Genomic DNA, 480,575 nt, shown 5'->3' with positions numbered 1-480,575 from the left:
CTTTTTGATTGCCGAGTAATACTCCATTGTATATATATACCACTTCTTCTTTATCCATTCATCGTCGATGGACATCTGGGCTCTTTCCATACTTTGGCTGTTGTTAATAGTGCTGCTATAAATATGGGGGTGCATGTGTCCCTTCGAAACAGCACACCTGTATCCCTTGGATAAATGCCTAGGAGTGCAATTGCTGGGTCGTAGGGTAGTTCTATTTTTAGTTTTTTGAGGAACCTCCATCCTGTTTTCCAGAGTGGCTGCACCAGCTTGCATTCTCACAACTGCATGTATTTTCAGTGTCTTTGATTCCCGTACAGTTCCTCAGTCTTTCCTTGTTTGTTTGTTTGTTTGTTTGTTTTTATGACCTTGACAGTCCTAAAAAGGACAGGTCTTTCATTCTGTAGGATGATCATGAACTGGGTCTATGCAGTGTTCCTCATGACTAGACTCAAGTCAGACATACATTTGGACAAGAAAAAGCACAGAAATGAGGCTGGGTTCTCTATGCATCTCATCAAGGGCTGATGATGTCAACTCTTCACACCAATGTGATGAGAATTTTGCTCATCTGGTCAAGTGGTTTCCTCCACCAAAAAATCACCATTGTTTCCTTTGTACTTGATAAATATTTTGTAGGGACATAATCTGAGATTCTGCAAATATCCTGTCCCTTGCCCTTCCCATCAGCCTTAACGTCTATGAATCATTGCCTGAATTGATCATCACAATGATGATGATCAAGAAGTGATTTCTTTACTTCATCATTTCTTCTGTATTTTCTAGTTTACATTCTAATACAAGAAAAAGTTTTCCCTCTTCCCCTTTCACTTATTTATTCATTACTTACTTTCTCAATATAGACTCATGGTCTCCTATTTCATTCAGTGGGTTGTAATGTATTGCTATAGTTATTTATTTTCATGCCCTACTTGTCCCAGATTTGCCAGTGGGAATCACTTCAAGCTGACTTCTTTGTCCTGTTGGTATACCCCCCATCATACTACAAACAATTTCCTTATTTTCGGGTACAACTCAATGTTCTAGGCTCATTTTGTGTTTTCCCTGCTTCAGCTCTGGAATCAGCCATTTCTCCACAGAGCCCTGGTTACTTTTGGTGGAGGATAGTATTTAGAAATCAAGATTTGGGCTCAATGTGTTCACTACTACTGGGATGTCATGGCTACTAGGTCTTATTAGTTGTCGGTGCTATGAAATACATACATATATATATATGTATATATATATATATATATATTCATCTGTATGTACTCACATATGCAGTTATTTCCACTTCCATATCTATATTTAAACATATTTAAACACCACGACTTTACACTGAGGCATTTAATTCCAATCCAGTACCTCTGAATACTTGCAAGCCTTTCCCCCTTGACAGTGAGAAACCAAGCTCCCATATTTTTTTTAAATGTAACTTTTTTAAAAGTTTATTTATTTATTTATTTTGAGAGAGAGAGAGAGAGAGAGAGAGAGAGAGAGAGAGAGACTGCACAAGCAGGTGAGGGGCAGAGAGAAGGAGAGACAGAATCCCAAGTAGGTTCCATGCCATCAGCGCAGAGCCCAATGCAGGGCTTGAACTCACAAACTGTGAGATCAGGACCTGAGCCAAAATCAAGAGTTGGGACGCTCAGTTGGTTGGCTGAGCCAACCAAGCACCTCTAGGCTCCCGTATTTTTTTTATATTGACTTCAGTCTATTTATTTGTTTGATCCCCTCTGTATTTGGCAATCTCCTGATCACGCTGGCTACCTCCTTGGCCTGCTACCTCTACAAACCCTTTCCAAGATTGTCATCTTCTTACTACCCAAATGTTGTCTATGTGGCACACCACTACCCAGTGGATGTCAATTCTCCCCACATTGAGTGGCATACATTCTGTGGCATTCTAACCAAAATTCCAAAAGGAATTAGAAAAAACTTTCCATGGGGTCACCTGGGTGGCTCAGTCGGTTAAGCGGCCGACTTCAGCTCAGGTCATGATCTCGCAGTTTGTGAGTTCGAGCCCCACGTCGGGCTCTGTGCTGACAGCTCGGAGCCTGAAGCCTGTTTCAGATTCTGTGTCTCCCTCTCTCTGACCCTCCCCCGTTCATGCTCTTTCTCTCTCTGTCTCAAAAATAAATAAACTTAAAAAAAAACTTTCCAAAATTTATAAAGAAAAACAAAGATCCATGAATAATTATGATGGCAGTTTTTAAAAAAAGAGCAAAGGAGAGTATGTTAGACAAGGAGATGAGCAACCTGATCCTCCTTTGAGAAAGAACTCCTGGCCTGCCTTGCAGGAGTGTGATCGCTACATAGTCTCCAGCTTCAGTGTTAGCCTCAGCTGCTGAGACTTATCTTGTCCAAGGTCCCATCTTACTGGGGCTGCCAGGATATGGTGATTAAGGGTTAGCAGGTTACAGCCTGGCCATTTCAGCCTGATGCTGGACACTGACAGTTAGCATATGTCAACTTCACTGGGTTGGCTGAGGCTTTGTCGACCTGCATCTTAGTTTGATTACTTTCTTTGCCCAATTCTGCTCCCCCAACCCCACCCCGCCTTCCCTTTCATAGATGCTAATCCCTAATAAAACTTTTGCATCCCAAAGTCCATCTCCAATTCTGCTTCCAGAGAATCTGACCTGTGACAAGGAGACATTCACTTTGAGATATTATAATATAAAGCCATAGTAATGAAATTACCATGGCACTAGCATAGGAAGAGGGAAATCATGGAAAATAGGGTATTTGTGGCCACTAATGTTAAGAAGAGCCTTTTTTCCATAAGCCCGTAGAATCATATTCTATGTTGATCTTTATGTGGATCTATTTACCTGAACACATGGTATTTTGTTCATCTGGTTTTCAGGAAAAAAACAAGCAAACAGTTCACTATTGTCTTTGTTAGGTGAGTGTAATAAAAAAAAAAAAAAAAGAATCACCAGAAAGGAGTTATTTATAACTAGATAGCAAAGGAAGGTTGTTTCCATGGAAAATTTGTTTCAATTTTTAAGCCTGTAAAGGTATAAAATGCATCTGAGTTAAGCAAAACGAAAGTGTTCAAAACCAAAGGAAATCCTCAAAGAAAAGTTTAGGTTTAGTAATAAAAGGAAAGTTTGCTAAAATCACAGAAAGTCCTCACTGAGCTTCGGCAAAATGTGCAAAATCCATATCTGACACTTTTGCCATCTAACAAAAATGGCTCCTTCCTACTGAGCAATCATCTAATTTGTTTCATTTCATCTTTGAAAGACTGGTTATACAGAGCCCACTGTGTACCAGCTACCCAAGCAAATGGATGACTTGTTCTGGTCAATGAACTGATTGTAAGAAGAAGTGATCCACACGACTTCCAAGCCAGTTATTTTCATGGGTCTGAAAATGCAGGTGCAGAGTCATTAGAGATTTAAATTATCTTCAAGTGTGGAAGCAGAGCAGTTAGAGCCGGGTATGGAATCACATCTACTCACTCCTTATACAATGGTCTTTCTTCCTTCCTTCCTCCCTCCCTTCCTTTCTTTTGTGTTTATTTATTTTTGAGAAAGAGAGAGAGAGGGAGAACGAGTGGGGGAGGGGCAGAGAGAAAGGGAGACACAGAATCCAGAGCAGGCTCCAGGCCCTGAGCTGTCAGCACAGAGCCCGATGCAGGGCTCGAACTCACGAACCACGAGATCATAACCTGAGCCACAGTCAGACACCTAACCAACTGAGCCACCCAGGCACCCCTACAATGGTTTTCCAATGCTGGCTTCCAAGAGTACTGGATGTGATATGATATGATATATCATGATATGATATATCACATCATATCATACTAGGTTATTATAAAAAGTAGTTTCATCATTGCAGGTGAATCTTAATTATCTTTTTCAGATAATCCAGTGAATATTACTACAAAAAAAAAAAGCCACAAAACAGGTGTCTTAAGTGCCTATCAGTGTAGGGGGAAAAATCAGAGTTACTTATATGAATTTGTGAAATAATGGTACTATTTATTGAGTGAGGATTCAGAGCTAAATCCTGAGCTAGGCACTTTACCTGCTTTATTTTATTTAATATTTAAAACAATTCTACAAAATAGGTACTATTTTAAAATCTCATTTTAGAATTGGGGAGAATAAAGCACACAGGGTGTAAATGTCTTACACAACAGGTAGATGGTAGATGTAAGAATCTGAACTCAAGAGATTCTAGTAATTTGGTTTTTATCTTTTTCACTGTAGTGTTTCACAGATCAAGGTAAATGCTAGTGTGGCTTCATATGTAACTATAAGATAGCCAAACCTCCTTTTTACTTAGTCTATATCAATTAAACACTGTGCTATTGACATTTAACAAATGCTTACCCACTAAGTCTTTGAAGTTCTACATCATTTAATTGGAATGGTTGTATCTTCAGAGAATAAAAGCTCCTGGACTGACTAATAACTAATCACTAATAACTAAATACAGTTATCCTTGAAAGATGATAAAAGCTTTCAAATATATTTGATAATTCCACTAACCGATCCACACTCTTTAAAAAAAAAATCCCTTGGGGCGCCTGAGTGGCGCAGTCGGTTAAGCGTCCGACTTCAGCCAGGTCACGATCTCGCGGTCCGTGAGTTCGAGCCCCGCGTCGGGCTCTGGGCTGATGGCTCAGAGCCTGGAGCCTGTTTCCGATTCTGTGTCTCCCTCTCTCTCTGCCCCTCCCCCGTTCGTGCTCTGTCTCAAAGACAGACAAAGAAAAAAAAAATTTATTTTCTGTCCCAAAAATAAATAAACGTTGAAAAAAAAAATTAAAAAAAAAATCCCATTATGGGGCACCTGGGTGGCTCAGTCGGTAAGCATCCGACTTCAGCTCAGGTCATTATCTCATGGTTCATGAGTTCAAGCCGCATCGGGTTCTGTGTTGACAGCTCAGAGCCTGGAGCCTGCAGCCTGCTTCAGATTCTGTGTCTCCCTCTCTCTCTGCTCCTCCCCCACTCACACTCTGTCTCTCTCTCTCAAAAATAAATATTGAAAAAAATTCCCATTAATATCTTTGATTTGTGATTTCTCCTTGAAATGCCTTTTCATAAGTTCAAATGCTGTCATTTGTCACCAAAGCCGTGTTAATACAGAATGTCTTATACAATTACATTTGCTTATGACTTACTATTTTGCCTACAGCACGGGTCTGTAATTTCTTCTCAAGCATTGTCTTATTGATCTATAAGAGTTCTTTCCAAATCAGTTGAAATGCAGAATTAACAAATTCCAAAGCATACACTGTGGAAGACTTGAAATACTGTAGATAAACTGATACACCATAAACAGGACAGTTCCTCTCTTCATGGAATGGGTGACATTTCACATTCAGAGAAGGAGAATAAGTACTCAAATGATGAATGACATTTTGATCTTTTTCACACATTCATTAAAAAAAAAAATCTCCACTAGTTGTTTGCAATTGACATAACCTTAGTGTAAAAAATTCCCCCTTATAAGTCATTTTCAAATTTACTCTCTAACATCTCTCTGAAAGTTCTTATTCTTTCCATCAGAGTCTTCCCCAGATGCTCTCCTAGATGCAGCGTTGAGGATGCCAATAAACTCTAGGTGTTCCAAACAGACAGTGACATTGCTGCACAAATTGCTCTTTCATATTGTGTGACACTGTGGATTCTGGCAAACTCTATTGGTCAATTCTTTGATCTATCACCCTTCAAGAAACTTGAGACCCATAGTCATCATTATACTTTTGAAATCTGTGGGACTCTGCCTTGATAATGCTTTATGACCTTCAACGAGTCACTGATTCTTCCGGCCCTCTTTCTCTACTTCTTTACTTTTTTTTATTTTTGAAAGACAGAGAGAGACAGAGCACAAGTAGGGGAGGGGCAGAGAGAAGGAGTTACACAGAATCCAAAGCAGGCTCCAGGCTCTGATCCGTCAGCACAGAGCCCCACGTGGGGCTTGAACTCACAAACCGTGAAATCATGACCCGAGCCAAAGTCGGACACTCAACCGACTGAGCCACCCAAGCACCCTCATTCTTTACTTCTTTAAAAGGAGAAGGTTGTACTAGGTACTCCCAACTTTCCTTCAAGCTTGAGCTGTCTTAAGTTGTTAGGATACATCAAAGTTAAGTGCTTGAAATTTTCAAACAATTTTACATCTGCAGATTTTAATAAAATACCACAGTACATAAAAAAAGATCGCAAAATTGTGTAGTATGACATATTATGTAAAATAAGTAGATTCAGGGGCGCCTGGGTGGCTCAGTCGGTTGGGCAGCCGACTTCGGCTCAGGTCATGATCTCGCGGTCCGTGAGTTCGAGCCCCGCGTCGGGCTCTGTGCTGACCCGCTCAGAGCCTGGAGCCTGTTTTGGATTCTGTGTTTCCCTCTCTCTCTGACCCTCCCCCGTTCATGCTCTGTCTCTCTCTGTCTCAAAAATAAATAAATGTTAAAAAAAAAAAGGTTTAAAAAAAAAAAAGAAAAAAAGAAAATAAGTAGATTCAACTTTGGATGAACCCACACATTTTAATTTGATGTTATTAACATTATAGTAATATAATAATAATTATAGTAATATAATTAATATTATAGTAACTGATATTTGTTCTTCATACATGTGTAACACATTCAGAGTTTAAGACATTAGGAGTTTTCTAGGAAGGAAGTAATATATGTAGGAAATTTATTCATACCTCTTGGTGAAAGTCATCTAACTCAGTAACACCAATAGTAATACCAAAACAGCAATGAACAGCAATAAAACCTAGTGAAATAAGTTTCAAAACAATAAAATTATAAAATAAATTTCACGTATCCGGATAGCAGGTGTTGTATCACCAAAACAGAGGAGGCTTTTACAGGATCCCCACAAGGTTCTCAAAATGGCAGACATTTGAGACCATATGAAAACTCCTAAGGTAGAGGACATAAAGAACAAAATTTTAATATAGATTATTAATAATAGTGAAAAAATAAAACCAAATTGTTTGGCAAAGAGAATTGGTTATGTATATAATGAGGCCCCCTGTAATGGATAACCATATAGCTCTAGAAAGTATGTTCTAGAAGACTATTGTTTGACAGTATGGCATAATATGTTGTTTACTGCATGTTTCTGGTTCTCTCTACTTCTGGACATGGTAGTGTTGCATTTCCTGGACCTCTTGTGGTTGGTTGGGGCCACGTGACTCATTCTGGTGAATGAACTAATTGTGAGCAGAAGTGATACATAGGACGCTTTCAGGCCAGGTCATTTGAATATAGATGCAACACCCCGTTGGGCATTTTCCGCCTCCTGGGATGGCAGCCAGAAACATTGGAGGTGGCAGCTACCCCATCAGCTTCGGTCCTTGAGTGAGTCTGATGAGCTGAGCCATTCTGCATTCTGCTAACTTTCAATGAACATATAAGTATGAACAAGTGTTGTTCTTAAAACACTGAAATTCTGGGATTGGTTATTACCTCAGCATAAGTGCATGGTGTGTTAAATTTTCACAAACTGAACACACCTGTTCACAAATTGAACATGTAGGTCAAGCTTGGGCCCAGTAACTGCACGCCCTTTTCCACAAAGGGATTATCTTGACCTCTAACAGCATAGATTAGTTTTACTCATTCTTATACGTTAAAAACTAATTATACAGTATGTCATTTGGTGGGTTTTTTGCTTCTTTTGATGAATATCGCACTTGTGAGATTCATATATATTGCAACATGGGTTTGTGTCCATTCATTCTCATTGATAAGTACTGTTCATTGTGTGAATGCACTAAATGCTATCCATTTTACTGTTTGTGGGTGTTTGGGTAGTTTCCAACAATTGATTATTTACAAACAACCCTCCAGTGAATATTCTGGGACATTTTTTTTTTTTAATTTTTTTTTTCAACGTTTATTTATTTTTGGGACAGAGAGAGACAGAGCATGAACGGGGGTGGAGCAGAGAGAGAGGGAGACACAGAATCGGAAACAGGCTCCAGGCTCCGAGCCATCAGCCCAGAGCCCGACGCGGGGCTCGAACTCACGGACCGCGAGATCGTGACCTGGCTGAAGTCGGACGCTTAACCGACTGCGCCACCCAGGCGCCCCTGGGACATTTTTTTAAGTTTATTTATTTTGAGAGAGAGAGAGAGAGAGAGAGAGAGAGAGAGAGAGATGAGCAGAGAGACAGGGAGAAAGAGAGAATCCCAGGCAGGCTCTGCACTGTCAGTGCAGAACCCGATGTGCTGAACCATGAGATTGTGACCTAAGCCAAAGTCAGATGCTTAACCAACTGAGCTACCTGGGTGCCCCAGGGATCTATCTTTTGTTGAACATATTTCTGCATTTTTGTTGAGTTTATACCTAGGAGTAGAATTACTGGATCGTAGAGTATGCTTATGTTCAGCTTTACTAGATAGTGCCAAACAGTTTTCCAAAAATACTTGCACCAATTCACATTTTCACCATCAGTGTAGGAATGTTCTGGGTGCTCCATTTGGCTCCCCCTGCCCCCCCATTTTAGCCATTCTGTAGATAACAGGCAACGTTGATCACTTTTTCACATACTTCTTGGCCATTTCAGTACTTTTTTGTAAGGTGACTGTTCAGCCTTGGCTTATTTTTCTAGTGGGTTGCCTTTGTGTTTCTTTACATATTTATTCCTTGTGAAATTGTGTTGTACACATAAGTACTTTATGTATTCTGGGTGTGAGTCTTTCGTGGAGTACGTGTATTGTGAATATTTTCTTTCATTCTGTGCATTGCGTTTTCATTCTCATAATGGTATTATCTTGTTAAACATAAGTTCTCAATTTTAATATAGCCCCAATGTATCCATTTTTGTTCTTTTGGGTTTGTGCTTTTATGTCTTAGTTTTTATTTATTTATTTATTTATTTATTTATTTATTTATAATTTTTTTTAACGTTTATTTATTTTTGAGACAGAGAGAGATAGAGCATGAACGGGGGAGGGTCAGAGAGAGAGGGAGGCACAGAATCGGAAACAGGCTCCAGGCTCCGAGCCATCAGCCCAGAGCCCGACGCGGGGCTCGAACTCATGGACCGCGAGATCGTGACCTGAGCTGAAGTCGGACGCTCAACCGACTGAGCCCCCCAGGCGCCCCTGTCTTAGTTTTTAAAGTTTTGCCTACTCCAAGATGAAGGAAATGTTCTCTTCTAAGAATTCTATGGTATCTTTCACACTTAGATCTACAAGCCACTTGGAACTGATTTTTGTGTGTAGTATGGGATAGCAATCAAGATACGGTTTTTCCCATGTTGTTACCCAATTGTCTAAATATTACTTAGTGAAAGATTATCTGTTCCTCACTGACTGTAGTATCATGTTTGTCCTAAAACAGCTGGCCATACATATGTGGGTCTGTTTCTGACCTCTCAATTATGTTCCACTGTTCAATTTCTTTGTACACAATACATACTGTGTTGATTGCTATACCTTTATAATAGGTCTAGACATCAGGTAGTGTGAGTCCTCTAGAATTATTATGCCTTGGCTATTCTTAGCCCATCTGAATTTTATTTTATTGTATTTTTAAATGCTTATTTATTTATTTTGGGAGAGAGAGTGTGTGAGCATGTGGGGGGGGGGGAGGGGCAGAGACAGAGGGAGAGAGAGAATCCCAAGCAGGCTCCACACTCAGCACAGAGCCTGATGCAGGGCGTGACCTGACGACTGTGAAACCAGACCTGGGTGGATATCAAGAGTCAGCAGCTCCACCAACTGAGCCATGCAGGCGCCCCACCATCTGAATTTTAGAATCAGACTGTTGACTTACACACACACACACACACACACACACACACACACACACACACCTGCTGGGTTTGATTAGGATTGCTTAAATTTTCAAAGTAATTTAAGGATATTGACTAAGTCTTAACAATATTGGGTCTTCCAATCCATGAACATAATCTATCCTTCCATTTATTTAGCTGTTTAGAAATGGACTCTATAATAGTCTGTAGTTTTCAATGTAGAGGTTTCACAGATCATTCATTAAACTTATTCCAAAGTAGTTGTTGATTTTTTAAACAATTTCATTTTGTATTTGTTTAATGCTGGTACGTGAATACAATTTTTTAATATAAGCTTTTTGTTTTGGAATAATTTTATACTTACAGAAAAGTTGCAAAGGTAATATCCTTCATCCAGCTTACCTTGATGTTAACATGACCACAGTGCATTTGTCAAAACTAGGAAATTAACATTAAAACAATATGATTAGCTAAACTACAGACTTTATCTAGATTTTAGCAGTTTTCCCACTACTGTCCTTTTTCTATTCCAGAGTCCAATGAAGAATGCTACATTGCAGCGGTGCCCGGCTGGCTCAGTTGGTTAACCATCCAGCTTCGGCTCAGGTCATGATCTTGTGGTTCGTGAGTTCGAGCCCCGCATTGGGCTCTGTGCTGACAGCTTGGAGCCTGGAGCCTGCTCTGGAGTCTCTCTCCCTCTCTCTCTGCCCCTTCCCTGCTCACATTCTGTCTTTCTCTCAAACATAAATATTAAAAAAAATTTTTTTTACAAGAATGCTACCTTGCATTCAGTCATGTCTCTTCTAGGGTATGATGGTCTTTCCTTGTTTATCATGACCTTGAAACTTTTGAAGAGGTCTGGTCAAATATTTTGTAGAATGCCCCTCAGTTTGGATTTGTCTAATGTGTTCTAGTGATTAGACTGAGGGTATGGGACTTGGGGAGGGAGACCATACGGATGAGGTACTCTTTTCATTGCATGAAGTCATAATATGACTAATCACAGGATGATGCTAGACTTGATGACTTCGTTAAGATGACATCTGCCAAATTTATGTAATAATTTATCTGTTCATGGACACTTAGGTTATTTCCAGTTTGGGGCCGTATTAGTTTGCCTGGACTGCCATAATAAGATACCACAGACTGAGTGGCTCACACAGCTCTGAAGGCATCCTACAAGTTTTCATATTTTGTGTTTTCATTTTGACTATGTTCAAAGCCTTTTCTAATTTACCTTTTGATTTCTCCTTTTTTTCTTAAATATTTATTTATTTTTGAGAGAGAGACAGACAGACAGAGACAGAGCATGAGCAGGGGAGGGGCAGAGATACAGAATCTGAAGCAGGCTCCAACCAGGCTTTGAGCTGTCAGCACAGAGCCAGAAACTGGGCTCAAACCCATGAACTGTAAGATCATGACCTGAGCCAAAGCCGGATGTTTAACTGACTGAGCCACCCAGGCACCCCTGATTCTTCCTTTGACCTATAGGTTATTTAGAAGTGTGTTATTTTGTTTCCAAAAATTACAGTTTTTCTATAGATCTTTCTGTTATTAATTTCTAATTTAATTTCATAGTAGTCAGAGAATATATTGTATGATTTGAATTTTTGTAATTTATTGAGACTTGCTTTATGATCCAGAATATGGTCAGTCATGGTTAGGTTCAATGCACTCTTGAGAAGAATGCATATTCTGTTGCCATTGAGCGGAGTCAAACAGGTGGATAGTGTTGCTCAGTTCAGCTATTTTCTTGCTTATTTTCTGTTTCCTTAATTATTGAATCTACCTAATTATTGAATTCAGAGTGAGGTACCCTAAAGGATTATTGAAATCTCTGGTTACAGTTGTGGATTTGTCCACTTGTCTCATGGTCTTTACATGCCCAGAAATTGTTAACTATGCCAGCTTTTGTATATAAAGGGCCAAATATATGCTCCAGGTGGTGTCATCATGCATCATAGAGAATTCACCCTTTCATTTGTTGGGCTGATAGAGGAGGGGGTTGATCATCTCTCTTTTTTTTTTTTTTTTTTTTTTTTAGAGAGATTGCGAGAGCCCGTGAGCCAGGGAGATGGGCAGAGGGACAGAGAGAGAATCTCAAGCAGGCTCCACGCTCAGCATGGAGCCCGACTCAGGGCTCAATCCCATGACCTCTGGGATCATGACCTGAGCTGAAATCAAGAGTCAGACACTCAACCAACTAAGCCACCCAGGTGCCCCTAATCATCTTATTTTGAACTGGGACTGAGTGTGGGGTAGGGGGGGCATGGTGGAAGTGGGTTACAGTTTTGCTTAGAGTTAGCCTATGTCTGATTTGTTATCTTTCCTAGAGGAAGACCTTCCAGGGCTTTTAATTGAGAAACAGAAATTTGTTTTCTGGGAGGTTTTCTGGAGGTTGGATTTTGCCCAAAAGAGGTTTTCGGCCTCCCACGGCCAGCAGCTTCAAAATTTGGCTCATACCTTAAGGGGATATGGAGACTAGAAGCCTTCATCTGACCCCTGAAATATCCAATGTCTTTCCAGAACCCTACATACCAAAATCTCTGCTGATTTACCTGTTTGCTTCCCTGGGACCTTCAGCTCCAGGGCCAATCCTGGATTCGCAGCCTCCAGCTAGTCAGTAAGTGTCCCCCAGGGCAAATGTATCTATAAGTCCTCAGTGTCATTTGGTACTCCCTCTAAGGTCATCAACTCATCTATTTTGGTTCAGTCCCCTGCTACTGGTAGATACTGTGTTATTCTTTTCTTTTCTTTTCTTTTCTTTTCTTTTCTTTTCTTTTCTTTTCCTTTCTGTGTGTGTGTGTGTGTGTGTGCGTGTGTGTGTGTGTGCTGCTTTCTTTTCAGATTTAGATCTGAATCTTTACTCACATGTATACTTTTCCTTGCTTACTGTGATTTCACTGTTTTGGGAATATATATCTGAATCCACTTTCAAACGCATATTTTACCTTATTTACTATTAATAGCCCACACAGCCCACAAATCATTTTTCAAAGGAAAGGAAACATCAAGAGTTGCATGCTCTACCAACTGAGCCAGCATGTACCCATCTTTTTCCTTTCAACCTCTCCCTCTCTCTCTCTCTCTCTCTCTCTCTCTCTCTCTCTCCTTCTCCCTCTGTCCCTCTCCCCTGCTCACGAGTGCGCTCTCTCTCTCTCTCTCTCTCTAAAATAAAATTTAGGGGTGCCTGAGTGGTTCAGTTGGTTAAGCTGTGGACTCTTGATTTCAGCTCAGGTCAATGATCTCATGATTTGTGAGGTTTAGCCCCACAAAGGGCTCCGTGCTGACAGCACACAGAGCCTGCTTCTGATTCTCTCTCTCCTCTCTCTGCCCCACCCCTGCTCATGTTTACTCTCTCTCAAAATTAAAAAAAATTTTTTTTATATTCTTTTGGAGAAGTTCTGCTGTGGAAGATTCTCTCAGATATTAATCTCAAAACAGATTTATTCTGCTTTCAATCTTGAAAGATAATTTTGTTAGGTACATAATTTATTTTTTTTAATTTTTTTTTCAACATTTATTTATTTTTGGGACAGAGAGAGACAGAGCATGAACGGGGGAGGGGCAGAGAGAGGGAGACACAGAATCGGAAGCAGGCTCCAGGCTCTGAGCCATCAGCCCAGAGCCTGACACGGGGCTCGAACTCACGGACCATGAGATCGTGACCTGGCTGAAGTCGGACGCTTAACCGACTGCGCCACCCAGGCGCCCCTAGGTACATAATTTAGAGTGGACAAATGTTTTCTGATTCCAGGTTAATAGGTTCTTTTGGCACTTGGAAGAGATTTATTGATCAGTATGCTTTCTAACCTGAATTGTTGCTGTGGAATCTGCACAGTCAGGTGGTCATTCATTTCTAAACCATTTTTTTCTCCTAAGTCACTTTCAAAATACATTTACCCTGTGTTTTGGAGTTTTCCTATAAAGGATCTAGGTGCAAAGTTCTTTTTTTTTTTATAAGGTTTGCTATAAATCCTGTTTGGGTAGTTATGGATTTTTATCTTTTGTTGGAATTGAAAAATTATCATCTATTAACTTAGCAGTGATTTCTTCTCCTCTGTTCTCACTCATTTATCCCCCAGAAATCCATAAATTAGATTCATTATTCTTATGTTTGTCAATCTCACTTTCAAAAGGTCCAGACCCTTGTTTTCTTGCATTACACTCTGGGTGATTTATTTAGATCCAACTTCCATTACATCCTTAACATCTTTGCCTAATCTGCTGTTTGACACATGGCTTCATGAAATTTTAAAATATCAATGATTATACATATATATGTTTATTTATTTTATTTTAAGAATTTTTAAAGTTTATTTATTTGATTTTGGGGTTGTGAGTTCGAGCCCCAAATTGGGCCTAGAGCTCACTTGAAAAAAAAAAAAAAGAAGCAGCAGCTTTCAGGACTCTGACTTCTGTCAGTATGGGAGGCTAGACACTATAAAGAATTCCATGACTCCAAAACAAGGAGATTCTGGAAGAGGTTAATTTTTTTAAATACATCATGGGATTGCAAGAAATAAAGAAAATCCTCAACTGGTCCATAATAAAAAGTAAGCTGAAACCAGGATGGGAGTATGAGTAGCAAGAAGTTTGGAGGTTGTATTGCCCTAAGGGTAAATGTATATAGATCTGTGTATCAACTGATCAGAGACCAAATGGACTTCTTGAACCTGAGATTCCTAAACAAGGAAAGACATTTGAAAAAAGCTAAAGTAGTCCCAAGATGACAGTTCTTGTTGGCTCCTCGTAGAAGCATCAAAAAAAACCCAAAAACAAAAACAAAAACAAAACCCCGTTTGGGCCTGTGGGATCCCCAAAGACAAATACATATAATCCTACACGTGGAGATTGACAAACATAAGAGAAAATAAGGCACTATGACTGATAATCAGAACAACAAAAGACAGATTTAGACCTCCATGGTTTTCAGATATTGGAACTATAAAATCAAAATAAAAAATAACTTTGTGTGAAATTTTAAAGTGGAATTACATAAATGATTGGGACTATAAAAAGTGACTGGGAATTTTTGAAATAGAAAGAGTGTACTTGAAATATACATAAATATAATTGTCGGGGTGCCTGGGTGGTTTAGTCGGTTGAGAGTCCAACTCCTGATTTTGACTTAGGTCATGATCCCCAGGTTGTGTGATCAAGCCCCCAGTTGGGCTCCACACTGAGCATGGAGGCTGCTTAGGTCACTGCAGGGAGAATCAAGGGCCAAATGTGCCCAGCCCAGCTGAAGCACCTTGTTTATCTTCTGCTCTCTGTTACTGATTAACAGTAGGCACCCCTCTTGCCACACCCTCTTGCTCAAACACAATTACATTTTAAAATGACATGACTTTAGGAAGAACTGGACAAAATGCAGGTAGTCAATGGTCAGTAGGTGGGAATTGGTGGGGTATAAACAACAATTATCGTTGGGAATCAGAAAACAATCTGAAAAATTGTACTCATTTACTTTGACAAAGAATCAGATCCAACTTCCTCCTCTAGAGTGGAGGAAGATAAGGTGCCTTCAGAGCTAGATATGGGAATCTGTTTAGAATCCAAAACACAGGATCAAGACCTGATCACATGGAATCTGAACTTTCTGTGTTACAAACTTTCATGGAATCTCCTTTGGCCATGCCCAAGAGATGTCTGAGACTCAGAAGCAGAGGAGGATTGTGAGGAAGGCACTGGAGAGACAGGAAGGGGCTTCAGTTTTAGTTTAGACTTTAACACTAGCTCCCTGTGTACATTTCCTGATGTTCTGGGCTTTTCCCAAAGGATCTCCCCAGGGTGTTAACAGCCATTATGGAAAAAATGGTTCTGGTTAACCAATATTTCCCAGTCTATCATATGTGAACGACTGGTGTTAGATGGGATGACTTTAGGAAGTTCTTGGATGAAATTAACATTTTTTCCATTCTAATTAATTTTGGTAAATGGTCTTAATTTTCCATTTATGGTAGTGATATCAAATGCTCTTTAGAATGTATTTTTTAAGGGGCACCTGGGTGACTCAGTTGGTTAAGCTTCCAAATTCAGCTCAGGTCATGATCTTGTGGTTTGTGAGTTCAAGCCCTGCGTCTGGCTCTGTGCTGACAGCTGGGAGCCTGGAGCTGCTTTGGATTCTATGTCTCCCCATCTCTCTCTCTGCCCCTCCCCTGCTCACACTCTGTCTCTCTCTCTCTCAAAAATAAATAATAAACATTAAAAAAAAAGAATGTATTTTTTAAAAGGTGATTGGATTTAAAGAAAAAGAATAAGTCAATAATAGTACAGACTGTCTGAAAATATGGCAAAAGACATGAAGGTGATACACACATGACTGAAATTTGGTAAAAATTCTGTTAAACCAAATCTAACTTGGTTATTGCAAGACTTCTCAGTAATTTTGTCATGTTGAATATTTTGCCTCTTCAAGAAGGGATTTGGCATCAAGCATTTCTTTAACTCATTTGACTACAGAATCTCTCTTTTCTTGAAAAAACAAAACAAAACAAAACAGGGTGTCTTGTTAATCTAATCTGGAGATTTCATTTCAGGAAATCCTGATGAGAGATGTGGAGGTGGCTTTTAGATCAGACCTTTTTAGGATCTTGGCTCCTTCTCCCCTATGTTTGATGTTAAGTCTCTGCAGAAAGTTCAAGGATGGGGCTAGAAATGGGCATTAAGGGAGGTTTACAAAATGGTTAAAAGCACATTAGCCCCTACATGCAATATGGTATCCTGGATCCTGGAACTGAAAAAGGGCATTAGCTGGGGAAAAAACAAAAACAAAAAAACTATTGAAATCAAATCTGGGGGGCCCCTGGGTGGCTCAGTCTGTTGGGCGTCCGACTTCAGCTAAGGTCACGATCTCACGGTCCGTGAGTTCGAGCCCCGCGTCGGGCTCTGGGCTGTCAGCTCGGGGCCTGGAGCCTGCTTCCAGTTCTGTGTCTCCCTCTCTCTCTGCCCCTCCCCCGTTCATGCTCTGTCTCTCTCTGTCTCAAAAATAAATAAACGTTAAAAAAAATTTTTTTTTAAAAGAAATCAAATCTGGCGTTTAGTTAATACTAGTTAAAACTAGTGACATGCAGTCTACAGTTTCATTAATAAAAATATACTAAGGTTGTTTCTTAGTTTTGACAATGCACTAAGTAATATAAGATGTTAACAATAGGGGAAACTAGGAGTTGTGTCAGTAGGCTGTGAATAGAGTTATGGGGCCTAATAGGCAAAGCCGCTAAGCCTCGTAACATTTCCTACTCCTTTGCCTGGTCTTGTGCTGCTCTGCATGAAAAGGACAAGGACTAGGCTGAGCTCAAGAGCAAGAGGAATCACATTCACTCACCAAATTCTAACTTAGGTACTTTCATGTACTTTTGTTGGTACCAAGTTTGGCCCAGAAGGGAGGCCCTGGAACCGACAAAAGGAAGGGCATTTTCCACCCTTCTCTCCCACATTCTGTTCTGATTACTCAGCCCTCCCAGACACAGCCTATCCCCTACACCAATCTTCAACTTCAAATGAAATTTAGGGCCACAGTCCCGTGGGGGCCAGGGAAGGTAAAATTTTCTAGACCAAGGACCTGAGCATGCTCACCTATCTTAGTGGATGGCTACAGTCAGATGTGGCCATAAAGTCATCAGTGGGGTTGGTGGACAAGGCAGGTAGATTGGAGGGAGGAATGTTCTGGCTGAGAGAGGCGGTGGTTCTGTAACTCTGCTAACCTTTCCCAGAGCCTGTGTCTAGGTGATGAATGGGTGGAGAAGAGAGGGAAGTAACCACTTACTTCCATGTGCAGACAGACACTGGCATTTATTACAGGCTTATCACAAAGTCTACAAGTTGTTATATTCCATAACAAACAGTTATTGCTGGGAGAGAAGGAAAATGAGACCTCAGGGGAACTGAAAGGGAGATAAGCATCAACAGAAACAACAAATACATTTTATGAAGGCCCTCTCTTAAGTGCTCTTCTTGGAGAATCCTGATCCACCTAAAATGTTAACACAGAATTTTCAAGATAAAACCTCTTCTCATCAATACTAATTAACATAGATATATGTAATCACGTGATTGTTCTCAGGCTAGCGCCAGCCAGCGCCAGCGTGGTGGGAAGGAAGGAGAAGGACAATGGGAAAACCTGGTTTGGACAATGCACTTGACTGGCAAGTAAATATAAGTGTATTCAGAATAACATATAGGCAAGATTTCACTGTCTTCTCCAACTTCTTGGAGACATTCTATTGCTTCTTTATATATTAATTTGTTTCTACCTATTTAACCAAGCCCTCTTACTAATTTCAATACTTTTAACCAATTATTTTTAGTTCCTAGTACTAAAACTGTATCATCTACAAATAATTATTTCTTCCTTGCTGAATTAGGAAGAATTTTCAAAATAGTAGATGATGACAATAACAGTCATCATCATCATCATGGTCGTTATTTTAAAAAGAGTGCCTCTCATCTTTCCCCTTTAATTTTATTTGATTTTGATGAACTGTTCTTTATCATATCATACCATTTTCCCACACAGTAATTCATTGTTCTCCTCTCTACCAATTTAACTCCTACCCATTCCCCAAAGATCAAATGAAATCCTGTTACTCTTATGATGCCTGTATATACATTACTATGTGTAAATAAACACCCAGCTAATCTTAATCTAGTTTTTTACAGTTCACAAAGAATCATATACAGATTCTTACTTAATGCTCTGGACAGACTATGGAGTAGGTATTGCCAGAACTTTTACATATAAGGAAAGTCAATCTTTGTGTGGCTGAGCAACCACAGTTAAGAACTTACAGTTAAATTGACTACAGTTTTGCATTTTAGGGAAAAGATATCTGTATCTCAAGGAATTGCAAGAGTTGAGACAGTCCAAAGTGTCACATCCAACTTGCAAAAGGAGGTATTGTAAAGCATCTTTTAGGCTCAGCAAAAGTCAATGGACTCAACCTAAAATCCTGTGGACTCATCAAATAAAGAAATTTTGGGTAAAATTAGTAGCAGAAGATACACTTCTTCTCAGGTAACTGCTGCTCACAGTGCCATCCATTCATTCTCGTTCTGAAATGTAAAAATCAGAAAAAAGATCTCACCGGTCATTTGCAAGGTTAAACTTTGGTGGTCCTCCCGTCAGTTATCGATCTTGGGCTAGACCTCTTATCTATTGGGTGGGTGAATAATGGGCTAAGTGAGGGGTGGTAATATTCTCACCCTTGCCAACCCCACAGTACTATAGTTAATCCTGAAATAAGAAAGTATCAGAGGCAATACTTCCAAATGGTAATAGGCTGAAAAGTATTATTTTAACCTTCTAGTATACGGTTCACCTTCTGGTTAGATCATGAGCTCTTTGATGTTGCGTATCTGTCTTGTTGCCTTTCACACCTGTTTAGTCAAGCACCTATCACATCGTGTAGAAGATTGTTTTAGTAAATGTTTATAAAGCATTTTGTTTTTGTTGTGGCAAAATATACATAACATAAAATTTCCCATTTGAATTATTTTTAAGTGTACAGTTCAACAGCATTATGTACATTTACATTGTGGTCTATCTTTCACCGTTCTTCATCTCTACAAAATTTTCATCATCCCCAACCTGAAATTCTGCACACATTAAACAATAACTCCCTCTTCTCCCCTCCCCGTAGCCCCTAACAACCACCATTCTACTTTGTGTCTCTAAGAATTTGACTATTCTAGGTATCCCGTATAAGCAAAATCATACAATTTCTGTCCTTTTGTGTCTGGTTTATTTCACTTAGCGTAATGTCTTCATGGTTCATCCGTGTTGTACATATATATTTTTAAAGTTGCACATGTTGTATATTTTTAAAACAACTACTCTTTTTATCCCATACCTCTCAATTTTGACCCAAAATAGACTGAAATGAAAGTCCCAAAGAGAAAGGCAGAAAGCTTCAGAGGTTTTAGAGAAGGAGAATGGAAAGATAAGTGTTCTCCAGATAAGAAAAGAATGGGCCAAGGGTGTGGACAAGAGTGGGCAATACGTGGGTGATGGAGAGAAAGGGAACAATCTAGAGGAAGCTGGGTCATCCCTGCTTCTCACCAAGAAAGCCCCCTATGTCCACTTCCAAAGCTTCAGTTAGATCAGGGGTTCGTACTCTGGGGTCTATGAGACCCTAGAAGGTCCATGGATGGACTTTGGAGGTATGCTTTCTAAGGTCATATGTGTTATTTTTAGCATGTTTGTATTCGGGGAAACAAGGTTCATAACTTTAATTGAATATTCTTTTGGAGATCCATAATTCATAACAAACTGTTATTGCAGGGAATATATACATATATATGGGTTTTACTTTGGAATGATGGAAATGTTTTGGAACTAGATAGAGGTGATCATTGCACAGCATTCTGAATGTACCAAATGCCGTAAGATGGGTAATTTTACATTATGTGAATCACACCTCGATAAGCGACTTAAAAGAAGAAGTATGGATCAATGCTGATGACAGCCATCGCAACCTCTTTTCTGAGCATCAGTCTCTCACATAGAACTGCTTAAGGACAACTCCACTGAGATGGCCCACAGGAACACCAGACTCCAGAATTCATTTTTTTCCCCTTCCAACAGCTGCTCTTTCTCCTGTTTTCTCTGGGTAAAAAACGCTACTGTGATGATTAGTGACCTGGGAGGAATCCTTGACATCACTTGTTTCCTCTTCTTGCCTCTCCTTTCACATCCAATCTCTGTATCCTATTGATACTGCCTTCTAAACATGTCTCAAGTCCATGCACTTCCCTCTACACTTACTGCCACAGCCCTAGTTTGGGCAACCGTCAGCCCTCCCTGAGCAGTTCAGTGCCTCCTAACCAATCTCCCAGCATCCACCTGTTCGCTTAGAAATTCTTCCAGCAGCAAGTAACAGAATACCCTACTCAAAATGGATTATAAAGTGGAAGCGATTTCCCCCCATATTACAAAAAAATCTAGAGATAGACGCTTGTGGCTTTGCTTCAGTAATCTCTGCCAGGGCTGTCATCTCCATTAATCTTGGCTTTTTTTCTCAGGCTCATTTCGCGATATAAGGCATCACATCAGTGTTCAGAGGGCAGGAAGAAAGCAAACCGGCAGTGCCCTATCTTGTCATTAGTATAGCCAAAGTTTTCCCAGAATTCTTTGGGAGACTTTTCCTTAGGTCTCTTTACCCAAATTTGGGTTCCTGACTCTGATCACCACACCTAGCTACAAGAGTGGCTGAGAAATGGGACATAGGTTGACTCGGGGCAGGGGACTGCCCGTGTTTGTATGGGCCCTTGAACTAAGAACAGGTTTTATGTTTTTAAGGGCTGTTAGAAAACAAAAAACACAAATGAATACTCAACAAAGGCCATATGCCCCATAAAGCATAAAGTATTTATTATCTGAATCTTTACAGGAAAAGGTTGCTGACCCATAGATTAGAGCAAATGTAATTTCCTAAAATGTAAACCTTATTTCATCGTTTCTCAGTTTAAAAATCCTTCACTCTCTCTCTCTCTCACTCTCTGCCCCTCCCCCTGCTCATGCTTCCCCCCCTTCCCGCCCAAATAAATAAATAAACTTAAAAAAAAAAAATCCTTCAGTGTATCCCAAGGATGAAGCAGATTTTAGGCTTACCCTTAATAAGCCCTATGAGGTTCTTCCTGGTTCTGCTTACCTTTCCAATATTATTCCCACCTTATACTCTATGGTCTAGTCATACTAGACTATTTTCCTGTAGGTTCTTCTATTAGTTTCCTATTGTTCTTGTAACAAATTACCAAAGTTTCACGGTTTAGAGCAACATAAATGTATTATCTTACAATTCTGGAGGTCTGAAGTTCAAAATAGGTTTTTCTAGACTAAAATCAAAGTGTTAGCAGGGCTATGCTCCTTCTGGATGCTCTGTGGGAGAATTTCTAGGTAAGTTCCCTTGCCTTGTCCAGTTTCTAGAGGCTTCCTGCATTCCTTAGTCCATGGCCTCTTTCTCCATTTGCACGACCAGCACTGTAGCATTTTCAAATCTCTCTCTGATTTTGATCTACTACCTCCTTCTTTCAAGTAAAAGGCCAAATGTAATCGGCCCCCCCCAGATAATCCAGGATAACCTCTTCATCTCAAGATCCTTAATTTAATTACATCTGCAAAACCCCTTTTGTCATGTAAGGTTACATATTTGAAGATTCCAGGGATTAGGATGTGAACATCTTTGGGGGCCATTATTCACCGTGTTTCACACTGCCCAGTTGGGGTCTTTACATTTGCTGTTCTCTCTCCCTGAGAGAGGTTTTCCTCTGACCGGCTAAGCCCAGATTATCCTTGAGCCCCAGCCTGGGTGACATTTCCTCTGGGAAGTTTTCCTGATCCTTTAGCACTCAGTACTTCTCTTTCTTGGCAATGACCACACTATTTCCAACAGCTTGGTTATGCATCAGTCTCCCCACCACGACACCACAGAAGGGCAAAACCATGTTAGTCTTCCTTGGTATTGCATCCTGGTCTTTGTATCTGGCACATGATAGGTACTCAGCATGCATTTGTTAAGTGAATGAATAAATGAACCATTGAACTTCTGAGAGAGAAAGAATTCTGGAATGCCAAGGCTCTAGGCATTTCTTTCAGGGCCAACAAGACAACAGATGCCTAAAGGAATGACCTGGTCCTCTGGATTTCTCCTTGGCCCCTAGTAACAAAGTCAAGGAGCAAGATTAGAGCCAAAGCTGTAGAATTTCCCAACTAGTGTAGTACAACCAGACCTCAGTCCCCAAATGACCTGAGACGTTTGCGTCATCACCAATTTATAACTCAACCTCATTGACCCATACAGCCTTCCCCACACCTCCTTCTCCCACATACACCACTACTTATAAATGTTGCAGAGCTCATTATCCTCCCCTAGATCACTAGATTCACCCCAGAAGCCATAATTATTGCCTGTAAGGCCATTCAAGTGCCCCTGATATTTTCCTATTTGCTCTTTCTTGAAGGAGTCAGGGAGGGAGCCATTGAAACTAGCACTTTGGCTCTGGACACCATTTGCCATGGTTTGTGTTCTTATTATTTCAGTCTTGATCAAACGCCAGTTTGTGTAGATATCAACCACAGTAACAGAGATAGGCTTGGATAGACAAATATGATAGACTGATTTGGAGTCTGATAAGCTAAAAGATTTCATATAGACTAACGGCTTTCAACCCTAGCTGCTCATTAGAATCAACTGGGATACTTTAAACAATGTCAGTATCTAGATCCCATACAAAACATCTAAATTAGAATCTCTGGAGGAGGGCCTATGCATTTGTTGTTGTTTTTAAGCCTTCCAGGTAGGGTCACCCACCATCTCAAGTTCCTCAGGGTTACAGGGTTTCCCTGGAACTGAGACTTCCAGTGCTAAAAAGAGGACACCTCCAGGTGAGTCAAGCGGGTCACCTTAGCTGGTCAGGTGTGGCTAATGTGCATCTAGGGCTGAGAACCACCGATACTGTTTCCGTTGATCAAGAAAGTATGTTATGGTTGCTCTATGGTTTTCCCCAACTCATATTGTGATGGTAAGAGCAATGAACAAAGATCTTGACTTGCGTCCTGGCTCTGTCACTTATCAAGTGACTTCTGACAAGTAACGCAATCTCTCTGAACCTTGATTCTTCATCTTCAAAATGGTAATGATAAGACCTACCTCACTGACCTAGCCTAGCCATGGTTCTGGATTGCAAACAACAGACACCACTTCTAGTTAATTTACCCAGAAAGGGAATTTATTAGAAGGAACTGGATAGTTCAGAGACTTACTAGGAAGGCTAGCACATACATACGGAAGGTCTGTTTGGGCCACCACCAGGTGCTGCAGTCCTTGACTCTCAATGCCACCACAATTTCATGAATAATTTCTAATTGGCCCAGAGACTTTGCAGTAATTCTCTCAAGAGTCAATGTTCCAGGCTGACCAATTGGCTGTGCTAAGTCATACTTCACACTCTCAACTGTTGGGGTTAGGGAGAGGGCCATTTAACACACTTTTAAGAAAGGCCTGTGCAAGCACTTTAAAACCCTATGCATCGGGGGCTCTTCAGGGTGGCTGCACAGTCAGATTGCCTGAGGAGCTTTTAAAAGATCAGAATCTCAGGGGTTGGGAGAGGGAAATCTTCATTTTGGATATACTCTATCATCCTTAATCTCATCATGTCTGAAAACTATCGTCCCAGAGGAACACCTGGTCCTTCTCTATGTTGAAAAAGATTTGGGGAGGTCAGAGAAACCCTTTGCCTTCTATTGTTCCTGAGACAAGATAGAGAGTGGGGTCTTTTTGTTTGTTTTTGTTTTGTTTTGTTTTGTTTTGTTTTGTTTTGTTTTTGAGAGAGAGAGAGAGGCAGAGAGAGGGAGAGAGAGAGAATCCCAAGCAGGCTCAGCATGGAGCCTGACTTGCGGCTCAGTCTCACTATCATGAGATCATGACCTGAGCCAAAATCAAGAGTTGGACCCTTAACCAACTGAATCACCCAGGCGCCTCAAGATAAGCGTGTTTTGAATCTTCACTATGTAATGCAAACAATAGCATAATATTGTAAATACAAAGAAAGAAATGATTTTACCGGGACCATTTGTCTGGTGATAGAGCAGTTAAAGTCTAGTCGTAGATGAAAATGATTGTCATGACTTAGGAAATACATGTTTGTCTATGATTCCCTGATTAACCCAATTTGGGTTAATTTGCCCAAGACGTATTTTTGGGATCTGATAGAGCTTGCTCTGTCTTCAGGGAAGTTTGGCTACCTGATGTGACCCATGAGCCTCCTAAGGAAGGAAGCAATTCTCCCATACAGAATCAACTCTGCGCTCAGGTGCCTCCCAGAATTTCACTGTTGTAGGTGCAGCCAAGATGGACTGAAGGTAGGTCCAGGATGAGTTTCTAAGGTAGACTCTACTGACCAATATACCTGGGGTTCATTGTTCACGTGTAATAGGAGATTGTAAGTATTCTAGTGGATATGATTATGTGAGATCAAGTCAAAGAGGTAAAGCTTGTAATGAGAAAATGAGGAAGTTGTCTAACCTTGACAATGGTTATTACAGTTGGGGGTTTCCAGAAAGCAGGGGGTTAGTTAGAGGTGATTATTTTATGTCATTTTTAGGAAGATGACTTAAGTTTCTATTACAGTGTCAGACACACTTATAAGAAATAACCTAGGTTTCAACTGTGTTTACGAACAAGCTAGATTTAGTTTTGTTTACTTGGCTCAAGGAATTCTCAAGATTGGTCTCCAGTTTGTATTCAAGAGAACAAAAGGAGTTGGATGTTCTTTTAGAAGTATTGCTCTTAAACCATAGCATGGTAAACAGATGTATGGTCCTTCTCTACTTTAAAAAAACGTATTTCTACTGAAGTACTTAGGACTAGCCATCTCAAATCAGTATATTCTTTCCTCTGAGAACTATTGAGGAAACACTGGCAAATCATTTATGTTTAGAGTTTTCCCATGCTACTCCACGCAGACCAAAATCTACCTTTACCAAATATCATTCCTAGTATAATTCATGTTAGAATTAATTAAAAAAAAAACACTCACTTTTAATTATTTTCCTCTTAGACTTAGATTGTGATTTCCCTAAGGAATTTGAAAGCATGCTTTGTCTCCTCAAAAATATTTATCATCAAATTTGTTCAGAGGAAGATTTCTTTTAGGGAATATTTCCACAAATAGCTAATCCCAAGTATTTCATATTGACTCCCTTAATTTTTAGATTTTATGTAAGTTTATTTAGATTTAGATATAAATTTTCATTACTGAATTTTAGGGGTACCATTATTTGGGTATTTTTGCCTTAGGTAAACTATGATTATAGTTTTAAAAACTTTTATTATAAAAGGATTATGTTTTTATTGTAGAAAACTTGGAAAAGAGAAAAGATTAAGGAAACAATTACTAACTCCACCATTAAGAAAAAAACCCATACTTAATATTTAGGCTATATTTTTTCTCTCTTTTTTTTTCTTCCTTAATTGAGACAATGCTATACATTCAATTTTATATTCTGATTACTTCAACAGTCAGGAAAAGCTGTAAAAGACTCTGAAATAGGAGGAAGAAAAGAGAAAAAAAAACGAGCCCTTAGTGTTTGTTTACTACACATCTTCGCCAGAGGTAGCAATGCAAATTACTCTGGCCCATAGATATGCAAATGATTTCTGTAGGTGGAGGGATAAGATTTCCAAATCCCTAAGTAGATAAAGTCAGTTTTGTATCTATTTGGAAATTCATTACAGTCTTCCTGGTTGACCTATTCTTGTAGGATTCTCTGAATTCTTTTTTTTTTTTCCCATTTAATTTAATTTATTTTTTAAAATTTACATCCAAGTTAGTTAGCATAAAGCGCAACAATGATTTCAGGAGTATATTTCTTAACACCCCTTACCCGTTTAGCCCATCCCCCTCCCACAACTCTCTGAATTCTTGTTTGATAGGTTTTAATATCTTACTGGTTCCCTCATTAATTGATTTAAATTAGATCTTTGTGGGTTTTTTTAAGTTAAATCTTTGATGAATGTTATCTTTATATTTATGTGACAGTCATGATTTTATCTTTAAAAAAATTATCCTTAACCCAACTAACATTGTATCATAAACATTTTTCCATTAACAATTTATTTATTTACTTAGTGTGCACAAGCGGGGGAAGGGCAGAGGGAGAGAGAAAGAGGAACCCAACTAGACTCCACCCCCAGCACGGAGTCCAGTGTGGGGCTCACTCTCAAGACCTGAGCCAAAATCAAGAGTTGATGCTCAACCCACCGAACCCCCCCAGGCGCCCCTCCATTAACAATTATTCATGAATAGACATTTTAAGGCTATTGTGTGAATTTAAGACATTTTGTTCATCCGCTTCCTAGTGTTCAAATGTTCTTTACTGTTCCCATGTGTTCAATATTTACATTGTTTACAATTTTTCCCTTAAAAAAGAAAAGGCTAGTGAACGTCTTTGTGCTCAATTCCTTGTCCACATTTAAAATTTTCTTCCTTAGGAGAGATTACTAGGAATAGAGCTCCTGAGCTGAAAGGTATCAATCTTTTCAAGTCTCTGGAAAGATTATTGCCAAATTGCTTTCTTGTAAGAGATGCCTTCTACCAGCAGTGGCAAGACCGCTCATTCAACTCTCACCAACATTCAACATTATCATTTAAATCCTTTGAGAATTTAATAGCAAATGGTATCTTGTTTTAGTTTAAAATAATTTTTAGGGATTCCTGGCTGGCTCAGTCGGTGGAATGTAGGACTTTTGATCTCGGGGTTGTAAGTTCAAGTCCCGCTTGGGTGTAGAGATTACTTAAAAATAAAATCTTAAAATAACAATAATTTTCGAATTTTATTTTTAATTGTGGTAACAAATTAAAGTATTCATTTAGTAGTGTTAAGTATATTTACATTGTTTTGCAGCAAATCTCTAGAAGCATTTCATCTTGCCAAAATGAAACTCTCTACCTATTGAACAACTCCCTATTTCCCCTCATCTAAGCCCCTGGTAACCACTCTTCTATGTTCTGTTCCTATAAATTTGACTACTGTAAATATCTCACACAAGTGGAATCATTCAGTATTTGTCTTTTTGTGACTGGCTTATTTCACTTAGCATAATGTCCTCAAAGTTCATCCAAGGCTTGACAGGACCCTTTTCAAGGCTGAACAATATTCTATCGTATGTGCATATCATAGTTTGTTCATCTATCAATGTATATTTGAGCTGCTTTTCCTCTTAGCTATTGTGAATAATGTTACTATCGAACATGGGTGTGCAAATAGATTTTTTGAGACCTACCTGCAATTGTTTTGGATATATATCCATTAATGGGATTGCTGGATGATATGGTAGTTCTGTTTTTAATTTTTTGAGGAACTGCTATACTATTTTCCATGGTGGCTGCATTATTTTTCAATCCCACCAACGTTTCATAATGGGGCCAATTTCTCTACATCCCTGCCAACGCTTTTTTTTTTTTTTGACAGTAGCCATCTTAAAGAGTGTGAGCACCTTATTGTGCTTTTGATTAGCATTTCTCTAATGATTAGTGATGTTGAGCATCTTTTCACATGCTTGCTGACCGTTTGTATATCATCTTCACAGAAATGTCTGAGTCCTTTGCCCACTTTTAAATTGACTTATTTGTTTTTGTTGTCGAGTTGTAGGAATTCTATTTATATTCCAGATATTAACCCTTTATCAGATATATGATTTGCAAATATTTTCTCCTAATCTGTAGCTTCCTTTTCAACTCTATTGATTATATATATATATCCTTTAATACACAGAAGTCTTAAGTTTGATGTAGTTCCATTCAGACAAACAATATCTTGTTGTATCCCTATTTACTTCTCCTATGGGGTTGAATTATTTTAGTGTTTACACTGGTGTCACATCTTACCCAAATTTTACATTCTGCAAGTTAACCGATAAGGGGAAAAGGCATTATTCTGTTCTATTCTGTACCATTCTATTTTTTTTTTTTAAACACTGATTGCCCTGTAAATTGATCTCACAACCTACTAATGGACCATAACCCGTAGTTTGAAAACACTGTCTTAAATCATCCATAAAATATTAATCGTATCTTCTGTAGTTGATATGATCAGTTCCTCTTACTCTTTATTGGTGTTTCTCTGTGCATCATAATTAATTATACAGTTTGTTTCTTGCAAACAAAGCCATCCCGAGTTTGCATTGCCTGTGACACACACTCATGGTGATAATAAAGTTGAATCACCTTTCTCTCTTTCTTCTTGTGCATTTGCAATCAGATGTGCATAAACCAAACTTGACTGTGATTTGAATCTACTGAGGTAGCTACTTCTAATTCCACATATAGAAATCATACGTTGCCTCTTTTGACCGTTTAATCTACTGGGGACAGCTAAGTTTTTCTTATCTCTTTTGTATAAGCTTCACGTATTATACACCTTAACTACTGAGAGACTGAGTATAAACACAGACAAGAGTCAGACCACATATGACCTTAGAATTCTGTCCCACAACCTCTGCAGCAGTCAGTCCGGGCCACCAAACCACAACCTCGTTAGTAACCCGCCCACAACAAGGACTTGGTCAAGGACAGTCACTTTCCCTATTTTTTTTGCTCCCTCTCCCCAATTTCTAACTTAGGGTCAACCAGACAAACCCAAATATGCTCCCCAAACTAATCACATAAGATGCCCCATGTCTAGTTAGCTTACATTCACATTCTTGTGCCAAAAATCTCCAATCACAGCACAACTGAAATTTTTTATCCGCCCCCCTCCCCCGTCCCGCGCTGCCACTGTGCTTTCTCACTCCCCTGCAGGCTTTCAGCATCATGTGATGGTGGTGACTCCCTTGCTCAGGAAGCTCTGAGTTCTTATTTGAGTAGGTCTTTATTTCCACACTACATTTGTTGCAAATTCTTTTCACACTTAGTTCTCTTTGCATTTTTTATGATGTTATGATTTTGCTTATGGTGCTTTTTAAAATATATGATTTATGTAATCAGATCTCTTCAGCTCTTTAGTAGTAAGACTTTCCACTGCTCTTTTGCTTGACAAATCCTTCCCGAAAGTTGATGGGATGAATCCACACAACAACTTCTGCTCCTCCCCCCAATCCCACCAAAAGACAATGAGGGGAAGATAAGGGCATAACCCACCCTGCCCCCAGGAGAAGGGCAAAGAGAATGCATGATCCCTTTTCTCCAATCACCTAATTCTCTTTCATGCTCCCTCCTAAAATAGTGACAGCCAGGATTCTGTTTTCAAGGCAGAAGATTGGAAATGTCTTGCCTGAATAAGAATGACAACATTACCAGCTAATGTTTATTTAGTGTTTACTAAGTGCCAGATATTGTTTTATACACATTAACTCATCTAATCTTTACATTAACTCCTAGGTAGGCACTATTATCATGCCGATTTTACAGATAAAGAAAAAGAGGCCCAGAGAAGTTAGGAAGTAGCAAATGAGTGGTAGTTCCTGTATTTGAATTGAAGTAGTCTGGCCTCAATTCCCTTACCGTCTCTTTTTAGGAAAGACCTAAAAACACTGACATCTGAGTTTTTCTGACAAAACAGCCCACCTGGATCACCCTACAGTGAAACCCCCCAGTTGAAAAGCCTCCTCATGTACAGGACTTCCAATCGATTTCTTTTTTTTTTAATTAAAAAAGTTTTGTTTAATGTTTATCTTATTTTTGAGAGAGAGACAGAGCGCAAGTGGGGGGACGAGCAAAGAGAGAGGGAGACATAGAATCCCAAGGAGGCGTCAGGCTCCGAGCTGTCAGCACTGAGTCGCCGAGGGATTTGAACTCGCAAGCTGTGGGATCGTGACTTGAGCTGAAGTTGGACACTTAACCTACTGAGCCACCCAGGTGACTCCCAATCAGTCTCTTAATGTTCCTCTCTTAGATGTGAGCAGACAGGGAAGACACCAGACTTTTCTTTTTTCTTTTTCTTTTTTTGTTTTGATCAACTTTGATATATAATTTGAATACAATAAAATGAACTTATATTATGTACATAGTATGATGAATTTAGGCAAATGTATATACCAGTGTAACTACCACTACAATCAATATGTAAAACGTTTCCATTAGAAAGTTTCATTGTACCCCCTTTCAATTCCCACATGATTTCTCATCTTTACAGGGCCACTTTATTTTTAGAATTTTTAATTCCAGTGTAGTTAACATACAGTGTTGTATTCAGTTCAGGTGTACAATATAGTGATTCAACAATTCCGTATAGAGAACCACTTAAAAAAATTTTTTTTTCACTATAAGTTAGTTTTGCCTTTTGTAGAACTTCATATAGATGGAATCACCCAGTGTGCACTCTTTTGTGTTTGCTTTCGGCACACATCGTGTTTGGTTTCCATTTGCTGCATGTATCAGTTCATCCTTTTTTGTTATGAAGAGTTGATGGATATTTGGCATGTTTCCAGTTGTTTTCCAGACAAGAATAATAGTTAATACAAATAACCTTCAAATACCAGTATAAAAGTTACTGTCCAGAATGGATGATTTGATTCATGACATTACGGAGTTTTTTCCATAAAGCACCTAGCTCATTATGGCCCATTATTTTATTTGAGATGTTAGAGTAATTTAGATTCTTCTAATGCTAAATCCAGTATTACTCTTTTATAAATTGTCATAAAATATACATAACGGTAGAGCTGGCAGTGAGGACAGCAGCCTGCTTCCTCAGAGTGATGGCTCTGTTCTATTGCAAGGGACTGGGCAAAGGAAGTATCCTGTGGTCCCTTAGGTTCTTGTAGAACTAGCAACTGGGGTGAGGGTGATCAGGGTCCTAGTATCCTTAGCTTGCCACCCTGAGGTAGCACCTCCACAATGTGAGAGGGGGCTCAGTATAAAAAGGGAGCTGTAAGCTCTTGTCCACACCTGCCTGCCTGGAGTTTCTCCTCTGCAGCCCAGGGCTGGGAAGGATAATAAAGGCTGAGGGACCTGCCCTTCCTGGGGAAATACTGTAGCCTTTGCCTGGGAGCTGGGGGGACGGGGAGAGGAGAGGAGCCGTAGCCACCTGGAGTAGAGCTTCCCTGCACTGAACTAGTGGGGTGGCTCAAGTGTGACAGACTCTAGCTGATCTTATCAAGATTGAGTAGGTGTACTTGGATAATTATTTATTTGCTGTCTGCCCTTAGGACAATTTTCAGAGAGTTTAAATACTTTTTTTCTTTTTAATTTTATTTATTTTAAGAAATCTCTACACCCAAGTGGGACTCGAACTCACAACCCCAAGGTCAAGAGTCACATGCTCTTCTGACTGACCCAGTCAGGAGCCCCAAATGATACTTTATTTTATTTTTTTATTATTTTATTTTTTTATTTTTTGAAAGTAGGCTCCATGCCCGGTGTGGGGCTTGAACTCATGTCGTGAGTTGTGCGCTCTACCGGCTGAGCCAACCAGATGCCCCTCTTTTTTTTTTTTTCTTTTTAACTTTCACCAGTTATGATTGTTTTGCTGGAGGGTGGGTCCTCAGAGTTCCTCATTCCACCATTCTGTGTCTCTCCATTAAAGCTCTTTTGCACTTTTTTTTTTCATTTAACGATATCTCTCGGAAATCACTTCATATCAGTTCATCAGGATCTTCCTCATTCTTTTTTCTTTTTAAGTAATGTCTACACTGAACATGGGGCTCAAATTCACAAGCCTGATATCAAGAGTTGCATGCTCTTCCGACTAAGCAAGCCAGGCCCCCCCCCCCCCCCCCGCATTCTTTTTACAGTGGTGAAGTTTTTAAATTTGTGGATGCCTCCTAGTTAATTCAAACATTCTCTTGTGAATGGGGAGTTTAGGCTGTTCCAAAACCTTGCAGGTACAAACAATACTGCAATGAACCACTTTGTCCACATGTGGTTTCATACCAGTGGAGGTGTATTTTCAGGGTAGTCTCCTGGAGTGGCATTGCTGGGCCAAAAGGTTAACTGCATATGTACTTTTTCAGATGTTGCCAAATTCCCTTCTGAAAGGATTGTGCCAATTTTTATTTCTATTGGCAATGCACGACAGTAGCTGGTTCCCCACAGCCTTACCAACATAATGTACTGTCAGGTTTTTGTTTTGCTTTGCTTTGCTTTTTTCAATTTTTGCCAATCTTGATAGGTGAGAGGTGGTTTACCCGTTTCAATTTACATTTCTCTAATTGTGAGTGAGATTGAACATCTTTCCGTACTTTAAAGACCATTTTTATACTTTTGTGTGAATTGTCTGTTCATATGTTTTCCCTCCATTTTTTTCTGTTGAGTTTTTGCTCCTCTATTCTTCAATTTCAGAGTTTAAAAATAAATTGGTGATTGGGGTGCCTGGGTGGCTCAGTAGGTTAAGATGTGACTCTTGATCTCCTGGCTCAGGTCTCGGTCAAATGGTTCCTGAGATGGAGCCCTGCCTCAGGCTCCTCGCTGACAGTATGGAGCCTGATTGGGATTCTCTCCCTCTCTCTCTGCCCCTCCCCTACTCTAGCTCTCTTTCTCTCTCTCTCTCTCTCAAAATAAATAAATAAACATTAAAAAAATAAAAATAAATTGGTGATATAGGGTGCCTGGGCTGCTCAGTTGGTTGAGTGTCTGACTTCAGCTCAAGCCACGATCTCACGGTTTACGAGTTTGAGCCCAGCATTGGGCTCTGTGCTGACAGCTTGGAGCCTGGAGCCTGCTTCTCTGATTCTCTATCTCCCTCTCTCTCTCTGTCCCCCCGCTGCTCACGTGTGCTCTCTTTCTCTCTCAAAAATAAGCAAATAAACATGGAGGAAAAAAAATAAAATAAATTGGGGATAATAATACTTTATCTGTCATATAGGTTGTAAATATTTTCTCCTAATTTATCAGTTAACTTTTTACGTTGTGGGGGTTTTATTCCCTTCAAAAATTTATTTTTATGTAGCCAAATTTATCAGTCTTTTCTTTTACTATTCTTGGATCTTGAGTTTGAAAGCTTTTCCCTATTTTTCAAAAGTTTGTGTTACACCACTTCACTTTTAAAACAGCCCTACATTAGTACCTGTTTTTGCTAAGCAGAGGAGCTCTGAAGAGGATTTTTGCTTCTATGAAGAAAGCTGAAAAGCAAAAACATTGTTCACTGTTCGTTTTGCAGCAAAGCCATCACAGAGGCAGTTTGCTCTGAGCAGTGAGATCGCCAGCCAAGCTCCCTCCTTCCTCCCAGGGAACCCAGTCTCAGCTTCTGACATCAAGCTGCCATAGCTTTGTGTCTGTGAACATCTGTGCTTTATCTCCATCTGTTTCGTGCCCCCTTGGCAAGATGTGTCTTAAGGTACCAGAAAAGTCCAGGAGACGTTACTTTTTGGGTCCGGGATTTTTTTCTGCAAAAATGGTAATTTTTCTGTGATTTATGCTATTTTTGGCTTACGAAAGGTTTCATAGGAGCATTCTACTTTAAGAAATGGGGGAAACCTGTACTCAGATTAAAAAAGAATTTACCCATATCTTTTCTAGTAACTTACGTGGTTTCTTTTCTTTTCTTTTCTTTTCTTTTCTTTTCTTTTCCATTTAGATCTCTGATCAGTTTGGAGTTTATTCTTGTGTATGAAATAAGGTATGGATATAATTTTATCTTCTTCCAAAAGGCTACTCGTTGGCCTTTTTTATTTACCCCAGTGATTTCAGATGCCACTTTTGTTGTATACAAATTTCCTTCTCTCTAGGGATTTCTATTCAATTTCTGCTGTCTATTTATGCATCAGGACCAACTGCTTTAATTACAGAGTCTTTATTGCATGTTTTAGTCTTTGGTAGAGTTAGGTCCTCACTGTACTTCTTTTTCACTGTTTTTTGGCTATTCTTTCATTTTTTGTTTTTCTATATGAATTTTATTACCAACTATTGGTATTTTTATTGGGCTTATGTTAACTTTGTAAGTTAAATTAACTTAAGGAGAATTGACACTTTTATAATTTGTTGTCCCATCTAAATAAACATAGAAAATGTCTTGCTATTAGATCGTCTATTTAAAAAGTTTTTTTAAATGTTTATTCTATTTTGTGTGTGAGAGAGAGACAGAGAGAGAGAGAGAGAGAGAGAGATCCCAAGCAGGCTCCACGCTCAACCTTGCCGCAGGACTAGATCCCACAAATGTGAGATCATGACCTGAGCTGAAATCAAGAGTCTGACACTTAACCAACTGAGCCACCCAGGCACCCCAAAATTCCATCCTTTCTAAGAAAAGTGAGATGCCTCTTAAAATTGGCTGAGTTTATAAATTTTGGAGGAGAATTACGATCCGGTAGGCGTGAAAATCATCCTGTCCTAGACACTGAAACACTATACTGGACAGGGCTACTTTACCAGAACTAGCCCCGCAGTGCACAGTGCCACCTAGTGGTTACACTGCCATGGAAGGCTCTTCTTGCAAGCCCTGTGACTGCAGGGAAGGGACTGGACCACAAGAGGTAAGAACCCCTCTGGAATAATCTATACCAAAGTCCAGTAGCAACTGCGACATATTTCCAAACTGTCTGTTTTCTGAGGTCTTGCTTCTCTTAGCTTAGGGTTTCCTTTTCTGTACAATAAGGGCAACCAGGTGAACTTGAGTTTCCCTTTCTGGACAATGGTTCTTTATAGGGATCAAAATCCCCTTCTAAAGTTTCTCCCGATACTTCCTCTTTCTCTGTTTGTAGCAAAGAAGAAAATAAAACGGGCACCTGAGTGGCTCAGTCGGTTAAGCGACACACCTCTGCTCAGGTCCTGATCTCATAGCTTGTGAGTTCAGGCCCTGCGTGGGGCTCTGTGCTGACAGCTCAGAGCCTGGAAGCTGCTTTGGATCCTGTGTCTCCCTCTCCTTCCCTGCCCCTCCCCTGCTTGTGCTCTCTCTCAAAAATGAATAAATAAAAACTTAAAAAGAAAGAGTTGGATGCTTAGCCAACTGAGAAGAAGAAAATAAAACAAAGGCTTTATTATGAAATGAGAATTTTGTTCTTAGTTAATTCATGCTGCTGCAGACTACTTAGGTGTAAGATGCATTTGGCAGAAGTGTAAGTTGCACACCGACAGCATGATGAGTTTCTAAAACAAGCGGCATGCTTGGGAAAAAGATGAGAATGTTATTTTTTTCCTGCTAATTTTCCCCCCTGAATTCCGAAAACTATATTATAGGATATTTGGAAAGGGGAAGAAGGAGCATTGCTTCTGTCACCCAGCACTGTGAGTGGACTTCCACATGCTACAGCTTCTGATCCTGTTGTTTCTCTCCTCGTTCAGGTGTTATCTTCTGCAGCTGGTGATAAAATATCATTTGCTTAGAAATACAGTCAATGAAGCAAAAAAAGTGAGGTGTGAAAGTGCAATTGACTAATTGATTACTTAAAATGATTCCTTTGTTAGAGTGACCTAGGGTGCTCATTGCTCAACAGCATTAGTTATTAGCAATATTTTCTTTCCATTTCTGGCAGTCTCATGGGGAATAACGATAATGTTGGTTAAGTGTGTGTTTGTTGCACTACCTCGAAGAATGAACATTTCATAAGTTAATTGGCTGTTTACAGTTCTCTATCACTTTTTATTCCTATCTTGTGCCCGTTTTTCTACTAGCTTTTTTTTAAAAAAGATTTTATTTTATTATTATTTTTTAAAGATTTTATTTTGGGGGGGTTGTCTGGGTGGTTCAGTCGGTTAAGTGTCCGACTTCAGCTCAGGTCATGATCTTGCAGTTCGTGAGTTTGAGCCCCACGTCAGGCTCTGTGCTGACGGCTGAGCCTGGAGCCTGCTTCCGATTCTGTGTCTCCCTCTCACTCTGTTCTCCCCACCCCCCCGCCCCCCAATTTGCTCACTCTTTCTCTCAAAAATAAACATTAAAAAAAAGTAAAAAAAAAAAAAAAGATTTTATTTTTTTTTAAGTGATCTCTACATCCAAGGTGGGTCTTGAATTTACAGCTCTAAGATCGAAAGTCACATGCTTCACCAACTGAGCCAGCCAGGCACCCCCCATTGTCTTTTTACATATTTCTTTCTTACTAATTTGAAGGAGTTGTTTATGTATTAGTGATATCACTTTGTCATATCTTGCAAGTTTCTCTCTCAGTCTATTCATTTCTTTTCTGGCTTTGTTTATGGTATTTTAAATGTTCGTGTGGTTGAATACATCAATTTTCTCTTTATGGCTTCTCAGGCTTATTTTTAATGTTTACTTATTTTGAGAGAGAGAGACAGTGTGTGTGTGTGAGCAGGGGAGGGGCAGAGAGAGAAAGGCAGAGGGAGCCCGATGCAGGGCTTGATCCCATGAACCATGAGATCATGACCTGAGCCAAAATCAAGAGTCAGATGCCTAACCGACTGAGCCACCCAGGGGCCCCATATGGCTTCTCAGTTTCCTGTCTTTCTTAAAAGGGCCAAACTTATCCCGAGGTTAAACAAATGTTATCTTTTTTTCCCCTCTTTTAATAGTTATATTTTTTGTATTTGTGTATTAATTACTGCGAAATTTATTGTTGCTTATAGTGTGAGGTGAGGTTCTAACTATTTTCTTCTACGTGGAGAGGTACTCCATCTTCCACCTTTTTCAGAAAGTATATTAATTACCACAACCTTTTTGGCCAAGTGATCTGGCTATAGCTACTTAGATTTAAAATGCACATACCCTTTTAGAAAAAAAATCAATGAAACCAGAGGTTTTTTAAAAAAGTAGACAAGTTGACACACTTAGACTAATGAAGAGAGAAGATTCAAATAAAACAAGAAATGAAAGAAGAAATATTACAACAGATGTTACAGAAATAAAAAGAATCATAAGAGACTAGTCCAAACAATTATAAACCAAATATACAACAAAGTGGATAGCCTAGAAGCAATAGATAAATTCCTAGTTATGTACAAGCCACCAAGACTGAATCATGAAGAAATAGAAAGTCTGAACAGATTGCTTCACTGGTAAATTCTACCAAACATCTAAAGTAGAATTAATGCCAATTCTCAAACTCCTCTAAAAAATTGAAGAAGAGGGAACATTTCCAAACTCCTTCTGTGAGGCTAGCATTACCCTGATACCCAAGCCAGACAAAAACACCATAAGAAAATAAAACTATAAACAAATATCACTGATTAATGTAAATGTAAAAATCCCCAACAAAATACTAGCAAACTGAATCCAACAGCACATTAAAAGGATCATACATGGGGTATGTGGGTGACACTGGTTGGTTAAGTGTCTGACTCTTGATTTCATCTCAGGTAATGATCTCATGGTTCAGAGATCGAGCCCCACATCAGGCTCTGTGTTGACAGTTCGGACCCTGCTTGGGATTCTCTCTCTCCCTCTCTCTTTCCCCTCCCCTGCTTACACACACACTCTCTCTCTCTCTCTCTCTCTCTCTCTCTCTCTCAAAATAACTAAACAAATAAAAGGATCATACACCATGACCAAGTGAAATTCATCCCTGAGATGTAAGGATGACTTAACACATGAAAATCAATTGATGTGATGCATCACATTAATAAGATAAGGGATAGAAAGCATATGATCCTCTCAATAGTTGCAGAAAAAAGCATTTAACAAAATTCCACATCCTTTCATGATAAGAATTCTCAACAAATTAGGAATGGAAGGAAAGTGCTTTAACATAATAAAGGCCGTATAGGAAAACTCCACATACTCCATCATACTCAACTGTGAAAAACTGAAAGCTTTTCTTCTAAGATCAAGAGCGAGGCAAAGATGCCCGTTTTGGCCACCTCTTTTTAACATAATACTGTAAGTTGTAACAGAGCAATTAGGCAAGGAAAGGGAAATAAAGGCACCCAATCACAAAAGACCACAAAGAGTTGACTCAATCTTGAGAAAGAAGAACAAAGCTGGAGGCATCACACTTTCTGATGCAAAATACATTACAAAACTACAGTAATCAAAACATTATAGTACTGGCACAAAGACAGTCATGCAGACCAATGGACTAGGATAGAAAGCCCAGAAATAAATCAATGCATATACAGTCGATTGATCTTTGACAGGGATGGCTAGAATACACCATGGGGAAAGGACAGTGTCTTCAGCAAATGGTTTTGGAAAAACTGGACGTCCACATGCAAAAGAATGAAATTAAACCTTTATGCCATATTCAAAATTAAGACCTGGAGCAGCAAAAATCCTGGAAAGAAACATAGGGTAAAAACCTCATGAAACTGGTCCTGGCAATGACTTCATGGATGTGGCACCAAAAGCACAGGCACCAAAAGCAAAACTAGACACATGGGACTACATCATACTAAAAAGCTTCTGCACAGCAAAGGAAATAACAGACAATCTACGGAATGGGAGTAAATATTTGCAAGCCATACACCTGGTAAGAGAATAAGCTCCAAAAAATAAGAAACTACTACAACTCAATATCAAAAAAAACCCCTAATAACTCAATTAAAAAAATGGGCTAAGGATGTACATAGACATTTCTCCAAAGAAGGCATACAGGTGACTAATGGATATGTGAAAAAATGCTCACTGTCACTAATCATCACAAAACAGGGGCGCCTGGGTTGCTCAGTCGGTTAAGCATTCAACGTTGGCTCAGGTCACCATCTCACATTTTGTGGGTTTGAGCCCCACATCGGGCTCTGTGCTGACAGCCCGGAGCCTGGAGCCTGCTTTGGATTCTGTGTCTTCTTCTCTGCCCCTTCCCCACTCATACTCTGTCTCTCTCAAAAGTAAACTTAAAAAAGAATTTAAAAAATAAAAACAAAACAGCAAACATACAAAGAAACAAACAAACCCCCAAAGATGACAAGTGTTAGTAAAGATGTGGAGAGATTAGAACCCTTTTATACCATTGTTCAAAGTGCAGGAGTGCCTGGGTGGCTCAGTCGGGTAAGTGCCTGACTCTTAGTTTTGGCTCAGGTCATGATGTCACAGTTCATGAGATCGAGCCTCACATCAGGGTCCGGGCTGACAGCATAGAGTCTGCTTGGGATTCTCTCTATTTCCCTCCTCCTTCCATCTCTCTCTCTCTCTCAAAATAAACACTAAAAAAATAAAAAACCAAAAAAAACAAAATGCAAAATGGTACAGTTGCTATGGAAATAGTACAGAGATTCCTTAAAGAATTAAACTAGAACTACCATATGATCCGCTTATCTCACTTCTAGGTATTTATCCAAAAGAATTAAAATCAGGATCTTGAAGAGCTCAGGTTCACTGCAGCATTATTCACAATAGCCAAGACTAGAAACAGTCTAAATGTCCATCGGTGGGCGAATGGAGAAGAAAAATGGGGTGTATGCATACAATGGAATATTATTCATCTCTTCTTAAGATTCCTGCCATATGAGACAACATCGATGAATCTTTAGGGCAATGGGGCAAATGAAATAAGCCAGTCACAGAAAGACAAATACTACTCGATTTCACTTATATGAGGTATCTAAAATAGTCAAACTCATAGAACCAAAAAACAGAATGGTAGCTCTCAGGGTCTTGGCAGAAGGATAGTAGATAACAGGCGTGAAGTTTCAGTTAAGCAGTATGAGTAAGTTCCGGAGAACTACTGTACATCATTGTACCTATATTCAACAGCACCATATTACACACTTAAAAATATGTTAAGAGGGTAGATCTCATGTTAAGTGTTCTTACTGCAATAAAATTAAAAATAAATAGATAAAATGCACATACCCTATAAGCCAGCAATCTTTTCGGAATGTATTTTATAGAAATAAAAGCACTAGTATATAACAATCTATATGTAAGGATGTATATTGTATCATTTCTTTTATAATGGCTAAAAAATATGGAGTCACCATTAATGTATAGGGGAAATGTTAGAATAAATTATGGCAAATCCATGCTATGAAATATTCTGAAGTGGGCGCAAGGGTGACTCACTCAGTTAAGCATCTGACTCTTGATTTCAGTTCAGGTCGTGATCTCACGATTTGTGAGTTTGAGCTCCACATCGGGCTCTGTGCTGTCTCTCTTTCTCCCTCTCAAAATAAAGAAATAAACTTAAAAAAATATTCTGAAGTTATTTTACTTTATTTCTTTTTTTTTTTCCTGATGTTTATTTATTTTGAGACAGAGAGAGTGCAGGTGTGCACAAGAGTGGGAGAGGGGCAGAGAGAGAATCCTAAGCATGTTCCACATTCAGCATGGAGTCCGATGCGGGGCTTAATAGGGCCACCCAGGCGCCCCTATTACTTTTTCTTTTTTTTTTTTTTAATTTTTTTTTTCAACGTTTATTTATTTTTGGGACAGAGAGAGACAGAGCATGAGCGGGGGAGGGGCAGAGAGAGAGGGGGACACAGAATTGGAAGCAGGCTCCAGGCTCTGAGCCATCAGCCCAGAGCCCGACGTGGGGCTCGAACTCACGGACCGCGAGATCGTGACCTGGCTGAAGTCGGACGTTCAACCGACTGCGCCACCCAGGCGCCCCTCTTTTTCATTTTTTTAATGTGGGCCCTATGCCCAATCACAACCCCGAGATCAAGAGTTGCATGCTCTACTGACTGAGCCCGCCAGGTGCCCCTGAAGTTATTTTAAAGAATGCTGTAGATCTCTATATGTATTGACTTAGAAACACATAAAGTACATGAAATATTGTTATATGCAAAAGGCAAGTCATATCATTTTTAAAAACAGATTTTATATGTGTAGATAGAAAAAAAACCCATAAAAGAATATGCATCATAAGGTTATCATTGGTTTCCTTGAGGAGAGAGAATTGGAAGAGGGTAAGAATGTAGGGGGTGAAGATTATGAATTTTTATTCTATAGACAAATTTTTGTTTGAAATATGACAAATCAAGTAAAAAAAATCACATTGCTAACTGGTTAATTATCCACAGAATAGAGAACTTGTTAAGCCTATGGGGAGTAGGGGGATCAATGTTCATGTTTTTCCATGAAGAAGGCCAAAGGGAGACAGGATAGATATCTCCATGCACTGAAAGGTTGATAGGTTTGAGTAGGAACAGATGTATACGCGGTCAGAGTAGAACTAGAAAAAGCGGACAGGAATTTCAGGAGGCTGATTTTAGCACAACATAATAAAAATTTCTAATCACTAGAAGTGTCCAAAAATTGAAGCATCTGTCACATGGAGTTTGAGTTTTTCATTGCTAGCGATCTTCAAGCTAAGGCTAGGTGACATTTTGTCATGTGTGCTGTAGAAGAAATTTCTAAATTTGACTGGAGGTTGGGCCAGATGATTTTGAACATCCTTCTAGTGCTAGAATTCTATGATTTTATCACCTGGAAAAGCTTTATTAAAAAATAATGTTGTGGGGCACTTGGGTGACTCAGTTGATTGAGTGTCTGACTTTGGCTCAGTCATGATCTTATGTTTTGTGAGTTCGAGCCCCACATTGGGCTTGCTGGTGTCAATGAGGAGCCTGATTCAGATCCTGTCCCCCTCTCTCTACCCCTCCCCTTCTCTCTCTCTCTCAAAAATAAATAAAACATTTAAAATAATGATGATAATAATATTGCAAGTGCCTGATAACTCAGAAACAACTCTCACAGGTATACAAAATGCTAAATACAGAAGGTGATTCATTACATGGTAGATGTAATATTTTTGAAAAAGTGAAGAAAAGACTGATTAATTGGTAAATAGTGATAGGACAACAGGAAACTAAGGATAATATAAAATTGGATTCCTTCTTCACTCTTTACCAATATATTCCATACAGATAAAAGTTTTAATTGTTAAAAGATAAAGAGTCCAGTCAGAAAATGATGGGTATGCTTTGTTTTGATTATTTAGGAGGTGGAAGCCATTTGAAGCAAAACATAAAATCCAGAAGGTGCAAATGAAATAATTGATAAATTTTACCCATTAAAAGAAGTTTCAATTGAACTAGATGTTATTATTGACGTCAAAAGATACACAGCAAATGAGAAAATATTTGCAGGTCAAGAGTTAATTTCCTTAATATGGAAAGATTTCTTAAACATCAATAATTGAAAGATGAATATCCCAATTGCAGAATGGGCAATACCCATGAACAGGTAAATCACGTACATAAATATTGACTGTGCATGTGTTAGTGCATGTGTTAAAAATTTTGATAAGGTCAAGTATTGTCAAAGATATAAAGAAGTATGCAATTCACACACTGTAGGTAGAGGTGTGTAAATCAGTTCAATATTTGGAGGATTATTTGATATTATTACAACTTTTAAATCCACATACTCTTTCATCCAACATTTTCAATCCAAGGAATCAAACATATAGCTTTATATGTTTGTGAGGGTATCTACATGTGTAAAGATACATGGTAGTAATGTCAGTTTCTATTTATTGAATCCTTACTTTGTACCAGGTACTGTACTAAGTGCCTGACTTTGATTATATTACTTAAATCCCTCAACACCCCTAGAGGTAGGTAGGTACTACCTCCATTTAACATCTCCATTTTATAGAAGAGAAAACCAAGGCACAAATAACTGGCTTAACGTTACACAACTTCAGAGTGATAAAGCCAGGATTTGAACCCAAGGAGTCTGTCTTTGGAACTTTGGCTCATAGGGGCGCCTGGGTGGCTCAGTTGGTTAAGCGTCTGACTTCAGTTCAGGTCATGACCTCACAATTCATGGGTTTGAGCCTGGCATCGGGCTCTGTGCTGACAGTGTGGAGCCTGCTTGGGATTTTCTCTCTTTCCCTCCCCTTCTTGTGCTTTCTCTCTCTCTCAAAAATAAATAAATGAACTTAAAAAAGAAAAGAACTTTAGTGGGGGCGCTTGGGTGACTCAGTTGGTTAAGCACCCGACTTCGGCTCAGTTCATGTGTTGGAGGACCGCGGTTCGTGGATTCGAGCCCCGCATAGGGCTCTGGGCTGAGAGCTTGGAGCCTGGAGCGTGCTTCGGATTATGTGTTTCCCTCTCTATCTCTGTCCCTTCCCTGCTAATGTTCTCTCTCTCTCTCTCAAGAATAAATGAACGTTAAAAAAAAAAAAAGAAGAACTTGGGGAGCCTGAGTGGCTCAGTTGGTTAAGCGTCTGACTTTGGCTCAGGTCATGATCTCACGATTGGTGGTTTCAAGTCTTGCGTTGGGTTCTGTGCTGACAGCTCAGAGCCTGGAGCCTTCTTTGGATTCTGTCTCCTTCTCTCTCTGCCCCTCTCTTACTCGTGCTCTGCCTCTCTCTCACTCTCAAAAATACATACACATTATAAAAAAAAAAAAGAACTCTTGCTCATAATAACTCATTATTCAATTACAAATGATTAAAGTCAAAGCTGAAATGATATATTTGTAAATGTATATTTATGTAGGTAAATATACACATTGCATATATAGCTGCATATATACATGATGACAAATGAGTATATGTGTGCATATTCATGTACACTAGTGACATATTTACATAAGATGTTAGTACAATGTTGTTGGTAATGGAAAATTCCTGAATAAAAATGAGTATTCACAAATAGAAGACTGGTAGAATAAATGATGGTGTCTCCATATAATGGCATTCTTTTTTTTTTTTTTTAATTTTTTTTTTTTTTAACGTTTATTTATTTTTGAGACAGAGAAAGACAGAGCATGAACGGGGGAGGGGCAGAGAGAGAGGGAGACACAGAATCAGAAACAGGCTCCAGGTTCTGAGCCATCAGCCCAGAGCCCGACGCGGGGCTCGAACTCACGGACCGCGAGATCATGACCTGGCTGAAGTCGGACGCTTAACCGACTGCGCCACCCAGGCGCCCCACCATATAATGGCATTCTATGCAAGTGTTAATTGAGATCACCCAATATGCCATGGTAAAGAAGGTATTCAAGACACTAAGTTTTAAGAAGCAAAGTGCAAAAGTGCGTGTTTTCTATGAAGTCATTTTGGGGTGTGTGTTTGTGTGTGTGTGGGGGGGGTACATTTGTATGATTGTGTAATTTCCGGGAGGATACAAAAGGCAGTGAAGATCCTTGAGAAACAGGAAGCAAACGAGGTGAGCCCAAGTGTCCCCATATATAGCTTTGAGTTTCTAGACTGTGACTCAGGGAGGGGAACACAAGTGGACCCCAGCAAACAGTCTCTGAGTTGAGGAGATAAAATGGAGAGTCTGGGGAGAATAAAGCTACTAGAGGGCACTGAACAGAGTGGTGGGGAGGAAAGAGCTATAAACAGAGGGGACTCTGGGCATATGCAGACTCTGGGCATATGTTTGACTATTTGGCTGGGTACTGATCAGGGCATACTGGTGAGGACTCTAATTCCCTACCTGAGGCAGGAAATGAACCACCTGAAATGATTAGAGGTAAGAGTGCCTGCCACTCACACAGGCCAAGAATACTGTCTGTTCCAGCAGCCAGACTGGAAAACTTCAAGATTCAGAGAGCCTGGGGTAGAGTACATAGAAGAGTCTTGCCTCCTGGTGGAATACTTAGCTCTAGATTGAACACTGTTCTAGAATACCTAACAAATCTTAGCAAAATCTGGAAGGACTGAAGTGTTTCCAAGTAACTCAGAACAAATCTAAAGAAGATTTATTGTAATCCCAAAACACTCAGCACCCAACAAGGTAAAGTACACATATATGGCATCCAAAAATGTTGCCAGGCATGCAGAAAGCCTGAAACATACAACCTATAATGAGGAGACACATCAATCAATTGAAACTAACTCAAACTGACACAGATGTTAGGACATTAAGGCTATCATAACTGTATTCTATATGATCACAAAATTAAGTATATATGTGGAATATATATGTATATATTCCAGACACTGGACTCTTATCAGTTATGTGACTTGCAAATATCTTCTCCCATCCTGTGGGTAGTCTTTTTACTTTCATGATGGTGTCCTTTGAACCACAAATGTTTTTAACTTTGGTGACGCTCAGTGTAGTTTCTTTGCTTATGCTTTTGGTATCATAGTTAAGAAATCACTGCATAATCCAAAGTCACAAAACTTCACATTCCTATTTTCTTCAAAGAGTTCTGTAACTTTATATCTTTGATCTACCTTGAGTTAAGTTTTGTGTATTGCATGAAGTAGGGGTCCAACTGCATTCTTTTATAGGTGGATGTTCAGTCGTCTTGATGCCATTTGTTGAAAAGACTATTCTTTCCTCAGTGCATGGTCCTGGCATCTTTGTTGAAAATTAGTTGTCCATAGATGTAAAAGTTCTTTTTCTGACCTCCCAATTTTATTCCCTTGATTTATATGTCTATCCTTATGCCTGTGCCACACTAGCTTGATTATTGCAGCTTTGTAGTAAAATTTGAAATCAGGAGGTATGAGTCCTCCAAAAAAATTTTTTTTCAAGATTGAAAATAAAGGGTAGGGGGGGGCTCTTGAAATTTCATATGGATTTTAGGATCAGCTTTTCAGTTTTTGAAAAGAAGCCAGTTGAGACTTGGATAGAGATTGCATTGGATCTACAAATCAATTTGGAGATTATTGCCATCTTTACAATATTTAATTTCTTACCTATGAGCATGAGATGCCTTTCCGTTTATTCAGGTCTTTAATTTCTTTTAGTAATCTTTTGTGTTTGCAGAGTAAAGTTTTATATTCTTTTGTTAATTTTTTAAAAAAGCTTTATTTATTATTTATTTATTTTGAGAGAGAGAGGGAGAGAGCATGAGCTGGGGAGGGGCAGAGAGAGAGGGAGGGAGAGAATCTTAAGCAGGCTCCACACCCAGCATGGAGCCCAACGTGGGGCTCGTCGTGAGGCTTGATCTCATGACCCTGGGATCGTGACCTGAGCTGAAATCAAGAGTCAGACGCTTAACTGACTGAGTCACCCAGGCACCCCAGAAGTATTATTTATTTACATAATCTCTATACCCAACATGGGGCTCAAACTCAAACTCATGACCTCATGATCAAGAGTCCCATGTGCTTCCAACTGACTAACCAGGTGCCTCTCCTCTCTGTTAATTTTTTTTCTCAAGTATCTATTTCTTTTTCTACAGTTTGCTTTCCATTCAACTTTTCAAATTTACATAGCCACGAATATTTTTACGGTTTTTCAATTTTTTGCCGTATTTAAGACAATTTCTACGTGTGCTCCAAAGTTACATAAGTATTTCCTGAATTTCCTTCTACCAGATTAAAAAAAAAAAACTTTTCATCTTGGTTATATTAGGAATCATTTCTGTACAGAGCATGAAGTAAGGAGTCTAGTTTGTTTTCTTTCAGATGAAGAGTCAATTATTCTAGCCATAGTAATCATACTTTCTCTATTGAATTAAAATACCAACTTTGTCATTAAGTTTGGGATATACATTTAGATTTGTTTTTTATGTTGCTATGCCGTTCATTCATTGATTTGGGGGGGGGGACATACTAAGGGGAACTAGATTAAATCATTCAGGAATCTGTATGGAAAAAACAAAGTCTGAGAAATCAGAGAAAGGCCAAGAAATTCATGAAAAAAATTTTGCATAGAGATACACTGGATGCTAAAAATTTCTATAAAGCTGTTCTAATCAAAAGGAATAGATTAATAAATAGGTACAAATTGAATTTGAAAACTTTCTTCGATCATGTTGCATCCCTCTAATATAATAGCAATTTTACTTTTTATCTGTATAACACAAAAGTCAGCATCCTGGAAATCCCAAATTTATCAGTTTCCCAAGCACATTTTTTGTTTGTATTCTCTGTCTCTTCCTAGCTGCCTCCTGCACTTCTGCCTTATGGTTGTTCTTACAACCCTGTCATGGGCTGTTTTTTCTCTAGACGTCTCCAGCCTCCCCCACTCTTGCCCACCTTTCTCTCTCTGACCTCACTGTTCATCTCCACCCGCTTCTGCCCATTGCTCTCTTTCCCCCTTCACTTGCCCTACAAAAGTAAAACTCTGGCTTTCTTTATCGGAAGAGCAATGCTGCATTACTTACCTCACCCTAACCCGGGCCAGCTCTAAGCTCTTGATTGCTACAACCAAGAGGATCTAGAAAAATGTATGACCACAAGGATTTAGAAAGTGTGTGGCGAAACCAAAGATAGCTCACTTTCTGAGGATTTCTGCCTCCAGCTTTTAAAGCCACAACTTTCCTTCCTTCCTGTGCGTAGTTCTCAGAGTTACGGTGACAGTTCATGGGCAAACCAATTTGTGTTCTACTTCCACCTGATGTTAGTCCATCAAATGTACACACGTATCAATTTGGTGTTTCTTAAGTCATTTTCTCTTCATGAAGCTTTTCTTTAAAGACTGTATAATTCCATCCTGGAGACATGACACAATGGACAATAATTTCTCTAGTGTTCAACATGGAAGACATTTCCACATTTTTGTTGGGGGAGAATTTGTCATAAAATACTTTTAAATAAATAAATCTCTCTCTCTGTCAAATTACTTTTTGTAAGTAAACCCCTGGGAATATGCAGAATGGGGGAAGACTAGTTTGCATTTTTATTAGCCTTGATATAACCCTGTTTTGTTTTGGTTTTTTTCCTGGCTGGGGAAAAGTTGTTATAAAATGTTTTAAGATAAATAAAGTTCTTTTTCTTTCAAATTATTTTCCTAAAAGTAAACTCCCCAAAATGTGTAGAATATGGGAAAAAGAGGAGTTTACTCTCTTTATTTATGTTGCCCTTCATATATATTATCAAATTTTATAAGATATGATTCTAGTAACATTATCTGATTTTAAGAATCATTATAAAGGTACAGTAACAAAGATGTTGTGACATTGGCTTAAAGACAGACAAATCAATGAATAGAACAGAATAGAGAGTCCAGACTTTCACATATATGGACAATAGATTTTTGGTGCAAAAACAATTCATTGGAGAAAAGATAGTCTTTTTAATAAATGTTGCTAGGACAACTTTGAATATCTTCATGAAAAAAAACAACAACTTCAAATCATATTTCACATCTTACACATAAATTAACTCCAAATGTATCATAGATCAAAATGTAAAACTTATAGCTATTAAACTTTTAGAAGAAAACAGGAGAAATATTTGTGACCTTGAGGTTAGGTAAAGATTTCTTAGATATGAGACTGGAAGCACAGCTATAAAAGAACAACTTGATAAATGTGGACTTCATCAAAGTGTAAAATCTCTGCTCATAGTAAGAGATAGTTAAGAGAATGAAAACATAAATGACAGATTAGGAGGGAGTCCTTTTTAAATTTAATTTAATTTTTTACTTTTTTTTTTTAAGTAAGCTCTACGCCCAGCATGGGGCTTGAACTCACAACCCTGAGATCAAAGTTGCATGCTCTACTGACTAAGCCAGTGAGGCGCCCTGAGGAGGAAATACTTTTAAAACAAATATCCAATAAAGGACTTGCACCCAGAATATATAGAGAGCTCTCAAAACATGAGCCCAGAAATAAACCCACAATTATATGGTCAATTAACCTTTGATAAAAGAGGCAAGAATATGCAATGGGAAAAAGACAATCTCATCACCAAAATGGTATTGGAAAACTGGACAGCTACATGCAAAAGAATGAAACTGGACCACTTTCTTATATCTATCATACATAAAAATAAACTCAAAATGGGTTAAGGACCTAAATGTACGACCTGAAATTATAAAAATCCTAGAAGAGAACACAGGCAGTAATTTTTTTAGCATTAGCTATAGCAACATTTTTCTAGATATGTCTCCTGAGACAAGGGAAATAAAAACAAACTATTGGGACTACATCAAAATAGAAAGATTTTGCATAGCAAACAATGAACAAAACTAAAATACAAGCTACTGAATGGGAGAGGATATATGCAAATTGCATATGCAATAAAAGGTCAGTATCCAAAATATCTAAAGAACTTACACAACTCAACACCAAAAAACCCCAAATAATTCAATTAAAAATGGAATTTGAGAAACAAAACAAATGAACAAAGAAAAAAAGAGACAAGTCAAAAACAGACTACTAACTATAGAGAACAAATTGATGGCTACCAGAGGGGGGATGGGGAGGGGACGGGTGAAATAGATAAAAGGGATTAAGAGCACACTTAACTATGATGAGCACTGAGTAATGTACAGAATTGTTGAATCACTATATTGTACTCCTGAAACTAATAGAACACTGCATATTATCCATATGGGAATTAAAATGTAAAAAGGAACCCTCAAAAGTTAATAAGAAAACAAACAACTAATTTTTTAAAAAGAGTCAAAGACACTTCACCAAAGAAGATATACAAATGACAAACTCATGGGAAGATGATCAACATCATTAGTCATTAGAGGAATGCAAATTATAATCACAAGGTACTATCATATTCCCACTAGAATGGCCAAAATGTTAAAAAGCTCATCAAGTGTTGATGAGGATGTTGAGCAACTAGAACTCCTTCTCACTATTAATAGTTGCTAGTATTTACCCAGGTGAATGAGAGCATATGTCTGTACAAAAACTTATACATGATTGTTTTATACAGATTTATTTGAAATAGCCAACATATGGAAACAACCCAAATGTCTGTCAGTAGGTAAACTGATAAAGAAACTGTGGCCCATATATGCAATGGAATACTGCTCAGCAATAAAGGTAAATGAACTATTAATACATGCTATAACATGAATAAAGCTTGAAATAATTATGCCGGGTGAAAGAATCCAGACAAAAAAGGAGTACATCCTGTGTGATTTATATAAAATTGTAGGAAGGGGCACCTGGGTGGCTCAGTCAGTTAAGCGTCCGACTTCAGCTCAGGTCATGATCTCACAGTTTGTGAGTTCAAGCCCCATGTCGGGCTCTGTGCTGACAGCTCAGAGCCTGGAGCCTGCTTCAGATTCTGTGTCTCCCTCCCTCTGCCCTTTCCCCGCTCATGCTCTCTCTGTCTCTCAACAATGAATAAAGTTTAAAAAAAATAAATAAATAAATAAAATAAAAAAATAAAATAAAATTGTAGGAAATGCAAACTAATGCATAGTGACAGGAAGCAGACTGGTGGCTGCCTTGGACTGGGGTGGGTTTGTGCCTGGAGGGATAAAGTACAAAGGGGCAAAAAGAAACTCTAAGGGTGATGAATGTGTTCATTACCTTGATTGTGATGATGGTTTTGCAGGCATAGCTATATGGCAAATCTATTCAAACTGCATCCTTTAAATAAAGTTATTTTTTTGGGGCACCTGGGTGGCTGAGTCAGTTGAGCGTCTGACATCGGCTCAGGTCATGATCTCACTGTTCGTGAGTTGGAGCCCCGCATCAGGCTCTGTGCTGACAGCTTGGAGCCTGGATCCTGCTTCGATTCTGTGTATCCCTTTCTTTCTGCCCCTCCTCTGCTCGTGCTCTGTCTCTCTTTCTCTCAGAAATAAATAAACATTAAAAAAAATTTTAGAGCCTGAATTTGAGCACTAGCACTGCTCTGTGTTAGCTGTAATGTTGAGCCAGTCATTTATCTTTTGTGTGACTCAGTTCCCTCACTGGTATAAAGAGGTAGTGAGGTCCACGTCCTAGGATTGGTTGAGGATCAAAAATAATGTGTACAAATGTGCTTTACACCCTGTTGATGGCAAGTTACTTGTAAAGGTTTTGTAAGTTTCATCACCAAATGAACCAGTTCACACTTTATTTAGGCCTTGAGAGATTTGATCAGAATGAAGATAATTCCTTTTTCATTTTTTCATGGGGGGAGGAAGTTGCAGAGAAGTCAGGGTGCCGATGCTAGATTGAGGTGAGATTTCAGCCCCTGGGCTGCCCGCCACACTCCTAAATGTGTGGTTCCAGTAACCTGATTTCACATAATTAAACATGACATGTACATCCTCTCCACTTCTGTTGGACTCTACCCCCACCCGCAGCACCCTTGACAACTACTAACCCCAAAGAAAATCTCTGTAGATAACCTTGGTTTGTTTTCCAGGCCAGAGCTAGATATTGGGCCCCCTTTGTCCTTGGATAAAACAGAATTTATCTTTATTTTATAGTTAGTCTAATAGTATCTCCACTTCTCTCTAATACAGTCAGTGTGTGGTTCCCCCACAGTCTTAGCATCAACTGGGAACTTGTTAGAAACGCAGATTCTCATATCCAATCCTAGACCTACAAATTAAAAACCCTGAGGATAGGGCCCCCAAAGTTTGTGGTTTAATGATCTCTCCCAGTGATTCTGATGCAGAATAAAGTTTGAGGACCACTGTCGTCATAGATATGGTTAAATCTCACCCATTGACTGTCAGTTTACTAGTTAGTGGTAAATTAAATAGCTTTTAACTGCTGGCCTTTTCTGGAAACATTTTCAGAAATATTTTCTAACTGGCAACAAGATCGAATTACATTTAAATTCTACCTGTAGAGTGGGTTATGAGTTATTGGACACATGTGACACCAAATTTCACCATTGCGATTTGGGAAGTCACTTGGACTTGGACTTCAGTATTGTGGAATGTCATTTGAATGATCGATTTTTTTTTACTTTTTTTTTTTTTTTTGAGAGAAACAGAGAGAGAGAGAGACAGTGTGAGCAGGGGAGGGAGAGAGAGAGGGGAAGACACAGAATCCCAAGCAGCCTCCAGGCTCCAAGCTGTCAGTACAGAGCCCAATGTGGGGCTCAAACTCACCAACCCTGAAATCATGACCTGAGCTGAAGTTGGACGCTTAACCAACTGAGCCACCCAGGCGCCCCAATTTTTTTTTTTTTTAATCTATGAGAGAGAGAGAGAGAGAGAGAACATGAGCGGGGGAGGGACAGAAGGAGAGGCAGAGAGAGAGTCTTAAGCAGGCTCCATGCACAGCATAGAGCCAGATGCAGGGCTCCATCCCACGACCCTGGGGTCATGACCTGAGCTGAAATCAAGAGTTGGATGCTCATCTGACTGAGCCACCCAGGCGCCCTGAGCAGTCAATTTTTAAAAATAGTCTCCTTTTCTTAAGAATCTGAAGAATTTTAAAAAGCCTTTAGAGTTGCCTTTCTTTAACTTAGAAAGGAATTACATATTAGGGGACTGGTTTGTTCTAATTTTGTACAATAAACTTGGAGTACAGAGTGATCATTGTATTGAGGCAAATAAAACAACCTCCGTGTGAATTAAAGCTAAGTACAAATTTTCAAGTTCAATGCTGTCCTTTTAACTTGTTTTATATTAACTAGGGCATCATTTGTTCGTTTGCCAAATTGCATAAACCAGACTCCTTTGGGCAAGGGAGCGGGAGGGAGAGGAAGGCTGATAAAGAGCTTACAGGAAGGACTTCGATGCCACTGTGAGAGGCTACATGTCTTGTGAGGTCCTACACGGTATTGTGTTGGGCCCACCTCACCTGTTCCTGGGTGCTCAGGGTGGAGGCTGCAGCAATGCTAACACTGGTCACCACTCGAAGTGGGCTGACGGTTCCCAAGGGTTCCGGATGTCAGTCTGATTCCACTCAGGGTTTCTGTGAGAGACAAGCTGCTTTTAGGGAGGTTGCAAAACTTGAGGCCAATTTACCTTGTGTGTGTCAAGTGCATTTTTCTGATCCAAAGAAGCCGCATTGCTTTCAGCCAACCATAACCCCATCAGAGGGTAACCACCAGGGTGGATATTTTCACTTTGAAACTACAGTTCCCACCATGCACAACATGGTACCCCCTAGCATGAATGTTTGACCAGCATCGCCAAGGCAGGTGAAATATGCCTAAGTTTACCAAGAGAACAGTACTGGCTGGACTCCCACTGGAACATACAAGGATGCTGTTTGGGGATTAAACAAACTATTTGCTGACCTTTTGAATTGTGATGATTCATTGAATATTAAAGCTACAGAACGCATTTGCAGAACAAAGAGAACTCCCAGAATAATGTTGAGACTTCATTAAGCCTTATGGCAGATGACAGAAAGAAGATTGTAGAACCACGGATTATGTTATAAATTTCTGTCTAAGGTGAAATAAATTATGACAGCTTTACAATTTAAATATTTTATTTTTTTAATGTTTATTTATTTTGAGAGAGAGAGAGAGTGCGAGTGAGGGAGGGGCAGAGAGAGAGGGAGACACAGAATCCTAAGCAGGCTCCAGGCTCTGAGCTGTCAGCACAGACCCCGACGTGGGGCTCGAACTCAGGAGCCGTGAGATCATGACCTCAGCCGAAGTCAGACCCTCAAGCGACTAAGCCACCTAGGACCCCTGACAGCTTTACAATTTAAAAAACATGTCTTGTATTTACTATTCTGTGAAATCCCAAAGTCTAAGAGTTAATAACCTAGATTTTAGGATACAAAGAATGCAGAGAACAAGAAGACAAAATCAGGCTCACGTGTACACACGCACATGCACATGCACGCACACATCCAGTGTCAAAGTCTAAGAAGGGAGCACCCCAGTGGAAAGTACGGGTCTTAGGAATGGTCTCCCTCCCTTCTGAGCTCATCTTGAATGTGACAAGGAGGGAAGGGCTGGGATCCATAAACCCACTTTTGGCTGCAGTTTTTCTGAATTCTGGGGTACAGCTGAGAGCTGGAGCTGTCAGAGTCTGTCCCTGCTCAGGATTCAGACTAGGCCTCCATACATACGTGCTGCTTCTTTTTCTTTTTTTCTAAGTTTATTTATTTATTTTGAGAGAGAGAGAGAACACACATGCGACGTAGGGGCAGAGAGAGAGAATCCCAAACAGTTCCATGCTGTCAGAGCAGAGCCTAACACAAGGCTTGAACTCACGAGCTATTAGATGGTGACCTGAGCCGAGATCAAGAGTCGGATGCTTAATCGACCGAGCCACCCAGGTGCCCATGAAAGAGATACTTCTGCTCAACCTAGACACTGGGGCATATGCTGAAGACTTGGCTCCTTCTATCCAAATCACACAGAAGATTCTGTTTTTTTGGGTTTTTTTTAAGTTTATTAATCTTGAGAGAGACAGAGAGGAGAGCGGGGAGGGGCAAAGAGAGAGGGAGAGAGAGAGAATCCCAAACAGGGCTCGAACTCATGAAACTACAAGATCATGAACTGAGCCAAGACCAAGAGCAGAAACTTAATCGACCAAGCCACCCAGGCACCACCTCCTTTTTAAAAAAATGTTTATTTATTTTTGAGTAGGGGGGACGGGCAGAGACAGAGGGAGACAGAGGATCTGATGCAGGGCTTGAACTCACAAACCGTGAGGTCATGACCTGAGCCAAAATTAGATGCTTAACCAACTGAGCCACCCAGGTACCCCTCCAAACAGAAGATTCTAGATGAAGGCTTTAGAGCTTCAGGTAGCCATCATAAGGAGGTCCAGGGGATCCTGGGGAAGAGATGATGAAGGCCTTTGGAAGGATTGGGCAATGACTATTGACCAACAGTAAGTAAAGGTGTTTTGACTCCAATGAAGCCCATGCTATCTTAGTTCTCCCAGAAAGAAAAGCCTGAGACTAGGACATGTGTGTAGGGCTTAACTGTGGAGGTGATCCCAGAAAGCAAGAATGAGGGCCTAGGCAGCCTGGCCAGGAAAGGAGAAAGCCGAGCCAGTTGCATTGGTCTGTGCTGTGGATAACGGGGCTTTGATGCCAACAAGAACTTGTGAGGAACCGTACAGAATGTGCCTCAAAGTGACCATCTGAGGGATGAAAGGGAGAAGCATTTATAGGTCTTCATTCACTGGCTCCCATCCAGCACTGACACAGCGTTGCCCAAGGGGTTGTAACACCCTGGTGCCTCTGTGTTGCACGGTGAGCCAGTGTCGAGCACGCTCTTGCAGGCAGTCCACACCACCACATCAGAGAAACCCTGAGGGGGTCAGGGGTGAGGCACGGAAGGCAGGCTGAAGCCTGTGTGCAGTTGTGTCCCCAAACAATGCCCGGATCAAAGGTATGAACAAGAGGGGCGCCTGGGTGGCGCAGTCGGTTAAGCGTCCGACTTCAGCTCAGGTCACAATCTCGCGGTCCAGGAGCTCGAGCCCCGCGTCGGGCTCTGGGCTGACGGCTCAGAGCCTGGAGCCTGTTTCCGATTCTGTGTCTCCCTCTCTCTCTGCCCCTCCCCCGTTCATGCTCTGTCTCTCTCTGTCTCGAAAATAAACGTTAAAAAAACAAAACAAAACAAAAAAACAAAGGTATGAACAAGAGGGTGTAAGGCTGTACATACTAGGGCCCAACACCTACACATTCCTGAGAAACCTTATGTTTTGCAAAATCAAGCAGTACAAATAATAGGCCTGTGGGGAAAATAGTGTTAGAAGCATGTCACTCCCGATCTATGCAAATCTGTAACCGAAGCACTAATGCAAATAGTAGTTTGTACGTAAGGAGCTAACTGGGACTGCCCGGACATCTCAGTGTGGCTGGAGGCTGTCACAGTGGTATTTCAAAGGTACAGTATGATAGAGTGGGAAAATGCTGGCAGGGTTTTACTTAGAGCTGGCTGGGCAGGTGCAGAAACAGTGCAGAGGGCAGTGGGCTCTGAGTGCTATTCAGTGGTCCAGCAGGCAGTGCAGCCTGGCCAGGAGCTGGGGAGAAGGGCTCTGGGTGTGAGAGCTCATTTTTAATTTTCCTAAAATATAACTGAAAGGGCTCATGCAGCCAGCGTAACAGCTGAACTGAGGGCTTCTTGCTTTCCTGATGATGGCTATAATTTTCTTCCTGCAATGAGTGATTTCCTTATAGAAATGCACGTTCTAGATGAATGAATGTGTTTCAGTGTCTCGCTATAGGGCCATTATGGGGCATCCTGGCTAAATATTGGTCCATGTGACTGCACCTGTGGAGTTCGGTGCATTCTATGCATTATGTCATTTAATCCTCATCAGACCCTGTGTGCTCTGTGCCACTGTCAGGGATGTTAGGCCCTCAGAGGTGGGAAGAGGGCTTAGGAGGCCGTGAGATCTGTTCAGTCACCCAGAGCTGCAGAGCAAGATTAAGAATGGTGGAATTTCAATTCTTACAATCCTAACTATCTTCTACCACCTTCTAACATACATCAGTAAACAGGAATAAGGAAGCAATTGGACTGCTGGAACACAGTAAAACTTACAAATATCTACATACAAAATCTATAAAGAAAGAAGAGATTGGAGGAAGTAGTTATAGCAGATGTCATCAAGGATCAACATCTACCCTCTCTGAAGTGTGTGAGTAGGAGCATCAGGAAGTCAATCACCTCTCGGGGCACCTGGGTGGCTCAGTCAGTTGAGCGACCGACTCTTGATTTCCACTCAGGTCATGATCCCAGGGTACTGGGGACATTGAGATGACCTCAGAGGATAGAACCACCTCACCAGTTTTGGACCACCCACCTTGGGACCATTATGCAAAATAGAAGTAAACTTCAGCTTGTCTAAGCCATACACATGTCTATAACAGAATCTGAATGCTAACTCAGATCAATTTAATTTTTTTAACAGAAATAGTAAATTGTTTGCATATATGTATATAAGGAGCTTTAGGGAAAGATGTGGACAGATACATACCAAACCATTACCTTGGTTACACAGGGGGGTTGGGCTGGAATGGAATCAAGATAATGCACTTTGTCTCCATTGAAGGACATAATATTCGTTCAACTTTGTTCTAGGTAGGATTGATTGATTGATGATTGATTGATTTAAAATGCACCTGCGTGCACCTACATGTGCGAACAAGCTGGGGAGGGGCAGGGAGGAGAAGGAGAGCAAGAATTTTAAGCAGGCTCCATGCCCAGCCTGGAGCCCAGTGCACGACCATGAGATCAGGACATGAGCTGAAATCAAGAGTCAGTTGCTTAACCAACTGAGCCACCCAGGGTTCCCTAGGCAGGCTTTTTATAGTGCAAAGAGCCTCACTCAAGTTAACTTAAATGAAGGGGAGTTTAGTGTAAAGATACAAAGAGGTCATGGGGTGCCTGGGTGGCTCAGTCGGTTGAGCATCTGAGTTCAGCTCAGGTCATGACCTCTCAGTTGGTGGGTTGGAGCCCCACGTCAGGCTCTGCGCTGACAGCTCAGAGCCTAGAGCCTGCTTCAGATTCTGTCTCTCTCTCTGCCCCTCCCCAGCTTGTGCTCTGTCTGCCTCTCCCTCTCTCTCAAAAATAAATAAAAACATTTAAAAAAATTTAAAAAACAAGAAACAAAGAGGTCACATAGAACCTCAAATCAGGAAACCAAGTATAGCTGAGCTCACAGAAAACACAAAGTAGTCGGGAACCACAGTTGGTCTTTAGTTCTTTCTGTGACCTCTGTCCTTCCCCCATTTGCACATCTGCTGTGTGCCCATGGTCCAGAAATAATGGCACCTTGATAGTGCCAAGATCAGTGGTTCTCCCAGTGTGGTCCCTGGGCCAGCAGCATCAGAATCAACTGGGAGCTTGTCAGAAATGCAAATTCTTGGGCCTCACTCCAGACTACTGAATCAGAAACTCTGTTGGGCCCAGCAACTTGTATTTTACCAAGCTCTTGAGGTGATCTTCATGAAGATTAAAGGTGGAGAACCACTGCTCTAGATGACGTTCCAGCTCTGACACCTACTCAGTTGGCAATAGGTATTGCTTAATTTAAGAGAGCAAGAGAGCAAGGCTCAGTTCATCTTTTTTGTTTGCCAGGCCAGTCACTGGTCAGCTAGTGGATAGGGTCAGTGGTCTATCCTTATTCCAATTAGTTTTTGCAAGGGGGCAGGCTCACAATTTAACTGTTCCCCTGTTGCTGTGCATTTAGAAGACACAATATATATATTTTTGCCATTATTAATGTTACTGTAATGCATATCTTCATGTACCCCCACAGGCACACATTCACAGAATCAAGAAAAATGCACAATTTAATGACCTTATATCATTTTCCACTTCTTTTTTTTTTTAACGTTTATTTATTTTTGAGACAGAGAGAGACAGAGCATGAACGGGGGAGGGTCAGAGAGAGGTAGACACAGAATCTGAAACAGGCAACAGGCTCTGAGCTGTCAGCACAGAGCCCGACGTGGGGCTCGAACTCACTGACCGTGAGATCATGACCTGAGCCGAAGTCGGCCGCTTAACCGACTGAGCCACCCAGGCGCCCCTCATTTTCCACTTCTATTAGTGGTATAAGATTGTACCAGTGCACTAGCATTAAATATTGTAATTAAATTATTTTTGCTTTTGGGCTAACTTAACAGCATCACTTTAAAAGCACAACAATGTAGCTCAGTTGGTGAAGCCTGTGACTCTTGATCTTGGGGTTGTAGGTTCAAGCTCTACGTTGGGTATAGAGATCACTTAAGAATAAAATCTTAAAAATAAAATAAAATAAAATAAAATAAAATAAAATAAAATAAAATAAAAACAATGAGTACCTTGTTTTATAAACGGAGGGGGAATTTGTGGCAAGAGTTAAACAAGAGGCTTAAGGGTATGTTTCAGAGAGGTCCTGCCCCTGTTGTAAGTGGCAAATTTGTGGGGAGCACAAAGTTGAAAGAAGGAGAAAGAATTCCTGGATCAATCCTGTGTAGCTGCAGTGGCAGGGGTCTTAGGAAGAACACAAGGCAGAAGGGTGAGGAATCAGGGAAAGCTCTAAGTGGTGGGAGATATGTCCCCCATCAGAGCCACCGAATAAGCCTGCTAAACCATGTCTGAAGGAATCATGAGACATCTGGTAGCTTATAGGTTAAAAAGTTCATACGAATTATTATTATTATTATTATTGTTATTATTATTATTGTTATAATTAATATTATTACTATTGGATTGGAAGCAGTGTGTTTTTACCCATGTTCGGTAACTTTCTTTTTCCGGAGAACATATGGGGCCTGAGGTGGGGAAAAAGGAGAAAAAAATGGGAGGTAATTTTTTTTAAGTTTATTTATTTATTTTGAGAGAAAGAGAGGGAGAGAGAACATGCACGTGAGTGGGGAAGGGTTGGGAGGAGGGGAAGAGAGAGAATCCCAAGCAGGCTCCATGCTAAGCGTGGAGCCCAATGTGGGGCTTGATCTCACAACCGTGAGATCATGACCTGAGCCAATATCAAGAGTATCAAGTCAGATGCTTAACTGACTGAGCCACCCAGTTACCCCATAGGAGTTAATTTTAACTTTGGGTAGATCATGAGGTTATTATATCATATCATTATATTATATTGATTATTATGTTATATTATATATCATATCATATATTATATCATATGATATGATATGATATGATATTATAGAGCAATAATTTACCTCTATGTAAATGAGAGAAGGGGAAACTAGGTCTATTTGCTGAAGGGTCCAGAATCCAAGGCAACCATGCAGGTTGATAATATTAATGCCAGCATTCAGAATGCTGTTGCTTTAATTTGCATTTCTTTGATTACTAGCAATTATGAAGCTTGTTACATGTTTGTTTACTATTAGTTCCCTCAGTGCAATTGTCTTCATTTCCTTTGCCTTTACCAACCAGGTTCTTTTTTCTTTTCTAGAATGAGGCCTTTCTTTTTCTTTCTTTCTTTCTTTCTTTCTTTCTTTCTTTCTTTCTTCCTTTCTTTCATGTTTATTTATTTATTTTGAGCAAGAGTAAGAGACTGCATGAGTGGGGGAAGGGCAGAGAGAGAGAGGGAGAGAATTCCAAGCAGGCTTCATACTAAACGCAGAGTCTGAAGCAGTGCTTGATCTCACAACTGTAAGATCATGAATGACCTGAGCCAAAATCAAGAGTCGGATGCTTAACCGAGTAAGCCACTCAGGCACCCTTCTAGAAAGAGGCCTTTTTATTAATCCTGTCATATTTATTATAGATATTTTTAATCTGACAATTTTTTATCACTTAGCATAGTGTTTTCAAAGATCATTTATATTGGGGCACATATCAGTATTTTATTTTTTAAATTATTATTATTTTTATTTTAGAGAGAGAGAGCATGAACAGGAGAGAGGGGCAGGCAGAGGGAGAGATATATAATAATTTCTATAATCTTAAGATCAGAATCTCCATGCTGAGCATGGAGTCTGATGCCGAGCTCGATCCCATGACGCTGGGATCATGACCAAAATCAAGAATCAGGCACTCAACCAACTGAGCTAACCAAGGCACCCCCATTATTATCATTATGTTAGGTCAGCTTCACTCCCTGTGTGGAGCCCAGCGCTGAGCTTGAACTCACTACCTTAAGATCAAGACTCGAGCTGAGATCAAGAATTGGATGCTTAACCAACTGAGCCACCCAGGCACCCCAGTATTTCATTTTTTTATTGCCAAATAATCCACCATATGTATATGGATATAAGCACATTTTATTTATTTGTTCATCAGTTGATGGACATTTGAGTTGTTTCCACCTTTTGGCTATTATGAATAATGCTGCTATGAACATTTGTGTATGGTTTTTATGTGGATATATGTTTTCATTTACCTTGGGTATATATTTATGAGTAGAGTAGCTGGATCATATGATGAACATTTTTTTAATGTTTATTTATTTTTGAGAGAGAGAGAGAGAGGCAGAGAGAGAGGGAGACACAGAATCTGAAGCAGGTTCCATGTTCTGAGCTGTCAGCACAGAGCCCGAGTGGGGACTCAAATGCATGAACTGTGAGATCATGACCTGAGCTGGAGTCGGACGCTTAACCAACTGAGCCACACAGGCGCCCCCATCTTGTGAAATTTTTAAAGTACAGAATTGTATAAAGTAAAAGTCGTTTATTATTTTAAATATTTTTTAAATGTTTATTTTTTGAGAGACAAAGAGACAGAGTGTGAGTGGGGGAGGGGCAGAGAGAGAGGGAAACACAGAATCTGAAGCAGTCTCCAGGCTCTGAGCTGTCAGCACAGAGCCTGACGCAGGGCTCGAACTCACCAATCTTGAGATCATGACCTGAGCCGAAGTTGGACATTTAACCAACGGAGCCACCAGGCGCCCCTAAAGTAAAAGTCGTTTATAATGCTCTCCAACATCACCCATCCCCAAGTGAGCCAGTACCTTAATATTTTGGAGCATATTTTTCTTTTTCCTAAGCACGTCCATACATACCCCTTTTTCTTCTTTTCCGCTTTCTGTCACTGTAGATTAAATTGACTTTCTTAGAGTTTTATATAAATGGAATCATACAGTATGTGTTTTGTGTCTGACTTTTTTTCATTCAGCATGTTTTTTGAGTTTCATTCATATTTCATGTATATCCATAGTGTATATCCATTCCTTTTTATTGCAGATAAGTATTCTATTGCAAGAATATGTCACGTGCTGCCTGGGTGGCTTAGTTGGTTTAGTGTCAGACTCTTGGTTTCGGCTCAGATTGTGATCTCGCCATTCATGGGTTTGAGTCCTACAGGTGCACAGCCTACTTAGGGTTCCCTATCTCCCTCTCTCTCTCCCTCTCTCTTTCAGATAAAATAAACTTAAAAATTTTTTTTAAAAAGGATATATCACAATTTTTTATCTGATGGGCATTGGGTTGTTTCCAGCTTTAGCTATTATGAATAAAGCTGCTATGAACATTCCTGTACAAGTCATTGTGTGAATATGGGTTTTCATTTAGTTAGGAGTGGAATGGTTAGCTCTTGGGGTGTTTGTTTAACTTTATAAGAAAGTGCTGAACTGTTTTTCAAAATGATTGTACCATTTTACATTCCCACTGGTAATATATATATACATTTTTTCTTTCTTTCTTTCTTGCCCTTTCTTTCTTTCTTTCTCTCTCTTTTTCTTTCTTTCTCTCTCTCTTTCTTTCTTTCTCTTTCTTGCCCTTTCTTTCTTTTTCTCTTTCTCTTTCTTTCTTTCTTTCTTTCTTTCTTTCTTTCTTAAGTTTATTTATTTTTGAGAGGTGGCGGTAGTGGCAGAAGAGAGAGAGAAAGAGAGAGAGAGAGAGAGAGAGAGAGAGAGAGAGAGAGAGAGAGAATCCCAAGCAGGCTCTGTGCTGATAGCACAGAGCCTGATGCAGGGCTCTGTCTCACCACCGTGAGACCATGACCTGAGCCGAAATCAAGAGTCAGACACTTAATTGACTTGAGTCATCCAGGTGCCCCTAGACATATATTTTTCAAGTAAGCTCTAGGCCAAATGTGGGGTTTGAACTCATGACCCTCAGATTAAGAGTTGCATGCTCTATGACTGCGCCAGCCAGGTGCAAACCCGGTAATATTGATTAAAGCCAAACTCTTGCAAAACAAACAAGAAAACCAAACCAAAACCAAAACCAAACTCTTGCTTTCAGGCAAGTGTCCATCCCCAGGATGGAGCTTGGTCTACCCCTTCCCAGTCTTTGCTTCCCTATGGATGAGTGATTGCCTAAGTTTCGGGGAGGCAGTGGGAGGGAAGGGCAGGGAAATTGTGGGGCCACCACAGAGTATGCTGAGCTACACAGCAGCCCCCCTTGGGGGCATTGCCTGGGTGAGACAATGGCACCTGTCTTCTCAGACTAGGGGGCAGTGGCCCCAAATTCTTACCCTGGGGGTTGATTCAGCACATGCTAAACAAAGGAAAACACTGAAAGGTCACTGAAAAAGGAAGTAGGTGGGAAGGGCTGTTGTCATTGTGTGAATGACCCTCTGTGCTTGTCTTTTACAGGGTGGGTATCCTCGGCCACTTTCCGTTTTCATTATTTGTCAGAGAAATGTGCGCTGAAACTTAATTGCTTCCCCCCATCCCACTCCCCCCCCCTTCGCCATACATCCCAGCCAAAGAGGAACCAGAAGCTCTGCTGTCAGAAGGGGAAGAAAAAGTGATGGTGACTGTCCTTGGACAGTAAAAACTTCCATAAAGTGAGTTTAAAGTGGACACAGCCTCATGCGTCCAGACTCACGGGGTCTACAGGGTTTGGGTCTTCCAGCTGTTAGGCAAGAGGGCCGGGAGGTCAGGTACCATGTTTCGTCAGGGTTCTCAAGTCATCCTGACGTTACCGAGGTGGACGCCGGGTGCTGCTGGCACCCCCTTCAGAAGGACTTGTTGTCCAGCTGCAGGGAGCACTCTTGGTAGACGGCCCTGTGCTGTCATCCCTTTCAGAGATGGCCATCTTGCCTGAGAGCGTGCCCTGCCCAGGCTGGTTCTCCCACAGTGGTGGGAGTGTCACTCTGGAGCTCTGTGGGGTTGGCCGAGGCTGTCCAAGACCTTGACTTCTCCCTCTGTCCACTCCTGCTCCCTCTCTCCCTTACACAGATGTTAGTCCCACCAGCACCACCTCGTAAGCATTCTGTACACTAAAGTCCATCTCAGAGTTGGCTTCCTGGAGAACTCACCTGGGACGATTTAGTAACAAGGAAGCTGTGAACTAGTATGAGCTTACTGTGCAACAAATGGATATAGACTTCCAAATGCATGGAATATTTGTGGAACCTTACAGAAGAGACTGTTGGGGCGCCTGGGTGGCTCAGTCAGTTAAACCTCTGACTCTTGATTTCGGCTCAAGTCATGATCTTACAGTTCATGGGTTTGAGACCCACGTAGGGCTCTGTGCTAGCAGCACAGAGTCTGTTTGGGATTCTCTCTCTCTCCCTCTCTCTGTGCCCCTCCCTGGCTCATGTTCTCTCTCTCTCAAAATAAATAAAGTTTAAAAAAGTTATAAAAAAAATCTTAAAAAAAAAAGAAGAGACTTAACAATAGCTAGGGACTAGGACTGGGTTCTTTCAGGAGTAGGGAAGTGTTACTTTCTACTCTTTTCCTTTTATAATAAAAAACCTCTTATTTTAAAGAAACATGGGATTGCATTACACATACTTGTGATAGCTACCATTCGGGGAACACCTTGTACCATGTCCTTTAGCACGTTTTCTCTATGGCTCACAAAAATGCAGAGGTGGATGTCATTATCATCCCATTTTACGGGTAAGGGAGCTGAGTTTCAGAGGTGACAGATGATTGGTCCAGAAGCAACTGTCACCAAGCAGTGAATCCGGCATAGACTCCGACTCCAACTCCAACGTTCAGGCTATCTCTGAGCTCAGTTAGAGCGTGTGTCTTTCTGTCACTTCAAATGATGCCCTCTGTTCTGAATGGGGAGTATGGTGGGAAGGAAAGAGTAATGAATTGGCAGTAAAAGACCAAGCTTCTAGGTTTTTTTGCTATTATTAGTGAACTCTGAGTTATTTTCTGTTTGTATGTTGCACTTATCTATAAAAATCCAAAACTCATTTTGGTATAGAGGCAAAATCCAAAGGCTGTTGGTTTTGACACAGCTGGGTCCTGTTAGTTACTGTGTGATTTTTTTTTTAATTTTTCTTTTCAACGTTTATTTATTTTTGGGACAGAGAGAGACAGAGCATGAGCGGGGGAGGGGCAGAGAGAGAGGGAGACACAGAATCGGAAACAGGCTCCAGGCTCTGAGCCATCAGCCCAGAGCCTGACGCGGGGCTCGAACTCACGGACCGCGAGATCGTGACCTGGCTGAAGTCGGACGCTTAACCGACTGCGCCACCCAGGCGCCTCTGTGTGATTTTTAACAAGTTACTTAACCTCTCTGAGCCTCAATTTTCTATTCTTTAAAGTAGGGAAAATGGACTATAAGACTCAGGGTTGTCATGAAAAAGACATACTATAATAGTACTTACTATATTCTAGGTCCTCAAGAAATCATTCCTTCCTCCTTGCAGTTTAACCTTTGGTCCTTGGGATAAAGTAAACTGTTCCTAGTTTTAGCCTAAGTTAAAACACTCAGTTTGCTAAAGAAGATATATTTAATGTATGTGAAAGGACCAACTTGGGATTCTTTTGTGGATCAGCAGAAGAAAGGAACCAAATTTTTCATGATCATTGTTTTACCTCTGCAAACTCCACATGACTGAAAGATCTCCAACGGGTATGGACTCTCCTGCATGGGGATTGGGAAAGTAAGAGATCCCCCTTAGAAAGTATGAAGGGGAAAAAAAAAAAATCAATCCCTAGGCTTGGGAAGACCTGTGCTGTGTCCAATGGCGACTTCCCATTGGGTCCAATGGCGACTTCCCAAAAGTTATGTCCGTGTGTTGATCCCTAGAGTCTGTGAATGTGACCTAATTTGGAAGAAGGGTCTTTGCAGATGTCATGTCAAGATGAGATCACCCTGGATCATCTGGGTGGACCCTAAACTCAATGACGAGTGTCCTCATAAGAGACACAGAAGAGAGACACAAGGAGAAGAGAAGTCCAAGATGAAGACCGCAATTTTGGTCACACAGCCAACAAGTAACACCGGCAGCTGCCAGATGCCGGAAGAGGCAGGGAAGATTCTCCCCTAGGTCTTCAGAGGGAGCATGGCTCTGTCCACACCTTGATTTTGGACTCTTGGCTCCCTGAACTGTGAAAGAATACATTTCTGTTGTTTTAAGCCCCCAAGTTTATGATGATTTGTCACAGCAGCCACAGGAAACTAATATAAGCGCCACGAGACAATTTTAGGGGCAACCATGGGAATAGCATCAAAATTAAATGATATTAAAAAAGGACCCATTTGACCAAATATTTACCATCAGGCAGTAGGAATATAGACCTGAGAGATGTCACCACGGAGATGACATGTAGTCTTCTGAAACAATGTCACCCAGAGAGGGAAGTAGGTCAGTTAAGGGCAGGAAGCAAAAGAGGCCACGTTGATGAAGTGAGAGATATCTGCCATTTCAGATCCTGCCCCAATAATGGCAAAGTGGATTTTTCAAATACTGGGGAATTGGACAGAGACATACAGAGGCGGAGAACCTTTATGTTAGAATAACGAAAAATAAAAAATGTAAAAAGGAGATGGTCAAGAGGCAGGAAGGGCTCCCTTTTAAGGAGCCAGTAAGTAAGTACTGGGATATGCTGGCTTCTCAGAGTCAAAGGTTTGAGAGGGACACTGGACAGTCCTCTACTGAACGATCTCATGGAGAAATGCATCAAAAGGAAGGGTGTGAACACAACAGGGGACTGGCTAAAACCAGTCACACGATAGGACATAACGCAATCGCTAGAGATAAGGCTGTAGATTAATATTCACTGAAATGAAAGATGTTCGAGACATATCATTAAGTCCAGAAAGCAAGTGATAAAACGGTAAGTATAACAAAATCCCTTTCCTCATGTGTAAAGGGAGCTGAGGATAACAGTAGCCTCAGTAGCCTGAGGATAACAGAACACCCTCAATGTGTCTGAACTCACAATCAAACCCACTAAAATTTCTTCAGTGAAACATGAATATTCACACTAAGAGGGATAAAGGCTGTAAATAGCATCGTATCACTTTGGGTCAGGTTGTGCAGCCCAATAAATTTGCTGGAAACTTAGAATACAAAAATGAAAGCAAAACAGCCTTGTGTTTCCAGAGATTTTCACCTCCTGGAATTCTCAATGAGGGCCCGAGGGCCCGTGTTCTGTACAGGCATCAGCAAAGAAGCCTGCAGGGGCCCCTGGGTGGCTCTGTCGGTTGAGCGTCCGACTTCAGCTCAGGTCATGATCTCATTGTTTGTGAGTTCGAGCCCCTCAGGGGACTCGCTGCTGTCAGCCTGTCAGCCCAGAGCCTGTTTTGGACCCTCCGTCTCCCTCTGTCTGCCCTCTCCCGCCTACAGTCTCTCTCTCAAAAATAAATAAAATATAATTAAAAAAAAAAAAAAAGAACGAAGACTGCAAGCATTATTGCATTGCTACAATGTTGTTGTGGATGGATGAGATTGCAGCCTGTTTTTTATCTTTGACTTTTGACTTGTTATATTTTAATTTTTCTGCAGTGAATATTCATTACTTTTTTTTTTTTTTGACCTGTAGCTTCTTGAATTTTAATCTATCTGGATAAATTTAACACGGGGACTACTGCATCGCTCCATGGACCTCAAAAGGTTCTTAGCACCAAGTTCATAATTTTCATCTCTGCCCTTAAGAAAATATTTCTCTGGGAAGAGAGGAACAATTAAAGAGATGGAGTGGGGGTTTTCATGCCTTTTTCTTGTGTCTTTAAGCCAGTCCCAACAGTCAATATCCAGGAAGATGGAGCCCCTAGAACCTTACCTGGGGTTTACCTACCTTTCCTCATCTGTATATATTAGTTTTATGTTAAAAGGTAAGGAACAACAGCAACAAACCAGAAAACAAATAGTGGGAATGTGGGGAAAAGCGAGGGAGGTCTATGTGGATAGCGCCAATGGAAGGAAGGAGAAAGAACAGGTGTGAAGCAGACTTTTCTGACCTCGGGACCTGCCTGGTGAGGAAGGGAGAGGGGTGGGGGGTGGGGGTGGGAAGGTCACGGGAAGAAAGAAGCAGCTAGAGGGACAGCCGGTAAGAAAGAGAAAAGCGAACTGTTTCAAGAACCAGGAAGAAGTTGTTGAGCAAAGCTGTGGTCAAGTGAAGCCAGAGAGTTGGCTACTGGAGGCTGACTTTGGAGCCGAGTGAGATGTAGGCCCTAAAGGAGAAGTGTGCCAGGAGAAGGGTCTGCAGACATTCTGCTGAGTTCCACAGGCAGCAAAACTAGGGGCCCTTTTCTGCTCAGCTCCCTGGGTGCTTGAAAAATTTGAGGAGGGAAATTACAATTTGAGGAGGAATTTTTTTTTTTTTTTTTTTTTTTTTATTTTATTTTTGGGACAGAGAGAGACAGAGCATGAACGGGGGAGGGGCACAGAGAGAGGGAGACACAGAATCGGAAACAGGCTCCAGGCTCCGAGCCATCAGCCCAGAGCCTGACGCGGGGCTCGAACTCACGGAGCTCGAGATCGTGACCTGGCTGAAGTCGGACGCTTAACCGACTGCGCCACCCAGGCGCCCCGAGGAGGAATTTTCAATGTATGTCAAATAGTTTTTTAGTGGCCAAGAATTTCTGAGAATGTTGAAAAACCAGGTATTCAAAAGATATATGTACATATTATTTTTAAAAATCTATGTTATTTCTAGATATTATATCATATAACACTGTAGTATTGGATTGGCTGGTAGTTGAGGGACTTCCGCCATTTGGCCAGACTTGGAAAGGGAAGTGGCCCTAAGCCAATGGCAATTAGAGAAGGGAGGTGGGAGGAACTTGCTGAAACCCTAAATAGAAATGGAGCTTTTGATTGGGCAAGTCATAGTACGACTTCAGAGACACTGAAAGGTAGAAAGTGTCAGATGAGGAGGATCTCACGTACCCACAAAACTAACAGCTCCAAGCTGTGTGGCCTGAGCCCTGCTCTCAGGACCCAAGCCTAACTGGTAGTGGAGGGAAGCAGAGAGCGAAGAGTCCCAGAGGAGGAAGGCCCTCCCTCCAGGGCAACATTCCCCTCACAACTCATAAAGGGCTCCCCCACATGCACCCATGCAAAGTCAGCAGACTACCTAGGAGAGGAAGTTTGATTTCTTACCCAGTTACCATGGTTAGTATGGCCTCCATGGGAATGTGGGCCCACCCACATGGCCAGCCCCTTTGAAGCCTCGGACTGCCTGAGAGGCAAGAATGAGTAAAGAAGGTCAGAGCAGCCCCTCAAAAAGGGGTGCTAAGCATGTGTGTGACATGTGACAGGGCAGTGGTTCTTAAACTGGGCCGTGTGGAACCCTGGGCCAAGGTGGTCTACAGCTAAAGCAGAAGTCTTTTCTGCATTTGCCGGTAGAATGAGCTCCCTTTTAAAAAATATTGTTTCTTATAATAACATTAATACTTTTTTCTTTAATCAGAAGAATTAAAAGAAGAGAAGTCATCTATAATCTTACCTCCACATATTTAGGTATATTTCCTTTCAGGCTCTTTTTTTGTGAATATATTGATCAATCATATATTTACATATGTATATTTTTGGTGAGCTCTGTGCCCAATGTGGAGCTTAAACTCACGACCCCGAGATCAAGAGTCTCATCTTTTGCTGACCAAGCCAGCCAAGTGCCCCTGCTATAAATATATTTTAGATATATTTACAAATAATAATAGTTAACTATCATTATTGTTTAATATTTCTTGAATGCTTACCAAGGCAAAGCATTGCTCTTAACCCTTTGCAGATATTGAAGCATGCAATTTTCATAATAACCCTATAAGGTAGAAGCATCATTATCCTTATTTAACCATAAAAGAAACTGAAGAAGAGAGAAGTAAAGAAATTTGTTCAAAGTCACACATTAGTAGGAAGGGAACTGGAATTCAACCTAGATCTGACTGTGGAGTCTACATTTTTAGACAATATATACACTGTATTATATATATATATGGTTTTGTGTTAAGGTCTTTCATTAAATATTATGTTGTATTTCCCACAACATTAAAAATAATTTACTTGACATGAAGTTTTTGTTTAGAATCAACTAGAAGAAATTATCTGATTTAGTTTAAACGTAACGGTTTATTTGGTATATCTGTATATTAATTATATATTAAATAATATATCAATACTTCAAAGTGTTCAAAAAAGAAACCTTATTGCCCAAGAGCTCCACCCCATGAGTTAAAGCAAACAAACATATCTTAACAAATATAAAAGAACAGAAGTCATATAAAGTATGATGTCAGATCACAGTGGGATTAAACTAGAACCAATAATTTGGAATTTTGGAAAATCCCAAAATATCTGGAGATTAAACACACACTTTTTTTTTTTTTAATTTTTTTTCAACGTTTATTTATTTTTGGGACAGAGAGAGACAGAGCATGAACGGGGGAGGGGCAGAGAGAGAGGGACACACAGAATCGGAAACAGGCTCCAGGCTCTGAGCCGTCAGCCCAGAGCCCGACGCGGGGCTCGAACCCACAGACCGCGAGATCGTGACCTGGCTGAAGTCGGACGCTTAACCGACTGCGCCACCCAGGCGCCCCTAAACACACACTTTTAAATAATACATGGGTCAAAAAGAAGTATCTAGAGAAATTTAAAAAAATATTTTGAATTAAATGAAAATAAAAATATAACATCAATGAGACAGTGCTTAGAGAGAAATATATATAGCATTATACGCATATTAGAAAAGAAAGATCTAGAGGGTGGCTCAGTGGTTAAGTGTCCAACTCTTGGTTCTGGCTCAAGTCATGATCTCATGGTTTGTGGGTTTGAGCCCCGCATGGGATTCTCTGTCTCCCTCTCTCTCTGCCCCTCCCCTGCTTTCTCTCTCTCTCTCTCTCAAAATAAATACATAAACATTAAAAAAAAAGAAAGATGTAGAATCAGTAATATAAGCTTTCCACTTTAGGAAATTAGACAAAGAAAGGAATATAAGCCTAAATCAAGCAGAAGGAAATAAATAATAATTGGAGCAGAAATAAATGAAACTGAAAATAAGAAAACAATAAATAAAAGTCAATGAGAACAAAAACTGTTTTTTTGAAAAAGAAATAAATAAAAAATAACAAACCTCTTGTCAGGCTAACAGAGAAAAAAAAAGAAGATACAAATAACTAATATCAGAAATGAAATAAGAGTCATCTCTACTGAACATGAAAAGGATAATAAAACAGTATTATGAACAAACTCTATACCCACAAAATTGATAGCTTAGATGAAATGAACTAATTTCTTGAAAGATGCAAACTACTAAAACTCACAAAAGGAGAAACAGATAACCTGAATAGGCCTCTATCTTTTAAAGAAATTGAATCAATAATCAGTAACATTCCAAAACAGAAAGCACCAGGATCAGATGGGCTTACTGGTGATTTCTACCAAACATTTCTAGAAGAAATGATACCAATTCTCTAGAATCTCTTCCAGAAAATAGAAACGGAGGAAACACTTCTTGACTCATTCTGTGAGGCCAGCATTACCCTAATACCAGGACCAGATAAATACATTACAAGAAGGGAAAACCCAGGACCGATTTCACTCATGAATATCTATGCAAAAATCCTCAACAAATGTTAGCAAATAAAATGCCACAATATATAAAAAGAATTATACACCACAACCAAACGGGATTTATTCCAGGTATTACAAGGCTATTTCAATATTCAAAAATCAATTAATGTAATCCATCTCATCAACAGGCTAAAGAAGAAAAACCATATGATCATATCAATTGGTGCAGAAAAAGCATCTGACAAAATCCAATACCAATTCATTCTAAAAATTTTCAGGAAACCAAGACTAGAACGGAACTTCCTCAGCTTGATAAAGAACACCCACAAAAACTTACAGCTAGAATTCTTTTTTGAGAGAGAGAGAGAGAGGATGCAAATGAGCAAGGAGCAGAGAGAGAGTGGGAGAGGGAGAGAGAGAGAGACATGCGGGGCTTACCTGAGGTGAGGCTCATGTTTTTACCTGAAGCAGGGCTCAAGGTCACCCAAAGCAGGGCTTGAGCTCACCTGATGTGGGACTCAAACTCGGGAACTGTGAGATCATGACCTGAGCCAAAGTCTGATGGTTAACTAACTGAGCCACCCAGCTGCCCTAGAATCATTCTTAATGGTGGGAAAATAGATGCTTTCCCTCTATGATTGGGAACAAGGCAAGGATGTCTACTCTCACCACTGCTATTCAAAATTGTACTGGAGGGGTGCCTGGCTGGCTCAGTAGAGCATGAGTCAGCAGAGCATGAGACTCTTAAACTCGAGGGTTGTGAGTTTGAGCCCCATGGTCGGTGTAGAGATTACTTAAAATAAAATCTTAAAACAAAAACAAAATTGTACTGGAAGTCCTAGCTAATACAAAAAGACAAGAAAATGAAATAAAAGGATTACAGTTTGGCAAGGAAGAGATAAAACTGTTTTTGCTCACAGATGACAAGATTGTCTATATAGAAAACCACAAGGAACTGACCAAACAAACAAACCTTCCCAGGACTAGCAAGCTATGATGGCATGATTGCAAAATAACAAGTTTAATATCCAAAAGTCTACAGCTTTCCCAAACAGCAGCAATGAACAAATGAATTTGAAATAAAAAAAAATAATACCATTTACATTAGGACTAGAAAAAAAAGAGAAATACTTATATATTTTTAGTAAAATATAAACAGAATCTATATGAAGAAAACTACAAAACTCTAATGAAATCAAAGATCTAAATAATTGGAGAAATATTCCATGTTCATGGATAGAAAGACTCAATATTGTTAAATATCAATTCTTGCCAACTGGATCTAAAGATTTGATTTAATCTCAATCTAAATCCCAGGAGGTTATTTTGTATATTATCAACAAAGTGATCCTAAAGTTTATATAGAAAGGCAAGAGACCCTAAACAGTCATCTTGATGCTGAAGAAGAACAAAATTGGAGGTCTGACATGACAACTTTAAGACTTACTATAAAACTACAGTAATCAAGACAGTATAGTATTGACAAAATATAAAATAAAAAAAAATAAAGAGATCAGTGAAACAGAATAGAGCCCAGACATAAACCCACACAAATATTTTTTTTTTAATTTTTTTTCAACGTTTTTTATTTATTTTTGGGACAGAGAGAGACAGAGCATGAACGGGGGAGGGGCAGAGAGAGAGGGAGACACAGAATCGGAAGCAGGCTCCAGGCTCTGAGCCATCAGCCCAGAGCCCGACGCGGGCCTAGAACTCACGGACTGCAAGATCGTGACCTGGCTGAAGTCGGACGCTTAACTGACTGCGCCACCCAGGCGCCCCGTTACTGATCTTTTTGACAAAAGAGACAAGGCAAATCAATGGAGAAAGGATAGTCTTTTCAACAAATGGTGCTGGAAAACTGGACATCTATATGCCAATAAATAAATAAATAAATAAATAAATAAATAAATAAATGAAAAGAAAGACAGGAAAAAAAGAATTTAGACAGAGATCTTATACCTTTTACAGAAATTAATTCAAAAGGAATCATAGACCTAACTGTAAAACATAAAAATATAAAATTTCTAGACAATAATATAGAAGAAAATCTAGGTCACCATGGGTTTGGCTCTTACTTTTAGATACAACACCAAAAGCACAATCCATGAGAGAAAAAATTGATCAGTGGGCTTTATTAAAATAAGAAATTTAATTTCTGTGAAAGACAATGTTCAGAGAATAAAAATACAAGCCATAGAATGGGAGAAAATATTTGCAAAACACATGTCTGATAAAGACCTTGAATACAAAATAAACAAAGAACTCTTAAAGCCCAACAATAAGAGAACAAACAACCCAGTTAAAAAGTGGGCAAAATGTCTTAACAGACACCTCACCAAATAACATATACAGATGGCAAATAAATATATGAAAATATATTCAACATCATGTATCATTAGGGAACTGCAAATTAAAACAACAATGAAATACTGCTTCAAAACTATGAGAATGTCTAAAATCTAAAACACTGATAACACCAAATGCTGGGGAGGATACAGAACAATAGGCACTCTCATTCACTGCTGATAGGAATGCAAAATGGTACAGCCACTTGGAGGCAGTTTCTTACAAAACTTTCCTAGTCTGAAAAGGCTGCATACTACATGACATTTGGGAAAAACCAAACGATTGAGATCGTAAAAAGAATAGTGGCTGCCAGGAGTTCAGGGGTGTTGGGGGCCGTATGAATAAGTGAAGCATAGTGGATTTTCAGTGTGGTGAAATGATTCTATATGATGTTGTGATGGTGGACACATGATAGTATGTATTTGTCAAAACCCATAGACATGTACAATACAGAGAACCTTAATGTAAACTATGGACTTTAGTCAATAGTAATATATCACCATTGGTCAACTAATTATAACAAATGCACCATGCTAATGCAAGATGTTAATGATAGAGGAAACTGTATATAGGAAGGGGGTATATGCAAACTCTCTGTACTGTTTGATTTTTCTAGAAATCTAAAACTGTTCTAAAAATAAAGTCTATTAATTAAAAAACATAAATGCCTGAGAGTAACAAAAACAAATTTTAAAAATGGGGAGGAGGAAGGGCTTATCTTACTAGATATAGCTGAGACAAACCAGGTTCACACACAATATCCAGCAACTAAAAGACTTCATTTCTCTGCTTCCCTTACAATTTTAGTATATGTGCACTGTCTCCTTCCCTTACAGATAAAGATGTAAATAAACTTTTTAGTTGTGACTTCCAGAAAAGCCCCTAAAAGTGTCAGACAGCTGGCATGTGCCCTTCTGGCCCCTCCCCACTCTGTTTGGTTCCTGCCTGGATAAAGGGATATATGGCTGGAACTTCAGCAACCATCTCGGAGCACAAGGAGGTTCTGACTGAGGTTGAAAGCCACTGCGAAGAATGGCTAGGCAGAATAATGAAGGTGCTTGGGTTTTTAGTGATTTTTTTAAAAAGTGGACTTATTGGGGCGCCTGGGTGGCACAGTCGGTTAAGCGTCCGACTTCAGCCAGGTCACGATCTCGCGGTCCGTGAGTTCGAGCCCCACGTCAGGCTCTGGGCTGATGGCTCAGAGCCTGGAGCCTGCTTCCGATTCTGTGTCTCCCTCTCTCTCTGCCCCTCCCCCGTTCATGCTCTGTCTCTCTCTGTCCCAAAAATAAATAAACGTTGAAAAAAAAAATTAAAAAAAAAAAAAGTGGACTTATTTATTTTGAAAGAGAGAGGCAGAGAGAGAATCCCCAGCAGGGCCCGAACCCACGAACCATGAGACCATGGCTTGAGGTGAAACCAAGAATCTGAAGCTTAACCGACTGAGCCACTCAAGTGCCCTAAAGAAGCCCGGGGTCATGGTGCTACTATGCTTAACCCTGGCCGCTTTATACCAGACTTCTTCTACAGGATAGAAATAAATCTATTTCTTATTTAAATTTCTGTTGTTTGTTTTCCATGTTTAGCTATCCAATAGCTAAACACAATTTCTACCTTGTATACCAGATAATAAAACTTACTGTAATTCTATTATGATAAAACCATATGTATAGCATAGGTATTAACAATACAAATAGAATAATAATAATAATAAAGGGTCCAGAAACAAATTCAAACAAGGACTTAATATAAATAAAGATGACATTTAATTTAGAGGGAGAAAGATGGTTTACTTAATATATGGTGTTGGCAGAACTGACTATCCATCTGGAAGAAAATATGATGATACTTCTACTCCACATCACATGCAAAAATAAACTCCAGATGGACTCTAAGTCTAAATGTGAAAAATAAAAAAATATTAGATACAAATGTAAGGAATTATTTATAAAATCATAACGTAAAGAAGACTTTCTGATGTGAAAGATAAAACTTAGAAACCCTAAGGGTCAGCACCTAAAATAATAGTCACATCATCTCTTAAAAATGAACACATTTTTTTTGTATAGCAAAAGAAACTATAAACAAAGTCAAAAGACTAAATACTTAAAATATACATGATAAAGGATGAATGTTGCTAATGTACCTTAGCTCCTACAAACCAAAAAAAAAAAAAAAAAAAAAAAAAAAGACAAGCCAATTAAAATTTGACAAAGCATATCCATAGGTACTTCCAGAAAAAAAGATATAAATCATGAATGATATGAAAGATTCTTAACCTCACTGGTATTCAAGAAAATGCAAATTAGCACAATAAAAGTATAGCATTTTGATCCATCAGATTAGCAAAAATAAAAAATATTGGTAAGAGTAGCCATATGAGCATGGAATGTGAATTTCTACAGCATCTCTGTAAAGTATTATAATAATATGTATTAAAAATGCACCTATTGGGGTGCCTGGGTGGCTCAGTCGGTTAAGCGTCCGACTTCAGCTCGGGTCACGATTTCACCGTCTGTGGGTTCCAGCCCCGCGTCGGGCTCTGTGCTGACAGCTCGGAGCCTGGAGCCTGCTTCAGATTCTGTGTCTCCCTCTCTCTCTGCCCCTCCCCCGCTCATGCTCTGTCTCTCTCTGTCTCAAAAATAAATAAAAACATTAAAAAAAAATGCACCTATTCCTCAATCCAGAAATACTACTTTTTGTAATGTATTCTACAGAAAGAATAATACCAGTATATAAAGAAATATATTCAAGAAAATTTACTATAGCATGACTATAGATGCCCCTAATCTGAAGAAAAAGAGCTTAATGTGACCGTCCATCATCAGAGGACAGTTGATATATTAGGTGCTATAGAGGATTATGCAACTTAAAACACATGAGTTAGATACATACATGCATTGACTGAGACACATGTCTGGACCAACGGACTTTTTTAGTTCTTAAATGTCCACTTGAGGACTCTAGTGTTTTATCTGTTATATAAGAAGTAACCCATGGAAAATTGAGCTAAATGGCACCATATTTCTGATTTATTCCTGTGCGGTTTTAGCATTCCTTACAGAGTGGTACCTCAGGCAACTGTCCAACTGATCTATCTTTTTATTGGGCTCGAGATGCTACAATGGAGGACTAGCTTCTGTGGGACCAACCTTCCTACAGGTAGCAGATAAGCTCTGGGCAAAACAAACAGAAACAACAAGTAGCTAAAGGCACGAGAGAGCAACAAAAACCAGATAGACATTGGATGGAGAGTCAACGTGTAGAAGGAAACAGCTCTGGGTTTCTCAGTTTTAGACCTTTTTGCTAGAGGGCAGGCCCCAGTTTTGCCCTGTGAGGTAGATCATGTACAGTTCAGCCATCTTGAAGAATCAAAGGATACAGCAGCTGGAAAATGAGGAGGGTTATCTCAAAAAGGAGAGAGCAAGAGTCCAAACTCTGCCCAAACCTCTGCTAATTCCTGAACTGTACTTGTGCAGGGCAGACTCCCAGCAGCCCAGCTAAGGCAAACAGAACTGGACAGAGAATTTTGCCACTGCCCGTCACAAGGGCGTTTGAGTCCAATCAAAATAATTGCCTGCTTTAGAAAAACATTTTTCAGGTTCAGTTGGTAAAGTGACCCACTCTTGATTTCTGCTCAGGTTGTGATCCCAAGGTCGTGAGATCAAGTCCCGCATTGGGCTCCACACTGAATGTGGAGACTGCTTGGGATTCTTTCTCTCTCCCTTGCTCTGCCCCTCCCCCACTCGTTCATGCTCTCTTTCTCTCTCTCTCAAAATAAGTAAATAAACTTTAAAAAATAAAAGAAAAACATTTTTCAGAGACAAAGTAGAATCCATAGTCTCTATAAGTATTATTTACAGTGACTAGGGTACAATCCAATATTATGAGGCATATGAAAGAATGGGAAAATGGGATCCATATCAAGAGAAAAGGCATTCAGTCAAAACTTACCCCAAAGATATACTACATGTTGGGATTAGCAGATAAGAGTTTTAAAACAGCTATTATAGCTATACTCAAGGATGTAAAATATATACTCAAAGTGAACAACAAAATAAGAACTATACTCAAAGTGAACAACAAAATAAGAACTATCAGCAAAGAAATAGAAATGTTGATAAAGAACCAAATGGAAATTCTAGAACTGAAAAATTCCCTGATAGAGCTTGAAAGCATTTTGGAGATGACAGCAGAAAGGGTCAGCGAACTTGACTATAGATCAATAGAAATGATCTGATTTGAAGAATAGAAACAAAAAGACCAAAAAAAAAAAAAAACCAAACCAAACAAAAACAAAACAAAACAAAAAAACGAACAGAGATTCAAGGATCTGGGGGAGAATACCAAAAGGTCTAACACATGTGTTAAGAGCATCCTGAAGAGAGGTGAAAGACCATGGTGCAGAAAAATATTTAAAGAAATAATGGCCAGAATTTCCTCAAATCTGGTGAAATACATAAGATTACAGACTTGGGAAGCTTAGTTGACTTCAAGCAGAATAAATACAAACAAGACTACATCTGAACTTATACTGTTGAAACTAAAGATAAAGAGAAAATATTGCAAGTAGTCAGGAAAAAAAATGATATATTATATACAAGAGTAATAATTTGAATGCCCACTGACCATCAGAAAAAAATGGAGGCCAGAGTCAATAGAAAAATATCATTAAAGTTCTGTAAGAAAAAAAAGTCAACTTAGGTTTCTATATCCAGTAAAAACATTCTTTAAGAATGAAAGTTAAGTAAGGACGCCTGGGTGGCTTGGTTGGTTAAGCCTTGGACTTTGTCTCAGATCATGATCACTCGGTTCACGAGTTTGAGCCCTGCAATAGGCTCTGTGCTGACAGCTCAGAGCCTGGAGCCTGCTTTGGATTCTGTGTCTCCCTCTTTCTCTACCCCTCCCCGCTTGTGCTCTGTGTCTCTTTCTGTCTCAAAATAAATACATAAACATTGAAAACAAATTTAAAAAAATAAAAAAAGAATGAAAGTTAAAGATATTTTAATTAAACAAAAACTTAGAACATTTATTGCCAGCCAACATGCACCACAAGAGATACAAGAAGAAGTTCATCAAGATGGAAGGAATTGACATTAGATTAGAACTCAATCTTCAGGATGGACAAAAGAGCATCAGAAATGGAGAACATATGTAAATATAAAAGACTATTTTCCCTCTTAATTTCTTTAAAGTAATATTTATTAAGATAATGTTTGATGCAAAAATTATTAACATTGTCTTGTGAATGTTCGTATCAAGAATTTGTAGACGTTATACATACAACAACTATAGCATAAAGTAAGGGGTTGAGGACACAGTAAATGGTTCCAAATGATGGCAAATTTTAGGAGAAGCAGTAAAATATTAACTCGAAGTAGACAGTAAAAAATTAAGAATGTATATTTTAATCCCTAGAATGATAACAAAAAGTTAACTCAAAAAGGTTGAGCTAAATAGCAAATAAACAAATATGGAATTCTTAAATATATCCAATTAATGAAGGTAGTCAGGAAAGGAGGTATAGAAAACTAAAATACAGAAGGGACAAATAACAAATAAATAGTAAAATGTTAGACCTAAATCTATCCATAGTAATTATTACATTGAGTGTAAATAGATTAAATACTCCAATTGAAAGTCATAGATTGCCAGAATCGATAAAAACAAAAAACAAAAAAAGAACAACAACAACAAAAAAAAACAAAAACAAAAAACTTAACTACGTGCTGTTTACTTTGGAGATAAAAGTGAAGTATTAAGATGCAGGTAGGTTGAAAGTAACCGGATGGAAAATTATGCTATGTAAACAGTAAGCATACGAATGATAAGATGGCTATATTAGCATTAGATAAAGTAAATGTTAAGCAAAGAGAATTACCATAAATAGATACAAGTATTTACAGAGTATTTACTAGAGATAAAAAAGCTTAATTCACCAGAAAGATATAATAGTCTAAATGTGTATGTGCCTAATAGTGCCTAATAATGGAAGTTCAGAAACATGAAAGAAAAATGGACAGAATTAAAGGAAGAATTAGAAAATTCCCCAACCACACTCAGATATTTGAACATGCATCTCTCAGCAATTGATAAAACTAGACAAAAATTAGTAAAGAGGTAGAAGATCAGAAAAACACTGTCATCGTGAGCTAATTGACAATCTATCCAACAACTGCAGAATACATATTCTTTTCAAATCATATTGTACGTTCACCAAAATAGATTATAGATTCATAAAATGAATCTCAATAAATTAGAAAAGTTGAAGTCAGATAGAGTCTGTTTTCTGACCATAATGGAATTAAATTAGAAATCGGTAACAGTAAGGCATGTATTTGTTAAAAACCCAAATATTTGGAGATTGACTCACTTTTAAATAACCCATGGCTCAAACAAGAAATCGCAGGGGACATTAGAAAATATTTTGAACTAAATTATAATGAAAATACAAGATATGAAAACTGGGAAGATGCAATTAAAGCATTGAATTAGGGGAAACTCATAGCTTTACATTTTTTTTTTTTTTTTACGTTTTATTTATTGTTGAGACAGAGAGAGACAGAGCATGAACGGGGGAGGGGCAGAGAGAGAGGGAGACACAGAATCGGAAGCAGGCTCCAGGCTCCGAGCCATCAGCCCAGAGCCCGACGCGGGGCTGGAACTCATGGACCGTGAGATCGTGACCTGAGCTGAAGTCGGACGCTCAACTGACTGAGCCACCCAGGTGCCCCTAAATTTTTATATTAGAAAAGATAGAAGGATACTGAAACACTAGGAATGTCACATACTTAAAAAACATCTTTCCCAAAATGTACTGGCATAATTTTATGGAATAGGAATTCCAAAAAATTGTACTAAGTATAATTTCCTCCTGTAAAAATAAATAAATTAATTAAATAAATTAAAAAAGAAAAGAAGATGAGAGGAATAAAATCAATCACCAAACTTTCAACCTTAGGGAGCTAGATAAGAGCAAAGTGAACCCAAAGTAAGTAGAAAGAAGAAAATAATGTTGAGCAGAAAGCAACAAAGTCAAAAACAAACAATAGAAAAATTAACCAAAAGCTGGTCCTTTGGAAAAACCAATGAAATTTAACAAACATCTATCTAGAGTCAGAGAGAGTAAGAGAAAGAGAAGACACAAATTTCAAGTATCAGGAATAAAAGAGAGGCTATCATTACAAATCCTCCAGGCTTTGAAAGGATTATAGGGAATATAGTAAACTACTTCATATCAGTAAAATTTTAAAACTTAGATTAAGTGGACGAATCACCTGAAAGGCACAACTTACCTATACTGGTAGAGATAAAGTATAAAATCTAAATAACCCTATACTATTGAGGAAATTGATATTGGATAGTTTTAATGGTTAATTCCATCAGACACTTATCAGAAAAAAATAATACCAATCTTTCTTTATTAGAAAATAAAAAAGTGAATACTCCCAAACATGTTTTATGAGGCCATATGAACCCTGACACCAAAAACTAACAAAACATACTACAAAAAAAGAAAAAAAACTACAGACTAATATCCATCTTTAACGCAGATGCAAAATTCCTTAACAAAATGTTAGTAAGTTGGCAACATATAAAAAGGATGATACATCATGATCAAATGGGGCTTATCCTAGGCATCCAAGATTGGTTTAACCTTTTAGGAGTTTATGATAGATTTATGGGAAAGAACTACCAAGTTAAAGCATCAGATCAAGGAAAGACTCTACATTTGCTTTTTTTTTTTTTTTTACTGGTAGTGGAAAATGTAAGTGGTCAGATATAGCTTAAAAAAACAATAACAAAACAAAACAAAACAAAACAAAACAACCAAAATCCCTCCAGACTAGGAATTAAGACTGGAATTCTAGTCCTGGTATTGCCTCCAATTCAATGTATAATGTTAGAAAGGTCACTTTGCCTCTCTTGGCCTTAGTTGACACACGTGTCCAATAATGACCTCTCAGGGTCTTTCACAACTGTTACACTCTAAGAGTCTATGAGGCCAAGTCCTAAAATTTTTATCACAGCTGCCTAGACTTTCTGCTTCAGCACCTCAGAAGGCAGAAGTAGAAAATGTGCAAGACATGCTTTCATGCACAGATGAAGGCACCATCTGCACGTGGCTTGAAGTACTGAGGGTTCAAGGGTGACTCCTCCCCACCTTGAAAGCACCATGTGTCCTCAAGAGGTACTTTAGAAAATATTTTTTTAGGGGCGCCTGGGTTGCGCAGTCGGTTGAGCATCCGACTTCAGACAGGTCACGATCTCGCGGTCTGTGAGTTCGAGCCCCGCGTCGGGCTCTGGGCTGATGGCTCGGAGCCTGGAGCCTGTTTCAGATTCTGTGTCTCCCTCTCTCTCTGCCCCTCGCCCGTTCATGCTCTGTCTCTCTCTGTCCCAAAAATAAATAAATGTTGAAAAAAAATATTTTTTTAATGTTTATTTGTTTTTGAGAGAGAGACAGACAGACAGAGGGAGAGAGAGAGAGAAAGAGAGAGAGAGAGAGAGAGAGAGAGAGAGAGAGAGAGAGAATGAGTGGGGGAGGGGCAGAGAAAGAGGGAGACAGAATCCAAAGCAGACTCCAGGCTCTGAGCTGTCAGCACAGAGCCCGACTTGGGGCTTGAACTCATGAACCGTGAGACCATGACCCGAGCCTAAGTCAGACACTTAACTGACCAAGCCACCCAGGCGTCCCAGAAGGTATTTTTAATGAACTCTCTGAAAGCATCCACTGTGTCATGGTGCTATGGACCTTGGAATTTGAACTCTGACTGAACTGGGTTTGAACTCCAGTTCTGCTACCTGCTGAATGATTCTGGAAAAATTACCCAACATCTCTGAATCTCAGCTTCTTCATCTGCAAAGTGGGGATAATACCTGTTATGTAGAGTTTTTGCAAGGATTAATTGCGAGAGCATTAGGAAGTTGGTGGATTATGGTCAGTGCTCAATAAATACTAACTTCCGTGCACGTATCAGTAAAGAATTTGGTTTTGGTTACATACAGCAGGACATGTAAATAATCATGTCTCAAATAAGACAGAGATGTATGTGTTTCTCTTTCATGTAAAAGAGTTCAGGGGGGTGAAACCTGGGGCTTGTTTGGGTGTTCCACGGTCAGTAGAGAACCAGATTGCTCATCTTTCTGCCCCACTGTCCTTAGCACGTGGCTTCTGTTCACACAGTCACCTCGGAATCTAAGAGGACTGTTGGGTCTCGTCATCCCGTTCACTTTCTTGGCAGGAACTAAAAGAAGAGGAGAAAGGCAAAAGGGAAAACTAAAAAGAGAGGGTGAAAGACTTAAACATTCTATAAAGAACCTCTCTGGACAATGACTTCCATTTACAACTTACTGGATTCCTCCTGGTTACAAGAGAGGCTGGGGAATGGAACCTTGCTGCCCCAAATGAAATTAGGATACTGTTACTAAGAAACAAGGGGAGGAATGGGTGGACAACCAGCAATCTTTATGACACTGCTTTTTCTTGTCACTAAGATTAATTTTGGGTTGGGGGTCATGGAACCAGCACAGAAGAGCTGGCATAGCTTTTGGATCGTAACCTATGGCAAAAGAGGTAGCTTTTTTGTAACAAGTGGATTTGAATTAAAAATCTAGTTTTGGGGGACCTGGGTGGCTCAGTCGGTTAAGCGTCCGACTTCAGCTCAGGTCATGATCTCGCGGTCTGTGAGTTCGAGCCCCAAGTCGGGCTCTGTGCTGACAGCTCAGAGCCTGGAGCCTGTTTCAGATTCTGTGTCTCCCTCTCTCTCTGACCCTCCCCCATTCATGCTCTGTCTCTCTCTGTCTCAAAAATAAATAAACGTTAAAAAAAAAATTGAAAAAAAAAAGATGGGAAAAAAAATCTCGTTTTGATGCTTATTAACCAAGTGACCACGGGTCAGGTGAATTACCTTATTGGAACCTCAGTTTCTTCCTCTGTAAAGTGGGATGATACTAATATGGTTACCTCACTGGCTTGAGGTAAAGATTCATGAAAGCTGAGTAAGTGACAGCACTTGGAGTAGAGTTAGCCACCCAGCAGATTCCCAAGAATATTTTGTTTCTAAGAACTTGAGATTCAAGGAGCCTTTGCTCAAAGTGGCCCGGTGAGGGGCCCTTGGGCTATGGCATAGGGAGTGGCCATTTTGATGACTAGGGAAGGAGACCTCTCTCTTGAAGAGGGTAGGCTTCTAGGTTTTGTCTGCAAAGCTACCTATTCCTAAAAAGCTACCAATGTCCTCAGGCAGTCTTTACTGGGTCCACTGGGCTGGGCTGAAACTGTCTTGAGCAGGTAGAAATGACAGCAGTCTTTATAAATCCAGGGTGTTGGCAAGGCTAAACCAGGCACCTGGTACCCTGGAACTCTTTCTCCCTGTCCCCACCTGTGATGGCCTACCAGCCCGTCCCACGTAATTCAGTCTTCACATACTCCACCCTACGTGTACGAATGTGCACAGTCTCTCAGAACTCTTGAACAAAGCAAGGAATGAGCCCCTCAGATGAGGGTTGTGGGACCTTGGGCAGGTCGCTTTAGCTGTGTGATCAGTGTCTATCTGTAAAATGGGCAGGTTGGCCTTGACGATTTAAAAATAAGCAATGCTTGTTGAACACCTGCTGTGTGCTGGAGCCTGTGTTAGGAGCTGGAAATGCAGTGGAGTCAGTGACACGGCCTGCTCCCAAAGGGCTGAAGGTCTGATGAGACACAGACAGGGAAGGGGACAGGGAAGTAGGGGATGCCAGGGGAACTCCAACGAGGGGCCTTTCCTGATGCTTGCGGTTCATGAGCACAAGGTACTCCTGAGAGAGCAGGGGGAACTGGCAGGTAACAGAGCTCTTGTCCTGCCCACCTGCAACTGGAGGTGATGCCAACACAGGCCAGTGACTTGTGTGGCTCTTAGATCACAGCAGGGCCTGCTTCAAGCGTTTACCACATAATCTAGTAGGTAGAAGCATGGACTCTGGAGCCAGGCTGTTTGGGTTCAGAACTCAGCTCTGCAATGTACTAGCTGTGTGTCGTGGGCAAAGATATTTAACCTTCTATTCTATAAAATGGGTATACTATTAGCATCTTCCTCATAGGATAGTTAAGAGAATTAAGGGGAATTAAAAGTATCTGCTGCAGGGGCGCCTGGGCGACTCGGTTGGTTATACGTCCGACTTCGGCTCAGGTCATGATCTCACGGTTCGTGGGTTCGAGCCCCGCGTTGGGCTCTGTGCTGACAGCTCAGAGCCTGCCTCGGATTCTGTGTCTCCCTCTCTCTCTGTCCCTCCCCTGCTTGTGCTCTCTCTCTCTCTCTCTCTCTCTCAAAGAATAAATAAACATTAAAAAAAAAGCACCTGCTGCAGTATACTCCTCCATCTCTACCTTCTGTCCTAGTAAGTGGGTCTTGACAACCAAAGAAAAAGGCTCTGGTCCTTAGGCCTGAGAGATTATGAAATAACATCTTGAAGATGTAAGAATCAGGGATTTCTTCCCCACTCCTCATCCTTCTGTTCTTTAGATAGCATATATTCATCTCTCTGGCCTCTCCTATTTACCAAGCCAACAAGAGGGTGGGGTGGCAGTCATGTGTGGGTTCTCCATTCTGCCTAGAAGCCATCTGTGAGCCATCCCGTGCTGGAGACGCTGACTGCACAGCTTGCCCCGAGAGCCAACACACAGGGACAGAGCAAGGCCTTCCAGAGGGGCAACTGCCCTCCCCTCCACATTCTGTAAAAACTGTCAAATGGTGATGTAAAAACAGATACCACTTCCTCCAACTCAACCCCACCTGCTCTACAGAGAAACCGGGTAGAATTGCCAGTATCAGGGACTAGCGCCTTGAGGGAATGTTGGCCACTAAGTCCCCTTCCCAGCCAAATTTCAGAGGCCTGTGTTGGGTAGCAGTGGGAGTGTTCAGAGTTTGGACTACTGACCCAGCACTGGAGACCTTACCCACAACTGATGGATGCCCTCTAAGAGTCATAAGAACCATAGAAGTATTCCTTCAGTTCAAAGTTCTACAGATTCTCTTGGTTAGGAAGCAGAAAAGGGCTTTCACTCCCTAACATCTGGACCTGGAAGGAGGACCATACCTTTGGATAGTAGGGCTGTCAGAGGAAATGACCTCAGATGGACAAATATACCCTCAGTAGGAATGAGTCCAAAGAGAAATATAGACTAGCTGGGTCCCCAGGCTCATGAAGAGTGAAGGAATGTTCAGAACAGGTACACAGGGTTCAGGTGAGGTTCTCCAGAGAGAACCATAGAGCCCTACCTAGCATTTTCTGAGCTGGAATGCCCTCACTGTGCACATGAGGAACCAAGGGACTTTGGAGATCTTTACATTAGACCTCATTCTCCCAGACTCCTCACAGCGATCCACATTGTTGACAACCTTCTCCTTAAATCCTCTTCCTTGGCCTCTTGCTTATTCTGGCCTGCCTTTTATCCCACCTCTAGTTACTCTGGTCTCCTGTGGTCCCAGAGCATGGCTCTCACCCCAAGTTCTGCCCTTGAGGCCAGGCTCTTGCTCTTTATCCTCTCTCCCCCATCCACTCATGCACCTTCAGCTCCATGGGTATTTGACATCCTGGCTAGTCCTAGGCACTCATCTCTCTTGCAATGACAGAGCCCCTAGGACATCCCATTGGTACATCAACCTCAACATTTCCAAACTTCAGCTCACTGTTTTCCTTACTCTGATGGCTTTTATTATTATATACAGCCTATTTTTGACATCTTATATTCCCCCTCCCCCAAGTTCAGTGATTTTCAGTGCCTGAAAATTCCCTTCTATCCTGGGGCCTCAAATTTAAGGCTTTCCTGGCCATATTCAGTAATTCGCTCATTCAAATACTTGCTGAGCATATTAATATTCTCCGTGCCAGAGTTGGCTCCAAGTGCTAGAGGTTCCATGGTGAAAAAGACAGACTTGGACTCTGCCTCTGCGGGGCTTATAGTTCAATGGTGAGACACAAACTAACATAAGTAGTTGCAGAAAAATAGCTATATAATTTCTACAAAAGAACAGTACAGGGCTGTGACAGTGCATGATGGGAGGTGGGGGTAAGGGGAGGAGGTGCAGCTAACCTGATCTGGAGGCCAGAAGGTCCTGAACATGGGGAACAGGTGTGAGGCTTAGCAGGTTTGGAGCTCATTTCCTCTTTCAGAATTTCAGGCCTGTGGTAGGCTGAGTAATTAGTAAGAATTTCTTAATTAATATTAAGAAAATATTAAGGTATTTTAAGTGTCTCTTAAAAAAGCGAGATTTTCCTGGATTATCTGGGTGGGATCAATGTCCTTAAAGTGGAAAAGGGAGGAGGTCAGAGAGTCAGAGAGAGATGTGATATTCTAAGCTGGCTCAAAGAGAGGTTATGTTTCTGGTTCTGAGGATAGAGGAAAGGAGCCATGAGCCAAGGAATGTGGGTAGACTCTGGAAGTCGAACAAGGCAAAGAAATGGATCTCTTCTAGAGCCTCTAGAAAGGAACCCAGCCCTGCTGATAACCTTGATTTTAGCCCAGCGGGACTTCTGTTGGACTTCTGAAATCCAGAGCAGGAAGATAATAAATTTGTGTTATTTTAAGCCACTAAGTTTGTGGTAATTTGTTATGGCAACGGTAAAAAATTATAATTATAGGCCTCAGCCCTATTTCCATTCCTAAATCCATTTCATTTATTTCCACTTATACTTGAGTCCTATCTTTCCTTCATCTCTGCTCTCTGGATCTGTCTTCTAGACTCTGCATTTTTGAGGACTCCAAGGGCACAGAACTCCAAGGGTTCAGATCAATTATAGAAGCAGGCAAAGGGAGGAGAGCAAAGAGCAGCAAGTGAGTGCAGGGGTGAATGGAGAGCTCTAGCTCTGGACTCAGGCCTGCTGGAACCTCGGGGAGCATTGACTCCCTGTGGGCATCCACTCAAGGCCTTTGGCTTGTTTCTTCAGCTCAGACATTAACAGAGCCATAGGTGCCATCTCAAAGCCATGAAAGGCAGTAACTGTATCATGCATTTACCATAGGAGATAATCATGAATGCTTATGTGCCATCAGGAGACCAGGTCCAAGGAATTACAGAAAAGTCACTGAAGGGTAATCAAGGGCAACGCCAAGCACCCAGGGCCAGGTGCCAGGGAAGGTGCTTCTTCCCCTTCCTGCGCCCTCCCCTTTCCTGCCCTGGTAGCAGCTCAGGGAGAAAGCCCCAGGGGATGGGGAGATGGCTTGGCCAGCTGTGCTGAGATACACCCCCGCCCAAGGTCACTGAGGCAGGTCAACCTTCCCCTCCCCCCCCCCTCGCTTCCCCCAACACTCTCTTCAGCTGGGGCTGCCCTTTGGTGGCCGGCGGGCTGGTTTCGCCGCGAGTGAGGCGCACGTGGCGCGACGCCCCCTACCTCCTGGGGACACAGCAGCGAGGGCCGCGCGGGTAGCAGGCCCGCGGCCCGGCCAGTGTGGGGTGGGGGTTCTCACTTCCCCTCCCCAACGGCCGCGGGTGCAGGTGCCGCGCGGGCCGTGCCCCGCAGGCTGGGCGGGCCCTGTGGACACGCCCCCGCGACCGGCCCTCCCAGCCCGTGTGGAGGAAGCTCCAGAGCGGCGGCTGGTGCTGCGCCGAGCCGGCGCCCCTGCCGCCCCGCGCCCCGGGACGCCGCCCGGTCCGGCCCCGCGCACGCAGCGAGCGGGGCAGGTGAGCTGCGCCCGCGCCATGGCAGCCTCAGGTGCGTAGGCAGGCCCGGGCCCTTCTCCCGAGCCTCCCCGCTGGCTGGCCGCCTCGCCCCCCCACAGCTGTCCGAGCGCCACCCGGCTCCCGGCTCTGCCACGTCGGTGCGGGACTGTGTGCTTCCTGCTCTTTCCCGCGTGCTTTCTGCTCTTTCCCGCTTCCCCGGCGCAAACCTCGCGTCCTGGCTTTCCCACATCCCCCTTCCCGGCCTGTCGCGCGATTCTCTTCAGTCCCCATCTGCACCTCTCCTGTCTCCCGTCTTCTAAGTTTCCGTTTCTCCCGCCGTCACTGGCTCTAGTTGCTTCTGAGGGTCGTTTCCCCGGCTCTTGCAGTTGTGTGAACCGGCGTCCAGTAGAAACAAGCCGCGTTGTCTGCGCCTGGGAAATGCTTCTCTGAGGGCCGCACCGGACCAATAGGGGGCGCTCGGGCTGTCCCTGGTGGGCGCTGTGTGATTGAAGGTGGCTTGGGCCACTTGCCCTTCCTAGGCTTTTGTTTTTCATCTGGAATTTTGATAGAAATCTAGAAACAACATTCTTTTGGCTTTACTTTTCTTGTGTCTTTGCAGAACTTTGGGGAATGGGGAAGAGTGGAGGCCACTGGGTAATCTACCTATCGAAAGGTGGCAGGAGTCATTTTCCATTAGTTTTGGGGTCTTCTGTCATTCATGGGTGTATACACTTGTCAATGCTAGCCTCTGATATCCAGGACCAACCACATAGTGATGATAAGAATAAAGATGACTAAAAAAAAAAAAAAGAGAGAGAATAAAGATGACTAAGGAGCACTTACTATGCACTGTAATGGTTATTGTGCCCCTAAGTGTGTTCTCAGTGGTGACCAGGAGAGCCGAGTCTCTGCTCTCAGGGAGTTTACAGTCTTGCACAGGAAATCAGTAAGTTAACAGGGAATTACTAAATGAGAAGACTAGAGTTACCGTGTTGGCAAATAGGTTTACTTGTATTTTCTTAGACCACTTTGTCATGTTTTAGTAGAGATAACATGTATAAACAGGATGTAAACGCCCCTTGAAAACTAAAATCTAGTCAGCAGGAGAAGACACTGTTCTTGAAGGATGTGGGCAGATGCTTGAATGAAGAGCCAGCTCTCCCCATATCCCCTGAGGTTCAGCCTTCTAATTAATGGTGTTTTGGAAGCAGGAGAGAAGGCCAATGGTAACAGTTTTATTAGATTGGTAATATAAGCTCATTCTTTAAAGGGAATGGGAAAGCAGTTAGCTTTTAGCCTTCTGGCTCTCAACTGGGGCTCTGGAGGTTAGAAGAAGCTGTATTGTGGTAATAGTGAGGTCATAGTCCACAGTTACATAGGAAAGCTGAAGCAGTTATCTAGAGAAAATTCATTCATTCAGCTCATATTTGTTGCATGCCTATGGTTTCTAGGCACTTTCTAGGTGTCAGGTGTATATTCAATAATCAAAATTGGCATAAGTCATTTTCCCATGGAGCTTATGGAATGCTGGGGAAAGGCAGGCAATGTGCTTAATAAGGAAAGCACATGATATGATTAAGAGCAGTGGGAAAACAGTAGAGGGGGTACTCTACCCTCTACTGTTGGGTTTATAATTTTAAATGAGGTAGCCAGGTTAGGCCTTATGGAGAAAGGGACATTTGAGCAAAGATCTGAAAGGAGGGGTCATGTGGGGGAAGAGTGCTTCCATTCAGAGGAACAATAGATGGGGGTATATGGTGTATTTAAGGAACAGAGAGCAAGTGGTGGAATAGGTGGGTGATTGGGGAGAAGTAGGAGATGAGGTCAGTGAAACTCCCACCTCCTGCCATGGCTGAGAACAGGCCCTAGGCTGTTAAGTCCAAGAAGCAGCAAAGTGAGAGAACCTTTGGACAGAGGAGACAGAGCAAATCTTCTTCCAGTGTCCTATGTGTATGATTCCAGTTGGGCATGGCCAAAGGGGCCAGAAGATGGGGACTGTAACCCAGTGGCCAAACCTGGGGCTATTTATGGGCTCTGTAGTGGCTTCTGCAGACATCTGTGATGGTTAGGGCTTCAGACTCTCTTGTTGTCAGCACACTTTGTGGTGAGACCCACTTTAGGTTCTGTAAGTAGGAGTTGGGCCTCTGGGGTCCCTGGGGCTCTCTGAGGTCTGGAGGTACAAGGGTCCATGGTGGTAGTGAGACCCGACTATCTCTTGCCAAACTACTTGTAGGGTCTGGAGTCATCTAGGGCACTCTTCCATATGGTCTTCTGCTTCTTGTCCTCTTCCTCCCTCTCCGTCTCCTCTTCCCCTCCTCCTCCTCCTTTTTATTTTAAACAGTTTTATTCAGATATAATTCACATACCATACAATTTTCCCATTTAAAGTATCCAATTAAAAACAAAACAAACAAAAAGTATACAGTTCAGTGTTTTTTTTAGTATCTATACAGATCTGTGCAAGCATCACCATGGTCAATTTTAGACCATTTTCATCACCTCAAAAAGAAACTCATTTTGAGAAATGAGTGAAGGAGGTACAGATTATGAAATAGAAATTTTAAAAAAGGGAGAAAGAAACTCTGTATGCTTTAGCTATCACCCTCCCACTCCCTCCTCCTGCCCAGCCCTATGTTTTATCTTCTGTCTCTATAGATTTCCATGCTCAGGACTTCTGTATGAATGGGATCATATAGTATGTCATCTTTTGTGTTTTCTTTCATATAACGTAATGTTTTCAAGGTTCATCCAAGTTGTAGCATGTCTCAGCATGACATTCCTTTTGAAGGCTGAATTATGTGGTCTTTTAAAATTTCCTTCTACTTGGTTGATGGGGGGTGGGAGGGAAGGGAGGGTGGGTGATGGGTATTGAGGAGGGCACCTTTTGGGATGAGCACTGGGTGTTGTATGGAAACCAGTTTGACAATAAATTTCATATATTGAAAAAAACATTTCCTTCTACTAAAGGGTAAGCATTAGTATTTTATTTTATTTTATAATTTTTTTAATACATTTTTTTTAATGTTTATTTTTGAGAGAGAGAGAGGGAGCAGGGGAGGGACAGAGAGAAAGGGAGACACAGAATCTGAAGTAGGCTCCAGGTTCTGAGCTGTCAGTACAGAGTTCAACGCGGGGCTGGAAATCTCGAACCGTGAGACCATGACCTGAGCCAAAGTCAGACGCTTAACCGACTGAGCCACCCAGGTGCCTCAGGATTTTATTTTTTGAAAGACATCTTTGCTTGCTGAAATCAAGGAGAATCTTGGCTCCCTGTTTTTGAAAGAGCTTGGGAAGCAAGATAAAATAAAATGGAATGAGCCTACCCTGGAATATCTCTATGCTCCTGATGGCATCTCTTGCATTTACACAAGAGAGAGAGGAGACACAGAGGCCATAAGTGACTTTCCGAAGTGACCAAGTCTGTGGCTGAGTGAAGACCAGATTCCTTTCCTCCATGTGCCAGCCTCCAGATATTTGAAGAAAGCTTGCATACCTTTTCCTGCTCTTTTTCTCTGAGGTTTCTCTCATCTCCAGACTTTTCTACTACCTCTAGACTTAGAAGGTAAGAGGGTTTGAAGGTACCTTTAATTTTTTGTGATCTTAATTCTCATCTGATTCTTGAGGTCCCTTAATATTCCTGTCAAGTCTCTGAACTTGAAACCTTTAGAGTCTGGAAGCTCCTCACATGAATCATTATCTAGATCCCTCCTTATCCTAGTCACCTTCCTAGTTCACATCCCTCTTCAGTATGGTGCTTATTAAGACAGATGAACAGGGAGCCAGAATCACCTATAGACTAAAATGGTCTGGACTGGTAATTTGAAAAGCTCCCTGGCACTTCCTCCCTGTTCTTTTCTCAGGTGGATTCTGAATCTTTCTAAGGAACCTCTCTTTCAGTCACTGTATTTCTTTTGCTTTTTAAAAAAATACCTTCTTAAAGTTTATTTATTTTGAGACAGACAGCAACAATGCAAGTGGGGGGAGGGGCAGAGAGACAGAGAGAGAGAGAGGGAGAGAGAGAGAGAGAGAGAGAGAGAGAATCCCAAGCAGGCTTTGCGCTGTCAGTGCAGAGCCCAACGTGGCGTGCAAACCCACAAAACCACAAGATCATGACCTGAGCCAAAACCAGGAGTCGGACGCTTAACCGACTGAGCCACCCAGGCACCCCTGTTTAGGATTTATGGACTCCTGTTGGACCATGTATTTAATTTCTCATAATAAACAAACAAAACTGAAAGAATTGATTTGGCACATGTGAGGAAGTGATCTACGGTTACAGGAAGGGAATTATCCTTGAAGAAAAGGCTGTTCCTCATACAAGAGAGAGTTGCTGATGAAGCGTTTGGTCCTGTGTTGTTATCTAGCACATTGTGGAGGAACTTTAACTTCCACTTTGGAACTTTTTTAGAATTTCCCCAGCTTCAGTTTCTGTAGCAGAGCAAAATTTAAGAAGGCGATAGATTTCATTGTCCTCATTTACGTTGAGGCAAAATTTGCTTAGACTTCGTATACCCGTCTCAAGTCACACCATAAGTGGGTGACCAAGTAGGCTGTGATATTAATGAGTCTGAAACACTAACCACTTCCTTTTCAAGTACTTTTGCTCAGAGGAGTGTGTGTGTGTGTGTGTGTGTGTGTGTGTGTGTGCGCGCGCACGCGTGCGCGGGGTGGGGGTGGGGGGGTTGCCAAATGTAACACCAGAATCCCAGGGATGAGACATTTTCTGTATGTTTTCCTTATAGAAGAGCTTAACCCCTTAAGTACTTTTTAAATTTAATTTGTATTTAAAAATCTTTATTTTAGAAGTTTTGGATTTATTGAAAAACTGTGAAGATAGTAGAGTTCTCATATACTCCTCACCCAGTTTCCCTGATTATTAATATTTACACTTTCCTTAATGACTAGAGGTCTATTAATGCCCAGTAGATACTGCGTTGTGCTGTTAACAGAGGAGCAGGTGACGGTGAGGCAGGATCCAGGGTGTAAAGTATACTCGCTCCCTCAGTGACCCCAGAACTTGTCATTTGAAATTGTTGGTTTGCTTTGGATCGCTGTCTCCTCATAGAAGTGGCATACATTGCTCATGGGCACGGGGTCAAGGGATTATAAGAAGGGCTGCTTTCCTGCTAAGTCAGTCAGTGCTCCAAGAGCTGAGTTGCCATCGAAAGAGTACTTATTATGTTCTCAAAAGTTCTCTTCTCTCTTCCTTATTTCCTTACCATCTATTGGAAACATCACCAGTGGCTTCATCGCTAATGTATGAGACCACAGCCAGCCCTGTCTGAGATCTTATTCTCCTTCTAGCCCATTTGTAAAAATTGTTGACATGATATTTGCTAGTGTATTTGTCTGCATGGGTGGGGGGTATCAGTGGCTACTGCTTTTTACTTTTGCACTTTTTTTTAAATGTATTTTTTAATGTTTATTTTTGAACAAGAAAGACAGACAGAGCATGAGCAGGGGAGGGGCAGAGAGAGAGGGAGACACAGAATCTGAAGCAGGCTCCAGGCTCTGAGCTGTCAGCACAGAGCCCAACGCAGGGCTCAAACTCACAAACCGTGAGATCATTACCTGAGCTGAAGTCAGATGCTCAACCAACTGAGCCACCCAGGCACCCCTACATTTAGAAGAACATTTACCTCAGAGGAGAAGTCAATCATGTAGAAAAGAGGGGCGGAAAGAAGGTAAAAGTATTATGATGCCTTAAATCTACTTTTCTCAAGGTGAGCTCCATAGTTCTGGCGCTTTGCCCATATTATCCCTTCCATAGTCCTGAAATTATTTCTCCAATGAGGTACAAAGAACTATGTTACACAGGAAAAAAAAAAAAAGACCAATCAGCAAAGATTGATCAGGCAGGCTGTCACCCTGCCTTCTATACATTAAAATTTTGTGTTTAATCTTCTTGAGCTTTGGGACCAGTGGAAGCATGCCTAAGATGGACGGTTTTATTCACAGTTGGGGAAATAGACGATGCTCAGAACTGAGTCTTCTGTAGAGCCATAAAGGTCCATGGTGTCGTCAAAATTGCTGACTGCACCCCCCTTTTTTTTCCATGTTGCCTTCTAAACTGACTTCTTCTAAAATTTGCACACCTCCCCTTCAAAAGTACTCCTTGACTGTTCAGTGTGCTCCTATTGCGAGTCTGTTGGGTTTTATGTTAGCAATGGATGAGGGCTCCAGAAAAGCAGACACTCCAAAAAGAAACTACAAACTTTTTTTGATTTGTTACTTTAAAAATTTTGGTAGCATTATCCTGGGGGAAATGAGAACAGTGTTGGGTTAGTATTAGATGTCATTGTTTTTACTCTGAATATGGTGTTCATGGGACGGGAAAGGGGAGTCGGGAAAGGGGAGTCGTCCCGTGATGTTTTCAGCGTTTACAGCCTCAGGTCTTGCCCCAGTCCCTCCTCTGGCCTTTCTGCCAGGAACCACTCAGTGAAATGTGGCCCAGGGGTAGTTTAATTGTGACAATCCCCAACTTAGATGATTCCCAAGCTTCACCAGACTTGAGCCTTCACTGAGTGGGAGGAAGGATCCCTGTTGTATTGTTTTGTATCATATTGTATTGAGGATGCTTAGAGATTCCTCTGTGCTCACCCCTTCCAACTCAGAGACCAGTTTGTTGAGTTAGTGGGCGATGAGGCTTCTCAACAGTAGTAACAGCTATGTGAAGAGACAAGCTTCTTTGAACTTTGGGTAGTTGGAAGATATGCTTTAAGACTCATAAAATTCTTGACAGAATCCCTGATGGGAGGTAGCAGGTGGACAGATGAGAGGACTGGACAGGGGACCAGGAGACAACCTGAGGTTCAGTCCTGGCTTTGTGACTAATAGGCTCAGTTTGAATTGAAGCAAGTCCCTTCATCTTCTCAGATGAAATGTTTCTTTTATCTGTAAATGAGGAGTTGGAGCTAAGCGATTCCCAGAAGCTTTTTTTAACTCCCTGCTTCTCTGAGGCTTTGGGCTCTGTTTCTGGCATTTATGCTTTATGAGAAGAAGAAGGAAGCCTATGTCACAGACAGGTATGGTGAGCGACACTTTACGAATGGTTTTATGTTGATCAAAGCATTAATTCATCCACAGTTGCTGTTTACATTAACGGTTTCTATTTTTTTTTTAATTTTTTTTTTCAACGTTTATTTATTTTTTGGGGGACAGAGAGAAACAGAGCATGAACGGGCGAGGGGCAGAGAGAGAGGGAGACACAGAATCGGAAGCAGGCTCCAGGCTCTGAGCCATCAGCCCAGAGCCTGACGCGGGGCTCGAACTCAGACCGCGAGATCGTGACCTGGCTGAAGTCGGACGCTTAACTGACTGCGCCACCCAGGCGCCCCTAACGGTTTCTATTAATGTGAGGATGATGACACCAGGTACCCATTATTGGGGGTTTACCACATGCTAAGCACTATGCTTCACACTTTATATGAAATATCTAATTTAATTCTCACAAAACACTGACAAGTATTGCCATTGTATTTCCATTTACTGATGAATAAACTGAGGTTTAGAATATTTAAGCAACCTGCCCAAAGTTGCACAGCTAATAATTCACAGGGCCAGGATGGTAACTGTGGCCACCTGATTGTATACCTGTGCTTATAACCACTGCATTTAGGAAAGAGCCAGGTTCTTCTGCCAAACTGTCTGAATTCAAGTTCTGACTCTGCCGCTGTGGACCTTGGGTAAATTAGGTAACCTGCCACACCTCAGTTTTCTTATCTGTAAAATGGGGCTAATGGTATTACCTACCTTACAAGGTTGCTGTGATAATTAAATGAGTTTGCTGGGCAGTGTGCTAGAAGAGCATCTGGAACCTAGTAAGCTCTGTACAAAGAGCTTGCTGTTGCTGTCGTCCTCCCCCTCCTCGTCACCATCTTATACTGCATCGGCTGTGGATGGAAGGGCACGCATCAGAAGTGACGGCTTATGTAAAGATCTGAAAAGGCAGGGTATATTTGGGCAGAGACGGGGCTGGAACACAGGCTCTAAGTAGGGAAAGAGGCTTGACAGGTATGCCAGGGGCAGACTATGAAAGATTGTGGGTGCCAGGACCCCGGTCTGGGTGGTTTATGTCGCAAGTGATGGGAGCCCTGAAGGAGCAGGTATGTCAACATGCTTCTGTGCCTCGTTCTTGCTCAGGGGCAGTTGGAAGTTGTGACATCCTCATCGTCTACGGCCCAGATGCCGAGGAATGGTGCCAGTACCTCCAGGACCTCTTTCTGTCCAGTCGGCAGGTCCGTAGCCAGAAGACGCTGACTTACAGGCTGAGCCCCGAGGCCTCCTTCTCAGCCAAGGACCTGAACTTCTTCCTCAGCTCGCGCTGCATCGTGGTGCTGCTGTCCGCGGAGCTGGTGCAGTGCTTCTGCCGGCCGGCCCTGCTGCCCCTGCTGCAGAGAGCCCTCCATCCCCCCCACCGTGTGGTGCGCCTGCTCTGTGGAGTGCAGGACAGCGAGGAGTTCCTGGACTACTTTCCAGACTGGGCGCACTGGCAGGAGCTCACCTGCGAGGACGAGCCCGAGACCTACGTGGCGGCCGTGAAGAAGGCCATTTCGGAAGGTAAGGGTGTCTTCTCAAGTAAAGATAAGCAAGCCCTAAAACAATGACCAGTCCAGGCCCCCCCACCACCAGACATTTCAGATGACATAGACTTCCTGCTTGTAAGCCACTTCCATTTTATTGTCACTGACCTTAAGATTTTTGTTGAAAATGTGCTATTTCGGATAACATGTTTATAGAGAAATATCCTTCTCAGTTTCCCGCTAGCCTAGCTTCTGTCTTTTGCCCTGTTTCTCCTTTTAAGGTGGGACAATTCCGATCCTCTCTGCCGGGGCTAATGATTTCAGTGGCCCCAGGAAGTGTGACATACACTCCGATTAACAGTAACGGAAGACGTGCTCTGGGATGGAGGCCTGTCACAGCTCTTCTTCCTCTTTTGTTTTCTATTTTTGCCCCACTGTGGGCTATGAGTGGGCTTTGTGTTTATCTCTGTTCTCTTGCCACTTGAGATCTCTTATACCTGAGGCCAGCCAAGAAGCCTGGAAAATTATGGGCTGATTTAACTATGCTCAATTATCCCTGCTATGACTTGGGCATTAATTTGGCTCATCCACCTCATCTCATTCGATGAACTGAATCAAGAATTCACTAATACTCAGTGACCTTAAAAAGCTAATATAGCTTCCTAGATACTTTTTATCTAGGACTAAGCTGCTAGCTCTAAACCAATAAATAGGACTAGATCTTTCAGCATCGTGGGATCCTGGCTAATTTGTAATACGGCTAGTGTTAATATAAAAGATGTCTCACCTGAAATGCCTGGGGCCTGGATAACTAATTCTTCTAGGGTTTGCTTTTCTTGACTTCAGAAGGACACAATGATAGAAAAAGCACATAATTCAATCTTGCATGATTGCAGGTTGTCCCTTTGAGGGATTTTTGATCTGCCTACACTTAACAAAGAACTGAAACACAAATGGTTGTTTCTGTGGATGTGCTTAGGTCAGTGCAGTGCTCCATTATGATCTCGTGGGCAGGCCAGTCATTCAGAGCTCCATGGATGTATTGGCACTGCACTGGCATCTCATGATGAGTGATCTAACAGATGGTTCTTTAAAATATTCCAGTGGTGGGGGCGCCCGGATGGCTCAGTCGGTTGGGCGTCTGGCTCTCGGTTTCAGCTCATGATCGCATGGGCTTCGTGGGCTTGGGTCCTGCATCTGCTAGTGTGGAGCCTGCTTGGGATTCTCTTTCTCCCTCTCTCTCTGCCCCTCCCCTACTTTCATTCTCTCTCTCTTTCTCCCTCAATAAAGAAACAAACAACTTAAAAATAAAAATTCCAGTGGTGTTAGTTTAAAAACTACATGATAAAAAGGATTATTTTAATATTGTTTGAATGCATCCAATGTGTAGTGCCTGAAATTGGTTGCCTATAATCATTTACTTTTTACTAATGACTCTGGTTCAGTATGCTATGAACCTTTAGCTTTAAGTGTTTCAGGACAAATGACATGTTTCACAGTGGTGTTTCTGTTCTGAGAACAACTAACCTGTCATCAGAAAGAGATTATTTTAATGGGAGATTAAAATAAGCTTCTTAGTGGCAACTCTGTGGTTCAGAATCAATGGATATGGAGGGACAAGTGGAATTCTGGGAAGGAGAAAGAAGTAGGATGGCTTATGGCTCCAGTATAACTTTCTGATCTGGTGTTAGACTTTGTGAACTTTGGGATTTGAGGTATCCTGTGTGTGCCGGATGGCTTGGGTTTGCTTTTTAGGTACGCTTAGCCTTTTGCTTGGCCCAGTAATGTGGTGCTCTGATTTTTATGCTGGGAAAACTTCTGTAACAGACTCAAGACTCAGAGTCTGGCAGTATGCCAAATAGGACAATGAAGAGGGGTAGGGACACCCTATTGCCTGGTTCTGCTGCTAACTGGATGCCCAGTATTGGGCAAATCACTTACCCTCTTTGGGTTTCAGTTTTCTTCTCCATAAGCGGCAGAGAAGTGGCAGAATTAGGCTTGATCTACTATACTTTCCAGGGTTAATAATCTAGGACTCCCCAAGGCCAGAGAGTCTCAAACTTTTTTTAATGTTTATTTTTAAGAGAGAGAGAGGGAGATATACAGGCAGAGGTGAGTGGGAGAAGGACAGAGAAAGAGAGAGGGAGATACAGTATCTGAAGCAGGCTCCTGTGCTGACAGCTCAGAGCCTGACATGGGGCTTGGACTCGCAAACTGGGAGATCACAACCTGAGCTGAAGTTGGACGCTTAACTGACTGAGCCACCCAGGCAAAAGTCTCAAACATTTTGAAGCATTCACCTTCTTATCCCATTTCATACCTGCTTTGACTCTCAGGAAGCTTCCAGTTAAAACAATGTTGAAGAACAGTACTAACCCAAGCTAGGTTTCTTATATAATTATGTCCTTAGTTACATTCTCTATAACTTGTGATCATTTATTTTATTTTAAATGTTTCTTTATTTTTGAGACAGAGAACGTATGCATGTGCGAGTGGGTGAGGGGCAGAGAGAGAGGGAGAGAGAGAATCCCAGGCAGACTCTGTGCTGTCAGCATCAATACCAACATAGGGCTTGATCTCACAAACCGTGAGACCATGATCTGAGCTGAAATTGAGAGTTGGACACTTAACTGAATGAGCCACCCAGACACCCCAAAATAATTTATTTTAATACTTCTCTTGTACACATGAGGTTTTCCTAAAGTGCCTCAAAATAAAAGCAAAAGATAGAATTTTCATATACCCCTCTACTACACATACTCTACTCTCATAGAAATAAATACATGAAATGTGTAAGAAAGAAAAATCCCAGTGGGAACTGTAATGGAAAATTGATAATGGGGTTAAATTGATGGTAGGGACCATAATTATGGGGTTACTGATTATAGGGCTGTTAAAAGCTATAGGGAGAGAAATTTCAGGAAACCTTTCTAACAATTAGATTGTGCAAAGATGGAATGGATTGACTTTGGAGGTGGTGAGTTCCACATCACCGGAAGTATGTGAGTGGAGACTGCAGATATGGCCTAAAGGGATTCAGCTTTGGAACCGTGGTTGGACCATGTGACCTTCACAGCCTCTTGGCCATAAAATTCCCTTACATGAAATTCCTCTTTTTCACCGGGAACACATTTCTGTTCTGAATACAGTCTTCCTCCTCAACAGGTCTCTCCAAGGTTTCTAACTTCCTCCTGAAGAAATACTGGTCATGTTCCTACTGTGACCTCAGCAGAAAACAGCAGGAAGAAAAGACCTTAATTTATAATCCTTAAAATGTAATCCTTAAAAATGGTAAAGCTCCCAGCATGTGTGCCTTTTGAAAAAAACATGACTACTTGCTAAGATATCTGCTGAGACCATTTGAAATTTAGGCTAAAATTTAGACCATTTAGAATTTAAAGTAAGGCTTAAAGATCAAAAGCTTTAGAGAGTAGAATTGGTAATAAGGTAATTATTCTAGAAACTTAGATTAAATGGGGTTATAGGTAGTCACACTTCTTTTGCCAACACGTTATCTAAATAAGCAATTCTCAAACTTTAACATGTGTGGGAGGACCTGGGGATCTCATCAGTATGCACATCCTGACTCTGGAGGTCTGGGTGGGGCCCACCATTCTTCATTTCTTTTTTTTTTTTTTTTTTTTTTAATTTTTTTTTCAATGTTTTTTATTTATTTTGGGGACAGAGAGAGACAGAGCATGAACGGGGGAGGGGCAGAGAGAGAGGGAGACACAGAATCGGAAACAGGCTCCAGGCTCTGAGCCGTCAGCCCAGAGCCTGACGCGGGGCTCGAACTCATGGAGTGCGAGATCGTGACCTGGCTGAAGTCGGACGCTTAACCGACTGCGCCACCCAGGCGCCCCAACCATTCTTCATTTCTAACAAGTGCCCAAGTGATGCTGTGCTGGTCAAGGGTCCACTGAGTATGTGAGCAAGGGTCCAAGCCCCGCTTCCTTTGCCAGGTCAGTGGTCATGTCCCTCCGTTGTGCACAGGCCATTTTCTCAAATCTTCACTATTCTGTAAATAGAAGCACCATCGCATGAGGCGACTCCTGGATACCTGTCAGTTTAAGTACAAAATTAGGTCAGTGTTCGGTGCTTAGGCCAATAGACTTCAGGGCAGAGCTCTGGAGTTCTCTTCCTCTGCCCGTACTCACAGATGTGATGTGTGAGCTCTGGCAACTTTTAATTTCAGTTTTCCAGATGTAAGTGGTCCTGACATTGGAGTGGGGGTACACTTCCATCACAATCCTTACTGCTTCTTCATTTAATAGGCCTGCTGATCATCATTACTATTCCACTAAAAAAGTGTTTTGGAGGTTTTATTTTATTTCCCACCCCTCTCTTCAAATTTGTCAGCCACCTTAAAATTGAGCAGATGTTTTAATTAGAGCCTTTGGTGTGTTGGAGCAGCCAGTTTGTTTCCCAAGATCTACATCTGTAAAATGATGGGGTTGGACCACATGATTTGGAAGGTTTGTTCCAGCCCCCAGTGCTGTAATATATCATTATAAGTTTTCCAGGAAGATGGCAAATGACTCAGAACACTTGAGCTGATTTTGTGTAGTTCCAAAATGTCTGCAGTGATACATACCCAGTGCATAGAACACTGGACTGTTGTTCTGGATTTTGTTTTTTGATTTATTGGGCGATTATTTTAAAATAAGGAAGTGAGAAAACGTAGGTACAGTACAGAAATTATTTCCTCTTTTAACTGGAGCTTTGCTAATTCTTTGCTGCAGAGCTCACTGGAATATAAAAATAGATTGTTAGTCTGCGTGGGAAAGGGCTTGATAGGTGATATTGAGTTTTATTTCCACAATCCTCATCGTTGCGTGCATGTGTGTATGTGTGTGCATGTAGAGGGAAGGGAAGCACTAAACCTAATTCTTCTAATATTATCCAGTGTTCCACCAGAGACCTTATCTGCTTCTTTATATGCATTGTTTTCTTTTCGCCTCTCCCCATCCATCCTCATGCTGTTCGTACTTTAGAAGTTTTTTTTTTTTTTAATTTTTTTTTTTAACGTTTATTTATTTTTGAGACAGAGAGAGACGGAGCATGAACGGGGGAGGGGCAGAGAGAGAGGGCGACACAGAATCGGAACCAAGCTCCAGGCTCTGAGCCATCAGCCCAGAGCCTGACGCGGGGCTCGAACTCGTGGACCGCGAGATCGTGACCTGGCTGAAGTCGGACGCTTAACCGACTGCGCCACCCAGGCGCCCCCGTACTTTAGAAGTTTTGATGGTACCCAAAATTATAATGTATTTTGCCTTTTGTTTCCACGGGGAAAATTTAGATGCCCACCTCTGGCCTTCCTTTGTTGATATGAATGTTATAATCTGAATATTATACTGGAGTTTAAAAGAAAAACAATTGGATATTTAAAAATGCTTTCAGCTCTTCAAGCGGATTCCAAAATCTCCTCCTGAAATGAAAAAGGAACTTTTTTTTTCTGAAATGAAGTAACATATGTTCATCATAATGTTTAAAAAAATTTTTTTAATGCCTGTAGGTTATTGCCAATTTTCCCTTTTTATAAATAATGTTGCAATATATCTTCCTGCAGCCTTGTGCCCAAATCTTCGTAAGTCTCTTATCGATGTCCCCAGTCTCCTCTCTGTCGAGTTCCCAGAGATGGGACGACATGCCTGCTCCGTGCGTCTCCCTGTGACCTGAATCCATGGCTCCTCTTATTACAGTTTTTTGTTGTTGTTATAGTTTAATTTTTTTCTTTCCCTTTATGCCTCATTAAGTCAGTTATTTTCATGTGCAGTTTCTCTTGCAGAGATACTCATGGAGAGCTGCCATGCACTGTTCCTTCCCCTTACTGAAAGAGCTAATAATAACATGAATGCTTCTGTGACTGTTATTAAGTGTAATACAGCGGACACTTTATGTGCACCAACCCCCTGACCCAGAGTGGGTGGATGGTTTTATTGCCATTCCTCAGATAAGAAAACTGAGGTTCAGAGAGGTTAACTGACTTGCGTAAAGACCAAGAACAGCTCTCTTTGGAACTGAGGGCCTTCAGACTCTAGAACCTTCAGGCTCTCCACTTTGCCTTGCTTTCCCCCAAGTCTGCTCTCACCGCCCTTCTTTTCCACGTGGAGACAAGAGGGATGAAGAAAGCTTGTGGAAGAATCAGGGACAGTGAAGCTTCCCCGAGTTCGCTAGACCACACGTTCACAAGTGAGGCTGGGTATTGGCATTGCCCCTCCGCTGTGTTTAAAGTGCACGTGCGTGGGCCCCCACCCCAGAGCTGCCCAACCAGAATCTCAGGGGGGTTAGAATGTGAATTTCAACAAGCCTTGCTGTTGGTTCTGCTGCACAGCCATGTTCTGGAGGCTCTGCTCCATGTCTGGTGCCCTGTTAGTGCTCTGGTTAGAGGAGAAGTCGGTGGCTCCGGCCCTGTGGGTTGTTTCGAGGCAAGTCACGGGGCACACGTCTCAGGAGCTCAGAGCTTGGCCAAGGCGAGACTCGCTTCCGCGTCACAGGGAGCAGCCCTTAGAGAAGGGAGGAGAGAGAGTCAGACCCTTGTAGCTAAGGGGAAGTCACCGCACCCTCCTTGCTTTCCTCAGTGCGGTGGCCTTACCGATGGTAAGTCATTTACTTCTGGGGCTTCTGTGGTTCCTTGCAGAGGCCGAGGGGAGAACTGACCTTTGGCCTCTTGAAATGGACTATTTTTGTTCTGCTGTTCTTCTGCCTCAAGGCTGTGGGTGGTTGGACTGCTCTTTCTCTGCTGTGGGTTAACCACTCTGCAGTTGGCTCCTGAAGGCTCCTTAAATGCCTCCTGCAGAAGGATGCTTTCTTCAATACAGTCTTCCCTTTTTACAATAATCTTTGATTTGGGGAAGAAGATCCCCGGCTGGGATAGCTGAAGTCCATCCTGGTGTTCACTAACAAGCCACAGCCTGTCCCAGGGCCCTTTGGATTTCCCTTGCCAGGTACCCTGACTGCCTTGTAGAAAAAGGTAAGTTCATGCCCCTAGCTACGCCTGAAGCAATTAGTGAGGACTAATAGATTTTTGGGCCCATGGAACTTTCCCCCTGAGGCCTGTGAGCCACCCCCCCCCCCCCCCCCCCCGCCCAGGGTTATGAATTTTCCCACAGAGCTGTGAGCCCCATGTGGCATAGGGCAATTGGCCACCCCTGCTGCTTCGTCAGCCACCCAGAGATGGCTGTCTCCTCCCAGTTCATGAGCCTTTCTGTGGCCTCTTGAGGAACGTATCTGCAAGTCCCTTTGTCAGCCGTGGTTGGTTGGTGAGATGTAGTGAAGAGGGAGTGATATATGTTCAAGTTTCCATTCCTGGGAGAATCTTGTTTGCACTTGTCTTTGTCTCGATTTTCTGTCATGTGCCAGAATGGAAATGCTAGATACAGGAATTTCATCCATTAGTTTCTTAACCTGTTCTTTCCGTGTTTTTTGCATCTTGCTTCTCCTGGGACTGTTGGTAGTAGAGAATACTAGAACTTAGGAGGGACCTGACATCTCTTTTACCCATTTTGGTAGACATTATTTCATTTGGTCCATGCAATTTTCCTATAAGGAAGACATTGTTATCATGTCCTTTTTAAAGATGAGCAAAACAAGGCCTCGGCAGGTTCAATGACTTGCCCAAGGTCACACAGCTGCTTGTCCATAAAACTAGGATGAGAGCAAGGGTTTCCTGCCATGTAGTCCAAGGCCTACTCATGGCCTTATCTACATACCACAAACAGCTTTTCACCTGGTACGTATTTATTGGGCATCTACTATTTCCAAAGTCCTATGCTGGGATAAAGCAGGGAAGGATGGACCTAGTCACTGTTGTAATGGTGCCTATGTTTTAGAGCAGTGCTATCCAAGAAATGTGTCATGTGAGCCACACGTAACATTTAAGGTTTACTTGTAGCGGCAGAAAAGAAATAAATAAAAGGAAACAAGTGACTTAATTTAATAATATGGTTTACTTAAGCCAATATATCTAAAATATTGTCATTTCAACATATAATCAATATAAATATTATCAATGAGATATTTCATAGTTTTTTAAAGTACTAAGTCTTTGAAATCTGGTGCATATTTTACACTTAGAGAACACATCGCAAATGTTCAATAGCCACCTGTAGCTAGTGGCTACGATATTGGATGGTATAGATCAAGAAGGGTGCTTATGTTTTGGAGATTTAGGGCCCTATCAGTTAATATTTTAATGTGTTGAATGTCGTATGTATCAACAACATGCCTATCCTGGTTTCAACATTCGTTCATATATTTGGTCAGTCATTCAGAAAGTACTGAATGGGCATCTATCTGCCAGGTGCTGGTCAGTATACAACACCTCTTTATCTTTTTATTTCCTTTCTTCCATTTCTACATTGTGTTAGCTATTTAGCTGTATTCCCAGGTTCCAGAAGTTCAGTGTCATTTAAGACAACATTAGGTTTGATTAACAACAGGATTTCTGTCCTTGAAATGACCAGTTTATCATCTGGACTAGTGAGAATGAGCTTGTGGCAGCCTCTGTGAAGACAATCAAATCAGGGTGCTTGCATATATATATATATATATCTACAAGCAAAAGTTATATTTATACCCATATATGCATAGAGAGCTTTTTTTCCTAGAAGGATATATGAGAAATTTTTTTTTAGTGTTTATTTATTTTTGAGAGAGACAGAGACAGAGTGTGAGCAGGGGAGGGGCAGAAAGAAAAGGAGACAGAATCTGAAGCAGGCTCAAGCTGTCAGCACAGAACCTGATGCGGGGCTTGAACTCACAAACTGCAAAATCATGACCTGAACCGAAGTTGGACGCTTAACCAACTGAGCCACCCAGGCGCCCCAAGAAAATTTTTTTTAAATATATGAAATTTATTATCAAATTGGTTTCCATACAACACCCAGTGCTCATCCCAAAAGATGCCCTCCTCAATACCCATCACCCACCCTCCCCTCCCTCCCACCCCCCATCAGCCCTCAGTTTGTTCTCATTTTTTAAGAGTCTCTTATGCTTTGGCTCTCTCCCACTCTAACCGCTCTCTCTCTCTCTCTCTCTCTCTCTCTCTCTTTTTTTTTTTCCTTCCTCTCCCCCATGGGTTCCTGTTAAGTTTCTCAGGATCCACATAAGAGTGAAAACATATGGTATCTGTCTAAGAAATTTTTGATAGTAGTTGCTTTTGGGTGGATGGAGGGTTTTTTGTCTCAGACATTTCTCCCATGTTTCCATTTTTCTACCATGTTCATGTTTTACTTTCAGTTAAGCATTTTAAAAGAGAAAAATGATGGAGTCATGGGGATTTTATGGATCTAGAGGAAGGAGTTGGACCTGTACCCAGCTAATCCAAACAGGTTGGACTTCAGGTTAAATTCCTTTATATAAACTCCTTGCCCGTTTTCTCAGCTTCATTGGGTTGATCTTCTGGATTAGGGGGAGTGTTATGGTATTGGTCTGTGTTATTTCTGTGGTGTCTGCACCTTCACTCACCCTGTATGGGCTAATGCCTGCTACTTTCATTGAGTCATATTTTAACTTTTGTCAAATCAAATTTGGATTGATGTCTTAGGGTACTACAGCTTTGATGACAAGAAGTGAGAGAATATGAGTGTATATTTCACAGACTCTGATACTGACTTCTTTTGCCACCTTGGGCAGGTCATTCTGCATCTGTTCTTGTCCTTTTTAAAAAGCTGGGAGGAGTACACGTTGGCATCTGAGACTTTTACGGCTGTGAAATTGTATGTGGTTTTACTGTGTGTGGTTTTACACGGCTTACATTGCGTTGCTGATAGTTTTCAAAACCCCATTACAAGATAGTGTTTTATTTCAGCTAACAAGTTCTCCTTCACAACAGAATTTTAAACAGAACCTTAAATGACATAATAATAACTTTCTGTTCGTGGACAGTACCCCAAGTTCAGTCTTAGGAGAATATAACATGATGCCATTATATGCGTGGGAATGAAAGAATGTGTGTATCTAACATTTTACATGTACTGTTTATTATGGTCTATGTGCAAATTTATGAATGTGAGTCTATAGGAAGATAATGGGACAGGGGAAATGAGGGCAAATATGCATGACAAAATGGGTTTGTTAATTTCCCTGTCATTACAGGGTGTTTTGACAGCTTTTCGATTTAGTTTCCACTGCCATTCACATGACTGAGAGTGTGTCTGAGACGGCCAATGAAATAGGATGATTTATGCTGTAAATGACTCTTTACACTTTGGAGAAATTACTGAAACCACAGTAGGCTTGTCATATGGACTTTTGAGCAGAAGACTTCCTAATTTAGCAATTTTAGTAAAATTTAGACAAACAGTGGTTGAAGGTTTTCCAAGACACTGAACAGTAAGCAAAATCAAAAACTGATAAAATTGCCTTTTCTGTGGGGAAAAAACCCTTGGAGGCTATTTCATTTTCACTGTGTTTATGTTTTTAAAGAAAATACTGGTCTCCATTAACGCTGTTTTATGTGTGGCAGGTGCCTAATAGATGGTGGGTGGATGGATGACTGGCTGTGTAGGTGCGTCCGCAGATTGTTGTCCATTTTCCTTACTCTTGGGCCCATTTCGAATGCCCCAGTTAGAGAGAAAGATACCCCTCTCGAGAGTATCCTTCCTAGCAGTCTGTGCTGCTGGGGTCATTTGGATTGTCAACCATTTCCGTGGAGCAGATTTGTCTTGTGTCATGTAGTCAGGATGCATCTAAAGAGAAACTTTGAGTTGATTCAAAGCAAGACAGGATGATGGAGTATGTCTTTTTCACTGTGTCCATACTTAAAAACGTACCAGGTATGACAACCTGTCCCACGAAAGAATCAGTATGCTATTATAGAAACTAACAATGAGAATTGTTTGTTCCATGAGTGGGGGGTGTGGGGGGTCTTTTTGCAGCAGAGACTAAATTGGGTGTGTCCTGTTTAAAGGAGATCATTAAAGTGAAGACCTCTGGAGAGTTCAAAAGCGACCTCTAGAATTGACTTAGTCATTTTGGAAATTCTTTGGTACTTTTTCTTCTGGGTTTATGCCTTCTGCATGTATGTATCTTCCCTATCACTCTTACAAGGCTAGACTCATATCAGGTTCTTATTGAGAAGAATGCTGGTTGAACATGCATATTTTGTCTGCCAAATTGCCAGGTTCACAAACAGACTGCTGGCTCTCTCTCTAACATCTGATAACACAGGAAACGGATGGGGGGATGATGATGAAATGAAAGTGCTCTAATTTTAAATTTGGACTAAATAAGTTTCCTTTTACATGTACAGCTAATGTTTGAGGCTATAGTTGTAGCTAAGGCTTGCATTAAGACACCCATCAATGCTAGCATATAGAAGAATATTAATGTTAGCTATTGACTCATTTTTTTCAAGCATGTAAAATGTAGGGAAACCTTTCTGTTGCAGGATATGGCATTTAGCATTCCAGACAGAGTCCACCTGTTGTTATTTGTTCTGAAACAAATTCCCCCTTTCATTTTCTAGAACTTTCTGACTATCATTTCTCAAAGCCTTGGTTTGTAGCCAGGGGTCTCTGACTGTGATTGTGAAGTGTTGTTGTGTTAGAAGTTTTTCAGGAAAAATGTAATACCGAAATGATTGTATGCTACTTTGGCAGCCTAAATGTTTATTTTTGTTTTGTGTTCACCTTGAAATCAGAGTCCCAGAGGCTATAGAAACCCTTCAACATTGTTCCTCCCTTGTCCCTTCCACGGTCCAGGTTGTTCATGTGGTTACAATTTGCCCATCCTCTGGAAACAATCTAGAGTCTCTGATGGGACAACAGGGATTAGGAGCCAGAGTCCACAGGATGGAGAGATAGAATATTAACATCAGAAAAGGGAACTTTGGGATTATCTGGCCCAACCCATTTAGTTTAAAATGAACAAAGGACCCAGAGGAATTAGAGGGTTTACCCAATGTTACACAGTTAGTGAAGGAGATGAGAGCCAATTTATGTTTATATTCAATGAACATGTATTGAGTTTATGGAGTGCCTGTCCTGGGGGTGGCACTCTGCAAGGTCCTGAGGAGACTTGATGAAAAAGTAAACTTACTTCCTGCCCTTGCAAAATGTATGTGTCCTAGAAGGAGACAGCCATTAAGCAGCCAGTTGTCCTGTTAATTACTTAATGCCAGGCATGTCCAGTGTTATGAGGCCAAAGTCAGGGAGCTCCCTTTGAATAATAAAGGGGACTTGAGATATCCTGAGGGCCCCTTTGCTAGTTCCTCACAGCGTCTATTAGGAAAGAATGATGTATCTTGGAAAAGAGGAGAAAATGTGTGTCTTACAGTGATGGCAAATGTTGTGCAAATGATTACCTAATGCTAACACGAGCCCAAGTTAACCATGGCTTTTAGGCAAGTTAGTCATTTTCTCGGAGTAGTGATTAGAACTGTCTAAAATTTGAGAGTAGCTTTATTTAAGCACTCAATTTTAAAATGAGCACTTTGCTTCTTCCTTAAACTTGAGGACAAGCAGTGATGTTGGGTGTATATATTAATATGTTCCCACAATTTGAAAGTTTCACATTTTAGTTCATCTAAATGTGTGGTTAGAAGGATGGGCTAAAGATAAGTTGGAAATTAATAAGGATCAATATAAAATTCAGCACAGGGTCCAAGAAAATAATCAAACAGTTGTATGAAACAGTGAAGGAATAAATATTTTAAGAGTAGGGTTTGTGAGATCTAGTGGTTTTAGCTGGAGGTAAGCTAAACGTGGTCAACAGAGCAATGTCACCTTCAAAAAAGTTAATGCCACATGAAGGTTTATGAACAGAAATATTGGTGTCAGAGGAGAGGCTCCTCTTCTACCCTGCATCTAGTCGGCTTATCTGGAAAAGTGTTTACTGTTCTAATGGGAGGCATATAAGGATATCTATCCATCCATCCATCCATCCATCCATCCATTCAATCATTTTGTTTACTGTTCCTTCAGTAGAACATGAGCCCCAGGAGAGTGAGGCTTTTGTTCACTGCTGTATACACAGTTCCTACAGCAATGCTTCACAGACAGTAGACCCTCAGGAAACTGGAATGACTGAATGGAGTAAATGAGAGAACTGCAAATTCTGTCAGATGATAAATGTTTAAAGGAAATAAGCTTGTGGAGAAAAGATGTTTCACTGGAATTGTGGAAACTGTCTTCCAAGTTTGGAAGGCCTGTCATGTGGATAAAGCAGAGGGGTGGGACTTCTCCCTGTTTCTGTGGTGGACAGGGCAGGGAACCATGACTGAAAGTTGCAGTGACGGCAATAACATGAGTTTAGTTCATAATTTAAAGACAGGTTGTCCTGGGGAAAGGTCAGGGGAAGTGGATATTCTTTTTTTTAAATTTTTTTTTTCAACGTTTATTTATTTTTGGGACAGAGAGAGGCAGAGCATGAACGGGGGAGGGGCAGAGAGAGAGGGAGACACAGAATCGGAAACTGGCTCCAGGCTCTGAGCCATCAGCCCAGAGCCTGACGCGGGGCTCGAACTCCCGGACCGCAAGATAGTGACCTGGCTGAAGTCGGACGCTTAACCGACTGCGCCACCCAGGCGCCCCGGGAAGTGGATATTCTTAAGCAGGGGTCAAACTTTAATGGTAAATACTAAAAAAATAAAATAAAATAAAAGTTAAAAAAATTGGGCTTTGTTTGAAAAGCAAAACTAAACATTAAGAAGATAAGTTAATTGCGGTGTGCCTGGATGGCTCAGTCGGTTGAGCGTCTGACTTTGGCTCAGGTCATGATCTCACAGTTCGTGGTTTGAGCCCTGCATCTTGCTCTGTGCTGACAGCTTGGAGCCTGGAGCCTGCTTCAGGTTCTCTCTCTCTCTCTCTCTCTCTCTCTCTCTCTCTTTCCCTCTCTCTCCCTTTCCCCCACTGTGCTCTCCCTCTCTCTCAAAAATAAATAAATAACATTAAAAAAAAGAAAAAGAAAGTAAGTTAATTTGGTTGCATAATACAGTTTTGATTATAATTTCAGCTGTATGCTAATTCTTAATCCATACAAAGACTGAATCAGCTGTTGCTGGGTTTTATGCAAGAGGGGTTGAGGACATTTTTGTGACAGTTTTATGCTAACAAAAGAAAACATTCCTTATTTCACATTTGACTTTTTAAAAACAGTTGTATTGAAATATAATTGACTTTTACAGTTTTCAAAGCCTCTTCTCAATCATTATGTATTCCTATAATTCAGTTTTGATTATCAGGCTGCATTCCTATGGACTTTTTCCTGTTCGGTTGGTAACCTTTCCAATGGATAGTGGCTTTACTTGTGATTCAGTTTTCCAACATTACTTTTATCAGCCTCATAAATTTCTGTATCTTTTCCAAAATCTAGAATAACCCTATATATCCAAATCACACTGCATGTATAGTTTGTTGTAGAGAAATCCTAAATCTGGAAGAGAACAAGCAATAAAGACATGACTTAACTGGATAAAAATATATACTGTGATTAAGCAAGCAGAGATGTTTACATGGAGACCAATTTCGTAAATGATCATTTTGTTAGTAAATACTTTTGTTTTCTTGAGAGAGAGAGAGAGCAAGCAGTGGAGAGGGGCAGAGGGAGAGAGAAAGAGAGAGAGAGAGAATCTTAAGCAGGCTCCATACTCAGCGCAGAGCCTTAGGTGAGGCTCCATCCCACAACCCTGGGATCATGACCTGAGCCAAAATGAAGAGTCAGATGCTTAACTGACTGAGCCACCCAGCCCCAGGAAATACTTTTATTTTATGAAAAATTTAATTTCCTATGTTACCAGAACTATGGAGACTTGAAATAGGAATACTCAGAAGATGATAAAGCTGTCAGAGTTGAAAGCCACTGACATGGATTCAGAGCTCTAAGCTTTGTTCCACCAAGCAGAGAACTGAGGGAATGAATATTCTGGCACATCTGTAACCCATTCCATTTGGTAGACTAGTTGGGAAGCTTTGCTGTTGATGATGGAATCTTGAGTCACCACAGTCACAGACAGGCTGGGACAGTGGCCCCAAGCTAACACGTAATATTTGACAAGACTAAGTGTTTATCTGCAATTAGGTCTCAAACTTCATCCCTTCCCCATTCCCTCCCCTACACACACACACACACACACACACACACACACACACACACACAACAAAACAAATGGAATTATTCAATTGTGGCATGGCAGAGAGAAAATCCTGGCTTCCTTGGTTTACATGAAAAAAGCTGGGGGTTTGAGGTGGCCACGTGCTCTGTGTGAATCAGCAAGTTGTCACGACTGCTTTAAGATGCAGTCTTGAACTACCCTTCTGAACAGTGGCCAGATGGGAAGAAGTGACAGCCATTCTTATACACAGACTCTAGTTACCCATCTGGAGTAGCTGTTGGCAGAAGGTTGGGAAAGTGGACAGTTAGGTTTGGGGGGGGAGCACGGTATAGGGAGAACAGATAAGCCAGAACTATCTTCATTGAAGGTCTACTTAAGAAAGCTGTGTATTGTTCTGGACCTGTTTGTTTATACAGAGAGGACCCCAACTTGGGCAAAAGAGGAGTTAACAAAGAGGAAGGGCAAGAGTGCAGTTGGTCCTCAGAGATAGCCTAGAACCAAGGACTCGAACTCCATATTACCTCTTCACCTCACCTTTCTGTCTCTCTGCATCTGGGCGTCATTTTCTGATGAGTTCTCTCCAGGAAGAAGTGCAGCCCCTAGGAGCTGTCCCCCCTCACTCCTTCCAACCCCAACTCCAGAGAGGAACTGATACTTGTTCTCAATGATCCAAAATTTAAAAATCCCACATAGGGACTAAATAGTTGAATTTGGATCAGGTGCCTAACTCGAGGCCAATGATCTGTGGCCAGGGGATTGGAGGACTCTAAATGGCCCTTGTTGATAGCCTGGGGTGTGGGGTTTCTAGGAGCTGGGCAGCTTCCATTCAAACCACTTGGTGAGAGGGAATGGATCAGGAATTCTCCCCAGGGGGGATTTCTGTCCTGTCCTTGTCCAGCAGTATGAAAGAGAACTGGCACACCAAGGCATCTGGAAACATACCTATGCCTGATGAGTAGGAGTAAACTGGGGATGCTTACTCATAGAATTACAGAATTTGGGGCTGGAGTGAGACTGAGGCTCAGCACTGTCAGATGACTTGCCCAGGGCCATCCAGCCAGTTAGAGACAAGAGCCCAGGCCTCCAGCACTGAACTCAGAGCTCCATCCACCATGCTTTATTATCTTCCCAAAGGAGAAAACACCAAGACATGAGGACTACCTTCAAACATCTGAGAGACTGTTATGTGGAAATAAGAAAGGTGTTTGATGATGCTCCAGAGGCAGATTAGGATTTGTGGACAGGAGTGACTGATAAGCAGAATTCTACTACATTTAAGGAAGAACATTAACTCCGGGACAGGCTTAACAAAGGAGGAGGCTGTCCCAGGAGGTGGTGGCCAGAGGCCCTATCACTGGAACCCTTCAGGCTCAAGTTGCATAAACATCTGCTGAAGAAGGATGCTGAAGAAGGAATCCCTAAAGTCCCTTCCAACCCAGAGACACTTTAATAACAAACTTGGATCTGGACTACACTGCTTTTTACTGTTTTCCTTCAGTGTCCACCAGCTGTAGAATGTTTGCAATGCTAAATACTGTGCTAACCATTTTACAGTGGTTATCTCATTTAATCTAAACCTAGAAGAGAGATGCTATTATTGTCTCATTGTGCAAATGAGACACAGAAGCATCGTTTCCCAGAGGCATGTGGGAACTTCAGGTTTGCACCCAAACTTCTAGTCTTAACCCCTGTATTCAGTGGCTTCTTAAAAACTATTTGTTTCCAGTTCCATTTTTACAATGCCTCTTTCAGGTAGTCTTTTTTTTTTTTTAAGTTTATTTACTTATTTAGAGAGAGAGAGAGAGAGAGAGCATGAGTGGGGGAGGAGCAGAGAGAGAAGGAGAGAGAGAATCCCAAGCAGATAGTACACTGTCAGCTATCAGCACAGAGCCTTCTGTGGGGCTTGAACTCACAAACCACAAGATCATGACCTGAGCTGAAATCAAGAGTCGAATGCTTAACTGACTGAGCCACCCAGACACCCCTCTTTCAGGTATTCTTAAAATGTGATGCTCAGAATATCTGCATCAGAACCATTATTTTTTGTTTGTTTATTTATTTGTTTTGAGAGAGAGAGAGCACATGCCCAAGTGGGGAAAGAGCAGAGAGAGAGGGAGAGAGAATCCCAAGCAGGCTCTACACTCATCATGGAGCTCATTGCAGAGCTTGATCCCACAACCATGAGATCATGACCTGAGCCGAAATCAAGAGTTAGATACTTCACTGACTGAGCCACCTATGTGCCCAGAGCCATATACTTTTGGTTTTGATGAGGAACCAAATATTTTGAACCTCATGTCATTATAAATAGTCATGTTCCCCATATATTTGAACCTCATATTATTTGTAAATATTCATGTACATCAGCCCTCCCTGCTACCCAATGGACCAGAATGTCTGTGTGGGATAGACTGGGAATATGTATTTTTTAATACTGGTGGGTACTAAAGTTTGAGAACCACTAGTCTAGAGCTTTCAGGGGAAGGCTGGAGGGGAGATCAGATGCTGAAAATTCTCATATTTATCTAAACAGCTGAGATTTGCTTTGAAGGCTATGGGGAAACATTGAAGGGCGGAATGTTGGGGTTTGACATGACAGGAATTCATCTTCAGTAAATTCAGTCCGGTGGCTGTGTGGGCAGGGCTGGAGGCTAGAGACTGGGCTGGAGGTGACTGCATCTTCCAGGGGAGAGATGATGTGGGCCTGAGCAGAGAAGAGGCAGTGGGAATGAAAAGGAAGGGGCATCCTGGAGGGGCAGAAAGCAGGCAGAAGCAGCAGGACTTGGTGCTTGATTGTGGAGTAGAGGGAGAGGAAGTAGCCTAGTGCATGAGTTCAGTACACAGGACTGAAAGATGTCTGCATATAGACTTTCGAAAGTAAGAAAGCACTTTCAATAGGTGGTCAGCTGAAAACTTGATGGAGGAGATAGCACTGAAATAGATGGCTGGAGGGGTGCCTGGGTGGCTCAGTCTGTTGAGCTTCCAACTTGGAATAAATAAATAAATAAATAAATAAATAAATAAATAAATAAACAGACAGACAGACAGACAGACAGACAGTTGGATTTTAGGAGGAAGTGGTGAGAATGGGAGGGAGCGACATCCCAGAGAGGGAACTCTGCAGGCAAGGCAGAGGGGTAGGAAGGCACAGGATGTGTTTGAATTTGGGCTAAGAAGTGGTTGGGGAGGGACAGTGGGGGCAAATATTACAAAGATCAACTTGAGTCAGTGGGATAAGGACCTTCGACATCAGTATGAAGAGCCTTGCCCCTTTTGTCTTGAGGGCTTGTTCTTGGGGCAGCAATATGACCAAAATGACATTTGGAGAGATCGCTCAGCCCAGCTAAAGGACTGACCCTACTGTTTTGTTTTTACACTGGAGTACAGTTGACTCACAATGTTGCATTAGTTTCAGGTGTACGACACGGTGATTGGAGGAGTCTATATGTGATACCATGCTCACCGCAAGTGTAGCTACCATCTGTCACCATACGGCGCCGTTACAGTGCCATTGATGTTATTCCCTATGCTCCACCTTTTATCCCCACGGCTTATTCTTTCCATAAGTGGAAGGCACTCCTCTTCACTAATTTTGTCCATTCCCCTATCCCCCTTCTCTCTGGCAACAATCAGTTTGCAGTCTTTATTTATAGGTCTGTTTGTATGTATGTATGTATGTATGTATGTATGTATGTATGTATTTATTTATTTATATCCAAGTTAGTTAGCATACAGTGCAACAATGATTTCAGGAGTAGATTCCTTAATGCCCCTTACCTGTTTAGCCCATCCCCCCTCCCACAACCCCTCCAGCAACCCTCTGTTCTCTATATTTAAGAGTCTCTTATGTTTTGTCCCCCTCCCTGTTTTTATATTATTTTGCTTCCCTTCCATTTTGTTCATCTGTTTTGTATCTTAAATTCATCATATGAGTGAAGTCATATGATATTTGTCTTTCTCTCACTGAGTAATTTTGCTTGGCATAATACCCTCCAGTTTCATCCACGTGTTGCAAATAGCAAGATTTCATTGTTTTTGATTGTCGAGTAATACTCCATTGTATGTGTATACCACATCTTCTTTATCCATTCATCCATCGATGGACATTTGGGCTCTTTCCATACTTTGGCTATTGTCGATAGAGCTGCTATAAACATTGGGGTACATGGGTCCCTTTGAAACAGCACACCTGTATCCCTGGGATAAATACCTAGTAGGGCAATTGCTGCGTCATAGAGTAGTTCTATTTTTAATTTTTTGAGGAAACTCCATACTGTTTTCCAGAGTGGCTGCACCAGCTTGCATTCCCACCAACAGTGCGAAAGAGATCCTCTTTCTCTGCATCCTCGCCAACATCTGTCGTTGCCTGAGTTGTTAATATTAGCCATTCTGACAGGTGTGAGGTGGTATCTCATTGTGGTTTTGATTTGTAGTTCCCTGATGATGAGTGATATTGAGCCATTTTTTCATGTGTCTGCTCGCCATCTGGATGTCTTCTTTGGAGAAGTATCTGTCATGTCTTTTGCCCATTTCTTCACTGGATTATTTGTTTTTTGGGTGTTGAGTTTGATAGGTTCTGTATAGATTTTGGATATCAACCTTTTTTAAAAAATTTATTTTATTTTATTTTTTAAATTTACATCCAGTTAGGTAGCATATAGTGTAACAATGATTTCAGGAGTAGATTCCTTAATGCCCCTTACCTGTTTAGCCCATCCCCCCTCCCACAGCCCCTCCGGTAACCCTCTGTTTGTTCTCCATATTTAAGAGTCTCTTCTGTTTTGTCCCCCTCCCCGTTTCTATATTATTTTTGCTTCCCTTCCCTTGTATTCATGTGTTCTGTGTCTTAAAGTCCTCGTATGAGTGAAGTCATATGATATTTGTCTTTCTCTGACTGACTAATTTCGCTTAGCATAATACCCTCTAGTTCCAGCCACGCAGTTGTAAATGGCATGATTTCATTCTTTTTGATTGCTGACTAATACTCCATTGTATATGTATACCACATCTTCTTTATCCATTCATCCATTGATGGACATTTGGGCTCTTTCCATACTTTGGCTATTGTTGATAGTGCTGCTGTAAACATTGGGGTATGTGTGTTCCTTCAAAACAGCATACCTATATCCTTTGGATAAATATATAGGTCTGTTTTTGCTTTTTGTTTGCTTATTCCTTCATTAAGGGCCGACCCTAGTTTCTGAGGCAGTCTTTTCCCCAGTGTCTGTTGGATGTAGAGCTAAATGTTCATAGATCCTACTTAAAAAGGAAATGGAACCCCTATTACAACCTGATTTTCTGATGAAATATTAGTAAATTTCCATAGGCTCGCAAAAGTATTTTATTGAGATGGTGTCAAGCATTAATTTCCTCTGAAATTTAAAAAAATATTTTATTTTTATTTTTGAGAGAGAGAGAGAGACAGAGACAGAGCACGAGGGGGAGAGGGGCAGAGAGGGAGGGAGACACAGAATCCGAAGCAGGCCCCAGGCTCCGAGCTGTGAGCACAGAGCCTGATGTGGGGCCTGAACTCACACACTGTGAGATCATGACCTGAGCTGAAGTCAGACGCCTAACCAACTGAGCCACCCAGGCGCCCCTAATTTCCTCTGACATCTTATCTTCACTATTTGATTCTTACCACCAACCCCCCCTTTACTATTAGTAGTTATGTCCCCTAGACATGTCAGGTGGTGTGTTTATAACAGGCCTCATCTCTGGTGTGGGTGGGGAATGATGGCTGGCTAGAATGAGCAAAGACCCTGATGTGCAGTGTTGCCTATTGAATAAACAATGGAAATGCTAAGAGGTATTGGGGTGGGGTGGGGCCGTCCCTAGATTTGCAATAGCTCCCTGGAACACAGACATGGAAAGAGGTGGTCAGGGCATGAAACAGTCTTGGCCGGCAACCACTTGTGCTGGGGAGTGAATAGCTTGAAAGGTATGGGTGCTTTTATGGACACTGTGGAATGCCATTATATTCCTAGGAGGCTGGGAGAAGCCTTGTCTTTTTTGTCTCTATCCTTCACCCCACAGGCCAAGTCCCTCTTCCTTAGATTCTAGTATTCATGGCTTCTCCTTTCTCTGGACTCCTGTGGAACTCATTTGCAGGACATCCATAGATTACACTCATTTATCTAATTGCTTCCTGAATTTCCATTTGGTTCTCCAGCTAGTATGTAAATTCTTTAGGAGAAGGGCCCATGACTATCATTCCATGGGATTCTGCATTGTGCCTATAACAGTGTGGGCACATGGAGATCTTAGTCAGTGCTATTTGCTTGTTCAGCTGTTTGGTTGAAGTCTTGGAGCACAGATAGTATAGTTACTTTTTAGCTGAAGGAGCTTTATGACAGTGACTAAATTGCTCTCTCTCAGTAGGGTCACAATTATTATTTGTCACAAATGTGCGTTGACTGCCTACATCCTGAATTGTTGAGGGAAAAAATGCTTTCAGAACACTCATGATCTAAATGAGGGCTTAAATGCAGTTTCACATTGACTTCGGGTGATCCTGCTGTCTTCCCATTAATACATATATGCATTAAACTCTCAGTGAATTTGGTGAGGACTTGTGCTATATTAGGCACTGCAGAGGCATTACAGATTCTGTAGAAAACATAGGTCCTGGAGCACCTGACTGGCTCAGTTGGTTGAGCATCCAGCTCTTGATCTCAGCTCAGGTCTTGATCTCAGGGTCGTGAGTCCAAGCATCAGGCTCCATGCTGGGCGTGAAGCCTACTTTCACAAAAAACAAAATGAAACAAGAATATAGGTCCTGTCTGGAGAATCCTCCTGAGCTAAATTGGCCAGTGGGCACTCGTCTGTTAAGGGTCACTTTTGGCATCTGGGACTTACTACTCAACAGAGATGGGTACAGGGTTCAGCCTTGCCAGTCTCCCCATGACCCACCCTATGTTGTCAGAGCTAGCTCCCTAGTTCCTTACGGCTGCATCAGACCAGGACTTGAGTGCAGAAAAGGCAGTGAAGAGGGCTGTGGATATGTAGGAAATTTGTTTCAGCGTCAGGTGAGAGGGAGTTCTAGTCTCTCTGAGCTCTCGGGAGCTCCATGTTGTTGTCTTTAAGATGTGGTGGAAATGCCCACCTCCCAGGACTCTCAGGAAATGTAACTGAGAGGGTGAACAGAAACATATGGCCCCATCTGCCTCCCTCACTCTTGACCCGCGTCACTCAGGCTCCCGTCTGCGGTGCTGTCAGCATCTATCTGCTGGGTCTGTTCCCTGCTTTCTGTTCTCATGGCTATGGCTTTGGTTTGAAGTCCTGATCATTTCTTGTCACAGAAACTACATCTTTTATTTTGTGGTAATCTTTTACTTTTTTAAGTTTTAGAAATCTCTTGAATGTATCAATCTCGGTCCACTTCCCCAAATCTTCATTCACTCCTGTGGAGGTAACTGCCATAAGCATTTTGGTGTGTATATTTTTATAAATTTATAAAACACACAGAGACATTTTTCTACTCTAGATAGAATCATTGTGTACATATTTTTCTGCGCCTTGATTTTTCAATCAATCCTTTTCTGTGAATTTACAACATATACACACATGAGAATTTTTTCATAAAGTAGGTTACTGTGTACACTTTATTTTGCAGCTAGCCTTTTATCTTAGCTCATACACAACTGTCTCCTAATTGGGCTTCTTGTTTCCATCTCATACCTCTCCACCAAAATGCCGGAATGGTTTTCCTTAAACCCAGATGGGGGAATCTTTGACTATAAGGTGAAGTCCTAACTCCTTCACGTGACAGTTCAAAGCTCTCTACTATCTAGCCCCAGTGGATTTGCAAATTGATTGGAGTATTTCTTAGATTTTTGTTGTCGTTAGTGGCAGAAGCTTTTTGTCCTCTGAACAAAACCTATGTATAACCCCGATATATTAAGTAGATAAACGTGGGGCTCCTGGGGTTGATGTGTACCTATGTGGGGGCCTCTAGATCCCAGCCTGCTCAGGCACCCTTCCCTGTCTCACAAACCCTGTTCTCTATCCTACTTCATATTCTATCTCAAGGCATGTTGGTCTTTCTTGAGATCAGCCTGAAAAAGTCAGAGATGTACGCACACTTCTCAGTTTCTCTTTATTCATTATGAGCCTGCAATGCAATACTTAAAACAAAACTATTGGGAGCCTTTTGTTAACCTTCTTTCCTAGAGGAAATGAATTTCATAAGCTTATTAACTCTTTGCTGATGTGTCTTGAATGAGCCCACTCAGATTCTAAGTTGCCCTTTTTCAGACATGGAGACATGGACATTTGGAGAGCCAGTTTTGAAGAGCTCAGTTTCGTTGCTTTTCTGTCCTTTTCGATGGTGAACATATTGGGCATTCTCCTATTGCTGACCTTTTTTCTTTGCTCTGGAGTTATTATTATGTTTAGATCTCCAGGACCCAAAGACTGTGAGGTTCTTGAGGATTGAAGCAAGCAGACCGAGTAGGTGATAGTTGTGTTCATGAGCTAAGATAGAAAACAAGCTGCAGAACAGAATGTATCCAGGTGGGTCGTCTCATGTATCTAGCTCAGTGCCTGGCCCACCAGGAATGCTCAATAGACTTTTCATCCTTCGAAAGTATATCAGGTAGGACAATTCTGTCTGCAATTGGGGCAAAGAAGAGATGCAGGTATTTCCATTGCCCATGATATGGGGTCCATCATTTGCCATCAGTCTAGCTTTGGAAGTGTTACCAGGGGACGTGTGCAGGTAAGGACGGTCAGCATCCTTTCTTGACGAACCAGTACCTGGCAGCCTCTGCTTCTCCCAGTTGCAAGGACCTGAACGGAATGGGGGCGACTGGGGATATTCTCTCTCTGCTTAATTCACATCAGTGATAGGTTTGTGCATCTTGAGTTTGATGACCACTGGAATGACCACTCAATGACCACACTGGGATCATTTTAGATTCGATGCTGGTCATCTAAGAAACTCTGAAAAAAATCAAGACATAAATAGCTCACAAGCTGAATTTGTGGCTTTTGTGGATATATTTATTTATACTTTTCAAAAGCAGTGAGTCTAAGATACTCAAAATGACATTCTTTGCTTCCTTTGACCACAGAAGCCACATGTCTACGTCATTACCAGGAGGTTGTGTTAGGGAGATTGTGATCTTCCTACTGATCTTTAAAAAAAGCAGAAACAAATGACAAGCCAAGAACTCTGTGTTGGTTGCAGTGCATATATTGATTAGATTCCTTAACTTTCACCAAAGGATTTTTACTTTGTTCTCAGCTTGTCTTGTTACTTGGCAACATGGCATATCTATCCCAGGGTGTCACCTCAAATGCTCTGATCTCTGATTTCTATAATCATGTTTAGGTTTTTCTTTTTTCGTGTTCCTTGGCACATTTTTTTCTAATATGGAATGCACTCTACTGGCTCTTTGTCAGCCATTTGGAAGGTACCCATTCTTTTGTCTTAAATTATGCCAATTGTGCCTCAAAGTTTTTTTAAAAAAGATTTCTGACACAGGTTCATTGGTCTTTGAATGCATTGGGATTTTAAAATTATTATTGTTTCTATGTATTTTCCCAGGTAACTCAGTGGCATATATCTCCCCACTTGCCCTCCAGCACAGCCTAGGCTCCCCGCTTCCCATAGTCTCGTAGAGTGGGACATACTGTACCATGCAGACTACCTGATCCCAGATCAGACTTTGTTAAAGGATCAAGGTATTTTTTCTCACTGAGCTGGGATTGGACTCAGCATTGTCCTTACTCAGGGTTCTAGGCATCCACCCTCATTCCACTGGAGTTGACACTTGAGATGAAACCAGTATCCTGTTCCTGCTCTAGTACCTTTCCCACACCTTATCTTACTTAATATGTAGTATTTGTTGCTTCTAGGCATATAAAATATTTCGGCAACTATTTGAAAATTAACTCCCATTCTCCCTCTTGCTCAAGTTGCCTAACTAGCTATGTCATTGGTCTTGCATGAAAAAAGAATGACTGAGAACCTTCAAGAGTTGCCTTTCTTTCCCTTTCACATCTGATTTTTAATAGCATCTGGGGGAGCTTTCTTATCATTTGGGGTAGAATTCAGCCATATTTCCTGAATGACGAAGTTGCGTTATTTTTATTTTATTTTATTTTATTTTATTTTATTTTATTTTATTTTATTTTATTTTATTTTATTTTATTTTATTAAGTTTATTTATTTTGAGAGAGAGAGAGAGAGAGCAAGCAGGGGAAGGGCAGAGAGAGAGGGGGAGAGAGAGAATCTTAAGCAGGCTCCACACTCAGCACAGAGCCCAATGTAGGGCTCGATCTCATGAACTGTGAGATCATGACCTGAGCTGAAATCAAGAGCCAGACGCTTAACCAACTGAGCCACCCTGTGCCCCAAGTTGCATTATTTTAGATTCAATAAAAGTCACAGAATTTTCAGAAATGTTAAAATTAATGTCCTCTGGTGAGTTCTACTAGATCTTAGTCATAAAATCAACTATTAACCGTTAGCCTTGTTTCTTGTGTCCAGACACTGGGGTCATTAAAATGAGTGGCACAGCCATGGATGGCATCACCTCCTATATACAGATACAAGCTTGAATGTTCCTTTTGAGAAAATGTGTTAAGATTTCCTTGACATTTTGGCTTAAACCATCTGCCATACTATGGAATTAGAAAAGTAAAGATCTTGAGGTCTTGGACAAAGTCTTACTCATCTTTATGAGCTGCAGCTCTCATATGGTGGCATCTAGTGCTCGATAAATATTTGATGAATGAGTCAATGAATGATTGGAGTGTCATACTTTGTGGTTTGGCTTTAAATAAACAAGATCACATTATTTGGTTTATGGAAAATGACTTAATTTCATTGTCTCAATTGTCAGTACATCCGAGTTGCTCATTTTCTGGGACGGTAAGTAGAAAAGAATAAGATATATAGGAGTGGTGAGGTGAATGCTCATTAATTTGTTAGTGGGGCTAGTGTCATAAGTCAGCTTTTATTTTTGTCTTAGTAAAATTTCAGAAAAGTCTCTTTTCTTACCTTTTTCTAAATCTGAAATATTATTTCTGACATCTGCAAATCTTCAGGGCCTCTTGTGGCATTGTCCTCTAGAATAAGAAAAATTAGGCCTCTTGGGTGGGGACATATCCTGTAATCTCTAGCTTAGTCTCTAGTACCTTTGCATTTTCCCACATGGACTTGAACCCCGTTTCTAATTGAGTGATTGTTCTTTAGTCAACATGTGAATCCTAAAAATTTCAGATTTGCCAATTGCACATTGTGTAGTCAAACCAAACCTTGTTTTATTTTTATTTATTTATTTATTTATTTTAACGTTTATTTATTTTTGAGACAGAGAGAGACAGAGCATGAACGGGGGAGGGGCAGAGAGAGAGGGAGACACAGAATCAGAAGCAGGCTCCAGGCCCTGAGCCATCAGCCCAGAGCCCGATGCGGGGCTCGAACTCACAGACCGCAAGATCGTGACCTGAGCTGAAGTCGGACGCTTAACCGACTGTGCCATCCAGGCGCCCCAAACCTTGTTTTATTTAAACACAATACACATATCCCTGTGGAAATTAGCAGAATTTTCTGCCCAAGCTCATGGTTGTTATCTTGGGGCATCTCTCAAGGAATGTTTGCCACATGAGTGAAGCCTTGTTTCTATTTTAACAATTCTCAGCTTAGGGCCGAATCCTTGGGACTTCAATGTACAGCCATCAGCTGAGGTAGAAAGCATATGGTGCTTAGTGTCTAGAAACCATTTATGTCTGTTCTCGGAACCTTGTTGCAGTCTTTTTAAATGTAGTTTTTCAAAATAGATTTTTAATGTTTATTTTTCGAATAGCTTGGATTTGCAACTGAAGAGAAAAGCTCTTAAAAAAAAGATTATATCAGAGGGGAAAAAGTTGCATCCAATGCTGTGTGATGGTTGCCATGGTGATGATTGAATGTAAATTTCAGTTTATGTAAAACCCTGCTAAGGTTTTGATTGGAGACCTGAGGTGAGGCTTGGTGTCATTTGGTGAAGTGGTTAAAAAGCATCCATTAATGAGGGGGGAGGAGGGAAAGACAGATCACACAGCTCGTTCCCCACCCAGGTATCCAGTCACTGACTAATCTCTGAACTGTGAGCAAGGGGGTACAAATTGGAGCGTGGAACAAAAAATCGTGCCTCTCTTCTCCCTTGACGATTTCTCCGAGGGAGCTTCCTTAGAGAGGAGGCAGCTCTTGCAAAGTTGAGCTCCCCTGTGCTTGCTTCATTGATTTTAAGTAGGTATTTGATTGTGGGAAAGGAGATTCAAGCACCAGATATAGGAGCTGGGCGGAATGACTTTTGCAGGCCCTCCAGCCCCAATTTCCAATGTTTAAGTACTTGTACGCGGCAATAAGAAGGGGAAAAAAGGCAACAACAACAATGAAAACCAAAGCAAAACAAAAACACAGAAGGAAGGTTAATCACATCGTGTTACCCTAAAGCTTTCAGGCATTAGAATTGTAAATCTACCTGGAAGGCAGGCGTTTTTTCCACTTAAATTAAGTGATTTAATCTAAGAAGGAACAGTTATGGATTGGTGAGTAACCAAGCTGATGACAAACTAGTTTGTTTCTCTCAATCTTATTCTTTAGTGCTACCTACTTAACTCTTTAGTATTTATGTGTAGTTGCTCTAATAGTAACCCCCTCCATATATTCATTTATGATTTATGTTGTGTGTGTATAATTTTTAGAGAGGGTAAGATTGAGAAAGCATACCAGTTGCTTTCCATTCATCACATCAAGTCCCTGGGCAAAATGCCAACTTATTGCTGCCCACCTGGCTAATTGGAGACCAAAATAATGAAGACAGACATATCAATCTATGCTGTGGGCATTCAGGGTCGTTTTCAGTGTACCGATTGGAGTTAGTGCTGTGCGTGTCCTAAGTGAAACTGGGAGATAACTGAATTTGCCTTTTGATAACCTTCTGGCTCTTTTTCCTTCAACCTTCTCCATGATGACTCTGATCAGCAGTCCCCTGATACAGCACCTTCATGTCCAAAATCACCCATTGTGACTGTGTAAACACCGTTGTAGAGTCCTCTTTTTGCTCAACTAGAAATGCTCCAGTTTCTAGAACAATCTTTCTCTTTGACATTCCCCCGAACCTTTTCAAAATCCTTTCTCCAAAATGAGAAAGTAACTGAATTAATGGTTCTTTTTTTTTTTTAATTTATTTTTCAGAGAGAGAGAGAGAGCAAGCTGGGGAGGAGCAGAGAGAGGGGGACAGAGGGTCTGAAGTGGGCTCTGTGCTGACAGCTGATGTGGGGCTTGAACTCACTAACTGTGAGTTCATGACCTGAGCTGAAGCCAGATGCTCAACTGCTCAACCAACTGAGCCACCCAGGCACTCTAATGGTTATTCTTTAATGGTCCTCTTTGGAGGAGGGGCTAGTAGATTGGCAGAGCCTCTGGTTTTAGATTTCCTGTCTAATTTTTCTCTGACCTGGAGGCATATACAGACATCAGATTTGTTAGGGGCTGAATTATTTCTCCCTTCAAATTCATTTGTTGAAATCCTAACCCCTAGTAGCTCAGAATACAATTGTATTTGGACATAGGGTCTTTTAGGAATAATTAAAGTAAGTGATGCGGTTTTTGGGGTGGCAGTAGGGTTTGTGGGGTCTGGAGCTGAAGGCCAAGAAAGAATTCTTGAAGACGTCTTTGGTTCAAAAAGGTAATTTTACTGAAGCATGGGGACAGGGCCCTTGGGCAGGAAGAACTGCCCTCAGACCAAGAGGAGAGACTAGCTTTATACTATAGAGTTGGGAGAAGGTAAAGTCCAGGGGAAGTTTCCAGTGAGATTTTCATATGCTAAAGAAGACTTCTAGGATAGTGGAGGCCTAGCTATTGTCAAGCGAAGGTTGTTTTCCCTCTAGCAAATCTTTAGCATTAAGACCCTAGGGAGTTCCTGGAGGAACTCTGCCAGCCTCAAGTATTTGTCAATGGGTTGCAGTTTATAAGGAAATTTAGTTCTGTCTACCATTTCCTTCTGCCTTTGTTCCCCACATCACTATTGAGGGGTGATGGAGACTTAGGTCCAAGACTAAGATCTCTATCAGTTAACCATTTGTTTTTCCCCTTTCCTTTGTTCTTGGGCAGCCAGAACTGCCCGAGGAATATCACACATATCCCACCTGGGGGTGAGGGAGGTGTTTGCAGCCTGCCTTATGCTCCCTCATCTGTAAAGGCATTAGGATGGGCTCTAATCCAATATGACTGGAAGAAGAGATTAGGACGGAAATAAGTACATGCATGTAGTAAAGACCATGTGAGGACATGGGAGAAGGCAGCCATCTGCAAGCCAAGGAGAAAGGCCTCTGAAGAAACCAAACCTGCAGACATCTTGATCTTAAACTTCTAGCCTTGATTTTAAACTGTGAGAAAATATATTTCTTTTGTTTAAGCCCCTTCGTCTGTGGTGTTTATTATGTCAGTCCTAGCAAACTGTAATGTAAGCTCTGACAGTTTTTCAAGTGCTTGCTTTAAGCTTTGATTGCAGAGGCATCCATTTCAAAGATGGCATCCATTTCAAAGATAGCTGTCTGGAATAAACACATTAATAAACACAGGACTAGATGAAGAGCCAGGCCACCTCCCCACATGGAGTCTCCTTTGTTTGAAAGATCTTGGTTGATTTCAATAACTGACCATTGTCTTTTCTCTTCCTGCTTTAAATTTCCATTCTTAGGTGTTTTTTTTTTTTAATTTTTTTTTTAACGTTTTTATTTATTTTTGAGACAGGGAGAGACAGAGCATGAACAGGGGAGGGTCAGAGAGAGGGAGACACAGAATCTGAAACAGGCTCCAGGCTCTGAGCTGTCAGCACAGAACCCGACGCGGGGCTGGAACTCACGGACCGCGAGATCGTGACCTGAGCCGGAAGTCGGCCGCTTAACCAACTGAGCCACCCAGGCGCCCCTCCATTCTTAGGTTTTAAATTCACCATTAAAGAGTAAGCCTGCAAAACCCCAAGGCCCCACCCTCAGCCCCAGTAAAAGCAGAACCCCAGGTCTGTGCTGTCTCTTTCTCTCTCTCCCCTTTCCCATGACCTCACTGTGTGGCCACAGGTGTGCTAAGTAATTTTCAGGTCTTGTAAGTAATAAAACTTCATTTTTTCAAAGTTTCCTGATGCTTATTGCTGAAGGGCATCTTGCAATCATAATAGAATCCGTAAGAGTCCATCTAATTGTAACATTGGTTTGGAAAGGGAGAGGTCGGTGGGACCCTCCCGGGGCCCGAGGTGAGTGCCCCCAGGCATTTCTGGCTGACAGCTTGGCTGTAGATAGTTTGAGACCAGCACAGAACACAAACTAATATAGATTTATAGACAGATAACATGTATAGATGTCTGGGTAGTCATTACACTGAGTGGCAGAAGCATTATTCAAAATTATCTTGGTCTAGTTCAGTAGGGATGATCTTAAGTTCTACACTTCGGTCCATAAAAAAAATTCAACTAGTGCAGCTTGGCAGAAATCCAGCGTGGCAATAACGTGTGAAAATTAACTGCTGGTTACAGTTGACCACTTGACTGATTAGGAAGCAACAGTATGATGTTGCCATTAAAAGCTACTACGATATTAAGCCACAGTCCTACAGCTCCCCAGTTTTGGTATATTGTAATTTCACTATATTCCACCAAGAATGGTGTTTCACTCTGGGTGCCACCCTTTTAGGAGGAAACTGGCCAACTAGAATATGTCCAGCAAAGGACAAGCCTGGGGTTTAGAAACGTGGATTTGCCATTTTGTGGAAGGGGTTGTGACTGTGTTCTGAGTTGCCCCGTAAGGGAGAACTCTATTTGAGGTAGAAATTCCTGGCAGGAGGGATGAATATTACGGTGGAATTTCCAACATTCTTTCCACCCTGGATGATTAGTGAAGCCCATGAGTGGATGGCATTCTCTTGGTGATGGTTATTATGCATATGATATCAGTTGAACAGTCAGAGTGGAGGGAAGAGTTTATATCCCATGCTTGGGGGAATATTTCTCTTTTCCTCTGGACCTTTTTGTGGCTGAAATGAACCTGCAGACACCACAGCCGTCATGCTACCAGCCTGAGAATGAAGCTCATGCCGAAGGATGATAGGATAGAGAAATAGGAAGAACCTGGGGCTTTGATGATGTGACATAACTCTTATGGCAGCCAACCCTCAAATCTGCCCAAACTGCTGGGCTTTCTACTGAGAGATAAATGTCCTTACCTGTTTAAGGCCTTTTGAGTTGGGATTTCCTTTACATGCAGCAGAACCATTTTAACAGATTCTGCAGGGTTGTGCTGAAGATAAGGATGATCATTCATAGATGATCATAGATCATTTCATAGATCATTTGAAATGCCCACTGATGGAGTAGACAAGAAGTATTTGTCACTGTGAGTATTTAAATAGAGGATGACTATAATTAAAATAAAAATCCTTTATTTAAACCGTAGGGTTTTGCTCTAAATGATTCTTTAGTGTCTTTCAAATGTGGATGATCTAAGATTCAAAAATAATTCTTGTAAGATGTGAGTGACCATGAAGCTGAACATTTTCTCAGGACATTTGCATTATCCCCAGTGTGATAACTCAGATGAAGTTTTTATTAGTAGAATGTGGAGGTGGGGGAGGTTTTGTGCATGAGAACCTTCCAGGTGCTCCTTGCCCACTTCATATGAGTGAGCATTCTTCTCTTCCCCTACAGGGGTCTGTGTCTGCCACCCCCACTTTTGGAAAATTGCTGAACCCTGACCAAAGGGGAAATAAACCATATTGTGACTGCTGGATTTGCAAAACACAACATACAAAGGGCCTCCAGTATGGAGAGGAAAAGTAAAAAACAGCAGGGTCTGGTGGCTTGCGAGCTGCTGGTGGGAGGGGCACAGAGGCTGAGGGGCGTAGCCAAGTGGTGGACACAAGGGTGTTTGGATTACAGGGAAGCAGTTTCAATCTGTTGTAAACCCCTTTTGACACCCACCTTCTGTAGTCCATATTATAAAAATAATAGTTTTATTATTTTGACATAAAAATTGTAATAGAAGATTGACTGTGCCTTAAAAGCAACACACTTTCTCCATTTGAATTTATCCCCGTGGCAGGCCATTTGCAAACACTCCTGTCTCCCCTCTGAGGAGATGTGAATCACTTGGGTAGATTTTTCTTGATTCGTATCTCAGTGTTGATTAGGTTTCTAGTGGTTCCTATAATTAAATATAAAATAATAGTGAAAACTGTACTTTTGCACTCATGCCTGTGATTCTGAACCAGGAAGTGTGTTCTGATCCTGCATACCTCGTACTGCACTTATCCAGACTGGGTTTGTGGGCGAGAAATATTCCCAGGGGGTCAGAGGGCCACAAGGCCGGTGGGATGTCACTCAGAGTGTCAGTTCTGGACAGGGCCCCTGAAATCAGATTGTGTTGTCCTCCTCTGTCTTAACACAGAGGAGGACAACTGGGACTGCGAACGTGACTCATTGGGGCCAGGTGGTTAATGGATCGTTGATCTGAGGCTGGAAGTGTGAGAATGCCCAGGTTTTACTTCAGGGTATCATTTTTTAAGCATTTCGATTTGCAAGGACACCAAATCTGATTGATTTTTCAATTGATGAGAGTGATCGATGCAAAGGCAATCAAGGCAATGCAAGAGCCAAAGATGATGTGGAGAAGCTAATTACTAAGCTTGTAAGTATTTTTATGTGTAATGGGAGCAGAAGATGGTCCAGCCAGCATTTTTTTCCTGATGATGGGAATTCTCTGTCCTGGACAATGGGTATGCCTGGTGCCAGGTTGGCCCAGCACTTTCATAGCTCTGGCTGAGGAACCAGAAGGGAGAAAGAGGCCACATTCAGAGCTGGGCTCAATGTTCATGTTGGAGGCCATATGAGCAAGTGGCCAGCCTGTTTACTGCTGTGAGGCTTTCTTTACTTCCACTTCAGAGAGTGACCTTCCCTCCCCTCAGATGGGAAGGCCCAGTTCGTCTTGGTGGGGAAGGTTCAATGAGTTCCTTTATGTTGCACCCTTGACTTTCCAACCTCTGGCGGAAACAAGACAGCTGTGTTGGATTCTAGCTCCAACACAGAAACTTAACATTTCCTGAAAAAGTCTCTTTAAAATGGAAACTTATCATTCTGGAACATAACAGTTTGATCAGCTGTATCACACTGTTAATTATTAAACAAAAACCAATACCTTTTTAGCTTAACTTTGACTCTTTTCAGTTAGAAAAACTGAAGGTCATGCGGTCAAAGACAAACCACCCCCCCCCCCCCCCGAAATCCTAATGTGTGTTTTTGGTGACCTTCTGGGAAATAGGAGTTGGTGAAAGACCTCTGAGGTGGTGGTGGCAGAAGTAAGAGGGTGGTTTCCTATTTGTCTGGGGGCTCCTTTCCTTGTTGGTTCTTAGTTGTTACTGCCACCAAGGCACAAGGGTCAGCAAGGTTGGGACAGACCAAAGGACTGGGGCCATAACAGCTATATGTGCTTAGGTCATAGCCAGCCCAACAGGTGGACACTCTGTGACCCCAATCAGATGTAGGGGCCAGAAACCAGCAGTAGCCAGGCAATGACCACTACCAGAAAGCTGGCCAAGGTTTTAAGATAACAGTTAAGATCACAGAGTCAAAGGCAAGCAAGGAGTCCCCCAAACAGGTGCTCAGAATGTATGTAGCAGTGCAGAGTCATGTTTCTCAGAGCCCGGGGTGATCCTGTTCTTGGGGAGAAGGTATGCTAGCCATACTTTCCTTTAGGAGCAGACAGCTGGCAGGGGACAGGGGATGACACTGCAGACAAACCACAGCAAGTGGAAGAGAAGAGAGGGGTGTGTGGCTATAGATGGATTCTGGCACGCTACAACCCATCTTGGCCTCCCCTCCAGGAAATAGCCAAATGGGGAAGTCCCTGTGACCTTTCATTTGTAGACAAACTGGTTTGGTTGTTTAAATTGTGATTCCGCCTACCCATGGTTCTAGACTTATGTGCCTCGTCCCTTATAGTAGGCTCACAAGATTCAAATACAAGTATGCAACAGTGGGGGCTGTTTTCATGTCCTAATTGTAAATAGAAGTACTTCATTGTTAATAGTAATAATAGGGAAATGGCAGCTGCCTCTTCTTAAGCACTTGCTATGTGTCAGGCACCGTGTACGACAGTAACAATCCTGAGAGATAGGAATTCTAATTTCCATTTTGCAAATAAGGAAAATGAGGCCTTGAGAGGTCAAATAACTTGCCTAAGGTAACCAGCAGGTGAGAACTGGGATTCAGCCTGGATTGTCTGGACCCTGAATCCAATGCTCTTAAGAACTACCATATATGTGGCAGCCATGAAAACGCACCTGGCAGACCTCCAGCTGAGTGCAACTGAGCAAGCGCCCCAGGGCTACATCGTGAACCCATCACGACATTTGACCAAGGCTCTGCTCCCCCACTGGCTGCTCCCAGCCAATGACTGAGCATGGCAGTCTGGCTCTTGGGAGACATGGAACTCTTCCAGTGGCCACCTTCAGCTCAAGAACTCCTTGAGAGGCTTGCAGAACTTTCCTTAGACTGCTCAGTGGTCTAGGATGCTTCCACCCGTCCCTCCTCCATCTTTATTTGGGCTCAGACCATGTGACGGTTTTGCCAGCCCCCGCCCCCCCCCCCCCAACCGCTTTTCTGCCATGGGTACTTTCCCTGCATGTTTAATTCCATTTTAGTGTTTGTTTCTCAGAAGACCTGGACTAACACAGTGTACCATGTCGAATTTTCAGGGCAGCTTGGTTCAGCCTGCTAGCATAAACTGGGGTGGGGGTGGGGGCAGACAATTTCCTGTTTTTCCAGATTCCACACTAAAAGCCCCATGGCACAAAGCCCTGTATTGGTCCTCCCTGCTGTATTGTCCCCCTGATAGTTACTTAGGTGATCAGTCTTATGTTATTCATTGATTCATCCATTCATGTAAGAAGCATTTATTGATTTTCACTATATTCTAGGCTCTGGGGATCCAAAGATGAATGTCAGGGAATCTGCCCTCAAAGGAATCACAGTCTAGTAGAAGAACAATTTGGTCAACAGATAAACAACATTAATTGCTAATGACTCTCCAGTGCTTACTCTCTGTCACGCACTCTCTAGGCGTTTTATATGAATCAAATCATATACTTATAATTACTATGTGAAGTAGGTGGTATGATTTTGTCCATTTGCACATGCGACAGCTGAGGCACAGAGAGGTAAGTGGCAGATGGGAAGTGGCAGAGTTGGGGTCTGAACGCAAGCAGAGCCCTTGCACTCACTCCTCTGCTACACCTGCCCCTGACCTTACCACCTGTTCTGAGACAGTGTGACCGTGCCTGGGGAGCGCAGGCTTCCCCCGTAATAAAAAATCTCCATCCATCACCACAGTGAGAACAATCTCACGAGCAAGCTGGTGGGTGCAGGATGCCTGTTCTGTTGTGGAGATTCGTGGCTTGCTGCCCGTGCCTGGGAGTAGCTGAGTCTCTGTTGTTTCCTGTCTCCTTGGCTACCTGGAGTATCCCTGGGCCACCTAACACTCACTTCCTGGGTCACATCTGATTGTCTGGCTCTGGACAGATGCAGAGGTAACACTCCTACTCATTTCTACATGGAGACTTGTTTTGTAGGAACTTTCATTCGGTAAATGAGTAGTAACAAAAATAACAAATACTTACCTTTGTCTAGGACTTTGAGTTTTCCAAGGGCTTCTGTGTTTGTCAATCCCAATAAGCCTGTGCCCCAGGCCAGGCAGGTATAAATATTTTCATTTTAAAGGAGAGGGAATTGAAGCTTAGAAAAGTCATGATTACCCAGTCAATGATAGCAATGAGCAGTGGGACTTGAATTTAGGCCCCTGCAGTTTTGCTGACTACACTCTTCCAGAACCCCACCAGCAGCTGCATTTATGTTACTAGAAAATAGTATATAATATCTATAGAGCCATGCCTTTAGTAGCACAGGTTTTAATTACTAGGGTGTGGGGCAAACAGCAGCCCCTGGGCTGAGTTTCTATTTTGGCCCATTTGTTGTTTTGTATTTTTTTTTTAATTTTTTAAATTTTGTTTAGAGAGAGAGAGAGAGGGAGGGAGGAGGGAGGGAGGGAGGGGTGGAAAGAGAGGGAGAGAGAGAGAATCCCAAGCAGGCTGTGCACCTCTACTGCAGAGCCCAATGCAGGGCTTGAACTCATGAACCACGAGATCCACACCTGAGCCAAAACCAAGAGTCGGATGCTTAGCCCACTGAGCCACCCAGGCTCCCCGTGTAGTTTTTGTAAAGCTGATCGCTGAGAAGCATGCGCCCCCCTCAGCTTGACCCTACTGTGAGTTCAGATGCAGCATTTCGGGGTGAGGAGGGAGAGAAAGTTACCCTTCCTAAAAACAGAAAGTGAAACTGACCAGTCCAGTTTCCCAGTTTTAGCTGGTTAGGACGCTGTCAGCCACAGTGGGGGCAAGTAAACCTCACCTCAGCCTTTCCTGCAAGTGTGACAGTGGAATGGTAGAAAAAAGAAAAGGAGTTTTCTTCACAATTTCCTAAGCTCATTTCTATTAGCAAAAGTTGCCTGGGGTTCCTGGCTGGCTCAGTTGGTTAAATGTCTGACTTCGGCTCAGGTCATGATCTCATGGTTCTTGAGTTCTAGCCCTGTGTCGGGCTCTGTGCTCACAGCTCAGGGCCTGGATTCTGTTTTGGATTCTGTGTTTCCCTCTCTCTCTCTGCCCCTTCCCCAGCTCACACTCTGTCTCAAAAAGAAATAAATAAAATTTTTTTTTAAAGTTGCCTTTGGTCTCCCAGTTCTTGGCCGGGTGAAAATAAACTGTATTTTTGTGGCCTGCGCCAGACAAAGCCCATTTGTCTGTCCTCACACCAGTAAATCTAGACATCAGTGTCTGTTTAGATTAGAATTGATTTCTGAACCAGGAAACTCAGAAGAGGCTGTTTAAAGAGTAGTTATTAATGGCCTCATTACAAGCGTATGTCCTGCCATTTGAGCGAAATTTACATAGAGAGAGGAAGCACATTTATAAGTATCGGAAAGAGGTGAAGAAAGAGGAAGCCTTCATGGGGGCTGTGGTATCTCCTGCTTTGTTAGCAACACTGGGGTTTCCTGAAGGATGAAACAGGGGCTTACAGGCCTCCAGCCCTGAGAGCCCTCCTGGTGGAGAGCCTTCTCCCCAGGGGTGGATTTTGGAATGCAGGTATGGATGACGCTTCTTAAGGATTTTGATAAACTTGGCCCATGAAAGCTGTGCTTGGAGCATCCCCAGAGATGCTGGATCCAAGGTAGAGGTGGGTTTCTGCAACCCTTCCCAGATTTATCTCAGAGACTGGTTGAGGGACTTCTGTCTGTGGCCAGGGAGAAGCTCACCCCGGAGGAATTATTTCTCTCCTGGGGTCATCTTTCCTGAGATCAATTGTTCCTTCAGACTGAGAACTGGTTAGGAAACGGGAACCTTGAGTTCTAAATCTGGTTCTACCATTAAACCCACTGCTGATGACCTAGGGCGAGTCATTTCATGTCCTTGTGCCCTCCGTTTTCCATCTGCAAGGTGGAGACAGTCGTGTCTGGCACAGGTAGCTGAGGACACTGAAAGGAACAAATGAGAACAAATTAAAAACTTCTGAGGCACTGGGTGGTGCGAGAAATCCAAATAGCCCTTGGCTTCTTGGATGAGGACGGAGCAGTTTGGGTCTGGTACTCAGGGAGGTTTCCTGCAGGTTGAACTTGGGAGAGGGCTGGAGAGGCCCAGCAAGGCTGGGGGGCAGGAGAGGCTGTCAAGCTCACTTTGGTTGTCATGGCAGCCTCATCTGTGGGGCTATTTTTATTCAAGTTGAAGAGCAGGTAGGGTGTGTTGGGGAGGGGAAGGAAAGAGCCGTCATCTTTCGCTTTAAAGCAAAACAAAACTAACACTTTGACCAGTTCATTTAGAGTCACTGGGTGGGGGCTGGATAGAGATCTGAGAGTCCTGAGGTCTCCTCTTCTCCCGTCCAGCACCCTTATCCTGAACTTGAAGGGGGGCCAGGGGAATTAACCTGGTGAAGGAAGGAACAAGGACTCCTTACCTATGTGAGCTGGAGAAGACTGGCGTTGGTATACAGTAGAGTCCTGATCAGAACCCTCTACCTTGCGCTGCATATCCACCGGCTTGTAATGAACCTGGGCCACCTCAGGAATCTGCGGCTGGCACAGAACATCTGGATGGCAAAGCGGGTTGAATGCGACAGGTGAGCTGGCCTGTGTTGGGAAAGTCAGCAACACCGACCACCTCAGAAAGTCAGCCTGGGTTTATGGGGGGAGTGGGCTCATTCTTGCTCCTCCTTTCTATTGCTTTTTCCTTGTTTCCAGGGAGGCAGAGTGGCCACCATGAGTTTATTGAAAGTCTGAGTTGGGGATATGCCCGCAGGACTCCCTGCCTTCCCGTTTTAACATCACGAGGATGAGATGATGAAGGCGACATGGCCAACGATTGATATCACTTTAATGAACTCATTCTAACTCTAAATAATCTCTAAACAATCATCACCTCCCCCCACCCGACTTTAATGCCAGTAAGATATGTGGTGGGTAAGGCATTCCTCCGACTCCTCCTACCGCCATTCAGACTGATGACTGTATGTGACTCTGTGGGGGGTTGGTGACCTGTAGCTTGGGTATACTTGTCACTGGGTTGGGAGCTTTTTAAGAGAAAGGGGTTCATCGGACAGGAAATTCAGTACCCACTAACCAAGGTGGGTGAACAAGTGGGGAGAAAGACCCATGGGTGATGACTAAAACGAATAAGCCCTCTTGATGTTTGCCAGGAAGCGGGGGGTTACAGAAACCCAGAACCTGAGTCCCGCCATTGCAAGCCTCTCACCTCGCCCCAGAATCCACATGCTCTTGGAGGGAGCAAAGCCTCCTTTATTTGGATGCACACATTTGGAACTAGGGGACGAGGCTAGGCCTCAGGTCTCCCTCTGCATTTTCTAAGGACATAATAACCATAACCCTAATTTTCTAAGCTCATAGCGTAGAAACAAAATACATGGTAGGAGAAATGTTTAGTCTACTTGAGAATCATTTTTGTAAGCATTTTGTGAACCATGCTTGTGGTATACTCTCAGACATCAGGTTAATTATAGCATCTCATTCGTTCGAGAAAGCGATAGAGCAGGATGTTGGCTTGGCAACAGTTTGTTAGCCTCCAGTTTATGTTTTCTTATTTATTTGGAGGCACTGTTTGCTCCACACTGTTTGTGTGTTGGGTGGTCAGCCACTCCCCTTCTTGATTCTGACCAAGATTTACAAAAGAGCTGACATACTCTGCTTGTGTGTCTGGAATTATTTTGAAAAACAAGCAAAGTTCGTCCACTTTTAGAAAAATGAAACTATATTTTCAATCTATATTTTACAGAATGGCCTTTTCTCCTGAGTAGTGTTGCTGACAGGTCTTTGATACACAACTAAAGTCCCTGAAATGGCATTCAGGGCCCTCTCATTCCCTTTCCCCTCTTACCCCATATAGAAGGTACCCCCACAGTGCTTCCTGTAGCTCAAACGCATCATTTGCTGTGAAGCCTTTGTGTCCTTAATCGTGCCTTTACCTCTGCCAGGAAAGTCGCCCCGACCCCCCTGCCCCCATGTCCGCATTCTCTGTGCCTTTCAACTCCATACCTGTCATTTCTTTGGGGATGTCCTTTCTGCTTTTATCCTCTAGTGGCCATAAACTGTGTTTTATTGATAAATTTCTGCTTTTCCCTCATGAGGTTTGTTTGTTTGTTTGTTTGTTTATTTTTATTTATTTATTCATTCATTTATTTATTTATTTTTAAGTTATTCCTGTTCTCATTTGTCTCTGGAGGTTGAGAGCAGCTGTCCTGTGTTTTTTGCCTGTATGATACCCCCACTGCCAGGGAAGACAGAAATGTTCTCACCCCTACATTTCTTGGGGGTCCTAAGATATGCTTTGAATATTTATTATTCATTGATAGGCAATGACTATATGTGGAAGGAATAAAGGAAAGAATTATGAATTATTTTATTAATTTAAATGGAAAATGTACCTTCTTCACCAAAGGGTCATCTCAGCATCCAGCTACTATTTGAATCAATTAAAGAAAGTTAACCTGCCTTCTTCATCCCTCAGGAAGGTTTTCTCAACTTCTGAAACTTCTGTTCTATTTTTCCTGCACGAGCACATTTTAAACACTTAAAACATAACTTACTTCATGTTGTTGTGGTTATGGTCTCACCACACAGGCTGCTGCTTGCTGGTAAGGGATTCCATAGTTCTGTCATGTTTTTCCCATGGAGCTTCCTCTTCCCAGTTCAGCTGTAAGCTGAAGGCCAAGACTGTGGAGGACACATTGTATAGTCCCCAATGGGACCCATGTCTAACATGTTCAGTAGGTGCTTGCTAGGTCATCTGGAAGCTCAGGCTTCGGAAAGCTTTATGTCAGGCTTTCAGGCATAGTCGTTTTATGGTTTCAACATTGTAGCTTAGGTAGGATGGGTGAAAATCATAATAGTTGAGAAATGTCATCCTGACATTGGAAAAGCCACTGGAAGTTTCTCCAGACTTCAGGCAACTCTCTATATTCCTGCCTCACCTGTGTGATAGTTAAATTTGCGTCCCTGACCCAGGATGCAAATGCAGAGAGAATATGGCCGCTTTCATTCCCAGACCCCGCTACCTGGGTTTCGTGGCTATTCATGTCTGCATCCTTCCAAGAAATCTTTGAGTTTCTTCACTCTTTCTTTTAACAGCTGCACTGGAAATCTTGGACACAACTGACGATCCTCTCCTATTTCATTCCAGCCCAGGGACGCACATTCCCTGGTGACCACAATTGGAGTCACCCTAATGATCATTTCTGTTTCATGCCATTTGGGGCTATATTGGTAGAAAGCTTTTCATTCTCTGCTGAAATGTATCACCTTCATTTCTTTCTTTGTTCACTTTCTTTTTCCTTCTCATCCAAAACTTGGATTCAGTATGTTCATGCTTCAGGTCTTCTTCCTCTCTTCCTCCCTTTACTTTGCCTTATTTTAAAAATTACTGATGAATTTAGCTTAACAAAATGGGAGCAGTACAGCATAATTCACCTTTCTTCAAACTTCAGTCATGTGAGAATTATCAACATGGCTTTTGATTTATCTTTTTCAACAGTTTTATTGAGATATAATTCATATGCCACGCAGTTCACCCATTTAAAGGGTAAAATTCAATGGATTTTTTGGTTTGGGTATATTACATTATCAATTTTTTAAATGTGGCAAAATATGATATATATTTGCCATTTTAACCAACTTTAAATATACAATTCAGTGACGTTAATGACGTTCACAATGTTGTTCAACCGCTATTTCCATTGTACTATTAACACTATTTTGTGGGTGTCTGGCCAATTCAATTGGTAGGGCATGTGACTCGATCTCAGGGTCATGAGTTCAAGCCACACACTGGGCATGGAGCCTACTTAAAAACAAAACAAAAAAACCCCAATATTGTCTTTGAGTCATTTCATGTTTTTTAAGTAAACTTATTTTATTTAAAAAGGGTGTTTTGGGGCACCTGGGTGGCGCAGTCGGTTAAGCGTCTGACTTCAGCCAGGTCACGATCTCGCGGTCCGTGAGTTCGAGCCCCGCGTCAGGCTTTGGGCGGATGGCTCAGAGCCTGGAGCCTGTTTCCGATTCTGTGTCTCCCTCTCTCTCTGCCCCTCCCCCGTTCATGCTCTGTCTCTCTCTGTCCCAAAAATAAATAAACGTTGAAAAAAAAATTTAAAAAGGGTGTTTTTAGTTTATTTTTTATTTAGAGAGAGAAAGAAAGAAAGAGAACACGAGGAGGGGAGGGGCAGAGAGAGAGGGAGAGAATTTCAAGCAGGCTCTGCACTGTCAGCACAGAGCCTGTTGCAGAGCTCAAACCCATGAACCTCGAGACCATGACCCCAGCCAAAACCAAGAGTCAGACCCCTAACCGACTGAACCTCCCAGGTGCCCCTACGTAAATTTATTTTAAAAGGAAATTTTGGGGCTCCTTGGTGGCTTAGTCGGTTAAGCACCTGACTTCAGCTCAGGTCATTATATCATTATGTGAGTTCTAGTCCCACATTGGGTGAGCCAAACTTCTTTCTCTTTCTCTCTTCCTCTCTCTCTGTGCCCTTTGTGGGATTCTCTCTCTCTCTCTCCCTCTCTTTCTCTGCCCTCGCTCACTTGTTCCCTCTCTCTATCGATTAAAAACAAAAAAAAGGAAACTTTGCCACTATAATTGAAAAACCAGAATCTTTTAATGTTGAAAAAGGTAACTTTAAAAATAAAGACAATAAAAATCAAACAATGGTATTAAGTTTTACTGGATACTTGAGCCTACAGAAGTCTGTGGGGTTAAGGCCTTGTTCTCACCATTGTACCAAGGGAGAAAAAGAAAAGCATGTGAAAGAGCTATTAAAGGCATCCTCTTATCATACCAGGTCTTCTTGATATAGTGGGATTGAAAGAATTGAAAGGGGATTGCTTTCTACCATGTGGTTCAGTGTCACTGAATATTTGCTGTTCACTTTGGAATCATCTCCTGTACACCAGGTTATGTGGGTCACAGTGTGGAAAACACTGTAAAAGTACACAAGAGCATGGATTTGGGGGTTAAATTTTCACACAGCAAGCACTTGAATGATTTGGACAACTTGCTTAAATTTCCGTGCCCTAGTTTTCACATCTAGGGCAGAGTGAAATGGGCAGTGAAATGGGCAGAGTCATATCAATCTCTTAGTTGTGATAAAATGGAATCTTATATGTTAAGGGTCTTGCCTGGTTCCTGGCGTATAGTAAATGCTCAACAAATGTGTATTTTTTTTAAGTTTATTCATTTTAAGAGGGAGAAAGAGAAAGCACAATGGGGGGAGGGACAGAGAGAAGGTGAGACAGAATCCCAAGCAGGCTTTGTTCACGCCATAAGCGCAGAGGCTGATGTGGGGCTCAAACTCATGAACAGTGAGATCATGACCTGAGCTGAGATCAAGAGTTGGACACTTCACTGGCTGAGCCACCCAGGTGCCCCCAAATGCGATTATTTTTAAGAATGATCCTTGTTTATAGTTTTCCCAAAGTTTAGCATTACCTTACAAAGAAAAGTTAGCTTGTATATTCTGAAGAAACTCTCCAAGATCAGCAAACACCATTCTCTGGCCCTCCTGCAGACTATCAAAATGCCATAGTCCTGACTGAGTGCCAGACAATGTGCAGGAAAAAGACAGCAAACTTAATGGTCTGAAAACTTAATTGGGAAGTAAGAGAGTGCAGCCTTGCGTCAGAGGCCCCTTGAACTTGCGGGATCCTGGCTGGTTCCATTGATGTTCAGTGTCTCTTGACTTAAACCCCATTCTCAGGATGTGCCTATTGGCCCCGGTTGCAGGTCACAGCACACCTAACCCAAGGCAGCATGGCTCAGAACAAGACAGCATCACCAGGCATTGGTGAGCAAAAGCCCACATTGTGTCTCATGAGTTGCAGCCACAACCCCACACCAGGAATAGCAGGTGACAGCTGCTTCCTGCCTTGGACCCATCCAAACACGAGGCCAGACACAGACCCCTGGGGGTGAATTCCCGCTTGCTTGCTTACTTGCGTCCTTCAGGCACATGTTTCCATCTATAAAATGAGAATAGGGTCTTGATTCCTATCTCCTAGTGTTGTTGTAAGTATTAAATGAGATTAAGACTGTTAAGCAGTCACCACAGTATTCAATGAATGGTAACTTTTATTGTTATTATTAGTAGGAAGGAATCTGTCACCAATCAATCCTCTGACCTAGTATGAGTGGCTCCACGTGGTGCATTGGGGGTACAGGTGAATACATATATGCATTTCATTTAAAATTCATAGCTTAGGGCGCCTGGGTGGCGCAGTCGGTTAAGCGTCCGACTTCAGCCAGGTCACGATCTCGCGGTCCGTGAGTTTGAGCCCCGCGTCAGGCTCTGGGCTGATGGCTCAGAGCCTGGAGCCTGTTTCCGATTCTGTGTCTCCCTCTCTCTCTGCCCCTCCCCTGTTCATGCTCTGTCTCTCTCTGTCCCAAAAATAAATAAACGTTGAAAAAAAAAATTTAAAAAAAAATTCATAGCTTGAAAAAATGTTTATTTATTTGGAGAGAGAGAAAGAGAATGTGTGAGCATGTGTGAGTGGGGGAGGGGCCGAGAGCAAGGGAGAGAGAGAGAATCCTAAGCAGGCTCCAGGCCCAATGAGGAGCCCAAGGCAGGGCTTGATCTCATGACTGTGAAATCATGACCTGAGCTGAAATCAAAAATGTGATGCTTAACCGACCGAGCCACCCAGGTGCCCCTAAAACTCATGGTGTTTATAGACCCAAATAATGTGTAGACTCCTTCACAGAGGGAAAAAAACCCATTATTCTGATGTTGTTTAACTATGTATGAACATATTCCTTACGCTTAGGCTTAGTATTCTTACGCTTAGTATTCTTTCCCAACTCTGAAAGCAGAACATGGGCAAGATACAAATATAGGTATGAAACAAATAAAAGGCATACTGACTATACTTATTTCATCAGACGATGCTGGTTTATTGAGGAAGCATCATGAACATGACACGAGGCTGTGGTGCTCACTGATTCCATTGAGGGGGTTGCTGCAGCTCCCCTGTGTTATTTTGGGACTTGGATCTCCCACCGCATTTCTCTATATGAAGTAGTGTACAGGGAAACCTTCTGGTGTTCATGTGGCACAAATGCCTCCTCTGCACACTGCCTTGCCCCCTCTCCTCTTTGCTCATTAGCCTCTGACATTCAGAATAGCACAATCTAGCTGCAAAATGATTGCCACCTACCCCCTCCACACACACACGGACACCACAATCCTATGGCAGGACCCAGTTATAACATGGTCATCTAGATAACTTGGAACGTGTTTGCCTTTTACTTTAAAGGCATTATCATCTAAATTTAAGCCCAAGCACAGATTCTCATAAGGACTATAGGGGAGGACTTCTGGCAGATACCAGTTTGAGAAACATTGATTCACATCCTCCCTAGATCCCCAAAGAATTTGGAGCAGCCTCCAAAATTAAACACAATATTAAAGACAAATAGGCATGACCAAGGACCTGGGTGAGAGTGTTAACAGCAGTTAAGAACCAAAATGATGACCGAACTGTCTGGAAGTAAGGGCAAAAAGTGAAATGCACCATGTTAGCCTGTTCTTGTGGTCTAGTAAGAGAAAACAGGCAAGTTCTCTGAAGAGACAAACTTTTCCTGCCACTGAATCCTAGGAGTATTTGCCACATGGATCCTTTATAGATAAGACTTTGTGTGTGTGTGGGGGGGGGGCGGGGGGCAGATGTACAAAGGAAGTCTTTTTTTCTATGATTTCTCCAGAGTTCCTGTGGACCTCGTAAAAGCTGAGAAAATATTGTTCAATTTTAAAGCAGTGAGGATACTATTGGTGTCTTAATAGTACTTTACATTGTGCGGGGTCCTTGGGGTTTTCGGAATGCCTTCACTCAAACATTTATTATTTGAGTCTCAGGACAGCAAAGGTGGTATTATGAGGGCACCTGGGTGGCGCAGTTGGTTAAGCATCCGGCTTCGGCTCAGGTCATGATCTCACAGCTCATGGGTTCGAGCTCCTCATCAGGCTCTCAGATCCTGTGTCTCCCTCTCTCTGCCCCTCCCCTACTCATGCTCTGTCTCTCTCTGTCTCTCAAAAATGAATAAACGTTAGAAAAAAAAGGTGGTATTATCTTCAAGGTGGGGAGGGGTCACAAGGGATCTGCATACTTACGTGGCAAAGCTTGGTGCCATGTCACTCTGTCAGGTGGGTTTCAGGGGTGCTTATGTCTGGGTTGGCATTTCCTTGAAAGGAAACTTTGGATTTGCTGAAGTGGTTGGCCTGGCCCAGTCTGTAGTACGCTGTGGAAGAGGCAGATGTGGCTGAAGAAATGCAAGCGATAGTGTTGTCAATCAGCGCCTCCAGAATCAGCCGGCAGAATGAATGGCATCCTGCCTGACTTCCTGAAGTGAATTAGCTGCTGGGAGTGAATTCATTTCAGGTGACTAAATGAATAGACCTACTGGAAGGAATTGTTTATATGCTCCATCTGAATGCTGGAGAATATCTGCCAAGTGCCGCACTGTTAGGGTCAATCTCATTTATGCCAAGATAGTGACACGATTAGCCAACGGAGTCAGTTGCTGCTTTTCTCTGTACCCCAACCCCCATTTCCAAGTGCTTTCTCATTGTGTAAAATAGGAAAACACGTGGAAGGTTGGGAGGTAGGAAGGAAGGAGGAAAAGGGGGAGGGAGGGAAGAGGGGCCATGCACAATCCAAGGACAGATTTTCTTCTGACCTTTTAAATGCGTTTTTCTTTATATAGTTGATATCCGACACTATAAAATATATGATTCTATATCCTGCTTTTTTGCTTAACATAATGTCATAAGCTTCTACTTAAAACTCTTTTTTTTTTTTAACGTTTATTTATTTATTTATTTATTTATTTATTTATTTATTTGAGACAGAGACAGAGCATGAACAGGGGGAGGGGCAGAGAGAGAGGGAGACACAGAATCGGAAGCAGGCTCCAGGCTCTGAGCCATCAGCCCAGAGCCTGACGCGGGGCTCGAACTCACGGACCGCAACATCGTGACCTGAGCTGAAGTTGGACGCCCAACCGACTGAGCCACCCAGGCACCCCATACTTAAAACTCTTTTAAAAATATTTTTAGGGGCACCTGGGTGGCGCAGTCGGTTAAGCGTCCGACTTCAGCCAGGTCACGATCTCGCGGTCCGTGAGTTCGAGCCCCGCGTCAGGCTCTGGGCTGATGGCTCGGACCCTGGAGCCTGTTTCCGATTCTGTGTCTCCCTCTCTCTATGCCCCTCCCCCGTTCATGCTCTGTCTCTCTCTGTCCCAAAAATAAATAAAAACGTTGAAAAAAAAATTTTTTTTAAAATATTTTTAAATGTTCTTTCATCAGTTAGGTTGTTTTCCACTTTTCATGGATACGAAGAGTGATTTAGCAGACATCTTTGTTCATTGTCTTTATCTACATTTTGAACATTTATTTTCCCCCTTAAGAGAGACTTATAGTAGAATTATGCGGCCAAAGGTATGAACACTTTAAAGACTTTCTCTTTCAGGGGCGCCTGGGTGGCTCAGTCAATTGAGAGTCTGTCTGATTCTTGATTTTGGCTCGGGTCATGATCTGGTTGTGAGATCGAGCTCTGTGTTGGACTCTGCGCTGAGTCTGGAGCCTGCTTGGGATTCTCTTTCTCTCTGTATCCCTCTCCTGCTCATGCTCTCTCTCTCTCTTTCTCTCAAAACAAAACAATACAAAACAAAACAAAACAAAACAAAACAAAACAAAACAAAACACCAAACCAAACCAAACCAAAACCAAAACCTTTCTCTTTCTCGGCATATGAACACATGCCTTTCCAGAAAGGTCTTACCAGTTTATACTTCCCTCAGCATCAAATGAGAGTGAGTATGTTACCTCACCTTCAAAAGTTTCCTAACTTGAAAAGGTAAAATAGCAGTAAATGTAAAATGTTATTTTTATTTTATTTTCATGATCATTAGTGATAATGAATGATGGTTTATTTCTTTTTTTTAGATGGGGAGGTAATTTGTATTTTTTTCCTTGGTGAATTATCTACTTATTGGGTGTTTTAAAAGACATTTCTGTGATCTCTTCATATCTTAAGGAAATTAGCCCCTTGGCTTGTTTATTTCTAATTTTAAACCAGTTTGTGACTTGCCACTGGATTTTTTGGTAACACTCTATTGAGATGTAATTCATATAATATACAAGTTACCCATTTAAAGTGTAAAATTCAGCGAGGCTTTTTTTGGTATATTCACAGACTTTTGCAGCTATCACCACAATTAATTCTAGAATATGTTCATTACCTCAAAAAAGAAACTACATACCCCTTAGCTATGCTCCCCCAACTCCCTAGCCCCCACCAAGCCCCCAGCCCTAGGCAACCACTAATCTACTTTTTGTTTCTATAGATTTGCCTATTGTAGACATATCATATATTTGGAATAAAAAAATATGTGGTCTTTTGTGACTGGCTTCTTTCATTCAGTATGTTTTCAATGTCAATATTTTATTCCTTTTTATGACTGAATAATATACCATGTTTTGTCTATCCATTCATCAGCTGAGGGACAATTGGGTTGTTTCCAATTTGACTATTATGACTAATGCCACTAAAACAATACAATTTAGATTTTAGGTTTTTAAAATGTTTTTTACTGAAGTTTTAAATTCATACCAACCCTGTTGCTTGTTTGGATTGTATTTCTTCTGTTGTTTAAGATTAATAAGTCTTTTCCCGAGCCAATGTTAAATTTTCACCCATATTTTCATCTTTTTAATTTTTTTTTAATGTTTTTTTTTTTTAACGTTTATTTATTTTTGAGACAGCATGAATGGGGGAGGGTCAGAGAGAGAGGGAGACACAGAATGTGAAACAGGCTCCAGGCTCTGAGCTGTCAGCACAGAGCCCGATGCGGGGCTCGAACTCACAGACCGCGAGATCATGACCTGAGCCGAAGTCGGATGCTTAACTGACTGAGCCACCCAGGCGCCCCTCATCTTTTTAATTTTAAAAATCTGTTTTATTGTTCACTTCAGTCTATAATCCATATAAACTTTATTTGGAGGTATGTGAGAATTAGGAAGCATCGCAATAGTCCCTCTGTTTTCCCATCCCCACCCCAAAATAGCTAAATTTTCCCAGCACCATTTCCTGAGTCATTCTTCTCACCAACCATTTTCTTCATACTGATTTTTAATGCTTTCTTTATCACATATTAAGTTTTTATGAGAATGAAACTTGGTTTTTGGGTTATCCATTGAATTTAATTGCTGTTTAATTTTTTTTATAAATGTAATCTAAAATAGGAATACACTTTATTGTTTCTTAAACTTTAGTAAGAGACATAAAACATATATAATCTATGATTATTGATTTAGTCAGATTTTCTTCTTATTTTAAGACCGTTTTGGCAATTAATATTTTTCTATAAAAATTGTACTGAAATCTAAAAAATTCTTAGCATGGAATTCACATCAGTGTGTTTCTAAAATTCTCCATATCTTTTATTATCCTGTCTTTCTCATTGGCGTATTTGTATTTTCTCTGCTCTTTCCTTAATATTATTTACTAGAGCTTTGACTCTTTGGCTAGCTGACTAATAATAGATCAGTAATTTGGGAGAAATGACATGTTCTTCTTTCTTGAAGCACTGGTAGACTGTACAATGGGTCTGTCCCAAGGAGCTTGTACCTGTATTGTAAATTAGAATAGAGAATTGGCAAAAGTTGGTGCCTGGGACTCGGCCGCTCAGGGTAGCATCTAAACAATTCTGGAGCAATTCTGGGGAGCTTCTTGCAGTTTAAAGTAACTGATTGGAAGGGTGCCTGGGTAGCTCAGTCCATTAAGTCTCCGACTTCGGCTCAGGTCATGATCTCCAGGTTTTTGGGTTTGAGTCCCACATCTAGCTCTGTGCTGACAGCTCAAAGCCTGGAGCCTGCTTTCTATCCTGTGTCTCCCTCTCTCTCTGCCCCTCCCCTGCTTGCACTGTCCTTCTCTCTCAAAAATAAATATAATAATAATAATAATAATAAAGTAGCTGATTGAGTGTTTTAACGCAATGAGGTTATTTTCTTTTCCAAGAAGAACCTCAGGAATGAAAAAAAAATGGGATAGTTCAGGCATCTAATAATAAAATATTGAAGCTTGCGGTGATATTATATAATTACTCAGAAGAAGAATATTAATCATCACTGATCTTTTTGGCTCTTTCCTTCACAAGGTCCCTTGGTGGCTGAGAATTGCTTGGGTGCCATGTACAACTCTGTCCATGGGAATGGGTCCTGGCTGTTCTAGAAGTAACCGATCAAGGACAGAAGGCTATCAGGAAGGGCAGATCCAGTGGAGAAAATGGCAGCCTCAGTTAATGGGTCTTGGAGAGAAGGGAGGCAGGGACATTACTTCAGTTAGCCTTGGAGGGGGATAATTAGCACTGAGAAGGGGGTCAGTAGGATTGGCAAGGACAGGAGAGATACAGAAGATTGTTGGCTCTGATGGCTAGTGAAAAATAGTATCACCCCCCCACCCCGCTTAAAACACCCAGAGTCCTTTGCCTCGTCTGTCAGCACTCAATTCTGCTTGGATTCCTGTTGTGCAAGCAAGGTCAGAGATCTGGCCGCCTCTGGCAGACCTTGTGGAATAGTGAGTCTTGAGAGAAATCACAGAGAGGGGAAGAGCAGCAGGAATCTGCCTCACTGTCTGTCACAGTCTGGGGCCGTGCATAGACATCTGTCAGCACAGATGTTAGGCTCTAGGATGAGACCGCTGGCCAAGGCTGTGGGGTTTTTAAGCTGCCTATCTGGGAAACCTCAGTCCTTTGCCCAGCCTGAGTGGGTCCTGGAGGTCGTTGCCCCACAGTTAGCAGCAGTAGGACGTCATGGTGCCTAGTCCCCTAACCCAGCTCCCCCATCTCAGCCTTCACGGTCGTGGGAGCACAACCTCTTCCCCTGTATGACCTGAGGTCTAGCGTGCAAGCCCGTGGGTAGAGCTTTCTGTGGGACATATCAGTGGCCTGATGTACCAGCCCAGCATTCTATTAGGACTGATGGCCATGAGCTCTGCAGGAGGCCACCTCCTTCCCTAGGAGGTCAGCCTGCAGGAGTCAGCCAAGATAACCCTTACCTCTCACTGTACCTGCCCTTTTAGACTGTGGGTTCTCCATAGGCAGGATCGATATCTTATTCATCTTCATGTCCTGTCAGTGCCTGACATGTTCAGCTGCTCTGTAAGTGATTTAGGAGTGAAGAAGAGATGGCCCAAGAAAGGGGCTGGATGAGCCTTCCTTCTCCTCTTAACCATTCTTAACCATTTTGTCCTTCTTTGGGATCTTATAGAAGCTTTGGACTATCTCCAGAGAGTATAGGCCTGTGCGCACGCATGCACGTGCACGCCCCCCCCCCCCCCCCCGGAATAAAAATCTTGCACACAGCCTATCAATTGATGGATTCTGGTTAAGAGCCCCTGCCTTAGAGCTCTGGTAGGTTCTACTTACACCATCTCAGCATCATCTCACTCTGTGCCATGCCCCGCACACCAGGACACCCCTCCTCACCTGCCTGAGCCTGTGCACAGTAGAGGTGTTGGCTGTGGCACCGATCTGGAACCCGGTTACACTGACCGGAGATTTGTTGAAAATGAATGCTTGTCACTGTTACTCCAGAGTGGGCACATCAGCTCGTCGTAACCCTGAGGAATAGTGGCTTCCTGGACAGCACAGTTTTTACTTGATATTCAAAAGATGGCCTTTAAATGGACAGCTGATGCTTGACCCCACCTGAGGAGAAGGGTTCTCCTTTCCTCACAGCCACTAAAGCCAGCAGTGCAGGAAGTCTGGAGGCAAAGCTTCCAGAAGCCCACAGGTTGAGACTAGACTTGCCAGCCTTGGGCAGCAGCCTGTCTCAGACTTTTTGGCCTTCTTCTCAGCAGTCTACCTCTTGCTGTCCTTCCTCTTGCTGTCACCCTACCCTTGTGGCCTACCAGATCATTGGCTTTTCCTCATTAGGTCCTCTTTCATGATTTCCTGAGTCACTCCCTTCAGCTTATATTTATTTGACGTTCAGAGCCATTTCCTATTTGGTAACGTTCGGGGCTTTCAGGGGGTGGAACGTGCCCAATAGTTCTCCTTCCTTGTGTTCCCATTCAGCAGTGTCCTTTGTTCCGTAGATTCTGGCTGTGACTCAGTCACTGACACAGAGGCTGAAGACGAGAAGGGGCCTTCCTACTTGAAGCAGCAGAGCCTACCGCCGCAGACTTCTCCTGGGAACCTGATGGTGGTGCAGCCGGACCGCATTCGCTGTGGGGTAGGCGCTCCTGGGGCTGGTGGATCAGTGTCAGAACATGGCCTTTTCAGTGGATGCAGTTGTCATAGTGAAAGGAGTGGGGTTTTCCTGTTGCACCTCAGTGTAATCCCAGCCTTCCCTTGGGATTCCTCTGTAGATGAGCTGCCCTGAGAACCCCAGGACCTGGGCCTTGAGCACAACTCACTCCTTTAAGTCCAACAGAGGTGAGCTCAGGAGTGTATGTGCCATCGATCTAAGACTGTGAGTTCCTAGATCAAAAACACAGAGCGTGTGGCACACATGAGCATTACCGGACACTTATGCCAGCCCTGGAGGTAGAGGCCTGGGTCTATTCCTGCCAGGGTAGTGCTGGGAGGAGGGAGATGGGGGGCATTTTGCGAGCTTGCTTCTCCATCAACCGACCACTGCTGTGCCCCACATGAGTCCCTTGAAGCTTGCTGGCTGAAACTTGCCAAGGCTGATTGCCTAAGGGATAAGATAAATGCCAAAGCATAATGTGACTCACGTTTTCAGGGTGGGACATATGTTAACAGGTGACTTGAATGTGATGGCACAATTGATAGTCCATTGTCCTTCGAATCCTACCATCCTGTTGGTAGTTTTTTATTTCCTTATGGAAAATATGTGATAATTAGTTCAGGGCAGTAAAATACTTCCCTGTGGATACAAGCCCTTTGCTAAGTTTGCCAGCATGGTCTCCTAGAGACAAGAGGGTGTGTGAGCCTTGGCAGTGGGAAGTACTAGCTTCCTTGCACCAGTGAGTGGTTTTCCGTGCAGCCTGAGGCCACGAGGTGTTGAGCAAGGACTCCCTCCATGGAGATTGCAAACCGCTGCTTTGGGTGAGATTGAGCTCATAGACATGTTTGTTTTAGATTGCACAGTGTTTTAGCAATTAGGCATGAGAATCTGTTCCCAGCTTCCTTTGAATCAGAATCTGGTAATACCAGGCCTGAGGTGAGTGGCTGGGCCTAGCAGCCCGTTAGATGGGGCATGTATCCCCCAGTCCACTCTTCCCACCGTTCACTTTTCTTCATTCTCAGCCCACTTCATGCTTCCTCCTTGTTGGCCAGCTCTTGGTGGGCATTCCAGCATCTAGGCTGTCCATATGCCCGCCTGTCTTCCCCGCACTCTTCTCGTCCTGAGACCTGTGGTCTTTTCCCGAGACCAGGCTAGTGGGCACTTGTGGGTGAAGGCATTCGGAACTGAAGAATGGTACCCTTGACATGCCTCCCTGATTCTCCAGACTTTTGTTCCTTCTCCCATCCTGGCTTCCAGGATTCTCCTTGTGGCCTGTCCTTGGTCTCTGGACCCTGGGGTGGCTGGACTGGGGTTGGGTCCTGACTGTCAACAGAGAAGAACACACTCATTCTCTCTGACTCCCCATGTTGCCTGGGAGAAGGAGCAGGTGGGACAGGGCCTTGGCTGCAGCCAGAGCCAGGTCAACCACAAACACATCCACATTCAGCCTCAACAGCCTCCAGAAACCAGAACCATGCCTCTTCTTCACCTGTTGTGAAATAGTGGCCTTCATCATGAAGGGCTACTATGAGGACTTTATTTTATTTTATTTTATTTTATTTTATTTTATTTTATTTTATTTTATTTTATTGTCCATTTCGAGAGAGAGAGAGACAGAATGTGAGAGGGGGAGGGACAGAGAGAGAGGGAGACAGAATCGGAAGCAGGCTTCAGGCTCTGAGCAGTCAGCTCAGAGCTCAACCAACGGTTGAGGGCTCAAACCCACAAACCGTGAGATCATGACCTGAGCCAAAGTTGGACACTTAACCTACTGAGCCACCCAGGTGCCCCAAAGGACTTTATAATAGAATCTTAGGATGAACACTTGGGGATTAGCAATGACTGGAAATCTCTTCTTTCTCCGCTTCTCTTTGGAGGGTCTATCCTTACCAGTTCAAGTTTTGAGAGGCCCATTACCCACTTAACTAGCACAGTAAAACAAGACAATCGTATGTGGCTGGCCCAGCAAGAGATCTTAAAGCAAGGTAAAATAGCTATTCATAGGTTGCTCCATGCCTTAGGAAAATCAGTCCTCCAATAAGGCATTTTTCCCATTCAAGAACAGCATAAAGAGCAGAAGCCAAGAGGGCTTCTTCTGGCTGTTGCCTCTCACATTGTGAGGTGCATGTGAGTCACCCCGGGTGTCTTGGTAAAATTCGGATTTTGATGGTTCAGTGGATCCAGGAAGGGCCTGAGATTCTGCATTTCTAATGATTTCCAGTGCTGTGAGTCCGATGGCTTCACTTTGAGTAGCCAGCCTACTCTCAGAATAGTGCTTCTTAAACTATCTGTGAAGATCCTTTTTATTTTGCTTTTTAAATTTTCTGATTCTGCCACGGGCTAATGCTTTTATAAAACACAATAAAAAGAAATGCTGTAAAAATGAAATAAAAGTATGTATGAAATACAAGCCCCAGGTTTTTAAATTATTACATTAAGTTCAACAGACATAAAATTACTCCATCAAATTGCTGTAAAGGCTTATAAATGTTCACTCTCAGTCTTTGTAACTTGTCTTTTTGAGACCCACAGCAGTTGTGCCCAGTGCTAGACTCCAGACCCCACCCCGCTCTGGGACAGCCTCTCTAGATAGAGCTGGGGATCAGGGAGCCAGGAGACCCTCTGCCCAGCACCCTAATAGGGTACCCAGGAGGGAGAGGGGACACTGACTGGTCTCCTGTTGCAGGCGGAAACCACTGTCTACGTCATCATGAGATGTAAGCTGGATGAGAGGGTGACCACAGAAGCGGAATTTTCTCCTGAGGATTCTCCCTCATTAAGGGTGGAAGCCAAGCTGGAGAATGAGTACACCATTTCCGTGAAGGCCCCCAGTAAGTAGCCCCATCTACCTCCGGAAATTAGGCATCCTGTTCAGGAAGAGGCCCACTCTTACTTTCTTTTACTTGTCCTGTCTTTATTCAGCAATTGAGAAGAGTGACAGCCAACATTTGGATTTGGTTGTCATGTTCTATTTAAAGGAAAAGGAAGTTGCAGAAATGTACATGTGTGATGGGGAAAAAATAGATATATTAAAATTTTTATCCTCATGAAGTAAACATATTAAAAATTTTTTAAACTAGAGGAAAGTAGAAAAAAGTCATCAGACTACTATACTGTCTCTTGGCCTTTGTTCACAAGTTTTAACAACAGTTGTTTTCAATATTCTGTTTTTCTTTATATAATCTTATATTTATTCTCTTAGCATTCTTTTACCCTGTGCTGTTACATGGACTTTGTAACTTACCATTTTATAACATACTTTTTCTGTTACAAAAGTAATGTGAGCTCAGTACCAAAAAGTTGAGGAATACAACCACCATAAAGGAAAGTAAATAGAAAATTGCCTATATGCCCACCTCAAAGGAAATCAGTGATTTCTGTATTTTTCTGAATCTGTGTACATAGCTTTGTTTTTTTATTTATTTATTTTTAATGTTTTTATTTATTATTTTTGAGACAGAGAAAGACAGAGCATGAGCAGGAGAGGAGCAGAGAGAGAGGGAGACACAGAATCCAAAGCAGGCTCCAGGCTCTGAGCTGTCAGCACAGAGCCTGACGCGGGGCTCGAACTCACAGGCTGTGAGATCATGACCCGAGCTGAAGTCGGATGTTTAACTGACTGAGCCACCCAGGCACCCCTGTGTACATAGCTTTGTATAGTCTCATCGGCCACTTTCATTACCTGGAAAATACCTTTGAGTATTTCCCATGTTAATAAATATTCTTTTGCAACATGATGCTTTATGGTTACGAGGTAATCCATTGTACAGATGTATCATAGTTTTTAAAGCCAGTTCCTTGTGTTGGACCTATATCTTAAAATCCATATTGTTTAAAGCTGCATAATACTCCATTGAATAGAAGTGTCATCTTTCAATTTTCCATTTCCTCATTGTGTTCTGTATTTACATAATTTCTGATTTCTTATTGTCTTCTTATTCTTTTAAGTTATGATATATTGAGCATCTTCATGCATGCATTTAGGATTTTTTCCTCAAGATGGAATCCCTTGAAATGATGGGCATTTTTAAGGATCCTGGAAATAAGGTTTAATTGCCTTCTGAAATATTACTTCTATCAAGTTTGCTATATCATCACCAGCACTAGACATTATCATTTAAAATATCTTTGCTAATTTGATGTCTTTTTAAAGAGTAGCCCATTGTTTTAATTTGCATTTCTTTGATTATTATAGAGGCTGAATATTTTTCCATGTTCTGTACTTGTTGCATTTCCTCTTTTGTGAATCGAATCTTTGTGGTTGGTGTATTTTTAATTTTTTCTTTCCTCCTCAAAACCCCTTCCTGTGGTGCCGAAGAGAGAGAGCACGTAGTAATGACAGCAACAGAGCAAGTGAATCAATTCTCCTGGCCCAGTGTCGTGGAGGCAGAATTCCACCTGCCAGGATCTATCCCACCTTGTGCCAACCACTGACCTTTGTATAAAGTGCTTTAAACTCAGCTCCTCTTCCTGTTTATCATGGTACTGGGCCTAGTGTAGTGAACAAAACAGATGAAAATCTTCCAAAAACTCAATTGCAGACCCAGTGAGGACAATTCCTTTGACTCAGAGGCCTCCCAAGTACTGGTCTGCTCACTTCCTACTTCTCCCCTTCCCCTCACTTCTCTGTCCTCAACCTTACCTCCAAAATCTTTCTTCCAGCCCCCAGTTAATTTCTTTACCATTAAGGTGAATCCATGAACACTTTTCCCTGGAAACTTGTTCTTCCTGGGTGCGTTCATGGTGGTGTTTTGTTTTTGTTTTTGTTTTTCTTCTTCTTCTGTTTAGACCTTTCATCTGGGAATGTTTCTCTAAAGATCTATTCCGGGGAGTTAGTGGTGTGTGAAACTGTTATCAGCTACTATACTGACATGGAAGAAATTGGGAATTTATTGTCCAATGCTGCAAATCCTGTGGAGTTCATGTGTCAGGTAAGGATGTTGAAAGGAAACCTGAGTTTTCTGGGCACGTAGTTCCTTTTCATTTTTTAATTAAAATTTTTTAAAAAAATGTTTTTAGTTATTTTTGAGAGAGAGAGTGAGAGCACGCATGAGCAGGGGAGGGGCAGAGAGACACACACACACAAAATTCAAAGCAAACTCCCAAGTTCTCAGCTGTCAGCACAGAGCCCGACGTGGGGCTCGAACTCACAAATCGCGAGATCATGACCTGAGCTGAAGTCAGATGCTTAACTGACTGAGCCACCCAGGCACCCCTGGGTGTGTAGTTTCTGCTCATGGTTCTTCAGTTTCTAACCTGCTGGATGGGAGATAGCTGGGGTTAAAGTCTGACCTTCTTCCCTTTTGTGTTCAGGCCTTTAAAATTGTGCCCTACAACACAGAGACCCTTGATAAACTGCTAACTGAGTCCCTGAAGAACAATATCCCTGCGAGTGGACTGCACCTCTTTGGAATTAACCAGCTGGAAGAAGAAGATATGATGACAAGTAAGTCAAAAGGTCAAACCTCAGGAAACCAACCTTGGGTTGACTCCACTCTGTTGGTTTCAGCATCCAGTCAGCCTGTGCTCAAACCTCGCTGGTTCCTTCCCTGCAGCTCATCCTTGGGGGATGATTCCTTCACTGGCTAGCTGGTCTTCCAAATTGTCAATCTCCCTACCTCCACCCCTTGCTAAAAACCCTTTGTGGTCCCATTGGCCTTCAGATCAAGTTCAAACTCCTTAACATGTTTGCAAGCACTTCCCAAGGGGTTCCTGATGCATTTCTGCCCTTATCTCTCTCCACTCTATCCCTTGGCTCTGCTCTATGGAAAGTATGAGCTTCTTTCACCCAATGAAAATTCTGCCCTGCCTCTTGCCAACTCACCTTATGGGAATACAGTTTCTTCCTCTCCTCATTGGTTACCATTCACCTGGTGGCCCTCTGTTCACCCCCCTGCAGCGGCTTAGGTAGCACTTTCTCAGGAAGACCTTCCCGAACCTTCGGCAGGGTGTTCCATCTAGGTGCCAGGGGCTCCCCTGGCATGTCAGCTGTCCTCTGTGCTAGTTCTCCTCAGCTGTGTCTGTCTTCTCTGCTAGGCTGTCAGCTCAGTGAGGGCAGAGGCAGTGCCTGGGTGGCTAATTAAAGGCTCAAAACATTTGTTCAGTGAGGGAGGAACAGTCTTGTGTGCACGTGTGACATGAACTGCTTGTGTGGCGATGGTCACTGGCCAGCTGGACAGGGTGCCTGTTAGGGTGCTTCTGTGGACACCACTCTTCCATCACGTGGCCCAGTAGAACCCAGTTACCCTCTACCTGTGTCCGACCCTTCTTTCTATCTATCTATCTATCTATCTATCTATCTATCTATCACTATTGGGTTTAGAAATCAATTTTTATGGGGTGCCTGGGTGGCTCAGTTGGTTGAGTGTCTGACTTTGGCTCAGGTCTTGATCTCACAGTTCGTGAGTTCAAGCCCTGCATTGGGCTCTGTGCTGATACCACGGGGCCTGGAGTCCACTTCAGATTCTGTGTGTCCCTCTCTCTCTGCCCCCTCCCCTGCCGCTGCTCACACTCTGTGTCTCTCTGTCTTTCAAAAAGAAATAAACATTGAGAAAAAGAAATCAATTTTTATGAAAACAAACAAAAGAAAGATTGGTCCCCAACTCCACAACACAAACTGTCTATTTTCTTGGTAGAGTTTAACTTGCTGCATCCAGATATTAGTAGGTGGAGGGGGTCATGGGGATCCAGTGACCTACAGGAATACTTTGTTTCCCATGAATCAGAGGGTTAATGGACATCCTGCAGTTCAGGTGTATTAATACCAACATTCAAAACCTGTCCTAAACAAAGAACTCACTGAATACCATCTTATTAATCCTCTCAGCCCTTTTGAGATAGTTTGGGAATATCTCCTCATTCAAAACTAAGGGCCATGGAAAGGCTAATTAACATACCTAGGATTACTTGGCATACTTTATGAAATTTGGAGTAAGAGCTAAGAAGATGGACTTCTCTTTTTTAATCAGCACGAAGAAATTGTGTTAAAGTGCTATGAAATTTGCAGAGAAGGTCAAAACCTGATTCCCGTTGTACTTTGTGGCTGCTGCTTAAGCCTTTAGAAGATCAGCATATTTTGAATTAGTATTATTTTTCAGGATTCTTTGATCCTTTTAGAGAAAAAAGGTAGGATATTAACTGTTAGATTTGCAAATTAATTAACATGTTTCTTCTGTCATCTGAGGGCATATAATCTTCAGTGGTACCTCAAAGGAAGCTGCCAGATGTTAGGTCAGTCAGCCGAGAACTATTGATTGAGTGCCTGCTGGATGCCATGGTAGGCTTGCCAGCTTTGTGTCTATGAATAAGGGTGCCTCTGCCTTCATTTTCATTTGTCCATTGTTTTCCTTAACAATTATTCAGATCAGAGGGACGAGGAGCTGCCCACCTTGTTGCATTTTGCTGCGAAGTATGGACTGAAGAACCTCACTGCCTTGTTGCTCACCTGCCCAGGAGCCCTACAGGCATACAGTGTGGCAAACAAGCATGGCCACTACCCCAACACCATTGCTGAGAAACATGGCTTCAGAGACCTGCGGCAGTTCATCGATGAGTATGTGGTAAGGTCAAGGCGGGGGAGGCCCCAGGAATGGAAATGGACTGTGTGGTCCAAGGGCTGCCTTTGCACTCGAGACATGGTTGGATTTCATCTCTAGCAGGGGCTCATGTGCCTCTTCTCTGGCGGGGCCAGTGTGTGTGGAACTGAGCCCTGGAGTCATATGGACCTGAGTCCACATTCCTGTGCCAATACTTGTCAGCCACAGTGGATGACATGGACAGATCATGTATACTCTCTCTTTTAGTGTCCTAAGATGCAGAAGGAAGGTAACACCAGTCCTACTCATAGGGTTGTTTTCAGGATAAAAGGAAATAATGTATGTAAAGCACTGAGGTCTACCCTCAAAGAATTTACAGAGACATTCAGAGAGTGAATCTGCTAGAGGTTGATGCTGATCCCTCTTCTTCCACCTCCAAGGCACTTTGATGGGATGCTCCCAGCTGCCTGTCCCACTGTCAGGTCCCACTGTGAACTGTTAGTATTGGTTTCTTCCTTAGCAGAGACCACAACAAAGCTCTGCAATTGATGCTTTGGGGAGGCCACCTGTGAGGACCCACCTTATGCCAATGGCCTGTCTCTCTTTCTGAGCCTCTGTGTGTCTAAGAGACAGAGGCCCCGTTTATTTGCTCATCTGGTTTTAGACCCCCAGGTCCTCCTTGATCACTGACTTCTGGGTCCTTCTTTGAGTGTAATCTCATCCATGCCTGGGCCTTATTCCATGCCCCAATATTGCTTCTCTTGTCTTGGAGGCCCCTACCTTTCCTGACTGGACCCTTTTCTGATTTTCCTTCATCTTCATGAGTCACAGCTGGGACTCTCAGCCTCTCTCATGGGGCTGTGACCTCAAAAGGAACAACAAAGACAATCTAGTCTTACTCTCTATCTCCATACAGAGGTGAGCCTACACCTCCCCAGAAACTTAATTCTGTGCTCAGTATTTGACAGTTTTCAGGTCAGTGACTCACTGAGGCATGTATGGGGGCTCTCCACAGTTTGGGAGTGATTAAGTACGTTGAATGAGTGGAATAGCATGAGTGCCCATTTGGGGCACGGTCTACATAAATAAGGCTAAAAGGTGTTTACTTGGCTTTCCTTTGAAGTCACAAATGTATCAAATGCAGGATTTCATTTCCATGCCAACAGTTTTTATTGGGGACATACTGTGTTCATAGTCATAACTACTGTTTATTGAATTTATTTGATTGGCAAAAGGCAGTGTTTCATTTAATCATCACCACAATCCTTTGAAGTTGGCAGTATTGTTATCTCTCTTTAATAAATGAGGAGAAGGGCTTAGCAAGGCAGAGTAATTGTGTGAGGGTCACACTCTAGTAAGGGTGGAGATGGGATGCAAACCTAGTTTGATGCTAATTCCGGGGCTTGTTATTCTAGCCTGTGTAACAGGGAAGTTTCGAGATGCCTTTTCAGTTCGCACTGAAATTCATCTGATTCACATTTCTCCAATCTTAGCTCTCCGACCAAAAATCACCTTCAGCCGATGCATCTTCAGCATTGCTACCAAGAGTTTGCCTCCGCGTGTTGTTTATGACCTCTAAGAACTGTCCTGTTTCCTCTTTCCACCACATCAAAACCAAATGCCAGAACTTGAGTCTCTACCACTTCCCAACTGTCACCTGGGCTACTCCTCAGGTCTCATCAGGAAACGAACACGTTGTGTCAATAGCAGATTAGCTCTCTTGGGGTAGTGATGATGAAAACGAGGATTTTTGCGGGTTGGTGCTGAAATAGGATTGTGAAACATCAAAGTTTCTTACCAGGAAAGTTGTGTGGAGGTTTCAGGGAAGCCAGTTTTCCGGCTTCACCACCATCTACAGGCAGAATGACGAGGGCCGCCTGTCCGACTGCAGGGCACTTCATCCAAGACCACCTCTTGTCTCAGGCACACAGGGTAGAAAACCAAGGGAGGTACCTCAGAGCAGCCTGCTAGAAGGGACAGGGACGAGGCCCCGAGCGTCTGAGGGACGTCTGACTGCACGCTAGCTCAAGGACATCTTAGCTGCAGCCCTGCTTAGCCCATTTGGATTTCCATCTGGCTGGTCAGCAAGGGTGACACCCTTGGGTGTCACTTGTTTCCCTAAGTAGAAACCAGGGTGTAGTAGAAAGGTCAGAAGGTAGGATTGCACAGCCCTGAGTAAGGCACTAGGTTTTTCTGAGCTGTGTTTTTCTCATCTTTGAACTAGGGAATATTACAAGTTTCTCAAGCCGTTGTGGAAGGGATGGCATGACGGTATGTATAGGCAAACACCCAGCATCGTACCTGACCCGTAATAGGTGCTCACGAGAAAGTCTTTAATTTGTATCCTGTGGATACATGCATCTCATCGGATGCTTAATGACAGTCTCTTGTGTGCATGACTCTGCTTCGTGTTGGGAGAAGATAGAAAGATTAAAACAAAAAATATAAAACAAACAGAAGAAGGCTTGGAGCCTGGCCTCCACGAGCTTTCAGGCTGGTGGGAAATACAGACAGACACACAGCTGAGCCCTGACCCATGTGCACCTTTACTCTGCCTGTCACGAGCCCCTGAGGGCCTAACTGTCCCCAGAGGGCCAGGCCGTCTCAGGGTTCCCGTGACTCCCGTCTTCTCTTTCAGGAAACTGTGGACATGCTGAAGAGTCACATTAAAGAGGAACTGATGCAAGGGGAGGAGGCTGACGCCGTGTATGAGTCCATGGCCCACCTGTCCACAGACCTGCTCATGAAGTGCTCCCTCAACCCCGGCTGTGACGAGGAGCTATATGAGTCCATGGCTGCCTTTGTCCCAGCTGCCACCGAAGACCTCTGTAAGTAGCACAGCCCAGTTCTGCTTCCATCCTTCTGCTGACACACGGCTTTCTTCGCTCTGGTGTGTGGTGGTGGGGGTGGGGGGAAGTCCCTCGCCTACCCCCACTCTGCCCCAGAGAGATGAAGATCCTGTTTTACACAAGTTAGATCTTGTCATCATGTGCTGTGACAAGCACAGTCCTTCTCCAGACTTCCTCCGCTGTGACTGCTGAGCGACTGAAAAGTGTAGGCAAGTGCCTGGAGGTCAGAATTGATGGGGGCATCGTCTTGTGATCTGAGAGGCTCAATCAGTGGCTCTCAACCCTATCAGTCCCAACGGGCCCTTCTTATAACATTTCATAATGCTTCCCTTTAGTACCTTGACATGCCACTCATATACAATATAATCTGCCTACATATGAAAATTAAAAGAAAATTTTTTAGTTTATTTATTTATTTATTTAGGGAGCAAGCACATGTGCCTGCATGAGTGAGGGGCAGAGAGAGAGGGAGAGAGGAAATCCCAAACAGGCTCTGCAGAGTCCGTGCAGAGCTCGACATGGGGCTCGATTCCACAAACCATGAGATCGTGACCTGAGCTGAAACCAACAGTCGGATGCTTAACTGACTGAGCCCCTCAGGCGCCCCATTACATATGAAAATTTATTTTTTTTTATTAAATTTTTTTTCAACGTTTATTTATTTTTGGGACAGAGAGAGACAGAGCATGAACGGGGGAGGGGCAGAGAGAGAGGGAGACACAGAATCGGAAACAGGCTCCAGGCTCTGAGCCATCAGCCCAGAGCCTGACGCGGGGCTCGAACCCACGGACCGCGAGATCGTGACCTGGCTGAAGTCGGACGCTTAACCGACTGCGCCACCCAGACGCCCCTGAAAATTTAGAAATCAAATATATGCCCTAAATGAAATATAAAAGAGAAGTAAAAGGAAAGGAACAGCTCAGTATGCCTGCACATGAGGACATAATGAAATAGTCAGATGCAGGCATCTACACTCAGAATCACTACCAATGTCATGGCCTCACATGCTGACCGACCAATACGTGTCTGTTGTATTGGAGACTTGGATACTGGCAGCAATGGATTTTCCTAAGTGGTAAATGATTTTTCACACTCTCCTTTCCATTTTCATAGTAATTGAATTCCTGGAAAATTCAGTACATATCAAAACCATGCAGAAATACAAGTTGTATTTATTTTTTTTTTACTTTTTTTTTAACATTTCATTTTATTTTTTGAGAGAGAGAGAGACACACACACACACACGAGCAGGGGAGGGTCAGAGAGAGAGAGAGACACACACACACACACACACACACACACACACACACACACACACACACAGAATCCAGAGCAGGCTCCAGGCTCTGAGCTGTCAGCACAGAGCCCGATATGGGGTTAGTTTCCAGGCTCAGAAAATTATAAGCAGATTTTTTTTGTTAACCCAACTTTAATGGATTAATATATAATAAGCTTATTTCTAAAATATCTTTAGGACAGGATTTTTCCTGTAAGTTGCTTACCAAATTTTGCCTAGTTTTTGGTTACCTTAATTTTTTTTTCCCAGTAACAACGGTAATACATTCTTATAAAATTTGAAACAAAATAAAGATGTATAACTGAGTTATTAAAAGTCCATATGACTCTACCCCAAGCACTCCTAATAGTTTGGGATACTTGTCTATATTTTTCTTTGTACCTGCTGATATTAAATTGAGAAATATACACACATAAATATATAGATATGTACAAATGCACATATATGTGTAAATACATGTCATAAGCAGGTTTTTTTTTAACCTATATGTGTGTCTAGTGAAATATTTAGAAGTCATGAGGGGCACAAATCACTCCATTGCCCATGACAGCCCTGTACACTGCAGGGTGTCTACGTCTTTCTCCCTTCTGCTAAATTCCAGTACAGTAGTCCCCCCTTATCTGATATTTCACTTATTTCACTTTCCCCAGTTTGCCATGAGCAGCTGTGGCCCAGAAGCAGATGATCCTCCTTCTGACATAGGCTCAGAAGGTAGATGGTAGCCTAATGCTACGTCAGTGTGTACGTCATTTATCTTATCAAGTAGTGTTTTATCATCTGCTGTCATCGCCAGAAGGGTTCGTTCCATAAAATATTTTGAGGGAGAGAGAAACCATGTTCACCTAACTTTTATTATGCTATATTGTTACAATTGTTCTCTTTTATTACTAGTTATAGTTGTTAATCTCTTACTATAATTGATAAGTTGAACTTTATTATAGGTATGTGTGTATGTAGGGAAAGTATACTGTGTATACACACACACACACACACACACACACACACACACACACACAGGGTTTGGTACTATCTGTGGTTTCAGGTATCTGCTTCTTGGAAGGTATCTCTGAGGATAAGGGGCATTAATATAGTGTCCCTGCATCATGACGACAACCTAAAACCCCCTCTTAGATTTTCCAAACCTCCCCTAGAGGGCAGTGTTGCTGCCCTTGAGACTCACTGATCTAAATAATGTTGGACTTCAAAGCAGTATTTTTTTTTTCACATTTATTCATTTTTGAGGATGAGAGAGACAGAGCATGAGCGGGGGAGGGGCAGAGAGAGAGAGAAAGGGAGACACAGAATTCGAAGCAGGCTCCAGGCTCCGAGCTGTCAGCACAGGGCCTGACATGGGACTTGAATTCATGGACTGATGAGTTAAAGTCGGACACTCAACCAGCTGAGCCACCCAGGCGCCCCAGCCCTGGACTTCAAAGCAGTATTGAAGCAGGACAACATGCAAGGGGCCCTCAATGAGCTTTCTTAATATGTTACTACCATTTGCTATCAAAGGCTAAGCACTCTGAAACACTGCCTAAAGCTTACCTTCCTTCCCTCTGGTCTATTTAATAGAGTCAAGAAAGGCAAAGAGCACCTGGGTGGCTCAGTTGGTTAAGTGACCGACTCTTGATTTTGGCCCAGGTCATGATCTCATGGTGTGTGGGTCAAGTTCCATGTTGGGTTCTGTAGAACCTGCTTGGAATTCTCTCTCTCCCCCTCTCTCTCTGCCCCTCCCCTGCTTCCATGCACACACACTTTTTTTTTGTTTTTTGTTTTTATCTCTCTCAAAATAAATAAACTTAAAAAAAGAAAGAAAGAAAGGCAGAACAAATTCCTATCAGTGTATCAGCTTTATTGATAGAGGGCTTCTGGAATGGGCTAGATCGAGTGTTGCCAACCTTTAGTCTGAGAAGAAGACAGAGAAGCTCTCGGCACACAGGGAAGTGACCCTGAGTTTCCCACCCATGAACAGAAAAGTGGGTGCCAAGAAGGTGCCTTAGAGTAGGGGATGTGGGCAGGTCGGTGGCCAGAGGCAGACCCTGATGCCAGCAGGGCCTTTGACAAGTCACCCCCAGCACCTGGAAGCTGTGGTCCAGTCGTTACTAGGTGCTTGGTAGTTAGAATGGCTGCCCCTTGTGGGGTGCAGCAAGAATGAGGGAAAGCTCGGTAGAAGCTCCCTTCCTACGCCTAACTGGGAGGCCTGGAAGTGCTGATAGAAGCTCTTGCCGAATGAGCCATGACCCAGCAGAGGGGCGAGGAGAGAAGGCATCACCCCCACATCCACATCCTCTATCTCACTGAATCCTTAAAGCCGCATAAGGATGTTTTGATTAACTTGCACTTTACAAATGAGAAAACTGAGCTCAGAGAGGTTAAGCAACTTTCCCAAAGTCTCACAGCTCATAAGTGATAGAACTCACATTTGAGCTCAAGTCTGTCTCTAGGATCGTAGTCTTTATTTTCTGTCTGAATTTTCCATCTAATGCCATAAATTTTAGTCCTAGTTTCTTCTAAAGAAGCCATCTAGCAGCTGCAGCCATTGCCCCAATGTCAGCTCACCAAACAGCCTCTGGTACCCTCTGCACATGTACATCCGTCTCTCCATGGCCACCACAAGAATTTCTGGAACATCTACTGGAACATGTTTTAGCTACTTGCCTCTTCTTCTGGGTGTTGGGGAGACAAGAGGGGCCAACACACAGTCCTTTCCAGTATGGAACAGAGACCCAGTCACACAGAACATTTGGAGGAAAACCAATACCTACTTGGGAAGCCAGAGATTGTGTATATCATGTCTGCCTGTGTCCTTGTTACGGGGCAATTGAACAGTTAACGAGTCCCCCACTTAACTAGCAGTTTAGTGTTGACAGAGAGCCTTAACACCTGTTATCCCCCTGGATGCTCCAACACAAGAAATCTCACACCAGCAGAAAGCTGCAGGGGATGCTAAAGGCAGCCACAGCAGGAACAGTGAACCTCTCCAGCACTGCCCAAGGCAGCGGAGTGCTCTGGGGCTAGTCTGCTTTGTGGCCCTTGGCCACTTGTAAAGTTACATGGGTCAGGGGGATTCTGGTTGCCCTGGAGCTAGAAGGAGGCCACTAATACAATAGGCTGGCTGTAGAATTTGGCTGCTTTGTGGGTGGGGAAAGGAAACCCACTGTATTTTTCATTTGCCAGATCACATAAGCTCTGAATTTTCTGATTCTAGACACGATTTGGTTTGTGTTTCTGTCTTTGTGGTTTAATTTTGAGAAGGACCACTTACCTGCTGGCCGACAAGGAGCCGCACTGGGAAGAAACCATTCATTTATTACCAGTGACTTGCTAGGAGAGAAAGCGGTTTAGTTCATAAACAAGCAGGACAAACATAAATCTAACATGCGTATTTGCAGTAGCACCCAGCACAGTGATAAGGTGTACCATCCGACAGCCCTTTCAGGCAAACAGACTGCTTTTATCTCATCTGTTATTTCGTCCCATCGTCCTTGGGCTTGGTGGATAGAATTACCTCCATTTCACAGGGGAGAAAACTGAGGCTCCGAGATTTAGTAGCCTACTTAAATCCCGTGGATCAGGATTAAGTCCCGTGGTCAGGACTCTGGGTCAGTACATTCCCGGTGACAAGTCTGTCTGCCCCCCAACTGGGATAGAGGACTCTCCTGGCCTGCCCTTCTTCTAGGATCTGCATTTGCCAGCCCCAGAAGGGACACTGAGACAGAAGGGACATGGAGCTGTTTCTAAATGTCTAAGTAGCCGAGTTTATCAGTGCCCCACCTTTGTTACCATTCAACCCTAGAAGCTGAAAGTGAACGTATTAAGGACTGTGGGCTGTGTTCATTCAGTCACAGGACAAGCAGTATGGAGTGAAGGCTTTCTTTGGAGGTCATCAACGGTGTTGGGACAAATCTGCCTCTTTCTGACTTGAGTTTTGGAAAAGGGATAGTAATGAGGTCCCCTTCTCCAAAAGGAACCCACAACCACTAAGTAGGAAGTTTGTGAGGGAGACTCTCCGTGTTGAATGAAGTGGGGCAGGGGAGTGATGTTGGCTTCTGACCCTGAGATTTTATGATTCCACTCCTGACTCTCCTTCCCTGGAATTGCCTGGGTGTACACGCGCGCTCACACACACACTCACACCCCTCACTCTCATGGTCTTTAGTTTAGCTATGCTGCCACCAGGTGGTAACTGCATGCCTTTGATATCAGATATTCAACTTTGCTCCCAATACTCCTGAGAATTTTTTGTTCGAGACAGAATTAAACCATCAGTTTCCTAACTTTACCATATAAGAAATGAATATTTCTATTAAGGGTAAGCTTATGCAAACACTAAATAGAAATGAAGGCACATCTCTCTTGGGTGTTTTCTCTATCACCCAATCTTTTTCTCAGTTCTTTTGCCGCTGTCCTTGCCTTCAGAGAATGACACTGTAGTCCTAGTGTTGCTCTGACTTAGGTAATACATTTCATATGGAAAGCCTCTCCCAGGGACTGGTCACCTCCCTGAGACTCTGGGTTCTAAAGCTTTGGGAGCCATTCCTGAGAGGCCTTGTCCATTTGTTTCCAACATGATCTGCTTGTGGATTTAACTCTGCTTAAAAGTCTCAGAGGCTCAGACGCCTTGGGGGCTCAGTCAGTGGTTAAGCATCCAACTTCAGCTCAGGTCATGATCTCACGGTTTGTGAATTCAAGCCCCGCATTGGGCTTTCTGCTGTCAGCGCAGAGCCTGCTTTGGATCCTCTGTCTTCCTCTGTCTCTGCCCCTCCCCTGCTCGCTCTCTCTCTCAAAAATAAACATTTAAAAAAATGTTTTTAATTTAAAAATTAGAAAAAAATACATGTTAAACAGAAAAATCTCAGAGACTCGTCTTCTATTAGGAGAAAAGAGCCAAAAGAGAAAGGCAAATATCTTGAGAGTGGAAACTATAAACTCATATGAGTCTGTAATCCCTTCTAGAAGGCTGTTCTGCTTCAGGTGACTCCTGTGTTACACTCTTCTCTCGTGCCTCTGCTCCCTCTGCCCGGCTCTGTGGCTCAAATTTGTGTATGGTGCAGAGCGGACTCAACCCCAGCTAACTTGCTGCCTTCCCTTAGCAACCTCCTTGCTAGCTGGCATGTTTGTACAGGTCACCTCCATCTGTGACCCTGTCTGTGATCTGGGTCCCCTCCGAGCCGGGGCCTTGCAGCCCAGCCAGGGAAGCTCTGAGCCCAGCTGAAGGACCATTTGTAAGCAAAGCTGTTAAGTTACCAATTTGCTTCTGGAACATGCTGCCTCTCCTCCCTGCACCTTTTTCTCTCAGGAGTCTTCCTTCCTGACTTTACTGAGACTGCCATCCTCCTGTTAATCCATCTAGGAAAGACTGGCTGGGAGCCAAGGAATGCCTTGTGGGCAGTGGGGCTAGGGTAAGTCATGGGGCCTTACCAGCAAGAAGCTCATTCTGGGCAGGGCTGGTGCTGTGCTGTCGAGGGCTGAAAGTGACCCAGTGGGGCAAAGGGAGGCTCAAGGCACTTCCTGACTTCTGTGGCTTTTGGTTCCTCCAGATGTACAGGAACTGTGTTGGGGATGTAGGCACTTAGTGAAAGCATGTGGATTGAGACTTTTAAAAGCAAAGAAGATAAAAATCCCCACCACCAGCAGTGATCTTGCTCCCCTCTGGACCTGTATAGCCGTGGTTCACACTCTCCTGGGGCCACTGCAACCACATCGTTCTGCACCCTGGTTTGTGTATATGCTTCTCTGGTGACCTGCTCCTACCTCAGTTTAGGAAGCATGTGTCATCCATAATGATGTGCACAATAGGTGCTCAACTATTTCTTGAATTTGAGAGTACCAGAAAATAGAAAGTCATCCTGGATTTGGTGGGGTGGAGTGGTTGACATTCCAGTGCAAAGACCTTTCCTGATAGGTGCTAGCGACACACCTATTAGACGTCCCCGAGCGCGGACGTCTCCAGCAGTAGTGACTCCTCCGGCACTCGGATCTGCCTTTCTTTTCATGTCTCCTCTACATTAGCTCATGCGGTTCCTGCTGCCAGGATCGCCCTTCTCTTTTCTCAGCGTGGAAAATGCCCAGATTCCTTCACAAAGCCCAGATACCTTCGTGTTCATATTCATGTGTTTATGCCTCATTCATTTGTCCATTCACACATTCCTTCATTCAATAATATTAATCAAACCTCTCATGTGATTAAGTCACCGTGTCAGGTGGCAGAGAGTCAATAAGCAAGACGGCATGATCTCTGCCTCCCAGAGCCCTCCTTCTAGCAAGAGAGCTGAATATTAAATAAAAATGCCACATAACTAAATATATAACGACAAAACCGTGACAGTGCCATGGAGGAAAAGGACACGGTGCCCCAAGAGGGCAGCTATGGATGTGGAGAATGAGGGGAGGAGGGCGTGTGGTACCCACCGCATCCCACTGTGAACTCATCTCGTAGACTGATTCCTGCCCTGCAGAGGGTCTGTGTGCTGGCCAGGAGTGCTGCAAAGAGGCCCTTGTCTGCATAAGAAATCCGTGAGACTTGTTGCTGCCTAACCCTTGCATCCTTAGCCCCTTCGTTTTCTTTTCTTTAATGTTTATTTATCTATTTTGAGAGAGAAAGAACGAGTGGGGGAGGGATAGAGAGAGAGAAGGAGAGAGAGAATCCCAAGCAGACTCCACGCCACCAGCGCAGAGCCGGTGCAGGGCTCGAACTCCTGAGCCGTGAGATCATGACCTGAGCTGAAATCAAGAGTCGGATGCTCAACCGACCAAGCCACCCGGGTGCCCCAGCCCCTTCGTTTCATTGCCTGCCTCTCCTTAGCTGCTGTAATTTCAGATTGCCATTTCCCTTTTCTCTGTCTCTCTCTCAGTCTGTGTGTGTGTGTGTGTGTGTGTGTGTGTGTGTGTGTGTGTGTCTCCCTCCTTTCCATCACTTCTCCATTAGGGTATGGGGAGATTGGACCCCCCCTACAGACATGGCCAATGAAAGCACTTGATCCCACCTGAGTGCATACGGAGCACACCGGGCTTCAGGTCATCAGATGCTTTACCACGCTGCTCCTTGCTCTAAGGGTCTGTTTTGGCTATAAGAATACTTGCTGGAGAAAAAAAAAAATTACTTTTGGACCGCTTTCAGGGTTTGAGAGCCTTTCCAGAAGAATAGCCTCTTAGTATCTGACATTTTACTGTATTAGATTCTCAGATTAGGTTTTATATTAAATTAACAACGCATAATCTGGATAGAGTTTCCACTGCAGCTAAGCGATCTAGATTTATGTCCCCTGAGGAGTATCGTATGGGCTTCTTTGAAAATTCATTATTTTCCTTGACTCATTCCTTAATTAAGTGCCTGCCTAGGCTTTCTCTCATCTGTTCAAGCTTCTTTCTTCCAAGGAATGGGTTCTTTCTGATTGATTCCCTAAATGAAGTACAGTGTAACTCTACAGCTGGCTCTTCCCTGAGGACTGTGGCCCCTGAGTCTCCTCGTTTTATGTTTTTTTCTTTTTTGTCTCTGCTGAAATGAAAGCACTTTGCACTTTCTCCTTAGACCCGCAGGTTTCAGGGCTTTTTAGTTTATTTTTAACTGACACGTGGTGAAGGTTAAGTGCTTAGAATCTGAAGTACAAACACTGAGCATCCAGGAATGCAGGGATTTGTTGTTCTGCTTTTCTTTACAAAATGTCCTTTGTCTGCAAGCACACTGCCTTCACCTCCAGAATTTTCTATGTGTTTCAGCCACTCATGTGGTGCTCACTGTATACCTGAGTTGTATGCACACATGGGGTTGGGAAATTTAGAGTCTGAGAAGATCTTTTTACTTATGAACTCCAAACAATTGGACACTTTTTTTTTTTTTATCATTAGGAAGGTAGTAATCGTTACTACTAAGACTTACTGCCTAATACAGATAGGGCAAATAGTGTTTGAAAAATCATTTCATATGCCAGTGTCAGTTAGTTGGTACTGAGTGCCTGAGGGGGCTATGTTGAGGATTCTGAGACCACAAAGAATGCTATGACTAACTAGTGATGTTTGCCTTGAGTACAGAATAGGGACACGGGGGCCGATGTATATATTTGCTGTTCTTGGTCTAATTGAAAACCATATATGCTCAATTACATATAAAAAGAATCATTTTGCTTCAAATATAAATGGAAAGAAAGTCATTTTTGGGTAACTTCACTTACGGTAGTGTGCAATGCCTCCATCACGCCAGGGCTGCTGGGTCCAGTGTGGACACGATGGACTTGCTTGCGTGGGCCCTGATCCCTGAGCCTTACTGCCCCTGTCAGCCCAGTATGGGGAGGAAGTTTGTGACAGGCTGACTGTGCTGATGCTTGCTTCCATCTGTAGGAGGCAGAATAGAGCCCCTAAATCTGTGAATGGGCTAGACGATCTGGCAAAGGAGAATGAAAGTTGTAGATGGAATTAAGGTTGCTAATGTCCTGATTATTGGGGTGGATCCTTAAAAGTAGAAGAAAGAGGAGCGCCTGGGTGGCTCAGTCGGTTAAGCATCCGACTTCAGCTCAGGTCATGATCTCATGGCTCGTGAGTTCAAGCCCCGCATTGGGCTCTGTGCTGACAGCTCAGAGGCTGGAGCCTGCTTCGGATTCTGTGTCTCCCTGTCTCTCTTTGCCCCTCCCCTGCTCACACTCTGTGTATATGTCTCTCTCTCTCTCAGAAATAAATAAACATTAAACATTTTTTTTTTAAAGTAGAAGAAAGAATCAGAAAACAGACCAGAGATGGCTCCATGAGAAGGACTCAATTCAGCTAAGTTCACTGCCTGACATTGCTGGCCTCAAATATAGAGGAAGAGAGCTTAGTGCCAAGGAATGCACGTAGCATCTAGAATTTGGAAAGGGCAAAGAGACAGATCCTCCCCTAGAGCTCCTGGAAAAGAAGGCGGTCCTCTCAAAATTTTTAGCCCAGTGAGACTCTTTTCAGATTTTCAAACTACAGAACTATAAGGCAATACATTTATGTTGTTTTTAGCCACTAAGTTTGGGATAATTTTTTACAGCACAATAAAATATGAATACACTATCTAGGTTGCTTCAATATAATAATAGTATCCATTAATATTAGTGCTGGGCACTATTGCTAAACATTTTATAAGCATTGTCTCCATTGGCCCCCATAGTTTTCTTATTTATCTCCACTTTATAAATGGAGATATACAAGCTTAGTGATATCAGGTGTCTTTCCCAAGGACATAGAGCCAGTCAGAGTCAGAGCCAGGGCTTGAACCCAGTTCTCCAGGATACCAAAGTCCACCATCGACCATGATGTCCACCTGCACTGGTCGCTCAGTGACTGGTGTCCTCGCCTCTGTTGCTTGCCTGGCTTCAGTGGCAGCCTTTCTCTGACTTACGATTGTCCCCTGAATGTCCCCTCAATTAAATTGAGTTCTTTTTACTTTTTTTTTATGTTTATTTATTTTTGAAGGAGAGAGAGACAGAGTGTGAGGGGGAAGGGGAGAGAGAGAGGGAGACACAGAATCCGAAGCAGGCTCCAGGCTCTGAGCTGTCAGCTCAGAGCCCGACGCGGGGCTCGAACTCATAAACCATGAGATCATGACCTGAGCCAAAGTCCGATGCTTAACCGACTGCGCCACCCAGGCACCCCTAAATTGAGTTCTTTTTAAAAAACTGGTCTCTGGGGCGCCTGGGTGGCGCAGTCGGTTAAGCGTCCGACTTCAGCCAGGTCACGATCTTGCGGTCCGTGAGTTCGAGCCCCGCGTCGGGCTCTGGGCTGATGGCTCGGAGCCTGGAGCCTGTTTCCGATTCTGTGTCTCCCTCGCTCTCTGCCCCTCCCCCGTTCATGCTCTGTCTCTCTCTGTCCCAAAAATAAATAAACGTTGAAAAAAAAAAAATTTAAAAAACTGGTCTCTGCTTAGGACATTAGCCTGGATATAGAATTTAATAATAAAGACCACAGTAATGACAGTCCTAGTAACAGTAATACTAATAGTAATAGCAATTAGCATTATTTAGCACTTTCTCTGAGCTAGGCACTCTGCTAAGCAGTTGGCCAGCTTCTTATTTAATACTCATGGCAAACCTATGAGATACATCCTGCTACCATCACCATGTTACAGACAAGTAAAGAGAAGCTGAGAGGATTCAAACAACTTGACCCAAGATAATTGTGAGTGAAGTTAATGTAACAGCTATCATTTCCCCTTCTGCTAGAGAATTTGACCTTCGGTTGACTTCCCAGCTGTTACCCTGGTATCCTGATAAGAGTCAAATGTCAACTATGTTTCTAGGCAACATATGCCTATGATAAAAATGACCCCTAATTGGTTGGTAAATTGGATCTGGAACTGGGAGGAGCTATATGTGGACTATAAGTACCCGAAAGGGGCAGCACACTCTGGGCTTCCCTGAGAGCAGTGACTCTGACATGCTCATGGGGACCCCTGGAAGGATGCCTTAGGGGTTGCCACGAGACATACCGCTCCTGTGGGCCATGAGGCTTTTCACTCCGCGGGGGGGCCCTCCACCTGCCTGACCTGGGTCTTGTCTCCTTGCACATGAGCTACTGGACTGGCACAAAGACTGCTCTTGAGGAAGGATGCCACCTGGCAGTGTCCTCCTGGCCTGTGTCCTACATTCTCCTGAACAGACCATCCATCCTGAATAGATGACCATGGTCATCTTGTGAGCCTGAACGATCAGGTGGATCTAAGAAGTCTGTCTGGTGTCAGACCCGTGGGTGTTGTAGTCCTCCAGCCAGGAATAGGAGAATCAAAATTGGGACTTACGCATTTTGATGCTAGGACAGCTCAAGGAGGAGAAATAACTCTACCAAGAAACCACAGGACTGATATTTAGCAGATCTGGTCAAGACGTGATTACAAAGTAAAAAGATATGTTTGTCATTGGTGGCTCATTTAACCCCACGTTGGTCATAATACCCAATGTGTATGGCTCACAGGTGTCACTGGAAGGTGATTTGGTGGCATTGGGGGACAGGGAAGGGTCAGTGTAGGTCATTCCTGGGGGTTGTGCTTCTGTAATTTTCCCATTGCATTTCCTCCTCTGCTTTTCAAATCTTTTCCCCTCTTCCATCTCCTTCTCCTTTTTTTTTAAAAAAAACTTTTCATTTTGAACTACCTGAGAAAAGTTGCAAAAATGCTAGTTCTCCTGTATACCTTTCATTCAGATTTCCTTGATATCAGTGTCTTGTACAACTGAAGCATAGTTAGTAAAGCCAGATTAACATTGGTGCAATACCACCAAGTGACCTCTAGGCCTTGTTCAGCTTTTCCCCTGTAGGTAGGATGCTAGATGCTGATGAGGTCTTAGATGCTGAGCCTACAGAGGATTCCACAATGCATGTAGTTATTTCTCCCTAGTCTCTTCCAATTTTTTTTTGAAGATTTTATTTTTAAGTAATCTCTGCACCCAACACGGGGCTCAAATTCACAACCCCAACATCAAAAGTTGCATGCTCCACTGACTGAACCAGCTAGGTGCCCCATAGTTTCTTCCAATTTGTAAAAGTCCCTCAGTCATTCCTTGACTTAAGCGCTGATCAGTTATTTTATAGATTGCTCCTCAGTTTGGTTTGTCATGTTTTCTGTGATTGGACTGAGGTGGTAACTTTTTGGCAAGAATACCATAGAAATGGTGTTGTGTCCTCCTCAGTGCATTGTATCAAGGGATCCTGATATTGATATGTCTTATTTCTAGTGCTCATTCTTTTTTTTTTTTTTTTAAATTCTTTAACCCACAAAACCCCAGCATATTAAGACAGCATATTAAGATCCCCTTGGTTACCAGGGGCAGCTGCCTACATTCTTAGTATGTTAGCACACCAGGGCCAGCCAGGGCTGCTCTTGCCGCTCCCTGTTTCTTCCACATTTTATTTTTCTAATACTCTTTGTAGCTTCTTTAACTGTGCATCTACCTCTTGGACCTGAAAATCAGTTCTCTCAAATTGACCTTTGTTAGTGAAAATAGCTAGGCTGTTTTACGACCATTTACCATTGTCAACAGGGGTGACTGACTGTGAAACTTGCACCCTGGCATTGCCTGCCTGGGAGATTTGGTTACTGGTGATTGAAATCCTCCTGGCGCTGCTCTGCCCAGCTTCTTGGAGATGCTGGAACCTGAGGGGGTTGTGATTTCCTGGAGGGTATAGCACCGGACCTGTGAAATTTCTCCCTCCCCTCATCTCTAGGGGTGTCTGATTCAAGCAAGTCTTTACTTTGGGGTGTATTCCTCTGTGCTTTACTGTTGTTTAAATGAGGGGTTTCAAAAGTTGGCTGGGTCAGGGTCAGGTGGCTTGCGGGGGGTGAGGTCTGTGGTGTGGGTGTTTAGAGGGAGATTAATACAGGGTATTCATCAGATAGGGGAGGGTCCTGCTCCTGGCAAGGCACACACCTGTAGAAAACACCTTTCTTTCCAATTTTCTACCTCTATGGGGAAAGTGTTCCATAAAACCACAGCTAAGTGAGGGGCACCTGGGTGGCTCAGTTGGTTGAGTGTCTGCCTCATGAATTTTGCTTAGGTCATGATCTTGCAGTTCTGTGGGTTTGAGCCCTATGTTGGGCGCCGCACTGTGCAGAGCCTGCTTGGGATTCTCTCTCTCCCTCTCTCTCTCTCTGCTCCTTCCCTGCTCACGCACACACTCTCTCAAAATATATAAACTTAAAAAAGAAAACAACAAACAACACTGCTAAGTGAATTGAACAGGAAATCTCAAATAAGTGGAATTTTTCTGGTCTTGAATTTTAAAAAAATACGTGAAATTTTTGGATTTGGATACGTGAAATTGGACAGAGACAGAGTGTGAGCACGGGAGGGGCAGAGAGAGAGGGAGACACAGAATCCAAAGCAGGCTCCAGGCTCTGAGCTGTCGGCAAAGAGCCCTGTGCAGGGCTCGAACTCACAAGCTGTCAGATCACGACCTGAGTCGAAGTCGGATGCTTAACTGACTGAGCCACCCAGGCACCTCAGAAATTTAATTTTTAAAATTAAAACACCTCTAGGTATGTTTCAGGATCAGTTCAGTCTCCCTAATCTCTGCAGTTTATAGAATTCAGCGGTGACAGGAGAGATTCCTCATTTGGAACCGTAGGGCTTTGGACTAGAGTATCAAGGCATATTATGGTCAGTGTAATGTCTCCACTGTGTAAGGAAACAATAAACTGACAAGGCAGAAAAAAGTAGTTGGTTTTTCTTCTTTTTTGGATAATATTTAAGGTAACACAAACATAATCCAAGCCTCGTATTTCTTTATATTATTTTTTTCAATAGCCTTAAAAACTAAACTATAAAAGGGTGAACAGTGAAAAATCTTTCTCCATTCCTGTCCCTCATCTTTTTTGTCCAAGTGATTTTAATTTCTTACATCTATGTCCAATGCTTCTTTTTGCATATATAAGCAAATATAAAAATAGAACCTTATTCTCCCCTTTTTGGGGGCAATTGATACTATATTGATTTTTTTTAATGTTGTATTTGTTAAAGATTCTGATTCGTCAATACACTTCTATGTATTTCTTTTTTCTTTCTTTTTTAATTGTCTCAGGGTTTTAAATTACATATTATAGCACCCTATGAATCCCTTCTGGAATCCAATTTTCCTCCGTCCTTCTCCAGAAGTAACCATTACCATGAATTCAACATTTATACTTCCCAGCATGTGATGTTGTTTTATAGGCCTTAAAACGTTATATACACAATATGCCACCGAAAATACCGAAAATACTGAAAAGTCTGCAACTTTTTCATTCAATGTAATTTTTTTTTGTTTATGGTCACAAAACTTATATTTTGGTTGTCAAAGGATTATTGAAGTTTGAAACAAGGTCCAGTAAGAGCTGTGCTATGTAATAATGTAATATCTGGTCCCTGGAAAGTTTGAAATCAGTCATTTTTTGTATTTAAAAAAATCAAGTAATCTGGGAATTGACAGGTGAGCCACAATTTATTTTTCAATAACCTGAAATTATTTTTGCTTTGAAAATGTAATTGTACATAGTTGATCATATCTACCTGGATCTTTTGAAAAAAAAAAAGTGTTAATAAGATTTTTCTCCTTCATGAAAGCCATACAAGTCACTGTGGGATAATTTGGAAGACAAAGAAAAGTATAAGATAGAAAATAAAATGTTCATAATCTGTGCTACTTTAGAAATAGCCACTATATGCATTTTCATGTATTTCTTTCCAGTCTTTTTTTCTATGTATATACAAATATTTTGTTTCAAAACTAGGGTAATGTCATATGAAGTTTATCATCTTTATCATTACTTCATGACCATAACCTTTTTTCAGTGAATGTTCTAGTTGCATAGAAGTCTTCATACAAATTCACCAGGATGTATTCAGCTGATCCCCAAAGATTACAGTAGTAAGGAAATGGCATATGTGTGTATATTGATTAAATTCAAACCACTTTTTCTCAAAGTATACTATTCAACTTCAAACTATGTATTTTGCCTAAGCAAATAAGTACTCAATAATTGTATGATAAGAATTACTAAGTGAAATCTCTTGATAATATCAAAGCTCTATTTTTAATACAAGGCTGAAATTTTGCTCCCAAAAGCATACTTCAGAGTCGTAAAGTAATATGTTGCTTACTTGGGTTAGACTAGAAGCTGCTGTGGTAACTGAATGGTTTTCACACATAGTTTTGGTCTTTATGGGTCTTTATGTTTAAAAGTGAAAAACAAAGGTCAATATGCTTCTTCCTTATAAATAATTCCATTAGTAACCTAGAACTAGGGTTCTTGTTGTTAAGTTGTTGAATTGGTCCTATTATGTTGTTGAGGTGGCACTATATTGATATTATATATCAATATTATATTGATAAAACTGGCTCCAGTATGTTCTTTGTAACTGTCACATACTGTTCCATTGTTTGAGTAAACCACAGTTTTATCCATTCTTTATTGTTTTTGCTTCTAGTTGTTTTTTGGCTGTCATAAACAATGCTATGGTTATACATTTAAAAATTAAGCCTGGAGTGCCTGGATGGCTCAGTCGGTTAAGCGTCCAACTTCCGCTCAAGTCATGATCTCATGGTTTGTGGGTTTGAGCCCCACAAAGGGCTCTGTGCTGACAGCTCAGAGCCTAGAGTCTGCTTTGGATTTTATGTCTTCCTCTCTCTCTCTGCCCCTCTGTCGCTTGACCTCTGTCTCTCTCTCTCTCTCTTTCTCTCTCTCAGAAGTAAATATACATTTAAAAAAAATAAAAATTAGGGGCGCCTGGGTGGCGCAGTCGGTTAAGCGTCCGACTTCAGCCAGGTCACGATCTCGCGGTCCGTGAGTTCGAGCCCCGCGTCGGGCTCTGGGTTGATGGCTCAGAGCCTGGAGCCTGTTTCCGATTCTGTGACTCCCTCTCTCTCTGCCCCTCCCCCGTTCATGCTCTGTCTCTCTCTGTCCCAAAAATAAATAAACGTTGAAAAAAAAAAATTAAAAAAAAAAAAATAAATAAATAAAAATTAAACCCATTATTTCAAATGCAAATAAGCATAATATCTATACCTTTTAGGTTCTGTGGTCCAGGAAAGGGCCTGAGAGTTGTGAGTGTTGCCCTCTATCATACCTCACACTTACGGCGGGGGGGGGGGGGGGGGGTGTTCTTATTTTTTTTATGTTTATTTATTTATATTTGAGAGAGAGAGAGTATATGAGTGAGCATGTGTGTGAGCAGGGGAGGGGCAAAGAGGGAGAGAGAGAATCCCAAGTAGGCTCTGTGCTGCCTGCTGAGCTGAAATCAAGAGCCGGACCCTTAACCTGCTTAAGCTTAACTGACTGAGCCACCCAGGTACCCCACAGGGGGTCCTTATTAAGTAGATAGATAGTTGGATGAGTGGATGGATGCCTGAATCCATGGAAGCATGGATGCATGGGTGGGAAGGTAGATGGATTAATGAATTCTTGAATCTCTTGGTTCAAGATCTCTTGATTCCTCAAACCTTGTACATCCATCTGTAAAGTCTCCTGTGTGGAAGAACAACAAATAAACTCTTAGTCTCCTTTTCTTCTAGATGTTGAAATGCTTCAGGCCAGTACATCTAATCCAATCGCTGGAGATGGTTTCCCTCGGGCTACTAAGGACTCTATGATCCGCAAGTTTTTAGAAGGTAATTTGTAGCTGTGAGCAGGGAAGCAAAAAGAGGGAAAGAAAAATAAATGTAAGATGTTCCCTGGTTCCATATGATGGTTGATCCATTAAAGGAATGGGCTGCCATATACTTGGTGTATGGCATGATTAAAGGCACTCCGTCGCAGTGAGCTCCCCCATCAGCCTGTTACAGGTAGGCCAGAAGTTCCCACCGCTGGAGTCACTCATTCAGGTTAAACAAGCTGCCTTCAACAAGACCTGTTTTTAAATGCATATGTTTATTTTTATTTAACCAAAGTTTATTGACTACTACTGACTATGAGCCAAGTGCTACTCTGGATATTGGGCTGGAGGACAAGGAGAAAAATAAGATGTGACCAGTGCTCTCAAGAGATGACTTTCTGGTGAAGGAGGAGAACATGGAGGAATATACACAAACATTGTTTTGCTTTGTTTTTTAATGTTTATTTATTTTTGAGAGAGAGAGAAAGAGTGTAAGCAGGGGTGGGGGAGGGGCAGAGAGAGAGGGAGACACAGAACTCAAAGCAGGCTCCAGGCTTCCCGCTGTCAGCACAGAGCCTGATGTGGGGCTCGAACTCACGAACTGTGAGATCATGACCAGAGCCAAAAGTTGGACATTTAACCGACTGAGCCACACAGGTGCCCCACACAAACATCGTTAAGTTGAGCCTGTGTTGCATCATGGTTAAGAACATAAACTATGATCTGTATTTCGTTCCTCCTTCACTTAGCTGGACAAGCTCTCAACTCCTCTGGTCTCCGCTTCCTCAGGTGAATGTTGGGAGAATTGAATGAGTTATTGTGCAGTGGGCGTCAGGGCAGGGCTGGGCACAGAGCAAGTGATAAAAGTTTATGATGATTGTTGTTGTCGTTGTCATTATTATTATTATTGAAGGTCAGAGATGGAGGGTGTCAAATTATGTGGTTAATTCCTTCACTCTGTCCAATCATTTATAATTAATGGGCGGGGAGGTCTGCTGATGAAGTAGGCATAGGAAGCAGAATGCTAAGAGGATGGGATTCAGGATGGGAGAAGTAATTTTGACAGTGAAAAAGAAAGGAAAGTTCTGTGTAGTGGTAGATAAACCATAGCCTGTCTAGCTGCCTGTTTTTGTAAATAAAGTTTTATCCGAACACTTTGCACCCATTCATTTAGTGTTGTCTCTAGCTGCTTTCACACTATAAAAGCAGGATTGTGTGCTTGTGTGTGTACTCACACGGGGGCAGGCACTGTGGGAATCACTGTCACTGGTAGGGTAGCCAGCAGCTCTCTCAGGACACCTCATTTTGTTAACATCATACGAGCCTCTCCAGAATTTTGTCATGCCCTTGTGTTTAAAGATGAACAGATGGGAGCTTCTCCACTAACTGGGAAGTTTCTCAAGGGCAGAGCCTTGGGACTCTGAGCCCCTGGATGAGCTGGGACTCTCTGGTCAGTTAGTTCTCTGGATCCAGGACACAGGGAAGCCAAGAGTAGTCTCCCTGCAGCTCAGAAAAGATGCAACTAAAAATTTTCCATTAAGTCACTGGACTGGAAATTCTGCAGGAAGAAGGCCTGAGCTTTAGTCATTCCTGTATCTCAGACAGGACCTTAATAAAGATTTGTTGACTGAATGGTGCTAGGGAAAAGGAGGAAGTGAAAGAACACCTACTATGTGTAGGCACTGAGCTGGGTGCTTTTCCTCACAGTACTCCTGTGAGCAGGTCTCAGAAGGAAATCAAGCTCAGAGAGGTTGTATAACATGGCTGAGGTCACCACAGCTCACGTATATGATTGACGGATCGCATACAAAAGTCTGCTGAGATTCTTGAAGCCAAGGGGATGCTGTACTTGGGTTCCAGCAAAGAACATTGCACCCTGTCACCAGGAAGGGGGCAGTGAAAACATGGTGGCTCTGGGTCTCCAGGGACAGAGGGGGAGAGGCAAGCTTCTGTCCTCTATCTTTCTGGTCGATGGAGAGCAGAGTGGGGGCGAAGGTTGTAAAAAAGCAGTAGAGCATGGAGGTTAAGAGCAAAAGTTCTGGAGCCAGCTTTCCTGGATCCCAGTCTGGCTCTAAGTAACTTTGGGCAAGTTATTTAAATGCCCAAGGACCCGGTTTCTTCATTTGCAAAATGAGAATAATGATTGTAGTTATTGCGCAATGTCGTTACATAATCAAAGGAGATAACGTGGGTAATATTCTTGGAACAGTCCTTGGCACAGAGGAAGTCCACGGGAAGGATTTGCTGTAGTCACTTGGATGCTGGGGATGAGGTTGCTGGGGCCATTGGTGGTGAGGACTCCTGGCCACCCTCACACTGCTTCCCCAGCACCAGGGGGTGGTTCCAAGGGTCCTTTGGCTTTGGGGGCTATGTTCCTTTTTCCCTAGTTCTAATGGGATGAATAACTGAATCCTAGCAATAAAACTAAGCTGATAGAGCCTAGTGCTCACTCCCTTTTGCTACCATGATGGGTGGCAAATGAAGGTGACATCAGTGTTTCTCAGTTGCTTCGCCTGCAGTGATCCCTTAGCAGATCATAAAAGAGATACTGTAGAGGAAAGATCTTTGCCAAAGGGCGGTACTGTACAAATAAGCTATGGTCCCTCTCTCTGCTCTTACGACCATGGGTCATCCAGTTCATTTGGCCACTGCTTTCAGACACCTTTCTCTGTGTTTCTAGGTAACAGCATGGGGATGGGCAGTCCGGAGAGGGACCTGCACCCCGGTGATCAGGCAGAAGATGTTTATCACACAGTGGATAACGATGAGGCCTTTTCCGTGGACCTGGCCAACAGGCCCCCCGTCCCAGTGCCCAGGCCGGAGGCCAGTGCTCCTGCCACTCACTACCTGCCTGACAATGAACCGTACATTTCTAAAGGCAAGTATGGCAGGGAATGGTGCTCAGCAGGGTCTTCAGGGCTTCTCAGCAGGAATTCCCTGGTTCCTCCTAACTTCTAAACCATTGCTGGGACTGTCTGCTTTTGAGTGGTATCTAACCAGTGCCAGGAGATGGGGTTAGAGCTCAGGGCATATTTTGGAGCTGGACCATGGACAAAGATCAGATTCAGTTCTGGCATTCCTGGAAGCATTCATATGCAGTTCGAAGACGGAGGTAAACAAGATTTCCCTCTCCAAATGGCCAGAACCCTGGTACATTTTTATCTCCTGAAACTATTATTATTATTATTATTATTATTGTTATTGTTATTGTTATTATTTAATAGCTAACATTTATTGAAATCTACCAACAGTACTCCATATGGAACGTGTCATTTAATCTTTACAGTAATCTGTTAGGTAAGAGCTGTTATCATCCCTATTGTACAGATGAGGAAAAGGAGACTTATAGAGGTCACTCTATTACCACATAGCAGAGCCAGGATTTGAACTCAAGGAATCCAACTCCACAATCCTGGCTTTCAGCCACGAGGCCAGGCTATCTACCTGCCTACACTAATACAAACTGGTGACCACTATCTTCATAGTGATCCCTAGGACATCAGTTAGATGCTGATGCATTATCAGTTTCACCCTCTTTCAGGACCCCATTGTATTGATATGATTACAAATACTGTAAGAGCTAAGAATTGCCAGATCTGTGTGCCTGACACCCATTCCATTTTTAATAGTATAAGAAAGTTGTAAAACGTGTGGCAAAAGGAGATCACAAATTGGAGAAGGTAGCCCTCAACCAGAGCCCAGGTATAGGATGCCCAGTTAAGCATGAACTTCAGACAGAAAGCAAACAATTTCTTAGTGTAAGTCCCAAAATTGCACTCTCTTTTTGGTTTTGATTTGTTAAGCCTGGCAACCCTAAGCCGGGTAGAAATGCAGTTGAGGGACATCATGTTTGGCCAAGTGCTCTACGTGCTTTGCCATTCCCCTGGGTAACATGTCCTTCGGCCTGTGTCACAGACACTATTGGTGCCCTGGCCACATCCCCCTAGCTCTTTACATTTCTGTGCCCCCTGGCTGGACCCTGCCTGTCAGGACCTGTGTCTCTTAGTCTCACCACTTTCTCTGGCAGCCAGAGTCTCCCCTGCCATTTTGCAACTCAAATTGGAAGAGCTAGGGGGTGAACACTCCTGAGCCCTCATCCAGTGACAGATGGGTTGATGGCTGAGTGAGTACCCCAGCGTACTTGCCCTTCTGCTGGGAGAACTCTGAGGTGCGTGTTCTACATTGCTTTCCAGAGCTCTCCAGCTTGCCCACCCTGGTAACTTACTGGACACCCACCATGTTCTGCTTTATCCACTTCCTTGTCTCACCTCCTTCACCCCCCACATTGACTCCTTGCATCTGGATCCTTGTCTCCAGGTCTGCTTCTAAGGGAACCCAAATGAAGAAGCATGCAAATATTGATAATTCCTAAATGGCAGGAGGGGAGGAGAGAGTGTCAGTGGCATGGCTCATTTTGGGGAGCTAGGACAGGGGCACAGGTGATTCCTAAAGATCACTGAAGGACTTGCTAGGAAACCGGGGAAGCAAAGGAAAGGGAGAGGCAGGAGATGACAAAAAGGACTGTGGTTTGGAGGCCAGAATCCCTGGGTTCATGTCCCAGCTCTTGCATTTCCCAACCGTACAGCCTAGGACATTAGGTCAGTCATTTCACTCTCTTTAGCTTTAGTTTCCTCATCTGTAAAATGGGTATCATAATAATACATGTATACATGGATGCACTATTGGTGGGGGTCTGTTGCTTATGAGTGACTTCATCTAAGTCCCTTTGGAGCTGTGCACACATTGTATCTGTTCCACTCTGAGTTCTGTCTTATGGCACTTGTTGGCATGCTAAGTGGCACTTCTTTTTACTCTCAAGTTTCAAGGCGTTCCATGGCTCGCTTCAGGTATTCTGGGATCCAGCTCACATCCTTGTTCACATTACCCTTTTCTTTACTGATCTTGTAAGTGCTGACCGTGTCCTCTGATTGGCTTTGTCTTTCTGCTTTTGAGACCTTGTCTGTTTGGGCTGTCTTCATTTCATAATCCCTCTAGCTTTAGCTCCTTATTTGCCTCCTGGAGTTTTGATTTACAGAACTGCAGACAGTGGTCCAAGGTGCGATCCATCCCTTATATTTTTGTACAAGATTTTGGTAATTTTCCTGGTAAATAAATAAAATATTGTAAAGCCCCTTAGAAAGAGATCTGATTTAACTTTTACCTAGAGTATTCTTTATCTCATAGTTTTTGCAGAAAAAAGTCAAGAGCGGCCTGGGAATTTCTACATTTCCTCAGAGAGCATCAGGAAAGGTAAGCCACACATCCACAGCTTCCTTTTGTATGACCCGGACTTCCGGGAGGTAGATGTGTTCATGCATGTTTCATTGAATTTCAGGTGTAACAGCTCCTTAGCATTGAGACAGAGAGAAGTCTAGGGGATACCTTAGGTGGTGCTGTACCAATGGGAGTGGGAGAGGAGAAGAGAGAAATTGGGGTACCCGAGAAGAGTGTACAAATTGATCATACCGAGGACATGAACACACGGGGAAGTGTCTGCGACAGCACACAAAAGTACAGCGTAAATACGGAGTTTGGTGCCAACAGGATGAAAGTGGGTGGCCTGGCACCCAGGCTTTACCTAATGACACAGGCCGATCATGTTATTTACTTACCCTATCTGTATTAGAAAACTATACTTTCATTTAAGAGATGTTTTGCTTGCCATTGGGTAACATTTTTCTTCCTTTTGAGGAAGTTTGAGGAGATCGGTACTCCTTTTTTCTTGATTAACTTCCTTCTGCTAAAGAGAGGCATTCAGTATTATCCCACTGATGATTCTTTTGAAAAGGAGATGTGAGGGGCACCTGGCTGGCTCAGTCAGTTAAGCTTCTGACTCTTGATCTCAGCTCACGTCATGATCTCAGGGTTCGTGGGTTTGAGCCCTGCATCAGGCTCTGCTCTAACAGTGTGGAGCCTGCTTGGGATTCTCACTCTCTCACTGCCCCTCCCCTGATTTCTCTCTCTGTCTCTCTCTCTCTCTCTCTCTCTCTCTCAAAATAAATAAATAAACTTTTAAAAAAAATTGAAAAGAAAAGGAGACATGACACCATCTAAGCATTTGAAGGCATTCCAAGGATTTAGGTAGTAGGAGAGAGGCTTTGATGGCTTATGCGTTTTGCTTTCCCCCCAAAATCCCTCTTCCAACAGAATTAAAGAGAGCCTTGAAGAAGACAAATCTGGAAGAAAGCATTTTGGGTGTGTGTAGACAGATGAGTGAATGGGTGTTAAGAATGACATAAACTTTGAAGTCCTCTCTCTTTGTCCATCTTGCTTTCTCTCTAAGTCATGGTGCTCAAATGGGGTCCTGTTGGAGAAATTTAGAATCTAAGATAGATCTCCATGAAATGAGCAGTAAAATTTCAAGTCCTCACAAGCCCCCAGTGACTGCATCACCTCTTCAAGTAGCTTGTTCTCCACAGAACTTAGTGGAGTCACAGCCTGGAGAAAGAGAGGGGTTGCCTTCTTATTTCCTTAGAATCTCCAGAGCAGAGAACCACAAATTCATAATGTGGAGGAGAAGTTGGCACAGGAACAATCCAACGAGAGCTAGTTGGGACCCAGTCCTTAATGTATACCTGGTGACATTGGAGCTAGATCGTGGTTCCATTGGCATTCCAGTATTCTTGGGCATTTCATGACCTGGGTCCACAGCCATTGTGCCCATGGTGCTCAGAGGCAGGGAGGATAGGGAGGGATGGAGTGTGTTGGGAGAAGCAGCCTGCCTAGAATTTTCTGTATATTCTTTTCTGGGAGGGGATTTTAGTCTAATATAGTGGTTCTTGACTGGAGGTGATTTCTCCAGTCCTCCCAGAGGATACTTGGCAATATCTGGGATGTTTTTGGTTGTCCAGCTGAGGTAGGGGATGCTATTGGCATCTAGTGGATAGTGGTCAAGGATGAGGCTAAACATCCTACAGTGTATGAGGCAACCCCCCATCCCCAATGAAGATGAACTATCCAGTCTAAGACATCAATGGTGTCTTAAGTTGAGAAATGCTTGTCAATGGCTTCTCAGTAATTCAGGCTTGAGGGATTCTGTTGATTCCAGTGGATGCTATCCATAAAATGCTTTTCTAAGATGTTGTGGCTTTGTCTACTTTAGTGTAACAGGCTTTTGAATTATTAACTGCTTCCCTCTCTCTGATTCCATGTCATATGTCTCCCTTCTTAGTTCCACATGTAATTTTTCTTTTGAGACATGTCTTCTTGAGCCCATGACCAGCCACATTAACCCCCCTCCTCTGCCTGCCCTCCCCAGTTGGGGAGCTATCACACTGAGTTTTGCCATCCTTTCCAGAGCCTCTCGTCAGACCGTGGAGGGACAGGCCCCAGTCAAGTATATATGACCCTTTTGCTGGGATGAAAACACCAGGCCAGCGGCAGCTGATTACCCTCCAGGAGCAGGTGAAGCTGGGCATCGTCAATGTGGATGAGGCTGTGCTCCACTTCAAAGAGTGGCAGCTCAACCAGAAGAAGCGGTCCGAGTCCTTCCGCTTCCAGCAGGTAATCAGCTCTGTATGGTCTGTTTCATGTCTGTTTCTCCATTGGACAAAGTGAAGGGCAGGGCCTATAACTGAGCACCTGGAGCCAGGCCTGATACTGGGTTTTTGAGTGTCATTGTGGATCGATGTGTATGTATATCTGTCACCTGTAGTCTGTAACCACACGGCTCCTTGGCCAAGAGCTGGATGGCTTTGCTGGTTGTCATGAGGCTAGAGATCAGGAACAAAGACATGACTGTAAACCCTGATTCTTCAGCTGCCACTTCCCTCTGCATATGGCCCTATACTTTTGCTTTCCAGCTTTTTTCTTTTCTGAGTCCCTCTTTCTACCCCTAGTGCCAAAACTCCCACAGAACAATCACACTTTTGAACTCAGAGAACTTGGACAGTTTCCAAGAAATATGATTAAGAGAACAAAACAAGTCTCAGACATGAAACCATGCAAGTTAAAGCACACTCACATACAAACTGTATTTCTATACGCATGTGTACCAATGCAGAGGCAAAGGTGAGGAAAGGCCACCCCATGGCCATCCGAAGGGTGGCCACTCAGAGACGGTGATTGGAGGACTGGGATGTCAGAGGAGACTCTTGCTATTTATATATAAAAATCTATAACTCCATACATGTACTTCATATGTAATTTAAAGCGATGCGGAGAACTCAAACTTGACCTTAGGAAGCATATCCCTGGTCCAACTCCTTCATATTAAAAAGATGATGTTGATGGGGTGCCTTGGTGGCCCAGTCAGTTAAATGTTTGCCTTTGAGTCCAGTCATGATCTCACAGCCCCACATCAGGCTCTCTGCTGTAAGCATGGAGCCTGCTTCAGATCCTCTGTCCCCTTCTCTCTGCCCCTGCCCCACTTACACTTTCTCTCTCAAAAAAAATAAAATAAATAAATAAATAAAATTAAAAAAAATAAATTAAAAAAAAAGAGGATGTTGAGCCTAGGGTGTTAGGAGACATGTCCAGATCACTCACCTAGTAAGTGGAGGGAAACGTAGGAACAGAGTCGTTGCTTTTTCTCTTCACCTCCCCACAGTACTCCCCAGAAGGTGTGTGTTCTAACGTCTGTCCTCAGAGGACCTGACACACCTGCTGTTGGGGGCGAGGGGGTGGGGTGGGGAGCAGCACCACCTAACACTGAGATGGGAGTCGTGTCTTCTTAGAGGGGGAGTCGGTGGCGACAAGTGGGGAAATGAGCCATCAGGCAGTAATTGTCCAGCTGTGCAGCAGTGTGTTGGATGGACCTGACCTCTTCTGCCCTCACAGCATGCACGCGAGAGAAGTATCACCGTTCCCATTTTACAGAAGGCTGAGGCTCAGAGGGGCGGAGAGGCAGAGTCAGATTCAAATGAGCCCTTTCTCGCACCAGAGCCTGTGCTCCCTTAACTGTACTTTCTGCCTTGTTAGTGCTCCCTAAAACAGGGTCATCCACTCTGGTGGACTGCCTCCCTCCTCCTGGGGATCTGATGGCTGGGAAGGCACTCTTTCGTGCTGAGTATGGGAACCCAGGGTCCTCCACATTCCGGAGCCCCAGAGTGCTGCAGTCCTGCTGGGACAGCCTGGCCCTGGGCAAACAATGGTTTTCTTTCTCCCAGCCAGGTCACGTGTCCACATAGCACAGTATTAAGAGCAGCCAGGACCCTAGGGCCAGGCAGTCTGAGTCACATCCTCATTCTGTCGCTTGGGGCTGGATGACCTTGGCCTCTCTGTGTGTCCGTTTCCCATCTCACATGTGAAGGGAGAACACTGGACAATGTAAACCATGTAAAGGACTTGGCATGCCTGGCACCCAATAAATGTATAACAAATGTTAGCTGTCTGTCTCTGTCTGTATCCAAGAGGCTTCTCCTGGTCGCATAAGCTTACCCGGAACTCTTGGGTGTGGCAGACAACTGGGGTTCATATTTGACATGGCAGAGAATCCATGGGATCCATGGGAGCTGACACTACTCTGTGCTCTGAGAGCCTCTTGGTACTTCTAGAGCATCCCCCGTCCAGCGACCGGTGGGCATGAAGACCATTCCTGGGGCTGCCCCATCTTCCTTTTCCTCCATGCCACTGTCCACCTCTGTGTCTCCTTCACTTCTCCTCCCATGAGTGGGCACTGTCCAGGCTCCCGTTATGTTTTTCTCTGTGCAGATGACTCTTGAGTCCGTGTCTCCTTTCTCATTCCACCTTTCCAGCCACCAGCTGGGTGTGTCCCTCTGAGGTGCCCAAGACTTGCCTCATGTCCGGCAACAAACTGTACCTTGAGGCTGCTTGCTTTCCCTGGCTCCCTGCTTCTGTTCACTGCACTGTTATCTTCCAGACAGTGAGGCTAGACAGACATCTCTTAGGCTCTTCTTCCTCACTCTCTATACCCAGTGAGCTGCATGTCATGCCTGGTCTTGCTCTGTGACATTCTTCCTCTTGCATCTGCTCCTTTCTTTCCATTCCCCCCATGCCAGCTTCTGTCACCTTCATCTAACCTAGCATTAGTTTCCAGGTGGGTCTCTTTTCTGCCAACTCCTTCTGCCCGCACTCTGTCAGACCTTAAAGCTGTAGCCAGTCCATACCTTCCAGTGTTCCCCTGGTGCTTCCTGGACCCAGCTCAGTCTCACCTATAGTCACAACCCAAACACCCCTCCCAGTCCGGCCTCCCGTAGCTCCTTCATGGGACCCTTCCAGATGTCTGGATGTTAGTCCCTGGGGCACTTTCTCTAGAATGTTCACACACTTTCGAGGTAGTTGTTATTGACTAAAATAGCAACAGGGGCGCCTGGGTGGCTCAGTTGGTTAAGCATCTGACTCTTGGTTTTGGCTCAGGTCATGGTCTCACAGTTCATGATCTCAGGTCATGATCTCACGGCTGACAGCACAGAGTCTGCTTGGGATTCTGTCTCCCTCTCCCTCTGCCCCTCCCCTACTTGCTCTCTATCTCTCTTTCAAGAATAAATAAAAATAAACTTTAAACAATTTTAAAAATAAATTAAATAGCAACAAACTTTGTCTTTCATGTGTCTATTCAACATTTGTTGAATGACTGCAATAGACCAGACTTCACAGTTTCAGAAAGGTGTAAACCTGGTGTCTTTCCCTTTGAGAGGGCACAGTACCTCTGAAGAGACAACATACACACATATTCAAACTCACACGCACACACAAATGCGCTGGGCAAGGCAGCATAGCTCAGTGCCAGATGGCACCTGTGGTCACTAAGGACTGGAGCACTGGGGGGAGATTTAACAGAGAAGGTGAACCTTGACCCAGACCTAGAACAGATTCATGGAGAGGAATCCTTGTCCCTCACGGTCAGAGGAATGGTATGAAAACAATGTCAGAGGCAGTGTGCACGGAGTGTTTGTTAGCATGTAAGAGACTGGCTTGGCTAAAGGAACGCACAAGGAGGAGGGCAGTGAGTTCTAAGGCTGGGAAGGAGCTAGGAACAGAGGGGAGGGGAGACGCTTTGTTGTGGGAAAGATGTCTTCTTCTCAGGCACAACTTCTAAGAGTACTTGAACTTCTCTGGGGGCTGATTGCAAATGGATTCAACCTCATTTGCATGTTTTTGCAATGCGATACATCGTGCAAACAGCATAAAATCAGAAAGAAACTCTAATGTCCAGAGGGTATATTTCTGGTATCTACTTTTAAAATGAACTAAATCTTTTCCAGGAAAATCTTAAACGGCTAAGAGATAGCATCACCCGAAGACAGAGAGAGAAGCAAAAATCAGGAAAGCAGGCAGGTATGTAGCTCCTTGGGGGTGCCGCACTGTGGGATACTGCTGTGATCTGTTGTTCCTGACCCTCCTTTCTGCTGCAGCCTGAGTGGGCAGAGAGCTTGCCCGGTCCCTGTCACCCTGTTTACAGATCTGGGTCCCCCAGATCTGTGAGGTTCTTGGGGACAATGACTTTGTCTTGTTTATTCTGCATGCCTAGTACCTGGCACAGAAGACTTGTTAGCAAATGAATGAATGGACTGACCTCTGCATCCCTTCATCCTCTCACTCAAAGAGGATGATCAAACTTTCTCCCCAAGCATCTGACTCTCCCCTTAGCATTTAGGAAGACATGTTTTTTGTTTTGTTTTTGCTTTTGCTTTTGTTTGTTAGTTTTCAAGGTAGAGAGGGAGAAAGCGGGGGAAGAGAGGCAGAGAGAGAGAGAGAGACAGAGAAAGAGACAGAGACAGAGAGAATCCTAAGTAGGCTCCACATTCCATGCTGAGGCTGACACGGGGCTTGATCCCACGACCCTGGGATCATGATCTGAGCAGAAATCAAGAGTTGGATGCTCAAACGACTGAGCCACCCAGGTGCCCCAGGAAGGCATGTTTTTTGAGCAGAGAAAGGAGAAAATCTCATTCACATAGTATCTATTTTTCACTGAAGCAGGGAACTGTGTCATTGGTGTCTATACCATACAATGATTCAGAAGCCAGGACTCCAGGTATAGCAGGGCTCCTGCCATGTGTAGTGGCAGTCCAATAGCAAAGCCATGCATTGCAGTGTTTACACTGAGGACCAGGCTTCTCGGCACCACTACCCTTGAGCGTTGATAGGCATTTGCCTACGTTGCATGTTCCCACTGAAAGCCTCTGGCATGGTGGGTCTCTGTGATTTATTTTGGCCAGGGTTTATTAAGTGGAGCTGACAATAAAAGGCTTTCAGAGGCTCTGCAATCTTGAGTAGAGCCCCATTAAATAAAGGACTAAGCTTGTGCATGACGTCCATAGTCTGTCTCCAGCTGCCACCAAGAGCCTGACTTCTCATGACCTTGGTCAAGCTGGTAACACCCCAGTCTTTAAAAAGGACATCTTCCTGCCATAGGCCCCTTGCTCATGCCTGTTCTTTCTCACCTGCATGAAAACTACAGGACTGCAAGACCCAGCCCATCAGCCCCTGCTCAGTGAGGCCTTCCTGGACCACTCAAGGCCATTGTACCCCTTCCTCATTTGAGCATTTATAGAACCACTATCCCTCCCATTCATCTGGCACTTCTCTTTTGCTGCCTCTGATTGCTATGACTTCATTCCTTTATTCAAACCATCAGCAATTCCCCGAGGTTCTGCCTCCAAAATGCATCTTAGATCTGATCATTTCTGACCATCTCCCATGCCACAGCTGCAGGCAAGCCAACATCATCTCTTCCTGGACGAATGCAAGAGCCTCTTCCATTGTCTCCCTGTGTCCAGTCTTACTTCTCTACAGTTAATCCTCCAAAGTGCAGCCAATCACCTTTTAAAAATAAGAAATCAGATGGTGCCAGTCACTTGCTCAAAACCCTCGGGGGCTCTTGTCCTACCCAGAGTAAAATCACACTCCTCCCTGTGTTCTGAGAGTCCCTACATGGTCTCACCTCTGACCTCTGAGCTCATCTTTCTTTACTTTCCCCCTCAACCCCGAGCTCTAGTACCAAAGGACTCCCTTTTGTTGCTCTAACAAATCAAGAGCAGCCCTCCCCCGGGGCCTTGGCACTTGTCCCCCCTCCACTTTTCACACATCTTTACTCACTTGTCCTTTCATCCTTCAGAGTTTGGCTGTAAATTCTCCTCCTCAGAGAGGCCTTCTCTGCGTTCTCTCCAGAGTAGCTTTGCTTACCTTCTTTTCACATCACACACTGGAATTATCTCATGTTTCTGTTCCATATTTTCTGGCCCATCCTCCCACTGCCTCCTATTGCAAGCTCCATGGGGGCAAAAGTTTGTATGTTTTGTGCTCTGCTGAACCCCCCGCATGTAAGACAGTACATTGATTGGGCTCAAGAAATCTCCGTTGGAATGGTCGATTTCAGGAAAATTTTTGGTAACATCATTCATTCACTCTACGAAAACTTAATTGAGCACCAGGCTCTTTGCCAGATACAGAGACCCATAAGGCCTGATCTTCACCATCTAGTAGCTTATGAATTAGTCTTTTATTTGTGTAGGTCTGATTTTCCCAGCTAGAGCCTGCCCTACAATCTCTAGCACAGGGTTTTGTATATGGTACTAGCTTAGTGAATATTAATGATTTTGACTGTTTGGGAAAAGAGGCATAAAGAGGTTATATCCATGGCAGAAGGGCAGGTATCTGCTTGGGTGACTAGATTTTAAATGTATGCTTTCACTACCCAAGCTCACACTTGTCTGCCCTCCTGGCTGAAGGGAGGGGAAAGGAGAGAAGGCAAAAAATCTGGTTCAAGATCTGCATGGTCATCTTAGGGTCAGACAATAGGTTCTAGGTGGTAAAAGGGATGAGGTGCTTTTTAAAACTAGAGCACATGAACCCAAAGATAGAAGCCTTGATTAAATGAAACATTTCACGCTTTTACACATAGGCAGCCTCAAAAAAGTTGTGATTTGGTGGTACATGAGGTGTTTGAAGGCCAGGGTGTCGCTGTGTTGGAGTCATGAGTGCTGGGCAGCTGGGCTCCAGAATTGAACCCACTGGGTGTCATGACAACTTTACCATCCAATCAATAGAGATATTGAAGCAAGACATACACACGTTGAGGAGTAAAGGGGTAAAGGCATCGGCCCTGAGGCCATCAGGGTTGGGGTCAAGTTCCTAGCCACTGCTCACCCCTAACTAGCTGGGAACCACAGACAAGATAAGTCACCCAACTGAGCCTCAGTCCTCATCTGCAAAGTGACACAAATAAAAGTGCCTACCCTATTAGGGTTGCTGTGAGGATTGAACCGGTTAAGTTCTGGCTGGGACCTAGCACAGTGCCTGGCACATGGAAGCACTTTAAAAACCACCCATACAGCAGCTGGTGACCTCTCGGGCAGGACCACCCAGGGTGCATGTGCTGGGCTGGGACTTGCCATCCAGGATCCAGAGCTGAAATCCTGGGTTTAGAAATGTTTTCCAAAGTTCACCCAAAGCTAATCAGACTCTGGACAAGTGATACCCACCAGTGTTTATGCTCTGCACTGGTGTGGTCAATGTCTACATTTTTTCAAAGGAGCATGGTTAAATGCCCTCCCTACCCTTACCCTCTACTCTTCAAGAAGCAGGCCCTCTGACTAGGAATTTTATGGGGGGGAATGTTAAGTACTTTTCCTTTTTTTTTTTATTTTTTTATTTTGAGAGAGAGAGACAGAGAGAGGGAGAGAGAATGAGTGGGGAGGAGCAGAGAGAGGGAGAGAGAGAGAATCCCAAGCAGACTCTGCACTGCAGGGCTCAAACTCATGAACCACAAGATCATATCGTGAGCTGAAATGAAGAGTCAGCCACTTAACTGACTGAGCCACCCAGGCACCCCAGTGTTTTTACTTTTTACATTAGGAGCTTTAATGTCATAACTATCAAAAGATTAAATTATATATAATCTGACATGAAACAAGAATGCCTGGGGACCACCATAGAGAGAAAGTTCTACTCATCAGCCCCAGGACATTTTTCCTAATGTTTATTTATTTATTTTTTGAGAGAGAGAGAGAGCGAGCACGAGTTGGGGAGGGGCAGAGAGAGAGGGAGCCAGAGAATCCCAAGCAGGTCTGCCCTGTCAGCACAGAGCCTGATGCGGGGCTTGAACTTATGAGCTGTGAGATCATGACCTGAGCCAAAATCAAGAGTCAGATGCTTAACTGACTGAGCCACCCAGACACCCCCACTTTTGTTTTTTATTGTGGTAAAATACACATAACAAAATTTGTCATTGGACCTGAATGTACAACTGAGTGGCATTAAATACATCCACAATATCATGCAACCATTACCACAATCCATTTCTAGAATTTTTTTCTTCCCCAACAAAGATTTGAGAGCAAGTAGTTGATGTGGCACATGATCCCAGGGACACAGTGGGAGTGGGGAAGTGAGAGAGGGAAGGAAAAGTGGCCAGCAAAGTACAGTCACCACTGTAGAGATGGAACTTTATGTCCCTGGAGACTCTGGCGGTCAGTAGAGAACACTATGGAAGAGTGATCCCTCCTGAGGGGCCAGAGAGCTGACCATTTCTTCCCCAGCTCCCATGTCTGGGTGAGGCCTGTTGGGGGAGGGGTGCTTGTAAACCAGTTACCAGAGAAAGCCTCAGGTAGTCTGGGAGTGGGGCCCTGTGCTACATAGTGAGGCCCAAGGGCATCAGAGCATCTTCCGAAGAGTGGGCATCTTTATGGTTGACTAAATATAGCATATTATTTAACTCCATAAAACTCGATTGTATATTGAATGACGTACTAACCTGTAATTACCCATTTCACACTGAGTAGCCTCAGTGCTGCTGTATGTGTGCTTGTGGGAGTAGAGGTTTGGCACTTGGGGAGGGTGGGTAGGGGAAAGCAGGGGAGGTAGATTCAGATTGGGACAGTGTTTAGGGCAACCTACTCTTTGACCATCACAGCTCCTTTAAAAAAAAAAAATCTGTTTTCCACATTGAGCTTCTGTTTTCAACAGAGGAAAGAACTCTGCTTCCAAAAAAAGGAAAAGAAAAGAAAAGAAAAAGAAAAAGCATTTGGAACCCATTGATACAGAGTAACATCAATCTGTAGGAAAATTAGGGTTGACAAATGGCATCTCTGTTTAAAGGACCTTTTCTAGGAATGAAGCCCATTCTAAATTTTTTTTTCAACGTTTATTTATTTTTTTGGGGGGGACAGAGAGAGACAGAGCATGAACGGGGGAGGGGCAGAGAGAGAGGGCGACACAGAATCGGAAACAGGCTCCAGGCTCTGAGCCATCAGCCCAGAGCCTGACGCGGGGCTCGAACTCACGGACCGCGAGATCGTGATCTGGCTGAAGTCGGACGCTTAACCGACTGCGCCACCCAGGCGCCCCAGGAATGAAGCCCATTCTAAACATAAGGGCTGACTCTATTTATTTAGAAATCTCACTTGCCTTAGAAAAGAGAAATGATGATTATTTTGCTTTAATTTGGGTTACAACACCAAGGGTAATTAAAAAGTAAGATTCTGTTCATAATAACTCACTGGTCTTTCTTCAGCTTCAGGGAGTTGTTTTGTTCTTGCTGGGGTGGTTCAGAACATTGATAGTGTAGGAAGTCAGAGGAGCTGGTGTAGCCCGTGACTTGTAGAACACCCTAACAGAAGGCAGTCAATATTTGTGTTCTGGGTGTGTCTGGGGCTAGTCTGGGGCAGGACAGAGAGGAGCAGGCAGGGTGCCAGGAAACCTGGGTCCCAATCCCCGCTTCGTCATGAATCACTTTGTGATCCAAGACTTTAACCACTCTATGCCTCAGTTTTCTTATCCATGGTTTTACCTGACTAATCAACTTCATGAAGAAGGAAAGAAGTTCAAAGGAGGTATAATGACCCACGTGGACATGCTTTGGGAAAAGTACTGTGCGATCTAATGATGATTACTATTCCCAGCATTGTTCCTTTCTTCCAAGAATATCAGGATTTTGTAGACTCACTCTACTTGATTTTTTGAACTTTTGACTCCCAATTTTTTTTCCTGTGTATTTTATTTTCCTTCCTCATAGAACCAGTTGAGGGTAGAAAATTGACTCACTGAAGTGAGTTAAGCAGACAGGAACCTCCCTTTAAAAGAGTGTTGTTTAAAAAAAAAAAAAAAAAAAACTAGGTCAAAGCTGAGGGGGAAAACAAAAGCATTACACCTGTTTGGGCTCTGAGACCAACTGTGGGCCCACGCCCACATGCAGGTACGGCTGGTCTCTGCCCAAGTAGTTGCAGGCTCGGGTAGCTGCTTGCACTGCTCAGTTGTCACTAGGAGAGCCTGAGGGTGTGAGAAAGGTCTGCGCTACACAGGGACCCAGAAAGGTGGTTTAATACTAGGACCAAACACTGCCCTTGGAGCCAGTCTCTAGTGTGAGGTACTTGTGGCATCTAGTAAACCACAGTCCAACCTTTTTTTTTTTTTTTTTAAGCTTATTTATTTTGAGAGAGAGAGAAAGTGAGAAGCCAGCGAGGGGCAGAGGGAGAGGGAGAGAAAATCCCAAGCAGGCTCCATGCTGTCAGAACAGAGCCTGATGCAGGGCTCGAATCCATGAACCGTGAGACCATGACCTGAGCTGAAACCAAGAGTCAGATGCTTAGCCAACTGAGCCACCCAGTCCAACTTTAACACCTTCTGTGTGCTTACCATACACTCGGTCTACCCTGCCCTTGAATTTCTTTCCTCCAGTTGTGGTTTACCCATTCGCCCTTCTCAGCGGACTCTGGCTTTGGCAAGCGGAGCCACCTCTGGTCCTGGACTCCCTGAACTTCTCGCCACACCCACCCCATAGAAGAGGAGAGTCGGAGGAGGAAGTGGTGCTATTAAGATGAGAGCACGTGGCCCAACAGTACACGGAACTTTCACCTCTTCCAGAGGCCCTGCCCCTGGGCTTGGGAATGTTCCAGGCATCAAGGGAGCCCTGTGTCAGGAGCTCACCTGGTGTTTGCACTTCCCTGGGGAGAAAGTGGGTATGGACACCCACAGATATTTTGTTCTGCTTGTCAGCAGAGGTTGTTTTCTGCTCAGGAACCCCGGGGATGGAAATCTAGGGAGGACTAAAGACCCAACTACTGGGCAGGGCTAAGTCAGGAAAGAGGCCAGTTTAATGCTGCACAGGGCAAAGGCATCATTTCTTAAGTCTGTGGTGTCCAAAACCACTGATCAGTCTTGCAAGTCACAAAATCTTTCATGGGGCTGATGGACCTCCTTTCATTACCAGTCTGGGTCACTTCTGTCAGTTACAGACCATGCACCCAGCATCCATCATTTATTGAGGGATTCAGGGGCAGTATGAGTAGTGGTTAAGCGCCTGGACTCCGGAGCCTGGGTTCAAATCCCAGCTGTCTCACTTGCCAGCTATGTGCCGGGGGCATGCTACTTCACTTCTCTGTAATAGTTTCTGTTGGGAATGAAGATAATAGTATTTATTCCATGGGTGTTGGGAAGCTTGTGGAACCCCACTTGGTGAACAGGATAACCAGTTATTAGGATCAACAGCACTCGCGAGTCTGCCGTGTGAAAGGGAAGAATGCAGAGAGGTTGACTGGCTGACTCAAGTCCCAGAGCAGGGGAGTGGCAGAGCCCCAGACCTTTCCCTGATCTCAGGCTGTCTGCCTGACGTGGTGCATTTGTGCCTCTGTCCCTCTCGTCTGTCACCCACCGATGGCTACACAGGAGTCTGTGGAGTTTCAGTGCTGAGTTGAGCAGATCCCCCTCCCTGCTCCTACCCATCTCTCTTCCCCTCCCTTTCCCTCCTCTTCCTGCCAGGTTCAGGCCCGGGATGCAGGTGGAGCGGGAGCAGCCTGAGCAGTTTGGTGGGCTGTAGTCTGGTGCCTTGAAGATTTTCCCTCTTTCTTCTGATTCTAGACTTGGAGATCACGGTCCCAATTCGGCACTCACAGCACCTGCCAGGGAAAGTGGAGTTTGGAGTCTATGAGAGTGGCCCTAGGAAAAGCGTCTTCCCCCCAAGGACAGAGCTACGGCGAGGAGACTGGAAAACAGACAGTACCTCCAGCACCGCAAGTGAGCAAGGGGTAGGGAGTGGGGGGGGGGGGGGCGGTGTCTTCACATCTGCACTCCAGCTGGGGCCTTGGAGCTTTGAGAACAGTCTCTGTTGTGAGCCCAGCAGATCCCAGCTGGAGCCTGATTTGGGTCTGGAGGTGTAAGACATGGGGAACATTTAGCCTGTGAAGTTTGCCTTTTCTTAGAGGGCCAAAGATCCTTTAATATCCCCTGAAGCCAGATTGCATACTACCTTATTACACTGTCCCTTTTACAAATAGAAAAACCTAGTAATAACACTAGTTAACATGTATTGATCGTTTACTGTATGCTAAGCCTCTTCTATAGATTCTCAGATTTAATTCTCACAGTAACTCTATGGGATACGCACTACGACCTGTATTTACTGAGAAGGAAACTGGAGTCTTAGTGCCTTGCCCTAGGTAAGATAGCTAATAAGTCGTGGTGTCAGGATTTGAGCTCAGGCAGTCTGGATCCAGGGCCCAGACTATTCTTTCTGCTTCCTCAACTGTGGTAAGGGGAAGGAAAGAGCATGAAGTCAGAAACATTAGAAAACGATGGACTCAAATTTGAGAATTCCAACTTTATAGATGAGTTGAGGATCCAGTTAGGAAATGTGGAAGACATTTTGGCTTGAAAGCTTGATAGAGTCTGATTGCAACAGACAGTGCCTGCTGAGGTACACGCAGGAGGTGGGGGGCTTTGTTTCCGTATCCAGGGCGGTGTTAGCTGACTTCGGATACACCGGCTTCACAAGCAGAATAGATGGAGTTTCTTTTCTTTCATACATTTTAGTGTTATCAAAACAGCTAGGAGAGCCATGAAAGAGTAGGAGACTTGGCTGAATTTTAGGACTCGTGTCTCCTTAAATGTCAGGCAGAGAGCCCCCAGGAAGGTCATCTAAACCCAGGGGTTAATCTTTTCTGCATCACAAACCCGTTTGAGAATCTGATGTGTGCTCTGGATGTGCTTCCCAGAAAAATGCACGTGTATGTGTACATACGTAGACATACAATTTTTCCCGTCCATGGACTTAGGTCAACAACCCTGCACTAGTCTCCCTTTTGACTTTATAGATGGGGTATTTATGATCCAGAGAAGGAAAGGGTTTTATGCAAGGTCACCTGGCCAGTGAAGGAAAGGTGGGAGTAGGCCCTGCTCTTCTCTGGGTTCAACATTCCTGCCACCACTACCTGTTGGAACAGACCCAAAGCCTGTCTCACGACCGACCACAGGGAGAGTCTAGACAGGGCAGAGGAGAAAACTTCTCTTAAATAATGGGGGTGGTAATGTGTATTCAAAACCCTCTTGAGGCATTTTAGAGAATTCTGACAAGTTCAAAAATGGGAGAGATTTTCCCAGTGATCACAGGTGGCTGAGGAAACATGAGGCAGGTGGCAGTCTCTCAGATGTGTCGCGGAGGAGAGAAGTGGTATAGATCGTTTCAGGGTGAGGGCAGTGCATTCCGGTGTGGAGAGGAGGGGAAATGTAGCAAGACAAATGCAAAGCATTTATTTTGGGTTCAGATTAATTTCAGTGATTTTACCTGTGTGTTTTACCTTGAGGTGAAAACGGAAAACAGAATGGAAAGCATAAGCCCGATACGGGGCTTGAACACACAGATGTGAGATCATGACCCGAGTCAAAGTTGGACACTTAGCTGACTGAGCCACCCAGGCGCCCCTTTGTAATTGTGTTTTTAAAGCATGTAACATGTGATAAGCTCTCAGTAAATGGTAGCTATGCAGAAAAATAAATAAATAATAAATAAATAAATAAATAGTTAATAAAAAGGTGAACCATTTCATTTTATGCTGAAAGAAAAAAACTAAACTCTAATAAAATGGTGTAAGATGGTAGCATTTTGAAGATCTCATATTCACAGCTTATGTATTGCTTCTACCATTAAAATTAAGGTATGTGCCAGAGTTCTGCATTTTATTTTAGCCTGAGAGAATCCACAGCCCAGCTAATTTTGTTCGCACCCTTCAGGCAGCGCGAGTAACCGATCCAGCACTCGGAGCCTCCTCAGTGTGAGCAGCGGGATGGAGGGGGACAATGAGGTGAGAGCTGGGGACTCCACTCCCATATGGCTTGTCCTACGGGTCATTTCATTGCAGGAAATAGAAATCCAAGTGAAAGAAGCCGGACACCCAGGTCACATATTACAGGATTCCATTTATGTGAAATAACCGGAATAGGTAGAATCAGAGAGACAGAACACAGATTGGTGGATACCAGGGGCTGGGAGGAGAGGCAAATGGGGAGTATGGTGTTTCCTTTTGGGGTGATGGAAATGTTTTGGGACTAGCTGGAGGCGGTAGTTGTGCAACAGTGTGCATGAACTAAATGCCACTGAATTGTTCACTTAAAAAATTTTTTTTTAAGTTTATTTATTTCTTCGGAGAGAGACAGAGACAGCGTGAGCATGGGAGGAGCAGAGAGAGAGGAAGAAGAGAGAGAATCCCAAGCAGGCTCCACACCCTCAGCACAGAGCCTGACATGGGACTCGAACCCACGAAACCGTGAGATCATGACCTGAGCCGAAACCAAGTCAGACGCTTAACTGACTGAATCACCCAGGCGCCCCAAATCGTTCACTTTAAAATGGCTAACTTTATTTTATATGAATTTCTCCTCAATAAAAAGAGGAAGGAAGGAAGGAAAGAAGGAAGGGAGGGAAGGAGGGAGAAAGGGAGGGAGAGAGAAATAGAAATTCGCTCTGACTAGTTAAGCCATAAAGGGCATGTGTGAGAAGGAGCTGGATGAATACCAGGGAATCCAGGGGTAGAAATCCCATCTTGGGGCCGGGATCAGGAGCAGTGAGAAATGCCGGAACCAAGGCCAGTGCTCCATGTTTCCCCAGGGCCATATGCTCTCGTCTCTTTTCCCCTGTGTGGACCTGCTTTCTTGTCTCACTGTACCCTGACCTATTCTGCTCCTGTGCGTGTATAGTGGCGAATAGTCCCTTGAGAGCCAAAAGGCCTCTCAGGAGGGGATGAGCTGCTGCCTTAGACTGAAGCCCAATTTTGGTCAGGGTGTCTACCCCAATCCAGTGGCTGGGATGAGCAGGAGGTGTCACATGGGTCACTGCCAACCCGGGAGACCCTGAGATAGGGCCCTTGAGGTGGGCCAGCCCCCCAGTGCACAGCTTATATTCATTACCCCATGACTGAGGGCCACTCAAGGCTCTGCTCTCCCAAAAAGGGACTTTGGTTTAAAAACAAAATTTCTCCGGCTCTACCTGGTTAAATAGAGCATGCTTCTCAAACTTTAAGATGCATAAGAACCTTAAGATCCCAGGCACCTGGGTGGCTCAGTCAGTTAAGTGTCTGACTCTTGGTTTCAGCTCAGATCTTGATCTCATGGTCCTAAGCTCAAGCCCCATGTTGGGCTCCATGCTGCATGTAAAGCCTACTTAAAAAAAAATATTAATAATTACCTAGGATCTTGTTAACATGCAGGTTCTGATCAAGTGGGTCTGAGGAGGAGCTTGAGATCCAGCAGGTCTCACAAGCTCTCAGGCAATGCTAATTTGATGGTCCACAGAGGACACTCTGAGTAACAAGGACCATTAATGAGAATTTGGGCCCCGTTGTCTCCTCAGTGACTCTAGGAATCGATAGAAAGCTGCCCTGGTATTGTTGGTTTCATTCTTTTTCTTTTTTTTTAAGTTTATTTATTTTGGTGTGGGGAGGGGCAGACAGAGAAGAGCGAGAATCCCAAGCAGGCTCCACATGGTGAGCAGAGCCCGACATGGGGCTCAGTCTCACAGTCGCGAGGCCATGACTGAGCTGGAATCAGGAGTCCTACCCTGAGCGATGCAGGCACCCCACTGGCTTCATTCCGTTTGTGAATAACCTTCAGCAAAGCCTGGGAGACTTTGGGCTCACCGGGTCCAACTATGGTGGTTGCTTAAAGAAACGTTCACCTTTCTTTATCATCTTTTTTCCTGTAGGATAATGAAGTCCCCGAGGTTACCAGAAGCCGCAGCCCATGCCCCCCACAAGTGGACGGAACACCCACTGTGCCCCTTGAGAGGCCCCCCAGGGTACCTCCAAGAGCTGCCTCACAGAGGTAAGGTTGATGCTGACAAGAACTGTGTCTCTCATTCTCTGAGTTCCCGTGGGAGGACAGTAGGATTTGGGGGCACCTAAGATGACCTAAGAATGCATGCAAGAGCTAACTGAAATGCCTAGTTTTGATGTGTTTTAATGTGGACTCTTTGCTAACTGATGCTCTATTCGAGGGCAAATACTTTAAGTAGCAATTGCAGTATTTCATCAATGAAGTACATTGGTAAACATCAACTTTTTTAGTAATTGTCATGTTTGGTTAGAATTCAGCTCCCTAATAGTAATTCCCTTGGCTGTTTTGTGGGGACAGTGCCTTTTGGGGGCCAGGAGATAAGAAAGACTGGGGGATGAAAATAAAGGTGGGAGACATGGCTCTAGCGCCACACTCTCTGGGAGCAGTGAACTTGGATGAATTATTTCACTTTCACGTAACTCAATTTCTTCATCTGTACAATGGGGATAAGAGTAGAATGTCCTCACAGAGTTGTAAGAGTGGAGTTTTGGTCCATAGTAAGAGCTCGACAGAATGAGTGATTTTTCTTATTCGGGACAAGACTGAGCAGATGGAGATTTGGAGATGGGCATCAGGCAAAGGAGTTTATAGAGTGTTTGCTGGGCTCTGATGTCTGTCTTTGTTTCTAATGGTACTCAGGCCTCTGGTAGGAACTTTTTCAAGGTCTCATGGACAGAAAAAGTAGTCAAAGCTCACTTGTCTGCTCATGCAGAAAGGGGCCTGGGGAATGAAAGCCTAGGCTTGTTTTAGGCGTTTAATTCTTTGATGTCTAAAGTATAATGTGGGGGGAAAATGATTAAAAGGTAAAAGCTTTTTTTTTTCAACCAGGGTTAGGTTTTTTTGTTGTTTCATATTGAAACTTTTTTTTTTTTAATTTTTTTTTTTTCAACGTTTATTTATTTTTGGGACAGAGAGAGACAGAGCATGAACGGGGGAGGGGCAGAGAGAGAGGGAGACACAGAATCGGAAACAGGCTCCAGGCTCTGAGCCATCAGCCCAGAGCCCGACGCGGGGCTGGAACTCACGGACTGTGAGATCGTGACCTGGCTGAAGTCGGACGCTTAACCGACTGCGCCACCCAGGCGCCCCTCATATTGAAACTTTTAACTCAAATGAATCTCATCAGTGCAATTTGTTGAGAAAGTACAACAAGGAGGCCTTTCTTCTGATTTTCTGGAAAGAGAAGCTGTCTCTGAGCTAGGCATCTTTCCATTTCTCCCTTCGCTGCTTACCACTCTTGCGTGTGCTCCCAGTAACATTCACATACTGACACTTGTTACACAGACCTCCTGTGATCGCAAACAGTGTCACATTCACTGGCATGTTTCCTTGGTATAGACCAGAGGTCACATAGTAGGATACTAATCCTGGGGGGACCTGTAGCGATAATCGAGTCCAGTTGCCTGAATTGGCATAATGTTCTGTTGCTTCAAAATCATATAGCTGGTGACTGGGGAGGGGTGTTTACGGAGAATGATTATGGTAATAAATGCTAAACTGTACTGCGCGCTTACTATATACTGGATAGTATGTTAAACACAGTGAATGCAGGATCTCACTTAACTCCATCCACAACTCTAAGAGTTAGATATTTAGGATTATCCCATTATTCCAAGCACTGGGGCTTGGACTGGATTGAGACTTACCCTGTGTGGCAACCCTGGTTGTGCCTGACTCGAGGCCTCCAGTGTCTTAGTCATTTTGTGACACCTGTGCAAGAAAGTCGAGGTATCAGTAGGAGGAGATCCAAGACCTAAGGCCTGCTAATCCTGAAGATTGAGGAGTTTGGGGGCAGTTAACTAATTGCATCAAGATGAAAGGGTTGTCAAGCTTGAAAACTACAGCTGCAAGACTCTGTGGGATTTTGTTAATGGGAGAGAAAAAGAGAACAGCCAGGGAAATGGGTTCCAGAAATTAAAGGATAGAAATTGGGCTGCATTTAAATGTGTCAACAGAGATGGCAAATGAATTCTGGGGGGAGTCTGGAAGCGTGTTGTGATAAAAATGGGAGCAAACAGGAAGAAAACACTTTTTACTAAAGAAATGGTATTTGCAAGGAAATCTGTAATTGATAGAGCATGGCATTTGGGTGCCTTTTTGGTGTGAAGAAAGATTTGCAAATATGTGATTGTTTTGTAAGTTTGTATGCAATTTGCATAATAAAACGAGGAGATGTTTGAGCAAATAATAAAGCAGGCCTGTCTGTCTCCTGAATGGCTTCCGTGCTCCACCCACTGACGGACAGGAGGGGAGGCCAACCTTGAGGGTCTCCTCTCCACTTCCAGATCTGGGAATCAGCAACTGTTCTTTGCCCATGTCTCCTGAGCCCCCCTCCCAAACAGCACTAGGGCTACAACGCCTGTCACCCCCTCCCAGTCCTGGTCCCTTCCTCTACTCACTCCACGTGCCGTCCTCAGAGCTTGAGCTGGCAGTGAGGACTCCCGAGTCTCCACTTCCACCTGGGCCTTCTGTTTCCTACTCTCTGCTGGGGGCCCTCGACCCAGATGCCCCACGGATGTCTCAAACAGCCTGTGCAGAACTGAATTCATCCCATCTGCCATTCTCTGTCCCAAACTGCCTTCCTCTGGTGAGTTCCCAGCCTGAGATAAGGGCACCGTTCTCTCACTTCCCAGAGCACCAAACCCAGGCGTCATCCTCCAACCCTCCCCCCCTGACAGCTCCCACAGAGTGTGTCTCCAGACTCTGTCCATTCTGCTGCCCTTTCAGCTCTCGGATCCACCCCCTCTCTGTCTGCCAGGGCCTACATTCATCCTTGTAGACCCACACTCACCTCCCTCCTCCACGCTGCCACCACATTGCACTTTAGATCAGAAATTGCTGATGATGTCACTTCCTGGTGTAAAAGCCTTCCCACTGAATGCTGTGTTTTTTTAGCACGCTGTGGCCCTGTCTAGCCTCAAGTCCCACCCTCTCCTGTATTCACTGATGCACCACCCCTTAAGGATTCCCAGTGGGCTGTGCCATTTGGAACTGTGTCTTTGCTCAATCTGCTCCTGTTGCCTGGAATGCCTGTCTCCCTCCTCCCTTCCAATCTCTTCTTAGAAAATTCTTACACATCCTTTAGGATTCGGTCTAGTCATCATCACCTCTTCTATGAAGCCTTCCCTGATGTTCCTATGTTCCTATGATGAAACTTCTTGTGGCTCCCCAAATATGTCTATTATAATTCATTCCATGTCATGGCCCCTCTTTACATATCTGTTTCCTCAAGTGGAATTTAAGCCCCAAAAGAATAGAGACCATTTTTGATTAAAAAGTTTTTTTCTACTGTCTCCAGTGCTTAGTATAATAGCCGTAACAGAGTAAGAACTTAATAAATATTTATCACGTAAGTGAGTTAATGGATGGATGGAGAGATTGGTACTGCTTGTGTTAGACTACCCGTCTCTTAAACAGTTAGCCATCAGTCATCTTCCACAGTGCAGGTAGCTCATAGATTAGTGGAAAGAAGTTTCACTCTCCCACCTTTAAGTTCCCAATGTATTTCAAAGTCAGGGAAAGGGAATGATGACAAGAACAGGAGAAGATGCATTATATCTTTGTATGGCATTTTCCTTGCAGGGCATTAGTCCTTATAGAGTGGGCAGCTGACAATGTCACGTTCCTCACAAGTAAGGTCCTGCCAATTGATAACAACAAAACAAAACAAAACAAAAAACAAAAAACAAAACAAAACAAAACAAAAAACACACCCCAAATCTTACTGAGCCTTTGCTGCTTTGTTTTTAAACATATTTTGCCATTTACAAATGATTTGTCAATCACTAGCAATCTGTGCACTCCCCTTTAAGGCATAGCCAAGGTCCTGTGTAATCAGAACATACTTCTAGAGGCCTCTTGCGGTGCCAGAAGTTGATCCTGTACATGCAGACTTGTAAAGAGGTCTGTGAAGTCCCTGGGAGGGGCTGGAGTGGTCAGGGAGTAAGGGTACTTGGGACAGAGGCTATTTACTAATAGGGAAGTTTAAAAATATTTTCAACAATGTTGTGATCATACAAAAGCATAATAACAATCTACTTATTTTAATATTTATTTTTTATTTTTGAGAGAGAGAGCGAGCATGTGCTAGTGAGGGAGGGGCAGAGAGAGAGAGGGAGAGAGAGAATCCCAAGCAGGCTCCACATTGTCAGCAGAGCCAACGCAGGGCTCAATCTCATAACCGTGAGATCATGACCTGAGTTGAAATCAAGAGTTGTATGTTTAAACACCTGAGCCACGCAGGGGCTCCACAGTCCTACTTTAAAAGAACATTAATCAATATCAAGGTTGCTGGTTTCTTTTTTTTTTTTTTTTTAATGTTTTTATTTATTTTTGACAGAGAGAGAGAGTCAGAGCACGAGTTGGGGAGGGACAGAGAGAGAGGGAGACAGAATCTGAAGCAGGCTCCAGGCTCTGAGCTGTCAGCACAGAGCCCAATGTGGGGCTAGAACTCATGAACCATGAGATCATGACCTGAGCTGAAGTCCGATGCTTTACCAACTGAGCCACCCAGGCGCCCCAAGGTTGCTGGTTTCTTGAACAAAACTCATCAGCAGCAAGACCTTACCTTCAGCAGGGAGGAGAAAGCAGCCAGTTCTTAGGTATCTCTGGGCACTCATGTCTCCCAACTCCAGCTTCTCAGATTCCTGGAGAGGCTGTCTCCCCACAGACCACACCTTGAATCTGATTTAATACTCTTTATTTTCATGATTCTGATATGTCTATAATCACAAATCCATTTCCCTGAGATGGGACTTCCAATCCTTGGTTGGGATTATTCATCAGAATGAACTACAGAAATTGTTTGCTTGCAGACCCACCCCAAATGCAGAATGGGGCAGCAGAGAGAGGAAGAGGGTCCAAGAGGGAATCATGACTATCTTTGTGGTGGATGGTAAATTGTAAGGCTCATGGGGCATACATGGGAAAAGTCTTTATTCATAATAAAGCTAAAATTATTAGCTGCACTTCTTGAGTACTTCTTTACTTCTAGAGTAAAGGCCAGAAACAGTGCTACCCACTTACCAATTGTCATTTCCAAGCAACACACAACACTGCAATGTAGGTGTTTGTAGGTACTTCTGTTTGGTAGGTGAGAAACACATTCAGAGAAGTTGAACTTGTCCTTCAGATGTGTGCATAATTGCCTTTGCTATGTGTTCCCACAGGTTCTGAACTTCCCCTGTCCAAACAGTGCAGTTTACTGATTTTTCCTGTTGTCTGTCTTATCCATTACATTCTCAGCACTGTGAGGGCTGAATCCATTCCCATTTTACTTGTTGTTGTATGTCATACCCAGGAGTAGACACATAGTAGATAAATGTTTTTTGAGATGGAGGGAGATGGATAGGAAGGAAGGGAGGGAGGCAGCGAGGCAGCCGGGAAGCCTAAATGTACTCAGCTAATAAGTAAGGCTGACTGGCCTTCAGCCTTCTCCTATAAGCCCATGGTTCATAGGTCAGGTTGGGGAGGTGGAAGGAGACTGTCCATTTGTTTTTTTCTGGATAAAGAGACAACCACACAAAACCATCTATTCCCAGGGGCCATAGCAGGACCTTCTGAGGATGTCTGTGGTTGTTCTTTTCTACTCCTGCTTCTCTATCTTGTTCCTGAGACGGCCCCTCTTTTTCTCAACTCTTTTGTTATTTCCTTGACCTATGCAAAACTTGTGTTCAAGAGACATTTAGTAAATATTTAATCATTGATTCATTCAATCTTTGTGCAACTCCAGGATAGCACAGTTCAATTATGGCACCTGACAAAGCCCTCTTTCTTGACTTACTGACTTGCTTCCAAGAGAATTAAATATTGGTTTTACAGCACACATGTGGAAATACCATCTACTGTTGTTGAACCTCTCTGTAAATAGACTCACCCAGGGCTATCTGGAATGGCATTTAGGACTGTTTAAAAACCATCCAGAATAACATGGAGGGGGGCTTCTAGGAAAGCAAATGTGGAGTTGGGATAACACACTTAGCGATCCCATGAGGGCATAGTTGTGAGAAGCAGACTTCAGAAATTCTTCACTCCTTTCTCAAGGGACCACCTACTACAATATGTCTCCTGCCTGGCTGCATATTTGAATCACTGGTGTCTTAAAATATAGGCTTTATTATTTAGATACGGCAAGGTCAACAGATCAGGAGACAACTGCTCTTGAGAAGATAGTTTGGTGTACTCCTAGATCCCAAGAGGAGGGGACACATTATGCCCTGGTGGCTCTGGGGGCTCACTGGGAAGCACCAGGTTTAGTCAGGAGAAAGGCAGTGGAGTGGGGGGACAGTGGAGTGGGCAGTGAAGTGGGCAAGAACTTTTACTGTGATTTCTGCAGGAGGGTACAACTAGGGTAGGCAGATTTAGGATTGGCTAGTTTGAATAATTTCAGTGGGCTCTGGGGCAAAAGTCCCTAGCTGTCTGTCCTTAGTTGTCTGGTACCTGGTCCTGAAGTGATTAGGGCAGATGGGTAGTGGCCCACATGTGAGAAACCATGAAGAAAGTAGTATAAGGGTATAGGGTGGAATTGGTTAGTTTGCATAGGAAAGGTCTGCTCTTCAGTAAATTGCTATCTCTAGGAACTAGTTTACCTTGGGAGGGGCATTCCCTCCAGGATCAGCAAGTCTCCAGGGGGCAAAGCATCAGAAAATGAAAGACATGGTTAATATAACTCATTGGGGGAGGGACACTATTAAAAAGTTGTGATGCTTGAGCCTTATCCTCTAGAGATTATGATGGAATGGGTCTAGGAGAGAGCCTGGGAATTGGTATTTTTTAAAGGTCCACTGGTGATTCTAATGTGCAGCTAAGGTTGTGATCCACAGCCAGCACTGTGGATGCTGAGGTCCTCCTGAGGTCCATATGGCTTCATTAACTAAGAACGTGTTCTTTGCATAGTTTACCAAGTTTGCCACAAACCATGGATGCCTGAGAACTAGTTAATCAAACTCATTTTAAAATAGTGACCTTTATCTTTCATTTCAGGCCTGCAACCAGGGAGACCTTCCATTCTCCTCCACCTATTCCACCCAGAGGTCGCTGATTCCACCTCCTAAAACCTGCCTACTTCGGGACTTTGAGACCTGCAGTTTCAGCCTGTTAATGATGTCTTCGTGTTGAGTATGATGGCATGAGTATTGACCTTAAGACCTACTCTCATGGCTGATATTGTTGTGGCCCTGCTGGTTTGGGCTTTCCTTGAAGAAGATATTATTAAGGCATGAAGAAGTGAAAAACTGAGGACTTTATTCACCATCACCAAATATATTGATCCACATCCTTCTTTGCCAAAAGGATAAAGACTTAATGGGAATACTTACCTCTAATTTGGCATGTCAGAAGCCTGAAAAGATAGATCAGAAATGTACTTTATGAGTGATTTTACTGAAATGCACTTATATTAGGCCTTACTTATTTGCTAGTCCAGCATAACTTCTAGAAGTGGTTATGATTTAAGACTTACAGTTTTCAAGTAAGAAGATATGTCCTGACTTTTAAATAGTTCTTCAACTTTTCTGTAGATTCAGGAGGGTGTCTAAATGTTGGAGCTGGTCACACAAAACAAACCGAAAATGACTTTAGAGAGGGATTAGTCCTAATTCCTTGTATGTGGAATACAAATCTGAGGTTCCACAGAAGTCTGGAACCATCTCTAGATAGCCAGTCACTCTCCCTCAAGAAATGCCCGCATGTGGAAATTCAGTCACTGACTGTTGACCTTCCAGAAATATCTTTCCTCCATATCTCCCGGGCATGGGACTATCAAGTATTTTTTTTTTTTTTCAATTTGGGCACTTATACTTCACTATGCTTTCAAAACAGTGATGTTACCAAGGAACATCTATAAATGGTTGGGAACCGGAAGCTTGGGATGCCAGCGACCCCATGTATTGTTCTGCAGTCTTTATAGATCTTATAAGTTCAGGCCATAAGGAGAGAGAAGGATCCTTGACTTTTTCTCTGCCGAGAGGTTAGAAGAGAAAGGAAGAATGTAAAATCGAAACAGTTATCTATTTTCTTATAAATGTATTATTACCACTAGGCTTAGGAAATCTGTGCGGAGAATAGAGAGCCATTAGTATATCATGATTGTCATATGTCATTAATATGTGATTAATTTTGAGTCACTGGCACAGAAATCTACCTTCAAAGCACAGATCCTTAATTTGATACTTACACAGTAAAATTAGTATCAGACACATTTCTTTAAAAAATATCAGAAATCTGGTGATTTTTCATGAAATATGTTCTTTGTCCCACACAGACATATATAAGCCACACTATTAATGATCTATTTAATTACAGTTTTATTGTGTCCTTTTCTAATGATTTGAGGTTCTTTTTCAATTTCATTCATCAGTCCAGCAAACGAGGACTCTTGTTGGAGTTAATAGCTTCTGGGTCGTGGGTCTTTTTTCTGACATAAAATACACTATTGGCCGTGGCCATTAAGACAGTCTTTGTGCAAATCACTTATCACAATGCCTGGCACATAGTAGCCATTCTGCAGTGGTCCCTTTACTCTCCTTGTCACTCATTTGGGAGAAAGAGGGTAATGTGGGATAAAAGGAGAACAAGAAATTATAATTTTGGTATTGTTGTCTTTTCTCTTATTTATAGGTGGTCTCTTAAGCACACTTGGCTTTGATAAAAGCTACACTTTTTTATATTCAATATCTCTAAGCTCCCTCTTGGATTGCCAAATTTAGATTTTTATAATTCTCTAATAAGCATTTAGATCGATAACATGGCAAAACTTACTGCCAGCTAATGGTGTTAGCATCTTTGTGTGCACATCACTGTTTGTGCAATATTGGAATATTTTATTACATTTTATTCTTCTGTGAAAGTAAATGGAAAACATAAAATTGAAAGTGCTGATTAGAAACTTGGGTCTGATAAATATGACACACTTGAGACATGGGTGGAAATGGTCCAGAGTTCATTGCACATCTGAACTGCTCCATGTTATCAAAGAATGTCTCTAATGTTGATGTGAAATTCTGCATTCTCTAGAAACAGTACTACCCATTATGACGTGAATTTATTCAACTTCCATACTCAACATTTATACACATTTTTAGGAATATGTTATGTAACAAAATCATGGGTTCCAATACAGTGAGGATCAGAAACTAGATTGTAACTAGGTATCCAAAGAGACTGTTAAAAAGCTCTCTGTGTGATGCTTTGGGAGACAACTCAATTGCCACCATCCTTCCCCAAGATTTTATGAGCTGGTTCAATAGAAAGGGAAGCTATTTGTCATATTCACTGCCATTGCTTCTCCTTCTAACTGTGCAAAGTATGCTGTCATCCAGTTCCTAGGCTAGTATTCTTCCTTCATCTTGTATTAAAACCTGAGAGCAGGTAACCCAACAATATAAGCAACAAAGCATGAAGAATGAAAGATTATGAACAAGAGGTTGGTGTTGCAATCAAATCATTTAACTTGACGTATCTAATGATGTGAATAATCCCTAATGCTTCGCCATAATTAGGCAAAGTGATAGGATGTAAATTACTTCAATGAGTAGTTTTACAAGTCAAGCTAAGTATCTACTCTTCATCTCCATTTTTCTGGCTTTGTTGCTAAAAAAGAGAGGTTTTAGCCGATCCTATATCACCTCAGTAGTTGGGATTTTTAGATCCCTTTCCCATATGCACCAGAAAATAAGATGGTTTTCTGTGCTCCTCTGTCAAAGAATAGTGTATGGTTTTGCAGCTGGTTGGCTGAGGAAGCATTAATACCGACTCATTTGAGTCTGAGAACCAAATGTTTTAAGTGATTGCTTCCTGAAAAAAGAACTTCGAACAATTATAAAGTTTTCCGGTGACTAAAACGTTTCAAGCAAAAACAGAAAAGATAGAGGTGCAAAGTGATAAATAGCAATGGAAGGACTGGCCCACCCCAGAAGCCAATACTAGAAAGACAACACAACAAAGTAGAAAGAAGGAATACAATTTCAAAGAAAAGGTGATCTGAAACCAGCCGCTGTACACAGAAGGCAGGGAGAGTGAAGAAAGAGGCAGACCACTCCAGGTTGATAGGGTAGCAGTTTTAATAAGCAAGGAAATTTACATACAAGGCTTGTCCTGGGCGGTCATAAGGCAAGTAGATCTTCCTCACCTGCCTGCCAGAATCTTAAAAGTTCATATAGAGAGGCCTTAACTGGGTACAGTCACATATACTGTCCAGATGATCTCAACAACACCTTACTCATTCAAGGCTATGTCCTTGGAATGGCTCCCACTTTGGGAATGGTGGGCGGAGTACATATTCCAAAAACAGGGAAGGGGGTGAGGATCCTCAAATAGCCAGGGTTCAGCTCGAGGGCCAATTAGCGGTCAGATCCTCTCAGTTACCTTCTCCAACAGTAGCTGAGGTTGGAAGTCAGAAGATATGTTGTTATTTATAGAGCATGATTTTTGAAGATCATGTTTATCAAGAATGAGAATAAAGATGGAAATTGTGGGCTTCTGGGTCATTTACTAGTCATAAGCCCTTTCACCAACTGAGTCTTATTAGGACTACCACAAAAAAGACTGTATAGCCATGGAGGGGGGGGTAGGTATTTCCTTTCACTAGCATGTTTTCTCCCATGCCTTTTGGTGTCAGGGAATGAGGTCACTAATCAGGATGAAGAAACTGGTGCAATAAGATACATCAGTGTTTTTCACTGTCCAGTCTACCAGAACAGCCCTGATTTAGGTGATGCCCCTGAGTTCTATTTTTTAGCTTTGAGGTCATCAGTTTCCAAAGATATTTGAAGCTACAGTCCTTCCCTCCCCCCCACCCCCAGCCTATTATTTAACTCTTATTCCTTCTTTCTATACCTATCATCAGACTTCTATCACCTAAAGCCATTTATCATCATATCCTAGTGCCTCCTGGAATTCCTGGCACATAGTAGATGCTTGATAAATAGTTGTTGAGTTAATGACCCTACATGCTCTTCCCTCCATTAAAGTTTTCCAAATTCGCCACCAAAATAGGGTTTCCTCTTTTCTATTAGCCCATTGCTCTTACTGCCTCTTGAACATTTGCACAGTTGGTCACATTTTGTGCAGTTCTGTTTTTTACACTGTCATGCCTATTCTCTGTTGTGTGTGTAATTTCCTGGTTTTAAGTCTACACTCCCTAAATGATTGCTTTTACTTTTTCTTGTGTCCTCCCCACCCCTCAGTAATTGCCATCCCAGTGCTCCCCACAACACCTAGCAAATGCTCACTGCCTCAAATCTGTGGAGGCTGGTGATGGATGTTTAAGCAAGGAACTACTCATCCATCTTAATTCAACACTTACACTGCTTGTTCTTCAATTGCACATCATCACTTGATTCAAAAGCAGTGATTATTCATTCACAGAGCATTTACTGAGCTTTCACTATGAGTAAGTCACTGCGCTAGGTGCTCTAGGGGATATACAAAGATGTATAAGACGCCCCCTCCGATTTCTATAGCAATCACTGGTGTAGGATTCATTCAGCAATTAATCATGTACTGCCTTGTGATGTCTTTTAGACTGGCTAGAAAATATTGTGTAAATCCTCTATGCTATTTGGCCTTTCACTTATTAAGGTCTTCATTTGTTCATTCAGCAAATAGTTTGAATGTATATGATGCGACAATGACTATTCCAGCAGCTGGGACAGATACAAAGATGAAAAAATGATAGTCCTTGCCATCAAAAAAGGTCAGAATGTATTACAGAAGAGGAGATGAAAGATGGTAACTATGACATAACATGCCTAATGCTTTTGGAATCCTAAAGAAGGGGTGCTCAGCTTTCCCAGGGTGTCATGCAAGGTTTCACTGAAGAGGTGATAATTCAATTAGCCCTGGAAGGAGAGTATCTAATCGTCCACTTATTTGCATTCTAGACAAAGGTACAAGTATAAAAAAAAAAAAAGGGTATATTTGGGAAATATAGGAATGAAGCCAGGGCATAGAGATTGGTAGAAGGTAAAGTTGGTATCTGATAATCTGGGGTCTGTGCAGCTGCATGTTGACAGGGCTCTCCTTTAGCAAGAAACTTTCCCCAATGACATGGGAATAGCACATGGCCATTGTAAAAACCATCCAAATATTTACAGGCATGTACAAAGAAGAAACTGAACCTGGTGTCAATGGTTTGAATTACTATCTTTCAGATCGTTTGCTATGGGTAGACTAATATAGTACCATTTAAAATGGGATTATATTCTGTCAACTTTTTCTATTTAAAAGTATCTCTTAATATCATTGCATGCCAGTACAAACAGGCCTATTTCAGTTTTAGAAATGGTTGTACAGATAGAAGTCCATTAGTAGTAAGATTCTGGAACAAAACTGCTTGGAACTGCTCTTTCAGCAAGCCACTTAACTTCTCTGTGCTTCAGTTATCATACTTGTAAGATGAACACACCAAGAGTGCCTTTTCATAGGGTTTTGGTGAAGATTAAGAGTCAACACGTGTAAAGTGCTCGGAACAGTGCCTGGGAGTTGAAAATTTTAGCTCTGATTCCATGATTTATTTAAACAATATTTAAGGAGTGTTCTAAACAAGAGCGTGATATAATCAGGTTTCTTTTTAGAAAGATCACTCTGGCACCTGTTGGGGAGGATAAATAGGGAGGGAAGATTGGTGGCAGGGATCCTGTTAGGCTGTTGCAATATGTAGTCAGATGGAGATTAGCTGTTACTGGCATAAGAAAGAAAGGAAAAATAAGTTTTTGAGACATTTCTAAGATACCAAATGCTAACACTTGTTGACTGCTGATGGCTGAAAGATAGAGACATCCGACTAAAGTTCCAGCTTTTTGGCTCAGAGGACTGTGTAGATGGTGGATCCATATTCCTAGGACGAGCAATTTTTTAGTTCCTACTACAGGTCTGGCACTGGTCTAGGCACAGAAACTAGGGCGGCGGCGCACAGGTTCCCTCCTTACAAAAGGACTTAGATTCCAGGAGGTGTTTATGTCTGTGGACGGGACACCAACAATATAAGTGGGCAGATAAATGAACAAGAATTCCAACAAGATTGAAATAGTAGGGGCCCGACCAATATGAAGTGACTCTAAACACTTATCCACCCCTGTCCAACAATCCCCCAAGATGATGATGAGGGGAGCGCGTGAGTCATTCAATTCACGGCGGGGGACGGGAGCCTTGCAAGGGGTATCTTAACGGATTCCAAGCTCCAGAGGCCGCGGGTCGCACCCCATTTCACAGCCGAAGAAAACGAGGCCAGGAAAACTTAAAACGTTTTGGCCAAGGTCACACGGCTTCCAGCGCCGGGACGCGGCCCGGAGCGGCCCGAGGAGCGCGTCCAGCACCCGCGAGGGGCGCCAGGCCGAGGCCGTGAGTGCGCGCCACCGCTGCCGAGGCCCAACGGAGGCCGGCCCGGAGGTCCGAGCGGGCCGGGCGACCCGGCGGCGTGCGAGGTGACCGGAGATGTGGCCCTCGGAGGCCGCAACTCGCGCCTCCCGGGGGGGGCGCCCGGCAGCGGTTGCGGCCCCGCGTCGCGAGGCACTTCCGGCGTGTGCCGGGGTGGCCGGATGACGTGGCTGAGTCAGAGGAAGAGGCTGAGAGGCGCCGGGGGGCGGGGGAGGCTCGGGAGCGGGCGGTGACGGCGGCGGCGGCGCGGAGGAGCCAGCGGCTGGGCCCGGGCCCCGTGCGTCTGTCCGCGCCCCGTGGATGCTAATCGGCCGCGGCGAAGGCGGAGGCGGCGGCGGCGGCGGCGGAGGAGTCGGTGGGCCGGCGCCGGGCCGGTGGGAGCGCGGAGGATGAGGCCGCTGCCGGGCGCTCCCGGCGTGGCGGCGGCCGCCGCGCTGTTGCTGCTGCTGTTGCTGCCCCGGGCCCGGGCGGACGAGCACGAGCACACGGTGAGAGGGGCCCCCGGCCGGCGCGGCCGCCCTCGGCCTGCCGACCCGACCCGCCGCCCCGTCCGGCTCGGCGCGGCCTGGAGGGCTGGGCGGCCCGGCGGAGCCCCGCGGCCGCCGAGGGCGCCTTCCGGTTGGGCCTGGTGGAGCAGGAACCCCGGGAGCTGGGAGGAGGCGTTTGTGTGCGCTTCCCGGGCAAGACTCCGTTCCCGAGTGCCTGGGCCTCCTTCCCCTACCCGCACCTAAATGGCGCCAAGCTCTGAGGTCTGGGGGTCTGGGAGGGAGCGTGGTGAGGGTCGGCGCTCACTTTCCCGGGGAGGGGCGCGGGCTGCGGGGCTCGGGGCTGGTGCCCCCAGGGAGGGGAGCTGTGCTCTGGCTACTGGGGTCTGCGACACAGCGGAAGATGGATGCGTTACGATTACCCGTCATACACCGACCAGGAAATATCCACCACTTTTATGGTCCTCACCAGCCTTTATTTTCTCTCCTGCCCAAACCGGATGAAAAACCCTGGCGTGGGGACAGCATTGATAAACTTGGGGTGAAGAGCAGGTTACACGTGTACACGCGGGCACTCAGGCTACACGCACTCAGTTCTGGGCCTTTCTTGTAACTTTCTGCTCACCCTTCTAGCCCCTGGATGAGGCTCCCATCCCGGTGGTCTCCAGGCAGCTTCTGGCTGTAAGGGTCTTGAGTTCCCCGTGCTTCCTGTAGGCCGGGGATAGTCCCTTTTGCATTTGGCTTAAAATTGGTTGGCTGTTTATTTAACTGGCTTTTTCACATCAAAGCGTGGATGTTAACGACTCTAAAAGTGACTTTCACTTAGGGCTGTAACTCGATGGTTTTCAGAGTGGTAGCTGTGAGCCACGCAGGAAGTCTTGTAAATAGAGATGTTGCTTAGGGAGTAATTTTTTTTTTTTTTAATTCTGTAACTCAGTAATGACATGATTTTGCGTGAGAGGTTGTGTATGTTCTAAATCTGAAAGATTTGGGGGGAATCTTCTGTCATTTCTGATAAGTGAGGAAGTGAAGCAATCATTCTTAAATATTCAGTGGACCGTCCTTTAGATTTTATTTGTAATTAACCACACTTCATTTCTCTAGTTGCTGGATTGGCTGAGCTTTTAATTTAGCTAATGAAAGCGCTAAGCTTTTGGCTGTTTTACCTTCAGTCACAGCCAGAAACTTCCTGTATTTTTTTTTTTTTTTTTTAGAGACCCACATCTGAAATCATTGACATGTTTTTGTGTTTTATTTGTGACTTCACCTTAAGATAATTTTGTTCACAGTTTAAACAGTTAAATTGAAAAACTGTTTCCTGTCATTTTCTCTGTCAGGTAACATATTGAAGTGTAAGAACTGTTCATTTGCAGTGGGTATCCTTTTAGTCAATTGTACTGTCACTAATATTTTTCCAATTTTTTGAACACTTAAGGAAAGTTACCAAATAAAACTCAAAACTCTCTCTTAACTATAGTTCCATGGTACAGGCATACAAATTTAAGATGAGTATCCTCCTTTTGATCTTGTGTTTTATATAAACTGCTATAAATAGGGAAAACTTAATTAAAATTTCACCAATTGGAGGTATATAAAAAGGCCTGAGTTTAATTTGCAGATTTAAAATGCAAATACAAATCTCATTGAAATTTCATTGAGGAGAATTCAATTTTTTATGCCAGTAATTGAATATAGAATATATGAGAAAAGGTTTTTGAGAGGACATAGTATGTGTGAAATAATTGCTGGACAAAAAATTTAGAATCTACTTCATTTTATTCATATCTACATTGAATTGGTCTCACTTGGTTACCTGTTATTAATATACATTATTTAAAAAGCAAAAAGCTTATAGGAAGACTAGCATTAAGCTATAAGTATAGAATTTAGGTAAGTGTCTTTCTTTTTTTTGGCTATTAGCCAAAATTTTTATTTTTCTTAAGTTTCTTGAAAATATTTCTTGAAACTGGTCATTCACCTTAACCAGATAAAAATACGGAAAAAGTTATAGTCAAGTGAATTTTTTTTCCCACCGAGAAGGCAGAAGTAGGTAGTAAGAGAATGATACTGAAGGAAGAGAAAAATTGCCAAGGGAAGGTTGCTGAGTAGCTGTGTAATAAAAACTTGTGGGATTGAATTATTAATTAAAGAGCAATTTTCAGAAGTTAAAGTTTGCCCTTTAGGTTAACTTTCTGTGAAGACAATTTCCAGGTAGGAATAATAATTAATAGGACTTTGTGGCAACAATGTGTGAGGCACTATTTTAAGTACTTTACGTATATTAATTCTTACTTTAAATATAAATAATCATGTGAGGAAGATCCTATTATACCCTTTTTATAGATGAGTATACCAGCATCAGAGAGTTTAAGTTACTTGTCTGAGACCACACAGCCAGTGGGGATGGAGGTAGGATTTTAGCTCAGGCAGTGTAAATTAATCATCCTCTACACTATTATGGGATATACTCTGCAGCCCTTTATCCTAAAAATAGGACAGACACTTGGTATTAAATTGAGTAGTTGTCTGTATTGATAGTAGTTTTAGCTGCTTAAAGAAATTTTTGTGTAAGTCTAACTCCGCAATGGGTTGTTACTGAGGAGATGTTTGCTTAGCATTAAAGAGAGATAAGGTCCCCTTAACGCGCATTTGACCTGTGCAGTCAGTAACTTGTGCAAGCATGTGGATACTGTGCTTGCTTTGATGCTCTGCCGTTACTATCCAGAAATTTTTAAAAAATATTTATTTGGGGTGCCTGGGTGCCTCATTTGGTTGAGCATCCGATTCTTGATTTTGGCTCAGGTCATGATTTCACATTCGTGGGATTGAGCCCCACATTGGGTTCTGCGCTGACAGCTTGGAGCCTGTTTGGGATTCTCTCTTTCCCTCTCTCTGCTCCTCCCCTGCTCAGGCATGCGTTTGCTCTCAAAATAAATGAATAAATATTTTTAAAAAATGAAAAAAAAAACCTAAGTGTTTTATTTTTATTAAAGTTTATTTTTAACTTTTGAGAGAGAGACAGAGAGAGACAGAGAGTGAGTGGGGGAGGAGTAGACAGAGAGGGAGACACAGAATTTGAAGCAGGCTCCAGGCTCTGAGCTGTCAGCACAGAGCCGGATGGGGGGGGGGGGGGCCTCGAACTCACGACCTGTGAGATCCTGACCCAAGCCGGTTAGACAACCGACTGAGCCACCCAGGTGCCCCTATTTATTTTTGATAGAAAGTGCGAAAACGCGCGCGCATACGCACGCACGCATGGGTGGGGCAGAGAGGAAGAGAATCCCAAGCAGGCTCCTCACTGTCAGCGCAGAGCCTGATGCGAAGCTTAAACTCAAAAACCATGAGATCATGATCTGAGCTGAAATCAAGAGTTGGATGCTTACCCAACCGAGCTACCCAGATGCCCCACCATCTAGAAATTTTTAATAATTTTTTTAAAGCAATCTCTACATCCAACATGGGGCTGAAACTCACGACCCCAAGATTAAGAGTCACATGTTCCACCAACTGAGCCAGCCAGGCACCCCTTAATAAGTTTTGAACAAGGAGACCTGCATTTTTATTTTGTGCTGGGCCTCACTAGTTATATAGCTGGTCTTAGGAAGGGGTAACTAGTTTATATAGTTTCACAAAGCCTCTTATTTCTCTTGTTTTACCTACTAAATTAGGATTCAGCTATTCGTCATGTTATTTTTTAAGTGCTTATTTATGCAGAGTCCTTTTAATATTCTCATAAGAATAATGAGAAGGAAATGTGCTGTTGACTTCTAAAGTATGTACACATCTAGAATATATAAAGATGTGTCCTTTCAGTTTTCTAAAGTTGAATCATATATGCAGCACATACTGTTTGGAATAAAAAATTAAAGAACACGTCCCTGAAAGGCACTTAATATGTGATTCAAGGATTATAAAAAGGACTTTTCAGAGTGAGTGAAGGATGTATAAGGTGTGGTTTGTGCTTATTTTGTTTTCTGAAACCAAGAGGACTTGGAAAGGTCTATAGTTAGAGTACCATGTCTCCCCAGATTCCAAAGGACTCTGTTAAAAATATTTCAGATTGCGAACCAGAATTTTAGAACTGGAAAGATTTGAGATCATTTAATCCAACACACTCATTTTCCTAAGGCCTGAAGAGGCCTAGTGACTCTCTAGTTCTTCCTTTTTCTACCTATCTTGTAAGTAAAATTTCCACAGGAATAATATGTAAAGATGTCAGCACCAAAAACCAATAATGAAGGGCACAAGAATCTCAATGCATTTTATGGTTTATACTGTAGCCTTGAAATTTTATGGGTTCTGTTTCCTCAGGATCACAAAGTCAGGTTTTTTGTTTTTGTTTTTGTTTGTTGTCTGTTACATACCCAGGCTCTGTGCTTGGCACAGTGGCATTTAATCAGTGCTTGTTGAGTGACTTGAATGATGAGGGAGCTGCTAGAGACAAGAAATATGCAGTGTTGGAAGCATGAAACCCATTGCTTAAAGCACAGTGAACAAATCCAGACCATTGTTCATGTAGGATGCATGGTCTTTGGGATGCTGTTATGACTTAGTGGCCCTAACTAATCTAAAATCGCATTTCTTTGTGGCCCATTGTACCTCTGGTAGGTGATGTTAGAAGGGCCCAATCTGTACCTAGGGTAGCATACACTCAGCCTCTGCTATAAACACTTAGCACACCACCGAGTGATTTCAGAAATTGTTTGTTTGCTTTACTTTGTCAAATGGCAGCTTCTTGTCTTTGTCTCTGTTGGGAGTTTGGGAACTCTTAAAACTTCTTTGAAGATTTATAAAGAGAATAAACTTTGCTGCAGGTGAATTTGTGAGTGCTTTAATATAGATCTAGTTTTAGGAATGCCATAATTCGTTGTCCTATTTTCGGCTGTACTCTGTGGTAGACTAAAAGTTTATTTAGGTACAAAGCTATTTTGAGAGAGAGGGAGATAGAGAGCACAGTTATCTCAAGAGATTATCTAAAAATCTATTTCTATATTTTATAATTATATTTATTTATATTAAGAATCTGATGTGTGCTTTAAATAAATAAAAGGCATCAAAATTACGATTTCTGAAACACTTTGAGAACTAAATTTTGCATTCTCAGATATGTATTTAAAATTTTTTTTAGGTTTGTGGGTTTTTTTGTTTTTTTTATTTTTATTTTTTTTTTTATTTAAGTTATCTCTATATCCAGCGTGGGGCTCGAACTCACGATCCCGAGATCAAGGGTCTCATGCTCTTCCGCCTGAACCAGCCAGGCACCCCACTCTGATATGTATTTTAAAGCAAACATGTGTAATATGCATATATTATACATATATATGTATAATAAAGAGTGTGCATGGTATATATACAAACTCAATGAAATACATTACTAGAATACTCCATCTCGGAAATTTGGCTACTTAGTTGGCTCAACCACAATTTCTTCTCATATCACTTAAGGCACTTAAGTGAATTTACCTAAAGAATAGTGCAAAGTTTATGCTTTTATTAATTTTATCTGGGTGTGGGTCATACTCAGATTCCTGTTCTTGAATATGCAATGCTTTAAAATAATATATTTATGTAAAGAGTGGAAAAAATCTTCCCCAAATCTCTACTTCAATCTAAAAAAAAAGAAAGCAAACATTGTATATTTTACCTCATCCCATGGAAGTGGTGGCATTTGGGTGCTTATTCTGAGCCCTTAGTCCTTCTCCTGTATGTATAAATTCTTTTTTTTTTTTTAATGTTTATTTTATTTTTGAGACAGAGAGAGACAGAGCGTGAGCAGGGGAGGGGCAGAGAGAGAGGGAGACACAGAATCCAAAGCAGGCTCCAGGCTCCAAGCTGTCAGCACAGAGCCCGACATGGGGCTCGAACCCACAAACCATGAGATCGTGACCTGAGCCAAAGCAGGCTCCAGGCTCCAAGCTGTCAGCACAGAGCCCGACATGGGGCTCGAACCCACAAACCATGAGATCGTGACCTGAGCCAAAGTCAGATGCTTAACCGGCTGAGCCACCCAGATGCCCCCAAAGTATCATTTCTTATTCAGATTTTACATGAGTACATCAGTAACACTATCTCCTAAAGTGTTCTTCCTAAGAAAAATTAATTCATGATTTCTATCAAGGAGAGAAACTTCTGTGTCTCTCCTTTCCCAGCACATAAACAGTATTTAAGAGAGGCCTAACATTGGTGACATCTTGAGAATAAAGGTCAGGCCTTTTGAAATTAGAACACAAGTCACTTCTTAGGAAGGTTTTCTTCTTTAAGGCAGATTAAAGGTTCAAATGGAAAAGTTGTTCAGTATTCAGTAACTGTCTTTAGTTGCTTTGTACAGCTGTATTTTTATCATATTTTCTTCATTTAGTTTTTGCTCTTTAGTTAATGAAACTGACTTGGGATTAGCAAAAGTGTAGTCCTAAACTTGTAAATGTGATACTAATTAGTTATATGATGTTGGACAAATTATTTAACATCTTTGTTCTCTATTTTAATGTGTAAAATGGGGAAAATAGGGGCATCTTTCTGGGTCAGTCAGTTGGGTATCCGACATCGGCTCAAATCATGATCTCACGGTTTGTGGGTTCGAGCCCCGCGTTGTGCTGTGTGCTGACATCTCAGAGCCTGAAGGAGCTCTGTGTCTCCCCCTCTCTCTGCCCCCCCACCCCCACTCACGCTCTGTCTCTCTCTCAAAAATAAAATAAACAGTAGAAAAAAATTTTTTAATGGGAAAAATAATAGCATCTATTTTAATAAAATTTTGAGAGGATTAAATATTCATGTAAAGACCTTAGTTTGCCTAGCACAGAGTATGTGCTTAATAAGTGTTAGCTAATACAATCAGAAAAGATGGTGAGATCATGTTAGGGATTGATCTGTTAAGGCTTTAGCTGAGGATTAGAGGGTTTGAGAAAGGATTTGAGTAGTTTTGAAGGATAAGTAGAAATTGACAAAGTGGAGAGAAGGAGGGCATTGTAGATTTGGGGGAATGGCATGAGAAACAAGGTGGAGAAGAAAAGGAAGGGAAGACAATATTATAAACCATTTGGGCTGGAGGGGATGGCTCAGAAATTTAGTATAACTGAAACTCTTCTGAGAACTGGAAAATGAATAGAACGGTGAGGTGAAGAATGCAGGTGGTCTGGATTGGCCTCCTCTCGCTTGGCTACTTCCCAGGTAGGCCTCACGGAAGGGACTACTGCTGCCATGCTCAAGGGTCCCCTGGTCCCCTGCTATGCTTCCTTGCGTTTTCTCCCCTTCTGGTTACACTCAGCAGGTAAGTTGCAAATCTCTGTCTTTCTCAGTGTCATTGGCCTACTCATAGTTTTTCCAAAGAAAGGATTTAAAATGAGCTTGCTAGAACTTCATGGAATGTTTTGAAAGTGAATTAGGTTAGCCTTTTGGCCAGAGTAGAGAGAAGAGCCTTCCCTCTGTTGCTTTCTGCTCATGGATTGGTGGAGCTCAGGGACTTTCTCAGCAGCTTTAGGGAAAGGAAAAGTGTTTTTTCTCTTAAAAAACATTGTGTAAAGTCTTCCTTTTGATAGTTTCTAATTTCAAGATATTTTTAAGGCACATTTTCTCTCTTGAAAAAGAACTCTTGTCTTGACCTTGTCTTGGGAGCACTTACTCTCAGGGGTAATCAAGAACTGCAAAGAAAAGTAACATTTTAATTAAGTTAATTATATTGATCATGGTCTGCATAAGGAGTGATGTAAAGGAAAAGAAGCATTTTTGCATTAATCTTTAGCCTAACCACACCCCCCGTATGTGTGTGTGTGAAGGTGTGTATATATTACACATCTATATGTATTTCTAATTATTATTTCAGTCCTCTTCCCAGAAGGGTTACAGAACGGTGTACGTTTTGTTACAGTGCAATTTCCATCATGTGGCCACAACTGTACTGCCCCATTCAGGTTTCATGAATGATTAAAATAAGTGACTTCAGAATGTGTCGTTGAACACACGCTGTGACCCTTCAGTTATTTTATGTTTCAGTTTGTATAAAAAAAAGAATGCCCTTTTTAAATAAGTATTTAAGTTCAGATTTTTGCCTATTTTTAAAGGAATTATGAGTATTGGAATTGATAGAAAAAATATTTTTGTGCTTATTTTCCCAAGTAACATTTAAACATTTCTGCAGACTCGGCAGGATTAATGACAAGGTCCTCATTGATAGGTCCTCTTGTTCAGCATTCTAATCTTAAATAGATGTATTTTGTTACCTTCCCTTTTTCTCTAAAAGGGAACTATTGCAATCAGTGCACATATCAGTCAATACGCATACTTCAAACTTTTTTTTTAGTAAGTTGCTAATGAACTTTACATTTCAGCATTTTTTCTGTGTTTTTTTTTTTCATTGTTTTCCCGTTGTATTTATTAAATACTTTTTGTGTAGATTATACTATGCAGAGAGGTTTCTGCCAAGTGAGCAGGTTTCAATTCTAATACTAGCTATGGTCAGTTGATCATTGATTGGTTTAGCGCACTGTTTTGAGAATTCTTATGCTATAACCGTCTCTGTAAAGGAGTGCCTTGATTGATTAGTGCTGTGTGACCATGAGCATCAGATGAAGAGTGGTGGTGTAATAGCTTTGTCAGCTGAATGGGGATGTATGGATATATTCAGACCTTTGATTCCTTCCTTCATACGTGAAGATTATCTATAGTTGTTTTTCTGAGTTCACTTGAAATGGTTTATGATTTTCTATATTGTTAGAGAATTTTCTTCTCTGCCAAAGCAGAATTAATGATTCCTTTGTTGCTGCTATGATAGCCCTTTATTACCTTAGTTTTAATGCTATTTCTTCATCATTAATCATTTACTTGTCTTCCACTATAGATTGTGAACTTAAAGGAAAGGACAGTATTTTATTTATCTATACATTGACCCTTGAACAACACAGGTTTGAACTGCGTAGTTCTGCTTACATGCAGATTTTTTTCCGTAAATACAGTGCAGTATGACAAATGTACTTTGTCTTCCTTACAATTTTCTTAACATTTTCTCTTCTCTAACTTACTTTATTGTAAGAATACAGTATATAATACATATAACATACAAAAATGTGTTAATCGATTGTTTATGTTGTTGGTAAGGCTTCTGATCAACAAGGCTATTCGCAGTTAAGTTTTGGGGTAGTCAAAAGTTACGTATGGATTTTTGACTGCATGGTGGGTTGGTGACCCTAACCCTGCATTGTTCAAGGGTCAACTGTGTGTCCTTAACACCTAACACTATGCTTGGTACGTGTCTCATGTATTCAAAAAATAAGATAGTTTATTATTTTCTTAATGACCTAAACGATGTTTTATATGACATTGAGACGTTTATTATATTTGAAGATGAGGTGATTATATCTAACTCCTAGGATGCTGGTGCTGTGAATCAAAAGGAAGATGTAGATGCTTTGGGTAAGAGTAGACAAGTCAGTGTGGTTTTGGAATGCAGAGAGACTTGGGGTTTGAGTTTCCGTGTGCGAGTGCATGGTGATACCATTAGAAAAACAAAGATGAAAGGGTAGATTTGGGTGGCATGAGTTTGTTTTTGGAGAGGTTGGATTTTGATTAAAAAAATGTTTTTATATTAGTTTTAGAGGTAAGAATTTGGTAGTTGGTTAGTTGGTTAGCTTTCTCTAGTACATGCTCCTTAGCACTCTACTTTATTATAATTACTTGTTCAATGTCCATCTTTCCCTTTAGGCTTTGAGCTCCAGTAGGGCAGGGAACCTGTCTTGTTAACAGCTGTATCCTCAGCTATAAACACAATTATTGGATGTAGCAGGCACTCGGTAAATAATTGATCAGTGATTTAATGTCTGCACTGTTAGTTGACTTAAATTGTATCCTATCTTGTCTTCAGTTTGTGTTGCTGTGGGTAATTGCTTTTCATAGAATCATTGGAATTTTAAACTTAAGATTTTAGAAATCTTTGGCACATTCCCAGTTGGACCCTGGAAAGGTGGAGTCACCTACCCACAGTCATTGGACCACACTCCAGATTTAGCTACAGATGGTATTTACTGATGGCGAGAATCATTGTTACTTATCCAAAGAAGTATGCATACAGTACATGTCTTTCAGGCTAGTAAAGGGGGAAGATAGAATGATGGCTTGAGTGGACTGTGGAGATTTCCATAGCATGGGTTTCTCTTCCTCTTGTTTAGTCATTTCTAGTACCTTGACCAATGGCCACGGAAAAGATCAGAAAGGAGATGAAATTTTATTTGCGCTTGCTGGCAACATTAGATTTTTTAGTTCCTAATGATTAGCATGAGTTTCTGGGTAAGCTATTGATTTTCTTTCCTCCTTCCTTGTCCATGTTAGCATGGTGAATAATACTGGTTCTGGGTTCACCATTATTTGATGCGCTGTTGAACTCTTATGTGCTATTGGACTTTGTTTAAACAGTACCTTCTGTAAAACAAAGTTTAGAAAAGATGGATCTGCCTGAGATCACAATCAGAAGATATAATTTTAAAATTCAACAAGTGTCTTTGTAAGGTATGGACATTGATCATCAGATTAAAATAAAATAAACCTCCAGTATTTTATAGCTTCCCAAACACAGTACACTTTTGTTTAGATCATATAACAAATACTCCCTTAATTTAAATTAGATTAAAAAATTTATAATTTGTTTTTTTGTTTGTTTGTTTGTTTCAGTATCATGATAAAGAGGAAGTTGTCTTATGGATGAATACTGTTGGGCCCTACCATAATCGCCAAGAGACATATAAGTACTTTTCACTTCCATTTTGTGTGGGGTCAAAAAAAAGTATCAGTCATTACCATGAAACTCTGGGAGAAGCACTTCAAGGAGTTGAATTGGAATTTAGTGGTCTGGATATTAAATTCAAAGGTAAGTAAACCTTAATAGTCCTTATAGTACAAGTCAGATTATAGACTAGGGTTTCTCGGTTTTGACACTATTGACATTGGGGCCAGATATTCTATTTTGTGGGGGGCTGTCCTGTACTTTGTAGGATGTTTAGCAAAGTTCTTGGCTTCTACCCAGTAAGTGCCAGTAGCACCTTCCAGTTGTGACAGTCCAGCCTGTCATCAGACATTGCTGATTGACCTTAGAGAACCACTGCTTTAAACTCTAAAAAATGTTTTAATCTGTAAGTTAAGTTGCATTGAGAAAAGTATGTTAGTAAGTAACAAAGGTTTATTTTGAATATTTGTAAAATAATAAAGTAAATATTTGTTAAAATTTTATTTCCCTAACCTATTTCTTCCTGAAAAGTGATTTCTAGTAAACCTTCTAGTTATTGGACATATGTGGTTAGGGAAGGCTGTCAGGAGATTTCATAATTTCTGGAGGTGCAAGAATGTCATGGGGTATATGGATATTTAAAATTCTGTGTAAAGCCTCAAATTCAGACCTGTACCATTGGCTCAGAATGTATTTATCAGTGGGTGTTAATTTACTCTTTCAATTCTTGTAAGTAGTGTGGTTTTAAATTTTAGGTCAAAGACTTGTTAAAATTGGAAAAAAATCCTCATCTATTTATTATGCAGGTATCTATTTTATCAGGCCCTTTGAGTTTAAAGTGTTTAAACTTCTAATTTTTCTCTGTGAAATTAGCCAGAGAGTATGTTTCCTCCTGCATAGACATTTTTAACCCAGTGAACAGAAGCTTGAGTAATTGAGTTTTTACAGGATCTTTGATTAGGTGTCCTGATTTTTGAATAGAGCTTGGATCTTGTAATCAGGAACTCTGAATTTTAATCCTGTTTTTTACTGCATTGATTTTACTGAAGCTCTTTAATTGTGACTTCATTGTCTACAAGTGTAAAATGAACCGTAATTGCTGCTATTTTTGCACTTTTGAGAAACGGATGTGAATTGAGATTTTTAAAGATAATGTTTAATTTTGACTAGTTAAATTTCATTCTTGTTTTCAGAATATTTTTGTTATTGTTGAAAATAGGTGTACATATTTGTATTCTCCCCACCCTTTCCCCACACTGTGTTCTTTGGGGCTTAATTATAAAATTAAGTTGTAAATTTAAACCACAGTGACCTGCCTGTAACTTTATAAATTATTGTAAACATGCCCTAAGGCTTGAGTTTTAATTTAATCAGGCAACTTAACTACTTAATTACAAGTAAGGAGAAAACTTGGACTGGCATGTGGGATCTTTGAGAACATCAATCCTACATTTATTCACATAACTGTCTCCTTTTACATACTTGGTGCACATTTCTAGTGTACCAAGGAGGAACCAGAGAGAGAGAGAATAGGCAAAAAAACTCTGAGTCCTGCTTTGTTGCCGTGGACATATTTGATCACTTTTTGAAGTCCTCACCCTGTTTACTAAAGAAGAGTAATCTTTCAGCTATTTTCACTTGTCCTCTTTTATTCGTTCCTTGAGGCTGAAATGGGTAGATTGTTTAGATAGAGGGGAACGTTTTCGTGGGCTGTAAAAGTGGGCTTTATTTTCCTTTCCGACTAAGCACCTTTTGATGAAAAGCACAAGGATTGGCCAGGTGTTATTCCCGGAGAGTTGGCGGTTCCTTGGAGTCTTCTCAGCTCTGCACCTCCAACGCAGGCGGATGTGCTGCTAAGGGAGCTGCTAAATTAAGTGGTCCCAATGAAAAAGTAAATGCTGATTAGATTTCTCTTTTGCTTGCCCTGTTCAAAGACATAGTTGATCATGCTTTGAGAAATGTTTTACTAGGTTTCCTGGTTGTTATTTATGGTGTCATAGAATTTTAAAGGTTGGATGCGCCTTAGAGATTGTCATCTGATTTCCCCTTAGTGAAGCCCAGAGATGAAATGATTTGCCCAAGGCGTATCATGGCATACTAATAATGCCACGGAAACTCGAGCCTTCTGTCCCTACGTGAATTATAGAAACATTTATATTGTTAATCTTTTCATCTCTCAAGTATTCGATTTTTAAAGGTTCTTCTAAAGGCGTATTCAAATAAGAACATAAAGTTTTGGAAATATTTCAAAACTAGAAAATACTGTGTATATATATATACACACACACACACTCACACACAGATAAATATACATGCCTTTTTTAAAATTTAGTAGATTCTGCCAGGTTAAATGAATTGGTATTATCTCATAAAGGTCACTAAATTGACCTTTAGGGAACGAGTGACAGTCTTAAGTCTAATGTAGGATGCCTCTCACTTGAGATTTTATGTACAGCTTTTTTTTTTCCTCCTAATAATGTTATATACTACCATTAGACAAAATACTAAACCAAGAACATTTAAATAAGATTAAAAATAGAAGGGCAGAATTAAGTTGGGTATCTTTGAACCAGGCCTGAATGCATTACCCTATGATTTTAGAGGGTACCTCTTGGAACCCTGCCATTGCAGAATAGAGAAAACATGTGCTTTAGAGTCAGAGACTTGATGCATCCCAGTGCCACCTCTGCCTACCTGTTTAGTCATGGACAAGTTATTCTTACACTTTGAATCTCATTTTCCTCATCTGTGAAATAAAGGAAATGATATCTACTTGACAGAATTGTTTGATTTAAATGAGGTAGTTTGTGTAGAGCATTTATCAAAGTTCCTGATACATAGTTTACATTTTTAAAATGGCCATTGGTAGGAATACTAATCACACATAGTGTGGGTCTGTAGTTCCAACTTAATTTTGTATTAGCAATTATGAAATGTTAAATTAGTTTATTGATTATAGGGTTTGATTTATCCTCAAACTATTGTACTAGCTTGCTAAGTAGTTTAGTTAGTTCTGCTAGGGCAGGGACAGTGGCTTTCTTGTTCACTCTTGCATCCTTAGCTATTAAGACATTGTAAGCTCTTTTTTTTTTTTAAGTTTATTTATTTTGAGAGAGAGAGAGAGAGAGAGAGAGCACTTGTGAGTGGGGAGGGGCAGATAGGAGAGAGAGAATCCCAAGCAGGCTCTGTGCTATTAGTGCAGAGCCTGACGTCGGGTTTGATCTCACAAATTATGAGACCATGACTTGAGCCAAAATCAAGAGTCAGATGCTTAACTGAGCCACCCAGGCACTCCCTATCTGTTCTTTTAAAATAAATTGTTTCAAATATTTATTTTTGAGAGAGGGACAGAGAGAGAGACAGAGTGAGAGTGGGGGAGGTGTAGAGAGAAAGGGAGACATAGAATCTGAAGCAGGCTCTAGTCTCTGAGCTGTCAGCACAGAGCCGGACGTGGGGCTCAAACCCACAAGCTGTGAGATCATGACCTGAGCCAAAGTCAGACGCTTAACGGACTGAGCCACCCAGGCTCAGATAGCACCCTGTGCCTATCTGTTCTTTATGATAATTGGTTCTACTATGATCTTTAGATGATCTGGAATAGTAATTCCTAACCAGGGGAGGTCACTGTCCACTCCCCTTCTCCCTCATTTGAGAATTCTTACAGCATAATGAAGGATATTGTTGAAAAATTGATGGCTTCTAGAGGATTCTTTCCTCCCATTTGTTTTATTGATCTTCTTTTGAATTTTCTTTTTCTTGAATATCCCAACTTAACAGAGGGATGAAATTATAAAAGAAATATAAGTATTTCTTTTGCTTCTCTAGAGTGAAATGATAAGAGAACTACAGATAAAGGGAAATGCCAAAGGCTACTCTGAGTCTTATGTATTTCTAATTCAGTGATTCTCAGTCTTGACAGTTTTCATCCTCAATGTTATGAGGTGTATATCCTTGTTTTTCAGATGAGGAGGTTGGGGCCCAGAGGTTGGGTAACTTGTCCAAGGGTTCACAGATGCAAAGTGGCAGGGTAAGGATTTGAACCTAGGGAGCGCAGGGCTAGAGTTTGAGCTTTTAACCACAGTGCAGTATGTCCTTCCAGATACCTGTCTGGGTGGTAAGAGCCTGATTGCCAAAGACTGGGGAAAAGTCTGGAAAAGTGGCAGGTCCTTTCATTCTGCCTAAAGATTTTTACTTAAGTTAATCCCCCCACCCTGTTTTCAGTCCCTGGATTCTACTCTCCCTAATTGTGCAGCCTTTTTGTTGGAGTTCTCTAGGGGAAGGTTTCTCTGGTCTACTGGAGGGGGGGGATTGAGGTTATTCATCTAGCTTTGTGGTGAGTGGAAAAGGGAACTTGGGCATCTAAGCCTTCCATAAACATATTTTTATACAGTTCCTCTATGTGTTCAGCCCTAGATCCTGTCCCCTAATTTTTGACATGTGTGGTGCCTTTCAAGTCCTGAGAATCTCAAGTGTCTCTTGTGTTCTGTGACACCAACCCCCTTTCTTCTGTTATGGTTTCTTCTGCTTTGTTAGTCATTTACCATCTTCTGTTAATTTTCAGTGTTCCAAAAATGCTTTGAAATCTTACTGTCCTCTTTTTGTCCTTGTGTACCTACATCCTTTTAATTCCTTTATTGACATTTTAATGGAGTTTCAGGAGGGAAAGGACACATACTTGTGGTTAATCTGCCTTGTTTAATTGGAAGTCTGGGAACTTAATGCCATATTTTGTCCTGTTGGTTTCAACCAGAGTGTTTTAGCCAGACCAAATAATTTGAATCTTGTACTGAATCTTGTATTTAGGTATTTTGAATTCTGGTGTTAGCAATTCCTTAAACCTTGTGCTGACTGCAAATTTGAATAGCCTGGGCTTTTTATAAGTTCCTTTTCAAACCATTGATAACATTGTTCTACTCCAGATTGATTTTTTTTTTTTTTTCAAAAGAATGTATGTGTATATATTTTTTTCTGATTTTGACAATGATATAGGATCGGTGTACAAAATTTAGAAACTACAGAGAAATATAAAGAAGCAAATAAAAAATCACCTGGATATAATTATCATTAACATTTTCTTCCATCCTTCTTTCTTTGCATTCACCCACATTATTTAGAATTTTAAAGGGGCGCCTGGGTGGCGCAGTCGGTTAAGCGTCCGACTTCAACCAGGTCACGATCTCGCGGACCGTGAGTTCGAGCCCCGCGTCAGGCTCTGGGCTGATGGCTCAGAGCCTGGAGCCTGTTTCTGATTCTGTGTCTCCCTCTCTCTCTCTGCCCCTCCCCCGTTCATGCTCTGTCTCTCTCTGTCCCAAAAATAAATAAACGTTGAAAAAAAAAATTGGGTTCCTGTTATATATATGATTTCAAAAAATTGTGTAATATAGTGTTTATTATGTGTCAGATACATAATATTTTTAACTTACTGTTAATAAGTTATGTATAGTTTTTACTCTTCTTTTTTTTCTTTTTTTTAATATTTATTTTGAGAGAGAAAGAGAAAAAAAAAAGTGAGTGGGGGAGGGGCACAGAGAGAGCATCTCAAGCAGGTTCCACACAGTCAGTGCAGAGCCTGACCTGGGGCTCAGTCTCATGAACTATGAGATCATGACCTGAGCCGAGATCAAGAGTCAGATGCTTAACTAACTGAGCCACCCAGGTGCCCCTGTTAATTACTTTTTTAAAAATGTGTTTATGTTGTATTCTATAACTTGGATATTGTAATTTTCCCCATTTCCCGATGATAAGGTATTCTGATTGTTTTCTTTCTTTTTTTCCTTTACTTCTCTTCCTCCCTTCCTTTCTGTTTTCTTTCTTCCTTGCTTGCTTTTTTTTTTTTTAATGTTTTATTTTTGAGAGAGCACAAGTGGGGAAGGGGCAGAGAGAGAGGGAGACAGAAGATCCAAAGTAGGCTCTGTGCTGACAGCAGTGAGCCTGATACAGGGCTCAAATTCACGAACTGCTAGATCATGATCTGAGTGAAAGACACTCTAACAACTGAGCCATCCAGGTGCCCCCCCTCCTTGCTTTTTTTTGATTTTTTTTCTATTAGAAATAATCATTTGGCTACCCTAGCACTTAAGTATTTTAATGCATCTCTGAATCTTTTATTAAGGTAAATTCTTAGAATTACTGAATCAAAGGATATAAACATTTTTAAGGCCTTTCTCTCTCTCTCTCTCTGTTTCTTTTTGTTTTAGAGAGAGAGATCATATAAGAAGGGGAGAGGGGCAGAGAGGGGGAAGAGAGAGAATCTGAAGCAGGCTCCACGCTCAGTGCGGAGCCTAACATAAGGGTCTCAATCCCATGACCCAGGATTATGACCTGAGCTGAAATCAAGAGTTGGATGCTCAACTGATTGAGCCACCCAGGAGCCCCAAAGGCAAATCTTGGTATATGTTGCCAATTAGTCATCTAGGAAAAAATTGTACAGTTTACATTCCAGATAGTTTGGTCAGTTAATCAATACTTTTAATATATATATGCTTTAATATATAATATAATGCTTTCGATATATATATTGATTAACTGTGACTATACCAGTTTTTCCAGATCTTTTTTTTTCTTCATTCAGCAGATTTTGAGTGTTTAGTGCTTTCCAGCACTACAGTAGGCTCTGGGTGTACAAAGTTGAACCAGAAACTCTGGCTTCAGGGGTCCATGGGTTTTCTGAAATTGTACATTTAGTTTTGTGTGAATGTGCATTTTGGGGGGACAAGGGAGACACCACTTTCATTGGATTCTCAAATGGATATGTGGCCCAAGGAAACACTGTGAATATATTGACACTTTTAATTCTTAAAACAACTCTGGAAGAGAGATAGCATAGATGTTATCTCTGTCTTACCGGGGAGGGATCTGAGGTTTGCAAAGGTTGAATGACTGGCTTTTATTCACATAGCTAGTCAATAGTAGAATCCAGACTAAAACTCAAGTTTCTGTCTATAAATTTGTCTATGGTGACTTCATGAAAAACTGCCAAGTGCTGCTGAATTTGAGTTAGAGCATTTGTGATTTCCAGTTAAGTAATGCTATCAAAAGAGAAAGCTAATAAAGCTAGGCATGATAGGTTCCTAGAGAACTCAAACAGTTTCCATATTCTTTTGGCAATGTTTGCATTGTCCATTCAGTTATTAGTTTGGGGTGTTGTTGTGAATTGATGACAGATATACTGGTATGTAGTTTCCAGAATCTACCCGTGCTGTCTGCTTGAAAAGTCAGTATTAACATTACCACTTTATAACTTTGCTTTTGTTCCCCCCATCCCCGCCATATAATGTGTGTTTACATTGGTGAAATCTTAATTGGCTCCTCTTCAGAATTCATAGGTGTGTATTTCATCTGAAAAAGGTATGTCCTTTTATAATTTTACAGTAGTGACTTACGGTGATAGATTTTTCAGAATTGTTTTCCAATTAAATGCTGAACAATGATTTGGCATATTTAGACACTTTACATTAGTTATTTTCAAAGCGGCTCCCTCCTGAGAGAAGTGCTGTTTTAGCTGAGCAACCAGACTTTTCAATTATTTGTGATGTTTGTATTTGCCCACATGTCTGCAAGAGGAATTTCATTAAAATATGACCTCACATGGTCCTTTTTATAGCCCACGATAACGATAGGTTTTCCCTTTGACCCGTTTCTTTACTCGATTTTACATCAGTGAAAGATACTCTTCAAGACCTCTTTGTGAATCATTCTGAGATACTCCACTCAAAAATTTCATTTGTTTATATTGGCATTTTTCTCCTTACATGCACACACGCACACTAATCATACACAAATGAATGTATATGTGTGTACTGTCATATACTTCATGTTTTCCTTTGCTGAATAAATGTAAAAGCATGCTCTTGAAATTTGCTAAAATGTTCTGTTTGTTTAGTGCCTGTTCTGTGTAGAGTACTGAAACAGGCATAGGTGGGGATAAAAAGGATATAATCAGTATACACATAGCTCTCAAGGCCTGACAGTCTTTTTGAGGAGGTAAGATACTGGTATGAGGTTGTAAGTGGTATAGGCTTAGGTGTCATAGAGAGGTATGGGGAGAAAGCCATGGAACTTCACAGAAAGGGGTGGGCTCTGGTATTTGAGAGGTGTGAGGGGTGGGGAATTCAGGATTACTCTACGGAGGAGAGGGTAGGAGATGGGAAAAATTTTAGGATAGACATTTGTAGTAGACTTTCCAACATAGGCCAGAAAGTCCAGAGGCCAAGAGAGCACAAGATGTGTGCAAACTGCAGGTAGTTGGGTTTGGCTAGAGTATAGGGTGAGAAGATGATAGATAGTTGGGCAAGAGAGAAATGAACTGAAGTTCAGACTGTGAGGAATCCTAAAAGCTTTATGCAGGTAAATGCCATTTTGTATATCTCAGAACTTCGCGCGTAAGACCTCCACACTGTTAGTGGAGATTATCTGTGAATGTCTGATTTTAACAGCAAGGAATTTGGTGGCTTTGCAGTATTTGCTGTGAGGTCTCTCACAGCTGTTTGCTGCTGCCCAAGCCTGGACCTTCCTGTGGTTCTTTCTCCCCTCATTGCAGTAGTCTCCTGCTGCCCTTTGTGCATTATCACGCTCTGGAAATCTGGAGACCTCTTGCTACCAGTTCTTCTAGTTCCTGCTGTAGGAACCCTTTCTAGCAATCTCGTGTCCTAACCCTCCCGCCCTTCTCTGCTCTGTCTCAGTTTTTGCCATTATGAAAATCCTAAATTCCTTGCTGCCTGAAAGGGCCTTGGTGGAAAGGAAGTCTGTGTGGGAGCCATTGTTGGAGGCGACAGCAATTTTCTTCTTCTACTTTGGGAGTGAGAGTATTTCCCTATCTGTCTTTCATGGACTTCAGTGTTTCCTGCCGTCTTGGTGTTATGATTTTGGGGTACCCACTCTGGACTGAGCTCTAATAAGGGAAAGCTGTTCTTGTTGAGGATTGGGAAGACATGTTGCTAGTGTCATAACTCAGATTGCTGTTTCTCGTGGAAATAATATAGCTGGCTATTAATCATGGTTCAGCTGCAATTTATGTTTAAGAAGTTTTAATCAAGATTTAAGAAATTTAACATTGTTTCTTGGGGGGAATTGCATTTCAAGTTCAAAATAACCGATAATATAATACAGGAGACCTTCAACAACTGTGCTTTCTTGTTGTTGTTGTTAGGATTTATCATTTATTCTAATTGCCTAAGTAATCTACAAAAACAATTTAATCATTTAAGTGGACATCTAGAGTGTTTGCAGGTTTTTTGGGTTTGGTCTTATTTTGTTTAGAAACTAATGACCATAAGCACATCTTTTCCAGTTTATTGAGAAATAGCCGCATATATCACTGTAGAAGTTTAAGGCATACAAGCATGATTGTTTGATTCACACATATTGTGAAATGATTACCACAAATAAGTTGGGCTAACATCCATATTCTCACATAGATAAAAAGAAAAGAAGAAAGAAAAAAATTTTCTTCTTGTGATGAGAACTTTTAGGATTTACTCTCTTAAAGACCTTCCTATGTCATACAGCAGTGTTAGCTATAGTCATCACGTTGTACGTTGTATCCCTAGCACTTATTTATAAGCCCATTTTGAAAGCACATTTTTGAAACGTTTATAGGTTAGAGACCATCTGAACAGTATTGTGGTAGCAGTATTTTTTAAAGCATTCAAGTGGAAATGACTCATCTCTATGGGACCTTTGGGTAATTAATAAACAGTGACACCTGCTAGATGGAGGTTGTATTTTAATCTTTCTAATTATGAAGAGTCTCTAGAATTCCTCATAGAATCTATGGCCTCCAGTGACTTGCATTTCCAAGAATGTTAAAATGAATATTTATCTCAGAGATCTTACAGCTAGAAGTTGTTCTATTTAGGATCATATTTTTGAGTTTTTATGTACATTAAATGAGGACTTTCCTGTGTATTGTAAGCTTTTTTATTTTTGTTTTTAAAAGCAAATTATTCATTTTAAAATTATTTTGTAAATGTTCTTGTATAATTTTCTTTATACAAAGGAAAATTTCTTCATGTAATTAGATAGTCTTTGAAAATAAAGATGGTTAAATTCTTTTATTTTGAAAAATCTTAAAACATTCATTAAAAAGGAAAGAATTATCAACTGAATGAATCCTCCTATAATTATCATCTAAATTCAACTGTTATGAATACAAATTTTAACTTAAGGAAATGTTGGCTTTTTCTTGTGTAATTTTTCCTCTATTTTGCAAACCAGTGTGCTAATTCACAATTTTTATTTTATGCAGATGATGTGATGCCAGCCACTTACTGTGAAATTGACTTAGATAAAGAAAAGAGAGATGCATTTGTGTATGCTATTAAAAATCACTACTGGTACCAGATGTACATAGATGACTTACCAATATGGGGTAGGTATTATATGTTCCATTTAAAGTTTGGGCATACTTGCATAATAAGCATGACTTATGTAATGACTCTTAAGGTGATTGATTGTACACTGAATCAGTAAATGAGTTTTCACTATTTTCCACGGAATTATTTTAACATCAATTTTATGATCCCTTGTTGATCATACAGTTTTTGACTCTTTATGATCCCTGTTGCTTGAAGGGGTTTTAACGTTGCCAAACCTTGTATGATATTCCCTCAAAATACAACTTTTATATAGTATAACTTTTCAGATTTAAGGAATTAAAAGGCATTTTGAACAATCTGAAATATCTTCCCTTCCCCCATTTTTGTATATCTTATTTTCACTTATTCTGTCATATATAATCAAAGGAACTAAATAGGATTTTGAAGTTTTATTTGGGCTTTCTCTCATGTGGAACTGTGGTAGTATGGTTTTAGATAAGACAGTCTCCTGAGCGACTTGTTCTGCAGACTCCTAACACTGTATGTTTAAAGTTTTTTTTATTTTTTTTTTTAAGATTTTTATTTTTAAGTAATCTCTACACCCTGTTCGAACTTACAGCCCTGAGATCGTGAGTCATGTCTCTACTGCCTGAACCAACCAGGCACCCCTAAAAACATTTTAGTGTTTTAGCTCTTATTTTTCTGTATTGATGGATAGTTAATATAAACCTATACAAAATCCAAACTCTGCTTGTGCTGGACTTGATTAGATTATTTTAGTTGGTTTTTTTCTTTGAAGGATATATTGACATGCAGCTTTGCAGGAGAACATCAGTATTAGGTAAAGGAGTTCACATCTATGTACTGTTGAAATGAGTTAGTATTGCAAGTCAGTATAAAGTAATTGAATATTCTAAAGAGGGTGGGAAGTGACTATTCGAAAGAGTAGTTGAGTACTTACTGCAATTGGCAGGGCATTTGGGGACCACAGCTGCTCTGTGTCCCTTTGTGTCTCATATGAGTGACAGCATGCAAGGCACAGAGCTCTGCCAGATATGTATGCTACTGACGAGGTGGGGAGAGTCCCATAGCTGGTTGAGCTACGTGAAGGTGGTGAACTTGTTAAGAATATGATGAAATTAAATCATTATGCTATGATAACCAGCATGTTTGATCATATTATTCTCTTGGTGGGTTTTTTTCCCCCTTTGGACACCTGTTCTTATATATAATAAACATTCTGATTCTTTAATTTGTTGGCAGACCACTATATTCTTGAGCAGCAAACTGAAATACTGAACATATCAGACCAGAGTCTAATGTGGTTCTAAGATGAAATTTGTAAGAAAGTCAATCTCAAGATGTAATTGTATGCATCATTGCTATCTGTTGCATGTTAATTAGGTATAAATAGTAAGCATTTCATATTAATGACTATAATTAGCGTTAACATTAACACAGACATTTCTGTGATCAGCTCTGAGGGTAGCAGGAAGATGTGCTGAATAGTCGCTCAAGATTTGTGAGCCTGTAGTTCAGAAGAACCCATTAGTCAGGGTTTCCTCTGTTTTTGGTGGGAGAGCAAGTTCCTCTCCTGTTCTTTTTCCATTGCTTTTGGGTTTCTTTTATGACCATAGTTTTTTTTTGTCATTTCTGTGGATTTCCTTAGCAACATGGCAATTGTGCTTTCCTGTTAAAATAAATCTTTTTTAGCCCTGGGATTCCAGGGTCTGTTGTGTTTAGGAAAGATACGTTTGGGTGTCCTAGAATGTCTGAACTACAAAAATTCTTGTCAGAAGAAAATTCTTACTTAGCTTTTTCTTGGGGTAAGTATTTCACAATCTTTTTTAAAGCCCCTTAGAGAGAGGTGCCTGAGTGGTTCAACCCAGGTCGGTTGAGTGCCTGACTCTTGATTTCGGCTCAGGTCATGATCCCAGGGTTGTGGGATTGAGTCCCATGTTGGGCTCTGCACTGAGCGTGGAGCCTGCTTGAGATTGATATTCTCTCTCTCTCTCTCTCTCTCTCTCTCTCTCTCTCTCTTCCTCTCTCTCCCCCTCTCTCCCCCTCTCTCCCCCTCTCTCCCCCTCTCTCCCCCTCTGCCCCTGTCCCCGACTCACATTCTCTCTCTCTCTCTCAAAAAAAAAAAACAAAAAAACAAAAAAAAACAACCCTCAGAGAATAGCTCATTTGGTGTAATTGTCTCTATCCCAGAGTTTTCAGAGTACGTAGGTAAATAAACCTTGATGAAATTAATTATTAGAAGGATTTCATTATCCCTCTGCAACCCCAAATACAATGAAACTATATTCCTTGAATTTGTATCAATTTGAGAGAACAACTTTGGTTAATAAGCAAATACTCCTTAATAAGAAAGGATCTTTTTTTCCCCTACTACTTTAATGAGATGCATTAACCATAGAGGAAAGGAGTCACTTGTAGAGTATAAGGTTCTTGGGAAGTATATAGGTTTCGGTAGGGAACGTTAGATAAATAGCTGACAGTATGAGGGCACACGAGAGAGATCCCTAGCTACCACCTATTGCCCTGACACTATTCGGGTCTTCCTCCAGTATCTGAAGTTGTGATCAGAATGATCATTTTAAACTGTGCCTCATTAACATTTATCTTCAACACTCTTCATTTTGATGTTTTCCCAGGGATGGGGCCAGTGCTTGAAACATAAAGAAGAGACATTTTTTTTTTTTTTTTTTTGGGAGAAATTTTATTTTTTTTTATTTATTTTTTTTATATACGAAATTTATTGTCAAATTGGTTTCCATACAACACCCGGTGCTCATCCCAAAAGGTGCCCTCCTCAATACCCATCACCCACCCTCTCCTCCCTCCCACCCCCCATCAACCCTCAGTTTGTTCTCAGTTTTTAACAGTCTCTTATGCTTTGGCTCTCTCCCACTCTAACCTCTTTTTTTTTTTTTTCCTTCCCCTCCCCCATGGGTTCCTGTTAAGTTTCTCAGGATCCACATAAGAGTGAAACCATATGGTATCTGTCTTTCTCTGTATGGCTTATTTCACTTAGCATCACACTCTCCAGTTCTATCCACGTTGCTACAAAAGGCCATATTTCATTTTTTCTCATTGCCACGTAGTACTCCATTGTGTATATAAACCACAATTTCTTTATCCATTCATCAGTTGATGGACATTTAGGCTCTTTCCATAATTTGGCTATTGTTGAGAGTGCTGCTATGAACATTGGGGTACAAGTGCCCCTATGCATCAGTACTCCTGTATCCCTTGGATAAATTCCTAGCAGTGCTATTGCTGGGTCATAGGGTAGGTCTATTTTTAATTTTCTGAGGAACCTCCACACTGCTTTCCAGAGCGGCTGCACCAACAGTGCAAGAGGGTTCCCGTTTCTCCACATCCTCTCCAGCATCTATAGTCTCCTGATTTGTTCATTTTGGCCACTCTGACTGGCGTGAGGTGATACCTGAGTGTGGTTTTGATTTGTATTTCCCTGATAAGGAGCGACGCTGAACATCTTTTCATGTGCCTGTTGGCCATCCGGATGTCTTCTTTAGAGAAGTGTCTATTCATGTTTTCTGCCCATTTCTTCACTGGGTTATTTGTTTTTCGGGTGTGGAGTTTGGTGAGCTCTTTATAGATTTTGGATACTAGCCCCTTGTCCGATATGTCATTTGCAAATATCTTTTCCCAATCCGTTGGTTGCCTTTTAGTTTTGTTGGTTGTTTCCTTTGCTGTGCAGAAGCTTTTTATCTTCATAAGGTCCCAGTAATTCACTTTTGCTTTTAATTCCCTTGCCTTTGGGAATGTGTCGAGTAAGAGATTGCTACGGCTGAGGTCAGAGAGGTCTTTTCCTGCTTTCTCCTCTAAGGTTTTGATGGTTTCCTGTCTCACATTCAGGTCCTTTATCCATTTTGAGTTTATTTTTGTGAATGGTGTGAGAAAGTGGTCTAGTTTCAACCTTCTGCATGTTACTGTCCAGTTCTCCCAGCACCATTTGTTAAAGAGACTGTCTTTTTTCCATTGGATGTTCTTTCCTGCTTTGTCAAAGATGAGTTGGCCATACGTTTGTGGGTCTAGTTCTGGGGTTTCTATTCTATTCCATTGGTCTATGTGTCTGTTTTTGTGCCAATACCATGCTGTCTTGATGATGACAGCTTTGTAGTAGAGGCTAAAGTCTGGGATTGTGATGCCTCCTGCTTTGGTCTTCTTCAAAATTACTTTGGCTATTCGGGGCCTTTTGTGGTTCCATATGAATTTTAGGATTGCTTGTTCTAGTTTCGAGAAGAATGCTGGTGCAATTTTGATTGGGATTGCATTGAATGTGTAGATAGCTTTGGGTAGTATTGACATTTTGACAATATTTATTCTTCCAATCCATGAGCAGGGAATGTCTTTCCATTTCTTTAAATCTTCTTCAATTACCTTCATAAGCTTTCTATAGTTTTCAGCATACAGATCCTTTACATCTTTGGTTAGATTTATTCCTAGGTATTTTATGCTTCTTGGTGCAATTGTGAATGGGATCAGTTTCTTTATTTGTCTTTCTGTTGCTTCATTGTTAGTGTATAAGAATGCAACTGATTTCTGTACATTGATTTTGTATCCTGCAACTTTGCTGAATTCATGTATCAGTTCTAGCAGACTTTTGGTGGAGTGTATTGGATTTTCCATGTATAATATCATGTCATCTGCAAAAAGCGAAAGCTTGACTTCACCTTTGCCAATTTTGATGCCTTTGATTTCCTTTTGTTGTCTGATTGCTGATGCTAGAACTTCCAGCACTATGTTAAACAACAGCGGTGAGAGTGGGCATCCCTGTTGTGTTCCTGATCTCAGGGAAAAAGCTCTCAGTCTTTCCCCGTTGAGGATGATGTTAGCTGTGGGCTTTTCATAAATGGCTTTTATGATCTTTAAGTATGTTCCTTCTATCCCGACTTTCTCAAGGGTTTTTATTAAGAAAGGGTGCTGGATTTTGTCAAAGGCCTTTTCTGCATCGATTGACAGGATCATATGGTTCTTCTCTTTTTTTTTGTTAATGTGATGTATCACGTTGATTGATTTGCGAATGTTGAACCAGCCCTGCATCCCAGGAATGAATCCCACTTGATCATGGTGAATAATTCTTTTTATATGCCGTTGAATTCGATTTGCTAGTATCTTATTGAGAATTTTTGCATCCATATTCATCAGGGATATTGGCCTGTAGTTCTCTTTTTTTTACTGGGTCTCTGTCTGGTTTAGGAATCAAAGTAATACTGGCTTCATAGAATGAGTCTGGAAGTTTTCCTTCCCTTTCTATTTCTTGGAATAGCTTGAGAAGGATAGGTATTATCTCTGCTTTAAACGTCTGGTAGAACTCCCCTGGGAAGCCATCTGGTCCTGGACTCTTATTTGTTGGGAGATTTTTGATAACCGATTCAATTTCTTCGCTGGTTATGGGTCTGTTCAAGCTTTCTATTTCCTCCTGATTGAGTTTTGGAAGAGTGTGGGTGTTCAGGAATTTGTCCATTTCTTCCAGGTTTTCCAGTTTGTTGGCATATAATTTTTCATAGTATTCCCTGATAATTGTTTGTATCTCTGAGGGATTGGTTGTAATAATTCCATTTTCATTCATGATTTTATCTATTTGGGTCATCTCCCTTTTCTTTTTGAGAAGCCTGGCTAGAGGTTTGTCAATTTTGTTTATTTTTTCAAAAAACCAACTCTTGGTTTCGTTGATCTGCTCTACAGTTTTTTTAGATTCTATATTGTTTATTTCTGCTCTGATCTTTATTATTTCTCTTCTTCTGCTGGGTTTAGGCTGCCTTTGCTGTTCTGCTTCTATTTCCTTTAGGTGTGCTGTTAGATTTTGTATTTGGGATTTTTCTTGTTTCTTGAGATAGGCCTGGATTGCAATGTATTTTCCTCTCAGGACTGCCTTCGCTGCGTCCCAAAGCGTTTGGATTGTTGTATTTTCATTTTCGTTTGTTTCCATATATTTTTTAATTTCTTCTCTAATTGCCTGGTTGACCCACTCATTTGTTAGTAGGGTGTTCTTTAACCTCCATGCTTTTGGAGGTTTTCCAGACTTTTTCCTGTGGTTGATTTCAAGCTTCATAGCATTGTGGTCTGAAAGTATGCATGGTATAATTTCAATTCTGGTAAACTTATGAAGGGCTGTTTTGTGACCCAGTATATGATCTATCTTGGAGAATGTTCCATGTGCACTCGAGAAGAAAGTATATTCTGTTGCTTTGGGATGCAGAGTTCTAAATATATCTGTCAAGTCCATCTGATCCAATGTCTCATTCAGGGCCCTTGTTTCTTTATTGACCGTGTGTCTAGATGATCTATCCATTTCTGTAAGTGGGGTGTTAAAGTCCCCTGCAATTACCACGTTCTTATCAATAAGGTTGCTTATGTTTATGAGTAATTGTTTTATATATTTGGGGGCTCCGGTATTCGGCGCATAGACATTTATAATTGTTAGCTCTTCCTGGTGGATAGACCCTGTAACTATTATATAATGTCCTTCTTCATCTCTTGTTACAGCCTTTAATTTAAAGTCTAGTTTGTCTGATATAAGTATGGCTACTCCAGCTTTCTTTTGGCTTCCAGTAGCATGATAAATAGTTCTCCATCCCCTCACTCTCAGTCTAAAGGTGTCCTCAGGTCTAAAATGAGTCTCTTGTAGACAGCAAATAGATGGGTCTTGTTTTTTTATCCATTCTGATACCCTATGTCTTTTGGTTGGCGCATTTAATCCATTTACATTCAGTGTTATTATAGAAAGATACGGGTTTAGAGTCATTGTGATGTCTGTATGTTTTATGCTTGTAGTGATGTCTCTGGTACTTTGTCTCACAGGGTCCCCCTTAGGATCTCTTGTAGGGCTGGTTTAGTGGTGACAAATTCCTTCAGTTTTTGTTTGTTTGGGAAGACCTTTATCTCTCCTTCTATTCTAAATGACAGACTTGCTGGATAAAGGATTCTCGGCTGCATATTTTTTCTGTCTAGCACACTGAAAATCTCGTGCCAATTCTTTCTGGCCTGCCAAGTTTCAAAAGAGAGATCAGTCACGAGTCTTATAGGTCTCCCTTTATATGTGAGGGCACGTTTACCCCTTGCTGCTTTCAGAATTTTCTCTTTATCCTTGTATTTTGCCAGTTTCACTATGATATGTCGTGCAGAAGATCGATTCAAGTTACGTCTGAAGGGAGTTCTCTGTGCCTCTTGGATTTCAATGCCTTTTTCAAACTTCCCCAGTTCAGGGAAGTTCTCAGCTATTATTTCTTCAAGTACCCCTTCAGCACCTTTCCCTCTCTCTTCCTCCTCTGGGATACCAATTATGCGTATATTATTTCTTTTTAGTGTATCACTTAGTTCTCTAATTTTCCCCTCATACTCCTGGATTTTTTTTATCTCTCTTTTTCTCAGCTTCCTCTTTTTCCATAACTTTATCTTCTAGTTCACCTATTCTCTCCTCTGCCTCTTCAGTCCGAGCCGTGGTGGTTTCCATTTTGTTATGCATTTCGTTTAAAGCGTTTTTCAGCTCCTCGTGACTGTTCCTTAGTCCCTTGATCTCTGTAGCAAGAGATTCTCTGCTGTCCTCTATACTGTTTTCAAGCCCAGCGATTAATTTTATGACTATTATTCTAAATTCACTTTCTGTTATATTATTTAAATCCTTTTTGATCAGCTCATTAGCTGTTGTTATTTCCTGGAGATTCTTCTGAGGGGAATTCTTCCGCTTGGTCATTTTGGATAGTCCCTGGCGTGGTGAGGACCTGCAGGGCACTTCTCCTGTGCTGTGGTGTATAACTGGAGTTGGTGGGCGGAGCCGCAGTCAGACCTGATGTCTGCCCCCAGCCCACCGCTGGGGCCACAGTCAGACTGGTGTGTGCCTTCTCTTCCCCTCTCCTAGGGGCGGGATTCACTGTGGGGTGGCGTGGCCTGTCTGGGCTACTTGCACACTGCCAGGCTTGTGATGCTGGGGATCTGGGTATTAGCTGGGGTGGGTAGGCAAGGTGCACGGGGGCAGGAGGGGCAGGCTTAGATCACTTCTCCTTAGGTGATCCACTTCAGGAGGGGCCCTGTGGCAGCTGGAGGGAGTCAGATCCGCTGCCGGAGGTTTGGCTCCGCAGAAGCGCAGAGTTGGGTGTTTGCGCAGAGCGAGCAAGTTCCCTGGCAGGAACTGGTTCTCTTTGGGATTTTGGCTGGGGGATGGGCGGGGGAGATGGCGCTGGCGAGCGCCTTTGTTCCCCACCAAACTGAGCTCTGTCGTTCCCAGGGCTCAGCAACTCTCCCTCCCTTTGTCCTCCAGCCTTCCCGCTTTCCGAGCAGAGCTGTTAACTTATGACCTCCCAGAGGCTAAGTCGCGCTTGCTGTCGGAACACAGTCCGTCAGGCCCCTCCGCTTTTGCCAGCCAGACTCGGGGGCTCTGCTTGGCCGGCGAGCCGCCCCTCCGCCCCGGCTCCCTCCCGCCCGTCCGTGGAGCGCGCACCGCCTCGCAGCCCTTCCTACCCTCTTCCGTGGGCCTCTCGTCTGCGCTTGGCTCCGGCGACTCCGTTCTGCTAATCCTCTCGCGGTTTTCTGGGTTATTTAGGCAGGTGTAGGTGGAATCTAAGTGATCAGCAGGACGCGCGGTGAGCCCAGCGTCCTCCTACGCCGCCATCTTCCTCTTCCGAGTCTTAAGGACTTCAAGAAGAGACATTTTAAGTTTTGGTACCCATAAACACCTATGTGAAGCTTATTTAGGAATGTGTAGGTTATTAGAGAAAGTACTGGATTGGGCCTCTGGGGAATGGAAACTTAATTTTAGTTTGGCCACTACTAACTGGATGACTGTGCCAGATGATGACATAGTACTTCCCTGAAATTTTCAGGTGTTAGGAAGTATATACATATAAGATGATAATTATTACAATGAAGGTGATACTCATGACAAAGCATGAACTTTGAGTATCAGTAGTGACAGGTTATGCTGAACTGTTCATGGTGTGGTTATGGTTTATGTTTGCCAAGTAGTTAACAAAGAGTAGAATTCCAGCCTATACTTTTGCCTTTTTCTAACCATGAGGAATAATGGTAATATTCCTCAAATATTGTTTGTTTATAAGAACTTTTTTTATGAGCTTTTAGCCTCTAATATATTTTAAATATTAAGTGATATTACCTTGTATAAAGTATTATTTCTTTTGTAGGTATTGTTGGTGAAGCAGATGAAAATGGAGAAGATTACTATCTTTGGACCTACAAAAAACTTGAAATAGGTTTTAATGGAAATCGAATTGTTGATGTTAATCTAACTAGTGAAGGAAAGGTGAAACTTGTTCCCAATACTAAAATCCAGATGTCATATTCAGTAAGTATTAAAATAATTATACATTAATGAGTGTTTGTGACCTGATAGCAACAGTAAAGTGTGTTTTACTACTTTAGTAAATGAAAGTAGGGTGCAACAGAATATTATTAAGACTGTTTCCTTAATGCATGTAAGTAAGCCTCCTACAAGCAGGGAGAAGATTTGCCTCAGGTCTGTATTAGATAGAGGTACACATATGCAGGACTTCTCATTGTCTATGGCAAAGTTTACCATTATAACTGAGCAGTTATAGCTAACCCAGCCATGTATTCTCATGGTTACATTTTTAGATTGTAGTATGCCTTGTTGTTTCTCTTTCCTTTTTACTGTTGCAGATAGAGATGATGCTGTATTGAAAATTGCTGGATGGGTATAGTTTACCATGTTTTGCTTTATCAGTTGGAATAAGATACTCCTGCAGAGTAAGAGCTTGTCAGAGCCCTTTGCAACTGTCAAGTTAATTCTGTTCCATTAGGATTAAAAATAGTGGAAAGAAGAAAAATCTGATGTAGGTAGCCTCTCTCTTTGCCAGTTTTTTTCCCTGATAACTGGAATGAGTCCATTGGTAGTAGCCAGTTTTTAAGTTTTTTAAGCTTATGCATATGTACTTAGTACAAATGATATTTCCGGGAACTGAACTTATAAAGAAGTTTGATAATTGTAATAAAACTAATGCAGTCTAATGTCAAAGATGGGTGGATTCTTATTTTAATTGGTCTAATTAGTTCAGTTCTTCTTTTTAACATTTAGAGAGAGAGTGCGCAAGCAAGTGGGAGAGGGGGAGAGAGAGAGGGAGACACAGAATCTGAAGCAGGCTCCAGGCTCTGAGCTGTCAGCACAGAGCCTGACGCGGGGCTTGAACTCGCGAACTGTGAGATCATGACCCGAGCTGAAGTCGGATGCTCAACTGACTAAGCCACCCAGGGACAGTTCTTACCAATTTATCAGGTCAGAGTATATAAGTAGCAAATACTTATATTAATGTCCTTGAAAACTGAAATGATCCCTCTAGGTAAAGTTGGAAGTTTTAATACACAGAGAGGAAAGTTGTTTTTTTATCATACGTGTTTCAGCTTCTCAAATTGGCAGTAACTTTCCACCATTTCTCTAGTTTCCTATTCCAATTATGTAAATCTTCCCTAATTGTGCTCAGAATTTTGTTAGCTTGTTAATTTGTTTACTGGCCTTTATTTTCGTGTGAAAAAATTTTTTTCAGGTCAAGTGGAAAAAGTCAGATGTAAAATTTGAGGATCGATTTGACAAATATCTTGATCCATCCTTTTTTCAACACAGGGTAGGTAAATTGTATCTTTTAAGACATTCATTATGTGTTTCAGTCAGTTTAACAAACATTAGTGAGCATCTGCCATATGCAAGGCACTGTGCTAAGGCCATGGAGTTCAAACATTGGGCTAGTGGTGATTTCACAGGTGAGCTTAGAGTCCTAGGGTGATAGAGAGTTGAAGGGAAGCAGTCAAAAGCCCTCTTCATCATGCCTGTGCTTTAAACTGATTTTGAGTAACCCCAGGGAAGGATACAACATACCAAAAGCCAGGATATCACTTTTATTATTAATGAGGCTAATATTGGAAAATGTGACTTCTGCCTTTGGTCAGGTGGGCTTCTTAATATTGAAATTCAGAATTAGACCGACTTCTCGCACGTAGTGCTGGACTATTGCAAGTTTCAGTATATGGGCACCTGCCCTTAGGAAACTTAAATGTGGAGAAACAGAGCAGAATGTGTGTATCCTTTAGGAAAGGAAGGAAGGGATGAGAGTGGAGTAAGACCAAAGACCATTTGCTGATGGAAATCTTTCCACACAAAAAGAAACATCAAGAATGGGAAGAAATGCCCCTCATCCCCCACCAGTACATACAAGATGGAGCTCAGATTGTAAGTCTAGTCCAGTGGCATTGTTGGCTGGTTTTGTACAGGTGGTAGCTTTGGTTTTCTACAGGAAAAAAGTTTTTATCGTAGTGGTTCCCTCCTTCAAGGATGGAGATGAAAGGACAACATGATATAAGGAGATGTATCCATTCTTCTGACTTTTTTCCTGAGTTGCAGCTTATGCCTTTTGACCTGATCTTTTAGATTGGAATTCTGAAGTTTCTTAGTAATCTGTGTTTGAGATGGCTCCGAAGCTTTTGTGGTTTGAAATTTGTATCATTGCTGCCAGACTTCACCAGAACCCGTCACTACTTCTAATCTTCCTCTGGGTCCTAGGAGAAAAAATTAAGCTATTTGGGATTTAGTCATTGCTGAATGATTTAGCATGCTACTCCTGGACCTAAAATTTCCGCCCCAATCTCCACTTCCCTACTCCTGGTGTGTTCTTTTCAGATATAGTGTTTAGGTAGTTCTGAACATGTTTGAAGGTAGAGGCACAAATAACTTCAATGTTTAGATAATATCTGAAAATATGAGGGCTCTCAACTAACATTCCCTACTGGAACACCTGAGCCTGCCTTGTTTCTCGTGCCATCGGGTACTGGTGACTTGGGGGAAAGGTTGCCATTTGGCATTTTCACTGGTAGAGCGGTGTAGCATATTTCTCCTTTCAGTAGTTATTAATTGAGCACCTGTTATGTGTCAAGCACAGTAGTGAGTAAGAGGAATACATTAGAGAATGAAAGTCAAAGATCTGCACCCTCTTGGAGTTTACCCTTCTTGTAGAGGGAGACATGTAATAAACATGGTAAGTTAAGGCTATAGTGTGTTCAAAGATACGTCCATCAAAAAAGAGCAGTGAGCAAGAATGCCACAGGCAAGGCTGGTTGTGGTTTGAATATGGTGCTCAGGGTAAGCCTCTGATGTGGACATTTGAGTACAGCCTTGAAGGAGTCGTGAGATTGGATGCAATCACCAAGGAAGAGTATGTATAAATAGAAGAGGGCCAAGGACTGAGTCCTGGGGGCAGTAAGAAAAGCTTAGGGGAAGAGTAGGAGAAGCCCCTCAGGGCTCTGAGGAGATACCAATAGAGGAGGGAGGAAAAAAAAGCTTGTGTGGTGTTCTGGAAGCCACATGAAGAAAGTGTATCATAGAGGATAGAGAGATTGGTTCTGGATTGTTGCTGCTGGGTCAGGTAAGGTGAAAGTGACTGTTGAATTCATTTGGAGTCATCAGTGAACTTGACAAAGAGCGGTTTTGGTATAGGAGTGGGACAAAATCTGAACAGAGCTGGTGTAAGAGAGCATGGAGGAGAGGTTTTGGAGACTGTAAGTTTGGCAGCTAAAGGGAGCAAAGAAATGGTGTAGTAGTAGGAAGGATAGAGTCCGGAGATTTTCTTTTGAGATAAAGAGAAACATGCGTGGAAGTGTTCAGCAGTGAGTGCAAAGCTAACAGCGCAGCAAAGAGGGAGGAGAATTACTGCAGTATGTTCCTTCAGTAGGCGGGAGGGGTAGGATCTACTGTGTAAGAGCAGGGATTGTTTCCAGGACAGTGACTACAAGCACAGGCTTAAGAGCTCGAGCTGGATACACATTCTGTCTCTGCCACCCACTATAACTGTGGCCACATTACTCAGTTCCTCAGCTCTGTCTCCTTAATAATGAAGCAAGGATCGTCATAGTGTGCAGAGTTGTGATAGTCCATTTGATAGTGCATTATAAAGCACCTAGTTCAGTGTTTGACACATAGCAGGTGCTTAATAAGTGGTAGTACTGGGGTACAGTTAGTTCTTTCTCTCCAGTGTTATAAAGTTTATGGCAAACCAGGGGTGCTGCTTTAGGGTTAGCAACACTAAGAGGTGCTGGAGTCAGCCGTTCATAGTAACCCCTTTGTGACATCTGGTTTCCTTATTAGTTTTTTTTTTTTTTTAATTTATTAATGCTTATTTATTTTGAGAGAAAGTGAGAGCACAAGTTAGGGAGGGGCAGAGAGAAAGAGGGAGAGAGAATCCCAAGCAGGCTCCACGCTGTCAGCACAGAGCCCAACGCAGGGCCCAAACCCATGAAACCGTGAGATCATGATCTGAGCCAATCGGATCATGACCTGATCTGATCATGAGTCAGATGCTTAACCGACTGGGCCACCCAGGTGCCCCTAGTTTCTTTATTATTTTTAAGAAATATTTCTCTTGCTACAATAATTTCAAAATCGTAATAGTATTTTGTAGTTTTTGGAATCAGAATATTATAAAATGTCAGGCTGATAGTACATTTTAATAGGTATTGGTTTAAAATTTGTATCTTAGATGAGAAAATAGCAGGGAGCTTTGTTGAAAGTTTTGCATTTTAGGTGTATTTTTCTTACTACTAAATAGTAACTATATAAAACTTCTTTTCTTTTCAAAAATTTGGTAAATTGACTGAAAGAAGATATGAAACATCTGTATCATTTTTCTCTCTTGTCCTTTTCTGGGTCATTAATTTCTCAGGGTGGAACAAAATCAAATCTTTGGAGAAACCTATAATTGCAGACTCCTTTGAAAAATCTTGAATGATACTTTTATGTTAAATCTTATGTAATCCTTTATTGCACATATTTCAAAACAATACATTCATTATTTCCTTTATAATTTTAGTAGGTATTCAATAAATAAATTATTAAATGGAGGAAAAAATGATTTTATGAAGAGGCAGAGGCAATTGACCATTTCCTGTTCTTCAGGGAGAGCCACAGAGTTTGTCACTTGGCTGAAGTGTCAGGGTGGGGAACAGAGCCAAGGCTGCCCTTCACCCTAGTGCGCATACTCAGCATACTGGCCCAAGTTAAAATCTGTCCTAAGTACAAGACAGTACATCCTTCATGTTAAATATTCTGTGTATGTACCTGTAGGAGTTTAGAGCAGGAGTACATCTATGACTAATGGGATATGTAGATGAGAAGTTTTATAGAAGGGAGGGTTTTTGAGTTGGGCTTTAAACAGTAGATAGAATTTACAGAAGTGGATAGAAGTAGATCCTATGTGAGAAGAAATTATGAGAAGGATACAGGTGGACACGAGTGTGCTGTACTTGTGGGTCGCTGAAGAAGGATAGGCCTGATGGAATGTAGGATGCAGTGGAGTGAAAGGTTGGCTAGAGAAGGTGAGGGAGCCATATTACAAGGGGTACAGAATATTAGGGAAAATAGTTTAGATTTGATATGTGAGAAAATAGGGAATGTCACCATCAGTTTTTTTTTTTTTTAAATTTTTTTTTCAACGTTTTTTATTTATTTTTGGGACAGAGAGAGACAGAGCATGAACGGGGGAGGGGCAGAGAGAGAGGGAGACACAGAATTGGAAACAGTCTCCAGGCTCTGAGCCATCAGCCCAGAGCCTGACGCGGGGCTCGAACTCACGGACCGCGAGATCGTGACCTGGCTGATGTCGGACGCTTAACCGACTGCGCCACCCAGGCGCCCCTGTCACCATCAGTTTTTAAAAAAAAATTTTTTTTTAATGTTTTTTTTAATTTATTTTTGAGGGAGAGAGAGACCGAGCATGAGCAGGGGAGGAACAGAGAGAGAGGGAGACATAGAATTTGAAGCAGGCTCCAGGCTCCGAGCTGTCAGCCCGGAGCCCGACGCGGGGCTCGAACTCATGAGCTGGGAGATCATGACCTGAGCCAAAGTCAGACGCTTAGCCGACTGAGCCACCCAGGCGCCCCGTCACCATCAGTTTTAAAATAGAGAAGTGGTATATGAAAATGATGTTTCAGAAAGATCGGGTAACTTTTTTTGGATAGATTGGAAGGAAGGGCAGAGACCATGATTAAAGAAGACTAATTAGGAAACCATTAGGGCTACCTCCAGGTGTGCGGTAATGGGATGGGAATGGAGAGGAAGGGATAGATATACAAGAGACATATCAAAGGAAAACAAAAGCTTACTAATTATTACTTAGGAAGGATTAAGGAGAAGGAAGAGGCAGAGATAATTCTAAACTTTCAAAGCCAAGTGTTAGTACCATTAGCAGCAGTTAGAAATCAGAAGCAAGTTATATGTGAGGCAGAAGATTATGAGTTTACTTTAGGGCAGTCTAAGTCTGAAATTCCAGAAAGACATTGAACTAAAAACGATGATGTTTAGTACAAGTACGAAACATGAATGAGGAAGAAGGCTAGAAATTTGAGTCCCGGTGGGGGTTGAGGGTGAGGGTGTTACCATCATCATTGGAACACCAGTTATAGGTTCTGAGAGTCTGAAGAAGTCACAGCAGAGTACCAAGACTGGAGCTTCTGGAAACGTTCATAAGGTGGGAGGAGCACGCACCGAAGATGAAAGAGGAGAAGGGGCAGTCAGTCAGGGAGGATGGTGCACTGGCAGTAGAGGTCCGATGTGGCAGGGAGAGTGGACAGCTCATTGACTGCTGAATCGGTTTAAAAGTTCATTGCAGGCCTGTAAGAGACATTTCGTGGGGCATGGTGAGATTCTATCATTTGGGGGAGGCCGGGTGGGAGGGGAGAAGTAGTATGTGTCGTCTCATTTGAAAAGTATTGGCATTGAAAGGAGGGAGGTAAGAAGAAGATGGGAAGAATGAGGGGACAGAAGATCAAACAAGCACTTTAAAAGATATTAATAGAAATAGCAGCTTGTCAATTTTTTCAGTGTTTTACTATGAGCTAGGCACTAAGCTATATGCTTTACATTTATTACCTTGTTTGAGCCATATAACCACACCAGGGAGTAGATAGCATTATAGATAGGGACTTTTGGAGATTGCTGATGGTGGAGAAAGGTGCAAATTTAGGGGTGCAAGAAGAGAGCACAAAGCATCTCAAAAACACCTCAAGGAATGAAAGAGGTGTAAAGCTTAGGGGAAGGCTTGACTTAAGAGGAGGCAACATCTAGGAAATTGATGGAAGGAGTGAAAGGCTAGGAAGATAAATGCAGAAAAATAAAGGAAATGGGGGCCTTGGTGAGAGAGGTGAAATTTTGAAGCCATCCTTAAGGAACTTACGGGAATTAAAATATAAAGGAATTTGAAGTCAGATGCTTCGAGTTCTGAGATGCACTCAGAGATACAGTGGTGCCTTGTGATTATAAAGCAGAGTGTGGACATAAATCTGTGACAGATGTGTGGGTGAAATAAAAGTCAAGAGTCTTGGGAACATCGGGATACAACGGGGTATCTCGTTGTTCTCTCTCCCGTGGGTAGCAGAGTTACAAGGGAGTGGATAAGGTGATGGGGTGGAGAAGATGAACTGGGAGCAAGTGAAGCATACATTCAGGAAGGCGGACTAAATCCAGGGCAGCCAACTGTGATGGTTCAGTCTTGGTGTCCTAAGGAGGTTTTCACATTGTTGCTCAGTTAGAGGGAAGGGAACTAACATTTTTTGAATATTTGCTGCTCTGTGCCAGACATGGTATCATACTTCTTATACATGTTGTTAAACCATACAAATCAAGATAGTATTTTTGATATAGAGAACCGGGGTCACATAGCTAGAAAATCGGCAGAATCTGGGTTAAAACCGAGGCCTGTTTGACTCCAAAGTCTGTGTTCTTTCTGTGTAATGCTAACTAGCATATGCTGTGTGGTCAGATTGTACTTCGTACAGTAAAATTGATTGTGAAAATCTGTATATAATATCATGTTTTTAATGCACCTGAAGTTTACTGTAAAGAAACCCAATCTCTTTGCATAGTGAATACTCATCCCCAGTGAGTCTCAAGTTTGGATTTTTATGTAAAAGTTTTAAAAGATTTTTTTTTTTTTGCACTAACATGCTGTTGTCATCATGTAGCCTATGAATTTTGTGATTAATAATTCATGTCAGTAATGTGTTATTTTCTGTTATTTTAGATTCATTGGTTCTCAATTTTCAACTCTTTCATGATGGTTATCTTCTTGGTGGGCTTAGTTTCAATGATTTTAATGAGAACTCTAAGAAAAGATTATGCCAGGTACAGTAAAGAAGAAGAGATGGATGATATGGTGAGCAAACGTTTTACATTTATTTATAATAATGATTTAACTCTTATTTTGAATGTTGGCATGTAAGTCACATGAGTGTCAGAATTCAGAATTTTCAGGTTTTAGAAAGGTGTAAAAGTTCCTGAGGGATCTCTAATCAAATATATTGTTTTTACATATTCTGATTACGTGCCCCATAATCAAATATATTAATTTTTTTTCCAGAAAAAACATTGAATGTTCACCTTAAGTGAGATAAGTATACAGTACAAATAACCTCTTCACTGTTTTTGCCACCAAATAAGAATGGTGGCACCTGGTGGCACCAGGTTTTGCCACCAAATAAGAATGTGTCCAACTCTGAAGCAGACTTCCAGTTTTCAGAGCTTTTGATTTCAGAATTGTAGCTATGAAGTTGTAGACCTGTATTGACATCTCTCTAATACTGTTAAATACTGCATTAAATTCAGGGAGTGGGCGAAAGGATTCATTTACATTTGGTTTAGTGGGTTCAGAGGGCAGGTTCACTTTCTAAATTCTTTTACTATATTATATACAATGTTGTAAATGAGCAAAAGTGTGTTCTGTAAAATATTAATGGCTGTGCTATGTAGATACATTCCATCATTAAATAAGTTTGGAAAAGAGTTAAACAGGTTAAAACTGAATTAATATGTTAATGTGTATTATGTATTTGGTGCTTTTTAGATATGTCTGACCAGGATCACCCCCAGGCAAAAAGCCAGATTATCTTAAGGGACTGATATTTAAGAAATAATGTTTTAGATACTTCTTTACTCAGGTTGAAAAGGAAAAATTGAATCCTTTTTCAAAAGTGCTGTAGGCAGTTAACTAATATTTAACAGATAATATTTAACTGATATTTCCTCATATATTGTCTTAGATTCCAGGCTATAAAAGACATTTCTGCATTGTTAGGGCATCTAAGTACTGGTTTCAATCTTTGTTTTCTGTTTGATTCTCCACCTGGCCCCTCATTATGTATGAGCCACAGGCATGATATAAATGACAAGAATAAGAATGTTCAGAGAGCCGGTGTGCTCTTCTCCCATTTTGACCATTTGTGTTTGCTCCTAGACCTTTTCTTTTCCATTTTTTGATATTCTCTGAACACAACTGGGAGCCACCTTCCTGAACCTCAGTAAATGCCATAATATTTTAACATTATAAGTTATTAAGGCAGTGATTATTTTATTTTTTAAAGTTTATTTATTTTGAAAGAGAGAGAAGGAGAGCTCAAGTAGGGGAGGGGCAGAGAGAGAGGGAGAGACAGAATCCCAAGCAGGCTCTGTGCTAGATCTCTTGAACCATGAGATCGTGACCTGAGCTGAAATCAAGAGTCAGATGCTTAACTGACTGAGTCACCAGGAGCCCTTGCAGTGATTATGTTAAATTTGAAATGTCTTTTCTCGGTATTTTGAATCCCTTTAAATAGCTGTAAGTTTGGAAGGAGGGAACTTAAAACTGGAATTGTAATTTTTCACCTACTTTATGTATTTTAATTTTATTCCAAATGCTTTTCTTTTCTCTCTCCATATTTGTGTATATAGGATAGAGACCTAGGAGATGAGTATGGATGGAAGCAGGTGCATGGAGACGTATTTAGGCCATCAAGTCATCCACTGATCTTTTCTTCTCTCATTGGTTCTGGATGTCAGATATTTGCCGTGTCTCTTATTGTTATTATTGTTGCAATGATAGAAGATTTATATACAGAGTAAGTACATGTGTTTAATTTTATTTTTTTGTTCTTGAATAGTGTTAATCATTGGACCATTTTAAGTCAATTATAATTAAATATTTGCTTATTTCCATTATCTTAGAATTTAATATAGCATAAATGTTCTTACTGCAGATAAATAATGAATAATAATATTCAGCTATAAGTATGTTTTTCTGTGACATGCTAAAACATACTAACCTTACTGAACATTTTCATTGGTTATAAACGTTGTGTTCCATTTAGAGGTATGAACAGAGTTACTTATAAGCCAGTGGTGTTTGGCAAAATGAATAGGCATTTTTTTTGAAAGCGGAAGATCCAATTAGATCTTTGTAAAAAGCACAAGAATTTTACAGTTTCTGAATTAGTACTTCGTATTTACCTTCCAAATTGGGACACTGTCTACAGAACAGAAGAAAAATAATAAATAATCTTTAATAAATATTTAATGTTTATTCAATTTATTAATTTTAATATATAACTATTAAATAATAAATAATAGTAAAAAGAGCAGTGGAAAAGGCACATGAAGTTAGAAAAATAATTGCGTATCTATCTTACCTGTACATGGTTTTTGGTACATTTTTTTCTTTGAGGACAAAATTGGTTGCAGGAAATTCTTGATTTGATGCTTTAGATTCTGTGTCCCCCTCTCTCTCTGCCCCTCCCCTGCTCACACTCTGTCTCTGTGTCTCTCAAAAATAAATAAATATTGAAAAAAAATTAAAAAAAAGAAATTCTTGATTTGAGGTCTTTGGATTATTAGAAAATTAACACAGATCTCACATCCCTATTGAGTGGTCCTATAACCTATGCTCAGAAAGCCACGAGTGAAGCAGACACACTTTGAGCCTGGGTCGTAGGGATTATAAATTTAGGAATTTCAGACGTTGTTCCATGAAGTTCTCTATCAGAATGACACTTGTTTCCAGTTAGATCTTTTATCTCTATTTCAGTTCATAATGCATTCTTTCTTTTTTTTTTTTTTTAAATTTTTTTAATGTTTATTTCTGAGACAGAGACAGAGCATGAGTGGGGGAGGGGCAGAGAGAGAGGGACACACAGAATCAGAAGCAGGCTCCAGGCTCTCAGCTGTCAGCACAGAGCCCGGTGCGGGGCTCAAACTCACAAACCGTGAGATCGTGACCTGAGCAGAAGTTGATCACTCAACCGACTGAGCCACCCAGGTGCCCCACATAATGCATTCTTTCTTATATATGCCTGGCATTTGGTGGACAAGCAATAAATTGTTGCTGAAAGAATGGCTCTTTAGTTTTATGTTAAATATTTAATAATACTAAATTACTGTTTCTTCCTCTAGACCTTAAGCTCCTTGAGAGCAAGGACTGGATCTTCATTCATTTATCTTTGAATTCTCAAAGTACCTACTTAAATGTGTGGAAGGTACTCAATGCGTGTTAAACTCAAGTGAATATATTGATCAACAAGGTGGTTTCTCTGTAGTTTTTAAAAAAATTTTTTTTTTCAACGTTTATTTATTTTTGGGACAGAGAGAGACAGAGCATGAACGGGGGAGGGGCAGAGAGAGAGGGAGACACAGAATCGGAAACAGGCTCCAGGCTCTGAGCCATCAGCCCAGAGCCCGACGCGGGGCTCGAACTCGCGGACCGCGAGATCGTGACCTGGCTGAAGTCGGACGCTTAACCGACTGTGCCACCCAGGCGCCCCTGTAGTTTCTGTTATATTTCTTTAATAAATAACCTTTGCAATTTGTTTACCATATAAGCTTTAAAATAATTGTTCAAAACCTAAACTTAAGTGTTCTGACTTGTAGTTCATATTTTAGGATATAATGTATTTCAGATGAACTAAACCCCAAATACAAGAAAAGCATTTCAAAAATGCCAAGAAGGCATGCTTTACATCAAATACTGGGTTAAATTCATCCCCACTGACTGAATTGACACTGCACAGTCAGTCTCGAGTGGGTAACCTCTCCTAGAATTCAAGTTTTTGTGTTGTTCCTTCTCAGATGTCAGGGTTACAATTTTGGCAATTCATTTTACTGCAGAAACTCTTTGTTTATAGACCTTCAACTTTAGAAATAAGAAACTTTCTTAGCAGGCACGTCATGCATTGTTCTTCATTATTAATGTTTTTCCTGTATTGTGCTAATTTGAAGTGAACATACTTAATTATATGATTCGGTTTTTTTTTATAGAATTCGTATTAAAGTGGTATTATTTTGATATCGAAGTGACTAACATTGGTGTCCCATTAGGTGCTTGATACTTTAGGTGCTTTTTTACTTTTCACATCCATCCTTTGAAGGGGTATTCTCTATTCGACAGGTTAGAAAAGTAAAGTTCAGAGAGGTTAAGTAACATGGCTGAGATCATAACGATTGTTAGGGATGTTCATAAGCTGGGATTTGAACCTACATATGGATAAGGATATGTCTTTTGCCACAACTTGTCTCTTAATTTGCTGTGCTATGGAAATGAAAATAGAGATTATAATAAGCATAAAGTGGTGAGAAAATGAAAAACCTTGCACATGAAATTTGTAAGAATCACTTCAGAGTAGGAATGATTCTAAAAGATGAAAGGCAGATAATGTAACATGTGAAAATTATTTTGTGTTGGTGATGACCACAGCAATCAGAGAAGAAAAACTATTTAGGTAGATAGAGGATCAGTATCAATGTGGATGCCTATGAGTGTGATATAACTCCTGAGAAGGCATAGTGTTTGAGAACCTGTGGAAAAGTCTGGAAAAATACAGCTGCTCTATAACTTTGGGTGGAGAGTGGTGAGTTGACAAGTGTAAGCTCCTTAGATGTTTCCCCCCTCCAGTCTTGGAGAGATGAACAAAGAGGACAATTCCCTACCTCAGCATATTTTACAGTGTAGATGAAAACGGTGTATTTTGGGTGGAGAATGCCCATAGAATATTTATGAACGAAGAGATGAAGGGTCTGTCTGATTTTTAAAACCATGACTGATACTTACACTTCACTTAGTGCAGTGTCTCTGGGGATTGCAAGCTTAAATCCCTCGTAGGCATTTTGGACCCTCCATCACATGAGCAATACTTTTGAACCCTCTCTGCTAACATTAAGAACTTCTGACTGGTAATAGACTGGTCTTAGACCAAAGCAGCCTTTTGGTTTTCAGTATTGCTAGGCCTTTGTCAACCTTCACATACCTAGTTACAAACAGAGAATGGGCCAGATTTTTTAATGATAATCTGAAAGGAAAAAGTTAGTACTTAGAGTGTTTGAGTTGTTGAAAAAACAAATTTTGATTTTAAAAACTTTGAGACCCACGATTGTTTACTTTTTTTTTTTTTAAAGTAAGCTCTACACCCAACATGGGTCTTGAACTCATAACCTTGAGATCCAGAGTCGTGAGCCAGCCAAGTGCCCGGAGACCTATGATCTTTTTTAAAGAAAACAATATTTTTAATGTTTTTAAAAATTTATTTACTTTTGAGAGACAGCACAAGCAGGGGAGGAACAGAGAGAGAGGGAGACACAGAATTGGAAGCAGGCTTCAGGCTCTGAGCTGTCAGTGCAAAGCCCGACGTGGGGCTCAAACCCACAGACCAAGAGATCATGACCTGAGCCGAAGTCAGATGCTTAACTGACTGAGCCACCCAGGCACCCTGACCCACAGTCTTTTAAACATGGGAATGACGGGGCGCCTGGGTGGCGCAGTCGGTTGAGCGTCCGGCTTCAGCCAGGTCACGATCTCGCGGTCCGTGAGTTCGAGCCCCGCGTCGGGCTCTGGGCTGATGGCTCAGAGCCTGGAGCCTGTTTCCGATTCTGTGTCTCCCTCTCTCTCTGCCCCTCCCCCGTTCATGCTCTGTCTCTCTCTGTCCCAAAAATAAATAAACGTTGAAAAAAAGAAAATTAAAAAAAAAAAAAAACATGGGAATGACATATTCTTATATTACTGCCACATTTGTATCTAGCTATGTATTGATGGAAATTGAATACTGTAATGTTTTAACTACTATGCATCCACTTTGAGAAATTCAGCATTGGTGTTTGGGCAGAGGAGCACTACATACTTGAAGACTTTATGATCTTTTTGTATTCTATATAGGTGGACAGTGAAATATAATAATTATTACCGAGAAGGTGGTTAGTTTATGAAAATTGTACATCATCCCAGTACACACATTCGTGTGGTATTCTTGTAAATTCTCTTTAAAAGAATATTCTTTAGCTCAAATTGACAAGGTTATATGCTCTATCTACAGACTTTATTTTACCTTCCTAGTTATGCTAAGTTTCAAAAAGAGTCTTTATTGTTAGTAGTTTAAGTACATTCTTTTTGAAGTTAATTTATTTTGAGAGAGAGGAAGTGAGTGTGTGTACATGCACATGTGTGAGTAGGGGAGAAGCAGAGAGATCCCAAGCAAGCTCCGTGCTATAACTGCAGCCCAGTGCGGGCTCGATCTTATGAACCCGCGAGATCATGACCCGAGGTGAAGTCAAGAGTCAGGCCCTTAACCTCCTGAGCCACCCAGGAGGTGCCCTAAGCACATTTCTATATTATGACAAATGATACTGTCATTTATCATTTTAATATTTCTCTTTGCAACTAGGCATTTAAAATATTTTGTTCAGCTTTATTCAACAGGAGGGTTGATCTGAATTTCCTAGACACCATTAGTGGAAGAAGAGATTAGAAATTGTTGATCTGAGTTAATGTTGATTGTGGACCTATGGATTAAAAAAAAATTTTTTTTTTAATGTTTATTTATTTTTGAAGGAGAGAGAGAGAGACAGAATGTGAGCAGGGGAGGGGTAGAGAGAGGGGAGACGCAGAATCCGAAGCAGTCTCCAGGCTCCGAGCTTTCAGCACAGAGCCTGATGTGGGGCTCGATCTCACGAGCTGTGAGATCATGACCTGAGCCGAAGTCGGACGCTCAACTGACTGAGCCACCAGGCGCCCCTGGACCTATGGATTTTTAAAAAAAATTTTTAATAGTATAAGGAAAACTAAGAAAAGTCTCAGGGTTATACCATTTAAAGTAATAACACTAATATAGGTTACATTACTTCCATTTTATTTGCCAGTGGGCAAAAATCTTAAGCAATTAAATCAATTTATAAAGAGGAATATTCTAATTATTTTTCTTAACAGATGAATATCCTTATCCATATGATGTGATTGGTTCACAGGGTTGCAAAACAATTTTAGTGCCAGCTTCTAACATTTTTGCCAAAGAAATGTGAAATATTTGTTTAGAATATATTATGAAATTTAACTGCAGATGAAAAAAATTAGTATTAGCCTGTGCAGTTTTAACTAGAAATTCATTCACTCAGCAACCTTCTGAGATCCTTTATAGTCCAGGATGATATTTTTGTGTTCCTGTTAAATTTATCTTTGAAATTACACTGACCTTAATGTGATAGGCTTTATGATATTTTCTTTAAATTGTTGGTTTTAACTTACCATATATGTTGTTTCGCCTTTTCAGGAGGGGATCAATGCTCAGTACAGCCATATTTGTCTATGCTGCTACATCTCCAGTGAATGGTTATTTTGGAGGAAGTTTATATGCCAGACAAGGAGGTAACTTATAAGTGATCTCTTCGTATTTTTAATTATAGATGCCAATATTCTACTGTGGGGTATTTGGAATTTAAAATGGATAGTACAGCCATTGTAAAATACTTTGTGTTCCCATTTCACATAATGTCTACCAAACCGGCTATGGGATCTACTTTGCTTTTATGGAATCCTTCCATTTTATTTCTGAAAATTAGGAATAATTAATAGATTATGTCCATTGTTCACTGTGAAGTTAGCTAGCCCTGAGGAACATGTAGGAGAGAGTATATTTAAGTTATTGATATTACTTTGCTTTGAGGTGCCTTACTCCCTAAATGTCCTCCATGGGAGGCCTCCACATAGAGTATATAGTGTTACAGCTGAATATAAAGGCATGTTTTTTGGCTTTTGGATAAAGTATTGGACTGGAAGGAGACTAGGAGAGAGCTGTTTATTTCTATTGATTCTGAAATATTTATCAAAGGACCCTGCATTAAGATTTTTGTTATTCTTTGTCAAAATCTTTTGCTAAGATTAGCACTTCATCTTAAATACTCCCTCGCTTCTCTACTTTTGTGACCTGGAAATGATGGGAGATACAGGGAAGATGCAAAGGTACTGCTCCATGGTGTTTCTTTCTGTGGTAGCATTCAAGGGTTTTCACATTTTCTTGTTTTCCCTGTAATTGGGGCCAGAAAAGTACTGAAAGTAGATTTGCGTATTTCAGTTTATGACTGAAGGGTTGTTGAAAGACCTTAAAATTATATTCCTAAGGATGGAGACTTTCTCATGTGATTTTCCCAGCTCATCTTAAACAATGTCAGCATTAAGGGATCCTGCTTTTTAGTCGACTAGTCTTATAGATAGATTATTGGCATTCTGAGCATGTATAGGATCATTTAAAATTCCTCCAGTATATCCTGGTTTACCATTACTCTTTTTATTGGTCCTACTAGATTTAATGTGACTTGTACCTTCAGGGTAAATAATTCTTTGGATTGCCTGAGGGAGTATCATAGATTGCTAATTATTTTTGTTAACTGTTCAATGTCTTATATACCTTTAGCTACAGGAAACAAGTCTTATCATAACAGGATTACCATCCTAAGGAAATCAGGATGCCTGAGTCAACTTCAGCTTTGAATTTGATGTGAAAACTAGTTAGGCTAAGAAATTTACATTTTATGACCTCCAGAAAAGTCTTCACAGCAGAAACATTATTTAAAACAGGAAATTTATTCACTCTTGGACAGAAATTTGCTTTTAGTTTGATTGCAAGTTAAGAACACCTAGCTACACTTTTCTTTATTAACACTTAACTCTTGAAAGCAGAGTTCAGACTCAAACCTAGGAGTATCAGATGTTACCATGTATAATCTAAAGGTTTTTTTCTGATTGACAGTGCCTTGAGGAGGTCTGATCGTGTACTGATAATTTTGTCTGAGCGATCCCTAAAAGCCAGGTTAATGTAAGAAGTCAACCCAGAGAGTTGAGAATTTTTCAGACTTACTTCATTGCACTACAGTGAAGGTCTGCATATTGTCCTCAGTGTACTGGATAATCCTCCAGACCCAGTTTGAAACTAGGGGTAGCCTGGAACTTGACCAGAATCTCCAAGGTTGCAGGGGACCAACAGGAAGCACAGTGTAGATGCCTGGGCTACTGATTGTACCCAGTGGAATGTGTGTGGGATTTTTTGTGACTGTTGGAGGGAAAGGGAGTAAGAGAATTAAATATGGAATTTATTAATACATTCTGAATCTGAGCAGGTAATGGAAAGTGTAGGAAAAGATAGTGCTGAGAAAGAGATAGAATTAAATAGGAAAAATAATACTTTAATTAATGGCCACCCTTTTTGTGTTGTTTTTGTGGTAAAATGCTGAATGTTGAGTCTGTGTGTGGAAAGGAGGGTCCCTTGAAACTTACCTGAGAAAGAAATAATATAGAGTATATAGAGGTGATACTTCAAAATCAAGGAGTTTTTCTGGAAGAATGTCAAGATTTGGGATAGTAATTCTATGAGATGGATGTTTGAAAGAGCTTCACATAGAAGAAAACAGAAGTTAGGGTATTGCTTATTTTGCTTATAGCGCTTTACTTTTTTTTTTTTAAGTTTTTATTTATTTTGAGAAAGCGCGCGCGCGCGAGAGAGAGCACACGCGCGCACTTGAGTGGGGGACAGGCAGAGAGACAGGGAGAGAGACAATCCCAAGCAGGCTCTGCACCATCAGCGCAGAGCCCGATGTGGGGCTTAAAACTCACGAAACGTGAGATCATGACCTGAGCCTAAGTCCAGTGCTTAACCGACTGAGCCACCCAGGCGCCCCACTTATAGCACTTTCTGTTTGGGTCCCGATTGCTTTTGGTTGTGGAGTTGAATTGTAATATCGATCCAGTATGAAATCTTTGTGTTTTGTTCCTAAGCAGTATGCAGGTGCTTTCTTGGCAGTGCGCCTGCTCGTATACTCTGCTGTATTAGAAAGATCGCTCCTTGTTCTCCTGATCAGTATGCACACGATTTAACATTTTTGATTACATAGTATAACATTCCTTTCTTTGACTGTTTAAATAAGTTGTTCACTGTATAGAATTTTGGCGGTACAAAGAAATAGTGAAACTTAAAGTCTGTAGTTCTAATTGCTGAGAGAGAGAGCTCATGAAACACTCTTTTGTTTTTCCCTTTTGAAACAAATTTAAATATATATTTATAATCATAATTACAGCTAAAAGTAAATTTGGGGTAAGTTCAACTTAACTAGGGGTAATTTAATTTGGGGTAACTTAAACTAAGGATTTAAAAAAAATTTTTTTTAAGCAGTGTAATCTTTTCAAATGAAAGCTTACATGAACTCCATTGTGTAAATTTGTTGAAAATGGACTTGTTCTGGTTAAAACAGGGTTCGGGGCTCTTCTTTCATCAGTGACTTCATGGGCACCTCCAAGAAGCTCCCGAATTCCTATTTGGAAAACGCCTCTATAGGCCGACTTGTAGCCCAGAAAGATTGAGTGGCTTACCAAAATTCACAGCAGTTCAGTGGCAGTATCACGACAGAAAATTAGGACATTTGACTATATAGTCCATTGCTCTTTTCTGGTGCATCCACTTCAAAAGCTGTTTGCATTAGACATACTTGAATAGCTGTTGTCCTGAAACAATCATTAGAGTGTCAGATTTTAAGATGTTTACATGAGAATTTTAAATAAATGTTTTGGCACTAAAGAAACAATAATTTGGTGCCTTATGAACATTAATATATGCCCCTCACCTCCGATTTTCATTATTTCCTTTCTCTTTCAGGAAGGAGATGGATAAAGCAGATGTTTATTGGGGCATTTCTTATCCCAGCTATGGTGTGTGGCACTGCCTTCTTCATCAATTTTATAGCCATTTATTACCATGCTTCAAGAGCCATTCCTTTTGGAACAATGGTAAGTTGCTTGAATCTTGCTTTTAAACTGGAAAAGTATAAGCATTCTAATATGAGGCCTGCTATCTCTCTGAAGTACCTCTTCGTAAGAAGAATTTTGGCATTTGCAGCCAGTCCCTGACCAGTCACAGAAAGTTAGGTGAAGAAAACTTTTTCTTGATTCTGTGACCAGTGAAGTGAAAGTCCGACTTCTAAGTGTGATGAGAGAATACTATACTTTTTATCAGAGATGGGAGAAACTAGAGAATATATTATAGAGGAAGAATAATGACATACGAAAAAATGAGGGTGTTTTAAGGTGATAGTGGGTGCGTTGGTAGTGGTAGGAAGTGAAGCTTCTCCATAATACGTTTTCTTTTTTCAGTATACACTGAAAACATTTATACTGATATGTTGCTACAGACATTAAAACCCTATCTCATATCTTACCTGTAATCACAGACTTTGAAATATTTTGGATCTTTTAACTACATTAAAACTAAAACACAGATATATACCAGTGCTTTACAAAGGTAACCCACAGCCTCCAAATTGTTCTTGTTGTTACCTTTTTTTAAAAATGTTTATTTATTTTTGAGAGAGAGACAGAGTACAAGCAGGGAAGGGACAGAGAAAGAGGGAGACACAGAATCTGAACCAGGCTCCAGTCTCTGAGCTGTCAGCACAGAGCCCGACGCAGGCCTCGAACCCACGAACTGTGAGATCATGACCTGAGCTGAAGTCAGACACTTAACCGACTGAGCCACCCAGGCGCCCCTTGTTGTTACCTTTTTGGAGCAGACTTCAATATTTTGTTTTATTTTGTTTTTAAAGATATACATATATATATGTATTTAATGTTTATTTATTTTTGAGAGAGACAAAATGAGAGTAGGTTAGGGGCAGAGAGAGAGGGAGACACAGAATCCAAAGCAGGCTCCAGGCTCTGAGCTGTCAGCGCAGAGCCTGATGTGGGGCTCGAACTCATGAGCTGTGAGATTATGACCTGACCTGAAGTCGGACACTCAACCAACTGAGCCACCCAGGTGCCCCGACTTATTTTTAATGTACGCTTGTGCAGACATGTGCACCCTCTTATGCACATGTATGCAAGGTGCACCATGGTTGCTGCTTTTCAGAGAGGCTGTGTAACGTGGTCAAGGTCATACAAATATTGGCAGAACTGTAACTGGACCCATATCTCTTTCTGAATTTTGATCTTTGGTTTTCTGTCAAATGGTTTCATAAAAATTCCAGGTGATTTTGGTTGTTTTATAATCTGGGTTTCTCAAAGATCCTGCATTATACATTTTTACTAAATGTTTGATACTTTTTAGTTGGAAATATTTTTGAAAATTGCTTCAAAATTGGCATTCTTGTTTTTGTTTTTTTGCAATCCAAAGTGAGTGATAATAGTTGGGAAAGGGTAACATAATTAATTACATTCAGAACTAGAAAAGAATTTGCTTCATAATAGTTACAGGCCATTAGAAAGTATCTATAGGGCTTCAACTATCTCTTAAAGATCATCTGCTGAATTAATTATTTTCATAGTGCTTTAAAAGTTAAAATTCAGATTCTGCTATAATTTTCCTCAAAGTTTTGAATTGATGTGGTGAAAATTATATTTTAAAGTTGCTTTCCTTCACTAAAATTTTAAATTTTACCGCTTGTAAAGAGGGTTTTAAATTTTCAGTGTAATTTGCCTTTAGATAATTTAATGATTACTAGTTATTAGAATACAGTTTCAGCCTCTGTACTGAGCCGAAGCAGGTTGATAAAAGTGGTCTTCGCACTTGCAAGACTGGCTGCTGATGCCGAGCAGGCACCTGAAGTACCTTGTTCTTCAGTTATTTCCAAATTCGGAATGAAGGACATTCATCGCCCTCAAGTTTTAATCAGATGTGTAGTCTAACATTTTTTTTTTTCTCCTTTAGAAAGTATCAAAATTTGTTTAGAAAATGAAATTTAAGAACTTGAGGTGAATGTTTGACCCAGCTGTCCATTCAGTATTTTAACTAATGAAATTTGTATTTTAGTTATTTGTTGATATTACAAAGGAAGTGGTTATACAGTCTCAAAATCTCCATGGCTCTCAACCCTAGGTACACATTAGAATCCTTGGGAATTTAAGTAATTTCAGTGCTCATGGCTTCGTCTTAAGCCAGTTTAATCTGTTTTGCTTTAAATCCAGTCACTAGCGTTTACCTGACTCTGGTTCCCAGCATCTGGAGATGGACCTCTCGGCTGAAAGGCTCCCAAGCCATATGTTTCTGAGAAACTGTGTGCTCCTACTTAACTGGACACCCTTGTTTGAAAATCAGTCTTCAGATACTCCTGTATGCTCTTCCCCTGGCCTTAGCTGTTTCTGTCCCCCATTCCTTCAATCTCGTGGACATTGAGCCCTTTCTCAATGATCTTTCTCTAGTTCTCTGTTTTCTCAAATACTTCATAGCTAAGGATTTAATCCAACTTTGGTGAAAGTGATTTCAGGCTTTTGCCTGCTTTAATAGAAGCACCCACATAATAGGGTTTTGCCAACTTGGGATCTGGAATTTTGTCAGAATACTGCTGTTGTCACCAGGACTAGCCCAAGATTGAAAGTGAGCAGAATTTGTCTTCAGACCCCAACTTCTCTGCTCAGGTGTACCTAATTACACATAAAAGCCATTAAATCCGTGTCAGATTAAACTTTTTGAACAATTGTTAATCTTCCTGGCTTAATAAAGATAAATGTAAGTAGAGGGTAGTAATAATAATCTGAGCTCATATCATATCTCAAAAATGAAATTCATGATATGTGATCAGAAATTACCGCAGTAAAGAATGGAGACCAAGACGAATGAACAGGTACTATTTTATATCTCTCAAAGGTTATGAGAAAAGTAGAATATCCCTAAGTGTAAAGGAATAATAAAGATCTATATATATAAAAAAACAAAAACAAAACTCTGTTACCTAACCTGAACTTTTGACAAACGCTAAGGCAAATTGGGATTTTGTAAAAATACTTTCCTAGTGTGACCACAGGCTTATTACATGGGATCAGGTGATGTAACAGAGTAGAAGAAAAAATGGCTCTAACCCATTCTTTTTCTTTTTCTTTTTCATTAAATAAAATAACCTTTAAACAAGAAAAGATAAGAGGAAAATAATCCCTGATAAGGGGGAAATGAAGCCTAAGAAAGGGAAGGGGATTCCTGGTACAGGACTCCACAGCTACCTTAGCTGTAAGTTTGCTGCTTATGTAAGTGACCTTTTAGACATACTGAGAGATCATGCTGATAAGCGATGTCTGAATAACTGTGTAAGAGAACAGAAGCATTGTAAAACTGGACATTGGCAAATTTACTTTTCCAGAAGGGAAAGGAAGAAAGTGGATTCTACCTTACAAAATGTGGTGAATTTGATGAGACACAAGATATTAGAATGTTACTAAAATTTGTCTTTTAAATCCTGGAAATAATGAACATTGGGAGCTATTATGGATTTATGAAGACAAAAATACTAGAACAACTTCATTTCCTCTTTTTGGTAGGTTTTAGTAGATAAGAACAAAAGATTGGAAGGTATTGATCTTGTTGGACAAGATAGAGAAATATAGGTGGAATAGTACAATCAGGTAGATGTGTAAATAGTTATAGAATTAAAGAAATAGAATGATATCACTAATAAGATGTCACATATGTCTTTCAGTAGAGTAGACTTTGACCAATTCGATGATTGTTAATGATGTGTATAAAGGCGTAATGAATTGAAGATTAAGTTGAAAAAGGACATGAGATCAAGGAGAAAACTAGGAATGTGGAATGATGAAGACAACATCTAAAACCGGTCTCACCTGACTGAAATGATGTGCCAAATTTGACCAGACGAATTCTAATAAAGAGAGATACATGTGTGTTGCATTTTGTAGTTTGCCAAAAGCTCTTTCTTACCTTATCTGGTTTCAGAAGGACCCAAAGAGATAGAGCTAGTGACATGTGTTATCCCTGTCATACAGAGCAGAAGCCCAGGACTCTTGCAGAGTAACTGACTCAAATCACATTTTGTTTGTTGTGCTGTGGTGATGATTTGTTTTTATTTGTCTATTTTCTTTCCTTCTTTTCTGCCAAAAGGAATTTTAGCTTTATGCTGAGACTTGTGAATGTAGAATATGTTATGCCTTTGTGTGTGTGTGTGTGTGTGTGTGTGTGTGTGTGTGTTTACAGCTGTGTAGAGATATAATTAATACATGATAAATTGTATGTATTTAAAGTATACACTTTGTTGAGTTTTGATATGTGTATACATTTAGGAAACGATCACCACAGTCAAAAAAAGAAGGTATTTATGAAGTCCAGAAGTTTCTCTGTGTACCTTTGTAATTCACCCCTTTTTTCCTCCTCCTTCTTCCCTCCTCAGGTAACCGTGGATCTGCTCTCTGTCATCATAGATTAGTTTGCATTACCCAGAATTTTATCTAAATACAGTCACATAATATGTTCTTTTTTTGTCCTTTTTCACTCAGAAAATTATTTTGAGATTCATTGATGTTGCATGTATTAAAGTTTATTGCTTTATATTGCTCAGTAGTATTCCATGGATATACCACAATTGTTTACCCATTTATCCAGTAATGCATTCTTGGGATTATTAATCCCAATTATTAATGCATTATTTCCAGTTTTTGGCTGTTATAAATCAAACTGTTATGAGTATTCATATACAAGCCTTTGTGTTGGATATATTTTCAGTCGTCTTGGACAAATAACTACAGTGGAATGACTGAGTCATACAATATAGTTTAATAAGAAACTTCTAAACTGTAACAATGTGTGTTGACTATACTAAAAAAAAAAAAAAAAAAGAAGAGACCACTAAACTTTTCTACAACAATTTTGTCATTTTACATTCCCACCAGTATTGTATAGGATGAGTTGCAGTCACTCCACATCATCTCTGGCACTTGATGTGTCTTTTTAATTTTAGTCATTCTAGAAGATACATAGTGGTGTCTCATTGTGGTTTTAGTTTGCATTTCCTTAATAACTAATCACATTCAAGCTCTTTTGTGTATTTATTTGCCATCCCTATCTTTTTTTTTTAATGAATCTTTGGCCTGTTTTTTTATAGGTTATTTGTCTAGTTGAGTGGAAGAGTTCTTTGCATATTGTACGTACCTGACCTTTGTCTTAGTTTGGAAATCTAGTCTCCCCCTTTGTGGCTTGTCTTTTTGTTCTTTTAAGAATATCTTTTGATGGGGCTCCTAGGTAGCTCAGTCGGTTGAGCGTCTGGCTCTTGATTTCTGTTCTAGTCACGATCCCAAGATCATGGGATCAAGCCCTGTGTCGGGCTGTGTGCTGAGCGTGGAGCCTGCTTAAGGTTCTCTCTCTCTCCCTCTGCCCCTCTCCCCAGCTGGAGCTCTCTATCCCCCAGGGGAAAAAAAACCAAAAAAGTCTCTTTTAAAGAGCAAACATAATTAAGTGTAATTTATTGATTTTTTTTTCTTTATATATGCTTTTCTGTCCTTTTGCCAAACCAAAGATCAGTTAGCCTTTCTCGTGTTTTCTTCTAGAAATTTTATAATTCTAGCTCTTTAATATGATCCATTTAAGGTCAGTGATCATTTTTGGTAATTTGGTATCTTGCATGAGTAAAGAAAGGGTCAAGGGTTTTGTTTTGCCTTGCTTATGACTAGTGTTCCAACATTTCTTGAAAAGAAAACATGCTTTCTCTACTGAATTGCCTTAGCACTTTTGTTGATCATCAACTGACCATATAAAGGTGGATCCATTTCTGAACTTTTTGTTTTCTTCCATTGATTAATTTGTCATGTTTTTATGCCAGTGTGACATTATCTTGATTACTGCAATTTTTATAATTTTTGAAATCACTTCTTTTTCAGTGTTGTTTTGGCATTTTTAGGTTCTTTGCATTTCCATCTAAAGTTTAGAATGACCTTGTCAGTTTATACAAAAAACCCTGAGATTTTGATTGGGATTGTATTGAATCTATAGATCAATTTGGGAAGAATTGACATCTTAACAATATTGAATCTTTTAATTATTGAACACAGTATATCTTATATCTCTTAACCTAGTTTAATTTTTATGTGCAACATTTTGTAAATTTTGTTGTTTAAATTTTGTACATCTTTTATTGAATTTACCCTTAAGTATTTCATATCTTTCATGCTATTTGTAAATGGTATTTTTAAAATATCAGAAAAATAATTGATTTTTGTATATTGGCTTTGCATCCTGCAACTTTGCTAAAGTTACTTATTCTGATTTCTTTTTTTGTAGATTCCTGAAGATTTTTTACATAATCATGTGGTCTGTGAATAAAGACACTTTCACTTCTACTTTTCTAATCTGTATACCTTTTATTTCTTTTTCTTGCCATGTTGCACTGGCTACAACCCCCCAGTGCAGTGTTGAACAGAAGCAGTGAGAGCTGACTTTTCTTGTCTTGTTCCTCCCCCTAGAGGGAAAGCATCCAGTCTTGTGCCATCAAGTAAAATGTTACCTGTATTTTTTTTGCAGGTGCCCTTCATCAAGTTGATGAAGTTCTCTCCTGCTTAGTTTGCTGAGAGTTTTTTGTTGTAATTATTTTGAATAGAAGTTGGATTTTGCAGTGGCCTTTTCTGTATCTTTTGAGATAATCTATGATTTTTATTTTTTAGTGTGGTGATATGGTGAATTATATTGATTTTTGAATCTTAAACCAATTTTTCATTCCTTCAACAAACCTCAGTTTGGTATGATGTATTATCTATTGTGTATATTGCTGGATTCCATTTGCTAAGATTTGTCAGGTTTTTTTTTTTTTTTTTTGCATCTATATTTATGAAAGATATGATCTGTAGTTTTCTTTTTTTCTGGTTTTGCTATCAGTATGATGCTAGATTCATCAAATAAATTTTTAACTTCAAGTCCAATGTTTCTTCTGTTAGACTACTGACATAGCTCGAAAAGCAGAATGGGAAGTTATTTATTAGCATGTTGAGAATAATCTCATAAAATAGAAAGGCTTCTTATAGGCTTTTGTGTTTGAGTTAGTGGTACTCTGATTATTAGTTCCTATTATTGAAATGCTTATAGACATAAAGGCGTAAATGTATGAGTAGAAAAAGAGTGATAAAAATTGTCTAGTCTGAGCGTGTGGTGAAGAAATGCATAAACATAATGACCGGTAAGACAATATATTACCTGAGAATCACCTTACCTAAAAGCAATTATTGTCTATCACCGTAAATAAAATTTATATTCTTTAGAATTCCAAAACAACTCCTCTCAGGATGCATTTTCCCTCTCCATTCATTCCATTTACAACACAGATTTCATAAAAGGCCACTTCGGAAGCAGAGCTGGAATAAGTACTAGCCACATTCTTGGTTTGTGACAGATTAGAGGAGCTGACCAGTTGGTACACTTTGAGGTATTAAGTGCTGATAGGCAGTACTTGTTTCTAACTTGCTCTTATTGTAGATCACTCCCTCAACCTTGAGTAAGTCCCCCACCCCCCCCCCAACCCCTGCACTTCCCTACCTGTTTTCGATGTTAGTCTGTGCACGGTGGCTAGGAGGCCAGGGGAGGGCCCTGTATCTGTTTGAGCCCCAGAGGTTTCATGGGTGTAGTAGACTAATGGTTTTTTTTTTTTTTTAAGTCTTAACTGCTAAATTTCATTTTAAAATGAAACTATGTGGAAGCCCAATATAGAAAATAGATATCAACATGAATCCTTTAGTATAAATAAATTTTTGCAAATTCAGTATCGTAACATTCTATATTTAATGAGAAGCAGTAAAGTTGTGATGAATACAGATCTAATGTAAAGGAGTATGAGTAAGAGTTCAGTCTTATCTTCTTCAGTAACCAGTTTATTTGGCTAAATATCAGTCTTGAGAAAAATCCTGACTTCACGGATGATTTGATTCATATGACTTTTTTTTTTTTAACAGCTTGCCTTACAGTCTCAGAGTAATTCTTCAAGTAAACTCATCCAGAACTTGAACATAAAGGAGTCGGAAATTGGTTTCACAGTTCAGTCACTAACAGTTCTAACAAACCACTAACGTTTTTTGTCATGTATAAGAAAACAGACAAGCAAAGGGGAAAAATTAAACAGATATCAAACAGTTGATAATGTCTTGATGAGACTGTTTATAGATTCCTTTATTGATTATTGTCGTTTTGCTTTGAATGAGCACACAGACAATATACGCCCTCGTGTTGCTTGCCACTTAATTGCCTGCCACGCATATGTGCTATAGTACATTTGCTTGTACAACTCTAATAATAGCAAATATGTACAGGCCCGAATGGGATCGATGGGAGGGGAGGGAGAACAAAAGACCAGCGTAGCATTACAAATCTTCCTAATCAATAACACATTTACGAGAAATCCAAATATAGACACATCAGGAGAAACTGTTCTCAGGTTTGCATGAAAATGAGTTAATCTGGTTATGATAGCCTCAGTGTATTAATGTTTGACACAGAACTCCTCTGAATCTATTTTTTTTAATCATACTTCAAGATATTTTGCTTTTTATTTTTTTTTTCAAGTTTATTTGTTTTGAGAGAGTGCACGAGCAAGGGAGGAGCAGGGAGACAGGGAGAGAATCCCAAGCAGGCTCTGTGCTGTGAGTGCAGGAGCCCTACATGGGGCTCAGTCTCATAAACCATGAGCTCATGACCCGAGTCCAAATCAAGAGTTAACTGACTGAGCCACCCAAGCAGCCCTATACTTCAGAATATTTTAAACACTGTTTTCAAAGGATAGTCAAATTAAATGCTTGTGGAATTCCTGAAGCTCTTCAGCAAGACCTGAGGGTTCTGGGCAATAGTTTGAAAACCACTGTCCTAGAGCATGTCATTCCTCAAAGGAATTATTTTCTTCAGCTTCTCTTCAATTCTTATTTGAAATTACACTCCTGGGAAAATAAGAGGAAAATACATAGGTCTCTACTACAGTGTATTAACATTTATGAGTCCTGTATACTTAATGATAGCAAATGAATAATTAAGAAAGCAGTCAACAGCAACAATTGAGACTGAATTCATACCCCCAGGGGCTCCTGGGTGGCTCAGTTGGTTAAGTGTCCGACTCTGGATTTTGGCTCAGGTCACGATCTGGTTCGTTTGTGCTGACAGTACAGAACCTGCTGGGGATCTCCACCTCCTCTCTCTCTGCCTCTCCCCCGCTCATGCTCTTTCTCTCCCAAAAATAAACAACAAAATTTCATCCTCCCAGATATGTATGAGACAATGTATAATTTGCAATGTTTTCTAATATAACCTTATTTTTCATGTTTCACATATTCTTGTTACATGAGCATAAATTCATATTACTAATAGGTCCAAATTGAGATACCAATAATTTGAGTTCCTAAGCCTGATCTTTAAAATAGAATTCCAGGACTTAAGTAACTTTCATACATTTATACAAGTTTTACCTGGAAGGGATGTGATTCTGCCCTTTGATTTATTTAAAACACACACACACACACACACACACACACACACACACACGTGTGCACGCGTGTGGGTAGAGTGATGTGGTTTGCACTCATGTTGCTTAAAGATAGACCCCTCGTGTGGTAACTGTGGATTTTCTATCCTCCACCTCTTCATTGTTCGTTTCTTCACAATTTTTATTCATCTTTTCTCTCACTTTTACTTTTTATTAGAAACCTAAAATGTATAATTGGAAGAGATCTTAGACGCAGTTCAGTCTTCCATTTTGTAGGAATTCATAATGAAGTGGTTTTAACCAGATGCTGGCTGGAAAAGAGCTTGAGTGAGTCCTTGAGTACCCAGATTTATATAAAGAAGAAAAGCACAGAAATAATTATTTTCCTGACTGCTTTGGTTCTGGAATCTCATATAATCTTCCCTGCAACTTTGGACCTTGAACCACTGATGGGCAGAAAAATGTTCATGCCATTTTAGTAATGACCCATAGATACGTAAATAGAGATCCGCTTCTGTTAAGATCGATCCTAAGGCGGTGTGAAATGGAAACGGTCATGGATGGTGTCTGAGACTGAACCGAAATGGTGGTCTGGCCACCTCCCAGCTGTGTGGGCGTGGGAAGTTACTTAGCCTCTCTAAGTCTCATTTTCTTCATCTGTGACATAGGGAAATAACATGTAAAGCTCCTTGTGTAGATTAGGAGCTCAATAAAATAAGTTGGTTATAGTGACAGTAGGTAAAGGATATGTTAGAAGTATGACAGCTAAAGGTGAAATCAAGAGAGGAAAAAGGGCTGCAGCAGACACCAGATGGGAGGGTGGGGAATGTGAGCAGCTGCAGTAGGCGGGAAACCGTTCAGCTTGTATTTAGTTCAGTTCTACTGTTTCAATGCACATTCTTCACCTCTTTTCGTTTGTATATATCTTAAGCAATTTTAACCTGTATTGAACTTGAACGTTTTATTTTGTGGTCAAATTGTGTTTAAATTTTTAGGTGTCCCCTTTATTTTTATAAATGTTCTTCTGAGTAATCACACACATTTTAATTTAATTTACAGGTGGCTGTTTGTTGCATCTGTTTTTTCGTTATTCTTCCTCTAAATCTTGTTGGTACAATACTTGGCCGAAATCTGTCAGGTCAGCCCAACTTTCCTTGTCGTGTCAATGCTGTGCCTCGTCCCATACCGGAGAAAAAATGGTAAAGAGAATGCTAAATCTTATATCATTGTCTCTCACAATATAGAAATTCTTAAGGCTATTCTATATATATAACTTTTTGAATTGGCATGCATTTATAAGAATGACCGTCTTAAGAATTTGTCTTTTTAACTTTTTCCTTCAACCTATATTGTTCGCAGTAGTAATCAATTATATCCTTATTTCACTTTCTGAATATCGGTGCCATTTACAGATAAATTTAAATGCTTTGATAAGTACACTGGTGCTTAGAGGTGGGTAGGAACTAGAGCTGTAACAGTTTTATTTACTGTAGTATACAGGCCGGAATTGACCTGCTGCCTATTTTTATAAGTACAGTTTTGTTGGAACATACCTATGCCTGTTCATTCTCAGATCTAGGACTGCTTTTACACTGCAGCATCAGAGAGTGAGACCCTGTCACCTGCAAAACCTGAAATATTTACTGTCTGAAACTTCACAGAAGAAGTTTGCCCACCCTTGGCTTACAATTTCATTTTCCTTTCCAGATATTTTGTTATTCTAAATAATACACACATTTGTAGCCACATACATTGTACCAGTTGAAAGATGAATTAGGATTAAGACCAGTTATAATTTACTGACTTAATGTTCTTTATCTTCACTTCTGGGATAGTATAGAATCTCTCAAATACATTCTGTTTTATGGCTAAAATGGGTTCTTAAGAACTCCCAGAATTCAAGATTAATCTTTTTTTTTTTTTTTAATTTTTTAATTTTTTTATTTAAAAAAAATTTTTTTTTTTCCAACGTTTATTTATTTTTGGGACAGAGAGAGACAGAGCATGAACGGGGGAGGGGCAGAGGGAGAGGGAGACACAGAATCGGAAACAGGCTCCAGGCTCTGAGCCATCAGCCCACAGCTCGACGCGGGGCTCGAACTCACGGACCGTGAGATCGTGACCTGGCTGAAGTCGGACGCTTAACCGACTGCGCCACCCAGGCGCCCCTCAAGATTAATCTTGACAAAGGATGATGAGTATTTGTTAAACAACTGAAGGGATTCTTTAACTGCAGTAATGTAAACATAGTTTACAGTTTATTTGACCAGTCAACTTTGAAATTACGATTCTTAATGGATTTTTAACTTGAGATAATTTGTATTTTTTTTTCAAATTTTGGACATAAAATGGGATGTCATTAGTATGTTATATTTCTAATTTTTGTAATTCACATTGGAAAAAAACTAAATATTTTGCCTTTTGAAATTAGCAAATTGGATGTTTCAGTGCTGATTTATGCTATTCTGCATTCTTCATTTCCTGATTGTTACTAGCAGACAAAAGTAGAGCAGTCTTGCTGTATGGACACCTGTCACATTCTCCATCGCATAAGAAAGAACTGCACAGTAGACTCTGTTCACACGTTGAAAAGCCTCTGTTCCTAGGTAGTTTGCCTCATTATAGACATAATTTATAGTCAGAGACTTACATATACAATCTTTTGTAGACTTGGAGGTATATAGACATTGAAATGGAGGCCGAATAAGACAGCACCTATAAGGGAGGGTGACCTGTTAGAGTGTTAGGATTGTCCATGTTCTTTTTTTTCCTTAGATCGTGATTATGAGAACTTTCATGCTTTGTTTTTTAAAGTCCGTTTTCTTTTTCAAATCAAGGTTAGACTCTAGGTCACTAGGACTGGTGAAGGAGAGGAAGGAACAACACGTGACCTTGCACACCCTGGGTCACAGGTGGAGGAAGGCTCGTGTGTATCTTTATTTTCTTTATAAAGTTACATGGGCACTAAATCTGAATACTAGATCTGGCTCTCAGTGACTTGTTATCTTGAGAAGATCATTTTTTAACCTCTGTGGGTCTTGGATTCCTATAAAAGGAGGAAAGAAGACTAGATTAAATGTTTTTTAAGGTTTTTTTTTTTTCCAGCTTTCACATACTGATTTCTTCTCATCTTTTTAGTTTGTTTATCCCAGAGATAGTTGTTTACTATTTTTTATATGCCAGATACTGTGCCGGATGCTGGGAATACCTAGATGAATAGCTTCTGCCTGCCAGAGTTAGCGTAGCACTAATCTAGTGAGGTATGATATGTATATGATTGCAGTTCCACATAGTGTGAGGTAAGTGCTGCCAGAGTTATGTTCACGAGGCAGTACAAGTATGGGGAAAAAACCCACCTCTTTCTGGGAGACTGGGGAAGGGCTTTATGGGGAGAACACTCGAGCTAGTGCATGCGGGAGAAGAAGTGTGACGAGGGAAGGCATTCCAGGTGAAGAATTACCAGTTGCATCAGTATGTGTTTGTTGAGTGAATGAATGAGGTTTGGATTTAATTTTTTATCCATTCTTGGCTCCATTATAACTCAAGACTCACAATACCATAATTGTATAATTCACAAGGAAGGGAATCGCCAACCCAAGGAATGCATGAGCAAAGAGATGGCAAGGCTACAATTTGGGAAACATTATTTCACAGAAGGGTCTCAAGACTTTTCTTTCCCTATGGCTTTCTATAAATAAATGCCTGTGAAATTTTTAGAAGTTATTGAGACATGCAGACAGAATAGGAGCAAACACTTAAGAGAGTTTTTCCTGAGTTCTGTTGGTAGCAAGAATTTGTATTGCCCGAATTCGTATCTTGACCTTTATTACCGGAAAGAATTTTGACTATAACCTATGGCTAATTTGAAGTCCTACCTCTATGTCGTGCCTCTTTGAAATTTTGTTTTTTCTTTTTACTGGTTTATTTCTATTCCTTAGATTATTTTTTAAGTGCCAAGTTTCTGCTTTCTGTTATCTGGATTTATATAATGTAATGTGAAAATCACACTAGAAGTTTATTGCTAATGTTGATATTTTCCAGGTTCATGGAGCCTGCAGTTATTGTTTGCCTGGGAGGAATTTTACCTTTTGGCTCAATCTTTATTGAAATGTAAGTTGTGGCAATGCATTTATGTTTTGAGGGATGTAATTTTAATAAGAGAATGTAGGAGTTAGGGTAGGTGTAGAATCATCAGGAAGGCATCTAATAGAGTTAGTCTGTTAATTTCATGGCTCCCAGAAAGGGATCTAACATTATGTATCTGAAAGTATTTCCTCCTGTGATTTCAAATATTGAGGTGAAGTTTATACGTTTTTGTGTTGTGTTCTAGACCCTTCTTACCTAACAAGAGATCTTAGAAATCACAGGATGCATGCCAAAGAGTACTAGACTAGCCTTTGATCACATGCATGATATAAGGAATTGCTATTATATTTTTGAAGTATTTTTGAGGGTCCAGGGAACTAGTAAAACATTACCTGCCAGTCAGTCTAGTAGATCTTGATGTCTTCAGGTACGTAGTTATTCCCAGTCTTCTTCCACAGAGGCCTGCAGGAGTGCTGGAAAATGTGTAAGTGTTTAGGGGTCGAAGGTTTGCCACCTTGTGCACAGTTACTGTGCTTCGTACCTGCATCCTTGGTCACCACTGCAAAATAGAAGTCTTTTCTCAGCTTGTGTTCTGGTGTTGCTTGTTGGGAATGCTCTGGCATTTTTATTTAGGCAGGGTAGTTCTTTGTGTGGGACTTTCTCAGGGACTGCAGTCATACACCTCAGGCTCTTGCCCACGAAATGCCAGTCACTGTGACTGCACAGAATTCCCTTATACTTTTCCAAATGTGCCACTACTGATTGTCTCCTGTACAGTGGACACCTCCTTAACAGACAGGATTGGATCGGATAATTGGTTAATTGAAAGTTGGCTCATGTAAGGCTTATTAAAAAAAGATCCATACATAACATTTTATTTTAACTTAAAACAACTGAAGGTACATCTTTCACTCATTTTTTAAAAATATAGAACCAGAGTCTTTGATTTATATCTAGTCGATGTTTCGTCATTTTCCCTTTGACATTCATAATGCATCTTCTGTGTTTCCAGCCTTTTAAAAGTGGGGACAAGAACATAAAGACCTGTCTCAACCATTCTAAGTGCAAAATCTCTCTAGATTTGTACATTTCTCTCCCAGACTTTAGTAGCTATCTCGCCCACACCTAATTTCATGTTGTTGTTTTTTAAGTGACTCACCTTATTGAATTTCTCCAAAACATTCACATAATGTTCATTGAAATCATGCATCCTTTTTGCTGTCATATTTATTGGTGTATGTAACATTCAATTAAGTTATCTAATTATACTAACAAGTACAGTTGACATAGATTTGGGTCACCTGTGCTGGTCACCTGCCAGCTGTGAGTGTGCTGTGGGCATTAGTCAGTACCTTAGAGGAACTGGAGTGCACATCACTCTAGCTTGTGGTTTAATAAAGCCAGTTCAGGAACCTCTTCTATACTTCTAGCTGATACACTGCTTTGTGTCCTCACCCCGACTTGACCTCTATTTTTGCCTCCTACCCCTGTTCCTAGTACCTTCTGGATCACCTCTCTTCCTGCTTTGTTCCATTAGACAGCCTCTCTGCTGTATCCTTAAGTTCTCTGTTTTGACGACCCTCATGCGTTCTCCTCTTGGCAGCCACAGTGATCTTCCTAAGGTGTCAGTCTGATCACGTCACTTCTTTGCTAAAGACTTTTCATTTTCACTGAGGTAAGGTCCCCCAAATGCTATAACATAGCCAGTAAGGACCTTTGTAATACAGCCTCATTTGCTTCTCCAGCCTCATCTCTTAGCTCTCACCCCTTCATTTGAAGTTCTAGCCATACTCAGTTACTTTGAGCTTTTCTAAATACAGTGAATTCCCTTGTTTGTAAGCTTTGCCTTTGCTCTTTCCTATTTCCATTCTTCTGGCTCCCCTTACCCCCATATGCCTCATTTATTATTCTCATTACTCCTCCCCAGAGTCCCACCTAACGAAACTGGCAAGATGCCCCTCTTAGGTTGCATTGGTAAAGCACGTGGTGCATCAGGACTGCCTCCTTACTGGTGTTCCCCACTTTACAGTAGTGTCCTTGAGGGTAGACACTGTCATCTTCATAGTTCTGTTCTCGCTGCTTCTTGTGGTAGGGCCTTCAAATATCTATTGGAAGCATGAGTGACAAATAAGTGAGCTAAACAGAGAGAATAAGAAAAAGAAAAGAGGCTAAAGCCTCCTTTTCTAATGATGACTTGGGGAATGGAATTAGAGTGAAGGGTCTTTTTCTTCATGTAAAATGTTAATGCCCTTTCTTTCTCTTGCTGTCCTCCAAAAATAGCAGGAAGCTTCATTGAGCTTTCTTTTTTCTGATTATTTTTATTTTCCTAATTTTATACATTATTACTCTATCAAACCTACTTTAAAAAATTTAGTAGGGTGTTTATAAAATATAAATTACACTATTAGAATAGTGTTGCATCTAGAAAAAAAATGAAAGAATGAGAGAATTGCCTTTATTCGACAGATAGGAATTTTTAGCTGTGTTCATTTTTCTTTGCCATATTTTACTCCTTTAAGCTTCTAATGTATTCAGTTTGCTTAGAGATGGATGCCCTACTAAAAAATCTGTTCTTGGAAGATTATCCAAAAAAATATTTTTGAGAGATATTTGGAGGATTGAACAGATGAAAAAGGGTAAGACAAACTGTTGGAAGTTACTTGAAAGGAAATAACGGAGGGGCACCTGCGTGGCTCAGTTGGTTAAGCGTCCAACTCTTGATTCCAGCTCAGGCAATGATCTCACAGTTTGTGAGATCAAGTCCACGTTGGGCTCTGCACTGACAGTGCAGAGACTGGGATTCTCTCTCTTACTCTCTCTCTCGGCCCCTCCCCCACTTGTGTTTTCTCTCTCTCTCTCTCTCTCTCTCTCTCTCTCTCAAAGTAAATAAACATTTAAAAAAAATAATTGAGATGTAAGTTAGATGACAGTGAGAACTGAGATGTGAGGCTTAGCAAAGGGGTGAGCTTCAAAAATAAAGACAACACTATGTCTTTATTGCATTTTATGTAGGTATTTCATCTTCACATCTTTCTGGGCATATAAGATCTATTATGTCTATGGCTTCATGATGCTGGTGCTGGTCATCCTGTGCATTGTGACCGTCTGTGTGACCATCGTGTGCACATACTTTCTACTAAATGCAGAGGATTACAGGTGGTAAGTACTTCTATCTGGGAAGAACCTCAGGGGCCGATAATATTTTTAAGTAAGATGCCGTCTGACGTGTATCAGGTAGAGTAAAAGATCTGTATAGAAATTTTGCTACCTAAGATAGTATAAGAAATTTTCATGTAAAAATGATGAAGATTTTAGAGGAAAAGTAGTATTAGCCAAAAAAAGTTTTTGTGCTCATAGTGGTCACTCTTTTACTTATTTTCACAAAGTACTTGATGTGGAAAGAACATTATGAGGAAGCATTGCTCTATTTTAAACAAAAGAAGACAGTTCTGAAAAGGAAGTGGTTTATTTAAGGTCATTTATAATAGGGAATCTGACAGAATTCAGAGTCTCTCCCATTTCTTAGGCTTTCTCCTTGATGATATATTTAAATGCCATCTATATGCATTTGTTTTTAAACATACAGAATTTTAGAGAATGTTCTTATAAAATTCTTTGCTTTAAAATCTGTTTCAGTGCCATTCATTCAAAAGAGTCACCTTTTTTTTCAGGCAATGGACAAGTTTTCTCTCTGCTGCATCAACTGCAATCTATGTTTACATGTATTCCTTTTACTACTATTTTTTCAAAACAAAGTAAGTGGAGACATTTTCTCATTTTGTGTTTAGGAAACTAAAGCTGTCGTTTAAATACTAGAATGTAAGAACAAAAGGTCGGGTATAGGGAGTATAGTCGATGGTATTGTAATAGCGTCGTGTGGTAACAGATGGTAGCCATACTTGTGAACACAGGATAACGCGTGAACTTGTTGAATCACTGTGTGTACGCCTGCAACTAATGTAACATTGTGTGTCAACTAACTATACTTCAACTCAAAAGCAATTAAATAAGTAGTAGAATTTAAGGTCCTGTGTTGAAAGTAAAAGTGGATATACTATATATATATTTTTTGTTTCATTTTAGGATGTATGGCTTATTTCAGACATCATTTTACTTTGGATATATGGCGGTATTTAGCACAGCCTTGGGGATAATGTGTGGTAAGTTCTGAAGTTTTTGCAATATCATGAGTAAGTTTTTGAGATTTTTAGAATCAGAAAAATGCAGTAATTGGATATTAAGAAATTACATTCTTTTGCGTGATCAGGAACAACAAAGTAGACTCAAGAATCTGATTTCAGCCCTTTTGACTATTCCTAAAAAACTTGTCACTGATTCCCTTTTCACTATTCCTCAAAAATTCATCATTGATTATTTTTTGATATTTTATTCGTAATAATTCTGTATAGCACTGTTTTCTGTACCACAGTTTCTCATTCACATTGAAGTTTGGTATTTTTTTTAACTTAGGCTCATTGGAAAAGATTATGACGTAAACACATTAAGGTGTTGACTGAATGTTTGGAAGTTTCTAGGACTATTCATGGAGATACAGAGTCCAGGAGGTAGTATCTGGATTATAAGTACACAACTTGGGAGTCTGCAGACTAGGCTTAAGTTCTGGCTGTGCCAGGTGTGTTCTGTACCTTGATCCAATTCTGCAAGCTCTCCAAACTGTGTAAAATGAGGATAATACCACTGTTTTTTGGGTCTGTCACAATATTCCATTAAATAGAAGAAGTAATAGTTATTACCATATGATAGAGTCTCTAGCATGTGTGAAACAGCTCTAGAAAATAAAGAACTTTTGGAAGTAGCATGATAAATAGAAAAGGAATGGACTTGAGAGCCTGAGAGACCCAGATAAATTTTCCGTGCTGCTTTTTTTGTGGCCAGGGGAAGTCATATGGAGGTCTGTAAATCTCATGTTCTCATTGGTGAAAGGGGCATATCTTTCAGAGTAGTTATCTGTAATAGTATCATGTGTAAAGCACAAGTGTAATGCAGGTCTGCTATCAAGTATTAAGAGATAACCTGTTATGTTCGAGACACGGCAGGGAGTGGGAAGAGCTGGGGCTTTTGGGGGTCAGTCCTAGGTGCAAATCCTGGTGCCCCTTCTTAATACCCATGTTACTCTGAACAAATTATTTAACCTTTCTTCCTCAGCGTTTTCATTTGCAAAACAAAAGCAACACCTACCTCAAAGGGTTGTGATGAGGATTCAGTGATTAGATGTGGATAAACAGGTCAATGACTGATGCTCAGTGAGTGGTGGCTGCTGTGGTTACTATATTGACAAGAGCTAAAAATCCTTGGGCTTCCTTCTGTTCTGGGATTGTGTCTCTGCTTCTGTAATTTGTTCAAGCTTCTACATGTTGTGTTTTTACCTCCAAACAATTTCATGAACAGTGGTACCTTAAGGAAAACGCATACAAGTAACTTACTTTTTTTCTGGTTCAGGTTTTCACTTGATAAATGAGGCTAATTCCCTACTTACCTCATAAGGAATGATGCCAGGCTTAAGGACTAATCACTGTGGAAACATTTCCAGATAGTTTATAATTCATACCCTTCTCCTTTCTCTTTTATTTGCCATTGACTCTTTTTTTTTTTTTTTTTTTTTTTTTTTTTGTAATTCCACCCTTAGCTATAGAGTAAGCAATAGAATAAGGAAGATATGATAATCTTGTTAAAAGCTAGGTTCTGGTATGACATCTGTGGACCTCTGGTGTGCCAAGATTGCTTTCTTCCTCCGTCAAAAGAATCCATTCCAAAGATGAGTGGTTAACAGAGGCAGGGGGATTAGGGGCATGGGCAAAATGGGTGGAGGTGGTCAAAAGGTACAGACTTTCAGTTATAAGATGAGTAAGTTCTGGGCATGTATGGTGACTAAAGTTAACAATCCTGTCGTGTATTTTTGAAAGGTGCCAAGAGATTAGATCTTAAAAACTCTCATCACAAGAAAAAAATCATAATTATGTGAGGTGATGGATGTTAATCAAATTTATTGTGGAGGTGGGGCGCCTGGGTGGCTCAGTCAGTTAAGCATCCGACTTTGGCTCAGGTCACGATCTCATGATTTGTGGGTTCCAAGTCCTGCACTGGGCTCTGTGCTAACAGCTCAGAGCCTGGAGCCTGCTTTGGATTCTCTGTCTCCCTCTCTCTCTGCCCCTCCTCTGCTCACACTTTGTCTCTCTCTCTCAAATAATAAATAAACATTAAAAAAATTTTAAAAAATTTATTGTGGAGGTTATTTTTTACAACATACACACATATCAAACCACTACATTATACACCTTGAACAAAAACAAATGTTTTATGTCAACTAAAATCTGTCCCATTTTTATATAATCATGTACATGATCATGGACACACGCGCGCACACACACAAACACATATGACATTGACTGTAAAGCAGTAAAACTAACTCCACAAGCCAGAAGGAGAGACAGTTCTTTATATTATGGTCACATACTAAAGCTGCTGTGATAACCTTTCCTTGTGATACTTAATTAGTTAACCAACTTTGAGGGAAAGATGACTGAACTGAAAGGAACTGAAGGTTAAAACTAGCTATGTATCACATGGGAACATCCTTGTGTATCTCTAGGCAATCAGAAGTTTCCTTTAGTATTATTAGCCTGCCTTCTTTCAGAATGTTGTTCCTCAAATCCCTCTTTATTTAATCTGAGATCTTTCTTGATTATCACCGGTATGCACAGTTCAGCATTGTGCTCTCCCTCTCTCTCAAAAATAAATAAACATTAAAAAAATTAATTAGGGGCGCCTGGGTGGCGCAGTCGGTTAAGCTTCCGATTTCAGCCAGGTCACGATCTCGCGGTCCGTGAGTTCGAGCCCCGCATCGGGCTCTGGGCTGATGGCTCAGAGCCTGGAGCCTGTTTCCGATTCTGTGTCTCCCTCTCTCTCTGCCCCTCCCCCGTTCATGCTCTATCTCTCTCTGTCCCAAAAATAAATAAACGTTGAAAAAAAAATTAAAAAAAAAAATAATTAAAAAAAAGAATACATTTAGTATGTAGTTACGGGAAATTTTCAAATATATACAAAAAAGGGACAATTATTTATATATATATATAGGGAATCCCCACATACCACCCAGCATCAGTAATTATCAACTCATGGCTAGTCTTATCTTACTCATCTTCCCACTTTATCCCCCAAATTCTACAAAATAAATTATCACTGTTTTCATTCAGTGATGTGTAGAATCATGGGATTATACAGAGGGTTAAGGTTTTTTTTTTTTCTCTCCCCTATATGTGATCTTAGGAAGACCTAGAGAGATAATATCTTGACATTTACAAAGAAAATGAATTTAGCTAGTTTTTTTAGTGCTTTTCCTGTTGAAATTTCATCTTGTTGCTGAAAATCTGGGCACATTTATAGTTCCCTGCTGTTCTGGCAGTGTCCCAGCATTTATTCTTTAATGGGTTTGTGTGCCTTCAGTGCTAATCTGTTTTTTGGGGGGCAGGGGAAGCTGTTCAGATCAGCTGGTTAAAATGTCATCATAACACAAAAATTATATATGTTTATCAAGTTATATTGCTAAAATGCTTTTTTGCAGTCAGTAATTGAAAGAAAAATATTTGTTTTTTTTTAACAGGAGAAAAATGACTTAAAGTAGAAATAATTAGATTGTTATAGTTTTCACATTTTGAGCATAGCATTTTTAGTTTTAAGGAAATTAAGTTTAAAAGTGTATCTCTTCTCAAGACATTTTCTTTTCTAGAGTGCATATTTAGTATCTTCCTTTTTATAAAGTCATATTTTTATAAGTTTATTCTTGAGATACTCATAAGATTAGGAAAAATGATTCTCTAGGTTGATACTAGTTTGCTTTTAAGCACATCTCTGCTCAGAGGGGAACAATGTTTTATAAGTCTGGAATATTAGATTTGGTTATTGGACTAGTGTTCTATTATGTCAGTTAAATTTGTGATTTCTAGTTAAAACTTTACAGATTTTTAACGTTTTAAGAATTCAGGTTTATATTTGCAAAAGATATTTTCCCTTACTTTGTAAGGACTTTTCTTTTATAACTATTTCAAAATGAATTATCACTATTTTCAAGTGTACTGTAATTCATATTATAAAATAAATGTCTATTAATTGCAAAATTAGTTGGAAATAGGTTTGCTTTGTTACTTGGTGGGTTTTAAGAATGCTTTTAATATAATGGGATGGATGCCTGGGTGGCTCAGTTGGTTAAGCATCTGACTTCGGCTCAGGTCATGATCTCATAGTTTGTGAGTTCGAGCTCCACATCAGGCTCTCTGCTGTCAGTGCAGAGCCCACTTTGGATCCTCTGTCTCCCTCTCTTTCTGCCCTTCCCTGCTTGTGTTCTCCCTCTGTCTCAAAAATAAATAAACATTAAAAAGAATTAATTTAAAAAATAATACATTTAGTATTCAGTTATGGGAAATTTTCAAATGTATACAAAAAGAGGGACAATTATATATATGTATATACACACATATATATATATACACACATATACACACACATATATATACACATATATATAAATGAATTCACTATATATAGTGAATCTCCATGTACCACCTATCTTGTCTTACTCATATTCCCACTTTATCCCCCTTTTATTCTGATATGAATCTCGGACCATTGAACCATGGTTCTTAGTCCTTTCCTCAGAAAATCCCATCACTTCTTAACTTCCGTTAGGTGTCATATGATTTGGGGAACATGTTAAAATGGTTTAAATGACCTAGGATAATATATGCTCAAATTTTAAAAAGACATGCTTTTTTAAAACATTTAACAAATTTTTGTCCTTATCAAATTATTCTTGCTTTATAAGTGATGTATTTTAACTCATAGCTATTAGACATGTAATAACTGATAATTCTAAAAATACCACATGAGGTCTAACTTGGTGTATAACAGTATCAGGTGATTTGCAAAACAAATGATACAACTTTAATAAATTCAGAGTGAATACTAACATAAAGATGTAATCTTGAAAAAAGACTAACTTTCCAGAGCAGAGAGCATTTAGTATTTATAAGTGGTGGATACTGCTCTGTATGTATTTGCTTCAAAACATCTTCTTTTATCTTTGCAGGAGCAATTGGTTACATGGGAACAAGTGCCTTTGTCCGAAAAATCTATACTAATGTGAAAATTGACTAGAGACCCAAGAAAACCTGGAACTTCGGATCAATCTCTCTTTCATGGGGTGGGACTTGCACAGCAAAAAAAGCGCAAGAAGAGATTTGGGCTTTCACACTGGGTACTTTGTGGGTCTCTCTTTCGTGGATGGCTTAACGTAACATCTGTTTCCATTGATCCTAGGTTCTTACTGACTGCTTTCTCCAACTGTTCACAGCAAATGCTTGGATTTTATGCAGTAGGCATTACTACAGTACATGGCTAATCTTCCCAAAAACTAGCTTATTAAAGATGAAATAGACCAGCTCTCTTCAGTGAAGAGGACAAATAGTTTATTTAAAGCATTTGTTCCAATAAAATAAATAGAGGGAAACTTGGATGCTAAAATTACATGAATAGAATCTTCCTGGCACTTAGTGTTTCTACATTATTGAAAAATGATGTTCCAGAAAGATTACTCTTTTCTCTTATTTTTACTGTCATCGTCAACCTGTTGTGGGACATTTTTATATATTGAATCTGGGTTCTTTTTTGACCTGTTTTTTTTCCCCTCAATTCAACTGCATCATTTTTTTTAAAAGAGAAAATTAAGAAATATTAAATCCTGCATGTAATATATCTGCTGTCATCTTAGTTGGACCAACTTCCCATTTATTTATCTTAAAACTTCAGTTCATTCTTAATTCCATCCAAAGAAGATACAGTCTGAAGATAGAGGTGTACTCTCTACAATGCAATTTACTGTACAGTTAGAAAGCAAAGTGTTAAATGGAGAAGATATTTGTTTTTATTAAACATTTTGAGATTTAGATAAACTACATTTTAACTGAATGTCTAAAGTGATTATCTTTTTCCTTCCCCCAGGTTAGTCTTACATCTTTTTTGGGTTTGAATGAAGGTTTTACATAAGAAATTATTAAAAACAAGGGGGGTGGGTAATAAATGTATATAACATTAAATAATGTATCGTAGGTGTAGATTCTCAAATGCATTTGGATGTACAGATTGACTACGGAGTACTTTTTTCTGATGATGATTGGTGTAGAAATGTGTGAATTTGGGTGGCTTTTTACATCTTGCCTACCACTGCATGAAACATTGGGGTTCCTTCAAAATGTGTGTGTCATACTTCCTTTGGGAGGGGGGATTGTTTTCTTCTGTTTCTTTTCTGAGACTCCTACAGGAGCTAAATTTGTAATTTAGAAACATTTAATTTTGTTAATCCTGTCTGGGGCACTTAAGTAACATCTAAAGCATTACTGCTTTAGAATGTTAAAATAAACTTTCCTGACCAAATTGTTTTGTGAAAATAGATGTGTTTGCAATTTGAAGATATCTTTTCAAAAGGCAATATTACTGAATGCAATTTTTTAATACACTGTAAACCATGCTTTTCTAATACAGGAGACCCACAGTTTAAAATCCCCAAACTTGCTTACATCTAGATCATCCAGTATAGTCATAAAGTAAATCATAAGCCCTTTGAATTAAATTGTGGCACAAAAATCTGTTCAGGTTGATGTACTGTGTAAAGTGAGTATGGGGTAAAAGTGGTTAGCTTACTATTGGATGAGCAAATAAAGGTTACAGTTTTCTAAGAGAATTGATTTTAATTTTGAATACATCTTTCTGGAACTATCCATAATGTGAAGTTTTCCTAGAACCATTGAGTTTCTAGTTTAATAGTTTGCTATGCAAATGACCACCTAAAACAATACTGTATATTGGTATTTTTAGAAAGACTCAAAACCGCTGTATTTAAACTTTAATGTGAAACTCATGCCATTTATAGTTACATAAGATGTTTTCATTACAAAATATTTCTATAAATTGACTCTGCATCCTATAATGTGGTATGTAAGGACTATAAAGAGTGAAAAGTTTGATTTCTTACGTTTACATATGGCTGACCTGAACAAACAGGAATTTGATCAGAGGCTGTAGGTAAATCCTTCTTCAAGCCAAAATGTTATATTAAATACAATCTACCGGTTCTTCCATTTTCTCTTCCTTCTCACCTGCCTTGAAGATCTTATAAGAAAAGAAACTGAAAGTCAGTATTTAATGGCTTATGTAAGTTTTTACTACATGTACAGTACTTACAACAATGTATAGTCTTATCTGATGGAATATAAATTGGACAGCAAGCTTTTGTCTTAATAAAATGAAATTTGTTTCTCATGAATCTTGCAGGTAAGATGTAGGGATTTAAGAAAATGAGTGCTTTAGCTGCTTTCAGGTATACCAATTCTTTTTACTAAATTGAGCCCTATTTCAAGTTCTTTGGAATCTTCAGTGAAAAATAATTTTCTAATTTCTAAATATATTAAGAATGTCATTAAAAGGAATATAAATTGCCTTGAAAGTCCTTTAGAAAATTTGTTTTGGTTTATGCCTTCATGGAGGGGCTGGCTATATGTTTGTCTTGAAGAAGATGTAATCCATAAACAGTTTAGCTCCCTAGCTCTTGGTTATAGAGTAGTGAAATAGAATATTATTTAAGTTAATTAAAGGGTGAGGTTCTTACACTCCATTAATGCTGTGTATCTGTCTTTCATTTGTTTGCTCAACACTTTGAACACTATCAAAATCTAAGGGTAAACTTTTCTCCTTGTATCTATAAGCATGCTTCTGAAATTTAGCTACAGTGGTAATTAACATCATTATTCATCTATCCTTATATAAGGCCAGGATAAGGTGGAAATAGAACAGTTGGAGGTATGTAAAGTATTCTTTGGTATATCCTGTTGGGCTCCTAAATTGTACTGTGTTTGACAAATCAAGCCCCATCCTCTTAGAATTTATTATACTATGATTGATATCTCAACTTAGGGAATGGTACCATTGGGTGTTTTCCATTGACAGTGGTTACAAAAGGTGGTTGCTGCAAATTCCAGTTCTTCCAAACTCCCATTTTATTTAGGGTTTAGCCACAGATTGTATTCAGTTTGTTAAAGCTTTTGTTTCCTAAATGTTTACTAGCCACCTTATGCCAAATGTCTTGCAAATAATATTCCTTTAAGATTTCTTGGATTTTTACAAATGTTAAAAAGAAAATAAATGTATTAATGTAATTTGTTCAGAAAAAGCTACATACTGAAGGGCTTCTGTATATGAATTCTAGGAAAGAAAAACCTATTTGTAATTTATACCCTGCAGTTCCATCTGGGTTTTTAAGTTTAGATTTCAGCATGTCTTAGTGTTTCAGTCTATTGATTTATGGGAACATGTAATAAATAGGAGCAGTGACGTATGAAAATGCAAGTATTCATTAATGTTTTATATCTTCATAAAAATTCCATGGTTATGAAGCTGTATTTTCGCAATCAAGATGTTAAATAGATTGGAGAAGTGAAAATTTATAAAGATTGTTTGGAAGTGTGTCCAGAAATAGATGAGATTTAGAGGTAAGGTAGATCAGAAAACGAACATAGAGCTGTAGAAATTTTATAAGATTTAAATGCAGCATGAGGACTAACTCTAGTTCTCTCTTACGAGCGTCTTCTGAGAGCCGTCTGATTTGACAGTCTTATGGGAGCTGTAGATGGAATTGTGCAAGGACAAAAGTAAAACTTAAGTTCTTATTTTACTGTATCAGGAAATGGGAATAGAGGAACTGTCATGGAAGCGGCTTATGTATGAGTATAGGTGAGCTAGGCATGCAGGTAATTGACAAGGCAGAGTTTTGTGTATTTGCCCCAGTTCCTCAGTTTAGGTCATTTGAAAGTAAGATCTTAAGGCAAGGAACAAAGAACATGGAATTCTGTTTTGAAGGATAACAGTATATGTGGAAAAGCAGTCCCACTTGGGCTTTGCATCTGTGTTAAATTTGAAGCTATAAATCCCCACAGAACACGGATAGTACCAGTTGGAAGGAAACAGTTATTGCTTGATGATTACTTCCATTTTGTACACACCTTTGGTTTGTGTAGGTTATATTCCAACTGGCTTTTTAGTACTAGATACCCAGTATATACTGTATCAAATACATTTGAGGTTCTAATCTAGTCTGTTAATCTAACTGAAGTTGAATTTTTAAAATAATAAAAAGTTAAATGTATTTTCCTTGGATGCTTTATTTCTTTCCTTCTTGAAACAAGTGAACCAAACATAGAGGATAACCCATTATTATCGGTATGCATATAAAGGGTTACTGATAGCCTTCCACAAACAGGAGTCAGCAAACTTTTGCTGTAAAGGGCAGATAGGAAATATGGAGGCTTTGAGAGCCAGACGCAACTACTCTACCTTTGTAGCACAACAGCCATAGTAGGCAGTCCATAAACCAATGAGCACGGCTGTTTTCCGGTATGACAATAAAAACAGCCAGTGGGCCAGTTTGCTGACCCCTGAAATGAAGGATTTAAGATTTGCTTTTTCTCCCAACTTCTTATTTTGAAAAAGAAACTAAATGTACAGAAAGTCGAAAGAATGGTACAATAATAAATAAGGTCTTTTAAAAATTATTTTTCTTTTATTATCATTCTTTTGACTTCTGGATACAAGCTGTGACTCCTACACTCAAACCCCACTACTCCCATGCCTGTCATTCTCCTGAATGATAATAAATTGTCTAGTCAAAGCCTTGTCACATATGTTCCCTCACAACCATTCTGTGAAGCTGATAGGGTAGACCACTACATATTATAGAAAAAAAGCTAGAACAGCTAAAGAGTGTGTTGTTTTAGGCCTGAAGTAATCAAGATCATGGTCCTGTTGTCTTGGCCGCTGTCACTGTAAAATGGGGACATTACCTTTCCAGTCTGTGGAGCAGATAATACAGGAAGACATCATGTTGAAAATGAGTGTTCTCTACCAAGGAAGAGGTTATTTTTATTGTGCTACATCAAAATCAGTGGTTAATTTCTCCAGGTCAATTTTACTTCTGTTTTTCATCTCCAGCTTTAGTTATTTAAATCCTTGTCAACATTCTTGGTTCTCTCCTCCCCCTGATTTTATTAGCTACCTCAGTCAATATGTGTACTTGACAAATTCCTGTTAGCCAAATAGTTTAAGTTGGTACAAATTTGGATTACTTTTGATCACTAATGAACACTTTGTGGTTGGAAAATTAGGAGGATAAAGGAATCTTATACAGCCAGCTTCTGCATTTCAAAGTGAGAACTTTTATTAAAGTTAATTTACAGTTTAACAGTGGAAAAAGGGGAAGTGTGCCTACAGTGGGACATGTGGAGTCAGTGGTGATACAGTCTAAACATTTTAAATTGTTTTCAAAGCTTTGCATGTTTAAGGTGATAACAGGTTCAGATTTACAAAATGGAGGAGACAGTTGTAGGGAGAAGTTGATGGAAGTCATTTTAACTGGCCAGTGTCATGGTTATTCTTAGTGGCTCAGTCTAAGCCACTAAGATTATGGGACTTAACCTTGAAGGTCATTGACGGGAAGGGAGGGTCTAGAGAGTGAAACATGGAAGGTGATTCCAAGTTGGAGTTGGTTATAGACCAGTAGGGGAGGACAGACAGAAATAGGTAAGTGTCATAAGTGTGGTAGCTATTATATAATAGGTGTTGGCACGAGGATGCAGGCTGTGTGGTTATCAAGTTGTCCCCGCAGAGACCTGGAGGTGTGAAGCAGCAAGGCCCTGTTAGGGTGACTGCAAGGTGCTCACTGCAACAAGAGTGGAGGGTGGGCAGCCAGAGGTGGCAGGAGCCAAAGGAAGGCCTGAAGGTGGATGCTAAGGTGTGGTGTGCCTGAGTTCGGGTAAAGATTTTGGAGAAGGGCCACAAGGGGTTTTAAACAGCTGCTAAAAATTGTAACATTTTTAATAACCTCCAAAGAACTCAAAGGTGCCTTCTGGGTGGTCAGTGATGTAGGTGAAGGAATGAGCCACCAGATAAGAGTGCTGCTTTATTCTGGAGGTTCTCTCCCTGCCCTGGAGGAGATGGTGTTGATGTGTAGTGGCCTACAATGGCAAAATGAGCAAGTGGCCTGTGTGGAGTAGCTGAGGCTAAAACTTGGGGGTTGGGGAGGGGTTTGAGAGCTGCTGCAAGAGAACTGGATTGCTCTGGGTGTACAGAAGTAGAACGAGCTGGGTGGAGGACAGACATCTGACTCAAAAAGGGGGGGGAGGGTGCGCAGGAACTTGTATCCACTTGGAGGTTTTCCACAGGACCAGAGCTATGGGGGAGGAAACCCACAAATAATTAGGAATGTGACCATGCAACTAAGCTGGGCAGCTTTAGCTTATTGTAAAACCTTTTATTCCCAATCTACCACTAGTTTTCCCATGGGATTTAAGTTTAAAAGTATGTATATTTTAAAAATTGTGTGAACCCAGATTAGAGTTTAATCTATAAAAGTAGTGAGTGAGGTCAGGAACTATAGAACTGAGAACAATTAACCATCCCTTTTCAGTTGTTCCTATCTAACCTTTCAATACTGTGATTCAAATGTTCTGTTGCTAGTTGTTGGTTGACAGCCATAGGCGCATCATGACAAGGCTTCTGACCTAAAACCGTGCGGCAGGCCCATCCAGGAGCACCAGTGTCTTCAAACTATTTGGACTGGGAGTGTTGGTGAGGAGACCTGTTAGCTACTCACCGGGTGGGGATTAGAAGCAATAAAAGCTCACAGCCTCAGGGCCTGCACAAGAGGTCTCCTGGAATGTCTACTTTCCAGAGGAATTCCTGCTAATGAGGAAGCCAGTTGGCTGTTTGCCTAGTGCCATCTGGAGACCTGGAAGTGTCACAGAAGTTTGTGAAGCTTCTTAGATGTTGACTTTGTGGACTCGTCTATTGACAAGTGCTGACCTTCACTGTGTTGGGAGCATGGAACAATGGCATTGGGTTGGACTCCTTCCAGCATTCAGGCAGAAATGCCATTCAACCCCTTCCCACACCTATTGCCTGTTTAATGGCCACTTGGCCTTCTCTGCCATTTGGTGGCATCCGTTCCTCCCAAATGTCTTCCACTTGTGAGTTCCTAACTAGATCTTCTTGGCCAATCTGGCTCCTGTCTGTGTGTGCCCATTTGATGATGAAGCAGGGTCAACTTGGATTTCTTTTTTAAGGGCCAAGACAAAATATCCAAGAGCCCGCATACAGTGGTTCATTTCTAAACCTTTACTGGTTTGAAGGACTTGTAATCCCAGTTAATAGATAAGAAGGCAGGTTACCATAATGCAAGAAATTCATAGTCCTGTATAAAGTCCGGCTCTGGGCTCCCTGTCAGCTATTTTGCCATTAGGGGCTGTGAAATCCTATGAAAACCTCAAAGGAAGGTGAGTTCTTTTTTTTTTTTTTTTTTTTTTTTTTGCTCGCAGTGAGGTTCTACTGGGTGTGATGCTGAAAAATCTTTCCACATTGGTGTGTTTTACTTCTTGATTAGGGCAATTTTGCTTGCATAAAAAGGTCTTTGAAATGCCTCATGATAATAGTACCTTATATGTCTATAAATCACAATGGCCCAGTTCTGACAGTTTTTTTACATTTAAGGTATAACGTGGCATTGGGTTTCAAATATCTCTTGATTATGTTCCTAAATTATTTGGGCATATGTTTTTAATTGGCAAAAAAATAACCAGACTTCAGGAGTTGGTCATTTTTATTCCATCAAGTTAATGGTGAGTGGCTTATTTAATAAAAACATGTCAGTAATTCAACACAAATAGCACGTACAGCTGTTCATTTGTCAATCTTTTTGCCTGTATGAAGCATCTTAAACTGTTTTGCTAAAGGATAGGGTCACCAAGAGGGGAAATCTGTCATTTTGAATAATTCTTCCCCCAAGGCACCCGTATCACCAGCCGCTACTGTTAGGTGAGGTGGGGTGCCGCAGCAAGCGCCCGTCATGGCCGGACGAGGGATGTTGAAAAAGCTGAGAGAATAGCAATCTGCGATTTTTTTTTTTACCCCCTCTGAGCTGAAAGCTCCCGGACAGAAGATTAACTTCATTCTTACAGAGAAACGATTATCCGAAAGCACCCAGCCAGTTGGTAGCGACGCGGACCGCTCACATCGGGTTCCTGTGCTCGGAGCCGTAACCGCCGCTCCTGCCTTCGCCCACGTGTGCATCGGGGAGTTGTAAAGTGAGTTGTGAAGCTAAAACGAGGCGGGAAGTCCAGCCTTGATCGTCAGAAACAGTGTTCTCCGGGGCCGGAGGCCGCGGTGGCGTCCGGAGAAGGGCGCCCTCGGCTCGGTGGGAGCTCGGCGGGCCCCGGGCCCTTGCCTTCAGCATCCTCACCTCGCTCCCCTTCCTCCGAAGTTGCGGAGGTGCCGGGAAGAGGAGGGGCCTCGCCTCGGGCGCCCGAGTGATTGGCTGCCCGGGGCCCCTGGCGAGGGCTGTGTGGTCCAGCCCGGGTGGAGAGGGGCGGAGCGGCCACTGCTCCAACCACCGCCACCACCGCCACAGTCTCAGCCGCCGCAGCCTCGGCCGCCGGGCAAGTAGCTCTGAGCGGCGGCTTGCTGGGCGCCCCGACGCGGACCCGGGCGCCGCGCTCTGCTCGCTCCGCGCCCGAGCCATGCCGGGCAGCAGCGCGTAATTTCCGTGCCCCGGCCGCCGCCGACCCGACCCTGTGCACGGTCCCTGGCCCGAGCCGAGCTTTCCGTGCACGCAAGCAACTCCCTCGGTCTCCGCCGGCCCCTCGCAACCATGCCCCGGGCGACTGCTCTCGGGGCCCTGGTGCCACTGCTGCTGCCTCTCCCGCTGCTGCTGCTGTTGCTGCTGCCGCCGCTGCCCCGCGGCGCCGGGGGGCTCGCGGAGCGCTCGGACGCCGCCACGGACTACTCGGCGCTGGAAGGCGAGGAGGGCGCGGAGCAGCAGCTGGAACATTACCACGACCCGTGCAAAGCCGGTAGGTGCCGCGGCCGCCGCCGGAGAAGTCCGGCAGAAGTTTGCCTTTGAAATGCAAATGAGTAGTGGGCCAGCCTGCGCTGCCGTCTGTGGGGCGGGTCTCCCTCCCCTTCCCCCGAGATTCCCCGGCTCCCCGGGAAAACAATGCCACTCCGGCTGGGACGTCCCGGCCGCGGGCCTGCGGCGCGCCCCGGGTGGCGGCCGCGGGAGCGTCCCCACAGCGGAGGAGGGCGGGCGCCCCGGCCGTCTGACAGCCAGGTGCTCCGCACGAGCCGCTGCCGGACGCGCGGGGCTGGGCGCGCCGCTCCCGGGCTCAGATGGAGCCGCGGCCCCGGTTTCCCCGCGTTTGCAAGTTGTGCGCAAAGTTTCTCGACATCTCGTGCCTGCTCTTGGGAAGAGAAGAAGAAGAAAAAACAAAAAAACAAAAACCAGAAAGCTGCACAGCGGGCAAAGGGAAAGTGGTGGCCGAGGAAGAACGCGCGTGACCCGAGTTGCCGAAAACTTCCCTGTAGCCCCCTGAGCGTGGTCCGGGCCTGGGGGTCGCGGAGATGGAAGCCGGCAGGTGCTCTAATCCCTCAGGAAGCGGCGCCCCGGGACGCGCGGGTCTTTTCTGGCGCATGTTTGGTTCGGGCGCCGCAGCTCCCTTCCCGAAGCCACCAGCCGGCTCGTGTGTCCCGAGGGGCGTGGCTTCCGAGCCCAAGCGCTCGGGGCCTCAGCGCCACCGGGGCCAGAGCGCAGGTTCCAGGGAGCCGGCAAGTCTGGAGAGCTCTGGCCGCCGAGACAGAGCGGTCCTAACTCTCCTGAGAGATGGGCTCGGAGGCCCGGCCGCCGGCCAGCGGCCCGCAGAGATGAGCGCACGGAAAGGAGAGTGCGGCCTCCCTCCTTTCCTAGCGCTGTGCTCGGCCGGGCCTGGGGGGTGGGGGGGCACCGTGGCCAGCGGCCCCACTCTTTCACTCCCTGGAGACCTCTGGTAGCCTCAATTCATGGGGGAAGGTAATTATAGGAGATCTCGGGTGATTTATGGGAAAATTCTCTGCAAACGGAAAAATGAGGTGGTCCTGTAATTATTTGTATTGTAACTACAGCGGCTGTGGGCTAGGCTGGGGGTCAGACGGGTCAGCACTGGGTGAAGTCTGGGGAAAACCAGGTTACTAGGAGGCTGGAGGGCCGAGGGGTTGTGAGACCTGAGAATCTCGTGAAGGTTGAAGATCAAACCAGGCTTGAGGGCCCTGGTCTTACCCTGCAGGAATACCCCTACAGAATTCCCACCTATTCCTGTACCTGGTGGGGCCTCTGAGTTAGGAAGGTGGGCAGAAGTGTTGGGTCATTTGAAAACATATCAGCAGGTAGCATGTCCCTACCGAGGTCTCTCAGTTCTCATGCCACCCAGCTCATGACCAGGGAGAAGGGGCTCTGGAGCACCGGTGGAATGGTGGTGGCCTTGCCCTGAAAAGAGAGAGACACTGAGGCTGTGAAAATGGGATGGGGCTATAGGGGGTGAATCAGCCATCCCCTGGACTTGTCAGATCCTGGACTCTACTGGATGTGTGCTGGGGGATCTGGGAGGCAATGTGGGTGTGGGTGTCTGGGGCCTGGACTGGGGAAGCCATCAGACTGCTCAGGAATGTACTGAGCACCTCTGGTATGCTGGGTGCTGATCTGGGTGCTGCAAATCTGGGTGAACCAGGCCTGGGTCTGTCTGTGAGAGCTCCCCGGCTCCCAGTCTCGGCCTTGTGGAATAACCCTAAGGCAGATTTGCCTCTTTGGGGCCTCATTTTTCTCCAATAATTTTGTAGAAAATTCCAGATAACCAGGGCATGCGTGTTCCGTGACTCTTTGCAGACAGGATGGGATGGGCAGGCAGGGCTGGAAAGTAGAGGATCTTGGGAGCTTGGTTTCAGCCTGCTCCAGGCATGTTCCACAGCCATTCTTGATCTTCACTTTGCCTTGGCCTCTCCTTAAGCTGTACTCATTCTAAGAGCGGCCAGAAGAGGGCGATGGCAAGGGAGACCTGGGGAAAAGGTCGCATCTCTGGCTCTCCGTGCTCCTGGAAATTCCCTGAGCTAGGAAAAGCCCTCTGGAAGGACAAAAAGCATTTCGCCAGGGCATTGAGACGTCAATAAAAGGACATACCTCTCAGCTCAAGGGGGCACACTGCATTTCCTGGGTCCACATTTAAACCAAATTATTAGGGGCAGCCTCTCACCCTATCCCAGTCAAATCCTAACCTCCTGACTCCTCTGCCAAGAAGGGGGGCTTCAGGATTTTGAATCTAAAACACCTCCCACCTTCCCATTCTCGAGTGGGGGTCCCCACTATGCTGCAGACACAGAGTGCATAGAGGAGAGTCTTGGATCTGATCCTTGCTGAGTTAACCTCAAACAAGTCCCCTCCTCTTTGGGCCTCAGTTGCTCACCTACAGGACAAGGTGGTTAGACTTGTTAAGGTTGCAAACTGACAGTCCCAGGGAGCTGGGTCTCTTGGCCCACAAAAACTGTCTTGCCCTGTGTGCACTTCCCACCTTGTGGGTATTTGAATTTGTGCCCCTGGTTCCTTCCTACTAGTGTTCTGAGGTTCTGTGACTTTTGCTTCCAGCTCAGTCTCTCAGAGGCTGACCAAATGGGTAAGTGTTTTACAATTTACTATTTTACTATTTTCCATTTCACTGCTTTTAACATTTTCAAAAACATTTTTACCCTTTTAACGTTTACGAATTTTATCATTTCCTCTGCCATTTACAAGCTGTGTGACCTTGGTCAAGACACATATTTTCTCTGTGCCTTATTGTCCTCATTTATAAATGAGGATGATTCCTAATAGATTAACGTGCTTAAAACAGTGCCTGTTATATAGTTAGATTCTTTTTTTTTTAATTTTTAAATGTTTATTTATTTTTGAGAGAGAGAGAGAGAGCGCAAGTCCAAGAGGGGGCAGAGAGAGAGGGAGACACAGAATCCGAAACAGGCTCCAGGCTCTGAGCTGTCAGCACAGAGCCCAATGTGGGGCTCGAACTCATGAACTGTGAGATCATGACCTGAGTGGAAGTCAGACGCTCAACTGACTGAGCCACCCAGACGCCCCTACAGTTAGATTCTTTTACAGACAGGTTTTCTAGAAACTTGAAAGAAATCTTCCTGTGGACCTTCAAAGCAAGTTTGAAACTGTAACATTTAACAAATAAACAATCTACCTAATGCTGTAAAAAAGGATGTTTTCAAATCAGATGCCCGTGGAGTGGGAGTGTGTGCAATCCTCCTGGCCTGGGGGTAGGGAGGTATGCTGGTCTTTCTGGGCATAGTCTCTGCCTGGCTCTGCCGTTTTGTTTTTCATCTTAAACTGTAAGTGGGGCCAAGGGTTCAACTGGTAGTGAGTTACAGGACATGCTCTCAGCCACCATGCTTCTGAGAACAACCTTTGCAAAGCTTCTGAGGACTTCCCTGCCTGCTTGCCCTCGTCTACAATTCTTTAGCTGGATTCAGAACCAGAAGGCCTAGGTCCTTTTCCCTTTTACTCTCTGTGTGGCCTTGAGCAAGTCACTTCACCTCTCTGTGCCTCAGTCTTCTCATCTGCAAAATGGGGATGGGAATAAACCACTTGCCTTGTAGGGCAGACCTGAGGCTACTTGTAGCTGGATTCCTCAGACAAGGACTTGTGTGTTGCTGGTTCATTTGGGAGGTGATCCCAAGAAGCAGGAAGAGTAGAACAAGGAAGGAGGAAATCCAGCGAAGGTAACTGCTTTCGTTGATGGAGTCTTGCACGCACTAGGACCTCTGCAAAGCTTCCATAAAGTCTCCTCGAATTTCCTACCCATTCAAGAGGGGGTTGGAACATTTTCTCCAAAGGCTGCTGTCCTTCACCGTTTGCTCCCTGTTCCTTTGATTCCTGTGTAAAAAAAACACTGAAACTCAGTGGTGTAGAACAGCAACCATTTTATTGTTTTGGTGATTCTGTGGATCAGGAGTTTGGAAGGGGCAGCGCACAGGTGATTTGTCTCTGCTCCACAGTATCTGAGCCTCTGCTGGGAATACTTGTAGGTTGGCAGTGGGGAAGGGGGTGACTTGACAGCTAGGGGCTGGAATCATCCGGAGCCTCTTTCGGTCACAGCTGGTGCTTGGAGCCTGGCTATCGCCTGGGACCTCAGTGGAACTGTTGGCCAGAACACCTACAAGTGGTCTCTCCATGTGGGCTAGTTAGGCTTCCTCACAGCATGGCAGCTTGATCCTAAGTGCACGCATCCCAAGAGAACCAGATGGAAACTGTGTTGCCTCATGTGGCCTTGCCCCAGAAACCGCCTATCATCATTTCTGCCATGGTCACAAGCCTTCACAGATTCAAGGGGCAGGGACATAGACCCACCTCTCCATGGGAGGAGTATCAAAGTCACGTTGTTAGAAGAGCATGTGGGATGCAGGCTATTGTCACAGCCAGTCTGGGAAAATAGGACCTGCCACGCTCCTCCAGGCATTAACTTCCCGGTACGGCCAGCCTTCGTCTGCACGTGCTAGTGCCGTGGTCAGACAGATTCAAGTTCTTAAGCAGAAAAGTGGGGAGACATGCAGCGATGCATGGAGCTGCCTCGAGTTAAGCTGAGGGTACATGACTCAGATCACCAGAATTATCTACGTGAAGCTCAAACCGTGGGAAAGTGCTTTGTAAACTGTAAAGTGCCGTATAGCCTTTCGGATTTATTAAACCCAAGGAAACTGGCTGGCAGCCAGTTTTACTTTTCAGCCGGTGGCTTGATAAATGCCAGCGCCTTCCTCCTGGCTCGATGTTGACATATGGCAAAATGTATATTGCTACATAAGTAAATATAGTCAGTGGCCCCCGATGGCTTATGGCTGAGGAGCCAGTGGTGAGGGTGCTGGCCTGGGAGCTACTCTTTCCTCATGAGGAAGCCTGCAATCCCTCCCCACCCTTTCAGACCTCACCTCTGCTCGGAACGTGGGGCCTTACTCTACCTTGTCTTTCTCTCCCAGACACAGTGGCCGTACCAGTCAGGCCCTGATTTTCGGGGCCATCCAGAGCCCTCGAGGACAGTACACTCTGGGGCAGCTGTTGCCAGCAGCCCTCACATTACTGATGCGAGGCCAGAATGTCATAGTCTGTGAGGTCAGGGACTTTTGTCTGCTTGAGTCCCTACCATAAGCCTAGTGCCTCGAGCAGCGCCTGGTACGTCGTAGGTGCTGGTCAGTATTTGCTGAATGAGGGAATGATGATTTTGGCCCTGTGTGATTGGGTCTATGGCTGAAGGCACCTCCAAGCTCACTGTCAGCCTGGGAAGTAGTGAAGCAGACCCAGCCCAGTGGGCTGCAGCCCTCCTAAAAGTGCTCAGGGAGGAGTTGGGGGATCATGGGGTCCGGGGAAGTGCTCCCCTCCAGAGCTCCCCTCCATCCTTCATGGCAGAGGCAGGTGCCCTGGTTTCTTAAGCACAGTTGTGAGGTTTCCGTGGTGCCTTGGAGGCCTGTCTCCCTGGCGGACCCTGTTCCCATCACCCTGGCACCCCTGCTGTCTCCTGTCGGGCTCCCACCGCCATGGGTCACACTCAGGGGAGGGCACCTGGCCTTTTTACAACCTTATTTTCATTCCTATTTGTCACGATGCCCTTTTATCAGCTGGTGCTGATTTGATGGAGTCAAAATCTTTCAGGGCTGTATCGAAATGAAAGTTAATTTTCCCACTTCTCCATGCAGGAGCGATCTCTAGCTCATCTCTGTTCCTAATATTTCACCCCGCAAAGTGCACTGGGGCAGGGCCTGAGGTGGTTAAGAGCATAGGCTTTGACACCTGACGAACCCGGATTCAAAATCTGCTGCTTATGCAGGGCTTTGTGACCTTGAGTAAGTTACTTAACCTCTCTGTGCCTCAGTTTCCTCACTTGAAAAGAACTGCTAATATTCACTATTTAGGGTTGCTACAAGGATTAAGCGATTCAGTGTTTGTGAAGTGCTTAGCTTTTGGTACAGGCAGGTGTTCAGTGTTTGATGTATACATTATTAGAGCACAGAGTGGTACTCACAACTACTTTTTGAGTTCTTTTGTTGACATGCTATAGAGGAATTTGAATTTTTGTAATAAATGAACAATTTAATTCAGGTGGTATAGTCAGGGATTCTTAAGGTCAGATCTGATAATTATTGATAAACAGTGTCTCCTAAGTAACTGAAGGGCGAATGTTATGGTATGTGAGTTATAGCTCAACAAAGATTTCTTTAAAAAGTAAGAGAAGGTGAGGACGAGCCAGGGCAGAGCTGGGGGAGGAAAGGCACTGTCTTGGCCCCTGAGTAACTGTCATACAGAGACACAGCAACTCAACCAAGCAGGCAGAGAGGGTGTGGCCATCGGATGCCCAACAGAACCTAGAGGTCCCAACGGTGGCTAAGACTCAGATTGGGGCAAGCAGCATCTGGGAGAGGGAGGCCAGGAAGGGGCCCCATTTGGATGATCATGTTCCAAAAGTTGAGTGATAGCTAGAAGACCACCCCACTGATCTTTAGCCTGGCCCCAGGAATAGACAGGTGGCTGTGTCAGTTCCCATTTTGCATAGGGAGAAACCGTGCATTTTGTCCAGACCTTCGATGGTCCTGTGACTTTCAGCGTTGTCTTTGTAGACAGAGCTCAAGTTCTGCAGACAGAGAAGTCCTCAATGGCATCGTCCAAGGTGGATCCCCAACTCTGACATCAGTGGAACCCATTGTTTTCTTCTTTGTCCTTGCCAGTTATACAGTGATCGGTGTCTCACACCCTCTTCTGGAATGGCAATATGTGTTGGGAGCGTGCCCTTTAATCCTCTGTCCAGTGAGACAGAGAGGAGGAGCAGAGCAGTAGTTGAACCACGGAGCCATTCGCAGCAGCCCCAGATCTGCAGGGCGCCCACCAAGCACAGGGCCATGCACTGGGCATGGTGATCTAAGTGTCAGTTGGACCTAGCCCTGTCCTTGGGAGCATCCAGCTCAGGGCTGGGCATGGCCTCCTCAGCAAGAAGATGCTGCTGATGGAAGCTGGGTGTAGAAAGGTCAGCAGCATTCAGTAGCACCTCCTGTGGTCAGTTTGGGACCATCGCTTCTCACTGCTTCTCCAGCCACTCTCACGACACCCCAGCCTGTTGGTTCTGCACCCAAGCTTTGGAGACAGGCTGACTTAGATTTTCCTTCTCATCTCTGTCACTTAATAGCTGTGAAACCTTGGGCAAGTCTCATGGTCTTTAAAGCCTTGTTTTCGTTGTCTCTATAACGCGGTTAATACAAACTCCTATTTTGCAGGCTTGTTGTTATAAAAAAGGCACTCAATGCTGTGCTTAGCAAATGGAGCCATTCAATAAATATGAAATATTACAGTAATTCTGTGGCCCCGGAGAGCCTGCCATGTGCAAAAAGTGTGTGGATTAAATTGAGTCATGTGAATAGTACCACCTTCCATGCTATGAGAGAGCAGACTCGAGAGACAAACTGCCTGGGTTTAGATCCTAGCTATACCACTTAATGCCTGTGGCACCCTACACAACTTCTTAAGCCCTCTAGACCCCAATTTCCTTGTCTATAAACTGTGGATACTAATATCTACCACATAGGGTTATTATGAAGATTACATGTGTTAATATAGACAAAGCCTTAGAATAGTGCCTGGAACATGGCAGATATTCAGTAAAGATTGTTTTTATTACTATCATCCCACAGAAATTTAGCAAGGTTTCCAAGTGGTAGGAAACCAAGTATTTGAACAACTGATGCCAGACAACGATGTTTCCAGAGCTTTACGTTTCCTGATGATGCTGATGCTGATAGTTCCTCCATATCCAAAAACCTTGGTCTGAAAACAAATCTGCCATGAAAGTCATTGGCTTCCCTGATGTTAGGAGTGGGGTGTGGTGTCATGCCCTGCAAGCCAACCAGGTGTCTAGGCCCCACTGAGAAGTCCGCCCCTGACTGCTTAGAGGTTGGTGAATGGTATTGGCTGGAGCCCCCATTCAGCCAATGGCTCTCTCTGGCCACTCTTCTTTCTAAAAGCATTCATTCTTCCAGATTTCAAGTAGCAAGCAGGATTTGGGACCACATCACACTTGATGGTGGCACAGTCCTTCTGCCATGAACACCTACTCAAGCAATCTGAATAGAGGATGTAACTTCATTAATCCCCAAACTTTTGCCTTCTTATCTCTCACCGTACTTTTCAAGAGGAGAACTACAATTATATTAATCTTCACAGTGGTTACAACATTGCCTTAGAACTTTGGACCATCCATACCTGATGGTTTTCAAAGCTCTTTTCCCTCTCCTCTCTCCATTGGTCTCTCAAACTGCCAGGAGATGATCTGAGCACTCACAGAAGATGATCTGGGCTCTTATGATCCTGTAGGCGTTGGGAGATGTGGTCTGGGTGCTACACAGCCGGAGAGGCTGGGCTGGGGCCTACATGGAACATTGAACTTGTAAGCGGTGGGGCCAGGGCCTCCCACCCCTGTTGTCTTCTCTAAGCACATGGCCGCTCCAAACCTGGAGCTGCTCCCCTTCTCCTGAACCCTTCCACACAGTCAACAAGCACCTCTGTGCTGCCTGGTCTAAAGGTCACGTTGGTGCACTTGTTCCCCAGAGCACCATAGCCCACCACCTTCTCTCTACCTTTCTCTCTATCCTTGGCTGGGACTCCAACAAAGATGAGACAGTTCTGGCCTTCAAAGTACCCTGAGTCCCAAAGCACAGGGGAGAATGGTACAAGGCATCTGTCCCTCTCTGTTCCTCCATCCGTTTCCCTGAAGGCCCGGGGCAGTGCATGGTGTCAGGTCGGTTGAGGATGATGGGCCCAGCCACTCTCCTCACCCGAGGGAGAGGACTTAGATGGCCCATGTTTCCCAAGGAGGCTTTGGGTGAGTGGCCATCCGGGTCGCAGAGCAGGTCAGTGAACCATCATGTTTAAGACACTGTTTTTGGCATCAGTCAGCCCATGTCACGAAGCCTGCCTCTGTCCTCATTACTTGTGTGGTTTTGACTAAGTTCTTTACCTCTCTGAGCCTCAGCTTCCTTATTTGGAAAATGGGACTGATATGAAAGCCCATCATGTAGGTTTGTTTGAGGATTAAATGAGGCAGCGAACAGAAGTGTTTTGTGAGCAGTTATTGTTAGTTCTTCTCCTTGCTGTGATTACTATTACTCATGTTACTGTTCCCCATTTAAGAATTTCCCCAGAAGTGACAATCTCTCCGTGGCCTGTGTAGGCTTATCTCTCCCTCTCAGGGCTGCAAAGAGTTCTCTTGGGATCCATAGCATGTGGCGAGTGATAATTTATTGCTCCACAGCTCGCTTGCTCTCATCCATGAAGCAGAGGGAGGATGACAGATAAACCAAATGCATATAAGCAGGTTTCTCATGGTATCCTCTTAGCCTGCTCATAATACAGTTCTGCCTGGATGCAAACATAGCAACAGGAACCGAGCTTTCCTGCTGATTGGTTACAGACCTATTTGTGATCACGCCACCCTCTAACCACTTCTGTCAATTACCAATAAATATTCTCAAGCTCGCCTGCACGAGCACTTGAGTGTTGACGTTCAGACCTGAGCCTTTGCCCGCTCCGCCAGCTGGGCCACTTATCTGTCGGCTCATCCTGCAATTTGCACCAAGCCTCCTCCCCTTCCTCCCACCTGGGTTACTGGCCTTGAGTTGATGTGAGTCCTGTGTGAGCCAGTTTCCCACAGGAGCAGGCTACCTTCCACCCTAAAACCTTTTCACGTCCCTGGGTCAGTTCTCCCCATGGAGCTGGTGCTGGTTTCCCATCCTCTCACCCTGGGCTCACATTGCTCCCTGGGGCTGAGCCCCCTGGAGGCAGGTACCATGTGGTACCAGAGTCCACCCAAGTGCTTCACCCAGAAGCTCTGGCACCATCCTGGATGCCTGTCTTTCCCCTCCTCTCTCATGCAGCCCAACCCAAGCCCTGCTGATACACGTCCCTCCCATCTCCATTGCCACCTTCTGGTCTAAGGTGGGCTTCCAGCTGGGCTGTTGCGACAGTGCCTGAACCCATGCCCCTGCTGCCCAGCTTCCTTCCTGCAGTCTCTTTTCCACATTGTAGGCAGAGTGGTCTTTTTGAAACCCCTGTTTGATCATGTTTACAAAATCAGATCTGCTTACGACCCTCAGCTTACGTATCATTCCCCCCATCCCTGACCCTCCAAGGGCTTCCCAGGCCCTGATCTCGATCAGATCTCATCTCTTAAATCTCTCATCACCTTTGGTTCCCTACATGGTACCTTTTACCATCTGTTACTGGGTATAGTCATTGGTGTGATTATTTGCTCCTTGTCTATCTCCATATGAGACAATGAGCTCTAAGGCATAGAAACTAGACTCCTTTGATTTCCAGGTCATCAGCGCAGTGCCTGGCACATGGTGGGTGCTCAAGCAGTATTTGCCAAATGAGAATCTGAGCAAATGAGATACCATAGGGATTTGGAAAAGGTAGCAATCACCATAAAAAAAAAAAAAAAATCAAGGAAGGCTTCCTCCTAGTAAGCCTAGAAGGATAGATGGGATTTGAAGGAGGTGGGTGCAGGGGAGGGCACATAAGGTAGAACAACTTGAGTCCTGGTGAGGCAACAGGAATGCTTTTGATGTATCTGGAGCTGGGTGATTATTCTGGTTTGCTTTTCAGAGCAGTAGAGATAAGACTGAAAGAAGCTTGGAACAGTGAATATCAAACTGAGACATTTGAAGCATGTCCCTTTAAAAATGGGGAGCTATTGATGTTTTTCGAGCAGAGCACTCTTACAGTGAAGACATATATGCTTAGGGTCTGTAGAAGCAGGAAGTAGGAGGACAATCAGGAGCTCTAGGCCTAGGAGCATAAGGACCGGACTTGGGCCGTGACCTCAGGAATGAAAAGGAAGGGAAGATGGGAGGGAGATCATAGATCTGTGTGTGGGAGAAGCCCCAAGCTGAGCTGCATCTCAAAATCAGAGTTGACACATGAATGAGTTCATCAAGGCATGCTCAGTAAACATTGGGGTATCCTTGAGATGCGCAGGAAAGGGAGTTTGTTGTTTTTTTTTTTTTTAACGTAAAACAGTTTTCTTAATTACACAGCTAATACACATCCACTGGAGAACATTTAGAAAATATAAGGAGCAAGCAAGAGTAAAAATTTCCGGTAATTCCATGGCCTGGAAGTAATTGTTAACCTTTTATTGTATATTCTTCCAAAGAAATTCTCATACATGTTTATAATGTTTTTTCTTTAAATGCTGTACATACTGCTTTGAACCTGCTGGTATTTCATTTTCACCTAGCACCATGAACTTCTTTCCATGATAATAAAGCTGCTTCTGTAATACATGTCAATTTAAATTGTTCTGTACATCACTGTATAGATGCATCATAATTTGTTTTGTCAATCCCCTTTTGTTGGACATAGAGATTTTCCCCAATCTTTTCTTCTGCTTTTATAAACAGTGATGCTGGAGTCATCCTTGTTGCTAGATTTTTATGTACATTTAACGTGATTTCTTTTTTTTAATGTTTTTTTAACATTTATTCATTTTTGAGAGACAGAATGTGAGCAGGGGAGGGACAGAGAAAGACGGAGACACAGAATCTGAAGCGGGCTCCAACTCCAAGCTGTCAGCACAGAGCTCGATGCGAGGCTCAAACCCACAAACCGTGAGATCATGACCTGAGCCGAAGTCGGGCGCTCAACTGACTGAGCCACCAAGGCGCTCCTAACATGATTTCTTTAGGAAAAAAAAAAAAAAAAATCCCTACGTGTAGAATTGCCGAGGCGAAACTGTAGATGCTTTTAGAGCTTCTGATTCTTCTTTTCAAATTGCCCGTTAAGGTTTTTTTTAAATTCCTTTGAACTTCCACTAAGGTTAACTTTCTGTATTCTAGTTTTAAATCTTTAAAAATCTTTGCTGGTTTGATAAGAAAATGATTTGCATTTCTCCAATTTGTGTTTATATTGTTAATTATATTTCCTTTTCAAATGATGTTGAACCTTTAACAATTGATTTTGGCCGTTTGCATTTCTTTTGTTATGTGCATTTCTTGTTTATGCTGTGTTTATTTCCTGTTTTTTTTCCTCTTCTGAGTTTTTTTTTCTTTTATTCATGCTCATTTTGCTAATTGGATGGTCATTTTTTTAGCATTTTGTAGAAACTTAAATTTTAGGAATTTCAACCTTTTATCTGTCATGTTTGTCACAAATAATTTGGGGGGAGAAGATTTGTAAAAAGCAGAAAGTTTATTCTGTACCATATCATTCCCTTTGTCCGTGGTGATGTTTGCATGGCTGTACCATCTAAGCTTTTGAATTTGCTAGTAGTGGACCCAACATTAATTGGCTGTGTCCATCAAGGTCCAGTTGGGAGACTAAAATCATACCAGTCATTTGAGAAGTAATTCAAAAATTTAATATAAAGGATTATGAACTAGCAAAAGGGAAGTGGTTACTGGAGAATTCTAAGGAAAACAGAACCAGCAGACGTGGGGAGTAATTACTAGGAGTAAACTTCAGAGAAAGTGCACCCCCACCCACTCACCCAGACAAAATGTGTAATTTCATAGGAGAGAATGTGGCCCTGGTCCAGTGGAGGTTGGAGAAATTCACTGAGGTGCCACAAGAAAAGACTGATGAGTGAGGAATCGCCCATTGGAGTTCGGGCAAAACTCTGAAGGGTGGGCATGAGTGAGTCTCCTGAACACCACTGACAACCACTCCATAGGAACAAGAAAGATGAGACCACTGGCCTAGGAAGAAAAATCCCTTCCTCTTGCTCTATCCCTCTAGTGCCCTCTACTGATAAAGCCGATTGTCGTGCCAGCTGGCAAAGGAGGAATGTTTCCAGGGTGCAACTCCAGTATCACAAAGCATGAGAAGAAAGGGTAGATTTACAGCTGAGAAACAATATATTGGTAGCTGGAACACTGGTTAAACAAGCCAGAAGTTTCTTCGTCGCATCAAAGTCTGGAGGTTCCGCAGTGCAGGGCCAATATGGCCTCTGCTCCAGAAAATGCTCCAGGATGCAGTCTTTTTACAACTTGCCCGTCCATTTTTCCGAGGTTGAGGCCTTGTCCTCCTGGCCCAAGGTGGTAGCCAGAGCTCAAACCATCACACACACAGTCTAGACATGGAAGACACGGAAAAGAAAAAGGCACAAAGGATGTAGGAGAAAAAGTTTCCCAGGAGACGCCATTTGCCACTTTGGCTTTATCTTATTGGTCACGGGGCCACAGATAGCTATATGGAGTCTGGGGGATATTTCTTCTGGAAGGCCTGGAACTGAAAATCAGAGGTTCCATTATTATGGAAGAAGTGAGAGAAGGTATTGGTGGACAATAAGCAATTTCTGCAATGATAGACTAAACTTGCTAGACCTTTATGAAGAAAATTTAGTCAAAATGATGATAAGTTCATTTCCATTATTGAACATTAGCCAGATACACAAGGTAAGTTCTTAGAGTAAAATCTGGTAGAATGTTAGAACTGGAAGGAACCATTGGGATTATTTATTCTAAGTTTTTCACGTTTCCTGTGAGAACCCTGAGGGCCTGGGAGGGGCAGTAACTTGTCCAAGGTCACACGGACAGCTACCGGCAGCTGTGGCCTGGAGGTGGGTGCCAGGTCTCTCTACCCTCTGCCCAGCGTATCTTTCTTTCCAATCTCTGCACTACTTGGGGTCTCCAGGGGGCCTTTGTCTTCAGAATGAATCCTGCATAATTGTGCTGGTAACTTGTGGCTCTATGCAAGATCATTCCACAGTGGAGATATTAGGGCTTATGAGATATGCCTGGTCCTGGAATCAGGCACATAAGATACAAAATTATAGCCCAAGAAGCTCTGGCTTTAAGGACCTAAACTGCACCCTTCTCTCCAATACTGAGTGGAGGCCTGTGAGCTCAGGCTGTGGGAACATAGCAAGTGTGAGACAGCAGTGGGTCACATTCTGCTGGAATTAAGCGGTGAAAAGTGTTCTCTTAGGCCAAAGTAGCCAATCACCTTACTAGTCTGAATGCCACTGTCCTGTTTAGCTATGGAAATAACATAACGGAAGGATTTTCTTAGCACAGCGATGTGAGGCAGGGTCCCAGCAGGAAACAGACTTTACCCTAGATGTTTCGAGTGAAGAGACCTTCATGAAGAGACTACTTACGGAGGCAGGGTTAAGGAACAAAGAAAAGCATGAGGCACCCAGAGGCGAGTAAGCCACCCCTGTGGCTGAAGGGACAGGGAAGGAGCAGTGCTGTTGGAGCTGGAACCGAGCAGGAGGGGAAGTGGCCGAGGGATGCACCTGCTATGAGAGACAGCACCAAAGGAGGGAAAAAGATGGGAAGAAAGGCCTGTGTCTCTCGCTCCCCTTCCATCTCATCTGCCAGGGTTCCTCCTGCTTGAGTACCACAAGAAGCCAGAGAACAGGGGTCGTGGCGGATGCAGTCCATAGGATCAGCCTTCCCGGGCACAGAGCAGGGCAGAGAGGGTGGAGAGGAAGTACAGAAAGAATAATTTTAATCACAGCTCAGGCCTTGCTGCAGATATTCTTTCACATGGATGGGAATACTTTTAGTATCTTTAAAAATACATATGTAAATGGCCAATGTGTGGCACTCTGATGCCACTCCTCCCCCACGCCAAAGGCAGACATGGCTAATGGATCATGGAGCTCTTTTCTATGGGTCCAAGAAGTCACCTCACAGCGCTCAAAGAAACATCACCAACTGAGTGGGCATGGTACGTAAGATGAGACCTATTTTGAGCTATAAAGACTTAGATAACCTTGCAAGTATGGCCTACCTGCCTGCTCTTGCCAATCTAGTGGGTAATCCTTTCTTTCTGGGAAATAGCTGCATGGGTATTTCTTAAGCCAAGTGAGTCCTGCTTGGAAAGCCAAGATGTGGCGTGGCTCTGATATGCACTGATACAGCCATATTGTGATGTAGATGAAGAGGTGAGGCGGGAGGCCATATCTGCCTTGAGCAAGGCGGTCACCAGCCCAGGCACTAGGAGGACTCCCTTGGCTCATCTGTAAAATAGGATGGTGTCACCCAAGGCAGAACTCTCTTGAGTTGTCATCAGCAGCTTTCAGAGCCCAGTTGCTCTGTCATAGCCGGCTGTATGTGGTGCTCTCCTCGGTCCTGACTGATCTTTAACGTGGAGTCCTCTGGATTCTAAGGCCTTGCTGTGTTTCTGGTGTGCAGTCTCAGACTGCTGAGTTCAGACCGTAAGTGGCTTTGAGTAGGAAACCCTTAGCTAGAGCAAATGAATAATAGGTTATGAACGTTGCCAGCATGGTGTAGGGTGTCATGGCACATAGGCCCCAGCTCATGTGCCATTTCTATGAATTTGTGCTGGCCCTCTGCAGCACTGTGTTGGGATGGACTTGGAGGCAGTGTCCATGTTTGATAGACAGGAGGACCGTGATTAGGGATATCGCCGTGGGTGGAGGGGAACACGTGCCTGTCTCATATTTGCCATCCCTGGTGTAGGGAAAGAGCACCTATTTCGAGCACATCATTTAACCTTCCTGGACCTCAGTTCCCTCACCAGGAAAAGAAGGACATTGCTTAGATGACTTTTAAACTCTCTCCAGCTTAGGAATTCCAGGATTCAGACTAGTTTATAAAGAATGTGAAACTTGCCACAAATCTGATCCAATTAAAATATTTCCAGCTCCCCACTCCTTTCTGCCATATGTTGAGTAACTAAGCTATCTGTCCCTTGCGATGGCCATTTCCCCAGGCTGGAGCAGCTGGAGACCCTGAGACAGGAGGCCTCCCATACTAAACAGACCTTACTCTTTAATCTCAACCAAAAGATCCAGGAGGCGTGATTCACATCTCGCCCCGCTTCCTCTCCTCTGTCCTCCGAGAGCCCGAACCTCTCCCCTCGTGCTCTGCAAACGCGCCTGAATGCAGAGTCCTGAAATTTAGGTTCATGGTTTCAAAGTTCATGGTCCTGAGAATAAACAAAAAAACTATTGTGGTTGCATAGAGCTGTGGACCCCATTAACACCGCCCCATGAATATTTATAGTGTGAAACTACAAAAGAACATAGAGGCCATATTGTATTTCCTAGAACTTTCTTTCCATGGGGTCCTTTCTCTGTGGGTCACTTTAATGTAAGCTTTGCTTATTTAGTTGCACACTTTAAGCCGATTAACTTTTTACTAAAAAAAAAAAAAATACCCCTCCCTGTTTGTTTGTACATACACTCCCTTGACAAAGATTCACAGAAAACTGCTTTAAACCTGTTCAATCCCTCTGCTGGAAACTTGGAGTGAACTAAATGTGTCTCTGGGTAGGATTTCCCTGTAACTGTTCTTCCGCCTCTGGCCTTGTTTCCCGGGGGGAATTCCGATGGTTATAGAATGCGTCGTATTTAGTTCCTCTGAAAATCTCGGCTTCTCTCTAGGCGACCCTTACGGAGCACTAGCGAGATCCTTCCTTCGTGGCTTGTCATTGGGATGACAAAGGGCAGGCCCTGGGTGGGTAGATACCCTCTATTTCTCAAACAGAAATTGTAGGGAAATCAAACATCAGAGCTGGAGGACCTCAGAGGCCGCAGACTCTACTGGTCTCCAGACTTCGGTGAGCATGAGTCACCTGTGTGGGGGCGGGGCATGAATTTAAAATGCACATTCTTGGGTTCTGTCTCTGGAGATTCTGATTTCATCAGGTCTGGGTTGGAGCTTGGGGATCATCACAGCAAGACACTCCTTAGACATTTGGAACCCAAGTGGTTTGTGGACCATGACTTGGGAAGCACTGAGCCGGTTCAGCTGTCTCCTTGTACGGGTGAAGAAAATGCCACCAGAGGGGAAAATTGTCTGTCCAATGTCACACACAGCATCCACGCCCCCTCTTCCTCAGTACAGCTGAAGCCTGTGGCTCCATAGTGCTTTAATCTGGGCTGTCGTGTCTTGAGATGCAGCTTTACTGTGGAATATTTGTGATGAGGTCCATACGAGGGAAGCTGATTGAAATATAAACCACCTCTCAGCACAGGCCCAAGTTGAAAGTGTAGATGTGAAGGTGAGGCCATAGCCTGGTTGGGGGAGGGGAGAGAAGAGAAGTGGAGGTAAGTACCTGTTGGAGGTCAGTCTCGTGGGAGAGATCAAGGTCTCCGTGGGTTTTGGTGTGAGACCCAGGGTCGGGCCTGTTGCCAGGATAGACTGGGAAATAGTTCGAGGTATCCTCAAGCAATGTCAGCCCCCGCCCCCCACCTGTCCTCCTACTCTCTGGGTGCCAGGAAACAGAGTCCTGGGGAGAGTGTGGTTGGTGACAGAGGGTGACGGCAGAGTCAAAGGGGTCTCCCTCTGACTGGCTGGGCTTCTGCCTGGCTCACAGGCTTCCCAGCTCTGCGACCCCCAAACCAAGGGCCACTTAACACCCCCAGGATCCCCCCAACCAGACTTTCAGAATCTGGGGTAGGAAAGGGTGTTCGGGACCCCCTGGCCGTCCCCTCCTGCACTCTGACCCCTCCAAGCACCCTTGCGAGTAGCTCCTCTGGGAACAGAGCTGACCATGAGATCAGCCCCCACCTGGAGTCCCAATTTGAGAAACTGGGTCCTGTGCCAGGCAGTGAACTGAGCTCCAAGTTTAGAGCCAAAAGGTCTGATTTCAAGCCCCACCCACTTCTCATAGGCTGTAAACGTGGGCTGGTCATTAACTCCCCTAGGTCTTACTTCCCCCATAACACGGGGCTGACCGGTTCTTGCCCTGCTGTCCCCTGTGACTTCAAAGAGGAGCATGCCTTCACTCACTTGTTCATTTATGCAAATGCTCTGCAGGTGCTGAGCTGGGGGCTGGGGTGAGTGGTGGGGACAACAGGTGCAGGGGACTGTGAGGGGCTGTACCAAACTGAGGGACTCCTTGTGGCCTCCCACACCATGGGTGTTCTAACCGCCCCGGGCTCTGCTCCTGGTGTCCGAGCCTTCCCTTGGTTCCTGTGGCCTCACGTTCTACCTTGTTCTTGCTGTCCTTGGCGGTCCACACACATGGGTCCCCTGCGTCAACTGGGCCCCCCCACATGGGGCCCCTTCTGCCCCTGTCCTGACAGCGCCTTGCTGCTTCTCACCACAGTGCCTTTGCTTACACTGCTCCGTCGGTCACATGCCCTTTCCTCTCGTTGCCCACTCGACAGACTTCTGCTCCTCCAGTGTCACCCCCTCTGTGAGGCTTCTCCTGATTGCACCCCCACAACTACATCAGTCACTCCTCTGTAGGCCTCCCTCCCTGAGCAGTGTGGATCATTGCGAGGCAAAGATGGATGGCAGTTGAGAGTGGACTTGAGAGGTGGCCCAGGGCAGATCGCCTTACCTCCTGAGCCTGCTTTTCTCATCTGAAAAATGATGCTGTGTATTGGGTGGAGTTGCCACTGGCAGGGTTAGAGGAGCATAGGAGCTTGGCATCTGGCTGGTGCTCAAGGATGATCAGTCCCTTTCTTTTCAGTGCCTTGCTCCTGGGAGAAGAACTAAAACATCAGATTTGGGAGAAAAAGGGCTGATCCAAGATAAAGGAGGATGCATTGGGAGGGCATGGGTTCTGTGTCACTGGAAGTGTGTGAGAAGAGGCCATTCAGGCATCAGTTGGTGGGTTGGACCCGACGACCAGTAGGGCCCCTCCTAGGCCTCAGAGTCTATAATTCCTGGAGGAATGCTGAGTGGTGCAACAGTCTCCAAAAGGTGTTCCTTAGGACAGGATTCAGTCAAAAGAGATGCCAGGGCAAACCACATTGGGAAAGGCTGCATTCTCTTTCTCTTGGAGACTCGTGATATTTGTTAGGATTGTAAAGCCTCTGAGAAGTCCTGCAGTAAGGGAAGCTGTTTAATGCAACATTTCTTATTAGAATTTAAAACTTTGGGTGGCACCTGGGTGGCTCAGTCAGTGGAGCCCCCGACTTCGGCTCAGGTCATGATCTCACAGTTTGAAGGTTTAAGCCCCGTGTTGGACTCTGTGCTGACAGAGACTGTTCCGAGACTGGAGCTTGCTTTGGATTCTGTCTCCCTCTCTCTCTGCCCCTCCCCTGCTCATGCTCTGTCCCTCTCTCCCAAAAATAAATAAAAATATAAAAAAAATTTTTTTAAATGTAAAACTTTGGGAAGACTTGGCTTTGTTGGCGAGAGTTCTGACTTGGGAATCAGGGAGGCCTCAGTTAACTTAAAACCTCTCTGAAGCCTCTTCCTGCTTGCATGGCCTTGACCGAATCCTAACTCCTCTCTGGGCCTTTATTTGAGGTTGATGTGTAGAATGCATTTGGCCTGGTACCTGAGACAGAGTGCCAAATGCTTCTGTTGTAGTTGGGAAAAGGCAGGCAGGACAGGATGCTGTGAGACTCCTCAATGGGAGCCTTTTCCTGCAAGGCAAGGCTGGCTCATGGTCATCTTTTGCAGCCTTGAGGGTCAGGCATACACATGGGATCAGATGGGGAGCATAATATAACTTTACAGATACTCATCACAGTAGTGTGCCGGAGCTGGCTCTCACCTGTAAGCTTGTGAGAACCCATTGTATGCTCCTTTTCCCAATTCCATGTTCTGTAACTCTGAAATCAGCCAGGGTGGGAGTGTTTACACCAGGGAAATCAGCAAATGCGCCAAATCAGGGCTCTCCCCTCCCCTTAGCCAATTGTTAATTATCAGCACATCACTCACTGATCATTAGAAAGTATTTCTTCGAAAGTAGTCTTTTATGTTTGCAAGTTTCTTATATAAAAACTTTAAAATTGTATCTGACTACTTTAAAGATTTCTATTTTTGATTTCTGGAAAGCATTTTTCCTATTGTATTTCATGATCTATTCCTGACATAGTTACTGGCCAGAGCTTCGTAACAAAACACCACCACCTTGTGACAACTCCCTAAATTGCAGGTTGGAGTTCCAGTGGGCTCAGCCAGGACTGGAGTAGATGGTATTTCCACCGATGGGCATTTTAGATGTTTCCTCTGGCCTCTCCATTCAAGTTCAACATTTCTGTGAAAGATTACCCTGCTTGACCTCTTCATTATAGCCAGGACAAGCCTAAGAGAGGTGCAGGGGGGCCTGTGCCCCCAGGGACATGGTTGAGTGAAGCAACCTCTGGTGCCTTGGGTCAGTGCTTCTCAGACTTTAGTGTGCACACGTTCATGGGAATCTTGTTCACATGCAGCTTCTGATTCAGCAGGTCTGGTGTGGACTCTGTGATCTCGTATTTCTGTCGAGCTCCAAGACAACAATGCTGCTGCTCGTCTGCAGATTACACTTAAGAGTAGCCAGAGTTGGTGAGGGAAACTTTCCCCAGATGGTAGGAATCCTCAGAGAGCTTCTCTTAGGAGATGGCCATGGGCCATGTTTTGCCTTTTGGTAAGAATTCAAAAGCTGTGTGTTTTGAATGCATAGACTTAGCTCATTTGCTTCTAACTATTGTTCAGCCAACTTGTTGACTTAATTCTTAAATTTTCATATTAAAAAAATTTTTTAATGTTTATTTTTGAGAGAGAGAGAGACAGAGCATGAGCAGGAGAGGGACAGAGAGAGGGGAGACACAGAGTCCGAAGCAGGCTCCAGGCTCTGAGCTGTCAGCACAGAGCCCGACACGGGCCTCGAACTCACAAACTGCAGGATCATGTTATGGGCTGAAGTTGGACGCTTAACCGACTGAGCCACCCAGGCACCCCAATATTTTTTTTATTTATTGGGAATCTATTTTGGTGTATAGTGTAAGGTCCTCAAATAGCTAACCCATTTGTCTATACATAATTCATAGTTTAGTCCCCCTCTTTCCACAAATTTGTGAGATTTCCTTATATATGAATTTTCTTATATAGACTATAGATCACTTCTGGACTATTCCATGTTGCAGGGTTGTTGTAGCTTTAAAACATATTTTGATGTCTGATGAGGCCCGTCCTCCCTTAGTGCTCTTTCTTGACTGTTATCACCTAATTATGCAGATGAACTTTAATACCACCTTATCATAATAAGAAAAACATTGAGACTTTGATTGAAGCATAATAAACCTACACATTAATTTGAAAAAAAATCAACATAGCATGTCTTTCTTTTCATATCAGTCACTTTTTATAGCTTTTAGTAGAATTTTACATTCTTGACATAGTATCACACTTTTGTGTCAAGGTTATTTCTAGAAATGTGGTGCTCTTTGCTATTTTAAATATAATTTATTATTTTATTTATATCATTATATAAAATATTATTTTACATTATTTATATTCGTAAGATAGCCATTAGCCACATGTAGCAATTTAAATTTAAATTAATTGAAATAAAATAAAATGTAAAACTCCGTTCCTCAATTACATTAGCCACATTTCAAGTGCCCAGTAACCACATGTGGTTATTGAAAAGCTCAGATATAAAACTTTTCCACCATTGCAGAAAGTTCTATTGCACAGCTGTATAGTGGTATTGTTGATCCATTGTTGACCCAGTGGTATTGTTGACCTTATGTGTTGTTACAGTATCTTATTTTATTTGGGAACACTTTTCAACTTATTGTTTTAAATTTCTAGGAAGAGCAGTTGCTTTTACCCAAACTTCTGGTTTATTTTCTGCAACAGTATTACCCTGATTCTCTTCCTAAAGATGAAAGATGAAAGATGATTCTCTTCCTAAAGATCTTTCTAAAGATGAAAGCAGGAAGGGCCAATATATCCCTGATGATTGCTACTCCCACACTCGCCATGGCAGACATCACTAATCAATCACAGCACTCTTTGCTGTTCCCTGAACTATTGCTGTTTTTGAAACTGACATCTTCGTGCCTTGCTCTTCTCTGGTTCCTGAGATGGAATAGGATGCAGTGGCAGGAAAAGAGGTGTCTTCCCCATGTGTGCTCCCCAGGGGAGGGCCTTGATCCCACCTCCTGAGAGTAGTTCTCCAGTCATTCTCCTCCATGGCCTTCTATGGCCCCACTCAGGGAGGCCTGTCTTTTCTGTTTCGTTATTCTTATTGCACTATCTGAAGAGGACATCTTTTTCAGCCTACTTCCTTCCCCATAGAAGGTTGGGGGCCCAAGGATCACTAGGGGTCATTTTAAATCTCAAACAGTTGAGGTCTTTTGCAGGCCATACTAGTGGGCGTTTTGGGCACAATACTTTTCTGAAATGTGAGTTGTCTTCCTATTTGATTCAGCTCCACATGCCATAGCCACACCACAGTCATTTCCTAGACATGCCTCTCTATCCGGCGTAATGGCTGGCACCTTGCACTTATGAGGCCTCTGTGAGGGAACCACAGTTTTGGTCTCCTGTACCGAACCATGCTTCTCACACTGAAAGAATGTACTGGGCACCATCTTGACTGGCCCTCGCTATAGAGTTGAGTTCTTTTTTTGTCTCACACAAATTTCTTGAGGTATATTTACATACTGTACAATTACCCATTGTAAGTGTACAATTCAATGATTTTAGTAAGTTCATAGTTGTGCAACCATCACCACCATTAAATTATGGAACATTTCCACCACCTGGAAAAGTTCCCTCATACCCATTTATAGTCAAGTCCCCATCCTGACCCCAACCTTAGCGATCACTTTTCTGACTCTATAAATTAGCCTTTTCTAGACATTCAGGATAAATGGAATCATCTTTTGCATCTAGCTTTTTTCACTTAGCTAGATGTTTTTGAAATTCATACATGTTGTAGCACGTGTCAATAGTTCGTTCTTTTTAATTGCTGAATAGTTTTCCATTTTATATGTATATCACTTTTTGTTGATCTGCTCCACAGGCAATAGACATTTATATTGTTTTCAAGTTTGGAGCCATTGATGAATAAGGTTGCTATAAACATTTGAATTTATGTCTTTGTGTGGACATATGTTTTCATTTCTCTTGGGAAGTTTCCCTAGGAGTAGAATTTCTGGGTCTTTTGATAAGATTATGTTTAAGTTTTTAGGAAATTGCCAAATGATTTTTCTACAGGTAGTATACTATCTTATATTCCACCTAGCAATGGATGAGGGTTCCCATTTCTCTACACCACAAAGCTGAGTTTGAATTAGCCTTTGTTACTCAAAGGCCTTCTCAGTTTTCCTTTCATTGATTAGTAATGAGAATAGGTTGGGTCTTCCTCAATTTCTGCACTCTCCCTATTCCTTTTCATTCCACTATAAATTGCCTAATTCTCTATAAAACTCTTTTCTTTCTTATCAAATGCAGCTAATAGCAACCAAAGCATGCTATTAACATTCTGACTCTCCATCTCTCCACTCAAAGCCATAGTTCATTCAGTTTATCATCTGCCTTCCAAGTTAATGCAGGCAATATTTTTACCAGGTACCTCATCACTGCATAACATACATCACCTCCTTCCAGCCTTAATTAAGTTTCCTTGACATCCACTGCCTTGTGCCCAAACACAATTTATTTTTGTTACAGTAGAACACTACTTCTGATAGCAATTTCTGTATTAGTCAGGATGAAGATATTGTGCTCTGGTAACAAATAGCCCCAAATCTCAGAGACTTATAAAAATAGCAGTTTTTATCCTCCTTATTCATGCCACGTATCCATCCTGATCAGCCATATCTCTGCTCCACATCATATTTACTCTAGAACCCAGGGTGATAGAGTCACCGCATTCTGGAATGTTGCTTGTCTTTTGGTAAAAGGAAAAGAGGACATGTGAATCATGCACTAACTCTTAAAGCTTACTCTCACATTTAATTGTCAGAGCAGGTGAAGTGGCCAGTCCTAACATTAATGGGACAGAGACAGATAATCTTCCCCAGGGAAAGGCAGCAAATATTGTGAACAGTAGTATCATTTACCACATTATGCTTTTTTTTTTTTTTTTTTTTAAATATCCTGGAGACTCTGGCAAAGAAAGAAACAGCTGCCTCTATGTGGTAGTTTTGCCCAGAGCTGCTCACAGCTAGAGTAAGACAGGGTGTCCTTTCAAAATACCTTATAGACCTAGGCCTTTGATCTTCATGGTGGTTGGCCCTGGCCCTGTGGCTTTGATACACAGAATTATTATATGTTATTCCTCTGTCTCTACCAGCCCCATGTGTTAGGTTCACGGAAAGATCTGATTAGATGGACTGTCATTTCAAGGGGGTGCCTGCGTGGCTCAGTTGGTTAAGGGTCTGACTATTGATTTCTGCTCAAGTCATGATCTCATGGTTCATGAGATCAAGCCCCATGTCAGGCTCACATTAACAGTGTGGAGCCTGCTTGAGATTCTCTCTCTCTCTCTCTCTCTCTCTCTCTGCCTGTTCACTCCTGTTCACTCTCTCTCTCTCTCTAAATAAATAAATAAACATTAAAAAAATACTTTACAGACCTAGGCCTTTGATCTTCAAGGTGGTTGACCCCAGTCCTAGGACTTTAAAACACAGAATTATTACATGTCATTCCTCTGTTCACTCTCTCTCTGTTCACTGTTCACTCTCTCTCTCTCTCAAAATAAATAAATAAACATTAAAAAAATACTTTACAGACCTAGGCCTTTGATCTTCAAGGTGGTTGACCCCAGTCCTAGGACTTTATTACACAAAATTATTACATGTCATTCCTCTGTCTCTGCCAGCCCTATGTGTTGGGTTCAGGGAGAAATTTGATTGGACGGACTTTCATTTCTAGAGTTTTCCATCCAACGTCCAATGTCCTCTGAAACATTCATAAATCCATTTTTTTCTTGATCTCCAGCTTAAATGGACCCATTTATGTTTTTTTTTCTTCCCAGCTGTCTTTTGGGGAGACATTGCCTTGGACGAAGAGGACCTGAAGTTATTTCATATTGACAAAGCCAGAGACTGGATCAAGCAGTCAGTAGAGGAAGGGGGACATAGCACAGGTAAGTACTGTGTCCCCTACTTCTCTTTCTCTGGGGAGAGGGGTCAGGGACTCCAGCAAGGGTAGATGTGGACCATGAGACATCAGTATCTGACCTGTCAGTCCCATGCACACCTGTTTGTGGAAAACCGGAGGGACGCTCTTTCTGCCCTACAGGCTATGGAGCCAGAGCCTCCGATCTGCTGATCCTTGTAAGAGAACATCCATTTGCCTCTTTATCTGAAGGTTCAGACTCCAGCTCAGAGGGTTCAGACTTGAGCTCAGTGTGGCTTCTCAGGACTTTGGCCTCAGGGTCCAGCACTTCCCAGACTGGAGAGAATTACTGCATGGGCTCCATTTAGGGCATGTTTGTTGATGATGCTCCTAATGCTTAGCACTGGGGGGGAGATGTTTGCCCATGGGGTGCTGTGCTCTTCTTTTGCAGACAAACCAGGAAATATGATGGGGCTTCTGACGTTGGTACTCTTCTCCCTCCTTGCCTCCACCCTGGGGTGAATAGTAGGGGGACTCTGTCTTGAGTTCTCAGTCGCCTGCCCACTGGGCTCAGATGCCTCAGCTCTGGGGAATCCCCATTCTGAAAAGCAGCAGAAGGGGAGGCTGTGCTGTGAGGCTGATGGGCCGGTGTGGCTCACGATGGCTTGCTATTTGGTGACCAGGGCTCACACGTGCCTGTTGCCAAACGACCTCTGCTACTTGCAGCCCCTCCTCCCACCCTCTTTCCTTTCTCTTGAGACTTTTTAACACTTACTGTGGTAAGAACCAAGGGGTTTACTCTCTTGACAAATTTTTAAGTGTACAAACTGTATTATAAACTATGGGCCCAGTGTGGTATGGCAGATCTTCAGAACTTACTTATCTTGTATAACTGAAGCTTTGTACCCTTTTCGGGAGGCACCTGTCATGGCCAAACGCAGTGCTGGAAAAAGAGGAGTAAGATGTGACTCCTGCCTTCAAGGAAACCATTCATGCCAGGCAGACAGGGTTTAGACTTGGACAAGCTGTCCAACATCTCCAAGGCTCAGTTTTCCCATCTGCAAAATGGGGATGAAACCGGCACTCACTCCACAGGGGGTTGGGAGGATGGAGTCCAGGGTAATGCACCAGCCTGGTGCCTGGCACATAGCAAGTTCTCAGGCAATGGCAGATATGATCACTGAGGTGCTCCCAGTCTAGTGGAATGAGGCTGTCAGATAAATAGATGAAGGGCGGTTCCTCACGGCAAGTGCTCTGACGAACGAAGAGCAGTGGGAAGAGACAAGAGTGAGGGGAAGAAGCCTACCCAGCTGAGCCGGGAAAGGCATTGTGGGAATGGGAACTCTTGCATTATGTCTTGAAGGATGAGTATGAGTTCCTGAAGTCAAGAATTGAAAAGAGACATTTCGGGCAGTGGGGAAGCCATGTGGGGAGTATGAGAGGGCTTATCTCTACTCTGGGAACAGCAGTAAGGTGTGAGTCCCTGAAGGGTGGCTCTTTGGGGTAGGCTGTGGTAGACAGATGCGCCTGGAAAGGGTGGCCAGGGTAAATGGTGAGGATGCCTGTCAGAGGGGTGGGTAGAAATGTGCCCAGAGTAAGGGGGCAACTCCCATGGCTCAAATATGAGCAACTACTGGGACTGGCCAAGTCCAAGCTCCTGCCAGGGGCTGGGGGAGGAGGGGACCCAGGCTCCCCATCTGTTTGAATTTTAAATGGACTTTTACAAACCAAATTATTTTTCACACCAATATACACAACCTTAATCGGACTCTCACATCTCCATAATTCTACCACTGCAACTAACCAGTTCTTACCTGGAGGCCTAGAGAAGTTGACCTCATTGTCATCTCTGTGTGGTTAAAATTTTTTAAACTTCTTTTTGCAGTATTGCTTAAAAATAGTAAATTCACATGTTTCAAATACACAGGATTGTGAACTTTTACATATGTCCACATAAACGCCACCCAGACCAAGGCATGGAACATTTCCAGAACCATGGACGCTCCCTCATGCCCCCTCCCAGTCAGTACCCATCCCACTCTCCTGGCCTCTGTCACACGGACTTATTGTACCTGCATAAATAGAGTCACACAGCATGCGTTGTTTGTGTCTGTCTTATTTCACTCAGCTTTTTGACCTTGTTGCGTGAAGCAGTTTGTCTCTCGTTGTTGCGTGTGGTATTCTCTTGTGTGACCGAATGCTAGTGAAGCCATCCTTCTGTTGACAGACATTTAGACAGGTCACAGTTTTGGGCTGTGATCCGTAAAGCTGCTGCTGACATTCTTAGACATATGTTAGGATGGACGCAAGCACTGGTACCCACGGGGCAAGCACAAGTGGGATTGCTGGGTCTCGTGGTACGTAAGCTTTAGTAGATACCGTCTGTTTTCCAAAGTGCTTGCACCAATGCACACTCTGTCTGGTACATACTGACTTGGAAAGTAGGAGCGGTGACCATGCAAGATCCAGGAGGACCCTGGAGCTGGAGCTGTTTGGCTTGGGGACCCTTCTCACACACTCTGGGCCAGCACAGCAGTTACTTGATGCTTGTCCACGAACACAAGTGCTCAAGGTCACCCCTATCAGTGATCCTCTGTGGTCCTGGGGGGACCTGCTATGGCACAGCGTGGAGGTCCAGCCTTGGCAGATGTGAGTGGGAGACCCCAGAGAGAGTCCGGGAGTGGCCAGCCACCATGTGGGCCAGCTCCTGGAGAGTTGCCTGCCTGGAAGGTTGCCTACGATGCTCAGTGCAGGGAAGCCTGGAAGCCCTGCCTTCACCTCTCTTCACAGCACTCCCCAAGGCCAGCATGGTCAGCCTCCTGGTCTAAGAACTTGGATCTTCTCTTTCCTTCTTCCCTGTGAACTCAGAGAAGTAGAGTCCACGTCAAATTTGCCTTCAGATCCCTCGAAGGTGGCCCAGTCCCTTGTACCTAGAAGGCACTGGTCAACATGGGTGAGAGAGGAAGAAGGAAGAGGCCTGTGGAGATCAGATCCTGGAACCATCTCCTAGGGGCTTAGACGATCAAGAGCTCCAATAGGGCTTTGCTTCCAGACAGATGGTTAAAGCACCGACTACAGTCATGGGCTTTGGGGTCAGACCATCTGGGCTTGGATTTTTGAGCTGGGTCTCAGTTTCTTCATCTATAAAATAGGAATAGTAATGCTGCAAGGACAAAAAGAATATGTATGAAGTGCTTAGCACAGTGCCTGGCTAATAATAAGAGCTCAATAAATATCAAATCTGCCACCTCTTCATTATTAGTAGGAATAGTATTTACAGAAAGCCCACTGATCTGGAGGGTATAGGGCTAAAATGGAGAGGGGGAAACTTTGCAATGTACCGGAGGGAACTTGCAGCTTGGGTTTGAGGCCTTTGAAACATGTACCTACCTAGTGTTTCCTCCTCCCCAAGCTTGGAATTTTTTTTTTTTTTCTGTGTGTTTTTATGGGAAAGTGATTTTTATCCTGATCACTTTTCTCTGCGGGCCAATAGTACTTTGCAACTATCTAGAATAGTTGTTTTATTTTCAGAATGGGAATACTTTTTATTGTTTTTGCTGATTAAACCAATACTGCCAGTTGTTTGGGAAAAAAAAAAAGTCCAATAGCTCAAAATTATAGAAAATAGAAAGTAAAAATCTCCTGTTCTCTCAGCTCCAGGGATCCGTGCTGTTATCAGTTTGCTGGATTACTTCCAGCCTTGCCAGGCTCAGGCCATGTGCATATAGGTATTTTTAAAACATAGAAAGGATTTTTCTCAACACCGTCTTGTGCAGCCTGTGTATTTCATTTAACACCACCTCATAGACATCTTTTCATGCGGTACATTGTGGTCTAATCACATTTAATGTGCAACTCTGCCACAATTCATCAAGCTAATCCTGTACAGATGGGCATGAAGATTGTTTCCCTCTTTTTTCTGGTAATTTTTTCCTATTAGAAACAATGAGGCTGTGAACAACTTTGTGCATAGATCCTTAAACATTTGCTTTGATTAAAAAACTAACTAAATAAAAAGGAACCACACTTTCACTCCATCTTCCTGCTTCCAAATGTGCAAAAAGATGTATTCTTAGATTTAGGTTATTTCATTTCCAAGCTTTGGTTAGTGTTCCTGTGTTTTAGGGGAGGGAAGGAGTTTTGAGGGGAGGGGGCGCTGAATCCCTGGAGGGGATCAGAGCAGGGAGGGTTCAGAACCTTGCAGTGTAACCCCAGAAGGCTTCTTTCCCTGATTCATCCTGTGAGTTTGGAGCTGTTCTCTTGGCTACAGAATGAAACCGTATCTTTGCCCTAGAAGTGACCAAATTGGCCTCATTCTCTAGATGTGCCCAGTGTCCTAAATTCAGTGAGTGGCAGAACCGGGGTCGGAACCAGGCTTTCCAACTCCCAGGCCAGGGAGTCCTCCCCTGTACCTCCAGGCGTCCTCCCCTGCACCCACCTGTCGGCCGTGTTGCCAGTCAGAAGGAACAGAGAGCAGCAGAGGTGCGTATAATCAATCATTCCTTTGCCATCACTTGGAAGGTAGGCTGGAGCCTCTATGCGCCAAAGGGTGAGCAAAGACCTTGTGCCTGGGTTGGTTTAGGAGCCCAATGAGAGTGCTGCACTGGCCACAGAAGAGAGCTGCTGAGGACCCTGGGACCCCCAGCCGGGAGCCCCCTCGCTGTTTGCTTAAAGCAGTCAGTCCCCCTGCCTCTAGTCCCTCCTTCTCCATCCTGCTTCCAGGTGATCTTCCTGGCCCTGACCTTGCAACCACCAAACAAGAGTCCCCCAAACTCATGTCTACGTGGAATCTCAGAATGTGACCTTATTTGGAAACAGAGGACTTGCAGACGTAATTAATTAAGGGTCTTGGGATGAGAGCTAAATGCAGTGACTGGCGTCTTTAGAAGAGGAGGGGAGCACACAGACACAGAGGAGGCCGTGTGAAGAGGACCGCAGAGACCGGAGTGAAGCATCTACAGGCCAGGGAGCACCACAGAGCTGTCACCCGTTAGCCAGAGGCGAGGCAGGATTCTTCCCTAGAGCCTGCAGAGGGAGCATGGCTCGGCCAACACCTTGCCTTCAGGCTTCTAGCCTCCGGGACTGGGAGGGAATGGATTTCTGCTGTCTTAAGCCACACACTTTGTGGTAGTTTGTTACAGCAGGCCCAGGAAATTAACACAACTGCGGTGCTGAAGACCCTTCGTGGCTCCCCGTCACCCAGCAGAAACATTCCTTAGTCTGACCTTCGTCTGGGCCCTCCACACTCTGTCTACCACCTGTGTGTCCAGCCCCCTTCCCTCTCCTTGTCCTCCAGCCAAACATAATGACATTGTCTGCACAAGCCCCCGGTTTCCCTCCTTTCAGCCTTCTGTCCCAGCTATGCCCTCTACCCCACGTCCCCATTCTGCAGAAAAAGAAAGGAAGGCCCCGAGAAAGCCAGTGACTCCTCCAGGGCCCTCCAACTGGTGTGCTTTCACGACTCGGCATGGCCGCCAGTTTGGGAGGCCACCTGGGTTGACAGCGCTGTTAAAATCAGCCCGTGTTGTGCTTGGGATTGAAAGAGCTCTATTTTCTCGCCGTTTTCAGACAGGCCCCTGCCCCTGCCACGGGAGCTGCCGGAGGAGGCGGCAGCAGCATCTTGGATGTGTGCGGGGCAAGGAGGCAAGAGTGCATTCTGCAGGGAGAGAAAGTCCTTCTGTGTGCATTTCATTTGCAGAAAGAAGAATGGGAGCTCTGAGCAGGCATGGGCCAAGCTGTTCCATGAATGGGACCCTTGAATTAACATTGCAGAGTTTCCTAAAGCTGCTAATCGGATTAGCTGTGTACTGAAGGAAGTACTTAGCGGGACACACACACTCTCCGGCCCTCCTGCATCTTCTTCCATGTGATGGTGCAAGTCTGATGGCCCCGTTTCTGAGTTCCGAGACAGCTCTTCTGCTAACCACACAAGGTGGAGGGCAGTGTGGTCGATGTTTTGGACTTTTATTTGTTTGTATGTTCCCAGGGAGCCAGTGTTGCGCATTCTTATCTTCACAAATATCTGGGAACCTGGAGAGGAAGTATCGCCTTGCATTATCTCCATCCGGATAGTGGATCTGATTTCTTGGTCTTTGTAAGGAGGACTCGGAAAGGGGAAATGGTTGTGATGACTTATTGGCTCTGATGGAAGCTGATGTTCCCGCCTTGTCTATTCTGAGCCACTGGGCCATGTCCAGCTCTATTTAAGAAACCATCCTTCCTCTAAATCCTCGGTTCCTAAACCCCTGCCATCTGTGTGAGTGTCTGCATGAGTCCAGCAGTTTGAGCCCCTGACTTCAAAAGAATGAAACAGCAGGAGTGAAACATGGGTTTGGATAACTTGCCTCCCCTCTCTGGGCCTCCTCTCTGAACCCTGAGGGCCCACCCACCTGGCAGACCCTTCAGCTCCTAGACTTAGTGGTACATGTTACCGTACCATAGATTTAAACTCTGGTGTTTCAGGCCAGAGAAAAGAGGGGGTGCAAAGGCCATTGGGCATCGAGGGGCACAATTAGGCATCCAAGGCTAATGCATACCCATGAGATGCCCACATGTACTCTGAGGCTTTCTGGGCTCATAGAGTTTCTGGGTTCATAGGGTTTCTTTCTCTCCTTGCCTTCCAAGGTTTGAAGCTCTCAAAGGAGACCCAACATGTCTCTATTCCCAACACATTTTTAGCTTCGAGGCTCTTGAGAGAGCTTGTGGGTGGGGTTGTTTTAAGCAGCCCCATCGAGAGGCTGTGATTTTCAGCCTCCATTCCTGTGGAGACATTTCCTAAACTTTGTAGACATGGCTTCACCATCTCATTGATTTCCTTTATTGGAGGTGGGAGTGTCCAGATAAGAAGTGGGGCAGTGGGTGGCTCCCTGTGACATCTTGTAGAGGAAACAATATTCTGAGTAATGGATGAATGCCAGGTTAAACTCTTGCTGGGGCAGTGAATTGGATTCAAGTCTGTCTCCTAGCATCGTGCAATGCCAAATGCTGTCTTAGCAAAATCTGGTGGCCTCTGCTCCTGATGCCACTACTGACTTAGAAAGCTGAAGAGGGACAAGAGGCTGTCAGGGAGCAATCTTTTTTTTATTACTTTTTAATTTTTTTAAATTACATCCAAATTAGTTAGCATCTAGTGCACCAGTGATTTCAGGAGTAGATTCCTTAGTGCCCCTTACCCATTTAGCCCATCCCCCTTCCCACAACCCCTCCAGTAACCCTCAGTTTGTTCTCCATATTTATGAGTCTCTTATGTTTTGTCCCCCTCCCTGTTTTTATATTATTTTTGTTTCCCTTCCTTTATGTTCGTCTGTTTTGTCTCTTAAAGTCCTCATATGAGTGAAGTCATATGATATTTGTTTCTCTGACTAATTTCACTTAGCATAATACCCTCCAGTTCCACCCACGTAGATGCAAATGGCAAGATTTCATTCTTTTTGATTGCCGAGTAATATTCCATTGTATGTGTATACCACATCTTCTTTATCCATTCATCCGTCGATGGTCATTTGGGCTCTTTCCATACTTTGGCTATTGTTGATAGTGCTGCTTTAAACACGGGGGTGCATGTGTCCCTTTGAAACAGCACACCTGTATCCCTTGGATAAATGCCTAGGAGTGCAACTGCTGGGTTGTAGGATAGCTCTATTTTGAATTTTTTGAGGAACCTCCATCCTGTTTTCCAGAGTGGCTGCACCAGCTTGCATTGCCACCAACAATGCAAAAGAGATCCTCTTTCTCCGCATCCTCACCAACATCTGTTGTTGCCTGAGTTGTTAATGTTAGCCATTCTGACAGGTGCAAGGTGGTATCTCATTGTGGTTTTGATTTATATTTCTGTCAGAGAGCAATCTACTCATCATCTCCACCGTCTCCTCCAGAGCTTTGAAGGAAGGAGTGCCCAGAGAATCAGGTCTTGGTGACCGCTTTTCTCTAAGTATATTGTACTTGACATTTTTGGGGTTCATAGACCTCTTTGAGAGTCTGATGAATATTATGAGCACTTCTCTGAGAAAAAAGGACACGCACGCACACACACAATTTTGCTTGGAATTTCAAGAGATTTAGCTACTCCATGGATCCCAAGTTATGAAGCTCTTGTCCATGGTCTCCCTTTTCTGAGTGCTTCCGCACTCTTGGAAAGGTTCTCCTCATGTGGACACCTGGGCTCCGGCAGGACTGCAGTGCAGAGAGGCTTGGATGATGGAGTCAGGCAGGCCTGGGTTTGCCTCTCTGGCTCCATATTGATTAGCTGGGGAATTTAGGGTGACTCGTTCCCTATATGTAAAACAGGATATTAATGCCTGTCTTGCAGGGGCGTTGAGAAGTGGGATAGGTAAAGCATTTATGCCAGGGTCTGACACCTGGGAAGCACCTGATAAATAATAGCCGCCATGGCCACACCTGTGCTGGCTCCTCTGTCTTCTCTTCTCTCTGGCCCACCTCTTTGTCTCAGACTCCACACTGCCAAATGCCCTAAATTCTTTTTTGTTGCTGTGCGTACTCCGCAGCACCTCTCTGGGGTCTCTGGAGCTGGGCCAGCACCACTGTGATCTGAGCAGGTCCTTGGGTTTAGACCCTACCCACCCAATTCCCTAGCCTTCCCTGGTCGTTCTGAGTCAAACTCCAGGATCACGAAGTTAGCCAGAGAGAGATCTGAAAATGGATTAGGTGCTGATTCTTCTCTAAGAACAACAAAAAGAATAATACTAGCTAGCATTTGCTGTTGGCCGAGTAGGTCTCACATACTTTAAATACGTGATCTCACTTAACCTTCACACAACACTTCTATATGGTGGGTACTGTTGCCAAAGATATAAAAGGTAATGTTCAGAGGTATGTAATGAACACAACCAATTACAGGCAGAGCCAAGATTGGGACTTAACTCTGATGTCAAAGGCCCTACTTTTGGCCTCTATGCTCCATTGCTTCTAGAAATAGCTGCTGGCATCAGCATCACTGCCGACACTGTCCCCTTGAGTTAGGGAGACTTGGTCTCCCCATCACCTCCCTTGAGAGGTGATGAAGAAAGATGTGGAAGAGTTCCATGCGCTTAGGGAGCTACACCTCATCATGCCTTCCGTTGACTCAGGTCGCATTCAGTGTGTGCCTTGCTGCATCCCCCAGCCTATTGCAGCCGTGACTTGTCTTTGGTCTTGGCTCATCCTTTTTCGTTCCAGCATCAGGCTAGACACATGAAAGATGCCAGACAAACACTTATGGTCTGTGGATGGGGCTATGAGCCTCAGGAGTGCTCGGTGGCCTCCGTTCTTTCCTGCTCCTCTGCTCCCCCCAAGAGGCCAGTTGGGGTTAGGACTGTTTGCTTGAATGCAGGATGCCTCAGACTCCAGCTGGGAGTGGGGACCAGCAATGAAAGAAATGCTTAGGGGGTGGCACCCTCGGGCTGAGCGAGCCCTGATCACCTTGCAGGAAATGTCTGAAAAAGGCATCCTTTAGCCAAGTGGTCAATAAGTTATCTTTCCCGGGCCCTTCACATAGATTCCCAGATGGAAAATGCAGTCCTTAGGTCTTTGCCATGCCAGAGAGGGAGTGCCAGCATTCCTACTCACTCCTCCAGGGCTCCTTTCATCCTTTCTTCCCCCAGACCTGCAGCCCCCACCCCAGCTGACTGCTCCAATCATCTCTGCCCTCCTATGAGAATTCTTCTTGGCTCCCATGGTGGAGACCTTGATCTTTACTTGCTGAACTCCTGTTCTGGCATGTGTCTGCTTCACAGCTCTGCTGACCCTTTGACACCAACTGTCCCTCCCTCTTTCCTTCCTTCAGATAACAGATGTTAATTGGATCCTCTTCTGTGCTCAGCACCAAGGATACAGCAGTACCCACTTTCTATCTTTCCATTTAAGAGATGGAGTTTTAGTGATGGATGTGATTATGGTCATGCTTTGGAGTGTGGGAGGAATGGGGCAGCCTGGAGGGCAGTACCTGGGATCAAAAGCCCCTGCTGGTATGGGGCGGCCACCAACCTCCCAGAGGAGGTGTGGTCCAGTAGGCAGAACCCCCACCTAGAAGGAAGGCCCCAGGTGACAGTTGTCATCCAGGCAGGAGTTGGTGTTGGGGATCCAGCCTGGAGCACAGGGCCTGCCAGGGGGCAGAGCAGGGCCATTGGGTGGGCCAGGGTAGAGACCAAGGCAAATAGCATTGGAAGGACCTTTAGTAGAACTCATGGGGAGTTACAGTTTTATGCTGTGAGCTCAAGAGAACAAGGCAAGGACCCCTGAACCTTCTGGAGTGTGGGTGTTAGGGAGGGCCTATAAGCTGGAGACTTGGCATGAAGACACGGGTCAGAAATTAGGCAGGAGCACACAGATCCAAACTGGGTCAAAGGTGAAGTGCTGTGGAGACCCTCCCGTGTTGAGTCTATACTCCCTATATCTCCCCAACCTAGGACCGGACTGGCCACAGCGTTGGGGCAGGCTCAGCCCGCAGACCGCAGCTGGCAGCCGGTAGGGGAGAAGGACAGTGGGGCGGGAACTGGACAAGGCCTGGCAGCTATTCTGCCCATAAACTCTTCAATTTAGGAAGATGATTTGAGATGATAAAGAGGCATCTGATAAAATGCACATCTGTTCTTTGGGAAGGAAAAAAGAATGCAACATAAGGATTCTATCATCTCATTCCCTGGGGCTTCATTCAGAGGCTGACTTATACCTTGGATTGAAGCCAGAGTTCACTGTGAACTTGAAGTGTTAGGAAAAGTAAATTCACCTTTAGGTTGATTTTTGTTATGACTGCATTTCTCAGAATTTGGGGAAACTGGGCTGGGAATCCGCTTGGAGCCTGAGCTGGGTGAGTGAGGGGTGGTGAGCACCCTCAGGCATTCATCCAGGGAGCTGTAATCCTGGGCCCCTCATGGACCTCGAATCCGGGAGCCTGAGTCAAAATTGGGAGATAAGCTTGAGAAGCCAGGACAGACAGGATTTAAAACGTGGCATTGTAGGCAAAGTTCTTTCCGTTTCAACATACAGAATCCCATTCAAGATAGCTCAAGTGAAGAATTTACTTAAGAATATATTCTCTGGGCCACCTACACACAGAAGCTGGGGAGAGCTGGCCTCTTGGGGACTGGACTAGGAATTGGAGAGAGAGGAGCAAAGCTGGCTTCTCTTCTCAGGGATCATAAAATATGTCATTTTTGCTTTTGCCTCTTCTTGCACCTGACCCATCATGGCATGGCCACCATGCCTGAGTTCCCATCATGATCCTCAACTCAAGTGTCCCCTGCTGGGTGCCCGCAGTACCTTCCTAGGTAGGGGTACTGTGGAAATCCTAAGCGTGGAAGGAATCTCTTGGGGAGAGAATATAACATGAGTTGACCACGGGTCTGACAACAGAACCCTGGGGAGGTAAGAGGAGGAGACATAGTTATGATGGAGGCAGGTGGCAGGTCTGTGTGTGTGGCTCCAGAGAAGAATGAGTGATGGAGCAGCCTTTGGTTTGAAGAGCTGATTGGTGAGTGAAGACCCCCCAGGCATGGAGGTGTGGAAGCAGTCCCTTTCAGGTTAACTTGGTCTTGGGGCCAAGCCTGGGGACCTCACACCCACTTTGCCATTTCTGTTATTTCCATTGGAAAATACTTTATGAGTTCCCATCAGCCATCTTAATACATGGAATTTGGGAACACAGTCTCCTGAGAGCCAGGGACTGCCTGTGTCAGATGAGGACCCAGTCGTTGCCTCCCAGTTTTGGCCGACAGAAAGATAATGCCTTACCTCTCCGGTTCTTCTTAGTCTGATTCCACTTTCACTGCCCTTTAACTGTGTATGTTTTTGTTTGTATTTATTGAATGGAATTCTCTGTTTCCTGTTTTTAACTTAAATGTTAGTTGATCTCTAAGGCAGATTGAAATGCAATAAACCATACTTAAAGCAATCTTACCTATGCTGCCTTCCAGTCAATTGTTCTAATATCAGTGGCCTAGATAGAAAAAATACTCCTCACCGTGACTTAAGAGAACCCTGTGGTGAATCCTTTTTGATGAATTAAAGGATGCTTTTACCCAGTAAGTAATCACCCCCTAAATATTTTAGTTTTCTTAAAGCTAAGCACCTTTGCTTTTGTATCTCTTGGCCTCTTCTAGATGTGTGCATTGTGGTACAGATGGAGACAGACCTGTGTCACAAATGCAGTTTACTACTCAAGTATTTTCTTCCTGGGCATGGTGATGAACTCATTTGTTCTTGGACAAAACCAGTGCCCCAGCCCTTCAGAGTTACCCACTGCACAACACACAGGCCTTGGCCATGTCACTTCACTTCATGGGACATCCCTTTTCTTATCTGTAAAGGCTCTTTTCTTATCTATAAAAGCTCTAAGCTTCCTGAGGGCCAAGAATGAGTCTCCTGGTTCTTTTGCCAAAGATAATCCATAAATGTGTGGAGACGAAATGTGTGGTTTCTGCTACATGCACAGCTAATTAGAGAACCACCGTATCTTAGGCTTCTCCTTCATTTGATGCCTCATGGAACTTCAGAATGTTCTACTCAAATTGCATCGAACCTGGACCTTCCAGGGGCCCTCCAACGGGCTCCCATACAGATTGGCAGAAATCTGGCAGTGGCCCCCTTTGCCCTATCTTAGAAAGTGACAACAAACAGTGATAGGAGAGAGAAAGGAAAGCTGAGGCTGTCTCACAAGCATCAGTGACAAGTGGGCCACACCCTGCGAGCTGGAGATGCAGCTTGAGGGGCAGCAGGGGATGCCGCCGGTGTGAGTCCTCTCCCCCTTCCATTGTGCTAACCTGCGGCTGATGTGTGGGATGGCTGGAGCAAAGTCACATTTCTTCTGGGGCTGTTCACATCGAGGTCTGCGGGTCATTACATCTGTGGCTTCCAAGGAGGTCCGGAGAGAGGAGGTGACGATGGTGGTAGAGTTGCCAGTGGAATCTCACCCTGCATTCTTCTGGTCATCTTCTTTCTCTTTGGTGTCATTTAATGAGCTGTTTGCCCGCAAACTGTGAGAGAAAAGCCGTGCTGGTCTTGGCGCTGAGCCTCTAACTCGCTTCCATTGGTCCTTGCTTTCTGCTTCCCAGGTTCTCTGCCAGCCTCCTGCACCCCTAGCCCTGGGCTGCTGTTGCCTGAGGAAGGAGATCCTGTCTTTCCTGACACTGGCACCCCCTAGAGGCTTGGCTTTCCCATTCTCTCTGCAGCCCAGAGGCCCTAAGCGGTCAGCCCACCAGCCAAATCTGGTCTGCAGATGTGTTTTGTTTGTTTTGTAGTGCTCACAGTTTTAAACTTACTGCCAACATTTAAAAAAATCAGATTTCTCATAAAAATCCAGAACTCTGGCTTCTCTTGAAAAGTTGGGAGATCTGGCCATGCTGGTCCAGCATTTCCACATGGCAACAATCAATGGAGTTGCATAATGATGGGTTGAACTCTGGGGGAGCACGTGCCCTGCGGTTGGCCACAGACCCCACTACCCCTATTTATCTCTCATACCCAGCCTCTTTCACTCCGATGTGTTGCTCGCCTGGCCTCCTAGCTCCAGGCATCTGAGTTTGCATGTCAGGCCAGTGGGGAAAGGACACCATCTTTGGACCCTAAATCAGGTCCCATGGCACTGGCCATGCGGCTTCTCTCTTCTCTGTCGAGGGAGGAGGGTCAGAACATCAACTACCACCTGGTCATCTGACAGAAGATCCTTCTTCTGGAGGCTCTCTTCTTCTCTTCCTTGAACTTTCAGTCTCTGGCACCTCCTTGTAATACAGCATGCCATGTCCTGGGCTCTGCATGGCACTGGGGAAAAAAGCACAAAAAAGGCAAACAGGGTACTCAGTGTGTTGGGGGAGGGTAGTTTATGGCCCAGCAAATGCATTGGCATCAGAACAGATTCTTTTTGAGCTAGTGAATCAGTGCGACAGGACCATTCATAGATATTAACCTCTCTGAAACCAAGGGGCCATCACAGTTCACTGACATATGCCATCACCCAGAAAAACCCTAGTCACTTTAACCTCTGTTTACCTGTATTATCTTTTTTAAGGTGGAGCCCTTGCTCTGCAGTTCTCCTTGAACTGAGCTGACTTCTGTCCAGAAAGGTCAAAGATAGGCTATGGAATTCCGTGACGCTCTTTCTGCTTCTCTCCTCCAGGTCTTTGGAGACGGTTTGGGTTGGTCTTCCTTTCTTTGATTTCCTGAGTTCCTTGCTACTGTTTCTGTGACCCAATTCATGGGGCTTGCCCTTGGAGATTACCATTACAGACTATCATCTGTAAATCTTGATTGGTCATTTGGTCATCTGTGCAAAGGCCATGTGGTAAAACCCTCCGAAGATTTTCTATGAGGACACGTGTGCCTCTTCTGAAGAACTTTTTACTGCATAGTGAGAATCCTAACCCTTGAGTCCAGGTGACCTTTTCTTCATTATCTGGGGGTTTCCCTTCATTCTTTTCTCCTGTCACACAAGGAGACAAAGACCAAAGACTCAAGGTTAGATCCTCCCAGCTCTGTTGCATACCAGCTGGTGACCACAGATCAAGGGCTTTACCTCATCGAGCCTCAGTTTCCTCATCTGTAAAATGGGGACAACAATAACAATACCTTGGCCCACACAGGTGCAGTGAATATTGGCTGGGATAATATATGCAAACATTAGCCAACTCCGTTCAGTCCAACTCAGATGCACATATTTGTTAAGCATCTGTTACAAACACTGCACGGTGGAAATATACAGGATATTGTCTGTGTCCTCAGGGAGTTAAGTGTCTTATTAGGGAAAACAGCCTTGGTTCACAAATACTATGGGCATGGTATGATCGGGCCCAGGAGCTTCTTGAAAGGAAGGCTTACCTCTGGTCTCTTTTTCTATCTCTGGCCCTTGGTACAATGCCTGGCACGGAGAGGTGCCCCATAAGAGTTTGTTAAATGAGGGACCAAATGAACGAATGAATGAGTAAAAGGCCACGAGGGAGATGTAAATGAAGCACAGAGAAGGAGGATGCCTTTGTGAAAGAAGTAGAGTTGGGCCTCGAAGGATTTGGGCTAGGGTTGTAGTTGGAAGGGTCGTGCATTGCAGGTGGAAGGCAGAGCCTGAATGCAGTCATAGGAGGGGGAGCTTAGCAGCAAGAACCAAGGGGTTCAGGGTGGCTGGCAGGTGGGGGAGAGAAGCTGGAAGGACACGTTGGGATCACACTCTGGTGGGACTTGGGCTGAGGGCTTAGGACACTCTCCCGTAAGCTGTCCTCTTTCCTGCCCCAGGGCCCGCAAAGTCTTTGCCCCTCCCCATCTGCCTTTCCCTCAAGCTCCACCACCCCTTCTCTGGGTCCCCAAATGGCTAAATCTTTTCCTTTTCTCCCAGCCTGGGCTGTGAGCTCTTTGACTGAGCCACCCCTCCCTCTCCCCCTAATTTCTGAATAATAATCTCAACATCGTCTACTTCATATTCTTTCCTGGTCGTTTGGGGATGTTTCCTCTATCACATAGTGTGTGTTTTTGTAAGTGGTGTTAGTATTTGCACCTTGTTCATATATATATCTTCTTATGTTAGTTTCTTTATGTATTTTAATATTTGGTGAGCTGCGTCCTTCCCCCTTGCCCTTGCTCTTTGTGTTTTAGAAACGTCTTGGATAACCTCACTTGCTTATTCTTCTAGGTGAATTTAAGGGTCGCTTTCCTACAAAACTCCAAGAGGATCCCAACAAAATCTTCTTAGAATTTGAGTCACGGTTGCATTAAACCCATAACTTCATTTGGACAAACTGACACATTTATATTACTTACTCAATTCCACCCAGGAACATGGAATGTCTCTTCTTCACTTACTATTATTTTTACAAATTGCAATAAAATGTGTAATTCTCCTATTGCAGTTATACACATTTCCTGTTAGAGTTACCCCAAATCTCTTATGTTGACCGTTCTGGTGGGTTGTCCGTAATGCTCTTTTCCGCTGGCATATTTCAGCATGATGACCACGAAAGGGAGTGCCTTTATCACATCTCAGAGCAGACGAAGGCTTTCCTCCACCCCCCTTCTCATATCCAGCTGCACCCTGAACAATGATTGTGCCATCACCTAAAGAGCTCACCTAGGCACTCTCTTCTCCATTGCTGTGGCCCGCCCACTTCAGGATGTCATCACTTCTTGCTGGGAGACCAATCAATGTCCAGTGTGTTCTTTCCTCCCTTCCTCCCTCTGTTCCAGGCCCATCCCAGGCCTGGGGTCACGTCACTGAAGAAGTTGGAGCTTTGTGTTTTAGAGAGTGTCATGGATGCAGACAGTTAACATGCAAACACAGAAAAAAGATCATTGCTGATAATGTTCAGTGAGCCCTGAAAGAAATAAATGGGGACTGGAGGAGGTTCTTCCACAAACTTCCTTTTATGCATTCAGCTTATAAGCCCAAAGATTGGCCCTCAGCATCTCAAAGGATTTAATTGGTGCCCCATAATGCTCTTCGGTTCTTGCTGCCTCACCAGCAGCCCCGAACACTGTGGATTTGAATTTCTACCCCCATGCCTCTCTAGTGCCCCACTGCTGTCACACCTGACCACTCCCTGCTTTAGAAGCACACCTCTTCAGAAGCTTCTAGCAATCTATGTATAGGAGAAGCCCTAAGTAGCCCTTTATTATAGAGGCCATCAGTGGAGGCACATGGGCTTAAGATTGCATCTGGGTTTTGCCTCTTACTATCTGGGTTTTGTGAAAGAGGGTGAGTTGTTTAGAGTCAGTAGTAATAGTCGTAATAGTAGTAATAGCTAACTCGGTGAGTGCCGATTTGGGGCCAGGCATTGTTCTATGCCTTGCATGTATTATCCCTCTTAATCTTTATAACAACCCTATGAGGTGAAGGAGAAAGAGGTTAAATGACTTGTTTGAGGTCCCACAGCTAGTCAGTAGCGAAGCTAAGACTTTGCCGGTAAGCACTCTGACTCTGGACCTTGCACCGTAGGGTCCGTCTAGCAAACCGCCTGATTTGCCTGAACCTCAGATACACCGAGATCAGGTTGGTAGTAGGTAGGCTGTTACATTTGTGCTCCCTTGACAAACCTCACCTGGCACAGTCATTCGCTGGTACCATCCTCTCCTTCAGTGACTCTGGGCTCAGCCCAAAGCGACTTGCTTTGGCCAATGGGAGACTAGAAAGCATGATGTAAGCGGAGGCTTTTACAAAGCACTGGCACATTGGGACTCATCGTTTTGGAAGGCTGCCTCTTGGAAGCATTCTGCGGTTAGGAAGCCCAAGAGGGCTGTGTGTAGAGGCCGCATGGAAGAGAGCCAAAGCCCCAGGCTTATGGCTCCACGTGAGCCATTGTAGCCATCCCTCAGCCATTTGAGCTATCCCAACTAAGACCCCAGACACTGTGGAGCAGACAAGCCAACGCCATTTGTTCTTTGCTGCCATTCTTGGCCCACAGAATCAGAAGCAAGCATAAGATGGTTATTTTAAGCCATTCGGTTGAGAGGGATAGTTTGTTATGCAGCAATAAGTGATGGAAACAGCCTTCGAAGAAGCCAAGGCCAGGCTGGGTATGAAAGGTGTGGGCCAAGTGACAAGAGTGCCTGGAGTCCAGGCTCAGGAGAGCACTGGAAGTTTGAAGCCAGGTGAGCAACAGGTACTTCTGCTTTGAGAACACACCTAAGGAAGAGATCTTTTGAGAACACAGGTACTTCTCTTTGAGAAGAGATCTGACATGGCCGTAACAATAATCAGGGACCAGGAAAAATGCAGGTGCAGGCATTCAAGATAGGGGGAGGGTCCAATGCCAAGCAAAATGGATGTTTGACTGGAGGCCCTGGGAAGGCAGCACTCAAATCTGCATGGTTAAGAAGCCTCCCATGAGCTTCTGCCTGGGGCAGGTGCAAATTCTGAGGCCTCACCAGCCAGTGCTTGGACACAGGTGGGAGCCAGGTAACTGGCTGGAGAAGGGAGGGCCAGACCTCAGAATTGCCCACCCAACACTGTCTCAGGGAAGGTTCTGACAGGCCCTCTCACCTTCTCAGCCATGAGGTTTCCTGGCCTCCATCTTGCCAAGGTGTGGACTCATTACTTTTTCTTTCCATGGTCAGAACAGAGAAAAATGATGGGACCACAACTTTTCCATCTGCATAAACACGGCTATGTTTCTTGCATTCCCAGTGGAGAAAGGTTTTCCGGACAGCCGCCTGTGTGTGTGCGTTATGTGTGTATATGTGTGTGTGCATGTGCACTACAAAGTGCAGAGCACGTGTTCATAGGTGAGTATGTGCTGTAATCTTTTTTTTTTTTTTGGAAATCCCTTTATTTCCTGATTGTAAAAGTAATCTGTTGAGCACAATTTGGAAATTACACAAAGTATGTAAGAAAATAAAATTCACCCCCAAATTGCCAACCAGAGATAATCACAATGGGTATTGTGGGTATGTCCACCCAGCACTTCCCTCCCATTTTTTTTTTTGGATCTGCTTTTTCAGAAAAGATGGGATCATACCCAGTTCTATTGGAATCACCCTGGGCATTATTTCCTTATCTGTGTTTTGACTTACGATATGACCATTTTTCCCAGCTAGTAAACTTCCTTCTAAAACAGTTTATGAGGTTACATAGTGTTCCCTTTATATAATATTTCACTTTAGCCCCCGCCTCCCGTTGAGGGGTGTAGTGATTACAGTCTTTATTATAAAAATGTTGAGATGAATAGTCTTTGTCTTTACGGCCAATCAGTTCCTTGGTGCCAATATCTAGAAGTCATATTATTGGGTCAAAGTCATCTTACTGCCTATTTTGGTACACCTTGCTAAATTACCTCATAAAATGTTGCCAATTTATATTCCTCCTCCACAAGCAGCATATAAGAATTCCCTTTTTATTATACACTTGCTGATATTAAATCATTTCATTAACACATGTTGGCAATGATCTTTTAACTCATTTTCCCTTTCCCTTCTGTAGCATTTGAAATTTGGCATAGATATAAAATTTACTTGGCACTGAATTGCTTAGGATTACACATTGATTACCATAGTGGTTGACTAGTTCATTCCTAATTCAGCCTGTCGAGGGGGCTTGGCCTCTTTTTTTTTTTTTTTTCTAATGAATAATTAAAACCTCAGCTCTGCAGGTGTTTCTTGCACTGACGGAGAGAGGAGGTGTGCAGATACTTCACCCGTCTGCCTTGCCTGAGATGCTCGCTGATACCGCACTTGTACAGGTGTGGGGTAGAGGGCACGGGTTAGGAGCGTGGATTCTGGAGTCAGACAGGCCAGACTTGGAATGCAAATTCAGTCACTTACCAGCTGGGTGACCTCGAACAACTTACTCATGACCCTTCATTTTCTCTTCTGTAAAAGAGGAATAATATTACTTATTCATGGGATTGCTGTGCGTATTACATATGACCAAAGGGCATGGCAAAGTAAGACTGCTTAAGACATAGCTGTGAGGATAACACTCCAAAGCCCTGTACAAGCTGGCTGTGCGTTCCTCAGGCACCAGTGCCCGCCATGCTGCCCTCAGCCCTGGCTCCGGCCACGCGGCACTCACTTTCCTTGCCCAGGACATTGTCACTTGCTGGGTTTTTGTTTGTTTACTTGTTTTTGCTTTTTTGGTTTTGTTTTGCCTGTTTTGCTAGAATACTGTCCCTAGATGGATGTCCCCTTTTCATCATTTAGGGTCTCAGGCCAAATGCCATCTGCTCAGAGAGGCCTCCCCTGGGCTCCCATCCCCCCACTGCTCTTTCTTAAAACTGTTGTAATTTCTTCAAAGTGCTTAATCCTGCTGGCAACAATCTCATTGTTTATTTGTTGATTTTTATCCTCTGCACCAGAGCCATGAAGGCACCATAAAGGTAGGTCGTGTGTGTCCTGTGTTCAGGAACCCGGCACAGTGCTACCCCAAGCAGACACTCAACCAATGTTTACTGAGTTACTAGTAATGAAGTGGTTTGTAGGAGCTTGTGCTGGAGATTTTTTTTTTTTTTATTAGAATAAAGCAATGCAGATGCATGATAGGTTTACCTCTGGCGGGCCAGAGCTGTAAATACAGGTGTCTTCAAAGTGAGTAAATGGACAGCAGAGGTAGTCCCGGCCCGGTTACTTTAGCGTGTGATGTATACGAAAGGATTCGACACCAGACCATCTGGAGAGAATCTCAGTCTCTCTTCTCAATGGCTGTGTCATCAGTGATATCTTACCTGCTCTAAGCCTCAGTTGCCCTGCGTGTAAAACGGGAACGATATCCACCTCAGAGGGTTAGCTTGAGGATGAAACAGGTTAACGTAGGTGTGTACCTGCAAATAGTCAACACTTGAAAAATGGTAGTTATTCTGGTGTTTAAGAAAACCAAGGACTAAAAAATGTTAGGCTCTACAAATGAGGGATAGAAGGAATAATTAATATAAAGCTTTGTTTATAATTAGCATATTAATGAATATGCATAGTCACTATGCATGAGCATATATTCGATAGAGCAATATTGATCTATGGAACAAGACTGTCCTCTTGGGCTTTGGACAAGCCCACCTCTTTCTGCCTAGATGTCTTTGGATGTATATAGTTAATATTTCATTAATTATGGTGGAGGAGTGTTGTGTATACATCAATGTCTCATATGATGCATATAATTAAGCTACTTTTTGTTGGGAACGGAAGAAAATTGGGCTTTTCCAAAGAAAAGCAGCTTGCTCCCAAAGTTGCTAACAGATTGCTTCTTAATTGAACTTGGGAGGTGAATTATATGGTGAATTAGAGAAAAGAACAACTCTGAATTTAGTGAATTGTTCCATAAAGGAAACTGTGGGATTGAATTGCAAATGCTGGATAGAAACATTTCAGCCTGGCCCCATGCATCATGGGCCGTTGACCTCTGCTGTGTTTCAGTGAGAGCGTGAACAGGCCTGTAGCTCTCTTTTCAAGGCCTGGAGGGCATTCTTTCCCAGAGACCAGCTGTAAGCCTGGGTTTCTTATGCAAAGGAGACGTTTGAATAAGCCCCTGTGACTAATGAAATCTACAAGGTCTTTGCATATCCTCTCACTAAAGAGGTAATTAACCAAAGATCAAATATGAGCATTTATACATATTTTTTTCCAAATATTTTTTTGTCTTGCGATTACACCCAAGGAAGAATATATCCCCACACCCTAAATGCCCCCTCCCCCACTGTCCCCAATCTTTGTGTCAGGCTGTATTTCTCTTCCCTGTTCTGTGGTACCCATGCCTGCAGTTCCAACCACAGTCACACCTGTCTTACTCATTTGCTAGCTTTTACTGAAAGAGAGCAACATTTCTCACTGATTTAGATGTGAGAAGCGACTTTTTAAATGTTTGATGTCTGTTTCCAGCCCCACGTCTTTCATTACCGGTAAGCTTGGGGAGTAAGAGTTTAGTTGTAAGAAAATATCATGAAATGAGACTGCCTCTCACAGGTTCTCTGAGTAGTCACTCTCAACCTTGGCTGTACCTTAGAATCATCTGAAGAGCTTTTGAAAATCCCAAGGCCCAGCCCAGGCCCAGACTGGTTAAATAAGAAAGCCCCTGGTGGGTGGGACCCAGGCATCAGTATTTTTCTTCCTAAAACTTTTTTTTTTTTTTAACATTTATTCCTTTTTGAGAGTGAGAGAGACAGAGCATGAGTGGAGGAGGGGCAGAGAGAGTGGGAGATACAGAATCAGAGGCAGGCTCCAGGCTCTGAGCTCTCAGCACAGAGCCCGACGTGGGGCTTGAACCTACGGACCACAAGATCATGACCTGAGCTGAAGTCAGATGCTCAACTGACTGAACCACCCAGGCGCCCCATCAGTATTTTTCTAAAAAGTTTCCCCGGTGATCCCAAATCACACTGAAGGTTGAAAACCATTGTTCTGAGAATATCTGCTTTCCTCTCCCCATAAAAGCTGATGAAGACAAATTTTCCCATCAGTTAGGCTGCGTTAGAAATGATTGAGTCCTCTCTCTCTCTTTTTTAAATGTTTATTTATTTTTGAGAAAGAGAAACAGAGTGTGAGCAGGAGAGGGTCACAGAGAGAGAGAGAGGGAGACAGAATCTGAAGCGGGCTCCAGGCTCTGAGCGATCACCACAGAGCCCGATGCGGGGCTCGAACTCATGAACAGTGAGATCAGACCTGAGCCGAAGTCGGATGCTTAACTGACTGAGCCACCCAGGTGCCCCGATTGAGTTCTCTTTTTAAGCACTGCCTACCTGACTTACCTATCCATCCATCTCATATTTTATTGAGTGTCTGCTATGTGCCAGGCACAGTGCTGGGTGTTCATTGTTGGACAAGACAAGATCCCTTTCTTTGAGATGCCAGAAACTAGAAACCAAACTGAGGGATCAGCTGAATGGACAGGAGGTGCTGATACCTTGTGGTAAGGGATGTGAATCAGCCCAGGCTGTGACTGCACAGAGCAGAGTGCTTGGAACTTGGGAGAAGCAGTGGGTCAGTGTCCCAGAAGAAGCAGTGTCCCTGCTGACACTTGAAGCACCAGTTGGATTTGGCCGGGTCAAGAGGTGGGTGTGGCTGAAGACAATAGAAATCAAGGTGCTGTAGGTAGCTTGGGGTGGCTGGGTAGGAGTGGGAAAGTAGCAGCCTCAAGGCCCCAGGTGGGGGAGGCAGGCAGGGCCTTGTCACAGGGGCCAGGCAATCCTTTCAGGAGTTAGAACTCATCCCAAAGGCAGTGGGGAGCCTCAGGAAGGGTTTCATCAGGGGGAGTGGCCAAACCACATTATCTCCAGGTGGATCCCAGGCTTAGCTGTACTGGAAGCATGAGATTTGCTGCCCTTTTGAGAAAAAAAAAGACACTCTCTAGTCTTGCTGGTAAAGATGACAGAGGGGGGATTTGGGTTCTTAACTGCCCAGGGCTCCAAGCTCTCATAGGCCTCCTGGAAAATGCCGTGGGTCCCTTGGGACCCTTCCCCAGGCTCTCCCAGGCACCCCACTTGTTCTTTCTGGTCCTGAGGCTGAGGGGAAGAAGCACAGGTTTGGGGGTCAGATTGGCCCCACCTCCAGCTATCACCATTGCTAACCATCTCCGTACCCTCAAGACACGCAAGTCACTTCACCTCTTGGAGCCTTGTTTCCTTGTCTGTAAAGTGGGGATGTTTATGGTCCTTTTGTCATTGTGTCTTTTTGAGGCTAGAATTACAAAACACAATACAAGAAACTCATTTAGCACTGTTCTTAGGCATGGTCAGCTCCATAACTGCCACTTAGGAAACACTGATTCCTTCCCCCTCTATCTACTGGGGGGGAGGGGACACCCGCTCTGCCCTCAACTCCAGAGCTTTTGCTCCTATTATAGCTCCAAGCGCCTGGAGGCCAATAGATCAGAAGTCCTTGACCCCCACCCTCCTCTGCCTGATGCAGAGCTGAATATCAGTCTCTCCTGGCTTTTGTTCCCTCAAACACAGCCTACAGCTAACCTTGAACCCAGACTGTGCTTACAGGTTATTTATTTATTTATTTATTTATTTATGGCCTCCCTCCACCCCTTTCGCAAGAGCCAAGCATGTCTAAACTTTCCATCCCTTCATGCTGGGGTAGTGCTATGTGGAATCTCCTTTCAAATGCCAGCCCCTGAGTCCCCCTCCTGACCACTACTAATAACCCCGGTCATATTCAAAGTCGGTGCAGTTACAAAGCCCTTTCGTGTCCCCTGGCTGTCGTCTAGATCCCTCAGAATGAAAGCCAGATCCTCAAAATGCCCCCACATGAGCTAACCCTCCAGACCCTTCCCTGCCCGCTGGCCTCATTGCCTGTGACTCTGCCCCTCACAAATCATCCCGCCTCCCTACCGCCAAGCACACTCCCACCCCAGGGCCTTTGCCCCTGTTGCTTTTTCAATTTGGAACGTTCTTCCCCAGATTGTCTGTGGACTCTCTCCTTCACTTTCCTCAGGCTTCTGCTTTTCTACCTCATATGAAACAACCCCTTATCCCTAGTGCCCACTGTTACCCTCACCCTCATTTATTTTCTTCACAGTGCTTATCGACAACTGACTTAAATACTTAGTTGCCTATTTGTTTTTTGTTTTCTCCCCTACCCTCCATCAGAATATAATTTCCATGAGGTCAGGGTAGAGTTTGTTCCGTGTTGTATCCTGAGCAGCAGAAACAGCATCTGGCGTGTAGCAGGTGTCGGATAAATATTTGTTGAATGAGTTAGTGCCTAAACAAACCCATTACCTCATTTGGTCTTCAAAACAAACAGCCCATTTGACAGATGAAGAATACAAACGCCCAAGGTCTTATCCGCAGTTACGCAGTCAAGACTAAGCTAGTCCTAGATCTTTGGCTTCAGCCTCTTCTTCACTCCACACATGCCACATTCCTGTGCTGGCCAGCGATTTTCATACCATCAGGATTTCCCCTGACCTTTAGCCCGAGAGGAAATGATATCGCAACTGGAAGAATACCCAGAGGGCTGGGAGCTGGCAGCGAATGCACCGGCAGCTGCAGGGAGTGTGTGAGTGGATTCCGAGTTGGCCAGAAAGGCAGCAGAATGAACAGGACGAAGGCACGCAAAAATGTCAGCGCACGTCTGGTCCACTGCCGGTGTCATAGTCAGGAGAGGGAAAGAGGCGGTCTGCACAGCGGACCACAGGGTCGTCTCCCTTGCTTGTTCAGGGCCAGGTCATTGGATTGCGTGTTTGGGACCCTACCTCAAGCATTGTTGGAAGCCTGTGAGCTGTGGGGCACAGCAAAGATCATCAGGTTTCCTACCAGGAGACTGTGTCCTGAGCCCCCAGCTTCCCTGATGGGCTGGCAACCCCGGGCTAAGCATTTTGTGTCTCAGTTTTCTCCTCCGGAAAATGGGGTTCCTTTCTGCCACAGAAGGTTCTAATCAGGGTCAAAGGAGATATGGGGAAACTGCTTTGCAAGCTGCAAATTTCTAAACAAATGCAGGAAACAATTTTGCCCAAGTAGATTGTCCTGTAGTCGCTTTGATGTGGTTTCATATATATAATAGTCTCTCCTGGACATAGGCTTTGCCCTCATATCTGCTCCCTGGTGTCACAGCCCACTCAGTTTCGCAACTCCTGAATGTAGGAGTCACTGGGGGCCCCTCTCAGTCCCTCGTATCTAGTTCATCAGCCTCCCTGTTTCCCTGTCTGCAACTATATCCCTGTGGATCCAGCCTCCCTCTCTGTCGTGTTCCCCCTCGCCCACCACTGTCAGCCCCTCCACGTGGCAAGCTCATTCCCCATCCAGATTCTTTCCTGATCCTGGCCCAGACTTCTATGTCAGTTTCTTTGACTCCAGTGGTCAGAGAAGGCCCTTTCTGAGCAACTGCCCCAACCATGCTCTACCACATACCGCCTTTGACCTTCAGGTTTTCTGAACCTACAACGATTGTGGCCTTTTGTTTTCTTACTTTGTGTTTATCGTCCAGCCACCCATGTCACCCGTCTGTCTTGTTCACTGCTGGATCACCTGGTGCCTGGCGATTGCCTGGTGCACGCAATTTCAGCTCACTGTGGGTCTAATAATATTTGCTGATTGATCACGTTCCTGGTGAGGACAGGTGTGAACGAGGTTTATACCCAATGGCCACTAGCATTGGCCACAAACAAATACAAGCATCACTGTTCTTGACCAAGGCCGTGTCTGCGGAGTCTAATACATGAAGTTAGCAAAAGGGATTTCTTTTTTTTATGTTTATTTTTTTATGTTGAGAGAGAGAGAGTGCGCACATGTGAGTGCAGGGTGAGGGGGGCAGACAGAGAGAGGGAGTGAAAGAATCCTAAACAGGCTCCGAGTCATCAGGGTAGAGCCCACCTCAGGGCTCAATCTCAGGAACCACGAGATCATGACCTGAGCTGAAATCAAGAGTCGGGTGCTTAGCCAACTGAGCCACCCAGGCACCCTGGAAGTCAACAGAGCAGTTTCTTTTTATTTTATTTTATTATTTATTTATTTATTTTTAAGAGAGAGAGAGAGAGAGAGAGAGAGAGGAAGAGAACGTGCGCGCGCTCACGCACACACACACACACACACACACACACACACTCATGCATGTGTAAGCGGAGGAGGGGCAAAGAGAGAAGGGGACATAGGATCTGAAGTGGGTTCTGTGCTGACAGCAGAGAGCCCGATACGGGGCTCAAACTCACAAACTGTGAGATCGTGACCTGAGCCGAAGTCTAACATTTAACCAACTGAGCCACCCAGGCGCCCAACAGAGCAATTTTAAAATGAGGCTCACTCCAAAGAGAAAACCAAAATACTTATTTAAGCCAAGGTCGTAACTGACCACATCACATATTTAAAAGCAGCACTGATGATTTCTCCCTGCATTCCACACCAGGGGACCCCAGAAGGCTGTGTCCTGTTTACATTTGGGCTTCCTGGTGGAGGTGAGGGTGAGAAAGCTGACTTCGAGGTTGACTCTGGGATTTGCCTGTTAACTTTGTGTATCTGACTCCAAGTACCCTTGAACTGGTCAAGGAGAGTAATCCGTTTATAATTTGTGAATCATGTGCGTGATTATGGAAAAGCAGGTTCTTTTTTGCCCCTAACATCTAGAACAGTACCCAGCCTGTGATAGGTGCCCAATCAACCCTTGTTATCAAATCTTTCTTGATCTGCCAGGGATTCTGGTCATCCCTCAGGTGACCAGGTTTGCTCCCTCATTTCTTGGTGCTCCTACAAAGAAGGCTAATGTGTCCTCATGCTTCTTTTCTTCCTCATTCCTTTAGGTGGGCTCGAGGAGCAGCCTTTCGAGAGCTGGCAGAATGCTACAGCCATGAATACCAGCAGCGAGGAAGCCAGAAAGGGTAATATGAGGCCCCGCCAGGCCTCTGCATCCTTGTTTTTTTCAGCTGTGGTAAATTTCGCAGAATATAAAATTTCCATTTTAATGTGTACAACTTAGTGGCATAAAGTACCTTCACGATGTTGTGCAACCATCCCTCTATCTTGTTCCAGAACATTTTTATCATCCCAAAGGAGACCCCACACCTGCTAAGCAGTCACTCCTCTTTTGTCCCTCACCCCCTGCCCTTGGCTTTGGAAACGTCTTATTCCACTTTTTACTTCCTATCACAGTAGACTAGAAGCACCGAGGTCTGTGGCCATGAGGGAGTGTGTCCTCTTACTGAGGATGGACTGGCTGCTGGAGAAAGCCGTAGAAGGGTGGTGTTTGGTTGCTCAGGGACTGTACGGTCTTCAGTTAAACTCTGCCTTCTGGGTTTGACCTTTCTCATTGGTGCCTGGCTTGTAAGTTGCTGCCCCCAAGGGCTGACAGGAGGGATCGTGAGGCTTTGGGAACTGGGTATCTGAGGGAACAAGTGGGCATGGGAGGCAAGGTGAGAAGATAAAGCTGGGGTGGGGGCTCAGGAGGAGGGTGTAGACTAGAGACCTTTTGTGTGCGCTGCTGCGGGAGGGGGCGGGTGGGGTTGTCTGTGGCCAGGGCCACCTGCCAGGTTCCTGCCTCGATAGTGCTGCTTCTGTCCATCTGCGCACTAATGCTCACAGGAATGTGCTTTCCTGGTTCTAGAGATTCTAGCCTGGAGATTATGGGTGGGGGTGTCTCACTAGAAGCGTCTCAGTTTGGGGGAGTTTTTCCCATTCGGAAGCTGTGCTGGAGGAGAGAGGCTGCTGGGCTTTGGGCTGGCCTGCAGCCTACAGGAGTGAGGGCTCACTGCTGGCAATGGCGTTTCTTCTGCCTAAAATGAACGCGGGGCAAAAGGAATAATTTTTTATTGAAGTATAGTTGACACACAGTATCAAAAGGAATGATTTTTAGAATCTTCTGATCCGTAGTCGAATGCATTATCCATTGCACCACTGGCCAGTCAAAAGGAATAATTTTTTAAATTTTATTTATTTATTTTAAGAGGGACAGAGAGAGCATGAGCACGGGAAGGGCAGAGAGAGGGAGATCCCAAGCAGGCTCCACTGGCTGTCAGCACAGAGCCCAATGTGGGGATCGATCCCACAAAACTGTGAAATGATGACCTGAGCCGAAATCAAGAGTTGGAGGCTTAACCAACTGAACCACCCAGGCACCCCTATCATATCCTTATTTAAAGTTAAAAAAAGTTTTTTTTAACATTTATTTATTTTTGAGGGAGAGATTGAGAGAGAGACAAAGCGTGAGTGGGAGAGGGGCAGAGAGAGACAGAGACACAGAATTGGAAGCAGGCTCCAGGCTCTGACTTGTCAGCACAGAGCCCGACGTGGGGCTCGAACTCACAAGCTGCGAGATCATGACCTGAGCCAAAGTTGGATGCTTAACTGACTGAGCCACCAGGCACACTTATCATATCTTTTTTTAAAGTTAAAAAATTTTCTTTTGAATGTTTATTTATTTTTGTAGGAGAGAGAGACAGAGCGTGAGCAGGGGAGGAGCACAGAGAAAGGGAGATGCAGAATCCAAAACAATCTCCAGGCTCTGAGCTCTCAGCACAGAGCCAGACTCGGGGTTGAACTCACAAATTGTGAGATCATGACCCGAGCTGAAGTCGGATGCTTAACCGATTGAGCCACCCAGATGACCCTATCATATCCTTTTTTAAATGTTTTTAAAAATTCTTTTCCCTGGGGTACCTGAGTGGCTCAGTGGGTTAAGCATCTGACTTCGGCTCAGGTCATGATCTCGAGGTTCGTGAGTTCAAGCCCCACGTCCGGCTCTGTGCTGACCGCTCAGAGCCTGGAACCTGCTTCGGATTCTGTGTCTCCCTCTCCCTCTGCCCCTCCCCTGCTTACACTCTGTGTGTATCTCTCTCTCTCTCTCAAAAATAAATAAACATTAAAAAGAAATTAAAAAAAAATTCTTTTCCCTTTGGGGCACCTGGGTGGCTCATTCAGTTCAGCGTCCGACTTCAGCTTAGGTTATGAACTCAGTTTGTGTGTCTAAGCCCTGCGTAGAGCTCTGTGCTGACAGCTCAGAGCCTGGAGCCTGCTTTGGATTCTGTCTCCCTCTCTCTTTGCCCCTCCCATGCTCATGCTCATGCTCTGTCTCTCAAAACTAAATAAACATTAAAAACTGTAAAGAAAAAAAATTCTTTTCCTTTTAATTTGGCTACCTCCTTCACTTCTTTTTTTCACATACCGCCCCCTACCCTTTTCTCTGTCATGCAAGCTTGATGACGTTGTACGCATCCTTCCACACTGTTTTCCCCACACACATGTATTCATATATACACTTAGGTAGAGATATAAACATATATTCAAATACAAGCTTCATCGCTTTAAAAAGTGGGATCATATTTGATACATGCTTTTTATGAATCCTGCTTTTCTCAGCAACACCTCATGAGAAACTCCTCTAATGCATTTGTGATAACTTTATTCTTTTGAACATTTTGCAAAACATTCCTGATATGGATGGACTGTAATTGATCCAGTCGTTCCCTTGTCAATTAACCTTCACTTCATTCGAAGTTTTTGCCTTCGTGAGCAATGCTGCATTGCACTGACATTCCTGAACACACATCCTCACACTCTTGTTTTTAACAGGTGTTGCTAGAACGCATTTCAAAAGGTAAAACCGTTCACGTTTCCATAGCAACTTGAGAGTGTGCCTTTTTCACTGTATCCTCTCTAGCACCAGGTACTAGCAGCGTGTTTAATAATGTAAACAGTGGTTTATTATTACTTAATTTTTATTTCCTTGACTGCCGGTGACTTTCAACATTTCTTCCTGGCTTTGCCAGTGATTTGGGGACGCACTTCTGTGATTTGCCTCTTCCTGCCTGTCTTCTGCTCACTTTGCTGTTGGGTTGCTGATCCCCCTCTTTTCAGTCTGGCCTCCTTTAGAGAAAGGCAGATTCATTAGCTGCCCCGCCTCCCCCCCCCCCCCCCGACCACGTGACAAATGTGCATTTGTTTCTGTATCTCACAGGATATTTATTTCTGGGACCATGTGCGGGGCTCCCTTTAAAAATCTGTGGTTTCCTGCTTTGCTTTTTCTAAGTATTTTGACTTGTGCTTTCTCAGACTCTCCAGACATCTGGTAATCTTAGTGGCACTTCATTTTGGCCACAGAAACCCAGCCCTTGGCGCTAACAATTGAGCACAGGGTGTGAGGATGCAACTCGAGGGGTTCGCTATCCCTGCAGTAACATAGACGCCACACCTAATTTTTCCTTCCGTAGTGACTTATCGTTGCATAAAACCACGCCCAAACTTGGTGACTTCAAACAGTGGTTTGCTATCTTTCGAGATTCTGTGGGTTGACTGGGCTCAGTGGGATGTTTCCTTAGCTGACATCAGCCGGGTCACTCACCCAACTGCATTCCTCTAGCAGCTGGGCTGGGCCCGGATGGAAGGTCCAAAAAAGCTATAGTCACATGTGCCTCCACGTGGCTCTTCTCTCCACATGGACTTTCGTTTGGTTGTCTAACCTGAGACTTTTCTTACAGTATGGCGGCTGGCTTCCCGGGGGGAAGAAGCAGAAGCCGCCAGTCCACTTAAGGCCTGAACTCAGAGTACCCAGAATGCCACTTCTGCCACATTCTATTGGTCGACACAAGCCTAACCAGCTTCGAGGAGAAGCAAATAGATTCCACCCCTCAATGTGAAAAACAGCATGAGCTCACAGGAATGAGAGCTGTGGCCATATTCAGAGACCAGCTCCTACCTTCTCTCGCTGCATCTTACCTGCCCACCAGCAACAGGCATTGTCAGGGGTCTTAGTATTTACTAGTTTGTTGGTGTAAAATGACCCAACCAAATAAACTTCGACAGTCAGACGCACTTGGGTTTGCATCCCAGCTTAGCCACTGAGTAGCTAGGACCTCAGATGAGTATTCGAACTCCACCTACGACGTTCGGGGAGAATTAGAGGTAATATTTACGCAAAGTGCACAGCCAGGTTCTGGAATTTAAGAGGTGCTCACTGAATGTAGCTCGTCTACTTTTTCCTCCCTACCTCCACCTCCAAGAATAATAATATCCAGCATTAAAGTATATCATCCACCTCTGGACTGGGATTCCACAGCTGTTCAACAGCTGCACAGAAATACAATTAAAGGAGACCGGAAAGAATAAGGCTGTTGCAGTTTGTTAAAATTCTGTTTCTGGTAGGTTGGCCTGTGCATGGTACCCACACTGCACAAGAAATCTTCTTGGGGTTTTTAAGGCGGACAGTGACAATACTCCCCCAGCCACCCCTCCTCATACCCCTAAAATAGGCTAAATCCATAGTCCACAAACCCTCCAATGACCCTGGGCTTTTGGAAGTGGATAATGTCAAGGCTAGGCCAGTTTCTCTACTCTGTATTGCAGCAGCAGATGGGCAGGTCTTTAAGCATCCAGGAAAAGCCTGACGAGGAAAGAGACCCTCGTCACCCTCAAAGGTGAGCTGAAGGCAGGCTATTCTAGCCTGTCCCCCCCAGCTTTCCCTCCATCAGCTCCATCTTTCCAGGGCACTGTCAGGCGCCAGCCTGGGGTGCTCCTTGTTTTTGTTTGAATTGAAGATAAGTTGTGTCAATCTCAGATTCCCCTTTAATCACAGCCTGCCCCCCTCCCACCACCCCCAGAAAAAGAGACCGCCCAAGCAGGAGAAAGGATCTGAGGAAGCCCCCCTGCCCCGGCCCCCCTGGCTTCAGCAGCAGGTTTATTTCCTGGCATTATGTGGCTCCCCTCAGCCCTGACGGCAGGGATTTGTGCTCCCAGCTCTGGGGAGGGCTGGGGGGCTCAGAGAATTGCTCACTCAGCATCCCCCTGGCAGACCGTTTGGTCCAGGGAGTCTCCCTCCCCTGGCGATGAGAGCTCAGCATGTATTTTGGGGCTGCTAATAGGATTAATGAAATGGAGTGTGTAACCGCTACTCCAATGAAGCTGTGACTGTTTTGATGGAGCCTGATTTCCAGAACCATATTCATAAAAGAGAATGAACCTTTCACTTTCAGTAACGGTTCCTAAGGGCTTTGTGTTGCAGGAAATAATAATGGAATCTTGTTTGCACTGGAGACCACAAACTTGGGTGCAAAGCACCACTCAGCTCCCGGACCCCTGAATGTCACTAATGTCAGTATATCTGGGTGCAACCACTGAACCTAACTGTAGGCATTCTCTCTAGCCTGTCCCCGAATGCAGACCTTGACAGTGATTACTGAAGCTCGCATTGAGCCTTTACGACTGCAGGCATTTGACATTCATTACCTGGTTCAATGCCCACAACACCACCATGCAGCAGGAAACAAGACTCAGAAGGAAGGAAGAGTGGCTTATCCAAGGCCACACAAGTAGCAAATGGCAGCATTTATCTTGAGCCTAAGTCTCCCAACTTAAAACCCCCTGCTCTCAACTTTTAGGCTATATCAGTGGTTCTCAAACATCCCTGTGCTTTTGAACTACCTAAGAGCTTTAAAATCTCACATGCCTGGACTCCACTGTAGTTGGACCGAGTTGCCACCTCAGGGCAGGGGGCAGACACCAGGACTTTTAAAAAGCTTCCCAGTTGATTCACACGTGCAGCCAGGTTTGAAAACCATCATACAGAATAATCCAGTCTCTGCTTTCACCGAGGGGCTACTCTTTAGTCTTCCAAGGTTCCCAGGCAAGGTATGAATTTGCCCATCACCCTGGGATGGGGGTTATGCAGATGGCTTGGCTGTCGGGATGGTTGCATCCAGTGTGGGGGTGACCAGTTAAAAAATCGAAAATTCCTAGTTCCTCTCTTGAGAAGGCTGGGTCAGGCCTGGTTCTGTTTATGGCACACCTGTGCCTTCTTCTGGAGATGGAACATTGAATGGCTGTGGCCGCTGTGCTTTTTCAGAGAGAATAGGGTCCACTCCCAGAGCCAGATAATTTAAATGGACTTTATCCCCCAGCCCACCCCAACCCCCAGTGTGTTAAATCCTTTCAGATGCCCCTGAGCTTCTCTTCAAATGTAGGACTCTTGGCCATAATAAATAACTACATCCTTCTATGTGGACTCCAATTCCAGATAGTAGTAATCCAAGAAAATCCAATAATGACAGTTGCATTAAGATCCTTCTTCCAGGCTAAGCAGAACATCTGTTTAGACATATTTTTAATCGGCAAATGCTTCCTGTGTTGAGTCCTCGGCAAATTAAATTTCTCACTGGACCGAGGGGGGGAAGCTGTCATTCAATAACCCATCTCTGGAAATTACACCCCAGTCTCTTTCCAGGTGCACTTAAGATTTTCCCATGCTGACTCGGCTGCATACCGGCCCTAGCAATACGAGGTCACATGTATATATAGCACAGCTTGTCTGAGAAACATGGGATGTCGTAGTGCTGGTCCCTCAAATAGAGGGCTATTTCTGCCCATTCTGCAAAGGAGACTTGGCGGCAGAAGAAAATTAAGAGACTTGTTGAAAACCCTACGGGAAATGAATAACAAACTTCCACTTGCTACATCGCTGCCTGTGATTACTTAAGACGCGATGATTCTCAGGATTTAAACGTTCAGGGCGTTAGGGCTGCCGACATTTTGGAGGGGTTTCCGCGGCAGAATTGTTTGGACTGTAGGGCTGTTTATTTTTAGAATAACTCATCCAATTCGTTCACTCAAAACACAAAAGCACCTGACTGTTTACCACCAACCAGGCACTGTGCTGGGTGTGAATAGAGTGGTGGACAAGCCAGCCACAGTTCCTGCCTGTGGGGGCAACTCAATTTGAAGGCACTTAGCTGTGACTTGTAGTCGAGGGTTGGGATAGCCAATTAGAGTATCTGCAGAGGCCTCGCAGGTAATGTCAATGGGTGAGGTGGGCTAGATGGGACCAAAGAAAGGCGGGGAGAGGTTCTAACAACCAGGAAAACATGTCTTGGCTATGGTGAGCAGGTACTGCAGAACTCGAGTGGGTTATAATTGAGGGGACATGGACCCAGTGTTGCCACATCCTTCTGTTTTTCATGAAAATCTGTATTCTTATGTGAAATCCCTTGATTTTTAAAAGTTGGCTTCTGAAGTGATATTAAACAAAAAAACAAAAAACAGTGTGGGCCAAGAGTGTCTAAGCCAAGCAAAGCACATCTGTGGGATGGGTTTATCCCAAGAGCTGCAAGTGTATGACTTCTGATCTAGAAATTCTACCAGTAAAACAATTATTTTTAGGTTCAAAAATGTATTATATGCCAACCTTCTTGTTTATATGATTAACTGAATTAGCAGGAACCCCTATACAAATACAGAACTGCTAAAAATAGTATGGAACCTTTCCACCCTCCTGAATAAAAGATACACAGTTAAGATCAAAGGATAGAAAGGGAAATTTCCATGATCAGAAGAAATAGGGAACACAAACCCATAAAATTAAGCCGCAGATGGTGGTAAGAGTTTGCAGAGGACATTCAAACTGGGCTAGGATTTGGGGAACAAGGGGCCTATAAATAAAGGAGATGTGGGCTTGGTCCCATGTGAAGCAGAAAGTGAATACTAAGATCTTGCATAAAATGAGCACTGTCATAGGGCTTCATATTCACTAAAAAAGAGAGAATAGAAAAGCTCTGCCCAGTGGCTAAGAGGAGTGGCAAGAAATCGTGCTATCTTTCCTAGACTCTAAGTGTGGCTAAAAAAAAGAAAAAAAAATCTTCTATGAGCAACTGAATCCGAAAGCCTGTTCCCTCTACAGGTATAAGTTCTCAAATTACATTTCCTAAATATGGAAACCCTAAACTTAGAAATTAACTTAAGAATTGATCTAGGACCCTAGAATCCCAACAGCCCTGAAAAAATGAAAAATAGGGTCACATTCATAGTTGATGGCATCGAGGGCTCCTTCAGATAGAAATGATCTCCCCTAAAAGTGAACTTTAAATAAAAACATTAGATACACAAAGAGTTAATCTATGAAGGAGAATCAGCAGAGATAATAAATTGGTGAATGATACAGAATGATACAGAAATAATGATACAGAAATAATAGAACAGTCTGAAGGAGATTAAATAAGTATATGTAACGTGTCTAAAGAACCAACAGAAGAATTTGAAACTATAGTAGGGAGGGGGAAAAAACAGGCAGATTAGGAAGCTACTAGATAGGTATGTCCTAGTGTCTTAGTGTTGGTCCCAAATAGAGAATTATTTCTGCCCATTCTCCAAAGGAGAGTTGGCAGCAGAAGAAAATTAAGAGACTTACTGAAGACACTATGGGAAATGAATAGCAAACTTCCACTTGCCACATTGCTGCCTGTGATTACCTAAGGCACAATGACAGGTGACAGAATGACCATTAAACTATAAGGATACCTTCTGTTGGTAACAATAAAGACCAAAAGACATTGGAATACTATCTCTGAAGTGCTGAAAGAAAAATATCTCTCAGCTTAGAATTCTGTACTTTCCCAGCTAAACTTAGTTTCCAGGGTGCAGATAAAATAAATTGAGTGAAGATGAAATAGAGTGAAGATAAAATAAACTGAGAGAGTGTATGATCATCATGAGAGAATAATAAAAGATGCATTTCCACGAGGAAGATTCGAGATGTGAGAAGTAGCAGTAAGCGCAGAAATGGTGTATATGAAGGCAGATATAAATCTGCATTGCAAACAAACATATCACTGGTAATAGTGACTAATTTGGGGCCTTAAAAGCAAGTAAACAATAACATGAAAAATTGGAAGTTCTGTTTACAAATTAAAATACTTTAAGATCCTTGTATTCTCAGAATGAGAATGGAGATTCTGATTTCTTCAGATCTATCTTATAGTTCACTAATTCTTTGTACTTTGCTAAGTCCAGTATGAATGTTAAAAATAAAAGTCAATACTAAAATAGAAAGGAGACAATGGAAATAAAAAGTAAATATAGAAAAATATCTTAATCCTATAGAAAGCAATAAAGGAGAAATAAAAAGAAGCAAAGAAAAAGATAGCAGATAGTGACCACACACAGAGAGAAGGAAATCAGCCCAGGTATATCAGTTATAAAATAAGTCTAATTCACCTGTTAAAAGAGAGATTCTTAGATTGAGCAATAAGAAAAAAAATGTAGCTATTTGATGTTTATAACAGACATAACTAAAATCTAATTACACTTATATGCAAAAATTCTCAACAAAATATTAACAAATCAAAACCATCAATGTATAAAAAATAATTATACACCATAATCAAATGAAATTAATCCAGGCATGCAAGGTTCAATATTTGAAAATCAACCAATGTAACCTTACCATATCAACAAGCTAAAAAAGAAAAATCCCATGATCATATCAACGAATACAGAAAAAGCATTTAACAAAATCTGACATTTACAATAAAAACACAGCAAGTTAGGAATAGAGAGAAATTAACTTGATAAAAAGCATCTGCCAAAACCTTACAGCTTATATCTTACTTAAAGTAAAAGACTAAATACTTCCTCTAAAACCAGGAACAAGGCAAGGATGTCTGCTTTCATGCTCTTATTCAACATAGTTCTGGAAGTTATAGACACTGCAGTGAGGCAAGAAAAATAATTAAAGGCATGAACATTGGAAAGGAAGAAATAAAACTGTTTCTATTTCCAAATGACTCGTCTGTGCGTATAGAAGATCCGAGGGAATCTAAAAACAAAAAACAAAAAACAAATCCTAGAACTAATAAGCAAATTTAGCAAGATGGCAGATACAAGGCCAAAACCCCAAATTGCTTACATTTTTTAATGTTTATTTTTTTTTTTAGAGAGAGCACGCGCACGCGCAGGCGAGCAAGTGGGAGAGGGGCATAGAGAGACAGAGACACAAATCTAAAGCAGGCTCCAGGCTCTGAGCTGTCGGCACAGAGCTCAATGCGGGGCTCCTACTCACAAGCAGTGAGATCATGACCTGAGCTGAAGTCGGACACTTAACTGACTGACCCACCCAGGTGCCCCTACATTTCTATATACTAAGAATAATCATGCAGAAATCAAAATTTAAAACACAATACCGTTTGTAAGCACTCAAAGAAAATGAAATACCTAGATATACACTTTTTAAAAGTTTTACTTATTTATCTTGAGAAAGACAGAGACAGTGTGAGTGGGGGAGAGGCAGAGAGAGAAGGAGGGAGAGAGAGAATCCCAACCAAGCTTCGTGCTGCCAGCACAGAGTCTGACATGGGGCTCAAACTCACGAAACCGTGAGACCATGACCTGAGCCAAAATTAAGAGTCAGATGCTTAACTGACCGAGCCACCCAGACACTCCATCCTAGATATACACTTTCAAAAAACATGTACAATGATTGTATACTAAAATTACACAAGGCTGATGAAAGAAATCAAGAAAGACCTGCATAAATGGAGAGACATACTATGTCCATGGGTTGGAAGACTGAATATGGTAAAGATGCCAATTATCTCCAAATTGATCTACAGGTTTAATGTAATTCCTATCAAAATCCCAGCATGTTTTTTGTTTTTGTTTGTTGGTTTGGGTTGGTTTTTGGTTTTTTTAGACATAGACAAACTTGTTCTAAAATCTATATGGGCAGACATAAAATTTATATGAAAACATAACTAGAACAATCATGGAAAAGAAGCCTAAAAATGGGAGTAACCACTCTACCAGATACTAAGGCTTACTGTATAACTACACTAAGCAAGACAATGTCATATTAGCAGAGGGATAAACACCAAGATCAATGGAACAACATAGAGAACCCAGAAATCAACTCACACACCATATAACCCAACAATTCCTCTCTTAGGTATTTATCTCAGAGAAATAAAAACTTATCTCCACACAAACACTTGTATATGAGTGTTCATAATGGCTTTATTTGTAATGTCAAGAAACCACCCAGATGCTTTTTACCAGGTGCATGGTTAAACAAACTGTGGCGCATGCATACCATGGACTACTACTCAGCAATAAAAGGAAACTATTGATACATAAAACAACTCAGATGAATCTCCAGAGAATTATGCTGAGTGAGAAAAGCCAATTCCCAAAGTTATGTACCGTAAAATTCCACTTATATGATATCCTTCAAATGACAAAATTTTCTAAATGGGGAACAGATTAGAGTTGAGAGTTTAGGGATGGATGATAGGAGAGGGGCAGGGAAATATGATTATACAATGTCAACATGAGGGATCCTTAGGGTAAATGCAGCTGTTTAGTATCTTGATGGATACACAAACCTATACATGTGATAAATTCCGTACAACTACACACACACACACACACACACACACACACACACACAACTATATTTGATGCTGGAGAAATCAGACTGAGATCAGTGGATTACATTAAAGTCCATATCCGAGTTGTGATATTGTACTGTAGTTTCATAAAATGTTGCTACTAGTGGAAATGGAGTTACACAGGATCTACAAAATCTGCCTCTATTATTTCTTATAACTGCATGTGAATCTACAAGTATCTCAATAAAAGTTTCAATTTATAAAAACTATTTCATATACAATAAAAAAATTGAACCTCAGTATTATGACCATTGCAAAATTTCTTTTATTGTTTGTTGTGGGAAATGTAATTTATTCACAGAATAACGCCTGTTGAATGACTCATTAAAAAAAAAAGCTTAATTACACAGATCAAAAATAAATGAGTGGAGAAAAGCTATATGAGGCAAACACTAATCAAAATAAAACTGATACAGTAATATCAATATCGGCCAAAAGAATCTTTATTATGGATGAACATTATTACAGATAAAGAGGGTCATTAATGATGAAATAAATAATTCACTAGGATCCTTTAACAATATTCTACTTGTATTAAAAAGCGTAGCCTCGGGGCGCCTGGGTGGCGCAGTCGGTTAAGCGTCCAACTTCAGCCAGGTCACGATCTCGCGGTCCGTGAGTTCGAGCCCCGCGTCAGGCTCTGGGGTGATGGCTCAGAGCCTGGAGCCTGTTTCCGATTCTGTGTCTCCCTCTCTCTCTGCTCCTCCCCTGTTCATGCTCTGTCTCTCTCTGTCCCAAAAAAAGAAAAAAAAAAAAGCGTAGCCTTGAACAATATAAAGCAGAAGTTAAGAATAAAAGAGAAAATGACAATTCACAATCTTAGTTGTCAGGGATGCTTAAAGCACTTTTCTTGGTAACTGATACACCGAGGAGCCAAAATATTTGTAAATAGAATGTGTGAACAACACATGTAGCACCCCGTAACTATCAGTTATGGAAACTGATGCGCATTATCCCAAGGACATATGGAACATTTATAAAAATCAATCACACACTGGGCTACAAAGGAAGATTCAAAATACCAAAGAATTGATACCTTGGAGCATGGACTAGTCATCTATGGCCAGGAGGCCAAATCCAGCCTGCCATCTGTTTTTGCAAATAAACTGTTATTGGAACAGAGCCATACTCATTCATTTACATATTGTCTGTGGCTGCTTTCACACTACAGTGGCATAACTGGATAGTTGCAACAGAGAATATATTAACCACAAAACTTAAAATATTTACTGTTGGCCTTTTACGGAAAAAAGTTTGCTGCCCACCCCCGCCCCTGCCTTGGAGAATGGGTTCTTAGAACACAAAGTAATGTTAGAGATTAATAACACCCACAGAGAAACAGATGTTTAGAAGTTAAAAGTCACACTTCTAAATAAGTCAAAGATCAAAGAAGAAAGTCTAAATGGAGCTAATAGAATATATCAATGTCTGATATTGAAATGTGCATGTCAAATGATAGAATTCAGGTAAAGGGGAACTCAGAGAAATTTTAGCCTTAAAATGTTAGTATTAGAATGTAAGAAGGATTGAAAATTATGTGCCAAACACTCACCTAAAGAAGCCAGAAAAGGATGATCAACTGATTTGTTAGGAGAGTGCCAAGACAGTTCTGTAGGGGAAAAACTAATTTTTTCAACAAATGGTGCTAGAAAAACTGGATATCCACATGCAGAAGAATAAAATTGGACCCTTACCCCAGACCATATACAAAAATTAACTCAAAATGATTAAAGACTTAAATATAAGCACCAAAACTATAGAACTGTAGGTGTAAATAGATATAACATAGATATGAATCTTAGGTTAGATTAGGCTGTAATTTCTCAGATATGGCCCAAAAAGCATAAGAAACAAAAGAAAAAGTATGGATAACTTGGACTTCATCAAAATTTAAAACTTTCGGGGCGCCTGGGTGGCGCAGTCGGTTAAGCGTCCGACTTCAGCCAGGTCACGATCTCGCGGTCTGTGAGTTCGAGCCCCGCATCGGGATCTGGGCTGATGGCTCAGAGCCTGGAGCCTGTTTCCGATTCTGTCTCCCTCTCTCTCTGCCCCTCCCCCGTTCATGCTCTGTCTCTCTCTGTCCCAAAAATAAATGTTGAAAAAAAAAAATTAAAAAAAAAAATTTTAAACTTTCATGCTTCAAAGGACACTATTGTAAAAGTGAAAAGACAACCTACAGAAAATATTTATCAATCATATGTCTGATGAGGGTCTGGTATCCAGAATATATAAAGAATAATTATAACACAGTAAAAAGACAATCCAATTAAGACATAGACACAGGATTTGAAAAGACATTTCTTCAAAGGAGATATGCAAACGACTGATAAGAACATGAACAGCTGTTCAGCCATCATTAGTCATTAGGGAAACGCACATCAAAGCCATAATCAGATGCCACACCATACCCGTTAGGATGGCTAAAATCAGCAAGCTTGACAATAGCAAATGTTGACAAGTATGTGGAAACACTGGAACCCTGGTATGTTGCTGAGGGGAAGCAGTCTGGTAGTTCTTCGAAGGGTTAAATATAAAGTTACTGTGTGACCCAACAATTCCAGTGTTTGGCATATACCCAAAAGAACTGAAAACATACTTCCACACAAAAACGTGTACGTTAATGGGCATAATAGCATCATTCGTGATAGCCAAAAAGTAGAAACAACCCAAATGCCCATCCACTGAGAAACGGATAAACACATGTGGTATATCCACTCAATAGAATATTATTCAGCCGTAAGTTACAATGCGGGACCGATCGATGCCACAACACGGATGAACCCTGAAAACCTATTAAGTGAAAGAAGGCCAGACACAAAATGCCACATGCTGCATGATTCCATTTATGTACAATATCTAGAATAGGCAAATCCATAGAAACAAAAAGTGGATTTACTGGTTGCCAAGGACTGGGCGGGGTGTTGGGGGGAGGGTAGGAATGGGGAGTGACTGCTAGTAGGTTTCTTTTTGCGGCGGTGAAAGTGTAGAGTTCTGCAGTGGTGATGGTTGCACGACTTTGTGAATATACAAAAAGCCACCAAGTCGTATACCTTCAAAGAGTGTCTATTAGGGTGTGTGAATGATATCTCCAGTTTTTAAAAAAGAGAAGAAGATAGAAAGGAAACATCAGAATAAAATAAGTGAAAATGGAAGGAAGCAATAACATACGTAAAATTAATGAAATAATAAAAAATGAAAGGGACCAACAAAATCAAAAGCTGATTGTTAGGGAAACGATGCAGAAACTAGAGAGCAAATGCTCCAAGTGAGAATCGTGAGGGAATCTGAGCAAGCAGCCTGAAAACAAAACCTTGCATTGTCTGAATGACCAAGAAAATGAATGTGGAGTCAGCTCTTTGGTTGCCATAGGTTTGAGCGATTTTATCCCACCTGTCTACCTCTGCTATTTCCGGGAGCCACACCTTGGACTCAGGACCTTAACAGAGCCTCCGTTTCTTCTGCACGTTTCTCTCTGAAAGGTCCAGCTGTGCCAAGAGACTGGGAGGAGTTGGGGATTTTCTGAGGCTCAGCTTTTTCCAGGGGGTTATCTTGCAAAGAGTTTATTTTCCCGGCATCACAGACTGGTTCCTTCTGTTTGTCAGACTGGCCAAATCGTTTTCAAACTTTACAACACTGATGGGTATTTCATCAGGGCAGGGGACTGGTTCAATAGTTTCGTCGGGTGTTCCCAGTGCTAAGAAGAGAGCACACCCCTAACTCGGCTCCTTCCCAAAGGATGCCTTGTCCGGGCAGCTTGAGTCTGAGGGTCTCTGGCTGCCCTTTGCCCCACAGGGCCTGTTCAAGGCTTCCAACGAGCCAGACCTGCTTTCCTCAGAGGCCTGGCACCCTTACTAACACCCAGGGTTTCAAAACCCTCAACAGACCAAATACCCCCTGTAGAACACAGGTTCTTCACACCCCCCTTTTTATGGATTCATGAATAATACAGTCTTAACCATAATGTACAGAAGGAATTCAAGGCAAAGTAAATGGCAGCATGCCTCTCTTGCAGATGGCCAGGAAAATGCTATGCTTCTGCAGAGCCCCGGGACCTCGAATGCCAGAGCTGAGACCTTTTCTCCGCGTGTCCGAAGAGCCACAACCTCGAGGGCAGAGAGGATATGGCCTGGAGGGGTCATCCCCTACGTCATCGGAGGGAACTTCACTGGTCAGTGGTCCCAGATGAGGCCTCCTTTGAGGCTGGGTGCTGTCTCCCTAGGTTGACGGTATCCTCCCAGGAAGAGTCCAGGTGGAATGGAGCAGACGCTGGGACCATAGCAGTCCTACCTGCTAATGCTCCATTGTGCACTAAGCCTGGGGAAGCTGCAGTCTCTGGTAGGGCTGTGTCTTCAAAGGTGGTCACCTAGTCCCCAAGGCTTCGTGCAGGGCGTGACATAGGGCCCTGGTCTTGAAATATAGGCAGAGGTTGCACAATGGGTATGTGAGCAAAGCCCTCCAGACAGAAGGAAGCTGTGCGCGGCTGCACAGGAAGGCTTACCTGTGTTCTGCCTGGATGAGAAGTCGGGACCACCCCCCACCCCTGCAGCACTCCACACGGTAACCAGAGTGGCCAACCCTGGCTGGGCTGTGGCACCTGCCAACAGTACACCCTGGGGCAAGTTACTTAACCCCTCCATGCCTCAGTCCCCTCTTACGCAAATGGGGATGATAATATTTTCTAATCCATAGGGTTGTTTTGAGAATTAAATGAGTTAATTTAGATAAAGCACTTAGAATAGTGCCTGGCACATAGTAATATTTGCTATTGGTATCATTATCTTTAAAATATGTATGTCAGCCAGTGGCTTCCCATCACTACAAATGAAGCTGAAACTCTTGACCATGGCCTCCAAGGCCCTCCTCCAGGCAGCCCTTGCCCCCTGTCCCACCCAGTGTCCTACCCTGTTCCTCCTCTCTTCTCCCCAGTCCCTGTGTGCTGGCCTCACAGGCACCTTTCCTTTTGGAACATGCCCATTTCATGGCTGTCCTAGCACACCTGCACTTGCCCTGTTTGCCTAGAACATTCTTTCCCCAGACCTTCTCATGGTTTCTTCTTATCACCGGCACCTCAGATCAGATGGCATGTCCCCCCAAAAGCCTTCTTTGCCTCCCTGATACCCCCAATACTCCCACGAGCCACTCACTCTCAGCACCCCACTTTCTAGTCTTTGTAGTACTTCCCATTACCTGAAATGCTTTGACTTTTATTTTGTCTGTTTTTTTGTCTCTGCCCAATCGTTGTGGGAGCAGGGATCTTTTTTTTTTTTTTTGTCTTGCTTTCATTCCTATATCTGCAACACCTAGAACAGAACAGTAGTAGACATTCAACAGTTATGTCCATAGCAGGCCTGTGGCCAGTATTAGTCAAATGCTTGAATGGAAAGCCACACGGAGCTGCCTCTTCCAGGCTCTCAATTCTGCCAGCACCTACAAGTTGGCCTCCTCTCTGCGGTTCTGTGGCTTCTGGGGGAGGCTGTTGATGAGGCAGCTGTCCCAGAGCCACTGAAAACCACTGATGGGTAAAGGCACTGTGAAGACGTGGATGACAGGGACCTGGGACCTGGCGGAGAGCACGGAGTGCCTCCGGGCCACCCCTCCTCTCTCCTGGCAGCGTCACTCATGAGACAGTAACCCAGGATGCTTGCCGGATACTTAAGTAGGTGCTGGTGATAAAAAGGCCAAGACTTCACCTCCAGGAGCTCCCAGTCCTACTGGGAGAAAAAGAGCGTGCCTAATGGATTTGAATGTTGGAATTTTGACCAGCTACTCACCTTTGGTCTCTGGTGCTTACCTGTGTTCTTTCAGAGCTGGTGTGCTTTTCTGACCAAAGATGTATATAACCTTCATCAAAATCAGCTAATTTTATAGAGAGAATTTTCTTTATGTGGTGGTTTTTGTTATTCTGTAATTAGTGGGATTGCTATTTTGGTGAGTGCTTGAGCTATATAAACAATTTGAACTAAAAGTGTCAAGATGTAAAAAAAAAATGGACAGCTAGGTGACTCTTTATTCTATATGTGTGCTTTTGGGTACAACAATTTGACCCCCACCCCCATGTCTTCCAGGCTATGACAGGAGCCTCCCCAGTGCTTTGTTTGCTTTTGGCAACAAGGTCACTCTAGAACTCAGAACCCACCCCTAATCATCATTTGTACTCCCCAAACCACTATTTTTTTCTAGATCCTTCTCATTGTTTCTAGCAAAATCAAAATAGTCTTCTTTATGTCAGGCTGATAGATTTTTTTAAAAGAATACTTACCGACTGCAAGTAACTATCAGCCACAGTTTACAGCTACTTTGTTGTTGCTCCCAGACAATTTACTTATTGTTCTACTTTTCAACACATTTCCATTCAAGGAACTATGAGGACATGTTCAGAGAAAGTATAAAATCCATCTGTTTTCAAAGGCTTTGTAGAAAATGAGGCGCAAGGATCCACCAGAAGACAGTGCACGCCCATGCAAAAGTAGCATGAATGTACATGAAAATAAACTTTTTAGAGCATATGGACATACACTCCTATAGATATAAAATAAAAAGAGGCTGCAGAATGCAGTACTGGTGAGCTCCTTCAAGAGCCTAAAATTTCCAAATTGAATAACCCGAGTAAGATTTTTCTAAAGCTTAATTAAGTACTTTCCCTTCACAGGACAAGTTGGGGCGCTTGGGATATTCTGACCATCTATTTTTACTCTCTTTTCCAATCCACAAGCCCTTACTGAGTTCTGATGATTCGGGAAAGTTATATCCTTAGCAAGGGCAATCCTTAATCCTAGTGCATTTCTATCATGGGTCACCCCAACAAGTTCTTTTGATCATTGGAACGAGTGTTGTAAGTCAGCACGCCTTACAGCATCGAAGGAAGGCAAGGACCTATCAGTGAAGTGATGAGCCTTGCCCTGTCATTTCAGGAAGCCAGAGAGCCATTTTTAAGCAGGCTATGAGACACTGGGAGAAGCACACCTGTGTGACCTTCATAGAAAGGACTGATGAAGAGAGCTTTATTGTGTTCAGTTACAGAACGTGCGGGTAAGTAAGTGAAAGCAAGGCCGTCTCAGAGGCAGACAGATGGCTTGTGAGTCTTGAGTTTTCTCTGTACAACCAAATCGTTCCAAGGAGCTGTAATAAGTAGCAATCTAGGGTTTGTCAGAAACTCCCCTTGCCATCAATGAACTCACAATCTGGTGACAAAGTAGGTGGGTCAAGAAGAAGACTCTAGGAAGACAAGGGGTCTGGATCTCCTGTCATGGGAGCAGTCGAAGGAATTGGGGGTGTTTTGTATGGAGCAGTGGTTCTGAACCAATTTGAGGTCAGCAATCCTACTGAGAACCTGATGAAGCTATGGGCTTCCTCATGACAGATACGCATTTATGCAAAACTCTGTGGGTAATTTTATGGGCTCCGTGGGCTTACAGACTTCCTCCAGAAAACACAACACACAATAAGATGCCTGGATTTTGATTAAACTTATCTGTTATGCCAATAAATGTAAGTGTGATATACTCTCTCACTGGAAGAAAAAGTTCCCCGTTCTGGTTCAAATACTTAAACCCAACTACATGGCGTATGCATGAAATGACTACTGGAAAAATGACCCAGAAAGGTTTACATGTAAAAGGAAAGAAGGCATACAGGCAAATGCTAACAAAAAGAACATTGGGATCATAATTTTAGTTATAGACAAGGCCTTTTTTGTTTCATTCCTGTTTTGTTTTGTTTTTAAAGTCAGAAAGTGTTTAAAAAAAAAGGTGAGGCACTTCATAATGAGAAAGAGTACAAGCTACAGTGAGAATATAACTGTCATAAATCTTTATGCACCAAATAGCATAGCATTAAGAGTCATAAAGCAAGCCCCAGGGAATTCAAGGGGAAATTGACAGAAACACCAGCAGCAGGCGACTTTATTTCATTTCTGTCAACTCAAGTAGATCAATGTCAAGTTGACCAAAAAATAAGTAGAGATCTGTTGAGGACTGGAAAAATGTAATTAAGAGTTGATCCTATGGGTCTATCGGATTCGGCAATCTGATAACACATCTTTTCTTTGTAAGTGCATGTTGAACATTTATAGACATTGTCCATCTATTAAGCATTAAGAACACCTCAATGAGTTCTCAAAGGCAGAAACAGCGTTAAAATAGGCTCTGATTACAAAGCAATGAAACTAGACATAATAACAAAAAGTAGAATGAACACGCCTGCATTACCTAGTAAATGAAAAGCTCTATTTTTTGTTTACAACTCTTAGATCATAAAGAATTCAGGATTGATATTATAAGATGTCAAGATAATAAAAGCCCTGCAATTCTAAATTAAAGAGCTATGGCTAAACCTGTGTGTGTGTGTGTGTGTGTGTGTGTGTGTGTGTGTGTATCCCAAGAGCCCACATTGAATTAAACTGATAATTCTAGAAGCATTTCTGTTAGAATCAGGAACAAGGCAAAGGTGTTCATGATCACCACAATTATTCTACATATTTTGGGAAATACTAGCTAATATAGTTAAATAAGAGAAGGAAATACATATGACAAGTATGGGCAGGAACAAGGCAATGTTTGCATTGTTTGAAGTTAATATGACCGTGTCTAAAAACCCAGAAAAGCAATTGAGAAACTACTAGAAACAAAAGGAGACCCTATTAAGGTGACTCATTACAAAAGTAGTAAACAAAAAATTACTTTTCCTTATAATGAAACAATCAGATACACTTCTGTAATAGGAAAAATATCACTTTAATAGAGACATAATAAATAATATCTCTAAGAATAAACCTAATAAAAATGCAAGAATGCTCCAGACCTGTAAGAAGAAAATGCTAAAACTCTAAGGACACTTAAAAAAAAAGTAAAAATGGAAATGCATACCACTTCCTGGTATGGGAATATTCAACATTGTAAAGATGCAGAACTCCCTAAAATAACCTATAAAAGCATGCCATTTGGATTCAGACATCTACATTTATGTATATGTGGGCATATGTGTATATATATTTCAACAACTTAAGTAAATGGCACTAGAGTTTATCTGGAGGAACAACCATGTAGAAATAACCAACAGAGAAGGAGAGAGACAGAGACAGAGAGAGCGAGAGAGAGACTGAGGCAGAGAGAGGGATATATATATATAGAGAGAGAGAGAGAGAATAAGAAGAAAGAGAAAAACAGAGGGATATATAGAGAGAGGCATAGAGAGAGAGAGAGAAAGGACACAGGGACAGGGGGATGGAGGTATGGAGGGGATTATGGGGAGTGGTCTGATGGTCTGTTCAAACATCTAGGATTTAAAATGCAAATGAAGTTAGTAATAATTAAAACCATTTGGAACAGAACAAAAGAGTTTAAAGTGCATATGCCTATACATGAATTTAGGTAGCATCTTAAATGAGTGAGAGCTGGATTAGTCATTTGGGATATTTTAATACTGAGATAGACAGCTTGTTGTGAAAAAAATAAAGCTGGATTCCTACCTCACTTCTTACATCAAAATGATTCTAGCCGGATCAAATATAGTAAACATTTTTAAAAGGAAAAATAAAGAAATGAAAAGAGATTTAAAAATTATTTTGAAAATTTTATTATTTTATTATGAGAGAAGCAAGAGTGGATTTTATGGATGATCCTGGCAGGTAGATGGCCTTTCCCAGCAGGATGTAGGAGAGTGAAGACATTCCATACATTGAAATTTAAAAATTATATGTGGTGTAGACAAAACCAAGACAATACATAAACAAAAAAGCAAACTGAGAAACAAAGTGAGAAAAATATCTGCAATACATTTGACAATCAAAAGACGTGTTTCCTTAATTCACAAAGGGTCCTTATATATCATTCGTAAAAAGATGGACAGCCCAAAAGAAGATGGGGAAAAGAGGTGATCACATAGCTCACAAGAAAAAAAATACAAATGTCATAGAAAACATGGAAAACTCTCCAATCTCGATACACTGAAATACCATTTTTCACCTATCCAACTGACAAAAAGAATTCGGTAAAGCCAGTGTTGGCCAGGTTGTATGGAAATAGGGCTTTTAAATATATCATTAGTGGGCATATAAGTAGACCCAACATTTGGGGATTGCAGTTTGATAGTATCTATCAAATCTCAAATGTATGAACCCGTTTATCTCTCAATCCCAATGCTACAAACAGGAGTCCAACCATTTATTTGTTTTGCTTGTTGTTATTTGTTTGTTTTGTCTTCCTCTCCCACAAGGCTTTGTTTAACTAATAAAAATTGGAATCAGCCCAAATGTACATTAATAGGAGTCAGATTAAAGAAAATTTAGTACTTTGTTGCTTTGAAAAGAATGAAGGAAGTCTGTATGCATTGTTATAAAAAGATCTCTACATTAAGGAGGAAGAAAGGTAAAAATTAAGGATGATGTACATAGTGCATTTTATAATAAAAAGTATACATATCTAATTTTTCTGAAGGATATCCAAGAAACTGTTAACAATGGTTATCTTTGGATGAAGAGATTAGAGATGGGGGTGAGAGACTTAATACTTGACTCTTTTGAACACATACTTTTAAAAAATGTTTATTTACTTTTTAGAGAGAGAGAGAGAGCACACAAGCAGGGTAGGGGCAGAGAGAAAGGGAGAGATAGAATCCCAAGCAGGCTCCTCACTGTCAGCCTAGAGACCAACGTGGGGCTCAAACCCACGAACCATGAGCTCATGACCTTTGCCTAAATCAATAGTCAGACACTTAATTGACTGAGCCACCCAGGTGCCCCAGAACACATATTTCTTTTAATGTTTGATAGACGTTAGCTGGGTGATAGAGGTGGTGGGGTTGTGGGCCATGTTTATTTCTTTTCTTATACCTTTCTATATTAGGAATAATATATAATATATAATAATATGTTAGGAATAAATGTTACTTGAAAAAGCAATTTTGCCCAGAAGGGGAGTCATTTCTAAGGCTTCTCTGATAAGGGTACCATGCTTTACAGAAACTCAGCTGACTCCTTTCCTCGTCATCAGAGATGATTCAGGAGAGACTTGGGGGTGCAGGGTTGGGGAGGGTATGGGCTTTATTCCAAGAAGAGAAGCCTTATCTTCTTTGGGTTCTCAAGTGGATCCGTGACCACCAAAAAGGAGAACAATTTTTGGAGGGAATTTCTGTATTGGGAGGTAACTTGGACAATGAACGTGCTTTCAGCTCTGAATATCTCTTTCTTTTAGATTAGCGTGCGTGTGTGTGCGCGTGCGTGCATGTGTGTGCCCGCGCACACACACGTGCACGCACACACACAATCACACACATGGGGGAGGGCATTAGACTCTTCCTATTCTCTGAGCGGCTGACCTGGGTATTTCTGCCACTGTCCAGCTGTTGTTCCTATGTTGGGCGTCGAGGAGGAGGCCCGCAGGCCATATCCATTGGGAAAAACTGTGACAAGTTTGGCATTGTGGCACATGAGTTGGGCCATGTGGTTGGGTTCTGGCATGAACACACTCGGCCCGACAGAGACCAGCATGTCACCATCATCAGAGAGAACATCCAGCCAGGTAAGGAGCCAGTATCGAGTCTGGAAGCCACTGGCCAGGAAGGTGGCATCAGGCAGGGTTAAAGGAGAGGGGTTTCAGGGACCCGACAAATGCTCATTTGTTAAGTAAGGAGGCAGCAGCCCTACTGTGCAGACATTTGTTGTTAGCACTGCCACTGTTATTTGTGGCCCTTCCTGGGAGGTCATCTGCCATAGCTTCTGGTTATGGCAGAAATGAAATGACTTTTCATGTTGTAAAAGGACAATGAAATCCAACTCCATTTCCTAAAAGGAACAGAATGGACCAGAGTAACTGTTGCAGGATCAAGGCTGAGAAGCCAAAAAAAAAAAAAAAAAAAAAAAAAGAGTTCTCCTGGTTGCTTTTATGAGAGTCACTTTTGCTGACTTCAGCAACACATCCTTTTGAAACTGAAATACAATCAGGACACAAATACATGTAAAAGTAGTATTTTGGTCTGGAAATGTTCTGCCCCAAGGCAGGTAGTGTCTAGACTAAAACAAAACAAAACAAAACAAAAAACAAACAAACAAAACACCCCACTTCTTATATTAAATAATTTTATATAGAAGTCTATGTTGAACATGAAAGTAACTGGTTGAATAATATGTTTGCCTTAAAATGCTTTCAAGGGTCTGAGTTGTGAACTATTTGGGATTGAACTTAACTCTTTGATTTTTCTTTTGTTCTTTAGTAGCAAGATCAGAGATTTTTTTTTTCTAAGTTTTTGAACGATCAGATTAATATCGAACCTGCCTACAAACTTAGTATAAGAGTTTCCAGGGGCACTTGGGGAGGGGTTGGGTGGTGGGTTGGAAAACAGGGCTGTTTGAAGTTTCAAATTTCCAGTCTGTTAAAAACAATGAGAACGACCACAACCCTGTTATTTGGGCTAACAGAGCTCTCAGAAGTTGCTATGGGCCCTCCTTCTCCCCCCTCTGCCTCCTTTCAGGTACCTGCCTTGGTTTTCAAAGGCCTTAACAGAGTGTTGTGTCACAGGTCAGGAGTATAATTTCTTAAAAATGGAAGCTGGGGAAGTGAGCTCTCTGGGAGAAACGTACGACTTTGACAGCATCATGCACTACGCCCGGAACACCTTCTCAAGGTCGGAATCTATGCTTATGCCTCATCTGTGTTTTACTGTGCCTGCCGCAGGCTCGGGTCGGATTCCTGGAGGTCTGCAGAGAGTGGGTCTCTGCATGCTTTTAGCACAGTTGGCCTGTCTGTCCTTGAAATACAGTGGCCTCTGGGCTGCAGTGAAATATAATCTAATCAGGTTCCCGCTAATAAGATTGAATCCCATTGTGAAGCTGGTGTTCCATCATGCCCTAATGTCACAAGCAGCAAACTGGAAAGGGGAAATTATCTAGAGGTTGGCTGGGATAATAACTTAGGGGCTCTGTGTAAAATTTCCAGTGGGTGGGGGAGTCTTCCAAAGCACGTCCTTGATGTAAGCCTGGTGGTGCTAACCAGTTCCCTTGAAGAGGTGTGGTTTATTGAAAGCTAGACCATATGAGAGCTGGGGGAGTTGTAAATCGTGGATTCATTTTAGAGGTGAAGAAAATGAGGCTCCAGCCAGCTCGAGGGCACACAGGTAGCTGGGGTCAGAGTGAGAACAAAGGTCCAGGTTTCCCGCCTGCTGGTCACACTTGATGGGAGCTGGTGTACCCAAGTATGGCTGGGGCCAGTGATTTACAGCCGGCATTGGTAGGATCTGTTTTGATGAGTTATTGCTGTGCTGGACTGGGTGTGAAGTATTTCCAATATTTCCCTTGCTTCTAGACCATATGCGTGTTGTGTATATAGAAGTGTCCCCCAACTAATCCCAGTTTTGTGGGTGTTTCCACTCGAGTTAGAGGAGATAGATACAAGGCATATGTTCTCTCACTTGCCACTTTTTTCTCAGTTTCGTCTTAAAACCAGCTTGTTTGCTTTCTATTTATCTATTTAATTACTCAAAAACAAAAGGTTCGATTGGGTTTCCAGCACGTACATAGGACAAGAAACAAGTAAATGAGGAAACTTGAGGATGGGGGAGGGGAAAATAAGGGTAGATAGCTGTATGGAAGCTTGGAATCAATTGCCTGTTCAGAATATATGCCAGAAAGTCATGCACACTTTGGTCAGACTGGCAGCAAATCCTGCCCTGTGCTTCTTAGCAGCTATTGCAAGGAAGGAAACAATCCATTTCATGAGTCGCCATGTCCATACAGATCAAAAGAAATCATTCCTTCAGGAGACACACAGCTCTTGGGAGTGTACCCAGGGCTCATTGGCTCTTGGGTAAGCATGCTGAAAGCATGCTGTTGATGAGGTCATGGAACTGTGGGAGAGAGTATCCAAACCTCAGCATCCCATGTTCCCAGTTGTAGCGGGAAGGTGGTGCTGTCCCTCTGGCCACACAGCTGATTTAGTTATGATCTCCATCCTGCACCCAGGGGAATCTCTCCAGAGCTCTAATAGGTGGAGTTTTGTCAACGTCAGCATCTTTGAACAACTGGCATGGGAGTGACTGACCCTGTTTTCATTACTCTTCTCCTGGCTCCTTGTCAGAGGATATGAGGTGCACCATGAAATGAAGAGACCACTGGACTGAGAGTCAAAGACTAGGTTCCAGGCCTTGTGCTCTCATGCACCGTGCTATTGAGGGAGGTATAGACAGTAGTTAGGGATAGCTTTGTGCTGGGTCAACTCTCCACGTCCTTGGGCATCGGTTTCCTCATAGGAGGGTTGGACTAAATGTTCTTTGAGCCCCTTCCAGCTCAAACATTTCCTGTTGTAATTTCTTAATCAGTGCAGGTGGGCAAGGCACTGACAGATGTTTGCATTCATTGCCATGTGGACATTTGAGGCTTCCTCTTCCATGTTGGGAAAGGAGACTTCGAAGGACCTACTCTGGGGGTTTGTTGGGGGAGTCGAAGAGACAATGGGTGGGCAGGATGACAGCCCACCATGAAAGGTCAGAGCAGGGATGCTTGGGTGTGGGGGCTGGGCTGCCTTGAGGGTTTGGGAAATGGTGTAGGAAAATCTGGGCCACAGTACATCAGCCCCAGAGATGGCAGGCTGCTGAGTAGAGACAAAGTGTTGATTTTGTAGAGAATCACTGTCAAGTTGGCCCAAGTGAGAAGGTTGTACTTTGGGTCTTGTTTCCATAGCTGTCATGACTCTTCATATTGCTTTATAAGTTGTCTATTAATTATTCTTATAAATTAATCTAATCCTATGTACCTGTTACATCCCCCTCTGGCTCACTAGACTGAGATCTTTGAGGGCATCCTCTTCTCTCGTCTCCAGCACCTACCACAGAGCCTAGCACAGAGTAGATATTCAATAAATATTTCTTAAATGAAAAAATTAATGGGTGGATCAAAGGAGACAGGGAGATCTGCAATGCTGGACTCGGTGAGAGAAGAAATTTCCATTATCGTCATTGCATTTCTGTCCACATATCCACAAATGTGGTGGTCACTTCATAAGGAGAATCTACAGGCGTCTCCTGTTCAGGGGGGGTTGGGGATGAATTGCTTCCAATGGGCTATAGGAACTGCACTGTCTCATTGGTGCCTGCCATGTGCCAGTGATTAGGAAAAGCTCTGAAACCAAAGACCAAGGCAAGAATGCAGTGTCTTCTGGGACCAGCATTTCTTTTCTTGTTTTTCTTTTAAGAAAAATCTTTTTTTTCTCCTGTGATCTCTAGCTCATAATGCCATCCCTGTCACCCCTCAAAGAGATAACCATTAACAACACTGTTGTCATTGTGGAGCAGTTTATAAGCACTGACCAGTAGAAGCCCATGGACCAAACCCATGAAATGATAGTTCCCCACCAAGAGTACCCAGAAGCCCTCAGAGGGAGATTGGCGAGGGGCAGCACATGGGTGTGATAGGCGGCTAGGTAGAAACACAGCAGCTCCCATGAAGGCTTGGAAGGGAGGCAGACTTCTCCTTCTGCTACCATGATGTCATCTATTGCCTCAGAAGAGTCTACCCCCAAATGTCATGGTTTATAACAGCAACTTATTTTTTGTGACATTGTGGGTCACTCTGGCTCATTCTTCTCTGGTTTTGCCTGGGATCATTTCCACAGCAGTAGTCATTTGACAAAGTGACTGGGCTGAGAAGTCCAGGATGGCCAGTGCCATGTCTGGCCATTGTGCTGCCTGTGCACTGGGGCCCCCCCAGTTTTCCTCCCTGTGGCCTTTCAACTTCTGGCAGGCTGGACAGGGCTCCTCACTGCACTGGAACTCAGAGCTCCTAAAAGACAAGCTGGGAGGCCACAAGACTCTTATGACCCAGGCTCTAGAACTTGCAGGACATCACTTCTGTCACATTTCAATGGTTGGAGCAAGGTACAAGGTGAAGGCTATGTACATTAGGAGGTGCCTCCCATTATTTTAACAATCTACCACAGTTATCTTCTCACCCCTGCCCCAGGGTTCACAACGATGTTGGCAAAGCTATTTCGTCTTTTCTGCCAACTTTCTGCATGGATTTTCAGGAAACTACTTTGTTCAGTGGGACATTTAACAGTGGCATCCTTACTAATGGTCTTTCCTGGCCCACTTTTCGTCAAGTTTCCCAGTCCTTAAATCCACATCATTACTCCTGGCCACATATCCCCTGGAGCCAGCCTGTGCATCGTCTTTGAGTTTGAAAAAGAGCAGGAAATGGCTTATAGAACATTTGCTCATCTGGAGGCAACTACTCTTCCAGCTGATGGGAAACCCAATCTTTGTGTATCTTTACAATTGATCTGACTCCTTCCAACTTTATTTTCTGGTTTATTGCAGTCCCTCCCTCTCCCCCTTGGTTGGACCTTGGCTGCGGAGAGTGATGTGTTTGGAGGTTTCGTTGGGCAAGGGTCTAGGAGCTGGGGAGAGAGATCTGTGGTACAGGGGCATCTTTGGAGAGCTCAGAGCTGACAGCTTTATTCCCTAAAGCATCTGCCAAACCCTTTCTTAGTTTAGCAGAGTGTCAGGGCTAAGAGTTGTCCTACATAAAAGAGGGATGTCACTGCAGCGGTTCATGCGGGGGATGGCTCTTGTAGTAAATATTTTCCAGAGCCTTCCGTCTTGCTGGCAGCTCAGGGACATGTCAAAGAGGGCGTCCCAGCCCCAAAGAGCTATCTGAGTGTGGGCTGATGTTGTTCCTGCTGTTTCAGTTTTTGAAGTCTCTCACATTCCTAACTCTATCATTTTTCCAGCACACATTAAAGCCTATTGTTCCTTGGGCAGTGAGAACACTGGCTGGAAGGAGGAGGATGCCGGGAGATGGGCTTCTGGCCTGCCTGGGTTCCAGGGCTGGCTCTCCATTACTAGCTCTGTACTCTGGGAGAATCACTTAAGCTCTGCAGGCTTTTTCTCACCGGTGGGGAGGAGACCCTAATAATTGCACTGGCCTAGGGTGTTACAAGGACTAAATGAGATGGTGCATGTAAAGTGCTCAGGCCTGGTCCTGGCACATAAGAAGGTCCTGTGAACGGTCAGTGGGAGCACACGTTCTCCACACTGGCAGAGTCACCTATATGCTGTGGTCTTCAGCAAGGTTGGTTGGCCTGGGTTGCTAAGAGATGGTGGTGAGCTTTGCATTTTGTGCAGGAAAATTTCTTTCCTTCCGGGGAATCAAGAAAAAAATTACGAATGGACCCATTTAATTATAGGGCAAAAGTGCCCCCTTTTAGATCTAGTAGATGATTGGATTTAGAATTTTATGTAGAGTCATAACTTGTAGTTTAAAACTTGGCAAAGTCAGTGAGGGAAAACAAGGATTCCCCTAAAGTTTCTCTAGAAGGCCCTGGACCCAGAGATAAGGCAATGGGAAATCAAGAAAGACAGGCCAGGTGGTTAAAGGTTGGGGATGGGGATACTTAAAAGGAAATTGGCAGATGATCTAGGCTCTTGCTTGCTTATGTTGGAAAGAAAGTGGGTTTGAAGTCTGATTTAGAAAACATATATGCAAAACCAGAAAGATAATAACACATGCCACCAGCAAGATATAAGAATAATGTATATTTTCCAAAGTAGTGCAGAATTGAGGGGAAAGGAAATGTTTTAGAGAGAAAGTGAGACGGAGGAGAAGGGACAGTGCAGCTAATAACTAGGTAACATGCATTGTCGCATTTCCCTTGGGTGTAAATTACTTTGCAAAATTTTTTGAAGACACTGCCCTACCTTGGTTACATAATTTAATTCAAAAATTATTTCTTGACCTGTTGTGCTCCAGTCCCTAAGGCCATAAAGATGAAAGTGTCAGTCTCTCTGCTTGAGGAACTTACTATTTAGCAGAGATGACAAATATCTTCACCCTTCAAAAAAGACAATACAGTATGATAAGAAGAGACTAGACAAATAAGGCCAAGAGGTAACCCAGAGGAGGGAATGAATAACTCAGGATAAGGAGGGATAAAAAGGGTTCGAGAAGACTTTTAAGAGGGAAAGCCATCTGATGGGGTTTTGGCGAATGAACAGGAGTTTGCTAGTGGACAAGAAGATGGGCAGTGGACAGCCTCCGCAGAGGACAGCCTGCGTAAGGGCATGTTTGGGGCTATCCGAGATTCGGTGTTGCTTAAGCTACCAAGTGGGGTGGAGGTATCAGGAGAAGTGGCTGAAGAGGAAGGCAGAGGCCAGTGAGCCAAGGGCCTGAGGATCCGGGTGGTGATCAGACATCAGTGGAGGCTTCTAAGTGGAGAGGACACAAGGCTGCCCTTGCATTTCTGGACAATCACGTTGCACTGTTGTGGGTGCAACATAGAGCTGACTGAGTCTACAGGGAGGGAGACCAGGTAAGAAGCTATGGAAGAATGCAGAAAGGGGATGCTGTTTGCCTGAGCTAAGGCAGTGTTCTGGAATGAGGAGGAAGGCATAGATTCAAGGCACGATAGAAGGTGCCATGGTGCCTTCATATTCACTCTTGGGAGACAAGAGTCATGGAACGAACATGGATATGAGACCCACATGACAGTGTAGTGGAGGGGTCGCCAGGCATCTGGGGCTTAGCAGATGGTTCTGGGGTCAGAATCAGAGAATTCTCTGTGAGTCTATTGGCATCAGCTAAAGCCCAGAGTTGCAGGTGGAGCAGGAGACGGGAGAGAGGAAGAGGGCAGATTCCCAAGGGAAAGCATGGAGTGGGGAGCAGACGTGGATGCTAACTTGCCGCGCAGAGACAGTGGTGCCCTGGACACCAGGGGAAGAGAGTCTGAGGAAGGAAGGAGCAGAAAAGTGGCAGTGCTGTAAGAGAGGGCAGGTGGGGGTTGACAGGTGTCCATCCGAGTTGTCAGTTAGTTGGTGACCACTGACCGTTGCTGGTGCAGTCTGATTGCAATTGCATTGAAAAGTGAATGGTATGTGGGCAGCTAGACAGAGAATGGGATCCATTGTTTCCAGAAACCTGGTTAAGAAGGGAGGGAAGAAACTGGTAACTGGAGAAGGAGTTGATCTGAAGGGAGACCCTACCTTCCAGGAGGGGTCCCTCATTGGGGGTCTGGAAGCAGAGAAGGAGGCTCAGGAAGGGGTCAACCACACCCACATCATGGAGATGTAAATAGGGCCAGTACTCAGCCGGGCATCCTGACTTGGTCATTTTAGACTTCATTCACGTGGGAGTAGAATAGGATGTTTAGAGCTGGAAAGGGCTGCTGTGACTGTCTAGGCCACTCTCTTACTGTTAGAGGAGTCAACTGAAGTTCAGAGAGGGGAAGGGGCTTGTCTAAGCTCACCCAGGTGGTGGAGCCAGGCCTTACATAGAAACTTCTAGACTAGGACTCTCTCAACTTTGTTCTCTACATTCATCTCACTTTCCATCTGATTATCCCCTTTGCCAGAAAGGCCCCCAAACTCTGATTCCCATTATTCACCAGCCTGTCAAGCAGCACTTACTGACCAGCCCCTGAGAGCCTCACTCTGTGCTGGTCCCCAGGCTCCCTGTGGGGCCCCTCCAAGACTTGTCCATGCTCAGTAGTGCCTGTTGCACAACTCTGGGGGGCACCACTCACACCTCGGTCTCTCTGAATGGTGCTCCCTGAAGTTGTAGGATGTGGCGGCCCCAGGGCCTGGACCTGTCAGGGGCTTTGTGGAAATGCACAGTACATGTTGGTAAGGAAGCCCCTAAGCCAGTGGACTAGGGCAGACTGGCAAGCTTGGCAGAGTCATTTTCCCATTGGAAAGTGAGTAAGCTGCTCATGAAACGGAATACCCACATGCCAGGACGAGTGAAGCAACGTCTTCAGTCATACTGGCCTACAGAGAGGCCATCCAGAGGCTGGGGATGTCAACGGGCTTATGGGCAAGGAAATGAAGACTGTAAGTTCCAGCCCGGCCAGCCAGCCAGCCTTGACTTTTCTTTCTCCTTTCTCTTTCTCTTTTCTTCCTGTAGAGGAGTTTTCTTAGACACCATCCTCCCCCGTCGAGACGACAATGGCGTCAGGCCAACCATTGGTCAGCGTGTGCGGCTCAGTCAGGGAGACATAGCGCAAGCCAGGAAGCTGTACAAATGCCCAGGTAACTGAATCCCGGGGAGTCCCGGGGCCTCTGTTGCACCCACAGAGCATGACTCAGCCATCCTTTGCCAACATTCCCCCTTGCTGGGAAAAACAGCTTGGAGAACATGGAGAGGCTGCTATAATTTCTGGTATCTACTATATGGAGGTTTTAGACAGTGTAGGAGGCCCACGTGCAGAGGTGATTGCCAGTAGTGACACGAATAATAGGTCTTGGAGCTCACAGTTTAATGTGTCAGAATCCTCAGAATTCTCTGGCAAAGGCCTGATATTCTGAAGAGGAAGAAGGATAGTGGAACAACAGTGAATGGGGGCCCGAAGCAGTGCGTACCCTGTAACTACAAAATCTCCTCTCCTTCCTGTGGGAATAGGGGATGTGGGTTTGGCAAAACAAAAACCACGGGTTTTGCAGGAAGACAGTGAATGAAGGAGGGTGGGAGTCAGCTTCCCAAATACTCAGTGCTGTAAATGAGGTTACGTCTATGGTCCTGGGGGCTTCCTAGGGTTCTGGTCATCGGCTAGAAATCTGCCAGCAAAGACTGGACAGTATACCAGGGTCAGAGGAGATGTCTGTTTCTCTGCTCATCCGCAAGGCCCCTCCTCTTGAATCTGCCCTCTTTGCCTTCCATACCCTTGGTTCAGCATCACCAGCACCTCCCCCAGCCTGCGGCCCTGGAAGTGAGCTCACGCTGACCCTTTAAGTTGTTGAGCTTCAGTGCAAAGCGTTAGAGCAGCCAGGTTTTTACCACTGAGGGGAGAGAATTCAATTCAGCACTTTGGGGAGGAAGAAGGAAATTCATTGCTAACAGGTCCAGTAACATTTTCCAAATGCCCCAGACCAGACACACGGTCTGATCATGGGACAGAATGTTCAAAATAGGCGCCATATTAGAAAATCTAGGCTATCCCATTGCCCTGCTAAGTGGGATCACAGGGCACGCAAAGGGCTGGGTGGGGTTTGGTCCATCACAAAACTCTAAGAAATATGTCCATCCAGCTATTAGTCATCTGGGGGTGTGTTAGGGCTGAAATGCAGGTCACATGTATCATATAACCTTGCTGAATTGAAAGAGAAACCTTATAGCATTCCCTGGGAAATGCCATAGTATTTATTTAGTTATAATGTATATGGCTCTTACTTCCCAAAAGGATTGGAGGCAGCTGGTAAATACCATGGAGCCATACAGTAATGCATCTATTCTTGCAGAATGTTGATGATTATTCTAAAATAATTTCCATGGAACCCTTGGGGGTGTTGACTGCCGGGCATAATCCTCATGATGCCTGGCAGTTGTTCAGTAACATGATATCGAAGCCCCAATATCCAGGATTTCCTGAGGCTGATGACGGGCCGCTCTCCAGTATTCCTTCCTGCGGCTCCAAAACTGCAGCTTCCAGTAATTTCAAGTAGTAACTGAAAGGGGGGGTAGTTGTCGAGTGGAGGGTGAATTGCATGTAGGAAGAGATGCATATGTTTCCACACTTTGGGGTAACCCCATAGGAGGAGGGGTTTGGGTTTGGAATCAGGAGGGGGCAGGAGGTAAGGAACCCGCGGGTCCCGAGCTTCCTCCTACAGATACTTTCTTTTTAAGGACAAATTGGGAGAAATATTTTTCACACACATAAGAACTAGGTTCTAGACTTAGGACCAGACAACCCTCCAACATTCAAAGGTGGGATGGTCTACTGTAGAGTAGCCCAGCTTCCCATACCTCTGGTCATTTTTCTGTTTTCTTGACTATTTGGTTTCTCGTTCAGAAATAGGTAGCAAAAAAAGAAGAGGCCAGATTCAAACTAATACCTGAAATGTGTTTCAAAGTGTTTTTTCTTGTCGCTTCACCTATTTGTACTTAAGAAAAAATTATTTTTAATGTTTATTATTTATTTTTGAGAGAGAAAGAGAAAGAGAGAGAGAGAGAGAGAGAGAGAGAGAGAGAGAGCAGGTGGGGGGGGGGGCACGGGGGAGCAGAGAAAAAGGGAGACACAGAATCCAAAGCAAGCTCCAGGCTCTGAGCTATCAGCACAGAGCCCGATGCAGGGCTCGAATTCACAGACCATGAGATCATGACCTGAGCCAAAGTCGGAGGCTTAACTGACTGAGCCACCAAGGTGCCCCTGTCAGTCATAATATAATGGCTGCTATGTGTGGACCACTCACTATGTGCCATTTCATTAACCCTCTAGGCAGGTCTTGTCCATTTTACAGGTAAGAAAACTAAGGCCCAGCAAGGCTGGGAAACTTGCCCACCATATCCTGGGAGCTTCAGAAGAAACGCCTGGGTATTACGTTCTCATCCCGGACCCTATTTTCACTTTTATTAGCCAGAAAACATCATCAATCTGCCTGACCGGTTTCTCGCCAATGCGTTCCGAGGGCTTTGGCTGGTCAAGCGGTGTGTTTTCTCAGTGGCCTGGTGCAGGGAGCTGCTTAGGTGGGGAGTGTGTGTGCCGGAATCACAGTTGTTGTTTTGCTTGCACAGCGTGTGGGGAGACCCTGCAGGACACAACAGGAAACTTTTCCGCACCTGGTTTCCCAAATGGCTACCCTTCTTATTCCCACTGTGTCTGGAGGATATCGGTCACTCCAGGGGAAAAGGTAGGTGTGAAACCACCTCAGGAAATGACGTAGCTTTCTTTGGGTTGTGTGAGGTGTGGGGGATTGTACTATTATTAACAGTAGTAATGGCAGCTGCTGTGAGCACCCAGGTGCTGTGCTAGCTTGCTTAACATTCTTTAGTTCTTTATTTCTTAATTCTTTATTATTTTTTTCTTTCAACCAGGATCACCCATAGAAATGGAGGCCTGTAAGCTAAATGTCCACATGAGTTGTAAATCAAGCTCACAGTCTGTAAATCAAAGTAGACTGTGTCCTTCTCCCCTGGTAAATACACCATCAGAATGCCTCGGAAGGCGAGGGTCCAGTGTAGGGTTCCTCGACACCTCAGAATGCTGCTCTGGAAGGTAGCAATATGGGGCAAGCTAGCCCTCAACCCACAGCTGGCCCCTCCTTCTCTTCTCAGCCCCCAGTTTCATCTCAGGAGCAGCCGTGGCGAAACTCCAGCCCACGCTCCTGAACATTCTGCACCCCTACCTTGCAAACAGCTATTCTTTGGCTGCCCCTCCAGCAGAATGGACTGGTTAGGTGTGCTGTCTGCCCTCGGGAGGGTGGATTCAGGGCAGAGATCTCTGCATGTTCTGGAAGGGGGCTCGGGGCTATTTGGACGGGGGACTCCAGGATCCAGGGCACCTGGAATTAGGTCTAGGAGCTATGCAAGCTCTGAGTGAGCACAAGCATTTGGGTCGGAAGATTCCATGATACCCTCTATATTCCCCTAGAGCTGGGTCAGGACAGAGGCCTCTTTCGTCCTGGTCCAAGGATGGTATGTTCTCAACCCTACCACACAGGCATCTCCTGATATCCATTATATGGATAGGGAACTTGAGGCTCAGACATTTTTCTTGTTTAGAGAGAGAGAGCATGAGTGGGGGAGGCACAGAGGGAGAAAGAAAGGGAGAGAGAGAATCTTAAGAAAGCTCCATGCTCAGGACGGAGCTTGATCTCATGACCATGAGATCACGACCTGAGCCAAAATCAAGGGTCGGACATTCAACTGACTGAGCCACTCAGCTGACCAAGGCTCAGACATTTTTAAAAATTGACCAAATTCACAGTAAAATATAGAACTGGGAACTGGGGCTTCTGCATTCCTGAAACGTGTGTGTGTGTGTGTGTGTGTGTGTGTGTGTGTTTACTACGCCTCCCTACAAATCCAAGGGTTTTTCAGATTGTCTCAGACTAAGTGCAGCTGTCTTTGAGATGCCCCCTCTATCCCGTGTTCCTAACTCCCTCTAGTCATACCTGCCATAACTTACTCCACAATATCGTGACTGCTGGTTTATTGGGCTGTCTGCCTTCAAAGACCCTAAACTCATTGAGGACAGAGACTGTTCACCCCTAGGTCTCCAGCCACCCAACACAGCCCCTGGCACATAGACACACAAAAAGTATTTGTTGGATGGGCATGTGAGTGGATGGGTGGCCAAGTGAGAAATCTGCAACTGTGTTGTGGGGTGATGGATTGTTAGGTGCTTGTAGCCAATCTTCAGGTATGCCTAATTCATAACTTTAAAAAGCATCCCTTTAAATGTTTTCTATGGGCTGCGTTCTATTCTCAGCATATTATGTGGATTCTCTTTTAATCCTCACAACTTTGTGTGATAGGTGCTATACCCACATTAATTTTTCAGGTAAGGAAAGGGACTTGCCTAAAGCTACTCAGTTTGTGGCAAAGTTGGGATTTGAATCCAGGTGAGAAGCTGGATGCTTAGCCATCATCCTATACTATTCCACAAAGGGGTCAGGCTAATAGGCATTTGAACATGCATTCACACACACATGCTCACGTGTGTATGTTTTCACGTACAATACCCACATGTACAACTCTTCCTCTGGGCTCTAAGCATTTAGGACAGTGTGGTTGTCATCTTGAGCCTGAGAGACTGCAGATTTGTCTTCCTCAGGTGCATGTTCTGTTCCTGTGCCTGATGGAGCCATTAATGAGAAGGAGGGGAAGGAAGGAAGGAAGGAAGGAGGAGGAGGAGGAGGAGGAGGAGGAGCAGGAGGAGGAAGTGATCCAGAAAGCCCCAAATTGTTGAATTTCCCTAAATAGCAGAGGCTATGTGATATGTTTGAACTACATAAGACTCATCAAGTCTTAATTATTACTGCTAACTGGGGGGCAGAGAGAATATACCTCATTGAAATTCCTGTACCAATTATTTCCATTTCTGCTTCTTCCGGCCTTCCCCAGAGCTGCTAGTAATTAGCAAACTTGATTGGTTCAAGTATCACCTCTTGTTTATCACCTCTTCCCCTATGGTCTTTATGGTTCCCTAACATATTTAAAGTAATTAACCTGAATAATTACCCCATTTATTTTGATCCTGAAGGTGTTACCAAGGAAGTTGTAATAACGTTTTCTTTCTGAAGAATTTAAAAAGCTAAGTAATTATATTACAACCGGCTAGTAAATATTACTGAGTCCTCTGCCTGAACGTGAACTCTGTGAGACATACAAAAGAAATCTAATTTACAGTCCCTGTCTTCAAGAGACTTAGAGTTTAGTTAAGGTCCCTCCTTACCTCTAGGGAGTCTGATTTAATTGAAGAAGGGGCAGTATTTTTTAAACTTCTGAGGTGGTACTAATTCATGAACAGGGTTAAGAACCACTGGTGTAGTTTGAAAGAAGAGTGACATCACACACACACACACACACACACACACACACACACTGTACAATACAGGAGGTGGGCTGGCCTGTTATTTTCTGGTACTGCCTCTTCATTTCATAGGAGATCAGAGGGTTTTGTGGAAGAAGGTGCTACTTGTCCTGAGACCCGAACATTGGGAGGGATTGGCCCAAAGGAAGCTCGGGGAGCAAACTCGCAAGGCTAATTAAGACAGGCAGCCTGTGAAGAGCACTTAGTGTGTCTGGTTTGTGGTGCACTAAGTATACACTCAGTAAGGCCTGATTCTTTAAAAGTGCCTTTATTGAGTGCCTATTATGTGTCAGACCTCATTATACACTCAGTATACAGTTTCTCATGCAGCCCCCTCGGTAACCAATGGTGTGCACGTTGTTTCGCAGATAAGGAAACTAAAGATCTAAATGGGCAAGTATTTTCCCAAGATCCCAGAGCTAGTGAGTGATAGAGCTGAGGTATCCAGATCTTCCTGATTCTAAAAACACCTGCCCTGCAGTCACTATGAAAGGGAGAGGGGGGAGTCCCAAGGAGGGAAAGGCCATGTCCATTTTGGCAGTCAGAGAGGGACTCCGGGAGGAGGCAGGATGCCCTGAGCTGGGCCTGGGGAAGGTTCCATTAGCATGGATATGCCAACGCACATTGGGAAATGAGGTCCCATAGGATGGACTCTGGGGTCTCTGGAAGGTAAGCAGAGAGGTTAACTTATGAGATGAGGGCATGGGGAGCTACTGAAGTTTTCTGAGAGTAGGAGAGGTTTAATAAATATGAGATGCCAGTGCAGGATGGATCTAGAAGCGCTACTGTGAAGAATGGCTCAGGGCACGGCAGGGAGGAGTTCAGGAATCCTCTCCGCAGGTACAACACAGGCAGCGGTGTTGAAGGGGCAGTGAGACCGGCTTGCAGCAGGGGACACAGACAAGTTAAGGGAAGAACGTCTGTGGGCATAGGGGGTAAACAATAGGGCGAAGTGGAGATAAGTGCAAAGGGTTGCACCTGGCTGACCGGTGCCACTTAGGGACAGGGAAGCTGGAAGGGAAATGCCATTTTGAGGTGCTCTCACAGTCCCTGGGGAGCAGGGAGGACAGGAGCCAGCTGAGGCCAGAGAGCGGGGAGAGGGCAGGTGTGGTGAGACCCAGAGAGAGGAGGTTCAAAGCAGAGGGGCCACGGAGAACAGAGCCCATAAATAACAATCCTTTCAATTTGGCTGGGAGGGCACCGGAACCTTTGACCTGCAGCCCTCCAGCCTAGGGGGTTTGCTTAGAGACAGAGGGACCTGGGGCTGTCTAAATGTAAAAGAAAGTGGCCGGTGGATGAGGGAGAGAGATGAACTGGCTAAGGATGAGGGCCCCGAATGGGCTAAGGCACAGGGTCAGTGCTGCAGCAGCCAGGGCGGGGCCCCAGTGAGCGAAAAGAGCTGAGAAATGATGGAGCAGGGACACTCTGAGCACAGAAGACATGGTGCGGACACCCTACATGGCGAGGCTTGATGGGAGTGAAGGGGGACGCGCCTGAGCTCTGCTCTGGGCCATCTGTCAGGGACGCCCCAAGCTGGAAGGGTGGCAGGTTTGTGGGAACAGCACCTGTGTGCTGAGTCCACAGGGCCACTCAACTCCCTCCACTCTTTGTGGATGGGGGCATCCACTGAATGGGCTCACCATGTCCATGAAGAGCTGAACGCTCTTTCCTAGTCCATCTGAAGCCCCAGCTCCCTGGCCTTCACTCCTCCTCACCCCCCTGCCTCTTCATTCCAGACACACAAACCACAACCTGCTCTGATGTACAGTACCATTCCCCAGACGTCTCCTTGCCTTTATTCATGTCAGTCCCTCTCACCAAAACGCCCTCTTGTCCTGTCTCTGTCCACTGGGCCCCTATTCCCCTTAGGTTAAATGCCACCTCTTCTGAGATGCCTTTTCCAGTATCACCAGGCAGCATTTATGTCTCCCTCCTTGGGGCTACAGAATTCCCTTTTCTGTCCATCCGTCTCTTTTCAACATTTGTTTCAAGAGTGCTCTAATTGGCCTGACGCATCTGTGCTCTCTGAGCTCCCTAAAGGCAAGAACCCTGTCTTGCTGATCTTTCTATCTCAATTGGCCAACACAGACAGGCACATAGTGGGTGTTCAGCTAACAACGGTGAGATGAATGAATGAACAAACGAACGAACGGACTAACCATAAGAAGGCTATTTGAGAGTGAGGTCATGGCCGAGGGGACACTGCTCACAGTGGTGTCAGATGTACTCAGGCTAACCCCAGGCCCTTTGGAATGATTGATGATGTTATAAGATCTTTCCGTATCTCTGAACTTCACTGACCCCTTACCTCCTTCTAAATCCCCAGTCTCAAGGCATCCTGGCCCATCTTTTTAATGCATCCTGTTTTCTATAAACCACCTAGTGACTTCAAAAGCTCAAGCTATTCCCCAGACAGAACCAGAGGACCCATCTCCTCTGTTTACTCCCCATCCTGCTTACGGTTTATTATTTAATGTCACAAGGTTTCCTGTGTGTCCTCGTGAGGACACTCCTACTGTGGTCTCAGAGCGCTGTATGCTAACGGGTAATGTGAGAACACTGGCATGCAAGATGTATCTTCAAAACTCCTCGGGCTCCACGGCCACAACTCACTTTTCCGGTAACTCTTTACAGATCGTCCTAACCTTCACCTCCATGGATTTGTTTAAAAGCCGCCTGTGCTGGTATGACTATGTGGAGGTCCGGGATGGTTACTGGAGAAAAGCCCCCCTGTTGGGTGAGTTGACTTTAGAAAGCCCTGGGAGAGGGGTGATCGGCTTGTTCTGCGGGACGCTGTTAATGTGCGGAGGGGCCCGTCCTGACAGCAGTCACGGGAAGCTCTCAAGAGCCCGTGTCGTTGTAAAACTCTGAACACTCCACCTGGCAGCACGTGTTAAAAGCTTCTAGGACTGAGACCGCCCTTCAACCCGGCAGTTCTACTTCTGGGAATTTATCCTAAAGAACCAGTGAAGGAAGCGTGCAAAGTTCTAGCGATGGGGATGTTCACTGGAGCGGGAAACATGGAAAACAATTTAAATGTTCACCAGCAGGGGTTAGCTGAGGCACTGGTGACACATCTTTCCCGTGGAAAACTATCCAGCCACTAAAAATAAAGTTGGAGGTGACTACTTATTGATACAGAAAGGTGTTCGCTGTGCATTGTTTCACAAAAAGGTGTTCCCAACTGGAATATGCCGTTGGATTCCACTTTCATAAAAATCCCTTCATATGTATATTTTGCAGGCTTTGCAAACTCAGATGCCCTTGGAAATAAGGCACACCTGAGTAAGATGGGGTTGGCATACTAAAATAAGGAGTGGTGGGGAGTGTGGCAGAGTGAACAGTGAATATCTTGACCCAGATTATTCAAAACAAAATTATTTAAAACATGTGTAGGTTGGATTCAACTGGAGGAAGCCATTTTGTGATCTACAGTATAAATATCAAGTGGAATTATAGGCGTAAATAAATAACAGTGGTTATTTCAGGATGATGGAGTATATTTTTAAAAATTTATTCTGTGTTCCTGGTTTAGCTGTATTTTCTAATTTTTCTACAGTAAGCATGTATCCTTTCTGGGAGATGCACGGTGCATGAACTCATACGTGAAAAGGGAGCTTAGACCTTTCAGTGGGAGACTGTGGGCAGGTGGCATGAGATGAAAGGTCAGTTCATTCAGGACTGGTTACAGAAGAGCCATGTCCCGTGGGTGACCCAGAAAGATGAGTGTATAGAGAGCCTATGGCATCGGTGTCCTGGGAATGGACAGAGGGACTCATCTCACTCAGAAATGACAGCCATGGTGGACCCAGAGAGAGAAGCAGATTTGCAAGGAGCCGGATGGAAGGGTTTTGGCTGATAGTGGGGCTGTTCTCATTTTTAGAGCAGTCCCAGGTGAGCTTCCGGGTTGCCAAGGCTAAGCCCTCAGTGAGATCTTTGTCCCTGGCATATCCTCATGTGGGCGGAACAGCCACACTGGTTATGCTGTGAATGGCTGGCCTGGGCGTGAGCTGCTGTTGGGACAGCAGACCAGCGATGGAAACAGGAGGGAAGGGGAAGAGCTAAGTTGGGGAGTTAAACGGTCAGACCGAGCCTGACTTCACATCAGATTCCGGGTAGGTCGGAAGAGATGGGAGCAGAAGGTCTGAGGGGCCTGGCAGATATCAGGCTCTGTATGGCCACAAGGTCTCAGCCAGGCCAGCTTTCATTGGGAAGAGCACACACGCCCCTTCTATCCAGAGGACCACGAGTTGAAATTTCCAGAGCTACAGATGGATAGGAAGTTGTGTCTACTCGTGCTGAAGAAAGCAGGCTCTGAGTAGGGGTACCAGGTTACCCCCATTAGGAGGAACCAGTCGGGGAGCGTACAGTCTAGGTGGGCAAGCCAACCATGGACACGAGTGTGTATGTTGTAGGACAAATGGGTTTTGTCACCCGATGGCAGGGTGGAGGCTGCCTGTCCTGCACTCCTGCTCCCTCTCTATTGTGACCAGATGCGGGGTATGCCAGCAGCCAGAGGGAGGTGTGGCTTTACAGGTAGCTCTGATTGGGCATGGCGGGGGGGGGGGGGGGGGGGGGGGGAGAGAGAGAGAGAGAGAGAGAGAGCATGCGCACGTGAGAGAGAGCAGGGCATTCTGGGTAGCAGAAGTTCCCGAACCTGGCTGAACATCAGCATCTGCTGGGCAGATTTCTGTGAATACAAATCCTTGGGAAACTACCGAGTCCGAATCCCCATGTGTTGGGTCAGGAAATGCTCCTGCTTCCCTATAAATGTATGTGCATGTGTATGTGCGTGTGTACTTGTTTAATACCGCACACATAGAGAAGGGACTGCAAGGGGGAAGGTGTTTACCTCTGAGAAAGGAAGCCCAGAAATGGTTTGGTTTGTATACTTCTGGATTGTTCTACATCTTTTACAAGAATGCACTCAGGTAGAATTTTATAATTAAGATAATTCAAGGGGCTGTGTGGGAGGATTTGGGATGACAACATGGAATCACAGACCCCTTAACCTGGCAGGGATCTTAGAGTCCCTTATCCCACACCTTTACCAGGAGAGCACACGCTCCGCGAGTGTGGACCAACTTGCTAAGTCCACACAGCCGGCTAGCGGATGAGATCAGACCAGAACTCAGATGCCCTGGTCCTGGGGAGTGGGGACTGGGGACTGCTGAATCTGAGAAGGGTATCCCCGTAGGACCGTCAGATAAAATGCATGATTCATTGTTTATATGAAATTCAAATTTAACTGGCTTTCCTCTACTTTTGTTTGCGAAATCTGGCAACCCTAAACCCCACCAGGAACGCAGTAGACTCGGAGGGCTCTGGAGAAGGAAGCTCTCGGTTACTGAAGTTCCCTAGAGAGGGCTGAGACACGCTCCTGAGACTGGGCACTCGCAGACGAATTTCCAGTGATTTCCTTTTCTTGAACTTGAAACAAGAATTTTCTCACTACAGATCCTGGCTACAGTTTCATTGATTAGATGGGCTTTTTGCCACTCTTTGTTGTCGGTGATGGTTTGTTTTGTTTGGGTTATTTTGGGGGCTCATATTTTACACACTTTCGCAGTGTGAGTGTGTGTGTGTGTGTGTGTGTGTGTGTGTGTGTGTGTGTGAGTGCCACAGCCAAGGCATGGCCCGGTGCCTGTAACCGTCATTCTTCGTTTGCGGGAATTCTCCTCTGCCAACTATTTGGCCTGCTCTGATGTTTCCGAATGCAGCCGTTAGTGCACTTCTGTGTTTGGAACAAGTGCATTGTGTGGGCCGAACTGGTCCCTGGGAGGGGTCAGTGCCATGAAATCTGCTGGGAGGAGGCAGGTCAATGCCCCTTTGGCAGGAGGGAGAGCGGATTAGGGCGGATTGTGAAAGTATGCATCTTGCTCTGAAAAACTGTGCGTTGCATATTTTCCCAGGGCAGTGTGTGAAAACCCAGGCATAATGGATGCATAACTTTTTATGAATGAACCCTTTATGACTCCCCGTGGAGCCCACTTGTAGTGTCCTCATCTGCATTTCCTCTTCTGGATATCCTTATTAAACTCCTCCTCCAAAGCCGGGAACCAGATTCCGTTGAGGAATTTGACACCTTTTCTGAGTCCAGTTTCTCCCCAGCCTGTTAGTTTTCTTGGAAAGGGGCTGTTTGGGTCCCACTTTTTCACAAAGTGATTAAAGAGAAATGAAAGTAGAATGGGAGCATGTCATGGCCAGTTGGAGCCATCAAATTGAGTTTTCAGTTTCAGGGGTCACTTATGAGATTACACCTGAAGTGGGGAGGAACGTGGCCGCAGAGAGAATTTGCCCAGTGATTTGAAACACTGTCCTGCTAATTGGATCCCCCTGCCTTATTTCTGCAGGAGGAATTACTCTGACAATGCACTTTTGTATGCAGAACTGTCTTTGAGTATTCTGTACCACCTCACTGCACACAAAAGCCCTTTTTCCCCCTTTCCCTGAAGTGGGGAGGGAGGTTCAGAAAGGCCAGGCTGGCCAATCAGTGTCGCGTGGCCCTACCACCGGGGCTCCCTGGGCAGGGGCAGCCTCTCAAGTGAGCAGAAATGACAGCGTGAGTCAAACAGCCAAGCCCGGCGTCACCACAGACTTGCTTTATGGTTGGAGGCTTTGATCTATCATTTCTAAGTGTCCGTGTCCAAACTGGGAATGATGTTTACATTCCCAGAGAGCAGATTTCATGTCTGTTTACCCAAAAGTGTACAGTGTTCAGAATCACACCTTAACAGAGAAGTTCCTCTCGATGATGGTGGCAGTGGTGATGAAGAAGGTGAAATTGATGATGAAGGTCAAGGGCTCAGACTGCCAAGGTTCAAATCCTGCTTCACTTGCAACTTTGAGTATAACTCAAGTTGAATGTAACTCGACTCAAATTCTTCAACCCTCAGTTTGCCCATAAATGAGATGAATAATAAACAGTCCCTAATTCAGAGGGTAGGGGGAAGCAGTTAGATCATCCACGCAAAGCGCTGGGGAGAGGGTCATGCTCAGTAAAAAGGGGCTTTCATTGGGACCGTTATGGCGAAGATAAGAACGTGAAGGAAATGGGCAGGGGACAAAGTAAAGGGTTCTAGGTGAGAATTACAAGGTGATTTGGGGAGAGAAGTTACTTAGGAATATTTGTAACTTACCCCACCAAGCCTGGCTTTGCCAAAGCAGTGATTCCAACCCCCTCCAGAGTAGTGAGTGAGTAGACCCAGGTTGTCCTGTGGCCCAGCCGTGGGTGGTTCATCTCATCCAGTTACGTTCTTAGGCAGCAAGGCAGACGTGGGAAGTTCTTCTCTTTTTTGGAAACAGTCCCCAGTGGCTGTGACAGCTGGGGTTTTAAAAGGAGAAATTTGGACTTGAAACTCAGTTTGGTCAAGAAGGAATTCCTTTTGTGATCCCACATTGTTTAACTGCTGTTCAGCAGCTCTGTCTCCTCACTGGTAAGCAGTACTTACTTGCCCATGCTTATGTGTTGTTTTCCAAGAATTAATTGACACTAATTGGCCATGCCAGAGTAACCATTACTGAAAATTTATAGGCTTCTGATGGAGTTTTCCTTGCCAAATTCTTGGCAGAAGTCTCAGCTCATCTCACTTGATATTAAGCTCATCAAATCCAAAAAGCTGCAGGTGGCCAGAATCGGAAGGAAGCAGAAGGAGATTAGCAACTTCTACCCCATGTCTCCCCAAAGAACGTGTCCACAGTTGGCCATCAGGAAACGTCCATCGTAGCCTTTATTCCTCCCTCAACCTCACTCCCCCATTTCTCAGAAGGGCAAAGCATAATTATAACTTCAAGTGGTTGATGCAGTGCTTAATATGGTGCTGGCAATAAGGGAGCACCTGCTAAATATCTGTTGAATAGACATAAAAAATATTGAGATATCAATCACATACTGTATGATTCACCATTTAAAGTGTACAAGTCAATGAGTTTTAGTATGCTCACAGAGTTGTGCAACCAACCATCACCATAATCAAGTGTAGAACATTTTTATCACCCAAAAGAAAACCCATACTCATGAACAGGCACGACCTCCCATTTCCCCCATATCAGATGGATTTTTGAGCGACCTACGCAGTCAGTGCTTGAGAGAACCATGGTTTCCAGTCCAAATAGACCTTGACTGGTCTGTGTTGTGAACTGATCAGTACAACCCAGCCCATGTCTCACCCTATTCCCATCCCCACCCTTGCCATGGCTGCTATCTTTACACAACATTGGGAATTATAGGGCCAAAGATTACCATACATTGGGAAGTCACGGCCTTCCGCCTCTTCCTCTGTGAAAGATCCAAGTATCAGACTCATACCCAAGTGTCAGAGAAATACGCATGTATTTGTATTTTTCAATAGCAGAATTTCAACGGCAATTATGAGCCCCTCTCTATCAGGTAGGGGAAATTAATTTTGGTCAGTTTGTGTTTTCTTCCCCTGAGGTGGGGGTGCCAGTAAGGGGTGTATACATGTGCCACGGCACGGTGGCAGGGGGGGCATCCGTACTGCCATCTCAGTTGGCATTGCTGAGCGTCCTCATGCCTGTCTGGTCTCCAGTCCTCTATCTGAGCAAAGAATCCTCAGTGGCTGCTGTGCCTCCTTCTTGTCTCAATTCTAGGCCAGTTCAGATTGGTGCCAAGTCCATGTCTCCCTAGAAGACATTCAGTGGGTGATGTCCTATGGCTCCCCACATCCTCTGGGCTATGGGAAGTTCACTTCCATATCCCTTTGCCTGAAGAACTCTGCATGCCTGTCTCCTGGCCTAATGTCTGGATGAGCCATGTACACACTCCTGTTCTGACCCCCGGTGGGGCATGGGGATCAAAGATCTTGTCGCCCTTCCAGGCTCTGCCCAGGGACTGGGGGCGCAGTCCTGTCCTTCTCCCAGACCCTCAAACCCACTTGAGGTCTCTATCATCCTTTTCCATCCAGGGTCTTAGCGCAAGGTGGGACAGGGCACAGGGTCCTTCCAAAGCGTCCCTTGTGCCCTCTCTAACCCTCTCCTCCCTAGTTCCCTCACTCATCTATTTTAGGAATCTTTCTAAGACTACCAGGATGGAAACATGTGCTCTTACACATCGTGTGTTCTCCCAAGTCTTTGTAATTGTGACTGGGCTTGGGAAGTTCAAAAGCCAAGAAGGTTTGATTTTTTTTTTTTTTTTTTTTTTTTTTTTTGTCATGTGTTCTCTGGCATCTCTTCTCTGGGGCGAGGAAAGCAGACTGTCTTCCTAAAGGCATGCTCTGCCCCCAAAGAAGGGCCATATATGTAGTGGGAGCCACCAGGGGAGGGAAGGCTCATCACTATCTGGGACCATTATCCCGCCACACCTTCAGCACCTGGGTGGGACCCACCTGGCAGAGGAGGGGTGCCTGAGCTACACTCCGGGGACTTGGATTGATTGGAGTCTGGCATTTTCTTGAAGTCAGCCTGAAGGGGACACATAGGCCCGGTGACTGCTTCCTTCCATCTGTGACTCCTGCATGTGCTGCAGGAGAATCGCCACAGCTAGGGTTACCGCTCACCTCGAGGACGTTTGGAGAAACGCGGCCTCGTGTCTGTAAGGAGCTGCTTGCTGCGGCGGCCTGACCCGTCTTCTCCACTTCCCAGGCAGGTTTTGTGGTGACAGGGCCCCGGAGCCCCTCACCTCCACGGACAGCCGGCTCTGGGTGGAGTTCCGGAGCAGCAGCAGCACCTTGGGCAAGGGTTTCTTTGCGGTGTACGAAGGTTTGTTCACGGCAGGGGGGGGCTCTCGTTCCACCTCTGACCTTCCCACGCGGCCCGCTGTCCCTCTTGCACCCACGCACGCGTGGCAGCCGCCAGAGCCGTGAGGGGTAGGGGCAACCACCGCAGGGGCCGGGCTGAGGATCCCCAGGTCCGCAGCTGTGCTCACGTCACGACAGGTGTCGTCCGCCTGTCACCACCCGCTGGACTCCACTCCAGTGGGGCTGGGGAGCGTGTCCCAGGTGTCGAGCCCTGGGGAAATGAAAGCAGCCTCTGAATAGCTGTGTGAGCCCGAGAAAAGAACCTGACCTCTCTGGGCCTCTGTTTCATTTATGAAAAGAAGACTTTGGACAATATCAGGGTATTTACAAGGACACTTTTTGAAAGGGCCTCTGAGGCCACCCTGGTGATCGAGTTGAGGGAACACATAGGTCTGGGCTCTAGGCGGCTGCCACCAGGGCATTTCTGCTTCAGTTTATCCCACCTACTGGGTAAATTGTAATTTTGCAGACACCAAAATTTTGTTTTTATAAAAGAAATAACGTGTGTGTGTGTGTGCGCATGCGCGCGCACGCACGCGTGCAGGTGCGGGTCCCTCCGCACCAGCAGTCCTCTGCTCTCTACATTAGAATCCCTTGGGGACTTCAAACATCACAGCTGCCTGGAGCACCCCCCTCCCTTCCCCCCCCCCCCCCCCCCCGCCCCCAGACACACTTGCATCAGAATTTCTGGGGACATGGCCCCTGCTTCCACAGCTCAAAAAATGTCCCGGGTGACTTTGATGCACAGAAAAGGTGGAGAACCTCTGCTTTGCAAGGTTATTTTCTTTATATGAAAAAAATTCAGAGTTGCAAACAAATGAAATTGTGCCTTTCCGGAGGCACAGTCTTGGTTGGCTGGAAATGAAAATGTTGCCAAGTGGAGCCACCTAGTGGTGATAAGTGGCCATGAATTTCCTTCCTAAAGGTCTGACCAAGGACCCCATTCCTTTTCTTCCCGATTCTCTTTCTAAAGCTACGTGTGGGGGAGATATTAACAAAGACGCTGGTCAGATTCAATCTCCCAACTACCCGGATGACTACAGACCTTCCAAGGAATGTGTCTGGAGGATTACGGTTTCGGAAGGGTTTCACGTGGGGCTTACCTTCCAAGCTTTTGAGGTGAGTACTGCTCAGGGTTTCTTCCCCAGGAGGAAGTAAACATAAACTTCTGCCAGACACTCTGTGCTCTATAAAGACGGGTTTCCACTTTTTTGGTTGAAAACAGGAACCGAAGTCCGTTTCAAGCTCACGGTGCATTGTACCTGGGCATTTGATATCAAAATCTTTGCAGGCTTTGAAATTGTCTCCACCGCCTTTCTGATGGCTGCCTGGGTAGATGGGGGGAAGTAAAAGTCTAGGAGGGGATCCCAGGATGTTTTGTAGAATCGCTCTTCCCTACTTATCATCTCTTAGTCTGCACAATTTGGTCCACCCTAGACTAGATTTTTGAAAGTGCTATTTCGGTTCCCTTCTTACATAAAAAACCTTAAAGCCAGACCATCCGTCACCTTTCACATTGCCTCTGGTTCTCTGTTTAGATTGAAAGGCATGACAGCTGTGCATACGACTACCTGGAAATCCGCGACGGCCCCACGGAAGAGAGTGCCCTGATTGGCCATTTCTGTGGCTACGAGAAGCCGGAAGATGTGAAATCGAGCTCCAACAGAATGTGGATGAAGTTTGTGTCCGATGGCTCTATCAATAAAGCGGGCTTTGCAGCCAATTTTTTCAAGGGTATGAATTAGCAGTTTGTTTCCATTTTTAATCACAGGAAGAGGTATTGCCCCCCTGGCCTAAGAATCATAAAACCCATATGGAACCTTAGCGTCAAACAAGGCTCCCTGCCGGGAGAAGGCGGTGACCCATAGCGGAGCTGCCTCTAACAAAGTCCGCCACGGACTCAGGAGCAGGAGCAGCCTTGGCGTCGAAATTAGATTTAGTAAGTTTACAAGGTCAACTTAGTGAACCTTAGGGAATGAGCATTGATAAGAATAAATATTTGTGCAGTCAGTCTCATTAACTGAGCACCTACTGTGTGTCAGGAACTGTGCAAGGTACTTGGTTTACAGGATGTCATTGAATAACCCTTTGAGTTGGGTTTGGATCACGTTTGGTTAGAGTCGAGAAGGGTTGCTTGGGTCACTCAGCTAAGTGGTTGATCAAGAATCCAAGCGCAGTCTGACCCCTAAGCCCCAACTCTTTCTGCAGCACTGTTTTACATTCCTCGGTGTGGGCCAGAGAGGCAGCCTCGGTCTTCAGCAGCCGAGGCACCACCCCCAGCCTACAAGTCTACCCTCAAGTGGGTCAGGGTGGGGAGGACAGTGAGGGGGTGGTGCTCAGGGAACAAACCTCCATGGCTGCGTTGCAGTCTTCATGAAAGCAGACCCAGAATGCCATGGGAAGACCAGCTTTCCTGGCCCCGGCAGAATGGGCTTCTCAGGGCTCCTTTGTGTGGGCAGGTCTTCCTTCTCTGCTCTCGGGGACCTCCTGGAAGCCCCTCAGACCACACTCTCAAAGGGAAGCATGGATACTCCCCAGCACATTGTGATCGGGCACCTGGTGGCACACCAGCAGCCACTGAGTGGTGTTATCTAATCCACACCTGAGATCCCTTGATGCGTGGCACTATTCACATCCAGTAGGAAGCTGCTTTCCTCTCCCTCCCTCCTCTCCAAGGACTCCTGGCTGTGCCGATCCAGAAATTCCGGTCCCTCTCTTACTCCCACTCTCCCCATCTGCCCCCTCTTTAGCCCTTTCTCCCAGATTCTGTATAAGTGGACAGGTGTCAGATAAACCCATTTCAAGCCGTGCACCCCTGAGCAGGCAGCTCTTTGTCCTTTATTAGAGTTCAGTTTTGTTCTCTGTCAAACAAGGGGAAGAAATCTGCCCGTTTTACCTAACCGGTGGTGAAGCCCCAACAAAATGATGGCTGTCGAGAGACTCCACAGGCTGGAAAGTGCCGCACAGATACGTGGGATTCTTTTTCTTTTGTCTTGAGGCATCTGTGAGAGCAAAACCCAAGCAGAAACAGAACAAGAATCGTAATGCTTTCCATAATGGGAGGAAAAATTTAATCAATTCTTTCCCAAGCAAAAAAACCCAGGCCACAGCAGGTATAATTCAAACGCAGCTCAAGCTTGTGGTTGAGATGCCTGGAACTTCGCAGTCGGTACCCAGCCTGGCCCGGACTGCGTGTGACTTAGCAGCAGCGACGCTCGCTGGGTGGCCTTAAGCAAGTTACACAACCTCTCTGAACCCCAGATTTCCACTTCTACAGATGTGTTGTTGCAGAGCTGACAGGGGAAAATGAAACAGTGTAAGCAAATGCACGTGGTATAATGTTTAGACCCATGCGCTGCCTTTGCTAAAGAAGGAGTCTTTGAAGTGGTTATTTTTGTCTCTGGCAAAAATGACATGACAGTTTCTTCTTGCCAGGTATCATTTTCTTGCTGCTGCTGTAACAAAGTCCCGCAAACTCGGTGGCCTAAAACAACACGAGCTTGTCATCTGGTAGTTCTGGAGGTCGGATTTCCTTGCCTCTTCCTGCATTTCTTGGTTCAGGTGCCCTTCCACCTTCGAGCCAGCACTGGCCACTTGGGTCTTCCCCCTGCTGTACCGCAGACCTCTGCTTCCACTGTCACATCTCTTTTTCTGACCCTGATCTCCTCCCTCTTTCGGAAATAAGACCCGTGTGGCTACAGTGGGCCCACTCAGATAACCCAGGATAACCTCCTATTTCAAGATCCTTAATTTAATCATACTCCCAAAGCCCTTTCTGCCAAGTAAGGTAACAGATTCACAGGTTCCAGGGACTGGGGCATGGACAGCTTCGGGAGGCCTTAGTTTGCTTACCCCATGTCACAAATGATTACGAGGCTTTATTCTACCTCTGTCCTTCTCCTCCTCTGACTTTCACCCTGAGCTCTGTAAGTTGGGTGCTGGGGAGTCGGAAACCCACGACCCACCCACACCTCATTCCTGGTTCGGTGAGGCATGTTTTTGAGAGGACCAGCTAAGGCTGGAGTGTAGGGTTACCAGATTTACCAAAAATGGGGGGGGGGGATGCCCAGTTAAATCTGAATATAAGATAAAGAATGATCCTTTAGTATAAGCATGTCCCAACCATTGCATACCTTGCTGAGAAATGGTAAAAAATGTTCATCTTAAATTCAAAGGTAGTTGAGCATCCTGTGTTTTTTTTTTGTGTGGCAACCCTCCTGAGATGCCAATCAACGCAGTGGAAAGGAGTGCTTCCTCTGTGATGCTGCACTGGTTTGTGGGGGACCGAGCTGGCTCGCTCTCAGTACCCACGATAACCAGCTCCATTTGCTGGTTAGAAGATACCATCGTCTTCTTCTTCCACAGTTAGCCATCATTCAGCAGCCATCAAGCCATGTGTCAGGTGCTGTGCTGGGGGCTGGGGACACAGGAAGGCACAGTCATCCTCAGGAGCTCAAGGTGGTGAAAGAGAACCGCAGGCAAATGGGTGATGACACTGACCATGGACGTGTGGACCCAGGAGGCCCCCAGCCTGGGGGGAGGGCCACATCGCCCCGCCTCACACTTCAAGGGCATTTCACTTCTCGGCTCGCAAACGTCTTTTTTAGATGCCCAGGAAGATGTTTACTGAGGCCCGTCTACACTGACTTAATGCACAGGCCCGGCTTGATGTCTTCTTGATGTCAGTGAGCTTGACTCTGAACCTGAAAACGGGCAGCAGGATTGCTGGAAACCTCAGAACACTTCTTGGAGGGGAAAGAAAAGAGGTCTACTGAGTGTTCCAGAAACTGCATGAGATATCTCACTTCGTCTTCAGAACAACCCCTTGGTAGGCATTATTTTTACCCCCAGTTTTAAATTGAGGAAGCTGAAATTCCAAACTGGCGGAGCCAGAACAGACCCCGGACCTCTGTAGGGTCCCCAGTGCATTCTTCCCACTACAAAGACCTGCCAGTCTCAGGCAAGGGAAAGTCAGGGGGCTTGAATTTCTCATTCGTGTTTGTGACTTGATTCTGACACCTGTCGCCTTTCTGCCCCCTTAATACCATGGGAATATGGGGAAAGGGGCCTTGGATTTAGTGTCCAAGGTTCGGCTTTTCATCCCGCCCTCATTCCTTATTAGGTAGGTGTCTGCTCTCAGGCAGGTCAGTTTTCCTTTCTGAGACTGGATCGTACCTGCTTTGTTTGCCACTATATTCCCAGCGCCTGGCCCACACTCAGCTCAGTAAATACTCACTGGGCAGGGAATGAATAGATGAAAGAATAATGAGGCTCAGATTCCTCATTTGTGGATTGAGCTTCCTGCTGCTTTCCCTGCTTACTTTTCGGGGTTCCCAGGAGAAAGAATGAGGTGAGACCGCAGTCTAGAGCAGTCCTGTCCAACAGAAAAAGAGGGCAAGTCGCAAAAGTGAGCCACATATGTAATCTTAAACTATCCAGTAGCAACCTCGTCCCTCACCCTGCCCCCCCCCAAAAGAAACAGGTGGAATTATTTGAATATATTTTATTTAACCCAGTATATCAGTTTTATAATCATTTACCATCACATGCAATACTATCATTTTAATATGTAATTTATATACACAAAGTTAATGAAACATTTTAGGGTTTTTTTTCATACTAAGTCTTGGAAATCCGGCGTCTTTTACACTCACAGCACACCTGAATTTGGACTAGCTACATTTCAAGTGTTCGATAGCCACACAGGCTGGTGGCGACCACATCGGTCAGTGCAGGTCTGGAGACTGGACGGCCCAGCCTTTTTCCAGAGAAGCCATCGGTAGGGTGTCCTGGGAACACACAGCACCCAGTGCGTGTGTCAGGACCCCTCCACCGAAAGAAACTGGAAGACTAACTACAAAGTCCACCCAGAGGAGTTGGACCAAGCCAAAGAAGCTCTTGCCTTGGTGCCAGTTGGCACGAGCCTCTGCCCAGAGCCCAGTTGGCGCATGGCACTGACCAGGGTGCCAGTTGGCCTTTGCATCCCTCTCTCGGTGCCAGATGGCAGTCCTCTCCGAGCCCGCTAGCCTGGCAGCAGGCAGAGCTCATCTCCGCTTACTTTGGGAGATGGCAGCAGCATTTGAAGGTTGGCAGAGCCATTTTGGTCCCATACTCCTCACATAAAGAATATGATTCCCACCTTGATCCCCATACTCCTCTGTCCCAGTACCAATGGACCACCATGGGATGTCGATGAGGCAGACTGGTTTCCTTCAGGTGCTTCTTCAAAAGCTTAAGGAGGTGCCCTGACTCTTCTTTCCTCAACGCTCTCTGAAACAATTGTTGGCATCCTCTCTGAGCCATCTCATGATCTAAGCATAGAATGGTACCTTCTTTCACGACTACCACTTGAAGAAGGCAAGGAAGACAGAGCTACCACTCTGTATGGCTGAGCCCTGTCTAGTTCAGCCTTTTCTTTTCCTACCCACACCCACAGCCTCCCAGATTTTTGGGGGAGGCTTGGCTCTTGACCACGGTAGGCCAGAGCAAGCAGGAACTTGTGGGCTTGGAGCAGATGCTGCTTCATGAAAGTGTGGGAGTGGTTCCAAGGACACCCAGTGTCCCACCGAGAGTGGGGCCCTGGTACACTTCCACACCATCCACCCAAGCTGGAGTACAGTTGAAAACGGCCAAACATCCCACTGCTTTAGCTGGAGGGAGCTCAGATGTAACCTTGTATCTTTCACCCGCCTTCTTGGGCTCAACAGACATCCTACCCTTCTAGTCCCTGGAGGAACTATATTCCTGTTGCCTTCAGCCCAAATCCAATCTACCGGCCTCTCTCCCTCCACATGGCTAAGATGGCACCAGAAGACTTGTTCATCTGTGGTCTTCCCTTTCTTGCCGATGACAAACGTGTGTCCTGCCCATCGCCATAGCATCTTCTGGCATCAGAGTCTCCCTTCACCCTCCAGCTGTGAGGTCTTGTGTTTGTCTTGGTCTATTTTGATGAGCGTCTTCCATCATTCTTTTCTGCCCTCCCCCTGCGCTCACCTGCCAGTTTCTTGACTCTGCTGTGCTGCCTTTCTGCCCATCTCTTCTTCCATCACTGGCCTTGTCCTTCTTTTGACACCTTTGTCTCACTCCCCTCCTCAGGCTTGCACTGTGCTCTCACCTGATTCAGGTGTGCCCAGGTAACCTTATCCTTTCCACTCCCTTCAGCAGCATATCTGTCCACCCACTGGGATTTCAAAAGCAATCTTGCTGTTGTCTGTAGGGAGCGCTACTCCGTACCAGATGTCTGTATGCTGGGTACTTCACACCCTTCATTTTCAACCCCCGCGACCCTAAAAGTAGGTACTATTCTCATTTTAAAACAGGAGGAACACTCAGAAAAATTAAATCACCCAACCGGTTGGGGTAAGATCCAGTGGTGGATCCAACCGAGGTCTGTGAGGCTCACTCTAGAACACTGGACTCTTTCCATTTCTTCTTATCATTGATTCTCCTCCTATACTTTCTAGAAAATGTCAAAGAAAGTACTTTGCCTTTTGTAAAGGAATGAGTGGTTGCCAGATGCTTACTATTTTGGCATACTTAACGCTTGCATTTATTCGAGCCCACGGACAACTTCAAACCCCTGTCTAGAGCATGCCTCCTGAACTCAGTCCCCCTCCTGACCAACTTACTTAAGTTTGGCTGAGCCCAACAGCGCATCACTCTAAGAATTACCTAAGTTTGCCCAGTGAAGAGCGGGCAGGTGCATGAGTGTTTTGTGCATCGTGGACAAGGAAGACTGGAAGGAAATGGGTCTATTAGAGTCAGAAAAGGGCAGCTCAGAGGGACACATCACGGCTGAAGGGTTTGCGTGTTCTGCAGGAACAATGGGTTGGAAGTTGCAAGGAGCCAGAATTTTGACAATTCAAATTCCAAAGGATAAGAAATACTTTTGAAAAGCAGTGAGAGTCCTATCTCTGGGGGATTTCGAGCAGGACCTGCAAAGCCATCTGTAAGAAATGTTACTGAAAGGATCGCCGCCTAAGGGCAGGACTGGGGGTGGGGGTGGGTCTTTTCAGGACTTAACTAACTGCAAGATGTCCTGGTTTCTCTCGATTTACGTGTAATGCCGTCTTTGAGGATTTTGCGGACAACACCGTGCCTGCTCTATTCCTACCTTCCATGATGTTATGAGCCCATACCACCCCCACCCTTTCTTCCTCCTAGATTGGGCTCGTTCAGCTTTGTTTTGTTTTTGGAGATGCCTCCGTGTCTTGTGCCCTCTCTGGGCTCCCTGGCTCAGTGAGGCCACAACCTCCCCTCTCGGGGATAGATGCACCACAGCCTGGCAACAGAAAATCCGGGGTTTTTCCTTTTATTTCTGATCCTCTCCCGGGCGATGCCCACTGCCTGGGTGTTTCTTTTCTCCAGTGATGCATGGGCTGACATTTCCGGGCAGATTCTCCAGTGACTCCTGTGTCGCTCCTCGGGACAGCTCTCCTGGCATCCTGCTTGCTGTTATTTAATTGCCCCAAACATATCACCAGACACTTGTCAGTGCTGAATCCCGTCTGACTCCCCTGCTAACTCAGTCTCACTGTGGCCTCCCCCGGTTTCTCCTGGGAGTATTGGCTAACCTGAGAGCTCAGTGTTTTCTGTAATCTTGAAGATCTCCCTGAGCACACCTCTTCAGATTATTTATAAAACGCTAAATCACAGGTTCTGGTTCTGTCTCTAGAAACTACTTTTATATCTTCATCTAGAAACGTGTCCCTTTGTTCTTATCTTCCGCTTAATGTCCCTGAGAAGTGCCATATTTGGGAGGAACCTCGATTCCATGGCATTAAAACTGATTAAGTCTCCGGTGTGGAAGAGATTTTTTAAAAATCACACTGTATTCCCTGATTGAACCCTTCAACGTTTATTTATTTTGGGGACAGAGAGAGACAGAGCATGAACGGGGGAAGGGCAGAGAGAGAGGGAGACACAGAATCGGAAACAGGCTCCAGGCTCTGAGCCATCAGCCCAGAGCCCGACGCGGGGCTCGAACTCACAGACTGCAAGATCGTGACCTGGCTGAAGTTGGACGCTTAACCGACTGCGCCACCCAGGCGCCCCAAAACCCTTCAAAGAATAAAATCATCCAGGCCTGATCTCCTCCAGAGGAGCCCTCCCTCTGGGTAACAAGTTATTCTTGTGTTCTCGAGACTTCCCCTTTGGTTATGGCTGCTGCCAGTGTCTGAGACGTGGGCATGAGCCTCCCTGGGAGGTGGTCACCAGGCACCATTCTTGTTCTTAGAGGTCATTTGCCAGGGGCCCTGGGGCATGGAATGGGATGGGGAACAGACCAGGCAGCTCTGTGGTGATTTAGCCGGGGTCCCCTTCCTCTTCCACAGAGGTGGATGAGTGCTCCTGGCCAGATCACGGCGGGTGTGAGCAGCGCTGTGTGAACACTCTGGGCAGCTACAAGTGCGCGTGCGACCCTGGCTACGAGCTGGCTGCCGACAAGAAGACGTGTGAAGGTTGGTGTTGGACCCACCAAGCTAGAATGAGACAGGATAAGGGACAAGTTAGGACAAGTGGGGAGGAGAGGGGGAAGCCGGCTGGCTGTGAGGTGACATGATCTGTGGTGGGTGATGTCCCCGGCTCTCGGAGGGAAAAATAGCTCCACAAAGTCACCCACGTGCGAGGGGGCTGCCCAAATTACGAGGACTCCATCCCAGGCGCTGACGGGTTCATTTTCTTCCGTGACCGTGAACACTTCACATGATTATCAGATAAAAAAGAAAAGCAAAGAAAAACTCTGCGCCCTTAGGTGTGACTCAGCTGATAGTTCATTTCACTCATTCCATTTCTACCTGCCTGGCGTTCCGTTTTCCTTGCCCACCTGGCTGACCCTGCTTGTTCGTGTAAGCCAGGTAAAGTGCACAGCTCGGTACAAACACTGCCAAGGCTCCTTTGGTCCAAGTCATGTGGAGTCCCCGGCTATGCCCCTGAGCGACAGGTAAGCACGCGTGTGTTGTCATCATTTTAAAAAGCGGTAAAGGCTTGTCCTCAGCTTCATCCCTCCAAATGCTCAGCTGAAGCCGACTAGGAGAAACGCTGCGGGATTAATCAGTTCAGATTGTCAACCTTTCTCTTTTTCTTTCTTTTTCTTTTGTATTAAAGAACAGCCCGCTTATTGCTGCTTGGGGGAAATCGCAGTCACTTGGAACGAAAACCAAATGAGTCTTGCTTCTGTTTCTCCCGTGCAGTGGCCTGTGGCGGTTTTATTACCAAGCTGAACGGAACCATCACCAGCCCTGGGTGGCCGAAGGAGTATCCTACAAACAAAAACTGCGTCTGGCAGGTGGTGGCCCCTGCTCAGTACCGGATCTCCCTCCAGTTTGAAGTGTTTGAACTGGAAGGCAATGATGTATGCTTCTGCGCTCTAATTCCTTGTGTGGGGACGTGGCTCGGGGCTGCAGACCAGCGAGGGGCTCGGCAGGCAGGGACGTAGCTTCCTATAGTCATACAACCTTTGCGGGGCAGAATCTGGGAGCGTTTGGTGCAGCAGTTTAAGCTGTCTGTCCTCTGCAGACACGGTGCCTTGGCCCTCTTGTCACTGACGGACCCAAGGAGAATCAAGACCAGAGTGGAGGAGGCAGGTCTTGGGGGTGGGAGGCGGTCAAGACAAGGATGTCCCCTGGGGTAGGAGTCTGGGGGTTAGCGTCCTACTGAGGGTAACGGAGGGGGTGAGACGCACCCGGGGACCAGGAAGAATTGGTATGGTATGAATTGCCTGTCTCCTCCTTTGGGCGGTGGTCATGGGATGACCAAGTCGGCCAAGGCCCAGGTAGAGCCCTCCAGCCAGAGTGCTAGTCGCGAGAGCCCCATGTTGCCTGCGCGTTGGGCCAGAGGGACCCCAGTAAGAGTTGAGAAGCCCCTCCCTTCTTCTGGATGAGGCTGAGCCGGTCTGGCCCCTAGGCAGGGTGTGGCTGTCAGGAAGGGGTCCTGCACTGACTGTGGGGTGGGGCCTCGGGAGGACGGGGTGGCTCCCCGTGGTGCTCCCTTGCAGGTCTGTAAGTACGACTTTGTGGAGGTGCGCAGCGGCCTGTCCCCCGACGCCCGGCTGCATGGCAAGTTCTGCGGCTCCGAGATGCCTGAGGTCATCACCTCCCAGAGCAACAACATGCGTGTGGAGTTCAAGTCAGACAACACGGTCTCCAAACGGGGCTTCAGGGCCCACTTCTTTTCAGGTGTGGGGGCTTGGAGGCCAGGTCCCAGGCCGAGGGGGACATGGCTGTGTAGGCTCTCAGCCTCGGGGGCACCTGCTCACCCCCTCTCTGCCCACTGCCCCTGCCCTCACAGTATTTCAGCCTTGGAGGTGGCGTGCCCAGATCCGGGTTGTGTTTGTTTTGTTATTTTTTTTATATTGGTGGTTATATTATTACAGGGCTGTCGTAACAAACTGCCACAAAGTGGGTGGCTTGAAGTCACAGGGATCTCTCCCAGTCCCGGAGGCCAGAAAGGTGTATTGACTTATGTATTTTTGAGAGACAGTCAAAAATTGACTGGGGTGCCTGGGTGGCTCAGTTAAGTGTCCGACTTCAGCTCGGGTCATGATCTGCAGTTTGTGGGTTCAAGCCCCGTGTCAGGCTCTGTGCTGACAGCTCGAAGCCTGGAACCTGCTTCAGATTCTGTGTCTCCCTGTCTCTCTGCCCCTTCCCTGCTCATGCTTTCTCTCTCTCAAAAATACATAAACACCAGAAAGTGCTTTGGGAAGTGCCCATCACATAAATATTCAACACATGGCAGTTATTTTTATTATTGTTACTATTATTAATATTAGCCTATCCTTTAAGGAGTTCCTTGTTTTGGCAGGAAGCATATATATATATATATATATATATATACATATACACATATGTATACATGTATATATATGTGTGTGTGTGTGTGTGTATATATATATATATATATACACAGGGGAGGCTCCCTGATGGAGGCTACTTTTGAGCAGAGTTCTAAGGTGGGAGGGACATTCCCAAGTTGGCATTCCCCCTTAGGAGAGTCGGTTGATCTCCTCAGACAAGGACGAGTGCGCCAAGGACAACGGCGGGTGCCAGCACGAGTGCGTCAACACGTCTGGGAGCTATCTGTGCCGGTGCAGAAACGGTTACCGGCTCCACGAGAATGGGCACGACTGTAAAGAAGGTAAGGCTAGACCGCAGCTGGGAGGCACGGCTCACCTTGGCCGCCAAGGTGTGCACATGTGTAAGAGTGAGAGCGAGGGGCCTTTCTGGTCTGCCGAGCCCTCAGCGTCTGCCTTCCCTCCTCCTTGACCTCCTGCTGAAGGGTGGCTTTCCCCAGGAGGCTTGCAGGGGCCCTCAGGGGCCCTCCTGGAGTGATTATTGCAAAGTGGTTACACCCCCAGGCTCTAGAATCAGACCATCTAGGTTTAAACCTTGACTCTGCTACTTACTGGCTTTGTGACTTTGGGCAAGTTACTTAACCTCTCTGAGCTTCAGTTTCTTCTTCTAAAAGAGACTAAACATACCCCCTTCTTAAAGGTGTACGGGGATTAAATGAAAGCATGCCTAGAAAGCACTTCAGACAGTCTGGCACCTATTAAGCACTTGAAATGTCAATGCATATCAACCATCTATATCATAATAGTAGTTGCCATATGCAGGTCTGATAATAAAACGGAATTGGAAAAAGATTGCTCCCTGCTCCATTTACTACTCAGAGTTCAGGGCCAGATGCCTTTGAATGTCCAGCCATTCTGGAAAGAGCCTCTTTCTGTTATCACCCTGCCTGTGAAGGGAGTTTAGGCATCTCTGATAAGCACCCAGGCCTCTAGGCCTTGGCCCCAGCACAGGGCCCCACAGAGGGCGTCAGGAGGAAGGAAGATGTGAAGAATGTTTGTTCCCTCGGGACAAACATTTCAAGTTAGGAGATTTGCTTAGGGTGCACAGAGTCTGATCAGGCCTACCTGACGTGTTACAGGATGAGCTAAGACAGCTTCAGAAGCAGGCCACCCTCCAAGCCCAGCTCGGTGACACAGACATGGGCAGTAGTGGGCTTGTTGGGAGGCAGGTTGGAAGAACCTGGAAGGACCTGTCATCCCGGAACTGAAAAGTCTTTGTCAGATTCCTGTGAGGTGGGCCTGGGTCAGAACAAAGCTTCCCTCCGGTGGTGTGGGGGAGGCCAGGAGGGATTTAACCCCACTAAGGCCGCGCCAACTGAACAGCTGCTGCCTTCCTCTGGGGCGGGGGGTGTGGCAGCAGATGTTCCAGAAGCTGAGCCCCTGTCCCTACTGGCATTTGTGCTCTGTGTGGCTGCAGAGTGGAGGCAGCAATGAGCAGAAACCCCCTCCCTCTGGTGCCTGCCCCCTCCCCCTTCCCCTTCCCCTCAACTGCCCCCTCCAGCAGCCGTGGGGCGGGGCGGCATTGGTTGGCTACGCAGGGGTGGTACACGCTCCCTCTGTTCCCCAACCATTTACAGCAAAGGCAGGCCTGGGTTCAAGTCCTGGCCCCGCCCCTCCCCAGCAAGTCACCCCCCCCCCCACCCCGCCCAGCCCCACAAGTTATTTTCTCGTTTGGAAAGTGAGAAGGATCAGATGAGAGAAAGCATTCAGAATGCTTGGCATAGTGCCCAGCCCAGAGGAGACACATTCCAAGTGTTGACCGAAATGCTACACACTGAGCAAGTCGTGGAACCCGTCTCTGCTAATTGCACCATAACCAGGGCGACCTCTGTAGTCTCCAAATGAAACTGCTTTGAAAATCTGAAAGAAGTACAGGCAGAAGGCATAGTGATGGGGGCGCCTGGGTGGCTCAGTTGGCTAGCCCAACTTCGGCTCAGGTCATGATCTTGCAGTTTGTGGGTTCGAGCCCCACGTCGGGCTCTGTGCTGACAAGCTCAGAGCCTGGACCCTGCTTCAGATTCGGTGTCTCCTTGTCTCTCTGTCACTCCCCCACTTGTGGTCTGTCTCTCTCTCAAAAAAATAAACATTTAAACAATTTTTAAGAAAGAAAGCACAGTGATGAAGACCTCTGTTGGTACTTGCTAAACCGTTTACATGTATCATCTCATTTAATCCACGTATCCCCCTACCAAACTGGCACCCTTTTACAAATAAGGACACCAAGGCTTAGGTGAGTGCCCAAAGTCCCACAGCTTGAAGGCAGTGGGACCGAGTCCTTTTGACCCGGTGCCTGTGGTCTTGACCACCAACTACCGTATGTCCAATGATAACCACGACCTGAATGGTGATAGTGCGAAAGATGAGCCATCTGAGCCCACAGGAAGGCAGCGAAACCAAATAAATCAACAAATCTCTAGCCAGGGGACATTTGATTCAGGCTGACCCCTGCCCCCACTTTTGGTAATGACCACATGACAAATAAGAAGGAGAGATGGAGACTCCCCCAGAGGGCCTCTGGTGCTGCCCACAAGTGAACTGCTTCTCTCTGCATGTGTCCCCCCATCGCCCCTAGCTGGCTGTGCGCACAAGATCAGCAGTGCAGAGGGGACCCTGGCGAGCCCCAACTGGCCTGACAAATACCCCAGTCGGAGGGAGTGTACCTGGAACATCTCTTCAACCGCGGGCCACAGGGTGAAACTCGTGAGTCATTTTCATAGTTTATGGACAACACGGACTTTGGTTTCAGAGGCATGTGGCTGTGAATCTCTGTGCTGCCACTTTCCAGCTCTGAAACTTGGGGAAAGTTACTCAACATTTCCAGAACTCAGTTTCATTATCTGGAAAATGGGGATGCTAATGAACCCCCCCTCGCGGGCTGCTGTGCGGATTAAGATAGGACACACACACAGCTCTCAGCACAGGGCGGCGGTGAGAAAAGCCCTCTAAAGAGCACCTGTTCACAGCGGTACCGGTATGAGGCGACATTCACGGCACAGATCGGTAGAGCTATTTCAGATTTGCTTGTTTCCAGTTGTAATTTTTGACAAAACAATACATTCTCAGGGTTAAAAAAAAAGTAACCAGTACAGAGCATTGGCAAGTGGGAATCAAAAGCTTCTAGATCTTGGGGCGCCTGGGTGGCGCAGTCGGTTAAGCGTCCAACTTCAGCCAGGTCACGATCTCGCGGTCCGTGAGTTCGAGCCCCGCGTCGAGCTCTGGGCTGATGGCTCAGAGCCTGGAGCCTGTTTCCGATTCTGTGTCTCCCTCTCTCTCTGCCCCTCCCCCGTTCATGCTCTGTCTCTCTCTGTCCCAAAAATAAATAAACGTTGAAAATAAAAAATTCAAAAGCTTCTAGATCTCCCATGGCCACTCCAGAAATGACCTCTCTGAGCGCTTTTTGGAAAATCTTTCCAGAAATTTCCTATGCATACACAATAGTGTATGTACATGCATGGGAAAAATATATGTTTCTTCTTGCCCAGACTTCTCCAGTGGATGCTTATTATTATCTGTATTTCTCTAGAACTTACATTTTTAAAAATTAACAATAAGAGATTAAGTTATTTATGCTAATTCTCTCTTGAGTTAAAAAATATGTATCTTCCAGGCATTTCCTTAAAGTCCCTCGTGCATTTGATTGTACGTGTGCGTACCATACTTGGTTATTTCAAAGGAGAAACTAGTCTGTGGTACAAATCTCGTTTCTCAGCCCCCAGAGTACCCCAGATCCTGGAGTGTAAAACTCTTTTGCTAGCTGGAGAAGGTATACTCCACAGACAGACGTTTTTTAAAAGGGTCTCTCTGACTCTGAGGTTTGTGAGCTCTTCAGAAAGCACATAGATGTTCCTCTGAAATATGGGCCAATATAATGCAGGGAGAATGGGAGAGAACAAAGGAGGTCGTGAAGATAAGCAGACAATGGCTCCGGGGACTTTCGAGGGTGTTTGCTGGCAGGTGAGACAGGGGAGGACAGGTACGCGATGGGCCCCCAGAACAGAGTGCAGGTGCTGGTGTCTGTCTGTGCCAGGCCCAGGGCAGTGAGGGGTGGTGAAGGCAGAGCCCATGACCACAGGCTGCTCACAGCGGGCACCCCATGTGCATGGCTGCCCATGGGGGAAATGTGGCGGTGGCCTTCCTGGGTGTCAGAACAGCCTTGAATCTGGGTGAGGGTGAACTAGAGTGCCTTAGAGTAAGGCACTCCTTCCCCAACGCTGCCTTCTGCGGGAGAAGGTTCCCAACAACATTCTTCTCGGCTGCGGGCTGGGGAATGGCGCCCCCTGGGGGTGGGAATGTGCAGCCTGCACAACTGGAAGTCGTGCTTCTAAGGGGCACAAGATTTTAGCAGTTGCTAAATGTCTTCCTCTTCTTTACAGTGCTAAGGAAGCAACTGATCCAGTGGCCAGAGTTAGGCAAGATCTCAAATTTACAAGTTCTCTAGTAAAAAAAAAAAAAAACTCCCTTGGGAAGTGCATGGTGGATATACTGATCACGCTCTATCTTTTTGCTTACGCAAAAATGTAATGCTTACACATTTTTTTGCTTACACAGAAAATGTGAATCAAATACTTCCCAAGAAGCTGGTGTTTCACTGTATGGGCACCGCAACAAGGTGTCTCATGGGTGTCCCTCCCATTGCCTCACCCACCCTGATGCCGCTGGTCCCCCCTCCTGCTCTTGCCCACTGTCTCTGTACCACCCTCCACCCAGCTCCCTTTCTGTAAGGTGTGAAGGGCTTTGCTCATTCCTATTGTGTTTATCATTCCTACGAGAGCCCACACTGCTAATGACCCCTCTCCATCTCCATCCCTGTCCTGTCTCTCCAGAAACTTTCTTATGAATTCAGACCCTCCTTACCAACCCCATCCCCCCAAGTCCTTTCTTCCTGCTCTGTCATTTGGTTCACGCCTTCATTTAACACTGTCCCCTCTCACCTTGTCCCATCTCCCTGGAAGCCATGGGCAGGCCATAAGTCATTCAGCTGCCCAGTCCCTGGTGCACGGCCTAGAATTGAGGGGCTCCTCTGGCCAGCTTTGGGGGACGGTGTTCAGGGGGCAGGGAGGAGGTAGGCAGTATAGCCTGGTGATGGTTAGGAGTGTGGGCTGGAGTCAGGCTGGCTGGGGCTCACGTCCAGCTCCCTCCTCCTCTGGCTGTGTGAGTTTGGGCAAGACACTTTTCTAAGACTCAGTTTCCCCTTCTGCACATTGGGTGTAATACTAGCTCACAGCACCATCAGAATTAAGTGAGAAAATGTTTGTGAACATTTGGCACAGGACCCTGCATGGAAAAAACCCTCCTCGAATGCCAGACACTATGAGGGTGCAGACACAGAGCAGTGAGCACTTCGTACAGCCTCATCCACATCATTCATGGTCAAGTATAGTGCAGAGGTTAAAGGCAAGGGCTCTGCAGGTAGACCTCCTGGCCTTGGCCCAGTTCTACCACTGGGTGACCTTGGGCAAGTCGCCTGACTTCTCTGTGCCTCAGTTTCCTCATCTGTAAAATGGGGGTTGTAGTTGTAGACACAGCACAGGGGCGTGAGGATTATTCGAGGTTATATTTGTGAAGCGCTTAAAACAGCTCCTGGCGCAGAGTGAGCACTTGGCCATTGCTGCTGTCGGGGCTGACAACAAGCATCTCAGCTCTGAGAGCCCAGCCATCTCACCCGCAAAGTGCTCACAGCAGCAATCGCTCATGTAACTGCCTCGTGGGGGGGCCTGGGGACCAGCAGAGGGCCCGAGTTGAGACTCTCGCTGTAGATGTCGCTGTCCTCACCTGGGCGCCATGCCCCCTACGAGGCTGGTGGGGGCAGACGAGTGTCCTGCCTCGCCCCATCCTCTCCCAGCCCCCAGAGAGGTGGCCCCCACCCCAGCTGAGTGCCAGGCCCCTGCCTCACTTTCTGCTCTTCCGTTCCCCAGACATTCAACGAGTTTGAGATCGAGCAGCACCAAGAATGTGCCTACGACCACCTGGAGCTTTACGACGGAGCCGACAGCCTGGCGCCCATCCTTGGCCGTTTCTGTGGCAGCAAGAAACCAGACCCCGTGGTGGCTTCAGGCAGCAGCCTGTTCCTCAGGTTTTATTCAGATGCCTCTGTGCAGAGGAAAGGCTTCCAGGCAGTGCACAGCACAGGTACGTGAGCGAGGATGCCCAGCCGCCCGCTGATGTCCATGTAGACTGGCGACAGACGGGTGACGGCGGCAGGGAAGGAACTGCCTTTCATTCTGACTCTTGGGGGGTAGGAGGCGTGTGATCAAATGTCCCTTCAAAAACGAAACATGGGCAACCATGAGGGGAAGGGTGGTTTTCTCTTAATGTCCTTAATCGACAGCATTCGAAGTGGGCAATCCCGTTGCTGGTGTCACATTTCTTTCCTCTCTCCCTTCCTTCCTCCCCTCCTCTTTTCAAAATTTATCTGTAATTTGGCTGGTCTGTGAAATCCGAAAGTCTGGGAGCTGAGCGGTGGGGAGCAGCCCTTTTCACCCTCTAAGGACAAGTTCTGGAAAATGGAAAATGGTTCTTTATCTATTATTTTTCCTCCACTTAAAATCTAAATAGCTCTATTTGGTCCTTTGGAGGAAAATGTATATGCGTGTAACTAACACATCTATTTTGTTAAATAGAAGAATGTCAGTAAGAAAATGGGCTCTGCTCTTTAGCCATTAAAACATTACTCACAGAAATAACCGACTCTCTGATCCTGGTGTTAGACTGTGGCCCTTTGCCAAAGCAGTGGCTGTCCGCGGCCCACTTGGAGTCTGAGCTCATGATCCTGGGACCCTGTGAGCTTTAACAGCCCCCACCCCACCCAGTTTATTTTCAGAGCCAGAAAATACGAATCAGGAAAAACAAAATGACACCCGGCACCCTTAGGTGGTTTAGCTTGCCCACCTAGAAAACACTTTGGTGTCTGCAGAACTCTTCCAAGCTCCTTGAGGGTTCCAGCTTCCCCTAGGGAAGGTTAAAAGCCATTGACTGGTGACACTACCCTCTAGTCCCTACAGAAAAAGTAGGTCAGGGTCCCAGCAGGAAATGAATCATTATTTGAGGAGAATTTTAAAAGGGACTGTTTATAAAGGGGCAGGCAGGGTGTGGGGACACCATAAAGAGCAGTGCAGTAGCCAGGACCGGGAACTACATGGGGGTGGGGGGTCAGGGGGTGGGGGCAGGGGGTGATACCCCAGGCCAGGATGCCCAAGGAGGGAGTATGCAAGCAGAGTAACCCCCCTCCCCCCACCTGGAGCTGTGCCCTTCAGTTGAACAACACAACCTGTGGTGACCAGGCAGGGAGGGAGCCTGGGATTAAACACCCTGACCTCTCTCCTCCCTCCTCTCATCTGCTGGTGTTCCCCATGGCTGAACCCAACCCAGAAGGCGGAGGGCAAGGGGGCTAGTCCATGTGGGCCTAGAGGTCAGCCTCCGGAGGCCCGGAACAGGTGGGGAAGAATGGAGAGAGGATCTGGTAAGGCGGATAGAAGGCATCCTGCCCCGCGCTGCGCCCATTTCATTGCCACCCATGTCACGTCGGGGACTCGAAATTTCCCAAAGACAGTTCACACCTGGAGGAGATTCTAAACAAGAGCACAGGGAGGGTTAAGAGTTGGCTGTCTGGCAGGACTGGGGCCGGCTGGGCCTGCGAGTGTTACCAGACAGTACAGTAGCCACACCCTCAGGAGCTGCCTGCCCCCCCACCCCCATCCCGGGGTGTGGAGCACCCTGAGGACAGGCAGTGGAGGAACTTACCTTCAGAATTTCTGGTGCTTTCTAATCTCTGACCACTCTCATGTATCCATTTATATTATGTGGTCTCCAGTGGCCTAGACAAGATAGTGTGGGACCCAGGCCAACCAGAGTCACCATCCTAGTCAAAAACCCAGAAGCCAATGCTACAGAATACAAGGCCAAAGCATGTGGCCCAGCTCGCCTGTGGGTGCCCCCCCTCCCGGCCCCAGGCGCCTCAAAGTCAGCTATAGTCAGCCCTGTCAGATGCAAGTCAGTCCATAATCGGAGGTTTCTAGATTTGAGAGCTCACCTGGAGGTCTGATGTGCTTTTGGTGCCCTCTGTTGGCAACAGTTACAAATTACAGTAAGTAGGTGGGGCTCCGGAGGCCTTCTCAGGGCTTCTAGAACTTCCAGGTGATTATTAAGTGGTAAAGATCCAGCCAGCCAGCTTTTTCCAGAAGCATGCTGGGCCTTATGCGGCCCAGCCTGGGAACATAGGATCCTGGCTGGTAAGGGCCAATTTGGACCCTCACAGTAAGCCCTGAAACTCAGACCTTTCGGCCTCTATGTACGCCTCTGTAAAATGGGATGATGAAATTTGCCAGACTTTCCTACAGGGCACTGGCGAGGCCTCGTACAGAAAGCTGGCCTGCGTGCATGCGGGTGTGGAGAGAGAAAGCCCAGGCTGGGAAGGGGGTGGGGGCGCCGCACGGTTCTCGGTGCCAAGGAGGCGTGGCGGCTCTCTCTCCGCTCCAGAGTGCGGGGGCAGGCTGAAGGCCGAAGTGCACACCAAAGAGCTGTATTCCCACGCCCAGTTTGGGGACAACAACTACCCGAGCCAGGCCCGCTGTGACTGGGTGATCGTGGCGGAGGACGGCTACGGCGTGGAGCTGATATTCCGCACCTTCGAGGTGGAGGAGGAGGCTGACTGTGGCTACGACTACATGGAGGCCTACGACGGCTACGACAGCACCGCGCCCAGGCTCGGCCGCTTCTGCGGCTCCGGGGTGAGCGCCCCGGTTGCGGGGCCCGGGACCAAGCATGGCGATTCAGAGCGTGCGGTGCCGCGGGCGCGGGGGTTGGGTCCCAGCCACTCCTGCCACTCGTTAGCACCAGCCAGCGGGATACAAACAGGGAGAGCAGTCGGAGAGGAGTGGGGTGGAGGGGGTGGCCTGGAAGCAGATCAGGAGGGCCTCACACCAATGTCGGCTATGTAAGAGCGTTTTCCTGGAGGATTTTCCTACTATTTTTGCAAAGGATTCCCTTCCCCCAAATCCTCATTTTCATTTGGCCTTCCGGCTTAAAAAAAAAAATTTTTTTTTTAAATCATGCTTTTGTATATCCCGTATTTTGACAATTCTCTTCCCAAGCAACTCCAAGCTCCTCCGATATCCCGAATCACTCTTCCTGTGAGCACAGAGCTATGCTCCAGATCATCATCATTCTTCTCGTTAACTTTTCTTTCCTCAGCCTCCAAACCTGGACGGGGCACGCCTGCTTTGTTCACTATTTCCCCAGCACCTGACCCAGAGCCTGGCATACAGTTGGCACTCAGTGCAAGTGTGTGGAGGGGCCAGTACAGGGCCCGGTCACTCTCTGGCTGCACCACACTGGGCGTGCTCACACTGGCCCCGCCCCTCCTTGTCTCTGCCTCCAGGGCTGGTTGTACAAGCTTCTTTGCTATTGGCTGAAATTGCATCAGATCATTTTGGAGTCACTAGTGCTGCTTTTGCTGATCGGAACCTCAAAATGGCGTTTATATCAGTCTCTGAATAATTTCCCGTTATCTTCCCTCACCCTCCCAAAAAGAAAGGATGGCAAAGTGGGACGTAACCAATGCCATGCCTTTAATAAAGTCTTTGAAACTATGGGGTCCGTGTGCGGAGGAAAACCTTGGAGAGTCCTGAACAGTGAGATGTGTGGGAAGCCCAGTTTGGTCCCACTGTGACCTGGCAGACAGCAGCCTCGGAACCTGGCTCCCGTTCATTGACCCCCTTGGCCAAACCTTTCTAACAAAGGTAGAGGTTCCTTCCCACGTTTTGTCCTTGGATGGGACATAGGCTGAATCCGTGGGCTTTGGTGTTTGGTCTGCTGGGAGACACATCACAACGTGACCCTAGAGCTGGCGGATGGGGGGTACCTACTTCACAGTCAGACCTGAGCTTGTGTTCTGTCTAGCTGTATGAACTTGAGTTTCAGTTTCCTTAAGTGTAAAGTGGAGATCACACCACCTTATAAAGTTGTCATAAGGTTTATATATGAGGTAAGATCTGAAAGTACTTAGAGCAGTTCCTGGCCCATCTGTACCTGTAATAACCAGTAGATTCTATGTGAGCTGTGCGTCTAGGATTGTCTTGAAAAAGTGGGGCCTGGGGAGCTCTTAGGAGCAGAATTGGCAATGTTCTCCTTTGAAAAGGAGCTTGTTTTGATGCCCTTCAGAGTCTCTAATGCCAGGGACGCCTCATGACAGCACTGGCCTTCCTATGTTCTCATGTAACTTCTGTCTCATCCTCCGTATTTAAAACTCCAACCACAGCCAACTGACCTAAAGTCCCCCTGGTTTTCTCTTGCCCTTCCCTCAGCCACTGGAAGAGATCTACTCGGCAGGAGATTCTCTAATGATTCAATTCCACACGGATGACACCATCAATAAGAAAGGCTTTCACGCCCGATACACTAGCACCAAGTTCCAGGATGCCCTACACATGAAGAAATAATGTCGATGTTCTTGAAAGACAGGAACTGAGAATGTTTTTTGTAACAATAGCACCTTGTGAATCTGCCCTAAACCGGTGTATAGTATTTTTGTCAAAAACTCAAAATCTAGTGTTGGAGGTCTGTCTCTGATGAAGTTTGGCCAACAAGGAAGAGGGAAGATGGTTTTTGATTCTGGCTACAACATTATCAGTCATGGGCTCTTAAGATTAAGGTTTTGAAGTCACTTACCATTCAAGCTACGCCTGGTCCTACTCATTCCCTTTGTCCCATGCTCCTCTGGGGCAAGAGGCCGGCCTTTGGGTTGGTCATTCCTCTATTTCTGGGTGTGCTTCGGTAGGTGCCAGGCAGCGTGACTGTGTCCTGAAGACTCAGGCTGTTTTCCGTCTACACTGGGCAGTGAGGATAAGAGCTTGGCCATGGCTGAGTTGTTACTCACCGGCTTGGCTGGAGACTTTGGCTTTCTATCTGCCAGGGACTTGTCAACCAGGAAACCTGAGAATATGGATGTCAGGACTAAAAAAGGACTCACAGTAAGCAGTGCACAGAGAGAGCTTGAGTATGAGAATCGTCATCACAAAACTAGTTGACATCAAGCCTTCGGTCTGTGTCATTGGCATTCCTTGCCACTTTGGGATTCCCTCATCCCTAACTGCACTAGGAGGCTGAGGCATCCACTATTAATTCCAGGAACATATTTGCCAGTGAGAGACCCCAGTTTGCCGAGAAGAAAACATCCTGGATCCTCCTGATACTCCTTTACTGGCTGACTTTGAGAAGATGCCACCCATGCTTGGGATTCCATGGGCCTGGAAGACCATTTCCTCCTCCAGCTTTAAAGGCACTTCCTGTGGTTGACCTTGACTTCTTGACAACTGATTCAAACTGCATTTGCAAGATGTGCAAAGACAGCCTATGAAGGACCAGTTCAGGTCCCTCGTGGGGTGAACACTGTTGAAAACTGGTTAATTAAAAGTTATGTAAGAATCATCATCTGTGGGACAAGTCAACTTTGTGACTAACTTCCTGTCAGCAGTCAGGTTAAAGAGTGCATTGGTAACTTTGCTCAGGCTAACTAGTATTCAATCACCAACTTGCGATCAGAATTCACCACATTGGCACGTGTTCTAGAGAAGTGTAGAGAATGTTGTTTACATAATTTTAGAACCTCCAGGTGGACTTCAAACAGTGAGGTAGTTTTGAATGGCATTTCATTAAGGCATCTATGGGCATTATGAGCTAAAAGCTGTGGTATGTTAGCTTTAAAAGAGTATTTATGTTGGAATCATTTTTAAATAATGTTTACATAACCATAAGTCCTGTTTGGTTGGTATTGAACACAGGACAGCACAGAGAGTGTTTTCCGTGAGACCTGAGATAGCTCCCAAGCGCCAGAATTCCTTTGAGATGAGGCAATGGCATTTTAAACAGAGTGTTCGTAAAATCTTAAAAGTTATATTTTTTAAAGATCAGAATATGTCCCCAGAGGACTATGCCTAATTAAAATGATGGCTGGGAGTAAAACAAACAAAGGATAGTACAAAGAAAGGTAGAAGAAATGCATGGAAATATATTTTTTTCCTTAAAACAGAAAAAAATGCAAAGTATTATTAATAATAATATATGTCTGTATATATGTATGTATGTAAAGGATCAGCTGTCAGAGCCTTAATCGATGCAGTGTGACAAATGCCGATCGTAGCTTTACTGAGCGGGCCCTCCTGGACCAGCCCTGATTTTCTGTGTCTCCTTCGCCACGCCCTCTCTTGGCCCTGATGGAGATTCGCCTGCATTCTCAAGTCCTGGTGCATCACAGACCCTGCCGGGGGCGGGGGGGGGGGGGGGGGGGGGGGGGCGGAATTCGACTCAGCAACGGGAGCCCCTTGTTTCGTGGTTCAACCCGCCCGCTAGGGTGGATCCCATATCTCAGATTTTTGTATTTTCTGGGGGTTTACCTTGTCTCTTTTTTTTTTTTTAATTTTTTTTTTCAACGTTTATTTATTTTTGGGACAGAGAGAGACAGAGCATGAACGGGGGAGGGGCAGAGAGAGGGAGACACAGAATCGGAAACAGGCTCCAGGCTCTGAGCCATCAGCCCAGAGCCCGACGCGGGGCTCGAACTCACGGACCGCGAGATCGGGACCTGGCTGAAGTCGGATGCTTAACCGACTGCGCCACCCAGGCGCCCCTACCTTGTCTCATCTTATCTGTCAACGCTGGGACTGAAATCAGGATATATAAGGTGGCTGTTAGAGGTCTCTTTCCTACGACATGAGCATTCTGTAGTGTCGACCTTTAGAAGCCTAAATAAGATCAACGAATTCCATGGAAGAGTGGGAGCAAATGAGAAACAGAGTTGGCCGTGCCTCAGCATTTGCCTCATGAAACAATGGTACTTATTTTTATCTCTTTAGTATGAATATTTTCAAAAACACACAACTTGGCCAACTTGAAACAATGGGACTCTTATGAAAACCTTTATTTAGGCCTTCTGTGAGTGACGTATTCCCAGACAAGACAAGCCCTGATTCAGCTGGGGCCGGCCAGACCGCTCCCCTGGGAGCTCACAAGGGGATTGACGCACTGGCTTCAAGAGAGAAGGTCCACTGGGCAGGAAGACCCAGGCCCCCTGCTGAAGGGGGACATTGCTACCCTGCTTTGTCCTTTAGTCGGGGGCTTGGCCTTGGGGATGTCTGGAGCTCCGAGACCTGCTTCCTTCTGTTCACAGAATTCCCTTGATGACCTGATGAAATGTGTGGGGTCTGGGTCATCAGCCTGGTCCAATTCTGGTGTGATCTGCTCTGGCAGAAGCTAGAACCTGAATCCCAGGGTGGGGAAAAGGTCAGGAATTAACTTTAGCCTGTGGAGATTCTCCAGAGAAAATGAGGCTGTGCATTGATTCACCGTAGGCCCGTTTTCCTCTAAAGCTAACTTTCGTATTACTCATGAAACACTCGGCTTGTTTAAATCATGTGCAAGAACCCTGTTAACTAGCAAATTCACACTGGGATTTGCTGTTGATCTGGTCCATTTGATAATAATTCGTGGTATTGTCGTTCAGTTTGCGAACAAATGTTCCCTTGACTTCCACTCCCTTGTTTTCCAAGTTCCCTTGATAGACAGAACCTCTGAAAAATAATCCCAAATGCCTAAAAGGTTTCTTTTTAAAAAAGAAAAACTGTGTAGAGTGCACTCTATAAATATATTGTATTTTTTATTTTGTGTAATTTTACATTTCGTGAAATGTTAGTTTCAAAGAGAAAAGCAGAGAGGAGCTAACATGTCTGTCTAGGAAGAATTGTCTCATTAAAGAATGTGGCTTCATTGATGTGTCCTGGGTTTGTATTACTAGTTCAGACAAGCTTGGGCCTCTTGATGATATTTTCTCCAATGTCCCAGGACTTGAACATATGAAAAGGGGGAGCATCTCAGTGGCTTTCTATTCTCAGGTGAATACCCAGTGCCTGGTCAAGAGCAGAGCTCCCTATTGGACCCAGAAAGTCAGGAGCGAAGCTCAAGATGGCTTCAAAGTTGCCGCCTTTCTTGAACCCAAACAGGCTTGAAATCTGACACCAGACTTGTTGCGGAGCCGGGTGCTGTGATGACCGAGCTAGATGTGGTAGACAGACACCATTTGTCCCTCAGCACCTGTCTCTACTTTGCTTGTGTGCCTGAGGACCACGTCTGGCATCTAGAACTGAAGGGCACAGCTCCTATGAAGTGGCCCTGTCTCTCTGGGCGCTGGTAGCTCTCTTCCCCTCTTCAGGCCCAGGGGTGGTGATGACACTCTACAGGTGTAATCCTGGGGCACTGCATTATCCCCCGAGGGGGACCTTTACAAATGGTCCTTTGAATAAGCCCTTTTCAAACAGAGCAAATTGAGTGTCTCGTTTCCTGTGATGCAGGGTCATTTTTAGCCCAAAGACAGAGGTTCCATCTAATCGAGGACAGTCTTCTCGGGATGACCAGATGAGGAGACTTTGGGGTACTTTTGGAATTTTGTGGGTCCTATCAGGGAAGGGTCATAAGGAACCATGTTTTTTAAAACACTCAGATTGGTCTTAATGCAAAATGACTTAAATGCCAAACCGCTCATGCGACTGTCTTGTGCTGCACGTGGAGTGTCAGGGTTTTAGGACCCTTCTGTCTTTTGCAGTCACCAGCACTGAAAGGTGCTCATTGTTCTTTGCACTCTGCCAGCCAGTCTCCGGGAAAATACTCCTCTGCTGTAATCCAGACCTCCCGGAGAAGACGATCTTTGTCAACATCGCTTAGCTAGTGCTCCTCTCCCCCTTAAACTCTTGGAAGACTTCCACTCTACGACGGAAATCTCACTGAGCCCTGCCATGCTCACCCAATCCGTCCCCTTACTCTTTCTGTCTTTTGTCGTTGTTTCTGTTGTTGTTGTTAAGACATCTTATTCATTCATTCATTCATTCATTCATTCCCAGTATGGTTAACACACAGTGTTATATTAGTTTGAGGAGTACACAATAGTGGTTCTACACATTACTCGATGCTCATCGTGATAAATGTACTCTTAATGCCCCTCACCTATATTACCCACCCCCAGTTTGTTCTCTATATTTAAGATTCTGGGGGTTTTTTTGTTTGTCTCTTTTTTTCTTTATTTCTTTTGTTTCTGAAACTCCACCTGTGTAACTCACTGTGTCTTCCTCCTTCTGAGGTCACTCCCCTGGTTTATGTTGCTTCAGGCACACAGACCTCCTTCCAGGCTGTGCCTGCTTCAGCCCCGGGGCTTTGCATATGCTGTTCCCGCTCCCTGGGACCATCTTCTCCTCTTTCACGTGCACCCTAAGGGTCACCTCTCAGGGCCATCTAGAACAACTGTTTACCAGTCACTCCGATCACTTCGTCTGCTCCTCTCCTAGGGGGTCTCCCTTGTTCCGATTGGGGTCTGTCTGCCCTTGCTGGAACATACATTCCTCAAGAGTTGGGGCCTCATTTGTCTTTATCACCAAGGCCCAGAACCACACCCAGAAAACCCCTCGACATACAGGAGCTGTCAAAAAGATTTGTTGAATCATGATGAATGCATTCATTTAAGTGACCAAATGTCTTGGTCATAATTGTGTTGTTTCGTTGGCTTGGGACTCCAGCTCTCTCAGTGTTTTAAAGAAGCAAACTCTTAACAAAGAACTCATACAAGATATAAAGCAGTCCATGTCAGCGGCTTCCTCCAGCCCTAGGAAGGTCCCCACTCAACACGCGAGAGCAGAAGGGGGACAAGGTCAAACTCCCCACTAGGCAGCTCATTGACCAGGGAGTGTGTTCACTGCGGTCCCTCGAACACAGAGCAGGCTCCAACACCGTCACACGGGCATCCTTGGCGTTGATGCTGGTGGGGTGCTGACCCCATCGTTGCCGGGACAGTGGTCAACACCGAAGCCTGCAGCAGGGGAGGGTGCGGCCAGCCTCGGCCTGTGTAACCCATTGTTTGTAAAGAACCACTGGCCGCAGAAGCCACCAAGCTCTCAAGCCAGCCGTGGGTTCTTTGCAGAGGAACGAGCCTGGAAAGTAAGAGAGAAAATGAAAACAAGGAGGGAGGCTGACCCGGGCCATACACGGTGACCATGAAGCAGGATGCCATCTCCCCGATGGGTGGGAGGAGGACTCGGCTACTCCCCTGGCCATACAAGGCTTGGCCAGAGCTCTCACGGGGCCACACCCCTTGTGTCACCCTTGCCCTCCCAGCTGGGTGTTCTACAGATGTGAGACACAAGCCAGTTACACCAGCAAGAAAGGAGCTTGCCGAGGGCGGCGTCCGGAGAAGGTTCTCAGGAGGCTGTCAGAAATGGTGAGTAAGGCTAGCATCTTTTCTCACCCTGCCTTCCTTCCTCACTATAAAAAACAACTCCCAGGCATTTAAAGCTCACATCTCGTACTGCAAACATGACTCTACTCTGGGTGCTGTGACTTCAAGGGACTTGGTGTTTTATTATTTTCCTATAAGCAAAATATTAATCATTAAATCAATTCTCCTCTAATATTTGCTGATCTCATCTTTCATTTTAATATTAACATTTTGCTTTTAAACCCCCCCCAAACACACACACACACACACACACACACACACACATAACAAGGGCGCAAAGCACATGTTTCAGCTAAATTCATTTCCCAGTTGAAGCAGGGGGTGTGATCCCCACCCTTCTCACTTGCTCAGTCCGCCTTCCGTTACGTGATCTGCAACATAGATACTGGCGAATTGCACTGGAAGTGTTCTGATTTTCTTACTGACTTGTGACACATATTTGGGCGTGACTCAATCAAAAGAAGTTTGCTAAGTTAGAAGAGGCTTCTGTGGCTCCTTTGTTAAAGAGGTTATTAGAAGGAGATGAATTCTGGCTTTGGAGTTAGGAAGATCCTTGATCTAACCAGACCCAGACCACTTGCCAGCAACCTATCTTGGTCTGGGTCCCCACACTCACCACGTAGGGACGATGGCCTTCCCCTTATGGGGCGCTTATGCATGTGGTGTCTGACACACAGTGTCCCCTCAATAACAGTGAGTAATTATCCTGTCTCTCCCTCCTTCCCCTCACAAATGGCAAACTCATAATGAGTGACACTTGACCAGTGAGCTCCTAATGTGCCTTCATCTGAAAATATTGTATGCTGCTTAGACCAGCAATAAGTGTATTGTGGCAAATCCCTGTACTTGGAATGTTGCTAATCTATGCATGCAATTCCATCCAATAGGAACTTCCCAAGTGGCTTCCCTGTGCCCTGCTCCATGCTGGACAGGCCTTAAAGAACGTGACACCGTGTGATTCCCCCCACCCCTACACACCTGGAGTATTTTACTGTTTGGAAGGAGCAGTTACAGATGTTGTTTCCTTTGGGCTTATCCTGCGGGATGGGCAGGGCGAGTTAACATTATCCCTCTTTTAAGGATGCAAAAACTGAGCCTGGGAGAATAGAGTTGCTGGGAGGAAGTGGAGACCTGAGAGTCTGAGTCACTTTTCCAAGGTCACACAGTTACTAAGTGGCTGCGTCTGGACTGGAATCCAGATCAGGAGGCTCCAAGCCTCAGCCCACCCAGCTGCCTCTCTGAAGGGTACTGTGTCAGATTCTCCCCCCCCCCACCCCAAATGTATGTGATGTTTTTCTTTCCACGAGGGCACCGCACTGTGTCTCTACAAAATATGAATGTCTTTCTGAAATTGGCCAAAATCTTCGTCATCCAGATATTGATAAACAGCACATGCAATGGCCCACTTGCTGCCCCCCCTTTTTGCTTCCCCCCAAAGGAAGCTTTGTCTTGGGCCTGCTGACATCAGTACCCAGTATTCACTGATGAGATAAGGCTCTGGGCAGCTGTGTTCAATACCGTGACCACCGAGAGTCCTTGCAGCATCTCTGGGCTTGGTTGGTATTGGCCTGAAGGACAGTGGTTAGGAGCCTTGAGCAAGAAGACCCTGACCTAAGGTGGCCCAGATATTCCTCTTGCTCTAACATTGTCCCAGAAGAGTGTCTATCTTGGTCTCGGTAAAGAGCAGCCTGAAAGAGTGGCATTGGCTAGCCCAAACTGCGGTGACAGAGCATGGGGAGAGGGAGGAGGAAGGAGCTGCTGGAGGGTCTGGGCAGGCTCACGACTTGGCGCCTCAGTGAGCTCACAGTCTTTCAATATGGCTCCACATTTGGGGGAGAGGTGAGGCTGGGTGCTGAGTGAGGGGGTGTGCAGAGGGTTTACCCTCTCCTCTGTTGTCCTGAGTAGCTGCACTTCAGCCCGGAACCTGTGCCTGAGACTCAGCACAAACTAAAGCCTTGTCTTTCTCAGGTTCTGCCTCCTGGGAACGGGGTTAAGGAGCAGGTGTTCTTGTTGGAGCATGACCCTTGTGGGTCTTACTTCCTACCCCCAACAGAAAGTACCAAATGCTTTTAAACTCACACAATTCCCTTGGGGCGCTTGGGTGGCTCAGTCAGTTGAGCATCTGACTCTTGATTTCAGCTCAGGTCATGATCCCAGGGTCTTGGGATCAAGCCCCACCTTGGGCTTTGGGCTGGGCATGGAGCCTACTTGAGATTCTCTCTCTTTCCCTCTGCCCCTTTCCCCTGCTCTCTCTCTCTCTCAAGTAAAAACATTAAAACTCACACAATTCCCTCCCTAAAAGGAGTTCTGGGGAAAAACAATTTTCAATACTTTGCTGAATTTTTAGTACTGTCTTTGCTGCCCTCTGGGTTGGGACCCCTCAGCCAATCACTGGCTGGCCCCTTAATCTGACCTCGGCTGGGGATCTGAGGAGGGGAGAGGGGGGTGAGGTTGACTTGATATTGAGGGAGGAACTCCCGATCCCAGCCTCCTCTGCTCCCTTTCTGTCTTTGGAGACCGAGATTGGGAGCAGAAATTGGGAGGTGACTGAGCCTGTGGAATTAGTAAGTTTTCTTGTGACCCACCAGGGTGAGTGACAGTTGGTAGGGGGTCTGGAGCCTGACTGACCATTCCTGGAGCCTTAATATTTCCTTCTCTCCTCCAGAGTTTCTCACTGAACTTCACACTGACGACCAACACGGTAAGTGCAGCAGGCCCTGGGCACCAGGCAAGTCAGCACATCTGACTGGGGGTGGGGAGGGGGGCAGAGCACATCACACAGAGCTCACGCCAGGGGATAAGTGGCCGGTTGTCAAAGGACTTATGAATAGTTGGGGGGTGGGGGGAATGCCACTGAGACAAATGTTTTCAATTATAAAAATCATAAATACTTGTTTTTTAGAAAGAGAGAGTGTGAGCAGGGGAGAGGGGCAGAGGAAGACAGAGAGAGAGGGAGAAACAGAGAGACAGAGAGAGACAGAGAATCTTAAGCAGGCTCCACACTCAGCACAGAGCCTGATGCAGGGCTCAATCCCACGACTCTGGGATCATGGCCTGAGCTCAAATCAGGAGTTGGGTGCTCAACTGACTGAGCCACCCGGGCACCCCTAAATAAACATTTTAAAAGGAAAATAGAAAAAAAATCAAAACACCTAAATTCCCATCAGCGGAAAACCTTGGTGCTTCTCCTTCTAGTCCTGTTTGACTTTACATATATTTTGACTTTTGTTGTCTCTGTACCACGCATGATTTTATACAGATTCTGTGATAAAAATTTTCCATCAGCCTTTATAACCGTAACTGAGGATAGTCACATGGTATTCCTTCAAGTGAATTATCTCTTTAATCGGTTAACCACAATTAGGAATAATTTTGTCATCAAAATTGTTATAGCTAAATCCTTGTCTGCATTTCCTTAGTGTATGTTCTAGAAGGGGCATTGTTGGGGCGACAAGAATGAACAGTTTATGGCTCTCGAGTCTGGCCTGTAGCTGCAAGTCACACGGAGATTGTCGGTTGATGATGGCGTATAGTCTCAGCCCATAGCCGCTCTTCTGTCTTCTGTCCTCCTGTTGTGTGGAGATAACGCAGCCAGGGTTGTTTTCTGACCAGTGGTGCTGCTATGATGGAGCTGGGCACTTTCCCGGCCCAGATTTTTAGTGGGTTTAGCCGTGCCAAACTTTTCTGATAAGTTACATGGTGACTCAAAGAGAATAAACTGCATTTACCTGATTGGAGGATGCCTAAGCCAGGGTTCATTTAAAAAAAAAAATTTTTTTTAATGTTTATTTATTTTTGAGAGAGAGAGAGACAGAGCACGAGCGAGGGAGGGGCAGAGAGAGGGGTAGACAGTTCTTTTTTTTTTTTAATGTTTATTTATTTTTGAGACAGAGAGAGAGCATGAATGGGGGAGGGTCAGAGAGAGAGGGAGACACAGAATCTGAAACAGGCTCCAGGCTCCGAGCTGTCAGCACAGAGCCCCACCTGGGGCTTGAACTCATGAACTGTAAGACCGTGACCTGAGCTGAAGTTGGTCGCGTAACCTACTGAGCCATCCAGGTGCCCCGGCCAGTGTTCGTTTTTACTGTAACTTGGGGACACAGCCCGGGAAGCAGTGGAAAGGTGCCACCTTGTGACTCACGGCCTGCCTTCTGGTGCCCGCTCCCGGCCGCCCTGGATCTCTGTACCTCACCTCCCCGGGCACCCACCCTGCCCTCCTGGCAGAGGCCTGACTTGCTCTGCTCCCTGCTTCAGCCTCTGCCTGTTGTCCTCACACAAACGTCCCTATTCCTTCTTCACCTGTCAAAATCTTGTAATGTGGTCACCGCTGGAACATTCCCCCAGCTGCTTTTTCCCCCAGAGAAATCATCAGGTGTATAGAGACCCCAGGTTCTGTCTAATCCTGGCTTGGCTTAGCCTATGAAGGTAACTCAGAGAAGCAAGAAGCCATTGCTGGGGGCAGCGGTGGTGAGTGGGGGGTAGGGCGGATGCCTTTATGATGCTAGTCGTCACCTTTTGTAGTACTTTCTTTGTTAGTAGCCCATTTCCCTGAGGACTGTCCCCTCCTCCTATGTAGGGTAAACGACCATCCCGGTTAGTCTGGGGCTGTCTGGATTCAGCACGGATGTCCTACATCCTGGGCAAGTTCTCCAGGTGGTTGGTCATCCTACCCAGCAGTTATATTCTCCTGCATGACCTCCCCTTGTGGTGTGAATGACCCAGAGCGCCGGTGCCCCGGGAGGTAGGGGAGAGGTACACCTGGCTCATCAGAGCCTGTCTGCAGGGGGTTTGGAACAGGGCACACACGCAAGTCGGTCTCTGCTGAACAGTACTGGAAGGTCAAGTACAAACACTGGGTTGGGGTGCGGCATTTGGTCATGGAAGGCAGTGTAGCCCCGCGGTTAAGGGCATGGACCCTGGAGCCAGAGCACCTGGCACCCACCACTTAGGGCTGTGTGACCTCACACAAGTGGCTTCACTTCTCTGTGCGTCACTCCTCTCATCTGTAAACCGGGAGTCATTATTTTCCTTCTTCACGAGCTGTTGTGAAGAATAAATGAGCCAATACAGGAGAAGTACTTGAACAGGCACTTAGTAAGTTCTCCCTAATTGTGAGCGGGCACAATTAGCAGAGCAGAAAAACCCATCTGGAGACAGAAAGAAGGAAGCAAACAGGCAGAGAGGAGTGCATGTGAAAGGTTAGGATGCCCAGGAGAGATGGAGAGATGGAGAGATCCCACAAGGGATGGCTCCAGTCCCCGGCGAAGCCAGACGCCCGCTGGCCTTTGGCTCCACGCAGCATCCCGGCATCTTTAGAGGTAACTCTTTTTTTTTTCTTTTTGCCAAAGCCAGCCCAAGTGAATTTCTAAAATCTAAAGACAGAGCATCTTACCTGAAACAATAGTGGACTCTTCCACCACTCTGAGAAACGGAACACTTTTGGCAGATAGCAGCATTAAAGTGGTACTGAGGGGCGGGGATGGGGGGGGAGTCTGTGTTTAGGTAAAAGTGTAACCATTTAAGTATAAATCCCCCCTCTGATGGGAGCTCTTTGAGAAAGAGACCTGGGCTTGGAATTCAAACACCCAAGTGAGATTCGATTTATGGTTACCCCTGGAACCTTGGGAAAGACCCATCACTTCTCTAAGATCTATTTCATTTTCTGCAAGATAGAGACAGTAAGTAAAAGCCCGGGCCCCAGGGACTCCAGCGTGCTCACTGAGGTTGATGATGAAGTAAATGACAGGTCTGACCAGAACTTTGCCAAGTTCAAGGGAAAGACAAAAGCATACACTTCTGGTGCTCACTGGACCCTCATAACAGCCCTTGAGGTAGGTACTAACATCCTTATTTTGTAGATGAAGAAATGAGGCCCCTTCGCCTGAGTTGAGAAATCACCATTTAACTCTGGACACGTGTGAGCCAGGGACGTATGCTTTTAACCTCACAGGGCACAACTTCGTGTAGTTTACGCCGGTTAGTGGCTAACGTGGAACTCTGTCCCTTGAGATTTATTGATCTGGGCAAGACTCTCACCTGAAATATCTCATAAATGGATGAAATCTGGTTCCCCCACTTGAGTGGAGCTATGAACTGGTCACATGTATTCACAGAGATTCACGACTTCAGCTATCCCCCAAAGCTATTTGCTTTGTTGCATATTTGAAAACAGGTAAGGCTTCCTTAAAGAAACTTGCGTCCACCAGTATCAATATTTGTTTCCTTTCTAGCAATGGTCACAAGTGGTCCAAAGCCTGATGGAAAGGCTGTGGGGGCTAGGGACAGAAGAAAGCTTTTTTGAGTTGTAAAATGCTTTATTGCACATCCACAGGGTGAATAAGAAAGACACCACCAGAATTTCTGAATTCTCTCTCCTTATAGCCAAATTTCATTCCTTCTTACCTAGAAAGCAACCAAGAAAGGTTCTATTTGGCAGTTATTGCCATATGTTATTTTCAATAGAAAGTTTAGCAAAGGGGTAAACTTTAGGCATGATCGCTTAACCTTTGATGGACTGTCTTGTATGATGTGCAGATTTTGTTTCTTTAAGATGTGTGTTCTTTTTTCACGCAGACTTCCTCCCCAGTTGTTACAGGTGCGAAAGAAGCAGTAAGTATATCCCTAAATTATGGAGCCTTGGTTTGGTCACTTATAAGAAGGAAATAATGTTCCAGCCATTTCCTACCTTTGTTTTAAAGATTAAAGTTCGATACATCACCAAGCACAGAAGGCGGCTCAACAATTGTCCTTATGACCAACTCAGCTTAAAAATGAAGGAGAGCATGCAAAAGTCACAGACTTTGTTAAGCAGGAAAAAGCTGGACACGAAAGAGTACATACGTTTCATGTGCATCTAGATGATGCGGGCAAACAGAAGCAAAACTAACGTATGGTGATGGATTTCAGGATAGTGGTTACACATGCTGGGAGTATGGGGCGGCTTCAGGGCTTCCGGCAATGTTTTGTGTTTTCATCTGGGTGCTGGTTACCTGTGTGAGATCATCATGCGAAAAGTCATCCAGCTATATATTTATGATTTATATAGTTTCCTGTATGTACGTTATATATGAGAGCTGAGCGTTTATAGGGATTCTGCAGATCATCTTTGATATTTCCAGATAATCTATAAATCTGAAAACTTATGTGGATACAAGGATGGCTGTTTCCACTCAGACTGAAGCAAAATGGACATTTGAAAATTAATTGCTTAATGCATATACTGTAAATGAATTTAAAACTTCACGTCCGAATGATGTGGAATATAACTTTTCACTTTTTGCCACATTGATAGGTTAAACTAGTATCTAATAGCTGTTTTGAATTGTTTCTCAGCTTTTGCTATGTTGATGAGACAGAATGGCCTGTTCATATCCTTTGCCCATTTTCCTACTTGATTATCACCCTTTTTCCATTGGTTTAAACCGTGTAAATTAAGTCCACGAGTCATTTGTCATGGATGTTGCAAACATGTTTTCACAGTATTTTATTACCCATTGATTTCGTATATGACACTGAGAGGCCATGTGGGGGGTTGCTTTGTTTTATTTTTAATCAATGGAACTTTCCCTTTATTCTTGGAGGAGCTGACTCTGCCCTTCTCTCTTTTGCCAGGACTGTGGGCCTTCTCTTGGGTTAGCAGCCGGCATCCCGTCCCTGGTGGCCGCAGCCCTGCTGGTGGCTTTACTGTTTATACTGATTCGCCGAAGAAGCAGCAGCAAGGAGTCCGCCGAGGTGATCAGCAGCTTCTTTGGTTCTAGATGTAGGAGCAGGAATCAGTATTTCAGTGAACTGGCTTCGGGCTGAGGGTGTCAGAATCCAAATCTGTTTTCTGGGGACACGATGGTGAACGTTCCTGTCCCTCCATTTCTATGGCAGACTGAAGATAGTACGCTCCAGGCAGAGCTGATGTGTCACACAACCTTCGCTTCAGGAAATCTGTGGCAACAAGCATGGTGTCTGGGGTGGCAAAAAGTGGCAGTGGAGGGGGACGTGTGTTGCCACGGCAAACGCACGTCTGTACTGTGGGTGTGTTCTCTAAAGTCGAGAACCAAAAGGGCGCGGGCTTCATAAAGAGAGTGGAAATAATCTCAGGAAAGATAGGAGGTGAACAGGTGCCGACATGTCTATGGTGAGGACATGTCCACAGGCATGCGGCTCTGTTGCCCTTTGCCCTTTTTCTACATCTGAGCACACATCAGTCACAAGGGAATCTACCAACTCCACCCCTCCAAATGCCGGATTGCTCTGGAGACCGTGCTCAGAAGTCAAAGGCCCCCCCAGACCACTATCCAAGAAGCTTCCGTGGTTATAATACAATGGTGTCGTGTGGACTCTGGGTTCTAATTCCGTCCTCTATTCATGAACAGTCCTGGTTGTTCTCATATTAATAAACGTTAACGTGAGATAGACAATCGAGGCTCTACCCCGGGCTCTGCCACTTTATGAGTTATATGATCCTGAACAAGAGCCTCCACATTTTCTGTGGCTTGGTTCGCTCTACTCCACAATAGGGGTCAGAAAAACTGCCCTCCCTATTTTAAGAGGTAGGCAAAGTTGTCAAGATGGACTAGGATTATGGTTGTAAAGATGTGTTGACAAGCTGTAAACTTTAAACATATTAAGACATATTATGGTTGTTGGTGGTGTTGTTAATATTTAAATCATAGCTTCTTCAATGCACTTTAAAATCATCTAGGAGGCTACAAAAATACCAATCACCAAAACCGATTAAATTAGCACCTCTGGACAATAGGGCTACGGCATGGAGAATTTTAAATATATACTAAGGTAAAGAGAATGGTATAATGAACTCAATTATCAAAACGTGGCCAATCTTGTTTGACCTCTGCTCCCACCCACTTCTCCCCACTGTCAACCTGGGATTCTTTTCGAAGTAACATACAATGATATTTCTCATGTATGGAATTTTTGAGGGGGTGGTTATTATCCGTTTGCTTACTTTGTTTTGTTTTTAAAGCTTTCTGATGATTCTTATGTGCATGCAGGTTTAAGAACCATTGGTTTTCATCACGGTCATGGGCGAATGCTGGGATCCTTCATTTATTCTTTCCTTTTAAATGTATTTTTACCAACTTAGGAAAGTGAGAGGCCATGTGAAATTTCAGAAATCTATGACAATCCCAAGATTGCTGAGGTAAGAACTCTTGTTTAAAATCACTGTAGATCATTGATACAGTAAGCAGGCTAAGGGTTTTTAAGCCGTCCACGTACAGGAGAAGTACCGTGTGAGCACATGTGGAAAAGAGGTGGCCCAGGGAAGCTCAGGCACAAAGGAGGTTCTCACTGTGTGTTTATTGGCTGGACAGGAATTCAGGGTTGATTTAATATTAGAAAGCCAATTTAGGGACACCTGGGTGTCTCAGTTAGGCATCTGACTCTTGATCTCAGCTCAGGTCATGATCTCACAGTTTGTGACATCGAGCCCTGCATCGGGCACTGCGCTGACAGCAAGGAGCCTGCGTGGGATTCTCTCTCTCTCTCTCTCTCTCTCTCTCTCTCTCTCTTCTGGCTCTCTTAGCCCCTCCCCCACTCATGCTCACACACTCTCTCAAAACAAATAAACTTTAAAAAAAGAAAATCAGTATTATTTATTTCACTGACAAATTGAAAGAGAAAAATTGTGTGACCATCTCAACAGAAGACAGTCCAAATAAATTAAACAGCCATTTGTGATGTGAACTCTTAGCCAGCTGAAACCAGAATAGGAACTTCTTAACCTGAAAGAAGGCATCTTTTTACAAATTTACAGCAAACATCATATCTAAAGGTAAAATATTAATGAATTCTCTTTAAGATTGGAAACAAAACAAGGATGATCTATTCAATACTGAATTCTATTCAGTACTGTACTTTAGGTCCTAGTCAATGTAGTAGGATAAGAAAAAGAAGTAGAGGGGCGCCTGGGTGGCTCAGTCGGTTGAGCGTCTGACTTCAGCTCAGGTCGTGATCTCGTGGTTCATGAGTTCGAGCCCACGTCGGGCTCTGGTGCTGACAGCTCAGAGCCTGGAGCCTGCTTCAGATTCTGTGTCCCCCTTTCTCTTGCCCCACCCCGGCCTGTGCTCTCTCTCTGTCTTTCAAAAATGAATAAACATTAAAAATAAAAGAAGTAGAAATTAACTTGAGAGGGGGAGATTCTTTCACAATGTGTACATATATCGAATAATTACATCATACTCCTTAAAGATCTTACAATTTTGTTTGTCAATTATATCTCAATAAATACTAAAAAAGAAATAGAATAAGGAAGAAAAAGAAGTAGAAATTGTAAGACTGGAAAAGAAGAAACAGAATGTCATTATTTCCAGATGATATGATCATCTACATAGAAAAGCCAAAGTATCTACAGATAAATTATTAGAATTAAGGAAAGACTTTAACAAGTTGCCTGGATATGAGATCAATATACAAAAGCAATTTGCATTTCTAAAAATCATTAACAACCAATGGAAAAAGTAATTTTTAAAAATGCCATTTTGTAGAGGTATTAAAAATATGTAGACTGCTAAGGAATAAATCTAACAAAAACTGTAACCCCTTTATGGGGAATAATAAAACTTCAGTAAAAAGTATTAAATAGGACCTAAATAACGGGAGTTACATACCACACTTCTGGATAGAAAGACTCAAGAGGTAAAGATGTCAAACAACCTCAAATCAATCTATACAATAAATATGGATTCCAATATAAATCCCAACAGATTTTTTTACAGGGAACTCAATAAAAGGCTACTAAAATCTGTATGGAAGAAAGCAGGGAAAAAATTTTAAATAGCAATGAATGGACAGAATGAAGAGAAAACAAATAGGAAGATGGTACATTTAAACTCAACCACATCAGTGAGTTCACGTATAGGGACACCTGGGTGGCTCAGTTGGTTGACTCTTGATTTTGTCCCGGGTCATGATCCCAGGGTCTTGAGATCAAGCCCTTCATTGGGCTCTACACTGAGCATGGAGCATGCTTGAGATTCTCTGCCGCCCCCCTCTCTCCCTCCCTCCCTCTACCCCTCTCCCCTGCTTACACTCTCTTCCTCTCTCTCTCTCTCTAAAAAAAAAAGATCTGCAAAATATTTTTAAAAATGTAAATAGTCTAAATATCCCAATTAAAAGGCAGAGATATAAAAATCAAAATTTACATCAGATTGAATATAAAAACAAGATCCAACCAAATACTGGCTGGAAAAACTCAATTTAAATATAAAGATACTAATAAATTAAAGGTGAAAGGAATGAAAAAGAAATACCATGCTAACATGAAACAAAAGAGAGTGGAGTGGCCAGAAAAAAACCTACCAAGGCACTAAGCTTGGCAATTATAGGCCTCTCCTCATTTGTTTTCTGTCTCTCAAGGATCACATCCTTTCTTGCCTGATGTCCAGCGTCTTGAAAACTTGTTTTAAATGTTTTTTTTGACTTCTGGTTGTTCAGGCGGGAGGGTAAATCTGGTTGCTGTTTGGCCAGAAGCAGAGGTCTTTCTTTGCTCTATTTTTGAAAACCCTGTTTGTTTTCTCAAGAATCCTAGGAGGTCACCCACACATGAGAAGAATATTACGGGAGCAGAAGAAGCCCACATATATGTGAGGACTGTAGCAGGAAGTGAGGAACCCATGCATGACACTTACCGTCCTACTGTTGAAACGGAGAGAAGACGGGGATTGTGGTGGCTTATGCCCAGACTGAGTCTGGAATGACGCATTTCAGTCAAGGAGAAGATATGGAGCTGGAACAGAGCTGAAAACCCATGGATTTTTGCTCGGAATGAGGAGAGATGCCAAGCTGCTTCTTAACCTATCTAAATTTCATGTGTAGATCTGGAAAACTTTCAGGTTGGTTTGTCTCTGTAGGTGACAGAGCTAAAGGTTCATTCCAACACTCGGATCTTGTTGTTTAATAAGCAGTGAAGCACCAAGTGAGGTCCAGAAGGAGCCCTTTGATCCTATTCCTGACCTATGCTTTTCTTTTCTTTATGATTTTGGGGAAGGGATTTGATTTCTTCTGTGTGTTTTGCCTTATCTTTTTTCACATCTCTTTTCTCAAAAAAAAAAAAAAATCATCAGACCTGGCTTCTGTGGGAAGGTTGGCCAAGGTCAGCATGGTGCAAGTTGGGATATAAATAAAACTTAAATTGGATTATGAGGGGAAGCAGTTTCTTATTTCTGAACATCTCAAGGTAGAAATCCTGTGGAGCCATATGTTCCCTGACTACAGGGGTAGCACATGCTCCCATTTGTGTCTGTGCTCAAAGAGTATTTAAGGAAGGCAATTCTGCAGTAGACTCTCTCTCCCTCTGTGTGTGTGTGTGTGTGTGTGTGTGTTGAGGGCAAATAGGGTGGAGTGAAGGCAAAGGTCGTTCCAGGAGATTAGAAATGAGGGCCATATCCATTTTGTGAGAATGGAGAGAAAGGCTCACATCCTTGGACTTGCGTGGGGAAAAACTCATTGGCAGGAAGAGAGGGCAAGAGGACTCTGGATGAACACAGGACCAAAGGGATGGGCTAAGCAGCAATTTTCTTGCCATCTGAGGAAAGCCTGAAGACACATCAGCTGGCTCAGGCCAGGACTTCAACATTGCTTCTGTGATGGAGCTTCCGGGAGTCCTGGTTCTGCCATGCGGGGCCATTGCTGGTGAACAGGCAGGGTCTCCTAATGGGAGAGCCTAAGTCCACGGCATCTCAGGATCCATCCACCAATTCCACTCTGATATGTTGTGGAGACATTTCTTTCTCACTCTAGGGCCTCTGATTGCTCAGAAACATGACCCTCTTCTTCAAATAACTAAGAACAGGTTCTACAAACCCAGTTACTGCCAATGCCAACACGTGCTTTCAAAGCTGCCTCCCTTACCTGGGGAGTGTCCCAAGATGAAAAGACCAACAAAGAGTATCTCCCTGAGAAGAAAAGGGCCACTAAGATCCAGAGAGAGACTCAGAGATAGAAAATAGGGGATATATTCCTTTGACGTTTAAGAAGTTGTACTTCTGAATGAAAGCAGTGGGAATACATCTCGTGTGTGGCCTTGTGCTGGGTGCCCAGGGAAGCAGCTCCATGGCTGAGAGAAGGAGCAGACAATGGCTTGAGCAAAGTGAGTTAGTACCCCCTCCTCCAGAAGGGACCCCCTCCTCCAGAATCTTCTCTCCTCAAGATAAATCTTAAACTCTTCACTCTTTCATTTTGTCACATTTTTGTTTAGAATATTTTATAGTGTTTGAGTGAAAAAGAAGACTCCACCGTTTTGATTCCTCCTATTTTTATTGCATATATATAGTATTTCAGCTACACTATGGGCTTTGACGAGCTATGCTGGAAATGAGCCACCAATTACAACAACATTTCTATGGAAAAATGCATTGTGAAATCTAAGCAACAGTCATACAAACGGCCTATTAGACCCTAACCCATTACCAGGTGGCGGTGCCTTATCATGTTTCCAAAACTCTTTCTAAAAGCAATCTGCATTTCAATAAGGCTTAAAGAATCTCATATTTTCTTAAGGCATCTTTACTATAATATGAAGCATAATTTATTTAACCCGAAAAAAAAAAACTGAAAAAAAGTTGACAACTTTTTTTAGGCATTTCTTTCCCATGGTTCAATGTAATCCAATCCCAGATGTGCAAAAATTTCTTCTTCACTTTCTGCTTTGAGAAATATTTTCTGAAAGCATAAAAAGAAATATGTGCATTCAGATATTTTTAAACATCTCGATCCTGACTTAGTGAAAGTTTTACTTTGTAAATTGTCTTGGCAGAGTGGGTTATTACCAAAACATAATTCCCTGCTTCTGAGTATAAAAAATAATCTGAACTGACTTCTTTTTTTTTTAAATATTGACTGGCTTCTGTAATTTTATTATTTTCCTGCCCCCAAAACATGGTATCTGATAAATTAACATAATTATGACGGCCTTACATATTTAGCTAAAGGCATTTGGTATTTTTCCATGGGTCTGTAGCTCTTAACCACAGTTGTTCATTAGAACCACCTAAAGGAACTTAACAATAACAAAAAAAAAAACCCCAAAAAACTTTGAAGCCTGAACGACACCCCAGTTCAATGAAATCAGAATATCAGGAGAGGTCCTGTCACCAGTCTTTGTAAAGGCTCTGGGTAAGTCTCATGGGCAGCCAGAATTATGTACTCCTGCTCCAAGTAACGAGAGGCAATTATAGGATACTTGTATATGTTGGGTTCTCCTTCTGACCTTCCTCACCTGCCCGCCCCCACCCCCACCCCAGGCTCCCACCCCATGATCTCTTTTAGACCAAGCACCACTTCTCCCTCATCCCCTTCTTGCCTATAGCACAGTGTTGGACCCTTAAGGCTCACTCAGTTATGTTAAACTATTTAGTATGTGTTAATTTGTAAGCATTCCTACGCTGTGTTATGTGACTCTGCCTCCACTCACATGCTTGACATCTATGGCCCTTTCCTCTGACAGCAGTACCTTGATTTTCCTTTGAGAAACCACCCTTCCCTACTCTCAGTCTGTGAGGATCAGGTGGGGCTAATTCCATCTCCAAGGAGGGCCACACGATCAAAGCCTGGCCAATCAGAGCCATAAGGGATGGGCACATGACCCAGGCCTGGCCAATGAACGTCAACTAGGGCTCTTGCTAGAACTATCAGGAAAGAGGCTCTTCTCTGTTAAGTTGGACGGATGGGAATCATGGGAAAACCATGCCTGAGGTTGAAACCAACACTGAGGAAAACCTGCAATCAGCACCTGGATACAGACATACCTGAAGTCAGTATTACCCCCAGATGCTTCAGTATATAAGCCAAGTATACTTTTTTTGCTATGCCACCTTGGACTGGGTTTCTGACACCTGTAACTGAGACAGCTCTAACCAAATACAGCGCATTTAGGCTGTGAGCTCTTAGAGGGTAAAGATAACTTCTGGTTATTTTATGTCTTATTCCCCTCAGAGCTTAGTTTAATGTCCTTGACCCCTGGGAGAACAGCAGACCTTGGCATGTAGATTTAACAGATGAATATTTAACTCTTCATAATTCATGCAGTAATTTATCCTTTTGCCGAGGCATGAATTTGGATCCTGACCAGTGCCAAGTGCAGCACACCAAGTGAGTTACACAGCTGGTGAGGGAGCCTCACTGATTGCTCATCTACATCTCAGGGAAGTTCTGTGGCTCTCCCTCTTGCAGTATGCTCTCATTAATGACCCAAGTGGTCACTCAAAATGCAACTGCCCACGCATTTAAGGGGTACTTGAGTGGTATTTGTGATTTGGGGAATCCTTGGTTTTCTTTGGACTTATTCACTCCAAATACCAAAGATATATCAAACACAATGTTCACGCTGGACTGGTTCTAAAGACCCAACAAGCTCATCATCTTCGAGCCCAAAGCCCTTGAGGTATATTCTGGGCCAGGTGGGGACCGTGCTCCCATCAGGATATTTCCAGCTGCCCTCAACTGTGATCTGTGGGAACAGGACACTCAGGGCAAACATCAGTTCAGGAAAAGTGCTCAGGGAGCCAGCCATAGGGATGAGGATCAGAGCAGCCCACCTTGGGGAGACAACTCTACCTTGGTCTTGTCGTATAAAGCATGGTTATCCAGGATCATCTTCCGCTCATGCGTGGCATACCGCCGGAGGTCTCTCTCAAACTGCTGGATGAGATATAATTAAAATAAATTACTATTAAGTTTAGAATGTCTTCAGTATTACGCGTTTAGAGATATCTAAGTCCCTATAATGAAACACCTATTTACCTCCAGTGAACGTTCTGAAAGCAATTTTCTCTCGGAGGGCAAAGGTCTGTGACGGCACATTAGAATGCAAGCTCCTTGAAAACAGGAGCCTGGCTGGCTTGGTTCATAACCATATCCCCTTCTCTAATAGTGCCTGGCACACAGAAGATGGACAGCAAGTGTTTGTTGAGTGAATAAATAAATGCTGTGAGGATTGTGTCCAGGATAATACCTGGTCCCAAAGCAAATGCTGGATAAATAATAGTTTTTTTATTTGGAGTATCATTATGCCAAAAGAAGCTGAGGAGTCAAGAGACCCAAACTCCAGCCTGGATTTTGTCCCTATTTGTGCCTCTTTTGGCAAGCCACCCCGTTTCTCTGAATCTTGACTGGTCAGACAGGAGGATGAAGAAAGTCCGTACATAAGAAGTAGGGTCCCTTCTGGCTCTAACAGCCTCTTGGATGAGAGTCTGTAAAATTCACGGTTTGAGCCACCTGTCCCAGAATAGCATGTCCTATGATCGAGGGTGGGCTCTGAGGCTGCAGGGGGTGAAAACTGAAGGCTAAGATAGAGGACAGTGAATAAAGCTGCTGTTGAGTTTAAGCACAGATCTAGAAACGTTGATCTTTCCTCGTGAGATGCGGAGGAAAGTATGGGATAATCGCGCCCTCTAGCGGCGAGGAGCCGTTTCCTAGTTTCGGAAAGCCGGCTGAGGCTGGGACCCCTCCCACCACGGCCCGCTGTGTAAGAAAACAGGCTCTCCAAACAGAAGTTTTATTAATGTGGCAGAGGGGGAGCCAGGGTTGTGGACAAATCGGGGTGTTGCAGGTTCTGGGTGCAGTAGCTGTTGGACCGTGAAAATATGGGAGCGTCGCTTGGCACTATGCCTCCTGCCAGCCCTGGGACATTCTCTTCCCACCCCACTCCCCAGCACTTAGAGCGATGGATGCTCCCAGGGTGTTGGGAAAGGCTGGAGAGGATGGGGATGAGGGGGGCAGTGAGAGGCTGCCCTTGGCTCCCCGGCTCTATGTGGTGAAAGATATATTCCTGGACTCCTCTGCTGAAACCTGAGAACGTTTCCCCATAGACTGCAAGAAATGATAATGATGTCTTTTATTTGGAGAGTAACAATATTTACTCAAGTATTTATTGAGCACCTACTGTGTGCCGTGTGTGTCCTGTGTGCTTGGGATACAACAGTGAACATGTCTGCCCTGGTGGGGCTTGCCTTCGAGCAGGGGACACAGACAAGGCACAATAATGGAATAAATAAACCGGACGGTATGAGGAAAGGTAACTGTTGTGTACAGAGCAGGCCTCATTGAGAAGGTAGGGGTTTGAGCAAGGAATTGGACCGGGTGTCAGCCAAGTGGACTCTGGGGGGAGAGCCGTCCAGGCAGACGAACAGCTAGCACACAGCCTTAGCATGGAGCGAGCCTGGCCTGTTTAGGGAGAGAGCCGTTGGAGAGGAGTTCAGAGGGATAAGGGGGTGGGAAGATCGAGCAGGATCTCATGAGCCACGGCAGGACCCCACGTTTACTCTGAGCTCAGTGGGGGAGTCCCTGCAAGGTTTTGAGCTGCGGAGGGACCTGATCTGACTTATGTTATAGGGGGATCGCTCAGCTGTACCAGGCGAGGCCAGAAACAGGCAACGACATCCTTCTTAATATTTACGTAGAGCTCACCTTGTGCAGGCACTGGGCTCACTTCTTGCTGTATATTAATTTTTTGATATGCTCTCTTACCGCTGACATTTAACAGCTTCTGGAAGACTCTAAAAGACTCTTTAATTACCTCAAAGAAAACAGTTTTTTTTATTAGACTTTTAAAAATGTTTATATTTTTTTAATTTTTAAATTTTTTTGATGTTTATTTTGGGGGGGGGGGAAGCACGACTGGGGGAGGAGCAGAGAGAGAGAGACAGACAGAATCCGAAGCAGGCTCCAGGCTCTGAGCTGTCAGCACAGAGCTCGATGCAGGCCTTGAACCCACGAACTGTGAGATCATGACCTGAGCCAAAGCCAAATGCTTAACTGACTGAGCCACCCGGGCACCCCTCAAGGAGAACAGTTTTATGTACATAGTTGGACTCGAAGTTGTGCTGAGATGAGGGCATTGTCTAATTTAATGCTCATTACAATCCTGTGAGGTGGGGCTGTTGTTAGTCCATTTTTCAGATGAAGAAAGGATGCCCAGAGAGCCTAAGTCATTTACCCGAGGCCACACAACCTATGACAGAGCTGGGACCCAGACTCAGGCACTTTACCCAAGACAGTTTAAAAGCCTTCTGCTTTAAACCCTCTTTAGTTTCTCACAATGACCCTGTGAAATAGGCATGGCAAGAATGATGTCTTATGTTTCAGATGAAGGAAGCCGAACACTGGGCAGGGGCATTGGTACTACAGTCTGACTGTATCATCGGTCACAATCGACCTCAGAAGTTGGCCAACGGCTGCTGCAGACAGTTGTGCAAGTTGTGCACTGCGGAACTCTAGAGGGCACCATTCCCTATAGGGGAATGTAGGCCCCAAATTGAGGTGAGATTAAGAGATGACTTGAATTGTCTTGAGAACACTTCCCCGGGGCCCTGAAATATCTGGGTAAAAAGGTGAAGTTGAATTTTTCACCTACAAAACTTTAGACTAAATCTAATTCTGGTCACCCACCAACAGGTATCCCCCTGGAGACAAAACACACCATATTCAGTGGTTGCATAAGTAGGGCGTAAAGATAGTCACACAAGTAGCTACCACATGCTGAGCACACAGCCTCTCCTTTAACCCAAATGGCAACAATAAGAGGTGGGCACCACTATTATCCACAATAGAGATGGGGCGGTGGGGGCTCAAAGAGGTGAACTAGTTTAAAGTCAGTCAGCAAAACGCTGAGTGTTCTATCAGCGCCTGCAGAACCCATAGAAGCCATTTCCAAGAACTCCGAGAGAAGAGACTAAAATGTGCTGAAAACAGGGGCGCCTGCGTGGCTCAGTCGGTTAAGCGTCCGGCTTCAGCTCAGGTCACGATCTCGCGGTCCGTGAGTTCTAGCCCCGCGTCGGGCTCTGGGCTGATGGCTCAGAGCCTGGAGCCTGTTTCCGATTCTGTGTCTCCCTCTCTCTCTGCCCCTCCCCCATTCATGCTCTGTCTCTCTCTCTCTCAAAAATAAATAAACATTAAAAAAAAATTTTTTTTTAAATAAATGAAATGTGCTGAAAACATGCCTGTCTTCAAACAAAATGGGTAAAAGGCCACCGTTTCTGCCAGTGATGCCTAACTGGCCTGATCTTGTATAACTTCGGACTTGTTTTTGGAACTCTCCCCTGTCTCATCAGACTCTGCGCTCCCAAAGATTCTCGTCTGTCAAACAAGCTGCATTTATGATAGATTGTTTCATCAGGTTTTCCAACTTTTATGAATGAAAAATGTCAGCCAACATTTTTTGATGAGGGTGAGGAATTCTAGGGCCGAGACCCTCTGCTGAAATAGTTGCAGCCTCAAGCAAAGACACCAGACATTTAACTCAAGGTTGAGGACAACTAATTTGTGTCATGTCGTTCATCCGTATAAAACCCTCTAAAGAGTCAAGTAACAGCTAAAGACTCAAGCCAACAGCTAGCTGCCTGGGGACACTGATGAAAGCGGGCAGCGCACACTACACCGGGAGTGGTGGGGGGAAGCTCGTGCTAATGAGATTCGAATCCTGGGCACCCTCGCTGTGAATGTAACTGGAGGGGAGGGAGAACTGCCTCTTGGCCAGCACCCATCACGTGCCGGCGTGGCACTGGGGGCTTTGCCGGCTTCATCTCACCCACCCCTGCAGCCCAGGGAGGTGACAGAGTCCTTGCCCTCACCTCCTTGGTGGGAAAGCTAAGTCTTCAAGGGCATAGGGAGCTCTGAGACCCCCAGCCAATGAGACGCAGAGCAGAGGCCCATGACAGGTCCCGGAAAAGCCAAACCTGTGTCCTCAGCCACCTTGCTGCTTTCTCTGCTTCAGTGGTCCTCCCTCTCCAGCTACATCCGAAATGCCAGCCTGAAATACCTGCCGGGCTTTTTTCGAAAGCAGATTGCTGGGCTCCACCCCCGAGTTTCTGATTCAGGAGGTCTTGGGGGGTGGGTGGAGAGTTTGCGTGTCTAACCTGCCCCCAGGTGATCTGATGCTGCCAGCCTGGGACCAACACTGAGAATAACAACTGCTCTAAATTAATCTGTGTCACTGACCTCGTGCAGGTAGAATGCCCAGATTTGGAGGTTTCTGGGCACTCCTCCCTGTCTCCCTGGTCCCACTGCCATTGTCTCTCTCCTGGGCCCCGGTGGACCCAGCCTACTTCTTTTGGATCTGTGTAGCACTTACCCGCGAGCCAGTCCAGCCCAGCAGGGCAAAGGCACGGCGCTCGTAGGGGCACATGACCAGGTCCACACGGATGGCCTTCCAGGTCTTCCCTTCCTGCTGGCTACACTTGCCACTGTCCACTCTCTGATGGTGCAATTTTAAAATCAGAAAGCACTTTTGAAAATGATCTAAAGCATCCACCTTCCTGCTAGGCAACTTGAGCTTTTCAAATGTCGACTCCACAAGGTCGTAGTATAAAAGTAATTCCTGAAAGCAAACAGAAAGACATCAGGAAGAGTCCCCAGTGGACAGGGTCTGCAGTTTGATACTGGGCTGTTAATGAGCGCTCTTAGCAGAAGCTTTACAGATTTGAGCAGAAGGTGGGCATGCTGTGCCCTTGCCATGCAAGCCCACCTGGTAACCCTGGGAGAGGAAGCCAGGAAGTGGGTGTATTAGCCTATGTAGCAGAGGAACTTAGCAGTTAGAGAGGCCAAGGCCACTTCGTGGCAAAGCTGCCCGAGAATCCCGCTCCTTACTTCCGAATCACAAGTCAGGGCTCAGAAACTTGCCTCACCGCTTTGAGAACAAACCAATCATGAACAAAAGCCCTGCTGTTTTTATGCAGTTGCTCTGAGTCAGTGTCCCTCTATATTATATAGATGACCTGGTTTATTTGGCCCGAAGGGTTGTGGCCGGAGGCTCAGCCCCGCTTTTGGGCAGGACGAGTCACTACCTCTAGGTTGCATTTTAAGTTTGTCACTGGGTCCGCCTTGGGGACTGGGATACAGTTAGTGACACATATCTCCCCCAGTGATGCTGAGTCAGAACGAGAAGCAGAGATTCGAAGATGTGCTCAGCGACCCTCCAATTTGTCTGCTCCGTGGGAACTCCTCACAGCACAGGGCAGATGTGGGACAGGGAGAGAAAGAAACGTGTAATCAACTGCTAAATCTTGAGTGACAACTAACAAAGCAAAAAACCTCACAATAATTCAGTCATAGCTCTGCGGGTAGGTGATCTGTTATCAGACATTCCTCAGGTCAGCCGGTCTCCAACTTTATCATCAGAAGCATTTGGAAAGTTTGTCACAGCGGTGTGGGGGGGCCTCTCCCCAGAGGGATTCAGTGGAAGGAGAAAGGGTGAGGATTTGCATTTCTAGCAAGTTCCCGGGAGATGCTGATGCTGCTGGTCCAGGGACCACACTTTGAGCACTTTGGTTCAGTTAATTTTGTTATTAGGAATGCTCTGCATTCCCTCTGTAGCCCTCCTGGAGATATTGTTCAATTCAACCGGACTTTGATACCTTTTGCTTCTGCTGATCGCAAAAGAGGGAACTCTTGCCCTTCAGCGCCCCCCCCGCCCAGGAAAGGTATTAGGAAAAACACACACCATCTGAAGCGGGGGGAGGGGAGCACTGATGTCGAGAAGACCCTCTTGGTGAGAGGCCAAGTGTTGCTATAGAATAGTCTCATAAGCAGCTCAAGAAAACACAATTCTGCTTTTTTAATGAAACTTACAAAAATGAGTACAATGTAGCAGACTTTCTTGTAAACTTGAATCATGCACATTTGAAAAGTGAGCTATTAAAATATCAACAAGTCTTTCCCTGAAGTTAAATCTGCAATAACACCCACCTCCCTCTAAAATCCACAAAGCTGTCTTCCTAAAAAGCTGTGTTTACCCGATCGCCACATGGCGGTGGCATTGGCTGGTCACAGACAATGGGCCATTTTGTAGGGTTTTGCTTTGGATCTTGCGAGGTGTTTGGGAATGCATGCCTTGAATAAAAAGCTCCTGTCTGCATATTCAGACACCTTCTGCAGCAGGGGCACGGTTCTCAACGCGCACACACACAACCCACACAACCCCTGATACTGCCTCCTGCCGTCTGGCCTGGGCTGTTTGTGGGACATCTCTGTCTTCTCCCGTTTCTTTCCTTGTTGGTCCCCATTTCCCCTTGAGTGACTTCTCTCTTCTGTGAAAACTCCTTCAAAGTTTTGGGCTCTGGGGCGCCTGGGTGGCGCAGTCGGTTAAGCGTCCGACTTCAGCCAGGTCACGATCTCGCGGTCCGGGAGTTCGAGCCCCGCGTCAGGCTCTGGGCTGATGGCTCAGAGCCTGGAGCCTGTTTCCGATTCTGTGTCTCCCTCTCTCTCTGCCCCTCCCCTGTTCATGCTCTGTCTCTCTCTGTCCCAAAAATAAATAAAAAACGTTGAAAAAAAATTAAAAAAAAAAAAAAAAGTTTTGGGCTCTGCCATCGATAAGCACAAGCTGACTAAACTTCCTATCAGCATGTTCTTTTCTTCTTATTGGAAACGAAGGGACGCCTCTTGACCAGGAGGGAGGATCTTCCCCTGTTCCTCCCTCCCTGCCTCCCCTGGGGACTGAGCACTTGACTCTCAGGTACATGACACCGGGTGGGAGAGAAGTGCTTAGCCCTCAGCTTTGCCTCTCACAAAGAAGGAGGCACCATCACCCCACGTTTAGTATCAGGCTCCCCCAACAGAGAGGGAGGGTGGCAAGGCTGGAGGGTGAGGCCCTCCCCCTTTCTGACAGCCAGGATCCATCCACGCTTCTGTTTCAATTTCCTCCAACCCCTTCTCAGAAGACTCCACATCCCCTATTCAAAGTCAAGTCTGTTTTGCAGTGGGAGTGAATATGTTCTCTCCTCTAAAGTACTAATACTTTCAGTCTGTCAGCCTTCCAGGAACTGAGGATGTAGCCTGGTGAACAGTGAGCGGCCCCGAGCAAGGTCCCACCCACCAGGGGTCAACCCCACCCTACTCCAGGGGTGAACCCCACTCCAGTGAGCCCTCCCCTCTTTGGGTTGAGCTGTGGTGGCCAGGAAGAATTCAGGCTGGCAGGAGTCTTCGAGATGGGGACCTCCACCAAAGATCGGTATTTCCAAGCTCCCTTTCCTCCTTTTCTTTCCACCGACCAAGGGGTCTTCTCCAAGGCTCACGTTTAGTTCACTAGATGGGCAGCTCACACCGACGCCTACGGGCCGTTTGTCGTGCTCACATAACACGTGCGTGCAGTGTGAGTGTGCTCATGCCTGTCCTGCGTGGGATATCATCTCTATAATCTGGAAAATGCGAGCTCTGGTAAGAATGTCAGGGCTGAGGAGCGAGGTAGAAACGGAAGTTACCCACGAGGACTTCACAGCCAAGGTGGTGGGGGCAGGTCCGGGGCTGCAGGGGTTCAGGCAGAGCTGGGACACCCAACTGCCACTCGGTGTCTCCTCCCTGAGGTCCTGTTTGTCCGCAAGAGGAGCAGGTGCACCTGCTGGCTCCTGGGTGCCCTCACCTGGCACGGCCCGGCTCTCCGGCAGAGCTCAGTGAGTACTTGTGCAGGAGCCACCACACCGATGGCCACTGGTTAAGCGTTTACCATTACCGGGCACAGCATCAAGTGCTTTATCTAATTCTCTCAGTTAATCCTCTCCGTTAATGAAGCGAGACAGCCTTGCTCTCCCTGTTTTATAGACGAGGAAAGATGAAGCAAAGCGGCCCAGGTCATGCAGCCAGTAAGCTGCAGGGTTGTGCTTTTAAAGTCCCAAATAAAACCCCCCGGGGCTTAATGTCCGCCTCCACCCGTGCCTGCCCATCTCTCTGCTTGGAGGCCAGAGGTCTGGTTTCCTCAAACTGAGGAAAGAGGAAAGGAAAGAAGGGTCCTTGTCTCCATGTCCCACACCACCATCTCCATCTTAGTCTGGAACAGTCTCGGAGCCTGGGGAGCGCGGTGCCTAAACACCAAGGTCAAACAGGCCCACCCTCACAGGGCCCCAGGTCTTGCTGTGCCCACCCAGGCCTTGGCTAGCAGGCCCATGAATGGTGCTGTCTATCCGTGAGAACCGTCCACCTTACCTGCTTGAGCCGAGCCGAGGGGCCCGTGTAGGTGGGGCTGACTCTTCCCTGTCCTGCCTTCCCTTGGCTTGGCCAATGAGGTTCACTCTCGGGGCCCCTGGCAGTCCCGGGGTCCACCCTCCTGAGAAGGACAGAGGGGGCTTGGGATGGCCTCACAGGTGAATGTGGATCTGGTTCCAATGTTGGGTCCGCACTTCTGGTGCCCCTGGCTCCAGGATCGTGTGTTCCCCGATCTCATTTTCACTTTATCTGAGGTTTCTCTCCCTCTGGCGTATCATGAAGGTTGGCCCACGGGCAGCAGAGGCTAGATCACTCAGGAAGGATGAAGCTGTGCCAGAAAAACACTAGCCCCAGCATCCTCGCCGGCCAGGCCCACAGGTCCCTGGGGTGGATCCCTCTGGGCCCTTTGGGAAGTGGAGCTCTCCCTGGAGTGGGGCCTGGGTCGGGGCCCTGCAGGCGGCTCTGGCAGCTTTCTCTGCTGGGCAATAGGTAGCCCGAGGCGAGTCTGATCTCCGCAGTGGGTGGGGGCTTCTGAGCCCAGCTGGTCCTCGCTGGTTTCCTTCTTCCCATCTCAGCACAAAGTCAAGGTGGTTGTTGACCCGCAGAGAGTTCAAGGCAGCAGCGACATCTCCTGGCTGATAGTATCCTGCCCCACTCCTAAGCCTGTTACCACCCATCTCACACCTCCCAGGTCTGTAGGGCACACGGGCCCCATTCATTTAGGGGCGGTAACACTTCCTCCTGTCAGACACCGAGACCTACGGCCCTCGGCCCCTGGACACAGGACAGGGGTGTATAAATAAGATAGATATTCACAACACAGACTCTAGGACCCCAGGCGAGTAAGTCTTATCGTGTGTCATGTGGCATTGTGTAAGCTGTTGCAAATCGCTGAGAATCCAGTATATGGTCATGACACAAAGACGAGATAAATAGTGTGCAAAATTCAATGGTATAATGTAATGCTTGAGTGTCCAAACATCTACCTGTGATCCTTCTTCTTACCTTCCTTTGCCATAAGTTTATCACTTTAGGTAAAAGTTGTTCCTCTTCTTCGTCTGTTGATCCGGGGATGGTAATTAAAAAATCAACATCGTGCCCAATCTTCTTACCCCTGACCAAAAAAAAAAGTATAGAATGGAAATCAATTAGATTTTTAGCTCTCAGTTTTTACAACTCACTTTTGTTTCTATGCCCTATGCTCAATGTTTGCAACACAAAATGCTTGTGATATTTTTTTTTAAGCAAAATATCCTTGATCGTACAACTCTACTCCTTGCAAGATAAATTTATGACATAGAAAAAGTCACACATGGTACGTATATGATTATATATGTGTGGGTAAAAATAACACAGGAAGTGATCCCTTCTGCATACTCACATGTGCACACCCACCCCCACATGTGCACACAGACAGGCAGATCAGAACCGGTGACCAGAACCGAGAACTGCATGCACACAATACGAGAGAGGGTTCTCCAAATCATGGTATTGACTGAAGGCATTTTCTTAGATTTGATCTTCCTCTCCCACTTGCTCCCTCACTTCAAACTTGGCTTGCCAAGATGGCCAATAGCTAACAGGTAAGAGGGCCACAGAGAGAGCTGGAGGAAGGGGTGGGAAGGAAGGAATTCCTTTCCGAAAAGGAGGCCTCAACATCCAACAACTGCACACATCTCTGTGAAGAGTTCATTCATTCATTGACTCAGCCAGTATTTCTTGAGCACCTATATTTTGCCAGGCACCGGGTTCTCACAGAGGACTAATTTCTACAAACTGTGTGAGGAAAGCATGCATACAAACAAATTACTTGACAGGTAGCACTGAGGAGGGGTGCCTGGCTGAGCATGGCACCTGAACTGAGTCATAAAAGATGAGGAAAAGTCAGCCAGGTGACAATTTGAGGAAAGCCAGTGCAAACACGGAAGGGTCTGACTGGGCAAGTCACAGAAGCATGAAATAGCTCCATGTGTGCAAAGAAAGACAAGCCATTTGGGGTTGCTGAAGTGGAAACCCGAGCTACAGAAGATGAGGCCACCGAGAGAGGCTGTCTCCAGATCACCAAAGGCCTTTGTGCCGTGCTTAAAACTGAACTGAACTTCTGAAGGTGGGGAGCCACTGAAGGTGTTAGAGCAGGGGAGGCAAAAGCAGCCCTCGTTATCTACCTCCGGAATCCTCCTGTCATGGTGACGAAGGCATCAGGCAGAAACGCCCAGACGGCCTCTTTAACCAGCACACCGACTGCCTCTGCTTCTGCCCTGGTCACACAGCTGACGAGGTCTTCATAATAGAGGAATCCTGAGGGGCCATTGGACAGGTCAATGGAGAGAGTGACACGTGAGATGACCAGCCCTCTGTGGGAGGTGATTCCGCCCCCAAATAGAGTAAACATGACCACAGGCATCAACAAACTGTTTCCACAGAGATGGGAAATCTCTACTCTCTTGGTTGTGAATTTTTCATGGTAATGATGACTCTTCTCTTTCTGACTTGTAAGAGTCTTACAATTTCCTGACTAAGAAAGAGACTATATTTCATATCCCTCTAGAAACCAAGCTGTTCAAATATAGCTCCTTATTGAAGAACCAGCCTTCTTAATAAACTGTGCCCTATAATTATTTACAGATCATGCATAAAGATTTACGATGGAGGCTCAGGCCAACTTGCTATAATGACTTGGTTATTCCCACAGACCCAAGGAGGGAGCTTCTTCTAAAAATTAAAAATAGAACTACTGTGTGATCCAGCAATCCTGCTTCTGGGAATACATCTGGAGGAAATGAAAACACCATCAAAGGAATATACACACTGCCGTGTCCATAGCAACATTATTCACAATAGCCAAGACATGGAAACAACCTAAGTGTCCGTCAGTGGATAAAGAAATTGTAGTGTGTGTGTGTGTGTGTGTGTGTGTGTGTGCACGCGCGCATAGAAATAGGAGGATTATTCAGCCACTAAAATGAGGATATCCTGCCATTTGCAACAACATGGATGGACCTTGAGGGCTTTACGTTAAGTGAAATAAGTCCAAGAAAGACAAATACTGTATGACGTCACTTATGTGTGAAATCTAAAGACAAAAACTCATAGAAGAGAAATCAGATCTGTGGTTATCAGAGGCCAGTGCGGGCAGAAGGGGAATTGGAAGAAGGTGATCAGAAAAAGGTACCAGCTTCCAGTCCTAAGATAAGTAAGTACCAGGGATGCATGTACAGCAAGTTGGCTACAGCCAACACTGCTGGATGCGTCTTGCTCTTTCGAATCCCAATTCTATTGTATTTCGATTGCATGTTAAAAATAAATGTTTACAACGTGTACAATTTTTGACCCCTTATTAGCATTTCTTCATTAGTGCCAATTAATGCCAAATTCATTTTACCAGAGCCCCCCGTAAATGGAAGCGTCCAAGCCACCACCTTCAACCTGCAGGAGGTCCTGCCGGGCTGTCAGCTGCCTCTCTCAACACAGTGTTCTCTTCTCCGGCTGGTCGGTCATGAGTGGGTAGGTCAGCCCTGTGTCTAGATTTTCATACTTTCCCTTCTATTTCCTGGTATCTGACAGTTTCTAACGCAGATCCACACTTATTCCAGCAATGACTCTAGTTCGTTGAAATATTTTTGACTCCTCAACCTTCATGTCTCTTTCGTGCCCATGACTCCTCCACTCCTCCTTTCGCCCACAGGAGACAGTCAGGACCCAAACATCTAGAGCCAGTTCAGTAAGAAGTAGATCAACAGCACAACCCTGTTTGACATCTGGATGCAGGAATGACAACAGCCGCGATGCAAAGCGTCTTTGCTTATGCCACTCGAGGTGCTAAGGACTTTGCCTACGTTATTTGATTTATTCCTCATTAACTACCAGTGTTACCTCCCTTTTAGAGATGAAGTAACTTAGGCTCAAAGACTTGAACAAGCTTGCTCGAGATCTTGCAGCCACAGAATGTTGGAGCCAGGATTTGGATCCAAGTCTGTCTGATTCCAAAAGCTTGTGCTTTTAACCATAGTGCAAAAAAGAGGACGAACAAGTTACCCAGCTCACTGAGACTGGACTTGAAGTTCAGCTAACTCAGAGCCCTACCGCAACCTGGCCAGCCCATGGCAACATCAGGAGATCCGTAGGAGAGACAATTTACCTGCTTTCTGCATTTGTGTGAACTTCAGGGTTTTGTCTGACTTTATTTTACTCAGAGTTCGGAAACCCATCCTGAACCATTTCTCAGATGTCTTCAATCCCACTCCGAACACAGAAGTAAAGAGCTGAAACAGGGAAAGGCATGCCTTTAGTTTCTGACATGACCGTTATGACAATGAAGTGACACTTTTCAAGGTCAAGGGATTAGGAAAACAGTGTAAGCATACTTCTGACCCAGTTTCTCCTGCATATGACAAGTGGGTGGGTGATGGTAACTTTTTACAGAGCTTTTTGTTTCAGGGGGGTCTTTTCCTGACCTATGGTATTACAGTGGCTGGCATCTGCATAGGCTTCCGTGTAATCTGACCGCCCTTTGCCTGTTCCGTCCACGTGTGACCACAGCTTTCCCTACCAGGCACTCCCCTTGGCCAGGGGTCCCTTACGCACACTCATGCGCTGCGGTTTTAAGAGGGATGCTCGTGTAGGTTGTATGAATTCTCTGCCGTCACTCAGCCGGTAAGCGGCACAGCCCAAACTCAAATCCAGGCTGTCTGCACTCCAAGCCTGGGCTCCTGCCCACAACCAGCTTTTAGGCCTTTGCATCACTCCGGAACCAAAGGGACGGGCAGAAATCTCTGCCACCCTGAACTCCAAAGTGGGGAACACTGGGGGGAACCAAGCCCTGCTTCGAAGTAGAGAAGGACACAGTGGGAGCTTCCAACACAGGTTTGCTCCTTAAGAGCAGGTTTGTTTTGTCCCATGCTCCCAGTGTCCCAGTGCTATTTGTGCCCATGAGTGACAGATCCTAGAAGATCCTAGAAGATCTCACCACAGCATGGCGATACGCTTGTGCACCCGTATTTATTTTGGCATCTGCTTCCTAGACCACTATTATGGACTCATCGGGCCCCCTTCCACTCATATGTTGAAGCCCTAACCCCCACTGTGATGGTGTTTGGAGATGAGGCTTTTGGAGAGAATTAGGTTTAGATGAGGTCATGACTGTAGGGCCCTCATGATGGGGTTTGTGCCTTACTAAGGAGAGGCACCATGGGGGTTGCTCTCTCTCTCTCTCTCTCTCTCTCTGTGTCATGTGAAGGCACATTGAAAAGGTGCCAGGAAGAGAGCCCTAACCACAACCCGACCACGCTGGCACCCTGATCTCGAACTTCCAGTCTCCAGAACTGTAAGAAAATAAATATTTGTTGTTTAACTCACCCAGTCTGTGGCATTTTGTTATGGCAGCCCAAGCTGACAAACCACCTACATTAAGTAATGGGGTTAACTGAAAAACCATTTTCAGCCAACACCTGTAAAATTACTTACTTTGAAGGACTGATATCGTTCATCATTCAACACAGCTTTAACTTCAGAACTTTCTCCATCTTCAATAATTTCCTGCACGGACAGTTGAATAAATTGTTAGAGGCATTTGGCGTGGCTCCGTCTGTTAAGCATCCGACTCTTGATTTCAGCTCAGATCACGATCTCACGGTTTGTGGGATGGAGCCCCGCGTCCGGCTCTGCACTGGTAGTGCGGAGCCTGCTTGAGATTCTCTTTCTCCCGTCTCCCTGCCCCTTCCATAGACATTATATAACATCTATCTGTCTGTCTGTCTGTCTATCTCACATCTGTATATTACCTGCATTCCCTTCCCCCTCCTGCCTCCTATTAGGAAGCAGGACAAATCACATTTCACCCTTACCTCTATGACACACTTCACTTTGTCCCCCAGGCAGGGAATTCCTTCTGTGTCCTTCATACTGATGATTGTGAATGGCAGAGATTTAAGCACAGAAGCTGCTCTCATAAATGTCGCAGAGGAGATTTCATTTTCTTTAAACTCATAGTTTTCCGCCAGCACCTCGAAGGCGTCCTGAAGAACAAAACCAGGTGAGCCAAACACGGCCTGTTCCGAGCCCCTGAGCTAGTAGTCACTTGCAAACACCTGTTGCTCTTCGTGAGTGCTGAAATACCTCCTGACAGTCTCCTCGAAGGGTGGGATGGGGTCTCCCATGTCTTTGCACCCCTCCCTTGCTATGAGAGGAGCTCAACTGAAAAGACGGGTCACAGAGTGCTTCGTAAGGAGACTTTGAGTTTGCTGCCATTAGATATTCAGGAGCGATTCAACCAAAACCTGATCGCATGCTCACTGCACCCCCACTCGTCATTGCTCAGCATGACCCTGCCCTCTTTCCTTGCAGGCTTCCCCACCAGCATGTGTCCAGGGTTCTGCCTGGATCACTGGGCACCTTCATCTCTCGGCTTGTATGCAAAACACAGTCAGCACTTAACATGGCAACAGAGGGGCGTGATCACAGGACACGGACCCAAGGCGGGTTGGTTCAGGTAGGGCGCATTTGCATTTCTAGCAGAGGAGGAAGTAGCTACAGCTGTGTGGCATCATGCTTCCGTGCCCAGTACTGCAGTTTCCTGTTCTTCCTGGCAGATGTGGGCCTGGAAGTCTCGAAATGAGAAGTTTTGTAGTTGATACCCTACCACATGTCTTAACAACCTGACTACTTTCTCTAGGCTGGAGAACGAGCAGCTGTGGACTGTGAGGGTCATTTGAAACGCAACTGCCAAACTTCAGGCCTGGGTGGGGCTTTGGAGACAATCTGGCTAATTTCTAGTTGAATGGGTGAGGAAACCGAGGCTCAGAGAGAGGAACTGACTCGCCCGAGCTAGTTAAGATCAGAGAGGTGAGAATCCAGGCCTGCTGTCTCTCAGTTGCCTGGTTACCCAGCAAAGGCTGTTTATGCATTACTGCTGTTTCTTTGTAACTTGCTCTTACTATGTTTTGGACTAATTACAGTATTTGGTTTTTCCAAATATTTGCCTTTGACAAGTGTTGTGCCCCAAAGTGACAATTCTCATCAAATAGTAATTTACCATCTCTAAACAATATATTTCTGATTGTATTTGTCCATGTCTACAACAGAAGTAGGTCCATTCTGGACTGAAATAAGAACCAGAGATCAGGCCGGGGGTGGGGGGGGAGTGAGTGAAGGTGGGGGGTAATTTTCCTAGATATTCAGAAAATTACACAATTGAATTTGCAGATCCATGGGGGCGCCTTTGTGGCTCAGTCGTTGGGCGACTGACTTCGGTCACAATCTCGCGATCCGTGAGTTCAAGCCCCGCATCAGGCTCTGTGCTGACAGCTCAGAGCCTGGAGCCTGTTTCAGATGCTGTGTCTCCCTCTCTCTCTGACCTTCCCCCATTCATGCTCTGTCTCTCTCTGTCTCTAAAATGAATAAACGTTAAAAAAAAATTAAAAAAAAAAGAATTTGCAGATCCATGGAAAGATGCTGCAAGCCCTTCATTTGCTCTAGGGGTTGTTGTAGAGCCCCTTACCGTGAATATGTGGTTTAAGTTGTTTAAAGTGGTTCTTCTCTGACATGCATACAGAGGGATCTTTTTTACAACAAGTGGCGGAGTCTTCTGGAGCTCTGGGTTTGGGCTAGCTGAATAATCTCTTCTCACCTAAACAAATGCGGAAGCACCCATTTTTAATACCAATCAATAGTCATAATCATAGATATTATAAAGGAGAAAAATTGGAGGCAGTTTGATGGCAATTGTCCCTGGAGAGGATAAAATTATAGGAGAGTCAGATTTTATGTTACACGCATCTCTAATATTTGCATTTGCTACAGTTTACATGTATTGTATTTTTTAAAGTTTATTTGTTTGTTTTGAGCTGGGGAGGGGCAGAGAGAGGGAGAGAGAGAATCCCAAGAAAGTGCTATACTGTCAGTGCACAGCCCGACACGGGGCTCCATCCCACAAACTGTTAGATCATGACCTGAGCCGAAATCAAGAGCTGGAGGCTTAACCGACCAAGCCAACCCAGGCGCCCCAACATGTGCTATTTTTGCAATGAGAAAAACAAACGTGCAAAGAACCATCAATTAAGTACCATTTTCCTTTTCCACAAACTCATGTACTCATGGTCTGAACCTTCTTCCCGCGGGTTCTAGCATTAATGGTGAAGGACTTGGAATTAAGAGATTAATTTTCATCAGTTTTTCTTTATGAATGATGACAGTCAGAAAAAAAAAATAGGAAGCCTCTACTTTTCTGGTTACCAGAACATCAAGGCTTCCACATTTTGAAATATTCGTGCATAGTGTTGTTCATAAAAGCAGCTACCATTTATCAGCTGCCTGTCATAGATCAGGCTCTGTGGTAAGCGCTTTACACGTATGTTACTCTAATTCCCTAACCATCTTGTGAGGTAGTTTCTTTTGCTGTCTTATATCGTAGAGGAGGAAACTGAAGCTCAGAAAACCCGAGTGACTTTCCCAAGGTCACACAGGGAGAAGGCAGACCGCCTGGGGGTTAAGCTCAGGTCTGTTGATTCTATAGCCCATGTTCCTAATCGTCAAGAAAAGGACAAAGAGGATCAACCGTAACACTTACAAGCTGGTGTTTTCCTGTCACCTCTACTGGTTTTCCTGCTCCCATGGATTCTATCAGCCAGGAGATGTCCAGGAGCTCTAGCTGTGAGCTGGCTTTTACATTCTGTACCTGCAGCCACTCTAGGACGTCTGAGCCAGAGTTGTTTTCTGCTACAATGTGCGTGACGGAATCACTGCAGAATGCAAGAAAAAGCTATCAGCTGAGGGGGATTTCAAAAGGAGAAGGGCTCCTCTTACCTTGAGGTGTTCAGAACATCCCATCTGACGAAGAAAGATGCATACTAGACCTGACCATAGGCACAGACGATTTAGGCCTCCAGGGAAGGGAATTCTGCATTAATTAGTGTAGCCACAGTGGTCTATGTTACATGTCAGACACAAGAAAAATTAAGAAAACATGAACAGAATTGTGGTGTCAATGGAAAACCAAAGTCCAGAGATGACAGAAGATGAAATTTTTCTTAAAGTAGCACCAAGCATTCCACATGAGGCTTTGGTATGCCATTTCGTATTTATTTGTAGAGGACTTCAGTCCAGTGTCGTTCAAACTGTCTATGACCCACAGTTAGAAATATGTTTTATATTATGACCTAAAATAAAAATATAGATACATGTAGATATGCTTCTAACATCTCATTAAATTGATCTCACAGCCCATTAATAGATGGTGACCAGCTCTGGGGAAGTATTACATGTTTTTTCAAAGCACAATCTTGTGACAGAGGGTAGGCAGGAAGCTTTCGCCTAATAATCACTGAGCACTTAACCATGCTTCGGCACCATCCAAGTATCTTACGCCCATCATCTCATTTGATACTGAGTTCCTCAGGCACGTGTTATGTTATTCATACTTCAAAAATGAGGAAACTGAAGAACAGAGTTTAAGTGACATTCTGAAGGCCACACAGCTAGTAAATGGCCTTCATCCTTTCTGATTGTCTTTTTTTGGGTCAAGTAGGTTATTTCTAGTTTTTAATAAGTCTTCACGGTCAGCATCATATCCTTGGAACCAATGTGTTTTCAGGCTCTTTCAGTTCAAATAATCTATGAATCTGGGAGATAGCAAGATGCATATTTGGGCATCCAAGAGAAAAATAGAATTCTTTTCTCTTTCCTACTTCTCTTCCTTGACTTCCTCTTACTCCTTCTCCTTTTTTGATTGACTCTTAGAAGCATTGGGTATTTTTTTGTTGACTGTTGTATTCACAGCCCAGGTTCCTTGTGGTGGCAGTGGTGACAGTGGTAAGAAGTTGGAGTTTCCAAAGAAGGAAAGGGAAGTTTGTGGACATTAGTATCTTATGTGAGACAGATGGTTAACGATATGTTATGACAAGGCATAAAGCATGGACAAGATTTGCAAGTGGTGTGCAGAGAAGGAAAAGAGCTGGTGTGAGCCGGTGTGAGCTGGGAGAGGCTGGCTGGCTTTGTGGAAGGAGGGGTTTGTGTCCACTGATGGATGGGGAGGGATAGGAACCTAGATGGCAGAACCTAGGGCCCTCCTGGAAGAAAAGGTTCAGAGGCCAGAAGAAAAGTAGGGGAATGGCCTGGATCAGAGTGAAGAGTTTATGTTGGGAAGTAGTTGTCGATGTGGCTGAGTCGGTTGGGGCAACCAGGTTACAGAAGGTCTTAGAAGCCTCATTTGGGAGGTTGGATCTTATTTTCTGGGGTTGTGGAACCAGTGAAAGCTTTCGTGAGCAGGACATAGTGATAGCATCACTATGTTATTTAAAAAAACTAATCTTGGAAACCAATTTGACAATAAACTTCATATATTGAAAAAAATACAGATTATTATAGAAAGTTAAAAAAATAATAATAAATAAAAAAACTAATCTGGATGGGGGGTGGGAGGGAGGGGAGGGTGGGTGATGGGTATTGAGGAGGGCACCTGTTGGGATGAGCACTGGGTGTTGTATGGAAACCAATTTGACAATAAATTTCATATATTACAAAAAAATTTAAAAAATAATAAATTGTCCCCCTTTAAAAAAAAACTAATCTGGTCCACACAATGGTTTGGAGGGGAGGGTGATGGGTGGGAGGGTTGGGAGCTGGATAATTCTCACCTAGTTTGGCTCCTGTAGCACCAGGAAGGAAGGCAAAAGAGACATAAGAGGGACCTCTGGCTTTAGTTCACCTGCAAGAGCTGAAGTGGAGAACAGAGTCAACTATTATTCTCCCGTATTTATACAGGAAAGTAAGAGCGCTTTGGGTAGAAATAGGGATTTCAGAAGTTGCGCCTCTTTGGGGGACAGTGGAAATGAAATTTATTTCAGGCATGCTGCATTTGAAGGATGGCAAGAGGTCCAAGTGAAAATGTCCAGTTGACAGTTGGAATCTAAGTCTGGCGTGGGGAGAGGGTTGGGGGCTGGGGGCCAGAGCTGAGACCATCTGGATGGCAGGATGTGCAGCGGGCCAAGCAGAAGTATGTCGTGGTGAAACCACATCTGACAAGAGTTGGGAGAAGGCAACTTTCTGCATCCTGATTCTAGGTCCACATCATTCCAAAAATTCTTTTTTTTTTTTAAATTTTTTTTTTCAACGTTTATTTATTTTATTTTTGGGACAGAGAGAGACAGAGCATGAACGGGGGAGGGGCAGAGAGAGAGGGAGACACAGAATCGGAAACAGGCTCTAGGCTCTGAGCCATCAGCCCAGAGCCCGACGCGGGGCTCGAACTCCCGGACCGCGAGATCGTGACCTGGCTGAAGTCGGACGCTTAACCGACTGCGCCACCCAGGCGCCCCTCCAAAAATTCTTTATAACAAGCTTCTTGCAAGATCATTTATGTGAAGACTTTAAGAAGACAACAAAAGGATTAATAGAGCTACAAAGGAAGTGTTATTCCATCTAGATTTCTGCCCTTTGGAGGGAAACTTCATTATTATATTATTATTAATTGTAGTATAATATTTATTTTTATTATTATTATTAAGGCTCTGTCTAAACTTCAAGGGGAGAAGGGTATGCTGAGGAGGAGCCCTGGGACTCAACTTCCAAATTCAAGCCCCTCACCATCCACTCTCCTATCATCCCCACCCGCACTATTGCTTTCCTTGGGGCCATGTGGTAATGTGTGAGCTCACACTATTGGATGAGAACCACATGCATTTCTTACAGAGTTAATATAAGCATATTTGCAAATGACAGGTCAAACATCCTATGGAAAAAGACTGATTTAAACTTCCAACCCCTGCTCATTAAGCAATTGGCAAACAAAACAACAACAACAATAGAGCACACACACGCACACAATCAAATAGGACCTCTTCAGCCACTCACACAGAGCTACTCAGAGTTCGGGACTGCTTGTCACTGGTTCCCACAAGGTAAGCACAGAAATCGAAAGTCAGCATTTAGAAACTTTAATGGTAGTTCGACACCATCACAGTAGCTTATTGTTCGTTTTTTGTTTGTTTGTTTGTTTTTTGTTTGTTGATAAAAGCATTGATCTGCGGTGAATTTTTTGAAAACTGGTCCTTCACCATAAATCACTTAAGGAACACTGTCTAGAGAATACTGTCTGTTCTAGCCCGGTCTACATTCCCCGTCTTCTTGTGTTGCCTGAGTTCGGCCGATAGACTTGGCCGATAGGCTTGTCACGCGCCCTTCGCAGACCATTCACCGTCTCTGACTGTGTTTGTTCACTGTCGGTTCTGAGCCTGTGGCATCAGCGCTCCTGGGAGAGCCACTGCCTCCCATGTGTTCCGCTGACAATTTCTCAGTGCTGTGCTGTGGCAGCTCTTTGTCTATTTGCTGGTAGAGCAATTTTCTCTCTGCTCGGAGTATGCCTATATTGGAAATATTAGTAACATTGGAATATTACTGGCCAGACACTGTGGCAGGCACATTTCCTGCATTCCCTCATTTAATTGTCAACAATGCTGTGAGGTAGGTAATTTCGCCCTCATCTAAGATGAGAAGAGACCTTGGGGACATGAAAAATTCACCCAGCTGATGATTGGTGGAGCAGGATTAGATAGATCCTTGTTTTGTTCTATTTTAATCCAAAGCCCGTGTGCAGGACTAAACTGAACGACCCCTCTGTGACTTCGTGCTTTTTCCATGGCTGTAGAGAGTGCTGCTCCTTTTCACAGAAGGAATAACATCTGGAAGGGTGACATCATAATAAAAACCCTGATTCCCTCCGAAGGAAAGAAACAGAGAGGCAATAACACTTTCTGTAGGCCAGTTCCTATTGGCCACACTGTCCCTGCTGCTGCACAGAATTTGTGTTTGGTGCCTTTTGTCCAACGGCATATGGACCGCAGTGAGACTGCAAGACACGCAGAACTGTCCCAGAAAATCTGAAAGAACAGTTGCCATAGCTACACAACAACATGGAGAAGCCACGGGGAGGCTGGCAGGCTCTCTGAGCTCTGAGTTTTCCTAAACCTCGCAGAGAGGCGGATATGCTGAGGTGGAGCCCCGGGGCTCACCTTCCAAGTTCGGGCCCCTCACCATCCACCCTGACCATCCCTGCTGCACCACCACTGTCTCTTCACCGGGGGTGTCTCTGGACACGGCCCTGCCTCTACCAGAGACAGCCAGCATGTCCGGGGACGCGGAGGGAGGAGTGCTGGATAAGGATCCACAAAGAATATAATGTACAGGCTTACCCCCAAGAAAAGACTGGAGAGAAATACTCCAGACCGTTAGAAAAAATAAACACACACACACACACACACACACACATACACACACACGTGTATATTCTTACTTAATCCTCGCAAGAGTCTTACGAGGTGGGTGATATATAACTTCAGATGAGAAAACCAAGGCTTGTGGAGGTTCCGTGAAACCAGGATTCAAACCCAGCTGTGCATGACTCAAGCAATCTCTTAACGTTCCACTAGACTGTGGTTAGACCCCTGAGTGAGGTGCTGTTCAAGTTTTTTTTTTCTATGTTTTCCCATTTTCTTTCATGAACCCTCTATCATCACATTCTACTGAAGGGGGAAAAAATACACATGAATGTCACTTTCAAGGCCAAAACCTGGCACTGGGACTGAGGTGGTACCTGCCTGGGCCCCAGAGTCCTGGGCTTTCTTCACATACTAAAAGGTGACAGGAGGGGGCACCTGGGTGGCTCAGTCGGTTAAGCGACTAACTCTTGGTTTTGGCTCAGGTCATGATCTTGTGGTTCGTGAGTTCTAGCCCCACGTCAGACTCTGAGCTGGCAATGCAGAGGCTGCTTGGGATCCTCTCTCTCCCTCTCTGCCCCTTCCCTGCCCGTGCTCTCTCCATCAAAATAAATAAATTTAAAATAAACAAATAAAAGTGACGGAAGCCTCGGGCAGTGACCCCCAGCCCCTTCCAAAGACTCCAAGGTTCTGCTGAGATGGCTGTTCGTGAAATGTCCATGAATTCAGTTCTTTAAGTACACCTAGTTCCTTAGCCAGGGCCAATCACTAATGCCTTGGACTAGGTTTGGGAGGGCTTGAACCAATTATAACAATTTGTCCCTCAGCTTGCCACAGGGAACAGTCAATAGATAGACCATTGGTGGAATGAATTCATGAATTAATTATCCATAGCTCTAAAGGAACTGAACTCGTGTCCACCAGAGACATCCAAGAAGCGGGGTTAAAATTCAGATGCCTGGGCCTTATGAGCAGAGATTCAGATTCAGTAAATCTTACCCAGAGCCCGGGAATGTGCTCCCTTGGTAATTCTGGCCTAGTCAGCTCCGGTTAGTCATCGGTGCATAACCAACTATGCCAAAGTTTGAGGCTTTAAGAAAAGCAACGATTTGACTATAACTCACAATTTGGGGTCAAGGATTCAGAATTCAGGCAGCTGTTGGGTATGGTGCCGGTGGAGGCGTGATGCTCCTTGTGGCTCGGTGCATCTGGCTCATGGGTGAGGATGGCGGGGAGGTGGGCTGGGCCGCATCTATCAGCCTGAGCACCCTCGCGTGGCCCCTCTCGGCAGGGACTCAAACTCCTTACATGAGGTTGTTTAGCAGATCCAGGGAGCGGCAGAAGCCCCAGGGCCCTTTATGACCCAGCATCAAAAGTCACGCGGTGACACTATGTTGAAGCAGTCACAAGCCCTCTCAGATGCAAGCAAAGGGAAAATCGTCCCTGCCTCTCCTTGGGGGCCACCACATTCTAAGACGACCTCACAGCCCGAGAACCGCATTTTGAGAGATGGTCCTGGAGAGAAAATCTCTCTTTCCCGCACACTGGACTCTGGGCTCCATGGTACCAGGGTTTCCCAGCATGGTACTTGTTGCTCTGAAGGTACGTGAGAGAATTTTAGCGGGTACACAACTGAACACTGAAAAGGCATATGTGTTTATATCTACATGTTTAAATTTATGCATATCAGACTCATGTTTTTTATGAGTTTCATGGTTTTTATATTATTCCTTAGGACAAGGCTAAATTATTACTATTTAAAAAAATTTTTTTAATGTTTATTTTTTTTTTGAGAGAGAGACAGAGCGTGAATGGGGGAGGGGCAGAGAGCAAGGGAGACACAGAATTGGAAGCCGGCTCCAGGCTCTGAGCTGTCAGCATGGAGCCCGATGCGGGGCTCGAACCCACAAACCGTGAGATCATGACCCGAGCCGAAGTCGGACACTTAACCGACTGAGGCACCCAGGTACCCCAAGGCTAAATTATTTTTAACAATTCATCTTAGGGGCAATTAGAAGAAACACATTAAGTATATAGTAACGTATGTGGTAAAACATACATGATTATAAGAATCATGAGTGTGACCCTCAGATGTTCAGAAAGCCCTGAGTTATGACATTCACTCACAAATTTTGGTTCTGATTTTTTTTTTCTGGTATCTACCTCCTCACTGCTCCCGTCTTTCTTTTCCTAGTTGGTCTTGCCTCTGAGTATAATTAGAGAAATGCTTCATGAAGAAAGAGGTGGCCCTCCTTCTTTGCCTGGAGACAGACTGACCCCCATTCTGACTTCCACAGTCTTCACGGATGGTCACCTGCTTTTATCTTTGTCTTTAAAATTGTTTTCTTTCCCCAGAGAGGTCATTCCCAATTCTTCCCATCTGATGTAGGACTTATCTTATACATAATGACTTTAAATAGTAATTTACAGTTAAACTGAGCTAAATACCATTTAAAACCCTCCTGCCAATTTCCCTTAGCAACTGATCTGTTTCAGAATCCCTGAAACAGAAAAATCGAGGCAGTTTTATTTGGTTTTGTTCCACACTCATACTATCACCAGTAGATAGGTTTCTATTTCCAGCTCTGATATACTTAAGACTGAAGGGGTCTTGCCTTGTTTTGTTTTTTTGTTTTTGGGGTTTTTTTTTGGTCCCACCTTAAATGAAATTATGAACATGAATTTAAAATCCACAGATTTTGAAACATGAGGTAATCTGGACCAGAGAAGGGCTGGAGCTTACAATGCATGTCCTTGAATTTATAAAGTTTTTATTATTTTGCTGATTACAAAAGTAATACTGGTGCCTCATTGAAAAATAATTTAATTACAACAATTAATCTTGGTAATCACAAGTTCCTTTGTCTGGTTTTATATTCGTCAAATTATTCTTTGAGTAAATATTCTTCTTTAATGTTTTTGTTATTTATCTTTGAGAGAGAGACAGGGCACGAGCAGGGGAGGGGCAGAGGGAGAGGAAGACGCAGAATCTGAAATGGGCTCCAGGCTCCGAGCTGTCAGCGCAGAACCTGATGCGGGGCTTGAACTCACGAGCCGTGAGATCATGACCTGAGCCAAAGACAGATGCTTAACCCACTGAGCCACCCAGGTGCCCCTGAGCAAATATTTCTTGAAACTACTGTGTATAAGAAAACTGTCAAAGTTCTGAGAATGAGCTACAGGATGGCCCCTAAGATGCCCTTGCCCTTATGGAGCCAGGGAGGAGTAATTGGATAAGATGTAAAGCCAAGTGGCAGAGCTGGGACCAACCCTTCACCATTGATCCCACCCATGTTCTGGTGAGGAAGTTCTGTCCTCTAGGAGGGTTTCCAGGGGTCTTTGGTCTTGGATGCAGAGAGGTGTAGGGAGGAGGGATTCAAGGTTGGGGTATATCTTGCTTTCAACGGACAATACTTCCCAAAGATACCCTTGTGGACAAATTAAGATGTTTAAGCAAGACAAAAGTGCCATCCGGTGGGTTTCTACTGCTCCAACAGCGGAACTGAGCAAGTGTTAAACTACTGGGTGGTGTCATCCCGGAAAGCGACCCTCCTTAGCCACAGCCCTTTCTTCTTCAACATCAGTGATTTAGGTCAAGACATAGTAAGCTTAACTAATGAGTTAGTGGAGGAGGGTCGAAGACAGAGTTTTAAAACAGCTCAAAGTATTAGAACCAGGGAGTGAAATAAGAACATGGCAAGCACTGGATTCTCATCCTTCTCTGGCTCATCCTAAATAATGTAAGGATTATGAAGTTGCTCTAAAATTTAGGATATTGACTATGGAATAAAACTCAGTATCTTTTTCATGAATGTGCAAAATGTGTCAAATGACTTGACATCTCCCCTGATTTCTATTTTAAGACCCAGCTTCGTATGGTTGTTGAATAGCCTGTTTTCTGAAATTTAACATTAATATAAGATATAATATTAGTGGAACTCATTCCAAATATAAGGATACAGTGCACGTATGCTCGGGAATGAAATAGCTCCAGATAGTCCAATGGATTGAGGCACACCATTTCTAAGCTATGTGTTCAGGTCCAGGTAAAGTAGGAATCAGATGTTTCCTCGAATGTAATCCTCCTGGCAGCCAAAGAATGTGCTAGAAACTATGGAGATTGCTCCCTACATATATAATATATATAATACACACACACACACACACACACACACACACACACACATATCTTCTCTTTCTTTGAATCTTATGTACTAGAAAGAGAAAGGATAGGCTTCACTAATGAGAAGTATCCTTTCGTATAGAAACTAACTTTATTTTTAAAATATACGCTTACCATAAAAAATTTGGAAAACACAGAAAATAAAAGCAACCATAATTCCTTCCTACTATACCCTTCCTCACAAAATAATCACAACATTTTGATGGTTTTCCTTCCTGTCTTTGTTCTCTTTGTTTATATCATTTGACCTAGTTCAATTCCTCTCCTTAGGGTTTTACTGTCAATGGATCCAGCCAATTAACAAGAAAACAATCACACTTCACATCTGTATAACTGTTTTGTTTCACCAAAGCACTTTGACATCCATCATCACTTTTGGTGCTTACCTCAGATAGAACAGACTATTTTTCAGGAAACCAAGGGCAGAGAGGAGAGAGGGGGTCTTGCTCCCCACCACGTGGCTGGAAAGGGTCAGAGCCAGAACTGGAGCTCTCTAGATTTCTTATCTAGAGATGTTCCCCGGCCATAATTTCTACTGTCTCTCCCAATTACAGTCTATGTATCTCTGTACAGAAATTCCGTTTGAGAGCTAGGACTTCTACTTCCTGTGGTTTATTTTTGTCCATAGAACACGTTTGCATTTAACGTGTCTTCTGGGCTGTCAGCCTGGTAGCTTCGCCATCACATGCCTGGCAGCAGTTAGCTCACCCTGCACAGTTTCCTCTGTTGCCTGAGCAGCCGGGCTTGGTCCTTAGCAGCAAGCATCTGGGGGCACAGAACTGCCTCTCTGGCTCTGTTGCCAAAAGAAGAAACCTGCCTCCTGTGTCTTCCCAACTACCTGCCCGAGCCACCATGTCTGTATTCGTAGCTGTGTCCATGACTAGTCAGCCCTTGCTGGAAGTATGGCCGTTTCCACCGAGAGAGCTTTCTATGTAAGTGGTACCTTGACCATCTGGCTGTCGCCTTCCTGCCTGGCCCTTGTCAAATTTCTTTACCACAAAAAGCAGTTCCATATTTGCAAAGGCTTTTCATTTCTGCTTTCCAATTTCCTTTTTTTTTTTTTTAATTTCCGGGGTTTGCCCTCTTTAACTATGTCATCTTTTCTTCCCCCAATTCCAACATTTTATGTAAGTCCGTAAGATTGGGTAGACTTAACAGTTAGATGAAATCTATAATTTCATGGAAGGAATGTTGAGATTTGGAGCTTAACATCCCAAACGAGATAGGGGGCTAAAAAGAAAAAAAAGAGGCAGAGAGGGGGAAAGGAGTTCATGTAAAGAGAAATCAGATGGGAGAGAGATCATGGGAGACTCGGGAATTTCTGAATAGGGCATTTTAGTAAAAAAATAAAATAAAATAAAATGTTTCTGTGACATTGACTCTTCATATGAATTATGAGTATTTTGGAAATTACCATATCTTATTACTGACTTTTGTCTTGTGTTTCTCTAACAATATGAAGCTGGCATTTCTTCAGCAGGAAATGCTTGTCAGTTTTATTTTTAAATATCAAAGACTATTTTTTTTTTAAATTTTTTTTAACATTTATTTATTTTTGAGACAGAGGGAGACAGAGCATGAATGGGGGAGGGTCAGAGAGAGGGAGATACAGAATCTGAAACAGGCTCCAGGCTCTGAGCTGTCAGCACAGAGCCCGACACGGGGCTCGAACTCACGGACCGTAAGATCATGACCTGAGCCGAAGTCGGCCGCTTAACCGACTGAGCCACCCAGGTGCCCCAAGACTATTTTTAAAGTAAAACATTCATTTTCACTTAGAATTCTTACAGTTTTTCCCAGGAAAGTTGTGGTCAATCTATTCCTTGGATTAGCCACAGGACCAGCCAACTGTGCTGGTCATTCTTTACCCACTGCAAGCCCCGTGGCCGTTCTGTTTGGAGCTACTTATTTCAAGGTTTTAATACCATTTGTTTCTGGATTTTGTTTTGTCTTCTCTTCCATCCAGTGGAGACCGGTTAGATGAGCCACAAGGCTAATTGCTGCAATGAATGGGATTGTGAGCAAACAAGTGTAGATGACCCAAAGAGTTGCCCTTTTGTCTGAGCTCTGACCTCATCACTTGGCCCCATGTCTAGCAGCCCTGGACAGAGCTGTCCTTGAACCTTTAACCAGAACCCCTAGCTCCGTGAACCCCGCTGGGACTGCTCTTCAGAAAAGCATGATCAAGGTCACATTTGGGTGCCTATGGAGAGCCAGCTGCAGTCACTCATCCTAGCCCATCACAGACACTGGTCACCTCACCACAGCCAGATATTTAGCTTAATTGTCAAAGAACCAAACCATTCTTTCTGCCTCAGAGTAGCTAAAAAAGTTTTTAAGTTTGTTTATTTTGAGAGAGAGAGAGAGCACAAGCAGAGGAGGGGCAGAGAGAGAGAGGGAGAGAGAGAGAGAGAGAGAGAGAGAGGGAGAGAGACAGAGAGAAGAGAATCCTAATCAGGTTCTTCACTGTCAGGGCGGAGCCCCATGTGGAGCTTGAACCCACGAACCATGAGATCACAACCTGAGCCGAAACCAAGAGTCAGACGCTCAACCTACTGAGCCACCCAGGTGCCCTGAGTAGCTGAATTTTTTGATTGAACTCAATAGCGTTTTGTTCAGTTTGGTCAGGAACAAAACTGAGTGGTTTCTGCATTAAATTTTCCAATTATATTTCTGTTATCATCCCTGGATACCTCACCTCATAATGGTGAAAGGCAAAAACAGAAGAACAGAAAAATAAGAAACCACCTTATCTTTTGGTGCCAACTAGTTTCAGTATAATTGTATCAGTTATACATCTTATTTCCTTTAATTAGTTGGCTTGAATGTGTTCTTTGATTTCAAACCTATTTTCCCAGGAGAAGTAGCACTTCTTCTATATGTGGAAGAAGACACAGGTTCTTTGGGTTCCAAAGAAGCTATTCACAAAAACCCTGCCCATTCACAAAATGAAATCAGTGATGTCCTACCTGAGCTCATTTTCAACCCTGAATCCTTTCCTTCGTGCCAGCTCCATGAGGAAGGCTCTGCGGGTGGTTCCCATTTTCTTCTCCAAAATATAGAGAACCAAATCCCGAAACTTGATGTCATGCGGAGGAGAGACCATTGAGGCACCCATCTGCCTGGGCCTCTTCTTCCGAGGGCCCGAGTGGGCCATTTGCAAAGGATCCATGGGAAGAAGCTTCTGATGCTTCTGCCTGTGCCATCGATCGGTGTCTCCAGAAGTGAGGGAGAGCCTGCCCTCCTTCATGAAGAGCTCTGATGTCATCTTACTGGCAGACTCTGATGTCAGGGAAGGGTTTCCTGGGCCCTGCCCTGGTGATAGCTTCCTGCTGAAGGAAGAGCAATGGAGAATTTTTATCTCCGTTCAACTCATTTGTTCAATGTGGAGATCGTAATGGAAACAGTAAGTTAACTTCGCTTTCCTATGTATAATCTCACCAGATCCTCAGAGTAACCTTGTGAGGAAGGTAGGGAAGCATTATTATTCCCATGTTAGCATCTACCTATCTATTTGTGGTTCATTTATTCATTCGGGCCCCTCTTGTCTTTGTCGTCTATTCCTTTTTAACCTTCCAACTTGCTTGGTTCTCTTCCTCTCTTGGGCAATCATTATAATACATTGGATTTCTATAGGTTGTGTGGGTGTTATACGATGCACGCAGTTGTTTTGATTTTACGTGAATGGCACTGCTAAGTTTCTCATTCTGCTGATCACTTTTTTATTCAAAACTATGTTTTCAGTTCCCTCCACGTTGCTCTATGTGCTAATTTGTTCATGATGGACACTTTAGCTATGTTGGTGCATTTTGTAAGTGAGGAAACCAAGTCTCAGTTGACTCAACATCATAGAGTAAAGAGGCAGAACCAGGTCCTGAACTCAGGTTTTCAGACTCCAAATGTTATATATCTCAGTTTTTTCAGTGGATTAAGTTTGCCTGGAGAATAGTCTATTATGTAACTCTAAACTTGGATCTTTTGGGATGGAATGGGATGATCTTTAGATGAGAATTGCTGTCATAAAAATGCATTTTCATAATTTTATGTGCAAAATAAAAATTAGTATCTCTCATCAATATACTTTATAAATCTCATTTCTTGACCATCTACCAAGTGGCCAGGGCAAGCATCTATAAGCCTTAGCTGATTGAATTTTCATAATACCACTGCCTGGTAGGTGTTGGCATCCCCAGTGAGGTAAACAACTTGCTCAAGGTCACAGAGCTAATAAATGGTTATAGGTAGGAAATTATCAAGCTAAGTTGAACTCAGATCTGTCTGCTTGGCACAGAGGAAGCACTTCAAATAAATGTCATTTGGTAGTAATTTGATGTTTTGTTTTTAGAGAAGAACCAGTTCGATCTGAAATCAGATCTATATGTTTTATAAAACTATTAAATCAACAAAATATGATGTTAACCACTGTCTTATTTAATCTGCTTTGAATCACTGGTATTGAAAAGATCACCAGCAAAAATTTTAAATGCGATGATGGCTGTCTGGTTATCAGGCTATTGTCTATCAGCCCCAAATCCACCTTTCTCTCCTGGGCTCTATGAGGTTGGGGGTGGGACTGTGTAAATGCCATTTCTCAAGGTCAGCGGGCTCCCTGCTAGGCTCTACCAGTAGGAGGAGGCACTAGGGAGACTAAGTCCAAGGCTGGACCCTAACTGATACACTGTCCAATTAAATGAAGCACAGGAGGGGCGCCTGGGTGGCTCAGTCGGTTAAGCGTCCGACTTCAGCTCAGGTCACGATCTCGCGGTCCGCAAGTTCGAGCCCCGCATCGGGCTCTGGGCTGATGGCTCAGAGCCCGGAGCCTGCTTCCGATTCTGTGTCTCCCTCTCTCTCTGCCCCTCCCCCGTTCATGCTGTGTCTCTCTCTGTCTCAAAAATAAATAAACGTTAAAAAAAATTTAAAAAAAGAAATGAGGCACAGGAAATGAGGACCCACCTACACTGCTGGAGGTATATTCCTTCTAAAAGGAACTCTAACAACAACAAAAATCTTTAAGACGTCCAAATCCCCTAAACCAGCATTTCCTTTTTTTTAAGAAAGAGAGACACATAAATATGAATGCACTAAGAGGTTCATCACAACATTTTACAGAGAAGACTTAAAAAAAAAGAAAACAAACCATGAATGTCCAATAACAGCAGGAGGTGATAAAGTATGACAGGACCCTACGCAGCCACTAAGACCATGTCATAAGGAAATATTGTAAAACATGGGCAAACGTTCACAATCTAATAATTGTAAAATCAGTGTATAAAATAATAGTTACTGTATGACATCAGTTTTGAAAGAGAAGACTAGAGAAGTATATGGCAAGCTTAATATAATAGTAGATATCGCTGTTTGTAGGGTTTATGCATGATTTCTATTTGTGTTTTTCTGTGTTTTACCAATTCTCTATAATAAACATGTCGTGTTTGCCACCACAAACACAGACAACTTAGAAAAATTACCTTGAGTTGACACCAGGTGGCCTTATGCAAGCTATGATTCAAAGGTAGGAGGTTGCTCAGAGTAAGCTAAATGGCAATGGATTGTGTTTTCTGCTAATTACACACAGGGCTGAGGGACAAACGCTTTTACATTTTGTGTAAAATCCTATCTCTCTACCAGGCAAGACCCCACTGAGGAATGGACGGGGCTGTGTTATCCTGCTTGGTTTAGATAACTTACTGAAGCTGAATCTGGGGAGGGGATCTGTGGCTTCTACGTCCTTTTTCCTGCCTCTGAGGGTCCCTTCCAGGGGTATCATGTAACCTGTGCTAGGATGACAGTTATGAGAGCTGAGGCCATTGTCATGGCGGGAGGAAGGGAGGCGTGAAGCCCCTTGGCCTCACCTTAAAACGGGGCTGAGCCTACCAAAGTCTCATCATTTCAGGAATTAAATTAAATCATGCTCACGAAAGTGCCTGGGAAATCACGAACCACTGTACAAAGGTCAATTGCTATTGTTATTCTCACTGGCATTGCTGCTAACGGCAGGAATTGATTAATTTCTTCTTACTGAGCCATCATCTTCTGGAGCTATTTGCACCAGGTGTTGAGCACGCCCTTGGTCCAGTGTATGGGGTCAGTCAGCTCCAAATCTCAGTGGCTTAACACGACACAAGTTTATTTTCTCTAACGACATTTTTTGGGTAGAGGTTTCTCCTTCACTCAAGACTCAGACTGATGGAAGCTTCACATTTTTGTACCTGGACTACTTGGACTATGAGGTTGTCTTGGTCACCGTGGCAGAGAAGAGGGCACTGGGGGTCTTGCATTAGCAATTAAATGCTTTGTCTCAAAAATGATATACATGACTGCTGTTTATAGCCTTGGTCAGAACTAGTCACATGGTCCCACCTAAATGCATCAGGGCTTGGAAATGCAGGGGAGCACAGGGGAATTGGGGGCAGCTTTCCTGTTCCTGCTACGCCCAGGCTCAAGGTATTGATTAGTTTTGGAGACTCCCCATCAAGGAGATGTTACTGCATCTGCACTAAAGCCACAGCAGAGTTTATGGAGGACGATAGCCCTGCACTTGCTAGAGGAGAAGCTCAAGAGAAGAACCACACTGTACAGTGGTCAGGCCATTCTAGGGCCTTCCTTGAATTCCAAGCTGTTGGTGTGGTCCTGGGGACAGGAAGATCTGATCTCTCTAAAACACCTCCATACCAACTGTTCCTCCTTTCAAGTGGCATATAGGGAGGGACGTCCTTTATAAAGTGTCAAAGCTATCCTAAATTTGGATCAGGTGCCTCTCTGCCTGCCCAGTCTTCTGGGCCACTTTGCCCATAAGAGCATGTGTCACTCTGTATTGCAACGCTCTAATCCCCTGTGTGTACCTGGACTTATTATAGTCCAGTGGGGCAGGAGTCATATAGGTTGTATTCACGTCTGAGTCCCCAGCATCTAACACAACACCTTGTTCAGTAGGCACCAGTTAGTGTAGAATAAGCCAGAAACCAAATGTAAGTTGATGTTATTATTATTATTAAGCTTCTATGCTCTTTGGGTAACTATGATATGAATCTTCTGCCATGACCGCCCTTCTGCACCCTAGAAGTTCCCAACTAAATGTCTCTCCAAAATGAGCAAGCATAATATAGTTGTTAGGGAGCCAGACTGCCTGAGTTCAACACCCAGACATTTATGAGCTGTGTGACTTCGGGCAAGTTACCAGACCTCTCTATGCCTCAATTCCCTCATCTGTGCAATGAGGATTATAATGATTTCTATCTTAGTGGTGGTTATGAGGACTGAATAAGCACTTCAAAGAGTGCTGGCATGCAACAAGTCCTCAGAAGTGTCCACTGTGAGTAGAACAGCTCAGCCCTCTTGTTCCGCTTCCCTCCTCTGTCCCTCCCTGTCCTGTCTCTGCGTCCCCATACACTTGAGAGGTATCTTCTCAGAGTACTTCCCTCTGGCCTTTTGGTTTCCCTAGACTCTTTCAATAGTGGTGTCAGGTCCACTCAAGAACAGACTCAGGATCTCAGAGACCAAAGGGGTGCCCTGCTATGATTCCCAACATGGGTTCGAAGGAGCACAAGTCTCATGAAGTGTTCTGGGCAAAATGAAAAATTCTGTAGTGAATTAGGGGCACCTGGGTAGCTCAGTCAGTTGAGCGTCCAACTTCGGCTCGGGTCACGATCTCGCAGTTGGTGAGTTCGAGCCCCACATCCAGCTCACTGCTGTCAGACTGTCAGCACAGAGCCCTCTTTGGATCCTCTGTTCCCCTCTCACTGTCCCTCTCCCGTTTGCGCTGTCCCCAAAATAAATACATGGTAAGAAAAAGTTCTGTAGTGAATTAAGTTTAGGAAAGCCAGACGAACTATATAATTTGTGTTAGAACATTAACGTTTTCAAGAAGACTTGCAGTAAAGAAACCTCTTGAATTGTGTTTAGCCCGATGTATTCCCAGGTTGCCTGTATTTTTGTTTGTTCGTTCTCCAGAACACCTGTGGAATCTTGTCAAACACAGCAAGTGTTGACGGCTCCATATGTACTAAGCCTTGGGGCCTGGAGTTAGGCCTAGTAACCACCTGCCACTCACCAGGTATGTGACCTTGGACAAGTCACTTAACCCATGCGATTAATTGTGAAATGGCAATTATGGTGCCAACTTCATCACATTGTAAGTGAGGAACAAGAGAACATAAACACACCCACCTGGCCCACGGGCGTACTTGGCCCTGTTCTACGCTCACCTTCACCTTGCCACTCCCAGGTGCTGGCGGATACGCCCTGGGCTCCGGGCTTGGGTAGGTAGTGCCAGCCTACCTAAAGGAGCACCTCTTGTCATTGACTGCCACTGTCACACTTTTATGCAATGGCTGCCCTTCTAGTTTAATGTTGATTTGTTCTTCCATTTTGGGTAGTGCTTGGTATCCTTCTAATCATTCTTAGACACCTTTGTGAGTGGAGGGAGAGATGGAGGGTTGCATATGTTCCCTGGTTTGGTGGAGAAGTGAGTCTCTTCCCATCAACAACATTATTTTTGTCCCTAGGAGCCCCGTTGCTCTGTTTTCGTGCTTTAGAAGAATTCAGTTTGAGAGAGAACACTTCTGCTTCCGGTAGTTTTATTTTCTTTTATATACCAAATATCTTGTATCATGTACTCATTTCAAGCTGTAGATCTGGGAAACCTGCCATCCCCAAACGTGCGGGCAGGGTTTTGTTTTGGTTTGGTTTTTTACCGAGCACCAGCTTCCTCTGCTGCCTGAACAGCTGTGTTTGGTTTGGGGGCAGCAAATGTTTTCTGGAGCTTAGAAGTGCCTCCTTGGGAAAACCTATAGAGTTTCTTGCATGACAGAAATCTTGGAAACGTTGCTTCTTACCACTGAGAAGCAATCTGTAGCTATGGATCCTTCATGCTAATAAATACAAGGAAACTCTACATTTTAGTTATGACTTGGGGTTTCACCTTTCCCCACAAGGTGAGAAAGGATGGCAAGAACAAGGAAATGGATGGAAACCGCAGCTTATTTGTGACTCTGTGACTAGTCTTTATTCAAAACTGTTTATTAAACTCCAGCTGTGCACAAAATGGTGGCTGAAAGCATGCATAGCAGGCATGGAGGGGACAAAGCACAGGTACTTGCCTCAATGGAGAGTTTGAAAAGAGAGCTGGAGAGGCGCCTGGGTGGTGCAGTCGGTTAAGCGTCCGACTTCAGCCAGGTCACGATCTCACGGTCCGGGAGTTCGAGCCCCGCATCGGGCTCTGGGCTGATGGCTCAGAGCCTGGAGCCTGTTTCCGATTCTGTGTCTCCCTCTCTCTCTGCCCCTCCCCCGTTCATGCTCTGTCTCTCTCTGTCCCAAAAATAAAATAAATAAACGTTGAAAAAAAAATTTTAAAAAAAAAGAAAAGAAAAGAGAGCTGGGATTGTATCTGCAAAGAATTGGGGCCTTAGGAAAATTAATCAGGCAGTCGCGAATGGGATGAGCGGAAGGGAAGAAATTAGGAGAAAATGGTGATAATCTAGAAGTGAGGTGATCGAAGACTGAACTGGGGTAGCCAAAGGAAGCCTGAGTGAAATGAGAGTGACAGGAGCTGATGACTGTGCTGGTGGCCGCTGGGTGGGGCCCCTGGGGTCATTTATGGCCCCTGGACACCAGGTGGGGAAGTCCTCCAGTACTGCCAGTGCCCGGATGATTTCCAGATCTTTCTCTCCAGCCCATTCCTCTCTCTGGGGTGCCAGGCCCATTCAGGTTCCTCTTATGGGTCTTAATCAAAATGTCTAAAACAGAAACTACTCGCCCACACTCCCCAAACCACTCCTTCATTTCTCTCCCCAGACCCCTTTAGTTCTCTCCTTGTCACTTGATGGGGTTTCTGAGATAACTAGTAACCTCTCCGTCCCCTCTAGATGATACACCACAAAGAAGCCCATGGGTCAGACAGGCGGCGGGGAGCATGTGAATGTTAGACACTGGCTGGCAAAGTTCCAGAACGTTTAGCCTTTGGTTTTTGTCAGCGGGCACTAGCCGGCTCCACCATGCCGTGTGATCTGAGTCACTAGATGAGCTTCATTTCTAGTAAAGGGGAAAATTTAGCTTGATTCTTTAGCTCCTACTTTCAGGACACCTAGAATTTAAAATTGAGAAGTTTATGATATGATCACAGTATGACGATGGAATAGCAGTCACGGTCATCTGTAAGGGTGTCAGGCTTTATGAAGTCCTCAACACCTCTCTGGATCTCCTGCTGGCAGAATTCCAAGGAGAGAGGGGAGGGGAGAGGCAGGAATGATGCTCACAGAGGAGGGAGCCCGCTGCTCCAGGGCCAGGAGGGAGGGAGGGAGGGGCCGCGTCTCTGAGAGTGCCGAGCACCTGAGCTGGCACTGGGTTGGCACTGGAGAGCTTCTGAGCGGGACAGCGGCAGGGTCAAGTCAGCCTGGTGGGAGGCGTAGAGCGGTCAGGGAGGGGGCGCCTCGCACATGTGCAGATCCAAAGCCATGACTCCAGCTGGGAGACCATTGTGATCGGTCGGGGGAAAAGCTGACAAAAGTTTAAACTGGAGCCATTCATTCATTCGCCAATATTTATCATGTGGCTAGGATGTTCCAGGCACTCTTGTACTCAATAAGAAAACAGAGTGTGGGGCGCCTGGGTGGCTCAGTCGGTTGAGTGTCTGACTTTGACTAGGGTCATGATCTCGTGGCTGGTGATTTCGAGCCCCACGTCGTCGGGCTCAGGCTCGCTGCTGTCAGCGCAGAACCTGTTTCCAATCCTTTGTCCTCCTCTCTCTCTGCCCCTTGCCCGCTTCCACGCTCTCTCTCAAAAACAAATAAACGTTTAAGAAAACAGAGGGAATAAAACACACTATCCCTGCTCTCATGAAATGTATACTCTGTTAAAGGGAAACAGACAATACATACAATTAATAATGACCTAGAGTAGGCCAGGTGATGGTAAGCGTATGGACGGATGGGGTGGGGTGGGGGTGGCCATTTTAACAGAGATGATCAGAAGTCCTCACCGAGGAGGTGACATTTGGGCAAAGGCCTGAGAGAAGCTACTGGCCATGGGGATAGAGACTGGGGATAAATGGGACAAAGCAAGGAGGTAAATCATGAAGAAACAGCATTGAAAAGAAAGAATCTTGCAATTATTTAGACATTGAATTGGAGAATAGGATCACAACCAAAACTGTAAAAATATAGAATTAAACCAAATTTGAAGTGCGTTTGTCCTTTATGGTTTGAAGAGAGTCAGTTGAATTGTTCAGTTATTCTTCTTTTTATGTTTATTTTACTTATTTATTTTTTTGGGGAGAGAGAGAACGAGCTAGTGTGGGAGGGGCAGAGAGAGGGAGGCAGAGGATCCAAGGCGGGCTCTGTGCTGATAGCAGAGCCCAATGTGGGCACGACCTCACAAGCCATGAGATCATGGCCTGAGCTGTAGTCAGATATTCAACCAACGGAGCCACCCAGGTGCCTTTACCAGACTTTATGGGGGCAATTCTACGCTATCATAGTATTGGTAACTCTAGGGGTTTGAGATGGTCTGATGTTAGAGGGAAAGGAACAGCGGAGGCTGAGGACAACAATATGCTTCATATTCCCTGATGCTCCTTGTCCCTTAGGAATGAACTGTTGCCCCCTCCTGCTACCAACGTTACCACAGTCGCAGATGTCCCCTGTCGTGGCTGCAGACTGTGCTGCCTACAGCCCCCCCTTATTTCAGAGGCACGCGTTTCCTCTGCTGCAGGGAGCGCTGTGAGCTGATGGCTCGCTGCCAAAGGGAGCCACCTGGCCTGCGGGCAGGACCCTCCCTGGAGACAGCCACATGGGAGGGGGGTTACGAAGGCCAGACCATCTTGCCTCAAGGGGTGACAACTCTGAAGCCCCCCGTCCCAGCTCCAGAGCATCCTGTGGGGTCGGCTGAGACCTGTGTCGTGTCTGCACTGGGGAACAACTATCCTCTCGAGGTGTGCATTTCCTTCCCCTCCAACAGATGTAGATCCCACGGGCATCCCGGATCGGCTTCCTGCACACATTGCAGGATCAGCTTCCCGGGAACTCGTCCTAAGAACACACCTTGGACACTTAAGGATTCTGATTGTCTTCTAACTGCCTACCTACCTACCTAGGTCATAACCTTCTTGATGATAAAGGAGACCATCCTCGACCCCTCTGCATACCCTCGGGGGTGTAGAACTCATCCTTGCACACAGGCGACTGTCCTCAATTACAGGCTTAAGAAGCTTTCTGCTTCCATCCAGAGAGGCCAGTGAGAATCCTGAGGATGACACAGAAGAGAACAGCTCAGGCCCACAAGTGTTTGGGCCAAACCATTTCTCTAAAGCTGGTTTTGCTGGGGATGCAGCCCAAACCCTTTTATTCCCTGCCAGGAAGTGAAAGTCTTTTATCAGCACCTGGGAGGAAAAAGGGGTTCAACCGCTCAGGCTCAGTAGAAACAACCCTACATCGGTGAATATGGTATGAAACCCAGCTCTGAGTTGGATGCAACAGTGAGAAATTTCTGTCGAATGTGTGTTTCTCAAAGAGAATAATTTAAGGGGAGGGGAGGGGAGCAGGCACTCACTTAAAAGACATCGTAATCTTTTTTCATAAGGGTTTGGGAGCAATTGTTTACTTTCTAAAAATAAGACAAATTTCATATTCAATGTTTAAAATTAGAGACACAATAGTTTAGTTTCTCCTCGTGTGCCACATGATGTGATTATATTTCACCAAGATGTTTTAACTTGTACAAACCTTATGCTATTGTGGTGGTTCCTCTCAAAGTTTTCTAAGGTAGTGGATTACTTAGCCTCAAAGGAACTAAACCTGTCTGAGCTCTATTAGAAAAGGCAGAGGAGGATCCAGCATAAAGAATTACAGCTGGAGTCTGCTTCAGACAGCTTAGGAGGAAAACATGGGGAGAGAAGAGGGAGAATTCCAGAAAAATCCAAGAAGAGCCCAACAGCTCTGAGAGGAAAATTCCCTAAATTTTAGATGTTAGAGTCTCCAAGGGCACAGTGGGTGTTTTAGTCAGTTTGGGCTGCTTATAATAAAAATACCACAGACGGGGCAGCTCAAAAAACAGAAATTAATTTCTCACAGTTTGGAGACTAGAGAGTCCAAGATCAAGGTGCTGGCCAATATGGTTCCTGGTGAAAACCCGCTTCTTGGTTTGCAGACACGGCTGCCTTGTCACCGTGTCTTCATGTGGCAGAGAGATGGTGTCTCTAACGTCTCTTCTCAGAGGGGCACTGATCCCGTTCGTGAGGGTTCCATCTTCCTGTCCTAATGGCCTCCCAAATGCGTCACCTCCAAATACCACCGCACTGGGGGTTAGGACTTCAGCGTGTGAATTTTGGGGGGTCACAACGATGGGTAAAAAGCAAAAGCAAAACCAAAAAACACTGTTTGTTGACTTGTTACCTGCAGACACTGCTATGTGAATATTTGTTCTCTACTGAGAACGTCGGTTCGCATCCCTGGCTACACTAGTACAACTACCCGAGTTTTTGAAATGTCAGAGACCAGTCTCCATCCCAGGCAAACAGAGGCTGATGCAACTCCTGGCTTGGGATTTCACTGTGGGCGGTCATTGTGGATAGCTGCCATCGCTAACTCTCGTTTGTCTTCCTTCAGATAAAGCTCAAAAGATATGGAGACGTAGATTCCTTTCTTACTCCTTTTGATATTTGCATTTGTTAAATGAAATCACTACTTTTAATTTGTTTAATGTTTTTCTCAACATTCTGGACAACTCGGACGCGTTCCACTCAGTGCTTAGCAGGTGGCATCACTCAGGGCTTCGGGAGAAGGCACTGTCGTCAACTTTTGAGTCATAGCTCCGCTTTGTCACCACCATGTGAGACAGTGCTCCCCAATGCCGCAAGGGCATGGGACCACATGCTTCTCTCATATACCCAGGAGCCACCTTGGAAGTAGTACATTTCCTGGAGTTACGTGAGCCAAAAGTGGGTTATGTAATGGGACGATTTCGATCGGGCTGAAATGGCTACCCGGGACTAAACTTTAGTTCTTTTCCCACCTTCCAACAAGAAGAAAGAAAATCAGCTCTTCTACAGGCAAGATAACAAAGCTCACATTTTCTCTGTACACATGAGGTAAGTGATGTTGCATCCTGATACATGAACTTATGCCTGTGTGTGTATACACGTCCACACTGCAGGGCAAGGTAAGGCAAGGCCGTGTACACAAGAAACTAGGAAGTACAGGCCAGCTGTGGGCAGCCCCTAGCGCGGTGTGGGATTCTGGCTTCGGAAAAGGAATACCAGCTTCTTGGGGGCGAATCCTGACACACACGTATGTGAAATGCTGCAAAATAAAACCCCTCAGTGGTGCGGTTAACAAGCCAATTTGCCTGGGAACCACTGTAGTTCCATGAGCTGGCCAGACGGGGGAGCTTCATTTCCAATGATGGATGCCCCATACTTGGGAGTTCTAGTCGTCACCATTTGGTGTCAGTATTTTCTATCTTAAAAAAAATCTTGGGGGCACCTGGGTGGCTCAGGCGGGTGTCTGACTTATCCTGACAGCTCAGGTCATGACCTTACAGTCGGTGAGTTCAAGCCCCGCATCAGGTTCTGTGCCGACAGCTCGGAGCCTGGAGCCTGTTTCAGATTCTGTGTCTCCCTCTCTCTCTACCTCTCCCCTACTTGCACTCTGCCTCTCTCTCTCAAAAATGAAATAAAAACATAAAAAATGTTTTTTTAATCTTGGTAAAAATTAAAGTTCCTGTTGAAGAAAGTCTGGAGCATTTGGTTGTGAATAAATTACTTTATGGAAAAAATGTTTAATATTCCTCCTGTGGGTATTCAACCTTGCCAGCACAGGAGGGCAATGGTGGTGCAGGGGAGGGGGGAGTGGGAACTTGAATGCTCATCCCCACCACCGCCCTCTGAGATGCAGCCTCCATTTGGGATGGAGACTGGTCCCTGATATTTTAAAAACTCAGGTAGTTGTACTGTGTAGCTAGGAATGTGAACCAGAGTTCTCAGTGGAGAACAAATTCTTATGTATCTATTTTTTTTTAATGTTTATTTATTTTGAGAGAGAGAGAGAGAGACAGAACATGAGCAGGTGAGGGGCAGAGAGAGAAGGAGGCACAAAATCCCAAGCAGGCTCCAGGGTCTGAGTTGTTAGCACAGAAACCCACACAGGGCTCAAACTCATGAGCTGTGAGACCATGACCTGAGCCGAAGTCAGATGCTAGCCTACTGAGCCATCCAGGCACCCCAAGAACAAATATTTATGTAGAAATGTTTGCATGTACCAAGCAAACAGTGTTTTTGGCTTTGCTTTGCTTTTTTGCCCATTGGTATGGGCTGAATATTTGTATTTTCCTGAAATTCACCCCTTCATTTCCTGCTTGGTAATTTTTTTCCTCTGTGCTCAGAAAGGGCAGCATCTTCTTTATCTGCAAAGGCCAGCATAGGATTACACCATTCATTCATTGGATCGATAGATTTTTAAGGATCAGCATTGTGTAACACGGGTCCCTCCTTTTCCAGAGCTTAGAGATTCTAGATGGCAGCACAAATGGGGTAGAGGAGGCTGCCGGAGGCTGAAGTTCTGTAGGGAAAGAGGCAGGTTCTGGCTTTGAGCCTGGCTTTGCCACTTAGCAGCTGTGTGGCCTTGGGCAAGAAACTTAACTTCTCGGAGCCACAGTCTCCTCATACATAAAACAGGCATGTTATAAAATTTCTTCAAGTTTACCATGAAAGTTAGGTGTTACTTGCACTCACGGGTACTAACTGAATGTCTACTTAGTGTGGGCTAAGGGCTGCTTAGCCCTTGGGTCGCGCAACAGCATAGGGCTTGGAGCCGAGTCTAGGTTCACTATCCACCCCTGGTGACAAGTAATTGGCTGAAATCCTCCATATGTGCATTTAAATTTGTATAAACATTGCCCAACAGCAAATTGCTCCCCTTTGAGGATATGCTAATTCACACTTGGATTATACAACAGAAAGGTGGGAACCGTGTCCTCACCCTCTTAACACCCAGTACGTTATCAGACTTTGGGATCTTTGCCAATCTGACATGTGGCAAAGGTATCTCAGTGGTTTTCATTTGCATTTCCCTTAATATGAGTGAGTTTGTGCATCTTTCCATCTCCTGAAGGGCTCTATTTCTGCAAACCATCCATTTATATCTTTTGCCTATTTTCCCACTGGGCGTGTTGTTTTTCTTAGTGGTTTCTGGGATTTGGTTCCCTATTACAAAATTAGCCCTTTTTCTGCATATAGGTTCCAAGTTCTTGCCCCAATTTGTCCTCTGACCTTTGATTTGGTGAATGGTGGTGATGGTGGTGTTTTTTAAACATAACGATTTTTTTTTTTAATGTAGCCAATAGATTGATTGTCTCTTTCATGACTTCCATGCTTTGTGCCAGACTTGGAAAGCACCTTCCCATTCTGAGACTCTGAGATGAAAACAAAATCTGTGTCCTCCTTTAGTTTTCTTTAATGATTTTATTTTCATGGTTACATCTTTAATCTGCTTGGAATTTATTTTTGTGTACCAAGTGAGGTACTGGATCCAAGTTTCTTTCCCCACACAAGTAACTTCCTAGTTGTCCTAGATTCTTTTATTAAATAATCCATATTTTCTCCACTGATTTCAAACCTACTTAAGTTTTGAAAGAAGGTCAGAGACTTCTAAATTTGGCAGCAGGAGGATGTCCAAGCTGCAAAACTTTGGACTAGGTTTGTAGCTCTTTCTGAGTTGTGCCTCTCGTCATTTGGAAAAAAGAAATGCAGGTGCATTGTTCTGAAAATGTAGTTCAACAACCAACTGTGTGGGAGAGTGGAAAAAACATGGGCTCCCAGGTCAGAAAACTTGACTTTACTTCTTCTGGTGAGTAATTGTGGGCCAGTCACTTAACTGCTCTGTGCCTTAGTTTTGTCCTCTGTAAAATGGACCTAATAATAGCATCTATGTCATACCGTATTGTGAAGTTCAAGTGCATTAATATATGTGAAAGAGCTTTATAAACTACAAAGGTCTCTGGGCACATTTTTGAAGTTTTACAAGTTGGTACAGCATTGCCGGTTAACTTAGGCAATACAATTCCAGATTTTTAAATTTATTAACTTTCTGGAAATCCTTCCAACTTCTTTGGAGATGGTTAGCTTCTTTCTCCTTGCTGATGAGTGTTCTGGGTTTGCTGATTTTTTGCTTATCTGTCTGTTTTCTGACAGCATCGGAGTGGAGGAAGGAAGAGAAGACTGGGAAGTGAGATCACCCATTGGGTTTTGAGGGAGGAGGTGAATCAGCAAGTGGGGGGAGGGGACGGATTTAGTGGAAGGAGGGAAAACCAGAGGGAGAGTGAACAAGCTAATTTACGAGCTAATCTTGTAAATATAATTATTTCCTAGGAAATGTTAAAATTTGCTGTTTTTTTAATTTGCAGCAAAGTTTTGTGGGTGGTACAGAATGAAGGCTGAATGTTAGGCAGTGGAATGCTGGGTCAGAGTCCCTTGTCTTCTTAACGTCTCCAGCTTCCTCATCTCTGAAGCGGCAACACTCATAAAAATGCAGCCCCTATGCTCACATGAGACCAGATTGGGGGCTGGAATAGGCAACTGAGGAAAAAGCGTAAATCTCATGACGGTGACTTGCGTGCCCCCACGGAATGCAATCTGCTTCCTCTGCACGCAATCCTGCTGGAGACAGGTGCACCTGGAGGCCCAGCAACCAACCTTCCCTGTTCCCTGTCCCCACTTTGAAGCCAGCAGAAGTCTGGGCAGAGGAAGATGCCACTGCTCTCGTGCCAAGTTTGCGAGAAAGGACATGGGACAATGACTTCATTGTCACAAGGGGAAGAGAGATTGCCCAGGAGGACAAGGGGTGGGGACACTGGTGGGGACTTGGCGGGGGTTTCGGGGGGATTGTCCGTGAGACCAGCGGCAGAAGGACCAGGAGAGAATGAAACTACCATTTGGGCTGCAGGTGCGGGGCACTTTGTGAAGAGCAACGTGACTGTGATTTGATTTGTTCGAACGCAAGAAACCTGTTCTACAGAGTTCTCTCAGCCGTAAACCTGGCTTGACCCGCTCTGATGATCAGTTCCTGGTGGCTAAGGCGATCACAATCCCCACCTCTTCCACATACCTGTTACAGACGCTTTCGGCCCCAGGGGAAAGGCAACTTCAAAATTCCTTCCATGTTTAGCACATTTTAAGTGTATTTTGTTAAGTTCTAAACCTTTGAAAACAGTCCCCCAACACACTTCCTTCATCAGTTGGCCCAGGTGCCGTAAGGAATTACAATATTTTCTCTGTGTCAGTCGTTGTAAATGAGTGAATTCTCAGGAAGTGTATTGGAAACCACCACAGGAGGTTTGCAGTTTCTTGTGAGGTCACATTATTAAATTTTCACCTTGAATTTCTGGTTAATTCTATACCAGCCTATAGAATGTGTCTATGTGTGTGTGTGCTCTCGTTAATAAAAACCCTCCAGCAGGGCAGGCTCTGTGGGCACACACATGGCTGGTGCAGTCACCAAGGGCCCCACCCTCAGAGGAGTCCTGTCTTTGGTTCAATGTTCCCCCACCAGTGTCTTGACATTCTTTTTTTTTTTCTTTTTTCTTTTTTAATGTTTATTTATTTTTGAGAGAGAGAGAGAGCAGGGGAGGGGCAGAGAGAAGGAGACACAGAATCCAAAGCAGGCTCCAGGCTCTGAGCTGTCACCACAGAGCCCAATGTGGGACTCGAACTCAGGAACTATGAGATCATGACTTGAGCCAAAGTTGGATGCTTAACCGACTGAGCCACCCAGGCATCCCCCAGTGTCTTGAAATTCTTAATAATTTTTTAACAAGGAGCCTCATGTTTTCAGTTTGCACTGGATCCCACAAAATGTATAGCCAGTTCTGCTCATTATGAGATATTGGACCTTGTTCAAAAGGGCAAGGAAGTTTTGGGTTTTTTTTTTAATGTTTAGTTTGGTAGTTATCAGTATTTTATTGTTTTTTATTTTTTAATGCCTGCCACTCAGGTATGTAGAAGATTACATGTCGATGTTTGTAGGGAAAAATACTTCCTTATGCCAATGTATAGACAAAGGTATGAATCTCAAATAAACAGCAGTAAATAGTTATGAAAGGGAAAAAGAGCTATAGTTGAATTAATTTCTTTGGTTCAGGAGCATTAATTCTCACTGCGTCATCCCCTCTATTTAGAGGAAGTGAGAGAGAAATAAAGAGACTGAACAGAGAAGGTCAAAGGTGTAGCAAAGAGAGCGGAAGCAAGGGTGGGAGAATGAAGTGAATCAAGTATTGAGCCCAAGAGTCTTCTTTCGATGCAAAAAAAGCAATTTGCATGGTCACCCCTTGTGATGTGTGCATTATCTGATGATATTGGCTTCTCAGGGACACAGACTTGTGCACTCTCTTCACTGTGTGGTTTAGAAATTTTGGCGTGTCTGTATTTGCTTTGCAGCCGATGAGCAACCTCATCTTGGTGATCTCTGAACCCAAAGAAAAACAGCTGTTCAGTGGCTTTGACACTTATCTATGTGCTTGGAGGGGCCCTACCGTTTTGCCTGAACCTGTGATAATAAAGTTAAAAAATAAGTTAGCTTCTTTTCTTATACTCTGCAAATACATACATTTCTCCCTCGATTCTCAGCATTGCTATATTATTATTATTATTATTATTATTTGGCTCTAGCCATTTCTTCTGCCAAGTTTTCTCTTAAACGGGTCACCCATGAAATGATTCTGTTGCTTTAAGAGAGAAAAAAATGTCACACTTGGTTGGTCTGAAAATGTAACACCTGGCACCCATATTTAGAAATGTTGAGACACACACACACACACCAGCCTTTAGCACTGAAGTGTGCAAAACATCACAGGAAGCTCATTGAGTTCAATCATTTATTTGTAAGTTGGTTGTTTGGAACTTGAAAGCTTTGGAACTTTTCCCATAGAGGCAAAGCTATAAATGGGGCTTTGGTCCCCAGGCTCAAAAGACTGTTGCAGAAATGTCTACCGTGGCGATGAAAACAGAAAACGATTTTGTGGCAATGCAAAAATTGAGCCCGAGAGAAAAGCTAAAGAAACTTGTTTCCTTTGAGTGCTTACACTTGAAGAGGAATGGATTTCCTCTAAGGAGGTGGCAGGGGCCGCTGGAGGTTTCCGAGGTGGCTGTGGGGCATTCTGATGGCCCAGACTCTTTGTATACTCACTTTAAAGCCTGGGTGCTCTTCATCCTCTATGCAAAGGTGTACCACAGAGTGATTTCGTGTGACTCACATGTTTGAGTTTTATTTTGGGCTCAGAATGGAAAGGAAAGCAAGAGAGG

General features: G+C 43.5%; 5 protein-coding genes and 1 long non-coding RNA gene across 10 annotated transcripts; 4 read left to right on the top strand and 2 right to left on the bottom strand.

Moving 5' to 3' along the window:
* The first annotated feature begins 87,484 nt into the window (after positions 1 to 87,484).
* On the top strand, positions 87,485 to 207,378 carry PIK3AP1 (phosphoinositide-3-kinase adaptor protein 1). 3 transcript variants are annotated; one of them, XM_047825113.1, is made up of 17 exons: positions 87,485 to 87,619; positions 95,710 to 96,126; positions 147,883 to 148,019; positions 150,724 to 150,868; positions 152,826 to 152,968; positions 153,351 to 153,483; positions 155,400 to 155,596; positions 158,211 to 158,400; positions 175,715 to 175,810; positions 178,475 to 178,672; positions 180,979 to 181,044; positions 183,092 to 183,297; positions 186,960 to 187,032; positions 194,554 to 194,709; positions 196,702 to 196,772; positions 198,668 to 198,786; positions 205,780 to 207,378. In XM_047825113.1, exons 1-17 carry the CDS (start codon positions 87,607 to 87,609, stop codon positions 205,835 to 205,837), a joined length of 2,418 nt encoding a protein of 805 aa, XP_047681069.1. In that variant the 5' UTR covers positions 87,485 to 87,606; the 3' UTR covers positions 205,838 to 207,378. The 3 variants fall into 3 exon arrangements, with proteins under 3 accessions (XP_047681069.1, XP_047681070.1, XP_047681071.1); XM_047825114.1 differs by lacking the exon at positions 87,485 to 87,619 and adding an exon at positions 94,913 to 94,940; XM_047825115.1 differs by lacking the exons at positions 87,485 to 87,619; positions 95,710 to 96,126 and adding an exon at positions 105,337 to 105,421.
* Positions 207,379 to 212,375: 4,997 nt separating this feature from the next.
* Positions 212,376 to 288,292, top strand: TM9SF3 (transmembrane 9 superfamily member 3). The gene is made up of 15 exons (XM_047825092.1): positions 212,376 to 212,660; positions 223,314 to 223,509; positions 233,612 to 233,734; positions 242,852 to 243,012; positions 244,229 to 244,306; positions 250,745 to 250,876; positions 252,427 to 252,593; positions 258,057 to 258,151; positions 261,429 to 261,559; positions 272,056 to 272,195; positions 275,038 to 275,106; positions 278,095 to 278,241; positions 278,754 to 278,837; positions 279,166 to 279,242; positions 284,186 to 288,292. Exons 1-15 carry the CDS (start codon positions 212,562 to 212,564, stop codon positions 284,251 to 284,253), a joined length of 1,767 nt encoding a protein of 588 aa, XP_047681048.1. The 5' UTR covers positions 212,376 to 212,561; the 3' UTR covers positions 284,254 to 288,292.
* Positions 288,293 to 292,620: 4,328 nt separating this feature from the next.
* TLL2 (tolloid like 2) lies at positions 292,621 to 414,285 on the top strand. Its single transcript, XM_047826440.1, has 21 exons — positions 292,621 to 293,045; positions 317,714 to 317,824; positions 344,426 to 344,503; positions 359,835 to 359,990; positions 362,734 to 362,851; positions 367,160 to 367,338; positions 368,335 to 368,440; positions 375,705 to 375,829; positions 378,309 to 378,424; positions 383,743 to 383,845; positions 390,709 to 390,825; positions 391,837 to 391,982; positions 392,402 to 392,597; positions 400,196 to 400,321; positions 401,054 to 401,214; positions 401,857 to 402,037; positions 402,870 to 402,995; positions 405,284 to 405,411; positions 408,627 to 408,840; positions 411,187 to 411,437; positions 413,013 to 414,285. The coding sequence occupies exons 1-21, from the start codon at positions 292,844 to 292,846 to the stop codon at positions 413,145 to 413,147; spliced, it is 3,075 nt and encodes a 1,024-aa protein (XP_047682396.1). The 5' UTR covers positions 292,621 to 292,843; the 3' UTR covers positions 413,148 to 414,285.
* Positions 408,854 to 410,800, bottom strand: LOC125148392 (uncharacterized). 3 transcript variants are annotated; one of them, XR_007145523.1, is made up of 5 exons: positions 410,741 to 410,800; positions 410,452 to 410,525; positions 409,600 to 409,659; positions 409,387 to 409,495; positions 408,854 to 408,971 (listed from the first exon to the last, which is right to left on the bottom strand). It is a non-coding gene; the product is annotated as an uncharacterized LOC125148392 (long non-coding RNA). The 3 variants fall into 3 exon arrangements; XR_007145524.1 differs by lacking the exon at positions 409,600 to 409,659; XR_007145525.1 differs by lacking the exons at positions 409,387 to 409,495; positions 409,600 to 409,659.
* OPALIN (oligodendrocytic myelin paranodal and inner loop protein) lies at positions 411,366 to 431,234 on the top strand. Its single transcript, XM_047826439.1, has 7 exons — positions 411,366 to 411,437; positions 418,861 to 418,963; positions 421,647 to 421,682; positions 425,555 to 425,590; positions 426,593 to 426,712; positions 428,079 to 428,135; positions 430,516 to 431,234. Exons 2-7 carry the CDS (start codon positions 418,961 to 418,963, stop codon positions 430,690 to 430,692), a joined length of 429 nt encoding a protein of 142 aa, XP_047682395.1. The 5' UTR covers positions 411,366 to 411,437; positions 418,861 to 418,960; the 3' UTR covers positions 430,693 to 431,234.
* A 997-nt stretch (positions 431,235 to 432,231) lies between these two features.
* On the bottom strand, positions 432,232 to 463,559 carry DNTT (DNA nucleotidylexotransferase). Its single transcript, XM_047824678.1, has 12 exons — positions 463,261 to 463,559; positions 455,940 to 456,044; positions 451,467 to 451,638; positions 450,399 to 450,527; positions 448,747 to 448,917; positions 448,367 to 448,438; positions 447,042 to 447,165; positions 445,069 to 445,201; positions 443,909 to 444,017; positions 439,062 to 439,307; positions 434,549 to 434,632; positions 432,232 to 432,655 (listed from the first exon to the last, which is right to left on the bottom strand). The coding sequence occupies exons 1-12, from the start codon at positions 463,557 to 463,559 to the stop codon at positions 432,569 to 432,571; spliced, it is 1,731 nt and encodes a 576-aa protein (XP_047680634.1). The 3' UTR covers positions 432,232 to 432,568.
* Between the last annotated feature and the right edge of the window lie 17,016 nt (positions 463,560 to 480,575).

This window comes from Prionailurus viverrinus, chromosome D2 (assembly GCF_022837055.1).
Source record: "Prionailurus viverrinus isolate Anna chromosome D2, UM_Priviv_1.0, whole genome shotgun sequence".
NCBI classification, from domain to species: Eukaryota; Metazoa; Chordata; class Mammalia; order Carnivora; family Felidae; genus Prionailurus; species Prionailurus viverrinus.
This window is presented reverse-complemented; position numbering and strand designations above follow the sequence as displayed.

Coding starts and splice junctions, on each gene's coding strand:
- PIK3AP1 (XM_047825113.1), top strand. Junction 183,298..186,959: donor AGTCCTTCCGCTTCCAGCAG/GTAATCAGCTCT, acceptor AATCTTTTCCAG/GAAAATCTTAAACGGCTAAG. Junction 194,710..196,701: donor CAGTACCTCCAGCACCGCAA/GTGAGCAAGGGG, acceptor CGCACCCTTCAG/GCAGCGCGAGTAACCGATCC.
- TM9SF3 (XM_047825092.1), top strand. CDS start 212,562: ATGAGGCCGCTGCCGGGCGCTCCCGGCGTGGCGGCGGCCGCCGCGCTG. Junction 258,152..261,428: donor TTTATATGCCAGACAAGGAG/GTAACTTATAAG, acceptor TTTCTCTTTCAG/GAAGGAGATGGATAAAGCAG. Junction 272,196..275,037: donor CCCATACCGGAGAAAAAATG/GTAAAGAGAATG, acceptor GATATTTTCCAG/GTTCATGGAGCCTGCAGTTA.
- TLL2 (XM_047826440.1), top strand. CDS start 292,844: ATGCCCCGGGCGACTGCTCTCGGGGCCCTGGTGCCACTGCTGCTGCCT. Junction 383,846..390,708: donor GAGAAAAGCCCCCCTGTTGG/GTGAGTTGACTT, acceptor TCCACTTCCCAG/GCAGGTTTTGTGGTGACAGG. Junction 390,826..391,836: donor TTTCTTTGCGGTGTACGAAG/GTTTGTTCACGG, acceptor CTCTTTCTAAAG/CTACGTGTGGGGGAGATATT.
- OPALIN (XM_047826439.1), top strand. Junction 421,683..425,554: donor TCACACTGACGACCAACACG/GTAAGTGCAGCA, acceptor TTTTTCACGCAG/ACTTCCTCCCCAGTTGTTAC. Junction 425,591..426,592: donor TTACAGGTGCGAAAGAAGCA/GTAAGTATATCC, acceptor CTCTTTTGCCAG/GACTGTGGGCCTTCTCTTGG.
- DNTT (XM_047824678.1), bottom strand. CDS start 463,559: ATGACATCAGAGCTCTTCATGAAGGAGGGCAGGCTCTCCCTCACTTCT. Junction 451,639..455,939: donor GTGGTGGTGCAGCAGGGATG/GTCAGGGTGGAT, acceptor TGCATTCTGCAG/TGATTCCGTCACGCACATTG. Junction 444,018..445,068: donor ATGACAGGAGGATTCCGGAG/GTAGATAACGAG, acceptor TTTTTTGGTCAG/GGGTAAGAAGATTGGGCACG.